The following is a 574385-nucleotide window of genomic DNA, read 5'->3' as shown; positions in this document are numbered from 1 at the left end:
GTTCAAATATGATGGAAAAGTGGTTATCTTCTAAAACAAAGAAAATAAGCCATAACAAAGGACTAATAAAAAGTGAGATTTCCAAAATACAGGAACAGATGGATTCCAAGAAGGATCATTCACAGGATAAAAGAGAAGATACTTTCTTTTTTGGAGTTCATGACAACATTATAGCTTATTTTTCAAGGATGGTTTAACTGTTGTCATGCTGGAAAGTGGGAGTCTGGTTTTTTGGGTTTTTTTTTGGTAGTAAAAATCATAACCTTAAATTTACCATCTTAACCACTTTTAAGTGTACAGTTTAGTAGTGTTAAATATATTCAGTTATTGTGAATATCTAGAACTTTTTTCATCTTGCAATATTGAAACTCCACCCACTAAACACTAATTCCCTCACTCCCTTCCCACAGCCCTTGGCCACTACATGGTTATTTTTAAATTTTAAAATATGTTTAAATATTTTTTAAAAACTTGGTGAATATGGGAATTTCTGTACTATCCTTGAAATTTTTCACTATATGGAATTACTGAAAAATAAAACATTTGAGCTTTAAACTGCAGAGTTCCTTACTTAACCAAAAGAAGGAATATTGTGAGATAGAGAAATAGAGATACTCTTGCACAATGAAAGAGAAAGAGAGATATCCTTTCACAATGGTACCAGCCATCTTTCTCAGTAACAGATGGGAGTTTTGGTCATTCAACTTTTCCTTCTTCTCTCTTATTTAAATTACTTAAATTTGGAACAAAAATAGTTAGGAACTCTTATTTATTTAGTAAATGTGATATCCATAATTAGTGATCCAATAAATATGCAGTGTCTATTATCCACAAAGCTCTGTGGAGAAAACAAGAGGGAACAAAACATACTGTGCCTTTCAGATGCTCTCTCTAATGATTACAGAGATAAAACAAGATACAATCCCTGTAGGACACTCAAGAGCCTTTTAGTCTAGTACTGTGTAGCCACTAGCTACCGGTAGCTATTTACATTTAAATTAATTAAAAGGAAAAATTCAGGCCCTTAGTTGGATTAGCCACATCTCAAGTGCTCATTAACCATCATCACAGAAAGCTCTATCGTACAGCACTGGTAGTAGACAAGAATAGTACACTGTATAAATACCAATAACGTCAGTACAAAGTAGACAGTAATAAACACCACAGAAGTTTAGAGGAAGGAGAGACTACCTTGCATAGACTGGCAGTAAGGGAAACATCAGGGACAGTTTCCAGAAGATTGTGTATAAGCAAGTGGAAATGGAGCAAGAATATTTCAGACAGAGAAAATGTGAACAAATTGGGAAAAAGAGAGGTATATTCAAGGGACTGTGCTTGTGCCTATGTGTGCTAAGTCGCTTCAGTCCTGTCCGACTCTGTGTGACACTATGGACGACAGCCTGCCAGGCTCCTCTGTCCATGTGATTCTCCAGGAAAGAATTCCGAAGTGGGTTGCCATGTCCTCCTTCAGGGGATCTTCCCAACCCAGGAATCGAGCCCATGTCTCTTGGGTCTAACCTGCACTGGCAGGTGGAATCTATAGGGGTGTGGTGGTGGTGGTTTAGTCACTAAGTCGTGTCTGACTCTTGTGAACCCATGGACTGTAGCCTGCCAGGCTCCTCTGTCCATGGGATTCTCCAGACAAGAATACTGGAGTGGGTTGCCATTTCCTTCTCCAGGAGATCTTCCTGACCCAGGAATCAAACCTGGGGCTCCTGCATTACAGGCAGATTATTTACCAACTGAGCTACAATAACATAGGGGAGTACAAAACCACAAATGGTAAGTTGCTAAGTTTGGATTAATCTCTAGGCAATGGGAAGTTACTAAAGGTCTTTGGACAAGACAAAAGATATGATCAAATAGTTCTCTAGGAAGGATAATCTAGCAGCAGATTATGAAATGGATTAGGTTTGAGGGCATAAAGACCACATACCTTTGCAATAGCCCAAATGAGAGATAGTGAGTTGATATAAAGTGGTCTATAAGTAAGGATATAATAAATTCCAATTTAAAATGGCTTCAGTTCAGTTCAGTTACTCAGTTGTGTCTGACTCTTTGTGACCCCATAGACTGCAGCATGCCAGGTTTCCCTGTCCATCACCAACCCCTGGAGCTTGCTCAATCTTAAGCAATAAGAAAATGTATATTTCACAAGTTTGGTAATTATAAAGTAGTGTAAACTTCAGACTTGAAAGATTCAGAAACTTGATAATATTATCAAAGACCAGGTTCTTGCCATCTCTGCTCTGATGTCTTGGGTGTTGGCATCATTCTATAGCTGATAATAGCAAGATGGTAATGGCAGTCCCAGGCATCATTTCTTGAGGTTATGATGTCCAGAGGAAGAAAAGGAGTTCTTCTGAAGAGAGGGAAGGGCTTCCCAGTTGGCTCAGACAATATAAAGAATCTGACTGCAATGCAGGAGACCTGGGTTCAATCCCTGGGTTGGGAAGATCCCCTGGAGGAGGGCATGGTAACTCCATGGCAACCCATAGAGAACCCCCATGGACAGAGGAGCCTGGAGGGCTACAGTCCATGGGATTGCAAAGAGTTGGACACATCTGAGGAACTAAGCACAGCACAAGGAGAGGGAAAATGTTCCCCAGGACCACCCTTCACTTCCCCTCTCACTTCCCTCCCATCTCCTAGGCCATAGTTGAATCACATGCTTATTCATGAAACAGCTTCGGGTTCACATGATGGAACAAGTGTCAAGCAGTCAAAGATGGAGGGGTGAGATGGAGAGGTGAAAGTCAAAATTAAAGCCTAAATGACCAGGGTCCATAAGAAGAAGAGAAATTATGGAAGGAAAGATGATGATTTTTGTGAAAGTCCTTCTAATGTGAGGTATCTAGGTAGAAATGATCATCAAGTGAAAACATGGGATTGAAGTTCAGAATGAAGATCAAAGCTGGGAATATGCATTGGATGTCCTCTGCAGAGATAGAATCAATGAAGCCATGAGATCGCTAAAGGAGAAGAGGGGTAGAGAGGGTCTACAGCACAATTTCAGAAAATAAGGTGGATGCAAGGAAAGTGTGGTCAGAGAAGTAGGCACACCTTGGCCGTACATTACACATCCTAAAGGATTAAAAATACAACCCTAAAGGAAATCAGTCCTGAATATTTATTGAAAGGACTGATGCTGAAGCTGAAGCTCCAATACTTTGGCTACCTGATGCGAAGAGCTGACTCATTAGAAAAGACCCTGATACTGGGAAAGATTGAGGGCAGGAAGAGAAGGAGGTAACAGAGGATGAGATGGTTGGATGGCATCCTTGACTCAATGGACATGAGTTTGAGCAAACTCCAGGAGATAGTGAAGGACAGGGAAGCTTGATGTGTTGCAGTCCATGGGGTTGCAAAGAGTTGGACATGACTCAACAACTGAATAACAACAACATTACACATAAATCAAGGGGTAATGGGTGGAGTTTCAAGAAAGCCAACAGTGTTAAGTGCTATGGAGAGATTCAGGATGATACAGGTTTAGAAACATCGGGTTGCTAACTAGACAATTGTGATCTTTTAGAGTCGTTTCATAGTAAGGTAGAAGCAGATATATTTCAAGAACTAGGGGTAAGCAGATAAGTAGAAGCATGAAATACAGACTATTCTTTCAGAAAGTTTAGTAGTTACAAAAGGGAAAGAATGAATGTGTTTATAGCAATATTTATTTATAAGACTAAAAGCTGGAAGCAACTGAACTTTCTGAATACATTATTGTTTTAAAAATTGGAATTTGTGTACTCCATTGTATGTGATGCAGTCATTTAAAATAACTAAGATTATGGTATGGACCTAACACAAGCAGAAGATATTAAGAAGAGGTGGCAAGAATACACAGAAGAACTGTACAAAAAAGATTTTCACGACCCAGATAATCACGATGGTGTGATCACTGACCTAGAGCCAGACATCCTGGAATGTGAAGTCAAGTGGGCCTTAGAAAGCATCACTACGAACAAAGCTAGTGGAGGTGATGGAATTCCAGTTGAGCTATTCCAAATCCTGAAAGATGATGCTGTGAAAGTGCTGCACTCAATATGCCAGCAAATTTGGAAGACTCAGCAGTGGCCACAGGACTGGAAAAGGTCAGTTTTCATTCCAATCCCAAAGAAAGGCAATGCCAAAGAATGCTCAAACTACCACACAATTGCATTCATCTCACATGCTAGTAAAGTAATGCTCAAAATTCTCCAAGCCAGGCTTCAGCAATATGTGAACCGTGAACTTCCTGATGTTCAAGCTGGTTTTAGAAAAGGCAGAGGAACCAGAGATCAAATTGCCAATATCCGCTGGATCATGGAAAAAGCAAGAGAGTTCCAGAAAAACATCTATTTCTGCTTTATTGACTATGCCAAGGCCTTTGACTGTGTGGATCACAATAAACTGTGGAAAATTCTGAAAGAGATGGGAATACCAGACCACCTGACCTGCCTCTTGAGAAACCTGTATGCAGGCCAGGAAGCAACAGTTAGAACTGGACATGGAACAACAGACTGGTTCCAAATAGGAAAAGGAGTACGTCAAGGCTGTATATTGTCACCCTGCTTATTTAACTTTTTTGCAGAGTACATCATGAGAAACGCTGGGCTGGAGGAAGCACAAGCTGGAATCAAGATTGCCGGGAGAAATATCAATCACCTCAGATATGCAGATGACACCACCCTTATGGCAGAAAGTGAAGAGGAATTAAAAAGCCTCTTGATGAAAGTGAAAGTGGAGAGTGAAAAAGTTGGCTTAAAGCTCAACATTCAGAAAACGAAGATCATGGCATCTGATCCCATCACTTCATGGGAAATAGATGGGGAAACAGTGGAAACAGTGTCAGACTTTATTTTTTTGGGCTCCAAAATCACTGCAGATGGTAACTGCAGCCATGAAATTAAAAGATGCTTACTCCTTGGAAGGAAAGTTATGACCAACCTAGATAGCATATTGAAAAGCAGAGACATTACTTTGCCAACAAAGGTCCATCTAGTCAAGGCTATGGTTTTTCCAGTGGTCATGTATGGATGTGAGAGTTGGACTGTGAAGAAGGCTGAGCACCGAAGAATTGATACTTTTGAACTGTGGTGTTGGAGAAGGCTCTTGAGAGTCCCTTGGAGTGCAAGGAGATCCAACCAGTCCATTCTGAAGGAGATCAGCCCTGGGATTTCTTTGGAAGGAATGATGCTGAAGCTGAAACTCCAGTATTTTGGCCATCTCATGCGAAGAGTTGACTCATAGGAAAAGACTCTGATGCTGGGAGGGATTGGGGGCAGGAGGAGAAGGGGACGACAGAGGATGAGGTGGCTGGATGGCATCACTGACTTGATGGATGTGAGTCTGAGTAAGTTGGTGATGGACAGGGAGGCTGGCGAGCTGCGATTCATGGGGTTGCAAAGAGTCGGACATGACTGAGCGACTGAACTGAACTGAACTGAAGATTATGGAACAATATGGAAAAATACTTAATAAGCAAAAGAAGACAGAAAACTAAACAAGCACTAGCGACATGGATAATAACAGCAAAAAGTATACATACTTGTGCATATGTAAGATATTGTTGTTGTTCAGTCATGTTGTTCAGCTAAGTCATGTCTGACTCTTTGCAACCCTATGGACTGTAGCATGCCAGGCTCCTCTGTCCTCCACTAAAATATATAAAATAATTATAATTATTTTGGAGTTTTAAAAATGGTATATGTATTTTCTGAACTTTATATGTTACAGAAATTTTGTAATTAAAACACATATACATGTATTTTAAAATATTAAATGGCAAAGACAGAGAATGGTAACTTGAGATAGCTATAAGGTTGAAAAATGTTTGCTTTTTTTTTGTTTGTTTGCTTTGCTTTGACAGGAAAGAAAAGACATTTAGCTGTGTTTATAGGCTGGAGGGAGGAATTCACAAAAAGAGTTTAGCTTTTTAAGACAAGGGACATATTATGAGACAAAAATAATTAAGAAAGGCAAAATATCCTCAAACATTTCTATGTGTTTGTGTGTGTGCAAACTGAATGGCAATTCTAAAATTTATGTGGCAATATCAGGGTCTATAGTCACCAAGAGAGTTTTGAAGAACAAACTTAAGATTTTACACTACCAAGTTTAAAGACTTGTTAAAAGGCTCATTAATTGAGACAATGTGCTATTGGCACAGGGATAGATGCATATACCAAAGGAACATAATAGAGAATCCAGAAATAGAACTTGATTTACGACAAAGTCACTGTTGCAATTTAGCGAGGAATGGATGTATTTTCAACAAATGTTGCTGGAACAACTGGATATTCATATGGAAAAAAAGGATAATTCACTCCTACCTCACACCATATACAACAATTATTAAAAACTCAAGATGGATCACAGACATAAATGGGAAGTTTAAAAAAGCTTCTGCTAATCAAAAGACACTATAAGAAAAGTGAGTATGGAAGAGAATATATTTCAATACATATATCTGATAATGGACTCACATTCAAAATATATGAAAGAAATTTCCATAAATCAGTAAGAAAAATTAATCAGCCCAATTTTAAAATAAGGGAAAACTCTTGAAAAAGTATCCCTGCAAGGCGATTTCCAAATGGCCAGTAAGTCCACTGAAAAGTGTTCAACGTAATTTCCTATAAGGGAAATGCAAATTAAAAACACAATGACATATTAGTAATATTCACCAGAATGGCTAACATTAATAAGTCTGACAATACCAAGTATTAGCAAAGAAAAGCGTAGAGCAACCTGAACTTTCATACACTGCAGAAACAAAGTGTTAGTCACTCGGTCACATCTGATGCTTTGCAACCCCATGGACTATGGCCTGCCAGGCTCCTCTGTCCATAGAATCCTCCAGGTAAGAATACTAGAGTGAGTAACTATTACCTTCTCCAGGGGATCTTCTCAACCCAGGAGATCAACCTGGATCTCCTGTGTTGCAGGCAGATTCTTTACAGTCTGAGCCATCAGGGAAACCCAGACTGCAGACAGGAGTGTAAAATGATTCAGCCACATTGGAAAACTCTTCGACAGTGTCTACTGAAGCTAAACATTTGTCTACTTTCTGACCTAAATACAGTATGTTGATTTATTTTATAAGTCAACTTGGCTGGGTCTGGTGGCCAAACAGCTGACGGAACATTTTTCTGGGTGTTTCCATGAGGTGTTCTTGTATGAGATAAACATTTAAATTGGTGGACTCTGAGTACAATATGGATGAGCTTCATCCAACCATTGAAGGCTTGTATAGGACAAAAGAACAACTTTTCCCCAAGTAGGAGAAATTGTCCAGTGGATGGCTTTCTGACTTGAAGTGCAACATAGGCTCTGGTTCTCCAGCCTGCTGGCTTTTGAACTGAAACTACAGCACTGACTACCCCTGGGTACCCAGGCTGCCTGTTCATCCTGTAGATTTGGGACTTGCTGGCATCCATAATCATATGAGCCAATTCCTTATAATTTCTCCCTCATTCTCTCTAAGTATTCTATTGTTTCTCTTACTCCAGAGAACTCTTATACACCAACAATTTCACTCCTGTATATATACTCAGAAGAAATAAATATATGTGTCCATCAGAAAACACATACATGAGTATACATAGCATATTTACTCATAATAGCCCAATAATGAATGTTCATAGCAGCTTTACTCTTAATAATTCCAAACTGGCCACAGCCCAAATGACTGTCAAGAGAAGGATGAATAGATTGTAGTATTTTCATACAATGGAATATTACTTAGCAGTAAAAAGAATAAACTAGTCCTTTTATTTATAGTCAATTGATTTTCTGCAAGACAATTTAAGAGGGGAAAGAATTATTTCAACAAACGGTACTGGGACAACTGGATATCCATATGCAAAAGTATGAAGTTCAAATTATACCTTACACCATTACCTAAAAATGAACTCAAAATAGATCATAAGCCTAAATATGAGAGCTAAAACTTTAAAAGTCTTAGAAGAAAATATAGGAATAACCCTTCATGACCTTGAGTTGGGCAGTGGTTTCTTTGATATGACATCAAAAGCATAAATGACAAGAAAAAATAAATTAATTGGATTTCATCAGAATTAAAAACTTACATAACCAAGAGAAGTAAGAGCATGTGTTCACACAAAAACTTGTAGATGAACATTTATAGCATCATTATTCATAATAGCCAAAAAGTAAAAATAACCCAAGTGTTCATTAACTGATAGAGGGATTAACAAAGCGTGATATATCCACCAGTGGAATATTATTCACCAATAAAAAGGAGTGAAATACTGAAATATGCTGCAACAGCAATGAACCTTGAACACCTTATGCTGACAGAAAGAAGCTAGTCACAAAGGACCACATATTGTATATTTTCATTTATAGAACTGTCCAGAATAGGTAAATTCATCTTTCTAGAGAGAGAGAGAGTAGATTAATGGCTGCCAGGGGCTGGAGGAAAGGGTGGAATGTGGAGTGATTTTTAATTGGTACAGACTTTCTTTTGGGGGTGATGAGACTGTTCTAAAATTATATATTGGTGATGGTTTAATAATGCTGAGTATACTAAAATTCACTGAAGTTTGCACTATTACATGGTATGTGAATTTTATCTTAATAAAATGTTGCATATTTAAAAAGAATCAATTGCTGATGGGCTTCCCAGGTGGCACAGCAGTAAAGAATCTGCCTGCCACTGCAGCAGATACGGGAGATGCTGGAGACGTAGGTTTGATCCCTGGGTTGGGAAGATCCCCTGGAGAAGGAAATGGCAACCCCCTCCAGTATTCTTGTCTGGGAACATCCATGTTGGGGTCGCAAAGAATCAGACACGACTGAGCATGCAGGTTGCCCATGGGGGCTATAGGATGAGGAGTTTTGATTAGGATTCATGAAGGAGCCTACCGAGGTACTAGAATATTCTACATCTTGATCTGGGTGGTGGTTGTTTGGATTTAAACACATGCATAAACCCATCGAGCTATATATACACTAAAGTTAAACATGCTTTAGGTACTTTACTGAGTATATTTTGTACTTCAATAAAAACATTTATTGAAGGAGGAGGACAATGGGTAACATTGTAGAGAAATTTAATCTTAGAAAGAGAGACAAGAAAGAGGTTGTGGGGCCTTTAAGTTTTCATACACATAGAAAGCAAGAATTTTACTTAGAGTGTGGGGAATGGGATTAAAAACTTACGGGAAGGAGACAGAGATACGAAGGATGGAGGTCACTCATTCATTGTTGCCTTTCTCTTTAGGGTAAATGCAGTAATGTGATTATGTCATGGGCTCTCATGTATACAAAATATGGTATGTGTGTGTTGTGTAATGCCACGGTGGGTGGAAGCACCAGAAGTTGTCATGAATAATTTGAAAACTTAATCCACGAGAATAATAATAATAGATGGATCCATGAGAAATCAACAGTCCTTTTCACTGACTCAACTACCCTTTGCCTCCGGACTAGACTTGAAAACTAAGGGAACTAGAATGGCTAGTCTTCTCACCTTGTGTCTCCCTTTCCTTTCACCCTAGATCATAAACTCTTTAATAAAAATCTGTTTCATTCATTATAGCTTATGTCAGCATAATTAGCAAGTGTTTACAATCCATAATCTATCTTTAGACTAGACCTGGGTGCTCAGTACTTTTAAGGCTTGTCTTCACCTTTGGAGAACTACTAAACCATTATTTAAAAAGTCTGTTATCTTCCCAATCAACCAGTCATACTGTTTTCCATTTCTGAGACTAGATCATGATGCAAGACCCTATCAGAAAAATGTTGCTACTGTCTGATGTAGAATATAACAGGCTGATACACTAGTGTGAAACACAAATGTGACAGGAACCATACAAACTTTACTAGTTATAAACCACTACTATACAGTACTTTACAATTTACAAGGTTTTTTTAATATATATTTTCTCTGTTCATCACAATTTCTTTTGTTTTATACCTTACTACAACCACCAATTCACAACTAAAGATTTTGAAGGTTCAAGAGGTTAAAGGACTTACTTTAGATTGAGTAGTCTAAAACAATTATTAAGTGAACAGTGGGGCTTTGAACAGATTCTCTGATCACATAGCCCAGGTCCTTTTCACCCTACCATCTTGCAAGACATCTTCTCTTTGCTGAAACAATTTATAATGAGGGTAATAATAGGGTGGGCAGTTTAAGAGAAACAAAGTTACTCTGGGAATTCAAAAGAGGAGGAGATCACAGGAAACGTTTCCTGGGGGTGATATTCCAGATGGGCCTTGAAGAAGTGATAGAATTGCAAAAGATCAGGAAAAAACAAACAAACAAACCCAAACAAACCCAAAACCAAACAAAAAAGCAAACAACAAAAAAGGGAAGGCATTCCAGGTCCCTGTAATAGCAGGAGCAGAGCCATAGAGTCAGAAAAGCATACAGTGCATTTGGGGAATGTTAAGTAGTTTGGTTTTGTTGAAGTGTAGGAAAAATGCAAAATGATGGTAGGAGACAAGACAGAAAAAGTAGGACTATAAACTAAGTTTAGTGGGCAGTGGCATACCATTCAGGTCTTATAAGCAATGCAGTATACCTTGGAATCCATGCTTCATGTGTGTTTAGTTTCTCATTCCATCCTAGCCCACCAGCCTCCTCTGTCCATGAGATTCTCCAGGCAAGAATACTGGAGTGGGTTGCCATGGCCTTTTCCAGGGGATCTTCTTGACTCAGGAATTGAAGCTATCTCTCCTGCTTTGCAGGCGGATTCTTTCCCCTCTGAACCACCAGGGAAGCCCAGAATCTGCAGTTCATCTATTCTCTCTTTGGGCGGAGAAGAAAGAGTGAGTGGGAAGACCACAAAGCCAATCATTTCTAGGCAAAGGTAAGGACAACCTGAACAAACTTGTGGCAGTAAAAAGGAAGAGTCAGGAGCAAGATTTCAACAGCAGATTTTATGAAAAGTCATTTTAGGCAAATGAAAGAAAGTAATGTGTGAGGAAGAAAAAAACATATCAGAAAAGACTGAAGAATGGAGAACTGTTGTCCTAATTAACAGAAACAGAAGTGCTTTTGGTGGGAATAGTAAATTAGATTTTTAGTGTGTTGAACAATGGTTTTAATTGACCTCTGCACCTTTTCAAGCCTCTGTCATTCAGATGTTTAAAAATGAGAGATTGAATTTACAAAGAATATGATTGGCCAATAAATGTATGAAAATGTGTTACCTCATTGGTAATAAGGCAAATGACATTGCTTAAAAAAGGAGGTATTTTTTTTCTTCCAGTCTATCAGATACAGAAAAATTGAAAAGACTAACTACTCAGGAAAAAACTTAACAGATACTTAGGATTTATAAGAAAATGAAAAGCTTTACTGAAGAAAACAAAAGAAAACTAAAAAAAAAAAAGAAATAACATATTCTTGAGTTGCAAGATAATATTTTAGGAGCAAAATTTTTTCCAAGATTATACATTTAACTCAACCACAATCAAATGTTGACAAAGTGATTTTGGAGAACATCTGGATATTTTATTAAATAAAAATTGCAGAACAGTGTGTATAGCATGCTGCAGTTTGTGTAAAAAAAAGGGGGAAATACACACACATACATATACACACACTGGGGAGGAAAACAGGGGCAGCTGAGATGAGGGGGAGAGAGGGAGACATCTCACTTTTAAAAGATTAATTTTTATTAGAGTATAGTTAATTTACAGTGTTATGTTAATTTCAACTGTACAGCAAAGTGAATTAGTTGCACGTTCTCTTTTCCCACATAGGCCATTACAGAGTATTGAGTAGAGTTCCCTGTGCTAGGCAGTAGGTTTTATTAGTTACCTGTTTTATTTATAGTAATGCATATATGTCAATCCCAATCTCCCAATTTATCCCTCCTCCTGCTTCCCCCTTGTTAACCTGAAGTTTGTTTTCTACGTCTGTGACTCTGTTCCTGTCTGTAGACAAGTTCATTTGTACCAATTCTTTTTAAGATTCCACATGTAAGTGATATCATATGATATATATGGGCATCTCACTTTACTCCTTTTCCTCCTGATTTAGAAAATATGGAAGTATTGTATATTAAAATTAATGAAATTGATTGAGAGGAAGAGCTAGAATGATTTTTTTTAAAGAAAAATAATTGAGGTGGGAGTAGGATGGGATTGTGATAACCAGACAAAGGCTCGTTACAAGAATTAAATGAAGAAACATAGGTAAAGTGGTTGCAACAGTTTTGGCACATTTGGTGTACACACAAATGCTTGCTGATATTGTTTTGTATAACCTTTAGATGAGAACTATAAGACTCAAATATGTAAAGGAATGTGTTGATAAATTTTTACTGCCTGAAGTTTAAAAATTTTTGGATGGGGGAAAAGAGGTTAAGAACATAAACTGAAAAAACTATATACTTATAGCATATATGAGGGACAAGGTCAGTCATTGCACAGATATTTTTTGAGTTTCTGCCCTTGAGTGTGGCATTATACTAAAGGCAGGCTATGTGGTGATGAAAATGGTCTTCACCCTCATGGAGCTTATAGTCTATATAGAGTAATATTACTATCCCTATAGTAATATTACTATATAGTCTATATAGAGTAATATTACACAAAAACTTACTAAAGATCATAAGGTTGGAAACCTACAGGCCAACAGAAGACAAAGGCCATCAAGAGGTTATTTTAAAAATTGTTACTGGTCAATAAACATAGAAAAGTAAAGTCATCCTCATTAGTCAATTTCACTCAAAAGCAATGACTTTTTTGTTTATTAATGGTGAAAATTTAAAACAAACGAAAGCCCAATATTGGTGTGGTGGAGACAGAGGCATTCTTATATCCTGGGAGTGTGAGTAGAATAGTGTAAGCTTCCCACAAAGGCTGTTTAATAACACGTATTGGTATTTTAAATGTGCAAACTGTTTGACCTAGCCATTACACTCCTAAGAAGAAGCATATATTTGAAGGCGTGTGTTCAAGGATTTCTACTTCAGTCATCTTTTCGACAGTAAAACAAATAGAAAACAACTGCAATATATCTTAATAAGTAAAGGGTTAAATTATGGTACATTGATAAAGAACATGATGCAGTGATTTAAAGGGGTGGCATACTACAAACATTGACAGGAAAAGATGGCACAATATTATATTAAGTGAAGAAGGCAGATTGCCTGACAGATAATAAAAAAAAATAAAAAGCTGGTCACATTGAAAACAGTGCATGTATATGTATAGAAAAAATTCTCGAAAGATACACTCCAAAACATGACATCGAGTGATGACAAGAGAGATCATCCTTCTGTAAAGCAATTATCCTTCAATAGAAAAATTAATTAATTTAAAAAAGAGAGAGATCATCTTTATTGTATGTTTTATACTTTTGGGGGAGAGTGGTATTTTCTGAATTCTTACCAATGAATGTGTTACTTATACATCTACAGACAAAATAAAACTCTTTAATAAAAATAAAATAAAGCCGTTTCTTAAATATTTTCTTTCAAAATTCCTTTAGGAATAATCTTTGCTTAACTAAAGTCATGAAGATTGAAATTTTTATGATTAGGACTCTCAGGTTTTGTACATTCATAGTCTTCTTGTCCTAAGTCAGTAGGGAAATCTTTTGTAAATAATAAAATATTTCAAGAATTTGGATTGAATGACAATCACAGAGTACTGACCTCGTTTCCACGGTGGTTAAAAGAATCGAAGAGAAAGAAACCTTGACAGGGCAGTGGACAGGAAATCTCAGCAGCACTGGCTGCCTGAAGTTTGCAGCAGGTTCTCTGGCCGGAACCAGGAGTGGGGGTGTGGGGAAGGTGGACTGGAGGAGAGACAGGTACTTTGATCCTATTTTGGTTTTCATCCTGCCTTACTCTTCCCCAATCTGTGTAAATTTCCATGTATGTAAGGCTTTAGGGTACAGGAGAACTCTTTTCCTAGTTCCTGTCCCTCTTCTCTTATCCTTGCTGAACCTGATCTTATTTGCACTGTTATCTGGATGTTAAGTCCTCTTGGCTCTTCGGCCATTATTGCACAAAAAAAGGTTGAAAATCCTTAGTTCAACCTACATTGTTGTGGGACTCAGGGGCCTCATGCTTAACAGAATCATCCTGTGACTCACAACACTTGCTGCCCATCTCTGAACAGAAAAGAACTGTGTCTCAACCTCAGGCCTTGGAGATGGCGAAGGGAGCCCAACTCCATAGATCGAGGGGCTATTGTAAGGAGTCAGTAATTTCATATAATTCCCAAGCACAGTCTGAACACTGAACTGACCAAAGCACAACTGCTGTTGTATGGAGAGAGCCACCTTACTAGGATACTTAGATTAAAAAAGAGTTCTTATTCTCAAAGAAGTTTACAAACTACAAAATTGATATAATAAACTTTGTATGGTCTCTCATATCTCCGTATATGCGGTCACCCCCACCCCACTCTGCTTTCCTGCCCTGGTGAACCCAGCAGGAGCATGGAGTATGAAGTTAGTCTTCAGTAAGATGATTTAGTCCAAATTCTGTAGACATTTCAAACAGCACCCTCTCTTACTCTTCCTCTTACTTCTCTTAGAGCAAAATTCCTATACAAATACAAGAACAAAAAGTAAAAAATGAAAACTAACTTCGATTGTTCAGAGGCAGGGGTGAGGAGGAACACTGAGTAATCTTCATGATCCTAGATCTAATTATTGGTCTACTTACTAGAAAAATTCACAGATTTTTCTAAACAATTTTTTTCCAAAATAAATGCTGAAATGCTTACTATTGCAAAATGGAAAACCTTATGAATTCTGAAGAAATTTATAATAATAAGTCTATGTATCTGAATTGGAGGAAAAAATGACATGTTAAGGAAACACCTTAGACTCTAGTTTCAGCTACTATAGCATTTGGTTAAATAAAATTCAAAAAAATGTTACCTCAGATTTATGAATAACTGCTTTGTCTATGTTACACTCAAAGTCAGCATTTCACTGAAGAACTTTGTGTTCTGTTGTTTTTTTCTTCAAACCACTTTTCTTTCCACAAGATAATGTCAGGATTTTTCATTTCTAACAGCTCATCTATGAATGGCAAAGAACAGGCAGGACTTTGGAGATAAGAAAATGACTTGGAGGTGCTTTTATATGTTTAATGGTTCCTGAATCTGAACAGTCCTGTGAGATTTGGATAGGGCTCTTGGAAAAAGGAAACGTGTTCAGAGAGACAAGCTATTGCAACATTTGAATTTCAAGCTTGTGGTGAGTCGAGTATTAATAACAAGACAGGCTCATGTGGCAAAATTTGACTTTAGGTTATCTTAATAATGCACGCTCCCACTCCAACTCTACCCCACCTATATTAATACTTGACATTTCAGTAAGATATTTGAACAAGAAGAAAGATGTTCTAATCATGACAAGATAATTTTCAAGCAATGGCTCCCACATTTGGAAAAACTGCAGCATTAAGCCCCTTTTAAACAAGTGAGTTTAGTCCTAAAGGTGAAATGACGGGAGATCCCGGGAGATGCTAGTCGGGGCTTACCTGTGACATTTTCCATAGATAATCCAGGTACGTGTTATTTGTAAAATCAACTGCTTTGTGAACTGAAAGTACAGCATTGGGACCTAACCTCTTGCTGTTGCACCTGTCATTTTTTCCATCTCTACTCATCAAAGGGTGACCTGTTTTATAACGTGTCTGTCTCTGGTGAGGGACATAACCCAGCTTTCTGAAGCTCCCAAAAGAGAGTTTATCTGCCTAAAAGAGACACTTGAAGACTGAACTCCCAGACTTCTGTTACTGAAGGAGTAGGAGGAGTCAGCAGGGTACTGAGCTGTCTGGCAAAACCCACTGTGCCCATCAGTACATATGAAGGTGAGATCAGTATGAAAACCAAGAGCATCTTTTGAATTAATGAGAACTCCTTTAAGCTGAGAGAAGAATTTTTTTGTAGGTTCTCACTAGTAACCTATTTTATACATAGTAGTGTATATACGTCAATCCCAGTCTCCCAGTTCATCCCACCCCTACTTCCCGCTTGGTGTCCATACATCTGTACTTTATGTCTGTGTCTCTGTTTCTGCTTGAGAGAAAAATTCGAGGAAACCATATTAGTCGGCTAGAAAACTAAGAGTAATGATAATGACTCCTTGATTCAGCTTCAGGACTGGGCTGGCTGGGAGACCCCCAGAAGGAGAAAGCTGGTGGATAGGAAAACGGCCACGGGAAGTGCAAAGTGCCATCAATAACGTTACTTGCACTGGGATGCATGAGAAAGTATAAACACACCTCCTCAAACCTGAAGCCCTTTTAAACTGTGATACAAACTGCTGAGGTGGTTTCAATAAAATTCAAAAATAATTTAAAAATTACCTATTCCTCCTGAGTCTAGCTGAAAAGTGAGACCCTGGTCTCTTTCCAACTTCTGGGCTTTCACAGCACTTGCTTTGTGCCTCTCAAAGCACTTACCACGGCCACTCACCTCCACTCAGATTCCAGCTTCCTTGATGTCCTGATTCACCTTTACCTTTGCCTCTGTCATGGTTCTTAGCACAGGGCTTGCCCATAACAGGCATAATACATGTTTCTGTGCAGAAATGAATGAATGGATGTATCTTCCACCAATCTGGTAAAATGTAAAATTAGGCATAAATATATCTGTCACAGATCAAATTAAATCAATAACATAGAAATTTGCTTTTAATTTATTACACAGTAACACATACTTAGGGCTTACATGGTGTCTCAGTGGTAAAGAATCTGCCTGTTAGTGCAGGCGATGTGGGTTTGATCCTTGGGTTGGGAAGATCCCCTGGAGAAGGAAATGGCAACCCACTCCAGTATTCTGGCCTGGAGAATCCCATGGACAGAAGGGCCTGAAGGGCTACAGTCCATGGGGTCATAAAGCATCGGACACGACTTCATGGCTAAAAATCAAAGTATAATAATATGCTATAATGCTTTGTAGCCTGTGTTATTTCAGGTTCTCTAAGAAGCAGATTCCAAGATAGGACCAAATGTACATGAATTTCATTAGGAAAGCACCTGTGAGAGAAAACGGGGAGGGAGCTCAGAGAAGCTGGAGGGGCATCGGCCTATGAACTAGGTCTGACCCCAAATGAAGGAGAGAGAGACAGCAGGTTGAGTGGTGGCAGGCTGCACTGTCACGTCCTCTAGGGGAAGTTCAGCAAGCCTCTGGGGGAGTCCTGGAGTAAGACTCCACCATCAGAGGAGTCACAAGTCCCACTGGAAGAGGCCCGCCTTACTAACCTTGTCAGGCTACCATTGGTTGGGAGCTGCCGTGGGAGGTGTGGCCTTGGCACCAATGCTGTGGATGGATTTCAGGGCACAGTCTCAGAAGCCAATTAGATTCTTTGAAGTTGGAACTCAGCTACATTTTATTTTGAACATCTTTCGAAATCATATTCACCTATAGTGTTCTGATAAGTGCTTCTTTTTCACAAGTAATACGTTGGCCACTTTAGAAAAACTGGAAAATAAACAGAACACAAAACTTAGTAATAGTTCTAATTTATTTATGTATAAAACACATGCATATTTATGTGTATAAAGTACAAATATACACACAAAAAATATGCACACGCATATACTGTCATCGTTTTCTAGCATTTATGAGCGTGGTGGGATCTGTTCCTGAGCCTTTCTTGGGCATATTTTTGAATGACGACATGAAACAGAACAGGCTGGAAGTCCATAGAAGTGGATTGATTTCAACGTGCAGGACTTTAAGACTTTATATATGCCAAAATGATTTCTTTCTTGGATTTGAAAGTAGATTTAATTTTATACTTTAGTCAAAACTGTTTTACAAATGGCATATACAGGTTTGTATCAAATAAAATAAGAATGTAATGAGTAAATATACCTTAATCCTGTAAGTTTCATTCTGTCCTGCAAAATGGTGGCTCAGTGACTACTGAGTTCATAGCTTTATAAAAGTGATTTATTTTGGAATCATAAAAATAAGATTTTAAAGGATGTTGACATGTTCAGTATAGTGTTTTCTGACAAGCATTTTTTGAATATATAGCACTCTTCTCAGTCACAATGCACAAGCCTGAAGACAAAATATTACATGGAAACAATAGATGAAGGCACTATAGCTCTGTGACACAAAATGACTGTCACTTGGATCAAATAAATAAACAAAAAGAAATTTTAAAGTGAACTGACATTCATAGAATTCAGATTTATAAACATGGCTTCTTGTTACTCCTAATTATATTTTCTTGATGAATGTCTAAATATAATATGCAGAAATCACCATTCCATCCTCATATTAACTCTCCACTGAACTTCATTTTAAGAAATTTTAATGGTTGAAAAGATAATCTGTGTATTGCTGGCTTCAACAACCTCAACTGTTACCTTACTGCTCTACATTACAACGGCCCCAGAGATTATATAATTTGATTAGCATGATTTCCAATTTTTTTTCAGGGTTATTGTAATTCCTCTTTTAATATTCATTAGAGGAGAGACAATGGCACCCCACTCCAGTACTCTTGCCTGGAAAATCCCATGGGCGGAGGAGCCTGGAAGGCTGCAGTCCATGGGGTCACTGAGGGTCGGACATGACTGAGCGACTTCACTTTCACTTTTCCCTTTCATGCATTGGAGAAGGAAATGGCAACCCAATCCAGTGTTCTTGCCTGGAGAATCCCAGGGATGGGGGAGCCTGGTGGGCTGCCGTCTATGGGGTTGCACAGAGTCCGACACGATTGAAGCGACTTAGCGGCAGCAGCAGCAGCAGGAGAAGAGAGAGAACTCAAGTGTCTGTTGGGGCTAAATTCTGTAGCTATTGGCTCCTTGCCATGCCATCTGGTGCTGGTTGCCTCACATGCCAGAGATCTGCTCTTGATGTTTTATGATTGCTGACCACCATGTCAAGAGCCCCTGCTGTCCCACAGAGATGTATCTGGGGACATCTGACCAACCCCACTATGGACCTCTGCCAATTATCCCAGTTCATGATGATTCCAAGGCTGAGAGGGAAGGTAGCTTCCCGTCATCACTCAGTCTCTACCCCAGTTATCTCTTAGCAAAAATCCCTAAGTCCTGAGTGGTAGAGTACATGATACAGTGTTTCAGTCTACACATGGGTTCATTTTAGCTGAGGTGTACCCTATGAACTTGGGTAACTGAGTCAGGCTCCTTCCTTTCGTTGCAGCCAGATGCGGAGTCCAGAACATTCCATGCCAGTGACTTAGGCCTTAAAGCTAAGGCTCACTGGGATAGACTCCCACACCTTCTCTCAACCTTCAGCCCAACTCTCCCTATCTTTGACTCTTTAATTTCTTGCTGAAACCCCTGGTCCTTTCCTCAGTTTGACATTGGGTCTGTCTTTTAACCACAGTGGAGTATATGTGTGTGTGTGGGGCGGTGGGGGGGGGGTGGGGAGGTAGAATAGGGTGAGGTAAGGGGTGGGAGAGATTGTTTTAGACACATGATGACATAAAGTTCTGTTGCATAACACTACACTATTCTCTAGGACTAATGTTCAACCAGGAAAAGTTTGAAGGAAAGGGAATGATTCTAAAGAGTCACTTTCAGTCTTACACTGAATTTTAAAATAACCCACAGAACTACATAATTTTACAACTGGAAGGGATTTTAAAGACCATTTCATGCAGTTTCACTTGACCTGTGTAGGAAGGAAATGTTTGCCCAAGATCAGAGTTATTGGTAGAATTAGTTCTAGAATCAAGATCATTTAACTCCAGTTGATTTTAAACCCAGTATTCAGCAAACATGTCTTGTTGGTCAAAATCATTCTGTCTGATTTTCCTTTTATATGAAGGACATAAGATAGTTGAGATCTAGAGCCAAATATACCAATGGGGGCTTAAAATTTAATCAGAGTAACTTAACAATGCATAGACTTTAAAGAAAAGCTTTTTTTATTTATTAAAGTACAGTTGCTTTACAATATTGCATTATTTTCTGCTGTATAGCAAAGTGAATCAGCCATATTTATACCTATGAATCCCTTTACATGGCCTCACTCACAAACGATCAGGATCGCTGGGTCTATCCTCAGTTTACCATCTTTCTAGTCCTATATAAGTGAATGTTCCTGTATTGTTAATACTTTGAGACCAACATTCTTCGATAACAATAAAAAGAAAAAATTCCTCTGTCTTCATCCAGAAGCTCTCTCTTTTTCTAGTAAAAATATCATCTAGTTTATCTAGCTTCATTTATATCTAGCAAAATCCTGGATGTAAGAAAAGCAAAGTTTACCCCTACTTGTATTGCACTGTTAACTTTCTGTTGCAATTTACAACAGCAGCTGACAATAGACACTAAGGCAATTACCATAGTCTCTTTTTCCTTAAAATATTTTTTTTTTTTGGATGTGGACCACTTTAAAATCATTATTGAATTTGTTTCAATATTGTGTCTGTTCCGGTTTTGCTTTTCTTAGCTCCCTGATCAGGAATTGAACCCACACCCCCTACATTGGAAAGTGAAGTCTTAACCTCTGAACCACGAGGGAAGTTCCCTATAGTCTCTTGACCAGAATTAAATATTTCAAACTGATGCTATATTCACAGATGAACATTTCCACTAAAATTAGACAGATTCTTAACATAGTTTTTCTCTTCCACAGTAACACTTTTCATTTTCTGTTGTATTCAAAATATACAAAAATTTCAGAATTAGCTGTCCAGTCAAGGAAAAAAATTAAATCTCTCTATTTATTCAGCATGAAAAGATTCTTTAAGTAAATCCCCAATGAAAAGCTATGATTAATAATAATAATGGAGCTAGGCGTACATTTTAATTCAAAAACAATTTTGAGTAGAAAGAATGTACTTGGCTAGTTATGGAGTTAATCCTTTTAGCTGAGATAATCTGCAAAATTCTCAAACAGGTTCTATCAAGTGAGAGAATGTAACATTGTTTTATGGGATTTGCCTTGAAATAAAGACAAATAATGTTTCTCTGTGTGTGTCCTAGGCTTTATAAAATGTCTTCCATATTTGAATTCTTCCTTAGAATATCTTGAAGAGTAAATACTACACTCTCCAATTCATAGATGACAAAACTGAATTTCAAAGAGGTTAAATGGCTGGTTCAAGTTTATTCATGTAGAAAGTGACACAGTCTTGATTTAAAATGATGTCTTTTGACTTTAAAACTATGTAACTTTCTCCAACAAAACTGCATTCTCAAGGAATATCACACATATTTTCAGAGATATTGAGCTCCACTCAAATCTCCTAGTCAGTTTGATTTCCTTCAGATCTTTGGGAATGTCAAACCTTGAATTTGGTATAAGGTGGTCTGGGGTTGGTAATGCCAGATTTGGCAGAAGTAAACACCAATCATCTCTGGAGGAAAGTGCCTTTACTGTAAGCCTCAAATTATTCCTAGAAATTATTCCTTTTACAAATATGCAGTGCATAGTTAAAGATAACCAGGCACAAAGATAACCGAGAAGGGAGATTGTGCTGGATTTGAAGCCATCAGATATAAAAACCAGACGTAGGTGAACATATATGTGAAATAATTTAGTTTAGTAGATGGTTTTAGCCCAAGATCAGAGGCAGCTAAAAATAGAATCTGTGAACTATGTAATAGGTTAGAAGAAATTATCCTGAGAGCAGAGAAGTAAGAAGAGAGTTAGAAAACACAGAGCTATTGAGAGAAAATCTAGCATGTTTAATTGAAGTTCCAGAAGGAGAGGAGAGAGACAATGGGACAGAGTAATGTTTGAAGACATGTGCTTGAGACTTTTCCAGAACTGATGAAAGATACTAATCCACACATTATAAATTCTCAAGCGAGGTAAGTCACACAAAATATAAACAAACCAAAACCCTCACTTAAACTCATTTTAATGAAACCGAACGAAACTAGTGACAAACACAAAGTCTTAAAAGCAATCAGGGAAGAGAAAGACATATTGTCTTCAAAGGAGAGATGGTTGGGTTGAATAAAGGCTTCGATGGCTTCACTGGCAGCTCCACTACCCATTTATAAAAGAAATAAATCAGATCTTCCACAAATTCTTCCAGAGGATTTTGAGTCTATCTTAAAAGTCCACTGTAACATCCACTCATGATGAAAACTAGTCAACACTGTACTGGGGGCTTTGGAGGTATAGTAAGATGAGAAGGAAAAACAAAAGTATAATGTCTGGAAAGGAAACAAAGCAGTAATTTAAATGGTATGATTATATGCTTTTCTATACCTGAATTACTTTTCATTTTAAAAACATTTAAAAAATTACTTATATTTGCATAGCACTTAATGGCTTTCAGTGTGCTCTTACCTAATGGTTGTATTTGATCATCACACTTCTGTGAGGAAGCTCAGGTTCAGAGAGGTCAGGTCACAGAGCTGGTCAGTTAGAAGAGGCACTAGAACCCAGGTCTACTGACTCTTCAAGAGTCTTTCTAGTTAACAAGTATTTTTACTGTGGCATACATTGCAATAACAGTTGTCCATAAAGCAATCTATTTATTTGAGAACATAATTTATATCATATGTGGTACTATTTGTTATAAAGCAATGCCAATGGATATGTGTCCTTGGCATTAGGTAGGAGAAAGAGGCTACAATACGATCAATGCAGCTGCTTTAGCTGAGTGTCTTGGTTTATCAAACCTGCAGGTGGAAAAATTATGTTAGAAACCATTGATAAAACTAATGTTATAGTTTGGTTGTGCACTCCGGCCCTCCGCCTACTAACTTATATGTTTGTACTTGGAGGTTGTTGTTTAGTCGCTAGTCATGTCCTAGTCTTTTGCAACCCCGCCAGGCTTCTCTCTCCATGGGATTTCCCAGGCAAGAATACTGGAGTGGGTTGCCATTTCCCTCTCCAAGGGATCTTCCTGACCCAGGGATTGAACCCGCGTCTGCTCCATTGGCAGGCAGATTCTTTACCACTGAGCTACCTGGGAAACCTGGATTTGGAGATAGGACCTTTAAAGAGATCAAATTAAAACGAGGTCATTAGGGTGGGCCCTAATCAACTACGACTTATGAGAAGAGGAAATTTGGGCACATATGGGTACAGAGGGAAGACTATGTGAAGACATAAGGAGAAGATGATCGTCTATAAGCCACAGTGAGAGAGGTGGCATACATCCTTCTCTCATGGCCTTAAGGAAGAATCAGTCCTACAGACAGCCTCCAGAATTGTGGAAAAATAATTTCTATTGCTTTAGCTACCCCAGTCTGTTGTAGTCAACTGTTACAGCTCTAGCAAACTAGCACTGCTAGGGACATACATACCATTACTCTTGAGCAAAAGTGATGCTGGATTTGTACAGTGATATTTTATCTGTTCATTTATCTATAGCTTTAAAAACTTTCTCTTAGTTAAGCTTTTTTTCGGGGAAAAAAACTTTGTTATTGAGTGTCTGATTTTCTCTAGTCTCTGCCTTTTTACCATTGAAATGATTGCTTTTAAAACATTGTATTGAATTGTTGAGGTTTTTCATCAATTAAATTGTCACAGCAGAATAAGCACTTCTATGATGAGTCATCTAATATTATCAGGTGATGTAAATGAAGTCGTATTGTCTGTGAAGTTGTCGTTACTAGCGTTTTGGAAGATATCATAAATTGCTCCTTAACAGATCATGTTATGCTTATATTTAGAGTATGATAATTTTGAAGAGTTGAAATGAATTGTAATTTATTAACGCTTTTTAAAACGCACTGGGGCCCTGTCACATATGCCGTTCTCACCCAGGCTGATGTACCTGGAGCATCTGGTCTTTCATTCATTAAATTCAACATTCCAGTGGAAGATGCTATTGGAATGTGCAAAGATTCAAACAACAAGCCAGGACAGCTGCATCTGAGACCAGTCTTGTTTTGAAACCAGAAAACCCATGCAAATAAACAATAGCAACACACATAAGAAGTGAATTAATGACAGCTTTCTGGAGAACATAACAACAAAAGAAGTCTCAATAGTCATTCTCAGATTTCTCTCTAGAATTAAACAAGGTGAGTTAGGTGAACAAGATAGTGGGTTATATAAAACAAATTGATTCTACATTAATATTAGAAAATATTTCAGAACATTTTACATTCAATGATTTTTGAAATAAAATAATTCCATTTATACTTCATTAAAAATTTTTCCTCTCTCCATGCCCGCATTCCCTGTCCCTAATTCTAATGAAGAAGAGAGACAGTTCAAAAGTTTTCTACTGTCTTATTGTAATTAGTAAGTTCCCTAACTGGAGGCTTGTGGGCACGAAGCCTGGCCCAAGAAAGCAGTTTCTGGAGTTCCCAGGGCTGTTTTCACCGGGAAGGAAAACTCAGCTGAAAACTTCCAACTTGTCAGCTTTCAATAAGGGAAACTAGTAAAGATACGTGCCTGGAAAAATTAATTTATTCATCTAGTCAAAAAATTTTAATTCAATCCTCATATATTGAGTAACAATGAAAACTTTCATAATTAGGTTGAGTTATATATTTTTATTAAAGAAAAACAAAGGAATTTAATTAAGATTGTCAAGGAAATAGGTCATATGATTAACTATGAAATAACCTTAACTTTTGAATAAGCTCATTGTTGCTTAATTAAGGTATATGGATTTATAGAAACTGCAGGGGTGCTTTTGTTCCAAGTTTGAAATATGTTGGATTTCTTAATATATACGTTTTATGCTTCTTAATTTACCTATGGGAACATTGCTAATAACAGACTTTAGTTCTTTCAGATATAAAGTTAACGATTAGTTCTTCCTCTACTTCAAGAAGTCTATTTAGTTCATTTTAATGCTCTTTTTTAAAGTAAGCAAAAACTTCTAGAAATGCTACCAGGCATAGTCTCATTGTTTGAACTTGCAGCTCTGTATTTATAGCTAAGCCCATACTTACTAATAACTTTAATTGCATCACTCACTCAGTCTAAAACTGCTTTTTATCTGGACTTGTTCAGGACTTATGGACTCCTGATTAAGAAACACATTTTCTAATGCCAGTGTGGATGGAGTTCAATCTGTGAATCAAGGCACAGGGAAACGAGCTTCATCAGTCCATGTGGTTAAAAATTTACTCATTCACTCTTTACAGAGTGAAGTGCTAAAATCAAAGCACCGTACTTCTGTTGAGTAAGTTAACCTGCTTGCTGTTCTCACTCTTAAATTCTGCAAAATCCAGTTGTCAATCATTTCCTCCTGGAAGGCTGCTAAGGTTATGTTTATGTTCCTCATTTATGTTCCTAATTTGTGTCACCTAAATGACCATTCATTGATATATTGCCTCATAACTTGTTTTCTAATGATTTAGTTTTTACGATGCGTCTTTATAGTTAGACTGTAAACTCTTAAGGCAGGCACTATATTCTATTGCTCGTATGATCCGCAGCATCCCTGAGATAGCATGTATTCATGTATTCCTAGAAAACTCTAATAATATTCTTAATGATGACATCCAGTCACAGTAAAATTCTGCAGTGTTTTCTGAATAATCAAAGGAAATTTAAACCGAGCTTCATTCTGGACTCTAAATTTTTTGAAATTTGACAATCCCTGAATGGTCAACGTACACCATCACTTTCAGTTCACAAAACACCCGTTCCCCACTCATTCTGAAGAAACAGGAGTTTACTCTGTGGTGTCCTGCATACAGCAGGAGTTCAGGGACTAGGTTTGATTTTAACAAAACGGAACAGCTCTGTCCCACCCCCCTGCCCCCCGCACAAGTAGAAATGGTCTCCTTTAATTCGAATCCTATTATTTTAGATTTTGTGATAAATTGTCAAACAAGGTTCAGGCTGAAGCATATTTGTTTTTAGCTACAAGAACTGGGTTTATCTAGTAAATTATCAAGAAGATGAGGCAATTGTAAATCAGTCCTTCGTTCAACAGCTATTTATTTAGCACCTACTAAGTGTCATATGCGCTTATAGATTCATGGGACATATAAGAAAGCAAAACAGGCAAGTAGTCCTGCCCTGATGGAGTTTACATTCTAATGGAGAGCATTAGGGCAGGAAATGCAATGAAAAACTAGTAAATATATGGGATATTGACAATTACTATAGAGGCAAAAAAAGCAAGGAGGGAAGATAGAGAAGAGAGAGGCTGAGGGGAGAGGACACAGGGTGGTTAGGTAAGTACCTTTTGTTTGAACAAAGAGTGATGGCTGAGCCATGGGTGAACCTGCAAAAACCAGGCACAGGCACCAGCGAGCAACCCAGTGGCCTAGAGTGGGAGGGTGGTGGAAAATGAGGTTGGATCCTGCAGAACTGGTTCTCCACACTGCCTGCATATGCGAATCACCTGTGGAGCTGGGATTCAGGCCCCAAACCAGACACTATGGGTTTCATTAAAAAATTTTTTATATTAATTTCAAAATTTTATTTCATGGTGTTCATGGGGTTCTCAAGACAAGAATACTGAAGTCGTTTGTCATTCCCTTCTCCAGTGGACTACATTCTATCAGACCTCTCCACCATGACCTGTCCGTCTTGGGTCGTCCCACACGGCATGGCTTGGTTTCACTGAGTTAGACAAGGCTGTGGTCTGTGTGATCAGATTGACTAGTTGTCTGTGATTGTGGTTTCCGTCTGTCTGCCCTCTGGTGCCCTCTCTTAGTGCCTACCGTCTTACTTGGGTTTCTGTTACCTTGGACGTGGGGTATCTCTTCACGGCTGCTCCAGCAAAGTGCAGCCACCGCCCCTGTCCTTGGACGTGGGGTAGCTCCTCTTGGCTGCCGCCCCTGACCTTCATCATGGGGCCAGAGCTCAAACACAGCAGCTAGAGGTGAGTGGAGGCAGAGGCACTGCAACCCAGGTGCTCCAGGAGGCACGAGTCTGGGGAAGCGGCCAGGGTGGCGGGCGCGTCACAGAACGGGGTGGGGGGAGGGGACAGAAGATGAGATGGTTGTATGACATCACCAACTCAATGGACATGGTTTTGGGTGGACTCCGGGAGTTGGTGATGGACAGGGAGGCCTAGCATGCTGCGGTCCATGGGGTCGCAGAGTCAGACACACCTGAGTGACTGAACTGAACTGAAATTTTTATTTTGTTGTTCAGTCGCTAAGTTGTGTCTCCTTGTGACCCCACGGACTATAGCACGCCAAGCTCCTCTGTTCTCCATTATCTCCCAGAGTTTACTCAAATTCACATCCATTGAGTTGGTGATGCTATCCAACCATCTCATCCTCTGTCGTCCCCTTCTCCTCCTGCTCTCAATCTTTCCCAGCATCAGGGTCTTTTCCAATGACTCAGCTCTTCGCATCAGGTGGCCAAAGTATTGGAGCTTCAGCTTCAGTATCAGTCCTTCCAAAGAATATTCAGGGCTGATTTCCTTTAAGATTGACTGGTTGGATCTCTTTGTAGTTCAAGGGACTCTCAAGAGTCTCCTCCAGCACCACAGTTTGAAAGCATCATTTCTTCGGTGCTCAGCCGTCTTTATGATCCAACTTATAATTGCCTTACAATGTTGTGTTAATTTCTGCTATGCAACAAAGTGAATCAGCTATATGTATATACACATACCCCCCGGCTCGAGCTTCCCTACCACGGGCCTCCTCTGCCTCTGCAACTTTCCCACTCCTCTAGGTCATCACAGAGCTTCCCACTAGCTATCTACTTTACACAAAGTAGTGTATATATGAAACTATGGGTTTCAAAGCTCCTCAGCTGATCCACTGAAGGCCATGATGAGAACTTGGGGTTTTGCTTTTATTTTCACATTTTTCCAGTTTTATTGAGATGTAATTGACATACAACACTATATTAGTTTTCAGTGTACAGCCTAATGATTCGATATAAGTATATTTTGTAAAATGATCACCACGGTAAGTCAAGTTAACATCCATCACCTTGCTGCTGCTGCTGCTGCTGCTAAGTCGCTTTAGTAGTGTCCGACTCTGCGCGACCTGACAGATGGCAGCCCACCATGCTCCGCCATCCCTGGGATTCTCCAGGCAAGAACACTGGAGTGGGTTGCCATTTCCTTCTCCAATGCATGAAAGTGAAAGTGAAGTCGCTCAGTAAGTGTCCGAGTCTTCGTGACCCCATGGACTACAGCCTACCAGGCTCCTCCGTTCATGGGATTTTCCAGGCAAGAGTACATAGTTATAAGTCAGTTTTTCTTGTGATGAGAACTTATAAGATCACTCTCTCAACAACTTTCAAGTAGACAATACAGTATTGTTAACTATAATAATCATTATATCTCTAAGACTTACTTGTAATTGGAAGTTTCTATTTTTTGACCACCTTCATCCATTTCCCCTCAACCCCAGCCTCTGGCAACCACTCATCTGTTCTGTTTCTGAGTTCAGTTTTTTTCAGATCCTATGAATGAGATCATGCAGTATTTGTCTTTCCCTGTCTGACTTATTTCACTTAGCATTATGGTCTCAAGGTCCATCCATTTTTTAATAAATGGCAAGAATTCCTTTCTTATAGTTGAATTGTGTGCATAGTTGAATTGTGTGCATGTATACATTTTCTTTATCCATTCATCTATGGGTGAAGACTTAAATTTCCTTCTCTGACTTTTATTTGAGTGAGGTGGGGGTCATTGGATGGATCTCAGCACAGGAAAGACGTGATTTATCATTTAAAAAGAATTCCCTTGATTCCTATGTTGGAGTGCAAGTGCAGAAGTAGGGAAATCATTGACTTAAACTGCTGCTGCTGCTAAGTCGCTTCAGTCGTGTCCAACTCTGTGCGACCCCATAGACGCAGCCTACCAGGTTCCCCCGTCCCTGGGATTCTCCAGGCAAGAACACTGGATTGGGTTGCCATTTCCTTCTCCAATGCATGAAAGTGAAAAGTGAAAGGGAAGTCGCTCAGTCATATCCAACTCTTAGCGACCCCATGGACTGCAGCCTACCAGGCTCCTCCGTCCATGGGATTTTCCAGGCAGGAGTACTGCAGTGGGGTGCCATTGCCTTCTCCATGACTTAACTACTTGTGTGCAGTTTCACAAAGAACTGCCATGAATTCAAGATGCTCTTATCAGGGGACTTTCCCAGTGATCCAGTGGTGAAGACTCTACACTTACACTGCAGGTGGCATGAGTTTGATCCCTGGTTGTGGAACTAAGATCCCACAAGCCACAGGGTGTGGCCAAAAAAAAATACCCCCAAACAAAAAACCACTCTTAACAAATATTGTCTAAGTTCCACTATCAAATATTGCTTGATCCTAATAAACCAAGTATATTACGAGTTATTTCGTGCATAGTACAATTGCATTATTTTAAAAGTATGCTGAAATCAAGGTTTTCACTAGTTTATTAGCTCTTTTTCTGCAATGGTATGGGTTGGAGACGTTTTGCTGGAGGAAGAGAAGGCCCTATTCTTTCTCTGCTGGCAGTGGCACATCCCTCTCCCTCATCACTCATGTCTCAGGGACCCAAGAGATGAGCAGGAATAGAGAAAAAGGAGCTGGTAGGGCAGTGATGCAGCCTTGGGGGTGGCTTGCATTTGCTTGAGGCTTTGCTGTAAGGTAGAAGGCAATGGCACCCCACTCCAGTACTCTTGCCTGGAGAATCCCATGGATGGAGAAGCCTGGTAGGCTGCAGTCCATGGGGTCGCTGAGGGTCGGACACGACTGAGCGACTTCACTTTCACTTTTCACTTTCATGCATTGGAGAAGGAAATGGCAACCCACTCCAGTGTTCTTGCCTGGAGAATCCCAGGGACCCGGGGAGGCTGATGGGCTGCCGTCTATGGGGTCGCACAGAGTTGGACACGACTGAAGTGACTTAGCAGCAGCAGCAGACTTCCCTGGTGGCTCAGACTGTAAAGCGTCTGCCTACAATGCGGGAGAGCCGGGTTCGATCCCTGGGTTGGGAAGATCCTCTGGAGAATAGTGGCACCCCACTCCAGTACTCTTGCCTGGAAAATCCCATGGATGGAGGAGCATGGTAAGCTGCAGTCCATGGGGCCGCAAAGAGCAACTGAGCGACTTCACTCACTTTGCCTTAAGGTGCAACTAATCTTTGTGACTTTGTAACAGTCTATCCTCCCTTGGTTCAAAGAGAGGTGAGAGTAAAGGAAGAGAGAATCGGAAAGCATCCACTCTGCTGAGCAGAGGTTGGTGTGAGAGGGAAATGACAATGGAACCACAGGGACCACTGGGACCATGGTATTAGGATCTTGGCACCTCGGGTTCCTCGTCTGGAGAGAACAGTGCCCACCTTTTATAATGATTTGGGGATGAGTGAGATAATCCACCTAACCTGCTTTGCACAGTAGCAGGAACTTAGTAAGGACTTTAAAATAGTTACGTCATCATGCTATTTGTTTGTTTCTTGTATTTTTAAGGGTCTTCCCCGGTGGCTCAGATGGTAAAGAATCTGCCTCAGTGTAGGAAACTGGGTTTGATTCCTGGTTTGGGATGACCCCCTGGAGAAGGGAATGGCTACCCACTCCAGTGTTCTTGCCTGGAGAATCGTGTGAACAGAGGAGCCTGGCAGGCTACAGTCCATGGAGTTGCAAAGAATCAGATAGGATTGAGCGACTAACACTCTCACTCACTCTATAGTTTTAAGCATTTAACTCATTCATTATAATCACACTTTTATTCTTTGATTTGACAGTAATTTGGTGATTGAACTTAAATATGCTACACATTTTTATAAGAGCATCAAAGCTCCAGATATTATTCAGTGAGAAGCTAAATTCTGTGGAGTTTTATTCAACTGAGATTAAGGCTGAAAACCTCCTTGTAAAAAGTATGTCCAATGCCTACCTTCTCAGGACTTTTATTTACTAACCCACTTTAGAAAGCGCTCAGTACTAACTTGCTTTTTCCTGAGTTCCTCTCCGCAGGGAATAGTGCTATCTGGCAGTTTAAGTGGGCACAGTGTCTTTATTTCAACACACACACAAACACATGCACACACACCCACGTATATAAACCAGGCACAGTATTACATTGAAAACAAACTCAGTAACAGGCTGATAGAGTGCCCAGTGCTTGGTGGGCTGGGTAAGAAGTTGGTAAACACATGAGCAGTTGTATCAAAAGAAATACCTTTACAACAACTTTTAAAAAGCAGATTTCATTTTCCTTTGGAAAAAGTCAAAATGTCCTACTAACCTTAAAAGAAAAAATGTCCAGAAAACAAAGTTTGCTTGTGAATAGTCCCTTGTCACTCATTGTGTAGAGGAAGCTTATTTTTTCTATCCATTTAATATTCCTGGGAACATTTCCAATTTGGGCATAAATTTACACATTTCAGGGGCTTCTACTGTTTTTATACTTGTTTCGAAAACAATATTTTTGTTTTCTATTTATAAATTGATACATGCATAATGTAGGAAAATATGAGAAAGAAAAGAAAATCACCTTTAATCCTTTCATCTGAAGATAATTTCTGTCAACATTTCAGTTTTGCTTTCAGACTTAAAAAAATACATTTTTTTATGGTTTCAAAGGTGAAGTTATGTGATATATACAATTTTTAAACCTGCCTTTTCCCTTTACATTTTATCATAAATATTTTCCTATGCTACTAAAAATTCTTCATTTTTAAGGGCTGCCAAATATACCAATGTACAGACATATCATAGTCTACTGAATTAGCCCCCTGTTGGGATAGTGGAGGGTCTCAAAGTTTTGCTATAGTAAATAATGCAGTGGTGAACATTTTTGTGTATAAAGCTTTTGTCAGGTTATTGGCTCAAGATTGGTTTCTGAAAGAGAAATGAATGGGTCAAGATATGTGAAAACTGCTAGGGGTTCTGATGAGTATGAAAAGTCCTTTCCAGAAAGATTCAACCAGTTTGCCCCCCATGGGACTTCAAAGCACCATACGCTTTCAAACATATATCTTTTAGAAACATTTTTTCCTTTTTTTACTTTTTAGAGGGTTTTTAAAAAAAAATGCTATTTTTATCCTTTTTGAAAACACAAAGTAGAGTAGCATCAGGTATTGATAATAACCTAGAAAACTGAAAATAGCCATAAAGAGAAACCATTGACCTACGTGTATGGAAATAATTTATAAGAAGCGTGCATGATATCTTATACACTTCTTACAAATTATTTCTGTACACCTTGATCAATAATTTGGGATTCCCTCATGGCTCAGTGAGTAAAGGATCTGCCTGCAATGCAGGAGACACAAGAGATAAAGGTTCGATCCCTGGGTTGGGAAGATTCCCTGAAGGAGGAAATGGTAGCCCGCTCGAGTGTTCTTGCCTGGAAAATCCCACTGACAGAGGCGCCAGGTGGGCTCCAGTCCAAAGAGTCCCAGAGAGTCAGACATGACTGAGTGACTAAGCGCATAGCACGCATGCATCATTTAATAATATTTGAAAATTGTTTTTTCACATTTTGTGCATATGTCAGGTATGAAAACTCACTGACAGCAGCTGGAATTATTCTAAACTCTAAGACTCAAGACCAGAGCTTTGGGAAAAATTAAGTAGCAGTATATGTAACTAAGTTTGAGAAACTGGATTGCAACTGCCAGGTTATTAAAAAGAGTTTTAAAAAGTAATATATACCTCATTTTTTAAAATGAGCCAATTATTTTAAAAGAATGCTAGAAGAATTTGTGAAGTATGTTTTCAGCGACTTTCTTTCTTTGAAAGGGAAACTAGCATTTTTGTTGTTTTAAACTGTGTACAGTATTATTTATAGCACTGGTTCTCAAAGTAGTCTCCAGGCTAGCAGCAGGTGCGTTTGCAAGAAATTCAAATTCTCAGACTCTAAGGCCTAATAATTGGACACTCTGAGCATAGTTCCCAGCGCTGTGTTTTAACAAGACCTCCTGATGCTTCTGGTGCGTCCCCAAGAATGAGAACCACTGATTAAGGATTTAAAAGCAAATCAGTTTGTCCACCTCCTTGACCCCCACCACCTGAGACGAGATAGCAACCGGTTAGACGTACAGAAGGACATTTCTGCCTTCCAAGTTTTGTTTATCTACAAGTATTCGGGAAGTCACTGAATGTGCTTAGTCAGCCCATAGGACTGTATGTCATGAAGAGGGTATATAAGTATACTAAAATACACATCTTGGAACTTACCCCCTATTCCTTACTTTATAAGAAGGAAGGATTCTTTGTTGCTCCCAGAGTTTACAGGGAAGATAGGTGGAAATGGAGAGAAAGTTAAGAGGAGGAGGTCGCTCACTGTTTAAGACAGGCTTAGTATTAACACTACCCTTGGGAGGTGTGGAAAGCCATTCCTTTGTAAAGAGATTCTAGGAAACGTGCAAGACTCTAGGCTCCAGGCAAAATTGTAAAACATTTGAGAGTTGTCTTTGGTGCCTGCTGCCTTACTCTTCCCCAGGTCCGTGTTTTCTGTCTACCCCTCATGGGACTCTTGTCGTGTCCGACTCTTTTCGACCCCATGGACTATAGCCCACCAGGTTCCTCCATCCATGGGCTTTTCCAGGCAAGAGTACTGGAGTGGGTTGCCATTTCCTTCTCCAGGAGATCTTCCTAACCCAGGGATCGAACCCAGGGATCGAACCCAGGTCTCCCGTGTTGTGGGCAGACGCTTTACCATCTGAGCCACCGGGGAAGTCCAAGAAAGTGAAAGTTGCTCAGTCATATCCAATTCTTTGTGACTCCATATCATCGAATTCTCCAAGTGAGAATACTGGAGTGGGTAGCCTTTCCCTTCTCCTTATGGGACTCTGAGTGATAACTAACATTATTGACACCTACTGAGCGCCTGTTCCATGCCCTCTTGAAGAGCTCCGTGGGCATTGTGTCATTTCATCCTACAACCATACCAGCAGAATTTGGCCTCTTAAAAGCAACTAAGACTCAGAAAGGTAAGATGACCTGGCCAGCATCACAGAGGTATAAGAGGCAAGTCAAACCAGACTTGCCTGATTCCAGCAACTGTCTCCGTGAAGTTGTGGCCCGGACGGGATGTCTGTAGGCAGCACCCCAGGCTGCAGAGCTGCCTTCCCCCAGGCTTTAGCCAACTCTACTCTTCTTGATTGTGATCTCTGATGCTCCTGGCTCTGTGGGGGTGGTGGGCGTGGGGAAATAACTCCGAGGAGATAGCAGAATTCAGGATAACCTCTCTCAAACATTGTTTGTGCCTAAAGGAAGAAAGCTTCAAGGGGCAGTTCTTTATGCATTAACTGTGTGCAAGTGGCCTCTCTGACAGTATAGAAAGTAATGGATTAGGTGGATTTTGGAATGGATTCAGGGGAACTTTCTAGTAACTTTTCAAATATGCCCTTCAGGCAACTGCCTATTCTGCCTAGAAATAAGGACAGACTGCTTATGTGCTTTGGGAATGTGTGTATGTGCGTCCATGTGTGTGTGTGTGAAGGAAATCATTGTGTGGCAGACACAGATGAACCCAGAGTGAAAATTTACTCTAATCTTTGTTAGATGCTCCCTTCTTTTAGTCTTTGTGAGATTAGCATTCTCAAAACTAAAAGGGCACTTGCTGAGCATTTGCTAAAACTCAGTAATAGGCACTGGGATATAAAGACTGACTTCAAAAAATGACCTGGTAGGCACACCAAAGCTACAACATGGTGTAACTTTGTTGTAACGGTGATGGGGATGTTCACCAGGAATAATGGGGAAGAGGAGGGGCACCTGGCTCAGTCTGGGGGAAGTCAGAGGAGGGTTCTTGGCAGTGGAAGCAAGGTGTTGCTTGTTCTTGGAGAATGGATACAAGTTAAGAGTGCAGAGCAGGGCAAGAGGCACTTAGGCAGGGTACGTAGGGAGATGAAGCATTTTGGTGTTGTGAAGCTAGGGGGATGTAGCAAGGGGGAAGCTATTAATGTTCTAAGAGGAGAAATGACAAAGGTCAACTTGCATTTTAAGTGTATGAGCTGGCAAATGAGTGTGAAGTTTGAAGATCTGAGTGAGACAGATGTTGAAATTAATCACTGGTGATCAGATCCTAGTGACCACACTTCTACAAGATTGCTGTTATTTGTATTCTGAACTAGTCACCCTACTAATATTAATGGTTTTTATTATACTTTGAAAATAGATTCAAGGGTTTAGATCTGATAGACAGAGTGCCTGAAGAACTATGGACGGATGTTCATGACATTGTACAGGAGGCAGGGATCAAGACCATCCCCAAGAAAAAGAAATGCTAAAAGGCAAAATGGTTGTCTGAGGATGCCTTACAAATAGCTGAGAAAAGATGAGAAGTGAAAGGCAAAGGAGAAAAGGAAAGATACACCCATCTGAACACAGAGTTCCAAAGAAGAGCAAGGAGAGATAAGAAAGCCTTTCTCAGTAATCAGTGCAAAGAAATAGAGGAAAACAATAGAATGGGAAAGACTAGAGATCTCTTCAAGAAAATTAGAGATAGCAAGGGAACATTTCATGCAAAGATGGGCACAATAAAGGACAGAAATGGTATGGACCTAACAGAAGCAGAAGATATTAAGAAGAGGTTGCAAAATACACAGAAGAACTATACAGAAAAGATCTCCATGACTCAGATAACCATGATGGTGTGATCACTCACCTAGAGCCAGACATCCTGGAATGTGAAGTCAAGTGGGCCTTAGGAAGCATCATTACAAACAAAGCTAGTTGAGGTGATGGAATTCCAGCTGAGCTATTTCAAATCCTAAAATATGAAGCTATGAAAGTGCTGCACTCAATATACTAGCAAAGTTGGAAAACTCAGCAGTGGCCACAGGACTGGAAAAGGTCAGTTTTCATTCCAATCCCAAAGAAAGGCAATGCCAAAGAATTTTCAAACTACCACACAATTGCACTCATTGCACACGCTACCAAAGTAATGCCCCAAATTCTCCAAGCAAGGCTTCAACAGTATGTCAACCAAGAACATCCAGATATTTAAGCTAGATTTAGAAAAGGCAGAGTAACCAGAGATCAAATTGCCAACATCTGTTGGATCATAGAAAAAGCAAGAGAGTTCCAGAAAAACATCTACTTCTGGCTTTATTGACTACACCAAAGCCTTTGACTGTGTGGATCACAACAAATGTGGAAAATTCTTAAAAAGATGGGAATACCAGACCACCTGACCTGCCTCCTGAGAAATCTGTATGGAGGTCAAGAAGCAACAGTTAGAACTGGAGATGGAACAGTGGTCTGGTTCCAAATTGGTAAAGGAGTACAAGGTTGTATATTGTCACCCTGCTTATTTAACTTATATGCAGAGTACATCATGCAAAATCCCAGATTGGATGAAACACAAGCTGGAATCAAGATTGCCAGGAGGAATATCAATAATCTCATATATGTAGATGACACCACCCTAATGACAAAAAGTGAAGAAGAATTAAAGAACCTCTTGATGAAGGTAAAAGGGGAGAGTGAAAAAGCTGGCTTAAAACTCAAAATTCAAGATTCAAAAAACTAAGATCCTGGCATCCAGTCCCATCACTTCATGGCAAATAGATGGGGAAACAATGGAAACAGTGAGATATTCTATTTTGGGGGGTTCCAAAATCACTGCAGATGGTGACTACAGCCATGAAATTAAAAGACACTTGCTCCTTGGAAGAAAAGTTATGACCAACCTAGATAGCATATTAAAAAGCAGAGACGTTACTTTGCCAACAAAGATCTGTCTAGTCAAATCTATGGTTTTTCCAGTAGTCATGTATGGATGTGAGAGTTAGACCATAAAGAAAGCCGAGCACTGAAGAATTGATGCTTTTGAACTCTGGTTTTGGAGGAGACTCTTGAGTCCCTTGGACTGCAAGGAGAGCCAACCAGTCCATCCTAAAGGAAATCAGCCCTAAATATTCATTGGAAAGACTGATGCTGAAGCTGAAACTCCAGTACTTTGGCCACCTGATGCAAAGAACTGACTCATTGGAAAAGCCCCTGATGCTGGGAAAGATTGAAGAGGGGAAGAGAAGGGGACGACAGAGGATGAGATTGTTGGATGGCATCACTGACTCAATGGACATGAGTTTGTGCAAACTCCAGGAGTTGGTGATGGACAGGGTAGCCTGGCATACTGCAGTCCGTGGGGTCACAAAAAGTCAGACATGACTGAGCAACTGAATTGAATGATAACTTTGAAAATGTTTTTTAAAATCAAAGATCCACACACACAGTTATAAACCATTGCAAAGCAGTGCCCTACCCTCCTTCATTCAACTCAAGAATCTTGTTGTGCAAAAGCCACCACTTCTCTTTGAGTTGTTTCTTCTTGCAGTTATTTCTCACCTCCAAAGGATCCTCTTCTGCCCCTAATTTATGATTTATTAATTCTAGGTATTATCAATAACTTCCTGTTATGTTATAGAAAGATGAACATACCCTCTTTTCCCATATTTTCATCCTACTTATATCAGTGTTTTATTTCCTCTGTCAGTTACCTATCTGTTCATGTAAGTCTTGGCCTGAAGTCCTTGGCGTCTAGTATCTGCACCCAGTTAGCATCAACCACGTGGTGCAAACAGAGCAGAGTGGGGGAGGAGAGGGCTGCTCCTAGGAGGATCCAGCCAAGGAGCCTCCCACAATAGAACTACCCAAGTCTACTAACTGGAAAGATATTTAATTTATTAAATACCTGTGAACTTACTCTTTCTAGAGTGCCAAAACTGTGACAAAAGTCAATCTTTTGTTTATTAAGGTAGGAAATAAAATCCTTACTTAAATTTTTTTTTTTTAATCCCCTGCCTCAAAATCCCCTAAGCTGTCCCAATCAGTTGCAATTTATTATGAACCAGCAGTCCAGAAAGCTTTTCTGTGATGTATTATGGCCTGAGGTGGGTGGGAAGAGCTTTTTTTTTTTTAGTACAGACAATATTTTCTTTTGCCTGTACATAATAAGAACTGCTTCCCCGAGGACTGGTGGCAAGCAGAGCTCCTTCAGTTTGTGACTAATTCACATGAGTCAGTCATAGTCTTGGATTTCATTGTGGAAAGAGAGTCAATTCCTGCTGGATTCACGTTTGTTCTGATTTTTGCTCTAAAATACTATCTGAAAATAAGGGGGTAACATTTTAAATCACACTCTTCATAATCTCAATGATTTCTCATTCCCTTCCCTTAATTTCTAATTTAATTCCTTTGTAGTCAGAGAATATGATTTAAACCCTTTAACATTCTTTGAATTTGTTTGGTACTCAGATTACAATCTAATTTAGTAAATGTTCCATATGCACTTTAAAAGGATGTCTATTTCATCGAAGGCAGAGGGGAAGGGAGACGTTTTATCCCTGTAAATCAGGCCAAGTTAATGGATAATTCTGTATGAGTCTATATTCTTATTGATTTTCTATTTGTTCTATCAGTTATTGACAGGGATTATTGAATTCTTCCACCGTAATTATGAATTTATCTATTTATCCTTGCAGTTCTGGTTTTATGGATTTTGAAGCTTTGTTATAAGGCACGTAAACGTTTAGGATTATTATGTTCCTTTATCATTAAGAAGTGACTTTAAAAAGTCTTTGGTAAAATTTTTTGCTTTGCGATCGATTTTGCCAAATATTAACATAGCCACTCTGGCCTTCGTTTGATTAGTGTTGGCATTGTGTATTATTTCATCCTTTTACTTTTAATCCTCTTGTGTCTTTATATATAAAGTATGTGTCTTTATATAAAGTGTTAGGAAATACATAGTTGTCTTGCTTTTTTAATATATTCTGAGCAATCTTTGCCTTTTAATTGCAGCATTTAGACTCCACTTGAATTCATATGATTTTAATGATAAGGTTAGGTTTAATTTGGTCATCTTGCTATTTGTTGTGTTTATCCATCTGTTCTTTATTCCTTCCTATTTTTCTTTTTCTGCCTTCCTTTGAATTCATCAAGTATTTTTGTGATTCCATTAATCTTCTTTGTTGACTTGCTGGTTATAACACTCTGCTTTATTACTCTGGTGGATGATTCAGGTTTATTGTATACATCTTTGACTCATCATAGTCTATCCATCACTTCAAATTAGTATAAGAGTTTTATGAGAGTATGCTTTCATTTCCATTCCTCCCTCTTTGTGCCCTATTACTGTTATATGTCTTAATATAACTTTTCATATACTTCCAGGCTACATTACTTTCATTTAAAAGGGGATTTAAATAATTACAGAAAAAGCTTTATGTATCTTCCCAAGCAGTTATCATTTCTAATTCTCTTCATTCGTCTGTGTACATCTATACTTCCATTTGGTATCATTTAATTTTATATTGTTAAGATATTTTCAAAGAGTGCTATCATTTCAGTTCAGTTCAGTCGCTCAGTCGTGTCTGACTCTTTGCGACCCCATGAATCGCAGCACGCCAGGCCTCCCTGTCTATCACCATTTCCCAGAGTTCACTCAAACTCACGTCCATCGAGTCGGTGATGCCATCCAGCCATCTCATCCTCTGTCGTCCCCTTCTCCTCCTGCCCCCAATCCCTCCCAGCATCAGTCTTTTCCAATGAGTCAACTCTTCTCATGAGGTGGCCAAAGTACTGGAGTTTCAGCTTTGGCATCATTCCTTCCAAAGGGTACCCAGGACTGATCTCCTTTAGAATGGACTGGTTGGGTTGCCTTGCAGTCCAAGGAACTCTCCAGTCTTCTCCAACACACAGTTCAAAAGCATCAATTCTTCGGTGCTCAGCTTTCTCCACAGTCCAACTCTCACATCCGTATATGACCACTGGAAAAACCATAGCCTTGACTAGACGGACCTTTGTTGACAAAGTAATGTCTCTGCTTTTCAATATGCTATCTAGGTTGGTTATAACTTTCCTTCCAAGGAGTAAGCATCTTTTAATTTCATGGCTGCAGTCATCATCTGCAGTGAGTTTGGAGCCCAAAAAAATAAAGTCTGACGCTGTTTCCACTGTTTCCCCATCTATTTCCCATGAAGTGATGGGACCAGATGCCATGGTCTTCGTTTTCTGAATGTTGAGTTTTAAGCCAACTTTTTCACTCTCCTCTTTCACCTTCATAAAGAGGCTTTTTAGTTCCTCCTCACTTTTTGCCATAAGGGTGGTGTCATCTACATATCTGAGGTTATTGATACTTCTCCCAGCAATCTTGATTCCAGCTTGTGCTTCTTCCAGCCCAGCATTTCTCATGACGTACTCTGCATATAAGTTAAATAAGCAGGGTGACAATATACAGCCTTGACGTACTCCTTTTCCTATTTGGAACCAGTCTGTTGTTTCATGTCCAGTTCTAACTGTTGCTTCCTGGCCTGCATATAGGCTTCTCAAGAGGCAGGTCAAGTGGTCTGGTATTCCCATCTCTTTCAGAATTTTCCACAGTTTATTGTGATCCACACAGTCAAAGGCTTTGGCATAGTCAATAAAGCAGAAATAGATGTTTTTCTGGAACTCTCTTGCTTTTTCCATGATCCAGCGGATGTTGGCAATTTGATCTCTGGTTCCCTTGCCTTTTCTAAAACCAGCTTGAACATCTGGAAGTTCACGGTTCACGTACTGCTGCAGCCTGGCTTGGAGAATTTTAAGCATTACTTTACTAGTGTGTGAGATGAGTGCCATTGTGTGGTAGTTTGAGCATTCTTTGGCATTGCCTTTCTTTGGGATTGGAATGAAAACTGACCTTTTCCAGTCCTGTGGCCACTGCTGAGTTTTCCAAATTTGCTGGCATATTGAGTGCAGCACTTTCACAGCATCATCTTTCAGGATTTGAAATAGCGCAACTGGAATTCCATCACCTCCACTAGCTTTGTTCTTAGTGATGCTTCCTAAGGCCCACTTGACTTCACATTCCAGGATGTCTGGTTCTAGGTGAGTGATCTCACCATTGTGATTATCTGGGTCATGAAGCTCTTTTTTGTACAGTTCTTCTGTGTATTCTTGCCACCTCTTCTTAATATCTTCTGCTTCTGTTAGATCCATACCATTTCTGTCCTTTATCGAGCCCATCTTTGCATGAAATGTTCCCTTGGTATCTCTAATTTTCTTGAAGAGATCTCTAGTTTTTTCCATTCTGTTGTTTTCCTCTGTTTCTTTGCATTGATTGCTGAGGAAGGCTTTCTTATCTCTTCTTACTATTCTTTGGAACTCTGCATTCAGATGCTTATATCTTTGCTTTTATCCTTTGCTTTTCGCTTCTCTTCTTTTCACAGCTATTTAAGGCCTCCCCAGACAGCCATTTTGCTTTTTTGCGTTTCTTTTCCATGGGGATGGTCTTGATCCCTGTCTCCTGTACAATGTCACAAACCTCCATCCATAGTTCATCAGGTACTCTATCAGATCTAGTCCCTTAAATCTATTTCTCACTTCCACTGTATAGTCATAAGGGATTTGATTTAGGTCATACCTGAATGGTCTAGTGGTTTTCCCTAAGAGTGCTATAATTAGTATTAAATGTACTGTAAGTCATGTCTCTAAGGCTACCTTTAGGTTGTTTTCAAGTAAAATGTTGGCAAATACGAAAATTGTAACTATCAGGCATTAATTTAGATGTTTTTGTTGTGAGTCGTTCAAAGGAAACAGAAAATGTAAGAATTAACTTGAATTCTGTGTGGTAAGTACATTTAGATCCTCTGTTATCTGAGTAAGACTTCTGCATCATAAACAGATATCTCCTATTTCTTATCAGGTAGAGTTTTAAAACATTTACATTTCTGTATAGGTAGTATATCTATATAGTTCTTACATCAAAAGGTACAAAAAGGTATTCAGTGAAAATCTCCTACCTCTGTCTCCCATTCATCCATTTCCTACACCCACCCCTACTCTTTATCCCCAACCAGATAATCACTGCTATTAATATTTGGTTTATCTCTGCAAGGATTTAAAAAATGCATTTACAAGCCAATTCCTATCTCCTTATATATGTTAATGATATATCCACTGCTCTGCATCTTGTTGTTCTAACTTAACAGTATATTTTGAAGATTTTCTATATCGATATTTAAAGAACTTGTTTATTCTTGAAAAAAATCCTGTGGTATTCCATCGCAGGTATGCATCTTTATTTAAACAGACGTTTAATTCATTGACCTTTCAATTTTTTTGCAATTATATACAATGCAATGAGTCCACTTGTATTAATGTTAACTGCAAATGTGTGGGTGTATCAGTAGGATAAATTCCTAGAAATGAAGTTGTTGGGTTGAAGGAATAATCAATTGTAGTTTTGATATTGCTGAATTGTTCTCCACGGGGGTTTATCAGCTTACATTCCCATTAGCATTATATGAAGGTGACTATTCCCCCACAGCTTTGCCAGCACAGGGTACTTTTAGATTTTGTATCCAGTATGTGATAAAAATGCAATCTCAGTTTTGAGTTGTATATCTCATTATAAGTGAGATTGAATAGCTTTTCAAAGGTTTAAAAGCTGAGGGTAGAATTACAAAGAAGTGTATGATTGACCACCCCCTGCCCCCAGTCCCTTCCCTCCAAGTCATCACAGAGCACCAGCCTGGGTTCCCTGTGCTACATGGCAACTTCTGAAGTGAAATTTTTATTGAACAGTACACTGTTGGGCTTTTGTCTTTTTATTTAAAACCAAAAGTGTGTGATTGATTTACTGAACATCAAGAAAATACTTTGGAGGAAGTAGGGAGATCAAAGATGGAAAATTTCAAATCATTTGAACATTTTTGACCATAAAATTCCTATTAAACACAATAAATGTTTCTCAGGATTACTAAGTACCACCTCAAACATCTGCCACTCTTAATATCTCACATTATATAATATTTTCTTTGGCTCCCAACAGAATATAAACCAATTTACAAGCGTATAAACTGATAAACAATCATACTGCTGTCTCTAACTCTAATCTGCTATCACATGGGTCATTTAACATCCTCAAGGGTAAGACTTTTAAGATAGGAAATGATCACTTTAATTATGTAACCTCAGAGTATAGGCTTCTTTCCATTTTTTTTTCTTTTTTTGATATGAAGCACAGATTTATTAGAGGAAGAAATAGGAGGGAAGCTCAGGGATGGGGAATTGGGAAAGGGAATGAGACAGAAGCTATGCATCAGCCTCTGGTGTCCCCATGAGCCCAGATATATTTATTGCTTTAGGACATGGATGGGGCCATAGCTGTGGCCAAACTGGAAGCTGGAGAGGCTGGGAACTCACTCATGTTCATCTAGGAGAGAATCAGAGTAGGGAATAGAAGAATACTGGGAGCAAGGGGATGTGTGAGACAAGGGGTTCTGGGGGAAGAAATCCTGACAATGCTTCCTTGGACCCTGAGTAGGAGGAAGTGGGAGAGGAGGGCAAATCCTGGAGCTGAGGATCAGAGGAGGAACAGGAGGAAGAGAAGGCTGCATCTAGAGGCCTTCCATCATAGGCTTCCATTGATAACTGGGGAGATGTATGGGGTCTGGTGATTCCCCTGGAGGAGGGCATGACAATCCACTGCAATATTCTTGCCTGAAAGTTCCATCGACAGAGGATCCCAGTTGGGGTACAGCCCTTGGAGTCGCAAAAAGTCAGACATGACTGATTGACTGAGTAGGCGTGCACAGGGTATAAATGTTGTTTAGTTGCTAAGTCCTATCTGACTCTTTTGTGACCCCTGTGGACTGTACCTGCCAGGCTCCTCTGTCCATGGGATTTCCCAGCAAGAATACTGGAGAGGGTTGCTATTTCCTTCTCTGGGGGATCTTCCTGGACCAGGGATCAAACCCACGTCTCTGCATTGTCAAGTGAATTCTTTACAGCCGAGTCACCAGTGAAGCCCCTGAAAATAAATCTCAGTCCACAACGCAAGTTCTTTGTTTCCCTTTAAATCAACTTACATCTAATTCTGAGCCCCTATCCTCTTGGAGTAAAGGAAATCCCATTTCAAACAGGCTTGCAACCCCATTCTTCAGGGCCATCCAAAGGTCCAGGGATCTTGGCACTGGGACAGGTTCTCTTTCCATTCTGGTTGCTGCTGAACTGCCTGCGGTGGGAGTCCAGGGGGTCCTAAGGCTCCACAACTTGTGCCACATGTAAGGGATGGTACTTAATTGGAAGAGAGGCTCTGGCTCTGGGTATGTGTAGCCACTGAGGTCTGCCACCTCCTGGGGTCATCCATAACCATTGCCCTGATCTTCAAGTTCTCTGAAACCCCACCTTCCTTCCTTTTTCCAATCCAAGCCCAAATCTCCACTCTTTCTTTACTCTCAAAGGTCCTTTCCCTCCAGGACAAAAAGTGCAGCTTCTTTAAAGGACTAAAGCTTTTTCAAAAGCAAGAAAAGGAATTATCTTTCCAGGCCAACTCCTTAGACACCCCCATGATTATAGGGTGCAAGAATATCTGGCCACCTGCTTGAAATGGTGGGAGAGAGAGAATAAAGATAAGATACTATTTCATTCCATTTCTGCCATAAGTAAGTAATGGTGGGTTTGGAAAACCAAGGTAATAAAGTGCTTTCAGTTTGAGTTATGAGACCGAAGACACACTTTTTATTGTACTTTGGGGTTGTATAGTTTAGGAGCAAAATGCTCAAGTCGCATCCACTCATGTTGCAATAGGATCCCTTAACTGGGTCACTGGTCTCATGAGAGTTTTGGATGACTGGAGGCAGGATCACCCAGCTACAACAACTCTAATGCACTGCTATTTGTGCCACATAAAAACTGCTGGTTCTGGGCCCTGGATGCAAGATTCCATCATGCTTTTAAGTTTTGAACTGAGTTCCTATCATGTTTCCAACAATGATACTGGCCAATGGAAATCTTACACTTTTAAGACATAAAACTAGATGGTTAAAGGAGATTTAACTTGGGGAGGTGCAAGTGGGAAATTTCATCTTCTCCAGTCACTACTTGCAACTGCCCTCCGTCTGCTCTTTTTGTTCTACTAGGTAGCAGATTTTCAAGACACCTGCGATTGATCCTTTTTCTTTCCAGTCACTTCCAATTTATTGAAATCCATCCAGTCTCAACTCTAATCACATGTCTTATTCAAAACCTTCCATCTCCCCCTCACAGGTCAGACTTTTGACTTAAAGGGCTTTGAGCAAGGAAGCTGAATGGTCTGACTTTCTGTTCCCTTTCCCCATTTCATTTGGAGGAATCAGGGATGAAGGGAGGGGAAGGCACAATGACCACCTTCTCATGTTGATTGTTGCTGGTTCTTTTGCTAAACGGATGGACTGTGAATACTCTCTTTGTGTCAGGCATCCAAAGGCTGATTCGCTCATGGAATGTACACGTCACCGCAAGAATCTTCCTACTGCATGAATCCCTTTTCGTGGTCTGGCCTTGGCCCAACCTTGTCCAGCCTCCTTCAGCACGGCCCTGGCAGCCTCCCCTTGCTGGTAGAGCCCACTCACTTAGTAGACAGATCTTTAGAATGTGACACTTCAGGGCAGATGCCTCTCAGCACCCGCCCACGAGAGCCACTCAAGTATCTATTCCCAGGATCTAAGCCACAGGAAACTCAGTTGTCTATTCTAGGCCAACAGCAGAAACTCATGCTGGTTATTGCCACCTCCTGTCTAAGATCTCTATCCACTAGATGACAATGGTGACTGTCACAGATGTCCCCAAATATTGCCAAATGTCTCCCCGTGATAGTGTGATCAACTTTCCTGGTGGTATATCTGAAAAGTCCCATATCCTAGTATGGTACACAGAATACTGGCGCCCAAAGCTGTCCACATGCAAATGCCCCCAAACCTGATTACCTTCCATGGCAAAGGAACTTTGCAGATGTGCCTATGTGTGCTTAGTTCCGTATCTTGAGATGGAATGGTTATCCTGGATGATTTGAGTGGGCCTGCTGTAATCACCCACTCTTAGGCTTCCCTGGTAGTTCAGATGGTGAAGCATCTGTCTGCAATGCAGGAGACCCCAGTTTGATCCCTGGATTGGGAAGATCCCCTGGAGAAGGAAATGGCAGCCCACTCCAGTACTCTTGCCTGGAAAATCCCATGGACGGAGGAGCCTGTTGGCAATAGTTCATGGGGGTCGCAGTCAGACACGACTGAGTGATTTCACTTTCACTTTCACTGGACATGCAGGGCTTCCCTGGTGGTTCAGGGGTAAAGAACCTGCTTGCCAATGCAGGAGATGTGGTTTTGATTTCTGTGTCTGGAAGATTCCCCTGGAGAAGGAAATGGCAACCCACTCCGGTATTCTTGCTTGGGAAATCCCATGGACAGAGAAGCCTGGTGGGCCACAGTTCATGGAGTCACAGTCGGACATGACTTAGTAATGAAACAGCAGCAACAACAGATGGAATCATCGGGGTCCTTATAAGAGGGAGACAGGCGTGCTAGAGTCAGAGAAAGAGAGGTGAAGATGCTAAGATCAGAGTGGTGCAATTACCGACTTTGAAGATGGAAGGGGGCCATTAGCCAAGGAATGCAGTCAGCTTCTAGAAGCTGAAAAAGGCAAGAAATAGAATCTCCCTGAGAACCTGTGAAAGCAGCATGATCCTAACACCTTGATTTTAACCAAGGGAGACTTCTGACTCCAGAACTGTAAGGTAATAAATTTGCATCATTTATTTGTTATAGCAGCAATACAAAACGAAAACATCCAGAAACTCCTCTGTCTCAATCCAAACCAGGGTGTGGGTCATCCTACCTGGGGTTCGGGGGCGCAAAATTGCCCCTGGACGAGAAACACTGCTATGATTTTTAGGAGTAGTTCTCTTGAACTTTGCTCACTTAACTTTGAGAAGGAACATGTCCTTTCCCCTTCTCTCAGGATGAGGAAGGAATTGTCTCTCACTGCAGAAAATTACATTTCCTGCAAAGCAATTACTCAACAACTTCTTCTTACCTCTCTACCGACTCAGTCTTTGGGAGGTCAAGGGTGGGGCAAGGGTTAGGGTGTGGCACTGGTTTTGTGGGGGTGTCTGACACAGTTAACCTTGGTTCTCTTTGGTACTCAGCCTTTCCTAACTCTACTAAGCCCAAAGCAAAAGGAAAATCACATCCCACTTTCTGTTAACCTCAGTAGTGGCTTTAAGCAAAACCTTTGGTTACTTCTGCTTCCTTGTTGTCCATGAATGTGAGTAAGAACATCTGATTTTAGGTTTAGCTTCATTCCCTATCTCTGGTGGACTCTACTGTCCCCCAATATATCCTCTTCCATAGTAATAGAGTTTTAAGGAAACCACTTGGCTGCCCAGCTAATGAGTTTATTTTGAAGCCTTCCTAGGAGCTAGTTATAGGTAAATGACTATGATCTGGCCAAGAGGATATTAGTAATTTCTGGGTCATTTCCTAAAAAGGAAGTGGCTTGCCCTCTACTTCTTCTTTTCCTTAGGGTAGGAATGCAGATAAAATGATGGTGAAATAGCTTCAACCGAGCAGATGATGGCAATATGCCAGAGGATGAGCCACAAAATAGAAAGAATCCGGGTTCCTGGATGATCCCATGGGGTAAAGCTGCCTACCCATCCTTAAGTAAGCTTAAGTTGTGTACAGTATATACTAATTCACTGGCAAAATTATTCACATCTCTGTCCACTTTTTGTGTTCCACACAGTAGGAATTCCCAAGCACTGTCACGCTAATGACATTCTTGACAGTGTCTTCAACCATCCAAGTCAAAATGAAAAAATAAGAATAATGCAATAGCTAAGAGCTGGAAAAGAAAAGTCACAGACTGGGAGATATTTGCAAAGCATATGTCTGATGAAGAAATTGTTTGCAGAATTTATAAAGAATTCTCAAAAATCAATAATAAGAAAATCAAACAAGCCAATTTAAAAAAGCCAAAAGAAATAAACTGACATTTCTTTAAAGAAGATAAAAAGAAGGCAAACAAGCACACGAGAAGGTGTGTAACATCACCAATCATTAGGGAAATGCAAATGAAAACCACAGATACCACCAAACTCCTATTAGAAGAATTAAGCAAAAACTGACGTTATCAAGCACTGTCTAGGATAGGAGCCATTGGCACTCCCATCTGCTGTGGGAATAATGCAAAATGGCACAGCCACTTTGGAAAACAGTTTGGCTGGCAATTTCTTGTAAAGTTAAATATACACTTCTCATATGAGCCAGCAGTTTGTCTCCTAGGTATTTAACCAAGTGAAATGAATACCTATGTTCAAACAAAAACTAGTATGCGACTGTTTGTAGTGGCTTTATTCATAATCACCAAAAACTGGAAACAAATCAAATGCCTCTCAATGGAGTAACACATAAACATAATTTGATACATTCATGCAATGGACTACTGCTTAGTGTTAAAAGGAGTGAATTACTGATGCGTGTAACAACGTGGCCAAATCTCAAATACCTTGTACTAAGTGAAGAAGTCTACATGCTGTGTGGTTTCCTTCTCTGATAATCTTGCTAAGACCAAACTACAGATCAGGTGACAGAAAACATGAATGGTTGCCAGGGGGCTAGAGGAGATGATAGGAGTAGATTGCAAAGGGGTGCTGTGGCACCCCACTCCAGTACTCTTGCCTGGAAAATCCCATGGATGAGGAGCCTGGTGGGCTGCAGTCCATGGGGTCTCTAGGAGTCAGACACAACTGAGCGACTTCACTTTGACTTTTCACTTTCATGCACTGGAGAAGGAAATGGCAACCCACTCCAGTGTTCTTGCCTGGAGAATCCCAGGGACGGGGGAGCCTGGTGGGCTGCCGTCTATGGGGTCGCACAGAGTTGAACACGACTGAGGTGACTTAGCAGCAGAGTTTTTTAGGGGAAAGGAGCTATTCTGTTTAACTGTTCCATTGTGGTGGGGTCATACAACTCTATCCACTTGTCAAAACTTGAAGAACTATGAACTGAAAACAGTGAGCTTTACTCTATGTAAATTATACTTCAACTAAAAATGGACAAAAATCATTTGTAGTAAGTTTTTAATAAAAGTACTCAATTTAAAAATGTTATATATTACACATGCGTTATAACTTGTAGCACTATGCCGTTGATAGTACAGTGTAACATTTTTTGGTTTTTATTTCGCAGAATAAGAAGTTGGCCACTTTTTACTGGAATCTCAGATTTTTGGTGGACATCTTCCTGGTGTATGTGACCTCAGCCTAGGATTCACTGCCTTAAAAGGCGAGGCTCCATAGATTGGATCAGGGATTGTGCGGCAATTAAAATAAAACCTATTCAACTCATATCACGAAAGGAGTTTAGGAGGAGATAGAGAGGACTCTAGGAGAGCGCAGATGCCAAGAGCTCTTCCTAATCTGTGGAAACAAGGAAGCCTCAGGCTGCTTTCTCCCCACCCACTCCTTCATTTCTCTTGCCTTGGTTTCAAGGTCTTGGCTCTCTGCTGCTCTGTCCATACAGGCTCCTCAGCCCTGGCTGCATCCTGGGTTCTTCTTCTACTTATTCATGGCCCAACATGGCATGCATGCATGCATGCTATGTCGCTTCAGTCATGTCCGACTCTGTGTGACCCCATGGACAGCAGCCCACCAGGCTCCTCAGTCCACAGGATTCTCTAGGCAAGAATACTGGAGTGGGTTGCCATTTCCTTGGCAGCCAGCCCCAAGTTCCAAGTGATCCCTCACTCAATCTCAGTTCAAAGGAGGCAGACTCTGGCCAGCTCAGCAACTCATGGGCTAACTCTTCAGTTTAGTGCAAGCAGATGTAGCCAGAGAGGTCATGTTATGAAGAACAGAGATGCCAGGGCTATGGGCAGAGATTATTTATAACGGCATGTGGGAGAGGCAAAGGCTGGTTGTTGTGGTTGTTCAGTCGCTAAGTGGTATCCAACTCTTTGCAATGCCATAGACTGTATGGCTCTTCTGTCCTCTGCTATCTCCTGGAGATAAAAGTACAATGGATGGTACCTTTACTACAAATGACTTATTTTTATAGTCTGGCAAATGAGTTAAGTAAACCAAGAATATCCTGATCTTCTCCCTCCATGTCAACCAAAGCAAGTCCCAAATTGTGAGACTTCAGTCTACTGAAACTCTTACATTTACAATATCTTCAAAGGAGGTACCATTTTTTTCACATCACAAAGGCTAATGAAAGCAGTTTTTACTTAGATGTTAAGCCTCTGAGTCAATTCTTGACTTATCTTAAATAAAAATAATACATTATGTTTTAATAGACCTGCTGCTGCTGCTGCTGCTAAGTCGCTTCAGTCGTGTCCAACTCTGTGCGACCCCGAACGTTAATTAACCAACTGAACTTTCCAATGTCCTAAGTATCCTTATTTATTGCACAAGGAACCTAAGATTCAGAGAAGCTAAAGGAATTTCGAAAGCTAAACAGCAAGGGACTCTCGGTGCTTTGATAAGGAATTGGAAGTTTCTAGCTCCCAGACTCATGCTCTGTCTACTAGGTCACTCTCTGAAAAAAAAGTTTGACATTAAAAAGATTGACTCATTCTGTAACCATGAGAATTGGAAACAACTACTGTACTGTGTGTGTGTGTTTTTAAAGTTTTTATTACACATGCATTACACGCTCGTTATAAAGAAATCGGAAATCAGGGATAACCAGATACAAGAAATCACAGACACATATATTTTATTTTAATGCAGGAGAGATTTGTTTTTGCAATCACTGTGGTAGCTTGTTCTCTCTACCTTCAAAACAGCTCCAGCGAATTCTTTTTTTCAGGGATGGCGGAAGGAACACTTTCCTCCTCTTCCCACACTAGAACTTCCCCTCTGGCCTTCGGACAGGGAGTCTCTGCCGCTAGCGGCAGCCAATGTGCTTCCGGTGGGGGAGTTTTCAGTCTTCATGGAGATAAAGCAAAACCACGTCTGAGTTTGGAGGAGGCCTGGAGCGAGTACCATGAAAAATGAACTCGGAAAAAAAAAAATCTCAGCTCAGTTCAAGATTCCTAGTATCATATGCTAGGGAGTAATAATAACAGTCTCACTCTGTGCCAGATACTGACCATAACAATTCTACGTGGAAGGACAAATCTGCTTTATTTATGGGGACGCTGAGGATTTTGAGAGGTGAAATAACTCCATGAAGGAACCACAGCTAGTGAATAATACGGACAGAATTTGAATCCAGACAGTCAGGCTCCAGAGTCTGCTACCTTAACCAGGACTAGCTGAAGGGACAGAAATGAGTCAAAGAATGAAGAGGCAAAATTCATAGACTCATTAAACAAAAATCTGGGGGGTGGGAGAAGGAATTTAAGAGCCACGAAGTGTACAACAGAGATTAAGAATCATCCATATTTCTACCACTCAGAAAGAACCATGTGCCGTATTTATTTTCAGGATCTCCTAATGAAGAAAAACCACAGGCTTACAATAAATAAGACAAATGATGGGGAGATATACAAAGTTGAGAGCAAGAAGTGTCACTCGAAGTTCCCACTGCATTAGATAAACATCACTGAAGCATCTATCTGTTTATTCATATAGGGTGGCAGGCACTTTGCTCAGCACCTTCAAACTCACTCTGCATGAAGCCCTGTTCAGTGACAAAACATCACAGGACATGTTTTTTCCACTTCTTTCCTCATTCCTCTTCTTAAATTTTTGTTGTGCCCTTTTAGGGTTGAGTCATCTTCCTCCTTCCTTCATTTTTCTTCTCTCCCTCTCTGCTTCCCTTCCTTTCTTCCTTATCATCGTGCACCAATTCTGTGGTTACTGTGTACCAGGAATTGTGCTAGGTGCTTCAGATAAAAATAAGTTTCTAGTACATGGTAGAAAAAAAAGCCTGGTGGGGGAAAAAGAGACACTTGAGAACAATTACAAGAATTTAATAGAATTTTAATAAAATATAAGGGACTCTGCAAACCCAGAGGTAAAATGGCAGTAATAAAAATTTACAACTATTGAGAAGTTACCGTGTCGTGCACTATTTCAAGTGCATTATATATTAATTCATTTGCAACTGAGGAGGTCAAAGAAGGCTACCTGGAGGAAGGGACATTTGAGTTGAATCATGAAAGATTAGGAGTCACTTAATAGAGATTCAGGTGTATCCCAGGCAGAGGGAAAATCTTGTCCAAAACCAGAGTGTCCTGTGAGAACTGTAGTGAGATTTGTGGGGAAATGACAACTGATGGACCGAGAGAAGTCAGGTCTTGAAGGGGCATCATGCAGAATTTTAAGGAACTGCAGGGCATAATCCGGAGAAGGCAATGGCACCCCACTCCAGTATGCTTGCCTGGAAAATCCCATGGACGGAGGAGCCTGGTAGGCTGCGGTCTATGGGGTTGCTAAGAGTTAGACATGACTGAGTGACCTCACTTTCAGTTTTCACTTTCATGCATTGGAGAAGGAAATGGCAACCCACTCCAGTGTTCTTGCCTGGAGAATCCCAGGGACAGTGGAGCCTGGTGGGCTGCCGTCTATGGGGTCACACAGAGTCGGACACGACTGAAGTGACTTAGCAGCAGCAGCAGCAGCAGAGCATAATCAGACATGTCCAGTTATAAAGGTCTCTCTGGCTATAACCTGAAGGGTAGATGTAAGAGAATAATGGCGAAGGCAAGAAGATCAGTAAGAAAGACCTGTGAGTATTGATCCAGCTGAGAATTGATAAAGGCCTACATGGAAGATGTGCCTTTGTGAATGAAGAGGAGGGAGGAGGTCTGAGAAATATTCAGGGGTTAAAACTGTCAGTGAGTAATTATAATAATAGGAAATATTTATTGAGCATTTAGCTGGTGCTTGACAGTCTCCACCATAGCCTGTAGGGCAGACTTCATCATCATTAGCCCTATTTTACAAGAGAGGAAACAGTTGTGAAGTTACTTGCTCAAGGTTCCATAGTTAGCAAGTATTGGGTCCTAGTATTGAATCCAGGCTTTCTGACCCCAGAGTTCATGCATCTGATCCCATGTTATGCAAATACCTACCATTTTCATCAACATTTTTAGAGGGAGATTAAGACAGAATCGAAGAACGCCTGTTTAAAGAAGTAAGAGGGTGATACCTGAGATGACTTCCATAGTCCTGCATTGGACAAATCCTGGGAGCAACTGGAATAAGTGTAGCATTTTTGAATAATACCTGCAGAACCATTGCTAAGCAAGTCATATTTACTTTCCACCTTTTATATCTGTGACAGAGATAATTTCTCAGTTCTCCCTGTGGCAGAGAATGCTAGTTATCTCTCGCGTTCATTCTTACTCTCTTGTTTTGTAAATAGTAGCCATTATCTTCAAGTAGGCTCATGACCATCCAGAATATCATTTTGTCCAGCTATACATGGGCCACATGACTAAGCAACTTCTGACAACTGCCCTTAAAGGAGAAAGGGCAGCACTTCTTGCTTTTCTTTTTTTTCCTCAGCTGGAATGCTGACATGATGGCTGGAGCTGGAGCAGCCATCTTGAACCATGACATGGAACTAAGGCGGTAGAACGATGACAAAGAAGTAACCTGGGTCCTTAACACCATGGAGGGCTACATCAGACCTGGACTAATGATCTTTTGTTTTTGTTTTTTCGGAACTTTTTATTTTGTATTGGAGTATAGCCAATTAACAATGTTGTGATAGTTTAGGGTGAATAGTGATTCATCAATTACAGCCTCTTTTGGGACTGCTTTTTTGTTCAGGTCACTACCATTTTTATTTTCCTGGTAGTTAACATTAGCCTAAGTCTAACTAATACATGGATTATGAGATCCTTTTGGAGAGTTTATTTCTCTATATTCTCTTTATTTTGCTATAGCCTTTAATTTTCACCTTTTTTGTTGGATGATGATACTAATTCATGTAATCATTTTACCTATATTTATTGAGTTCTCTGACTATGCCAAAGCCTTTGACTGTGTGGATCACAATAAACTGTGGAAAATTCTGAAAGAGATGGGAATACCAGACCACTTGACCTGCCTCTTGAGAAATCTGTATGCAGGTTAGGAAGCAACAGTTAGAACTGGACATGGAACAACAGACTGGTTCCAAATAGGAAAAGGAGTACGTCAAGGCTGTATATTGTCACCCTGCTTATTTAACTTATATGCAGAGTACATCATGAGAAACGCTGGACTGGAAGAAATACAAGCTAGAATCAAGATTGCCAGGAGAAATATCAATAACCTCAGATATGCAGATGACACCACCCTTATGGCAGAAAGTGAAGAGGAACTCAAAAGCCTCTTGATGAAAGTGAAAGTGGAGAGTGAAAAAGTTGGCTTAAAGCTCAACATTCAGAAAACGAAGATCATGGCATCTGATCCCATCACTTCATGGAAAACAGTGGAAACAGTGTCAGACTTTAGTTTTTTGGGCTCCAAAATCACTACAGACGGTGACTGCAGCCATGAAATTAAAAGACGCTTACTCCTTGGAAGGAAAGTTATGACCAACCTAGATAGCATATTCAAAAGCAGAGACATTACTTTGCCAACAAAGGTCCGTCAAGTCAAAGCTATGGTTCTTCCTGTGGTCATGTATGGATGTGAGAGTTGGACTGTGAAGAAGGCTGAGCACTGAAGAATTGATGCTTTTGAACTGTGGTGTTGGAGAAGACTCTTGAGAGTCCCTTGGACTGTAAGGAGATCCAACCAGTCCATTCTGAAGGAGATCAGCCCTGGGATTTCTTTGGAAGGAATGATGGTAAAGCTGAGACTCCAGTACTTTGGCCACCTCATGTGAAGAATTGACTCATTGGAAAATGCTCTGATGCTGGGAGGGATTGGGGGCAGGAGGAGAAGGAGACGACAGAAGATGAGATGGCTGGATGGCATCACTGACTGGATGGACGTGAGTCTGAGTGAACTCTGGGAGTTGGTGATGGACAGGGAGGCCTGGCGTGCTGCGATTCATGGGGTCGCAAAGAGTCGGACACGACTGAGCAACTGAACTGAACTGATTGAGTTCTCACCATTTGTCAGACTATTCTAGACATTGGTGGTATAACCATGAGCAAAACAAAATCCCTACCCTGTTGGAACTTATATTCAAGTGGAGGAGAGAGACAATGAATGAAAATCTGTATGCACAATATAAGTCAGTTATTAGGTTACTTTCTTAGTTCCACACCATCTTTCCTCTGCTCTATGATGCTGGAGTTAGAGGACATTTTTCTGTAACCCACCAGGCTCCTCTGTCCATGGGATTTCTCAGGCAGAAGTATTGGAGTGGATTGCTATATCCTCCACCAGGGGATCTTCTTGACCCAGGGATAGAATCTGCATCTCCTGCCTCTCTACCATTGGCAGGCAGATTCTTTTTACAGCCACCTGGGAAGCCTTCTTAGCATACATATCCTTCTTCTGCTTTGGAATGCTCTGGAGTTAGGACACTTTTCTCCTTTTCCTGCAGTTAGATTCTACCAATAGGGAGCGCAGAGAGAACTTGGACTACAGGAAGAGTAAGAAGGATATGCACACTCTTTCCTGTTTGTCCTGCAGGGCCAGGCTCACCCATTTCCTTCAGAAACATCAGTGTGAGCAGCAAGTTGGTGCCTTCTTCCTAGAAGTGGGAACTTCTTGCAGTTTTTATATCCACAAAGCATTGATGTTCCCTTTTTGCATTTTTGCTTCTTCGATACCCACTGCCCAGTTGGTCAGGCTCTCATCGATGGGTGCCTGCAAAAAACCCTGAAGGTGTGGAGTGCAAATCCGATGACCGTTTGTTAGATGATGTGGGTTTGGGATATTCATGCTCTCCAGTTCGTTCTTCTCTTCCTTAAGGAAACCTACATGGGCACATGTGATCAAAGCTTCCTCAGTCAGCATGAAACCTGGGCAGAGTGGGTGGTCTTAGCAGCTCGAGGCAACCAGATTATTATATGCTAGCCTATTCATCTCTACTAAGAGACAGTCTGCCCAATGGATGAGAACAGTCAAGTTAACCGGTGAGGATGCCTTTTGCCTTGGAGAGTGACACAGACACACCAGCAATCTGTGGCTCCTTAGGCAATTTTGGGTTCCCCTTTCCTAGATTTTATTCAGACAATCTTCTTTTTTTTTTTCATTCACATATCCTTCCTGCATATGAATATGACTACTTTCTTTTACATCCAGTTAACACCAGATGATGTTTTCAGTTCCATTTATTCCTGTGACTTAAAGATTTTTTAAAAAGATCTTTTCAAAGAATTTATTTTATTGAAGCACAGTTGATTTACAGTGTTGTATTAATTTTTGCTGTACAACAAAGTGAGTCAGTTACACATATGTATATACATATATTTTATATTCTTCCCCATATGGTTTATCACAAGATACTGAACATAGTTCCCTGTGCTATACAGTGGGACCTTGTTTGTCTATTCTGTATATAATCATTTGTATCTGCTAACCCAAACTCCCAGTCCATCCCTCCCCAGCCCCATCTCCCCCTGACAACCTCAAGACTGTTCTCCATGTCTGTGAGCCTGTTTCTGTTTTGTAAATAAGTTCATTTGTGTGATATATCAGATTCCACATATAAATGATATTATATGGTACTTGACTCCGACTTACTTCATTTAGTATGATAATCTATAGGTGCATCCATGTTTTTACAAATGGCATTTTTCCATTCTTTTTTTTGTGGTTGAATAATATTCTGTTCTGTAGTAAATACCACACAATAGAGTTTATATATATACCACATCTTCTTGATCCATTCATCTGTCAATGGACATTTAGGTTGCTTCCATGTCTTGGCTATTCTAAACAGTGCTGCAAGGAACAATGAGGTACACATATTTTTTCAAATTGTAATTTTCTCTGGATATATTGCCCAGGGGTGGGATCGTAGGATCATATGGCAAGTCTGTTTTTAGTTTTTTGAGGAACATCCATACTGTTTTATGTAGTGTCTGCATCAATTTACACTCCCACCATCAGTGAAGGAGGGCTCCCTTTCTCCACACTGTCTAGCATTTGTTATTTGTAGACTTGTTAATGATAGCCATTCTGATCTATATGAAATGGTATCTAACTGTAGTTTTGATTTGCATTTCTCTAACAATCAGTGATGTTGAGCATCTTTTCATGTACCTGTTGGCCATGTGCATGTTATCTTTGGAGAAATGTCTATTTAGGTCTTTTGCCCATTTTTCCATCGGGTTGTTTCATTTTTGTTATTGAGTTGTATGAGCTGTTTGCGTATCTCGGAAATTAAGCCCCCATCAGTTGCATCGTTTGCAAATGTTTTCTCCCAGTTCGTTTAGTTTATGGTTTTCTTTTCTGTAAAAAAGCTGGTAAGTTAGATTAGGTCCCATTTGTTTATTGTTTCTTTTATTTCTATTGTCTTAGGAGACTGACCCAAGAAAACATTGGTATGATTTATGTCGGAGAATGTTTTGTCCATGGTCTCATTTAAGAGTTTTATGTTTTCATGTCTCAAAGATCTTTTAAGGTGACTTTTGCTGAAAGCTAATATCACTTAATACATCCCACTGCTTTTTGATTAAAAAAGTTTAATGGAAACATTTCTTCTATATCATGCATTGCTAATGCTTGCTTACGACAGACTGTACGCCTGTTCATTCACTCACGAACTTTAATACATCCCACTTTTAACTAAGTTTGAGTGTGGCAGCACATTGTAACACTCGTGAATGGTCTTCAGGTCAGTAGAATCGATTTAGGGGAGGATGTGGCCAGCATTGTCATCCAGCGAAGCCCAGGGCAAAGCACAGAGAGCAGGGATGAACACGCCCTGTTCAGGAGTGACTTCCCAGTTGGCTGGAGAACAGAATTTATGTGAGTATTGTGGCAGGAGACCAATGCAGGTCAGTGTTAGACTGTGGAAATCTCCAAATTCCAGGCTAAGGAGTTGTACCTTATATAGACATTAGGGAACACTTGAAGACTCTTGTGTGAGGTTTGAAAGGTTAAAGCCTTATGACTCCAGGTTCACTGCTCTGTAGACAACCAGCCTCTGGGCATAAGCCCTTGTTATATTCCTTTATTTTATTCTTCATAAAACTTTCCTTTCAGGAAAGATGCTGAGTGGAGCAGTGCTTGATGGGATAAGTGGTTGGGGAGAATAGGGGCTGAGGAAGCTCAAGGAAGCAGGAGCAAAAACACAAACATAAACCACAGAAGAGGAAAGTGAGCTATTGGTTATTATTTCCATTCCTGTGGATATGAAATACGATCCCAATTGTGGGAAGCTGAGAAAGGCCACAGCAAAATAAAAGAGAAGCCGTCCCATGAACAGTGATGTTCAGATGTTGGAAAACAGCTAAGGTGTAGACTTACGTTATGGAAACATCCTTAACCTCAACCCAATTCCAAGAGCATTCTAAAAGAGAATGCTGGCAAAGCTGGGATTTGCTTTGCAGGGTCTTGGCCATTAGAGACCCACAAAATTGTCAACCTTGGAAACTGCTGTGTTTGAAAAAAAGGATTCTGAACCCTTGTCATTAAAATGCATTTTCCAGTGTCATTTCAAATGAGTCAAAATTGTCTCTTCCACTCTCTTTCTATGGCTCCCAACGCATTTTGTCCAAATCAGATTTAGAAAGGATACAATTCTAAAGATAAGTACCTCCTAAATTCCCAAGCCATTCCTTGTACTGGTGCAAAATGTTTGGGTAAAAGCAACAAGGTATAGCCACTTGGGCTTTCTAACCCTTCCTCTATCCTGGCAGTCACTGGACATGTGGCCACATCCCCAGCTTCCTGCAGGGGCTCACAAATTCTCTTTCTCCCTAAAGGACAGGACAGCAGAGTATGTCACCCCAAAGCTTGCCACTCACTCTGCCATATTGATAATTTTGATTTAAAGTTAGTTAAGAAACAGCTGGTGCAAAAAGGACACCCTGACCCTCCCTTCTTTCTCTCAAAAGCAGAAAATAAATCTCCCATGGGAAAGGTATCCTTCTTGTTCCAGGAGGTAGAGAGACATCCTTATCACCAGAGATGGGAAATCTAGGGCCAAGAAGACTATCTAGACAAGACATGTTCAGTTCAGTCAGTTCAGTTCAGTCGCTCAGTTGTGTCCGACTCTTTGCGACCCCATGAATCGCAGCACGCCAGGCCTCCCTGCCCATCACCAACTCCCGGAGTTCACTCAGACTCACGTCCATCGAGTCAGTGATGCCACCCAGCCATCTCATCCTCAGTCATCCCCTTTTCCTCCTGCCCCCAGTCCCTCCCAGCATCAGAGTTTTTTCCAATGAGACAGCTCTTTGCATGAGGTGGCCAAAGTACTGGAGTTTCAGCTTCAACATCAGTCCTTCCAGTGAACACCCAGGACTGATCTCCTTTAAGATGGACTGGTTGGATCTCCTTGCAGTCCAAGGGACTCTCAAGAGTCTTCTCCAACACCACAGTTCAAAAGCATCAATTCTTTGGCACTCAGCCTTCTTTACAGTCCAATTCTCATATCCATACATGACCACTGGAAAAACCATAGCCTTGACTAGATGAACCTTTGCTGGCAAAGTAATGTCTCTGCTTTTCAATATGCTATCTAGGTTGGTCAAGACATGTTATCTCTTCACTAAGTTACTACCTCAAGCCCAAACTTCCTTGTATCATCAACTCTTCAAAAACATACCATTTCTTTGTCTGAAAGCTTTGATAAGCTGCCTCCTTTGGTCACTTCTTTGAGTCTCATTATTTTTTGTGAGGTCCTCAACATCTGCAATGGCACCCTACTCCAGTACTCTAGCCTGGAAAATCCCATGAATGGAGGAGCCTGGTAGGCTGCAGTCCATGGGGTCGCTACGAGTCAGACACGACTGAGCGACTTCACTTTCACTTTTCACTTTCATGCATTGGAGAAGGAAATGGCAACCCACTCCAGTGTTCTTGCCTGGAGAATCCCAGGGACCGGGAGCCTGGTGGGCTACCATCTATGGGGTCGCACAGAGTCAGACATGACTGAAGTTAGCAGCAGCAGTAGCGACATCTGAAATTAAATTTGTTTTTCTCCCGTTAATCTGCCTTTACGCCTGTTTAATTATCAGACCAGCCAAAGAACCAAGAAGAAAAAAAAAAGGGAAAGTTTCTCCCCCTACATCATGAAGTTCTTCTCCAAGGCCAATGCTGTTCATCTGGAGCCACTTCTCCTGGCCTCTGCAGTTCTCCACAGCTGCTCACCTTGCTGGGTCATGGAATGTGGTTGCCCTGCAAACATCACTCCTGTCATCATCTCTGCAGGGTCACTGATGTTCGTGTCATTCCTTGCTTTCCTGCTCTGCTTCTTTAGTGGTTACTGTACTGTGTGGGGTAAGAAACTCTCTCTCCGCAACCAGTGTTACAATTCTCTATAAGACCCCTGATGGGGATGGGCTTCCTCCTTCTATTAATCATGAATGTTAGTCACTAGTTATTAGCCCCTAATGTTAGAAGTCTCATCCATCTTGATCTTTGTTTTAACAAAACCCCTCTGTTGGGGACCCTGGCACACATTCCTGGGGGAAATGGGCAGAAGCTTCTTCATCTGTAGAGATCACTTCTTCACAGTAGAGGTTGTGCCTCCCACCGACGGTCACCAAGAATTCCTGCACCAAGCATGGATGCTTCCCTTCCAGCCTCACTGTGAGACTAGGGAATTACCCAGGTTCCAGGCCTGGCCAAGGAGGATAAGGGGTGGCCCTTGATCCTCTTCCTCCCGCAGGAGACTGACACTAGGCACTACCTGCTGGTCCCCCTGAGCCCTTGGGCCAACCCAGCCCACAACGCCCACCTTTGCATTTCTGAATTTCCACGAGGGCATACAGAATAGGTATCGCCTTCAGCACAAACTGAAAAACATTCACTTGATCCTCCCTTGAAGCTGGCAAGAGGCAGGCTGGGAATATGCCACAGAAAGAAAAAAAATGACCCTGCCAGATTCTCCAGTTTCCAAAGTCAAGAAGAGATCTGGTTGGTGCCCCAGAACTGACTGCCTACCAAACAGCCTGCAGAGATGGCTCCGTTGTGCGGGGCGTGTCCACACCGGAACGCTTGGGACAGCTCCTGGGTATGAGTACCGCTGGCCGGTCCCATATGAGCCGTTAGCAACTCCTTTTAGGGAAATTGTATGCCTGGGGTTGTGGAAGTGAGGAAGCCTATTAAATTACTCTGTGTTTTCAGGGCAGAGGAGGAACTAGTTTTCACCATTTAGGGGCAACTGCTCATGCCATTTGCTTGGAATATTTTGTCAATCTCCATAGGTTGATACTCGATCCTAGCCAATCCTTTGGTTTGGTTAAAATGGCACTTCTCCCTTGACCCAATTCCTCCTGAACTCACTGCCTGCACTCAGCCTTCATACTATAAATTCCTCCGGGGTGGTGACTGGTGAACCTTGGCTCCCACAAGTTAACATAATGTTTTGTGCATAGTAAGTAGCCAAATTAAATCAAGGTTTCTGTGTCTGGATAGTAATTTGTTAAGTTTAGGTTAAAAAATCTGTTTTGATATAGATAACTATTTCTAAATAACCACATCTGGTTTTTTTTTTTTTTCCTTTAACAGTTCTAACATGACTCCTTTTAATGAATAAACAGCAATATTTTAACAGCTCTAAAAATTAGATATCATTATCAAAACCTCGCAATATTTGTGCTTTGAATCCTGGAGGAAAATGCAGAACTCACAATTGATTCGCTGAATTTTTCTTTCACAAAAGACTATTTAATTTTTTAAAAGGGTTAAGAGAATAGTAAGTCTTAAATATGCAATTCAGTTTTTTTCCTCTGGATTTAATTTTTATGTATGGGATAGATTCATGATGGAAGCTAATGGTTGATGTTGAAAATGATGGATAGTGATGTGGATTTGCTGCTTCTTGATGTCCTGTCGTTTTCCCAAAATGGCCAGGATTTTTATTCAGCCAAGGAACATAGCCCTCTCAAGTTTCCCCCATTAGCTCCGGAATTTACTTTGCCAGGTGACAAGTCTTAGCATTTGAAATTTTTACCTAGAAAAGCAGTCCTTGAAACGGCTGGATTTCATGCTCGGCATATGAAGGTGGCCTTCAGTTAGAGTCTAATAATCTTCTTGCTTTTGCATTGATCAAATTTCCCTGTTAAAAGCTTAGACACCCTTAAACATTCACATGTTTCTGCCCAACCTGGTTCCCTTAGCTAACAATTTCCTGGTAAATATTACATTTCTTCAAGGAACAGGGATTTCACTGAACTTCAACTGATACTCAGTATCACATTTAAATTGCCTTTGACCATCAAAGTTCCACCTGCTTAGAGACAAGAGTCCTGACCTGAACTAGTGTCTTTGGAATTTGGATCCAGGACTACTGTGCTGGTACTAAATTTATTCCCAGTGGACTGACAGAGTAGCCTGGGCTGTGCCTGCTATGGAGTGGCGGGCTCGACCATGCAGTTGACTAGAGAAGAAATTATTTTACCCTGGAAAGCATTGTATCTCAGCTGGAGCAGTTTAACTTCGGAGTTCTTTGGAGGTGGCATGATGCCTCGTTTCTCTTTTTCCTTTCTTCGTCAACAATTAGACATCCCTGGGCTCTCATTCCCCCCAGACATCAGTTAGCTATCATTAACTATAATTTAGAGCTCTAACAATGCTGTCGATACACCGTGGTATTTGGTCATCACTTTGCTATTGGTTATAATCCCTTTCACTTATGGAGACTTCTCCTCCCTTTCATCTTTGTGGTTGCCAGACTTGTAATTTGTTTTTCTGTTTAATAGAAACCTTAGAATCATTGGTATAAAGTAAAGTATGCTATGAAAAACACATGCTTTTTAAAATAGCTCTTTTCGTCTTTAAAAATTAAAATATTATGTTGTCATCTGTTCCAGTACCAGCACACGCATATTTTATAGCATCTCCTTGAAACTCTTCAACAAGATAATTTGTTTTGTATACCAAAATAGTTGCCTCTCTGAAACTACTTTATATATCTTTTCATGTCCTTTTATATAGAAGAGACATACGACATAAAATTTGTGCAGTAAAGAGAACACTGTGAAAAATCTCAAATGCTGGCCAAGATTTTGGCTTTCTATAGATAAAAATGTGGAAGAGCCAAAATGTGGTAACTCTTAAAATATCTTATTTTTGCCTTGCTTTTCCTCAAACAAAAAAGGGGCCCTTTTGGAGAGAGTGGATGATATAGGGCCTTTCCATTGATGTTTCTAATTAGAAAGAAAATTTAAGTTGAGAATTATAATCAAACATGACTTAAATGAAATCTTTTTCAACCTAATCAAGAGTGAATATAGCTTATAAGTTTCTAATCGTTAGGATTTCAAAGCTCTAAAAATAGAAATATACCTTCATTTATGGAACTATCTGGAAATTATGCATTTTATGCGGCAAACAAGGATTTTGTTTTAAATGAGGAATAACATACACATTGTAAAGTTCACAACTCTTAACCGCAGGTCCATAAATGTCTTTCATGTGTGTACACCTGTGTAACTACCACTCAGATCAAGGTCGAGCACATTTTTAGCACCCCAAGAGGCTTCCTGTGTCGCTTCCTAGTCAATACCACCCCACTTCCTTCACCCTCTTCCCTGGTCACTGCTATTCTGACATCAATCACCATGAATTAGTCTTGTCTGTTCTTGATCTTCAGGCATGAAGAAAATGCTCTTCTGTGTCTGGCTTCTTCAAATCAATGTAAGGTCTTGTGGGATGATTTATCTGTGTGTGTATGCGTGTTCGTGTGTGTGTGTGTGTGTGTGTAGCAATAGTTTATTCAAAAGTCAAGCACTGGGACTTCCTAGTGGTCCAGTGGCTAAGACTCCATGCTCCTAATGTAGGGAGTCCAGGTTGGAACCCTCATCAGCGAACTAGATCCCACACACTGCACTGAAGATTGAAAATCCTCATGCTGCCTCTAAGACCTGGTACAGCCAAATCAGTATGAAGAAAATAACAAAAGTCAGCATTACTCGACAATTAGCCAAGTGGGTGACCTATAAAGTATTTACCCTACATTCCTGCTCCAAGGCAGAGCTCTGATGTGGCTGAACTAGATCTCACAGTGAGGCCTCTTTCTCACCTTTCTCCTCCATGCCAGACTCACATCATGGACTCACCTGGCTGGCCATGTGATACCATGACTGGAAAGCTCAGGCAAAGGAAAGTGAGGCTGGGGTCCATCTCAGTGAAGAGAGGGGTCCTAGGCTACTTACTTTTTCTTTCATTTGGAAAATACAACGTCAAGCATGTATGATATTTTAAAATCCAGTGATTTCCTTCTCAGGACAAATGTGGTCTGGTCAAGGTTTGCATTTGAAAGCCACTTAAATATTTCTTGGGCTTCTGTGGTGGCTCAGATGGTAAAGAATCTGCCTGCAACGTGGGAGATGCGGGTTCGATCCCTGGGTCAGGAAGATCCCCTGGAGAAGGAAATGGTACCCTACTCCTACTCTTGCCTGGAGAATTCCATAGATAGAGGACCCTGGAGGGCTACAGTCCATGGGTTTGCAAAGAGTTGGACACGACAGAGTGACTAACAGCTTACCTTTAATATTGCCTCTCCTTGGAGTAAGATTGAGGAACAGGGTAGGTAAGGAGGCCAAAGTAAAGGGGTAGGGGGCTGGGAGTTCCACCCTATCTTCTGTAATCCTATATGATTTATTTATTTTGCAGAACACTAATAGATACTCTTTGACTCTTGAGTATAGAATAAAGCCTCTGGAATTTCAGGGAATCCAAGTCATGGCTGCAGTGGGGAAACCAAGGCCTGGGGAGGGGAGGGGAATACTGTGGTCTTGGTTCTGATGCTAATGAATTTAATGGGTAACTTAGAGCCCCTCCTTTCATCTCTCTTATTCCTCCTCTGCAAAACATGAACGTTTGACTAATGAGCCTCTTAGCACCGTGGAGAATTTTTAGAGAGTTGGAGAGAGTGTGTCTTTTACACCTCAAGGTTCCCCCCTTCTTGTATGAGTAAGCATCTGCAGGACAGGCTACCTGATCCCTCTGGAGATTTCTGAACGTCCTGCCTTTGGCCAAGGAGGGTGGTGCCCAGTGCCAGTCCTGACTGCTGTGCAGGTGTTAACTTTAGGCTGAGAATCTTGTTTTAGGGTATCCAAATGATGTTTGTGTGTGCATGTGTGTGTGTGTTTGTGTGTAGGGGTAGTGCTGTGCTGTGGACAGCACTCTGTCTGTTCTACAGGCAGATGTGGTTGGCACTTCCAGGGCCATTTATGGCTTTCCAGTTATACATTTTTCTTGCTTTGTTTTGCTTCTTTCCTGAAAACAGGCTCTATTAGTTTCCTAGTGTAATTGCCAAAAATTACCACAAACTTAGTGGCTTAAAACAACAGAGATTTATTATCTTCAATAATAAATTCTGGAGGTCAGAAGTCCAGAAATGGGCCTCTGAGCTAAACTCATGGTGTGGGCAGCCACATGTTTTTCTCTGAAAGCTCTAGGGGAGAATTCATTTTCTTGCCTTTCCCAGTGTCTAGAGGGGCCCACATTCCTTGGCTCATGGCCTCTTCCTCTATCTTCAAAACCAGCAATCTTTCTTGCATCACATCTTTCTGACTCTTGCTTCCCTTCTACATTTAAGGACTTTTTTCCTTTTTATAAGGGCTTTTGTGATAACACTGGGCTCATCTGAATAAATAGGATTATGTATCTTAAAATCAGATAATTTGCAAACTCCTTCCACTTTAATTCCCCTTTGCCATGTAACTTAACGTACAGGCTCTAGGGATTAGGGTGTGGCTATCTTGGTTATTGTTCAGTCACTCAGTCATGTCCAACTCTGAGACCTCATGGACTGCAGCATGCCAGGCTTCCCTGTCCTTCCCTGTCTCCTGGAGTTTGCTCAAACCCATGTCCATTGAGTTGGTGATGCCATCCAACCATCTCGTCTTCTGTCGTCTCCTTCTCCTCCTGCCCTCAGTCTTTCCCAGCATTAGAATCTTTTCCAATGGGTCAGCTCTTCACATCAGGTAGCTAAAGGACATCTTGGGGGCAGGCATTATTCTGCCTTTTATGTGCCATTATTCACACAAGTACTTGGTACTTTCTTAGTCCAATCAAAAACAGGTTAGTTGTGATTAACACTTTTTGGATTCATACTTTTTAATTAAGGAAAATCATCTTTTGCATACAAATACATGCCACCTTAATAAAGACATTATTAGCAAAGAATAATTAAGGGCCACTTTTCTTCTTTTAGATACAGGAGTATGAGAAAGAAAAAATGATATAAAGATGAAAAAAGTCTTTATGTGAGAAGTGTGTGGGTATGCTGAGGCAGTTGCGTGGTAGAACTGCCTCATATTAGCTTGCTGCTGCTGCTGCTCCTAAGTCGCTTCAGTCGTGTCCGACTCTGTGCGACCCCATAGACGGCAGCCCACCAAGCTCCCCCATCCCTGGGATTCTCCAGGCAAGAACACTGGTGTGTGTTGCCATTTCCTTCTCCAATGCATGAAAGTGAAAAGTGAAAGTGAAGTAGCTCAGTCGTGTCCAACTCTTAGAGACCCCGTGAACTGCAGCACATCAGGCTCCTCTGTCATATTAGCTTACATGAGCCATTAGGTGTGTTTCCCTAAGTCCGCATGCAATGACATCTCATGTTAAATGGCTCAAAATTAGCCATGGTGGGAGCATTTACACCATGGAAATTGGCAAATGCTACAAGACCAGGTTTTATTTTTCCTGGAGACCTGACTATTAAACACTAGCCATTAGCACCACTGGGGTAGAGACTCACTGCCTTCAGTCTACACACACAGCCGCACTGTGTGGTAACACTGCACCTGTGGGATTCCCCAGCCCTGTAGCTGGAGACGGGGCAAGTTTCACTTTGCAACAGGACCAGCTGGCAGTTCTCCCAGTGCTGTCCAGACCTCCCTAACTGCTGTTGTGGGCTGGACCGGGAGCTAAGCTTTCTCTCACGTGGATGAAATGTTGCTTCTTTGTTACTCACTACTATTTGAACGCCCTCTCTTTGGCATTTGTTGAGGTGGTTTGCCTGACAAATTCAATCCCTGTTGTCATTCCATCATTTGCACTCACCATTGCTGGTCCTCTCTGTGTTTATCTTCTCCTGCAGTAGCTCTGAGGTCACTGGTGTTCAAACTTCAGGGGAACTATCAGGAAGCACTCATTAAAATGCAGGTTCCAAGGTGCTGACCCCAGAGATTCTCACTCTGAAGGTCTGGGTGAAACTCAGGGATCCGGATTCTAGACAAGTGACTCTGAGGCAGGAGGCTCATGAACGCTGACTGCTCCAGCCTGGAAGCTTATGGAAGGCTGGAAGCTCCTTCAGCTGCATCTTGTCCATACACTGTGGGTTCTCAGTGGGGAATGAGCAGAGCTATTTTAAAGAAACAGATTCCTAGACTTTAGGAAGTTTTCTTCCCATCCACATACAAAGTTTATGACACCAGGTGTACAGGTGAGTACAGAATACTATGACCCCGGGTTTCCACAGAGAAGGACACATTTTGAAAGCTTTATCAGATCCAAATGTGAAAAATTCCCGTGTTTCCTGAGATTGGTCCTTATAAGCCTAAATATTCTGAGGATTTGAACCATCTAAAAGGTTTATTGAAGTTCTCCTTCTCCATGGATGTGTTTACTGTTTGTCGGGCAGACATAAACCTCCCCGTCACTCGGTCTGTTGAGAGGAGGAGTCCATCTTTATCAAAACCAAACCAACTTGTCTTTTAGCAGCAAACTGTGGCAGGAAAATTTGGGGATGGTTATGTGGTTTTTAACTTTACTCTTTTTCATTTTACACGTGAACTCTTTAAGATCCAGATTGGTTTCCTTTAAAAATATGGTCCAAATTAATTTCTCCTGAGTTGATTAAAAAAGAGAGAGCAAGAAATTACTACCTTAAGAGACTCTGGCCTCAAGTCTTTTGATATTTGAGATATTTTTTTTTTTATCCCCCAGGATGCAATCTTTCAGTAGCATGTAGGCAAGTTTCAAGTAGAGGACAGAGTAATGAAAAATCTAATATAAAAGCTATAATTTCCTAAAGAAGTCTGTTAGTGATTAAGATCAAGTGCATGTCAGTCATCTTTTATTTTTGGAACATCCACTGAATAGAGACTGTACTGCATGCTTCCGTGTGGAAAGTTGTATCCACTCTAATCAATTTTTATAGTTAAACACATTTTAAAAAGCACATGAGGTATTTGCTAGATCTCACCTGCAGAATAACTTCAGTTATTTAATATAAGACACCCCTGATCGTATAAGACTTGAGCTTACATCCTAGCTCTATCTTGATGGGTCTCATTAACAGGTAGCCTATAATGAATGGGGAGAATATTTCTCATAGGTCCCACCTAGGGAGGTTGTGAGAATCCAGTGCAATGGCATATGTGAAAGAATTTCTGTAAAAGTGTAAGAACAGAATAATGTAGTTTATAATAATACAACACAGTTTTTGAATAGAGTTTTTCGTATTAAATTCTGTAGGCGAGAAGAACATTCCAGCCTTAACGATGCCAATTTCTTTTCCTTTATTCCAATTCCTCTAGAATTGTTGCACCATCATTTTGAGATGGAGTTACTGGATTCTGCTTTAAGATGAATGATAGTATTATCATTTAAGTCATAAATGTGCTTCATCTCCTTTCCATTTCTCTTTCTTTTTGAAAATTGCTTTCTTTTAAATAGTAACCCACCAGCCCCTGGAAACGTCTCAGCAGATGTGGATTCTCCCCATGCCAATCAGTCAGAGTTAAAGATAGTCAGCTGCTTCCTGCAAGCTGGGATGGAAGCAGTGAGTCTCACTTGCTCTTCACCCCCAGGCTCCTGAGTCTCATGATGCTCTCTCAGTTTCTCCTTTTCCCTGACCCCTTGGATGTGTACCCAGGCTTTTGAGGCCTGAGCAATAAATGTGGTCAGCAGGAGCCGTCTGGCTCCTCTTCCTCTTTCTAAATTTCAAATTGGACTTGAAAAGAGAGGCAGTTCTAAAATGTCAATATGACTTTTTGATTACTTAAAAACATCCCTTTCCTGTGTTCTGTTTGTAGTTCACGCAAAAAGTGAACTTGTGTAAATATAATTGAACTTCGAGGCTCGTTGAAAGAAGAAATATTAGTGAATCTAGATAATAAACACTTTAAGATTTATTAAACTTATCTAGGACACAAGCATAATTTCCTTCCTTGGGTTTTTTTTTTTTTTTTCTTTCTTTCTGTTTACAGAAGTAATAGGAATTAATCATAGAAAATGTGATAAACATGGAAAAACACAAAGAAGAAATAAATTGTTCACTATTCCCTGGGTTGGGAAGATCCCCTGGAGCAGGGCATGGCAACCTACTCCACTAATCTTGCCTGGAGAACCCCAAGGACTGTGAAGCCTAGTGGGCTAAAGTCCATGGGGTCGCAAAGAGTTGGACACGACTGAAGCGACTTAGCATGTACATTCCAATATCTGGAGATAAACCTTATTGGTATTTTAAGACTATCTTTCCAGTCTAATTTTCCATGTACATACACTCCTGTTTAAAGTACTGAAGATTAATAGGGTAAGTATGTTTTATACCTTGATTTTTTTTCTGTATTTAACATTTCCCCCATCATCAAGTATTTTGCCCTAGCGCATACCCTAGGTGTTTTTGCTGAATTAACAAATTATTTTAATGGATATTAAAATATGTAATATTCTATCATATGAATATACTGAAGTGTATTTCATCAGTTACTTCTGTTTTCCATTTTAAAGTAGAAGGCATGGGGAAAGGTGAGAAGTCATTTGATAACTATGACCACATTGAGGGAGGGAGAGACATGACTTGCAAAGAAGGCAGTTAAGCCATATGAAGGTATCTATGGAGCAAGTCTGAGGGAAGGAGTGTGGAACTTTCAATAATGACTATGAATTTTTAAAACATATTTATTTTAATTGGAAGATAATTGCTTTACAATGTTGTGTTGGTTTCTGCCATACATCAACATGAATGAGCCATAAGTATACATACGTCTCCTCCCTCTTGAACTTCCCCTCCCACCCCATTCCACCCCTTTAGGTAGTCATAGAGTACCAGGCTGAGCTCCCTTCACTATATAGCAACTTCCCATTAGTTATCTATTTTACACATGGTGATGCATATATTTCAATGCTACTCTTCAATTCGTCCTACCCTCTCCTTCCCACACTATGAATAATGACTATGAACTTTATGCCTGGACATCATTTCAGATCACTCAGAGACTTCACCTATTAAATCTGAAATAATGTAGAAAGTGAGTCCTACCATGACATCAGAAATAGTCATAGAGTCTGAATTAGCTAGTAAGAATGCTTTCAGTTGAAAGAAGCCCAATTCAAACTGATTTAAACAATAAGGATGTGTACTGTAATCATGAAAATCCAGAGGTAAGCTGGACTTCAGGCATGATTTGATCAAGCCTTTTATTTTATTTTTCTGCTGTTGCCACAGCTCTGTACTCCTTTATTACTGATTATATTCTCAGACTAGTTCCCCTAAGGGTCTTTGGATGGCAGCTATTGGCCATCAGAGCTATAATACTTTCTTGTTCACAGAGAAGTAAGGAAGATAGAGGACTTGGCATGTCTTATAAAAGAAAGAAATAATTTCTCCTGAAGACTTCCCCAAACTGCTCTTATATTTTGTTGGCTGCAATGAGCCCAGTCATTTCCACTCTGAAGCCAATTACTGACAAGGGTTATTAGGATTAACTCACATTAAACATCCAGGGTGAAATAATTTTTAATATGTGTACTGCATTTCTGTGTAACAAGTAACCACAAAGCTTCAACAATAAGTATTCGTTTAGCTCATATATCTATGTGTGAGCTGGAAATCATCTGATCTAGGATGGGCCTTACTGATATGACTTGGCTGGGTTGCCTCTGCTCATTTATTTCTCTGTCTCTGCTCCATGTAGCTTCTTCTCCAGGACCACAAGCACATTTTTTCTCCTGCTAACAGTAGATGTGAGAGAGGACATGTGACAATATGCAAGGTTTCACGCGTCTTTGGTTTGGAAGTAACACGCCATCACTTCTGCCTCATTTTATTGGCCTAAGTGAGTCACATGGCTAAAGTTAAAGCAGAGGAGAAATATACTCTGGTTAGTGGAGGAACTTCAAAATCATAAGGCAGAGGCTGCAGGCAGGGTTAAGAGTAGGGGGAGGTAAGTGAGTATTCATCTTTAGTAAAAATGTTGAGGGGAACCAAGATATTTAATTAAGATTGATTATATTTCAATGAAACATTAAAAAAATAAAAATTAATGCAAAAAAATCCATCATGAACAAGCTAATAAAATTTTAAAGCAAGACAGGGTTGGTATGGGGAAGGGTAAAGAATTAGGACCCCAAACCATCAACCACCAACCGCAATGTTCCAGTTATAGGACTCTCTTGCCCCAGTCTAAGGAGCCTTAAAAACAACTCTTCTCTCTTGAGGTTTGCTGCCTGTTTCCCTCTAGTTCTGTAGCTTGAGTATCTGGTTATCCTGGATGTCTCTAAGAAATTTAATAGGAATGATTTCCAAAAAAATATCTTGAAGTATAAAATATTTCTTAAGTCTTCATTGTTAAAAAAAACAAAACAAGGAAAGAAAATGGAGTTCCATCCAAAGGTTCTTGTATGTTAATCCTGTATATTAATCTTGTATATTAATTTCTTGTTTGCTAGTTAAGAATTGATATAATTCCATAAAATTTAAAATTAGAGTAAAACAATGTTCTCTAGAGACTGAGTGTCATAATATTTCTAGGTTTTTAAATACGGTACATGTCTTGACAAAGTACAGTGAAAGTCTTTTTGGCTCAATCACAAGTTACGCCATGGGTGCTTAACTTTTTATAAATGAGATTGGCTCAGAAATTCAAGAGCATGTGTTAGTGTGGGGAGACCTTGTGTTAGTGTGAGGAGGCCTTGCTCCCGTCTTGTGTGGTGACTGACGTACTGGTTGGTCCCAGGACTGAGGATGTTGTCAGAAAGAAACAACTTCCCAAGTTCAAGTTCATAGGACTCATCCTGTGAACTTGCGTGGAACTGCCGGTCCGTGGCTTGGCACAGGAATAATTATGGCATGGGAATTATTACTCGGGGAATAATTTTCAAAGAAACTGGAAGGAAAAATTATTGGACCCAGAAATCTAGCTTGAAGAGCTAGAGCTACAACTTATTTTCCCTAAATTTGTCCCAGTGAGACTCATACGCTGGGTCATATGGGGTGACACTCACCTTTCCACCTCATTAGACATCTGCAATCCAGCTGCACCCAAAGACTTAGAGAGAGCAGAGGATGGATAGGGGCAGGGCTGGAACCAAACCAAGGACAAATAGGAATCTTGTTATGTGATGAGAACTGACCAACATGAAGTGATCCATTAGCCTCAAAATATTTCCTATGATGGTCTGACAAGGAGCTGAAGGTATTCACCTTGATAGTCACTTATATAAGTAATTAAGGCACTGAATCTCCTAGAAGTGAGTCAAAAGGCAACAGAGAAATTAACTCAGGTAGGAACAGACGTGTGAGTTAATGCACAGAGCTGTGCATCCAGGGGGATATTCAGTGGAGACAGAGAAAGAGAGAGTATAAATCCTTGAAAAGCTGGTGAAAGCTGGTAGAAGATAGCAAGTAGCGTGTGAGATTTTTGGAGAAAAGTATTTGGAGAGGCATAAGCAAAGTTGAGAACTTCAGAGGCCTCTATGGCAGCAGACTAACATCACTACAAAGTGAATTTAAAATATGGGTGGTAAATGTGATTTCTAAATAATCAATAAGATTTGGAGCAAATATAGCAAATGAAAGGATAAACCCAATCAAAATCAACACACCCATTAAAAATACTTAGCATGATGCTGTATTTCCCCCCTAAATTTCCCCTTTGAAATCTATTTTATATACAATCTTGAGTTATTCCTTTAAAACAAAAACCCAGATGTAATGATGACATTTCCTTGATTTGAAAAGTCTGTTGAGGAGCTCCCTGATTAGGACTCATGGGTTTGATCCCTCATCAGGGAACTAAGACCCTGTACAGCTGCATGGCTCAGCCAAAAAAAAAGTTAGAATACTTACCTGTAAAATAAAACCACTAGCAAATATAGAAAGCTGAGAGTCTACAGTGGCAACCGTGGGTGGTATAATCAAGTCTGAAGCAGAGAACACTCCATAAATAATTGCCATGCTGCATACATATAACATGTAAAAGTTTGTTGAATATTCACCATCTACAAGCTAAACTTTGTTGACTTTCTGAATGACATAAAGTTCTTTTTAAAATCAGGCTTTATCCTACTTCATTAAAAATCTCTAATGAATATTTAATGAAGGCCTACTGGGTACTATTTCAGGATCTGTATACACTGGTTAAAAAAGAAAAAAGGCAAAGTAAAAAACCACCCCCTTCCCATGCTCCCCACATGGTAGCCTCTAGTTATCCTCTTGCTGAGCCCTTCTCATACCCTTCTTATCATTTGCCCAAGAACTCCTACTCATCCTTCAAGACCCAATCTGCACGTAGCTCTTCTCTGTAGCCTTCCACCACAGGCCAAGTAGAAATAATTGCCCTCTTTTCTGTCATCAAATAGCTCAGTAGTTAATATTTCAAATATAAGACTTGGGCTTTTGTCCTTATTATTAGTTGATTATCTATCTCTTGAATTGGTTTGTAAAACCAGTGTCAAGTGATGGCCTGAAACACAATAGGTAATAACTGACCATAAGGAAATGAAGTAAGAAAAGAGAGAAGGAGACGTACGTCTGCACACGAGGAAGTAAAAACCCGAGAGTGAGAACCTGGAGTGAACATGGGAGCAGAGAGTGAAGGAGAGAGAAGCCTTTGGCTTGAGTTTCCATTAGGGTGGGTCCCAGAGTTGTAGGTTCTGGTGGGATGTTTTGGAAGGTCTGCTTCTGACAAGAGGAATATGGGAAATAAGCCAGGAGATGACACTGAACTGTCAGGAGCAGAGTTCTGTCTGCTCAGCACTGTGAACAAGCCCCAGGCACTGTGCTAAGCTCTGAGGAGATGTGACAAGGAATTGTGCTAGAAAAGCAAGTGGCTGTGTGTGTGTGTGCACATGTGCGTGTGTATATGTGTGTGTATACATATGTGTGTGTGTTCGCTTGTGCGTGTGTGTATGTGTATGTACACATATGTGTATGTGTGTCTAGGGGAGCAGGGAGTAGAGAGAAGAGGCTGTAGCATAGTAAAGTTTAAAATAGTTGAGAAAAGAGAAAATTAAAGAAAATATTGGAAGGAATCTCCAAGTATGGCTGTGTCCACCTAGCTTTCTCTTCTGTGTAATTTGGCCTCTGTGTGTGTGCGTGTGTACGTGTGTGCGTGTGTTTGGGAGGATGGGTAAGGAGCAGGGAGAGAGTTGCCTTGTGTCCTATGACAGAAAATGTATAGGAACGATTGTGACTGAGAGTGGGGATAGAACTGCTCGTGAGCTAAGTAAGACAGTAAAACATGCCCCAGATTCAGGTCAGGAAACAAGGAAGAGCGGTGAGGGGACAGTCCCCTGGCCATCTCATTCTTTTCGTAGCAGAGCTCCAGAAACATTCCTGCCTTAGCTTGTTGATCATTTCATTTCCCAGAGGGAACAGGAGGAACTAAGGAAACCACTCCCTTCGATAAATTTTAATGAACAAGGCAGCATTCCGGTTCATGCAGTGCTGCTTATGGGCACCTTGGGAGAAAGTCTGAGATAGCTGGTGAGGGAAATGCAGATGCACACAGTTTTTATGAACTCCAAATTGGTGGAATGCTGATTGCTTAAAATTCAGGGGAAAGATGGACATGATTCTGTAGCCCAGGAGTTTGCAAGAGCAGGAGGCTCGAGAAGACCTCATGAGCTCACACCCGGGACTCAGGCTGTGTCATGACCCCTGATGTTATCAAAAATAAAAGGCAGCCCCCTCGTACTCCAAACAGAGCAGCTGCTCTAGGAGCTGTCTCTGAACTTTATGTCTAAAGGGGCAGGTGCAAGAACTGGGAAGAGAAGCATATAGTCAAGATAGAAGGGACTTGGCAAACTTAAGGGTAGTGTCAGAAATGCCAAACACAAAAAAGAGCTGAGGCCTGTGACAGGGGCTGAAGTCTGGAGAGTCATATTAAGTCAGAAGTTCACGGTAAGAGTTTGAGTGACAAGAAAGCCCAGTGGTTAAGAGCATGGGCTCCTGCCTTCCACCAGTAGCATCTACCCCATGTGGCACCAGTGGTAAAGAACCCACCTGCCAATGCAAGAGATATAAGTGACATGGGTTCAATCTCTGGGTCCTGAAGATCCCCTGGAGGAGGGCATGGCAATCCACTCCAGTATTCTTGCCTGGAGAATCCCCATGGATAGAGGAACCTGGCAGATGGGGTCACAAAGAGGCAGACATGACTGAGCAACTTAGCACAGCACAGTACCTATCCCAAAGGGTTGTCTAGAGAATTACACAAAACACTGTGTATTAAACACTTGGAACAGTGGCTGGCCCATGTGGGGAGGCATCTACGAGTGCCTGAGGCCACCTGTGTCCTTAAAGGCACCAGGGACATGGTGCCATCTGAACCAGACAGATGCAATCCCCAGCCTCCTGAAGCTTCTGTTCACGAGGGAGAAGCACAGGCTCTCATGAGAGTGACTGGCTGTGGCAGGGGGTGTAGGGTAAGGGGTGTTGCTTATATGAGGAAGAGACATTTAAACTGAGAAGGGGAGAGGGGGTGAGAGGGCAGAGGAATAGAGGAGGGGCTCCTGCTGAGTGGGGTAAGGAACTGAAAGTTGACCATGACTGTGGGGCATGGACAGTAGAGCAAATGACTTAGAGAAAGCAGAACTTGTGCCCTTTCTGTTTCATTTTAGTCTTTGGGGCCATTAAGAATAAAGTTGAGATGGAAACAACCTAAGTATTGGAGAGGGAAATTGAAAGAGCGCTAGCTCTTGCAGAGAAGAGCAAGGCCTTGCCCTGAGCCCACTGGTTCCTGGCTTCCTGGCCTTCCTTCCCTTGTCAAACTGGCCGTGTCTCATGGTCTGTCCAGGAGCATCTGCTTTGAATTTGGGATTTCTCTGACATTTCAATTTTTATTTTAAAAAGTTGTTATCGAGACTTCCCTGGAGGTTTCATGGTTAAGACACCTTGCTTCCAGTGCAGGGGGCATAGGTTCAACTCCTTAGGAACCAAGATCCCCCAAGCTGCATGGTGCAGCCAAAAACTAGAAACAAACAAAAATAGAGGGAAAAGGTGTTGTCAAGCAGAAAACAGAAACACTTCCAAGTAGCGGTTTTTATAAAAAGCTTTGTGGAAGTTAGGCACACAGATTGAGGAAAGCATCTTAAATGGGAGTTCACACTTGCTGGAAATTGTTTCCCAAAACATGCCAGGGAAACCGTGTTCTATAAGAAGTAGACTATTGAACATGGTCGAATTTTTAGGCCTGGATGAGCCGTTTGCTTTTAGGACCAAATTTTAGGCAGCCATTGCCCTGTGAGGTAGGAGTACATTTTTGATAAAAGGTCTAGTGGCCACTGTGAATTTTTTAAACTTGAAAAGCACAAGAAGGAGAGGTGGATATACAGAGATATTTGTTTCGGCATAGCTTGGAGAGATATGAAGCTGGGAGCCGTCCACCAGCAGGGGAGTGGATGCAGCACCGAGGGGGATGCTATTCTAGACGGTGGTCCAGGATGTATACTTAGGTGGGCACAGCGCCCTGTGCACTAAAGGTGCACTGCTTCCAAATTCATCTAAAGAAACAGCAAAACATCTTGATTTTGTGCATGTGCGTTATTATCGTGTTGTACAAGCAGGGATAGAAGTATTACCCCAGGAAAGTAAGGCGGAAAGGGTATTGTGTTAGTCCCTCAGGCATGTCCAGCTCTTGGTGACCCCATGGACTGTAGCCCTCCAGGCTCCTCTGTCCATGGGATTTTCCAGGCAAGAATACTGGAGTGGGTTGCCATTCCTTTCTCCAGGGGATCTTTCTGACTGAGGGATCGAACCCAGGTCTCCCACACTGCAGGTGGATTCTTTACCATCTGAGCCACCAGGAAAGAGTGTCAGGAAGAGAGAAATAATTTATGTGACCATGGGCTCTTTTATAAGTATGTTAAATAAGTATGAGCTAAATAAGTATGAATTATTTCTATGAAAATCTGACTTTTTAAATACATTAAGAGAACAATTTGAATCAGATGGCAACAGGAATAAGAAACAAGGAATAATGTCTTTGTGATTTCACATCCTATCTATAACATAAAACTACATTTTAAAGTGATGGGCTGTGAGATAAAAGCACCAAAGCTTTCTCTTTCTCATGAATCTTCGGGAGAATTAAAGAACACACCATGCTGATCCAACGGCTGTGGGTCCTCTGGTCATGACTGCACGCACCCAAGAATGCGCTTAGTGTAGTTTGAGAAGTCAAAGGCCTGCTCCATCTACAGCACCACCCACTTTCCAAATGTTGGGTCTTTAACACTGTCATGCTCTCCCTCTGCCACTCCACAAAATCTGTGACCTTGACCCTCTTCCAAAAAATGTCGCTTCATGCCTGTCTGACAAGAGTGTGGCTCCTGCAGCTGGAGGTCTGAGTTGAACCCCCAGCTCTGTCGTGTGGGAGCTGCCTGAGTTGGCATATTGGTTGATCTCTCTGCACTTCATGAAATAGAGATCTTACTGGTTCTTCACTCAGGGTCTTATGAGAATGAAACAAGTTAATATTAATACATTGGGCTTCCCCGGTGGCTCAATTGGTAAAGAGTCTGTCTGCAGTGCGGCAGAACTGGGTTTGATCCCTGTGTTGGGAAGATCCCCTGGAGAAGGAAAAGGCAACCCACTCCAGTATTCTTGCCTGGAGAATCCCATGGACAGAGGAGCCTGGAGGGCTACTGTCCATGGGATTACGAAGAGTCAGACATGACTGAGTGACTAACATCCACAATATTAATACATTAAAAGAGGCTTAGAGCAGCATCTGCCATGTCTTGTTACAGACATTGCTTGTCTTAATTTCCACTCATCTCTCCAGAGTCATTCTGGGCACCACGTCTCTCTAGGACAGAGTTTTTTGACTCTTTCCTCTTGTTCCCTCAGCAGCCTGCCCAGTGTCCTGGGTACATTTTGCCCCATGATTCCCTCTAGTAAATTGTCCACCCCTTACTCTTGGACTTTGAGTAATTAGAGGGCAGGACTCAAGATTCCTTCATCTCTGAGTGGCCAGCATTCAGCACAGCTCCTGGCACGGAGTAGAGGCTGAATTGATAACGAAGGGATGGAAGCAATAGCGGACAGATAAGTCATTCCCACAGACCTTTATTTAGGCTGCTTCCAAATACTTCGGGGACCCACGGTGCTATGTGTGCATGTAGATACACCTGTTACCACCTACCTATTATAAGTGCAAGTCATCTAACATACCTTTGGACAGTCATGTTCCAACTTGAATTGTGTGTTTCTTGGTGTATATTTACTTTGTTTGGTGTGTTTTTCAGTTGCCCACTAGGAGAGTCTGAGCCTGACTATTTTTTGCCAAGTGGGTGGGAGAACACCAAAGCCTTTGACTGTGTGGATCACAACAAACTGTGGAAAATTCTTAAAACGATGGGAATATCAGACCACCTGACCTGCCTCCTGAGAAATCTGTATGCAGATCAAGAAGCAACAGCTAGAACTGGACATGGAACAACAGACTGGTTCCAAATTGGGAAAGGAGTAGGTCAAGGCTGTGTATTGTCACCATGCTTATTTAACTTATTTGCAGAGTACATCATGAGAAATGCCAGGCTGGAAGAAGCACAAGCTGGAATCAAGATTGCTGGGAGAAATATCAATAATCTAAGATACACAGGGAGAAGGAAATGGCAACCCACTCCAGTATTCTTGCCCAGATAATCCTGTGGACAGAGGAGCCAGGTGGGCTGCCATCAATGGGGTCGCACAGAGTTGGACTCAACTGAAGTGACTTAGCAGCATCAGCAGCAGATACACAGATGACACCACCCTTATCAGAAAGTGAAAAAGGAGAGTGAAAAAGTTGGCTTAAAACTCAACATTCAGAAAACTAAGACCATGGCATCTGGTTCCATCACTTCATGACAAATGGATGGGGAAACAATGGAAACAGTGACAGACTTTATTTTGGGGGGCTCCAAAATCACTGCAGATGGTGACTGCAGCCATGAAATTAAAAGATGCTTGCTCACTGGAAGAAAAGCTATGACCAACCTAGACAGCATATTAAAAAACAGAGACATTACTTTACCGACAAAGGTCTGTCTAGTCAAAGCTATGGTTTTTCCAGTAGTCATGTATGAACATGAGAGATGGATTATAAAGAAAGCTGAGCACTGAAGAATTGATGCTTTCGAGCTCTGGTTTTGGAGAAGACTCCTGAGAGTCCCTTGGACTGCAAGGAGATCAAACCAGTCAATTCTAAAGGAAATCATCCTGAATATTCATTGGAAGGACTGAAGCTGAAACTCCAATACTTTGGCCACCTGATGCGAAAAACTGACTCACTGGAAAAGACCCTGATGTTGGGAAAGGTTGAAGGCGGGAGGAGACGGGGATGACAGAGGTTGAGATGGTTGAATGGCATCACTGACTTGATGGACATGAGTTTGAGCAAGCTTTGGGAGTTGGTGATGGACAGGGAAGCCTGGCGTGCTGCAATCCATGGGGTTGGACACGACTGACTGACTGAACTGAACTGAACTGGGATGGGAGCTTTTAGGAGGGAAGAAGCATGGAGGTGGCTTTTCTTGGGGTGTCCTAATGACAGTGACCAGAATCTCAAGGGGTGTTTTCAGATTCCACAATATAATGAGAGAAAAGGAACCAACTCCTTAAATGAAGAACTTGCAGTCACCTTGATCCAGGTACACGTGTCAGTTTCATTTCTTTTCATCAACTCCTTCCCTTTGATGGGGTACTGAAGTGAAAACAATTAGGAAAGATAGGCTACTTAAAAGTGACCTTATTAGGAAGAGATTCATTTCAAATATCCCTCCAGTCAGTCATGAAATTCTTTTGGCCAAGCCAAAAGTTTGAATTAAGTCTGTAAGGTGCAAATGCATACCACCCCATTCCAATTAAAGATAAAATATTACATGATATGGTAAAAGGGCTCAGATGAACAGTCTCTTGTTTTTTAGGTTATTGGGGCAGGGGAGGGTTTGCACAAAATTCTTTCTGTTTCCTAGTACACAGAAACTAGATATAATATCAGTCTGTTATAAATAAACACCATGTCTCCTCCAACATTCATCGTTGCTTCTGACTAGTCAACTCAATCTGTGAAAGCGAGATTACTTGAAAACCCTGTCCTAGATTCTAAAGCTGAGTAAGATATATTGATTATACAAATATTTTAATGTCACTATATATCTTAATACAATAACATTTATGTCTAGAGTACATGTCAGTCTGGAAAGCCTGCCCAGAGCCAGATCTATTTATTTAAATCGGGGTAGGCAGAGGGCCATGCTGGCAGCCACTCAGAGCATCATGCTCGCATGGTTGAACACAGATAATAAAATTTTGGGTGCACACAAGAAGATTTCTCAAAGGAGGGAATTAACTCCTGTGTTTACATTATGAATCAGCAAGGAATTATTTCAGATGCTGAGACTAACAGCAGGCATAGCGGGTTTCTTCTTTTTAGATTTCAGGCACATGGGGAGATCCTATTGGAATTTCAGACTCAGATTCTAATTTCTAGGAATTCTAGTTTATAACAAAGTGATGAAAGGGCTGGTTTCCCAGGGTCTATAGCTGGTTATTCCCATGAAGAAGAGACTTGACCAGTCTTGCCATCCTTGGGTGGTTTGTCCAAGGGCTCAATGGCCACTTGGGGACAAGTCTAACAGTTCCCTGGAGAGGGGAAAGGCCATCCTTATGTCAGATCCCTTTCTCTGCCACAAAACAGTCCATAATAAGATGCTTTGGGGTTCACAGAGGACTGTCAGAAGAGAAGAGTTACATGCTCCCCAAGAAAGGTGTGTCTTGTTTCAGATCAGAAATTCTTTTAAACCATACCTTCTGGGACATTCCAATTTTGTTGGCAGCTCTGTCCTAGAGGAAATGTCTTCTTTGGGGCATTGTGAACTAGTTATTAAATCTTCATTTACGTTTCACTGGGGGAAATGCATTTCTTATTTTACTCAAGGACAACTTTGTGCACCTTTTGATAACACACACTAACTGCTACAGACTGAATGCTTGTGTCCTCCGAAATTCTTATGTTAAAGCCCTAAACCCCAAGGTGGGGAGTTATGGAAGTTGGGGCCTGTGTGAAATAATTAAGTTTGGGTGAGGTCATTACGGTAGAGCCCCCATGATGGGATTAGTATTCTCACAAGAAGAGGAAGAGACTAGAGTGCCCCCACCACCACTATGTAAGGACACAGCAAGCCAGAAGTGGTTCTCATCAGACACGAATGTACAGGCACCTTGATCTTGGACTTTCCCACTTCCAGAACCTGAGAAATAAATGTTTACTGTTTAAGCAACACTGTCTATGGCATTTTGTTATGGCAGCCCAAACTGACAAGAAGACCATACAATAAATAGAAAAAAACAGACTCATTTAGATTTCAAACTGCTAATTGGTTTTGATGTATGTTTTAAAATTGCTTCTAATTGGCACTAGCATTAATGAGACCAACAGTAATACTTGAGTTATCTCAAACCCTAAGTGACTCTTGTGATATTATATTCCTATTAAGAAAAAGAATTAGTCAAACTTAATAAAGATGAATATTGGGTTTGTAAAACCAGTACCACCAGAGACCAAAGACAAGTTGGCATCCTCAAAATGACTGTATAAGTTTAAGCATGATCTTTGAAAGAAGGTTGTTTGAATACAGCTTCATTTAATTGGGGGAAAAAGGGATGGATTGAGCAGCAACTTGCTGATTACATAGAGATCAGTTTACCTGTTTCCTAACAGAGATTGGAGGCTGATGGCAGAAAGAAGATAAGCTTTGGTGGGGCGGGTGATTAAGGAAAGGTCAGGAGGCTGGGGAAGGCAGCAGAGGATGTGGTACCTGAGGAAGACCTTGGGGCCTCTTGGAGCTGCCCTTCCGAGCAGTGGAGAGAGAAGGCAGGGTCAGCTTTGGGTCATGTTTGCTTGTTCCCAATTCTTCCTGCATCTTATTTGTACTTATCTGTTCAGAGAGGCCATCCTGAAGTCTGATGTGATGGCTATGTGGGCATGCGATCAAAGTCTAAATCTGTGGCTTGAATCATGATAGAAATCACAATGTTATTTGTAAATCACTCCAGATAGAGTGTGAAATTCATTTATGGAAATATTCATCTGGAGTCTCATGTGTTCTCTTGAAGGAGATTGCAGTCAGCCTGGCCTTCCTTTCAATTTATCTCGTTTGCATTCTCTTCTTTACCCATAGTGTTGAATCAGTGGCTTGTGAACAGAATTAACTTGTGTGTTCAGACTAAAATACCTTTGTAGACATTCAGGCTTTTTCAGACATTTATTGGATTGGTGTCTGACAGAACAAATATAGCAAATATAATTACTTGCAATGGCAATTTAAAAACATCAAAATTATTTATAGTACACAGAACCAACATCTTATTGATTAAGAGAATTTAGGCAAAAACTCACCATTTGAAAACCAAAAAATCACCCTTTGAGAACAAAAACAGGGAAAAGTGCTTGCCTACATGTATGATCAACTGTACATATTAAACTTAGGCCCAAATGTATTATTTTAGTCTGCTCCAGTTGCCATAACAAAATACTATAGGTTGGGTGGCTTAAGCAATAGAAATGTATTCTCTCACAGTCCTGGGGCTAGAATTCCATAATCAAGGTATTGACCCAGGAGGCTTCATTCTGAAGCCTCTTGTCTGTCTTTGCTGGCGGCTGCCATCTTGCTGTATGCTCACATAGTCTCTTCTTTGTGTAGTCAGGAGACATCCCCAGTGATTCTTCCTCTTCCGATAAGGGCTCCTACTCTATGGAACTAGGCCCCTATCCATACGACCTCTTCAACCTTTATCACCATCTCACAAGCCTTATCTCCAAATGCATCCACAGTGGGAGATGGGACTTCAGTAAATGAATTATGGGGGAGAGGCCACAAACATTTAGTCTATAACATGTATTGTAATTAAATGTGTAGCTCTAAATATTTATATTAATTAAAATATAACTAGTTGACTTTGTACTTTATGTTAAAACATAACTGCTTGACTTTTTTAGTCCAAAAGTAATGAGCAAAACCTGACGCATATTATACTTAAAATCTGTTCATTGTATTGCATACAAAATACACCAGAATAAAGAAGGAATAAAAAGATAATGAGAAGAGTAGAAAAATAAAGTTGTGATGGTTCTTGATTTGAATTTCTCTAGTTGGCAAGCCTAACTGTGATGTTACCATTCTCCTTTAATAAGAGTAATAGTGATATGCTATTTAATGTATATTTTAAAATAGAGTTTTTTAAAAACTGTGTTTTTATAAAATATAGTTTTTTATATTTTTATATAAAATATAACTGTATTCTAAAAATACAGTTTTTATAAAACTAAAAAAGAGTTTTATAGCACTTTACAGTTTACAAAACCTTGTGATCCACCTGACCTTATTTACACGGGACTCCAGAACTTTCAGAGTGCCCGTGTCTTTTGAGTGGAGGTAGGTTTCCAGCAGAGAGAAACTGTCTCCCTAGAGATGCCGGGAGTGTCCCCCACTGCTTCAGAGCCCAGAGAAATCCTGCCACCGCAGCAGGAGGTAGCAAGCTGGATGACTTTTCTGGCAAAAGGGACAGTAAGACTGAATTCTCAGGTTCTTCTCCTCCTCCTGAGCTCAGCTGGAAGTGCCCTGTAGGACAGAGGAAACAGGTTGTAAGAGTATAGCTCTTTGCCAAGGGCGGAGGCCCTAGAGAATCTTCAGTAAAGTGTAGTCGAAATTAATAATAATAGTAAAAGCACCACCAGGAACTTAGGCGCAACTGTAAGCAAGATCTGTGTGTCCATTTCAGGCCTGAAGCTCCTTCTACTTCCCATCACTTTCAACCTAGAGATGCCGGTAGCTGGGCTGGTTGTGGTCACAGGGGCCCTTTTACCATCTGGGGGCTGCAACCCTTCCTGGGCTGAGGATTTGAATAGGTCACCTTGATCCTGTACAGAAAAGCCTGATGGTAGGCTGGGGTCACCTCCAGGACACACTGTCCAGTAGAATGTCACCCCTGTGAGGACAGGCAGTTGTCTGTGTCATGTTCGGCATTGTATCCCAGGCTATTTATTCAGTGCCTGGTACATAACATGTGCCCAACCAGTCTTTGTCAGACAAGCACTCACACTGATATTCTAAGTCCTGGGGAGTAACCAAGTACCCACCCCAATAGAAAATCCACCCCTTATTAACATAAGAAGAAAACAAAATAAAGAAGCCTGTAAAATGGAATACTACTTGGCCACAAAAAGAATAAAATTTTGCCATTTGTAGTGGTGCTAGTGGTAAAGAACCCGCCTGCCAATGCAGGAGACTTAGGAGACTCAGGTTTGATTCCTGGGTCAGAAAGATCCCCTGGAGAAGGGCATGGCAACCCACTCCAGTTTTCTTGCCTGGAGAATTCCATGGACAGAGGAGCCTGGTGGCATATAGTCTGTAGTGTTGCAAAGAATTGGACATGATTGAAGAAACATAGCAGGTATACGGCAACCTGGATGGACTTGGAGGGCATTATGCCAAAAGAAATAAGTCAGAGAAAGGCAAATATCTATATGATATCATTTATATGTGGATTTGTATGATATCATTTATATGTGTATTACTAGTTTGTTATACAACAAACTAGTCAATACAACAAGAAAGAAGCAGGCTCACAGATGCAGAGAATTAAACTAGTGGTTACCAGGGACAACATGGGGTAGCAGAGCAAGAGGTACAAAATATTATGTACAAAATAAGCTACAGGGATACTTAGTACAACACAGGGAATATAGTCAATATTTTATAACAACTGTACATGGAGTATAATATTTAAAAATTGTGAATCACTACATTGTACACTGGTAGCTTACATAATATTGCACATCAGTTATACTTTAACAGCAACAAAAAAGAATTCTATAGACGCAGCTTGAGTAAAATACAGTCTGATTTTTCTTGCCAGTACCTAGAGCTCACTAAATTTAACTGAAATGACCTAACACCATGTCAAAACATTTACATATGGCTTTCTAATCAAAAGCCTAGGATTGCAGAAGGGCCTTAGCATGCTTTGAGCACCTTGTTTGATCACCACAAATTCTAGGCTTGCCCGTGACATTGTTTTGACGGCGATTTTATAGCTGGAGCCGGGCCTGCCCATCAAACCCGGCTTAGCCCTTGCTTCCTGGCTTGCCTACTGGCTCAGGTGACCTCACTACATAATCCCAGTAAGCCCTGGCCATGACAACCTTGGGCAAGGTTTAAAGGAACGGTGACCACAAGGCTAGGTCCAGTGTGAGTTTGGGCTTGTCTACTGAGCGATCCTATGACATCTCTGTTGATAACAGTCAGACCTGCCAGGCTTACTGGGAACTCAAGTGCCCGGCGTGTGTGATATATCTGCCATGATCCCTTTGTAAGAGTCACTTGCATTTCAGACAGAGAAACACGCTCAGAGCTGGGTATCAGTTGGTGAGGCACTGGCATTCCACAGTCAGTTGAGTTAATCCCTTGCAGAGGTCCCGGAGATATTTCCACTGCTGCTGTCTTCTCTTCTAAACTGGTCATCCGAATATGATAAATTCGAGTTTTACTGCTAAGATTAGCTATTCCGTCAGCCCTCGCCCTGTGAAGCGAGGTGGTTTTGAACATGCACATTAAAGAAGTGAAAGGAAGGCAAGTCTGGCTGTATCATCTAAAATGTGATTGCCTCCGTGGGTAAGTCAAGAGGCTTCCTTTGAACAGGAAACGTGGATGTCTTCACAAAGCCTACATGAAGTGCAAAGACAGAGGAAGCCTCCAGACTGTGCAGGTGTGTATCTTTCAGATCCTCTTCTCACAGGGGAATTGCTCTTTTTATTAACTGAAGCATAGGTGACTTATTATAATATTGTATTAGTTTTGGGTAGATAGCAAAGTGATTCAGTTATACATATATTTCAGACTATTTTCCATTATGGGTTATTATGAGATATTGAAAATACTTCCCTGTGCTATACAGTAAATGCTTGTTGCCTCTTTGTTTTATGTATAGTAGTATGTATCTGTTAATCTCACACTTTTAAAATTAATTTTTATTGAAATATAGTTGCTTTACAATGTGGTGGTAGTTTCTGCTGTACAGTAAAGTGAATCAGCTATATGTTTACATATAGATCCCTCTTTTTTGAATTTCCTTCCCACTTATGTCACAGTAGACAAAAAGACAATCCTCAGAATGGGAGAAAATATTTGCAAATGAAGCACTTGACAAGGGATTCATCTCCAAAATAAACAAATAGCTCATGTAGCTCAATATATATAAACAACCTAATCTCATACTCTTAATTTCTCTCTCCCCTGCTTCCCTTTCCCCTTCGGTAACCATGGTTTTGTTTCCAGGGAGAATTACTCTTATTGACAGGGTTGGATGGGAACTGTTGGGTAGCACAATGGACCGTGTATTGCCCTTGAAGGGGGAGTCACCCTGCGAGGCCAAGGCCCAAGTGATGGGCATTGACCCCATGCTCAGCACTGGGTCACCAGACCAGATCACATAGCATCAGTCTAAAGCAGTCAGTTGAACCAGGTCAGATCATGTAGTGTCAGCCTTCATTGGTGAGTTGAGCCTAGTCCGTTCACTATCCCTGTGCAGCTGCTCCCAGGTGCGGCATCCTGGAGGAGCATGGGCCAGAAACCCAGCATGTCTTATGACTCCCCTCTTGGGTGGAGAGAAGGAGTGCAGAAACATGGATTTTAGGGACATGAGGGCGCGCTGGAAATTCCGAGGTTTCAGTGTAGAGCTGCTCGTTGTTCAGTTAGGTTCTTTCTTGCTGGGCCTTGGATGTGTGACCTGTGTCAGGGACTGTCCTTGGTGTTGGGGACACAGCAGTGATGAGGAAGCTCCTAGTTAGTGAAGGATGTAGACAAGCAGATGTCAGTATGTGCAAATAGAAGCCTGGTCAAAGGATAAGAGAAGTAGAGGGAAAAGGAGAGCCAGGCACTGTGAGGATACTGAGTGGGGTGTACATGGTCCCCAGGGTAAGACTGTCCAGGAAAGCTTCACAGGGAGGAAATGTCAGAGCCAAGTATTAAAGAAGTGGATGTTTGTCAGGCGAGTGGGTTTGATGGGGGGTGACATCTGAGGCAGAAGGACAGCTTGAGTCCTGGGGAATCAGGAATGTGCCAGGGGACTGGCTATCGCGTGGGAGGCCCTTAGGTGTTCCCAAGAGGAGAGGGTGAGTTCTAGGAAAGAGTCCCTGCCGGACTCTGAGCGGCTGTTGTATAGTGAGGCTAAGGGTTTTATTTTCATGATGCAGGTCTTTGGAAGCCATTGAAGGCTTTGTAAGTAAAGAGATCTGGATTCAATGTGAATTTCAGGAAAATCAGCCTGGGGCTTTGTTTAGACTGTGGGAGGAGGTAACAGTGAGTAGCCCAAGGAAAGGTGGGGGAAGGCTTTCCCACCCCAGCACAGAACTTGGCCCAGATTTGGCACCTTGGTAGTTCCTTGTGTCAGAGATGTGCCTGGTGGTCCCAGGAGGGTGCTGCCTGGGGGGACTGTCTGTCTCTGGAGAAGCAGGAAGCATGCAGGGCAGATGCAGTGCTTCTTGGTGGAAGGAGGCTGGATCTGGAGAAGAAAATGGCAAAGAGGACCACTTGGCATCTTTGGGGACCAGCTCCTGAGAGCCTATGGTAGTCCCCCAAGGCCTCCAGAAACACATTATAAGAAAACTTTGCAAAGAGTGCTAGTGTGTAAGTGAAGTGAAGTGAAAGTTGCTCAGTTGTGTTCAACTCTTTGCGACCCCATGGACTATACAGTCTATAGAGTTCTCCAGGCAAGAATACTGGAGTGGGTAGCCTTTCCCTTCTCCAGGAGTGTGTAAGAAGGGGTGAGTAAAACTGAGTAAGAATTTTTTTTTTTTATAAATGTATATGTATAACTGAATCACTTGGTGGTATGCCTGAAACTAGCACAACGATGTTAATCACTTATACTCTAATATAAAATAAAAATTTTTTAAATTTACTTTCAAAGAAACAAATTGAAGATCATGCATGGTTTTTTACCTTATGCTGTTCACTTAACATTATTTCAAGAACATCTACTCATGCCCTTAGATGTATTGTTATTTCTTGCTAAATTCCAAAGAATTCTTTACCCTCAAGAATAATGCTTCATAGCGCCTAACACAACCCACAGAAGGGACCGCCATACAAATAAATTAAAATATTTTACTTAGATCAATTTAAAAGTAAAGAGGTTCAGAAAGATAAATTATTTGGCTCAGCAATGGCACGTTGGACCAAGTATAATGCTCAAAACGTCAGTCTTACAAAAAAAAGTCAAAGGAAAAGATTATGTTCAAAATTGCTCCTGGCTGACTGGGCCCCTGGTTATTAATTCAAATGTCCCTCCTATTGGTGCTGTTAATGGCTTCAAACAGATTTTGTCTCCTTTTATGCAAGGGGAAAACTGGACGCATTCCAAACAAAATAGCAGTAGCAGAAGGAAGCCAACATTTGCAGCATTGTTAGATAACTCCAACTATTAATTTTCCTCAACCAAGTCCCTTTTTATTTTTCACAGATATTTCTTACACTGCTGAACTTTGCAAGTTAGACATCCCAAGTGCTTAGAAAGGTTTTTAAATAAAAAAAGACTTTTCCAGTTTGATTACCATCCTGTCTCCTTTTTCAGGCTATCTCACCAGCACCAGGTATTGACAGAGCAGTACAGACCTCAGAGGTGATGTGGGTCTCAGTTCTTCACTAGAGATAGGAGATGAGGATGGGCAGGGGGCATTAGAACCTTTGGGGAGAGGGAGGAGAGCCAGGTTCACGAATATTGGAAAACCTCCTCCCATGATTCTGACATGTCCCCAGGTCAAACACTCCGTAGTTTTTGAATCTTAGAATTTAAGGGATCTCTAAGTTTAGCCAATAGTGCCTCCTACTTCAGATCTGAATTCCCCTGTTGGATCCCATGATCTAGCTTGAATAACCTGAATGACCATTTATTTTATTTATTTTTAAAAAAATTTTTTTTGAAGTAGACTTGATTTGCAATGTTGTGTTAGTTTCTGCTGTACAGTAAAATGTACAGTTTATACATATACATCAGTTCAGTTCAGTTCAGTTGCTCAGTCGTGTCTGACTCTTTGTGACCCCATGCACAACCACAGCACGCCAGGCCTCCCTGTCCATCACCAACTCCCAGAGTCTACCCAAACCTGTGTCCATCGAGTCAATGATGCCATCCAACCATCTCATCCTCTGTTGTCCCCTTCTCTTCCTGCCCTCAATCTTTCCCAGCATCAGGGTCTTTTCAAACGAGTCAGCTCTTCGCATCAGGTGGCCAAAGTATTGGAGTTTCAGCTTCAATATCAGTCCTTCCAGTGAATATTCAGGACTGATTTTCTTTAGGATGGACTGGTTGGATCTCCTTGCAGCCCAAGGAACTTGCAAGAGTCTTCTCTAACACCACAGTTCAAAAGCATCAATTCTTCGGTGCTCAGCTTTCTTTATAGTCCAACTCTCACATCCATACATGACCACTGGAAAAATCATAGCCTTGACTAAACGGACCTTTGTTGGCAAAGTAATGTCACTGCTCTTTAATATGCTATCTATGTTGGTCATAACTTTCCTTCCAAGGAGTAAGCATCTTTTAATTTCATGGCTGCAATCACCATCTGCAGTGATTTTGGAGACCAGAAAAATAGTCAGCCATTGTTTCCACTGTTTCCCTATCTATTTCCCATGAAGTGATGGGACCAGATGCCATGATCTTCGTTTTCTGAATATTGAGCTTTAAGCCAACTTTTTCACTCTCCTCTTTCACTTTCATCAAGAGGCTTTTTAGTTCCTCTTCACTTTCTGCCATAAGGGTGGTGTCATCTGCATATCTGAGGTTATTGATATTTCTCCCGGCAATCTTGATTCCAGCTTGTGCTTCATCCAGCCCAGCGTTTCTCATGATGTACTCTGCATATAAGTTAAATAAGCAGAGTGACAATATACAGCCTTGACGTACTCCTTTCCCGGTTTGGAACCGGTCTGTTGTTCCCATTCTTTTTAGATTCTTTTCCCATATATAGGCCAGCACACAATACTGAGTAGAGTTCCCTGTGCTATACATGCATGCACATGTGCTAAGTTACTTCAGTCATGCCTGACTCTTTGTGATCCCATGGACTCTAGCTCACCAAGCTCCTCTATCCATGGGATTCTCCAGGCAAGACTACTGGAGTGGTCTGCCAGTTCCTCCTCCAGGGAATCTTCCCGACCCAAGGATCAAACCTGTATCTCTCACATGTCCTGCATTGGCAGGCAAGTTCTTTACCACCAGCACCACCTTTGAAGCCCCTCCTGTGTTATACAGTAGATCCTTACTAGTTATCTTTTTTGTATATATTAATAGTACTGTGTACGTGTCAATCCTAATCTCCCAATTTATCCCTCCCTCCCTTATCCCCTGGTAACCATAAATTTATTTTCTACATCTGTAGCTGTGTTTTGCAGATAAGTTCATTTGTACTTTTTTTTTCGTTCCACATATAAGCTCTATCATATGATATTTGTCTTTTTCTGTCTGACTCACTTCACTCAGTATGACAACCTTGACATCTATCCATGTTGCTGCAAATGCATTTTTTATGGTTGGGTAATATTCCATTTATATACGTGCAACATCTTAAATGACCATTTTAACATTTAGAAACTATTTGCTCATCTTGGACTCTATCACGTGGTCATTTTTCAATTTTTAGATGCCTCAAATCCATTCCCCACTTTCTAAGAGTACCGTGATTTTCTTCGGGGGCATAACCTGCCTTGCATTGGAGCAGCCTGCCTCGGACAACCAATTCTCACTGTCTCCAGCTGTGAAGTCAGAGAGATCTCTGGTAGTTCATTCTGCCAAACTCTTTCTGTTATATCCCTGGGACAGTCAAGGGGCAGGCATGTGACCTAAGCATGTCTAGTGAAACTCATGCTTCCGGGATTTAATACAAAGAGATACAAACACCAAGGAAATGGTGGGAATTCTTTTAATCTGGAGGCTGTGCCAGGCAGAACTGTCAAGAGGTTCCTGATGTCAAGATCTTTTAGAGCCATCTCTTTCTTGTTGGCTCCAAGTCTGGTTTCTCAGTTTTTCCAGTGCCTGATGAACTCCTCTATTCAGGTTGGGTGATTTTGGTTGCTTAGAATGCCAACTGACATCATCTGCTGCTCAAACTACCGTTCTGATCCTAGTTCTTGTCCCTGGTGGAGTGTCTGGTTGAAAACGCCATATGAGGTGTATACATGTAGAGGGTAGAGGAGCATCTCTGAAATGAGGATGCTGATTTTCTATCTTCTTTTTAATAATTTCACCAGGTTCTCCAAACAAAACCTTAAGCAAAACCCCAATATGTAGAAGATAACAATGGGTTAGCTCAGGGTTAAGTGAAGATGGGTGGACAATATTTGGCCAGTGGTCTGCTTGGCTTTCTTGGGTCACCATTAATGGTTCCCATCCTCAATCACCCTTCTCCTCTCACTCTCTAGCACACTTCTTGTTCCTTCTAGGATTATATCTTAGAACTAGCCCTGATCTTAGTTCTAGAACTTCCTGATCCTGGATCCTAGGATCCTAGGATGCTAGTCCTGATCCTAGTCTGGTCTCTGCTGTTACATGAAGTACATCTGACTCCCCTTTCAATATGACCTCTGAAAGTTTTAAAGACATTCATCATGTCCCTCCTAGATTTCTCTTTCTCAGTTGAACATCCTCATTTCCTTAGACACTTCCTCACCTATTATGGTTTATGGAGCCTTCACTGTTTTATTCGGCATACAACCCATTATCAAGGTCCCTCCTCCAGTGTGTCATCTTGGATTGAGACCGTGCTCACCATCTGGTACTTTGACCAGTTCAGATTATGGTGAGACTTTTCCTTCCTTAACCTCCTTACTCTATTTATATGATGGCAAACAGAACTTGCAGGAGATTTTATTAGTTTTTATGTAACACTGGACTCGGATTGAGTGTCACATAGCAGGCATTTAAAAGGCTGAGGTTATTATTAATAATAAACCTCTAAGCTTTTTCATAAGAACTGCCGGTGTCAGGTCTCCCATTCTGTATATTTGCAATTGATTTTGAAAACTTAAAAATGAGATTTAGCATTTATTTTTGTTAAATGTTGTGCCTTTTGGGTTTGCTCTATTCTTATGCCAATGTCATTAAACTTTTTTGACACTTTATAATATTAATAGTTCCCACATCTTTTTATCACCTACTCATTTGGTAAACATGTCTTTGATGTCTCCTTCAGATCACTGGGGGAAGTGCTTCTCAGTTCAATGGTAAAGCACTGGAGACCTCCCTGTAGGTGGAAATCAGTCCATTAATAGTCTGGTCACAGTGTATTGCTTGCTGAGGATCCAACCTCACTATACTAGATTTTCCCATCTTGCTTGTCCTTAAGAGAGTGATGAGTGGCATGGTGGGATGTCTGGCTGAAAACACCATGTGTGGTGCATACATGTAGAGGGTAGGGGGGCATCTTTGAAACGAGGAGGTTGATTTTCTATCTTCTTTTTCATAATTTTACCAGGTTCTTCAAATAAAACCTTAAGGAAAACTCCAATACGTAGAAGATAACAGTGGGTTAGCTCAGCATTAGGTGAAGATGGGCGGACAATATTTGGCCAGTGGTCTGCTTGGCTTCCTTGGGTCATCTTTAATGGGCCCCATTCTCAACCACCCTCTCCTCTCTGTCTCTGGCACACTTCTTGTTCCTTCTCCTGTAAAGCTCACAGTTCTGTTTGGGCAGTTTTCTCTCTCAAACTTTCATTTTTGGTCCTCCTGGTTGGATCAGCAAGTTTCTTGCTGACATTCTTCCTGGCGTTTGTAGACACGTTAGCTGTCCTTTGCCCACTCATTGCTCAATGTGATGGGCCCTGATCCAGAAACCCAAACCCTGCTCTTGGACACCATGTAAAAACCAGCTGTTCACTCCTCATTTCTTTCTTTTTCCAAGATTGTGACACTTCATCTGAGAGAGGAAATGTAAATGCCTCCTATATTCTCAGATACTAAGCATCTCTATCAAGGCCTAGAGATACATTCTAGAGTTCTTCCTGATTGTCAACTTTTCGAAAGAGAATTCTACACTCATTTAAAAAAATAATTTTATTTTAATCATGTTAATGCAAGAGCTTTAACCAAGCTTAGTTAAATTTTTCTTTCAAGGGAAAGTAAATTCATTTATGTATTACATATAGAGAGATATTTAAGTGCTTTTTCTCAGATTATCAATATTATATAGAAAAGATATTTGAAGCATAGTAAACTATTTTGAATATAATCCCCAAATCAGGTTTAAATTTTAATTTGTAGAAAAATCAGAAGAAAACACCACCAAACGTGGGTAAGCAAGTTTTAACTCCATAGATACATGCGATTTACAGAATGCAATTAAACATCTAAGCACATCAATATATAGCCACAGGTGCATGTCTGTTTTCTCATACTTTTTCCAGCTTTTTCTGTGGAACAGAGAATAAAGTCTTTGGTATTAAAGCAGTGACTCTTCAAGTTTGCAGAGCATGTGGTTGTTCATCATTGTCTCCATTGTCCTTTTCATATATGTGATAAAAGAGAATCAGTGTCTACATTTCACCTCTCTTTCCTAATGTTCTCCAAATGCTGATGTCAAAGTTCGGAAGTACAAGAACTGATCTCTAAGGTCAGGGTCTGAGCTCAGCGTGGCAGCCTCGCATTAGAATAGAAGTGTACTGAAGGCAGAGAGACTTATCTTCTCTTTCTTGCTGAAGGCCTCTCTGCTGTGAGCCTGAGTCAGAAGTGGGCTGACTTGCCCAGTTGGTGAGCTGGCCTGGTTTCTATTCCACAGCACCTCCCTCTCCTGCAGCAAAACCACAGACTGTGAATACACAAAAAGCTCCAGGGAGCTAAGTGGTCTGTTTTCAGTTCCCCTAAGCTGCCAGAATACCAACCTGACCGTAGAAAAACACTTAATATAATTACCTAACCTTTATTGTGAATGCCAGTTGTCAAAAGTGGGGTCAAATTCCTAGGACAAAAATAGACCTTCCAGTTCACTGCACAGTTCTTCCTTATGGTCTTGTAGGGCAAAGAGGTTTCCATCAAAGCCAGCTTGTTTGTGGGCTGGTGAGATGGCCCAGCTGATTCAGTTTACAGATTTCCTTGTGCTCTATGGATTATTGCTAGCTTGAGTCATCCATTAGCTTATCATCAAGGAAATGGAGTTGGCCATTGCATGGATCAATGGGCTTGGCTCTGATCCCTAGCTAGAGGACTTGATACATTTATTTTTTAAACTCTATTCCTTGCTCTATGCTCTTGACTTAGGGAAAAAGTATTATTGATCTGGTGGCGATCCGGCTTTTGCAATCTGGGCTTCCCAGGTGGTACAGTGGTAAAGAATCCACCTGCCAAAGCAGGAAATGCAGGGGACATGGGTTGGATCCCTGGGTCGAGAAGATCCCCTAGGGGAGGAAATGGCAACCCAGTCCAGTATTCTTGCCTGGAAAATTCCATGGACAGAGGAGCATGGCAGGTTATAGTCCATGGGGTTGCAAAGACTTGAACATGACTGAGTGACTGAGCACGCACAGCACACTACTGATCTAGGTTGCACCAGAGACCGATTTATTATTAGTCCCTTTTGTAGAACAACTCATCAGGAAGAAGGAAATTGAGAAACAGCTGGCCCTCCAGGTCTGGGAAGAACAGCACAACTTCTCAGGCTTGCAGAAATTTGGGGTTTTCCACAGGTTGGCACTTCTGAGAAGAGGGGGGAGGGAAGGTCATCCCTGATAAAGGGATTCACCACTCTCCCTGTCATGACTAGCATCTGGGAGGGGCTCAGTCATCGAATACATGAGCAGATGAATTAGTAAATGATTGCCCATGTTCATGCAGGATGAAATAGAAGAGATATCCACTATTACTTGTTGATAGCCTATTGCAGTAAATAGTCCTCATCAGTAGAATACTGCAATTAATACTCCAAAGCCTCTTGCTTTGCTGAATTTCATCAGTTTCATCTACTATATTTGGCCTGGAAGAGCAGAGAGGGAAGCTGGGATTTCATTACACAAAGTCCATTCAGCCAAACATGGGCTTTTTGACATTCCACTGAACTTGGAGCCAAGCCTTTCCGTTATTTTAACTTCTTACCCACTTCTGGGAGAGGTGCTCAAACACATTTCCAGAACTTGAAACTAACCAATGTTCTGAGCAAACTGCAATTAGAATCAGGGGAATTGAAACTTGGGTCCAAATGATAACATGACAAGTAAAAGAACAAATAAACCAACACAACAGCAATGGTTTGAAAACTTAACCGACCAGGGCTCTGCTGGAGTCGAGGCTGACACTGTAGGCCCCCAGCAATGGCAACAAGAAACTGAAGACCAGAACTTGCAAGGCTTTAGACCAGAGTCTTACTAAGCCAGCGGAGCAGGAGATGGCAGGTCTGATTGACCCCAACACCCACCGAGTCCCAAATCACTCCCCCTCTGGGAAGCCACCCATTGCCAGGCCTCCCTTCTGTGCACAGCTGAGTGTGCAGGCTCCAGTTTCCCCCATGGAACGATGCCTATGCAGCATTGATGTGACTCTCAGCATCCCCGGCAACCAAACAACACCTCTGGGTACCGGCGGCCTGCCTCCAGCAGACGGGGTGGGTCTGCAGTTCTCAGGAGGAAAAGCCGAGTGCCAAGGTGGTGGTGAAGGCTGTCTATTGTTGCCACCGCCCCTTTAAAAAAAATGTATGCAAGCCTTTCTTCATGTTTACTGGGTTGTCCACAAAAGCGCACATTTTCTTTGTTAGCAAAAGCACAGTGCCAGTTCAGTGTTTTACTTTGCATCATTGTCAATTTCATCCTGGCTCTTGTGTTTGGTTTCTGACACCACATATTTTTTTTTTTTTCTTCCCTCTTGGTTTTGGCATCTCTTGTGTTTTCCTCTTTTATCTGTCTCTCCCACTCCCCTGCCTCATCCACTCCAGTTGTGGATGGTTGGCTGGTTTGCCTTCTTTGTACATTATGTTAAGAATACTAGGTCTCATTAGAAATATGAGCAAAGCATGTGGCAGTTTGGATGGGAGGGGAGTTTGTGGGAGAAGGGATACGTGTATATGTACGGCTAAGTCCCTTTGCTTTCCGTCTGAAACTACCACAACATGGTTAATTAGATATATTCCAATATAAAATAAAAAGGTAAAAAAAAAGAATGCTAGTTGTAGGTTCACTCCTTTACAAGTCCCCTGTGTGCTAACTTTCCTCCTGTATTTTATTATCAGAGACAGTCTTTGCTACCATCTTTCTAATTGTTCTTTCCCCTTTGTTTCAGCCTCTCAAACAGAAAAGGAACAGTTCAATTCTGTCTGGGGGTTACTCTGCCCTCTCTCCAGGGGGCTCTTTCAGCATCTGTGTTGATTCTCTGAACGCACACACACACTCACACTCCCTCTTGTTAACTAATTGGCCATGGCTATCCTGGGGGTTTCTGTGGTTCTTAGGGGTCAGTGTGATTGAATTGGCACTTTGGGACTCTTAAACTGAGCAGGTTTAAAAGGTTGATTTAGAGAGAGCTTTGACAAAGGCTCTTTTAATTATTTTTTCCTCTGCTTTGCCAGCACGCACTGCTGTAGCCTGTCAGAGGCCAGCCCCGGAATCGTTAGGGGGCCAAGCCATTAGGTGTTCCTGCTTACTCTGCAAATATGACAGGCTTATCACGTAGAACTCTGTCTCCAGCTGGTTTAAAATGTAGGTGGTGCCAGTGGGTAGCAGCTGTTACAGGCTGGGCAGCCAGGAGACAGTGGGGACGTTTTATGGTACTAGGAGGTCAAAGTTGACGACTGCATACAGTATAAGGGGCCCTTCCATTCTTCCACCCCAGTGGCCAAGGATTCTGATGGGCCACCTGACTCCCAGAGTTCCCGGATGCCACTTTCCCCTGGCCCAGTGAGATCCTGGGCAAGCTCAGTACTGGCTCTCAATGTGCGGCCCCCAAACATTCAGTCACATTGCAAATAATGAATAATTCATACATTAGTAATTGAAATGGTCACGGTGATGCATAATTCAAGTGGAAAGTTGTTATTGTAAATGTGGAGGAAATGGATTCATTTCAGAGATTAAAAACATTTAAATTATTGTTTTCCCTAGGTTTCAGGGTTGGAGCAGCCTCTGTTTTTGCAGTTGTTTGATCGGAATTGGGGCTGGGCTGAATGGCTTTGCCAATGTTGATTGAATAGGACAGTGCTTAACTGTGGGGGTATTTCACCCAACAACAGGTACTGATTTGCTTTCTTCATTCTGAGAAATAAAGTTCGCGTAGACATTCTATTTGTTCCCTCTCTACAGCTGTGCTTGCTTCCTGCCCCAACTATGTTAGCAGATTTTAAAAAAAGCAAACCATTTTATTAGGAAGAGATTCAACCATACACAAAATGTAAAGACAGTAGCATAATGAACCCCCAGGGGTCCATGTTCCGATATTAATACTATCAAGACATCCCCTTTTATCCCCATAGATTACTTTAAAGCAATATCACATTAAAAAACCATTTCATCTGTGTCATTCAGTACATATTAGCATGATAGCAACTCTTCTTGACTTTTAGGAAGGAAGGTTTATATGGCCCATATTGTACTCAAGGTCCAGTAAAGACCCATGGGTGATGGGCTTCAGGGCAGCTGTAGTTTCATGGGAGTGGAGGGCAAGTTGCAACCTGGCCTCACCCCCAGTGACATCACCTAGGAAACCAATCCCTTGAAGGAATGCCCTGAAGTGCCTCCCCTCCCCCACCCCCCGGCAGAGGCCTGGCATCACGGGAATCTGCCTTGTCTGCTTGTTGGTGGTAACATGACTCTCTTTCTCTTTGAGCCCATATCAAGTTTTTTAAGTCTCTCATACACACTGATGGTTGGGATGCCGAGGAGCTAGACTTTTCGCAAGCAAGCTTTCACTCATCTTTCATATTTTCAGTACAAAGCAGACAATTAACACTGTGGTTAGGATGATGAAAGTTTACTGGAGCCAAGAAAAGAGTGTCATTTTAAGATAGTGCCCCTGGACATAATACTTAGTCGTGTCCAGGAAAAGGCTGAAGAATATTTGTCATTTCTAAATTCTTGTAATTCAGATAACATGGCAGAAAAAACCCTCTGTAATTCTAATATTAAACTTTGTTTACAAGAGGTAAGCCTTACTTTCTGTAATATATATATATTCTTATATAGTATATATCCATATATATATATGTGAAAAGCAATGTATACACTATTTTGCTTGGTTTTTGGTGGAGAGGAGTGCTCAGCAATTTCTGTTGAATCTGGAGTTCTCCGCAGGGATTTTGAAACAAATCTATTTGAGAAGCAAAGGATTCTTTTAAAAACTGAATAAACACCCCCTTCATCCATCCATTCTTTCCTTCATCCATCACTTTTGAGCTCTAATTACTTTGTGAACTTGTACAATTTGTAAATTTGGGTTTGAGTGCATACAACATTATCTAACTGGCCTTTTTTTTGTCTCTCAGCAGTGGCCTCATTGAGCAGAGTAAAGAATATAAGTCTCATGAGATAAAAGCACATCAGTGTTCAGAAAACTCGAGGGCCTTGCGTTTGCTTTTACTCTTACTGTCTTATATAGGCAGTGGCGAGTGAAAAGATATAGCTTGGTGTGGGGGACTGAAGGGTCAGAGATCTGCCTGTCTCCATCTATCTCTACTTTCTGGGTTGTTTCAGAGGAGGCTCCATCAAGAAAGTGTTTCCAGGGAAAGTGAGCAAATATCTATTTTTCTAAATTAGCATTTTATCCTAAGTAACTGCATGAACGTGAATATGTTAGTTACTCAGTCATGTCCGACTCTTTGTGGCCCCATGGACTGTAGCCCACCAGGCTCCTCTGTCCACAGAATTCTCCAGGCAAGAATAGTGGAATGGGTTGCCATTCCCTCCTCCAGGGGATCTTCCTGACCTAGGAATCAAACCTGGGTCTCCTGCACTGCAGGGAGGTTCTTTACTTCCAAGCCACCATGAGATGGTAAGAAATTACAGGGCAGGGATCTGAGGCAGTGGGACTGGATGCAGATCCAGGGGCTGAAAAGGTCCACAGGTATCAGGTAGGGTGCCTCTGCATGTGCAGACACGCGTGTGCACGAGCGTCAGCGTGCACACACACACACACACACACACACACGTAGCCGACGGCTGATAGGATCGTATTCTTTGGAGTCACTAAAGAATGGAAGCAGATATGGGTCCTCACACTTCCCTTAACATCTTTCTTTTGGATTCACCCTCAGCCACAGCCCTGCCTTAACTGAAGGTGTTTCCTGGGTTCTCGTGTCAAGGGCAGACATGTGACTGACTCTAAGGACAGGTCCCCCGCTGTACCAACAACAGTTGCAAACTTGCATTTCTAGAACTAGGACATTTCTAGGACATTCTTCCTGTGTCTCCGCCTGATCTAACTAAAACGACGTCTGCTCCTGGTGGCTGCTCTTCTGTGCTTTTGTCAAGGGCTTTTGTACTTTGTTTGCTTGACCAGCCCCCCAACAAAGACTCCCCCAGTTCTGCCTTTGGAGGGTCTGAGGGGAGCAGAGTCAGCAGGACTTGAGTCCTTTTCACTTCAGCAGCCACTCTGGGCCGGGTGCCTGCTTATTTTCCTTGCTTATCTCCTTGAACTTCTAATGCTTTGATCTTGGCTTCTTAGCTGTTAATATTCTGCTTCTCAAATTCTGCTTGTTTTGGGAATGCTTAAAATGCTACGCTCTATTTTCTCCCAATTCTTAAACACTGGGACGACCTAACACCAACACATACTTGTTCATTCACAGGCTCCAACAGAGAGAAAGTCCTCTTTTTGCTGACTGCCTGGTGACTGTAATGGTTGATAAAGTTGACTCCGTGAGGAGTAATAAGAAAGGCCCTTCAGTTTAAAATTGTCCCCAGCTTCGGGACAAATAAAATTCCCATTACTGTTCTTTTTTTAAATATATTTTTTATTCATTTATTTGTTTTTGGACGCGCTGGGTCTTCGTTGCTGCTCTCGGGCTTTCTCTCATTGCAGCGAGCGGGGTCTACCCTTTGTTGCCGCGCACAGGCTTCTCGTCTTGGTGGCTTTTCGTGTCTCGGAGCACAGGTTCTAGGAGCTTGGGCTTCAGTAGTTGTGGCATGCGGACTCAGTAGTTACGGCTGACGGGCCCTTGAGCACTGGCTCAGTAGTTGTAGCGCATGGGCTTTAGTTGCTCAGAGGCATGAGGAATCTTCCTGGACCAGGGGTCAAACCCATGTCCCTTGCAGTGGCAGGTGGACTCTTATCCACTGTACCACCAGGAAAGTCCCCCCATTACTCTTCTAACAGAGTGACTGATCCATGAGAGGGGAGAAGTCCTAACAGAAGCACCCAGCTACCCTGTGGCCCAGCTCTTTGATCCTGCCCAAAACTGCAAGAAGATGTTTATCTCGTCTTCTGCTCTGCCTGGTGTCCTCTGAGTCATGTCAAAAAAACTTTGGGCTACATTTGGCATCTGGAAAATTCTAAAAATTTCCCTGAGCCATGAGTTCTACTTTTTTTTTTTTCATTAATAGATCCATATTCTTTCCCCTCCGAGTTTTCTGGTGTACAATTTGGATTTCATGATGGTAAATCTTTAAAACCTGGATGGATGTTGAAGGCCTAGAAACAACTCCTCCTGTTGTTACTTCTGATTTTCCAAGAGATTCGTGTCCCTGTTGCTTCCTTTTATAAATAATTACAAATTCTCCATTTCTGTCGTGTAGCATGTACACACTTGAAAGCAGAGAGACTGTCCACTTGCTATTTTCTGTTTGGCTGTAACATGCCTAGCACACTGAGGTTATAAATACACTTTAACTGAAAAATACTAGATTAAAAAAAATCTTAACAGAAATCATAGGCACTTGACCAAGACACAAATTCCAGAAAGAGACAATTAATCCCAACATCCTGTATCTAAATAGAAATGAAAAATGGCCCAAGAGCCTTGTACGCTATCAATTACCCTGACACATTCTAAAACAGCATGTATGTAGGAGAAAATACCTTAATTCTTTGTCAGTTCTCCTTTTACTTTTCAAGAGTCTGCTCAACTCCTCCATAAAGGTTTGTAGGACAGCATTAATCTGTGCATCAACCTGTCTATGATTTTAAAAAGGCAAAGCAAAGAATCCTCTTCCCCTGCCATTTGAAGGACTAGTTTCTTACTGTTGCTCTTTTGTTCTTTGAGACATTCACGTTCGCCCTCCCCTCTGTGGCACTGTGGGCTGGCACGCTCCCCTGCACGGGCACCGGGCCAGCAGGACGAATGTTCCCTTCATCTAATCTGAGTGAGAACCCCAGTAAGTGGTGCTGCAAGTTACACTAAACCAAGGATTACCAGGAGCAGAAGGAAAACAGGATCCATCATTTCAGAGTTCAGCCCGGGAACCACTGACGCACATGTCAGCATTTGACAGTACAGATAGGAAGATTTATGGGAAAAAATCCATGCGATTTGACCTGATCCAGGAAGGAGTTTTGGGAGTTTCAGAGTGCATCATGAATGCATGTTTGCTAAAAATAGAGCATCTCTTCCAAAAGGGGAGACTTTGGTTATCTTCCAAAATGATTGGGTCACCATAGTGTAAGATAATACTTAAATGCAATTAGCTCCTTGTAGTATGCAAAGCGAGTGCCAGAAATACATGACTACATCTCATTCATTATCACCTTTCCCAGCTCATGGGCCACTATAACCATCATTTTCTTCCAAGGTCAGCTATAGTTCCCCCACCGAGGACTGTCTAGGTATATTTAACTTTGGGGATGGGTCCAACATGCCACTTTAAAAGATGATCGTATTGTTTTTCCTGCTCCTCGTTTCTGAAAAGGCGAGGCTTTGGCTAGTGGGTACTTGACATATCTGGCTGCAAATAGGTTACTAGGAGCCAGGAAATGTGGTGCCTAATTTCAGCATTCACTTAAGTAAAATTATTTATGACAGTCCCTCCAGTTTTTTTTTTTTCCTAATGGGGGAGATGTGTAGTCTCAGTCAGATTGAATTTGCATGCAGTCTCAGCTACTGATGCCTTTAAAGTATGGGCTGGAAGGTTTAAACTAGGTATAGTATAAAGAAATTGAATGAAGTTTTTAAAAAAAAAAAAAAGGAAAACATTCATCTAAAACATCACTAAATCAAATTCTCAAATAATCAGAGTGTAACTTTTTCTTTGTATTTTAACCTAAGCAGCTGAAACAACAAAAAAACTCTCTAGAACAATAAAGTCAATCACTCCAAAGCAGGCATTTGGTCACTGAAGCCACAGAAAACCTGGATGATTGAGATCTGAATTGAGAGAATTGTCATTTATAACCATCTAAGTTTGCATTGGAGGAGAAGGGGACAACAGAGGATGAGATGGTTGGATGCCATTACCGAATTGATGGGCGTGAGCTTGAGTAAGCTCTGAGAGACAGTGAAAGATAGGGATGCCTGGCGTGCTGCAGTCCATGGGATCGCAAAGCCAGACATGACTGAGCGACTGAACAACCACAAAGTTTGCATTACGAATTGAAAACATCTTCCAGTGGATTGGGATGGGGCAGAGAATCTGGACCATTCTTTGTGAAATGGCAGGACAATGAACAGCAAGCAACACAGGCTCCAATTTGGAGACTAATGAGGGTTCTAGAATGATTACATGTCAGAGTTGGATGAGTCCTAGAGATGAGCTGTTTTAATTTCTCTCCAGTTGCACCGATTCTGCAAGCCAAAACAAAGGAAAGGAGGTGCAGGAAGAGATCATCTGAGTTGTTGTCCTCATTGAGAGATCAGAAAGTTCTGAGAACCCAGCGTCACAGGAAGAACACAGAATAGCTCTATTGTTTGCACTAAGACAGAGCCGATGACGTTCCACATCTTAATCCCAAAGCCTTTGGTGATGAAATGTTCCTTTTGACATTAGTAAGATAGTTTTCTGAGTTTATAATTCATTGCATGATTGTTGTTACTCTGCAAAGAAGAAAAATTGTTCTTTTTAGACTTGATCTTTGTTCAGAAAATGAGATAGATGGAGAATATAATGAATAGAAGGAAGGTAGTGGTTATCATCTAACAGGAAGATGAATTTGTAATACTGTTGATTTTCCTGTTAACTTTGCTTACTAATCAGTAATTCCTAACAGATGGGATATAGATTACTTAGAAAAAATGATTCCAGCAAAATAGCTTTTCTAACTGTACAGAATCTGAGATGTAGGTGTGTGTGTGAGAGAGAGAGAGAAAGAGAGAGAAAGAGAGAGAGAGAGAGGCAGTATTATACAGCTGCTGTGTGGCTGGGCATCGGCAAGAAAAGTATGGATAATACTTTCAATCATCCATGAGTTCCTTATTTTCAAAGGGAGTAGTTGTTACATACATTCGTGTGGTCAAGAAGGGATGAGTAATGTTCCCAAGTTTGGTAGTGGAAGTGGAAATCAGAAGTTGGAATCCTAGCATTTCTGAACATCAGACTTGGACTAACTAATCAGGAAATCATTTCTGCTTTTATTCCAGGATTGATTACCCAGAAGAACCTATTCTGTGTGTGTTAGTCACTCAATCATGTCTGATTCTTTGCAACGCCATGGATTATATAGTTCATGGAATTCTCCAGACAAGAATACTGGAGTGGGTTGCCATTTCCTTCTCCAGAACCTATTCTACCTAAACTTTATAAAGAAATTTTTTACTCCCTCCTTCCTAGAATAAATAGACTTTTACCCAGTTGGTTAAATGCTGCAATTAGAGAGTATATTAATTGTTTCATTATGGGGGGTGGGTTGGGGAGTGGCAGGGACAGACAGCATCTGGCCTCTGAGGGTTCTCCCTGGGTTCTGGGTGGATGTGGTTCTTTCTCCAAGTGTGATCTGTGGATCCCTGGGGATCCCCAAGCCCTTTATAGGAGATTTGTGAGGTCAAACCACTGAGAATTTGTTTACCCTTTTCATTGGTTGGCTTTGGCATTGATGATGCAATAGCAATGGTGGGTAAAGCTGCCAAAGCCCAGAGTCAAGCTGGTGATATCAACCTGTCCCAGCAGTTCACTGCAGACTTCACTGTCCTGCGCTTGCTTGTGAAGTATGTTAATTCCACTTAAGACTGCCCTTATAAGTAGTTCAAAGTACTAATTGCATTCATCTTGATTCTCAGCTACAGGATTTTTTTTTTTAATATTTTGACAAATGGGAAGTACACATAAAGCACTTGGCTGTGTAGCTTTGAAGCATATACATTACCATATGTAAAATAGATAGCTAGTGAGGATTTGCATATACATTACCATACGTAAAATAGATAGCTGGTGAGGATCTGCTGTATGACGCAGGGAGCTCAACCCAGTGCTCTGTGACAACCTAGAGGGGTGAAATGGGGTGGTGGGAGGGAGGTTCAAAAGGGAGGAGACATGTGTATACCTATGACTGATTCATGTTGCTATATGGCAGAAACCAATACAACATTGTAAAGCAATTATCCTCCAATTAAAAATAAATAATTTTTTTAAAAAAGCATTTTGTTGCATACAAAAGTGCCATCACTGTGGTACTTTTTCTTGAGTCCTGAGCTTAACCAGTTGCTTTTTTCATGGGATATTGTTTTTTCTTGGAAGAATGATTGACTGGCAAACCATGGTTATTCTGACTTGCATATATGGCAGATGTATTCTTTTTTTTCCTTTGCCGTACTATGTGGTTTGTGGGATCTTAGTTCCCTGACCAGGGATTGAACCTGGGCCCTTGGCAGTGGACATACGTACTCCTAACCACTGGACCACCAGGAAATATCCTGGCAGATGTAATCTTGAAAATGAATTAAGCAAACTGTCATTTCAAGGAAAATAACCCACAGTAATTGTTGCTAATGATAAAAATCCAAGTTTTTAAGTGAAGATTAGATGTTTAAAATACCTGTGCTTTCCACTGTGGGTTTGATAATTTCCCCAAACTCCAGTATTTTTCTAATGAGATTTGTAGTCATGTTGACCATACAATTTTTAAAAGGATATTATATAATGAAATGCATCAACATTTGGAAGACTCAAATAACTCGCTGAGTTTCCAAATGACCCATGCAGGATGTTTCAAAATACACATGGGTTCATAGGGAAATACAGTCCAATAACAGAGTGAGAAAATTTTCACTGATAATGGATTCAGATTCCATGTGCAGCTAACCTTTTGAAGAGAAACTCCCACTTGGTGAGTTTTGGTATGGCATCAAAGAGGAATATCCACAGTTATCTGAAAAGGTTATGAAAATAGTCCTCCCTTTTTCAAACACACATCTATATAGAGCTGAATTTTCTTTCAATGAAAACAATATATCACAAGGATGTAGAAGATATAAGAACCTAGACAGTCATTAAAGAGATTTGTAAAAATATACATCTCACACTAATTTCTTCAGATCATGGTTACTTTTCATGCAAATGTTGCTTATATAAACATGCAATGGTGTTATTATTTTTAAATGAATCAATCAATAGCTTAAAATTTTCCCAGTTGAAGATTCTAAAATGGTGAAGTATCAATAGATATAACCTACACAAGGTTCCCAGTGGCACTAGTGGTAAAGAACCCGCCTGCCAGTGCAGAAGACATCAGAGACGTGAGTTCAGTCCTTGGATCTGGAAGATCCCCTGGAGGAGGGCATGGCAACCCACTCCAGTATTCTTGCCTGGAGAATCCCATGAACAGAGGAGTCTGGTGGGCTTTGGTCCATAAGGTCGCACAGAGTTGGACACTACTGAAGTGACTCAGCACACATGGAACCCACATCAACAAAAGCTCTTTGAGGTCCTCAGTAATTTTTAAAAGTGAAAAAGAGTCCTGAGATTTAAAAAAAAATTTTTTTATAAGTGCTCTTCTACAGGTTACAGTAATGTTCTCTGGGGTTCTCAGATCCATTAGAAATATACTGGGAAACTATCCAAAGTCACAGAAGAACTTGGGGGCCAGGAGATGGGGAAGAGTTTCTTTGAAGCAAGGGTGAACTGCTTCTAGGATAGCATATAAAAGCCTGAGGTTTCATGGGTGAATCAGGTCACTGATTGAAAATAAAGGCAACATAAAAGTAGCAGGAACAGGCTGCTCTTCCCTTAATTAGTCCTAAAACCTTTTCCAGCTCTTCATTTAAAAAAAATAATTGCAATTAAAAAAGCAGGTTTTAAATGAACAGAAACTTGGTTGGAATCTCAGCAGGGCCACTTCACTAGCTGGGTAACTTGAGCAGATCTTAGTGTTCACCTTGTCTGTAAAATGGGACAGAAGCATCGAGAGTTATCGGGTCTAAAGTGTGGCACTCCATTCTTGTGTGCCCGACTCAGTGCCTTGCACACGGTAAGTGCTTAATAGATGTTAGCAACACACACACAGACACACACACACACTCTCACACAGATAGAGAGGCCAGAATACGAAACATCTAGGAAAACAAGAGTTAATTTCAGAAATAGATCTGGCACAACTATGGCAAATGGTGGCCCTTCTCATCTAGACAGAGATTTTTCTAACTATGAAGCTTCTGGACTCTCTGGGCTTGAGTTCCAAGACACAGGTCAGTGGGCCCCTTTATCCATCTGACTGTCGCTGACAGCCCCCTCCTCCCCAAACTCTCCCCAGAGACTATTGTAATGAGTAACTGAGCAAGTGACAATAAAAGAAAGTTTATAGAGAAAAGATGAGTGAACAAAAAGAGAGTTCACGAGTTTCCTGGACACGGCTCTTGCTTTCCCAAATCTGGTTTATGCTGGCAGGATACCAGCAGTCTCTTTTCTTTGCAGTCAGGGATTTTAATGACATTTTACAAAGTCTGAGAGTTCCCTTCTGTGCTCATTAGTAGATTTCCCAGGCCTCGCCACTGAAGCTCAGCTGACCGAGGACTCAAGATCACAGAAGACTTTTCCCAGAATCATTGGCTGTTCCTGTATTCTTGGTTGGCTTGCTCCGGAGAAGCAAGCTCAGTCTCAGGTCCTCCTGGCCCAGGAGAGTGAAGTGAAGGGGGATGCCCTGGAGGCAGAAAGGTGGGGTTTGCTCTTCCCCAGGTGTGTGACCCCTGATGAGTTGGTTTCTCTGAGCCTCAGACTTCTCATCTGTAAGACAACGAAAGCAGGGTCTTTTTATCTTTATTTTTCACCTTGCCAGCTCAGAGCCCTTGCTTCTAAGGGGAAAGTCCCTTCTGGGAGCTAGGGCCTGTTTTAGCCTCTTTGGCTGAGAGGACCAGAGACCCAGCTTGAACTGCTGTGTGCATGGGATTTGAATGCTGTCACTCTCCCTCTCTTTAAATGTCCTTCTAAACCTTGATTCCAAATTAATCTTTCTTTCCTGCATAAACATTTTAATAAATCTTTTTCTCCCGAATAAGCATTAATCTTTTTTCCTGAAAAAGTATAAAACATGTGCAATGTTCTTTTGGCATTCTGCAAGAAGTGGTCTGTGTGGCCAAGAACCAATTTATTCAAGTACCAAATTTACTACAAAGAATTTTTTTGGGGTCATATGTGAAATAGGAGCCCTTGAGAACTAACGATAAGTTTCTGTTCTTCCAGGTGGGTTCGGCTAGTTTGTTTGTTAGGATTAGGCTCACAGCTAAGTGCAGACAATTCCAAACAGGGATCTGGGAATGCTACTGGGTGAGGATGTAGGTCTGCAGTGACAGGGATGCGGGCTGCTCTTTCGGTGGCTCTGTCATGAGTGGCCTCCATTCTCAAGGTCACATTCATGGTGTAAGGCCATCCTTCCAGCTGTGGCTTTGGCCCTCATGTCACATTCTTAGGGATCAGGAGGGAGGAGAGGGGAGGCCTATAAGGGTTCTTTCTAGAAATTGTATAAAGCAGCAGTCCCCAACCTTGTTGGCAACAGGGACTGGTTTCGTGGAAGATAGTTTTTCCACAGACGGGTTGGGGGATGGTTTCAGGATGATTCAAGTGCATGACATTTATCATCCACTTTATTTCCATTATTATTACCTCAGCTCCACCTCAGACCACTAGGCATTAGATCCCAGAATCGGGGGACCTGTGGCATAAAGCACTTCACATTACACCCCATTGACCAGGGCTTAGTCACATGGCTCCATCTAGTAGAAGAGAGTGTGGAAAATGAAGTTTTTATTCCAGGCAATCATGTGCAGGCTAAACATGGATTCTATTACTCTAGGAGAAGAAGGCAAGGAACAGCTTCTGCCACCTATAGTTTTTACGTTAATCTCATCATGCAGGGAGTGGTGCCACGGGCTAAACTTTGGTGAACTGTCAAGGGCCAGACAGCAAATATTTTAGGCTCTGCAGCCATACTGTCTCTGTTGCAATTACCCCATTCTGCTACTGTAGTGAAAGTACACATAGACAAGATGTAAATGTGTGTGGTTAGATTTGGCATTAGTTTCTTTCTCCCTGGGTTAAATAAGCAGTGATACTAACACTAAAAATAATATTTATTATCCATTTACTGTGTATGTGTTGGGCTCTCTGCTGAGCACCTCACAGGCATTTTCTTAACTATTCCTGCAAAAACTCTATGAAATAGATCTCATAGTCATCATCATCAGTTTTATCTATGAGGAAACCGAAGCTCAGAGAAATTAAGTTTTCTTAATTTGCTCAAGGTCACACAGCTGCTAAGTGACAGATGGGCTTTGGTTGGGGTCATTGACTTTGCAGCCCACTCTTCTCTGCTCCGCCCAGAAGGCTGGACCAAGAGGATAACCAGAGCCATGCAACTAGGGATTTAAGCCAAGGCAGTAAATTTAGAGGGCACAAAAGACGTAGATAATGAGTTTAAAAGCTTAGCACATCGTTAGCAAGCATAGTTAAAATGGGAAGAAGCTTTTACATAGAGATGGTTGGTAAGGAAACCCGTTGTGAGCCACATCACAAATTACATTGTTGGTTTAAGAGCTGCTTTAAGTGTTCTCCTGGGCACCCTAATTTCTTTGGATCAGGATAACTTGCTATATAGACATTGCTGGGGTTCTTGGTGGGAGGGCCTCCTTGTGCAGAGGTGTGTGAGTTAGTTGGGAAGGCCACGTGCTACCGCGTGACAGCGAGGGGAATGTGGCCCTGTGGGGCTGTGCAGTGCACTTTTGCATCACTGTCTGAGGTGGTCCCAGGGTTAGGTGAGGGCAGAAAGGGACAGCGTTTCAGAGGCTAAGAAAAGCTTGGTTGAGTCAGAGAAATAAAATGGAAACTTCCGCCCATGTAACTGGAGGTCAGAGCCCAGGTGAGGTTTCTTTCAAATATTTCGGTGGGAGGAGAGGCAAAGGAGACAGTGCTCGCTTTGGGGAAAATGCTTGAACCCAGCAGAGAGCCTTTTTTCTCTAGAGGAACCAGCAAATCGCTTTCCAGTGTCTAGTGGCTTTGTGTGATGTGTAAACAGATTTCCCTGGAATGATGTTGTCTCCTGGGAGAGCTGCTCAGCTCAGCAAAGCCTGGGCCTCCTCTGCTGGAGCGATGCTCAGCTGCTTCAGGGCCAGAGCTCCTTTCCAGTTCCTTTATGACTCCTGGAGAGCCACCCGAGTTCTCAAATCAGGGATAATTTATTAGGAAATCCTGTCATTTGTGACAACACGAATTGACCTTAAGGGCATTATGCTAAGTGAAAGAAGTCACACAGAAAAAGACAAATAACTGTACGATCTCACTCATAGGTGGAATCTAAAAACTGAACTCAGAGAAATAGAGAACAGATTGGGGGTTGCCAGAGACTGGGGTGTGGGCCGTGGGTGGGTGGCAGAAATGGGTGAAGAAAGTCAAAAGGTACAAACTTCCAGTTATAAGATAAATGAGTCCTGGGGATGTGATGTACAGTGTGATGGCTATAGTTAATAATGTCATTGTTGTTTTAGTAGCTAAGTCGTGTCTGACTCTTTGCAACCCTGTAGACTGTAGCCCACCAGGTTCCTCTGTCCATGGGATTTCCCAGGCAAGAATACTGGAGTGGGTTGCCATTTCCTCTTCCAGGGGATCTTCCTGATCCAGTGATCAAACCAGAGTCTCCTGCATTGGCAGGTGGATTCTTTACCACTGAGCCACAAGGGAAGCCCCCATGGTTAATCATATTGCATTGTATATTTGAAACTTGATGAGAGGGTAGATCTTAAAAGTTTTAACCACTAGAAAAAATGTATAACTATGTGAGGTGATGGTTGTTAACTAAACTTATTGTGGTGATCAATTCACAGCTTATGATGTATATTAAATCATAACTTTGTACACCTTAAATTGATACAATGTTATATGCTGATTATATCTCAATAAGATTGGAAAAAATACAATAGAGAAAAAGATGTCTAAAAATGGGGAAGCTTATTATTGATGTAATATCAATACTCTGAACAATATATATATATATATGATTTTCAGATTGCTTGTATATGCCTTATCTCATTTAACCTTCATAAACACTCTAAGGGAAGGGTTAAGCAGAATAAAACTAACGCACATTGACCTTGGATGTTATTGGTGTGGTTGCCTGGGTACTTTGACATGAACTCAATCTTCCTAGGAAGCAGGTATTATTGTGGGCCCATTTTCCAGAGGGAGAAGCAGAGGTAATTTCCTTGACAACTCTCAACACATAGTCTATACTGCTGGAACTTGAATTCAGTCTTCTAAAATCAGTTTCACTGCCCCTCTTAGTACTTTTCAACTGTGGGGCCCTTCAGAGTATATACAGTGTGTGCTGTGTGTCTTCTGAAGATGACAGATTTTACCCAAACACCAGAGGTACTAGTCAAAAGCACAGAAAAGCAGTGGTAGCAGTCCTTGAAAGGAATAAACCAGTGGAAGAAAACCAAGGGCCTCATAAGGGGTACAAATCAGGCCTGGACATATGATGGGCATCTCATGTGGTGGAAGTTTAGTCGCTAAGTTGTGTCCAGCTCTTGCGATCCCATGGACTGTAGGCTATCAGGCTCCTCTGTCCATGTGATTTCCCAGGCAAGAATACTGGAGTGGGTAGCCATTTCCTTCTCCAGGGCATCTCCCCAGCCCAGGGATCGAACCCAAGTCTCCTGCATTGCAAGCAGATTCTTTACCTACTAAGCCACCAAACCCTTCTTTATTAGTATAGACCCATGGGGCTTCCCAGGTGGTGCAGTTGTAAAGAATCTGTCTGCTGATGCAAGAGACACAAGAGATGTGGGTTTGATTCCTGGGTCAGGAAGATCCCCTGGAGTCAGATACTGCAACCTGCTCCAGTATTCTTGCCTGGAAAATTCCCTGGACAGAGGAACCTGGAGGGCTGTAGTCCACGGGGTCACAAAGAGTCAGCAAATTAATATAGACCTGTACTCATGATGAAGCAAGGAAACTGACCAGGGACATTTGTTGATTTGTTCATTCATGCCTCTGGCAGACAACTGTTTACACCAAGCCTCTGTTGGGATGCTGGGAATAAGAATAAGAAGGCTGATATTCAGTTAGTGCATTGAGATCCATGTCCTTTCTGATGTGTTGGAGTCTATGCTCCACCTGTTTTAAATCATTTGAATAGTACCACTGAATACATAAATAATTTCTTGCCCTTGTGGAACTTATATTTTCATGAGAAGGGAGAGTCCATGGGGCAAAGAAAATCAACTAATAAAGAAGTCACACTGCAGAAAGAGCCATAATGCAACTAAAACAGGGTGGTGCCATGGGGGTGACACCTTTCCTGATTTTAATCTTGTACTTACATTACTGTATTAAGTTATTTAATTTTTGATTGAATGAACATCAATAGAGATGAAATGCAAACTTGGATAAAAAGCAGCAGAAGCAACAACAAACCAGGATGGTGCGGTAGAAGCTACTTTAGGCACAGTGATTGGGAAAGGCATTTCTGAAAAACTGGGACCTAGTGTCAGGAAGGAGCCAGGCTCTGAGAGAAGGACTGAGACGAGGCTGGTGTGTTTGGGGAATGAAAAGAAGCCCAGTGTGGCTGAAGAACTGGAGAAGGGAATGCCAACCCACTCCAGTATTGCCTGGAGAATCACATGGACAGAGGAGCCTGGTGGGCGAGAGTCCACAGGGTCACACAAAGTTGGACATGACTGAGCAACTAACACGTGGCTGGAGCACAGGGGTGAAGGGGAGACAAGGGTGCACAGGAGGTTGGAAGGGGGGACATGGCTGATTCACATGGGGCTTTGAAAGGGTTTGAATTTCACGATGAATTTCAAGGAAGCCATTGCTGCTGCTGCTGCTGCTGCTAAGTCGCTTCAGTCATGTCCGACTCTGTGCAACCCCATGGACTGCAGCCTACCAGGCTTCTCTGTCCATGGGATTCTCCAGGCAAGAACACTGGAGTGGGTTGCCATTTCCTTCTCCTAAGGAAGCCATTGGGTTTTAAACAGGAGAGTGACATGATCTGATTGTTGTTGTTAAAAGTTCACGCTGGTTGCACTGTGGAGAATGAATTCTGAGTGGGCAAGACTGGATACAGGATGCTTGCTGAGTAGTGTTTACAGTAATCTGGAGCTTAGTGACATGAAGAAACTGGATTGCTTGGGCATATATTTGATGTATGGAATTGACAGATCACTTCGACATGTTGGAAAGGGTGAGGAATCATGTCTACCTCCTAGGTCTTTGGCCTGAGCAAAGGACATAGAGAAGACTGGGGAAAAGCAGATCTTACATGAAATTCTGTTTTGGACAGGTTAAGACTGAGATGCCTGTTGGGCATTTAAGTCAATATATTTTTATGTGCAAGGCCCATGGTATGCAAGGTGAACTACACACATGTTGCTGCTGTTCAGTCACTAAGTCATGTCTGATTCTTTGGATTCCATGGGCTGCAGCATGCCAGGCTTCTCTGTTTTCCACTATCTCCCAGAATTTGCTCAAGTTCATGTCTGTTGAGTGGGTGATTCTATACAACCATCTCATCCTCTGTTACCCTCTTCTCCTTTTGCTGTCAGTCTTTCCTAGCATCAGGGTTCTTTTCCAATGAGTCAGCTCTTCGCATCAGGTGGCTAAGGTACTGGAGCTTCAGCTTCAGCATCAGTTCCTCCGATAAACATTCAGGGTTTATTTCCCCTAAGATTGACTGATTTGATCTCCTTGCAGTCCGAGGTCCAACTCTCACATAGCATACAGAATACCACAGTCTGAAGATGAGGAAAAGGAGTGAACATCCAAGGTGATTACTGATATTGGGAGCTAAGACTTGTGCAGGAGAGGAGTAGGAGACATAAAGGAGAAGGCAGGAGTCAGCTCACAGAAGGCCCTGGAAGCAGACAATGGGAAATCTCAAAGAGATTTGGAAGGAAAATGATGTGACCACACCAAATTTTTCAAAGATAACTCTGAAAACATCATGCATGGGAGACAGGAGGGGAGTGAGACTGGATTCAGGGTGAACAATGACGATTTATTTGCAGCAGTCCAGGTGGAGAGATAATGAAAGCTGAAACTCAGCCAGCGACTCTCTAGAAAAGGAGGAGGAGGCAGAGTCAAAAGATTTTCAAAAGGTAGATTCGACTATACTTGGGGAACTTTTGGCTGTGAGAGTGAGGAGTCCTCACTGAGTCAGTTGTTTAACCTGGGGGCCTGGGTAGATGTCAGAGCCATTAAATGAGATCCAGACTATAGATCCTTGACAGCCGGGTAGATCTGATCTGATCCTTTGTTTCCAGAGCCAACCTCAGGGTCCCTTTTCAGTCTGAGGAGCTGATTTGCTTTGGCTTTTCCATGATGCTCTTCCTTACTCAAAGAAGTCTTGTTGAAAGGATTATAGAGAGGCAAAGGCAGAATCTAGGGGAACGTCAATATTTTAGTGAAAGTAAAAGTTGCTCAGTTGTGTCTGACTCTTTGCGATCCCATGAACTAATCAGTCCATGGAATTCTCCAGGCCAGAATACTGGAGTGGGTAGCCATTCCCTTCTCCAAGGGATCTTCCCAACCCAGGGATCAAACCCAGGTCTCTCGCATTGCAGGTGATTCTTTACCAGGTGAGCCCCCAGGGAACATTTTAGACGTAGACATTAAGGAGCCTTGGTAGGTGGCAGGAAAACCAGAAATCAGAGGATCCAGAAAACCAGCAGAATATAAAGTGAAGGAATTGGGACTTCCCTGGTGGTCTAGTGGTTAAGAATCTGCCTTGCACTTAAGAGGACTCAGCTTCGATCCCTGGTTGGGGAATTAAGATCCCACGTGCCGCAGAGCAACTAAGTCTGCACACAGCAACTACTGAGCCCTCGCCACAACTAGAGGGTCCATACGATGCAACGGAAGGTTTTGCATGATGCGACAAAGATCCTGTGTGCCACAACTGAGACTTGACGCAGCCAAACAAATAAACAATAAAAAAAAAAAGAAAGTGAAGGAATGGTCAAAGGCAGTACTGGATGCCAAGGTAAGGCCAAAGGAGATGAGGCCTTACAAGTGTCCACTAGATCAGGGCTTTGGCAGTAGCATCAGCCAGAGGTGGTGGTGAAGGTGTGAATGTCAGGTGGTGGCGGGCAGAGGGACAAACACTTAGGAGGGGGTTGATCACAGTGGGTGGAGGCAGGCTTCCCTGGAGACTCAGTGGTAAAGAATTTGCCTGCAATGCAGGAGACTTGGGTTTGATCCCTGGGTTGGGAAGATCCGCTGGAGAAGGGAATGGTAACCCACTCCAGCATTCTTGCCTGGAAAATCCCATGGACCGAGGAGCCTGGCGGGCTACAGTTCTTGGGGTCACAAAGAGTCAGACATGATTGAGTGCCCACAATGGAGTGGGGGAAATCTAGGCTGACTAGGGGGTAACCAGACACATTGTGATGCTGTTGAAAATGAAAAAAGAAAAAGAAAAAGAGTGGTGGGACAAATACTTAGGATACTTTCCACAGGGAGTGGAAAATAACCAGTTGAAAATCTGCGGGCAGTGTGGACAGAGGATTGAGAGATTTCTCCCCCAAGTTGCTGTTTTCTCCGTGAATTGGGAACAGGCAGATGATGTCTTGAAACTGAGGGCAGTGACGTGGAAGATGAAGATCAGGGGCCAATTTGAGAGACAGGCAATTTGAAAAAGTCAGCTTTGAGAAAACAGAAGACTATATGATTCATTTCAATCTTATCCTGACCCTTAGAATTGTCCTTTAAGGAAAAACCTCTCTGCCCAAGAGACTCAGTTGGAACTCTAGTTAACCGAGTCGTGAACTCTTCTACCCCGGGTCATGGAACAAGTAACTGTCAGAACTCAGAATTGATCCTGTGAGGGTAGCCTTGGCCCTGGCCGTTTAGCCAGTTCCATCAGACTTCAGTTTCATTGAGTATTCTAGGTCAGGCCAGTTGGCTGTTCGCAGTTTGCCGAGTTGATTTGCTTTTGCACTTTCGTTAGGCACAACAGAGCCTGAATCTGGGACCTTGAGCCATTGCTGACACCGGTAGAGGCTGGGGAGGCCTGTTAGGAATTCTAAGTGTGGCTCTTCAGAAAGAGATGTTAAGCTCGTGTTTCTCCTGATAGATGTTGGTTGCCGTCCAGAGGAAAGTTAAAAGTTCCCATTGCTTTTTCCAGAAAGAATAATGGGGAGCCCTTGTGCTCAAGCCAACAATCCCTCTTCTCAATAAAACAAATAGGTTCTAATGTTGGCAGCTTTCTGAGCTGTTGTGAGGATATAAAGGCTGCTCTGTCTTTTTCTGTGGTAAATATACAGCAGGCGTTTAACTCATTACTAGATAAATCACACTGCAATGGCTCAGAAGAGGCATCAGTACCAGTTTTTAATTCTGTCCTTTCTAACTTTATGTTCTTTTTCTCCGCTTTCTTGTGGTAGAACTGACAAATAAAATTGTAATGTGATGTAATTTAATGTAATTTAAAGTGATGATTTGATTAATTTCTCCTTTCTTGACTAATTTGGTTCCTGAAAAAGATACAGATAAACTTAGTTAATAAAGGCAATTTAAACGAGTTGATTAATTTGACTAATGAATTGTTTATAGAAATGCTGTGGTGAGATTCTTAGTGTTCACCTGAGGGTCGGGGGGCTGCTCTGCATTTCCCAGCTCACACGTACCATGTGGCACCATGGACTAACTGCCCAACAGGGAGATGGACAGACGTGATTTCAACCATTGCTAGGCTTGGCACTTAAAACCACCCCACAGGAGTCTCTGGCTCTTTTCCTACTTCTATGATGACCAAGGAGGCCATGTGTTCTGGTTGGCATGCATTGAAGATGGAAGAGGGCCACCCAATCCATGTCAGGCATTATGTGATCAAGAAATAAACTTCTGTTGTGTTAAGCCACTGAGTTTTCTGGGTTTTCCTATTATTGTAGTAATGCCTAACCTCACTAATACACAAATCAATTGATAGCACTTTATCAGGAAAGACAAAATCTTCTACAAGTCCCCAGAGATCGCAGGTATTGAAATGAGACAGCAGGGTTTTCCCATCTCAGAGCTGTCTGCAAAGCTCTGCCTTGACTTTAAGATCATAGTCTACATATCTGTAGAAATTTCCAGAGGGCTTTACATTGAGTTCTTATTGTGGACCATAAGCTGCAATAATAGGCTTCTGACAGGAAACCAAGGTTGTTTTCCTTTAAGGTGACAACGTAGTGGCAGTCAAAAAATGACTATTTCTGTGTAATTTACTCGTGTTCTGGAATCTCCCTAAGCCACACTACCCCATGAGTAAGCTGTAGCTGGGATCAGAGTAGCCTCCCATGTTTCACTGTCTCTTCTGGCTGCCCTCTGTTATACAGCCTGTGAAAATCTCTGGAAATGTTCCTTGGCGGGTGGGGAGGGGGTCTCTAGAGGATAGCTCCTATTGAACAAGTGGAGGTATCTCAAGCTATCAAATGGCACGTTCCATCTTCTCTTTTGTGCCAGGCTCCTCCATCGGGTATCACCCTCTCTGCCAGGTGTTCTTTCCTGCTTACCATGGATGGTGCCAGTGCTACATACATCTGAGGGACCATCTGTAGTTGGGCATCATTTCCGTTATTTGGAGGCATAGGCAGTAGATAATTCTTATGAGTACACAGTGCTGGATAGTCAGAGTCACCTTCCCCTTCAATCACCAAGTCAAGCTTGTCTAATTTGCTTAACTCCTAGAGTAAATATTACACAGGAGACTTCTATTGGGTCCACCTCACCAGTTTTCCATAGAATCTAGCAGTATTTACAGGGCTATGATGAGTTTCCCACTACACCTATAATTGTTGTTGTTTATGTCATGTCCAACTCTTTGTGACCCCATGGACTATAGCCCACTGGGCTCCTCTGTCCATGGAATTCTCCAGGCAAGAATACTGGAGTAGGTAGCCATTCCCTTCTCTAGGGGATCTTCTGGACCCAGGGATTGAACCTGGGTCTCCTATATTGCAGGCAGATTTTTTACCATCTGAGCCACCAGGGAATGCCTCATCTAAATCTGATTCCTGGAACCACAGCTAGCAACAAGTTGGCCTGGGAAGGCTGGCTTGCTTGGGATCATTCCTGTTGTCATCTTACTCAAAACCCTTGGTACAGCAGTCAGTAAATACATTTTGCAGGGATTAATAAACAAACTAGTGCTTTGAAAAACCCACTAATATCTAAGAATCCCACTCAATGGAGTTGTTGTATGTGTACAACAAAGATGCAGAGTCTTGTTCGACCCCTTTCCTCCTCAGCGATGGATGCGTTTTACTGAGGTCCTCCTGTGTGCAAGGCATTCTGTAAAACCCCTTGCATATATGATCTCATTATTTTTTATGACAACCATATGGACTAAATGTTGTTTCTCCATTTGCCAGCAATGGAAATTGAAGTTCAGAGAATCCAAGCAAATTGCCCAAGGTCATAGAGGGTAACCCTGAGATTAAAATGCAAGCCTGCCTCTGTCCGAAGCTTATGTCTTTTTTTTTTTTAAACCATAGTGAGCTATTGTGGAGGAAAGTTTCTAATCATCCACTACTATTTATCTAGCCTATGCAACAACTCTGGGGCTCACTATAAAAGCCCAGAGTAGGTTTGAGCCCCTTCAGCTCTGGTACCTTCCATGGTCTCTACCTCTCATTTTTCCCAATTTTGGACAGCAAAAGTAGGAATGTGGATTAAAAACAAACAAACAAACTATACTGAGTATTCTGAACACATCTCCCAAGAACAAACAGTAATTCTCAGTATCATCTCTATTAAGAAAGAGAGATATTTTTCCCAACTTGAAACATACTTTCATGTATTTCCCTCATCCACATTGTAATATGTAAAGCAGTTTAAAGCAATCCACTCATTTAATTAATGAGTAGTGTCATTAGCTTCTTTTTCCATGTGCCTGCTTTCAAACTTTCTTACTTTTTTCACTCTTCACCCACCACTGCTCCATTCAGAAAATAAGAATTTGGACTGAAAAAAAACCATCATTTGGTCCTTAGCTATTCTAAGATGCAGTCAGGGGACTTTCCTAGCTGTCTAGTGGTTAAGACTCCACATTTCCAGTGCAAGGAGTGTGGGTTCAATCCCTGGGTGGGGAACTAAGTTTCCCCCCAAATAAGTAAATAAAACGAAACCTAAAAAAAGACCTAGCCAGATTTGAAATTATTACCTAAAAAATTAAGAAGTAATAGATGCATAAGCATTATGAAATGCAAACAGCCTAGAGGAGATTAAAAAATAAGCCTCTTCCACTCCAATCTGAAGTCTAGGACTGAAAGATAACTATTTTTATTTATTAATGTCTAAATTATTTTGGGAACTACTGGAAATATGCTTAAGGCTTCCCCAGTGGCTCAAGAACCCACCTTCAAAGCAGGAGACTCAGGTCTGACCCCTGGGTCAGGAAGATCACCTCTGAGAAGGAAATGGCAACCCACTCCAGTATTCTTGCCTGGGAAATTCCATGAACAGAGGAGCCTGGAGGGCTACAGTCTATGGGGGTCGCAAAAGAGTTGGACATGACTTAATGACTAAACAACAACAAGAAATATGCTTATACCTCTTTTTCTTAATTTCTCAACTTTGATTAGTATCTAAGAAAGAGGAAGGATTTTTCATACTTATGACTATTAATTCCCATGTGCCCTCCTCCCGACAATTGTACTGTATTTTCTGAGGAGGGAGGAGAGAAAGCTGATCTCTGCCCATCTGTCTCACTGGCAGTCCTTTCCACAGTTACCCTGGTGTCTGCCCCCTGGTTCACTCCTGCTCTGTGCTGGTTGACTCAGAGTTTGGCATTTCTTGAAACTTGTGTCAATCCAGGGTCTCATCAGGAAAACAGGACTCATGCCAGATAGTTCAATAGAAAGAATTTAATTAGTGGGATTAATTATAAAGGCTTTAAAAGAGCTGACAGAGCAAACCGGAGGATGAAGCAGCTCAGAATTAGGAAGCAGATGTGGGTTGGGGGATGAGAGTTCATTCCCCTTGCTGGGCGCTGGAACTCCAGCGCAGGTCACAGAGCTGGACTCAGGTCTCCAGGTAGGAACTGGAACCATTTGGTAGATGGAGCTACTGATGGAGGCTTTGCTCAAAGCCAAGAAAGAAGGGGAAGAAAGACCCAAATTTCTTCCTTCCTCCTACTGTGCATCCCTCACTAATGCCTCCCATCAGTTGAAACTGGCCAGAAACCAGTTTATCAAGGGAGTCTGGAAAATGTAGATTGGAGGGGTCAGTAACCTGAGAGACAGAAAGAGTAGGAAGAGAATCTGAGAGCAAACAGATGAAGTAAAATGGGTTGAATTGAACCCTGCTGCTAAGTCACTTCAGTCGTGTCCGACTCTGTGCGATCCCATAGACAGCAGCCCACCAGGCTCCCCTGTCCCTGGGATTCTCCAGGCAAGAACACTGCCATTTCCTTCTCCAATGCATGAAAGTGAAAAGTGAAAGTGAAGTTGCTCAGTCGTGTCTGACCCTCAGTGACCCCATGGACTGCAGTCTTCCAGGCTCCTCCATCCATGGGATTTTCCAGGCAAGAGTACTGGAGTGGGGTGCCATTGAAGACATGTTGAAGTTCTAAGCCCCAGAACCACAGAATGGGAACTTATTTGGAAACAGAATCATTGATGATGCAATTAGTTAGGTTAAGAAGGGGTCATACTGGTGTAGGGTGGGCCTTCACCTAATACGACTGATGTACTTATAAGAAGATGAATGACACAGAGACACACAGGCAGAGTGCCATGGGACAACAGAGGCAGAGACCAGAGTGAAGCATCTAGGAGGCAGACAACACCCAGGACCACTGGTTGTCACAGACGCTAGGGTAGAGGCATGGAATGGATTCTCCCAGACAACCCTCCAAGGGAACCACCCCTGCCAACACCTGTATTTCAGACTTAACAATTCCAGAAGTGTGAGAGAATAATTTTGTATTGATCTAAGTATCTAACTTTGGGATACTTTGTTACAGATAGGCACAGGGTTCTTCTGAAAAGAGTGCTCACACTTCTTCCACCTGTATTCTGGGCTACAACTTTCTCAGCAATGACTTTATATCAGTACAATCTCATGTACTTCTTGGTTTTCAAAAATATGTCAAAATACCTGGTCTATCGTACTCAGGACTCTTACGGCTTCATGCTACTCTGTCATTTCAATGAAATTCCATGAATGAGAGCAAGTCTGCTATCCTAAAGCAGAACACTCCACCCAACATGGGCCAGGTTCAATGTTTAGGGCATCCTCACTTCCTCCTGTCCAGGGATGAGGTCTTCTAATTACACATACAGTGAATACAGGCATATCAAATACAAAACAAAGTTTTACATAAAAGAAGTCACTATACCCCATTCACCCTGCAGGAGGGCATGGCAACCCACTCTAGTACTTGCCTGGAGAATCCCATGGACGGAGTAGCCTGGGGCAGGCTACAGTCCACAGGGTCGTAAAGAGTCGGGCATGACTGAAGTGACTGAGCACACTTGCACATACCCCATTTTGGAGCTTCCCTGGTGACTCAGTGGTAGAGAATCTGCCTGCAATGTACGAGGCATGGGTTCAACTCCTGGGTTGGGAAGATCCCATGAGAAAGAAATGGTTACCCACTCCAGTATTCTTGCCTGCGAAATCCCATGAACAGAGCAGCCTGCCAGCTACAGTCCATGGGGTCACAAAGAGTCGGACACGACTTAGTGACTGAACAACAACAATACTCCATTTATAGAAGATGGAACCTTTGAATTTTAGTTCACTGATTGATATAACTTGTCAAAATAATTAGGATGCCGGAACTTAGTTATGAAAATATCTATCTTCTCTAGAAAAAGAACTGCTATGCCTTTCCTTAATGTTTAGATGATTAATTTATGGTTAATGTTTTAGAGAACAATGTTATTTCATGTCTCTTACAGAAAACCAGTTTGGATAATATGTTCTGCTCCTCTGGCTAAATCAAACTCTATACTTCTAAAATTTCTCAAAGTTCTTAAAAAGCAAATAGCAGTAACAACAGCAGCAACAGTATGTACGAACCCCATGTGGTACCAACAGCCTGAGACATGACTGACCACTGGCTCTGAGAAAAATTACTAGTTATATGCCTACAGACCCCCCAGGTTTAAAGGGACCACGGAACCACACAGCTTCTAAAACTCCCATATGTTCTTATCATGAGCACTGAATCAGCTATTTAGTAATTGCTTAGGGTATTCTTGTCTGATGGGAAAAAAAATAAAAGCAGCCTTCTGACACATAATATTTCTTAAAAATGACTACATACTAAACATTTAGAAAATATAAAACCATTATTTTGAAAGACGTTCTTACATGGATTCGTGGTATTAAAGGGCATGATTTTTAAGATCTAAAAGAAAAGAAACAAAGCTATCCAGATCCAACCTTTTAGCTGCTTTAAATTATTTTTCTCCACCTCCATGGTAGTAAAGTGATTTCCAGTGGAAACACCCCTTGAGAACCTACATCTTACTTTTTTTTTTTTTTTTGAGTATGGGGGAAAGAGAAAGGGGTGACCTGGTCTTAAGAATCCTCTTAACAAGGATTATTTTTACATTGCAATCCCAGAGGGTTCTGCACATACTTGCTCATTTTTTCTGGCTTTATACATCAATGGATTGAGTTTGGTGATAGAAAAAACAAAAAACGACACCAAAAAAACGCTACTGTTTTTAAGGGTTAAGTTGGCTAGATTTGCTGACTTCCCTGGAAAATTGTGATCTTTATGATACCGTGTGTTCCATAGGAATGGGAATTATTGTCTGGCTTCTGCAGTGTGTATGTGACGCCAAGGTCATGTTCTAGTTCCTGGAAGAGCTGAGACTCAGTTCCCAACAGTGTGATCCTACATGTTCTCACAGCTATCTCACAGCTCATGGTACCTGCCAGAGCACAGTAACTCAGCTTCCTGGAGAAGTAACATCCCTCCTGGCAGGGTTCCAGGTTCTCCCCACTGCCCATTGTAAATGCCAGGGGCCGTCACCTGGGCTCTAGTGTATGGAGTCCTGAGACTTTGAATTCAGGCTCTCCCTAACTGATACTGTTTCTCCTGAGCCTTGAGCTCCAGACTCAGTTTCCCTATGGTACTTTTTCATAACCTTCCATGACAAGATGCTCAAGGTGTCTCAGCTTTTGCTCCAAAGCTTCCTTAATCATTCACTCAATAAAAATGTGCAGAATGCTTACCTTGTGTGCTGCCCTTTGCTAAAGCACAGTGAGAATGACCAACAAATACATGACATGGGTCCTGCGTAGACACTTGATTGGCTGACCCATAACCCATTCTCAATCCCTTTTCCCTTGTCTGCCTCCACTTCAAATACTGGAAAAACTAAATATTTGTTTTCTCAGCCTTTTTTGCAGCTGACAATGGCCATGTGTGACACAGTTTTGATTGGGAGAGTTGTAACAGGGCCAGCATCTTTGCTCTTCCTTCCAAGTCAGAGCTATAGCTAACTCATTATTTTTAATGTTTTCATGACAGTTCATAGTGCGTATGTACTATACTCATCCAACCATTCCCCAAGTGAATGATAGCTGTTATTTCTTATTTTTCCCGATACAACAATGCTGCAATAAACATTTCTTTTCATGTATTCTATGTATCGGTGCTTTTCTTTCTTTTAGGTTAGAGTCCCAGATGCTATATTACTTGGTGAAAATATATATGTATTTAAATTTCAAAAGATATTGACAGTTTTTCAAAAAATGTAGCAGTCCCAATTCTCAGTAGCTATATATAAATGTGCTTATTTCACTGCATCTGTATCAACACTGGGGTTATTTCTGCTTTCAAATTTTGCCAATTTGATGAATGAAAATAGATAATAATGTTGGTCTAATTTTAATGTCCCTGAATCCTAATGAAACCGTTCATCATAGATTTATTAGCCATTGTACTCTCATCTGTGAATTTCCTGTTTATACCCTCTGCCCATTTTTCTAAAGGCCTGTTTGTTTTTTTTCTTGTCAACTTGTAGACACTTTTCTGCATGTTAAAGATATAATCCTATGCCTACCGTATATATAGCAAATATATTTTCAGTCTACTATGTCTTTTGAATGGAAAAAGACATAAACAGTTTTTAAAAAGTTTATATAAGCAAATATGTCTTTCCTTTCCTTTATGACTTCCTTATTTAGGAAATTCGGTCCACTTCAAGGAGTTTGTTTTCTGAACTTGGTTCAACATTTTAGTAGTATATTTTTTGGGGGCCTGTAATGTGAGACATACCAGTCTTTAAGAGAACAAGAGTTGCAAAGGCATATTTGTAGAAAAACAAGCTAGTCTATGGGTAAGGGAGGCTTCCCTGGTGGCTCAGTGGTGAAGAACCTGCCGGCCAGTGCAGGAGATGTTAAGAGACACAGGTTTGATTTCTGGGTCAGGAAGATCCCCTGGAGGAGGGCATGGCAACCCACTCCAGTATTCTTGCCTGGAGACTCCCAAAGACAGGGGAGCCTGGCAGGCTACAGTCGCAGAGTCAGACACGACTGAAGAGACTTAGATACAGCACTAACAACTAACAACAGTGCATATAAAGCATTTAGCAGAGGGTTTAGCACACAACAAGTGATAACCATTGTTATTACTGTTATTGGTGAAGAAAAGAAGTAGGAGGGAATTTCAGAAAAATAGTCTGAGGTTAAATGGATTAGACATTAATCTATAAGGAGTGGAAAACAAAGGAGAGTTTGGCAGCAGAAGAGTAATATGGGAGAGGTGGTGTTTAATGAAAATTGACCTCTTTCAGAACCCTCAATGGCTTAGATTGTAAAGAATCTGCCTGCAATGAGGGAGACCTAGGTTCGATCCCTGGGTTGGGAAGATCCCCTGGAGAAGGGAATGGCAGCCCACTCCAGTATTCTTGCCTGGAGAATTCCATGGACAGAGGAGTTTACAAGGCTACAGTCCATAGGGTCACAAAGAGTCAGGCACAACTGAGTGACTACATTTTGTTTAACTTTTTGGGACCCATGGTTCCCTAAATGCCATATTTATATTTATGTATTTTTATCTCAATATCTTATCTTAGAAAAAAAGGAGTATGTATCAAACCCAATCATATTTATTTATTTATTTATTTTTTCCCCAATCATATTTAAAAGGTCATTGTGACATAGTCAGGTTGTGATTATTCTATCAATCCACATCTGACTTTAGGTGGAAATTTTGGTCTCATAATTAAAAACATATTCAGTCTAAAAACAGAACAAAACTCTACAATTTGAATTTTTTGGCTACACCACAAAGCTTGTGGGGTCTTAAGTTTCTGTTCAGGGATTGAACCTGGGCACCCAGCAATGGAAGCAGAGTCCTAACCACTGGACCACCAGGGAATTCCCAACAAATTAAATTTTCTTTATCCTCATTTGTAGGGAGCTTGGTGTTGTTATTCAGCTAAGAACAGTTGAGGGTCATCTCACTGGTTCTTACAGGACAACTACAGGCAAATAGGATTCCACCTGCAGAGAGATGTGTCCACCTTCCACAACTATTATGGACCGAATGCTTGTGTCCCCTCCATATTCATATGCTGAAGTTCTAACCCCAGCACAACTGTATTTGGAGATAGGGTCTTTGTGGAAGTAATTAAAGTTAAATGAGGCCGTAGGGTGAGGTCCTGAGCTGATAGGATTTGTGTCCTTACAAGAAAAGACATCAGAGAGCTTGCCCCTCTCTCAGTGCTCACACAGAAGAAAGGCTACATGAACACACAGTGAGATCATGGCTGCCTATAAGCTGAGAGGAGAGGCCTTACTACAAAATCAAACTAGCCGGCAACTTGATCTTGGACTTCTAGCCTTCAAAACTGAGATAAAATAAATGTTTGTTGTTTATGGCCCCAGTCTGTGATAATAATTTTTTATGATAGCCCGAGCAGACTAATGCAACATCCAGCATCAAACTCTCCTTCTATATATGGATGCTAAGGGTTATTTTAATTGAAGTAAAGATTATTTTTTAAGAATGCAGTTTCTCTATTCCTACCAAATCAAGGTTGCTTTGTCTTCAAGGAAAGAATGTCTGGAGCCCAAATTCTGGGGGAGGATAAAGAAACAGTCTCCTCCCCACCCTCCTGAGTCAGCAGAATGTTGCCCTCCTTCATGAAGCAATGGGAGACTTAGACCATTGGCTTCTGCCACATGATCAAGTAAACCAAATACTTGGAAGAGTTATAAAATACAGGGGGAAAAAAGCAACCACATATTGACCTTAACCCACTCTCATGAATTCCCAGTTATGGTTTCTTTCAAAGGGACATGACATGGCTTGACTCATAAGCTGCTCTTCCTACCTGATGATCTCCTTGTTTTGGAAAATCCTGAGAGACTATATAGGCAAATGGACAACGGCCAGAGCCTATATAAAAAGATCTACAACATGCCCAGGAAACCAAGCCCTTTATCTACAATAAACAATCCAGGCAGGCAGCCTGCTCTGAGTCAGATTTGTGGATTGCTATCTCTAGTAACAATCCAGAAAGCTAAAGAATAACTTCTATGACAATTGGCTCCGAGTCACCAGGACTTGATTAACAGCTTCCAACTTCTGTAATTTTTTTGTTGCTTCAAACTTAGGATCAGCCAGGGAAAGCTAAACCCCACTTTCAGTTAGCTCACCCGCAGCTTTCCTGGTCAATGGGCTCCAATGAGGGCATGTCTGAAACCCTCTCCTTTTCCACTAAAAAATTCCCACTACTCTGCCTGCCTTTGTGTGCGTGTTAGTCACTTAGTCACGTCTGACTCTTTGCAACCCCATGGACTATAGCCCACCAGGCTCTCCTCTGTCCATGGGATTCTCCAGGCAAGAATACTGGAGTGGGTCGCCATTTCCTTCTCCAGGAGGTCTTCCCGACTCAGGGATCGAACCAGGGTCTCCTGCATTGCAGGCAGATTCTTCACCATCTGAGCCACTAGGGAAGTTTCTCTGAGCCATTGCCTTTGAGTTTGTTGAAACGTAAATGACTTTGGCTGACTGCCTTGTTACAACATAGTTTTTGCTTGTTCTCCCTTGGTTGGTCTTCTTTAATTTCTCTACTATCTTTTTATATATTCCTTGGAAGATTTGAGAAATTCTTTTCTTCCCTAATTGTGCCCAGAAAGATTTTCTGTCGTATTTGGGGTAGAGATAGGGTTCCCCTCCCCCTTCAGGATTGTAAATTGTGGGTTTGATCCCTGGGTTGGGAAGATTTCCTGGAAAAGAGAATGGCAACCCACTCCAGTATTCTTGCCTGGAGAATCCCATGGACAGAGGAGTTTACAAGGCTACAGTCCATGGGGTCACAAAGAGTTGGACAAGAGTGAGCAACTAACACACGTGCCCACATGATATAGTATTAAAAAATCATGCGAGATGTTTGCGAAGATATAAACCAATGCTTAGCATGAGGGAGAGGTGCATCAGGTTATCCTGTCTTTGGGTAAATGTGGACTTGGAATACTGAACACAGGGATCATGTCCCAGAGTGATTGTTCTAGGCTGGTAATGTGCCTGCGGGGGCCCCTGACCACCTGTTCCTGCTCTCTCCCACCCCGGTCACTTTTTCAAAGGTATTTATAGTGACTTAAGCCTGTGTTTCTGAGCTCCAGGATCTGACCCCTGGCCGCCCGCGGCTGCCCTGCCTTCACTGAGTGCTGTTCTGGTTGTGTCGTCTCCTGAGTGTCCCCTCGGGGACTGAACACGGTTCAGATGCTTGTTTTGCTCAAGCCAGTGAAAGAGGCATGAGGAACACCTCAAAGGAGCCTTTCCACCTGCTGATCTTGGCAGTTCTGCTGTTTTGAAAGCCAACAGATCAGTGGGAAGGAGGAAATTTCATTCCCTTAGGGCTTCTCTGCTTAGCAGCCCTGACAACAAGAGTAACCAAGTGCATTTTAGGGGAGTCGTTAGAACCAGGTCCTTATCTGCATCATTTGGAATAAAGTTTGATAAAAACAGAAACATGAACTCTAAAAACTCTCCACTAAATTCAGACTGATTCAGCACTCATTTTAGTCTGTTTTTCCTCATTAATAAGAATAAATAAGTAACTCCCTAAAGTTAGGTATTGCTAACAAGTAGAAATCCATTTAAATGAATTTGGAAACTGTGGGATTTTTAATGTAACCATATAATCTACGTCACCGACAAACTTTAAATGACTTGATAAAAAATGGAGATTCCAAGATGCTGAAGCTGAATCTCCAATACTTTGGCCACCTGATGCAAAGAGCTGACTCATAGGAAAAGACCCTGATGCTAGGAAAGATTGAGGGCAAGAGGAGAAGGGCGTGACAGAGGATGAGATGATTGGATGGCATCACTGACTCAATGGACATGAATTTGAACAAACTTCAGAAGATAGAGAAGGACAGGAAAGCCTGGCATGCTGCAGTCCATGGGGTGGCAAAGAGGTGGACATGACTCAACAACAAGAAAGGTGCCATTTGATGTTTAACAGCTTATCCCTTTGTTGGTAGATGGGGAGGGCACTTCTCAGGGTTTCCTCAGCTTCACCTAGGCTGATAGCAGCACTCAACAAAGGCTCCACAAAGCACTGTATATTGACTCATCAGCAGTTTCCAAGAAAATAATGCTCATGGTTGAACAAGTTAGAGTAACAGAGTTTGAAATAGAAGTATTGACACAGGCACAAGGTACCAACTTATCTCTGTCCGTGTTTAGTTATTGATCAGTTGGACTGGAGACCTAGAGTCCAATCACCAGTGATAGCATAGACTGGAAACTGTGGCTCCTCCTTTTGTGTGTAGCCATCTTTGAATCACAAATAGTCCTTCAAACTGTCCAGCTGTCACTTATAAACAGCTGAGAGACCTTTAAGGAGAGGGATCTAGAAATAGGTCCATAAGTGCAATTAATGGGAAAAATAAAGAAGTAACTTTTCAATGTACTGCCCTGGCACTACTTACCAATGCAGAAGAGAGGGGGTGGTCAGCCTCCCCTAAGCGACTATTGTGTGCCTGTGTGTTCAACGACTGCTAGCAATCATCAATAGTGAATCTTTTGTTTGGGGGTCCAGTCTTTACCACACAGTTTGATTTTCCTAGTATTTTCCATGTCCAACCCTTTCTTTTCTTCTTACATGTCCCTGCTTATGTTCCTTCCTCTCTGTGGAATGCTTGCCTCCCAACCAATGAAAATCTCGCACCCTTGGGGGTCCATTTCTCAGCTGTGTCCAATTCTTTGCAACCCCATGGACTGCAGCCCTTCAGGCTCCTCTGTCCATGGGGCTCTCCAGGCAAGAATACTGGAGAGGGTTGCCATTCTCTTCTCCAGACACCCTTGGGTGTCCAGGTCACCCTTAAGGATTTCTGTGTCCTCAGAACTGGTACATGACTAACCATTTGGACTAGCCAGTTTAAACATACTTCTTCTGATTTGATGAGTGTTACTCTTGCTTCTGTAGCTGGACATCCTTCATCCAGATCAGGATGACGTTGGAACTTGTCATGTGTCTTGTCTGGGGCGGAGAGGAATAGACATGCTGGGAATATTTGTTGCTGTCATTCTGGGGTTGTGAACATGGTCTGTGGGTTGATGATTTCCTGTTAGCCAGGATCATCCTATATTCATGATTTAATACTGTGGCATTGACACATGGCTTCTGCTTAAAATGAGCCTTGATTCAGATCACTGTCAGCCCTCCTGAGTCAGGTGACTTCCTTTGTTTCCATTGGATGCCGTGGGATGCTGGAACTCCGTGTGTCATTTTAGTATTAGTGATGCTTTAGAACTCACCAGACAGGTATTATAACTTTCCTGCTTCCCTCGTCCTTCATGCTCTGGCTGGTCAGGTCCACTCAGACTGGGCTGGTGTTCTGTAGAGACTTGCCTCAGTGGGGTAGGCTGACTGTACTCCAGAATCACACTTAGGTTGGAAAATGTGGCTGTAAGAGGTGCCCACTGAGAGTGTGTCTTTTCCCTAATAGGCATGGAGCTGTCAGCGACACAGTGGCACCTAGAATATCTAGGCAAGCTCTCAACGTGTAATTGCCAGGATTTAGGATTACTGTGTTACTTTTGATTTGGCCTATTGCTTTCCCCAGAAACAGCTATTTCCAGGCATCTCTGTCACAAAGAGGTTTCTGGGAAAGGAGACATAGTTCTCCCTTTCCAGGGAAATCAGAAAACTTTTAACCTTTCCTTCCCTAGAGTAAGGCAGCAACCCCTTTGCCCTAAGTATCTTCTTTTTGAATCTTGGGGCTTGTTATAACAATTCCTTGTGATAACAACTCCTATCTTAGAGGTGATATGAAGATAAAAAAGGCATCAGCCTGGTGTAAATTTTATGCATGTTCTTCCATATGCATGCTTTTCAAGGTCTTTTATGCATGTTTTTCATGCATGTTTTATATATGTTTTTCAGGTCCTGGTATGAGATAACTGGGGCCAAAAGCAACAAAGGAAATAATTGAACATCAACAAGGCTGTTTTCCTTAGAAGATTCAAACTTTGGGGAGTCTAGTTCTAAGTTCCAGGATCATGGACTGAACCCTCATTACAGCATTCAGATCAAGTCTGTGGCCTGGATCACCTGTAGGAAAGGTGCCCACATGCCCACCTTAAACTTGTACAAACGTGAAGGCTTCACGGCGAAAGATCCAAAAGGGCAAGCCTCTAACTTGGGAAGAGCTTTTATTATGTTTTCAGTGACACTCTAAAGTACAAATTGTTTAAACCAAATTTCTTTCATCCATTTTATAGTCATATTAGAGCTTATGTATTCTTTCTACTTTCATTAAATCAATTACCCAGTTGGAAATTCTGTAGTTCTCAGCGATATATTGATAAAAGCTGAAATTTAAAATCTACTCAGTCAACTGTTGGTAGACTGGGGCTGTATTGTACAACTCAAAATGAAATGCACTTTGGGGTGTGTGTAACCTTAAGTCCAGTTTCAACCTTTCATTACCTGGGTGAATCCTGCCCTGTGGTAACAGGTGTGGACACCGGTAGTCAGATGACTGGGATCTACAGGAAGTTTACAGTGGGACGGCGTATTTGTTCTCCTGCTCTGCAGAGGTAGTCATCATTGTTAAAATTCCTTGGGACTTGGAATGTACTATTTGGGCACATTATCAGCTCTGTCCTGAAATGAAGTCTGTTAGGTAGCGGAAGGGCTAAAAACTTGGCTGGAAATAGTGGTGGAGCAAGCCTGCCCTCTTACCAGCCCAATGGGTGAGGGGATTTAGTGCTTGTGTAGATAAGATCTGACCTAGTTAGGCATTGTCAGCATGTCCTGGTGCAAATGCTATGTCTTTCCTTGACTTTCCCAAGGGAAAAACAGATCTCAGGACATTAGCTTTTATTTCTCAGCATCTAAAGATGTTATAAATCTCTCATAAAGGGGATGAGATATTGGCCTCTAAAGGTTTCCATCGTCGGGCAGTCTTAGGAACATAATCTGATATGCAGTTTAATTGTTCTAACATGAAGATGTTTACAAAGGCAAGCATTATTTAATTTAATTTTTTTAAGTTTATTTATTTATTTTTGGCTCTATGGGTCTTTGTTGCTATGTGTGGGCTTTTTTCTAGTTCTGTATAGCCGGAGTTAGGCTTCCTTGGTGGCTCAGCAGTAAAGAATCCCCTGTAATGAAGGAGCTGCAGGAGACGTGGATTCGATCCCTATGTCGGGAAGATTCTTTGGAGGAGGAAATGGCAACCCACTACACTATTCTTGCCTGGAGAATCCCATGGACAGAGGAGCCTGACAGGCTACAGTCCACGGGGTCACAAAGAGTAGGACATGACTGAGCGACTAAGCATGCATCAGTTCAGTTCAGTCGCTCAGTCGTGTCTGACTCTTTGCGACCCCATGAACTGTACCCCCGCCAGGCTCCTTTGTCCATCACCAACTCCCACAGCTTGCTCAAACTCATGTCCATTGAATCAGTGATGCTATTCAACCATCTCATCCTCTGTCTCCCCCTTCTCCTCTAGCCTTCAATCCTTCCCAGCATAAGGGAAAGGGTCTTTTCCAATGAGTCAGTTCTTCGTATCAGGTGGCCAAAGTATTGCAGTTTCAGCTTTAGCATCAGTCCTTGCAATGAACATTCAGGACTGATTTCTTTTAGGATGGACTGGTTTGATCTCCTGCTGCCCAAGGGACTCTCCAGAGTCTTCTCCAACACCAAGCGTGCTTAGCGGGGGCGCTTTTGTTTTGATGCTGGGCTTCTCACTGTGGTGGCTTCTCCTTGTGGAGCATGGGCTCCAGGGAGCCCAGGCTTCATTAGTTGTGGCTCACGGACTTAGTTGCTCCACTGCATGTTGGATCTTCCCAGATCAGGGATCGAACTCGTGTCTCCTGCACTGGCAGGTGGATTCTTTACCACTGAGCCACCAGGGAAGCCATTTATTTAGTTTCTAAGTTGAAATTTTTAATTAATTAAATTTTAATTTTTTTCTTTTTATTTTTTTAGTGAAGGATAATTGCTTTACAGAATTTTGTTGTTTTCTGTCAAACCTCAACATGAATCAGTCATAGGTATACATATACACCTTTCCTTTTGAACCTCCCTCCCCATCCCACCCCCTCTAGGTTGATACAGAGCCCCTGTTTGAGTTTCCTGAGCCGTACAGCAAATTCCTGTTGGCTATCTATTTTACATATGGTAATGTAAGTTTCCTTGTTACTCTCTCCATATATCTCACCCTCTCCTCCCCGAAGTATAGTTGCTTTACAATTTTATATTAGTTTCAGGTGCTGCGGTTCATGGGGTCGCAAATGAGTTGGACACAACTGAGTGACTGAACTGAACTGAACTGAACTGAACACAAAATAGTGATTCATAATTTTATAGACCACACTCCATTTATAGTTATTATAAAATATTGGCTCTATTCCTTGTGATATACGCATTTAAAAAACAGTTAGCCTCCTTGTGTCATGTGGGATCTTCGCTCCATTACCAGGAATGGTAACCATGGCCCCTGCATTGAAAAGATGGAGTCTTAACCACTGCACAGCCAAGGAAGTCGCTGCATGCATTATTTTAAATGTAAATTTAGGCACAGAGGAAATTGGGCATATCCACAGGAAGTAAGTGTTTACTTCTTAATGGCATTAGGATCAACTTAGATTATAATGACAGTGACTCCTAGATATCTCTCGAAGAACTGACCTAAGCCCCATTGTAGCCAGTTTTGTGCTTGCTTTATTGTCTCTTCACGTCGTCATTTACTCACTTGTTCGTCACTTTGTGCAGGCACTGGGCTGGGTACTGAAGTTTTTCCAAGTCTGGAAAACACAGATTGCTTCCTTGAGAGATTATAGCAGAACAGGAGAGACAAAATAAACAGGCAATTGCTATACAGTAAGAAAGAGGAGGGCATGGAGATGCATAGCAGAGGCTGCATTCAGCTTCTGGTTGGGGTCCTGCAAAGGAGAAAGAATCCTGGTGAAAGTGAGTGTGGCTTTATATTGTAATATTTGACAGCCTAAGGCTCACCCTCTCTCTGGTTCCCCCACTCCTGTTCTTTAAACTTCTCCCCCCTGTTTTTCTATGATTATTCTTCTATGAATTTTCTATTTTTTTAAATCAAATTTCAAGTTTGGACTGCATTGAATTTATAGATTGATTTACAGAGAATCACTGTATCAGGACTGAGTTTTATAAACAAAATATAATTTTGTTCATTTGTTCACATCTGTTAAAATGACTTATGTGCTTAGTTGCTCAGTCGTGTCAGATTCTTTGCGACCCCAAGGACTGTAGTCCACTAAGTTCCTCTGTCTGTGGGATTCCCCAGGCAAGAATACTGGAGTGGATTGCCATGCCCTCCTTCAAGAGATCTTCCCAACCCAGGGATCAAACCCAGGTATCCCACATTTCAGGTGGATTCTTTACCATCTGAGCCACCAGGGAATGACTTCTGGTAGAGTTTTATTAATATATGTCTTATGCTTGTCTCGTTATGATGATTCCTAGTTATTTTCTCTGTGTAGTTTTTGCTATTGTGATTGGGATATTTTTCATTATATTGTACCACTGGTTATTTATGGTAATCTAGAAAGCTAGTGATTGTAGGTATATTTACTTTTCACTTGCTGCTGCTGCTAAGTCGATTCAGTCATGCCCGGCTCTGTGCAACCCCAGAGACGGCAGCCCACCAGCCTCCCCCATCCCTAGGATTCTCCAGGCAAGAACACTGGAGTGGGTTGCCATTTTCTTCTCCAATGCATGAAAGGGAAAAGTGAAAGTGAAGTCGCTCAGTCATGTCTGACTCTTCGCGACCCCATGGACTGCAGCCCACCAGGCTCCTCCGGCCATGGGATTTTCCAGGCAAGAGTACTGGAATGGGTTGCCAGTGCCTTCTCCGATTTTTCACTTGGGCACAGAGAAATCATACCAGACACAGGTGAGTCCCTTCACATTTACTGATTGCTATAGGTCAGGTTACCTGGGAATCAGAGTAGAAGACAGATCTGCATATAGGAGATTTATTGCGGTGTTTCCTCAAGACAACACGTAGGAGCAGTAAGGGCAGCAGGAGATTTTTCATAAAAATCCTTCACAATGAAGCTGAGCACAGCTGTGGACAGATTACCCTACTCCAGTCTGCGTATGTGAGGCGCTATGTTGACTTTGGTGTTGGATGAGGAGCTCAGTGTCTGAGATGATGTGAATTTCAAACTATAGGGAGGTCCTTGTTATCCTCTTATTCATTAGAAGAATCTCTACAGTTATAAGGATGCATAAGGGAGCCAAGTCGGGGCAAGCAAAACCCATCAAGCCTGAAAGCCTCACTGGTGCTCTGAGGGCCTAGGAAATGGGTCCTTAGGCAAAGGGCTGTCCCAGGTCAACACTAGAGTATTTCTCTGCTTACCATGTCAAGGCCTTTCATGGTCTGTCTCTTATTAATGGTCAGATATTAAAATAACAACAGTAAAACACATATTCAGTAGATTCAGGAACTCATACGGTAATGATGGCAAATTTCTGGAATCACACTCAAAATTTTAAACAATAGGACTTCGACACAGTTAATGAATACTTGAAGGAGGGAAATCTAATACAAGTAAGGCCAGGATATATCCTCAGGCAGAAACTGGTTCGATTATCAAAGGATTAAGAGAAAAGCATGGGAAAATTAATGATGGCCTAGATATTTTTAAAAATAGCTTTCTTTATGGCCATACTGAAAAAGCCAAATGTAAATATCAAGTGAACTACATTTATCATGCAATTTGTTTGAAAAATGATAATCTCGCCCTCAAGAAAAACCTCATGCAGTTTATCTTAAAAAAAAAAAAAATTAAGGCATAAATGCAATTTAGTGTAAATTTTAAGTAGAAAATAAATTTATCTTTTATAAGTTTTAGTTTTGTTAATCAAGAGTAAGTTTCCATCAAACAGTTTTTCTATTTAGTGTGAAATTTTGGTCTCCATTTTAAAAGAGTTTACTTTAGCTGACCTTTAACTGATTGTGCTGCTGGAGTTTCATACAAAAGAAATTTGATATTGCAGTTCTTTAGTAAATTGAGGATCAAAAGGAAAAGCCCTTGGGTGACTTTTCTAGTATGGGGAATTTGAGATGATGATCAGTCTATCTGGAGATCTGTAAAAGGGCAAATCACACACAAGAGACCAGCTGCATTAACAGATACTGGGTATAGTTCATAGCTCTGGCCCAGCAGCACTTTCAGGCCCTCTTTATGGCATGAAAAAGAGGACCCTGCCAATCTGGAACCTAGAAGGTGTTTCTGCTGTGGCCCTGCCGTCTCCAGCTTCATCTCCCCTGCCCATCCTCCACAGGTCTCCCCTCCTCCACTCTGATCTCCTTCCTACACAGGGCACTCTCTTTCCTGGCCTGGACACATTCTGGAGCACTAGCAGTCATCCTGACCATTGTCCGAGTACGTCACTCAGCTTTGGATATTCACAACCAGAGAAGCTTTGCCCTCATCACAGCCTTGAGATACAAACAGAGCCACCTGTCTTTCACTTAATTTCTCCAGTGATGCACTGGAGCCACCTCTTCTCTTCTGTTGCAGGAGGTTGATATTTCTTGCTCTTGAGCTCACCTGCCCCCACTCCCACAGTTTCTTAAGCATCTGGGAACTTGTTCAGTTCAAAGAGTAAATAGGTAAAGAACTGAAATGTCTGTTTAGTCGGCTTATAGGTGCTAGTTTTTGGTTGCCATGATTCATTTTCAGCCCTCCAGTGGCTTCACTGCTAAAAATGGACCTGAACATTCTAAAGTGTCCTTGTCCAGTGCTTCAAGGATGCCCCTTCTCAGCTAGATCTGCTCCGTATTGAAGGTATCTTTTTTTTTTTTTTTTTAAGTTTACACTGACATGCTCAACCAAATGACCCCAGAGTGGAATATCTGTGCAAGAAGGGCTGTGTCTGGAGCAGTTTGCAGCCTCTGTCATCTCTGTATCCTCCACTGTCCTTTCCCCATCTACCTGGTGCTGGAGTTGAGCCTGGGTTATCAGTCCAAACTCCCCATTTCTCCCTGGGGATGTCCTCTTTGGAGCCTTAGGGGCTTCTCTCCTGCCAATAGACCTCAGCAGAGCACCAAAGAATTCATGCCTTCGAACTGTGGTTCTGGAGAAGACTCTTGAGAGTCCCTTGGACAGCAAGGAAATCAAACTGGTCAATCTTAAAGAAAATCAACCCTGAATACTCACTGGAAGGACTGATGCTGAAGCTGAAGCTTCAATATTTTGGTCACCTGATGCTAATACCTGACTCAGTAGAAAAGACCCTGATGTTGGGAAAGACTGAGGGTAGAAGGAGAGGAGGGCGTCAGAGGATGAGATGGCTGAATGGCATCACTGATGCAATGAACGTGAACTTGGGCAAACTCTGGGAGATGGTGAGGGACAGGGAAGCCTGACTTGCTGCCGTCCATGGGGTCATGAAAAGTCAGACATAACTGGGCCACTGAACAACAACAGCAACAGGCTTCCAACTTATTAGATCACTTCTCCATAAAATGGAACCTCAGAAAGGCTGTTTACTTGGTAGTGAAGAGAGCCACAAAATCTGTGAACTTACAAGCACTCAGTCTTAACCCTTTATTTTAGAGAAGAAGCAGAAAGAAATTAAAGCAACGGCTCCAGATAGAGCAGTAGGTCAATAAGAGAACTGGGACGGGAACGCCCCAGTCTTAGCACAGCACTAATCCACTACTTTGACTTCATGTGATCATGATAATCATGATCACACCATCATGATTATCTGGGTCGTGAAGGTCTTTGTACACTTCTGTGTATTCTTGCCACTTCTTCTAAATATCTTCTGCTTCTGTTAGGTCCAACCATTTCTGTCCTCATTGTGCCCATCTTTGCATGAAATGGTCCCTTGGTATCTCTAATTTTCTTGAAGAGATCTCTAGTCTTTCCCATTCTATTGTTTGTATTGATCACTGAGGAAGGCTTTCTTATCTTCCCTTGCTATTCTTTGGAACTGCATCCAAATGGGTATATTGTTCCTTTTCTCCTTTGCCTTTTGCTTCTCTACTTTTAACAGCTATTTGTAAGGCCTCCTCAGACAGCCATTTTGCCTTTTTGCATTTCTTTTTCTTGGGGATGGTCTTGACCTGCCTCCTGTACAATGTCATGAACATCCGTCCATAGTTCTTCAGGCACTCTATCAGATCTAATCCCTTGAAGCTATTTCTCACTTCCACTGTGTAATCATAAGGGATTTACTTTAGGTCATACCTGAATGGTCTAGTGATTTTCCCTCCTTTCTTCAATTTCAGTCTGAATTTGGCAATAAGGAGTTCATGATCTGAGCCACTGTCAGCTCCTGATCTTGTTTTTGCCGACTGTATAGAGCTTCTCCATCTTTGGCTGCAAAGAATATAATCAATCTGATTTCGGTGTTGACCATCTGGTGATGTCCACAAGTACAGTCTTCTCTTGTGTTGTTGGAAGAGGGAGTTTGCTATGACCAGTGCATTCTCTTGGCAAAACTCTATTAGCCTTTGCCCTTCTTCGTTCTGTACTCCAAGGCCAAATTTGCCTGCTACTCCAGGTATTTCTTGAATTACTACTTTTGCTCTCCAGTCCCCTATAATGAAAAGGACATCTTTTTTTGGGTGCTGGTTCTAGAAAGTCTTGTAGGTCTTCATAGAACCATTCAACGTCAGCTTTTTTAGCATTACTGGTCAAGGCATAGACTTGGATTACTGTGATATTGAGTGGTTTGCCTTGGAAACAGAGATAATTCTGTTGTTTTTGAGACTGCATCCAAGTACTGCATTTCAGAATCTTTTGTTGACTATGATGGCTACTCCATTTCTTCTAAGGGATTCTTGCCCACAGTAGTAGATATAATGGTCATCAGAGTTAAATTCACCCATTCCAGTCTAGTTTAGTTCGCTGACTCCTAAAATGTCAATGTTCATCCTGGAATGCGAAGTCAAGAGGGCCTTAGGAAGCATCACTAAGAATAAAGCTAGTGGAGGTGATGGAATTCCAGTGGAGCTATTTCAAATCCTAAAAGATGATGCTGTGAAAGTGCTGCACTCAATATGCCAGCAAATTTGGAAAACTCAGCAGTGGCCACAGGACTGGAAAAGGTCAGTTTTCATTCCAATCTTTAAGAAAGGCAAAGCCAAAGAGTGCTCAAACTACCGCACAATTGCATTCATTTCACATGCTAGCAAAGTAATGCTAAAAATTCTCCAAGCTAGGCTTCAACAGTACATGAACTCTGAACTTTCCAGATGTTCAAGCTGGATTTAGAAAAGGCAGAGGAACTGGAGATCAAATTGCCAACATCTGTTGGATCATCAAAAAAGCAAGAGAGTTGCAGAAAAACATCTACTTCTGCTTTATTGACTGTACCAAAGGCTTTGATTGTGTGGATCACGACAAACTGTGGAAAATTCTTAAAGAGATGGAATACCAGACCACCTGACCTGCCTTCTGAGAAATCTGTATGCAGGTCAGGAAGCAACAGTTAGAACTGGACATGAACAACAGACTGGTTCCAAATCAGGAAAGGAGTACGTCAAGGCTGTATATTGTCACTGTGCTTATTTAACTTATATGCAGAGTACATCATGAGAAATGCTGGACTGGATGAAGCACAATCTGGAATCAAAATTGCTGGGAGAAATATCAAAAACCTCAAATATGCAGATGACACCACCCTTATGGCAGAAAGCGAAGAAGAATTAAAGAGCCTCTTGATGAAAGTGAAATAGGATAGTGAAAAAGTTGGCTTGAAACTCAACATTCAGAAAACTAAGATCATGGCATCTGGTTCCATCACCTCCTGGCAAATAGATGGGGAAACAATGGAAACAGTGCCACATTTTATTCTGGGGGGCTCCAAAATCACTGCAGGTGGTAACCGCAGCCATGAAATTAAAAGACACTTGCTCCTTGGAAGAAAAGTTATGACCAATCTAGATACCATATTAAAAAGCAGAGACATTACTTTGCCAACAAAGGTCCATCTTGTCAAAGCTATGGTTTTCCTAGTAGTCATGTATGGATGTGAGAATTGGACTGTAAAGAAAGCTGAGCACCAAAGAATTGATGCTTTTGAACTCTAGTGCTGGAGAAGACTCCTGAGAGTCCCTTGGACTGCAAGGAGATCAAGCAGTCCATCCTAAAGGAGATCAGTCCTGATCTTCATTGGAAGGACTGATGTTGAAGCTGAAACTCCAATACTTTGGCCACCTGTTGCGAAGACCTGACTCATTTGAAAAAACCCTGATGCTGGGAAAGATTGAAGGTGAGAGGAGACGGGGGCGAGAGGATGAGATGGTTGGATGGCATCACTGACTCCACGGATATGAGTTTGAGTAAACTCCAGGCATTGGTGATGGACAGGGAAGCCTGGCATGCTGTAGTCCATGGAGTCACAAAGAGTCAGACATGACTGAGTGACTGTACTGAACTGAACTGAATATACTACTTTAGTAATATCATGAAATAATCAATGAAAGCATCATCTGGTACTGTGCCTTAAGGACAACCTAAGAAGGTCATGGGTTTCTTGGAATTGTAGAGCCATTCTTTTATATGTCCTGCTTTGTTGTATATGACAAAAGCACTGGGTGGTAGGTGGATATTAAAGCGACTTTCATAGATATACTGATTTTTTAAATTATTTAAAGATCAAACAACATCTTTTACAAAAGAAAAGAGGTAATGAAATACAGAATTGTCACATGTATATGTTTGTGTGGGCCATGCTGATATAGTAACTTATTGTCCTTCGAATATCACTGAGGTGAATGAATTCCTTTAGGACAATCGATTCCATGAGTTAAGTTCAAACCACTGCGGTCATGTTAGGATGGCAGATCGAAAATTCTGATTGAATTTTTGTCTCCTAGTACATATTCATGTATCTTTATGTACAATAGAATCTTATTTCTGACTGGTGCTTTGGGCTTTCTTCTCAGACTGTGTAGGTAGAGTTTCCTGTTTTATCTCAGAGCTGTACCTTTTCCAGGTGGCTCAGTGGTAGAGAATGTGCTTGCCAATGCAGGAGACATGGGTTCGATCCCTGGGTCAGGAAGAATCCCTGGAAGAGGAAATGGCAACCCACTCCGGTATTCTTGCCTGGGAAATCTCATGGATAAAGGAAGCTTGTGGGCTACCGTCCTTGGGGTCACAGAGAGTTGGCCATGACTTAGCGTCTGAGCGCAGCTCCTTTCCCAAGTTTGAAAACACCACAGCAAGAACTAGTTCATGGATCTGGAACTTCAGAGGCTGTAGTGCCACACTTTCTACCCTGTGGACACTCAGGACGCATTTGTAAATTTACCCATTTGCAAACTGTGAGGTGCCATTTGATCAAACCATAGTAAGATCTAGGTGGCTCAGACAGTAAAGAATCCGCCGGAAATGTAGGATACTTGGGTTCAATTCCTGAATCAGGAAGATCCCTTGGAGAAGGGAATAGCAATCTACTTCAGTATTCTTGCCTGGAAAATCCCATAAACAGAGAAGCCTGGCAGGCTACAGTCCACGGGGTTGCAAAGAGATGGACATGACTGAACAACTAACACTTTCACTTCACCTTACACTGAACTAACTAAGAATACTAAAAGCAGATCATGCCAGTGACTCCTCCCTGAACTCTGGAAAGCCTCTACAAATTGAATTTACGCAGACCGGAAGGAGACTGTTAAGAGTCTCTTGCTAAAAAATGTTCAATCTGCAGGATGTGACCTCTGCTACAATTTTTGCCTTTGGATCCAGCTCAGTGCCTGGCACATAACAGACATTCAGGGAATATTTGTTGAGTAAAATATTAAAAAAAAATTAGTGACCCGACTGAATGGAAAACTCTGCTTTGGCTTAAAGGGAAAAATGGAGGTGGTGAGTGGGGGTTGGTGAGGGTTGGTTATGCCGTAGGCAAATATAAGTGTTGGGAGTGGTTACTGTTGGTTTCATAGATGAATTAAAATATTTGATAACCTCATAAATAGACTACTGTACCGTTACATGAATGACCCTGTTAGCTTGTAGTTATAAGGTGCTAAAATAACTACGAAAAATGAAAGAGCCCATCAATCAAATGGTTGTTTTGCCTACGTGAAAGTCAAACAGCCAATGGGACTGATTTTTTTTCTCTTCTGAATTGACCTTTTGTTTTGTGACCCACCACTGTGGTGCAAACTGCCAGTGTAAGGTAACGCGGACTGTTGTACTGACTGCAGCATTTTGCAGTTGCCTGTGTGGAAAATGAAGCAAAGAGAATCTGCTAGACCGTGATGCTGGCTCAGAAAACATTTCCTAAAGTTGGTGATGAAAGTCGTTTCTACCATGGAGGTTATCAGGTTGCTTCTTCCAGGGTACTGTTTAGGAAGTTAAAGGGAAAAGAGTAGAATCAATGTGGAAAGTTCTATTTTATGATCTCTCCAATTGAAAGGCAGTTCAATGGAATCAATTCTTTTCTGAGTTGCAGTAGAGAAAGGCATGTTTTTGTATCTGTGTGACTATGCCAAAGCCTTTGACTGTGTGGATCACAATAAACTGTGGAAAATTCTGAAAGAGATGGGAATACCAGACCACCTGATCTGCCTCTTGAGAAATCTGTATGCAGGTCAGGAAGCAACAGTTAGAACTGGACATGGAACAACAGACTGGTTCCAAATAGGAAAAGGAGTACGTCAAGGCTGCATATTGTCACCCTGCTTATTTAACTTATATGCAGAGTACATCATGAGAAATGCTGGGCTGGAAGAAACACAAGCTGGAATCAAGATTGCTGGGAGAAATATCAATAACCTCAGATATGCAGATGACACCACCTTTATGGCAGAAAGTAAAGAGGAACTAAAAGGCCTCTTGATGAAGGTGAAAGTGGAGAGCGAAAAAGTTGGCTTAAAGCTCAACATTCAGAAAACAAAGATCATGGCATCTGGTCCCATCACTTCATGGGAAATAGATGGGGAAACAGTGGAAACAGTGTCAGACTTTATTTTTTGGGCTCCAAAATCACTGTAGATAGTGATTGCAGCCATGAAATTAAAAGACGCTTACTCCTTGAAAGGAAAGTTATGATCAACCTAGATAGCGTATTGAAAAGCAGAGACATTACTTTGCCAACAAAGGTTCGTCTAGTCAAGGTTATGGTTTTTCCTGTGGTCATGTATGGATGTGAGAGTTGGACTGTGAAGAAGGCTGAGCGCCGAAGAATTGATGCTTTTGAACTGTGGTGTTGGAGAAGACTCTTGAGAGTCCCTTGGACTGCAAGGAGATCCAACCAGCCCATTCTGATGGAGACCAGCCCTGGGATTTCTTTGGAGGGAATGATGCTGAAGCTGAAACTCCAGTACTTTGGCCACCTCATGTGAAGAGTTGACTCATTGGAAAAGACTCTGATGCTGGGAGGGATTGAGGGCAGGAGGAGAAGGGGACGCCAGAGGATGAGATGGCTGGATGGCATCACTGACTCAATGGACGTGAGTCTGAGTGAACTCCAGGAGTTGGTGATGGACAGGGAGGCCTGGCGTGCTGCGATTCATGGGGTCGCAAAGAGTCGGACACGACTGAGCGACTGAACTGAACTGAACTGAAACATGCACTGACCTAAAGACCCAGCGGTAGGCTGGATAATAGCTCCCCAAAGATATCCAAGCTCTTATCCCAGAGACCTGTGCATAGCTATCTGAGATGGCAAAGGTCCACTTCCTCCCTTTCCCTCCTCCTTCCCTCCCCTTTCCCTCCTCCTTCCCTCCCCTTTCCCTCCTCCCTCCCTTCCCCCTCCCCTCCTCTTCTCCCTCCCTCTCATCCTTTCTTCTTCTCCTCCTTTTCCTCCCTAATCTCCCCCTCCTCTTCCCTTTTTGCTTGCAGCCAGTGTTTACTCATTGGACACTCTGATGTTTTCCAAGAGAATTCGGAATGTGAGTGACAGCAATGTCATATGGACCCCACTTTGCCTTCTCCATCTCATCTCCTCTTTTCCTTGCCCCGCCCCAGGCAGGCAGGCAGCATCTTGTAAAAAATTTTAAAGTTTTATTTAGCTGCGCTGTGCAACTACTGGACCATAGTTCCCTGACCAGGGATCGAACCCGCGTCCCCTGCATCGGGAACATGGAGTCTTAATCACTGGGCCACCAGAGAAGTCCCAGGCAGCATCTTTATAATACCCCGCCATGCAAAGTCTCCTGGTCTATCACCTGTTCACCCCTGCCCTTTTTGGGCAAACTCAGGACTCTGGGACTTTTAACTCCCTAAGGGCACCTGTGTTAATTTCCTTTGATTTCCTAGGACTTGTGTAACACATTGGAGGACAGAGGAGCCTGGCAGGCTGCAGTCCACTAGGTCACAAAGAGTCCGACATGACTTAGCAACTGAACAACGACAACAACAAAAGTGTGACAAAGAACAAAACCTGGCTGAATATAACAGGAATGCATGCTTTCAGGCCAGAAGTCTGAAACCAAGGTGTCAGCAAGGCCGTGCTCTCTCTGAATGAGGGCGTGACGAGTCTGTTCCATTCCTTTCTCCCACTCTCTGGTGATGCTGGCAATCCTTGGTGTTCTTTGGTGGCAGGGCTCCAGTCTCTGCCTCAGTCTTCACACGGCATCCTGCGTGGGTGTCTGTTTGTGTCTTTTTTCTCCTTTTCTTAACACATTGAATTAAAAGCCCACCTTTTCCCAGTATGACCTCATCTTAAGATACATTTTGATTATATCTGCCGAGGTAAATTCATATTCTTAGGTTCCCAGGATTAGGACTTTCACATATCTTTTTGGGGACACAATTTAACCCATAGCAGCCATCTTTCCACATGGGTTAGCTCTCAGTTCATGCAGCCTTTGAGATGGTACTTGATCCCAGTGGCTGCTCCAGTCAATCTTGGTTCAGACTAACTCAGGTTTACTGTAGGAGGAAACAATAAACAGGAGTCATAGACAGCACCCTGAAACAAGAGTCTACAGGACTGTTCCTGGAGCTAGAAGGAGGAGATTCTTGATTTTGGGAGGCCCTGAGGCATGGAAATCCATTCTTGTGCTCTGCAATTAGCATACTTCAGCTGGACTCCAGCGTTGCTTTTTTCCTTTCTCATGACAAGAGTGATTTCCAGTCTCTTCTCGTTGCTTTTGCTTCCCTTCCTAAATGCAGCTTGTGTCTGATTTGGCTTTTCCAGGCCTGCTTTTGCCTCATGACCTTTCAGCTACATGGTGCGCCATGAACTGAGGCATTCATATCGTGTTTCTCGTGCTGTTTCGGACTGTGTGTTTGCGTCCCCTGAAATGTCTGTGTTGAAGTCCCAACCCTGAATGTGATGGTATTTGGAGGTGGGGCCTTACAGACATGCCTCGTTTTACTATGCTTCACTTTAGGGCAGACACTGTGCTTTTACAAATCGAAGGTTCGAGGCAACCCCGGGTCAAGCAAGTCTATCGGGGCCAGTTTTCCAGTTGCATTTTCTCACTTTGTATCTGTGTGTCACATTTTGGTAAATCTTACAGTATTTCAAAGGGGCTTCCCAAGGTGGCGCAGTGGGAGAGAATCTCCCTGCCAGTGTAGGAGGTGCAGGTTTGATTCCTGGGTCGGGAAGATCCCTTGGAGAACGAAATGACAGTCCATTCCAGTGTTTTTTCCTGGAAAAGTCCATGGACAGAGGAGCCTGGTGGGCTATGGTCAATGCGGTAGAAAAGAGCCAGACATGACTGAGCATGCTCGCCCACACAGTGTTTCAAACATTTTCATGATTATTATGCTTGATACGATCGTCTGCAATCAGTGATCTTTGATGTTACTACTATGACTCACTGAAGCCTCAGACATTGGTTAGTATTTTTTAGCAATAAAGAATTTGTTAATTCGGAGAAGGCAATGGCACCCCTCTCTAGTACTCTTGCCTGGAAAATCCCATGGACCGAGGAGCCTGGTGGGCTACAGTCCATGGGGTCGCGAAGAGTCGGACATGACTGAGCAACTTCACTTCCCCTTTTCACTTTTATGCACTGCCTGGAGAATCCCAGGGACAGCGGAGCCTGGTGGGCTACCGTTTCTCGGGTCGCACAGAGTTGGACACGACTGATGCGACTTAGCAGCAGCAGCAGCAGCAATTATGTACAGTGTTTTCTTAAAGACATGTTACACATTTGATAGAATCATATGCTGCTGCTGCTGCGAAGTCGCTTCAGTCGTGTCCGACTCTGTGCAACCCCAGAGACGGTAGCCCACCAGGCTCCGCTGTCCCTGGGATTCTCCAGGCAAGAACACTGGAGTGGATTGCTATTTCCTTCAATGCATGAAAGGAAAAGTGAAAGTGAAGTCTCTTAGTCGTGTCTGACTCTTAGTGACCCCATGGACTGCAGCCTACCAGGCTCCTCCATCCATGGGATTTTCCAGGAGAGAGTGCTGGAGTGTAAATATAACATAAATTTTATATGCACCAGAAAACCAAAAAATTCACATGACCTGCTGTATCACAATATCAGCTTTATCGTAGCGGTCTGGAACTGAACCTACAGTATCTCTGAGGTCTGCCTATACTTAGGTTTAGATGATATCAGGCGGGTGGGGCCCCCATTATGGGAATACTGCCCTTAAGAGGAAGAGACACCAGAATGCACTCCCTCACTGTCTCTCTCCTACTTTCTGCCATGTGACAACACAGTAAGGGCGTGGCTGTCTGCAAGGCAGAAGGAGGGCTCTAACTAGGAACCAAATCTGCAGAACCTTGATCTTGGACTTCTCAGACTCCAGAACTGTGAGAAACAAATGTCTGTTGTTGAGGCTGTCCCATCTATGGTATTTTGTTATGGCAGCCTGAACTGGCTGAGACACTGGCCCTGTGGAGTGGTTCTGAGTGACACAGTCTCCAGGGTAGGCCTGGTGAGGGTCAGACCTTGTGAGAGTCAGGCCTGCGGTGTTGACTCAGTGTGTTCATCTTCCCTGGTCCTGCGGTTGTGTATACACATGTGTGCATGTGTGTTTGGATCGCATTTTAGTCAGAGATGGTGGTCTAACCCTCTGCAATGGTGGTGTCCAAAGCTTGTCTGTAGGCCACTGAGACACCCAAGGCTTCTCAAAACACAATGCTGAGGCTGTCTCTGGTTGTCCTGGCTCCCATCAGGTTAGAGACTAAATGACTCAGGGTTCTCAGCACCTTTACAGGCAATGCTGGCAATTTTAGTTGGCATGTCTGAGCTGGGGCAGATGCTCATGCCTCTGGCATGGCAGGAATCCTGCATCTATGGAGGGAAAGAGGACTAACAGATGCAGGACACTCAGTGTGGCTCTGTCCCTAAGTGTGAGAGCCAGGTCTGTGGATATATCATTGTTTGTGCATTTGGCTGTACGGCACGGCATGTGGGATCTTAGTTCCCCAATCTTAGGTCTAACCAAAGGGTTAGACCACCATCTCCTACTAAAATGCGACACAAACACAAACACACATGCACACGTGTGCATACACAACCGCAGGATCAGGGAAGATGAACACACTGAGTCAACACCCCAGCCTGACCCAACCAGAGATCCAACCAGTGCCCCCTGAAGTGGAAGCGTGGAGTGTTAGCGTGGACTGCTATGGGAGTCCCTTCTTTTGTTTTTTAAGCTGCTGAAGCAGGCACTCTGTTTCATGATGAGTAGAGGCAGCCAACATATGGCTCATGGGCCCCATTTGTTGAACCTATTCCAACTTGGAGATGTGAGCCCCCCTCCTCAAGTGTAAAGAAGCCCCTTTGCTCACGTAATTGAGATTTTAAGTACCACTCAGGTCTGGTTTCAAGTCTGGCAATAAAAACAAAATCTTTCTCACCATTTCATAGATTGGGCCTCCCTGGTATATTTTAAGTCAACGCAGTTAGCTGAACCCTCTGATAGATCTGGGGATGAAGTAAATAGGGGTAACTCAGCCTCACCAGCTCACTGGCATCTTGCTTGCCTTCATTTAAGCACAGCTCTGGAAATATTTTGGCTTGTCTTGCTGCACGAGAAAGCTTGATCACGACAGAATCCGGAAATATAAGTTAGGCATACTTATGAAGTAACACTGAGTAGGCTATAACTTATATTGGTCTATAAATCTTTAAAAGTCATTGATGGGAAAGAACGTATTTATTCAATTCTTCTAATCTTCCCATTTGAAAGAAAATTCTTCACAGAACAGTTTGCATGTGTTCCAGGTTCCAAAACAAACAGAACTAAAGTTTCAGATTACCAGAAAGAAGTCAAACACATGGCCTGTCATAAATGTTTAAGTGGACTCACAGAACATAGTCAGTAAGGGGTTAAATGGCAAAAATAATACCTCACAGCACTTAAAGTGCCTCCTAGGACTGCTCTGCTGGGCTCTCTTAGGGATAAAAGAGCTAGAAGTGCTGGCCCTCTGGGGACTTACAGTCCAGGTGGGGAGAATAGATGTATTATTGTAACTCAGAGAAAAGTTCAACATTAAAGTGTATGACCAGACTTCCCTGGTTGCTCAGATGGTAAAGAATCTGCCTGCAATGCAGGAGACCCAAGATTGATCCCTGGATCAGGAAGATCTCCTGGAGAAAGGGATGGCTACCCACTCCAGTATTCCTTCCTGGAGAATCCCATGGACAGGGGAGTATGATGGTCTACAGTCCATGGAGTTGAAAAGAGTCAGACACAGTTGAGCGACTAAGCATACAAAGTGTGTAATCATTTACAAGAGAGCAATGGGTGAACAATTTCAAGGTTGCCTATCAGTTGCCATTGTTCTGCATTGGAAAGACGGAACCACGGCCAGAAAAGAAGTAGGACTTGACCACAGGCATGAATAAGTGGTTCACAGATGAAAGGATGGGGCTTTTTCTATGTGGGCAGAGTGAAGTGGGCAGAGGGCAAAGAGGGGAGATTGAAAGATATGATCCAGAGAAGCAGAAACTGTGTAGAGATGCTGGGAAAACCTCAGGCATTTGAACTTCATGTTTTACAAATTTTACAAATATGCTGAGAAAAACTGGAGAAAAAAGAAATCTTTTCCCACAAAGCCTAGATTTTGTAATAACTACTGATCATCTGGGCTTATTTACTGCAGAAGAGTTTAAACACAGTTTTTATTGTAAAACTTTATTTAGAATATTATATACAGCCATTCTGAGATATAAAATATAACAAAAAAACAGAATTTAAAAGGTCAGTGCTTATATGCTTTCTGTGATAGGTTTTGCTGTGTTCGGTCTTTTTTTAAAATTATAGACTGAAATGTTGCTTTGTCCAAAGTGGTTTGAAATATCTCACATGGAAAGGTTTCTCAGTGAGAAAACAGTTATGTAATTATACTCATGTTTGCCTCACTTCTGTGCACTTTAATTTATTAGAAGTAAATCTTCTCACTGAGGGAACCTCCCCAGTTCTTAGGCAGAACATCAGAATCTTACCATAGGTTAGGAAAACTGATGGTTTTATTTTATTTATTTTGTACTTCATACAAATAATTTTATTAAAATTTTAATTTTCTCAATTACAATTACCATACTTCCTATTAAATTTAATAGAAATTTTTGAATATTTTAGAAGAAAATACTTTAAACATTAAGAATAATTTTATTTTTAATTAACTATACTATTCTTTTTTGATTAAGGTATATTCAGATTTTTACAAGTGCCATTCTTACACTTTCAGCTCAATGGGATACAAGAAAACACAGAAAAACAATGAAAAATAATCAGGAATTCAATACCCAAACAAAATGAGAAGTTTAACAAAGAGATAGAAATCATGATGGTTTTAGATCCAGGGCTTTGGGTCAGTTTACAAAAGGTCAGCTGGAGGGAAGGAAGCTTGGCTGGCTGTTTCTCATCCAAGTTAAACTGGCTTCGAGCAGGCAGACCTCAGGATGGCCCCAGAACTCATGGAAACTGCTGGCCACTCTGACCCTAAATTACTGTCCTTCTCCCAACTAACTTTGCGAATGACTGACGTTGAGTTTGCCAGCATCATGAAGTGAGGAATACAAAGAGCACCTCTGAGGTGCCTCCTTGGTATCTTTTGGTGCTTCTGCCCGCCCTGGTACAGCACAGGGATGAATCAGGGGGCTTCAACTCTATCCAGGAGGCATTTAAGCTATTTGCCCAAACGTTGAGCCTGGCCTGGCCCTGCCCCTCTAAGAAGGCGCAGACCATGTTCCACAAAGGCCATTGAAATGCGAGCCCAGACCCAGAAGTTCATATTTGACTGATGAATGCACTGCATTGTGAGTCTGTGAGTGTCTTTGCCGCCTGTGGGTATCCAGTAAAAGGCCGGTTTGTATATGTTAATTGAAAGGACTGAAGTGTGACAGAGTTGCTGCCGTTGGTGAACCAAGGATGGAGAAGCCAGGCTTTCCAGGGCCAGCCAGGGGAGCCTTGACAGCCAGGTGTTGGTGGAAGAGGATGGGATGAGGTGGGCAGGAAGAGCATGACACAGATCGGGGGAGAGGAAAAGGCTGGCTAAGTAGGAAGTTGGCTAAGTGGTGCTGGCAAAGACTCTTGAATGTCCCTTGGACTGCAAGGGGCTCCAACCAGTCCATCCTAAAGGAAATCAGTCCTGAATGTTCATTGGAAAGACTGATGCTGAAGCTGAAACTCCAATACTTTGGCCACCTGATGTGAAGAGCGGACTCATTTGAAAAGACTCTGATATTGGGAAAGATTGAGGGCAGGAAGAGAAGGGGATGACAGAAGATGAGATGGTTGGATGGCATCACTGACTCAATGGACATGAGTTTGAGTAAGCTCTGGGAGTTGATGATGGACAGGGAGGCCTGTGTGAAGCAGTCCATGGGGTCACAAAGAGTAGGATACTACTAAGTGACTGAACTGAATTGAACTGAACTGGACTGAAGTAGGAAGTGCCTGAGCCCCATGGAGGTGGCGGTGATGAGGCGGGGGAGAAGGACAGTCAGGCTGAGAGCGCCTGCACAGGTGCTTCTAGGGAGGCTGGCTCGTCTTCCTCCCCCTCTGTGTTCTTCCCTCTGTCTACCACCGGTGCCCCACGCCTCGGTGTACTAACCAGGTCTCTTGTTTTCTGTCTTCTGATGCTTTGACATCATGGCCTTGCTGACTCTAGAAGGCCTGACTCTCCCAGGGCTGGCCAGTTCTAGAGACAGTCAACAACTTGCCTACAAGTGCACATTTCAAATACAAACCAACCGATCCAGGGTCCCCTTTCAACCACGTTATTGTCTAGTACAGAAGAGCCCCTCTGTGGGACAGAGACAGACCTGCATGTAAATTTTACTCTATCAAATTATTAGTTGTGTGACTTTGCTAGTAATTTGACCATCTATGATCTAAGGGTTCATCTATAAAATAAAAGTGATAGTATTTATCCAATAGGGCTGTTCTGAGGATAAAATAAGATGATAATCATGAAATGAAAGCCCTGAACACTCTGGTACATGAAGAAGTGGTGGTGCCTCTCTTTTTTTTCCTAAGAAAGACATAGCTAGGGACTTCCCTGGTGGTTCAGTGGCTAAGACTCTGGGTTCCCAATGCAGGGGGAACCTAGAAGGTTCAATCCCTGGTCAGGGAACTAGATCCCACATGCAGCAACTAAGAGTTAGCATGCTGCAAATAAAGACCCCACACATTGCAACTAAGACCAGGTGCAGCCAAATAAATATATTTTTTAAAGACATAGCTGGTCATTGTATTAGTACTTATACACCAGTGATTCTGTAGCTGCTCATACCTGAATTATCCCACATGGGTAGAGCTGAGAAACGGGAAAATGTATTGGTAGAAAAGTCCTACTTCTGAAGAGAGGTATAGGCAGGCAGGGTTGACATTCAGCCAACATGCTCTGGTATATTCAGAGCAGTTGTTCAAATAGGAATGACATCCACCTGGGTGGGTGCCAAGCCACTTCCTTGGGCCTTCTTCCCACCATGGCTCCCATCACTCCAAACACACAGGTTGGGCCTCCAGGATGAGGCTCACAGCACCGCAGCTGGTGTCCATTCCGCCAGTCTATGCCTAGGCTGCTCTGGTTGCTAGCCACCTAGCAGGTCACCACTGCAGGCAAAAGCGGAAGAAGGGCTGCCCTGTGGCCCTCAGATGAAGAGTCCCTATCCTTGGGTAGGGGCCGGTCAAGGTGGAAATGTGTGCTGGGCATTTTGCCATCCTTTTACCTGCTTGGATCAAAGAGATAAAGAGAGCTAGATGCTGCTTCCTCCTTTCTCCTCTCTCTCTCCTCATGTTCACATTTGAAAGCAACCTCCTAGGAATAAGTTAACATTTTAGACCCTTAGGAAAAAATGAAAATGTCCATACTTATGAAAATATTGTTCCAAAGCAGATCTGTGCTACACTAGACTGACCCGAGAGATAAAATCACCTTTCTCTGGGCTTAAGTCTAATCTCACGTGGCCTCTCTGAACTGTAACCACTCACAATTCATCATAAGGGCAACTTCTTAAAAACCCCCCACCACAAATCCCATCTGTGTCGAGACCACCCAGCCCCTTCACATTTACTACCAGTCTGGATACTATTGGTTTCGATTAGATCTTTTGAAAACATAGCTCCAGTATTCTGTGAGCTCAACCATGAATCCAGGAAGCATCTTAGTCACATTTGAGCTGTTGCTTGGAGCAGGAAAGGTTACTCTGGAGTTTGAGCCAAGGATCTCACCCCTTTGCTATGGGCATTTGGGAGAAGGCTTCTGAGATCTGACAAACTCAGCTAAAGATGGTTCATGAACTACATTCATCTCACCACTTTCAGAAGGAAAGACTCAACTCATACTCCTTTCATATATAATAACTGCATAGCTTTACATGTAATCTTCATATGTAACCTTCTCTCCTTTCTTAAAAATCCCTTGAAGTACCCCATTTTACAGATGAACAAAATGAGATTTAGAGGCATTAAAGTTCCTTGTTCACAGACAGACTAGAAATAGAATCTTTCTATCTGCTACACTGCCCTTAACCTAATTGCTTTGAATTGAGGAATTATAAGTAGGAAGTAGGATTCCTTTAAAATTATTTTGACCTTACTTTTAAAGACAGCATTGATTAACTTTATCCACAGTCTCCATCAATAAATTGAAAAGCTAAAAAGTGGGTACAGTAAGCTTTTATGTGAAGACTTACTATAAGAGCTAGAAAAAGCCTTAGCCATCATCTAGTCCAGTTTTTCCCAAAGGACGTGTCTCAGAATGTTAATAGACATAATGCATTAAAAGAATTTCATAAAAAAATAAAAGAATTTCATGAGCAATTAAAGTTCAAAACAGTCATTTAGATGATTAAGCAGGTGTGTTTACCGAAGGCTATCAGGATTTTAACAGACTGATATGTTTGTGATCAGGCGATCACATGTTAAATGTTGAACAGCCAATTCTACAGAGATAAATCTCTGCTTTGCAGGCGATTTCTGTGTTTGACTTCTGTGGTGTAAACACTCCCACTAAGGTCCATTTCCAGCCACCAACACAACATCAATGAATGTGAAGCTGGAGAGAGATGCACAGAGTAGTATGTGTTACATGCTCTATGAAACATACAACAGACATATACAACCTCAAGAGCATAATGAAAACAAGATGCAGTAAATAATTAGGAAGCATTGCTTTGAGTAATTATTACCTTGGTTTTTAATACAATTCATTTATTTTAAATTATATCATTTAATTTTTAATAATAACCATGTGTAACATTTGGCTCACAAAACTCCTGAAAGTTCAGCAATTGACTTTTGCAAGTGGGAACAACTGGCCCCAGCACATCACTGCTTGTGATCCCTGAAGGGACTGGGTGGGTGTCTATCACGTGGTACCCTCCAAAATTATTTGACCCAGGATCCTTTCTTCGGGTAGTATTTTATAGGATTTGTGTTCCCTGGAGCATTTGGAAATTGCTGATCTAGTTTAACTGTGTCCTTTTCCCCCCTTGTTTTCATTCATTTTCAATTTGTATGTTTTCCTGACTGCTAGCTGGGAGTTTGACATACCGCACTTTCACCTAATTCAGATAGGTAAATAGTTATTGGACTCCTGTAATATACAAAATATTGTGCTCATGCTGTAGAGGATTCTAGATGACTAAGAGTTCTTGTGCATGGCAGGTAAGTTGTAGGATAAATCCACGAAGAACTGCAATGGAAGACAGCACATGGCTAGTGAAGGGGAAAGGTTATAAGCAGATAAGTTAGGGAGGTCGGAGGAAAACAGAATCACATCCAGCTGTAGATGGTATAGTGGGAGGTAATCAGGTACAAAGTGGGGCCTGAGATTCAGCAATGCCTCTTGCTTGAGACTGGAAGATGTGCACAGGTAGACAGTGTTCTTCCTGTGAAATAAAAGTCATTCAGTCGTGTCTGACTCTTTGCAACCCCTTGGACTGTCGCCCACCAGGCTCCTCTATCCATGGGATTCTCCAGGTAAGAATACTGGAGTGGGTTGCCGTTCCCTTCTCCAGGGGATTTTCCCAACCCAGGGACTGAACCCGGGTCTCCTGCATTGCAAGCAGGTTCTTTACCATCTGAGCCACCAGGGAAACTCTTTAGTGTTCTTCCTGTTCAAGGTCTATTCATTCACTCATTCATGACTTCTTCAGCAGACAAGAGGGGAGGTCCTGGTGCAAGGCCAGTGAAGCCAATGTTTTGAAGGATATGCATTTTTAAAAATTACCAGTAGGCTGGATGTTTGTTCCCAGGCTAGCTAGCTACCTGGGCTTTTTCTTCTGTGAATTGTCTGTGTATATCCTTTGCCTGGGTTTCCCAGGTGGCACTAGTGGTAAAGAACCTGCCAATGAAGGAGACAGAAGAGACACAGGTTCGACCCCTGGGTCGGTAGGGTCCCCTGGAGGAAGGCATGGCAACACACTTCAGTAGTCTTGCCTGGAGAATCCCATGGACAGAGGAGCCAGGCGGGCTATAATCCATGGGGTCGTAGAGCTGGACACGACTGAATAGACTTGGCACACACGCATCCTTTGCCCACTTCTGTACAGGTTGTCCTTTTTGCCACTTTGCAGAGCTTTCTTGCATGTCCTTTTGTGTAAGCTACAGACGTTTGAAACTTGAAATCCTCAATTTTGATAACATCAAATCCAATAATTTTTCCTTTTTTATGGTTTATGCTTTGGGGGACTTTTTCAAAAATCCTCCAATACTTTTTTCTATTAACTTTATACCTTTATTTTCACATTTCTATTTTTAATGAGATTTAGATTTAGTGAGATGGGTGAAGTAATCCTCCAACTTTAGTATTCTCTGTGTCATGAGATAGCACCCTTTTAAAATAATCCATCTTTGCCCAAGAAATATACCTTGTGATTTCTTTTACTTTAAATTGTTTTCTCTATTATTACTATGTGATTAATTCATTATATATAAATATAAAAATTTACTGCATCTTTATTTGGTCTGTGTTACATTCTTTCTCATCACATTCTTTTCAACCTTTCTGTGTCTTTTAGCAAAATAAAAATATTGGAGATAACATTAACAATGAATAATTAGCACAGTGAGTAAGCACAGCCTTAAGGCCTAATTGACCATTGTCATCTCTGGGGGAGGTGGGTGTGTTCATCAGAGAGACACAGCACAAAGGTAATAGCGGTTCTCATTCCTCAGCCATCTTTCTGTTCTTTGCATCTCTGTCCCAAGAGGAAAAATATTTACTTTGGAATTATTCCATTTATTTTTCCTTTCATGGACCATTCAAATTGTAACCATTGGTCAGTCATCTGCATGGCTTGATAATTAATGAAATTTGATAATTTAAGTGGCCTTCCATTAGAAAAAATTGCACAATATTCCATGAAATTATGATTTTGAATTGCATTCTTGAAACAGGCCTAGAAGCCACAGAATGAAAGCAATGGGAAGTGTGAGTTTGGAACAGGCAGATCTGTGAAACCGTGTTCCTGAGGTCTGGAAGCAAAGATTTGGCAATGGGATTCACAGACTCGAGAGAGGGCTTCAGAATAGGGAGCACAAGCAGCCCCCAGGTGCAGCTCTGATTTGTGTTCCATTCAAAGTACCTTGCTTCTTGAATGCTGCTTTGGCTTAATTTCAGCAGAGTAGCAATTCTTAATCCAAAGCAATCAAGAAGAATTTGTTCAGTGGTCAAACAGCATTTTTCTGAATGCTTGGAAATCACGAAGGTCTGCTGTTACACAATATTCTCTAGCAAACAAAGCAGAGAAAACCAATAAACGTGTTAGACAATGCCAGGGTCAGTCCGGACAGCCCTGAAATGGACCAAGACTCCAGAAAAGTGCATGTCTCCATTGCCTCAACTGTGAAATAGGTACACGATACAACTTCTTGCTGAAATCTGAAACTGTGCTTTTACAGGTGAGCATATGTGTGTGATGGAGAAGGCAATGGCACCTCACTCCAGTACTCTTGCCTGGAAAATCCCATGGATGGAGGATCATGGTAGGCTGCAGTCCATGGGGTCGCTAAGAGTCGGACATGACTGAGCAACTTCACTTTGACTTTTCACTTTCATGCATTGGAGGAGGAAATGGCAACCCACTCCAGTGTTCTTGCCTGGAGAATCCCATAGACAGAGGAGGCTGGTGGGCTGCCATCTATGGGGTTGCACAGAGTCGGACACGACTGAAGCGACTTAGCAGCAGCAGCAGCATATGTGTGTGAGAGCATGTGTGTCTTCATGATTCATCCACTTCACAACTGCTCTTTCAACCCAGTCCAAAGGTGGCAGAAGTAACTTTGATTAATCCTGAATTTTTAAAGAACAAAGTATTCACAGTCTCCTTTCAGCCTCCAAAGCACTTTGTCCATGTTTTCATCAATGTTTTCATCATGTTCTGTCATAGTTAATAATCTATTCATCCGTCTTCCCAGATAGACTTTAAGTTCTCTGAGGCTGTATATTCACGTATTTTCAAAGTCCAGCGAATATATTAGTCCTGGCATATATTAGTCACTATATAATGTCTAAAGAATGAATGTATAAACCAAAGACTGAAGTCTACGTATATTCTGATCATGCATTTACAAGATACTTTGAAAGAGTAAATATAGCATTCACTATGCATAGATTCAAAGAAGCTGTGTAATAGGATGTTAACAGACAAGATACGGACAAGATACAGCAGGAGACTGTTTGCTGGATGATGAAGAAAAAAATTTACATCACCATCTTTAGATCTGAACAAAAATTGAAGGCAATTTCCATTTCAATCATTTATTATCTAAATTTCTGGCCACTGAGGTGACTGGAATGTCAAAGGCAGTACAAATTTGCATGACTTAAAAATATATTCCTAAAGCTCTTTGGGACATTAATAAAATCACAGAAAAAGCCAGTGGCTTGGGTCAGTTTTAATTTTCACAAAACATCCGCATATGAGAAGAAATTATTTGAATTTTTACCTACCTTGAACCATTAATCCCAGTAATTTGATTCTACTACATGTATATTTCTAATATTAAATTAATTTAATAAACATAACAGACAGTGTCAATCATATCCCTAAATTTCAGTTGCACACATTACTCAACTATATAACGGTAACTAAAATGGAGAATTTGTATGTAATTTTTACATACTAACATATTCACACGCTTGTATGTTGAAAGGAACTTATACTTCCAGAAGGTGGAAAACTTCATTTTTCAAGATAGTTAGGAGAAACTAATTTGAATTAGTGAGATTTTAGGAATGGGTTTTTAGACAGCTGGGTATAACTGGTTAATATTTTCAGAGTTGGGGATGATTGATTAATACTTTCTAACAAAGACAGAATCCTTGGGTTGGACGAATAATTTTCCTTAGTCTGAGATTCAGAACCCACAATTTTGGTGCTTGCTCATCAAAGAGATTTGGGGGCAGAGGGAGTAGGAGGCCAGGAGTGCCAAAGCAGAGGCTGCTACGTAGCATCTAAAGAACCTTTTTAAGATTTTAGTCCTTTATCTCACAGGAGCCACTGTGAATTAGGGAGGTAGTTTCAGTGGCATATTCCAGATTGAGTAGCCTCCCAAATTCTTAGAGGCTATCTAGGCATTCAAATTAAGTCCAGCTGGACGCAAAGGTACTTCCCTTCCCGGCTTCAAAGACTTATACAAAAACAAACAAATAACGAAAACAAAAGCCAAAGAGCAAAAAAGAAGAAAGGACTTCAACAGTTTACTTCTTTCCAACTTTCCAGGCACCCTATTCTATGCACAGCTTTTTTGAAATAGCTCAGATTAACATAACTCTATAATATCATTTAGATCACTTTAAATTGGTTCTCTCAAGATTTCTATCGGCACAGAACAAAGGCTAAATCTGATGTGTTTGCTACTGCATACCCTGGAGTAAAGCCTGGCATTCACTCTCCACTAGTTGAATGAAAGAAGGCTAGGGTTTTGTTCTTTCTTAATTGAAGTGTACCTGATCTTACAGATCCAAATGCCAGGTTCAGAGTTGTTAGGTTGGAAGGCTGTACACTTATTCCAGTGATTCTGCCATTATTCTAATCTCTTTTGGAATTCTCTTATTGGAATTCCTTAGACCAAGGCATGTGGTTTTTGAAGGATTTATTGGTGGCAAACTTTGGTTTTGTGAGAAGAGCTGCTATTCAGAAAATGCAAAATGCATCTGGAGCCCAGTCTGGTAAGTAAGTTTAGTAATTTAACTTTTTAATCTCATTCATATGTGATTAGAAACTAACCGGACTAATTTTCCAATGCATTCCATAAAATATATCTGAGAGCAGCTCCAAATAGGAATTTCATAGATGTTTTGAAGAATGGTGGTACCACTGGAATAAGTGTAAAATCTAGGTGGGCAACCACCTTAAATACAAATATATCCCTGTTATGTTTCTTTAAAAGACCTTTTGAAGTTTTGTCACATTAGAAAAACCGAAGTCCAAGTGATCCTCATTTCATATCTACAGACAGTGCCTATGGATTATTTGGAACCGACCACGGCCGAGCCTTTTTTCTCATCACCAGGACCAGTGGTCCTGGTTGCTCTGCTGAGGCTGAGTTTGTGGTCATCTTCCTTGGCCTTTCAGGATAGCAGAAAGCAGAGCCCTAGTACCCATGCTTCTTTAGCCAGCTGTGTTTTTACTGGAATTAAAGTAATGAACTCTGGGCTACCTGTTAACTTCTTTCATGCTGAGATGAGAATAGGTTGAAGCTGAGGGAAAATGCTGATATACTTAAAACAAAGAACCAAAATAGCCACATAAACAAACCTCAGGAAAATTTAACCAAGAAATTATTGCCAGATAAATCCTCAGCCTGTCAAAATGCTGAATATTTTGTTTCAAAAAGGAACTATATTTTTAGTCTCTGCCAAGCTTGTCAACACTCTAATAACAAACTTAACATTTACTTAAAAAAAAAAAAAAGATGGGAGTGACCATTTTCACAAACCCTACCAGCCTCCTTATATATCAGTGGAGCAGAAATGCACAATTGACTATTAGTGATCACAAATGCTAGGTTGGGGTCTTTGTAGGTCATTAATGAAGTGAAAGAAAATAAACAGCTACTGTCAGATGGCAGTTCCATGGAAACTGCTGGTTTCTTGAACTATTACCACAAGAACAAAAGATAAGCTGAAAATAAAAGCAAAGTCTGGTCTTGTTTCATGGTAGTTCACTAGTAGTTTCTTCTCTTTCTTTCCCCCTTAATATTCATTTTATGGAACCCACTATGTAAGATGGACTTACCCATTGGCTCAGTGGTAAAGAATCTTCCTGCAGTGTAGGAGCCACAGGAGACATGGGTTTGATGCCTAGGTCGGGAAAAGACCCTGGAGGAGGGCATGGCAACCCACTGCAGTATTCTTGCCTGGAGAAGCTCCATGGACAGAGGAGACTGTGGGCTACACTCCATAGGGTCGCAAAGAGTCGAACATAACTGAAGAGACTTAGCATTGCATGCATGTTGTAAGGTAGAGAGCTGAAGTAACTTATCAGAAATTTCAGGAACAAAGCCATTAGAATATGTGCAGCCATACCATTATTTTGCCAACAAAGGTCTATATAGTCAAAGCTATGGTTTTTTCATTAGTCATGTATGGATGTGAGCTCAGTTCAGTTCATTTCAGTCGCTCAGTTGTGTCCAACTCTTTGTGACCTCATGAACCGCAGCATGCCAGGCCTCCCTGTCCATCAACAACTCCTGGAATCCACCCAAACTCATGTCCATCGAATTAATGATGCCATCCAACCATCTCATCCTCTGTTGTCCCCTTCTCCTCCTGCCCTCAATCTTTCCTAGCATCAGGGTCTTTTCCAATGAGTTAGCTCTTCACATCAGGTGGCTAAAGTATTAGAGTTTCAGCCTCAACATCAGTCCTTCCAATGAACACCCAGGACTGATCTCCTTTAGTATGGACTGGTTGGATCTCCTTGCAGTCAGTCCATGGGACTCGCAAGAGTCTTCTCCAACACCACAGTTCAAAAGCATCAATTCTTCGGCACTCAGCTTTCTTTATAGTCCAACTCTCACATCCATATGTGACCACTGGAAAAACCATAGCCTTGACTAGACAGACCTTTGTTGGCAAAGTAATGTCTCTGCTTTTTAATATGCTGTCTCGGTTGATCATAACTTTCCTTCCAAGGAGTAAGCGTCTTTTATTTTCATCACTGCAATCGTCATCTGCAGTGATTTTGGAGCCCAGAAAAATAAAGTCAGCCACTGTTTCCACTGTTTCCCCATCTATCTGCCATGAAGTGATAGGACCAGATGCCATGATCTTAGTTTTCTGGTTGAGCTTTAAGCCAACTTTTTTACTCTCCTCTTTCACTGAATGCTGAAGAATTGATGCTTTTGAACTGTGGTGTTGAAGAAGACTCTTGAGAGTCCCTTGGACAGCAAGGAGATCAAACCAGTCCATCCTAAAGGAAATCAGTCCTGAATATTTATTGGAAGGACCGATGTTAAAGCTGAAACTCCAGTACTTCAGCCACCTGATGTGAAGAGCCAGTTCATTAGAAAAGACCCCGATTCTGGGAAAGAACGAGTCTGAGCGAGCCCCAGGAGATGGTGACGGACAGGGGAGCCTGGTGTGCTGCTGTCCATGGGGTTGCAAAGAGTCAGACACAACTGAGCGACTGAACAGCAGCACTTTGTTTTACTGCTTTTTGCTTTATTGCTTGTCTCAGGTATTGTGTTTTTTTTACAAATTGAACATTTGTGGCAACCTTACCTCCAGCACATCCATCAACACCATATCCCAACAGCATTGGGGAATAAGGAAAAATTAAAGCTCGAGTGTATAACTGCTGGATAAACCTTAATTTGAAAATGTTATGGATTATTTTCTATGGATAAGTCAATATTGGTCAGAACACATGCTGACACTCGAATATATTTCTACCAAATGAGTCCATTGAGATTTAAAACAACAACAACAAAAAATCCAAAAAACCCCAAACGCCTTCCAATTGTTCTGGAGAATAAAAAAGGAGCTAGTCTGTCTTATTGGCTTTTGCTAACAAAAAATAACCCCCCAAACTTGGCTTCGATATATTTAAAACAATAATATTAGCCGTTTCTGCTACCCCAGTGGGAATAGAGTTGTAATAAATTGGATATTGTCTGGGTTGGTGTGAGCTTTAACCCAGTAGGAGACTGAAAAATACTTCTTACATAGTTCATGGTTGAAATCATAAAAGCCAGGTCTCTTTTATTCACATTTCTTCCTGAGAAGATCTCTGTGAATTGAAGACTGTGAGCCTGGGTATAGGCAGCTGAGATACACTTACGAATTTTTGACGGGTGTCAGTCCCCTCTTCCGCTCACCCCCTCTCCCAGGATAATGTGTATACTGGACCTAAGACGAGGCTCTGTAGAGACTGGTATATTTTTGATTGGTTTTGGTTTTTGCTTTTATTTTGGAATTGCAAAGAGTGAGTGAAGAGAGGACTATGTGATTGTTCAGGGACCGGGCAAGTATACAAAGAGAAGCTGCTGCTTCTTCTCTGTCTTCTTCAAAATGTTTAATTACTGTCGTGTCTTAGATCTGGTTTCTTGGGAAAGCCTCTTAGAAAAGCTGAAAGAACCATTGCACTATTTCTCCAAACTCTATGCCAAGAGGAATTCCAGCTGTGTCCTGCCAGAGCCTTCTTGTAGGACGTCACCCACGACTGCCTGCGTGCATGTGAAACACAGCTGAACACTACAGCTTTGGGGTCTTGAGCAAGCCATTCATTTAAAAATACTTATACTGAAACTAATGATGTCTAAGCTGCATGAGCTGAGACAAACTTATTTATGAAAATATATCAGATATTTGTAGGGGCTACCAAAAACATTGGGGTACTCTTGCCTGGAAAATCCCATGGATGGAGGAGCCTGGAAGGCTGCAGTCCATGGGGTTGCTGAGGGTCAGACACGACTGAGTGACTTCACTTTCACTTTTCACTTTCATGCATTGGAGAAGGAAATGGCAAACCCACTCCAGTGTTCTTGCCTGGAGAATCCCAGGGACGGGGAGCCTGGTGGGCTGCCGTCTATGGGGTCACATAGAGTTGGACACGACTGAAGTGACTTAGCAGTAGCAGCAAAGTCTTACATTGGGCTTTCAAGTGGCGCTAGTGGTAAAGAACTCACCTGCCAATGCAGTTTCGATCCCTGGGTCGGGAAGATCTCCTGGAGGAGGGCATGGCAACCCACTCCAGTATTCTTGCTCAGAGAATCCCATGGACAGAGGATCCTGGTGGGCAACCACAGGGTTGCAAAGAGTCAGACACGACTGAAATGACTTAGCATGCACACACAGGATCTTACATTAGCAGGTAGGGGCAATAACTGATTACATTTAGATTACTGCTATTATTGGAACAGCATCTGTGTCCCCCCAGTGAGGTTAACACAGGAGAGAGATAACAGCAGTGACATTTTGCACATCTTAGGCTAATTATAACGATCTGTTATCAACTGAATATGTCCCCTAAGATTCAGATATTGAAGCCTAATCCCCAATGTGATGGTGTTTGAAGGTGGGGGCTCTGGGAGGTAATTAGGTCATGGGGATGGAGTCCTCATGCTAGAGTTAAATGCCCTATAAGAAGGGACACAAGAGAGATGATGGCTGTCTTGGCCAGGGAGGACATAGTAAGAAGGTGACTGTCTACAAGCCAGGAAGCCCGCCTTCACCAGTCACCAGCCCTGATGATACCTTCATCTAAGACTTCCCATCCCAGAACTGAAGAATCAAATTCTGTTGTTTAAACCCCCTGGTCTATGTCACCTTGTTATAGCAGCCCAAACTAGGACAATGGCACTGAAGTAATTTTATTTATCAACCCCTGCTTGTCAGAAGCAATTAGGAAATTCCCTCACCCCCATAGTTTCAAGAGGTTTGTAAATTTTTTATTTATTGTAGATACTTCATATTCTAAGAATGAATTTTGGCTCATTTTCTAACAGAGTGTCCAATGCCTTGCTGAATTCATAATTTAGAACATTAATTTCCCCCCTCTGGGTTTGCCTTGGGTAAATTAAGAATTATAGAAATGATGAAACATATGACAAGAGAACTATTAAGAATATACAGAATTTCACAAATGAAAAGACATAAAATTGTTGTAGTCTGATGTTAGCCAAAGAGTACAAACTTTCAGTTGTAAGATAATATGTTCTGGAGATCTAATGCATAGCATGGTGAATGTAATTAGTGATATAGTGTATACTTGAAATCTGCTGAGAAAGAAAATCTCAAATGTTCTCCCACTCCCCCCCACACAAAATGTAACTGTGTGGGGTAATGGATCTGGTAATTAGCTAGATTGTGGTAATCATTTCACAATATATATGTATACCAAACCACCATATTATATAACTTAAATATATACAATTTTTATTTGTCAATCATACCTCAGCTCAGTTCAGTTGCTCAGTCGTGTCTGACTCTTTGCGACCCCATGGATCACAGCACACCAAGCTTCCCTGTCCATCACCAACTCCTGGAGCTCACTCAAACTCATGTCCATCAAGTTAGTGATGCCATTCAGCCATCTCATCCTCTGGCGTCTCCTTCTCCTCCCGCCTTCAATCTTTCCCAGCATCAGGTGGCCAAAGTATTGTTTCAAGCCAAAGAAGTTTCAGCTTCAGCATCAGTCCTTCCAATGAATATTCAGGACTGATTTCCTTTAGGACTGACTGATTTGATCTCCTTGTAGTCCAAGGGACTCTCAAGAGTCTTCTCCAACACCACAGTTCAAAAGCATCAATTCTTCAGCACTCAGCTTTCTTTACAGGCCAACTCTCACATTCATACATGACTACTGGAAAAACCATAGCTTTGACTAGATGGACCTTTGTTAATAAAGTAATGTCTCTGCTTTTTAATATGCTATCTAGGTGGGTCATAGCTTTTCTTCCAAGGAGCAAGTGTCTTTTAATTTCATGGCTGCAGTCACCATCTGCACTGATTTTGGAGCCCAAGGAAATAGTCTCTCACTGTTTCCCCTGTTTCCCCATCTACTTACCATGAAGTGATGAGACCAGATGCCATGATCTTAGTTTTCTGAATGTTGGGTTTTAAGCCTCATTTTTGAGTTTTAATTATAACTCATTATTAATTAGTTAAAATTATAATTCATCATAATTAAAACTCATTAAATTATGAGTTTTAATTGTACCTTAGTAAAGTCAAAAAACCAAACCAAAAAAAAGGTGCATATGTATAGAGTTTTATATTATGCATAATATAATCATTGATTTATTAATAAAAGAATGAACAGCATATATTTTAAAAATTTTATAAATTAGAGGATAATTGCTTTACAATGTTGTTAGTTTCTGCTGGACAAAAATGTGAATCAGCTATAAGTACACATATATCCCTTCCCTCTTAATCCTTCCTTCCACTCCCCCATCCCACCCCTCTAGGTCATCCCAGAGCACGGAGCTGAGCTCCCTGTGTTAGGCAGCAGCTTCCCACTAGCTATCTATTTAACACATGGTAGTGTATATATGTCTATGCTATTCTCTCAATTTGTTCCACCCTCTTCTTCCCCTGTTGCATAATACACTGAATAAGTATTTATTAGTGGAGGAGTACTTAACTAAATTGTGGTACATTTGTTCATGCAGTGAAAACCAATACAGCCATTAAGAAGATTAAGGAAGGTCTTAAGAAACTGATCTGAGAAAAACCTCCTGTTGGGTTAAAAACAAAATGTTGCAATCTGGGTGGGGCAGGGAATTTGAGGGGAGTGTGGGTAAGCAGAAAAATATTATGAAAGTATTGCAGTAAATGATTGAGTAAACTAACATAGTCTAAGATTAAACCAAGAGTCTTCGTGTTGGCCTGTGGCTCAATGTATTGCTCCCTGAGAGCTCACTGGCGCATTGCTGCCACCAGCCAGAAGTGCTAATGCAGGTCTTCACTGAGTAAGTTCATAAATCCAGGATAAAGAGATTAATGTAATATTGATATGTAAGATACATATTTGTGGAGATTATATGAACATAATCTGTTGTCATTACTATGCTACTTTAAATATAATTTATCTGATTTTAAGATATATGAATTAGAGTTAATGGTTCCTATATTTTAAGGTTTGTGTCACAATAGTTGATTCGATGTTAGGAAAGAATGTACTTATTAAATTTGTTAAATTTACATGACAGGCATTTGACAGTTACACTAATTATAAATGTGCTAAATATTTAACTGTAGTGTGAAATGTCTAAGGAAATTTCATTAGTAATTTAAGAGAGGAGAAATTAATCCTTTAATTTATGAGTTGAAATAGAACTGCCTTATGATCCAGCAATCCCACTGCTGGGCATACACACTGAGGAAACCAGAATTGAAAGAGACACGTGTACCCCAATGTTCATCGCAGCACTGTTTATAATAGCCAGGACATGGAAGCAACTTACATGTCCATCAGCAGATGAATGGATAAGAAAGCTGTGGTACATATACACAATGGAGTATTACTCAGCCATTAAAAAGAATACATTGGAATCAGTTCTAATGAGGTGGATGAAACTGGAGCCTATTATACAGAGTGAAGTAAGCCAGAAAGAAAAACACCAATACAGTATACTAACACATATATATGGAATTTAGAAAGATGGTAACAATAACCCTGTATATGAGACAGCAAAAGAGACACTGATGTATAGAACAGTCTTTTGGACTCTGTAGGAGAGGGAGAGGGTGGGATGATTTGCGAGAATGGCATTGAAATATGTATAAAATCATATATGAAATGAGTTGCCAGTCCAGGTTCGAAGCACGATACTGGATGCTTGGGGCTGGTACACTGGGACGACCCAGAGGGATGGTATGGGGAGGGAGGAGGAATGAGGGTTCAGGATGGGGAACACGTGTATGCCTGTGACAGATTCATTTTGATATATGGCAAAACCAATACAATATTGTAAAGTTAAATAAAATAAAATTTAAAAAATAAATATTAAGAAACATAAAAACAACTTTTCTTATTTTGGGACAACTTCTATTTTTCTAAAAAAAGTAAAAAAGTTCACAAGCTAAATTTAAACATTCATAAAAACTGAGATTCTTGATTTATAGATTTAATAAATTCAGTGCTAATTTTAAATTCTGCTACAGTAAATTTTTCCTCCGGATACAAAAATTCTCTTTTAAAAGTTGAAAAAAATCCATTGATCATTCCCATTGTGATCTCAGAGATACAGTAAGTTAAGTGCTTGAGATGGAAAATGCTCAGAGAAAATCTTAAGTTAGCTGTCTCCGACTTTTAAAATCCCACTCCAATCTCCAGGTTAGCGTAGCTTCCTTCCATCTTGGTGATCTTGACCCCAAAGCATGACTGATATTGATCTTTGCTCCTTTCCTTCTTGGGGGTGCCACTGGAGGGCAGATAGAAACACAGGACTTTTTTTGTATTTAATTAATTTTTATTGGAGTATAGCTGCTTTTGCACACACACAGAGTTGCTTTACAATGCTGTGTTGGTTTCCACTCTACAGTAAAGAGAATCAGCTGCATGTTGACATATATCCCCTCTTTTTTTGGATTTCCTTCCCATTTAGGTCACCACAGAACACTGAGCAGAGTTCCTTTCTTGTGCTATATAGAAGGTTCTCATTAGTTATTTATTTTATACATAGTATCATTAGTTTATATACATCAATCCCAACCTCCCAATTCACCCCACTCCACCTCTTCCCCCTTGGTATCCATACTTCTGTCCTCTACGTTTGTGTCTCTCTTTCTGCTTTGCAGATATGATCATCTATGCCAAAGCCTTTGACTGTGCGGATCACAATAAACTGTGGGAAATTCTGAAAGAGATGGGAATACCAGACCACCTGACCTGCCTCTTGAGAAACCTATATGCAGGTCAGGAAGCAACAGTTAGAACTGGACATGGAACAACACACTGGCTCCAAATAGGAAAAGGAGTTCGTTAAGGCTGTATATTGTCACCCTGCTTATTTAACTTATATGCAGAGTACATCATGAGAAATGCTGGGCTGGAAGAAGCACAAGCTGGAATCAAGATTGCCGGGAGAAATATCAATCACCTCAGATATGCAGATGACACCACCCTTATGGCAGAAAGTGAAGAGGAACTCAAAAGCCTCTTGATGAAAGTGAAAGTGGAGAGTGAAAAAGTTGGCTTAAAGCTCAACATTCAGAAAACGAAGATCATGGCATCCGGTCCCGTCACTTCATGGGAAATAGATGGGGAAACAGTGGAAACAGTGTCAGACGTTATTTTTCTGGGCTCCAAAATCACTGCAGATGGTGACTGCAGCCATGAAATTAAAAGACGCTTACTCCTTGGAAGGGAAGTTATGACCAACCTAGATAGCATATTCAAAAGCAGAGACATTACTTTGCCAACAAAGGTTCGTCTAGTCAAGGCTATGGTTTTTCCTGTGGTCATGTATGGATGTGAGAGTTGGACTGTGAAGAAGGCTGAGTGCCAAAGAATTGATGCTTTTAAACTGTGGTGTTGGAGAAGACTCTTGAGAGTCCCTTGGACTGCAAGGAGATCCAAGCAGTCCATTCTGAAGGAGATCAGCCCTGGGATTTCTTTGGAAGGAATGATGCTAAAGCTGAAACTCCAGTACTTTGGCCACCTGATGTGAAGAGTTGACTCATTGGAAAAGACTCTGATGCTGGGACAGATTCGGGGCAGGAGGAGAAGGGGATGACAGAGGATGAGATGGCTGGATGGCATCACTGACTCGATGGACATGAGTCTGAGTGAACTCCGGGAGTTTGTGATGGACAGGAAGGCCTGGCGTGCTTCGATTCATGGGGTCGAAAAGAGTCAGACACGACTGAGCAACTGAACTGAACTGATACCATTTTTCTAGATTCCACATATATGCCTTAATATACAATGTTTGTTTTTCTCATTCTCTGGGTCCATCCATGTCCACAAGATTTAATTTCCACCATCTGGTTTTCTGGAGAGGAATTAATTGTAAATATCTCTATTCCTTTTCTAATGGCATTACCTCTTTCATTGGTTTTCCAACCTCACTTTTCTGCAGCAATTCCCAACAAGTAATTAATTCACTTACAGAAGTCCTCATGATTCAAAAAGAGGTATTCAGCAGTGAATTCAAGTATACCAGAAGTCTGAACTAGGGACACGTGCAATGAGAGAGGCATTATGCATCTGCAGTTCCTAAATAGGTCTCACTGTTCCTTGTCTCTATGACTACAGTGTCTTTTCTTCTCTTTGTCTAATGTACTCCTCCATTTTTGAAATTGCATCTTTTCCTGACCGCTTGAATAATTTTTTCAGAGACTTAATTCCCCCCATCCCAGCCCCAAATATTCTGAGACTTATTTATGCTGCTGTCCACAGCTATTTGGTAGTCCATTCAATGGCTGTATTACATTTTATTTATTCATTTCACTGTCAGTGGAAATTTCATGTTGTTTTCAGTCTTTCTATTTATTACAAATAATGCTGTTATAAATAATTGTATACTTATCTCCTGGTGTGTTTGCACAAGAAATTTGCTAGTGTCTATGAGTATGTAGAGGAGAAGGAAATGGCAACCCTCTCCAGTATTCTTGCTTGGGGAATCCCGTGGACAGAGGAGCCTGATGGGTTGCTCTCCATAGGGTCACACAGAGTCAGACACAACTGAAGTGACTTAGCATTCATGCATGCATGAGTATGTAGGAATGGATTTGATGGGTCAGTTTTAATAGGTTTTGCCCTGATTTCTACTGTGCTGCAGCATGTAAGGCATCCTCTTGCTAAATGTCTTTATGAAGACTTGATATTGGCAAGATTTTGAAAATTTGCCAATCATAGCGGTATGAAATTATGTCTTGTTAGGGTTTTAATTTGTGTTTTTGAGTACAAATGAATTGAGCATCTTCAAATGTTTGTTACTATTTGGTTTCCCCCTATTGTGTGTTCTATGTGTTCATATTTTGCCTATTTTTCCATTCAGTTAATATTTTTAATAGAGGTTAGCACATCAGTTCAGTTCAGTTCAGTTGCTCAGTCGTGTCCGACTCTTTGCGACACCATGAATTGCAGCACGCCAGGCCTCCCTGTCCATCACCAACTCCCGGAGTTCACCCAAACTCACGTCCATCGAGTCAGTGATGCCATCCAGCCATCTCATCCTCTGTCGTCCCCTTCTCCTCCTGCCCCCAATCCCTCCCAGCATCAGAGTCTTTTCCAATGAGTCAACTCTTCCCATGAAGTGGCCAAAGTACTGGAGTCTCAGCTTTAGCATCGTTCCTTCCAAAGAAATCTCCTTCAGAATGGACTGGTTGGATCTCCTTGCAGTCCAAGGGACTCTCAAGAGTCTTCTCCAACACCACAGTTCAAAAACATCAATTCTTCGGCGCTCAGCCTTCTTCACAGTCCAGCTCTCACACCCATATGTGACCACAGGAAAAACCATAGCCTTGACTAGACGGACCTTTGTTGGCAAAGTAATGTCTCTGCTTTGAATATGCTGTCTAGGTTGGACGTATACTTTATACCCAGATTCACATATTGTTACATTTTTGCCTCCATTGTCTTTTGCATTCCCTCTCACCTCACTTTTTTTCTCTCTTCCTCTCTTGATACATTTAAAGATAGGATAAATAAATCATGATCCCCTCCCCATAAATATTTCAGTGTATATTTCTTCAAAATAGGGATAGTCTTTTAAAAGTTTTAAAAATGTGCATTCCCCATTTAAATCCTTGATCCCTCAGAAATTAATTTCTGAGTAAGTTATGAGGTAGAGATAAAAAAATATGGCTTTTTATAGAGTTAACTGATAGTCCCACCCTATATGAGAAGAGTCCAGGCTTTCCTCTGTAATGACACTTCCAACAAATATCAAATTTTTACACGTGCATGGCTCTGGGCTGGTTAGTTTATCCCATTGGTCTGTTTGTCCATTCTATTAAGATTGACAAGGCAATGGCACCCCACTCCAGTACTCTTGCCTGGAAAATCCCATGGACCGAGGAGCCTGGTAGGCTGCAGTCCATGGGGTCGCTACAAGTCCGACACGACTGAGCGACTTCACTTTCACTTTTCACTTTCATGCGTTGGAGAAGGAAATGGCAACCCACTCCAATGGTCTTGCCTGGAGAATCCCAGGGAACGGAGAGCCTCATGGGCTGCCGTCTATGGGGTCGCACAGAGTCGGACACGACTGAAGCAACTTAGCAGCAGTAGCAGCAGCACACTATCTTAACTTCTATAGTATTGTAGTGAGCCTTGCTGTTAGATTGAGAAAATTCCTCTACCTTCTTTATCTTCTTGACTACCATAAGCTCTTTGATCTTTCATATAAATATTAGAATTAGTTTGTCAACTTCCAAGAAAAATCATTTGGGACTCTTGATCGCAGTTTAATTAAATCTATAAATCAGTTTTGTGAAAACTGATGTCCTTGCAAAACTGAGCCTTCTGCTCTATGAAGTTAGTAATGTATCTCCACTTATTTAGATATTTTAAACTGTCTTTTTTAATACACATGTGTAGACCTTTGCTTATAGAAAGATATTGCATGCATTTTTTAGATTTTTGACTGATTGATATTTTATGTATATATATTCTTGATATTATAAACAGTATCTTTTTAAAATTTAAAACTCTGTTACTGGTATAGAAAACACAGATTGGGATTATGTCTAGTAACCTTGCTGGAATGTTAATGATTTGTAAATTTTTGTTTGTTTTCTACGTAGATAATCATATGATATGTGTATAGTAATAATTTTATTTCTTACTTTCCAATTTTTATATCTTTCATTTTTTTTATTATCTAGGATGACTACAACTGGTAGAACAACACTGAATACAAGTGAGAATGAATGTCTTTGAATTATTCTTGATTTCAAAGGAAATAGTCTTTAATACCTCAATATTAAAAAAAAAAAACAGTTACTGGAATTTTCTATGGGTACTTTTGTTTGAATTGAGGACATTCTTTTTTTATTCTTAGTCTGCTGCATACTGAATTTCACTGAATGCTTTTTCTGAATCTATTAGGAAAGATCTATGTAATCTATGATCACATACCCTCCTTCCTTTAATATGTTATGTCAATTATATTGAGAGATTTTCTGAATCTGAACTAATCTTGCATTCCTAAAATAAACCTTACTTGATTATAATGTAAAATATATTGGATTTAGTTTACTTTTTTTTTTTGAACTTTTGCCTCTATTTTCATGTGTCAGCTTTTTTTTTTTTTTTTTTTAATAATTATACTAAATTTATAATGGCTTCCCTTGTGGCTCAAACGGTAACACATCTGCCTGCAATGCGGGACACCCGGGTTCGATCCCTGGGTTGGGAAGATCCCCTGGAGAAGGAGATGGCAACCCACTCCAGCACTCTTGCCTGGAAAATCCCATGGATGGAGGAGTCTGGTAGGCTACAGTCCATGGGGTCACAAAGAGTCAAAGTAAGCTGAGGTAGTATTTCCTCTTTTTCTGCTTTTTGAAAGAGTTTGGTAAGATTGAAAGTATCTGTTCCTGAATTTTGGGAGAACTCACCTATGAAACCATCTAGGCTTGGAGTTTTATTGTGGGAAGATTTTATACTACTGATTTAATCTTGTAGTTATCAAACCATTCAGATTCTCTATTTTCACTTGATTCATTTTTGGTCATTTATATTTTTCTGGGATTTGTCCACTTTACCCAAGTGTTCAATTTATTTTTATAAACTTGTTTGTAATATTCTTCTTTATCTTTGTAATCTCTGCTATATCTGTGGTTTGAAATTTTTTCAGCTCAGTTGTGTCCAGCTCTTTGAGACCCCATGAACTGTAGCCCGCCAGGCTCCCTCTGCCCATGGAATTCTCCAGGCAAGAATACTGGAGAGAGTAACCATTCCCTTCTCCAGGGGATCTTCCGGATTCAGGGATTGAATTCAGGTCTCCTGCACTGCAGGCAGATTTTTGGTTTAGTCCTTTTCTTTTTTTAGTCTTAATACCATCTACCTTTTTCCTTGATCGGTTTTGCTGAAAGTGTTTTTATTTGTGTTTTTAAAGATCCAGTTTCTGGCATCTTGATCTTCTCTATTTTCATTTTTCCTGTTTTATGAATTTCTACTCTTATCTTTATTATTTCCTTTTCCCTACTCCCTTTGGATGGATTGTGCTGTGTTTCTTATAGTTAACTTCTTAAATCAAATGCTTAGTTCAGTAATTTCTTTACTGTAAGCAATATAGTGGTTATATTAGTTTATGAGGTAAGTTTTCTTCTGTTATTACTTTCCTCCTCTTTACTAGTTTGGAAATTATCCCCTCTATTTCTAGTCTTTCGGTGGCTCTACTAGAAATTTTGTCATGAATTTCTAATTAACGACTCTATTGTTAAAATTTCATCCTTTTGAATACTCCAAGTGTGTCCAGATGTCTTACCTATAAAAACCTCTCAATTTCCATGCTGGTATTGTCAGATATTTAATTCTATTTTGTTTTTATTTTCTGATCTCCACAAATTAGACCTTATTGTCTCTAAGCAGTAAACTCATCACCACTTTGGGTCCCAAGTTAATTCTTTCCAGTCCTAAGATAATCCGCTAATTTACATTGGCTTTCGTGTCTCTGAACAGTGAGGACTTTCAGGCCAGGCCGGACTGAGAGGATACCACAACCATTTTAAAAATCAAGTTCATGAAATGATTGCTATTTCTGAGAACTGTTTACCTCAGACAAATTTCCCCTTGATTGAGATGATCAAACAGCGGCTACTCTCACACCCCTTTCCTGTTTTCATACCCTGACACGTACTGTGTTTTCTTTCTATTGAAACAACTCTAGGGGAATTTTCTAGGGCCCTTGAAAACCTGCTTTTAAAAATAAAATTAATTAAACATCTTCCCCTTTACAGGGATTCCATTAATCTCCACTGGTTCCACTTTCCTTTCCCTCAGTCTGAAGTCTTGAGTCTTTACTGGTAAATAAAGCATTTGTATAAAGGCCTGAGATACTTGAGAGGTGAAAACGAAGAGCCTCAATAAATAGTGGGAATGTGGGCTTCCTTGTCAGAGTGCATTCCATGTGTTTCCTGAGGAAACATTTCAGAAAACCCCTTTAAGACTCTAATTGGGCCAGCACAGCACAAAAAAAGAACCAAATAAAAACTTAAGAGAATTGTAAGTATACTCTCTTAAAAGAAGCCATATTTCTGAAATGGGCACTGTAAGGTCAAAGCAATTTGGTTCTTTGTCCTTATAGCCCTGCTGTAAGTGAAGAACCATTTGATTTCAGACCTGGGATGGACCCGACCTCAGGCTGTCCCACGTTTAAACCCATGACCTGACTCAAATGGCCCTCTCCATGTTTCCACAGTAAGCCACATTAGGTTTTTTGGTCTATCCCAAGGTTCACTGCATGCCAAAGGAATAAAAGGGATGGGGGAAGAAACGCCAATCTGTGACCATTTGAGGAGATGATGCAAACCTCACCAGTTATGCTATCGGCAAGCCACTGTCCCACCAATGGGGCAGCTGGGCTCCCCTTCAGAAGTCCTAGGAGAGCAGATGACAGGACTCTAGAAGGTGTGTTTTCATCGTTGAGCCACAAGCCACAGGGATGACCTCTGATGAGAAAACAAAAACTGGGTTGAGAAAGTTAAGAAATTCCATTTGCAATATCTACACTCAAAGAGAGCTTTTGGTTTTTTAGAATCTATAAAATGAGCTTTTCAAAGAAAAACAGCCACTTCTTCACTCAATAAAGGGGAAATTTATTACATAAATATACGCAACAATAGTGTTTTTCTCCCCCTCCCTTTGAGAGTTCACTAAACCTCTAAACATTAGCAATAGTGGGTTATTTTGCTTCATCACTTAGTGTTTTAAGTTTTACTTTCTACTTCTTGAATGTTCACCCTTTTGGTTGTGGTGTCTGTCAGGTTGCGGTTTGGGGCATATCTTTTATAACCCTTTCCAATATCTTTTTAGATCTCATTTTTTCTTATGACTGGGGGCTGCTATATTTAACAAGCTTTTCTGTGTCTCAAATAGAAAATTCATGTTTAATATCCAAATGAATATAAGGCATTCTTTTTGAGAGTCGACTTTTTGTTACTTTCTTTGTAATAATTCAAATTACATGTTTCATGAGAATATAAACTTTATAATTTTATGTTTAGACATATATCCATGTATGTCCTTTATTTTAAATTGTATTAACATTTGTCCAGAGCAGACTCTATGCCAGGCATTGTTGTATTTTACATTCATTAGCTTATTTGATCCTCACAATAGCCCCATGAATGTACACTGTCGTTATTTCCATTTTAAATTTAAGGAAACCCAGGGGACACAGACTATAAATGACTCACCCCCAAATCACACAGCTTCATAATGTTGGATCCAGGCTTCACACCAGGCAGTCTGCCTTGGTTGCCCACTCGTCACGTTGGCTGTGATACCTCTCTAGCCAGATGTATTCCCAATTTAACCTGTTTCCTAGGCTCAGAGACATATGTAAGCTGCTAAAAACCATGAGGACCTTATGTTAAAGTCAAGTAAGCCAGACACATACTGCCTGATTCCAGCTACATGAGGTGCCTAGAGGATCAAGTTCAAAAGGCAGAAATTAGATGGGAGTGGGGAGGAGAGCAAAGAACAAGGTTCAATTCAGTTTAGTTCAGTCGCTCAGTTGTGTCCGACTCTTTTCGACCCCACGAGCTGCAGCATGCCAGGCCTCCCTGTCCATCACCAACTCCCAGGGTTTACCCAAACTCATGTCCATTGAGTCGGTGATGCCATCCAACCATCTCATCCTCTGTTGTCCCCTTCTCCTGCCTTCAATCTTTCCCAACATCAGGGTCTTTTCAAACGAGTCAGCTCTTTGCATCAGGTGGCCAAAATATTGGAGTTTCAGCTTCAACATCACCCCAGGGACTGCAGCATGCCAGGCTTCCCTGTCCATCCCCAACTCCTGAAGCTTGCTCAAACTCATGTCCATCGAGTCGGTGATGTTGTTTAATGGGTGCAAAGCATTGGTTCTGCAAAGTGAAAGGAGTTCTAGTGATAGAAGGTGGTGATGGTTGCTTAACAGAGTGAATGCACTTAATGGCATTGAACTGTACTCCAAAAATGGGTCAAAACATTCAATTTTATGTTATGTATATTTTACCACAATTAAAAAATAGCAATAAATGCTGGAGAGGGTGTGGAGAAAAGGGAACTCTCTTACACTGTTGTTGGGAATGCAAACTAGTACAGCCACTATGGAGAACAGTGTGGAGATTCCTTAAAAAACTGGAAATAGAATTGCCATACGACCCAGCAATCCCACTGCTGGGCATTCACGCTGAGGAAACCAGAATTGAAAGAGACACGTGTACCCCAATGTTCATCTCAGCACTGCTTATAATAGCCAGGACATGGAAGCAACCTAGATGTCCATCAGCAGATGAATGGATAAGAAAGCTGTGGTACCTATACACAATGGAGCATTACTCAGCCATTAAAAAGAATACATTTGAATCAGTTCTAATGAGGTGGATGAAATTGGAGCCTATTATACAGAGTGAAGTAAGCCAGAAAGAAAAGCACCAGTACAGTATAATAATGCATATATATGGAATTTAGAAAGATGGTAAAGATAACCCTGTATGCAAGACAGCAAAAGAGACACAGATGTATAGAACAATCTTTTGGACTCTGTGGGGAGGGAGAAGTTGGGATGATTTGGGAGAATGGCATTGAAACATGTATATTATCATATGTGAAACAAATTGCCAGTCCAGGTTTGATGCATGATACAGGATGCTCGGGGCTGGTGCGCTGGGACGACCCAGAGGGATGGTACGGGGATGGAGGTGGGAGGGGGTTCAGGATGGGGAACATGTGTACACCTGTGGCAGATTCATGTCAATATATGGCAAAACTAATACAATATTGTAAAGTAATTAACCTCCAATTAAAATAAATAAATTTATATTAAAAATAAAACAAACAACAACAACAACAAACAAAATCTTACTAGGATTCTCTTTAATAGTAATCTCTTAGTGATTTTTTGAATACAGAATATCAACTTGTTACTAGTTGGTTACTAATGGGAAAGTTGGGTTCAACTTTTTTGAACAAGTCAAAAGTTGAAAACTGACCTGAGAAATACTTCTAATTTGGAACAGTTTGCTTGGACCAGATTTGGTCACATGCATTTCACTTCCGTACTTCAAGATGGTGCTGCGTATAGGCAGGAAAGCGAGATTGGAGCAGGATCTGACCTGGAAACCAGGAGACTTCGCGGTGACAGCTCCCTCCCGGCACTGGGGGCCCGTAAATGGTTTGCCCTTGAGCCTCTCCCCAGGATGGGCTCTCCTTCTGAGCGATGGTTCTGTGGCCCTGTGTGTGTCACAGCTCAGCTACCTTGGCCAGCCCTGCTGGGGTTGACCTTCTGTTCAGGGGAGAAGCAGGCAATGTCCTTCCTCCCCTGTCCATAACCTGAGCCAAGAGGACACTTCTTAAATGTTCTGCCTCCACCGCAATAATATTGGGTTCGTCAAAAAGTTTGTTTGGGTTTTTCTGTAAGACCTTATGGAAAACCCAAACGAACATTTTGGCCAACCCAATATAATAAGAAGCACTGTCTTATCTGGCACTGTGGTACACACACAAACCTGTTTAATCTTCACAGCAACTCCACTGGCTCAGTGCCAACACTTTTGATTAACATTAGGAAGCATCCTTCTATTTCTCTGAAGGAAAATAAGGCCCCCAATACACCCTCTCATAGCATTCTTTACATTTTTCTTATTCCACATTTTTCTCAGTGTATAGTTATAGATTTGTTTGATTTTTTGTAACGTCTAGCTCCCCTGCTAGACTGAAAGCCCCACCCTTGTTTTGTTTGTAAAAGTCACTTTAGTAAAGAAGCACTGCTGCTGCTAAGTCACTTCAGTCGTGTCCAACTGTGTCACCCCATAGACGGCAGCCCACTAGGCTCCCCCGTCCCTGGGATTCTCCAGGCAAGAACACTGGAGTGGGTTGCCATTTCCTTCTCCAGTGCATGAAAGTGAAAAGTGAAAGTGAAGTCGCTCAAGTCATGTCCAACCCTCAGTGACCCCATGGACTGCAGCCTACCAGGCTCCTCCATCCATGGGAGTTTCCAGGCAGGAGTACTGGAGTGGGGTGCCATTGCCTTCTCCGAAAGAAGCACAGTGCGAGGTATATATTAGGAAAACATTTGTAGAATGAAGGAATGGGTGATGTCACTTGTTCAAGGTCACTTTGTTAATGAGTGACAGCTTGAAGAAGAGGATCCAAATAAAACCCTACAACACATCTCTTCCTTGGAATCTATGTTTTTAAAGTTATATATGTGCACACACACACACACACACACATATGAAATTTTTTTTAAAAAATAGGGCATGAAGAAGAGAAAAGGATGAGGAAGGGAAGACATGCATTCCATTAGGGGATGAAGCACATAGCGGGAGGGCTCTGATCCTTCACTGACCACCATCCCTCACTGATGGTCTGGTGACGTCACAGAGGATCATGCCAGGGCTTAGCTCCTGACCAGGGCAGCAGAGGCCTCTGGGATTGGCAGCCCTCATTCCCAAAGCTGGGCTCTGTCCAGCCTCAGGGGGAGTGATTGGTTCATGTCAGAGCGCATCAAGTGCCTCCTGCATGAAGCTCAGTACTCCCTCCACTCTGAGTAGCCCATCAGGGTCACAGTTCTCCCTGGCCGCCTTCACACACTCCTACACATACCCACACAACATTCATACTCACACATTTACACGTACAATCAGACATATTGCACTCACACACGCCCATATATCTAGGCATATGCACACACACACACAGACATAGGTAGACATATTCATACATACCCATACACATCCACATCCACACACAGAGACCTACATATATACACATGCTCACACTCACACCTAGGCACAGATGTATGCCCACATAGTCACACACATTAACCCAGGTGAGTCTGAAAAGTTTATTTACTGTGCTTCTGAGGCTCCCTAATATCCTTGGAATTAAGTCTTAACTCTTTGGCTTGGCATCTGGGTTCTGTCACATGGGAATCCCAACATGCTTTTCCAGTCCTTTCTTTTCCCAGTCCTCTCTCAGGAATCCTTTGAGTGACAGCCTGGACCACGCTAGCCAGCAGGGAGTCTGTGAGGGATGGGGGGTGGGGGGGCTGACCTGATGCTGGGACTCCCCTTTCCTTGTCTGCACCATCCAGGCCTGTAGCTCTGATACAGCCCTGAGGGCTGTCTGAGGAACAAGCTCCTGTTAGGACTCTTCTTAACTTTGCTCCACCTTTTTGGTGTGCCTTTTTCCTTCCCAACCCACCTACTGAAATCTGACCCCTCTTCAAAACATAGTCACAGGCACTATTCTGTGTGTCTGCCCCCAGGTCCCTACACAGGGAGGAACCTTCCAGATCCAGATGTCTGAGTCCCTCCCTCACACCATACAGCAGCCTTACAATGCAAGTTACACTTGCCTCAGTAAGTCTTGAATCCTTGGGAACAGGCTGGTTACATGTTGTATCTGTTGGTGTACTTTCAAAGAATTTGGCAGGATCAGGTGTTCTAAATACCCATTTACTCCTCTAAAATATAAGAGGCTATTAAATTTTTTTCAGACAATAAATTTATCCGTAGTTATTTAGCTCAACTTATTGTATATTGAAATGCATCTAAGGCAATTATTCAAGTGTAAGTATTATCTGATTCTCTGGTGGCTCAGATGGTAAAGAATCTACCTGCAATACAGGAGACCTGGGTTTGATCTCCAGGTTGGAAAGATTCACTGGAGAAAGGAATGACTACCCACTCCAATATTCTTTCCTGGAGAATTCCATGGAAAGAGGAGCCTGGTCAGCTACAGTCCATGGGTTTGCAAAGAATTGTACATGACTGAAGTGACTTAAGACAGTTTAGCACAGCACGTTATCTGATAGGGATCAAACACTTGGCCAATAGCTCCTTCCTATGAGATGGCTGGATGGCATCACTGACTCTATGGACGGGAGTCTCAGTGAATTCCGGGAGTTGGTGATGGACAGGGAGGCCTGGCGTACGGCGATTCATGGGGTCACAAAGAGTCAGACACGACTGAGTGACTGAACTGAAATGAACTGATGTGGGTTGATGGGAGGAGCCCTTCCTTGGGGCTGGTCCCAAGAGAACAAGATCCTGAAGAGATCAGATACACAAGGGTTCTAGGGAAGGGCCAGGTTATGGGATCCTACTTCTTGGTGGGAAGCAGGAAGAGGCAGCAAGGTCACAGATAAAAGTGAGACATTTCTAGGAAAAGGAATATACGGAAGGAAGAGAGCAGAAAGAAAGCTCTAAGAGTTTAAAAAGACCATTTCTCATAATTAAAACTTTTGCTTTGGCTTGGCCTGCCAAGTCAAAGGGTCAAAATTAAATTAAGAGGTTTATAAAAAAAAAAGATTCCCATCATACTCTCTATGTAAATATTTATTGAAGTACACAATTTCTTATTTAAACCATTTGGTGTTTGTTGTTTCTTGTCCATTATTATTACAATGAGGCTCCCATATGAATACCATATCAGCTTTATATAAGCTACCATGGGTTATGAGCTCTTCAGAGGAAAATGTCTATCCAAGTGAAAAAATATTGTTATTGCTACTTTATTACTTTCAAATTCAGCTGAAGCTTTGCATTGGGGCCACTGGGGCATCTTACAAGTGTTACTTTGATCTCTACATTATTTATTTCCATATCAGCATGAGTGTTTTTCCCCAGGAATCTCCAGTTTTTGGCTCAGAGATTCTTTGGCAGTGCAGATGCTGTATCAAAAAGTGGGGCTCTGGGATTTGCCATTTTAGTTCAACATGTAGATTTACCTTTGAAGGCTTAAAAACTATCCAAAGTGGGGTTAGGGAGGAAAAGAGTTATTTTTTTCCTCCTACCTCTGAGTCCAATTACCTAATAAAGATTCATCATTCCTTTTGTCCGAGGAGCTCTGTGACCTAATTTTGCTCCTTGCCTCGGTTCAGATATCACAACCCATTTTTATGCATTCAGCTTTTCTAATGAAATCCACATGTCTTAAATCAATAAAGTCATTGTTTAGCTTCCTTCTCTTTTCCTTTAGTGTCTTTTGCCCAGTCTATTTTGTTTGCATACTTCTTTTGGTAGGAAACACGGTTCTTTATCTAGAATCTCTCCCTCTCCCTCCTTTTTTCCCCCTTATCTTTCCCTTTAATGTATATTATTTTGTTAGTGTGCAGCAATTAAATGTACAATTCTCTCTTTAATGGGTTAGTTTAAAAGAAATTTTTTTTTATGCAGGTTTTCTTTCTCATTAATTATTTGTTATAGATAGGGTAAGAAATTAACAGTGGAAAACTCATCTTTCTTCAGACTCTTTGTATACATGAAGGATGTAAAAGCCTCCTGTGTAAATGTCAGAAACTCAGGATTATTGCCTGTCAGTGCTCTATCTTTTCCCCAGAACCCTCAAACTGTTCCTTCTTTCACTCAGGAGCCAAACATTACTTAGAATATAGATCTTTTTACATTCCTGGAGTCCCCAGACCATGTCAAGACCCTCTTTACTGGCTTTCTTCTCCTAATGAACTCCTACTGAACCCATGAAAGTTGCTTGATGGATGGTCAGACTACTTTTGCAAGTAACATTTTACTTATCTGAAAATCCAGTGCTTCAAAATAGAAACCTACTTACAAGTCACAGAGATGGTACCAAAGGGTGTTTTTCTCTTGAGATTTGGAGCTATCTTTGAGTCTCTCCCTAAACTCTAGGTAGTTCTCCATTAAACTGTTACTGAACCAAATTGGGTCTGCTTGCCTGCTGCGCAGCAAAGCCAATCTACTGACACTGGGTTGCGGTGAAGGAAAGTACAGCATTTATTGCAGGGTGCCAAACAAGGGGAATGGGCAGCTCATGCTCAAAAGACCCGAACTCCCTAACAGATTTCAGGGAAGAGTTTTCAAAGGCAACATTTTGGGTGAGGATTACAGCTTTTGGACTTTCTTCTGATTGGTTGGTTGTGAGGTAACAACATGATATCTTGGAAATCTTAATCATCAAACTTTTGGTTCCAACCAGTCTGGGGTCTATGTGCTTGTGGGCAGCAGGTAATAGCAACAATTTCCCACCTGGGTTGGAGGAGGGGAATCTTAGTTTGTTCAGAATAACTCAGAGATATGCATCAGATTGTTATGTATATTTATTTAGGAAGAACTAAAGCTCTTGTTTTATTGCTGAACCATTGGTTAAACTGTCATTACTTTTCTTGCTTGACTGCTTTCCCTTGTTTCTTCATTCTCTCACTTCCCTAAATAGTAACTGCTTAAGTCTGCTCTTTGCAACTCAAGGAAGGCATAGAAGATTATAGCCTTTTTCTACAAAAAACAAAAACAGGGGACATGGAGGGTCTTTTGTACCTGGGAAGGCCCCACAGGGTCCTGTTCAGTTTTACACCGCCTCCCCCCTGCCTTTTTTTTTTTTTTTTTGATACTCTGCAATCTTGAGAGGAACAGGGGCAAGACAAGAATGGAAATACAGTTTTTAATAGAGTGATTAGTCATAAACTCAGCAAGGGAGCTCGTTTTTAGGGAGACTCAGTTTCACCATCACTGACTTTCAATAGAGTCAGGCAAGAACTAGCCCAGCAGCATCTTCTGTCATTTCTCTGGGGATTTTTCCTTTTCTCATCTCTCGATGTTATGGCAGAAAGTGCGGGCCATATTAGCAAGTTGGCACCTGAATATAGCTGACAATGTTGATGATGATATTACAGCTTCTACTGTGTAGTGAAGCAAGAGTGTTTGACTATTTTATTACATGAATTCTCTTAGATTCAGCCTTGCCAAATGGGAGAGATAAAAGACGGAATAAACAGATGGTGAGTCCTGATGTTCAGGCATTCTCCATGATTCTGTTCATTTTCTTTCTTCTTTCATGGTCTTTTTGTGGGTTCTTGCACCTCTGTCTCTCTCTCTCTTTTTTTCCCCCCTCATTTTTAGTATTTTGCCAGAGTCATGGCAGCTCTTCTCTTTCCACATCATCTTCTTTTTCTGCAGATCTATTTAAACATATCCTCAGGGTGAAAAAAATTTTATTTTCCTGAAAAGCTGTATTGTTACCATTCTAGACTTCATCTGAGAAGTCTTGGAATTAAATCCTTACATGGAGCAAGGATAGCTCACTAGCCACTTCAAAAGAGAAAAAGAAAAACTCAAACCTACCCATAACTGCTTTATTAACCTCTTTCCTTGAGGAGAAATAGTTGAAAGGCAAACAACGAGCACAACTGCCCTGCTTTGCCCCCTAAGAAATGGTATTAGCATCCAGGTCACGTCAGTTAAAGAGAGACTCCTGTTCCATCTGCTGTGACCAAAGGTTGTCACCAAGCCCCTTTTGTCTTCTGCATTCTCTCCCTCTAGACTCTTCATTCTTCAGAAACATTTCGTCTTCAGTGACTAGAATTACTTCTCAGTTACTTCTGCAAACTCATTCTGCAAACCAACTTCAAGTGCTTTTGATATGCAGATATTTCCTGTGGGTAGGCTTTCTTTGGTTCTTCAGACTTCTTGTTTCTTCCTTGAGCTGAGGAGGGAAAAGGAGGCTGGAGTGTGGTCTCACTGGGGCTGAAGGTGCTTTAATTGAAAAGGTGGACACCATGTCTGAAAGCTGGGTCAGACCCCTGGAGCGGCATCCCAGACATTCTCCCTCTGGCTGGTTTGTGAGCCAGGAGTGAAGACTGCACTCAAAGGCTCCACTCCCTTCCCAGCCTGGGTTGGGAGTAGCACCCAGTACTCCTGGCTTGAGGCCAACACCCCTGGGGCCCTCTCCAACACCCTCTTCTCCTTTCACAGGTGTTTACTTCTACCCCTATCATGAATTGGCCAGGCAGCAAAAGGGGTGCACTTAGAGGAACGCTTCAGAGCACTATCGAGGGTTGCACTAAGTCCCAAGGAAGTGGTGGGTGGTTCAGCAGGGCTGTGTGCGATCAGCTGGTCACGCCTTTGCTACTGTCATTTTAATTTACCAGTTGGGTGGTTCTGCTATGATAAATGTTATGTCTGAGGTGTAAATGGGTTTGAGATGTTTTAAAAGAAAACCAGCTCTGTGTCAGGTAGGTAGAGCAAAAAGGTTTCATGTTCACTGCCAGTTCTGGTCCCACTGCCTAGAGCACTGTGTTGACAAAGACTAAAAGGTTTTTTCCTGAATCAGGGAGAGGGTGGTGGTCCGGAGTGGGCGTGGGAACCAGGAGAGGCAGCAAGAGTTTTGGCCCTTGGGATCTTACTCTTTCAACTGCCTTCTCTTCTAGTTTTCAGAACTGAGCTGATCTAAGCCTCTCCCTCCTTCCTCTCATCCCTGGGGCTCCTTTGGTCCCTCCTAGTTATGACTGTTAAACAGGCTCACACCACAAGCTCAGTGCAAGAGACAAGCCACAAGAGAACCAAGGGAGGGGTGACTCAAGAAAAAACAGAGACTCGTGGAGCAAAGCCCCAGGGGTCACAATGACTGCACACCCAACTGCTCCCCTTACCAGCTGGGAGGTGTGAGGATTCCTAGGCTCTTGGTGTAAGTAAGATCCCAAGGGCCGAAACGGTTTCTGCACATGGCTTCCTAGAATAAGGATATTGAAGTATTGTTGTGACGATGAAATGAGAGAAATTCTTCATAAATTTTTTTTGAAATTTTTAAAATTTTTGAAATTCTCCATTATTTTTTGAAATTGTATATGCTCTGTTTATGTTCCTAGTAACTGTTCGACCCCCATGGTGTTTCAATGCTTGTATCCCTCGGTGACTTCGTTACAAGCTTAACCATGTTATGATGCCTCACCTTGAGGACCCTCAGAGCTTCTTTTGAAGACAGAGTATGTGATTTTTGGGGAGATAAAGGCATCCCAGGATCAGAGAATGATAAGTGTGGAGGGAATCTTGACCATCTTCTAGTTCTCACACTGGCAATTTACAGCATGGTTCCTAGTGGCTCAGATGGTAAAAAATCTGCCTGCAATGCAGAAGACCCTGGTTTGATTCCCCGGGTCAGGAAGATTCCCCTGGAGAAGGGAATGGCAACCCACTCCAGTATTCTTGGTTGGAGAATTCCATGGACAGAGGTGCCTGGTGGGCTACAGTCCATGGGGTCGCAAAGAGTCGGGTGTGATTGAGTGACTAAACAACAACATCCCTTTAAGATAGAAGGCCGTTAACGACGATTACAGGAGTGTTTCGTGCACTATTTAATCCAGAGGGCCTTTCATTCTCCATCAGTATTTCAGAAAATGAGGAGTTGGTAAAAAATTATCCCCCTCTTTTAGGAATGTTGGCTGCTGGTCACTGATTCAGAGTGTCTTCTCCTCCTCCGTCCACGTTGCGGTTTTTTAAAAAGGATATTCAGAGAAGAGGACTCTATGATTCCCCTATAGCTCTCCCTGACTGTTCAGGGGTTCTCTCGGTCAGGATGTTTTCTCTTGTGTCTAAGCTAAATCCTGTCTGTACTGTTTGATCCATTTTATTTCCTCCTGTCCCGCCCTCGGTGGAAACAGAAAACAGCTGGTGACTGTTTTTGCGCAGCACAAAGGATTCTGGCTTCTAAGGATCTTTGATGAAAAGGTAACCAGCCAGAGCAACCGCCCCCAGTACTCAGGGTTGGACTGGAGTCTCGCATTTCAGGAAAACCAGGGGCACCGTCACACACCAGTTTTATGTCATTGCCATGCGTGTGACAAATCCTGTGTTTAGCTTGGGCCAGCTTCAGAAGCTTCTCGCTGCCCCGCATTTGACTAAGAGCTGCCACGAAAGGCCTCACTTGAGGCCTGTTAACGTTCTCCACAGCCTTTCAGACTTCCTGAGCGCAGCCAACTAAGTAGCCGCCGTGGAGGACATGGATAGTATCACCGTTGCTGAAATGTAGCATTCACCCATTTATTAAAAAGGGGAGTACGCAGAGTGCTGACGCACAGAACTGCAGGGCCTGAGCTCTGAGTGGTCTCATTTATACTATTCAGTGTCTCACGGAGCACAGATCCTTCGGCAGCTTGGTGAAAAGAGGGAGGCAGGTTTGGTTACCGAATGGATTCAGAAGCCTCACTTTAAAGTGACCATAGGACCAGTCTATGCCCAGACATTCCTGCCAACACCACAAAAACATATTGCTTTGTGTCTAAATTCACTATCCTGAAGTAGGAATAATTTTTCAGATTTTTTACCTTGCAGTTATTTTTTACCTTTTATCTCTGCTGTGATATAAACTGCTTTTAAGTGGGATCTGTGAGCTGATGTGAAATGCCAGAGAGTGACTCATAAGGATGCCATCTAATGTTTATTGAGCATGTGTACCAAGCTTCCTTGGCTTGGCTCAGATGGTTAAGAATCTGCCTCCAATACAGGAGACTTGAGTTTGATCCCTGGGTTGGGAAGATCCCCTGGAGAAGGAAATGGCTACCCACTACAGTATTCTTGTCTGGAGAATTCCATGGACAAAGAATCCTGGCAGGCTAGTTCCATGGGGTCACAGACACAACTGAGCAACCAACACACAAACACACATCCAGTGTTTGATGCATATTAACTCTTTTCTTTCTAGATGTTTTAATTAACTTATCTTTTTTTGTGTGCCATGTGGCATGTGAGATCTTCATTCCCCAACCAGAGATGGAATAAACTCATGCCCCCTACATTGGAAGCATGGAGTCTTAACTACTAGACCACCAGGGAGATCCCAATGCATATTAACTCTTAATCTTCTCAACAAGCCATGAAGTAGACATTGCTATAATTCCCGTAATATAAATAAGGGAGCTGAGACACAGAGGGACTTGCCCAAGGTCATCCAGTTTGCCAGAGGCAGAGGCTGGACTTGCCTCCAGGCAGTCTGGTTCCTGAGTGCAGACCCTCAGCTCCAGCATGACATGACCTAGTCTATGTCCAAAGCTGAGAGTTGAGTATGACCGTGTCTCTGAAAGTTCAGGCTGCTGGATGGTGAGTAATTCAACACATTTTTTTACAATCATAAAAACAGATATGGTATGGAGTTTTATGCAAACATGAAACCTCAAGGAAATTTTTAGTATGTCATGGATTGTCTCAGGCTGCAGCCTTGCATCCCCTGGGGGTTTGTATTTCCTCTCCTCCATGTATGGGGCATGAAATTTGGGGAAACATTTAAGAGGTATCATGTATTACTTATCTGTGCCTTGTTTCAGGTATCCTGCATTGAAGCTGGAGGTCAGGAGTCAGATGCTGTGCACTGATAGCAGAATCTCTCCCATTTTGGAGAAGGGAATGGCAATCCACTTCAGTATTCTTGCCTGGAGAATCCCCGTGGACAGAGGAGCCTGGCGGACTACAGTCCATGGGGTCACAAAAGAGTTGGACACAACTGAGCAACTAACACTTTCACTTTCTGGTCCACCTTCTTCCCTCTTGGCAGTGTGAAAGGTAGGAATGTGAAAGAGGTAGGTCATGCCCAGCCTTGCGGGGTGAGAAGGGAGCATCTCCATAACTGCAACCAGCATCACAGAAGTAGGGGCTGTGCCAGTCACCCACCGTGTCCTTCCCAGTGTCATGTCCTTCTGATGCCCCACACTAGGTGGGCTGCACTTCCTCTGCCTCTGGGCAGAAAGAAGGAGCCATTGTGCATGTGCGCTCATCTCCCTCCACCCCATCTGTGGACTGAAGGTGCCATGAAGCTAGGCAGAAATCAAAGACGATCTTCTTCCGTCATTTAAAGAAGCAAAGACAGACCTGATGTTTGACTAAAGGACAGTCTTTTCAAATCTTGAAATCTGTTCATGCCACACTCCCCTTCTTTCTGGGAATCAGATGCACAGGGCTCATAAAGACAAGACCCTTGTCAGCCTCTCCTTCATTGAATGTTTACAAAGAGAAGCCAACACACAGCTGGGGGGACCTCATCTGGATAGACTTTGAGTACCACCAAGAGTTATGCTCCATTTCTCATCGAAGGGTCAGCTGCTGGTGAGCAGCAAGTTTACATTAGCCAAACAGATTCCCTCTGCTGATGTGTTATTCCTTATGTTGATGTCTTATCCCTTTCCTTTCCATATTGAATCAGTACAAACTAAACTCTTAGAAAGACCGTGGTCATAAAATACACCAGGATCATAAATAGTAAGCTGAACCAGCGTCTACATTGAGAATTATTTTCCTTGTACTGACTGTTTTCTTTCTCATTTTTTAAATTAAGTTTTTTGTTTTGCAGTAACTGCAGAATCACATGTAGTTGTAAGAGACAATGCAGAGGGACTTCCCTGGTGGCCTAGTGACTAAGACTCCAGGCTCCCAGGGCAAGGATTGACCCCTGGTCAGGAAACTAAGACCAGTCCCACATGCCCCCACCCCCAGCACAGTGTGGCCAAAAAGAAAAGAAAGAAAGATGCAATACAGAGATCCAGTAACCTTGCACCCAGTTTCCCCTAGTGGTAACATTCTATGAAACTATAGTAAGAGTATCACAACCAGGACACTGATACTGGCACAGTCAAGGTATAGAATAGTTCCATCATCACAAGAATCCCTTGGGTTGATGTTTCATATCCAAAGTCACTTCCCTCCCTCCTGAGCCATTGTCAACCATTACTGTTTTCCATTCTACACTTTTGTCATTTCAGTTATGTTATATATGAGTGCACGCTAAGTCGCTTCAGTCATGTCCGAATCTTTGCAACCCATGGACTATAGCCCACCAGGCTCCTCTCTCCATGTTGGAATGGGTTGCCAAGCCCTCTTCCAGGAGATCTTCCTGACCCAAGGATCAAACCCACATCTCTTATGACTCCTGCCTTGGCAGACAAGTTCTTTACCCCTAGTGCCACTTAGGAAGCCCCAATGTTAAATACATGGCATGAAATATAGGATTGTCTTTTTTTCACTCAGCTTAATTCTTTAATGATTCATCTAGGTTGCTGTGTATATTTGGTTCTTTTTTTTAGTACTGAGAAGTAGTCCATGGCAAGAAGGTACCAGAATTAGTTCAACAATTTGTTCACTACAGGGCATCTAGGTTGTTTCCAGTTTGTGGCTATTATGAATAAAGCTGCTATAAAAGTTTGTGGCCAGGTTTTTCATGTGAACATAAGTTTCATTTCTCTGGGACAAATGCCCAGGAGTGCAGTTGCTGAGTCATATGGTAGCTACAGGTTTATTTTATGAAAGAAACTGACAAAATGGTTTTCAAAGTGGCTGTACCATTTTATCTTCCCACCAGTATTCTCACCAATGTATCTGCATCCTTGGCATCCTAATAGATGTGATAGCTCACGGTGGTTTTAATTTTTACTTGCCCAGTGGCTAAAAATGTGAAACATCTTATGTGCTTATCTGTCATCTTTATATCTCTTTGTGAAATATCTCTTTATGTCTTTTGCTCATTTTCTAATCAATTTTTTTTAACTGTTGAATTTTGAAAGTACTTTATATATTCTAGATACTAGTCCTTGGTTAGATGTATGGTTTTCAAATATTTTCTCACTGTCTGTGACTTGGCTTTTCATTCTCTTAACATAGTCTTCTGTAATGCAAAAGTTTTAAATTTTGATGAAGTCCAAATTCATCCATTTTTTTTATAGATTATGCTTTTGATGTCATAAGAAGTCTTTCATGCAAAGATGGGCTCAATAAAGGACAGAAGTGGTATGGACCTAACAGAAGCCAAAGATATTAAGAAGTGGCAAGAATACGCAGAAGAACTGTATAAAAAAGATCTTCATGACCCAGATAATCATGATGGTGTGATCACTCACCTGGAGCCAGACATCCTGGAATGCGAAGTCAAGTGGGCCTTAGAAAGCATCACTACGAACAAAGCTAGTGGAGGTGATGGAATTCCAGTGGAGCTATTTCAAACCCTGAAAGATGATGCTGTGAAAGTGCTGCACTCAATACGCCAGCAAATTTGGAAAACTCAGCAGTGGCTACAGGACTGGAAAAGGTCAGTTTTCATTCCAATCCCAAAGAAAGGCAATGCCAAAGAATGCTCAAACTACCACACAATTGCACTCGTCTCACACGCTAGTAAAGTAATGCTCAAAATTCTCCAAGCCAGGCTTCAGCAGTACATGAACCGTGAACTTCCAGATGTTCAAGCTGGTTTTAGAAAAGGCAGAGGAACAAGAGATCAAATTGCCAACGTCTACTGGATCATGGAAAAATCAAGAGGGTTCCAGAAAAACATCTCTTTCTGCTTTATTGACTATGCCAAAGCCTTTGACTGTGTGGATCACAATAAACTGTGGGAAATTCTGAAAGAGATGGGAATACCAGACCACCTGACCTGCTTCTTGAGAAACTTATATGCAGGTCAGGAAGCAACAGTTAGAACTGGACATGGAACAACAGACTGGTTCCAAATAGGAAAAGGAGTAAGTCAGGGCTGTATATTGTCACCCTGCTTATTTAACTTATATGCAGAGTACATTATGAGAAATGCTGGGCTGGAAAAAGCACAAGCTGGAAACAAGATTGCCAGGAGAAATATCAATCACCTCAGATATGCAGATGACACCACCCTTATGGCAGAAAGTGAAGAGAAACTAAAGAGCCTCTTGATGAAAGTGAAAGAGGAGAATGAAAAAGTTGGCTTAAAGTTCCACATTCAGAAAACTAAGATTATGGCCTCTGGTCCCACCACTTCATGGAAAATAGATGGGGAAACAGTGGGAGACTTTATTTTGGACGGCTCCAAAATCTATGCAGATGGTGATTGCAGCCATGAAATTAAAAGACGCTTACTCCTTGAAAGGAAAGTTATGACCAACCTAGATAGCATATTTAAAAAGCAGAGACATTACTTTGCCAACAAACGCCCATCTAGTCAAGGCCATGGTTTTTCCAGTGGTCATGTATGGATGTGAGAGTTGGATTGTGAAGAAAGCTGAGTGATGAAGAATTGATGCTTTTGAACTGTGGTGTTGGAGAAGACTCTTGAGAGTGCCTTGGACTGCAAGGAGATCCAACCAGTCCATCCTAAGGGAGATTAGTCCTGGGTGTTCATTGGAAGGACTGATGCTGAAGCTGAAACTCCAATACTTTGGCCACCTCATGCGAAGAGTTTACTCATTGGAAAAGACCCTGATGCTGGGAGGGATTGGGGGCAGGAGGAAAAGGGGACAGCAGAGGATGAGGTGGCTGGATGGCATCACTGAGTTGATGGATGTAAGTTTGAGTGAACGCCGGGAGTTGGTGATGGACAGGGAGTCCTGACGGGCTGCGATTCATGGGGTTGCAAAGAGTCGGACACGACTGAGCGACTGAACTGAACTGAAGAGGTCTTTGCTTAGCTCTAAATTGCAAATATTTTCTCTTATTTTTTTCCTAAAAGTTTTATATTTTTACATTTGAGTCTGTGGTCAATTTTTAGTTATTCTTTGTATAAGGTGTGAGACCAAGGTTTAGATACAATTTTTTTTTTTTTTTTTGCCTACGGATGGATGTGCTTTAGCACATTTGTTAAAGATGGCTATCTTTGTTCCACTGAATTGGTTTTGCATCATTGTCAAAAGTCAGTTGAGCATATTTCTGTAAGTCTATTTCTGGGTTCTCTATTCTATCCCATTGATGTATGTATCTTTTCCCCTGTCAATACCGTACAGTTTTGATTACTTATTATGTAGTATTACATATTTTATAATAAGTCTTAGAATTATATAGACAGACATTTTTTTCACTTTACTCTTCTTAAATTTTTTAAAGCTATTCTACTTCATATACATTTTGGAATAATATTTTGGCTATATCTACAAAAAACTCTTGCTGGGATTTTAATATCAATGGCTTTAAACCTGTATATCAGTTTGGGAAGAATTGATATCTTTGCTATTTGAGTCTTCTTACCTATGAGACGTCTCTCAGTAGCATTATGTTTCCAGCATACAGCTCCTACACATGGTTTGCTAGATTCACACCCAAGCACTTCATTTTTCAGTAACTATCAATGGTAGCATATTTTTAACTTTAGTGTCAGTTGGCTTTTGTATGCTTATTTTATATCCTGTGATCTATGTAGCTCACTAATTCTAGGGGCTTTGAGGTATGTACTTGGGATTTCCTGTGTAGAAAATCATACCATCTACAAAGTGCGACAGTTTCATTTCTCTCTTTCTAATGCGTTTGTCTTTTATCTCCTTAAAAATCTTGTCTACTGCACAGCCAGTACTCACAGCGCTATGTTGAATTAGAGCAGTGGGTGTGGACATTCTTGCCCTGTTCCCAGTCATATGTGGAAAATATTCAGTGCTTGTAATGGTCTAAATACACCAATTAAAAGACAGAGATTGGCAGAGTAAACTAAAAAATATGATCCTAATATATGCTATCTGCAAGAAATCCACTTCAGAGGTAACCATTTAAGTAGGTTGGAAGCAGAAAGATGGAAAAAAGATATATCATGCAAACATTACTCAAAGGAAAGTAGGAGTGGTTATATTAATATCAGATAAAGGAGACTTCAAAGCAAGGAAAATTATCAGAGACAGACAAAAGGGATTATATAATCGTTAAAGGGCCAATCCCCCGAGAAAACATAGTAACCCACTATTTAATTTCCAAGTGCTTGGAGATTTTCTGGCAGATTCTTTACCAGCTGAGCCACAGGGAAGCAACTTTGTGCTAACGGTTTCTAATTTGATTCCACTGTGGCCCCAGTATGGTCCAGTATAGCTGTTCTGTAGGCACGTGTGTACATGTGTACTCTACTGTTGTTGAGTGGTGTTACTCCTACCCGTGGGGTGGAGTCCCTGCTCAGTTTTCTCTGACATCACCCCCATGCAGGATAGGGAAGTACATAGGGGAGGGGTACCTCTTTGAAGCCTGTGAAGATGAAAGTCTAGATTCCTTACTTGGCTTTTTCTGGCATGAGTAGGGCCACAGTTTTTCCTGTGGTGTTTGACTGGAGTAGAACAGTCATTATCTAAAATAACCTGCCATTGCAAGAGGTCCTGTCCCTGTTTTGTTGGCTAGAGAGGGCATAGAGAGAGCAAGAAGTGGGCACAGAGAGGTTGTAGAGAGGGTATAGAGAGGTCATAGAAGATAGAGAGGACATATAGAGACATAGAGAGGGCATGAGAGATCATAGAGAGGGCATGAAAGGGCATAGAGAGGGTATACAGAGGTCATGGAGAAGCCTTAGAGAGATCGTAGAGAGGGCATGGAGAGGGCATAGAGAGACCATAGAAAAGGCATAGAGAGGTCATAGAAGATAGAGAGGGCACACAGAGGCCATAGAGAGGACATGAGAGGTTAGAGAGGGCATACAGAGGTTATGGAGAGGACATAGAAAAGGCATAGAGAGATAATAGAGAGGACATGGAGAAGACTGCTTTCACTTGGGACTTTCTCTTATCTGTGTCCCTTGGTATTTCCCAGCTGCCTGCTTCCTCAGCTCACATCTGCGATATGTGAAGCAAAAAGAAAACCCAGGAACTCACCACTGTATCATTCTTTATATTCCCAGGTCTCTAGCTGATCCACCCTCTTCTTTCCACCTTTCGTGGTTTTTATATGAAACATCCAGGCTTTCTAGTTGTATTAACAAAAGGAATAGATTGTATCTACCCTATCTTCCTGGAAGTACACATCAGTCTCTCATGGTTTTAACAATGCTAACATAAAACAACCAACCAAAATAAAATTTAAAAACCACATGGTTCTTTGAGACTTAAATACAATAAAATTTTAAACATTAAAAAATTTTAGAAAAACAGCTCCATGATGCTCTGGACCTCACCTGCTCCGTCTCCCACTTCTTTCTTTATTTAAAGAAAAAATGTCCAAATTGGACAAAGCAGTCACTTCATTTGGGGAGAAGCTTGAAGCTAAGAAGACTGGTATGTTGCATGAGGTACTGCGAGCTGTTAGACTCCATCCCTTTCTCTACATTTTCTTTTTTCCTCTTTCAGAAATGGGGGCTTGGGCTTCCAGGGTTTGTCTACCATGGTTTGTCCTTGGAGTGTGTGCTGGGTCCAGAATGCCAAGCACCCTCTGGCCCTAAGGTCTGGACACAGGTTAGGCATAAAGTTAAGGCTGCTGAGGTGAAGCCACCTCAGCCGGCAGGAAGTAAGAAGGGGGGGATGTGAGTTGTCTCAACCAGGGGAAGAATGTCTAGTCATTTGCTTGAGTACCAGAACAAAGCACCACTGATTGTGTGCCTTAAACAACCGAAATTTCATTTTCATTTTCTTACATTCTGTAGACTAGATGTCTGAGGTCAAGGTGTTGGGTTAATTTCTTCTAAGGTCTCTCTCCTTGGCTTCCATTGGCCGTCTTCTCCCTACGTCTTCACGCGCTCTGTCCTGTGTATCTGTGTCCTAATCTCCTCCTATAAGAACACCAGTTAGGGGACTTCCCTGGCAGTCCAGTGGTTAAGCCTCCTCACTTCCAGTGCAGGGGGCACAGGTTCAATCCCTGGTCAGAGGCTAAGATTGCCGCTCAGTGCAGTTAGGGAGAGAGGGGAGAAGAACACCAGTCTGGTTAACTCAAAGCCTACCTCAATAACCTCTTTTAACCTTAACTATATCTTTAAAGACTATCTCCAAATCCATTCATATTGGGGAATAAGGGTTACAGTATATGAATTTTGCAGATACAATTCATTCTGTCACAAGCTGCAGAAAGGAAAATGTGAAAGTGGAAAGCGGAAAGGGTGGACTGAGCCCCTTGTTGAGAATTCAGGAGGGGCCAGATCCACAGAGGAAGCATCTGTTGATTTCTCCCATTGGTTTTCCCAGCTGATCCTGATGTGATGTTCAATCTCTGCTTCCCTCCCAGGGGGGTCCTGGCCTTTCCTGGTACAAATTCTCTTTTTTTAACATAAGGGAAACTTAGGTCACTAGGGGAATTTTCCTAGGCACTAAATGGATATAAAATCTACTTTTCTTTTTTATTGAGATATGACATACAAATAGTGAAGAGCATAAAATGCACCAATCTGAAGTGTGCTGCTCTGTGTTTAAATATGTGTACACCTTTGTCACCACCACTCAGATCAAGACATAGCATGTGTCTAGGACGAGCATCTTGAAAGTTCCTTGTTCTCCTTCCAGTCAACCTTTGGTTCTCCACCTGGAGAAACCATTCTGGACACCTGTTCTTGAATGTTATACAGCGAAATCATACAATACACACTCTTTGTGTCTGTCGTTCAGCATAATGTCTGTGAAACTCATCTGTGTTGTTGGGACTGGTTTGTAGCCTTTCTTGCTGAATTGTATCCCATTATATGGATATAGCACAATCTTTTTTTTTTTGTAAGAAACATTTATTTTCTTTAGTGTGTTTATAGTATACATAAGAGCAATGATTAAGGGATAAATGGTTACCATACAGGATCATAGGTATTTTAACTAAAGAAAACGTAGAAAGTGCTGAGGTTACATCTGTTCTTTTTTGGTCTTGGGGAAGGCTTTTGAGGGAAGGCCAGAAAGAATTCACTGCTGGTACAGGAAGGAGGTGATTCTGGTTAGAGCAGAGACCCCAAGTGGGGAAGGAGCACATAAGAGTCCATTCACCTTGGGCATCAGGTCTGTGGGAGCCCTGCTGATGGGCCTGCAAGTTACAAGATCTCGTCTGTTCCAGCCACCCTATCCTCAGAAGGAAGAGCCAGGCTTGGGAGACCAGCTCTTGTTCCTTTCTAGCTGTGCTTTCAGCCGCCCCAGCATTTGGTCTTGGGCTCCTGTGAATCATCTTCACAAAATTGGGCCAAGTTCTGGAGGCCAGAAGTCAGAGATCAGGGTGCCAGCATGGCTGGTTCCCACGTGGATTCCCATGTGGACTATTACTGTCTTCAGGGCTGCAGATGGCTGTTTTCTCATATTGGCTGAGGGGCTAGGGGAGCAGGATAGAGACTGGATATAGCACAGTTTACTTATCCATGCTCTGGACATGTGGGTTGTTTCCCACATGTTTGGAGTTGTTATGAATAAAGCTGCTTAGAACATCCTTGTATATGCTTTTTGGCAGATCTATGTGTGAACCGCTCTTGGGTATATAAACCTAGGAGGAGGATTGCTGGGTCATATCAAAACCACTTATTAAATTAAATTTTTTATAAGTGGATATAGGTCACCTTTTTTCTTTTGTTAGGTTATTTTTAGTAGTGGTTCAGTGGACCTCAGTTAGAGATGTCACATATCTTTGTCATATTTAGTTATATCATAAATTTTATTTGAAAGTAGAATTGATTATGAAAATATGCCCATATATGTTAGTTGCTCAGTCGTGTCTGACACTTTGTGACCCCATGGACTGTAGCCTGCCTTTGTCCATGCAATTCTTCAGGCAAGACTACTGGAGTGGGTAGCTATTCCCTTCTCCAGGGGATCTTCCTGACCCGGGGATCAAACCTGGGTCTCCTGCATTGCAAGCAGATTCTTTACTGTCTGAGCCACCAGGGAAGGCCTCATCACACTCACCTAACATGCAAAAGGTCCCTGGTTTGAAACTGGGCAGAAACAATGTTGGTAAGTCTAGAACCCACACCCAAACTCTGTTGGAGGTCTTCCCTGGTGGGTCAGTGATAAAGAATCCATCTGCCAATGCAGGCAACATGGATTTGATCCCTGATCTGGGAAGATCCCACATGCTGCCAAGTAGCCCATGTGCCGTAACTATTGAGGCTGTGTTCTGGAGCCCAGAAGCCTCAACTGCTGAAGTCCTCGAGCCCTAGAGCCCATGCTCTGCAACAAGAAAAGTCACTGTAATGAGAAGCCTGTGCACAGCAATGAAGAACAGGCCCCAACAAGAGCTGGCTGCAAGTCCATGAGCAGCAATGAACACCCGGCACAGACTTCCTGCCCCCTCAAAAAACTTATTGGAAGAGCTTAGATTTCATCGACCCTCCTTTTCAAAGGCTTAATGCACTCAGTCTTCCCTTCTATTTTGTCTTCTTCTCTACATCAACCCATGTTGAATCATTTTTGTAAACAGGTGTAGTAGAGATAGCTCTCTGCTTACCTCCCTTATGGCCAACCTCCCCAGGAGAACTGTGAGATCTGGTGGGACAGCTGCCCTGCAGGACATGACACAAATTGGTAGCCATTGGTTGAGAAGTTACAAAGACCGCTGTGGACACCGCAGTCCTGTTCTGCAGGTTGATGACATTGCCCCAGGTCATGACCATAGAGGTCACTAGGGGCCTTCTAATGCTTGTCTGGAGTGACTGAGAACCTTGAGAACCGAGCCCACAGGACGGTCAGATTCCAGCTCCCGTTTCTTGAGACAGACCACGAGGGCCACTGTGGGCATCTTTGCTTGGAGGGGGATCAGTTAGGGGACAGACTGAAGACCTTCTCTGCCCCAAGGCCCTTTGCAAAAGGTAATGATGTGTTCTCTTGTATGTTGTAAATGCTCCATTTCATTTGCTTCCAATGATTAAATAGAAGTCATTTGGGAAAAGAGAGAAACAGGGAGAGAGACAGAGAGACAGAGAAATACCAGTGACAGTTCTGATGAGAAAGAGATAATAGAGCGGACACCTGGAGTTGATGTGATTTCTGCCAGGAGCAAAGTAGCTCAGCATTCTCACCTTATCTGACCTTAGTGCAGACCAAGATGTGATTCTCTCAGTTCTTACCGAATATCTAAAGTAGCTCAGGGATTCCCTTACTATTGTCATTATGGATACTAACCCCATCTAGGAGGAACATAACTGTTGTGTAACCACTGGTGATCCTTGTCTGGGCCAATAACAGGCCTCAGGAAAATTCCTTTCAGTAGCACAGACCCTGGTGTCCTGGACTTATCTCAGGTGCCCTAGAATATGGCGACTTTTCTGTCTTCCCCTCTCCACCCCTGCTCACCCACAAGTCATGTAACTTCTTACCATTTCTGAACCTGTTTCCTCATCTCCCAAATGGGAATTATAATAGGGTCTGTTTCCTAGGCTTTTCTGAGGCTTTGAAGAGAAACTGTGTCTAGAATGCTTAGCAAAGAGCCTGCCATGCTATGGGTTTGCAACCCTCATAGTTCAGTTGGTAAAGAATCCGCCTGTAATGTGGGAATCCTGGGTTCTATCCCTGGGTTGGGAAGATCCCCTGGAGAAGGGAAAGGCTACCCACTCCAGCATTCTGGCCTAGAGAACTGTATAGTCCATGGGGTCACAAAGAGTTGGACACGACTGAGTGACTTTCAGTTTCACTTTCCCACATCACAAGTTTGCTTGTGTTCTTGGCAGAACCTAGGGAGTGAGGAGAAAGGAGAACAAGAAAGGTGTTAGGGCTTTACTCAAGCTCCTTGAAACCAAGGGCAGCTCAGAACCGACTCAGAACTCACCTCCTGAACCATTGGCAATTGGGATCGCTTCCAGAGAGGCCCCAGACTAGACCAGGAAGAGCCTGAATCCAGAGGCTGGGAGGGCTGGGGGAACACAGTGACCAGCGAGAGTCAGCAGCTGTCACGAAACTAGTGGCTCCCTCTGCTGCTGCTACCAACTCTGTGTGACCCCATAGACAGAAGCCCACCAGGCTCCCCTGTCCCTGGGATTCTCAAGGCAAAAACACTGGAGTGGGTTGCCATTTCCTTCTCCAATGCATGAAAGTGAAAAGTGAAAGGGAAGTCGCTCAGTCATGTCCGACTCTTAGCGACCTCATGGGCTGCAGCCTACCAGGCTCCTCTGTCCATGGGATTTTCCAGGCAAGAGTACTGGAGTAGGTTGCCGTGGCTCCCTCTAGGAGAGGGATATTCTTCTAGAGACCCAGGGCACATTAAGCACCCTTCCATTCAAGGAAGCAATTTGTTTTTTGATGGGATCAACATTTTCAGTTCAAAATCTTTCCAGCTCCTTGAAAATGATCACTTGAGTAGCCTCAGTTCAGTTCAGTTCAGTCGTGTCCGACTCTGCAAACCCATGGACTGCAGCATGCCAGGCCTCCCTGTCTATCACCAACTCCCGGAGTTTACTCAGACTCATGTCCATTGAGTCAGTGATGCCATCCAACCATCTCATCCTCTGTTGTCCCCTTCTCCTCCTGCCCTCAATCTTTCCCAGCATCAGGGTCTTTTCCAATGAGTCAGTTCTTTGCATCAGGTGGCCAAAGTATTGTAGTTTCAGCTTTAGCATCAGTCCTTCCAGTGAATATTCAGGACTGATTTCCTTTAGGATGGAGTAGCCTAACATTTGGATAATACTGCAATTTTTCAATCTTTCAGGTTAAACATCAAAGTAAGAAAGTTTCAACTAGAACATAACCAATGAGTCATAGGACCACACCAGCACATCAATAAGAAAGTACACTAGGGGACCCAAGGCTCTTTGGTAATGAGCATAATCATCTCTTTTCATTATCTTCTTAAGAAGACACCTGGCTAGACAATGGGCCTAAGACTGGGGCTGCTGGTTGCTAACAGGGAGAGGGTGGGGGGAGGGATTTGTTAGCAAGGGAATCCTTAGCTAAGGATTCCAAGGGAATTCATTAGCAAGGATGTGAAATGGGGACTTAGGAGATCCTCGAAGAATCCTTTTACTCTTTGCAATTCTGAACCCGTGGTGAAACCCCGCAGCCTGCTTGCTGTGGTCACAGCCTGGCCTTCTGGTTCTGCTAATGGTTCCATGGGACCTTCTCAGACCCCCTCCTGTCTTAACCTCCCTCTTCTGTTCCTGGGCTGGGCAAGTCCTTGTCAGGGCCTAGGTTTCTGGCTAGACTGGTAGTTAGAGTGCTGGCACCAGGACTGTGTTTGCTTTTCAGTCACTTCTTAGAACGTAGCTCGGGTCTATATGAAAGCCTTTTGACATACTTAGGATAATGTGCAAAGAAACCAGCCCTGAGTCCTTCCAAAGTTAACACAGTCGAAAACAATAAAAACACCAAACTCCGTTTTTGAATCATGGTAGATAAGCCAAACAGAAAACTGTGTTCAAATGTTTTGGATTAAAACTCACAAAAATGATATTTAAGGGCTGTCTTGGAAATCTTGATAATGAGTTGAGGCTGTTCCCAAATAGAAGGAAAAAAATCCTAGCATGTTGGGTGGAGACACGTAGCGTCTCATTATTCCAGTCTGCACAGGGAGCCCCAGCCGTGGGAAGGCTCTGGAAGTCACCTTCTGAATTTTAGGCTGAAGCAATCAACACGCAGTGGAATAAACCTGTCCCAAGAGAAGGTTTGTGACCTGTGATGCTGGTGTTCTCCCAGGAAGAAACTTATCCATCAAGAAGGCTCAGTTGCAGTGTCTAGGATGGGGTTCCAGAGATAGATAGGTTTGGGTAGGGGTCCTAGTCAATGAATTCAAAATCCCTCAAGTGTCAGCTGTCACATTCCCTGAGGAATCTAACTTGACCCCCTCAAACTGAATGTCCCTCCTTTGGGTTCTTATGTGCTGTTTATCCCTATGGAAATATCGTACCCTATGCTTCCTCTCCCGGCTTCCTTGGTGGCTCAGTGGTAAAGAATCTGCTTGCAGTTCAGGAGATGAGGGTTCAGTCCCTGGATTGGGAAGATACCCTGGAGGAGGGCATGGCAACCACTCCACGGAGAATCCCACAGAGAGAGGAGCTTGGTGGGCTCTTGTCCAGAGGGTTGCAAAGAGTCAGACATGACTGAAGAGATTTAGCAGGTAGGCAGACAAGCTTCCGTTTCAGAATAAAATATTTTAAAAGTAAAAATTTCAAATAGATACACATAGGTACACACACACAAAAAAACATTTAAGGTCCATTCAATTTAAATTACCTGGTGAAGGCTTGATGGTCTCTTACTGGTTGCCAGGTGTAGGTTGACCAAGCAGCCTTGGAGACAGAGACTCTTGTCAGTAGGGCAGGGCAACCTCCCAGCCTGGACCCACTTCCAGGGCCTCTGGTGACAATGTCACTGGCCAGATCATGAGTCTGGGTCTAGGCACTGTAAGTGCAAGTTTCTTGAGAGTTTTTCCACTTCTGAGTAAATGTATAACCAGAAAATGCCAGTGAACATTGCACAGGGGCTCCCAGATTAAGAAGCAGTGAAAAACCATCCTGAGAGGAATGAGTAACAGTTTTCAGTTGCTCTGAAAAAGGCAGAGATCATGGCACGGATCACGTAACATGGTTCACCCCATGAAAGCCTGCCACCAAGGTAAAAGTGCTGAGTTTGGAAAAGCACCAAACCTTCTCTATAAACATTCCAGCGATGGAGACCCACAGCTAGTGGCTGAAGGATGATCCATGATGTGATCAGACACTGTTTGTGAATTCTGCCTTTATTTTATAAATATTCCACCATCCTCATATTTTCCATAAATGCTTTGTTTTCCATTCTTGATGACGTGGTAATCAAGTGGACCACCGACATTTTTCAACTTCCTAAAACATACCACAAGCTCTTTGTCAATTTATTTTTTAAAAATTCTATTTATTTTTTTATGGCTATGCTGAGTCTTCGTTTTTTTCATGCCGGCTTTCTCTAGTTGTGGTGAGCAAGGGCTACTCTCTATTTGTGGTGCATGGATTTCTCATTGCAGTGGCTTCTCTCATTGTAGAGCATGGGTTCTAGGGTGTTTGGGCTTCAGGAATTGAGGCTGTCTGGTTCTAGAGCACAGGCTCTCTAGTTGGGGCATGTGGACTTAGTTGTTCTGTGTCATGGGGAACCACTCAGATGAGGAACTGAACACATCTATGGATTTCCAAACCATCACACTGTAAATCAGACCCCAGGCGTACCGTCACCTCAGATGTTTGTGTGCATCTCCCCATAGCCAGACCATAAGCTGCTCATCGCTTCTGAGTCTTGCACAGCACCTCTGTGCACGTGGAAGACATTGCGACATGACCAGTAAGTGGAAGGGAAACTCAGTATTCTAAGAGGCCGCTTGTGCTCTCACAGGATGGCACTCACTTGTGATCTTGTTAGTGGTCTTTGTATAGCTGTCTTGGCTTGATGTTCTTGTCTATGAGAGTCTTCCTTCCTGATTTGTGTGAGGTTCAGTTCAGTTCAGTCGCTCAGTCATGTCCGACTCTGTGACTCCATGGACTGCAGCACGCCAGGCCTCCCTGTCCATCACCAACTCCCGGAGCTTACCCAAACTCATGTCCGTTGAGTTGGTGATGCCATCCAACCATCTCATCCTCTGTCACCCCCTTCTCCTCCTGCCCTCAATCTTTTCCAGCATCGGGGTGTGTGAGATGACTATGTGCTAAGTTTAAAAACTGTACTTTCCAGCCTCCTTCTTGGCTGGGGTGGGCTGAAACTCAGCTTTGACCAATGAGACCTAGGAGAAGTCTGTTGGAGATGTCTAGACAAGTTTTGCTTTTCAAACACAGATCTTGCCCATTCTTCATTGGTGCATTGCTCTTTCTGCTTAGAATATGGTTATGATAACAAGATTGCAACAGCAATTGGCAGCCATCTCAGCCTTATCCACCCCCTCCCCCCTGCCTTAACATCTCCATCAGCTCTGGCAGCTGCCAATAAGAAAAATGAAACCTCCTGATTTGCTGAAGCATTGGTCACTCAAGTTTGCTGTTCCTTGGAGTTGAACATAAACTCTAACTGACCCAGGATGGAGGTCCTAGAAATGAGAGAGCAAAAGCAATCAAGGAACCTAGAGAGATGAAAGAGAGGAGGCTTGGATTGGGAGAGAAGGAACTAGGATGGTCTGCATTAGGGAAGACGGATTTTTGAGAACATTCAAAGCTCATTTGCTTAAGTCCTGGAGCCATATGGGCAGTTCAGGTACAGAAAGGTCATAAGTAGTCTGATTGACTGGGCAGTTTTATTCCCCAGAGTGAATGAACACTTATCTATGAGTTTATCAGGCCATGAATTGATTTGCCTGAATCTTCATCCAGCTTGATCATACCTAAGGACACCTAGCAATGTCAGCTTCCTAATACAATCTAATTTGAAGCAGATGACTATCGCTCTGAATGTAACCATATGCTCTTGGTTTCCTTCCACAATGTCCTGGCTGAGCTCCATTAGTCTTTCTGAAACTGCGCCCCTCTTTGACAGTGGAAAAGCCAAGGGTTGGAGCCACTCCCACCTACTTCATTCAACTCTACCACTAAGAGCTGGTTCTTCATCTGTCAAAAGACAGCAGTAACTCCGACATCACTGGATTTTGAGCACAGAGCTGGTATGTGCTACATCTGATCTGCGTGCCCAAGACCCCCTCTTCCCTGACTGCTCATCTTAAATTGACTGAGCTTTTCCTATTGGTCCCAGTCTGATGTAAAGTCAGGAATTACCCACTTTGAAACTCTTCCATATGTGGTCCTTGTCTGTGCCCAAGATCGACTTCTCAAGTGTCAGGAGGCTGAGTTTGGCACCCTCTCTCTGGGCTACCCAAGTTCCTCCCTGCTATTGCTTGTCTAGCCCACATCCGAGGATTGCTATTGGTCAGTGTCTCCGTGTTCTGAGCTTAGGACCCTGTTGTATTTGTCATTCTATCCCCAGCCTCTAGAACAGTTTTTGGTGTATGATATTAATGTGGGTGTGTGTGTATGCATCATTTCAGTCATGTCTGACTCTGTGCAACCCTATGGACTGTAGCCCTCCAGGCTCTTCTGTCCATGGGATTCTCCAGGCAAGAGTATTAGAGTGGGTTGCCATGGCCTCCCTCATGAGATTTTCCTGCCCAGAGATTGAACCTGGGTCTCTTGCCTTGTAGGCAGATTCTTTGCTGTTAAAGTCACTAGAAAAGCCCACCATAACATTAACAAACACAAATTTGTGGAATAAATGAGTGAATGGTGAACTTTTTTAGCATTATATACATGTTTGTAGCACTGAAGAGTTCTATGCTGTGCTCAGGCAAGTGCTTAGATGACATTTGTGGAATGAAAACAGTCCAGTCTTAACTCCCTAGATTTTGGAAAAACTCTCTAATTGCTGTAGATTTCTCATGACTTTCTTCTCTCACTGGTTTGTAATGAGGGTGGCACAGAAGCCCCATAGAGTTGTATCACCCTGTAACAATGTTTTATAATAGCTTTGTTGGTTCACAAAGCTTCTCTTCCCAGCCTGCTTAAGGGAAGGAAGCTAGGACATTTATCAAAATATCACTCTGATACTATCTCTGAAAAAAAAAACAACAATTTGTCCTGGCTCATCAAGCTGAGCATAGCAATTTGTACATTTAAGAGATTACAACGAAACCTTGCAATTATACTTTTTAATGGTGTCAATGAGCCACAACTGAGATTAATAAGCAACACTGTGTGCCGGGCACTATTCTAAACGTTTCACTCATCAACTTTTCTCAACAACCTTATGAGGTTGGTAATATAATTATCTCTGTTTTATAGATGTGGAGACTGAGATGCAAAGGGGCCAAGAAGCATGCCTCAAGTTACTGGTAACTGGTGAAGCTGAGGTTTGAATTTAGGCAATCTGATCCAGAACTGGAATGCTTAACTATTGACCCACATTAACATTTATTATTATTTTGGCCGAAGAATTCAGTGACATTGATCCAATCCAAAGAAGTCTCAGTTTTGATAGGTTGATCCGTCACTTCCCTCTCACTCAGTTGGATCTCTGAGTTCCACATCAGGTGGCCTAGCCGTATTATGGCCTAGTCAATATTTCTGTATTTTATTTAGAAGAACTATTTTATTTAGACTGGCTCCCACCCTCCCTTCTTTGCATATTTCATAGAATGCATTTTGCTTGCAGAGAGCACAGACCACACTAGTTACGAACCCACAGGGCTATGTGCATAGTTGGGCCGGGAATGAAAACAGCTTCACCATAGTAGCCATCTGTCATTCTGTCCATCTGCTGCCCTAGAGGGATCTTAAAATAGTTTCAACTCACCTTTAAAATCCATCGCTCTATGAAGGGCTTGTAACACTCGGCGGCCCTGAAAGGCTGCCTGAGAAACAGGACGGCTATTTGGGCTACTGGTGACCAGCTTAAGTTTCTTTGGAGGGAGACAAACCATCCATTCATTGGGCCCTTGTGAGATTTTCCTTCTGCACCAGCCCTCCAAGCCAAGGAGGAGAACACCTAGAGGAATGGCTTCTGGGTTTTTTTTTTTTCTATTGAGAGGTTTGTTTTTTGTTTTTTAAATTGTCTACTTTTTTTCTTTTTTCTTTCCTGCTCAACTCTTTTCTGCTCCAACTACCCAATCCTACAACTTTCTCCTTGTCTTAGCTTGTCCTTCACCAGCCCTAAAGCTAGGGGTTTGGAGTGAGCGCATGTTTGTAATCTAGAAATTTTAAATCAGTAAGGTGACCATTTATCATTTGTCACCCAAACCAGGACATTTTTGAGAATGAAAAGTCCAGACATATGATCGCCACTGGTTGAGCTTTGGCTCCGTTGCACAGCACCAAAAGTGCATTTATTTTATTTTTTAAATTTCTTTTTATTGTGGTAATGTTGATCTATAATCTTATGTAAGTTTCACGTGTACAACACTGTGTTTCTACTCCTATATACTCTACAGTGTGTTCACCACCAAAAATGTAGTTTCCATCCATCACTCTACAGTTGGTCCCCATTTTGCTTTCTCTCGACCCTACCCCTTCCTCTCTAGTGATCATCACTGTGTTTTTTTGTATCTGTGTGTTTATTTTTGTTTGGTTTAGTGTGTTCACTTAGTTTGTTTTTTATTTGCTTATTAGGTTAAAAAATTTTTTTTTGTATTGGAGGATAATTGCTTTACAATACTGTGATGGTTTTTTGCCATACATCAACATGAATCAGCCACGGGTATACATATGTCCCCTCCCTTCTGAACCTCCTTCCCATGTCCCACCCCATCCCACCCTCTAGGTTGTCCAGAGTGCTGGGTTGAGCTCCTGAGCACACAGCAAGTTCCTGCAATCCAGTTCACGTATGGTAACATCTGCGCCTCTGCGATGCTCTCTCCGTTTGCCCCTCCCTCTCCTGCCCACACTCTGTCCACAAGCCTGTTCTCTGTGTCTGCATCTCCACTGCTGCCCTGCAGACATTATATCACACATGAGAATTAAAGCATATGGTATTTGCTTTCACCATCTGACTTATTTCACGTCGCATGATACCCTCAAGGTCCATCTACATCATCACAAATGGCAAGATTTCGCCTTTTCATGGCTAGGTAGAATTCCTCTGTGTGTGTGTGTGTGTGTACACATCTTCTTTAACTAGTCAGCCACTGTGGGCACATACGTTGTCCCCTGCTGCTGCTTAGTCGCTTCAGTCGTGTCTGACTCTGGACTGAAGAGTCTGGTGGGCTGCCGCTATAGACTGCAGCCCTCCAGGCTCCTCTGTCCTTAGGATTCTCTAGGCAAGAGTATTGGAGTGGGTTGCTGTGCCCTCCTCCAGGGGATCTTCCATACCCAGGGACTGAACCCAGATCTCCTGCATTGCAGGCAGATTCTTTACCACTGAGCCACCGGGGATGTCCTAGGTTGTTCCCAGATCTTTGCTACTATACATATCACTGTGATGAAAATAGGGGTTTTGAAAATATCTTTTCAAATTAGTGTTTTTATAGTCTTTGGATAAACACCAAATCTAATTTATTGGATAGTTTATCCAATATAGTTTATTGGATAAACACCAATATCTTTTCAAATTAGTGTTTTTATAGTCTTTGGATAAACACCCAGAAATGGGATAGCTGAATTGTATGATCTTTCTATTCTTAATTTTTTCAGGAATCCCCATACTGTTTTCCATAATGGTTGCACCAATTTACATTCCCATCAACAGTGTTTGAAGGTTCCGTTGGTCCATATTCTTGCTAATGTTTGTGGTTTCTTGTCTTTTTGATTATAGCCAATCAAACAGACATGAGGTGATATCCCATTAGGTTTTGATTAGCATTTTCCTAATAGTTAATGATGCTGAACATCCCAGAAGAGCATTTAAATACTTACCAGGTAACAGTTGGAGACAACAGCATCCCCGTCTATGTTCATGACTCTAGTGCCTGACTGTACACTAGATCAGACTCTCATCGATGGGATCAAGACAGGACAGATTGTTCTCTTGTTATCTTACTGAATCTTTAGTCTATAATGATTCCTTTTTGCTCTAGCTCTGCATTTTTTTCAAAAAGGTCACATTCTTAGTATTCAAGTAATATAGCCTGTTAAATCTCTAGACTGAATTGAAAGTTACATTACAAAATTTCAATTCAATTATGCAGATGTTTTTTCCATTTCAAATCACCACTAGATGTGTAACTTGGTTTAAAATAAACTTACAGTGAAGCTCTCTAATTATTCTTTGGGAAGGATGCTGTTAGATAAAAAATATCCTACATATACAATGAGTTTTTTGTAATTACATATACTCTTTTTTCAATTAATTAATTAATTATAATTGGACGATCTAAGTGAATCCCCAGGCAGGGGCCTCTAATTAAATCTTGGTGAATTTAGTCAGAAGGGAAGTCTTACCCAGTGCTTCCTGTAAATATCTTCCTCTTTGATAAAAAAGGCCAGTTGAGGAGAAATTAGTGCTTCTTGTTTTTGGAAACAACCTGAGTGGCCCCAGTCCTCTTGTATCCTTGATGGGACAAGCCCAAGGACAAATGCCTGCTCACTGAAGGTAGCAGACATCGGCTGGATTGTTTTCCAATTTCTTCAGCCACTAAATCGACATTGGAACTGCCTGTTTCCAGGCTTCTTCGTACGTGAAAAAATTGTTTTTATGTTATTTTTTAAGCCAAATTTACCACACAACTGTTACCTGCATTTGGGCATCCTTAGACGATACATGAAGTGGCATGAAAGTCGCTCAGTCGTGTCTGACTCTTTGCGACCCATAGACTATATAATCCATGGAATTCTCTAGGCCAGAATACTGGAGTGGGTAGCCTTTCCTTTCTACAAGGGATCTTCCCAACCTGGGATCGAACCCAGGTCTTCTGCATTTCAGGCAGATTCTTTACCAGCTGAGCCACAAGGGAAGCCCTGGTAGGCTACTCAGTCCATGGGGTTGCAAAGAGTCAGACATGACTGAGAGAATTTACTTCAAAGAATTCCAACATAAATGATAATGCCATAGTTCACTATCAGACTTATCCCCCCTTTTCTGTTATATTCCTTTCTCTCTCTTGGAATTAAGTGTCTAGATAATAAAACTTACCTATACACATATTTTTTTCAAAAAATCAATATATGCCATTACTGTAATGTAAAGAATGAATATCACATAAATTAAGAAAAGATGATAAATTTAAATGTGTAAAATGCTTGGGCACAGCTATGCTAGCAAATATGTTGAGGCATAGCTTGCGGGTCTGTGTAGAATTGCCATGAATGAGGTAGCTCTCACATGCATCCCAGTGTCCTATGCTGGTGACTCAAATCTCATCAGATGTGTAGATTCTGCTATTGAGATTTTTCAGAAGGTGAATGAGCTTGATGAAGCCCCAAACCAAACAATGTGCAATCTTACATTGACTTACGTGGTAGCCTCATTCTCGTAAAATTCAATGTGCATTCAAATGATGCGAAAGATTACTTTGCAGTATGTAACCCAGAGCTGACATCGAAGATCATAGAATTTTAAAAATTATAAAAAGAAACAAACCCTGTTTTCATCCACATGAGTATCTGATGGCACACGTGGAGGTCATGGGGGACTTTGAACAATTCTTGCTATGTAGGATTGCATGTTGCAAAATGTCTGGAGTCCTTGCCAATAAACACTGACTGACATCTCTAATACTTGTGGCAACCAAAAAGTACCCTTCTACGTTTTTTAAAAAAGAAGCAAACCCTGTTTTTGGCTTGGTTGGTAAACAATCTGCCTGCCAGTGCAGGAGACACAAGAGACATGGGTTTGATCCCTGGGTCAGGAAGATCCCCTGGAAAACAGAATGGCTACCTACTCCAGTATTCTTGCCTGGAGAATCCCATGGACAGAGGAGCCTGGGGGGCTGTGGTCCTTGGGGTCGTGTTTGTGTGTTTATTGACTTGGCCGCAGCGGGTCTTAGTTGGGATGTGTGGGATCTTTGGTGTGTCTTGTGAGATATTTTCGTTACGGCACATGGACGCTCCAGTTGTGGCACACAGGCTTAGTTGTTCCACGCATGTGAGATCTTGGCTCCCTGACTAGGGGTTTAACCTGCTTTCCCTGCATTTCAGGGCCGATTCTTAACCACTGGACCATCAGGGAAGTTACCCTTGCCTGTAAGTTTTTAAATCATCCCCTGAAGCAGTCTTGTCACCTCCTGCCTCACCACAGAGGACAGCAGAGCACAGAGGTCAAACTGGCCTGGGGGTGGGGCCCCGGGTCACTGACTCTACATAAAGGTCAGCAGGACCCTGGCTCCCCACTCTGCAAGTTGCAGCAATGCTCCATTTCTTTTGGGGCGGGTCCGGACAGGTGGGAAGAAAGCATGGGAACTATAGGTCAGTGGGTCACCCTTTCTTAGCACATGTGCATTTTATCACTGACCACTTATTGAGCTTCCACTAAGTGCGAGGCAGAGGCAGGGCCAGCCATGACTTCCTCCTGCCCTTAGGGAGTCTAATGTAGAAATGGAGAAAAGTACCCAATTAAGATGGAGCGGAGGTTCTTAGTTTGGGATACTGGAATGTATTTCAGTGGATCCTTTAATCTGCTGACATTGCAGATAAGGCTGCATGTATCTCTGTGTGTGAGTGCTCTCACACAATTTTTTTCTGGCCAGAGGGTATATTCTTGTCATTGTTGTTGTCCAGTTGCTAAGTCACGTCTGACTCTTTGCGATCCCATGGACTATAGCCCACCAGGCGCCTCTGTCCATGGGATTCTCCTGGCAAGAATACTAGAAAGTGAAGTCGCTCAGTCGTGTCCGACTCTTTGTGACCCCATGGACTGTAGCCCTCCCGGCTCCTCCGTCCATGGGGTTTTCCAGGCAAGAGCACTGGAGTGGGGTGCCACGTTGCCATTTCCTTCTCCAGGGGATCTTCCTGGACCAGGGACAGAACCTGCGTCTCCTGCATTGGCAGGTGGATTCTTTACCATAACCAATGAACCACCACGGGTGCCCTAGAGAGTATATAGACTTAATCATATTCTCAAAACACTCCAGGATACTACAAAGGTTACAGATTTTGCACAGGGAATGCCTGGTAAGTAAATAGTATCTTATTTGATGAGTTTTCGCAAGATGTCTCTGCTCAAAACACCTCTCATTGAGATAACTTCTTTCACTGAAATCTCACAGGTAGACTTTCATTGTGAATGGCTGAAGAGCTAGCATGGGTCTCTGTGAGCATCATCTTTTCAAAAGTATTTGGGAAATGTTTACTGGGACTAGGACCCAGCCATGGGTGGAGCAGAACTCCCAGTCCTGTGGACGGTGTGGGCTGGAGAAGGGGGAGGGTGCCAAGACAGCAGAAGTACAGGATCTTTTGGGAATCAGGGGGCAATCTAACCCATGGAGCAGAGAAGTTCTTAGGGGAGAACAAACCAGCCTGGGCTGCTAACACCCTACACAGATGTGTATCAGCAGCTCTTCTACACGGACAAAGAGTCCTGGTCAAAGAGGATGTTGCATTGAGTCTGCGGGCACAGGCATGAGGAGGTAGGGAGGTGGTCAGACTCCACCAGCATCAGGCCTCAGCTGTCTCATAGTTTTGTTTGGATCAGCCACTGGGTGAACAGATCGGGCCTCGTAGGATGACTCTGATAACATGACCTGCATTTTGGTGCATATCTAAAATTCCAGCTTATATGAGCTATCACTATTTGTTGCAAGAGTGTGCTTGGGAAGCAGACTGAGGACTCTCTGGGCTGGAGAATGAGGGGGAGGGTGGTTTATAACTGGCAAACTATGTGCTGACTATAACCAGGCTGAAAAGCAGTGTGGTTTCTACGGGGTTCATTCTGGAATGAGTACATTTCGGTTTCCCCCTGGAACAAAGCCTCTGCTGAAAAGAAAACATACCTTGGCCTTGAAAATGCAAAATCACTCTCCCTCTGCAGCTCCGAGCAGTGCTGTACGGGGAGGGTTAACTTGTCCTAAGGCCCTCCTGTCTTTGGAACCCCAAAGGAGCAAAACACAGATCTTTCCATGCTTTCCCTTTCCACAGATCTTTCCCTTCCTTTACTAAAGAGGACCGGGAATAATTGCCAATTCAGTAGGCTCCTTGCTCTTTTGTGCATTTCAAAGGCATTTGCTGTTTGGGATTTGGAAGAAAATCATGAGAAATGAGAATCTCTCGCTGCCTTGGCTGGAAGCAGGCTCATTGTTTGGAGAAGGAGCTGGTTTCCATGGTTTTGGACAAGAGACAGATGCTTTTTTGCTTTTTTTCAAGAGTAGTTTCTACTTTCAGTTGGATCCAATAAATAGCCAAGGTAGTCAGTTTTCCACCAGTGAAAGGTCTTAAAGTTATTTGAAAACATCCTAATATGTTATCATTCACCACTAACTGTATATGTTTTTCAGCTATTATAACTCACGCATTTATCTCTGGATAGGCCCGGTTTAGGCCAGATTTCTGCTTTATGTGTGTATGTATGCCTACTAAGTCACTTTAGTCGTGTCCGACTCTGTGCGACCCTATGGACTGTAGACAGTCAGGCTCATCCATCCATAGCATTTTCCCAGCAAGGATACTGGAGAGGTTTGCCCTTCTCCAGGGGATCTTCCAGACCCAGGGATCGAACCTGTGTCTCTTTTGTCTCCTGCATTGGCAGGTGTGTTTGTTACCACAGTGCCACCTGGGAAGCCCCCTTCTGCTTTATAAGGGCAGCCAGCCATGTTTCAGCTTTGGTGTCCTAGTCTTAAGAGTAAAGACAACGAATGAGACATTCATTCATTGTCTATAAACTACAGGAGACTCAGGGATGGTCTGGGTGAGGAGAGTAGGGCAGGAACCAGCAGCATTTGAATCCTGAGTTCTAGTTCTGGAAGCAGCTGGCAGAGTTGATACCATCACAGCTGTAAGGATGAGTGCCCCCCCTCCTCCCAGGCCAGCACTGGGGCAGGACCTGCCTCCACAGGAACCATAAGGTGCGGTGATCTTGAACCAACACATGGAAACTGCCTATTTTACCTTCTGCCTCTAAGACAAGACACAGGACAAATTTTTCCTCCTTTTTTTAAAATGACATAGAAACAAGGAATGTGCTCAAATGAAAAAAACAAAAAACAATTGTCTCTTGTCTTACTGTGGAAAAGACTCTGATGCTGGGAGGGATTGGGGGCAAGAGGAGAAGGGGACGACAGAGGATGAGATGGCTAGATGGCATCACTGACTCGATGGACATGAGTCTGAGTGAACTCCGGGAGTTGGTGATGGACAGGGAGGCCTGGCGTGCTGTGATTCATGGGGTCTCAAAGAGTCAGACACGACTGAGCGACTGATCTGATCTGATCTGATTACTGTGATACTGGCTTGGAATTAAGATGGATCAGGTATTGAATTTAGCCATTTCCATGATCAGTAGCAGCAGTAAAACAATATATCGGGTCCCCAAAATCTAGAACAGCTCAGTGGATGAATGCTAAAGCTTGGGTCTCACAACCAGAGCAACAATACACTCAGTCGTTACGGCCCTTTATCATAATCCTATGTTCTTTTTAAACAGGGATGAGCTACATGACTGAGGGATTCCCTGGTGGCTCAGATGAGGGAGATGTAGGTCTGATTCCTGGGTTGGGAGATCCCCTGGAGAAGGAAATGGTAATCCACTCCAGTATTCTTGCCTGGAGAATCCCATGGACGGCGGAGCCTGGAGGGCTACAGTCACGTGACAGATCTTAAAATTGCTAATATTGTCATCATTTTTTTTTTTAATGTTATGGTCTTTTCTGCCATTTCTGAACTTATAGCTCTGGGTCATTTTTCACTTTGCAGGCTTTCTCATGGTCTGCCTGATTATATTGCTATCTGATTTTTCCTCCTGTTTAGATCTTGCTTTCCCAACTTATTCGTTAGTTCCTTGTGAGCAGAGACCAGTGGATTTTTAATTTTCCTGTGTCTCCTATTTCCCAGATAGAATGGGCTTTTAGGTGTCAGGCAGGAAACTAACTGGGCCTGTGTTGAGCTGTCTTTCAAATAACATTTTCATCAAAGAGAACTAGAGATAACCCTGTGTGTATACATCCCTACCTCTTCTCTGAGGATCATGGCTGCTGTGGATGAGCATGTCTTTGACGTTCACTTAACCACAAATTTACTGCCAAAGGTATAAAATGCAGAACAAGATCCATTGGATAGATTAGCTAAGATTATACTAACGGCAGCTCAGAGTGGAGTTTGGGAAATTAAAGGAAAGGATTATACTTTAATCTGTGATGTAAGCATTGCAACATCTTATTCTTCGTAGCCACCACCCATACCCTTGGCAAGAACAAGGTCTCTCCCTTCTGCCACTTGAATTTTCTCCCTCTCAGTTGAAAAAACATTTGGCTCAGGAACCATTATTTCTCTTCTGTGGGGACTAATCTGAGAATAGTAATAATAATAATAAGCATTTCCTTTCAAGTAACAGAGTGCCAAACCTTTCAGGGCCAGGCAGATATGATCAGAGAAGTTTAACTCACATTCAAGAAGAGCATTCCTGGGTGGAAGGAGAAACTCAAGAATGTGTCCTCCGGGTGACAGTCCAGAGAGCCCCGAGCCGCAAGCCCAGTCTTGTCTTCCCTCCACCAGCCTCTGTAGCTTGGTTGACAAGAGGGGACCAACATCAAGAATGCTGCCCCAATTCAATTCAGTCTTATAAAATGATATAAAGTCACTTTGTCAAGTGTATGTTCAGGTCATTAATACAGTTTTTAAAAAAATCATTGCAAATTCTGTGATGACATTTGACAACGAGTGCGTTTCAGTGTTGCTTTCACTAGAAAATTTCCATTTCTCGGGAATCTAAGTAACTGTTACAGTGAGATACAAAGCTCCCCCTCCATGGTCTGCTGATGTGTAGAAGACTGTGTAGGTGGAGGAGGGTCTGGGAGAGGGGAGGGGCGGGGGTGTGGGAAAAGGAGAAACCGGGAGAGCAGGGGGAGAAGCAGTGAGTGGACATGTCCCTGTGTGGGACTGATTGTTAGAAAGCAGCTTCCACAACGTGGTGTTTCTGTTTGTTTGTTTTTGTGTTTTGAGCCTGTTAGAGTTTACATTGGTGGTTTGTTTGCTTGTTTTTCCATTTTTGTTGGAGTATAGCTGCTTTACAATGTTGCGTTAGTTTTTAACTATACAGCAGAGTGAATCAGCTATATGGATACATGTTCACGTTAAGTAGCCTCAGTCACGTCCGACTCTTTGCGACCCTATGCACTGTAGACCACCAGGTTCCTCTGTCCGTGGGGCTCTCCAGGCAAGAATCCTGGAGTGGGAGATCTTCCCAACCCAGGATTGAACCCGCATCTCTTATGTCTCCTGCGTTGGCAGTTGGCAGGAGGGTTCTATTTACCACTAGCGCCACCTGGGAAGCCCATACACATGTATACAAATATCCTCTATTTTTTGGATTTCCTTCCCACTTAGGTTACCACAGAGTACTGAGTAGATTTCTGTACTATAAAATGGGTTAAAATGGGACGGGCTTCCCAGGCGGTGTTACTGATAAAGAACCTGCCTACCAATGCAGGAGACATAAGAGATGCAGGTTTGATCCCTGGGTTGGGAAGATCCCCTGGAGGAGGAAATGGCAACCCACTCCAGTAGTCTTGCCTGGAGAATCCCATGGACAGAGGAGCCTGGAGGGCTACAGTTCCACAGGGTCGCAAAGAGTCGGATGTGACTGAAGCAACTTAGCACATGTAGCAACAGCAGTGCATATACGTCAGTCCCAATCTCCCAATTTATACTCCCCTCCTTTCCCCCTGGGTATCCATACATTTGTTCTCTATTTCTGTGTCTCTATTCTGCTTTGTAAATAAGATTGTCTATATCAGTTTTTTTTTTTCCAGATTCCATATATATGTGTTAATCTATGATCAGAAAATGCTAGTTATTAACACAACTAGATTCAGAGCTCTTGAGTCTTACTGCTTTTTGAAAACTTACCGACACCCAAAACACATGACTGACATACAATAGACACTTTTCAGTGTATGATTAACTATACAGAGAAAGTTTAATATCTTGGAATAATGACTTTACAAAGATGAAATAATATTTTGAAAAATTTAAACATGAATAGCATTGTTGCAATGCGTGGAAAAAATGTTAAAAATTACATTTTAGTACACATTTAATTGAATGTCTCTTAATGTCAGGCACAGAGTCTCCACTGGAAAGAGTCATGAGAAAATGCACCCTCCAGGGGCTCATAGGATGTTTGGAGGAGCCAGACATGAGCCCGAATCATGAGAGCAAGAGTCACAGAGCTGATGAAATGATGAACTGGTCTGCTTCTTTCTTCAACCACTTGGGATTGATGGGAGTTACTTTATTATTTGTGATCCTTGAACTTTTCACACTGAAGGTGGCAAAGATTCCCAGATCATTGAGATTCTCAGTTAAACAGCACATAGCTATGTATGCAGTGGTCAGAAATCCCAAGACTCTCTTTTGAACTTTCATTTCTTAATTTCTTTTAAAAAGGTATTATTTTTCTTTTTTTAAATTTATTTTTAACTGGGAAGAATTGTTTTACAATGTTGTGTTGGTTTCTGCCATACAACAGTGCAAATCAGCCATAATCATACATATATCACCTCCCTCTTGAGCTTCTCTCCTGTCCCCTGATCCTACCCCTCTAGGTCATCACAGAGTACCAGGCTGGGCTCCCTGTGTTATATACCAGCTTCTCACCAGCTATCTATTTTACACATGGTGGGGTATATGTGTCGAAGCTACTTTCTCCTTAAATTTATTTTCTATTGGGGTATAGTTGCTTTACAGGGCTTTCCAGCTGGCTCAGTGATAAAGAATCTGCCTGCCAATGCAGGAGATGGAGGAGACATGGGTTCAGTCCCTGGGTTGGGAAGATCCCTGAAGGAGGAAATGGCAGCCCACTCCAGTATTCTTGCCTGGACAATCCCAAGGACAGAGGAGCCTGGTGGGCTACAGTCCATGGGGTCTCAAAGAGTTGGACACAACTGAGCACCCACACACAGCTGCTTTACAATGTTGTACAACAAAGTTAATGAGCTATATGTACACATGTATCCCCTCCCTCTCTCCTCTCCCTCATCCCACTCATCCAGGTCACCACAGAGGTCCGGGCTGAGCTCCCTGTGCTGTATAGCAGCTTCCCACTAGCTATCTGTTTCACACATGGCAGGGCACATACGTCAGTCTCAATCTCCCAGTGTTAACCTGCATGGTTCCTAAGATCTCAAAGGGGAGGAATGTGTAACTTCTATTCATTTTTTCAGATTGGGAATTAGGCTTCCTGAACTCTGGGTAACGTTGAGGTTTGCTCCAGATCGCCTGAATCAAGACCCCCCTGCCTGCACGCCAGCCCATGGCAGTTACAATACTAGATGTTGCCTCTTTCCAGGCATAACCCGAAAAGTATACGAAAAGATGAAGTACGTCAATTTTTAAAACATTAAATGAAAGAAATAGTGCTATTCCACCTAAGTACATTGCTGCTTAACTCTTAAGAACATCTAGATTTCCAATCTTAAAATGCGTGGTGAACTTCACAAGTATACTTTTCCCCAGTAGACGGTGATAATGTATCACTCACTACCGTTGGAATCCACAGGTATTTCCTTGCTACATGACCAGCACCATTGCCTGTTCTTGTTTTGTGGTATAACACGGAAAGTTTTTGTTTGTTTGTTTGTTCTTTTGGCCTTTGAAGCCCTGTTACTGAGTTATTGATCTTATGCTTCACGTGCCACTTCGTCATCTCATCTACCACTTCCCTGGACACGTAACCCTGTGACGAAGCAGCTGATGTTCTTAACAAATAAGATTAACTGAGATTCGAGGTGATTTGTAGTTTGTCCTAATTTCAGGTAGCCTTTCTTTTGCAGAATAGTTTATCATCTCAGGAGCTCAACATGCTGTTTTTACCTTTAGCTTAATAAAGATTCTAACAAAGCCATTCAAACTTATTAACCCGTATGTGGGTTCCCTAGAGTTACCAACGTATAAGACTTTTGAAAGACAGCTTTCGACTCATGCATGGGCGTTTTACACTTCAAGTTCTTGAAAAACTACTTTCTTTTCCTCTTTTCATTCATTCATTTCTTCATGTATATGTTACGTCAGATATCATTGCTGGAGGCTTCGTGACAAATGTCACTTACAGGCTCTAGTGCCCTCAATATGCGGTAGGTTGAAAGTTAGTCATTCTTTTCAAAATTAGTGAATTTAGCATTCTCTTCTTGGTACCACCCCTGCATTCTAGCCTACTTTCTTTGAAGCAAAACTGTCAAGGTTTCACTCAGCTTGGTCACACCACCCACTCACCTTCATCCATACCACAAGTCCTCCCAGGCTTAACCACTCCTCAGAGGATCTTTTGCTGGCAGTGACACAGACATGTGGGTCGGGGAACCTTGAATTCAGAGAAATCCTCAGACTTTGTTGTTGCCCCCGAACTTACCAAGAAGGGATGGAGCTGCAGAGAAGATGTGACCAAGAAGAGGGAAGTGAAAAAGCCAGAGCAGCATTAAGGTGGAGAGAAAAGAATGAACCTCAGCTCCCACAACCTTGAGAGGCGAGTTGGGGCTGGAGGAGACAGGCCCCCCTGAGGGCCTGAGAGCCTGACCGTGGTTTCCGGCTAGGCCTGGGGGCCTGGCCTGCATCTTTGCTTGGCTGGATCTAGGTTCCTTCTTTGGGCAAATACAATTTATGTCCGCTGAATAAAAGCTCCCTGCATGTTTTCTCTTCACACTTTGGAATGTTACCAAAACCGGAAAGGAAAACCCCCGTAAATCTCTGCTCATCCAGACCTCTCTTGCTCTGAAAAGAAGCCCAGTCAAGCTCCGCATCAACCTCACGTCCGTCTCCAACTCCTCCAGCCCACACTGAGTTCTCCCTTTGCGCCCCTACAGACACAAGGCCTGAACCATGAAATCCAGCCATTAATCATCCTCCTACCACAGAGGGGCTGTGCAGCCAGTAAATCCCAGGGCCCTAGAGGCCAGGACACCCGGACAGCCGGGTCCTGGGCTGACTCTGCTCCCTCTCAGCTCGGTCCATTTGTGTGGTCTCTGTTTCCTCATTTGCATCATTAGGAACAGGGACTGCATATCTCTAAGTTGACCGGTTGCTCTGTGACTTCAAGCTCATGTACAGCTTTCTCACTGTTGCTGGTTTCAAGTCACAAGGGCAGAAACTATGCATTATGTTCTTCTTCCTCTTCATATGGCAACAGAGAGCTGGGCATGCAGTACTTTGTCTACTCATTAATGTGACAAGCATTTATTGAAATTCTCCTGTACACCAGGCACTATGCTGGATGCTGTATCACTGGTAAGGGAGACAGAGGATCTGAGCATCTTTAGAGAATTCCATGGTCCTCACACTCTCCCAAAGGCTCTTAAAAAACATCCTGGAGCTGCACCTTCAGAATTTCTGCCCTAATAGTTCTTCAACCCCTCACCATTTGTATTTCTTTTTTTTTTTTAATGTTTTTTACTTTAATTAATTAATTTAATTAGAGGCTAATTACTTTACAATATTGTAGTGTTTTTTGCCATACAATGACATGAATAAGCCATGGGTGTGTATGTGTTCCCCATCCTGTACCCCCTTCCCACCTCCCTTCCCATCCCACCCCTCAGGGTCGTCCCAGTGCACCAGCCCTGAGCACCCTGTCTCATGCATCGAACCTGGGCTGGTGATCTGTTTCACATATGATAATATACATATTTCAGTGCTGTTCTCTCAAATCATCCCAGCCTAGCCTTCTCCCACAGAGTCCAATTTGTATTTCTAACAAGCTGCTGGGTGATGCGGATGCGGTTGCTGGAGAGAACCACCTTGGGAGGCCTGGTTTGTTCTCGCAGCAGTTAATGACAGCACTCTTTCACCCAGGTGTTGTTATTTTAACAGCTGGCATCTGACCTCTTCAGGAAGGATCAGCCTCTGCTGCAAAAATAATGCCTTGATGAGCCTGCTTGGATGGGGTGAGACCCATTGGCTGTCAGCCAGCTCCAAGATATCAGGAAGTGGAAGTGACTTCTCAGGAGACAAAGTGAGGAATTTGTGGGGTTTGCTCCTGAAGGGAAAGGGGAGATGGATGGAGAGGCTGAGAGGAAGGCAGGAGAAAAGGAGTAGGTGAGGTGTAAGACCAGCTGCTCCTTTGAAGGCCTTTGTCCTGTGTGCTCTAAAACCTGTCTTTGTTGCTTTCCTCTGCCCCATGCACCCTCCTCAAATCCTCAACACAAAGAGGCAGGAACCTAGGAGAGAAGGTAAGGCTCTCTGGGAAACACAAGGGCCCTAAGAGGGTCCAGAGGCCCCACTAGCTGCAGAACTGGAACTTGTGGTGCCGAAACTCCTATTGCCTGGTGTTTCAAAAGGAGGAGACCCTTGAGTGCATCTGGGTTATGCCGCGGCCGAAAGCCAAGTTTCCATGAGGTTCTGTGGGACTGAGACAAGCATTTATTCCAGGTTCCTCTGTCTATGGGATTTCCCAGGCAAGAATACTGGAGTGGGTTGCCATTTCCTTCTCCAGGGGATCTTCTCGACCTAGTGATCAAACATGGGTCTTCTGCATTGGAGGCAGATTCTTTACTGTCTGAGCCACCAGGGAAGCCCTTTATTTTATTTAATATGTTTTAATTTTAAACTTTGGGGCTTTTAAGAAAGAAAGGAGCTGAAATGCCGGTAAATTACCAAAATCACAGTTTTATACCATATTGCACTAGTCTTGCGAACTGTTTCAAATTTATAGTGTTCGTTGACTTTTACCCCAGGCTTGTCAGAGAGAATCACTTGGTATGTTTGATATTCCTGCTGGGAAACTGAGGCTCATGGAGACGCACAATGAAGACTCAGCTTGGGGCAGATATCCAGCCAGCCATGCCAGCGGCTCACCTCAAAGGTTACCTGCGAAGGGCCTTGGTTCATCACAGGGCTCTAGTTTCCTCTCAAATAAGGTAGCTACAGTGTTCAGTTCTAATTCTCAGCAAATCAACATTTCAAGCAGTACTTCAGGGTACCCCAGTGAGGAGGTGAAATCATTTTGTCCAGAACATCTCTAATCCAGAGCCTTAGCTCTTTTCTTTAAAATCTGCTTGTCATTTGTCTGCAGGAGGAAATTAGGGAGGAGTGCAATCACACTTAACTCTCATTCGTTTTACAGCCATATCTTCTACTCTGAGATAAATCTTGTAGCTAAAAAGGTCGATGGAATGTAAGAACAAGTTACAGCCAAGTCCTCTATTTTTTGGCAACATGTACTCCGTCTGTCTTTATGATCAACAAGCAAATCAACTGTATTCTAAATCAAAATGATGGGTTTCCGAGCAGCCCTAGGGGGCTTCCAGGGCTGGCCCAGGAGGATCTTGGGATGGGACCCAGAAGCCTCTCCCACCTAGCTTGTCTCTTCAGGTGCCATCTTTAGTCAGATGAGATAAGTTGAACTGGATTCCCTAGCAGGGAAGTGAACAATACCCCCACAGAGCTTGGGCCTCAGAGGGGCTGGAGGTGGGGTGGGGGATGGGAATGGTTTGGGGTTCAAAAGAGGCACAGCTTCACCCTGGGGGCAGGCGGATTAAGAGTGACTTTTTCCAGGACTTCCCTGGCAGTCCAGTGGTTAAGACTGCGCTTTCACATCAGGGAGCACAGGTTCCATCCCTGGTCAGGGAACTAAGATCCTGCATGCCACGGGGTTTGGCCAATAATAGTAATAATAATTTTTTTTTTTTAAAGAGTGACCTTTCCTTTCTACCCTTGGCCCCAACCCCCGACACTTACCTATACTCACACTTAGAGATAAGAAAGGGATAGCAGGACACACCCCGTAATAACAGCAGGTACTATTTCTTAAGCCCCTGCCTCACAGAAGAGAGAACTCTGTCTGGGGAGCTTGAAACAACTGGCCCACGTTAGTTAGTAGGTGGTCAAGTCGGGATTTGAACCTATATGGCTTCAAAGCCCATATTCTACACTATTCCATCAATTCATTCCCCAAAGTCTGCCCATGAGAAAATACAAGTGGGTGACTTTTTCCATAAATAAGAATTCACATCTTTTTAATTTGGAGACTATGTTCTTAGCTTTCTGTGTGTGTTTAACTGTTCATTCTTTTCTCAAAATCATGGTGATGGGAGATAATCATTCTCTCCACTTCCCTCTACTTCTTTCCCCCTCCCCCATTCTCCTTCTCTCACCTCCTTCCTCCCCCACCTCTCCTCCCCTCCTCCTCCTCTTTTCCTTCTCCTTCTCTTTTTCCTCCATCCTCTTGTTTTAACTTGACCAAAAAAATACCCACACCAAAACAAACCCATGACAATCCTATTTTAGATCATGTTTCTGTTAATTATTTTTTTTTCTTATTCTATAAATTTGAAAAGTCTGGGACCTCTACTTTATATGAAGGCACTCTTTGTAATTTAAGTCTGTCATAGCTCTGGAACCCAGGGCCACATCCATAGCCTAGGAAAATTTGATTTAGGATTTACTGACAGAGAACATTTGGTTCAAATTTGATAAACTGTAGCTAGGACTCCGAGGGACATTTTAGTGAGAGGGCATCTCTTTTCTATGCTGTAGCCTCTTGTTCCTTTGGGCTAATTCACTTCAGTCATGTCCGACTCTTTGTGACTGCATGCACTGTAGGCCCCTCTGTCCGTGGGATTCTCCTCCAGGCAAGAATGCTGGAGTGGGTTGCCATTTCCTCCTCCAGGGGATCTTCCTGACCCAGGGGCTGAATCTGCATTACAGGCAGATTCTTTATCACTTGAGCCATCTGGGAAACCCTCTTTTCCTTTAAAATTTCCATTTTTTCCTTCCTAGATTCTCTGGCTTCTTGAATTGACAGCACATGCAAATCAATTAATATCTTGCTGAGACCATGCTTATTTTTGTTTTATACACAGTTATTTTCTTTGTGCAGTAAAACCTGAGTGTATTTTTTTTTTCTGTTTCAAGCATTCTAATGATTTTTACAAACAGTATGAAACTGTATTAGGCATGATGGCCCCCTTACATGTGAATGAAGCACAGCAAATTGGGGACTGACTGAGAAAATCTGCAGCCTGATCAGCACCCCCGCCTCCGTTGCTGACATCACATTCCATCATGTTGATTAGCCATGGACAGAGCTGCTGGTGACACTGCTCCTCTTTTGAACTCTGTCTTCCCTTGGACTCAGGGCAACTGCAAGCCTCAGAGCCACACCTTCAAACACAGCCCTGTCTGCAGAATCCCAGCTCCAGGCCTCTGGAGTGTCTCTCAGCTCCAGGTCCTTTAGTTTGCTTTATGGGTGTACTAAATCATTCCACACACCATGGAGCAGAGGAAAAGGTTGATTTATTAGACCTACCTGCTTGGTACTTGCAGAGTGAGAGTCCCATACTGAATGATTTTCTCTCTTCACGTTTTTTCTTTTTATAAGTTTTAAATGTTTAAATAAAATACCCATGGAGTATCCCTTAGATGCAGACCAGGGGTATTCTAGTCCTGTCAGACCCTTCGTGATAGTTTCCTAGGGATAACAAGGGTCACTTGCTTTCTCTCTCCATCTCTTCTCTTTGTTTCACCTTCCTCTTTCTCATTGCCCTCTTCCCCACCTCCCTTTGATCAGAGAAAAAGGAAGCATGCATTCATTCACTGACTCATTCATTGCTTGCCATTTGTTCACTCATTCATTCCAAGTTTTCTGTTAGGTGGCACAGACCCAGCAGTGAACAAGACAGTCAAGGTCCTTGCCCTCTCAGAGGCTGTGACCCAGAGTGTAAGGTCAAGGTTACATGGGCATTTACAATGTAGAGTGATGAGTGCCAGGGAGGAGCACTTTCTCAAGGGTCAGATGGGGCTTCCAGAAGGTTTCCCCTAGGCTGAAGGCTGAGCCCCTAGCACTGGGGAGTGAGTGACTATGCTGACTACAATTCCCAGCTGACTATGCTGGATTTTCTCAGTTGTTGGGTCTAGTTGCTTTCTGTGCAGTAAACAGTCTGTTTAACCAGTACCTTTTTTTCACTCATCAAAGTAAACTCTAAATCCTGCTTCACAAGGGCAGAATGGGAATCCAACAGTAAGAGACTGTGAGCAGAACTGGATCCTGACATTTCTAAGGAAAATGACTGTGATAAACACCTGCCAACAGGGCAATGGGTTTGGATTTGGCAATGAGAAAATGGATTTGAATGAACGCAGACATTGAACGGAGATGTGGAACTGATTAAGCCTCATGGACTGAGGTCACAAAGAGTCAGACTAAGCGACTTTCACTTCACTTCAGCTAAAATCAGAGTTGAAACAGGCCTGTAGAGGGAGCTCTCACCCCCTACCAAGCATCTTCAATTACTCTAAAAAGGAAGCTATTAATGCCTACCTTACCTTTAGGCAGGAAGGTGTTGCTTACTTCACTATCCAGCGGGAAGAAGAAATGTTTTGTCTGCCAGATGACAGCCAATCAGAGACTGGCAGTTCAACCAATAAGAAGCCTCCAAACTTTGGATTCTCAGCCTCCTCCAATGGACTCTGGTTATTTCAGCTCTCCCCAAGTCCCTCCTTTTCCTATTAAAAACAAATACCTCTTCCTTGTTCTCTGGACTGCCTATGCCCTGCTGTAACTGGCATATCCTGAATTGCAGTTCTTTTGGCTATTCTTGATTAACCTGGCCTTTTCTGGTTAAATAACTGGCTATTTTATTTTTGAGGGTGACAGAGGCGTTTTAAGTAGCAGCCATGATGTCACAAAGCAGGTGGAGACATGATTCTACTTGAGAATACACCATCAAAGTGGCAGCTTGGAGCTGTTTAGGCTTGACATAGGCTCCCTTGGAGAATGGAGACCCAAGGCAAGTTTAAGTATGTAAGTGGTTCAAGTTGAAAGTGGAAGAGTATCCAAGTGAAATACCATAATTTGAGTAGGCAAACAAAGATTAAGATAAAAATGTGTGCCTAGGAATGACAAACCTAGACAGTGTATTAAAAAGCAGAGAATTACTTTGCCAACAAATGTCTGTATAGTCAAAACTATGGTTTTTCCAGTAGTCATGTATGGATGTGAGAGTTGGAATATAAAGAAGGCTGACTGCCAAAGAATCGATGCTTTTGAATTGTGTTGGAGAACAGTTTGAGAGTCCCTTGGACCCCAAGGAGATCAACCCAGTCAATCCTAAAGGAAATCAGTCCTGAATATTCATTGAAGGACTGATGCTGAAGCTCCAATACTTTGACCACCTGATTCTAACAGCTGACTCATTAGAAAAGACCCTGATGCTGGGAAAAATTGAAGGCAGAAGGAGAAGGGCATGACAAAGGATGAGATGGTTGGATGGCATCACCAACTCAATGAACATGAGTTTGAGCAAACTCCCAGAGATGGTGAAGGACAGGGAAGCTTGGCATGCTGAAGTCCATGGGGTCTCAAAGAGTTGGACATGACTGAGCGACTGAACAACAGAAAGGAACAAAGTATATGACTTCTATACAGTAAAGAGGATGTTGCACTGGGTGAAAAGGAAAGTTTGCCGCTATCAAATAGCTTAACCAGAGCAGAATCAAAGAGAGGGATAAATCCACTGATCAGATCAGATCAGTCGCTCAGTCATGTCCAACTCTTTGCGACCCCATGAATTGCAGCACGCCAGGCCTCCCTGTTCATCACCAACTCCCAGAGTTCACTCAGACTCATGTCCATCGAGTCAGTGATGCCATCCAGCCATCTCATCCTCTGTCGTCCCCTTCTCCTCCTGCCCCCAATCCCTCCCAGCATCAGAGTCTTTTCCAATGAGTCAACTCTTCACATGAGGTGGCCAAAGTACTGGAGTATCAGCTTTAGCATCATTCCTTCCAAAGAAATCCCAGGGCTGATCTCCTTCAGAATGGACTGGTTGGATCTCTTGCAGTCCAAGGCACTCTCAAGAGTCTTCTCCAACACCACAGTTCAAAAGCATCAATTCTTCGGCGCTCAGCCTTCTTCACAGTCCAACTCTCACATCCATACATGACCACAGGAAAAACCATAGCCTTGACTAGACGAACCTTTGTTGGCAAAATAATGTCTCTGCTTTTGAATATGCTATCTAAGTTGGTTGTAACTTTCCTTCCAAGGAGTAAGCGTCTTTTAATTTCATGGCTGCAGTCACCATCTGTAGTGATTTTGGAGCCCAGAAAAATGAAGTCTGACACTGTTTCCACTGTTTACTCATCTATTTCCCATGAAGTGGTGGGACCGGATGCCATGATCTTCGTTTTCTGAATGTTGAGCTTTAAGCCAACTTTTTCACTCTCCACTTTCACTTTCATCAAGAGGCTTTTGAGTTCCTCTTCACTTTCTGCCATAAGAGTGGTGTCATCTGCATATCTGAGGTGATTGATATTTCTCCCGGCAATCTTGATTCCAGTTTGTGTTTCTTCCAGTCCAGCATTTCTCATGATGTACTCTGCATATAAGTTAAATAAACAGGGTGATAATATACAGCCTTGACGAACTCCTTTTCCTATTTGGAACCAGTCTGTTGTTCCATGTCCAGTTCTAACTGTTGCTTCTTGACCTGCATACAGATTTCTCAAGAGGCAGATCAGGTGGTCTGGTATTCCCATCTCTTTCAGAATTTTCCACAGTTTATTGTGATCCACACAGTCAAAGGCTTTGGCATAGTCAATAAAGCAGAAAGAGATGTTTTTCTGGAACTCTCTTGCTTTTTCTATGATCCAGCGGATGTTGGCAATTTGATCTCTGGTTCCTCTGCCTTTTCTAAAACCAGCTTGAACATCAGGAATTTCACAGTTCACATATTGCTGAAGCCTGGCTTGGAGAATTTTGAGCATTACTTTACTAGCGTGTGAGATGAGTGCAATTGTGTGATAGTTTGAGCATTCTTTGGCATTGCCTTTCTTTGGGATTGGAATGAAAACTGACCTTTTCCAGTCCTGTGGCCACTGCTGAGTTTTCCAAATTTGCTGGCATATACTCACAGAAAACTAGTCAATCTAATCACACTAGGACCATAGCCTTGTCTAACTCAATGAAACTAAGCCATGCCCGTGGGGCAACCCAAGACGGGCGGGTCATGGTGGAGAGATTTGACAGAATGTGGTCCACTGGAGAAGGGAATGGCAAACCACTTCAGCATTCTTGCCTTAAGAACCCCATGAACAGTATGAAAAGGCAAAATGATAGGATACTGAAAGAGAAACTCCCCAGGTCAGTAGGTGCCCAATATGCTACTGGAGATCAGTGGAGAAATAACTCCAGAAAGAATGAAGGGATGGAGCCAAAACAAAAACAATACCCAGCTGTGGATGTAACTGGTGATAGAAGCAAGGTCTGATGCTGTAAAGAGCAATATTGCATAGGAACCTGGAATGTCAGGTCCATGAATCAAGGCAAATTGCAAGTGGTCAAACAAGAGATGGCAAGATTTGAATGTCGACATTCTAGGAATCAGCGAACTGAAATGGACTGGAATGGGTGAATTTAACTCAGATGACATTATATCTACTACTTCAGGCAGGAATCCCTCAGAAGAAATGGAGTGGCCATCATGGTCAACAAAAGAGTCCAAAATGCAGTAGTTGGATGCAATCTCAAATCCACTGAAGCTGTATACAATTCACCCTGAATGGGAGACTACAATAATACTTGGCTATTAAATTTATATAATCTTGCCTAAAAACACTGCCTTTGGCTTTGAATTATCTGAATGATCTTGACCTGAAGTCACTGTTCCACGTTCTGTAAGTGCCCAGGAGCCCTAGTAGTCCAGGCAGTAAAATGTGTGTGTGTGAGTCGCTCAGTCATGTCCAACTCTGCGACCCCATGGACTGCAGCCCACCAGGCTCCTTTGTCCATGGGATTCTCCAGGCAAGAATACTGGAGTGGGTTGCTACTTCTTTCTCGAAGGCAGTGAAATAGCTTTAAACTAAGGTGGTTCAGGACAGGTCTCTCCATGCCTCTGTAATTTACTGCTGCTGCTGCTGCTGCTGCTGCTGCTGCTGCTAAGTCACTTTAGTCGTGTCCAACTCTGGGTGACCCCATAGCCAGCCCACCAGGCTCCCCCATCCCTGGGATTCTCCAGGCAAGAACACTAGAGTGGATTGCCATTTCCTTCTCCAGTGCATGAGAGTGAAAAGTGAAAGTGAACTCACTCAGTCGTGTCCGACTCTTAGAAACCCCATGGACTGCAGCCCACCAGGCTCCTCCTTCCATGGGATTTCCCAGGCAAGAGTACTGGAGTGGGGTGCCATCACCTAGCAGCACCCAAAACACAAGCCCCTCCGATCCTGTGTTCTCTCACAATCTTATCTCCATAGCACACTGCTCTCCTCCCTGCATCTGCCAGCTTCCTTCAAAGGTTAACCTTCACAGCTTACAGAAACAAGCAATTGTAACATTCATAAGCATTAGTCATAATGTGAGGATAAGGGTGCTTGACTGAGCTGAGATGCTGGACACCAGCTAGGCTCACCGCAAGGCTCGAACATTTGTGATTCAAATTCATTCATTCACAAGTTATAGTGTGCCTGCCGAATGCCATGAATCTTTATGTCACCTGAGACTAGTTGCAAATAAAATATTAAATATACAGCAGGTCTGAGTCTATTGTAATTTGAGTGGAAGTGCTGTGAAAACTTGAATGCCATAGCTTTTCACCTTCTTCTTGGTCACAGACCACTCTGAATGTCTGGTGAAAATTTGGACCCATTTTCAAAAGAAATACACACCAATATGCTTATGATGTTTTGCATATAACTTCAAGTTCACACATCTTCTGATGTACTATAGATTCCCTTATCCAAAGGGATTTATAAGTATGTTATTAATTAGGAGTATCTTTTTACATTTAAGTGAACATCACAATGTAGATTTGTACATTTAGCACCATCTCAGTAATGTACTGTACATAGGAAAGAATACATGTATATAGAAAAGCCTGGAAAGATATGCACTAAAATGTAAATATTTGGATGATGAGACTGTGGTTGGTTTTTATTTTCTTCCCTGAATTTTGTTTTGTTTTCCCAACTTAGAAATATTTTCACTAATTTGCACAAAAATAGCTGTTTCTTGTGACATTATAGAAATACTGAACAGAGCTTTCAAATGCACTGAGTCACTTCAGTCGTGTCCGACTCTGTGCGACCCCATGGACTGTAGACTGTCAGGCCTCTGTCCATGGAATTCTTCCAGCAAGAATACTGGAGTAGATTGCCATTTCCTTCTCCGGGGGATTTTCCCAATCCAGGGCTCGAATCTGGGAAGCAAATCTAGAAAGACACTCTAGTGGACACTCCTATTTGATGGCTGCTTCATTCACAGTATTTAGGCGTCTCTGGCCTTACGTGATTCATACCATGAGAACCTTCTTCTGACCTTCTGATTGGTTCATGGAGGGGAGGGGCTTGACTCAGCTAAGCCAATCAGTGTGTTCCCCACAAGGATTTTTCTGAATTCTAACAAGGAGCCAGTTTGTGGTGACGGAAGCTGTGAATGAGGTCTGGGGGTTTTGAAGCCGGGAGGGGGCCATATTACCTGCTGGCCTGTAAATGAGAGAGAGAGACAGAGAGACACCCAATAGTTCCAGGAGTCCAGCTGCTCCCCAGTCCTTCTTGCATTTTGTTTTTTTCAATTCTTCCTTTGATTGTATACCTTTGACAATTACAATAGATTTCCTTTTTGTCTGAACTAGTTAGAGTTAGGTTTCAGGCACCTGAAGCCAAGTCGACACAATTAGCAGAAGTATTATATTATATATTAAATGCATTATATTATATATAATATATAATGTATGTTATATATTAATATATGTATATTTATAACTACTCAAGAATAAAATTTGACCCAAGCTGTGAAAGAAATGAAATCAACAATATTTCTTGACACAGAAAGTGGCTGGCTTAGGGTGCCTGGCTCTGTGCAGGAAAGAGGAGGTTCAAAGATCAGAAACAAACCAGCATGATTGGCTCAGGTCCTTAGATCGTTCTGTTCCTTTAGGAGGTAGAACTTGTCTTCTTGGCTCTGTGCAGAAACAGACAATAACAGGATTGTTCAAACCCTGGTTATAACCATAAAAATTACAAGTCTCTTCTCTCATTTATGAGTGTGATGCTCAGGATAACAAATTTACAAGTGAATGAAAGATAAATGTATTTTCCAACTCAATGAGCTAGAAATTAATCCCTGCATTAATTTGGCAACATGAAGATATATGAGCTCTGCTAAAGAGGAAAATCTCAGCAAATTGGTAGAGATACTCTGCAAGAATAATCACTTTACATGTGAGTTTGTGTTCCCCATAGAATATCCAGTTCCTTTTCAGTACATCTTTAGTTGTGATGAAAGTAGTGAAAAAATACTGAGAGACATGGCTTAACTGTCTTAGGAATACTTCACACTGTGAAATTTTAGAACAACTTTTTAAAATTAAAATATAATTCATCCAAGCAAAAGCTTCTTCAAATCCAGTCTTATCCAAATCCCTACTGAAAGTGTGGAAAACTGTATTTTTTCCATGGGCAAATGTGTATTTCTATTGAGTTTAGAAATGGTCTGGCAAGGATAATATTGTAGGTAGGCCATGATGGAGTCAGTTCCACCTCTGGAGGCTGGTTAGGGTGGCACAGTCAAGGGGAAAGAGTTTACACCCAGACTGACTATAAGATAATGAGACCAATTTAAATTTTTTTAATTCAGTATACTAAAACCTGCATATTCTAAGTAAAAGCTATACTCACATTTCTTGAAGGTTGAGAGATATTTCTTATCACAATACTTTAAACCAAGACTTTGAGCCATTTGCCTGATATCTTTAGATGATTCTGAATTTATAGCTATGAAATCAGTGTTTTCAACCAGGCTTCCAAACTAGTTAGAATCTCAGTGTTTACTTTATTGTGGGTTTTTGTATGAATTACTTAATTACTTTTCAGAAATGCACCAATTTTATTCCTATCAGCAGAGTAAAAGTTTCACTATACTCTCTGCTGGACATTAGCCCACTTTTATGTCTTATGTTTTCATGTTTTGTTTGTCACAAAAGTGTCAACAGTGATGTCACATTGATTCAATTCAAATTTCTTTGGTTATTTATGAGGATTAAAAATTTTTCATGTTTTTAGCTTTTGGTAGAGCTAAGTTCTGAGAACTAACATATTTTTTGCACATGTTTTACTTTTTTTATTGATTTATGTAAGTTCTTTATGTAGCAAATCTTTTACTGCCATTTCTGATGCAAATATTTTCCCCATTTGTTATTTACTTTTAAATTATGATTTTTTTCTTTTACCTCAGAGAGTCTAATACTTTTTTCTTTGTGATTTCTCGCACTGAGTTTATCTTTAAAGTCCTTCCTCACCCTAAAATCAGATTCTACTTCCACAATATAACATAAATCTTATCTATTCATTGGAGCATGGAGGCCTATTTGGGGTCATAAAGCAAAATCACTTTATTTATTTTTGTAAAATTGTAATACCGTTGATTTACAAAGTTGTGTTAGTTTCAGGTGTACAGCAAAGAGATTCAGTTATTATATTCTTTTTCAGATTCTTTTCTATTATGGGTTATTATAAGATATTGAATATAGTTTCCTATACTATACAGTAGATCCTTGTTGTTTATCTATTTTAAATATAGTGTGTATCTCTTAATCCCAAATTCCCATTTATCCTTCTCCCTCTTCCCCTTTGGTAACTGTAAATTTGTTTTCTATGTCTCTGAGTCTATTTCTGTTTTGTAAATAAGTTCATTTATATCATTCTTTTAGGTTCCACATATAAGTGATATTGAACAGTATTTTTTATTTATGCCGTTTTTAAAAAGAAAGAGAAGACGAGAAAAGAGGCCATAATAAAAGGGCAAATATCCATAGCCCTGAGATTCGAGCGTGTTGGCTGGATCTGAGTCTCTGGGTAGAAGAGGAAGCTGGCAGAGACTTGCCTGTGCCCTCGTGGTGCTCCGGGGTTTCAGCCTGGTGTTCTGACCAGAGTCAGGAAAATCGCTGGAGGCCTGGATTTGCTCACAGCAGCCCCAGCGCAAGTTACAACTAAAACAGGAATCTCTCCTATCTCACCTGACCATCGCAGGGATTAAGTGCCCGGAAATCCAGGGATGAAATGACGGGAAGATTTTCTGGGGAGGAGGTTAAGTGCGGGAGGCTGGGAAGCCTGATTCCTTATGTCTTTTCCTTCTGGCCCCACATGCACCTTTCTCATTCTTATGACCTGCCACCAAGCCATGGACACTAATGTATAAGGAATGGGAAAAGGGGGCATTTTTAGATTCCCACTCAGCCCAAACACACTGCAGTTTTTCTCTTTATTTCCTTGAAACTAAATTTACACGAAGAGGTAGGACACAGTAAAGCTCAAACCAGGTATAATATAGGTCTTATTTCAGTAGAATCTCCCCACGAGAGGCTTGTGTCTAGAATAAGAGTTTAAAAAACAAAAACGCCCTAAATGAGGAGCAGCTGTTTCTATTATGTTTAATCAAACTCTTAGGCCAAGAGTTCAGATGTTGCACTCCCATGGACTCCCAGGGGAACCCCAAAGTTATGATGTGGTAAGCATATCTAATGAATGAGGAAAAAAGAGTATTATTTCCTATATGTTGGCTGTGGAGGAATAATTTAGAAAAGAAATCAGAAGTTTCTAAAATCAGTTCAGCTACTCTGTGACCTAATCTAAATCAATCTGCCTCTCTGAATTTCAGTTTCCTGTATATATTCCTATCCATATAGCTATCAATACAGAAGGCTAATGTAACATATATGAAAGCATTTTTTAACATTATATGGAACTATTAAAATGTGTAGCACAGTATGTTCAACTGAAATAAAAATTTACCTCTGACTCCTAACCTATCTAGTCAAAAAACCACTGTCTGCAGTTTTAATTTGCAAATTCAAAAATATTAATTTCAAACTATTTTAATTTTAGCATGTATATATTTCAACACCAAGTAATGTACATAAAATCCTCTTTGAAGATGAATATCAAGACACATAATTATTAATCACAGTTTAGCTGGCCAATGCTATTAATAAATACAATTTATAATTATGGAAACTTTTTACCTTGTAATCATTTTAGTGAGAGGGAGACTCTGGATGCACAGGTTAATTATTTTCAGAATGAGAATGATAATAAATGTCTGATTCCTGTTTTTGTTGGGATATATGGATGGCCAGTCCATTCATGCTGGTGCTCATGAGGCTGAGGTCAAAGATTTGCTTTTATGACAGTTAATGTTGCCATGTTCTCAAATTGGCCTGAAGCAGTCTAAGATGGACAGGTTTCTGATCCACCATCTTTGCTAGAAAAATTAAACAGGTTCCCTTATTGATGGTGATTCAGTGCTCTGGTGTCTATCCATGTTTACGTGGAGGTCAAATAATGATTAGTATAAAAGAAAAGGGATCACAGGACCTGGAAAGAAAAGACTTGTGTTAAGGAAACAAAAGAACTGTGTGTATTTTGGGTAGAGTAAATGAGAACTGGGTTTCCCACCTCTTTTTCACATCATGGCACATCTAGAAATGGTTAGATTTGTATAGCACTCTGGTGTTGACTGGAGGGAATTGGGGGCCCAACCCCACTGCTTGTGGCCTCATGGAGAGCTGAGGGCATCTATTGGGAACTCTGCCTCAGGAAGCAGGCTAATCTCAACACGTCCACACATTCCAGCTGGCCCTCTCTACCCTCTAAGCCAGCTCTTTCACCCCATCATCTCATTTCCATGACTTACATCTCTACCCGAGTTGGAAATACTTGAGTTAACGCTGTATTTTCCCTTAGCTCCTTTTGGTGCATTCGACTCAGCACATATTTACTGTGCAGAGCACTGTTTTCCACTGATTGAAATCAGTCATGGAACCAACTTAAAGTTTTGGCTTCTGTCCTTCTTCTCCAGTCTCATGGCCAACACCCCAACCCATCCCCCGGGCACACGTGGGATGACTAACAAGAGTTTTGCCTTGCATTTCTTCCCCTATTATATAGTCAGAGGCAGAATTCCATTCAGATGTTCCCCATTTCCTGCACGCCACCCATCGGCCAAATCTATCACAGAGGCAGCAGGCAGGGAGCCCAGGGAGCTCAATTCACAGGGATCAGCATCTCAGAAGATGGAGTCTGCGACGAAGGGCGGTGAATTGCAGGGGAGGAGGGCAAAGGGAGAAGAATCAGCTCACTTGCTAATTAATTTAGAAAGAAATGATTTCCTCATGTTACTTTCCTTTTCTGAAATGCCCGAGGGAGCTTCTCATTGCCCTTAGAGTAAAATAAAAATTTCTTCCAAAATCCTCAGCAGTCAGCTTCAGTCCTAGCTTGCCTTTTTGGATATGCATGCTGACCCTGACACTTGCTGCGCTACCACCAGCTCATTATTTAACATCATGGGACCTTTATTTCCTATTACACACACAGGGTACAAGACCTTTCTACAAGGCAGATCTGCTGAAAGGGCAGCCTGATCTCTGTGCTTTAGATCTGCTCTGCTATTTCCTGCAAGTTCCACTGTGGCTGGAGCACAAACCCCACCTGAAACCTTCTTTTTAATCAGGTCTTCACTGATTTCTCACCTCCTCCACATTTAGCCCCTCTGTGTGCTGGTGAGTTTTGGTATGTTAGAAGAATTTGAATTGAGAGTTATTTGAATTTTTGAGTTTGGGCTGCCATGATGACAGGCATTATAGTATTCTTGACTTCTGACATCCTTGAGGTACTGTACTACTTTATTTTCTTTTGAAAAAATTCTTATTGGAATGTAGTTGCTTTACAGTGTTGTGCTGTTTTCTGCCGTACAGCAGAGCGAATCAGCCATATGTATATCTCCTCTTTTTTGGATTTCCTTCCCGTTCGTTAGGTCACCACAGAGCATTGAGTAGAGTTCCTTGTGCAATACAGCAGGCTCTCCTTGTTTTTCTGTTTTATATATAGTATCAGTAGTGTATATATGTGTCGATCTCAATTTCCCAATTCATCCAACCCTCTCCCCTTTTCTTCCTTGGTGTCCATACCTTTGTTCTCTACCTCTGTGTCTCTATTTCTTCTTCGTATTACTTTTTTTACTTACCTTTATAGCTGCAATGGTGGAATTGCTTAAGGGTTATCATGATCATTGAGTCATCACATGAGTCACCTCTTGATCATCGAATCAGAGTTTCAACCGTGTTATAATTATACAACACACTCAGGAAAGATCATCTGATAAAGACTGAAAAAGACTGCAGTCATTTTAAAACTAAACTAAAGTAGGTTACACAGCCTGGGAGGAATAATGGTCTATTGATCAACTGACAGTGTGTATGCTGTGTTTTGAATACCTTAACCACCACTTGCTTCTGGCCCATTCTAGTCTAAAGCCTTGAAGGAAAATAAGTAGGTATGGGAGAAAAATTAGGTTTGGAAAGACCTTAGGAGTTCTTGAGTAATTCGTTATGGATACGGCTCCCCCTAGTGTACTGAGCAACACAGGTACCCCAATGTGCAGAAGCTGAGCTCAAGTTCAAGAGCTGAGTGTTCTTATCTCCAAACACCAACCTTATCTGAACAACTTGAGATCTCTCTCTTGCCACTGTTTTTCTTCCTACTGTTTAACAAACCACAGACCAGAGAAGACGAGGGGCAGATGTCTTGCACACGATTTGATTTGAGCACCGTTGTCATGGAAGTACTGAATTGATTTGAGGGACCCAAATCAAATTAAAAAGCACAGACAATTTAAAAAGATTTTTCTCAGGAGGGAGGGAAATGAAATTAGGGAGAATAAGCAAAATGAAAAGATGACCCTTGTTAACTATTTGATGTTATTTGCCTTCATCTTCTATTTGCCAAAATGTTAATCATCTGTAAATACATTTTCCTCAACAGGACACATGGACAGTGCTGTGTTTTTCAGTTGATAAGCTGTGTCCGGCTCTTTGCAACCCCATGGACTACAGCACACCAGGCTTCACTGTCTCTGAGAGTTTGCTCAAACTCATGTCCATTGAGTCAGTGATGCCATCCAACCATCTCATCCTCTGTCATCCCCTTCTCCCCTTGGCCTCAATCTTTCCCAGCATCAGGGTCTTTTCCAATGAGTTGGCTCTTTGCATCAGGTGGCCAAAGTATTGGCGCTTCAGCATCAGTCCTTCCAGTGAATATTCATGGACCATTGGAAAACCAAAAAGTGAACCATAGCACAGGGAAAGAGACTCCTCCAATGAGGAAAAATGACTTACATTAAAACAGTGCTTCTCAGAGCATCATCTCCGGAATACTAGTTCCGCAGGCTACTGAGTCTTACTCAGTAAGAGTTTCACAGCAACTAGTTTTGAGAAATGAAGGATTTGATAAAATAAACTGATTCTTTTAGCCGCAATTTCCCTTTAGGCCCTTGGCATGCTCTGAAAATGTCACTGTGCTGTGTGACGAACGTCTTTGAACTGTGGCATTTCAACAAATTAACACAGGGCTTTTCTTCCATGTGCATCTCACACACCTGGCTTGTGAATTATCCTTTGGGAACATGCACTGGACTAGAATTTCATTAACTTTCAAAGACAGAGAACAAATAGGAAAGTGTGCCGCAGGAGGAAAGGAAGCAGTACATTAGACACAAGTGGCAAAAAGAATGGCTGTAAGGAAGTCTGTGGTCAGTGTCATAGCTCTCCTTTGCCTGTGAAACATTAGTAACACAACATATTACAGTCTCCACCCATGGCGGTTCTGTAGTGGAAAGCAGAGCCTCAGAAAGATTTGCCATGCTGAATACATCACCAGCCCACAAGATCATTCCCAGATTCCTCCCACAACATCAGAGCAGTGATGCCACTTCTGAGAATGAGAAACAAGACTCTAAAAAGTGCAGTACCCCATCCCATCAGGTTTTCAGCTTTTATTGAAACTTTTCCTTGGAGCCCAAGAAAATAAAATCTGCAACTTTCCCCCCTTCTATTTGCCATGAAGTGATGAGACTGGATGCCATGATCTAAGTTTTTTGAATGTTGAGTTTTAAACCAGCTTTTTCACTCTCCTCTTTCACCCTCATCAAGAGGCTCTTTAGTTCTACTTCACTTTCTTTCATTAGAGTGGTATGATCTGCATATCTGAGGTTGTTGATATTTCTCCTGGCAATCTTAATTCCAGCTTGGGATTCATCCAGCCTGGCATTTCACATGATATATTCTGCAGAGAAGTTAAGTAAGCAGGGTGACAACATACAGCCTTATTGTATTCATTTCCCAATTTTGAACCAGTCCGTTGTTCCATGTAAAGTTCTGTTACCTGTTGACCTACAGGTTTCTCAGGAGACAGGTAAGGTGGTCTGGTTCTCCCATCTCTTTAAGAATTTTCCATAGTTTGTTGTGATCCACACAGTCAAAGACTTTAGTATATCCAATGAATCAGAAGTACACGTTTTTCTGGAATTCCCTTGGCTTTCGCTATGATCCAACAAATGTTGGCAATTTGATCTCTGGTTTTGGAAGTTCTGGAAGTTCCATCTGGAAGTTCTCTGTTCTGCTGAAGTCTAGCTTGAAGCATTGTGAGCATAACCTGCTGAAGTCTAGCTTGAAGGACTATGAGCATAAACCTCACTAGCATCCAAAATAAGCACAACTGTCTGGTGGTTGGAACATTCTTTGGCATTGCCTTTGGGATTGGAATGAAAACTGACCTTTTCCATTTTCCAGTCCTGTGGCCACTGCTGAATTTTCCAAATTTGCTGGTGTATTGAGTGCAGCACTTTAACAGCATCGTATTTTAGGATTTGAAATAGGTCAGCTGGAATTCCATCATCTCCACTAGCTTTGTTTGTAGTAATGCTTTCTAAGGCCCACTTGACTTCACACTCTAGGATGTCTGGCTCTAGGTGAGTGAATACACCATCATGACTATCTGGGTCATTAAGACTTTTTTTTGTACAGTTCTTCTGTGTATTCTTGCCACCTCTTCTTAATCTCTTCTGCCTCTGTTAGGTCCTTACCAATTCTGTCCTTTATCATGCCCATCCTTGCATGAAATATTCCCTTGATATCTCCAATTTTCTTGAAAGGATCTCTAGTCTTTCCCATTCTATTGTTTTCCTCTACTTCTTTGCATTGTTCATTGAAGAAGACCTCCTTATCTCTCCTTGCTATTCTCTGGAACTCTGCATTCAGGGCTATATCTTTCCCTTCCTCATACACAACCTGTACTAATACACAAGGATGGTTTTACGCTCCTTATTAACAGGATCAGAAATACAGGGTACTCTAAAGGAGTTAGAGGAAGCCTGTATTTAGTAGAAACTGTGACTTAAAGAGGAATTCTATAACTCACAGCTAGATAAATTCCCAAAGAGAGTGTTGAAAAAATGGAAATCCACAGAGTGGTTTGCCTTGGATAATAACACTGATGCATGTCCAGTAGAATGAGCATCCTCCTTTTGGCTTCATTCACATCTCAGAAGTGCTGCTTTCCATCGACTCACTGGTACGCTAGGCAACGACACTTAAGACATGAGGGACTGAGGGCATCTGCAGACCTGGACTTCCACGTAATTCTGTTCTCTTTGCTGGAGACACAGCGTTTAGGAGAGAAAACTTTGGTCAGCCCCAGAGGGACTGTGATTCTTAGTCTCTTAGCATATGGGGGTGGAGGGTGGGACAAGGTTCATCCCAGAAGCAGCTCTTGGTTGTCAAGGGACGTCCTGTTTTCTTCTTAATGCTTTCCAGCTGGGTTGACTTCAGGCCTGGGGAGGTCAAGTGATTTACTCAAATACCCAGTGGAATCGATCAGCTGGGACTTGAACTCAGGGATTTGCTACTTGCCCTGGTCAGTCAACGTTCTGCTTCCTGCTTTCCGCCTCTTCTCTGAACTGTACCCAGCAGCCAGCGGGCTGTGTCTGGTGCAGCCCGTCCTCCCAGCTGTCCCCACTCAGGACTGGAAGAAGAGGCATGTTGCAGGTCAAGTCTCAGTGTTCTGGCAGTGCAGCATCAGGCAAATTGCTCCATGCCTGCTCAAAGCATACAGTGTCTGGCGAGAGTCAGAATGAAGATAGCTACACCCACACGCCAAGATTGGAAAAGGAAAAACTTAGCTCACACTTTTCCTTTGCGTGCTGATTTTTCTTCCCTTTCCTTTTTTTTTCCCTTTTTCTTTCTTTTTTTTTTTTTTTTAAAGGAGGGAATCCCCCTGTTTACAAGTTGAAATCCAAAATGCACAAGTGGTCAGTTTGCAATTCTGTGACCCATGAACATCTGTGGGCCTGGGTGCTCCCTGGGAATTGGCAGTGCCCGAGCTGTGAGCCAATCCTGCCCTAGCCAAAAAGGAATTCTTGGGTGAGTGGAACAGTCAGGGAGCGAGGAGGCCTGTGAGTGATCAGGGCCTCGTTGTCCTCTAGTTCTGGTTTTCCAGGGGCATGTCTGCACTCAGCTTCAACTTGTTTTATGAGCCGCATTTGACTTTATTTTTTGACATGGGTCCACCTGAAACATCTCACAGGAAGCAGAAGATGACTTTTCATTTTGCCTTTAAAAAAAATAAAACTATAATTTGAGATGGGCAAACATGGTCTGACTCTGTTTATCCGGAAACAAGAACCACTGTGTCCTTTGAGAGGGCTTCCCAGGTAGCGCTAGTGGTAAAGAACCGCCTGCCAATGCTGGAGACATAAGAGACTTGGGGGTTCGATCCCTGAGTCGGGAAGATTTCCTGGAAGAGAGCATGGTGACCCACTCCAGTATTCTTGCCTGGAGAACCCCATGGACAGAGGACTCTGGTGGGCTGCAGTCCATGGGGTTGTAAAGAGTCAGACATGACGCAACTGAATTAACTTAGCACGCACAGCAGGTCCCTTGAGTAGAGAGAAAGATTTCAAATATTTATTTTGACACCAGTCTCTGAGGACTGAAGTGTTTGGTAACCAAAGGGCCTCCCTCTGGAGAAGAGGATCTTACAGCACCAACTCCTAAGCAGAGCCACAGAGGGCAGCTCCTGTGCTGACTTCAGGTGGCAGGTGGCACCGAGTGGGGCTAAATGTGCCTTATTTCTCAGCAGATGGACTCTGGCTGTCTCACCATTTTAGAGTTTTAGTTTGGTAGATACTCAAAAGTTAATCAAACTATTTAATATGAGTGGAAAAAGTTAGCCTGTGATGTGTTTACATCTTCCACCTGGATCTTGGTTTCCTCGTTTGCGAAATAAGGAACCCGACCGCTGCAGGATCCTATTGCTACTCTGGCGGGAGGGGAGGCCTGTGATCTTTTAGGCTTGCGTCTCTCATCTGCTCTAACTTTTCTGCTGTAATCTGGGTGTTATGGGCTGAATGGTGTCCCCACGAAATTCATATGTGGACCTCTAGTCCACAGTACCTGAGAATGTGATTAATATTTGGAGATAATAGGGTCTTTATAGAAGGGATCAAATTAAAAACAAGGTGGGCCTTTTCAGGGTGGGCCTTAATCCAGTAAGACTGGGTCCTTATAAAAAGAGGATATTTGGATATAGACATGAAGGCACATGGAGTGAAGACCAACTGAAGACAGGGAATAGATGGCCATGTGTAAGCCAAGGAGCGTGGCCTCAGAAGAAACCAATCCTGCCAACATCTTGAGCTCAGATTTCCAGCCTCTAGAATTGTGAGAAAATAAATTTCTGTTGTTTAAGCCATTCTGTGGAACTCTGTTATGACAGCTTTAGCAAACGAATACACTGGTTTACACCACAGTGAGCTTTCTGAGCTGAAAGAAGCTCCGTGTGTGTGTGTGTGTGTTATTTAAACAGATTCTTAACCCTGGTTTTAGCTTAAACGTGCCTTTTCTTTTGCAGGATATTCAGAATACTTTAAAAAATCATTTTCTTTGTTACCAGATGGAAGTAAGTTATTTTAGTAAAATAAATCTTTATTTTTACTTGAAGGGAGTTTCACCATTTTGACATGAATCTTTTTCCTGAATGGCTATGGATCATCATTTTGCCTTTTAAGAAATGCTGCCATTACCTATAAAATTCATTTGAGGCCAAATAGCTCATTGGATAGGCCTGCAGGTAACAGCCCATTTATAAAGAACTTCAGACCACACAAGCAGCTCCAGAGTGGGACAGAATCTTAGTTTTGTTTAGTCCTTTTGCCTTTAAAGTGCACTCAGACAGCCTGTGACCGGGTTACAGGCAAATTAAGTGATAAAGAAAGGTAACCACTTATCACTTTGCTGTTTACGACTCTCAGATTCTTACTTGAAGTAAAGCATGTTATATTTTACCCTAACAGATTTTGCTTTCATTTAGTACCAAGATTCTGGTTCTTTTATGAAACAGTCACGTGGAGTCGGACTGGAATGTCCAGTGTCTAAAAAGCATGGAGATTCCCTGTGTCTCTGTAAGTCCCAGAGAAACTTCTCAGGGAGAGCATTTCCGCATCCGAAGCTGCTCATCTTGGGAGGTTAGAGTCACCCAGCTGTGGAGGCACTACATGTCTCGGGAGAGAGATCAGAGTATACATCAAACCACCTGAGAGGGCAAGCCTTATCTTCCCATGTGATCACAGGCGGCAGCGTAGATCCCTCCTGTCAAGGCTGCGGATTCCAACCCAGCACCCCCCGACACCCAACCAACCAGGGCACGTGACAACACAAGCAGCAGTCACTTAGTGTCATTACAGGAGCGTTTCCAGATTTTTAGCAATGCGTCTTTCCCCAAATCACGTCTCAAGGAAGGAGCTTTGGCCCATTAAGCGGGCTGAGGGGGCAGTGAGGATCTGCAGGCACTTTTCTTTCCAGCTATCAACAGAACGGGAAAAAATGTCAACTTATTTATATTCCTTTATTTACAGGGGCAATGAATAAGTTAAGGAACACTTCATTTCAAACACAGATTGCTTTTATTTTAGCTAAGCTAATGTTTCAGTTCCATATATACTTTTGAATTTCCATCAATGTCAAATACCATTTTTTCTTTCTTCTTGAAAAAAAAAACAAAAACAAAAACAAAACGATTTACAAGCACTTTTAGGGCACTCAAGGAAAGTAGGCTGAAGGTTCATAATAATAATTTTCCTTTTAAAAAACATCCATCAGACCAAAATAAAATCATTTTAATTAACTCCTTCCTGAGTAACTAAAACCTTGGAATGTGCTGAAAGGTTATAATAAATAAGGCAGTCAAAGATCAACCAGCTTAAAATGTATTTTTTAAATTAAACTATGTAAAATGTACAATATATTTCATGAAGTACAAACTGTGTTGGGCTCAGGGCCAAAGAAATGTTGTCGTGTGTGCCAGATAAACTGATGAAGTGCCTTGACTTCTAGGGCCCAGAGGCTGTTTGTTGGGGCAAAATTACATCAAGTCCTGGTAAGTAAATCAGTCAGCCTCTGATGTTACAGTGATCACTGCTGACAATAACTGCTTTTGAACACACAGGTAGAAGTGCTCACATGCACTTGCATTAAGAGGATGCATTTTTTAAAGATGACCAATTGTCCTGATGTTCTGACAACAGCAGAGAACACTCAGCGGACCTTATTTTCAGATAGTGGGATTGCACAGTGTGTAAACTAAGGATTGTTCTTTATAGGCGATTTCAAAGAAGTGACTCACAATGTACCAGGCAACAGCTCTTGTTCTTATGTTGACTGTGATAGCTGTTCTCTGGGTTGACTTTTAAAATAAGCCTAACAATAGGGCCCTGGTCTCTCTAAACAGGACAAAGGATATTTCCTCTTCTAAGCACATTTCCCTGCATTGCTTTCCTGCCCCACTTCTCTGAGACAGAAAGGAGGCTCACAAGTGGCCAAATGCTGGACTCTGTGCCTCTGTGGTCCCAGCCTTCACTGGACTCCTGCGGGGTGGAGCCTTCTCAATACATCTCATGATAAAGTAGCTTTAGTGCACACTTGACAGGTTCCAAATGACTTGCTTTATATCTTGGCTACCGTCCAATTTTAGTGAACGAAGAAAAAATTCTAGAGCGACTTGTTGGTTTCTGAAAAGTAGAAAATGTGTAGCTTGTGTAAAGTCTGAGTCTTATTTACTGTGAAGTATTCCCAACTCACACTTTGCTTGTGTCCTGAAGGGCTGGCTCTAGGGGAAAAAACCTGAAGGAGACAAAATTTGTCCCTAGTATCCTGCCTGCCACCACCCCCTGCACTGCTGCTTCTAGGCCGACTACGTATTATCTGCCCAGACGTATACATGTTTTGGGAAGGGGATGGTCACAGATGAAGACATTTCAAAATCCAAAGAAATAGATTGCTGATGATTGAACCAAGGCATCACGGAGGAGGGCAGGTGATGGGAATGGGCTCGGGAGGAGATATTTAGAGGAATGGGCCTGCCCAGCTTCTACTCAGATTACCTTGGGGGCAGACACTTACTCATGAAGCTGGCCAAGCAGTCTCTTACCTAGAAGCTCCTGCTTTTCTTACTGACCTCCTAGTAAGAGCTTCTCAGGAGGGAGCTGCTTCCATAATAAGTGGACTTCACTTTGCTGCTTGCACAGAACTCAGTACCACCTTCCACCCAAAACACGTACCTCTTAAGGGACCAGAAGGTGAAAGGTACCAGCTACTTGGGACCCTGCTGGCCAGGGGTGTGCCTGATAGGTCATGCCCTGTCTGTGGTCAGGCTTAGAACTTAGGCCACAGGAGTCAAGTGTCAGAGCTACAATCAGTTCCTGGATTTCCAGGTAAAACAACGCTGATGAGATGTTTCGTACCAGGGAGAAAGGACACAGTCATGCCATTTTCCTAGACCACATGTCCTTCAGAGTCCATCTGTCTTCCTATGCTCTTCCTTACATGGCCAACAAATTCTTTTCCCGGCTATTCTACTTTGAAGTCTGGCAGAATGGAACTTGTGAACAGAATGTCTCAATGGAGGCTGCCACGCACTTTGACCTTGAGAAGTACTCAAGGCTCTGGACTGATTGAAGGTGTGGCAGAAGCCGACTTGCTCTTTCAGAGACAATACATGTGCTGCTCTGGGTGAAAGTGTCCCCTGAGATGGACCAGGGGCAGAATTCTACCCGTGTGGGCAGAAATCACTTATCCAGGGACATCCTCCCTTTCTGATGTCCTTATCTGTCTTACTGTTTCCTCTTAGAGCCTTCTAGAGTAGGCTTCCTGGGTGTCTGCAGTGGTTTTGTGTTTTTACTGAAATATACAAGTCTGGACATTTTCAACCACCAAGGTAATACTTTTACAGGTGACAAAAGATGAGTTACTGGGCTGTAGGCTCTATTTCTCCCTCTTCTCTCATTTATACTAGGGGAAGAAAAGCTATTTTATGACAAGATGCCTTGTGATGGAGCAGTCTAATGTACCTGGGAAGGACCCAAGGAGCCAGAAAAACACAGAATAAAATTAAAACAAATAAAACCCGCAAAACCGGGCATCTCCCAATGACCCCAACCTGTGGGAACGTTTGTTCTTTTTAATGCTGTGAAGCATTAATTTCGTCCCTTAAGGATTTTTTCTTCCCCCAACACACACACACACACACACACACACACACACACACACACACACACACACACACTTTCTGGAAAGGGAGATTAAGCCACTGGAGGCAACACAGTGCTGGCATCACCTCTTATAAATATCTTCGAGCCACTTCTCATCATCCTGTTCCTCGTCATCGATCGGCTCCTCCGTTTCCAGTGGGGTTGGAATGAAGAACTGGGGTCTCAGCGGCGGGTGGCTGACGCGAGGCTTGAGCCCAAACTTGCGCTTCAGCAGGTGGAACTGCTCCTTGACGTAGTGGTAGAACTCGTACTCGTATCTCATTCGCTGGTAGAGAATCTGCACGGCCTCGGGAGAGGGCGCGGTCTTCTTCACGGTCACAGTCATGTTTCCAAGTTTCCTATGCTCTGGAAAAGAAGCGGGGTTGCACGTCAGCCACAGTCTGCAATGTCCCGGCTTAGAGAGGATGGTGGCGAGCTCCTGAGTTACCTGGTGACCCTGGCAGCTCCCAAGGGAAGAGACTCAACCAACATACCAGGACTAGAAGGGAAAAGTGGCTGCCCAGCAATGCTGGGAAAGATTTCGTCGTATTCTAGGTGTTACTATCAACACAAGATGACTACACCTCAACTAGCTAACATCCCTTTCGCGAGATGTGAACTGATGGAACTCGGTCAGGATTCGGGGCTATCTGTATGTGATAGTCTTTTGAGCAGCAAGATCTACCTGCTTTTCATCTTTTATTTCCTGTTGCTTTCAGAAGGAAGCACAGAAAAAGGCTGTCTCGCCACTTTCTAATCACCTTGGTTTTTTTAATTTGAAAATATGGACATCCCAGGGATCTTCCTGACCCAAGGACGGAACCCAGGTCTCCTGCATTGCAGGCAGATTCTTTACCAGCTGAGCTGCCAGGGAAGGGTCAGTTGTCTAAATTTGTCGTCACCAGATTTTCAACATGTAGACATGACAGGACTCATCAAAACCTGGTTTCTGTCCCCTCAGTGCTCCAGTCCAGTCAGATTGCTCTTGCTCCCTTGTTGACAACTCAGCGGCATCTTTCAGGCCTTCTAGGACTTTTTAGCATGACCTCACAGCACCAAAGGCCACACACGCCATCTTGGAACTGCCCTCCTGTGGCGTCTGCAGGAGTGTTTCCCCGGTGGTCCTGGGCTCCTGATTGCTCCTTCAGTGCTTCAGGCCCCGGGCTCATCCCGTCTGTCCCTTCCACGTTAGTGCTCCCAGGGCTCCGGTCCTGCCTCTTCCTTACTCCCTTTCTTCCTCTCTGACCGGTTTCATTCAGTCCTCCACCCCCTAGTTTTCATACCACTGTGGACACAGAACCTAAAGTTTATATGAAGCAGTTATAGCTTCTCAGTCCTTTTGTTTTCCATAGAGCTGCCAAATAATAGGAAGGTAAATGACATTGCCAAGGGGTCAGAGGTCAGAAATAGGAGTGCTAAAAAATAAATAAATAAAAAAGCAGGAGTGCTATTTTGTGGCAGGAGAAGCAGAGATTCAGATGCAATCAGCACTGACGGCAATTATCTATTATGGGTTTGGATCATGCCCATATGTATGCTATTTTATTTAATATTCCCAATCAGCCTGTGGGGTGTCATGGCCTCTATCTTGCAGATGGGGAAATAGAAGCTCTTGAAAATTAAATGACTTGCCCAAGGTCATGGCTAGTGAGTAAGCGACAGAGCTGAATTGGAGCCCAGGTTTCTCGTTTGTGATGAGGTTTCCCCTAAGCACTGGGCTGCAACCCATGCAGCTTTTGTGAGCCTGCAGAAAATTATCACCTTCATATGGAAAGACTAGAGGGCAGTTTGCCTTTTATGGTTAGCAGAGAATTTTTAAAATCACATTTCGAAGACATATGGTTAAGTGTCTTGCTCTACAATAATCAGCACTATGGAAAAGTCATTCCAGTGCTAAGTGTTCTACATTTTTGTAAAATGCCAGACTTTCCCTCCAAACAAAACAAAGCTACGTGAACTATGGAATCAGCCTCTCTCCAGATTGCCGTAATAGCAGCACTAGAGGAAGTTGTTAGGAATTTTTGGAGACTGTTGTTATTTCAGCCAGAAAACAATCATGCTTTAAAAATCCATACTTATTATCAGCATCCTTTGGGGAGTGAGGCAGCCCTCGTTAGGTGGGTATATACTGTCGAGCATAACCGTCATGAAGTGGAGAACTAAGTCCACGTGGATCTTTTGAGAAGCAGGACCCCAGAGATGACGTTGAGGCGCTCACGTCTCATGGGTCCCCTGGCGAACATTTCAAAAGAAGACTCAAATACAGAGCAGCTTCCATTAAGGCAGGGGAGGCAAGCGGGCAGTCTGAGATCTGACTGGCGGGCTATGTGTTATTTGACCTGAGGGTAATTTTTTTTTAAAAGAAATTGACTTAGTTGTTTTAAGATTTGGTCTATTTCACAAGGAAGTCTGGATTTCTGGCTTCTCTCAAAGTGAGGTGATATTCTTCTGGAGCTGAGCAGGGCTACCCCTCACTGCTGGAGGTCACACCTCCCCATTTTGTCTCAGACTCTAAACGTCAGTTCATTCTTTTATGTTACCTGCCTGGCTGCTATAGAAATTTGGATTTTAGGCTTCTAATTAAAAGGTTTTGAATTCTGAGTTACAGAAACCTGGGAAGCAAGTGCTTTGTGTCCCAATTAAGGCTCTAGTTTGAGCTCATTCGTGTGTCCTATGGCACCCTTGTTCCTTACTTTCTGCATTTATGGAGTGAGTTTTCTGTACCAGGCATAGGAGTTACCAGGAGTGAATGTGACTTTATCATCATTATCATCTTTAGGCATTTCTGAGTGCTTTTTCAGTGCAAGGACTGTTAAGTTATCTAACATGCATTTAATCTTTCCAAAGTGAGGCAGGCTCTCTTATTATCACCATTTTACAGATGTGACATTGGAATTTGGTACCTTGGCTCCAGGTCACACAGCTGGTAACTGGAGAAGCCACAAGTTGGGTCTGAGACAGTCTGACTACTGAGCCCAAATTCTTAACCCTTCATGTTTCTATGGTTCGACGGAGCTCACAGTATAAGCTCGTGGGCCTGCTCACCATGGGGGCAGACAGGGCATTTCCCTCTGGTTGGTTTCATGGCATCAGTGTTTCCTCATCTTAGTCAGAACCCCCTAGTAGAGGGACCAAGCCCAGTGAGCTTGTCTTAAGTACTCCACATGGAGTTGGGTCTCTTTTTTAAAGAAGCAATCTTTTTCAAGTGCAGTGACTTTGGTTTTGTTTTTTAAGTTTTTATTTAAAATTTTTTGGCCATGCCATGCAGTATGCAGGATCTTAGTTTCCCGGGCCAGGGATCGAACTTTCATCCCCTGCAGTGGAATCGCAGAGTCGTAACCACTGGACCACCAGCCAAGTCCTCAGTTGGCTCTTTCATAACTACTATAACTATTCGATCATGTAGGTCTGCTATGTGGGCCAGCCTAAATGGATAGGGTACATCTCTGCATGTGTGTGTGTGTATGTTTCCAAAAGATGGAAAACTTTTAGGAGGCCTCTGAGCCACCTTGCAACTTCAAAAAGAAATTTCCCTGGATTTGTTGTCTTCCACCAGTTCCACCTAGCTGCTCTTCTAATGGAGCCTGTTATGCTGAGAACGTCTGGAGAGGGGTGGTACCCCCTCTATCCCTGCACTTTCACAGCTCAGCACCTGGGGAAACACAGCACCCTCCACTCATGCTTGCGGAGTGAAGGAGGAGAAACCAACAGAAGGAAGAGGGTATAGTCAGACCTGAAGAAGGCTTGGCTGTGTCTGTGAGGTGCAGACACAGCCAAGTGGAGACAAAGGCAGTATCTGAGCATGCTTCATAGGAAACCCTCAAGAGACCCATGCATGCTGGGTGTACCCTCACATCTGGGAATTTTCAGCTCCGACTGGAGTCTGTAAATTCCAGTGCTTAGCTTTGTGGTTCAGTTGCCTTTTGGGAATGACAGTGCTGGCTATGTCATGTTTTTCTGACTCTGTCCTTTAATTAATAAATACATTTTGGCAAAGGAAAGCTGTGGTTTCAGGAGGCTTTTAATTTTTTTTTTTTTCACTTTTCTTATTTACCTTGAGGGATTGGCCAAATAAGACCCATTAAATCATAATAATTGCTGAAAATTTCCTCAAAGTAGGCACTGGCTTTGAGCTGTGAAATGATCAGAAGGGCAAATAAACAAGCAAACAGAAAACAACTTCTGATGTCTTTATTTGAATAGCAAAAGAAGGATGGTTTTTTCCCTTACAGACATGTCCAAAGTCAGCCATAGCGTCAGGACTATGTGAGGACAAACTCTTCCAGGCTCCCAAGTTCTGGCTTCCCACTGAGAAGTGGCTCTGAATGGGGACCCCTTTCTACACTGCCGACCCCCAGTAACAGAAAATTCTGCAGTTGATCGTACAATGCTGGCAGAGACAAATCCCCCAGACTATACAATAAGGTCGGCTGGAAGACTGCTGAGTTGCGTCAGCTCTCTGCATTATTAAAGCTTTATAAAAAGTGGCATAAACAGCTCAATAACCAGCCTTCCCCTGAATTCTTTCCCCAACCCATCAAAATAGCATCCCTTCATGTGCATAGAGCTCTGTGGATTAGCGTGTTTTCACTATCCTCACAACAACCCATTTAACCTGAAGACACAAGAGGTCACAGGACTGGTTCAAGGTTGCATGAGTGACTGTCCTGAAACTAGAAATTGAGCTTTCTGATTCCCAGTCTTGCACCTTTTTGCTTCATCACTGGCTGTTAATTTCCAAATTGAGTGGAAATCTATAACCACCCACTTCTCCTTGCCCTGTGTGTATTCTGGCATTAAGGACATTGGTTGAAAAGAAGGGCTTGAGTGTTCTAAGTCAAGGGGAATGCTTTGGTAAGTCTGGGAGGATCTGGTGAAAAACCTGCAAGCCAGCAAAAATGTTTTCAGACTGAAAGAGACTGTGTCTTTTTCATTTTTAGATCCCCAGTGCCCAGCTCCACGCCTGGCACATAACGACCCTCAATAAAGGTTTGTTGATTTGAAACCTGTATGTTAAATCCATCTGTAAGACTGGATTAACACGAAGGGCAACTTTTGGTGTTGACCGTACATATGTGTTTTTTTTTTTTTTTTTTTGCTAAATTCTTTCCTTACTGGAAGGTCCTGCCTGAGCAAACTTTTCATGTCTAGAAATCAAATTTCTCTAGGGTAGGCTGATAGGGGAGGTTAGGCTCACAGGTCCTTCAGGAAAGGCAGTATTATTTGCTTTTCTGAGCCACTCCATTGGAGAACGCTGTTATGGTGACAGATCATTTCATTGTTGGTGGTCAGGTGCTAAGTTGCGTCCAACTCTTCGACAGCATGTACTGCAGCACGCCAGGCTTTTCTGTCCTCCACTACCTCCCAGAGTTTGCTCACATACTTGGATATCAAGGAGATCAAACCAGTCAATCCTAAAGGAAATCAACCCTGAATATCATTGGACAGACTGATGCTGAAGCTCCAATACTTTGGCCACCTGATGTGAAGAAAGACTGAAGACAGGAATCTCTTCTCAGAGGATGACGGAGGATGAGATGGTTGGATGTCATCTCAAGATTGAAGGCAGGAGAAGGGGATGACAGAGGATGAGATGATTGGATGGTATCACCAACTCAGTGGACATAAATCTGAGCAAACTCCAGGAGATAGTGAAGGACAGGGAAGCCTGGTGTGCTGCAGTCCATGGGGTTGAAAGAGTCAGACACAACTTAGTGACTGAATAAGAAATGTTGCAATAAGGGACTTTTACTACAAACATTAATACCTATGCAGAAACATATAATACACACCATGACCTTGTGGCTAATGAGTTTATGTCACATGCATTATTTACAGTCATTAATTAAAAAATCTAAACACTGCTGGGGCAATAAAACATCTTTATGACCAAATTTTTCTATACCAATGTTGTTCAATTACTTAATTTGTCATCATTTGGGGTACTTTTTAATTGCTAGTTCTCCAACAGCAAAAGAAAATGTTTCATTTAGAAGGAAAACATTCATTCAGATCACATGTACTTGACCCAAGTGTAAAGGGCTTGGTGTGAACAGAATTTAAACCGTGGCTCTTTGGCTAGTCTTGCAGGCTCCCTGGGGGAAGAACTTCAGACCAGCCCATTGGGAGTATCCTCAGGGAAAGGACTGCAAAGGACAACTTCCACAATGACCTTGGAAAGGCTCCATTCAGCACCAAGTGCTCCTGTCTGCATAGGATGCCTGCCAGTCGAAGGCAAGCAGGCTAGGTTTCCTCATTGTTCTCCCAGGGCACTGCCAAGCAAACACTGATAACTTAACTTTTTTGTATGTGAGTGTGTGTTAGTTGCTCAGTCACGTTTGACTCTGTGTGACCCCACGGACTGTAGCCCACCAGGCTCCTCTGTCCATGGAATTCTCCAGGCAAGAATACTGGAGTGGGTAGCCATTCTCTTCTCCAGGGACTCTTCCCAACACAGAGGTAGAACCCAGGTCTTCTGCATTGGCAGGTGGATTCTTTACCATATAAGCCACTAGGAAAGCCCTTAACTTTTTAAAATGTAATGCTAAATATCATTTACCAGCAACCTGTCTGTATGTAAGATTGAACAGTGACTAACTATGCACCCAACAGGGCCACAAGCTGAGGTCATCCATGGATATTACTTTACTGCCCATGATGTAGATTTTTGCAAAAGCAGTGGCTCTTTCTAGCTTTGCCATACTGACATTATATTTGGACTGGTTCATAATCTTCAGAACTCTTAAAAGTCCCTCTAAAGTAAATAACAAGGAAATCACAGACCTGCCCCGTGAAGTCTCCCTCCCCACCCCTCTTCATCTGTCAAACGAGCATAATGGAAAAACGATGTCGCCCTGGCTCTGGGCCAAAATAAACAATCTGGAAATACTGTGTAAACCCAGCTGCTGCACCAGAGGACAGAGGCCTTGCTTTATGACCTCCAAGATGGTTCACCATATGCAAAATAACAAAACCTCACCGCAGACTTGCCATCTTTTCTGATCCTGGGCTGGTTCTGGCATCCCCTCCCTTGACTGAAGTAAATACACACCTACCAAAGCCCCCTCGCCCCAACAATCTGAGTTTGTCTGAACCAAGTCCAGCAGAGATGATGGGCAAAAGCAATGAATACAAATTGAATAACAACCAGATGGGGGGCCACATTTTACCACTGGCGGGGAAAAAGCATTATTGAAAGACAGGCATCAGTTCTTCAGCTTCAGGGGAGCTGAGAGGTGATCCTCCAAGAAGCCCTGCTCTTTTAAAAAGTGAACTGGGGTTTACACATCTCAGGTTAGAGAACATCCAGACATTCCCAGCACCCAAGGGAAGAGGTATACTTTTCTGGGTGGCAGGTGTGATGACAGTCAAGGTCAGGTGGAGTGGGGCTGGGGCATTAACCAGCATGAGGGGGTGCTGCCAAGCCCCACGCCCTGCCGGCTGCTCCCAAAACCGGTGAACATGATGCTCGCCACAGATAGAGTAAACTCATTTCCTGAATTACACAGGGAGGCCACACAGTTCAAACACAGGCGGCTCCACTGCAGCTGCCTGCACCGGAAATGAATGTGTGTCACTGTGGCTCGCAGCAGTGTGTTGGCTGAAACGGCCACGTCTGATTTGCCACTGGGATGATGGATGGCATGTTAAGACCAACTTCTCGGAGGTAAGGCAATTAGGGGAGAAAAGAACAAAAAGCGCTTCATGGCTGACTAGGAGCCTGGGGTTGGTAAAATCAACAGAGGGTTTTTGTTTTTTTTTTTGCAATCTTCTTTCCAGATCTGGAAATACCAATAATTAAAAACTAAATTGAGCTCACTTTGAATTTCAAGAACACCTTGATTCTATGTAGCCAAGTGAAAGTTACATGATTTACTTCTTTTTCTTTTTAATGGCTGAAAGTTCTGGGCTCCCTTGATGGATGAGAAAAAAGATTCTTCTTTTTTTTTTTTTCTGGTCACAGCTTGCAGCATGTGGGATCTTAGTTCCCCAGCTAGGGATGGAACCCAAGCCCCCTGCATTGGGAGCTTGGAGCCTTAACCACTGGACCACCATGGAAGTCCCAAGACTTGTTATAATGTCTCCGATTTGCTTTGAATTTTGGAAGCAAAAGCAATTGGCTTGTGAGTCACGAGGGCCCATTGAGAGGACAGCAGGCAGGCAGCCCTGCAAGGAAGCATGCGTTTCCAGAGACATTGTTCAGGCAGTGTCCTAACCCCATGGACTCTTGAGATGAGGGCTGCCCACTGGAGGGGTTCCCAGGTTCTTGGTCTGGGGAAGCCAATTCGACAACGCTTACCCTCAGTTGCTGGGGGTGGGTGGTGGAGGATTTTCTTGCCTGGCCTCTGCTCATTCGTCGCCTCTGCATTAAGTATCTACTAAGCAAAGGATTGGGGGCAGGAGAAGGGGACGACAGAGGATGAGATGGCTGGATGGCATCACCAACTCGATGGACATGAGTTTGGGTGAACTCCGGGAGTTGGTGATGGACAGGGAGGCCTGGCGTGCTGCAATTCATGGGGTCGTAAAGAGTCAGACATAACTGAGTGACTGAACTGAAGCACAAAAAATGAGTCCAGAAAATAAGAACCGCTAAAAGCTGAAACCACAGGCTCTCAGCTAGAGGAGGAAAAGTAAACAATAAAGAGAGAAACGAGTATATAATTCACCCAACAACTTCCCAAGAGATCTGAGAATCCTCGCTTTACTGCAGGCCCCGAAGGGCTCCGTCAGAGGGGAGCATCAGAGGAGAGATGAGACGTGGGGGCACCACTGAGGGGTGGGCGCTGAGTGCTGCCTTTGAGTCCTTCTGTGCGACCAAGTGAACACCTGGCTGCACAATGCAATTATTTCCAATTAGCACCCCAGCCGATTCTGATGGTGTCAAACCCCACTCGGATCCCAAAGCTTAGAATGAAATGTGTCAGGGCTGGAAGAGACATCCCTGCTCTCCTGTTCACACACTCATGAGCTCCGAGTAATGGGGGTAAGGGGCTCCCCGGTGCCCACCGGGTCAGCTGGCCCAGTTCCCCAGTCTCTCCTGCTGCCCTTGTTCACCGGGTAGAGGGCATTTGTTCCTGTTTCTTTTCTCCCCAACTTTGGCCTCATGACCCAGATCATAAAAAAGCTGCTATATTTCTTTGAAAGGATATCCCACCCAATTAGACACGCATGCTTTCCCCAACACAGCATTTTGCCATTAAAATACTGGCTTGAGCTTGAGAATGGCAACAACAGAGGGATTTATTTTCACTGCAACAATTAAACTGAACATTTCTGTTTGAAAATACATTTCTGAAAAAAAATTATTGGAAGACTTACTGTGGCAATAGTAAGAAAATGTTAGAAATAGACTTTCTGTTTGAAACCTTTATTGAGAAATGCATTTTTGTTACCTTTTCTACTTTACCTGGATCAATATTGTGGAAGCCCTTGTCAATGACTGATGAGGGTAGCTTAATCAAATGGATTTATCTGAACAAAATGGATGAAGAGAAACACTGACCCAGTAGTTCTGTCCGAATGTCTTGACATCTGACAATCTCATAAATTCTGCTTTTACTTTATATGCAAGTTTCTTCTTCTCTGTCTTCCTCGCAGTCTGTATATTGTTGGCAGGCTTGGGCTACTTGTCTTCTACACACAAACACACTCACACACACACGCTCCTCTCATTTGCCAGGGAAGAGGTCCTCCCCTGCAAACACACTGCTTCATCTAAGTCTAGCTCTGATGGCGTTAAAGGCAACTGCTGACACACATGGTCACTCTGCTACACTACAGATCGTGACACAGCCATAGGATACTTCTTTGTGTCATTTTCCTATTTCTGTTATTTTCTTCTTTAGGGTTTCATATAGATCAAGCTACCTATCTGCTTATGTATAGGATCAAAATAAAGTCCTTGTGCAGTTTATAAGCCTTTAGCTTTAAATATCAATTTCTGGAAAAGTCTTTTACAGCTTAAAAATTCATTTTTCTAGTTATGATGTACATAGTATATACAGACCATATGTATACATACTAACATATATATACATACACACATATGCAAATATATAGATTTTGGAAAAAGAGTAAGTAGATGAAGTGATTTTATATCCTCACATTTATTGTAGTAATATATATCCTTCTAGTCTTTTTCTTATTTATGTATATGAGTTGTCAAATAGATCTCTGCTACACTGTTTATTTAGTTTTACCATCTTTTAAAACTTAACTGATGACAAGGATTCACCTACAGTATTAATTATTCCAAGTCATATTTTGCAATATATATATATGTATATGTATATATTTTGGTTGCACTGCATGGCTTTGAAGGATCTTAGTTTCCTGACCAGGGATTGAACTTGAGCTTTCAGCAGTGAAAATGCTGAGTCCTAACTACTGACATCCAGGGAATTCCCTGCAATGTGTTTTTGTGTGCTCCATTTTATGGATGCTGTATAGGTCACGTGCTAGTTTGCTATTGTTACATAGCTGAGTTGTTTTACAGTTTCTGCAACTGAACAATATGACATAAACATCCATGTTCATAAGTGATCATGTGCCTTTCTGCATGTCTCCCTAAAACAAATGGTAGCTTTAGATATTGAGTAGTGAATCTTCTTCTGATAGCTGATAAGGTCTTCAATTCTGACAGCTCTTTTGTCAAAGACCCTGAAATTTGTGTAATGTAGTTTTCCTAAACTTTAAGACATTTTCTTTAACTTTACACAGTGTCAACCCAACTATAACTTAACTAAAGACCTAAAACGCATAGGACTTTTTGAAGATCTTGTACCTAGCATCTGTGACAATAGAAAGTCCTTAAGCATAGCGTTTACATGGGAGTGCTATGGGTTAGTGCACCAAAATTCTTAGTAAATTTTACCATATGATGAGTAGTTCCTCATTCTTGGAATCTATAAACTACATATTCAGAATGTAGCTTTTGCTTTATCATTAATTCTAGATAAATTTTCTCAGCACAATATGGTCTAATTCATTCTCATTGTTGTTGTTTTAGTGTTATATTTATCACAGTGATCAGTCTTGATGAGTGAACCTAAGGTGAGTCCCAAAACTTGGATGTTTTCTCTGTAATGTTAAACATGGTGAGATTTTGATAAACCCTTGAAGGGCTTTCAATGAAGTAGCTGTTACATGGAAGACAAGCACGTCGATAAGTGAGAAATTTAACCTCTTGCTCAGGCACTAAAAAGTTAGGTTAATAAAAGGTGCTACTCAAAATAACCATATCCAAGTCAGGAAAGCCTGAAGTGAAGTTCCAAGGATGCCATTAATTCCACTGAGAGAATTTACAATGTTACTTTAAAATTAGTTTATCTGGGTAACTGATAGCACATTGGTAGTACCAGGTCTTAGGAGGATGTGAATTAACAGCTTTGTCTCCTCCTCTTAGATCAGATTTTCGACTGCATGCTCTGTAAGACAGTATGAATATCTAAAAGGCCCAAATTGCTTTGCAGATGAAATTGCCACTGTCCATTTGTATGGAGGAGATCCATTTGTTTACTTAAGGAAGGTCTAAAATTGATAAGCTAATACCAGAAGGTACAAGACCACCTTCAGGGAAAATGCCTGGGTATCATGGCTATTACTTTGAAGAACAGTGGTAAATATTTGCTGTGAACATTTAAATACTGTAAGAATGTTAAAGAGGTTAAAATTTACAAATGTAATCTGAGAATAAAACAATACATTTCTCACAGTATCTTTTTGAAAGGTTTGATTGTGATAGAAACTTGTCTTTGTAACTAGAACTTGCCTATGAAAGATGATTGTTGTTTCTCAGTCGCTAAGTCGTGTCTAACTCTTTGTGACCTCATGGGCTGCAGCATGCCAGACTCCTCTGTCCTCCACCATCTCCTAGAGTTTGCTCAAATTTATGCCCGTTGCGTTGGTGATGCTGTCTAACCATCTCATCCCCTGCCACCCGCTTCTCCTTTTGCCTTCAATCTTTCCCAGCATCAGGCTCTTTTCCAATGAGTCGATTTGAAAGATGGTGGGCTACATTCGCTGCAAGTTTCCAAGAGAAGATATTTAAATGATTAATTGCTTTTGGGCAGAAGCTGCTATTCGAAACAGATAGTGGGGGAGAAGTATATCTATTGAGGTAGAATAGAAATGTAAACGTCTTCTGATGAGAAAAATTAAGTTCTTTCATTCTTCTGACACATGAAGAGGAGAAGAGGAACAATAACAGGTGTTGACAGTTAGTGGCTTATAAACAAAGATGGTCAGTGGGGACACAAACTTCCCTGGCTAATGGCTGTGAGAAGCTGCAGAAACCTGTGATGTTCAGCGGAAGGGAGACAGAGGACAAGCTGCCGGTTTGGACGTGACATGAGCCTGAAATTGTGTTGTTGAGCTCCAGATTTCCTCTTTGGTAAGACGGGAGGCAAGGGGAGAACTAAAAAGAACCCCAGTAACTCAGCTGGTAAAGAACCCGCCTGCCAATGCAGGAGATGTAAGAGACGCAGGTTCGATCCCTGGGTTGGGAAGCTCCCCTGGAGGAGGAAATGACAACCCACTCCAGTATTCTTGCCTGGAAAATTCCATGGGCAGAGGAACCTAGCGGGCTACAGTCCATGGGGTTGCAAAGAACCGGACACGATAGAGCAGACGTGCACATGATGCTGGAGAGACCATGCTGGTGCATTAGAAGCAGCCAAGAAAGGGATGCTAATGTTTCCAGAAAGTGTTCATAGGTATCATTAAGTTCTGTCAGTCCTGGTTCACTTTAGAAACTGTCTTAGAGACAGGTGAAGTGGGAGACAGGAAAAAAGAATAATTTGAATGACATGTAAGACATGGAAAAAATATCTATTCAAAGGATGGAAAATCAAAGATGTTTGAAGGAGAAAAATCAACAAACGGAAAAGCTGTAACCCATTACATTTTAGTTTTCTTGGGGCATGAGATGAAGTTTCATGATGCTCTAAAAACAACAACCTAACGGCATAAAATTGAATAAATGAATTGAATCCATACCATATTTATTTTTTACCTCATTTTGATATAATAATAGAAACTGGTTAGTTATGTCATGGTCCTCTTCTTAAATCATACCCAGAGAAACATTTTAAAAATTTCAAATGGTTTCTAGCAAAACCAGCCATAGACAGGCTGGTTCATTTATGACTTTCCAGTAACCTTTCCCTTTAATGGCTTTTACCAAATGATTTATTTACTTGGTCCGAGCTGAGGTAACCTCCTGGCTGCACTGCTCGCAGCCCTCACAGCTCAGAGTCCAAGGTCCCGAGTTTCTTCATTAAGATGTCTTGTGAGTTTCTGTGGAGGCTGAGGGTTCTCATGAAGAGAAACTAGGAGTCCCCGGTTCAGTTTTAAAATGTCCTGCTTTCCCTCACCTTTCTCTTTGGAGAAGAGAGGAAAATCACTGACCCTTTCTGACCCATCAAATGTTATAAAGTAGCAAAGTTTCTGTACCTTTGCAAAAGGCTGAGCATGTCAAGTCTTTGCAAGTTCCATGGTTCTGATTCACATTTCTCTTGTCTTTACTGCCTTACTCCCTTTTCCATTACTAGATAAATCTACTGAAATTCACCTAAAATAGCAGGTTTTAAAAATCAAACCTGTATGGATTCATTAGCTTTTCCATTAAGCTTTGGGGTCACTTTTGGCCCCAGTAGCATCTGGAATTGCAAGAGACTATAAAGATAGTGCTAGTATGCTTATAACCTCCTTTAGCTATGAGCTCACGGAGATGATGGGGTTGAAGATCAAAGTCGTAAAGTTAGCATGTTACTCCATGAAAACTGTACCATTTCTACCAAAAAAAGGATTCTAATTTAATAATACTACTTAACTCAATCATCAGTTTTTGGGTTTTACTTGAGATAAGAAATGAAGAAGAAAAGCTGAAGAACTGATGCTTTTGAACTGTGGTGTTGGAGAAAACTCTTGAGAGTCCCTTGGACTGCAAGGAGAGCCAACCAGTCCATCTTAAAGGAAATCAGTCCTGAATATTCATTGGAAGGACTGATGCTGAAGCTGAAACTCCAATACTTTGGCCATCTGATGCGAAGAACTGACTCCTTGGAAAAAACCCTGATGCTGGGAAAGATTGAAGGCAGGAGGAGAAGGGGACAACATAGGATGAGATGGTTGGATGGTATCACTGACTCGGTGGACATGAATTTGGGCAAGTTCTGCATGTTGGTGATGGACAGGGAAGCCTGGCGTGCTGCAGTCCATGGAGTCACAAAGAGTTGGACACCACTGAGTGACTGAACTAAACTGAACTGAAGAAATGAAGGCTTGGTTTGCTGGAAATGAAGTTGAGGGAAAGAGCTTTGGTTCTTCTTCAGTTAGACTTAATCTCACTCTTCTTTTCTGAGTGTTGCAGAACCCTCTGGACCATAAGAACTTCTGTTTCTCCCCCTTTTTTTTATCTCACCAAGTCCAAAGCAGCAGGAGGTGGAGAGCCACTGGGCATGATGGAATGGGGTGGTATTTGCACAGGGAGTCACTCCTGCCCCCAGGTGCTGCTGGTGCTCTGGCAGGAGTGATAGGTAGTGGCATACGATCCACCGTTCTCTCTCTCAAGCCCCCAGCAGTGATCATGGCTAGGCTCAGCCCAAAGATCCTCATACCTGTGTTTCTGGTCGCCATGCCTGACGCTCCAAAACCTGCACTAGACATAAGCTCCAATTCTAGCAATTTTGGGCTGAAAGGACAGTACCCTGAGGATCACTGAAGGCTTTTAGGCCCTCGTGACCTCTGTGCATTCCCTGAGGTATTCAGATCTGACTCTTTGAGAAGTTAATGATCGCAACTGAGCACATAATTCTTTATATCTACTTAGAATGTTTATGAGGGAATCAGTTTCTAGTTCTATATAACACCATTGATGGCATCACTGACTCAATGGACATGAGTTTGAGCAAACTCTGGGAGATAGTGAAGGACAGGGAAGCCTGGTGTAAGACAGTCTAGTGGGGTTGCAAAGAGTCTAGCACGACTGAGCGACTGAACAATAACGACACTGTTAGCTCATCCCCTGGTTAGATAGATATATGAATGACTAATTTTTCCTAATATATGATAAATACAACATACGCTGTCAAATAGTTGAAAACAGTTGACACTCAAGCTTGTGCCTTATGGCAGCAGGTGGTGAATAAGGTCATTTTCATAACTGTCATGGAAATCTCTACTCCACATACAGGATAGGTCTTTAGACATAAAAATGAACACAGCAAATAGTGAAAAATGCCACAATTTTAAATGAATGAAATATGACCCTGAACATTAGCATGGAATGTTTTTAAGCTTATTGATATCCACAGCCTTTAATCATAGCATGCCAGTGATCTTCCTAAGTAACAAAGGGCTTTATAAAAATATTTGACAGCCAATAATTTTTTAACAGGCTAACAAAGTCAAATTAATATTATTAAATTGACTTAGGAAAAAGAACAAAGCTGAAGGCATAACCCTCCCAGTCTTCAAAATAGCATGGTATTGGCACAGAAACAGACATATGGATCAACAGAACAGAATAGTGAGCCCAGAAATGAACCTACACACTAATGGTCAAGCAACCTTCAACAAAGTAGGCGAGACTATACAATGGAGAAAAGGCAGTCTCTTCAGCAAGTAGTGTTGGGAAAGCTGGAGAGCTGCATGTAAATCAGTGAAGTTAGAACACAACCTCTCACTATACACAAAAATAAATCCTAAATGGCTCAAAGACTTAAACATAAGACAGAACACCATAAAACTCCTAGAAGAGAACATAGGCAAAACATTCTCTGACATAAATCAGAGCAATGTTCTCTTAGGTTAGTATCCCAAGGCAAAAGAAATCGAAGCAGAAATAAACAAATAGGACCCAAGCAAACTTATAAACTTTTGCACAGCAAAGGAAACCATAAACAAAATGAAAAGACAACTTATGGACTACGAGAAAATATTTGCAAATGATGCAACAGACAAGGGCTTAATTAAAAAAAAAATATGCAAACAGCTCAATATTAAGAAAATCAATAACCCAATCAAAAAATGGGCAGAAGACTGAAATAGACATTTTTCCAAAGAAGACAGATGGCCAATAGGCACATGAAGAAATATTAACGTTGTTAGTTATTAGAGAAATGCAACTCAAAACCACAATGAGGTATCACCACCTCACACTGGTCAGAATGGCCATCATTAAAAAGTCCATAAGCAAAAAAGAAAAAAAAAGTCCATAAGCAATAAATGCTGGAGAGGGTGTGGAGAAAAGGGAACACTCGTACACTGTTGTTGGGAACGTAGATTGGTACAGCCACTATGGAAAACAGGACAGAGGTTCCTTAAAAAACCAAAGTTACCATATGATCCAACAATCCCACTCCTGGACATATATCCAGAGAAAAATCTAATTAGAAAAGATACATGCACCCCAGTGTTCATAGCAGCACCATTTATAATAGCCATGACATGCAAGCAACCTAAATTTCCATTGACGTATGACAGATGAGTGGATAAAGAAAACCTGGTGAATATATACAACAGAATACTACTCAGTCATAAGAAGAATGAAATAATGCTATTTAGTGTGGATGGACCTAGAGATTATCTATCTAAGGGGAGTAAGTCAGAAAGAAAAAGACAAGTATCATACGTTACCACTTTTATGTGGAATCTAAAATATGATACAAATGAACTCACTCACAAAACAGAAACAAAACAAACTTATGGTTACCAAAGAGGAAAGGGGAGGGGGAAGATAAATCAGGAGTTTGAGATTTAGTAGATACAAACTATTATATATAAAATAAAACAACAAGGTTCTACTGTATAAGAGTCTGAAAAAGATATATATAATAAATATAAACATATATAACTAAATCACTTTGCTGTATACCAGAAACTAACACAACACTGTAAACCAACTATACTTTAAAAAACTTGATTTCACTATTTAGTAATCATATTTATTTCTGTAGATTGTATATTTTGATAAATACCTTTAAAAATAAATGTTACTGAAGGTCAACTTGCTATAATTTTAACAGTGAATACATCATGGAATATTTGCCTATCTAAACAACTAGAATAATGATGATAGGATCATAAAAAAGATCTTAAAGAAGTGCTCATTAATCACCTTTCTGTTCTATATGATAAATCATGTACTCTAAGAATTTTTAAGACTCCAGCAGACATTTGCAGCAACTAGACTGGAAACGATTCCAATTTTTGCTTTGCTCTTTTAGAAAAATAAGCGATTTTCCTTGGATTGTTTGCTTTCTTAAATTCCATTCCCCGATTCATTAAAATCCTTCTCAAAAGCAAAATTGCTGCATGACTGATACAAATGACTTTACTGTTCACCAGACTGAGGCTTTGCAAGCACTTTATTAAAGCAGTCAGCTTATTTCAACTAATAATGTATTTCTCCCGGAAAAAAAACAAAAAACAACAGAACAAAGCAGCATATCTAGCATATAAATGAACATCATCTCAACAGAATTTCCAAGCTTTCCAGAAACCCTGGATTCTAAGAACTTAACAGAAAAAAAGATTCTCCAGAATCATAACTTTTATTAACTAACCTATCTCCGTCAGAGCTTCACGTTTTCAGTTTTGCTCTTTACATGGAAAGGCAGTAGAATGGCCAAGAGCAGAGGGTATTGAAAACCCAGGCCTGAATCTGAAAACTGGCTCTGCTGATGACTGGCTCACTGACCTGTAAAATGCAGAGAATAACAGTATCTATCTCATAGGGATGTTATTAGGATTAAATGAAATGATATATCGAAAGGGCTTAAAAAATGTGCGTAGGACACAATAAGTTTCCAAATAGGTGTTAACTGTAACAACAGCAATTATTGATATTCAGTATTATTGTTATCATCTTTCTCAAAATTTATTCTCTTGGAGGAGCAGAATTCTGCTACTAAAACAAAAAAATACTTATCTTCCCAACTGAAACAAAATAATTTAAGTTTAAATTTAATTGAAACTTAGTGGATAAATTACACTTCCTGCAATTAGGGACATCAAGACTTTAAGAAGCCCTGCTCCTTCAAAATTTTAAGAACTGGTGGTTCAGTGAAAGTAAAGATTTGTATCTCATAGAGCAGGCTTTTTTGTACCAAGGACCAGTTTTGTGGAAGACAATTTTTTCACTGACTGGGAGTTGAGGGGAGGGATGGTTCTGGGGATTCAAGTGCATTACATTTATCGTGCACTTTATATTTCTATTATTATTACATCAGCTCTACCACAGATTATCAAGCATTGGATACCAGGGACTGAGGACCCCTGCCATAGAGTATTCATGTACAGTTATAGATAGATTTTTCTTGCCTATATATTAACTAGCTTTATAAATTTTTCTATTCCTTTTGCTTAACTAATGTCACACAATCTAGAATTGATTACATAATGCTTCAAATGTCAAAAATGTATTTTGGACGTTTCATGTCTTTCTCTCTCTCCAGAGTTCCATTTGGGTAGGACTATCTATTTCCTATCCATTTTCTCTTCTGCTACATTTTGCCTGGGCTAGACAAATAACAAACTTAAAAAAAAAAAAAATTCAAGACTACAGCATCTGAAATGCTTTCAGAGAAGAAATAAATGGAATATTCTGTAAGAAACTCTCCACAACCCATTATTACACTAGTGGGCAGTTTAGGGAAATACAATAAAATGCTCAAGTTAGAATGGACAGAACATGGCCCTGCTGAGATTTGGAGCTGTGCATTCAACCTTCTGCCTAGTCCCTGGGCTATGTAATTGGATCAAAACCAATTCAGACTTGCTTTCTTATAGCATAACAAGCTATTTAGCTAAATAATAAAACACAAAGAGAATCAATTTGAGATGTTTGGTCAAAAGACCCATAGTGTTAGTCACTCAGTCGTGTCCAGCTTTTTGAAACCCCATGGACTATAGCCACCAGGCTCTTCTGTCCATAGGATTTCCCAGACAAGAATTTTACAGGGGGTAGCCATTTCCTTCTCCAGGTTATTTCCCCAACCAAGGGATTGAACCTGGGTCTCCCACATTGCAGGCAGGTTCTTTGCTGTCTGAGCCATGAAGGAAGCCCTCCAAAGACCCAATAATATCCATGAATTAGTGTTAGGAAAATCGGATCTAGTCCCAAGGCTTTTCCTTTTCTGTGCTGGCTTTCCTGTTTTGTGGACCACACTCACCACGTGGCATGTGGGACCTTAGTTCTTCAACCAGGGTTCAGACCTGCAACCCTTGCAATGAAGGAACAGCGTCTTAACCACTGGAACACCAAAGGAAGTCCCTCAAGTTTTTTTCCCCCAGAAAATAATAACCACTATCTGGTGGAGGCCCCCAAGAAGGACAAATGGGCTGCCTTACTCCCTAGGTCTTTTCCGGCCAGCTCTATTTCACAGGGCTGACCAAGGACTGCCGAGGGAAGCTTTGGATTCTCTACTTTTGAACATAGGTGTTTCCCCGTGAACATGGCTGTGTAAAACCTATAGCTCCATGTGAAACTGAGATTTCACTGATGACTAAACAAGTTTTCTGGAGGCTCATTCTCAGCTTATGGCATCCATACTCCACCCTGAGCCTTCGTTGGGCTGTGGCCTTCACTTTTACTACCCAGCCCCAACACTGTCGTCATCTTTCCTTGGGCTGCCTTTCTGATCTGTCTCCAGATTGCAGCCACCCAATGTGTCCAGTGTTTGAGTTGCTTGTGCCTTCTGTCCCAGCCACCATCCTAACTTGGCTGAACCACCTGCCCGGGTGTTGCCCTGACTCTGGTGCCTTGATCTAAGGGCCTTTACAAACACTCTAAACAAAGTGAAAAAGAACTAGAGACAGTCAAATGATGACACAGGAGTCCAAGTCAAATGGGAGGAGGCATAGCAGTTCACCTTCACATTCCATTTCCCTGCATCCCCTGACTCTTGACATTTATTTTTTTAAATGGTGGGATTATGGTTTATTTTATTTTGGCCACACCGTGAGGTATGCAGGATCTTAGTTCCCCAATCAGGAATTGAACCCTCACCCCCTGCTGTGAAAGTGCAAAGTCTTAACCACTGGACCACCAGGGAAGTCCCTCAAGTTTCTTGTTTTTTTGTGTGTGTGTGTGTGTGTGCAATTGATCATTACTTTTATAAAAACTCAGAATCAATTTATATGATGATTATGGCTAATATTCATCCAAGGAAAAGTCCATGGCTTTTAATTTCTGCTTCTTCATTTTGAAGCAGTTTTGAAAATCTACTTGATTGAAAAGTATCAACAAAGCCTAAACTTCACTCCTGAATAGCACTAGTGTTTACCTCTCAGAAAGGATCCTCATCAGTCAAGAGAAAAAGTAAACAGGCAAATGTCATTTTAACATTCCTTTAGAATCATGCTATGGAATGCCAGAGGGGTTGACCAGAATTTGGAGTGTCTACACCTAGCAAAACTCATAAATCAATGACCTCAAGATATCATAGCATGAAGACTTTATTAGGTGCCATCTGTAATCACTCAATTAAAAACAAATGAAGGATGCATATTTAAACTTCACTCTCTGACATGAAAATAATTGCACATTTCACATCTGGTTTGGCTAACCCTGATACTGACTTTTAATCTTCATATGATGATGACTTGTGGGGCAGAAAGTGAGTCAGCTACTGCAGAGTAAAGTCAATTTGTTTTCAGACTAAGGATGGTCATGCTGCAATAGAAAAGATCTATGAGCTAACCTCCTGTAATTAAATGATCTTAATATCTATATGACTGCCCCAAAAGGTCAAGGATTCAGCCCTAGGAAGCTACTTCCTGCCCTTTTGGTATTTAAACTGTAGTTCATACATCAAGATAAAAATCTTGAGGCTATTTGACAAGTACAGAGTTATAGAATTTTACTATTTCAGGGTTAGAAACCCTTACACCGTTTCAGAACTCCAATATTCAGAAAGAGCTGTGTGTGTGAGTGTGTGTGTATCCAAAATTGGGTTCATTGGCTAGAATTTGGTTGGCAATTCAAAGAATTCCAAGGGAGAGTTGCTGATGGTAGATTGGACATGTTTAGGAGTGGGGCTGGTGAAGTGACAAAAAGTTGGGCCTTGGATTCCATCTGCAGGTAACTGGGCTGCCCCCCAGGAAATGATGTTTCTTATTTGTCGCTTCATGCTCCATGTGGCTGCATGTGCAGAAAAGAATATGGAAGAGAGAAGGGATGAAAGGTCTGTTCAATACTAGCAATGCCATAGAGATCTGGTGCGTGTTGTTTCTACTTCCCTCTTTCACATATAAATTGCATGTGACCATTCAATTATTTTCCTAAAATTAATAATCCTTTTCCAAAAATTAAAATTCTACTTATATGCTCACTACGTTTTAGTTGGGAAATAAAGGAAAAAGTCACTAAGATTCCTATCACCCAGAGATAGAATAACGACCTTGAAATCTTTGAGATATTCCAATTTAATTGTAATCCTGAGTCTATATAGTTTTTCGAATAAAGTTGGTGCCATATTTTAAGCACTGTTGGTATCTTTTTCTCTTGAACTTCATGTCCTATCACATTTGGAGAAATCACCTACATTAAATGGAGAAATCATTGATTTGTAGAAATCAAATACATTAAATGTATTTGAGAGCATGTTGACTCAGACAGTAAAGAATCTACCAGCAATGCAGGAGATCCAGGTTCAATCCCTGGGCCAGAAAGATCCCCTGGAGAAAAGAATGGCTACCCACTCCAGTATTCTTGCCTGGAGAATCCCCATGAACAGAGGAACCTGGCAGGCTATAGTCCATGGGGTTGCAGAGTCAGACATGACTGAGCGACTAACATACTCACACACTTAAAGTACTCAATTCTATGAGTTTTGATAGCTATAGATACATGTGAAACCACTGCTACAATGAAGATACAGGACATTTCGATCATTCTTCCAGCTATGACATTCTGAAGATTTTTAATATGTAAATTCAAATTACTCTGAATATTTATTATTAAATTATTTTTACCCCAGCTTGTGGTAATTTGTCCTAACCTCTAGCAGTCTCCTAAAATGCTATTTCTCTGCAAAATCCTCATTATTAGAGACTCTCACATTCTGCCAGTGTTTGTCCCTGTAACAGATGTTTTAATAGAAGACAAGGTGCACTGGGATGACCCAGAGGGATGGTATGGGAAGGGAAGTGGGAGGGGGGTTCAGGATGGGGAACACGTGTACACCCGTGGCGGATTCATGTTGATGTATGGCAAAACCAATACAATATTGTAAAGTAATTAGCCTCCAATTAAAATAAATAAATAAATAAATAAAATAAAATAAACAATTAGTCAACATAAAAAAAGAAAACAAGGTGTCCTTTTTAATGTGCATTTCCTAGCTTATTAGTAAGGGTGGGCTTATTTCTTAAAATAGTTATTGGCTACTTATATTTTTCCATTTTTTTCTATTGATGTTTTGCTTATGGATTTATAAAAATTCTTTATTAATATTAATGATAAGATGTTAACAATATGAAATCTTATCATTGCTGCAAAAAATAATTTTGCTAAGTGTGTTAGACATATTCACTTTAAACTTTCAATTAAATGTATATATTCTTATTCTCTTTGTATGTATGTATGTGTTTTGTTGCTTTTATACTTAGTAAATCCATCACAATACTCCATCAACACAAAAATAGCCACCTTGTTTTCTTCTATTTCTATTGTTTCCATTAAAAAAAAAAAAACCTACTCTTTAGAACCATCTGGAATTTATTAAGCCCTATAATATAACATGAGATTCCATTTTTTTCTCTGAAAATTTAGCCAACTATATGACACCTTTATTTACTCTTTCTTTGTAATGGTCTCTAAATTATACCACAGCACTTTTTACACCAGCATCTGTTTCTGTTCCATTGACTTGTCTGTCTGACCTTGTGCCTTTGCATCATCACACTAAACCCAGCAGCTTTCTAACATTTCAGAATCTTGTAGGGCAAATTTCCTCTCATTTCTTTTTAAAAAAAATCACTAACTCACATGTTTATTTTTCTAGATAAGCTTGAGAATCACTTTAAGTTTAAATTTTTTTCTTTCAATTATGTGCTAAGGGGGTTCCCTGGCAGTCCAGGGATTAAGATTCCTCGCTGCCAATGCAGGGGGCATGGGTTCCATCCCTGGTTGGGGAACTAAGATCCCAGAAGCCCCACCTCCCCACAGGAAAAGAAAAAATAGAAATTATATGCTAATTTGAGAAAAATGACATATTTACAATATTCTACACCTTCAGGCATGAATATGGATTTATCTTCCTGTTGTACATTTCTGTGGTGGTGGTTGTTCCCTAAGTAAAGTTTGTTGCTCACATTTCAAGTAGAAATTCTGGGGTCTCTCGAGGGCTAGAACTATTGAGGAAAGATTCTGAGCTTATGTAAAGCACACTACACATAAATGGCAAGGGGTGGGAGAAGCACAAGATTAACTTTCACCATGCCAAGAGGATTTTCATGTTTTTAAACGCTCCACAAATTTATGGAATTCTGTTTCTCTGGACTTCCCTGGTGGCTCAGACAATAAAGAATCCGCCTGCAATGAGGAAGACCTGGGGTCGATCCCTGGATTGGTAAGATCCTCTGGAGAGGGGAATGGCAACCCACTCAAGTATTCTTGCCTGGAGAATTCCATGGACAGAGGAGCCTGGTGGGCTACAGTCCACGGGGTTGCAAAGAGTTGAACACGACGAGTGACTAATACACACACACACACACACACACACACGTTTCCCTGACTCTGACTAGTGAAGCCTGGTATATATAAAATCCTAATTCTAGCACACTGAAAAAATAAGGGCTCTAATCAAAGTACTCTTCTGTAACAATTCCCTAACTCTTCTTAAAAGCTGTTAATTTGGCATTAGCAACTACTAGTAAAATGTGCCTAAGTATTAGCACCATTCTTTTTTCCGCTAGGTTACTTACTCCATTTTATATGTGGAAATACAGCCTGGCTTCAATTTGCATCTGAGATGGGGTGTGTTTGTACTTTCTCTTGGTTTATATTACAAATAAATGAGAAGAACAAGTGGGAATGTGCTGCAGGATGTGGTCGGTCGACTTCATGTGCCCTCAACAGCTGCATAAGAAAACAACTCTATTGATTTCAAAGGTGATTCTCAAAATCGTGCAGAAGGAAAACAATTCCTCCTTAATTCCTGACAAGAGACACTGCCTTAAAATCAAGCCGCTCAGAGCAGTAGGCACTAAATGGGCAGTTCTACTACGACAGGAAAAGCTGAATCCCACAGAGGACTCAGGCCACACACCACCATGGAGAATGCCAGCGAATACCGGAACTCAAGACTATGACAAATAGACTCTGGAACCACTGTGCTGGTCTTGCCTTTGAAAATCAAAGACTAGGCTAGCGTGAGCACTTGTTGAAAACCTTGCCCTATGAGAGACTGAAAGTGAGGAATCGGATAAGATGGTTTGAAAAGTGCCCTGGAAGCTACGTTTGTGCAGGAGTATATTGTCTCCGTTAATCTTCCAAATAGCTTGGTGAGGGTACCATCCTCTCCTTTCAGATGAAGAAACTGAAGCTCAGAGAGGTTAAGAGACTTGTCTGGGGTTAAACAGCTGCTATGAAGCAGAGCTGATTTCAAGCCCAAGTCTATTGGCTCAAAGCTGATGACTGTGACCTGTGTCTACACTTCTTTCTCATCTCAGGAAAGGAGAAGAAAACCTTGCTAACAGAAGAAGCCTTGGGAGTTCTCTAGTGGTCCAGTGGTTAGGACTCGGTGTTTTCACTGCCAAGGGCCTGGATTCAATCTCTAGCCAGGGGACAAAGATCCCATAAGCTGCGTGGCATGGCCTATATAAACAAATATATGTATATGGACTTTCCAATTGGTGCTAGTGGTAAAGAACCCACCTGCCAATGCAGGAGACATAAGACACCTGCATTTAATCCCTGGGTTGGAAAGATCCCCTGGAAGAGGGCATGGCGACCCAGTCCAGATTCTTTCCCGGAGAATCCCATGGATAGAGGAGCCTGGTGGGCTACAGCCCATGGGGTCACAAAGAGTTGGACACTACTGAGCACCTAACACTTCCACTTTCACACTGAGTGCCCAACACTTTCACGTTCAGTTTTATGTATATATATTCATAAAAGACGCCTTCTGTGAAGAGCAATTGTTAGCTTCCTAACAGACTGTAGAGGACAAGATGAAGTGAACCAGGCTCTCAGAGGCTCAGCTAAGCCCTCAGCCTGCTATGGGGCAGTGGAGGCCTCAGTCCCGGTAAGTAGACTGGCTGAGGGTTCAACCTGTAACACTCACTGTGAGTGGCCTGCACAACCCAACCAAAAGCCTCTGAGCCTTCTGTTCAGTTTGCAGAGTAGGACTGAAGCCACTGCTGCCCACTGGTAGATGCCATCCATCAAGCTAAATTCCAGACTCCATAGCTAGGGTTGCAATGATGAATCCAAGCACAGGCGTATCCTAAGTGTGTTAAAGCTCTATGTGGATTTAAGAGGAAAATCTCCTTCCAATTCTCTATTGAATATTTCTTGACTGTCGTCTGCAGGAAACAATAGCAATTGAGAGACATATGTCTGGCGCCCAGCAATCTGGCATATGTGCTCTCCATGGTGAGCTGGGAAAATTTCCATAATGCTCCCAAGCAGATTTTCTGGGGCATGGTTCTCTTTAGTTATAATTGAAATGACTTTAAACTTCCAAACTTGTGTGTGTGCTTAGTCACTTAGTTGTGTTCGATTCTTTGTGACCCTATTGGCTGCAGCCCACCAGGCTCCTCTAACCATGGGATTCTTCAGGCAAGAATCCTGGAGTGGGTCGCCATGTCCTCTTCTAGGGGATCTTCCCAATCCAGGGATTGAATCTGTGTCTCTTATGTCTCCTGCATTGGCAGGCAGGTTCTTTACTAATAGAACCACCTGGGGAGCCCCAAAGGAGACCTTCAAGGCCTTGGGTGGCAAAATGGTGATGCTGTAGGATAATCTGTCTTCCTTTAAATAAATAAAACATGAAATAGAAAGGGTTGCCCTGCTCCTGAAGACACTATTGCATTCTCTCAGAGAGTCTGGTTGACTTCAAGTTCAGTTCCAGGAGAGAGCTGCCCAGAGTGTGAGGTGGCTACACTGCACTGGGATCACTGGGGACTTCCCAGGCTGGTACCTCCTGGCACCTTGTCCCTGGGTGGACAAGAGAGTCAGCATGGCCATCACGGGGAGGAGTCCTTTGGGCACCCTTATCCCACCAAGAAGTCATTTCCTAAGAGTTCTTCCTGAGACCAGAAAGTTCAGGCATGTGAAAGATGTTCAAAAACATGGCTTGTGACACTGAATTGCATTTGTGGGCCAAATAAATCCTTTTTACTTATCTTTCTATAGCACTGCACTTTATTAAAAAAAGGAAAAGAAAGAAATTTACTGAAAAAAAATGAAGAGAAACCTATGGGAAAATAAGTGACATAAAAGCATCCCACAAGAGAGACCAGCTTCATAAAAAAGAGATGAACTTCAAATATAAAGGTTTCTGAGCCCTAAATAAATAATGATAGCCTTTAAGAAGCAGAAAAGCTCGTCCACACACGAACACTTTAGATGAAGACTTTGTCCTGGGACTCAGCCTCAGAACTCCTAAATCTCTCTGAATCTGAAAACAGTCCCAGATTAGTTTACCCCCTCATAAAGAATGATAGCAACTGACAGAATTGGGCACATCATTGATTGGCCATTGATTATTTCAGCAATGTGTGCTCAGTATGGGGTAATGTTCTTTTCCATTTTGTAATACAAAACTCTAAGCCTTTGATGCTGGCATATTGGCCTTTTCTTTTGGGTGGATTCTTTTTTGCAAGTGTTTCCTGCTCCATATTAATCTGATATCCAAAGCACGTGTTACTGGAAGAAGTTTCGGCTATTTGTGTTCAAAACATGAGACTACCGAGCACGTTATGAGGCAAACTTGAAAACCACTTGGATCTTTCAGAGGATCTCTCCAGCTGCGTTACCGCCTTCGAGCAGGGCCCGGTGTTCTTGCCTCTGGTAGTATGAAGCTGGAGCTGCAGGCATGGTGCAGATGCCAGGTTACCACTGAACCCCATGGCTGAATGAGACATGGAAGGTACCAGTCATACTTAATAGGAAGTTTGATCTATAGATGCAGAATTCTGAATAACAGTCCCATCCACCCTCATCGCCTTCAGAAAGCAAAACGCAGAGATGTAGAAAACTAGATGGAGATCATATTTGGCCACATGTTTCCTCAAGATACTCAAGAAAAAGGGAGTGAGAGAAAAGGGTAAACTGTAACCACAGTACCACCACTGAGGCCATAAGTAAGCTTCTGTATGTCCATAGAAATCAGACACCGACAGCAGAACGTTTTAAAATGGAAAAAACACTGGCATTCTAAAGGAATATGCTAACACTAAGAGTTAGGGACTAGCAGAAATCTCAGGCTTAACAGAGGGAACTGTGTAGCGGAACCCTCAAGAAATTGATTTAAGTTTTACAAGGAATTAAGTTACAGTTTTTGACTCTGGACCATTAAAACAAACTACTCAGCCAAAAATGTATTTGGGATTTAACATTTTCTTCTGGAAAAACATCTTTCAAAGTGACGTACCCTAGTCACTTAAAGGCTGTGAAACTCTCTTTTAACTATTTGATGGGGCCACTTTCAACCAAAGCAAAGTTAATAATAATATGGTCTAAGATCAAGAATAATAACACATGCGGTTTGGTATCTACTTATAGACACTCTGGGAGTTGTGTGGTCTTTCTCGATAGCCATGGGGACTGACTCTGGGTTGGTGAAAGCAAGCTAATCTTCCATGGTCGATGCCAGGAACCAACTCACATACCCTATTTTGCTTAGGCAAACAATACCCTGTGCTGTAACATGAAAGTCTGCAAGGGTGGCCAAGCCAAAAATCCACCCTGAACAAACACAAGGCTCCACCATTTGGAGTGTCAGTTTGATATTCTGGCTCCAAAAAAGATGGCCCACATCAGTCCATCAGGCCAGTTCAATAGTCCTCCATTAATCCGGCCTGTCTGTGTCAAAGCTCACAGCCATGGGGCACCCTCTTTTGCGGTAGGGCTGCTGGTCCAGCTGGATGGGCGTGTTGTCAAGCGGGCAGGGCTTCCCAGAGACCAGCCATTGGAAAGGGAGGGTGTGAAACAGAGAGTGTGAGAGGCCTGCAGGGCTGGCCTTACATACAGACTGTGATTCTTACTGTTGCGGGGGTTGGGAACGTCTGTTGCCAGTCTGAAAATGCTTTGCTTCCCCCAAAAAGCAGGCACTCAGAGTATGTTCATATGAAATGGATGGGGTGAGGCGATGTAAGCATTCCCTGAACACCATGCGGGGGAGCTTCAGGCTGAGAACAGTTGCTGCAGGCAGAGCAGATTGTCCTATAAATGGTATGGTTTCCTGGTGCTAATGAAAGTCCATGCTTCTACAGAAAACTCTTGTTCTTAGTAGCAAGGCGCAAGCCTGTATTTCTACCACCAATGATTTCTCCCCTTGAAGGAGACAGGCAACCTCAGGAAGAGTCTCTTAAACCACAGGAGGCTGGATGTGCGGTGGCTACGTCCAAATCCTGGGCTATGGGGCCTAGGATGACCTGTTGGGATGAAGAGTATGTCACCATACCCCAGGGCGACCAAGTCCACCCTCTGTTCTAGATGATGGTGCGGTAAGTGGAAGGAAGCACCGAAGACAGAAAATAACGAACTGGCCTAATGGCCAACTGAAGTTCACATCCCCTCCCTATATTTCTAGTGCACTAGATTTAGATGAATAAAGCAACATTTTTCCTCTTAAAGAACTCCTGAAAGTCATACCTAGTTCATATATAATAAAATGTATCTATGGAACTTCCCTTGTTGTCCAGAGGCTAAGACTCCACGTTCCCAATGCAAGGAGCCCAGGTTCCATCCCTGGTCAGGGAAATAGATCCTGCCTGCTGAAGCTAAGACCCAGCACAGCCAAATAAATAAATAAATATTTTAAAAATAAAATGTGTCTAAAATGATTCTTCTTCATTTGAGAGAGAATAGAAACATGTCTATATATAACTCAATCCCTTTGCTTTATACCTGAAACTAACACAGCATTGTTCATCAACTATACTCCAATATAAAACAAAATCTTTTTAAAATGATTTTTTCCCCTAAAACAAAATCTTTTTAAAATGATTTATCCCCCTAAGGAATCTCCTAATAAAACAGTGATGTCACCTATATCTCTTTAAACTTCAACTTACTCATCTGTAAAATGGGAATAATGAAAGTACCTATGTCATTGGATTGTTCTGAGGATTAAATTAGAAATTCCACATAAAATTCAGTTCACTAATTGAATATTAGTTCAATAACTTTTTGTTGATTATCCACAATGTACAAAGCATTCTAGGGGTTATTATTATTATCATTATTGTTAGAAATTCCCCTGGGCAGCATAAATTGTTACTGTCAGCTGTTAATTCCTTCATATTTCTAGAATTATTTATCAGGGCTCTGAGGGAGTGGGCCACAAGACAGCTAAATTTTAAGAAAGTGTGGCTCAGGTGCCAAGGGCTATTAGCATGGAGAGGGCGTTAGGGTACAGCGACGGCATACGGGGAAGGCTGCAGGCAGGCACAGAACAGGAGAATCTGTCTAGAGAACTGCGCGACCAACGTCCTTTGCTCACAATGAGGAGGGTCCAGTCCTCTTGCAGGGAAGCATGAGTGAGAGAGGAACATGGCCTCTGGTTATGTGAGAGAATGATACTGACGAGGCATCCCGACTGTGGTGTGTGAAAACCTTAAGAGCTTCGCTGGTGGCTCAGTGGTACAGAACCTGCCTGCCAATGCATGGGTTCAGTCCCTGGTCTAGGAAGATCCCACATGCCTCAGAGTAATTAAGCCCGTCTGCCACAACTATTGAGCCTGTGCTCTAGAGCCTGGAAGCCACAACTACTGAAGTCTGCATGCCCTAGAGCCCATACTCACAAGAGAAGCCGTCTCAGTGAGAAGCCCAAGCACTGCATTAGGGAGTAGCCCCTGCTTGCTGCAGTTAGAGAAAAGCCTGCACAGCAATGAAGACCCAGTACAGTCAGAAATAAAAACATAAAAAATTTTAAAGCAACTTAAGTTTTTTTATATAGCTAATGTTTGAATTACTCAAATTGCAAAGGTTCAGGGCTACATGAAAAAGAGAACAGTGGCAAAATTTTGCTCTTGCTCCATCTAGCCTTCAGGGTTGGGGATTGAAGAAATGTAACATCTGGCCACCAAGCCTAGGCACTCCTGGTATCTGTCCCAGAAACACTCAGTAACTGCTTTATCTGGTGTTCCCAAAACTGCGGGGGAGGAGGGACGAGGGGGGGAGGGGGGGTGGGGGGGTTGGGGGGGCGGCCTTCAGAAAGGAGGGAAGGGTGGGAGGAGAGCCAGGCATCCCCTATGATAGCATTCTACAGCCAGTGCTGTGGGGGTTCAGAAAGGTAGCAGCCATGCGCCAGTCTTCAAGAAGCCTCTGCAGAGTTAATGCCCAAAGGATAATGCCTCTACTTCATACAATGCAATACAATGCAAATGACCTAGGAGGAGCAAGCCCTGCCTGAAGGGGCCATGGTGATACTTGCTTCTTTTAAAAACATTTTGTACTAATTTGTATTGGAATTTAGTTGCTTTACAGTGTTGAGTTAGTTTCTGCTATAAGGCAGAACGAATCAGCCACACCTATGCATATATCCTCTCCCCTGTGGACAGTTTCTTCTTGTTTCACCTCTGCTCATTATCCCCCTTCCCACAGTCCTCTTTTTTTCTGATCATGAAAGTGGAAGCGGCCACAAAGCTGGCGGAAGAACACAAGGCTTGGAGTCCGACGAGCTCTGCCTCTCCCCAGCTGTGAGACCTCAGATCGAGTCCTTAGGCATCTGGGTGCGTTTTCTCCTCTGGGGATTTGGATAATGATATCTAATTTGCTGCCCTTCTGTGATGATTAGGAAGATACATGGAAAGCACAGAGCAGTGTTGGGACGTGCTACTCGGCGGCATCTGTGACACATGTGTGTTACGGCAAAGTGAGACAAGACAGGAAAGTCGAGAGGAACAAATGAAAACTACCAAAACCACACAAACACAGTTAAATGGCTATTTGTTGGTTTTGTTTTCTTTCTAGTTTGTTCTTCTAAGCATGTTGCATGTGTACTAAAGACACATATTGTACAATATAAATACAATAGTGCATCTGATTTTTCACTCATTGTTCAGAATGGTTACTCAAAATAAAATTCCAATAGCCTCATCATATGTCATTGCATTATTGTAAAGTCACTTATTTAACTTTCTCCAAATGTTAGATAATTCTTTTCCTCCCAGTTCCTTCACCCAACCAAGAAAAACAATCTGGTGTATTGGATGTGTGCCTGTGTGTGTTAAGTCATTTCCATTGTGTTTGACTTTGCGACCCCATGGACTCTAGCCCTCCAGGGTCCTCTGTCCATGGGATTCTCCAGGCAAGAATAATGGAGTGGGTTGCTATTTCCTCCTTCAGGGGATTTTTTCAAGCCAGAGATTGAACTCGCATCTCTATGTCTCCTGCATTGGTAGGCAGGCTCTGTACCACTAGTGCCACCTGGGAAGCCCAGTGGGTGGCTCGTCTTTGTTCAGACCCAGATCTTGCTACTTGCTGGTTGCTTTGAACATGGACAGATCTTATTACCAATGAGTCTCCAGGTCTTCATCTGGAAATGGGATGGAGATTTCTATTTGTATTAGTTTCCTAGGACTGTCATAAAGTTACCATAAACTGCTAATCCTCAGACAATTCGAGGGAAGATGTTTCCCTCCTTCTAATTTCTGACTATCCCTGCTGACAATCTTTGGCATTCTATGACTTGCGGCAACATAATTCCACTCTCTGCCTCTGTCTTCAAATGGCCTTCTTCCCTGTGTCTCTGAATCTTTCTCTCCTTATAATGAAACCAGCCAATGGATTGAGGGTGCACCCTAGTCCAATATGACCTCATCTTAATGTGATTATATCTGCAAAGACCCTATTTCCCAAATGAGGTTACGTTCAGACACACGGGTTTAGGACCTAACGTATTTTCAGGGGACACAATTTAACCTACCACTCTGCCTAACCAGGTGATGAGGAATAAGCGAGTCAACATAAGTCTAAGTATTCTGCTTGCTGGAAAAGTGCTATCCTTCTGTGGATCTCCCGGTGGCTCAGTGGTAAAGAATCTGCCTGTAAAGCAGGAGACACAGGAGAGGCAGGTTGGATGCCTGAGTCAGGAGGGTCCCCTGGAGGAGGAAATTGCAACCCACTCCAGTATTCTTGTCTGGAGAATCCCACAGACAGAGGAGCCTTGGCGGGCTAGTCTGTGGGGTGGCAAAGAGTCAGACATGACTGAGCATGCATGTGGTGTGAATCATGACTTTTTTTTTAAGGTTTTGGTCAAGGCACCAGTCTAGGAGAGCAGAGTCTCCACGCATCACACTTCCTTGAGTTTGGGTGTTTGGTCGTTGCTGTGGAACACCAGTTTGAGCTTTGAAGCCAAGAAGGCAAAATCACATGCAAAAATCATGGGGCCTCATAAGCCCCAAATGCCTTAAGACTGGGCTTGTCAATTGGACGACCTTTCAGCTGGCTAACCTGGGCAGTCCAAGCTGGTGGGAGAATCCACAACCTTGCTTCTCAAAAGCTCTCTGAATTCTTCCCACTGTTGTCCATCTCAGATTGATGCTTTTGTCAACCATAACAAAAACGAGTTGTTTAAAAAATAACCAGGGACCTCCCGGGTGGTTCACCGGTAAAGAATCCACCTGCCAATGCAGTGGAGAAGGATTCCATCCCTGGTCTGGGAAGATCCCACAACTAAGCCTGTGTGCCACAGCTACTGAGCCCACGTATCCTAGAGCTTGTGGTCTGCAACAAGAGAAGCCACTGCAGTGAGAAGCCTGTGCCCCAAAACTACAGAGCAGTCCCCCTCATTGCAGCTAGAGAAAGACCACACACAACAACAAAGACCCAGCACAGCCCAAAATCAAATAAATAAATTAACTAAATAATCAGAGCCATGCGAAATTACCATCTAAGTTTCTAAAGTCTTACTCTCAGTTTCTGCCTTATCTCCTCATGGACTAGTAGCAAGCAGCTTATGAGCTGGCATGGCTCCTTGGACCGCATTTTGAGAAGCAGTGCTTATCCAGGGCCAGGGAAGACTTGGGGGCCTCACTGCAGCAAAGTCCTTCTCCCAGGCCTCCAAGGAGTGGGGAGGCGGGGTGGGCTAAAGGATTCCTAGCCTCCAGCCCCATTCCGGGGGTCATGGCTGGCTGGGGAGAACAAACACACCCCCCACACCTGAGTCTCAGTGTTTTCTTTGAGTTTGTTTTCCCACTGACTTACTTTCCTTTCAGTCTGGGCTTTAAAAACAGCCTTCTGAGTGAATGCAGGAGATCCCAGCAGTCCCCACACCACGGCTCATATGGAATGCATTTAGAGAAGGGAAAAAACTCGAACGGAGTGGTTATACGACGTTGAACTGGCTTGGACATGGCGTGGCTGGAATTTCAGAGCTGGCTTTTGTTTGCATTCGTCATGAAACATTTGTTATATGAGCTGCTGCTACTGCTACTAAAGCAGCTGCTGCCGAGAAACCCTCTCAATGGCTGCTTTTTCTCCCGGACATGGGCCGACTGTCAGCATTCACGGACCAGGGCCCCGGACTTCCCAGGCTTGCGATACCTTTGCCATGATCCCTGCGTTAGGTTAGGGGAATGACACGTGACAGCACTTGAAACGGTGGCGTGTGTTTCTGTCAAGTTACATAGGACTGGTGTCTTTGGATGGTTGAGTCCTGCCTCTGATCAGGAGAGCATCTTTTTTTTATCAACTCATAATTTACATTCTCTCCCATTAAATAAATCTCCAATATGGATGGCTCTGATCTGTCTTCCAGATGATTTTTAAAAAAATATATAGTAGTTTGGAGCTTCATCATAGCAAATATCATTCAGTTAAAAAAAAAAAATAAGAGGGGTTTAACTAGTAATCCAGTACTTTGGCCACCTCATGCGAAGAGTTGACTCATTGGAAAAGACTCTGATGCTGGGAGGGATTGGGGGCAGGAGGAGAAGGGGACGACAGAGGATGAGATGGCTGGATGGCATCACTGACTCGATGGACGTGAGTCTGAGTGAACTCCGGGAGTTGGTGATGGACAGGGAGGCCTGGCGTGCTGTGATTCATGGGGTCACAAAGAGTAGGACACGACTGAGCGACTGAACTGAACTGAACTAGTAATCTACCATTAAGGGATCTTGTTTTTGTTTGTTTGTTTTGTTTTTGGAATTTCACCAGGACTATAATCCCAGGGTACTGATGATGAAGGCAGTGCTACAGAAGCCTGAGTCACATCACAGCTATGCAGATGTCACATGAAAGAAACAGGTATAATAGATCTAGCTACGCGCTCTAAACACAAAACTGGTATTAGAATCTTAAAGTTCAGGAAATTAGCACATGCCCAGCTAAATGCAGTAGGCTGACCACAGGCCTTCAATGCCTCTCCTCTGAAAATCTTCACCCAAGTGACAGTAAAGGATAATAATTTTAGAAAAAGATTGCTGGATCACAAGGACAAAGAACTGGAGAAGGGTTTCAATGGAAGACAGCCCTTAACCAACTTCTGGAAGATGGACAATGGTTGGAGGAATGCATTGGATGTAGCAGAGCAGAGTAAATGCACTGGAGTGTTGGCAGTGGGGGAGGAGGGACATACATCAAGAGGGTCAACTCACCCTGCACAACCCCAGAGAGACAGAGAGGTAGCACCAGGCAGCCTAGATGGAAAAACTGAGGATGAGACAGGTACCCTGCCTATGGAGGAGCTGGGCCCTAAATTCCCTCCACACCTTCATACAGTCAGGTATCTCATCGTGGGTCTTCCCCCATTCTCCATGGCCTGTGGACAGGCAGTCTTAGGATTAGTCACCAAAGAATTTGGGGAGAGGCTCCAGACTGGTTTGCTACCCCAGAGGGGAGAGAGGAGAGCATGGACTAAACTGAGCACAGTGAAGCGAACGGTGCCTGAACATGGACCTTCAGCCCCTGTTCCCACACCAGCAACCAGACATACGTCCCAGCCTCCTAATCCCACCTCACCTCCCATCCCCCAGGTGGATGTTTGGGGAATGCTGCAGTAGGGAAACTGAATAAACTCCAAAGAAAAAAAAACCTAAAATCACTAACAAATGTTTCCCAGAAAAACCTGATGGCTGCTTGATCATCCCCAGTGGGTCCATTAGTTGATAAGTCTGCCCTATTGCGCAGCTCACTTTCAGTGAGCTCTTGTGTCTCACCCTCAAATCTGAATTTTGGAAAAGACCACCAGGGGAAAGACTTTGGACTGAAAAAGAGATGCCCAAACCAACCAAGGGCTTCCAAGGTGGCACTATTGGTAAAGAATCCACCTACCAATGCAGGAGATATAAGAGACATGTGGGTTCAATACCTGGGAAGATCCCCGGGAAGATCCCCTGGAGAAGGAAATGGCAACCCACTCCAGTATTCTCGCCTGGAGAATCTCATGGATAGAGGAGCCTGATGGGCTACAGTCTGTGCGTGTGTGTGTGAGTTGCTCAGTCATCTCTGACTCTTTGCAACCCTATGGACTGTAGCCCACCAGGCTCCTTTGTCCATGGAATTCTCCAGGCAAGAATACTGGAGTGGGTTGCCATTTCCTTCTCTGCTACAGTCTGTAGGGTAAAAAAAGTCAGACATGAGTGAAGCAACTGAGCAAGCATGCAATCAACCAAAACAGTAAAGGAGTATGGAGCAAATAGCGATAACGTAAGAAAGTGATGAAAACACTTTTTAAAAATTTCTGTAATTTTCAGAGATTTAAGGTGGATTGTATTCGGTAAACAAGAACAAGATAGTATGCAAAAAGAAGAAAAAAAGATTAACAAAGAGTTCTTGAAAAAGAGAAAATTTAACAGAATGACTGGAATACAAATTGAGGAACTCATCCAGAGAGAAAAAGTTGATGAGATGGAAATTAAAAGAGGAAAAAATAATAAAGCACATAGAGAGGCGGCATCTAGAAGATCCAATATCTGACCAACAGCATTCCAAAGCTGAAATACAGGAAATAGTACTGATAAAATCATGCAGTAAATAATGCAGAAGTAAAACAAGAAAATTTCCCAGAAATGAAAAAAACATGTGTTTTAAGCTTAAATGTATCTGTTGACTACTCAGCACACTGAGGCACACTGTTGTCAATTTTCATGAAAGGAATAAAAATAACACTCCAGAGAGACAGAGAGAATGAGAAAGTGAGAAACAGATGTGGGAAATGGAATGTATATGTGAGGGAATGCATGACAAACCAAACTGGCAATCAAACGAGATACTAAAACACTGAGCTTTTCAGATATGCAACGACTCAAAGAATTTACCACTTCCCATGCCTCTTTTATCAGGAACCAACTTGGGAACATCTTGGATTAAATGGAGTTATTAAGTCAAGAAATAGAATTTGAGGGAGTCGGGAGACCAGGGATGCAATACATTCTGTAAAATGGTAAAGGGAAGTTGCAGCTGTGCAGGAAGCTTCTGAGTAATCAGCCCAGATCAAAGCGAAGTCAGACCTCTGGGTGGGAAAGAGGGGAGTGGTCCTGGGATGAGCAAGCAGGAATAGAATGGATGTACTTATTTGAAGTAATATTGAAAAAAATCAAAAGTAATATTGATACAACAGATCTAATGGCACCCATGAAAACTTTGACAGGTATAAATAAACCTAGGCAAATAAAAAAATCCAAGGCAATAATCAATTGTAAGGAAAATAATAAGTCATGCAAGAAATGAATTGAGATGATTGTGTACTACTTGGATCAATGTCCAACAAATATATTTAGTCATAGTAATGTAAATAAGGAATATGTATGGAAAATGTGGATATAGCCATATTATGTACATAGTGGGGGAAGGAAGTAGAGGTAAGTGTGCTGGAATAAGAGAACTAAATAATGTTGCAAATAAATAAATCAAGACAATAACACAACAAAAACAAAACAAGCCTGTGCATACTAGTTATAATTAGTGTGGCGGTTGTCAGAAAAAGCAGCTACTTGTGCTGAACGTGTTTACTTCTTCAAAACCAGACTTTGCAGTGGAAAGGGTTGAAATAGGAAACAATCGCTTTTCATTATATATCCTTGAATACTATTGGATTTTTAACTCTATGCATGTACTACTTTAATATGGGGCTTCCCAGGTGGCTCAGTGGGTAAAGACTCTGCCTGCCAGTGCAGGAGACATAAGAGACATGGGTTTGATCCCTGGATTGGGAAGATGCCCTGAAGGAGGAAATGGCAACCCACTCCAGTATTCTCACCTGGAGAACCCCATGGACACAGGAGCCTGGGAGGCGACAGTCCATGGGGTTGCAAAGAGTCAGACGTGACTGAAGCAGCTGAGTGTGCACACACTGCTGTAATATACCAAGTATAGTTAAAAAACAGGGAGGTAAAATTCTAGGAAAACGTGTTTTGAAAAGTAGCTCCAGTAGTGTCTGGCTATGACAAGCCAAGAGAAGTACTTAGAAGCATATTGTAAAAACAGGAGAGGCGATGCTTCAGAGCATCTGAAGCTCCCACGCAGCAAGCAAAATGTCCCTACTCTCATTAGGGGGAAATTAGACTAGATTTCTCTGTGGGCTTGTGGACAGTGAAATGAATGTGCTTAATACAGCTCACAAGGAACCACTAAAAACTGCAGGGTTTCACTGTGTTCTTTTCAAAGTCCAACACCATTTACAACATGTGAGAATTTAGGATATTATATGTTGATAAAAATGTCTGAGATAGTAAAAAAAAATACAGATCAGGAAATGATATTTTTATTTGAACAAGATTAGCTGAACAAAAATAGAAGTTGCCATTGTAAAGTGTTGAGTCATGCTAAATGGGTAAGGATTGAACTTCTCTCAGTGTGGGGGGTACATATTATAAGCAAAGACTGTCAGCGAGGCAAGATCATGACTCAGGGACACAAAGACAGTTCTGGAAGTCTCTGTCTAAGGCTCTTTCTACATCACCACGTTAGGCACCAGGGCAGGTATGGGTCTTGGAAGTTTGGGCACAAAAGCACAGGAAATTCACAGGGTCTTTTATAAAAAGATCAACTTTCACCCTCTGGGGTCAGGTCTCTAATCTTCTTGGCCCAGGCTCTAGGAGGATCTCAGCTTTGCTGAGTTACCAGGAAAGTCCAAAAGTTGAAATTTGTGGTGACTAATTCCACCCTCAGTGGCATTCTTACTCAATGCAAAGCATATTACTGTCAAGTTCAACTCAAAACTGCTCAAAGTAGAAATGATTAAATTCGCAAGAAGAAGAAATTCACCTCTAAACACAGAAGAATGCTGGTACCTCCACCACACACTCAGATATTATTAGTCAGCTTTTTGTCTGGGGAAATAAATCATAAGAGAGAAAACTGCACAAATTGCACACCCCATGCCTGGCCACACTGTGGGAGGCATCCAGGGTTCTCCAGAGGATGAGGTTGGGACCTAGAAGGGATCAATTTCCCAGGGTACATGGGGTGGGAGGTGGGGACTAGGGGAAAATTCTGAAGGGATGATCCCAAGAGCTCCCAGTGAGGAAGGCCAGAGGTATCGTCAGGGGACACAGCCAGCTCACCCTTGAGTCAGAGACTGGCTGCCAACAGGAGGGGAGTCCATGCTGGTGGGCAGAGAGGGGAACTTAGGAATCAGAGAGGAAAGTAGGTTGTATCTGGAGAGTTTGTGTGACCCCCCCCACCCCCGCCACACCGTGGGAACAGTGCAGGGCTGACTGAAGCCAATGGATACCCTAGGCCTAGACAGTGGCTAGATCTTGGGTGGGAAACCAGAAATGAAGCCAAGAGGAATAACCCAGCCCTCGGGACTCAGGAACCTGGCAGTATCCTTTTAGAAAGTGAGGGATCCTTGGGAGGTGGTCAGACGTGGCAGAGGGCATGGAACCTGGGGGGCTGGGGGTGGGGGTGACGCATGGCCCTCTGGCAACTGTGGCTTGGCCACTGGTTCTGGGATTGGTGTGAGTGACTCAGCTCCAGGTTGTACTGCATAGAGGTCTAAGGCCGCCGGCATTTTTCCTGCCTTGGGCAGGACTGACTTAGCAGCAGGGTGACTGAGCTGTGAAGAATGGAGGACTCAGATCCAAGAGGTAAGGTCAGTAGGCAAGGGCCGAGGTGGGCTGGGATGCCCCTCGTGCTCCCGCACTTGGGACTCCTATGCCTTCACACCCGCACTCACATTTTTTCTGCACTCATATTTTTTCTTCGTAACCTGCCTACTTCCACGTCCGCCAGGTGAACAGCTATGCACCCTTCAAGGCCGGGCACAAGTATCTTCAACAGGAGATGTCCCTCCAGCCCTGTTTGTGATGATGCTCAGTCCAGACGTGGTTTTCTTTATCTTTACACAGCTGTTCCCCAGGACTGGAGTGCATTACAGACACTTAAACATTTGCTCAAAGTGTTTGTTGAATTTTCCTAGTATTTTCAGATTATATCTGATATTTAAATACTATCCTTCACAGAAGAGGACTATTGGGGGAAAGTTAAATTACTGCAAAATCAGACCATATGTTGAATAGAGATAATCTATAGATTTTATTATCAAGCTTTTACCTTTAAGTGCAATACATAAGGGTGCTTGCATGCGTGCACGCTAAGTTGCTTTAGTCGTGTCCAACTCTGTGCAACCCCACGGACTGCAGCCTGTCAGGGTCCTCTGTCCATGGGATTCTCCAGACAAGAATACTGGAGTGGGATTCCAGGCCCTCCTTCAGGATAACGGTGCTTAATACCCTGTATTATGCTTATGACATAATGGTGCTTAATGCTCTGCATTAGTGATTGAATATGAAGCATCTTTGGAGGGTCATAGGCTCACGGAGTTAGTGGTGCTTCTGGGGACAGAAGCTTGAATGTCTTTGGTCACTTGGGACTTGATAACTGTGGGCAAGCTATTCCACTCCTCCACTGTCAGCTTCCTTGTTTAGAAAATGAGACAAAGACTAACTGTCTTTCTCAACTTCAGAGGATTCGTGTAAGAATCGAGCGAGATCATCTATATGGAAGTACTTTATAAATGGCAAATTGATATGCAAATTGCTATTGTTTAGGAACTGTTGCTGATGTTCTGACGCAAGATTAGTCACTGAAATACCACTGCTGCTTACCAAGTGATTTAGCAGTTTGAACATGAATTGATGTACACACACACACAATGTGGTACCAACACGATTAGAACATGACTGGTGAAAAACAGATCTTTATGGAGAACACTGATGGTAGATGAACCAATAACAGAGTAGGGTCCTATTTTTATGAACAATAATTGAGTTTTTAAAACAACTTCAGTGGTGCCTGTAGATGGTTGGAATTTCTCTCAACCATTCTGTGAGGTTCCAGAATGTTTGGGGGTTTTGTCATAGAGTAAATGGAATATGGTTCAGCGGTAGAAAGTCTACCTGTAGTGCAGGAAATTCAGGTTCGCCTGCTGGGTTGAGAGGATCCCCCTAAGAAAGGAAATGGCAACCCACTCCAGTATTCTTTCCTGGGAAATCCCATGGACAGAGGAGCCTGACCGGCTACAGTCCATGGGGCTGCAAAAGAGTCAGAAACGACTGAGCAACTGAGCAACAACAACAAAAGAAATAAGAAGTAGGAAACAAAAGATGAAAAACAGCATGTTTAATCCAATTATTACAGAATGATGGATGACTTTTATAAAACCAAGGAAATCAACCCTGGAAGAATTGATGCTGAAGCTGAAGTTCCAAAACTTTGGCCACCTGATGTGAAGAGCTGATTTATGGAAAAGACCCTGTTGCTGGGAAAGACTGAAGGCAAAAGGAGAAGAGGGTGGCCGAGGATGAGATGGTCAGATAGCATCACCAACCTAATGGCATGAATCTGAGTAAACTCCAAGAGATAGTGAAGGCCACAGAAGCCTGGCGTGCTGCAGTCCATGGGGTCACAAAGAATCAGACAGGACTTTGAGATGAACAACAAACAATAAATGTTTTTAACCCACACAAACTTATTTGACTGTAAACCACCTCCCACTTCCTGAGCCCATCAGCTGTCATACAATGCACTTTGGACTACTGCAATCAATTGTACTTGGAATGCTTTTGGTATGATCCCATTTTTAGGCCCCAAATTGGGCATAATTGTACATCTGCCTCCAAGCATTCTGTAAAGGCCTCTCTGCAGATGGAAACTCTTAGAAAGCCGCAGGCATTTCCTTGAAAAAAATGGAGAGAGCCTGCCATCTGCTGGACAAAGTTTGTCATAGCGTTCTGATTATGTAATTCGGCATATGGAAAATAAAGGTTTTTCAAGACCTGAATCTTAGGGTCCTAGTTAAAATGAAAACGTCATTCACAATTAAATCATTGAACACCTATATTATATCTACTAAATAACATGATACAGAACAGTCTGAAAGATTCAACATTCGGCTCAAGTTAATGGTAATTGGCTCTGGTCACATCTCAACAGTCAGTTTCATTTAAAGTTGAAATTTTAATGTCCTGATATTCCTGATAAGTGTTCAGGCATAAAAATAGATTATTTTTAAAAATCCCCAGTGACTTGAATGGTATACGTTTTTCAGTCCCTGAGCATGTCACTGTAGTAATATTTCTACTAAACTTATTCCCCTATGATTATTTAAGAATAAGGTATTGGCCAGAATATAATTGTTCCTCTCCCTCCTTCTCTCTCTTCTATTTCTTTCTTTCACACTGAAGTTACAGAAAGAGAGTGGAAGCCCTAGTTCCTCCCAGACACAGGCCCTGTCTCTCTCCTGTAAGGAGAGGCTTGGCAGGCTAAGAGTTAAGTTTTGAACATTTATCATCTGTTGGGGTTTCCCTGGTGGTTCAGATGGTAAAGAATCTGCTTGCAGTGCAGGAGACCCGGGTTTGACCCCTGGGTTGGAAAGATCGCCTGGAGAAGGGAATGGCAACCCACTCCAGTATTCTTGCCTGGAGAATTACATGGACAGAGGAACCTGGTGGGCTACAGTTCATGGGGTCGCAAAGAGTTGGTCACAGCTGAGGACTGACACTATTATACGTTAAGCTCTGGGCTAAGGGTTTTACATGGATTTGATCAGGTGCATCTCACCACAACCTTCTCACATAGACAGTATTGTTTAGTTAAGTTGCTCAGTCGTGTCTGACTCTTTGCGACCCTGTGGACTGTAGCCCACCAGGCTCCCCCGTCCATGGGATTCTCCAGGCAAGAATACTGGAGTGGGTTGCCATTTCCTTTTCCAGGGGATCTTCCCAACCTAGGGATCGAACCCAGGTCTCCCGCATTTCAGGCAGATGCTTTAACCTCTGAGCCACCAGGGTTTCCCAGACAGTATTGTTCACGTGTCTTAAATAGATGGGGAAGCTGAGGGGTAGAGGAGTCACACCTTACCTCTGGTTGTCTGCTTAGGTGGAGGATGGACTTTAACACCCAGGCTGTCTTCTCTAGAGCCTGTGATCTAATCATTGTGGTAGCCTGTCTCCCTGACAGAAATCCATATGGTGTGAGAGAGAGGGGTGGACAGCATGACCGGAGAGTGAATTGGGATCCCTGTCTTAGGGAAGGACAGATTCTGAATGAACAACACTGAAGCCTGGGCTCGCCATGTCCTCTAGGTGGCGACAGCCTCCATAACTATACCTGGGAATTGAGGAGGCAGTGAGACTGCGGAGGATGGTGTTTTTTTTCAGGGGAAAAGCACTCCCTGATAGCTCAGTTGGTAAAGAATCCGCCTGCAATACAGGAGACCCCGGTTGATTCCTGGGTCAGGAAGATTCGCTGGACAAGGGATAGGCTATCCACTCCAGTATTCTTGGACTTCCCTTGTGGCTTAGCTTGTGACTTTCACTTTCACTCTATAATTGTATTAACCAACAGAAGGTAGAAAGAGGTGCCTTAAAACATTTCATGTAATACCTTAGTATCATAATAATAGATCCAATAGATCCTAGCGATCAACCACCCAAAGTTGCATTTGCTCTGGGTCCTATGGGCAGAAGTCAAGTGAAAGTCACTCAGTCATGTCTGACTCTTTGTGACCCCGGGGACTATACAGCCCATGGAACTCTCCAGGCCAGAATACTGGAGTGGGTAGCCTTTCCCTTCTCCAGGGGATCTTCCCAACCCAGGGATCGAACCCAGGTCTCCCATATTGCAGGTGGATTCTTTACCAGCTGAGCCACAGGGAAGCCCACTGCAAGGGCAGAACCACTGCATAAAGAGAACTCCCAACTCAGTGTTCTTTCCTTAAAGAATAACTGTTTTTTAAAACTAGCCAGTTTTAATTTTGTATGTTAATACCCTCAGATTTGAATGCTGCAAAGCCAATAAACTCCAACCTTACATTGCTATACTCTTAATAGGAGTCTACCATTCATACCTAGTTAAAAAATATTTAAAATTTTCTTCTATTTATCATCATCACTGGGCTTCCCAGGTGGTGCTAGTGGTGAAAGAACCCACCTGCCAATGCAGGAGACATAGAGAGGTGGGTTCAGTCCCTGGGTCAGGAAGATCCCCTGGAGGAGGGCACAGCAACCCACTCCGGTATTCTTGCCTGGAGAATCCCAAGGACAGAGAAGCCTGGAGGGCTACAGTCCACGTGGTCGCAAACAGTTGGACATGACTGAAGCGGCTTAGCACAGCACATCATCGTTTATAAAAATATTCAAGTGTAAACAGTTTTTTTTTTTAGAAACATGACAAAGCACTTGATTTATGAATGAACTTAAACCCTCAAAGTTAGTAAGGAAGCCATTTGTTTGGAATCACACATATTTTCCTTTATAGTAGTTGGTGGCCAGACTCACAAGGACAGTCCGCAAAAATCTAGGACTTCTCTACTGTGGCTCCAATGTTTACATTCGTAAAGGAAGCAAATTGAAGATGAATACTCATGTAATGCTAGTAAAGGAAAGTATTTAAAATACAAGAGAAAAGGATTGGACACCTGAGCTTTCAAGTCCTCCGGGAGGAGGAAGGTTGTGAGTTAAAGTCAGGTCCTACAGTTTCACATCTGGATGCTAGACCGGGCTATTGAAGTGGAACAGCTGGGTTACTAACTAGGTCAAGGGCATCTATGAGGGATGCTAATAAAAGAACTGTTCTTATCACAGATATTCACTTATTTCCTGCCTTTAATTATTTTACTTATTTACTTTGGCCTTTAACACCACTGTGATTTTACCTCCTAAAGGAACTATGACTAAGAAAAATATTGATACCTCACAGCATGTCCGTTTTTAAGAGCTAAGGTGGAAAAGCATTCATGACCAGTTAACCCTTGTGGCTCAGGAAGTGTAAACTGTGGCCCTTCTGCTCACATTTTGGTGAATGACCATGAATCTTAGTCTCTTTGATTCTTTGAGCTGGCTCCAAGCCTCTCAGTTTTGAAAGGTAAGGAATGAGCAAATGTAATTGAAATCGATCAATAAAAAATGAGACTGTATAATTTAATGACAGGAAGTTGCTCTTACCCAGTAACTCTATTTTGGCTTCGGTTCTCCCAATTCAAATTCACATCCAGGTTGGGCAGAGTTTACTGAGTCCTTGCTCCAAGGTACTCCCTCCGCCTCACAAATGCCCTTGGGCTGGTGAGAAATACTTGAGCATGTACTCTTGGTTACCCATCAGGAGAAAACTTTCATTTTTATTCCATCTTGAGTACCTATTATCATCAAGTTCTTCTGAGATATGCTTAATTGGGTCTCCACAGAATGCAAACATTAATATCAAATATATTCTTTAAAACTTTATGAAGACTAAATTTCTCAAAGACTAATTTTTGGTATGGAACAAATTTACTCATCAGCATAACTTCTTAGTGGAAATGAATGGGTGGGGTGCACAAACAGTTGAGATATTATTTAGGGAAGTTCTTAGCTTCTCTAAATGGTGGGTGATTGGAACCCTTAGTACTGATTGGAAAGAATTAATGACTACCTTTCCGATCTAGAATAAGTGATGGCCCATTTGACTAGCAGACGTTATTTTTACCAGCTCCTCAATTATTGTTATTTCAATAACTTCAGCAGCAAGACTGGCCTAAATACTCTTCATCTTGCTGGAAGGGGATTACAAATAGTCTATACAGACCTGAATTTTTAAATAAAATAAGACAAGCAGCAAAGAAAAATGGCCAGTGGAGTGTTTGCATTTTAATCCAACTTCACGGTCAGTTTAATCTACAGAGTTTTAAGAGTCTCAGACTTCGGTGTTTCTGTTCTCTATCCCCTAGTCTACTCAGTTATAAAATTCTTGTATAAAGTACAAGAGCAGCTATTTTAGCGTGCCGCAATCTGTGAGTTTAGACTGAAAAGGCCCAGGGGAACTGGTTCTGGTGTGAATGATCAAGTGGCCTCCGTTAACCTATCTGACACCAGCTCACGTGTTTGTGGCCGTGAGAAGACAATGCGGGGGTCTTGTCCTTGCAGAGGCTCAAATGCTCGAGAAGCTGGAGGGCGTGGATGCTCATTTTCCATCCCCTGCCTCTGGGGAGGTGGCCACTCTTCAGGGCATGGCAACAGTGGAGTTGCTGGGCCTTCAGTGTTACCATAGATAAACCTCACAGAAGGTGCCCAAGGAGAACACAAAACCCAGGGGAAGTGTTGAAAGGGCAAAGGAGGGCCCTATTTAAAAAACTGACCATTCAGAGCTTGTTACACTTCTAGCTCTCCCAACCGTACTTCCTGCTTCGGAGACACACGTGCAGAGCACACCTTGAGGTCCTTGATGTAAGTACGTGGGAATTGTTCTCTGAATAAGACAGTTGGGAGACCAAGGCAGTCACCTTCCGCCAACCAGTCCCTGGTGGTGGTAGGGCCGCCTACCACCTACCAACCATGAAACAGAAGTCAGGGACCCTGTAGACAAGACCAGTTCACCCGGGCATCAGTACCTGCTCATGATGTAGTGCGTGGTCTCTGCCTGGCTGTCGGGCATGTGGGGCAGAGGCTGTACTGGGGGAGCCCTTCCCCTGGGCTTTATTTCCACAAGGCAGAATAACACCTCCCAATTCAGAACAACCAAACAATAAATACATTAGTGATTAGGCAGTGTTGTGGCAGCAGTAGATTAAGAAGAACAGGGCAGAAACAATGTTGTTTGTCATTTTCTTGAGATAAAATTATAATAAGAGAAATACACGATGGGCTTCTCAAAGTAATCACATTTACAGCGACACCACGGGCAACCCTTGTAATCGCTCTGCTGCATTCTCGCTTCTATTTGGAAACCACTGCATTTGTTAGAGGAAAATCATGACTGTATTCTCAGTGTGCCACTTCATCTGTTCTATGTGCTAGGATTCACTTTTGTTAAATGGACATAGAGCCAGAGATAGCACATCAGACGACGGCTCCCTCGCATTTTCCCACCCTCCCATCCACGGAAGCCCCAGCAACATGTTCAGGACAACGCTGACGGGGATGTTGCCAATTTCATTTTCCAGAGGGAGAAATGGAAGCATTAGGCCTTGAAAACATTGTGAGTTTATGTTTGGCCCCGAAGCTCAAGGCTTTGGGATCTGTTATCTCGTGGTTCTAACCTTGCTTTGAAGCCAGGGGAACCTCCCTTCGCTAACAGAGGAGGTGATTCCATGTCTTTATTTCCTGAGTTTCCTTTTCAAAGTGAGTCACCCTCAGAACAGAGAAGAACTGCTTACAGACGGAGTTACCTGGGTCTTTGTAGATACTGAGCACACCCTTGAAGTAATGAGGTAAAAATCTTTCCAGTAAAAGCAGCACGTCTTCCAACTCTTCGAGAATCCCCACAAGCAGGAAGTTTTCATTCACGTTCAGTTTTGCTCTTTCAAGGGCCCATTCACCAGGCTCCCTTTATGGATAGAAAAATGATTTTTAAATCGAAGGTTGGTTTTCAAATGCAGCAACAACATGCTGGAAGTTTCTCCTTTCTCCTACCTGCCCCCATTCACAAAAGTCCAAACCCCACTTCCTTCCGGGACCAGCCCAGATGCAGCATCTCCAGCCGTGGTCCAACTGGCCTCTGCCCACCATCTCTCCTCCAGCATCATCGCCCCTGTATAGTGCCAGGCCTGGGGCTCTTGAGCTTAGTGAGCCCCAAATAAATGTTTGTTACATGGGCCTAGGCAGCTAGATATCAACAAATGCTGATTAGAATGGCTTATTTATTTATTGGCCACACTGCACAGCATGTGTTCCCTCACCAGGGATCGAACGCATGCCCCCTGCACTGGAAGCACAGAGTCTTAACCACTGAACCACCGGGGGCGTCCCTAGAATGACTTTCTTAATAGAAGGATCAAACGGAATCCATAAAGTGAGAAGTTTAGACATAGGAAACTTACTGATATTGATTTCTGTAGAAATCAAAATAGGTGTCAGGTCATGACTGCTAATCATCTTATTCTTTTGAGAAATTTAAAGACAAACTTTTAAAATTATTATTACAGAAGGGAAACAGCCTAATTTGCATTCGTAAGGCAGATCTCTGAGCCCACAACACTGTAAGGAGCCCAGCCTGCAGATCTCAGGAACTAGGCTCCAGGCCTGACTGGTTTTTACCATCCGGGGGAATTTGGGAAGCCAGGATTATTTTTTGAAAAATTTTAAACAATCCTTATTTAGCGCAAATAATTGTTGTCAAGGTGGGAGAAGGTGACATTTTGAAAGTGTTCTGACGATCATCACGCATGGACCAAGATAAAGCATAAGTCCTTGTCCCAAGGCTGGGAAATATACAATTTAGAAAGTACTTTAAGGAGTTACAATCATGTTTCTCGGAATAAATATGTTCATTGTGTCAGAAAGGGAGACATCGGGCCCCAGATCTTCCCAGGATCTGAAGCCCTGACCCTGAAGCAGAAGGCATGTATTACAGGGGGTGGGTGGCTGAGGGAGGCCTCCTGAACTCAGGAGTTTATGGTGAAGCCGACACGTCTAGCCCCAGAATTCTGACCATAAACAAAGCGGTAAATTCAGCAAAACGTCGGTAATAACTAAGCAGCAACCACAGTGTCAGCAAAAAGTACAATGAATAAATAAACTGCAACTCGAGACAGCTGTGTGTCCCCTGCTCCCAACCCCCGGTCTCTTTAGACCTTCTAATCAACCTCTCCTTTGGAGGGAAATGTCACTTCTGGCATCTGGGTTTATTTTCCACCAAGCAAAGATAATATTCATCATTACCACCATTTCTTCTGGAGGCCACACACGTCTAGTGTACAGTGAATTTCCAGTGTAGCTGGATCAGAACTACCTGGGGAGGGGGTCACAGTAGCCTGGACCCCGTCTCAGAGACTGGGATTAGGTGGGGATTCCTAAGAAGTTCCCCAGGGATGCAGAGGAGGTGGGTGGACCACATAAAGTGTCTGAATAAGTCACCTTATAGAGAAGGGTCTGGCATCCAAATAAGGCTGAGGAGTGATCACTAAAAGTACTTTCTTCTTCTCTAAGTGTCTCAGGAGAGAGACACTCAAATTTTCCAAGTGAGCATCCCTGTTTTGACCCAGTTAGACACACCACACCTGCAAGGACACCCATCAGTGAAGCTGTCACTGCAGAGGAGCAGGCTGGGTGCACCCCCCTGGGTTTTACTATCTCATGAGCTGGGTAGTGACAGGTGTATGTTAAGAATGAAGAAGAGTTTGATTGGCATTTCAGTTACACAGCTTTAGGGGTGGTCCCCAAGGCCCCCTCTAGATCTTGCTTTGTTAATTTCCTTATTTATAAGACATTCAGAGTCTCAAATGTGATCTTGAGAGATTAGCAATAAACATTAACTGAATTCCAGAAGGTAGGGAGACTGGGGTCACAGAAGGTGCCTGAGAGCCAGCTGGTGGGATTCCTACCATCGTCGTCCACGTAAGCATGTCATGAGCCTGTTTCGGTCTTTACCTGCATCTGGGGTGCTGTCCACAGAAATACGGAATGATGTAAAATAACCTGGGGTTGGAACACTCGGGGTAGTTTTCAAGAATACACTCATTGATGTCCTAGAAGAGAAAACACGGCAGTGAGAAGGCTGGTGGTCTCTTCAGGGCTCTGCCAAGCGTCAAGAGGGTAAGCAAAATTGGTACTTCAATGACATGGAAACGCTTTGAGAAGATGTAGAAAACTGATGAGGTTCGTGGGAAGATTTGCTTTTTTTGCCTCGCACCAGCCTGCTCCACCGGGCAGGTGCACACGTGGTCCCAGCGTTTCAGAGAATGTTTGTTCTGTTGAGGTAACTGAAGTTTTGTGTTTCCCCGTGGCCTGAAGTCTCTGCTTAGATCACAAGCGTCTTGGAGCAGTCCTGCTGGCTGTGGCTAGTTGAGGCCCCAGCAGTTATGAGAAACTGGAAAGTATATAGTGGGCATTTAACAAATATTTGTTGAATGGGTTCAGTATGATTTAATTCTTAGTTCATCCAGACTTCATCCGAGATCCCTATATAGCCAACCCTGTAGAAATGCATTTCCCTGTGTATCCACATGTCCAAATAATACTTGTTGTTATTCAGTTGCTAAGTCGTGTCTGACTCTTTGCAACCCCTGACCCCATGGACTGTAGCCCCCCAGGCTCCTCTGTCCATGGAATTTCCCAAACAAGAATACTGGAGTGGGAGATCTTTCTCTGGGGGATCTTTCCCACACAGGGATTGAATCTACATCTCCTGCTTGGCAAGTGGATTCTTTACCACTGAGCCGCATGGGAAGCCCATAACAAATGCTTAAGTATTGAACATAGTCACATAAAGCGTTTGTAAATTTTGGAGTGGCTGTAAAACCATTTCTAATGTTATATTAGGTTAGAAAGTGGATGTTTGCCTACAGACATTCTCTCACTTTCAAAGGCAACAGTTGCCATTCCCAGATAGCAAATTTGTAATTTCCGGACAGAAAATTTCTTTTCTATGAGGCTGAACGTACGGTCTTTGTCAGCATTACTGGAGCTTACAGTGGCTTGATGTGAGATGAAAAAGAGGGCTAAAAATCCACTTTCATTAAGGCAGATTACATTGAATACCCCACATAAGACATGTCTGTGGAGAAGGAAATGGCAACCCACTCCAGTACTCTTGCCTGGAAAATCCCATGGATGGAGGAACCTGGTAGGATATAGTTCATGGGGTCACAAAGAGTCGGACACGACTGAGTGAAAAAAAAAAAAAGATATGTCTGGTTATTAGGTATTTCTAAGGAGAAAAGATAACCCAATTTACAAACAAACCAAACAGCTGTGGGATGCTTTTCAGAAATATTACTGGCAAGGCGGATTAAGAGCGGTCCCATGGCCAAAGGAGTTTATAAGTCAGTTGAAACCACTGAATCTGATATGATTTGTGCAAGTGGTTAGTTATTAAAAATTTTTTTTTAGTTCCAGCTTGTAGTTGGAAAAACATAACTTACATGTCTTTTTTTCTTTTTTTTAGGACAACCTTTTCTTTTCCCCCTCATGGTTCTTTAGTTTATGTAATAATTAAATAAATTACACAATTATAATAATGAATTCAACTGGAAGAAAGAGATTCAGCAAACATGGTCCCTGTACAGTCAGTGGAGTTTATAAGTCAGTTGAAGCCACTGAATCTGATATGATTTGTGTAAATGGTTAGTTATTTAAAAATTTTTTTTAGTTCAAGTTGGTGGTTAGAAAAACAAAACTTAAACATCTTTTTTTTTTTTTAGGACAACCTTTTCTCCTTCATGCTTCTTTGGTTTATATGACCATTAAATAAATTACACAGTTCAACTGGAATAGAGATTCAGCAAAAAACAGACTGTAGTTAAACACCTAGGTCTATCATGGGAAGCAGAGGTGTGTAGTTCCCAGAAAGGAATATACTAGAAGCCAATGGAACAGTGAGCACCAGCACATCCAGCCACGCGTGACGTGAAGGGTGGTTAAGAGCACCTCATTGTGTATGAAAGCCCATTAAAAATGCAGGATGTTAGACCCAAAATACCTTTCTAGGAAGAATTTGACACAGAGAGATGTATGTATGAGACTATTCATTGCTGTAAGATTTATGACAACAACATATGGCTGAGCTCACAGTTCATTAATGGGGGATTGATTCACAGAGCAGTTCTGGCGCATTCCTACCGGGAAACACCACGGAGCACCCAGAAAGGAGAAGGAGGATCTACACACACTGTCCTAAAAACTGTTCACGATATTTGCAGGTAAAATAAAGTCGATCACAGGACAATATGAACATGTAGGACAACACAAAAATAAACTTATGTGTTTACAAAAGGACTCAAATATCTTGAAGGATAAACACCAAACTGTTCAAAGAAGTTATTTATGGTGGTAGATGCAATGGAAGGTGGGAATATATTGAACTTGTATTTGATTCATGTTTGGAATGTTCGCTTTTATTGTAACGTATGTATTTTAGTTTTACCATCAGAAAAGTTTGAGAGCTACACATTGTAAAGGGCTTGCCTGGTTGCTTAGTGGTGAAGAATCTGCCTGCCAATGCAGGAGACCTAAGGGACTGGGGTGTGATCCCTGGGTTGGGAAGATTCCCTGGAGGAGGAAATGGCAACCCAGTCTGGTATTCTTGCCTGGGAAATACCATGGACAGAGAAACCTGGTGGGCTACACCACATGGGATCGCAAAGAACCAGACACAACTTAGCGACTAGACAACAACAAACACATTGGAAAACAAAGTAAAACTTGTGTAGGCGGGTGACTGGGCTTTGCTTTGAGGATGCGCAGCTTCCAGGTATCGTCTGGCAGCTGGCGTCCCCCAGGGGACCTAAGCCTCAGGTCAGAGCGCCCAGTAACTGGGCGGGGGTCAAAGAGAGGGAGCCTGGAGCTGGGTGAGAAGCAGGGCACAGGACACTCCAGCGAGGCCGTCATCATCTGAGACAGAGGGTCTGTCCTCTGAGGTTGAGATTTCACAGTAAACGGCTGAGTAATGTGATGGTGATTTAGGGGGTGTCCAGAGATCCTGTCCATACACGGTCAGCCCCCCAGAGACCTGCATTAACACCAGGGGTGGGGCAACAAAGTCCAGCAAAGCCTCCCACAGAAACTCTCACAGCACCTGCGCTCCTCCGAGTCCACTTTCCAGTTGCCTTTTAATAAGAACTTGTGTAATTGTTTGTTTAGGTGGTGAGTCCAGGAGAGCACAGATGTCTGTTCGCTGCGTCTCCAGTGCTTAGCACCCTGCCTGGAAAAAGCAGGGCTGCAATAAATACTCAGCGAATGAATGGACAAATGGCAGAGGGATTAAGCCAAGACATACAACCGCCATGCTGTCCCCAGAGATCTCGAAGGAGTGGGCAGAAGACATCAGCTGGTGGGGGCGGGGAGGGCCGAGGACCACAGGGACCTCAGAAGGACTTTCCTGTATTGGAATCCACAAATAACCTCTCGAGGTCAATTTATGGGAAGACATAAATTCCGAGTTGAAAAATTGTTGTTAACCTTTCTTTCTTAGAGCAAGACGTGTCCTGGGAGATTTCAAAGAGTTCCATTTGAGCCCATTAGGTTGATGAATGGTGTTGGCCACAACCAGCTTATGGAAATGCTATAGGAGGGCATAAATAAAAGATGACTCAGGTGTAAGGCCAAGCGGAAGCCGGAAACGAGCTGTGAAGACCCACGCACTTAGCTGCCTGTGGCTTAGCCACAGCACCCAAGTGGCGTTGCTTCCTGGCAGCTCAAGAACTTGTGGCCTCAGGAGGCTGGTCTTGGCCACTCACACGGTCCACTCTTACTGGAACCCAGATCTTCAAAGAGTGACCTTTCAGTTTCCTCCACCAACTGTGACAAGTGTCAACACGGCTGCTCCTCTAGTATCCCACTCTGATGGGCACTGTCCAGTGCCCCCGGGGCCATTTGGTTTTCCCCTAGAGTTAATCATTTTATCTTTAGTGTTAGGCTTTACTGTCTCCTGTTGTTTTACAATCACCTGTGTTCTCTTCGTACATAGTTTAAAATGATGATGCATTTCATTTTTTTCTTCCTATGCAGTACTTCTAGGGTAAGGTTGTTTTAAATGAAAACCTTAATATATATTTTAAAATCTGCTCTAAGGTCATCATCATGGTGATGACTTTAGCCAAACTGGACCCCTTGCCAGTGCTTGATCTACGATTTTCTTATCTGGTCCTCGGATCCTGGTATCTACCACGGCAACCCACGAAACACTCTCCTGCCCATCTAGCTCACTTTTAAGATGGGGTATAAACATAAGACCCCACTCTGACCATATGCTCAATTTATTAGGGAAATGAGATATCTTGTATAAATACAGTTTCCAGATAACTGAGTCTATTTAACTGCCAAAACTACAACAAAAAAGACCAGTTTGGTTGAAATTTATTCTAAACTATGCTATTTTTAAAAGTGTACACTTACACTCTCTAGGTTTTCTTTGTGGGTTCATCTTCCTTCACTTTGATCTTTTAGCAAAATCATCTTGTGTTGGTTTGCTCCTGTAACATTTTCACTGGCTGGACTGTGATGAATAAGACCAAGTGCCAAAGGCCCCACAGCACCCAGTGGACACCCAGGCACCACAGCGGGATCCCTGCGGGTCCTCCCTGACTCCTCTCTCACCGTTACTCTCCACGGCACTCGACGGCCCCACCCTACAACTTGACCCTTGAAAGGTTTCTTAATCTTCGTTCTCCCACCCATTCCACACCTCAATCCCCGCTCAACTCATCCGCGGCTATGTAGTATCCCTTCCATTTCTTTTGCCCAAATGCACTCTGCACAGAGTTGCTGCACTAACTCAGCTGAAATACAAATTCATCCACATCAGCCCCCTGTTCAAAAACTTTGAAGAATTCTTATTGACAATGCAGTGGGAATAACAATCAGGCAGGGCACCTGTTAAAAATATTAATTCCCAGATGGGCCTTCCAGAGTGCTTGATGTAAATGGGTTCTCTGGGGACCAGGCTAGAAATCTCCATTTTAAAGAAGAACCTCTGGGAGATTTTGAAGAGCTGGTTACTGTTCATGAGCAGCAACATTGTGCCAGTAAGGAATTCCATGCCTGGCTCATCCTTCTCCCTTGCCTGCAATTCTCCCCTGGTCCCAGAGGAGGCCCAGGTTTTGGCGGCATTCCAGGCAGAATGAGCGTTAGCATCCTCCAGTCCACTTGTAGAGAAGGAAAGGCTCTAGAAGCTGGGGAAGAATTCAGGACCTGACAGCAGTTTCAAGGCAACTCCTGATGAACCCTCTGAGTAGACAAAGCACATGCAACTTACATAGTGTGGATTGCAGCATTCTCAGCATCCTTGGTCCCCAGTCAAAAAAGTCTCCACACCTCTTACCAGTGGTCCTGGGACTTTGCTCATTTAGTAAGACAAAATAAGTGGAGTCTCCAGTATGTTTCTCATTCATCCCATGATCTTGCATCATCAAGCCCTCTCCAATCCTATGGCTAATCCTCGGCCCAGAAAGGAAGCGTCTAAGAAGTTTCAGAAAAGCGAAAAGTTGAGGTATACATGGTCCATGGTGGGGGAGGTGTACCCAGATGGACAGGACTCCAGGTCCTTCAGCCCTATTTAAACCGGAAGAGCTGTGCTTTGCCTGGGTTTATGTATTGGGCTTTTTATAAGGTTTCAGTTGATACAAAGGTTCTAAATCTGAAAATCATTATTTCAGACCAGCACACAGAGGTTCAAGATACTGGAACAGCTAGCAAGAGCCCCCCAACAGCCCACCCGTCCCATTGCCCTACATAAGCAGGTGATTCCAATCCTAGGGCCCAAGAAGTCAGATCTTACTAGTTGGGTCATGACTGGGTCCTATGATCAAAGAGCACCTTGTGAAAAAAATCACCAGTCTAGGAAAACATTTTTTCTTCTTCCTTTCTTTCCGAAGGCCCAAGATGTTGAGAGTTCTGTTCTTCCCCCTACCTCACCCTTTGGGCTTCCCTTGTAGCTCAGTTGAGAAAGAACCTGCCTGCAATGCAGGAGACCCAGGTTTGATTCCAGGGTCGGGAAGATTCCCTTGCAGAAGGAAATGGCAACCCACTCCAGTATTCTTGCCTGGAGAATCTCATGGACAGAGAAGCCTGGCGGGCTACAGTCCATGGGGTTGCAAGAGTCGGATACGACTTAGTGACTAACCACCACCACCACCTCACCCTTTAAGGAAAGAGGGCTACCAAACCCATGCCAGCAAGCAGAAGAGTAGGTTTCATATGTATACAATAGTGTTAAACGCTATAGAGTATCTATATTCTACAAGTCAAAAATAGATGGTAACGATGACCCTAAATGCGAGGCAGCAAAAGAGACACAGATGTAAAGAACAGACTTTTGGACTCTGTGGGAGAAGGTGAGGGTGGGATGATTTGAGAGAATAGTATTGAAACATGTATATTACCATATATGAAACAGATCGCCAGTCCAGGTTCAAAGCATGAGAAAGGGTGCTCGGGGCTGGTGTACTGGGATGACCCTGAGGGATGGAATGGGGAGGGATGTGGGAGGGGGGCTCAGGATGGGGAACACATGTACACCCATGGCTGATTCATGTCAATGTATGGCAAAAACCACTACAATATTATAAAGTAATTAGCCTCCAATTAAAATAAATTAATTTTAAAAGTACATGGCCTCTTTTATTGAAAAGAAATGTTACAATTTTGGTGTATAGGGTCAATCCCTTGGTTATTTTAGTTTTCATTATCAATTGTGAATGAATAGAGGTCTTTTGAACCTAAGAAAAGTTGGGAATGAACCTGGCCTTCGGGAAGGCACACTGCACACAGGTGGAGGGCTGGGCAGACTTCCCAAATTCAACCCTCTGAACCTTTTGAAAGCCACACCTGCTGGGCCAATGCTGTTCCAGGCTCCTGGGCAGAAGGGACTGCCAAGTATGCAGAGTTTTGCCAGGCTGGGTGGTTATTTTATTAGGCAAATAAATGTCTACAGATTCTAGTGTAAAAACACTGGGCCTGACCCAGTTTTGTACAAACATTTTCAAAAGTAAAAGTGGAATTCATTATCAGTCACTCCTTTTCATAATTACAATTTTTTTGGCTAACTATCGTTTCCCTTCCTTCTACATATAACGCCTGGCATATCTGAACCAAGAATGTCTTTAAGCAGAGGTTAGCCCCAGTGGATTTATGAAATCTTTGGATACCTTAAATTTTATACAAGTGGGACATTTTATGAAAGCCCATCTTGAAAAATTTTTCAGGCATAAATTTTTATAGAATAATAAATCATGAGAACTGAATTCAGTGACTAGTGGGAGGAAGACTCAGGAAAAAGAGGTAGAAGTGAAAGTGAAGTCGCTCAGTCGTGTCCGACTCTTTGCCACCCCATGGACTGTAGCCTACGAGGCTCCTCTGTCCATGGAATTTTCCAGGCAAGAGTACTGGAGTGGGTCCCCATTTCCTTCTCCAGGGGATCTTCCCAAGCCAGGGATCGAACCCGGGTCACCTGCATTGCAGGCAGACGCTTGACCGTCTGAGCCACCAGGGAAGCCCCTAAAGGGGTAGAGAGGGCAATTAATTCTTTGATGCTGTTGATTAGAAACGAAACACAAGATAAACTTTACCTGGGATTCTGATTTTAAACGTTCAGCCAGAACTTTCTTATAAAGTTTACATCTATGATGCCCTGATATAGTCTAAAGCGATCTGATTTCGTGTGTGTGCGTGCAAGTTGCATCAGTCGTGTCTGACTCTTTGCGACCCTATGGACCGTAGCCCTTCAGGCTTCTCTGTCCATAGGATGCTCCAGGGTTGTCATTTCCTACTTCAGGGGATCTTCCCGACCCAGGGATAGTACCCATGTTTCTTTGTCTCTTGCATTGGCAGGTGGGTTCTTTACCACCAGCACCACCCGGGAAGCCCCTATGAAATCCTGGATTGACGATTATTTTCCTCAGCATTCTGAAGATATTACTCTACTGCCATCTGGGATCTACTGCTGCTGATGGGAAATCCGATTATCAGCCTAATTATGCTTCTTTCACTAGTCATCCGCTTGTCTTCCTTTTCCTTGATATCCTGCAGCTTTATTTCAAAATATTTGAGTGTAAATTTAACTTTGTTTATTCCGTTCAGTTCTTACGTATGCTTTCAGTCTGAAGAATCACACCTTCGATTTTAGACTATTTTGTCCTTCAATAGCTTCAAATACTGCTTCCCTACCATTTCACCATTCTTTTTTGAAACTCCTATTGACTGACTGTTGGAAATTTACCACCTTTCCCACATCTTTTAACTGCTCCTTCTGTCTATTTCTTTCTCCCTCTCTCTCTTGACATTTCTGAATTGAAGTTTTGATCAATTCTTCATGCCTACTTTCTAATTCATAAAGCTCCTCTTTCACTCTACGCAGTTCAAAGTTTATTCAATTTCTTAAGCTTTTATTTCCACGGCCATTAAGTTTTTATTTCAATTACCATATTTTTCATTTTCAAGATTTATTATTAATTATTTATTAATATCATAATGTTCTTGTTTCAAGTGTTTGTCCTGCAATTTCCTGCTCTTAATGGAAGCTATTCACACTTTTATCTTCTCAACGTCCTGGGCATACTTAATAAGTCTTTGCCAATTGTTCTGTAAAGATAACTGGAATGAATTTCTGTCTCAACAGTAGATTTTGTTGCTTTTCTTGGTATTACAGTTTGTTTCATGTGCTTGCTTAGATTATTTGGCCAGTAGGTTCATTTTGAGTAGAAGACTCATTTTCGTTCTCGCCCTCTCTCTCTCTCTTCCTTCCAGTCCCTGTCCTTCCCTAGTGGTTTTGCAGTTACTCCTATCAGGACTCCTGGCACTAGGCCAGGACCAGGTCCCATCTGAAGTTCCCATCCTATGAGAATAATGGGAATATTCTCACAGGGAATGAAAGCCCATTTTGAAAATTTTTTCAGGCATAAATTTTTATAGAATCATAAATCATGAGAACTGAATTCAGTGACCAGTTGAAGGAAGACTCAGGAAAAAGAGGTAGAGAGGGCTATTAGTTCTCTGATGGGAATAATGGGAATAACAGATCTGGTTACCAAAAAGGAAGAATTTGGTTCACTTCCTACTTATGAGGCCATGACTTTGTTTTACTCCCTCTCTAGGTTAACCCTTTAAAAGCCATGGTTCCAGTGACAGGGTAGTGGCCATTGTGTTTGGCTTTCTTTGCTTGAGAGTGAGGGAAGTATGGCTGTCCGTCTCAGGATGTGGCATGGAGCCTGGTGCTGGCTTCCATCTTCACACGGAGTCCAGTGCGTGGCTGCCACCACCTGATTCTGGACCAGAGATCAGCTGATCTGTGATTCCACTGCTGCTCATTCCTCTGGTATTGTTCCAGCCTTGGGGACACTCTGTGTATTTCCTTTTTAAATATTCTATCTATCATTGTTATGTGTTTGGGGGTCAAGGGAGCATAAAATCAGTATACCATCTTGCTTGGGGTCCTGCATGGGCTGTTCATGCTTTTTTTTTTTTTTTTTCCTTGTAGGAAGTTCTACTGGAAGGAATCCTGAATGTACAAGTGTGGGGGATGGATATAAGAAGTGCATCTTGCCGAGTCAGAGGAAAGAATCTTGGTAAAATGTCAAGGCCATGCCAAAGCAAGGTCACATGTTTATTGAAATGTGATCATTTCTGCTTCATAAGGATGTCAGAGGCACTGGGCCAGAGCACAGTTTAAGCCAGACCTCAAACAGTGTGAGTTCTGAGGATTCTTCTTACAGACCCTGCAAGACATTAATATATCGTAGCAATGATTCTATTATAACGACATTACTTTGAGTCTTTTAATTGCTTCAAGTGTTGCCAAAAGTTCCAATATTTGAAGTAAACCACAAACATGAAAATGGTGTAATCTTCACTCTACATTTTCTTTATTAGTATGATACAGGCTCTAAACTTTTGGAAGAAAAGCTTCGTGCTTCTCCTCTGTATTATGGTACCCATGCGGGGCCAGGCAGGTGCTCTTTTATAGCTCATAAAAGTAGCCTTTGAAGATGATGAAATTTTAATTTGAGTTGTGCTATACCTAGCAAATCACCATGGGAATCTGGTAAAAGCTTTCAGAAGACAGTGCTGCTTTTCAATAAACAACATCATAAAAAATTCAGCAGCAAAGTGAAACCCAGAAAGCAAGCACTGTTGCATTTTAATCAAAAAGTCTTTAAATGATATTGTGGATACTGATATATCATTGTGGATACTTATTTTTAGTAGACATCTGGAAGACTGAAATGTCATTAAATGACCTCTATCCTACTCCTTCCTAGAAAAGGTACTTTCCAGATGTGCGCTCCACTTAGAGGAATAATGAACTTGGGATTTTGTGATTCTAGTCTCCAAGGCCCAGAAAGATCCACGTGGTGGACCTCTGCCACCGGCAGCTCTGCCGTGAGCTCTGAAAGTGCTGTCATGGTTAACCAGCCCCCTGATCCCAGGCCAATTCTGCCCTGAGCATTCAGCCCGGCATAGGTATGGCAACAGTCTCTGCAGAAAGGGGCTCTGTTGATTCTATTTGGAAGCACACAGTCAATGGGGCTTTGTGACCTTCTAATATGACTAATGTTGAGATGCGGATCAAACACTTAAAATAAGCAGGAAGTTGGGTTTATGGAGAGGTCTACTCCCCCCTCTCCTACCGAGTCACATAGGAAACAGACAGGTCACCATTCTGTGGGCTTTCCTTAGGGATGGTAGTATGGTATCATTTGAGTGGATGGCCAGGGGATCTTAGGGATCTATAGCTTTCCCACTCTGGATCTTAACAAGACCATGGAAATACATTTTAACTCTTGACTGCTTTCTATGTAACCCCAGAAGGAAAAGATGCTGTTAAAACTTAGGCCAGGGACCAGAGGGGCCACTGCAGATTTTACCTTAAAGTTGAATTATGAACTGGAAAGAAATGCATCATGCAGCTCAGATCATGCAGCTCATATCTGTCCATTTCACCTGTTAACAGAAGCCTCAGAGATGGGCTAAGTCCCTACATGGTTCAGTATTTCCCGGAGGCAATGTGGAGCAGACCAATCAGGTTCCACCCGAGCTTCTGGAGGGACATGAGCCTTTTGTGAGTGAAAGAATGGCAGGCATTCCTGGGAAACCAAGTATGTTCTTCAAGGGTTTTATACCATAAAAATGATTTATGACTCCTTTGGGCCACACAAGTTTCTAAAAGCCACAGCAACTGTCTTAACCTCATAGAATTTTGATGATTTTGCCTTCCCAGCTGAAGAGGTTCAGCATTCCCTTTTCTTTCTTTCACATCCAATAGTCTAATAGTTTTGGCCTATGAGGCCAAAACAAACCGCAAAAGTCACACTTTCAACTTCTGGTTATCCAGGGCATAAACAACATGTTTGTGGAATTTTTTTTTTTTAGGCTTCCAGCCTTTGCTTTCTGTGGCCCCATAGTCCCAGCTCAGAAGGTCATAAAGAATCCACAACAGATTTAAAAGAGAGAAATTGAAACTGAATAGTCAGAATGATTATTTTAGATACACTGGAAATTTCAGTTTCTTGAGACCCTGTAATCATGAGTGACTAAGAATTGACTGGGTGATGGAGGATCACTGGACTATTCTCTTTTATATGAATATTTGAAATTTTCCATAATGTGTAGTGAAAAGTAAACAAATAAACAAAAAAAAAAAAACCAGAAAAATACTATAAGAATAGTTCCACCCTTAGTCAAATGCCTTTTTTTCCTACTGCCTTATTTTGCCCTGAGCTTATTTTTCTGTAGTTTGTTCATTCATTCATTCACATTCTTTCTCTTCTGACTTCAAGGCCTCTTGGACTGTTTCCGGGTGGGTAAGAGACCTTTATGAATCTTCAGACTTTCACCTTTGTAATGTTCCATCCAAGTTTGTCTGGAGACCTCATTTCTGATCCTATCATTGCCCCTGCCCCCTGGATTATTTCTGCTCCAGAATGAAATGTAACTACATAGGATTCAAGAAAAAAAAGCTACAAGATAAGTCCCTTTTTTTACACTGGTTACTGGGATGTCTCTCACAGCTTCTTGTAAAAAGTTCTCTCATATTTTTATTATGTGCAGCTGTCAATGTAAACCCCAATTCTTATTTTTTTAAGGGCTATGTTATGATAGTTGTTCTTTTACTACCTTTTCCTTTCAATTATTGATGTTCTTCCTCTTTTCGATGTATTATCTGTCCCTGGATAGACTAATGCTCTATAAAGAATGAAAATTTTCAAATCATATACTATAAGTGGGTATACTTATCTACCCACACAAGTAAAACATTTATTGAAATGAAGGACTATTAAAGTTTTAAAGTATCAAAGTTTCCCAGATACTTTTTCCTCCAAGTCTCTAAAACTAAGAACCAAAGGCAAAGAAAAGCAAATATTTTATCACCTCAATTTAAAATACATGAGTCACACCAAAGATGCAAAGATCACTTCCACAGACTAAACGTTTAAGTATGCTTATCATTTAGACACACACATGGAAGAATGTGTAGGAAGAAAGGCAGAGTCTTCCTGGTGAAAAACTGATTAAACATATTTGGAAGGAAGGGTTATTTCTCTTTCTCTCTTACCATGAACAATAGATGAAGGCACAATCAACTGTAATGATTTAGGTGGTTAGAACCAATTCTTTGTAATGACCATGATAAACATTTTCAGCTCTCAAGGTGTATGGTTTAATTACTGTTACAAGATCCATAGCCCTCATTCAACACTGTCCTTACTGGGCTTCCAATATATACTGGGCCCTGTGTTATGGACAGTGCATTCCTGCTCCAGGAAGGAATGTTCTAGAGCAGGGGTGGCAAACCCCACTGCCCACTAGTGCTGTCAGATCACATGGATGCACAAATGGGGCCCTGTACCTGTCCACGCTGTCTGAGTGGAAAAGCCCGGAGCAAACTGGGAAAGCACTCCTACTGTCTTGAGGGGGCAGGTGCTACTCTGCTCAAGCCTGTCACTGCCGCGTGGATTTTGTGTCAGAGATCGCCCAATCATCTGATTTTCCAAGCAGAGCAAGAAATTTGAATTTTTGTATGAAATCTCCTAATTTCACTCATAAAACAAAAATTATGAGTGAAGCAATCATGTCTGCAGGTCAATAGGACTCACAGTTGACCAGTTCAGGTCCCAGTGGCTTAGCCATCCCCATTTCAACTTTGAGTACTCCCTGAAAAAATATAGGATCTTATGGTTTGCTATCCTATGTTTCTGACAAGAATAACTTTGGTAGATAAGGGACAGCTGGATTTTAATGACACTAGACCAGTTATGGAACAGAGCTGTGGGACAGAGAAGGAAAACTGGATTTGTCGTCAGATGCTCTAAGTTTGAATCTTGATCTCTTATTTACTAGTTGGATGACAGTGGGAAGATGCTTCACCTTTGTGAGCATGTTTCCTCGTCTATAAAATAAGGTTAGTGGGACTTCTCTGGTGGTCCAGTGACTAAGAATCTCCCTTCCAATGCAGGGGACATGAGTCTGATCCGTGGTCCAGGAACTAACAGCCTACAGGCCATGGCCCAACCAAGCCCATGCGCTGCGACTGCTGGGCCCACAAGTTCAGAGGATAGTAGCACCTCTTTCATAGGATGGCTGTGGGGATTAAAGAAAGTGCATTTGAAAATGCTTTGTAAGCTACAGAGAGAACCCCAGAGGGAATAGGTGGCTTGAGATTTGAAGGCATCGATTAAGGACTCTCAAGGATTCAGCAACATTGGATAAAGCAGTTGTGGAAATATAAGACTCGATGGTTCTGCTCACTCCTAATAGGAAAGCTATGCAGTGAGAAATATAAGGAAAGTGGGGTGAAAACAAAAAGAGCCTAGCAGTGGGGCCCCAAAGGGGTGCTGTGGTTTACAGGCTGCATGATTTCCTTCATGAAAAAACTTACTAGGACCACAATGAAACCCTTGACTAAAGAAGCAGTGATTATCCACCTGGTGGATTATTTGTGGCAAATTTAAAATCGCAGGCTGGCTTCCCAGTCTTGGGATATTTTCAAACCACCAACTTACCTCTCCACCCTTAAGTCAAAGAATGAGAATTCATTTCAACCTTAGCCCAAGAAAAACACAATCAGAGGAGACCACGATGCAAGAATACTGTTATTAATTCCAAAATTAAATATAATGGATTTCTGGATTATCAGCTGTTTTCAATTATCAGCACCAACATTCTCTTCTATGGAGGGGGATAAATGGGTTATTTTTAATAATTCACAAACCTTTCACCAGAAGAGTGGAAAATTTCACCATGGGGTTATGGTTGATTTTACTCTTAAGGTAACCATACTGTAAATTCTTTGCTTCTCCACTTTTAGCACTAAAGGTTAGGTAGTTTCTCAAAATACAGTAAGCCTGAGGATGCTGCTTTGACTTAAGGAGCAGATAAAAAGAAGGGAGTTATTAATGTGAAACAATTCTCTTTTTGAAAAAGAGGTTCCCCTGGTGGCTCCAACATTAAAGAATCTGCCTGAAGCAGGAGATGCTGGTTCAAGCCCTGGGTTGGAAGATCCCCTGGAGAAGGGAATGGCTACCCACTCCAGTATTCTTGCCTGGAGAATTCCATGGACAGAGGAGCCTGATGGAGAACAGTCCATGGGGTGCAAAAAGTTGGACATGACTGAGTGACTAAGACTAACTAATTAAAATTTTAGAGAGTTCTAGCAGAGAATTCTTGATAGTCCTAGACTATTAGGGAGGCAGTAAGCAAGATCTTCCTAACTACAGCTCAACCATTCTCGGGGATGTGGGGGTGGGAAGGAGGCTCCAAAGTGATAGGAAATATGTATATTCATAGCTGATTCACTTTGCAGCACAGCAGAAACTAACATAACATTGTAAAGCAATTATCCTCCAATTAAAAAATAAAATATATATATAAAAAAGAGTCTGTATTTAGCAGGAATCATGTACTGCTCAGTCTCATAGAAGGTGGAGGAGAAACTTCTTATTCCACATTCTTGCTTTGGACTCGTTAGGTCTAAATCTATCTCACTGAGAGTTAGAATTTGGAGATTTAAGATGTTAACTAACATGGAAACAAGTGCCTTAAAAAAAAAATGTCATCCCTAGCTGTTTCTCATTGTCAGTAAAGACTGAGGGAAGGAGGTGTCTATTAACTCGGAATACAGAGATGCCCGGACCCTTGCAAAGCGGTCTCTGGCTATAACTGGTTTTCTTTGTAATCTAAGTATTTTATTTTATGCATTTAAAAACATTATCCCGAGAAGAGGTCTGTAGGCTTCACTGGACTGCTAAAGGGGTTCATGACACAAAGGAGGCGAACCCCTCTGTCCTGGATACTGACAGGGCCATCTGTCTCTGTTGTAAGAGATATTTCCTGACTAGTATTTCAGTGCTGGCCCACCCAAAAATGTCAACAGAAGATTATTTTTAACTGAGATTGAAAAAACTCCCCCTTGCAAACTTGGGTAAAAACTTCTATTTCAAAGAGTTGGATAGAAAACTACAACCACCACCAACAACATTTTTATGCAAATAGGGTCCCTGGGGTGGTTTTAAGTGCTTAAAAGAATTTCTGTACTTGACACTTGATCTAGCCTGGTGGTTCTCAAAGTGAAGTCCACACATTGCTGGCGGGACTTGAGATCCTTTTGCTGCTGCTGCTGCTGCTGCTGCTGCTGCTGCTAAGTCGCTTCAGTCATGTCTGACTCTGTGCGACCCCATATATGGCAGCCCACCAGGCTCCTCTGTCCCTGGGATTCTCCAGGCAAGAACAGTGGAGTGGGTTGCCATTTCCTTCTCCAATGCCTGAAAGTGAAAAGTGAAAGTGAAGTCGCTTAGTCATGCCTGACTCTTAGCGACCCCATGGACTGCAGTCTACCAGGCTCCTCTGTCCATGGGATTTTCCAGGCAAGAGTACTGGAGTGGGTTGCCATTGCCTTCTCCTGAGTTCCTTTTAGGGATACCAAAATAAAAACTATCTTCAGAATCATACTAAGGTGTTGTCTTTTTGATGGTGTCAACATTTGCGCTGATGTTCAAAACTGTGGTGGTAAGTGGTTGGCTCATTAGCATGAATCAAAATAGTGGACCAGACTTGACTGGACATCATGGTACTCTTCACCTGCACACACTTCAAAAGGATTTTTTTTAACTTAAGAAGGTCTTTAAAGGAGAAGTAGAAACTACTCGTTGCAGTAAATTTCAGCCCTTTAAACTCTGTGAAGAGATAAGGGAAGTGTGCATAAAGCCCTCCTGTTTACCTCTAGCAGTCTGCTGGAGTCTAAGGACCCACTTCTCAGATTAATGTGTTTAAATGTATAAAATAAAACACATAAGAGTAGGAAGGAAACCAAATACATTGAAATATTTATTACAATACTAAAACCTCATGGTAACATATGTGCTTGTTTAAGTATTAAATAGCGAGATTTCTCTAATACCTAATGTTAGATATTTAGTGGGTCTAATGCTGTGTGCTCAGTTGTGTCTCACTCTTTGTGACCTCATGGACTGTAGCCCGCCAGGCTCCTCTGTCCATGGAATTTTCCAGGCAAGAATACTGGAGTGGGTTGTCGTTTCCTACTCCAGGGGATCTTCCCTACCCAGGAATTGAACCTGAGTCTCTGGCATGTCCTACATTGGCAGGTGGATTCTTTACCACTGTTGTTCAGTTGCTAAGTCGAGTCTGACTCTTTGAGGCCTCATGGATTGCAGCATGCCAGGCTTCCCCATCCTTCACTGTCCCCTGGAGTTTGCTCAAACTCATGTTGATTGAGTCCGGTGAAGCTATCTAACCATCTCATCCTCTGTTGCCCCCTTCTCCTCCTACCCTCAATCTTTCCCAGCATCAGGGGCTTTTCCAGTGAGTTGGTTCTTCACATCAGGTGGCCAAAGTATTGGGGCTTCAGCTTCAGCAACAGTCTTCCAGTGAATATTCAGGGTTGATTTCCTTTAAGGTTGACTGGTTTGATCTCCTTGCAGTCCAAGGGACTCTCAAGAGTCTTCTCCAGCACCACAGTTCGAAAGCATCAGTTCTTTGGTGCTCAGCCTTCTTTATGATCCAATTCTTACATCCGTACATAACTACTGGAAAAACCACAGCTTTGAGGGTACAGATCCTTGCTGGCAAAGTGTTTTCTCTGCTTTTTACTACACTGTCTAGGTTTGTCACACCTTTTCTTCCAAGGAGCAATAGTTTGACTATCATTTGTCTGTCTGTTTACTATCTGTTTTGTCTCATTAAGGTGCCTGGCCGAGGGCAGAAGTTCCACCAGTATTTCTCAAACGAATGAGGAAGTACCATCAGTTTCCACACCCAACTGAGTCGATTTGGCACCCTCTCTCCTCTTTCCATTTTTTATTTTAGACTCCTAAAAGTACATCACTCCAGACTTCAAATTTACACCTCTTATAAATATTGTGGTTTGCAACTAGTCTCATTGTTTGATCCAAATTGTTTTAGAAAGAAGTTGGTGCTTTAACAGAACTTCTCAATCAATGAATACAGAGCCTCCTAGCACTGTTTCCCAAGGGCCTGGGGATGGTCAGCCTCTACTACTGTTCCCTACTGGCTGTCACAGAGAAAAGGCAAATGACTGAAACACAAGGAGAACTTTCTGCAAAACCCCCCACATAAAGCTTCTGTGGGTTGAGATGGAAAATATGAATCTGAAAGTCTGAATCTCTGGGATTATAATTTTATCCATGAGAACACCCTGGCGTCAATGTGAACAAGGAAAATGGCTAAATGGAGAACTAGCATTCAGTTAACTTGTGCCTGAATGTTTTCTTTGGCTTCTCAATCTTACTACACTAATTTGTTTAACTATTTGAATTCAAAAGCAAGAAAGATCTCCTTGGTGTTAAACCTTAGTCTTACTCCTCCAATATTTTTATTACAAAGTTAACCTGTGCTTATTTTAGAATATATGGTTAAGCAAAAAATGAAAATATAATCATAAATCTGCCACACAGATATACATTTTTAAATAAAAGAAGGAATTAAAATATAATAGATTAAAAAGAAAAAATATTTTGGTATATAGTACTTTTTTTTTATAAGAAAGTCTTTTTTTGTTACCATGGGTTGTCCTGACTCTAGTGCCAAACTCCAAATAAAATATTAAAAAGAACAAAGCAGGCAAAAGTCTTTGAACTTTCCTACCCTCATACACTAATTTTTTTTTAATGTTAAATTTCTTCACAAAGGGGTCATTGTTTCTTTAGTTGGATTTTCACTGATGTAAATGTACCTCCGTGTAAATTACACAGGGAAAAGACTAGAATGAACAGCCCATGAGGTTGCAAGAGTTGGACACGATGTAGTGAGTACACGGCAACGAGAATAAATAAAGTAAAAACTCATCGACTACCGAGAGCTCAGGAAAGGTTGTTATTTACCATACGAACTGGCAACTTCTTATTAACTCTTACATTTGAGGAACATTAGAAGATTAGACAGAGACTTCACCTCTCAAATGAGAATGGTTAATGGCCCTAGACAGGCTTTGATGTTTCAGTTTTACACATCCCCTTTTTGGAAGAGTGCATGTGGCTGCTTTGATTTAATAAGTTATCTGTTCATCTGGAAAGGCACGTGACATGTTATCTCCCTTTGTGCATTTGTTCTCAGTACAACTGATGCTCCTATTAATGCAATCCAAATTGCTTTCAGTTTATCTGAACAAGTATAATGACCAATCACTTTTGTCTTCCATTATTTTGGTAAGGGTCTTATGGGTTACTTTTCCCCCTGCTTAATGTCCTAAAAATGAAACTGTTAGTTGCTCAGTCATGTCTGACTCTTTGCAACCACATGGACTGTAGCCTGCCAGGCTCCTCTGTCTATGGGGATTCTCCAGGCAAGAATACTGGAGTGGCAGTCATTCCCTTCTCAAGGGCATCTTCTCGACCCAGGGATCGAACTGGGGCCTCCCACATTGCAGGGGGTACTGCAATGTCTGAACCACCTGGGAGGCCCCTTAACGCCCTAAGTGAAAGTGAAAGTCACTCTGTCATGTCCGACTCTTTGTGACCCCCATGGACTATATAGTCCAGGGAATTCTCCAGGCCAGAATACTGGAGTGGGTAGCCTTTCCCTTCTCCAAGGGATCTTTCCAACCCAGGGATTGAACCCAGGTCTCCCACATTGCAGATGGATTCTTTACCAGCTGAGCCACAAGGGAATCCAAGAATACTGGAGTGGGTAGCCCATCCCTTCTCCAGTGGATCTTTCTGACCCAGGAATTGAACTAGGGTCTCCTGCATTGCAGGCAGATTCTTTACCAACTGAACTATCAGGGAAGCCCTAGTTCAGTTCAGTTCAGTTGCTCAGTTGTGTCCGATCTTTGCAACCCATGAACCGTAGCACACCAGGCCTCCCTGTCCATCACCAACTCCCAGAGTCCAGCCAAACTCATATCCATCGAGTTGGTGATGGCATCCAACCATCTCATCCTCCATCATCCCCTTCTCCTCCTGCCTTCAATCTTTCCCAGCATCAGGGTCTTTTCAAATGAATCAGCTCTTCGAATCAGGTGGCCAAAGTACTAGAGTTTCAGCTTCAACATCAGTCCTTCCAATGAACACCCAGGACTGATCTCCTTTAGGATGGACTGGTTGGATTTCCTTGCAGTCCAAGGGACTCTCAAGAGTCTTCTCCAACACCACAGTTCAAAAGCATCAATTCTTCGGCACTCAGCTTTCTTTATTGTCCAACTCTCACATCCATACATGACCACTGGAAAAACCATAGCCTTGACTAGACAGACCTTTGTTGGCAAAGTAATGTCTCTGCTTTTCAATATGCTGTCTAGGTTGGTCATAACTTTCCTTCCAAGGAGTAAGCGTCTTTTAATTTCATTGCTGTAATCACTATCTGCAGTGATTTTGGAGCCCAGAAAAATAAAGTCAGCCACTATTTCCACTGTCTCCCCATCTATCTGCCATGAAGTGATGGGACCAGATGCCATGATCTTAGTTTTCTGAATGCTGAGCTTTAAGCCAACTTTTTCACTCTCCGCTTTCACTTTCATCAAAAGGCTCTTTAGTTCTTCTTCACTTTCTGCCATAAGGGTGGCGTCATCTGCATATCTGAGCCCTAGCCTTCTATCAAATCAGTTTATAAGCATCATAAAATGCTAATGAAGTTAATAAAAAGTAACAGAGACCCAGGTGACTTTTGCTGTGGCTTACTTACTCCTTCAAAGAGGGAAGGCCTGAAATATCTGGCTTCAGTATTCCACCTCAATTCTTCACTCCCTTCACTGTCCTAAATCCTTTTGAGCCCTTTTAACTTTTTAACCAAGGTTTTTATTTGGGGGCATTCACTGAGGCCAAAGAACCTCACCTTCATGAAGAGCCCATAAAGCCATTTACTGCTTCTTTAGAAGTCCACAGGCATCAAATAATAACAAGAGCACTGTGAATTATGTATTTCTTGCATTTTCAAAGACTTTGGACATCTATCATCCCGTTTTTATTGGCTGATGAAGGACTGATGGGGATCCCATGTTTCCAGAAGGGCCATTCTAGAGGCACAGAGGTGACTGTAAAGCTCACTCTTGGTTCACTCCCTGGTGGTAAAGGGATGTTAGAATGTGGGTGGGAGAGTGCAGCCTCTAAGTGGCTGTCTGATGGGCTGGTGAACTACCAGTGAATTATCCAGAAGCAGGGCAATGTGGGAGAGAGGGGACCAGCTGCATCCTTGGGAACAGACAGAAGTCTTCTTTGAAGAGATGTAATGGTGAAGTGGACTGGAGTGTGGCTGGGAGGAGGCAGGGAGCGTGGGACAGCGTGATCACTTTGCAGGTCTACACCTGCAGGTTAGAGACCAAGGAAACGGTCTCCTCTGGCTTCCTGTCTGTCTTTCAAAGGAGAACACTAGCAGAAATGCACCTGAGGGAACTGCCTTTTAAATAAATGAAATTAATGAAACATGATGATGCAGGCTCTGCCTGTCTGTCCAATCTTGGGCTCCAGTTCCCGCCTCATCCTTTTGGCCCCAACACACTTCATGACCCTCAGTTCCTCCTGTGCTGCAAGCTGCTTCAAGTTATGCCCTCTCTGCCTGGCTGCCTTCTACCTATCCAGCAAGACTCAAGTGTCACCTCCTCCAGGAAGCCTCATGCACATGACTTCCAGAGTGGTCCACTGATGTTCATAGGTACTAGAACCCAAGGGCCATGTGCCTGCCTCTCCCCTTAGACTGTGTTCCTGACAGCACAGGCTATGTTGTTTCCCCATTGGTTGTTGCTCCCACCATTACACATGGCTTAGAGTAGTGCCTGTTGGCTGAATGAGACATGATTGAGAAGTGAACACACCTCCCCAGTGAAGCAACGAATAAAACTTGAACGTGAGCTCCACAACAATAGCAATTTTTGTTCTATTCCCCGATGGTTCCCGAGTGCTGAGAAAAGGATCCATCTCATAACAGGCACTCCAAAAAATAAGAAAGTGTTTTTAAATAAATTAATAAGGAAGAAACATTTCTGGAAGTGGTGCAGAAGTGGTGATTTACAGATTTTTTTGCAATGTCAAAAGATTTCCAAGATCTTTGCTTGAGGGTAAAGTTTGCTTTCATGAGAGACCCATTTTTTTATACGGAAACAGATTTCATGGCATCAGCTTCCTTGGCTGGTTCATGTGTACTAGAAATATTTTTAGTAGCTCATGTATTAAGCAGTTTGAAGTGACCCTGAAGCCCAAGTCTTCTGACATCTCAGGGCCGCGTAGGGCACATCACTTTCTACAGTGGCCAGAGTTCCTGGGCTTCTTTGCGTCTTAACCTTTCTTGGGTTGGTCTCTACAGATGCTGCGCTCTCAGACTCTGGAGAGCATGACACAAGGAAAGAAGAGTCTGGAACTCTGAAAGCTCATATGTACCTCCCTGCTTCCATTGCAGCAGGCATATTTTATTTCCCAGGCTGGAGAGGGCAGAGCTGGGAGGATACACAGTTTCACAATAAGCTGCCAGTGGCCAGGCAGGCAGGTAATTAATATATCCCCTGGTCTGTGGGTGGGAGGAGGCAGGAAGCATATGAACCAAATCACTGTAATGGATGTTACACAGTTCTCTTCAAAGGTCATCCTGAGGTTGAAACACACTTTGCAGTAGTATCTACCTTTATAAATGAAAGATGCAGGAATTCATAGGAGTGGTGACAGATACAACTGTATGGAATACCTTTCTACATTATTCCATAGATGTTACTAATCCCTAATCATTAATAGAGGTGAGGACATATATCAGTGTTACCTTCCACAGTAAATAGTACTTAACAGTGGGGTGGTGTACAGGGGCTGGAATACAAGCAAGTATAAGATATTTTATCTTCCTATCCTGGAGAAACTTTCTGTGTAGGAAGGCAGCAGGGCACACAATGGTGATGGCGGAATGCAGAGAGGGACAAAACACAGGCCATGACAACCCTTGTATAGGCATTCAGCCGAAACAAGGTGGCTTAAGGAATTTCTGGAGTCAGAAATGCATCAGAAAATCATTATATGCCTTGATGTAGCATAGAAGTTTGAGGGGCGACTCTGGAGTCAGATGACCTGGATTCAAATCAGTGATATGTCAGTAAATTGATAACAACTACCCTTTCCCAAAACACAAAGCCCTGATTTATAGCATCTGCAGATTTCCATGGTGTGACTGTTCCTACCATGGCCAAATTCAAGCCATCATCTTGATGTCAACTCAAATAGTAATTAGTTGAAAATTTCCTGAAAATGTAAGAGTTGCTCAGAGCCGGGCCAAGCCAGCTCCAGCATGCTGAAACCCAGGCCTTGCCTCTTACTAATTGTGTAAACTTAGGCAAGCGACTTAACTTCTGTAGTCCTCAGCATCTCATCTGTGAAAACGGGCATAATAATTATCTTAGAGGCGTGCTGGAAAGACCACATGAGACCATGCATGTGTGTCTTCCCTTTCTGGACAAGCACGAAATTGAACTAGGATGTCATAATAAGTAGCCTGGTGAGCAATGGACTGGGAAAGTTTAGGAGATGACCATCACTTCCAGGCTTTCTAATGTTGTTCCAGAGCTTACTGTACACCCTTACTCCCCAGGTGGTGCGAGTGATAAATAACCCACCTGCCAATGCAGAAGACATAAGACACGTGGGTTTGATTCCTGTGTCAGGAAGATCCTCCAGTATTCTTGCCTGAAAAACCCCGTGGACAGAGGAGCCTGATGGGCTACAGTCCATAGGGTGGCAAAGAATCTGACACAACTCAAGTCAGTTAGCACTGCACTGTGCTACTTTCCAGACTTTCCTGTATTGCATCGTTCATGATTGTTGTTATTATGTTGTTTAGTCGCTAAGTGGTTTCCAACTTTTTTGCAACCCCACGGACTGTAGCCTGCCAGACTCCTCTGTCCATGGGATTTCCCGAGCAAGAATATTGGAGTGGGTTGCCTTTTTTTTCTCCAGGGGATCTTCCTGACCCAGGGATCAAACTCTCATCTCCTGCATCGGCAGGAGGATTCTTTATCACTGAGCCACCTGGGAAGCCCATTCGTGACATTCTATTTCCTAAATTAACTTTCTCTGATACATATCCAATATGGCTTAGCCTTTACAGCATCGTAATGATGGCAACTCCATGTGGTGCTTCCAACCTTAATGCTCCAGTCCTAACTACTTAAATGAGTGGATGAGATGAGATAGCCTTCTTTTCTGCCTTGAAAAGTGCAATGATTAATTAAAGTCTGTTTTTCCCCCCTCTCTTTTCTCAACTCCCTGGAACCCATGTTAAAGGGCACTGAGGACAAATCCTGTTCTTACATTTAGCTTCCTCCTTGCTAACTGTTTTCTTTCTGCTTTGTTTGTAGCCTCTTCTTCTAATTTACCAGTGATGGTTTGTTCCTAAGTCAAGTACCCTGGAAGATATTTAATCGCTTCTTTGCATAATCTTGGCATTTGCAAAATGAGACTAATAAGGCCATCTTAGAAAACGGCACAGTTTTGGAAGACTAAAGACTTAATGAGAAGCTTTGAATTTCTCAAAAGCCTTTTGAAAACTTGGTGTTAATTCAGCCCTTGATGTAAAACCATTCGTTTTGACTGGATTGTAAAATTCTCCATGCGAAATGTGGTTTTGTAAATAAATACAGATTTTGCTCTGGCAGAAGCCTGACTTCCACGAATTACATTTAGAGAGAATTGTTTGAGGTATCTTAGCTGAAATACTAAAACTGACACCAGATGAAAAGTGGAAACCAAAGCAGTCTTCAGGCGCAGGGTATGAAACAAATAATGCCTTTCTCCAGTTTAGAAGAGCTTTCTCACGCGGAAGAAACATTTCTGAAAATTAAATTTTGCTGGATTATTGATGATATTTTTATTTACTTATCAATAAGCAAGTGCTATACACCTCAAGTTTAAAAGTACTATTTGTCAAAGCAGCTAAACCTAGCAGAAGTGTTTCTTTTTGCAGTTGATAGTAAAATATTAGTCTAATTAAACTGGTGTAACTTAATTTCATCAGCTATAATAGAGAGGTGAACTCCAAGATCTGCTGTGCCCTGGGAATTGCCCTTAGATCCGCAGAGACAATGACTCAGTTGACAACAACTAAGTATCCATTTTATCTAGGAAAAAAAACATGGTAATCATCAGTCGTGGCCTGGAGGCAACTGAGGGATTGAACATAAAATACAGATGTGCACATTTATATGAAGGGAAAAACTTGAGAAGAAATGGGTTGCCATTTTCTACTGCAGGGGATTTTCCCTACCCAGGGATCGAACCCACGTCTCTTGCGTCTCTTACACTGACAGGCAGATTCGTTACCACCAGTGCCACCTGGGAAACGAATACACGGACATGATCATGTATTTATCAAACTGTGAGTCAGTCAGATACTCGTTCAGTCATTTATTCAACAAATAATCTTTGCGCACTTACTACTTGCCAGACCCTGTTCTTTTTAATCAAAGAAAAACTTTCTTTTTAGGTGCTGAAGAAATGTTGGTGAGAAGACAGCTAAGTTCCTGCCCATACGCAGTACATTTGATTAAATCCTTCCTACATGATGCACTCCGGGTAAGCAAAAAGTGGAATGTATACAAGGCAGGGAAGATGATATGTGCCCATGAGGAGCTGGGATATCTGACAGTCAGGCTTGGAAAGGACAGAGGAAACAAGAAGCATGACAAAAGCCCTGTCACTCAGGTTGTCACATCTGGGGTTTGCACACAAAGATAAAAGGCACATCCTCATGTATGACATTAGAGCTTCTCTGGTGGCTCAGATGGTAAAGAATATGCCTGCAGTGCAGGAGATCCGGGTTTGATTCCTGGGTTAGGAAGATCCCCTGGAGAAGGGAATGGTAACCCACTGCAGTATTCTTGCCTGGAGAATTCCATGGACACAGGAGCTTGAGGGCTACAGTCCATGGGGTCGTGAGGAGTCGGACCCGACTCAGCAACTAATAACTTTCACTTTCAGTGTATGATATTCGTGCTTCTCAAGTTCAAAACTTCAACAAGAAGCATCACCCACCCGTGTCCACAGTCAAGGCTCCTCTCAAGGATCCTGGCTTACTTGTTTCCACATTTATATTTAAATGGATGAACTGGAAACTGCTCACAGTACAGGATCCCAGGCAAAGATGTCTCACCTACCAACTGCCAGGTGTGGTCAGGGGCCTTTTAAAAGCCTTTCTGGTCCTCTAGTAGCATTCCCACAGGAAGTCAAAAAAGACTACTGACATGTGGCCTTGTTGACAGAGATGGGCCAGACTCAGCCAAAGCTGATCTTAACCTGGCAACATTCAGTTTCACATTTATTCATATATTAACGCAAAGTAAAATGTGAACCTCGTACGACCTTCAGCCGCTACTTGTTTTTCATCGTTCTTTTGTATTGCAAACTTGTGAAGGATGAACTCTTTCTGCATTTATTATAACTTATTAAATGTGGTCACGGCGAAGCTGACTGCCAGGAAAACCACGCCCGTTGGGAAAGAAACAAGATCATATCCAGCCCAGAGACCTCCAGAAAGGACTCCAACACTAAATTTACCATGAGTATGAGGCTTTCTTTCACAAATCTGGGTGAAACAGGCTGTTGAGAAGGCAGTCACTCAGGGGTTGGTAAGTTAATAGTGGGATCTAAGTTATATGCAGGCGATGGTGGAGGGTTAAGGAAATATTCTCTCTTTTTTCCTTGATTTTTTTTTGTCATTAGACATTGAGATTTCTGCTGCTTATATTCTGCCTGAAATGAAATCCCCAAAAGTCTGGATCTTAAAAATTATGGCCTAGTAGAAAAAACACAAAAATAAATAAAAGTAGACAATTAATGATTTAATTTTACTTCAATTATTTGGTACCCATAAGAAACTGATTCTTATCACAATTATCAGATCTGAGAGATACTAACAAAAACAACTGGATAAGATTTATAAAAATTGAGAAAAAGAAAGTAAATATGATTATTGTTAGCTGGGGATATAATGTTAGCTGGTAAACAGGAAAGAATTTCCTGAAAATCTATCTACCAACAGTAAGAGAACTGAGCAAGTTAGTGGAGTTCAAAATAATACATAGACTTTAATAGCAGTAATGATAATATGCAACAGTAGCAACAACAACAACAAAGATAAAATACCAAGAAATAAACTAAAGAACTGTGCAAGATCTAAATGAAGAGAACTTTAAAGCACTCTCAAGGGATATAACACTCCCTCTCAAGGGATATAACAGATGTTTGAACAAACGGAAAAGGCAAAATACATTCTCACATAATAAGACTCAACATAAAGATGTGAATTCTCCCTTTGTTAGTTTAAAACTTAATGTAAACCCGATAAATGATGATAAGGTTTTCTGAGGATATATGTGGGGAGAAGGGAGCTGAACGAGCTGATTTTAGAGTTTCTATAGACAAATCCACAAAGACAAAAGAGCTAGGACATTTGGGGAAAAGGTTAATGAGAAGCGATTAGATGTTATCAAATAATAAAATATTTATCATATAATAGCTATTGTAGATAACATTAATTATATTAGTCATATTATTGTGTGTTATATAATAAGATGTATAGTTTACACACTATAAACATGCTAGTTTACACACAAGCACATATACACACGTACAGTATGAAATTGTATGTTACTATACTTAAAGACAGAGACCAACGGAACAAAATAAAAAGCAAAATATTGATCTCTCCTAAAATAAAAATTTATTATATATTGTAAACATGTCACTTTAAGCTAGTGTGAAAAAATGAACTATTAAATAAATATTGTTGAGATCATCTGTTAACCATCTGGGGAAAAAGAGATTTTGAACTGATATGTTACATTTGATAGCAGGATAAATTTGAGATGGGCCAAAAATTTTAAATTAAACAATAAGAATTACAACCGAAACCCTGGAAGACATCATGGAGAATTCTTTTAACAGCTTCAAAGAGAAGATCTTTCTAAGTTTAACACACAACTTAGAAGCAGCATTTCACATCATGTTATTTAATTCCTGGCTCAAGAAGCTTGGTGAGTCCTGCCTTCTGTGATGACTTCTCAAGTCCTTTCTGCAGCTTTCAAAACTTTGAATAATTTAACCCTATCCTTCCAGTCTTATTGGTTTCTTAAATGAAACAGATGGTAATAAAACCATGCTTCTCACATCCTGTTTCCAAAACTGGCTTATTCTCACTTCCATTTTCCCTGTGTTATTCATTGGTTAACCTATCCTTTGTCTCTTGGTTTGTGATGCTTTTTTTCATTGACGTTTTTTTATTGAGATAATTGTAGATTTACAAGTAGTCATGATGCTTTTCGACTAAATAATTATGATAATACAACAATATCAATGGCTAACATTATGCCTAGGGAGAAGAAAGACACAAAAGAGTTTTAGGGGAAGCTTGACGTCAGATGGGCACAGTAGACACTGTGACTGTGGGTTGGCAGGTGACTTGGAGCCAGGCTGCCCAGCTATGAGGCCATTGTAGACATTTGGGTAGAACATGAGGAGGACTTCGTTAATGATGGGGAATGATCTGAGCGAAGTCAAGAAGGAAGAACTGACAGTCTTAGCAGACTGAGACTCTGCTTAGTAAACTTAGACTCTGCTGAGACTTAGACTCTGTCCTCCACTGTCTCCTGGAATTTGATGGGATCCCTGTCTGAATTCTAACAACCTTCACCCAAACCCTTGTCTCAGGATCTGCTTTCAGGAGGATTCCAGGTTAAGTTGGTGGCTAACTGCATATGGGTTGAGGGGTTTGGGGAGAGAAAGCAGGCAGGGATGACTCCTGAGTTTCTTGAACCCAGAGGGGTATCACTCACTAATAAGAGAATATAAGAGGAGATGGGTTTCTTTGTATGTGGTAGAGGCAGAAAGTAGGAGTGGATGTTCATCTTGCCACGGCTATTCCTATCACAGGGCCTGATACCTTGTAGGTGTTCAATATATATTTAAGTTGCACATGCAAGTGGAGAGAAGAGAGAAACACTGGTGCTCTGTCCACATTTGGATCCGTTAGTAAGTGTATACTGAAAGTTGGGCTGCGTGTCTGCCAGGTTGCTGTGAAGGGTGCTGAGATTAAAAAGAGGAGATCATGTCATACCATCTACAAGAATTACATTTTAGTTAAACATATCAGACATATACAAATGTGAAACACTTTGAAGGCTTTAGAAGCAATATATATTAGCAAGTAATATGCACTATTTATATTAGCCAGTAAAAAATAAATATAATTCACACCGAGTAATAATTTCCTGGAGAAATAAAGATTAGCAGTAATTAGGGTTGACTGAGGCTAATCTTATGTTTTGTTTTGGCATTTTTTTTGGCCACACTAGGTGGCTTGAGGTATCTCAGTTCCCCAAGCAGGGTCTGAACCTGCATCATGGTAGTGAAAGTCCAGACATCCTAACCATGAGGCCACCAGGGAACTCCCTATTGCTTCTGTTTAGATCACTTTTCTTAATCTCACAGCTTTCTACTCATTAGTAGTGGGTCATATATGGAATGCTATAATCATAGTGAGATTTCATTGTCAACAAAGTTTCCACCACCTCTTATTGAACTTGATAATTTCTTTTATACATCTGCTGGTTTTCTTAACAAGTCTCATCCAAGAGGTTAGTTTACTTTAAAAACTAGCAGTGAGTGTTTAAAACTCTGCAGAGTGGTGAAGGGGCAGCGGTATCATTAAAAAGTCATAGTGGTATAACCTTCCTCTTCAGTGCAAAAAAAAAAAAAAATGAGTATAGAAACATCTAGCTGAATGTTGATACAATTCCATAGTATTTTTTCCTTGTAATTTGAAACACGGAGTTGGAGCCACTTTTTAAAAAGCTCTGTCTTGAAATCAAGCAGGATTTGGTTTAAATTCTTTCATTTATTCAGGAATATCTGCATGGATTTAGGGTCAGAGAAAAAGTGGTCTGTGCCTAGAGGTCACATGACATTACAGCCAGTGGATCCCCCACCTGGCTCATTCATTCCTGGCCGTCTTCCTAGATAATGGAAATGTCACATGGGATAAAATCAAACTCCCTATTCTACTCCTGACAAACCACACATACTGATGTCATTTCTACCCTGCCTGAGACACTGATTAGTCAATCATAAAAGGGAACTAAAGTGGATTGTTAAGTGTGCTCTGCAAAACTTATTAAGCCAAGACTATCGCAATTTCCAGGCTTGACTATTTATTCTATAACTTTTTCAGGCTTCTCAATGTTTTAATATTATGAGGTGAGTTTAACCTCTGAGTTGCATTTCAGGACATCAGGCATCTATAGAACCATTTCTACTGAAGATGGCCCAGAAGCTCCAAGGCACTTAGCATGCTTTTGTCTCCCCTTCCCTCAGCACCCACTGAGTTGTTTCTTTTTAAGTCTATGCTGGTCCTGACGTCTACACCGTGTCCCTCGCTTCGGGAGGAGTCTTCCGACATGGTGCCATATAGTCTGCCATTCCCTCTGCTTAGCTTCTGCCCTCCTTGCAGTCACAAGTATTTCTCCTTGTCCTTCAATTTCCAGCCATTAGAGGGCAAGGCTGCTGCAGCTAACAGATTTTAAGACTTCTTTTGAGAGACCCTGAGTGAAGCAAGCGTTTCTCCAATTACACACTAATTCAATTTACATTTTTTAGAAAAACTGCCAGCTATTTCATGTTAATATTGACATTTTCATAAGTACTTGCAATTAGAATTCAAGCTGAGATTCCAATAAATCTCTTAGATGTTTTACACTTACTTTTCCTGTCTGTCTTCAGATTTTGCAAAATATTTTTAAGAACACATTTAGAGGTCATTCTGCCTTTGGGGAATTTATGCTGTGTATGTAAAACAGTTTGGTAGGAAAAAATATTACAATTTGGCAAAGCAAATTGAGGACAACTACAAAGGTGTGCCAGGTTCTGAAAAACAAGTATTAGGGTATGAAATTCAAAATTCCAACACTGATAAACTGTCATTAGTTCTTCACTTTATATAAACCTTCACCCCATAACTTCTTTGAGTAGCAAGCTCCCTGGCTGCATTTTAAAGAACAGTATTTTAAAGAACATTTCCTGACTGCATTTAAAGTGTAGCCCTATTCACCCACATCTTTAAATTTAACATGTATATTTATGTTAAAATATGCAAACTGGCCTGCATATGAAGAGTGACACATATCTCTTTAGAAAAATGGTAATGGATTCCAAATGACTCCACTGACCAAACAAATAGATGTTCTCATGTTAAAATACTTTGTTCATCAAAGAACTTATTCTCTGTTTTCTTGTCTAAAGCATGCTTCCTGAAGTGAGATCTTAAATGTATAGTATAATATATTCTTTGGTTTCTATATAATAAATGTTAATTAGTTCAATTTAAAAGAAAGCCTGACTTAAGACCCATACAGAGTATACATAAATACAACATATCTAACACTATGCCATCAAACTCCTTTAGAGTCATATATTTGCACATACCAATTAAAAGTCCAACAAATAAAAAAATTCCCGAGGGGAAGGTAAATAGAGCTTTTTCTAAATGCAACGGATACAGAAAGTAAGCTTCTAAAAAATATTCAGGAGGTGCATCTGCCAGTAAAACTAACTTCTGCTAATACAGCCAAGAATGGATGTGCACTTATTTCTCAGTAATTATTTTTCAGCCTTAGCTACATGTTACATCACTTCCGGGGCTTTTGAAAAATCCCAGAGCCCAGCCTGCACCCTTGACCGATTAAACCAGAATCTTTGGGTGTGGGACCCAGGCAACAGGAGTTTTAAAAGTCTCCCAGATGATTCCAGTGAGCCGTCAGGCTGAAAGCCACCACCTTCATAAATCTAAGCCACTCGTCCCAGCAGGGGTGCAGGCCTGAGCCCCCAGTGAGGGGGCAGCTGCAGCTGGTGGCTGACTCAGTGAGGGGCGGGGGTCTGGAGCAGATGAGCTCAGCTGACAGGTGGCCAGCGGGATGCACCTGGCTGTGCTCTGGTAGCTCGGGTCTGGTGCTCCTGATGGGAGCTTCCATTGAGCAAGCAGGTCAGGCAAACTTGATTTGGCAGCCTCCTCGGGGACATCTGGTGAATCACTTCTCAGTCCCAAAGCTAAACCCTAAACTCGAAACCCGCTGCTCCAGCCAAGTTGGGCGGCTGACCACAGCACAAGCCTCAGGCTCTCGGGCTTTGGCACAAACGCTCTGCTCCTGCAGTCCTCCTGACCCTTACCCCTGCCTGAATCTGAATCTGTCCCCAGATCTGAGCTCCCACCTTGTCTAGGAAGCTTCCCCCAGTGAGCCCAGCTCACTGATTTCTTTCCCCTCCTGAATTCTCAGGCTGAATTGTCTGTAGCATTCTTCTGCTAATTAATCATGCCCTAGCCTATGACAGTTCGTCAAGTTTGGGTTTTCTGTTGCCAACCAGGCAGTCAGTAAATGGAAGGACAGTGAGGTGCTCCCCACCGTAAATGCTCCCCTATCACCATCCCTGCCCCTACCCTAGAGCTGCTCCTTATGCATGGTTCTCGCTCTGTAAATACTTGCTCCTTGACTGTTTATCTCCCACTTGATCACTGCAGCAACCTCAGATTAACTGGAGCCCTTCTGTACACTGTATATTGAAGTTAACGTCATTTTTTTTCCAAAATGTAAATCTTAGGATCCCATGCTTCCCGACCCTCACCCCCCCCCAGGCCTGCTTTAAATCCTTTAGAGTCTCCCCAGTCCTCTTGAACAGGCCCTGGGAAGTTCTGTGGGGTCCAACCTCTGCCTGCCCACACTGCAGGATTCAGCTCTTTCCTTTCTCCCTCAGTTCACCCTGCTCTGGCCTCCCTGGTTCTTCCCCTGTCTGTGCTCACTTTGTTCCCTTCTGCCGCAGGACCTTTGCACGTGCTGTTCCCCATGTCCAGATGTTCCTCCTTCTTCTCTTTCCCTTCACATCTTAGTTCAACCATCACTCCTCTGACCTCTAGACTTGCCAGCTATGCCCAGACAGTGGCACACTTCTCTGTGTTGTCAAATGTGAGCCAGTTACACTTCACATGAATTTGTGTGGTTTGGGAGTTAATACCTGCCTCCCTTGTAGGACTTTGAGCTCTATGAGGACAGACATGGGGTCTGTTTTTGCTCAGCATTTTATTTCCAGTTCTGATTATTATTCTTGTCACACAGAAAGCACTAAATCATTAATGAATGAATGATGAATGAGTGGATGGATGGATGGATGAGTCACTAGGAGAAGTAAAAATAAAATGTATGATTGGCCCCTTGGTTCCGCAGACCAGAGACAGGGAAGCCCTAGCTTGGTGTCATTGCATGGCAGCATGCCACAGTGGAGAGCAGATGTCCCACCAGTGGCCGGGACAAGCCAAGTTTCAAAATGCCTGTCATGCTCACAACCCCTCCACAGTTTCCTCAGTCCCCACAGTCACAGTGACACTGTGGTGGGCAGAATAATAGACCCCAAAGATGTCCACACCTTAATCCCTGGGACCTGTGAATATGGCACCTTATACAGCAAAAAATGATTCTGCAGATGTGATTAAGGTTACAGTCCTTGAGATGTGGAGAAGATTCTAGACTGTCTGGATGAGCCCAATGGATTCACAAAAGTCCTTAAAAGTGGAGAACCCTTCTCAGCTGGGTTAGAGAAATGAGATAGGAAAAGAAGGGGGAGAAATGTGAACCAACATTTCTGATCTTCCAGTTCTGTAGGTCAGAAGTCTGGACACAGGTCCCACTGGGCTAACCTCATGGTGTTGGAAAAGCTGATTCCTTTTCAGAGGCTTGAGAGGAAGACTCATTTCCTTGTTCATTTGGGTGGCTGAGAGAATCCATGTCCTGTGGGTACAGACTGAGATCCCATTGTCTTGCTGCTGGTCAGATCTGTGCTATTCTCATTCTCTAAAGGCATCTTTGGTCTTTAAACTGTGGTCCTCTTCCAAGAAACAGGTGGTGGGTTGAGTCTCAGGGATGCTCCAGGTATTGCTAAACCACAGAGCTCGTCTTTGGTTCTCTAAACACTTGCGATCCCTGCTTTCAACACACCTCTGGAGATGTCAGAGACATCTCTCTCTGGGGTAGCACCTTCGTCCTCTGTGTGGCTCAGTGTGGCAGAGCCTGTGGCCCTGCACACCTCTCCTCCCCACCCTCCAGGGTGAGAACGAACCGCTTTGGGGACTTTACAAGCACTTGCCTACACCAGCTTAGATTTCCAAGTAAATAAACGTGGGACAAATGGGTGCCAGCAGGCTGGGATCAAAACACATCTCCAGCTGTTGGGAACACAGAGAAGCAGTTTCCTTAGAAACAGATTCCCAGGAGAAGGGGTCTAGTGGGGCCATCTGAGAGGCTCAGCAGAAGAGGACCTGATGGTTCAGGACAAGGCCCAGGGTACCCTGAGCCACAGGAGAGCAGCAGTAGCCGCTGGCTCCCCAGAGGAGATAAACACCCCCATTCGCCCTGATTTATAGGAAATGAGTGGTCTCCAGGAGCCACTGACAGAGCCAGGGGTGTGAAAGCATTAATTCCAAAATATGTTTTGGAAAGTTTTAGCTCTCAGGACACTTCTGTGTAGAATGTTCAGTTTATTTTCTTGAGAAGCCTGTGAAACAGACAAGGTAATATGTTGCCATTGTACAGATGAGAAGAGTAATGTTCGCGGAGGCTAAATCCATTGGCTTGTCACCCAGCTGGGGCAGCAGAGAACAGAAGCTAAGTACACCATGTCCTGGGCCGCTTACTCAGCCTGTAGTCATTGGCCAAATCTAAACTAGATGGAGACAAAGAGCATGACTTTCTTACCTTCGAAGCTTTGGAAAATACAGATATTTACTGAAATACGTAAAAAGCAGATGATCCAAATCCCTTATTCGTTTTCTTCCTTTAAGAAGAATGATGCTTGAGAGATGAAGGGACAGCCTGAGGTTTCATTCCCAGGACAGCCTCAGCCAGTCAGGACTGAGTGGAAATTTCCAGAATCAAGTATTTCATAGATACACTTCCAAAGCTAAGGGTGCTCAGAGTCCAAAGCTTTCAAGCGGATTAAAACGCATAGCTTTCTGAAAACCTTTGCTGATGCTGGCCTGTGATCAGGCTTCTCCAGAACCCAACATGATTCACTGAATTCTTTATGAATTAAGAAGCTGTAAATTACACATCTTTTCTTTTAAACATGCATTACTTTCCACGCTTTACAGCCAAGACGAATAAACAGCATCACAGAGGCAGTTCTCTCCCTGGGAAAATGCCTTTCCCTCTCTTTCTGCTCTACAAATGGCGGATCACCTAGGGAAGGGTCATCTGGTGAAGTTGCAGGAAATCTGGGTAAAGAGTTCAATTGGACATTTTTGTTGTTGTTGTCTGAAAATGCCAAGTGGTATCTCTGCAGAAGTGTTCACCATGAACCTTTCTTAGGCCAGGTTTTAGGGAAACAACAAGCCAAAAAAAAAAAATCACACACGTATAACTGACAGAGTGGAAATGGCAGCTGTTTTCAGGGAAATCTGGGGACTGGAGAAGGGAGTGGCTTCTAGGGAACAAGACGCTCTCCCTCGCTTGTAAATCACAACAGTTGCTCTTCATTAGCAGACATTCATTCTCTTTAACTGCATTCTGGGTGCCAGGTATTTCCTTGCCCTGGAAATAAAGCAGCCTGGACTCCCGCCGGACAAAAGTCTTAAGCCCTGGCGCGTGTCCACGTGTGCCTGGACTCAGATCCACCCGCCCCACCTCCCGAGCCTAAAACCAAGAAAGGATGCAGCCACCTCTGCAGTGCTGAGCCGAGTGCCTGGCTCTGGACAGAGGGAAACGAGCCCCAGAGAACTGCCTTTTCATAGCATGGCTGCTATACGCTGAATTTGTACCCATTCTAGCAATAATTTATTGTAAAATCATTTTCTGATAAATAAGTGAAGATTTTTTGGAGAGAAGTAGAAGCTTTTAGAAAAATCTGTTTTCAGAAAATATGGAAAATAGCTCTAAGATGCTTGAGTATTTGAAAAAAAATTGTTATAACAGTTATGTCTTTGTAAAGATGCATCAGATGAAATGATTTTGCTCAAAAACCATGGAACTTGGCCCACTCCTCTTCTCTTTTTACCATCCAGGAAGTAAAACATAAGGTCCAAGTGAGCCAACCAGACAGGTATGGAGTCAGGAGGCCTGGCTTCTACACTAGGCTGGACCCCTAACCCATCACTAGACCTAGGCCCCGTCCCTGCATCCAAGGGAAGAGAGGCTCCTCATAACTGACCTTCAGGAACCCTATGGTCCCTGTGCTTATTTCCAGTTTCTTCCCAACCACCTGGCATCACAGATGATAATATTTCAGCCCCCAAACCCCGCCCTCTCCCAGCTGAATGCTAAGCAGCTCTGCAAGGCCCACAGCCAGGAGCAGAACTGCCTTATTTTTGGCAACTGGATAAAGCAAAGGGCTTTGGAGCACTGGGGTCTGGAATCAAGTGGGGACACCAGTGGACCTGTCTCGGGCCAGCGCCCATGACTCTGTGTGTGAGCAGCGACACGCTGCTTGGGGTGGTTGCCCTGCCTGCCCACTTCGGCTCGCCTGACTCCCTTCTTGGGCCCTCACCCCCAGGCAGGGCCTCACTGAGGGGACCCGGTCTCCTCACAGCTGCCCTGCACCCCAGCGAGACACAAACAACACCCTCCTTTGAGTGAAACAACTGACCACCCAGGCTTGCCAAAATGAGGACAGGCTCTGAAAGGGGGCAGTTTTATTCCAAGGGTCTAATGGGATCGAGGAGAGGGAATAAAAAGTTTCAGCTATTAAAAAAAAAAAGGCAATACACTGGCTTCTTCCAAATAAACAAACCATCCTTTGAACAAGAGAACAGTCTCCTAATGGGGTCAGACTGGAGCTGGATCTGAAGGAGTCACATGTCTTTGGGGCCCTCCTTGCTCTTTGCTCCCCAGTTCTCCCTCTGCTGTTCTCGGGGAGTCCAGGGCTCTCCTGCTGGGGCCCGGCCAAGGAATGAGCCAGGCTCATCTGACATGGGCCCTTCTCAGGATACGGTGATTTACGTGTGGAATGGGGGCCCCTGCGAATCTCTGAGGGTAGAATCCCAGGCAGGGAATTTCCCAGGAATCTCTCATATCATAAAGGCTCTCCAAAAATGCAAGACTTGTCTCCATTACCAGCTTTCAACATTTTACGGGCTTTAAAAAAAAAAGCTGAAGTTCCAATACTTTGGCCACCTGATATAAAGAGCTGACTCATTGGAAAAGATCCTGATGCTGGGAAACATTGAAGGCAGAGGGAGAAGGGGGCAACAGGGGATGACATGGTTGGATGGCATCATTGAGTCAATGGACATAAGTTTGAGCAAACTTCAGGAGATAATGACAGACAGGGAAGCCTGGTGTGCTGCAGTCCATGGGGTCACAAAGAGTCAGACACAACTTAGCAACTGAACAACAACAACTAATTCAGCCACTCTTCTGAATTCCAGGGACAGAAATGGAACTCTGATCTTATCTTGTTCTCAAAGACCTTGCTGGATGTTGGGATGAAAGGACAAATGTGAAGACATTATACCACCCAGAGAAATGACATAGCCAGCCAGCAGTTGGTGGGAGCACTGAAGAATATTGGAACATCCATGTACAGTTGGGTAGGTTGTTCACTGCACAACTTTAAGGTCTCTTTCTCTCTCTCTCTCTCTCTCTCTCCCCCACAGACCCTATTTTCAATCAAATCCCCTGGAAACTTTGAGTGTGGGGAGGCTTGTGAGACTTCAGAACAAGAACCAAGGTTTCAGACAGATATAAGTCTAGAGCAGGAGGGAGGAGTCTGGACTCCCAGAAAAAAGGGAGAGAATTGCTGAGGGTGTCTGTGGGCTTGTGAGATGATGTATCACCTGCTGGGAGGGAGGCTCAGCTTTCTAGAGGATATTCAGGAGGAAGAATCACTGATTAAGATGTGTACAGTTTGTGACAGGGCTTAATCTCCAAAATATACAAACACCTCATACAACTCAACAACAGAAAAACAAACAACCAAATTGAAAAATGAGCAGAAGACCTAAATACACATTTCTTCACAGAAGAAATACAAAAGGCCAATAGGCACATGATAAGATGCACAACATTAATAATTATTGTGAGTGGTGGTTTAGACGCTAAGTTGAGTCCGACTCTTTGTGATCCCATGGACTACAGCCCACCAGGCTCCTCTGTCCATGGGATTTCCCAGGAAAGAACACTGGAGAGGGTTGCCATTTCCTTCTCCAAGAAATCTTCCCAACCCAGGGGTCAAAACAAGGTCTCCTGCATTGCAGGTGGATTCTTTACTGACTGACCCACTAAGGAATCGCTAATTATTAGAGAATTGCAAATCAAAACTACAGTGAGGTACTACGTCACATTAGTCAGAATGGCCATCATTAAAAAGTCTACAAATCACAAATGCTGGAGAGGGTGTTGGAGAAAAGGGAACCGTTCTAGTGTTGGTGGGAGCGTTGGTTGGTAAGTTAGTGCATCCACAGTGGGAAACACCATGGAGGTTCCTCAGAAAACTAAAAATAGTATTACCATACGATTCAGCAATCCCACTCCTGAGCACATATCCGGACAAAACTCTAATCCAAAAAGATCCATGCACCCCTACGTTCATAGCAGCACTATTCACAACAGCCGAAACATGGATACAACCTGAATGTCCATCGACAGAGAAATAGATAAAGAAGATGTGGTACATCTAGACAGTAGAATACTGCTGCTGCTGCTGCTAAGTCGCTTCAGCCGTGTCCGACTCTGTGCGACCCCATAGATGGCAGCCCACCGTCCCTGGGATTCTCCAGGCAAGAACACTGGAGTGAGTTGCCATTTCCTTCTCCAATGCATCAAAGTCAAAAGTGAAAGTGAAGTCGCTCAGTTGTGGCCGACTCCTAGCGACCCCACGGACTGCAGCCCACCAGGCTCCTCCATCCATGGGATTTTCCAGGCAAGAGCACTGGAGTGGGCTGCCATTGCCTTCTCCGAATCAGCCATAAAAAGAATGAAATAATGCCATTTGCTGCAACATGGATAGAACTAGAAATTATCAAACTAAGTGAAGTCAGAAAGAGAAAGACAAATGCCATATGATAACCACTTATGTGTTATTTAAAATTTGACACAAATGAACCTATCTGTGAAAGAGAAACAGACTCACAGACGTAGAGAACAAACTGGTAGTTGCCAAAAGGGAAGGAGGTGGGGGAGGATGGAATGGGAGGTTAGCGGATGCAAGCTATTATATAGAGAGAGGATAAACAAGGTCCTACTGTATAGCACAGAGAACTATATTCAGTATCCAATGATAAACCACAGGGGAAAAGAGTATCAAAAAAATGTATATACATGTGTGTGTAATGAATCACTTTGCTATACAGCAGAAATTAACACAACATTGTAAATCAACTATACTTCAAAAAAAAAAAAAAAAACGGTGTGTCTAATTGGGGGCTATTCATTTTATTTCTCAATTCAAAGTTATCACAGCAACTCACAGGGCCTTATATGGTGCGTGGTCTCCGAGACTTACCTCTGTAAGTTCACCTCCCTGCCCTCACCCCTCACTCTATACCAGCCACCCCCTTTTCCCTGCTGGTTTCTGAACAACAGGCCCAAGTGTCCACTTCAGGCCTTCGCTCCAGTTCCCCTCTCTACTTGGGGCGGCGTTCTCCCAGCCAACTGCGTGATCAACTCTATCTCTCATTCTAATCATTGCTGATATGTCGGATCCAATGCCTTCCCTGATCTGCTTATTAACATCGCAGCCGGTCCCCTGCCCGCCACCACCCCCTGCCCACATGACGGATTCCTGGGACTGCCCGTTCACTTTCCCTGATCACTTTTCACCTTCTGGTAGACTATCAATTTACTTATCACCTACATTAATATTTGAAGAGTAGGATTCATAAAACTTGTTTCCAAATCTTTGGTTTTTTGGCATCCTCTGCTGTAACTTGGTTCTCACTAGTATTGGATTGAACTGAAACTTTGAACAGAAACTTTGCAAGATATTTTGATTACATGGAATATGCTCTATGTTTTCAAAAAACACAACAGGCTAATCGGGTCCAATACAAACAATAAAGACATTATTCCTCTAGTAAGTGGTTCTATACTCTGAATATGTACTTGTCATTAAAAAAATATGTGCTTGTCATAAAAAAAAATACAGAGCCATATTCATAACATATAAAGGAAAAGTTAAGAGTTTTTGCCATCATAATGGAAAGAGAAAAAAAGTAAAAGGCACTTTAAAAATATATCATCAGAATACTCCCCTGAAGCATTAGGCAGTTGAACAAATGCTGAATGGCCAGTAGAAAGCCTTTGTTTCTAGTCTTGGCCCATCTGTAACTAGCTGTGCAGCACTGGATAAGATACTTCTGTGCATCTCAATTTTCTCAACTCTAACTGTGGATTTTAAGACATGAAAATGATATTGTTGAAAAATGCTCCATCCTCCAAACGCACGCAGTTATGCTTTTTAAAATCACATGAGGAAAGAGAACTTGTGCTGGAACTGTAACACTACTCTTCTTTAGCTGACGGACGCTTCTGTGCACAGCAGTGGTGGGCATGGCCTCTGTGCTGCATGCCAGCAGTAGAGGCAGATTTGCACTGAGCCCTCCATACATTCTTCTCTCTCTTCTGGGCCTGAGAGCCCAGGATGGTCTGGCTGAACCCAACAGGCTCCTGCAGACACAGAGGCCAGGGTTTCAGCCTCTTTAACACCAGGCTCTAAGCCCTCAGCAAGCGTTTGTCAATCCAGGTCACAAACTAGTGGGAAATGCATCTTTTATTCTGGAGCTGACAGTAAGGTGCACTATTTTCCTCCATTACCAACTCCGAGCTGTGGAAGCAACTCTTGGGATCAAAATCAACATCCCTGTGACGTTGAGGGTCCCAAAATAAGGTCTGGAAAGGCCAACAAATTTCACTGAGATGCCTGATTCTTGTGTGCCGTGGTGGAAGGAACCTTGGACTCAGAGTAAGAGGGCCTGGAAACAGTCAGTCACGGCTGTGTTCACATTCTTTTGGAATGTTAGGGTCCTCATCTCAAAGTACCCCTCCCTCATGGGGTTGTCATGGGAATTGAATGGGATGAGGTGTGAGTAAGCACTCTGTGACCTTTTAAGAGAAATCCCCGAACACACCAAAACAAAAGTGCTGGTCAGGATTCCCTGGGAAAGACTGTTTTTTCTCCAGGACCTGAAATCAACACTAAAGAAAAACTGAGGAAAACAAGATTAGAAAGTCATTTGAGAAAATGTTTGTTTGGATCTGAATGATCTGGAAAGTTAATTTTTCACTGGTAAAAACTTGCTTTCTGAAGCGGTACCCTCATCCCATGGAGCCCAAGGACCAGATGGCCCTGGGCGGGGGGTGCTACATATCTGAGGCGACAGGACTCACCAGGTAGCGCTCCTCCTGCCTCATGCTGGGGGTGCGAATCATGTGATTCTGTTCTCCTCGCCAGTCTCCAAACCGACGGAAAAAATAGTTAGATAAAAACCGGTTGACAGGATCTCTGATGATGTTGATGTAGACAGGCTGGTCTCCTCCAAACCTAAGATGCACACAAACATGGAGCGGGTTACAAACCATCCTTTCTGGAGGAAAATCAGGCCCACGTACACACTGGTTCCCCTCTAGGTAAACACATCATCACCAGAGGACCCCGTCTGCTCAGTCGCTAAGTCGTGTCCAGCTCTTTGCAACCCCATGAACTGCAGCCCACCAGGGTCCTCTGTCCATGGGATTCTCCAGGCAAGAATACTGGAATGGGTTGCCATTTCCTCCTCCAGGGGATCTTCCTGACCCAGGGATTGAACCAGAATCTCCTACACTGGCAGGCGGATTCTTTACCACTGCGCCACCAGGGAAGCCACTGCACAGGTACCAGTGAACAATCAAACCAGCAGGCAGTGTTTCCTGGTGGAGACACTTATTATCCTGCAGGATATTCCAAGAAGTTACTGAGAGGCTGTGAAGACTGTTCAGGAGTCAGCACTGCGCAAAATGCAGGAATTGTCACCGTGAAGGTATAGATACGGTCTCGTTTTCTCACAAGGCTAGAGGTCCCCAGGGAGGGGCCACACTGAACTGGGTTTTGTATCTATTACCAGCGTCTGGAACAGACCCACTGACCCTCATGGAATGTTTTGACTGCCTGGTAAATTCTGAATGCCTCACTGGAGGATATGGTACTTATTCTACATTCTAATTAGAACAGTCTCAGGTTAGGGGCTCTGTAGGAAGTGGAGAATAACAGCCAAGATGTATTAAATGCTCCCTGTTCACCTTGCTGTAAATATTTTGTAACCAACTCACTGAAGCCTCATAACACCTCATGTGTGCATGCTAAGTCACTTCGGTTGTGTCCAGTTCTTTGTGACCTTATGGACTGTAGCCCACCAGGCTCTTCTGTCCATGGGGTTCTCCAGGCAAGAATACCAGAGTGGGTTGCTGTGCCCTCCTCCAAGGGGGTCTTCCTGACCTGACCCAGGGATCGCATCTCTTATGTCTCCTGCATGGGCAGGTTGGTTTTTTTTTTTTTTTTACCACTAGTGACATCTGGGAAGCCCCCACAAAACCTCAGTGGAGTAGAAATCGTAATTATCTTCATTTATACTGGGGAAATGGAGGCAGGGAGCGCTTAACTTGTGGCTGAGCCAGGATATGAACCCAGGCAGTCTGGCTCCAGAATCTGTGCTCTGAACCGTGGAAAGAAGATTCCAGAGCTGAGGCAAGGAATAATGTAAGCAATAACGTGAACACAACAAAAATCAATATAATTGTCCTCAAATGATGGCGAGGGGTTTCAGATAAAAATAAAGCCAATGTCTAGGTGTTGCATTTTAATTCCTTCCACAAAGGGATTAGACAAATGCACTGAAATCTGGTCTAAGAGCAAGGCCTTCCCCAGGCAAAAGGATCAGGTTGGCTAAATTTGTCTTAAAAATTCCTCCCCCTTCTCTTTGAACGGCCTGGAAGCAATGACCCTGAAGAGACTGGGAGAGCACTCGGAGCTCTGGGGACCTCCTGAGGGGCCCACAGGCTTCTCTCACCCCATGACCTTCTGATGAGGACACCCAGACATTCTGTCAGGGGTCAGAAAGAGCTCAGAGAAAACAAACTGACGTGACCCTGCTCCCACCTTTCCAGCTGGCAGACTCTTTATCTTTCAAAATGCAGCCCAGAGTCACCGCCACATCCTTCCCCAGTGAACTCGTGTCGGTCCCTTCCTCCTCTGGCTCCAAGTGCTCTTTCCAGCACTGTGTGTCCGGGTCTGCCTCTCCCGTCAGACTTGTGACTCCAGAAGCCAGGAACAACGTCCTTAGACACAGCGTGGTACACAGTAGGCACTCAACCAATGAAGACATGAAAACCAGGGTGGCTGTGTCTCAGTTCATAAATTTCAGCCACTATTACAATGCTCTGGCAGTGCTAAGAACTCGTCTACCAATGGAAGAGATACAAGAGATGCTGGTTCAATACCTGGATCGGGAAGATCCCCCAGAGGAGGGCATGACAACCCACTCCAGTATTCTCGCCTAGAGAATCCCATGGACAGAGGAGCCTGGTGGGTTACAGTCCATGGGGTTGCAGAGTCGGACACGACTAAAGAGACTTGACACACGCACGTGGGAAAAGAAAGTAGATATAATGAGTCACGGATCCTATTTGTTTTGTGGATTAATTTACAGAATGCTGTTCTCTTTGTGTGTGTGTGTGTTTGAATTTTTAAAGAAAATCTTCAGAGAGAAGAATCCAGAGTCACATGAAGGAATGACTCTGATGGTGTGATTTCAGGCACCAGGCATGTGAATGCCATTCCAGACACTGGAAAACAGTGTTCAGGAGCAGGGTTAGCCAGGCCAACACAACTCTTGTCAGATTCCAGACGTACACAAGGTGACATTCACACAGCTGCACGAACAACTAACTAGTTCCAGAAGTCAGCTGTGCACCCTGGATAAATCAGTCTCTTCTTAATTAAACTGGGCTTCATATCCATGATAAAGAGCAACCAGAGTAGTAGGGTTAGGGATTAGAAAGACAAAGCATGCAGATGGTGAATGCAATTCAACCCTCAAACAGCAACGTGCTTTTAAAAACCTCAACTGTACTTCCGTGGTCTTGTAAAGAATGACTATGTTAATTAGCATAAAAGCTGGGTCCTAGGATTCCCTGCAGGGCAGTCCACCAAAGGGTCCTTTAGGGTCACAAAGAGTCAGACAAACTGAAGTGACTTAGCATGCACGCACGTCCTCTTACTACAGTAGTTTTATATACTTATGAGAGGCAAATTATGAGTTTATATACTTATATAAAAGTATTAGTTGTTGTAAAATACACAGGCAAAATTTACCTTTCCCACTACTTGTAAGAGTGTATTTCAGTGGCATTAAGTACATTTACACTGTAGAGCAACCATCCCCAGAACCCATCACCCACCTCCAGAGCTTTCTCATCAGCCCAAACTGAAATTCTGTGCCCATTAAACAATAAATCCCGTCTCCCTGCTTCCTCCTCACCCCTGGCAAGTTCCATTCTACTGAAAGTATATCTTCTTTTTCATCTCTGACCTAAAAGTAGAGGTTAGTCCTTGGGACTTCCCTGGTTGTCCAGTGGTTAAGAATCATCTTCCAATGCAGGGGACGTGGGTTCAATCCCTGCTCAGGGAATTAAGATCCCATGTGCCACAGAGTAACTAGGCCTAAGCTCTGTAACTAGCGAAAGCCCATGTACTGAAGACCCAGCACAGCCAAAAAAAAAAGTAGAAGTTATTCCTGGGCTGTTCAGATCAGATCAGTCGCTCAGTCATGTCCGACTCTTTGCGACCCCATGAATCGCAGTGTGCCAGGCCTCCCTGTCCATCACCAACTCCTGGAGTTCACTCAGACTCACGTCCATCGAGTTGGTGATGCTATCCAGCCATCTCATCCTCTGTTGTCCCCTTCTCCTCTTGCCCCCAATCCCTCCCAGCATCAGAGTCTTTTCCAATGAGTTAACTCTTCGCATGAGGTGGCCAAAGTACTGGAGTTTCAGCTTCAGCATCATTCCTTCCAAAGAAATCCCAGGGCTGATCTCCTTCAGAACGGATTGGTTGGATTTCCTTGCAGTCCAAGGGACTCTCAAGAGTCTTCTCCAACACCACAGTTCAAAAGCATCAATTCTTCGGTGCTCAGCCTTCTTCACAGTCCAACTCTCACATCCATACATGACCACAGGAAAAACCATAGCCTTGACTAGACGAACCTTTGTTGGCAAAGTAATGTCTCTGCTTTTGAATATGCTATCTAGGTTGGTCATAACTTTCCTTCCTTCATCAAAAAATGAAGAGTATCTGAGGCTAGTGGCCCAGGCTTTGATCCCTGTTGGTGAGTGACTAAGGAGACGCTTTGAAGTGAGAGAAAGGCCATCGTGGAAAAGGTTGTAGTCGTTTGGGGGGCAGGGTGAGGGGCTGCTGCAGGAGGAGGAGGGGGAGGTGGTTAGTTAAGGCCCTTTTCGGGAACAAGTGGAAGGGTCTCCCTCCAACCTCACAACCTCATTCAGTGGACACTGCAGTCCTTGGCGCCCATGACAGAACCTGCCATCATGCCATGCAAGCAGAGGCTGAGCCACTCAGCGCTCCCTGAGTGTCCAGAGGTAAGAGGGGCGGGAGCTTCTGGCAAGTCGCAGGGGTGGAGACAAGTGGGTGGGGGTGGGGCACCTGAGGTCAGCTTCCTGCTGGGAAAGGAAAGCCGACACCAGAGGCAGGAAGCAAGTAGATGAGGAGGAGGAAGGCCCTTCGAGGAGGGCAGTGAGGTGGGCTCAGGGCAAGTCCCTGATGGGCCGGCCAGGTGTGTGGGCTCATAGGGCTCAGAGAGAGACCACTCACTGTGGAGGGAAAAGAGAAAAGGGGGACAGCGCCATTTTCAGAAGATGAGCCTGGCCTTGTCTACACAGGATAAACTCACAGAACACCCTCATTCTGAAAATCGAACTTTCAGGCTATGTTTAAGTGGGTAAAGACAGCACTCAGTAAGTGCTAACATGGGTTCTGTCTGATGCCCTCTTCAAAGCTGGAGGCATCTGTCACCATTACAAAAGATTTGCAGGACACAATTAAAAGGGATGACTTTGCTAATGAGAATGAAAACAGAGTCAACATTTAGAAATAAAACGTGGAAACCTATTTGAATTATGGAATTAGCAGGATCAGATTTGTTTTGTTAAATGAGGCCATCAGGGAGCAGACCTTGTTCACACTGGTAACCAGGACCTCCCCTTCAAGGGAAGAACGTGTCCACAGCTCACATGGTGTCCTCGGATGCACCCTGCCTGCTTCTCTAGCGATTGATTGATTTTTACATGTTTTGCTTTCTCAAGTTAGTGCTGGCGTTGGAGCCACCATCAGAGACAAACGAGGAAAGAGAAATGGTTGCAAAGAAGGGTGAGAGGGTCATGGGTGAGAAAGGAAGAGACAAAAAACAGGGTTAAGAGAAGTGGTAGTTTGAGGTCAGAAAATGTCACCATTCACTTTGACTATTTTCATAGCATTGCACTCTGACACAAGCCTTCACAGTGTTTTCCCTGCAAGACCCAAGTTGAGGGTCAAGGGAAACTGTAGCTTGGAAAAAGAATTACTTCCCCCCACCACACACACAAAAAAATCTTAGAAAACAAACGAAATGTGGGGGGCAGGAGCAGGGAAGATGAATTGTCTGTCATAGTCTTGATGATCTAAGACATACTTGAAGAGATGGTCTTGGGAAGTTGAACTTTGGCAAAAATTCTAATTCTATAGTTGACTTTGACAACCGCGAACAGGCTCATGAAACCAGAGTACACAAATATTAAGTGATGTACTTAAAACATCACAACAAAATAGCATCTTTTAGGCCAAAATAATTTCGATTCAGTTCTCTAGGTAGACCAGGTGAAAAACATTTGTCTGGCCTGAACTTTCAGATGGCTCAAAAACTGCAAGAGTGGCGAAAATCTTCAGAATACAAACCAATCTGAGGCTTCTGCTGACATTGTAGTGTTTATCTCCTCTGGCAGGAAGTCTTCCCTGAGGCAACTACAAAAGAACCAGTTTGGTCTGATAGTATTGTTTTCCACAGTTGAATTGATAAAAATGGATATGGTGAAACTGTTCCATCTAGGTGCCAGGAAGCTCAGCAGTAAAGAATCCGCCTGCCAATGCAGGAGACGCCAGAGACTTGAGTTCAATCCCTGAGCTGGGAAGATCCCCTGGGGAAGGAAATGGCAACCCACTCCAGTATTCTGGCCTGGGAAATCCCATGGACAGAGGAGCCTGGTGGGCTACAGTCCAAGGGGTCGCAAAGAGTCGGACACGACAGCGCATGCACCTTTACCTTTATTTTAGGTCTAAAAAAGGGAGGAAAAGATGGAACAGGACAAGATGCCTAGACGATGAATAAATGAAATTTATTGAATTGTCAGAAACTCGAAGGGTAGCATTTTACATCACTCGGAGTATCTAAATTCCAAGATAAGAATACCATATTTACTGGAAAAGAAGAAATAGGGGGAGATTCATTTTGGTATAATGCCATACACTTCATGAGTTCAGAACATAAGTGTACAAAAGAAAGTGTTGGGAACAAGGTTAGACTTTCATTCTTACATTCTGCTCCCCCACAAGTGTTCTGCTGCGTGTCAACAACGTAAGGAAGATTAGAAATAAAATATCAAATAAGAATATTAGGTTGCAGCATCAATTCTTCTCTTAATAACCTCTTAAAACAATGTTTCTCTTGAAACAATGCCTGTCAGCAGCGATCAAGGTAGATGCCTTAAGAGCAGCTTAATTTTCTCTATGTCTTATAATTCAAAATATAGGACTCAGTTTTAAAAGCATATGAAAGCCCTCTTAATGAGTCCCAACATAGATGTTTTACTCTGTTAATTGTATAATTGGGGATTTTCCTTACATGCCCACGGTTCACTGTTTATACCCAAGAAATTTTCCTGAAAGAAAACTGTTCCCTTGAAAAAGAAAGGCTGATGATTTAATTGCCATGTTTAGTAACAGTCCTGTAGCGTATTCAAGTTCAATTTGTCCTTCTCTGCATGTTTATGGAGGTCTTGTAGCTGAGGCCATGGGCCTTGTGCACGTGGGGTGGGAAGAGGTGAGACTGGGCCCACGGTCAGCAGGAGTTTACTCCAGCTGATCAGACTGGTCTCTGTTTTTCCTGCTTACAGCTCATCACTGCCATTCCACTTCTGCTGCGCCCATGCTTGAGACTCCCATTTACAGGGTTCCTTTCCATCTTTCTCTTTGCCCAGTTTTCTCTTATGCCGGTCCCTGGGCTGCCAACGCCCCTCCCCTTCATTGGTCCACAGCTGGCCCATCGGCGGGGGCTCCTGCTCCTCCACTTCCCCTGGGAACACCCGGTGATTCTTTCTCCTAAACTCGTCATACACGCCACTCCTTCCTTAATGGAAGAAGAACTTGCAGTTCCCTGAAGGCAAGGACATTTCTTTTCTTTTCTATATTTTTAATATTTATTTATCTATTTGGTTGTGCTGGGTCTTAGTTGCTGCATGCGAACTCTTGGGGCTTCCCTGGTGGCTCCGTGGTAAAGAATCCGCCTGCCAATGCAGGAGACACAAGTTCAATCCCCGGGTCAGGAAGATTCCCTGGAGAAGGAAATGGCAACCCACTCCAGTATTCTTGCCTGGAGAATTCCATGGATAGAGCAGCCTGGCTAGCTACAATCCATGGGGTCTCAGAGTCAGACATGACCTAGCGACTAAACCACCACCAGGGGAACTCTTAGTTGTAGCATGTGGGATCGTGTTCCCTGACCAGGGATTGAACCCAGGCTCCCTGCATTGGCAGCGAGGAGTCTCAGCCACTGGACCGTCAGGGAAGTCCCAAGGACAACATTTCTTGCTCCCTGTAGAAGCCCCCGTCCTAGTGCAGGGTCCTCAATATGTATGTATTTAATTGAACACAATGGGATGGAGGGAGGAGAAATCAGCCAGAGCAGAGCCCTGACCTGAAAGTGTTACATTAGAGACACGGTGAGGCTGCCTCCAGGTGGCGCAGTGGTAAAGAATCCACCTGCCAATGCTGCTGCTGCTACTGCCAAGTCGCTTCAGTCGTGTCCCACTCTGTGCGACCCCATAGATGGCAGCCCACCAGGCTGCCCCGTCCCTGGGATTCTCCAGGCAAGAACACTGGAGTGGGCTGCCATTTCCCTCTCCAATGCATGAAAGTGAAAAGTGAAAGTGAAGTCGCTCAGTAGTATCCGACTCTTAGCAACCCCAGGGACTGCAGCCCACCAGGCTCTTCCGTCCATGGAATTTTCCAGGCAAGAGTGCTGGAGTGGGGTGCCATTGCCAATGCAGGAAGATACAAGAGACGTGGATTCGATCCCTGGGTCAGGAAGATCCCCTGAAGCAGGAAATGGCAGCCCACTCTATTCTTGCCGCAGAGTTGGACACAACTGAGCAACGGAACACGAGGCTGCATCTGGACAGGAGACAAACTGGGGGTTCAGACTGAGGCTTCTACAGAAATGTTTTTAAATGTCACTTTGAATACATATGATACCCTTCTCTCCAAGAACTTGAAGGGCTTTCCGTCAGGGGTTTTAAGCATCCCAACAAACCAGGGGTGGGCGGGAACTGTCCCTCCCCTGGAGATGGGAACATGGAGATTTCCCCTTCCCACCAGAGAGACTAAGGTCGACGGGAAGGTCTGACACCCAGAGATCCTGACAGCCAGGCCGACACTTTCCCTGGGATGTAGTGTCCTCTAAAAGGTGTTTATCATTTTTCTCTTTTCTTTCAGAACTCAATCAATCAAAAATAAACTCTTGGGCTTGTATTTGATAGTGGAGGCCAAGATAAAATACGGTCAACCATACTGTGCCCAGCTCTGCTGATCCAATTAAGGTACTGGTGTTGGTGTATTAATTAGAATGCTATAATATCCTGAGTTAACTATGAAAACTTGTTGCATTGCAATTTGTTTTGGTTGTAAAGATTTGCCCTGGAAGCAAGAGGAGTAAATGAATGAGGTTTGACAAATCCATGGTTAATGGGTTATGGGGGGGGATAAACTGAGTGACTGGGATTGACATATGCACACTTGTGTACATAAAATAGATAACTAATAAGGACCTAACTCCAACACTTTGGCCAACTCATGCGAAGAGTTGACTCACTGGAAAAGACCCTGATGCTGGGAGGGATTAGGGGCAGGAGGAGAAGGGGACGACAAAGGATGAGATGGCTGGATGGCATCACCAACTCGATGCAGATGAGTTTGGGTGAACTCTGGGAGTTGGTGATGGACAGGGAGGCCTTGTGTGCTGCGATTCATGGGGTCACAAAGAGTCGGACACGACTAAGAGACTGAACTGAACTGAACTGAATAAGGACTTAGAGCACAGGAAATTTTACTCAATACTCTGTCATGGCCTACATGGGAAAAGAATCTAAAAAGAATGGGTATATGTGTAACTGATTCACTTTGCTGTCCAGCAGAAATTAACACAGCCCTGTAAATCAACTATAGTCCAACAAAAATTTTAAAAAGAGGAAGAAAGAATAATGAATGAGGACGTCAGGGGTGACGCAGAGAGAAGGGAGGAAGGAAGTGCATGAGAGAATCAAGGGGTCAGAGGGGCCGTGCTCTGCTGTCTACAAGTCGTAAAACACATGACCCAAAATAGCTACCCAGTCCTCGTTATCTAATTATGTCTAATTATACGTTCTTGGCCCCAGGGAAGTGGGAGACAGGCACATACCCTGGACAGTGCAGTGACAAGCCACTTTAGAAATGTGGTTGGAGACACAGCTCTTGTGGAAGCGGTACACGTACTCCCATCCCCCATTCGGCCACCGAGGATAATCCAGGATAATCCGCAGGTGTCCTCTTCACCTGTTCACCAGCCCAGAGAACTTTGGGTATAAGAGAGGCTGGGGAACTTCAGGGGAGACTTGCTTTCAAAGATAAGGCAGCAACTCCTCTTTGCTGCTTAGTAACTGGCTTTGCTGAATCTGTCTCTTTACACTTCATTTGCACAAGGCTTGCAGCACAGCAGGAAAGTTCTTTGAAGGCTAAACTCTTCTCGAAGCCCTGCAGACTGTTAGGCTTCCTGCGGCAGGGCAGCCAAAGCGCTGCCCAGGGCAAACTCAGGCCTCCCTGGTTGCTGGCCCTCGGGGCCACGAGGTCAGCACAGATAGGATTCTCCTGTGAGCCTGTGAGGTCCTGTTATCCCCATGGGAAAAGCAGTGAGGAAAGGGCTGGTCAGATGGCTGATGGGGAGGCCCAGGGTCCGGGGCTAGTCAGCAGATTGGCCCGGGGACCTAGTGCTCTGTCAACCTCAACTGTGAGCTCAGACAGGCCCGCCTTAGAGGAGGACTCTGAGAGCTACAGTAAAGTACAGTGACAAGAAATCTGTGCTAAGGGATCCCTGGGGAAGAGAATGCCCAGAACGTGCAGTTAGCAATTTAACAGAGGATCAAAACACATAAATTTGAGGTTTGCATTAGTATCAAAAGGTCCTTGCGGGTGAAGAGGAAAAAAACACAGATTTCTAAAATACCCACCAACATCAAACATGCAAGGTTTAGAGTAATGAAATGGAGTGTTCAAAAGGTAGAGAAAGAGGCTGGGCCTAGCTTTGTGATGGCTCAGCGGGTAAAGAATCTGCCTGCAATGCAGGAGACACAGGAGACATGGGCTCAACCCTAGAGCCAGGAAGATCCCTTGGAGGAGGAAATGGCAACCTAGTATGCTTGCCTGAAAATCCCATGGACAGAGGAGCCTGGCAGGCTACGGTCCATGGGGTCATAAAGAGTCAGGCACGTCTTAGCAACTAAACATACGCACAGCACACACAAAATACACATAATTCCACCTCCAAGTTATTCCCAGAGTCCTGTGTGGGTGCAGGTTGTATAAAAATGTGCAATGAAATATATCTGCTAAAATATCCATCTCTTGTCTATTTTGTTCCAATACAAAATCTTTTTTTTTTTTGAGAACTATAAGGTCAAGTGGCTTCTCATTAAAAAAAATTTTCAAGTTTTCACAAGACTTAAGAGTAGTATTTTTAGAAAGAAATGAAGCTTTTAACCAAATATTTCAAATTTTGATCCCTCTACTGAAAAAATAAATGGATTAAAAATGTCTTTTGAAGGGCAATTACACTACCTTGGAAAGGAAGGTAGATTTTAAAGTAATTGTTTGTTAGAAGGAGACTAAGTACCCAAAAGAAATGAAAGAACCATTAAACTGAAAAATATCTTACCTTGAGAAATTGAGGAAATGAACATGTCGGGTGAATAAATAGGGCTGTTCGGCAGTACTTATATTTTTAATCAGTTCCATCTATTAAAAAAAAGTACAAAATTAGCATATATAGGATTTAATTTACCAAGCTATATTAAGCTAAAGGTTATCTCCCCAACTCTTTTTTTCCTCACTTACTACTTCTTGAACCAGGCCAAACAGCTATGCTTTGTGCTTATGAACTTTACATAAGGCTCCTTACTAAATAAAATAAAGAAGCTCTTGCAATGTGCAGTCCTGAATTTAAGTTAGTTAATTGCCATCATGAAATAAAAGTGACAGTTGAAGTAATTTTGACTGGAGAAGTCAGTGTGTTGCTGTCCTGAAATGCAAGTACGAAAATGCCTTTAATCCTCCCCTTTAAAGTCCAATCAAGACAAAGGTTAATGATTAGTTTACATTTCTATAATGATCTTACTGGGAAATACAGAAGCATTTGAAACTAGTTCTGCAGAATTGAAAAGTAGAAATAAAATGAGGCACTATCTCCTTATTTTTCCCTTTGATTATAAAATTTACAAAACAAGTATTTCAGAGGGAACACGTAACACCCCCCCCACCACTTCCCAAAAAATGTTCTCGGGTTTTGGTGGGTGGTCATCTGAATTATTTATTTGCAGTTATCAGCAAGGCAACAAGTAGTTTTAATTTGTACAAACTAACATTTACAGTCTTCTGGAACATGTCATGATACAGAAAACGTTTAGTAAAATCTGTTAGAAATTCCAAGCATTCTTATGACTCCCTGACTTCCTGAATTCCACTTTCCTTAGATTTTCTTATTTGCCCCATCAAAGCTGACACTCTGGAATTTTTAAGCAGCACATTGAAAATCGCTACTTTGGACAGACATCAGAAGGGCAGCACTTCATATTTTATGAAATAGCTCAAGTTGAAAACTGGAAACAAAAACGGTCATTCATGTGTTACCTACAGTAGCAACAACAATAAAATGGGAGTCTGGAACTCTAGGTTTGTCTCAAGCGTGACGGAAACCTGGTCTGCCTTGTTCCCTCCTGTCTAGCTCGGAGCTGACACACACGGAAATGCTCCATAAATATTTGTTAAATGAATTAATTCCAACGAGTCCATGACTTACAGATGGTTACTCTAGGACGTCGTGGCCTAAACTCTTTCATTAGACATTCGTGCTCACAACGACTGTTTGAAGAAATGAAATTGAATTTTAAAAGCAGATGACTTGCAGTTCATAACCCAGGGCTTCTGTTCGTCAGTGGCAGGCATGGGTGAATAATGGTCTGCCTGTCCTCAAGCTTGCATGTAAAAGGAAATTGAATCCTGCCTCTTTATCTTCTGTTTATCCTTTACAACCCCCCTGCATGCTCCAGAGCTTGTTTTTGGTTAATAAATCTTCCAGCTTCCTTCACATTATGAATTTTGATTTTTGATAGATCTACCAGCAAAATTACTGATTTGGGAGCACAGCCGAAAGTAACTGATTGCTGAGGTTGTCTGCTTAGAAGCATAACTGTGTGTATGTTTAAAATAGTGACCATTCAATGCCTTAATCTTTAGATTATTTTTCTTCAGCTATTTCTTTGTACACATAGAGTAATATGAGAAAGCCATCTAGGATTACACAAGACTGGAAAAATGGGTCAGAAGAAAACCTGTTTCCTTCACATATTCAACATTATATTACATTCTCTAAACACATGTCAATGTGTTAAATTTGAGAGAAGAACAGTAGTGGTTAGATTTTGAGAACAGTGTCATAATAGTCATAAAGCCGTCTATTTCACGAGGAAAAATGGATTAGTGATGACAGTGCATAACTCTTTCTAGACATCTCTTTAAATAGAGAATAAAGTTACTAATGCTTGCATTTATCACATTAGTATAGGGTAGTCAGACTGTACATTTCAGCTCTCACGAATTTTGTCCTGCACACGAAATAGGAAAATCCACATAAAGTACCACAATCTTCAGTCCACGGCATTGTGTTCACAGTTTGTGAAGATGGTGTCATCTGGCCATCTTCACAAACGCTGTGCATGCTAAGTCGCTTCAGTCGTGTCTGACTCTTGGCGACGCTATGGACTGTAGCTTGCTAGACTCCTCTGTCCACGGGATTCTCCAGGCAAAAATACTGCAGTGGGTTGCCACGCCTTCCTCCAGGGGATCCTCCCGACCCAGGGATCAAACCCGAGTCTCTTAGATCTCCTGCACTGACCAGCAGCTTCTTTACCACTAGTGCCCCCTGGGAAGCCCTCACAAATGCTAACCTTCCCCATTTCGAGTAACAAGCAGCCAGCTCCTGAGCACCTGCTGGCCATCACCTGAGTTCCCCCTTGGTTTTCCCAACGCTGCCAGCAGCCTACATTTCTCTCACCTGAGTCTTATCTGTGTGAGTGGCAAAGACATTACTTAAAATTATCACAGGAACTAACTCTCCTTTGCCTTGGCTCATGCAGGACCACTGCTAGCCTTTATTTTGATTCCACTGAATTCATTCATTCATTCAGCATTTATATTGGGTGCTTACCAAGCCCTGGAGATCAAAACCTGAATAAAATCAATGGGAAGACATAGAAAGACAAGACAGTGGAATGTGTCCTAATGGTATCCCCAAATCTACCCTGGCCAAAACCACACTCTTGATCCTCGTCCATCTTTACTCCTTTCTGGTTAATGGTTCTCTCTATATCCTCACATTTGATTTGGGTCTTTCCTGGACTCCCATATTCAATCCCTTGCTGAGTCAAGTTAATTTTATCTTTACTATTTCCCTCAATTGACCCTCAAGATCCCACATCCTATAGCCAGTCAAACTAGAGTCCTCCATATTCCTTCCATACACCATGTCCAAGACTGACCATGTCCAAACTCAGGCTCAAGATTCTTCTTCTAGAATGTTCTTCCTCTTCTCTCTGCATGTCCACATTCTAATCACTCTTTGCTGCTGCCGCCAAGTCGCTTCAGTCATGTCCGACTCTGTGCGACCCCATGGACTGCAGCCTACCAGGCTTCTCTGTCCCTGGGATTCTCCAGGCAAGAACACTGGAGTGGGTTGCCATTTCCTTCTCCTTTACAACTAGCTAAAATGCTTGCCTCCTCCAGGTAGCCTTCCTGAAGTTTTTTCATTCAACAATCATTGATTTTCAACTATGTCAGGCTATGTGCCACTCTGGATTGTGGCTTTAAAATAAAAGATTTGGTTCTTGCTCTCAGGAAGCTCAGAGACTTGTGGGAGAAGTGGATAAACAGACAGGTATCATCATGTGATAACGATCATGGGATAGAAAGCATGGAGGTGGGATGCCTGTCCCGACCTGCAGATGGAGAGGTAATGCTTTGGTAAGGAGGTGTTTCTCAGTGGTTTCCAAGGATACACAGGAGTCAATAAGAGAAGAAAGGGACTCTCAGCATGGCAGACAGAGTGAACAGCAGATGCAAAACACAAAACACAAAAATGACTTGGCTATTAAAACTGCCAGGCGGGCAGGCACGGGATCAGCAAAGCAGTGGACAAGACTAGAGAGGAAGGTAAGAACTGGGTAACTGAGGGTCTTGCTGGTCTCATGAAGGATTCCGACATTTATCTACAGCCAGAAAGGACTTTTTTTCTTCTCTCAGATCTAAGGTCAGGTGAAAAAGAGAGTAAGGATTAGAAGCAGAAAGTTTAGTGAGGAAGACAGAAATAATCTCAACAGGAAATGATGAGGTCATGGACTCATCACTTCTCAGTGTGGTTCCCATACCAGCTACATCAGTATCACCTGGACACCTGATTATGTTGTTTGGTCTCTAAGTCGTGTCTGACTCCTTTGTGACCCGATGGACTGTAGTCCACCAGGCTCCTCTGTCCGTGTGCTTTCCCAGGCAAGAATACTGGAGTGGGTTGCCATTCCTTCCCCAGAGAATCTTCCTGACCCAGGGATCGAACTCGTGTCTTCTGCATTGGCAAGGAGATTCTTACCACTGAGACTCCAGGGAAGCCCAGGACATGTGTTTAATAAGAACACAAAATCTCAGGCCTCACTCCACACCTATGGAATTAGAAGAAACTCTGGAGGTGGGGCCCATCAATCTGCATTTTAACAAGCATGCCAGGAAACCCTAAGGCTCAACAGGTTCAGAAACAAGGAATGAGGTTCATGGAAGTGAAAACAGATGGAGAGATTTGGGTATATTAAGGAGGGAGACTGTGCTGAGACTTGTAGCCGCTGGCAACATAAGGGAAGGAGAGGGCATGGTCAATGGAGCTTCCTTTTTAGTCCTGGCTGGGGTCTGAACATGTGGTGGTACCCATTCGTGGAGATGGGAAACACTGCAGGAGGAGGGAATCTGCCTCCAGAAGGGAGGGGAAATGGGTTTGGTTTTGAACATCATTGGCTAGAGATATCATTGTCTTCTTTAACTTCCTGAGGCACTCTGAGAATTTTCTAGGACATGCTCCGTTTACGTTATGTTATAGCTGGGTTTGTGTCCTGGCTTTGAACCAGACTGAAAGCTCCTTGAGGGTGGTGGCCAGGTTTTATTTATCCCCCAGAAAGCCAAGCCCAGGTGCCTACATAGAATACATACCCAAAACTGTTTATGCAATAAAGTACCCCCTTTTGGGGGCTTCCTGAGTGGTGTTAGTGGTAAAGAACCCACCTGCCAATGCAGGAGATGCAAGAGAGGTGGGTTCGATCTCTGGGGGCAGGGGGAAGATCCCTCGGAGGAGGGCGTGGCACCTCACTCCAGTAATCTTGCTTAGAGAATCCCATGGACAGAGGAGCCCGGCGGGCTATAGTCCACAGGGTTGCAAAGAGTTGGACACGACAGAAGTGACTTAGCATGCACGCACAGACCTCCTCTAGAAAAACATTTTTGGAGTTAAGAAATATACAGTTCACTGAAGACAGAATTATCACCGAGGCTGTGAATTCAGGTTTTCTGGGACAGATTTGTGCATTCATTACCGTGGTGTCACATGGAGCTAACAGTTGTACTATTTCACCATCTAGGATGTAACAACACAAAACAAACCATCGTTTTCTGAGTGTTTTCCAGGCTATCACTGAATCAAGATGCTCTTTATGTACATACTGGCATTTCATCTTTAAATGACTCCATGAGTTAACTATCATCCAGGGTTTACGGGTTAAGAAACTGAGGCACAGAAAAGCTGCATAGATTGCTTACGATCTCACCACTACAACCAGGTGGAATGAGGATTTAAACAAAAGTCTGCCTGACACCAAAAATCCTGCTGCTTATCACTAAACTGCAATCTCCTCACCATTCCCACTGCTTTTTGATCTATATATAACCTGTTAAAATGGGAGGAAGGGGTCGGTTAGCAAAATAACTCTGGAGACTAAAGAGGGTTTATGAAGATATGAATTTTCTATCTTTTTGTGATGGGTTTAAAAATCAAAAGAAAGTTCTAACAGATGGAAAAGCATTAAAAGTAATAAAAATAAAAGCATCAAAATATCAGAGAGAATATTTTTTAAAGTTCTCGGTGGGAAAATAGTGCAACAAGCCAGGAATGAATTTAAAATACTACAAATAAAAAGAATGAAAAATAACTCTGTAATGGAATGGATCTAAAAGAAGAAGTTGAATCACAGCACATCTGAGAATGAGATAGAACTGAAGTTTAAAAAAAAGAGGCAAGAATCAAACAGAATTTATAATGTAGAGGATGTGCCAGGCAGTAGCTTTTAATCTTTCGCTTTCAACCTAACTGGCTGAGATGACAGAGCAGAAAACCTTTACCTGCAGTTCTATAAACACAGCTAGTTAGTAAAAGACTTCCTTGGGAGATGCTTGTCAGCCGTAACTGACAGAGCATTGACCCTACTCTGATCTGAGTTCTTGTGTCACTCGTAAACAACTAGATGTCCCATAATTTTGCACAACATCTTAAATGAAAGAAAAGACATGCTTTTACACATCAAAGCCAAATAAGGAGTAGCTCAGAAGAGAACTCCTTGGCCCTTTAACCTCAGAGGCCAGGAGGATGGCTGTGGGCTCTGGTTACCTTTCCCTCTTCCTCCTGCATGAAGAAAGCCCTTTTTGAAGGAGGTCGGATGGCCCTCCCACCTTCAGCTCCTCACTAAGGAGTCAGTACAACACATGCCTGCAATGAAGAAGACGACCACCAGGGGGAGTAATGATGTGACCAAGGCAAGGAGGCTGCATCTGAACAGAGAAAATCAACCTCGCGGCTACAACTTGAACCAGAGGAGAAAACATTTTAATTTTTCAGAGCTTGTGGTTTCCTACTTTCCCCCTCTTTTCTCTGCACTGAGTTTTTACTAGCAGACTCAGATTTTTGTCTACAGGACTCCAAGATAAGACCTTGTTTGCAGCACTGGGTGAACTTAGCCCTGTGGCATGGAGATGGACTCAGCTAATTTTGGTTTGACTCCAAAGTCCAGTTGGAGCAGCTCTGATACCTGTGGACACATCCTTCCTACTCTAAGGTCAGGGAACTCTGAGGGTCACTCTGAGGAGACTTTTCCAAAACATCTCAAGCAACAGTTAGTCTTCTGGGATAAACGTGCAGGCCTCTGACACAATATCTTCAGAGGTTTAAGGGATTCTCAGGTGGGCTGCCGTCTATGGGGTCGCACAGAGTCAGACACAACTGAAGTGACTTAGCAGCAGCAGCAGGTAAAAGAGGAATTTTTCTTGTTTAGTGGAGGATTCCCTTTAATTTTCTAATAATTAGATCCTTTCCTGCAATAAATCTTCACTAGAATTGTGCCTGAGCATCTCCTGGGGAGTTTCCTGCTCCCCCACAAGATACAAATACCTGGGTGCCACCATTAAGAGCATAACTCAGTATTTCATAGTAGGACCTAGAAACATGTGTGAAAAGCTCCTGAGAATATTCTGATGCCCATGATGGTTAAGAACCATTTTTTACTGACCTCCCACTGCCCATGAATAATGTTCTATCTCCTTAGCCTAACATTCAAGGTTCTTTGGGATTTGATCCCAGTTCATTTTCAATTCTTATTCTCCCATATCTTCTTGAGCATTTGGTTTTTTTCCTTTTTAAGGGGGTGATAATACTTTCCTAATAATGTTGCTTAAAGGATTAAAATGAGATGCACAAGCATCTACTATGCTGTCTGATCCTCAGTCTACAGCAATAACAGAAGGGCCTCAATGAATATTCATCACAACAAGTAAACAGTGGTGGGACCAGCCTCAGAATGAATGAGTCAACCTTTGCCTTTAACACAGGCCAGGTGACTCTGCCTTAGGGAAGCCTGGGAGGAATCCCAGTGGCCCCAGAATGGTTTCCAAGTCTAATGCGGTTTCTTTCGGTGGGTTTTCTCTTCTAGCGTTGCAATGCTTTGTAGCCACAGTCAGACATGGAGTGTGCAGTGGCTGAGAGCAGTGAGGAAGGGAAATTAAAACACCATAAAGAAATTCTGTTTCTGACGAAGAGGGTACGGCACTCTAGAACACACTGACATAGGGGCTGTATCCACTGTTCTTTGAATACTTTTCAAGAGTTTAGTCATTTGAATGGCTAGTGAATAGAGTCACTGCAGATGTGAAGTTTATAGTGAAAGAGTAGCCTTTACTGGTATGACTGATGGAAGTGTGTAGGCTGGTCCGCCAGCTCTGAACTGTGACTCAGAGTTCTGTGGGATGCAATTGAGAGCCACAAACACTATAAAGAGTCCCCTGGCCAACTCAGACTGGGACACTTTAGGTGAAAGCTGATTAAACAGACTTTTTTGTTTGTTTGTTTTTAATTTAAAAAATTATCAGAGTCTTTAAAATGTGAATATTGTTGTGACTTTCCTAGAGGGGGACAAGGAGATAGCATTTTCCGAACTTTTTAAGTCATGATATTTTCATTTTTTTCCCCAATGTCTTAGGAGACTAAATTTCTCAGGAACACACTTAGGGAAATGCTGATATGATGGTTTTGACAAGGATCCTTAACCCTGGTGGCTCAGTAGTAAAGAATCCACCTGCCAATGCAGAAGACACAAGTTCAATCCCTGGATCGGGAAGACCCCCCTGGAGGAGGAAATGGCAACCCATTCCAGTATTCTTGCCTGGAAAATCCCACAGACAGAGGAGCTTGGCAGCTACAATCCATGGGGTCACAAAATAGTCAGACATGACTTAGCAACTAAACAACAACAACAACCTTAACTCTGAAACTCCTGTGGTGCTTGATCAAAAAAATAAAAACTTTTCTAGACTCTACCCCAGAATCTCCAGAAGAAGGGCTACATACAGCAACTACATAATCATAAGGCTGTGCTGGGGATGCCCTGGTGACTCAGTGGTAAAGAATCTACCTGCCCATGCAGGAGACACAGGTTCAATCCCTGACCCAGGAAGCTCCCAGAAGCCGCATAGCAGCTAAACCCGTGTACCATAACTACTGAGCCTGTGCTCTAGATCCTGGGAGCCACAACAAGAGAAGCTGCTGCAAAGAGAAACTCACACACCACAAACAGAGAATGGCTCTTGCTTGCCAAAACTGAAGAAAAGCCTACAGCAAGGAAGACCCAGCACAGACAAAAATATATAAAAAAATAAACATTTGTTTTTTTTGTTTTAAAAAGATCCTGCTGTGCAACCAGAGCATATAGCCACTGCATTAGGAGGGTGGCTCCTAAATTCGGGAGGGCCCAAGTTCAAGCCCAAGTGCTATGGACAGTCAGTTTTATTATATTTGGAAAGTGACTTCATCAGGCTGTTTTAGTTTTCTCATCCATAAAATAGGAAATCGTACCCACTCACTGGTCTAGTTTTAGGTCCAAACAAATTAAATGAAATAATAAAATAAAACAATTAGCACAGAGCAGGTGCTGCTATTTCAGTTTGGAATCCTCCATAGCTTCAGTACGGACTTCCCTGGTGGCTCAGCAGTAAAGAATCCACCTGGAAAGCAGGAGACGCAGGAGATGCTGGTTCATTCCCTGGGTCAGGAAGATCCCCTGGAGAAGGAAATGGCAACCCACTCCAGTATTCTTACCTGGAGAATCCCATGGACAGAGGAGACTGGGGGGCTACAATCCATGGGGTGACAAAGAGTCAGACATGACTTAAGTGATTGAACACACACATAGCTTAAGTCTAAATAAAAATTGGAAATGTATTTGCTTTCTCCATCTTTTAGGTTCATATGCCAACAGTTTTTGCCCTTCTTCAACAGGAATGAAATCATTTTGACTTCTTAGGTCTGTGATATGCCTCTGACATATTGGCTTTTATTATCCTCAGAGCAGCATTCTGAAAGATAGGGTCAGACCATTAACAAAGATGGGTATGAGTCTTTTGGAAATCACACATCCTGCCTTCTGGAAAATGGTTCTTTATCTTTTAGGTTGTACATGATCTCTGTTTTCCAAGAAAGTATCTAAACTAGCCCAAGCGATTTAAATCTGGTTTTAAAGCATAAATCAAATGATGTCATCCGGAGTTCCCATTATATGCCCTGCAAAAGGTCCAACATTTGGCCAGCACCAGCTGTCCATGTTCTTCTGTGGAGGCAGAGTTTTCTAAAATATTAACTTCAAAGGCATTTCTATTTCTTATAAGGGCAGATGTAATGGGCTTTTTATTGATGTTGTAACATTTGCTGTCTTCATGCTCTCTTTCCTTTTTAATAATCCCTTCAGTGTCTTACTCCATGAAATAGATTTTTTAAAATCTAGTGCTCAATGGGTTTGTGTGTGTACGTGTGTGTGCATGTGTGTGTGAGATGACAGGTACCCTCCAGGGAGAAACGTATGTGTGAATTTGACTCTAGCCCAGAGAGATGCCATTGTGTATGGATGCAATGATACAGATGATTCCAGTCTTCAGTCTCATAAGCGGTTACTTTTCCAAAGTTCATTTATAAGTCAGTAGTTTGGAACTTGGAACACATTTTCTCATAAAAGAAATGTTCGACATGGTGGAGAGAGTCCCAGGCCAGCCCACAAGAGTCCATTTAACTCGTACTGCACCAAAGCAGACCTGTCATTAACTCCAGAGAACAATGTTGCCATGGGAACTACATTTTCAGAGTTCTACTCTTTCATGTTAAGAACCACTGACTATAAAATTTTAACTCATCTCCCTAAATCACATACGCCCCTTTCCTTTAATAAATTACCAAGAAAAGGGAGCTATTCACACCACAGATTATTTCTTGCATATATTAGGTTAAAATAAAAATTTTTCTCTACTTGTTTCATGCACTTTGAATCTTTAGAAAAAGGATGCATGTAACAAAGAAAGAGTTTCTTTAAACATTCTTGAGACTTGGTTTCAAGTCTTCTTTGAACTACTTCAAACTTGGTTTCTTGTCCTGGCGTTTCCTGGCTCCCCTTGTATGTCACAGCCCGGTCAGCTAGCTCCAGAGAGGCAACTGTCACTATCCTTATGCTTGTTTGTACATCAAAATTGTTTGTTTGCTTTTTCTACCAGATCTATACCTTTCCCTTAAGTTTTTTAAAACTTGCCTTATAATTTAATAGGAATCTGCAATAACCAAGTAATGAAGTATATTCTAGGTCACACTGACCACAGGAATCAGAAATGCTTCAACTAATTATACACAGATCATGGCAGAAGTTGTATAAATATATCACAGAATCACAGGGCTGGAAAGAACCTTAAAAGATTGTCTAGTCTTTTCCCTGGCTTTCAGACAAGCCAATCATTCCAAACAGATGAGAACTAACCTCTGTTTTAGAGGAAAGGATAACTTTGGCTTTAACCCTTTCTAAAAGACTTTACAATTTGTGTACCATTAGTAAATTATTCTTCATTTTTAGTCTAAGTCCTTCCCTTTACAGTTCATCACAGGAAACAAAGTAGGTTGATTTGTTTAAAATTCCAGAGTGTATTCAAATATCATATTTTGTGCTTGTTTTTCTAGGGTCTTCCTGAACATCTTAGGGTCTAATATTCTCATTACTTTGCTCCCTCTGAGTTTTTACACCTTTCTGCAGTGGGAACTAAAGTCCAGATACTATACTTTGTTAGGCTTTAAGAACTGAGCATAATTTCCATACATAGGAACATTTAAGTCTAATCTGATAGCTGACTGAAAGACTCAAAAGAAAACCAAGTTTTTTATTTATAACAACACTGCAATCGCATAGGCTATTTATTATAGTTGCTCTCTTTCAGGGAGTAAAAAGGGTATGCTGCTGCTGCTGCTAAGTCGCTTCAGTCATGTCCGACTCTGTGCGACCCCATAGACGACAGCCCACCAGGCTTCCCCATCCCTGGGATTCTCCAGGCAAGAACACTGGAGTGGGTTGCCATTTCCTTCTCCAATGCATGAAAGTGAAAAGTGAAAGTGAAGTCGCTCAGTCGTGTCCGACTCTAGCAACCCCATGGACTGCAGCCTACCAGGCTCTTCCGTCCATGAGATTTTCCAGGCAAAAAGGGTATAACCAGCCCTAATTATATTTGTTCTTCAATCAGATAAGGAAATCAAAGAACCTACCCCATGAAAATTACTGATAGAATGTGATATCTTAAAATGTCAGCAAATATAATTTTTCTATTGAGCACCTACCACAGAACTTGTAAGTGAAAAAGTGAAAGTGAAAGTTACTCAGTCGTGTCTGACTCTTTGTGACCCCATGGACTGTATAGCACATGGGATTCTCCAGGCTAGGATACTGGAGTGGGTAGCCGTTCCCTTCTCCAGCGAATCTTCCCAACCCAGGGATTGAACCCAGGTCGCCCACACTGCAGGCGGATTCTTTACCAGCTGAGTCACAAGGCAAGCCCAAGAATACTGGAGTGGGTAGCTGTTCCCTTCTCCAGGGGGCCTTCCCAACCCAGGGATGGAACCCAGGTCGCCCACATTGCAGGCAGATTCTTTACCAACTGAGCTATCTAATCCCAAAACTTTTTTTTTTTTTTTTGCTTATTGCTTATGACTATTTAGACTTGTTACTCAGAGACCCCTTGGTGGAAGTTTTCAAAGAAATGGGCATTTTGATCTCTATACTGTGGAAGACAGTAAATACACAGACATTATAGCAAGTACTGCTGGCAGCGCTACACTCTCAAAACAGTCCTCCCATTCCCTGTGACAAGAGAGACAGGAAGGCTATTGCATATCCCCTGCGTGTGTGAGGTTTTGAATGCCTGAAAGGTGAAGATCGTGTAAGACAGAAGTACACGTAGCATTAGGGTCTTACCTTAGTAAACCATGCACCTGGTTTATTCCCTAAATTTACCTAGTCACTGAGTGGTGTGATGGTTAAATTTCATGTGTCAATTTGACTGGCCAAGGGATGCCCAGATTAAGCAGTATTTCCCAGTGTGTCTGTGAGAGTGCTTCTGGATGAGATGAGCATTTGAATCAGTTGGACTCAGTAGATATCCCTCCCCAGCGTGGGTGGGCCTCATCCAATCCCTTGAAGGCCTGAGTAGAACAAAATGTGGAAGAAGGAGGAAGTGATTTTTTTTTCCTGCTTCACTGACTAAACTGAGACATCTCATATTATATTCTCCTGCCCTTACGTCATGGGATTTACATCATGGGCTCGCCTGCTTCTCAGGCTTTCACACTTGGGCTCGAGCTCAGTTTCACCAATGGCTTTACTGGGCCTTCAACTTGCAGATGGCAGAGTGTGGGACTTCTCAGCCTCCATCATTGCATATGCCAATTCCTCATAGTACATCTCCATTCCTGTCTGTCTGTCCATCTGTACACTGATATCTGTTTATCTTTTGATAGCCATATCTCCATCCTGCTGGTACTGTTCTCTGAAGAGCCCTGACTTACGCTGCTGCTGCTGTTTAGTCGTTTCAGTCGTGTCCGACTCTGTGGGACCCAATGGACTGCAGCCTACCAGGCACCTCTGTCCAGGGGGACTCTCCAGGCAAGAACACTGGAACAGGCTGCCACGCCCTCCTCCAGGGGATCTTCCCAACCCAGGGATCGAACCCAGGTCGCCTGCATTGCAGGCAGATTTTTTACCACTGAGCCACCAGGAAAGCCTGCCCTGACTTATACTGGTGGCTATTCACCCATTCTAAATACCTAAGAGGACCAAAGCAACTTTTTGAGACCAAGCTAACAAACTTGACCCTGTGAAATGATTATGAGAGCACTAGGCCTGTTGTCTACACTAACAAAGCATCTCAGTGGAGACTATCAACCCTATTTTGGTGTCAGCTTACAAAGTGGAATCTGTCTTCCTAGCTTCCTGACTACCACCCGCATGGGCCTCATATGGGTCAGCGTCTTAGGGCAGATTTGTTCCCAGGAGGTGGGATAATTCTTTTGATACCACTAAATAGGCCAAGAGCTGTTTTGGCACCTCAAGACCCCCCGAACTTACCATAATAGGAAGCTCGTGCCCCCATCAACCAACCAGATTCCTGGCCCAACGAGGGTTTTCTCTTTATTATAACCATAAAAACTTAGGACATTTGTGAGGAAATGCAAAGGAAGAAATATTAAAATCAGGCTTTCTTATTTTTGCTCCCAAGATGTCAGCGTTACCTATAACTCAGTGGCATACCTATGTGAGATTTAAGCACTGCTAATTTTAGCTAAACAGACAATGACCATGTACTCTATCCTTCACTGGTTTTAATAAAAGTATCCCTTCAGGGGAACTTCCTGGTTTACAGACGTCTGTCAGAACCCTCAACTTAAATTTCCTTCCACACCCTGGCAAAAATACAGTATGATATTGTAACTCTGGTATTCATTTGGTAGGGGTGAAAGGGTGTTCCGGAAGGCACCCACTAATGGTGCAAATGAAGCAAAGACAACTTACTTGTTCATTCTTAGTAAGCCTGGTTTTGTTGTGAATGTCTGACGTGACCAAATTGAATCCGTGCTTCTCTGACAAGATTCTCAGAAGCAGGACGACGGTCCGACTCCCACACTTGCCCACTCTGTTGTACACCACCTGGCTCGGGAAAGGCAGCACCTGGGAATGAGCGAGAGCAGATGAGAGACTGTGGGGTTGAAACACTGAGGATTCTTCCCTCAACTGCAGAATGATAAACATTTGGTCAAACTCGCAAAGAGTCAGACACGGCTTAGCAACTGAAGAACAACAGCAAGTGAGAAGGGCCCGTGCGAAGCTAACCAGAATGGACACAATGAACCGGGATTCTTCTTCATGGTGTAACATGAGAGAAACGCTGGACTCCTCCATCTATGCTGACACTTAAAACTGGTACAATTTCATGCCGTCTAGAATATTGATTGTGAAGTCACTGTTGTCTTTTTCTTCAGAACGAAATATATAAATAGGTGCTTTAATGAAAATATTCTTTTGCAAGTTGTATTAGAACAATCTGTAGAGTGCTTGGGAGAAATAATAGTAATTTCAAAAATTGAGACATAATTTAAAAGCAATAAAATTCACCCTTTAACGTGTTCAATTCAGTGAGTTTCAGTATATTCACAGAGTTGTGAACCTTCACCAGTACTTAATTCCAGAGCACTGGAAAAGAAACTCCACACCCATTAGCATTCACTTCCATTTACCTCATTATCTTGATTCACTGAAACTATCTACTCTCTGTCTCTAGGGTTTTGCCTATAGCTTTCCAAAAATCTCATATAAATGGAATCACAGGACATGCGGCCTTTTGTGTCTGGCTTCTTTCACTGAGCATAATGTTTTTAAGGTTCATCAGTGTTGTAGTATGAATTGGTATTTCATCTCTTTACATGGCTTGTATGGATAGGCCATATTTTGTTTATATATTTATCAGTTGATGGACATTGGATTGTTTCCACCTTTTGCCTACTATGAGTAAATATGCTGTGAACATTTGTCTATATGTCTTTGTGTATACATCTGTTTTTGATTCATCTTGGGTAAATCCTCAGAGTAGAAACGCTGGATCATATGGTAACTCTATGCTTAATTTTTTGAAGAACTGCCAAACTGTTTTTAATACAGCTGCACCACTTTATATTCCCACCAGCAAAGCATGAGAGTTTCAATTTCTCCACATCCTTGCTAACATTTGTTATTGCTTGTTTTTATTATTATTATTATAGCCATCCTAATGGGTGTGAAGTGGTATCTCATTGTGGTTTTGATTTGCATTTCCCTGATGACTAATGACGTTGAGCATATTTTATGTATTTATTGGCCATTTGTATATTTTCTTTGGACAAATGTCTATTCAAACACTGCCCATTTTAAAATTGGTTATTTAATCTTTTCACTGTTTTTTTTTCAGATTTCATTTTTTTTTTAACATTTTATTTTATATTGGAGTATAACCTGTTAACACTGTTGTGGTAGTTTCAGGTGGACAGCAAAGGGACTCAGTCATTCATATACATGTAACCATTCTCCCCCAAACGCCCTTTCGCATCCAGGCTGCCACATAACACTGAGCAGAGTTTCCTGTACAGTAGGTAGGATCCTATGCACTATCCATAGAGTTTTAAAAGTTCTATATTTTTTCTTAATTTGCAAGTATATTCTCCCATTCTATGGACTGTCTTTTCACTTTCTTGAAATGTCAAAGCCTGAGACTGTAATCTTAATGGAATCCAATTTATCTAGTTTTTCTTTGGTTGCTTCGCTTTCAGTATCATATCTAAGAAACCATTGTCTAATCCAAAGTCACAAAGATATACACCTGTGTTTTCTCTTAGAGGTTTCATAGTTTTAGTGCTAATATTCAGGTCTTTGATTCATTTTGAGTTAATTCTGTGTATGATGTGAGCTAGTGATCTGACTTCATTCCTTTGCATGTGAATATCCATCTGCCTCAGCAGCATTTTTTTGAAAAGACTTTTTTTTTCCTTTCTCTATATAATTGTTTGGCATCCTTACTGAAAACCCCCTAACCATAAAACTACAGTTTTATTTCTGGACTGTCAGTCCTGTTCCATTGATCTATATGTTCATCCTATGCCAGAACCACAGAATTTGGGTTACCATTTCTTCATTCTAAGTTTTGAAATCAGGAAGGGTGAATCCCTGCAACTGTTTTCTTCTTTACCAAGATTGTTTTGGCTATTCTGGGTCCCTTGCATTTCCTTATGAATTTTAGGATCAGCTTGTCAATTTCTGCAAAAAAGGCCATTGAGATTTTGACAGGGACTGTGTTGAATCAATAGATCAATAGAGGGACTACTGCCATTTTAAAATATTAAGTCTTCCAATACATGAACATAGAAGTCTTTCCATTTACTGGATTTTCCTTTAATTTGTTTCATTGATGTTTTTCAATTTTCAGTGTACAAGCCTTATAATTCTCTTATTTATTTTTTGATGCTATTTTAAATGGTGTTCCCTGGTAGCTTAGTGGTAAATAATCTGTCTGAAGTGCAGGAGATCTGAGTTTGATCCCTGAGTCAGAAAGATCTCCTGGAGAAGGAAATGGCAACCCACTCCAGTATTCTTTGTGTGTGTGTGTGTAATAAAGTTTTATAAAAGAGATAGGAGAAAGCTTCTGACATAGACATCAGAAGGGGACTGAAAAAGTGCCCCCTTGCTAGTTTTTAGCAAGGCCACTCCAGTATTCTTGCCTGAAAAATCCCATGGACAGAGGAGCCTGGCGGGCCATGATCCATGGGATCACAAGAGTTGGACACAACTTAGTAAATAAACCACCATTATAAAGGGAACTGCTTTTTAATTTAATTTTTGGATTGGCTGCTCACTGGTAGAAATACAACTGATTTTTGTATATTGATCTTGTATCCTCCAACCCTGCTGAACTCATTTTATTAGCTTTAATAGTTTCTTTGTGTGGATTCTTTAGGATTTTCAATATATTTGATCATGACATCTGCAAACAGAGATAGTTTTACTTCTTCCTTTGCAGTATGGATGCCTTTTATTTCTTTTTCTTTTCTAATTGCCAAGTTATAAAAATTCTGATAGACTAAGAAGCAATTATAAAAGTATCTGATTAAATATTTAAATCCCCAATAAAGATATTATTTCCATATTGAATGCTGGGCATTCAACAGTAATTGACAAATAAAATAACCAAAAGATTCCATCATTCAGCACATATCCATAACAGAAGGCCATAAAAGGCCCAAAGTTAAAGAGTATAGTACAACATATCTAAATATACCCCAAACTTGGCTATGGTATGCAATTTGAATTTTTGCCTTTGTAATTACAGGTTTAATTTTCTTAAAATGTTTTATAGGCAGAGCAGCATTTTGTAAATTTGGAGCTTCAAGGCTAATTGTCATTGGAGTAAAATATAATACTAATATCACTTACGTAGCAACCAGTCATATACCATTTTGATATAATTCTTCACATATATATTTTTTAAATGAGCAATACTTTGTTTCCTTAGGGTCAGTCATAATATCTTCTATTATGTGCCCTGATGTGTGTGTGTTAGTCGCTCAGTCGTATCCAACTCTTTGTGACCCCATGGACTGTAGCCCACCAAGCTCCTCTGTCCATGGGATTCTCCAGGCAAGAATACTGGAGTGGGTTGCCATTTCCTTCTCCAATCTATGACTACTGGCAAAAACATAGCTTTGACTAGATGAACCTTTGTTAGCAGAGTAATGTCTCTGCTTTTTTAGTATGCTATCTAGGTTGGTCATAACTTTTCTTCAAAGGAGCGAACATCTTTTAATTTCATGGCAGCAGTCACCATCTGGAGCCCAAGCAAAGAAAGTCTCTCACTGTTTCCATTGTCTCCCCATCTATTTGCCATGAAGTGATGGGAATGGATGCTGTGATCTACATGTCCTCATGGTGCCTAGAAAATGCCTTGGATACATAGTGTCTCAATAGACATCCATTGGTTCTTGGCAGCTCTGAGGGGCTTAATGTACTGTTTAACATTAACACAATGATTCCACTTAACAGTGAGACCAGGACAATCTTCCAATACAGCTGATCTTTCTGACCAAATGCTAATAAAATCATCAGGGTAAAAAAGACCATCAATATAATAGGTCCTTTCATTTACGGTTCAATCAGTGAGTACCTCAAAAGTCTACCCTCTGGAAATAATTGTAGAAGTTCAGATATTCGGACGAATCATTTAGTTCTCATTCATGAGACTGTGATCCAGGGAGGTTGAACTGGGCTTCACACTTAGTGGAATTGCACTACTAGTGTGTGTAAGTTGGATTTTCTGTAATAACCAGGCTGGGAGATAGACTGTGGTTGTGACAAAGCTGCCAAAATAAACACAACTTTTAATTTCTTTGGGGGAATTAAACTGTTCAAGAATTGGATGAATACATTTTTCCTTGTCTCCTAGGACAGCACAGAACAACAATTTAGTCAATTGGTGGCCTAGAAGGTGTGAGTTACAACATATTAAGTACTTTATTCTAAGAGTATAAAATGTATCTTAGAAATTTTAGATGAAGAACAGAGGCACTTAGAAACCTGAGGTGGAAATAATTTCTCCTGAATTTCTTGGTTAATCAACACAGTGAGTGTGTGCTAAGTCACTTCAGTTGTGTCCGACTCTTTGCGACACAATGGACCATGGCTCCTCTGTCCATGGAATTCTCCAAGCATGAATATTGGAGTGGATTGGCATGCCCTCCTCCAGAGGATCTTCCCCTCCCAGGGACTGAACAAACCTGGGTATCCTGCATTACAGGCAGATTCTTTATTGTCTGAGCCACAACATACAATACACCATCACAAATAATAACCTTTCTCAAATTTAGGGTGGGACTTTTAAATCCTTTCTAAAAACCTATGGAATTCACTGGAAACTGGCAGATTTAGTCAGGCCAGATCAATGAGTTGATTTGGGGGTTTGGGATAGGTGTTAAAATTAACAATGGCAATGAGTTGCTGCTCATCCTTGTTTTTAGTAGAACTATAAATGTGCTCCTGAAGTCTGTTTTACCAACTTTGTCATCTTTTCTGATGTGTACTTTCTGAAATGATGGTAAAAAAAACAGGACAGATTTTTATGGAGGGCTGACCCTGACCCCCAAGTGCAGGCTCTGTGCCATATAAATTTTTTTAATCTTTGTTAACAATAGTGAATCAAATAGCATAACTGTCTTCACTCTAGTGTACATTTCTCTAGGAATTTAAATTTTCAAATAATTTAAGCATCATTAATAGTACCTAAGCGACTTTCCTGTGTGCTCTTCTCTTTCTCATAGATCACAGATTCACACAATGACAGAGTTTGAAGTCTAGAGACAATGTGGATTAATTCATCCCCTTCCAACTCCCTCCCCACCCTGTACCACTAGTCTCTTTCATCCCCACCCACAGCCCAATCTGTGTTTGACTCGACTAGAGCTTTATCTTGTCTTTTCACCCACTCAAGTACCCTGTGAGATGGATATTAGGAGTATTTTTAGATGCGTAACCAAGGCCGGAGAGATCATTTGGTGTGTTCAAGGTCACAAAGCTAAAAAAGTACCATGTAACAACTAAAACCCAGCTTGCAGCTAACCTGACCCCAAAATGACACTCTATTTAATATAATAAAACATCAAAAGGTGAAAATGACCTTTAGTTTGGCTTCTGCAACAGAGATGCTATTTCTTTTTGTCATGTCTTGAATGTGTCCAATCTCATTAAATGCTATTGTTCAACAGTCTACTCTCACAACCAGAATCATCGGGCATTACTCATCCATTACTTATGTCCCCAGATGCTCAGCTGGAACTGACAGGAGTTGACTGGCCTCTCTTGCTCCTTCCTCAGGATGCATTTTATAAGCTAATGTAAGTCCGGAGTGTCAGAGCAGCTAACGGGAGGGGAAGAGAAGGATGTAGTTTTCGCTGTATTCCTTCCCCTAATCTACTGTAAGCAGTCACAGCTGCCTCAGATATTGTGACCCACTTCACTAGGAAAGGAAAAAACAGGAAGCAATACGTCACAGTGAAATGTATATAAAATCCTAAATGCACTTAAAATGTCTATCAAGACAAGCGAATACCCTCAAATGATAAACTTAACGACTGTGAAAAGATGTCTAAAGCCCTCTTTAGATCAAAATCCCCATTTTTCCTCAACAGATATTTGCCAATTGTTAGGCATTTCAACTTTAATGTCCCTATTATCATTTGCACACAAATTTTTGAAACTTACTCTTTCTTTGTGCATCCTACAAAGAAGCACACAACAAAAACCCTCCTTCTCCCTCCCGCACCCCAAGTGATTCTTCATTCTTGGCAACCATGGTTATACGAATGTTATGTCTGTGGTTTCTATTTTATGGCCAATTTGTAAAAGTGAAGGGAGCTCCCAAATATTTCACTCAGTGACTTATATATTTTTATGTTGCCTGCCTTGTAAGTTCTGCAAATGCCACAAATCCCCAGGGCCTGACAGGCTTGTGTGCAGTGTGCCAAATAAACAGAAGGCTTTCCAAAATCCTGAGCACAACAGTAACTACCACCAGATGACATCCACAATTCAATAACTTCCCCCAGGTTTGAAACGGGGCAGAGAAAGAAGCCTTTCTAGGTAAAAAGCAAACTTGGTCTGGACCTAGATTTTTCATAGTCCATGATTATAGGTTTCTCTGGGGACCGGTCTTGTCGGAAGAATGAACATCAATCCTGCTTTCAAGTCTTTGCAAAACGATATTTAATATAGTATGTTACAAGCTGTAGTTCCTGAATGGCTATATATTTAAATTACCTATGAAACTTCTAAAACTCCGGATTTCTGGACCCGACTCTGAAACTAACTGAAACAGAAAGTCTAGGATGATGAGGGTTGGGAGGCTGGCTCTAGAGAGGTTCTCTGCAGCCCTGCCACCTCTAGGTCCGTTTAGAAGAACCACTACTGTAGTAGACTCCTAGCCTTCCATGTTAAGCTGTTGGCTGGTTCCGAACAGCATTATGAGGGATTATGATGGGGGAGAAGGTTGCCTGCATGATACTGGAGAAGAGTCTGGGTGAAAGGCACTGTCATGGACTCCCCGGAGTGCTGCTGTCCTCTCATCCATAGTTCAAAGTCATGACTAACCCAACAGATCTGCTCACACTACAGTAAGGGTCCACCCCCTAGAATGATTAGAGAACAAATGTGGTGGTTAAAGGGCTTCCCAAGTGGTGCTGGAAATAAAGAGTTTGCCTGCCAATGCAGGAGACTTAAGAGATGTGAGTTCAATCTCTGGAATGGGAAGATCCCCCGGAGGAGGGGATAGTAACCCACTCCAGTATTCTTGCCTGGAGAATCCCATGGACAGAGGAGCCTGGCAGGCTACAGTCCATAGTGTTGCAGAGTCAGATACGATTTTAGCGACTTAGCATGCAAGTACGCAGGTGCTGGTTAACTGAATGTGCGTGCATAGTTGTTAAGTCATGTCTGACTCCTTGTGACCCTGTGGACAGTAGCCCGTCAGGCTCCTCTGTCCACAGGATTTCCCAGGCAAGAATACTGGAGTGGGTTGTCATTTCTTTCTCCAGGGGATCATGTTGACCCAGGGATCGAACGTGGATCTCCTGAATTGCAGGTAGATTCTTTACCACTGAGCTACCAGGGAAGCCCAACTGAATGTGTAGGTTGACTGAAATTCATACTCAGTTCAGTTCAGTTCAGTCACTCAGTCATCTCTGACTCTTTGCAACCCCATGAATCACAGCACGCCAGGCCTCCCTGTCCATCACCATCTCCCGGAGTTCACTCAGACTCACGTCCATGGAGTTGGTGATGCCACTCAGCCATCCCATCCTCTGTTGTCCCCTTCTCCTCCTGCCCCCAATCCCTCCCAGCATCAGAGTCTTTTCCAATGAGTCAACTCTTCACATGAGGTGGCCAAAGTACTGGAGTTTCAGCTTTAGCATCATTCCTTCCAAAGAAATCCCAGGGCTGATCTCCTTCAGAACGGACTGGTTGGATCTCCTTGCAGTCCAAGGGACTCTCAAGAGTCTTCTCCAACACCACAGTTCAAAAGCATCAATTCTTCGGCGCTCAGCTTTCTTCACAGTCCAACTCTCACATCCATACATGACCACTGGAAAAACCATAGCCTTGACTAGACGGACCTTTGTTGGCAAAGTAATGTCTCTGCTTTTTATATGCTATCTAGCTTGGTCATAACTTCCCTTCCAAGGAGTAAGCGTCTTTTAATTTCATGGCTGCAGTCACCATCTGCAGTGGTTTTGAAGCCCAAAAAAATAAAGTCTGACACTGTTTCCAGAGATTCATACTACACACCATCAAAGCATTATACCCTTAGTATCCATATTATGCTAAAGACGAAGTGATTTTCTTTGAGGAATAAAAGTCACTTTGTGATTTTTCAGCACCTCCATTCCATGGTTCCTCACACCAATGAGGGGAAGAGCCACAGCCATGGTTTCGTGAGGCTAGATCTCAGCGACAGGTGTGGTGCTCACTGTCCACAGGATATGACAGTTCAAATCCATTCTGTGAATCCCCACCTGAAAATTTCCTAGGAAACTGCAGTGCCAGGAACTAGTCCCCTTGCATCTTGGGGCCTCAGTGTCCTCATCTGAAAGAGGGGTTGTCGTCCTTGTTGTTCAGTCACTCAGTTGTGTCTGATTCTTTGCAACCCCATGGATGGCAGCATGCCAGGCTTCCCTGTCCTTCACTATCTCCTGGAGTTTGCTCAAACTCATGTCCATTGAGTCGGTGATGCCATCCAACCATCTCATCCTCTGTCTCCCGCTTCTCCTCCTGTCCTCAGTATTTTCCAGCATCAGGGTCTTTTCCAAAGAGTCAGCTCTTTGCATCAGGTGGCAGTCCTTCCAATGAATATCCAGGGTTAGAGCTGGGTTATAACCCAGTAAATGATACTCTCGTCTGAAGTTACTAAATGATTAATTTCAATCCATATTGTAATCAAGATATCGCTTGGAAATGCCTTAGAAATTAACACAAGATTTTAACATTCTTCCTTGTCAAATATGGGGTTTCCCAGGTGGCACTAGTGGTAATAAACAAGCTGCCTGCCAATGCAGGGGATGAAAATGACATGGGTTCGATCCTTGGATCAGGAAGATCTCCTGGAGAAGGACATAACGACTTGCTCCAGTATTCTTGCCTGGAGAATCCCCTGGACAGAGGAGCCTGGAGGGCTACAGTCCCTCGGTTGCAAAGATTTGGACACGACTGAGTGGCTGAGCACAGCACAGCAGCAGTTTACCATATATATTCATCAAAGAAATAGGTAAAAAAAGTTCCAGTAATTTGTGCTGCTCATGCATTCCAGCTCTGTGGGCACTCACAGTTCTCTTCTGGAACCTCTGGCGTTTCTGTATATGTCCCATTCTTATTTGGGCTTGTCATGTAATAAATTTTCCTTTATGCTCTTCTTATGTTTTCTTCTCCCTTCTACAGTTTTAACCATTTCAGTTCTCCTTTGTTTTTTGCTTTTTAAGACCATCACCAAACACCAAAGTCTGTACGGGGCTCAGCCTTCCAATAGTGCCGTCCAGAACTCAGCAGTGAGTCTCGCCGGCTTTTGCCCATCAAGCCATTCTAGGTCTTCTAACAGATGCATCTGTTTCCTAATCGCCATCGACTCTCCAATCCCTGGGCCCGTTCCCTCCATTCTAGAGGAGGAAACATACAGGACCCGCTAAAGAACTCCCTTTTCCCTCACTGCTGCCTTTCGTATGGAAAACTCTTTCTACCCCCAACTCTCAAATCACATCTTTGTATCATCTAATTATTCATAACCGATCTTCTTCCAGAAACCTTGCCAAATCTGAACTTTATGCTTTCTCCTTTCCCCCTGCTCCTACTTGAGATAGTTCCATGTCTAATGCTATCTACAGAAAGACAAATACAGCTGTACAAATCCATCTTTACAAATCCATCGGTTTTATTCCTCTAATAGACTAGGTCTACCTGGTTTGTGCATGTGGATTATTAATAAATATCTGTCTATTAAATGCACAAACTGTTGGGATGAAAATACTGTTGTTTTAGAACCAATATTGTCATTTTTATCATTTGTGCTTAGTTGCTCAGTCATGTCTGACTCTTTGCGACCCCATGGACTGTAGCCCACCAGGTTCCTCTCTCCATGGGGATTCTCCAGGCAAGAATACTGGAGTGGGTTGCCATGCCCTCCTCCAGGGGATCTTCCCAAACCAAGGACTGAACTTGGGTCTCCCACATTGCAGGTGGATTCTTTACCATCTGAGCCTCCAAGGAAGCCCATTTTATCATTTTTATCATTTAGAGGATGCTATTTTGGTTGTTCCCTAAAACTGTAAGGGAAATTTATTAATTTTTTTCTTTACACTCATATTTTGAAACATTCTTTTGTTTTTTAGGCCACACTCTGTGGCTTGCAGGATCTTAGTTCCTCAATCAAGGATCAAACCCAGTCCCCTCGCATTAGAAGTGCAGAGTCTTAACCACTGGATTACCAGAGAATTCCCTGAAACACTTTTATTTGCTATATTATGTAAGAAAAAGTATGGTGAAGTGAAGAAAGTCCCCTGGACTGAAAGTCAGGAAACTGATTTTCCCCTTGGCCAAACTAGTTGAATGACTCTGAACATGGGACCTTGATCAACATCTCTAGGACAAATTTTCCTCATGGATAAACTGGAGGCACTGAACCCAGTGATTTCAAGGTTCCTTCTGTTCACTTCCCATGATGTTAAGGCAAGGATATGCAATACCTACAGATGCTCAGAAGGTTATCTGAATGGCGTCCTGTGCCCCAAATATTCTACTCTGGTCTATCTAGTGTCATCATCTTCATCATGTACAACATCATTACACTATTTCTAGGAATGTAATACCCTGCACACTGTAATGACATCTATACAAAGAAGCAATTTCCCCCAAGGATCCAGAATTAATTTTTGAAAGTGATGATTAAACCATCATAGCTGAACTTTGAAGTATGCTTCAGAAAAAAATGACTTCCAGTTTGACTAAAAACTCAAATTTCAAGTGACCTTGGGTGAATATTATCAATACTATGAACCTGGGAAATAGATGGGGAAACAGTGGAAACAGCATCAGACTTTATTTTTCTGGGCTCCAAAATCATTGCAGATGGTGACTGCAGCCATGAAATTAAAAGACGCTTACTCCTTGGAAGGAAAGTTATGACCAACCTAGATAGCATATTGAAAAGCAGAGACATTACTTTGCCAACAAAGGTCTGTCTAGTCAAGGCTATGCTTTTTCCTGTCGTCACATATGGATGTGAGAGTTGGACTGTGAAGAAGGCTGAGCGCTGAAGAATTGATGCTTTTGAACTGTGGTGTTGGAGAAGACTCTTGAGAGTCTCTTGTACTGCAAGGAGATCCAACCAGTCCATCCTAAAGGAGATCAGTCCTGGGTGTTGTTTGGAACGAATGATGCTAAAGCTGAAACTCCAGTACTTTGGCCACCTCAGTACTGAGTTGACTCATTGGAAAAGACTCTGATGCTGGGAGGGATTGGGGGCAGGAGGAGAAGGGGACGACAGAGGATGAGATGGCTGGATGGCATCACTGACTCGATGGATGTGAGTCTGAGTGAACTCCGGGAGTTGGTGATGGACAGGGAGGCCTGGCATGCTGCGATTGATGGGGTCGCAAAGAGTCAACACGACTGAGTGACTGATCTGATCTGATGAACATTTTCAAATTTCAAATTGACAAATGCCAAGAAAATATACTTTATTTTTTTGGTCTCCAAAATCACTGCAGATGGTGACTGCAGCCATGAAATTAAAAGACACTTGCTCCTTGGAAGAAAGTTATAACCAACCTAAACAGCATATTAAAAAGCAGAGACATTACTTTGCCAACAAAGATACATCTAGTCAAAGCTATCATTTTTCCAGTAGTCATATATGGATGTCAGAGTTGGACTATAAAGAAAGCTGAGCGCCGAAGAGTTGATGCTTTTGAACTCTGGTGTTGAAGAAGACTCTTGAGAGTCCCTTGGACAGCAAGGAGATCCAACCAGTCCATTCTAAAGGATATCAGTCCTGAATATTCATTGGAAGGACTGATGCTGAAGCTGAAACTCCAATACTTTGGCCACATGATTCAAAGAACTGACTCACTGGAAAAGACCCTGATGCTGGGAAAGATTGAAGGTGGGAGGAGAAGGGGATGACAGAGGATGAGACGGTTGGATGGCATCACCGACTCAATGGACATGAGTTTAAGTAAGCTTTGAGAGGTGGTGATGGACAGGGAGGCCTGGTGTGCTGCAGTCTGTGCAGTCGCAAAGAGTCAGACATGACTGAGCGACTGAACTGAACTGAAGAAAATATACAAATTAGGAAATGGCACATTCAGTTCTAATTCTGTGACATTCTTTATGCTCCTTTCTCTGGTCAGGATGCAAATCACAGAATACCTGTCCATAATCTGGGTATCTCATTGCTATGGTATGTTACAAATTCTAAACTTCAAACAAACCTCAGTCTAGCTCATGAGTATGGAATACTCATATGTTTCTCAGGAATGAGAAATGAAGTCTACATGCCATGGGGAGGATGCAAAAGTTTTAGAGGATAAACCATCCTGAAGGAATATTTCAAATCGTTTGCCCAGGACCTAGACTTGCTTCCACATATATATGGTAGGCCTACTGCACTTGTGTTTGAAACCTCTGACCACTCTTCTTAGAGTCCCTCAAACCTTGTCCATGGTTTTTATTATCAAAATGAAATAGAGAAACGCAATATGATTATGTCAATCTTATTTGACTCTCATCTTCCTGAGTGTGTATACATGTGTGTGGATATGCCTCATATGTTTTGTTGACCTCAAGGGCACTGTACGTGGTACTGCAGTAGTACATCTGGACCAATTCTAGCCATTTCTGGCACTTCCTTCTATGCTATGTATTCAGTGATCCAAAAGTCTTTATTAAACAAAATCCTGGGTATCAGAGTTGTGGATTTTCCAGTTAAGAGCAGAGAAGAACTCAGGGTCCTCAAATTTGTTCTATATCTGGAGTTGTTCCATTACAATTATTAATCAATTCAGGTGATTTTATACATTAACTTTTGAACCAGAATATGTAATTTCGTAGAAGCCTTGGGGTAGATAATCTTTCCAATGGACCCACACACATAGTTTAATTCACCGTTCGTCCATGGGGTTGCAAAAAGTCAGACATGGCTGAGTGACTTTCACTTTCTTTTCAGATCTACAACACATTTTCTCTTAATCACAGGCTTCTTCAGATAAAATATGCAGACACTTTACATCAACTTTTAAGATGTGAAAGTCTCCCTCAAGTTAAGCTTTATTTCTTTAAATCTGTCCTATGTTATTTTTAGTTAGAATTTAGACTCTGAACCTAATTTAAAAATTCATTTGTTATAATGCAATAGAGAAGAAGTATTGGTACACTGTACATTTAATAATATATAGCAGGTACTGCTGGTATGGGCCAACCATTCAGTTTAAAATGGTTTTCCCTGATTACTGGTGGGGAGAAGAGTCTAATATTTTCATTACAGTCTTCACAAGGGAAGACTACCCTCATTGTAAATAATACAAAGACTAGGTGACCAGACATGCTTGGTTGCCAATATTCCTCTCACATCAAAACACCATGTAAAAACTTTAAGACCAAAGCCTAAGATCCACTGTTCATTGTGAACCACACCATCTGTTTTTCGTGTTTAAAATGTCTGAATCAAATTTGGGAGTATGAATTTGTAGCAAGAACCTTATCCTTGGATTCAAATGATCATTGTTCAAGGTTTTCATAACAAAACCAACACTTTAAAAATAGTGTGGCAGATTTGGACAGTAACTGCTCCTAACCAATCCCACCAGCCTGTATCCATGAGGAGTATAACATCCTCCCACAGAGACCTTGGGCCTGGCCATGCAGCTTGCTTTTGTCAATGAGACATTAGCAAGCGCAAGCAAGTAGAGGCTTGAAAAGAGCTTGCATACTGTGGCTGAATCTTGCTAGTCACTGGGAGACTTTCCCTCATAATATGACCCTAGGCAAGCCTCCAGGAAGTAAGAGATTCTGTGGAATATTGAAAATTTTGTGACTGATTTCAACAGATAATTCCTGAGTGCCATTCATTTGATTATTGGCAAGAAGTTAATTGATTATTGTGATGATCTGATGGTCTGCCTTGGACTAGAGTCTAAATTCCACGGCTGTAGGAGTGCCTCTGCTTTTCCTTACTACTCTATCTTCAGTACAACTCAATGCCTGGCACATAGTAGATACAGAATAAATCATTGTCAAATGGGTGAATACAACAAAGATTACAATTAGTCCCCTGTCCTGTATGAACTCACAGTCTAGCCAAGCGAACCAACCATGGGCACCACGTGCTTTGACAATCTGTGGCAAGACCCCTGTCAAGGATATGGAACAGGGAGAAGGAGTGATGAACTTGGCCTTGGGGACTCAGGGAAGGTTTCACAGACAGCATGACATTTAAGCTATGTCCTTGGTACGTGCAAGCTCAGTCACTTCAGTCATGTCTGCCACTTTGCAACCCTATGGACTATAGCCCACCAAGCTCCTCTGTCCATAGGATTCTCCAGGCAGGAATACTAGAGTGGGTTGCCATTTCCTTCTTACTGGAATGGGGTGCCATTTCCTTCTCCAGGGGCTCTTTCCGACACAAAGATAGAACCTGCATCTCCTGTGTCTCCAGCATTGCTGGCAGATTCTTTAATGTTGAGCCAGCTGGGAAGCTATGCTTTGATATCTCTAGAAACTGTATAGTCTCAACTCAGTCATTTTCCCTTTCTCAAAATATCCTACCAAATTCTTGTTGGTAGCTACCAATAAAGAACTTTCTAGCTCTCCCAGCTTGATTTGTCTACATAGAGTTGGCTTCTTGGGCATTTTTCACATTCATGAGTACATGTGCAATGCCCGGGTGATACGCAAAGAGAACGCATCATGCAAAATTCATCAACTGTTAATGTTGCCCCCTCATGCCCACTGGGCTTAAAAAGACAAAGCAGGAAAACTGAGGAGCTGCAGCCTCTAACAACAACTGGGTTGAACTTGACTAAAGAATTTTCAGGATCGCTTTATGGCATATCTCCATATATCAGTAAGGACACTTTTGCTGGCAGGTAACAGAACACCCAGCCCAATTCAAACAGCAAGAAAAATATACAGGCACACCTCATTTTGTTGTGTTTACTTTATTGTGCTTCACAGATACTGCTTTTTTCCTTCACAAATTGGAGGTTTGTGGCAACTCTGTACCCAGCAAGTCTGTTGGTGCCATTTTCCAACAGCATTTGTTCACTCTGTGTCTCTGCGTCACACTTTGGTAATTCTCGCAATATTTCAAACTTTTTTTTATTATTATTCTATTTTTATGGTGATCCACGATCTTTGATGTTACTACTACAACTCATGAACACTCAGACAGATGATAGCATTTTTAAACAATAAAGTATCTGAAATCACTGCAGATGGTGACTGCAGCCATGAAATTAAAAGACACTTGCTCCTTGGAAGAAAAGTTATGAGCAACCTAGATAGCATATTAAAAAGCAGAGACATTACTTTGCCAACAAAGATCTGTCTAGTCAAAGACACCATTTTTCCAGTAGTCATATATGTATGTGAGAGTTGGACTATAAAGAAAGCTGAGCTCAGAAGATTTGATGCTTTTGAACTGTGGTGCTGGAGAAGACTCTTGAGAGTCCCTTAGACCGCAAGGAGATCCAACCAGTCCATCCTAAAGGAAATCAGTTCTAAATATTCATTGGAAGGACTGATGCTGAAGCTGAAACTCCAATACTTTGGCCACGTGATTCGAAGAACTGACTCATTGGAAAAGACTCTGATGCTGGGAAAGATTGAAGGTGGGAGGAGAAGGGGACAACAGAGGATGAGATGATTGGATGACATCACTGACATGATGGACATGGGTTTGAGTAAGCTCTGGGAGGTGGTGATGGACAGGAAGGCCTGCTGTGCTGCAGTCCGTGGGGTTGCAAAGAGTTGGACACAACTGAGTGACTGAACTGAACTGGACTTCGTTTTTAAAGACATAGCTATTGTACATATACTATACTCCATATGGTAAACATAACTTTGATACTGGGAAACCAAAAAATTATTGTGATTCACTTTATCGCTTCACTCACTTTATTGCAGTGGTCTAAAATGAAACCTGCAATATCCCTGTATTCTCTTAGAAATAAATAAATAAAATGAAAACATATTCTCTTTCAAAACAGAAGTCCTTGGGCATGGAGACTGTAGAATTCATTCCATATTTTTGTTCCATTTTGCTCTGCTCTCCTAGTATGTCAGTATATTGTCCTGAGATTAGCTCTCCTCATATTGCATGATGGCTGCTACAATTCCAGCCATCACATGAAGAACATTAAACTCCAGAGGAAGAAGAAATGATCTTTATCAAGTGCTTCCTATGAGATATGAAAGTCTCACTTAGAAGGTCCTAAGAAAATTTTGCTTCATGTTTCCTTAGTCAGATCTAAGCCACCAGCCCACATCTCAACTAACAATTAACAAACTAAATGAGACAACCACTGTAGGCTTAAATTACTCATGATTCACCTTTGATGTGGGGATGGGATTACCTTCCTCACAGAGTAAAATTTGAGTAAAATCAGATTTCTGCTAAAGAAGAGGAGACTGTGGGGACATGAAAGTGGGGTAAGCAACAAATAGGGCCTGCTGTACCCAAGTACTCAAAGGCCCCATTGTTCTTGATTCTTCAAACACCCATTCATGAAACCCCATTCCTCAGCTGCAGAAGAGGGAGTTAGAGTGGCAGACACAGAGACCATTTCTAAACAATGACAAGGCTCTACTTGCTGGTCGTGGCCCAAATATACCCCTGCAGCTTTCTCCCAGCACACGTTCGCTGACAGCTGGAGAAGCAGACAGATGAAATACATTCCCCTTCTACATGAAATGACATCAACCCCCACGCACTGAAATGAGATGGAGAATTAGCAACAAGGTGAACTCGAGCTGGAAGAATAACTCCACACAAGAATCTAGGATTCATAAGGTATTTTTAGCTAGAGATGGTAATAAGATAAAAAAATTGCTCTTAGATGAACAAATGTCATACTGCCTACATGTTGCAGGCTTTTTACAAGTATGACTTTTTCATAAATGAATTAATTTTGAACAAGTGTGGCATGTAATATAGACCCAATCCATCAGCATGGATCTGACCATGGAGGGTCCATTTCCATAGTATCTGTAGGCTGGTTCTTGTTTTCATTTGTTACTTGGTGCTGGATAAACCGATTTTTTCAGAAATCCCCACCAAGATAGATGAAGCATCCCATTTACTATGCATGCATGTGTGCTCAGTCTCTTCAGCCGTGTCTGACTGTTTGCGACCCCATGGACTGTACCCCGCCAGACTCCTCTTGTCCATGCGACTCTCCAGGCAAGAATACTGGAGTGGTTGCCATGTCCTCCTCCAGGGGATCTTTCCAACCCAGGGATCCAACCTGCATCTCCTGTGTTACAGGTGGATTCTTTACCCTTGAGTCACAGGGGAAGGGAGCTATTATTCCATTCAGACTATCAAACACTGTTAAGTAAAAAAATCATTATTCTCCAAAGTATTTTTTATTTGCCATCCCTCAAGACTTTACTATCTAATAGAAAGAAAAAAAGGAAGACAATTTACAGAGCAACAACTGTCTTAACAGCTAGAGTACCCATCAGATGTAAAATTCCTGGGTTTCCCTGTAACTGTCAAGGAGTTGATCTGAATAAGCAATAAGAAAATCCTTGTTAGGGGAGTTTATGTGAAGACAGACAAATGTGGTAAAATAAAGGAAGCTGAAGAATGAACAGAGAGGAAAAGGGTCCATTTCTGGGTCTCTGACTGGTGCTTCCCTGGAGCAGTGGGGTAAAACCCAGTCCTTGCCAACAGAAGGAGCCTTATCCTGGACCAGAGTCTTAGGAAGGCCTGATGTCCAGCCTACATCACTGACACACAGGGGTCCATCATTCACTAATACCTCCACTCCAGGCCCCATCAGGGACTATGTCTTTGAGTGGCTCTCTGTTTATCAAAAGGTTGGCTGATGGACACAATACATTAGAAAGACTGTCTGAAGGACAGAATCCTAATTTCTCTATACACTCTGGATTTTGAGCCTTGGACCAAGTTAGGACATCACAAGGCTGTCTTTTGGAACATAATTTCTTGGCCCCATTATGAGCATCTTTGCTCAAATATTATTTTGTCATCATGTCCGTTGTGGTCATCGAGGGACGTCATGAGACACAGCATCACACAATTCACTTCTGTGTTAGTGACTGGGATGTAATCAACCGCACTGTCTCCTAATTTTCACACTTTTTTCTCATCTCAAGGCTCTTGTTTGTTGGTACCTTATATGGACATGAGCTTGAGCAAGCTCTGGGAGTTGGTGATGGACAGGGAGGCCTGGCGTGCTTCAGTCCATGGTGTGGCAAAGTGTCGGACACGACTGAGTGACTGAACTGACTGTGTATGTAATTATCTTCTTGTGAAACAACCCAAAACTATGAGTACAAGTACTCCCATATAAAAGATGAGAGAAATGAGAATTAGAAGGATTAATATGTGCCCAAGGTCAACTACAGGGCTTTGGTATTCAACCCCAAATTCATGCTCTCTACTCCCTTACACTATCTGAAAACCTAGTATATTTCTGCTGCACAGATAATAAGAACTATGTTACTACTTGCTGCTGCTGCTAAGTCGCTTCAGTCGTGTCCGACCCTGTGCGACCCCATAGACAGCAGCCCACCAGGCTCCCCCGTCCTGGGATTCTCCAGGCAAGAACACTGGAGTGGGTTGCCATTTCCTTCTCCAATGCATGAAAGTGAAAAGTGAAAGGGAAGTCACTCAGTCGTGTCCGACTCTTCGAGACCCCATGGACGGCAGCTTACCAGGCTCCTCTGCCCATGGGATTTTCCAGGCAAGAGTACTAGAGTGGGTTGCCATTGCCTTCTCCGTGTTACTACTTACAGCCTCATTTTCCCTGTAGCTACTAGGAAATTCAGAGCAATGGTTGTTCAATTACAGCAATTTTTTGGAATTTATAGTCTCCATACAGCTTTAATTTCAAATTATATTTACCACGTCCCTGATATGCTTTCGCTTATATTTTATCATTGTTTTACATTTTATATATATCTCAAATTATTTGAAGGATGAGCAAAGAATTAAATAAATCCACCAGCAAACAAACAAAATGCATTTCCATTATTCTGTTGACTGTTAAAACATCAGCTTGTGATTTATCTTTCTTTGCCTACAGTCATATCCACGATCTCATGGTAGACTAACAGCAAACTTGAGTCAGTTCACTGTAGTTTATTAAAACTAACCATTTTAGTTGCTCCTTCATCCTCTAGCAACAATATCTCCATTTTCGTCTGGAACATCACTCCCTCCCTTGCAGTCCATGGGATTTTGGAGGGCTGCCAACTCCTGCTTCAGGGGAGGGTGTTTGAATCAAGCATGCTCAACCAGCACATCCATCCACTGAACAAAGAAACCAGTTAAGAGATGGGCACCTGATCCAAATGTGTTCAGTGAGACTCAAGCTCAGGATTTTGTAGGTCTGTTGAAAGTCAAGCTCTTTTTCCTTCTATAATTTGTGATTTGGGTGCAGGCCTGGACCCGCTGGCATCCACTTAACTACCAAAACAGAAAATATATCCAAGAGTTAGGCTGCTCAACTGGGAGGTAAGAATGAAAGTGAAGTTGCTCAGTCATGTCCGACTCTTTGGGACCCCATGGACTGTAGCCTACCAGGCTCCTCCATCCATGGGATTTTACAGGAAAGAGTACTGGAATGGGTTGCCATTTCCTTCTCCAGGGGATCTTCCTGACCCAGGGATTGAACCTGGGTCTCCCATATTGCAGGCAGATGCTTTATCATCTGAGCCACCAGGGAAGCCTGGGAGGTAAGACTAGACCAGGGCTAATGGTACAGATTGAGTCCCTGGATCAAGCCATACCTGACTGAGATACTTTAGTTATATGAGTAAATATATTACTTCTCTTCTGAAAGATAGCCCCACATATGGGCGTATACACATATACACACACACACTGACAATATTGTATTTGTTTATACAGTCTCAGTTGGGTTTTTATAAGTTAGAACCTGGAGTAGTATTCTGAGATACTGGTGAACAAGTTTGTAAGAAAGCCAACTTCTCCCATAAAGCCCTCTCTAACTCTTCTGGGCCACACTGATCTCCTCCTCAACTCTGAACTAAGATTTACATTGAGTCTAGACAGAGTTACTCATCCTTTAGTTAAGCACATGATGATTTATATAACTCTCTAATCAGTCTTGTGATCGGTCAATAATGCCAGCCTCATCTACTCAGTAGCCTGTAAGGTTTTGGGAAGGCTGAGACCTCAAGATATTACTATGATTTTTCTTCCCCTTCCCTTCCCTTCTCTTTTCTTCTCTCTCTTTCCCTCTTTTCCCATAACACTTAGCCCAGCACAAAACAGGAATACAATAACTACTGATTGGTCAATTATCAATGTGCTCCAGCATTAATGTTGTCAGTGACTATTTTCTGTAAAATCGTTACACTATTTTTATATTGTTAGTTGATTCCTCTTATCCTCACAGTCTGCTCACCTTTAATATGGATAATTAGCTTTTTCAAATCTATTATCAACTACATAAAATACTTGGAAATGACTGCTAGCCCTATGGCAGATTCTGCCTGTTGCCTGCCTAATATCTATTCTTCCTCTCATTTTAATAGAATCATGGTTTCATTATAGGTAACAACATAGCCAGTTAAAAATATTCACCTTCTTAGATTCATTTGAACCTGGAGAATGACTGAGTTATTGAATTCTGGTCATTCATTCAACAAGTGAATGAGATATAAATGTTTATCAATAATTGGCTTTTTGAGAATTCTTTTAATAATGAGCAGACTTATCTAGCATCCTTCTTCAGTCCTTTGCCTTGACTTTCAATTCCTTCCTGAAACATAGACACAAAGCCTACTGAGGGGCAGCAGCCATCTTGTGATAATGAGGAAACAAACATAAGGATAACCCCAATATTGGTCTTTAAGATCTAAAGACCAATAAGGACAGTGGAAGAAGAAAAGATAGGTCCCCAAGGACATCACTGTGCTATTGTACCAGCCCTGGATGGCTTATTGCATAAAATAAATAAGCTTCTTTGCTTGTTTAGGCCACTGTAGCTAGGTTTTTGGCCAAATGCGTTTCTAACTGATACAGACCTTTCCCTTTTTAATTTTTGGATTATTTTACGAATTTTATAATAAAAAACCCCAGGTTTTGCTATCCGGACGTGAGTCTCAGTGAACTCCGGGAGTTGGTGATGGACTGGGAGGCCTGGTGTGCTGCGATTCATGGGGTCGCAAAGAGTCGGACACAACTGAGCGACTGATCTGATCTGATCTGAGACAATCAAGAGTAATCATGGTGAAAAGATCTCCAGGTTTAACCACAGCAAACTCAGCAGTGGCCATAGGACTGGAAAAGATCAGTTTTCATTCCAATCCCAAAGAAAGGTAATGCCAAAGAATGCTCAAACTACCGCACAATTGCACTCATCTCACACGCTAGTAAAGTAATGCTCAAAATTCTCCAAGCCAGGCTTCAGCAATATGTGAACCGTGAACTTCCTGATGTTCAAGCTGGTTTTAGAAAAGGCAGAGGAACCAGAGATCAAATTGCCAACATCCGCTGGATCATGGAAAAAGCAAGAGAGTTCCAGAAAAGCATCTATTTCTGCTTTATTGACTATGCCAAAGCCTTTGACTGTGTGGATCACAATAAACTGTGGAAAATTCTGGAAGAGATGGGAATACCAGACCACCTGATCTGCCTCTTGAGAAATTTGTATGCAGGTCAGGAAGCAACAGTTAGAACTGGACATGGAACAACAGACTGGTTCCAAATAGGAAAAGGAGTTCGTCAAGGCTGTATATTGTCACCCTGTTTATTTAACTTATATGCAGAGTACATCATGAGAAATGCTGGACTGAAAGAAACACAGGCTGGAATCAAGATTGCCGGGAGAAATATCAATAACCTCAGATATGCAGATGACACCATCCTTATGGCAGAAAGTGAAGAGGAACTCAAAAGCCTCTTGATGAAAGTGAAAGAGGAGAGTGAAAAAGTTGGCTTAAAGCTCAACATTCAGAAAACTAAGATCATGGCATCTGGTCCCATCACTTCATGGTAAATAGATGGGGAAACAGTGGAAACAGTGTCAGACTTTATTTTTCTGGGCTCCAAAATCACTACAGATGGTGACTGCAGCCATGAAATTAAAAGACGCTTACTCCTTGGAAGGAAAGTTATGATCAACCTAGATAGCATATTCAAAAGCAGAGACATTACTTTGCCAACAAAGGTCCGTCTACTCAAGGCTATGGTTTTTCCTGTGGTCATGTATGGATGTGAGAGTTGGACTGTGAAGAAGGCTGAGTGCCAAAGAATTGATGCTTTTGAACTGTGGTGTTGGAGAAGACTCTTGAGAGTCCCTTGGACTGCAAGGAGATCCAACCAGTCCATTCTGAAGGAGATAAGCCCTGGGATTTCTTTGGAAGGAATGATGCTAAAGCTGATACTCCAGTACTTTGGCCACCTCATGAGAAGAGTTGACTCATTGGAAAAGACTCTGATGCTGGGAGGGATTGGGGGCAAGAGAAGAAGGGGACGACAGAGGATGAGATGGCTGGATGGCATCACTGACTCGTTGGACGTGAGTCTGAGTGAACTCCGGGAGTTGGTGATGGACAGGGAGGCCTGGCGTGCTGCGATTCACGGGGTCGCAAAGAGTCGGACACGACTGAGCGACTGATCTGATCTGATCTGATCTGAGCCTGCAGTGCACTGATACTGCAGTAGCAGAACGATCAACTTAAAGATTTTAAATCCATGACCAAAATATGTCCCCTGAAACGTTCTCACAAAGTATGCCTGCTTTCTTTCTTCAAGTGTTTTAACTTTATAAGCCCTGCACATAACAGGGTGCTCTCTCTTTCCTTGGTAGTTTATAAAATATTTATGGTTGGAAGTCAAAGGTAGCTGAATGAGGAGGCCTGTTTGTTCCCAGCATGCATCTGTACCAGGAGCCTGTCAAATGTAACTCACTGGAGTGTTTTTAATCTGTTATGGTAAAGACTCCCTCCTGAAGATGTAAAAGGTTTACTTACCACACACACACACACACACACACGTACTCTGTCTCTCTCTCTCTCTCTGCTCAGAAACATAGCTAGAGTCCTTCAGCCCTAACTAACGTCTCCTCTCTGCAACTTCAGTGTAAGAGCATTCAGTATACACTCTGCACCTGGAAACTTATGTGGTCAATAAACAACTTTTGACCTACTTCTGTGAGTTGTTCTCAAGGCCAAACCATGTACTCAAATCCATCACAGGGAATGTTCTCACCCAGAGGATCACTTGCCTCCAAGGACAAAAATGCAGTTTTATTTTTCAAGAATTTATAAACACTTCCTTTGAAGTTTCAGGGGAATAATATCAATATTTGGTAACCTTAGACATAAACTGTTTAGAATTGTGGCTTGAAAATCTTTTCCTACACCTTCCACTGGTCAGTATGTTTGCAAACAACATACATGTTGGAAATATTAGGAAAAAATCTGCTATCAACTGTAACGATTTCTTTTCTTTGCTGTTATTATCTTTTCTTTTTAGGTAGAAAATTAATAAATCATTGTAACTTGTAAATCCTTCACGTGAGTTTGTCACTTTCCTTTAAAAATTTTTTTCCATATCCATTGTAAATGTCAACGCTCACTTTTGCCAGAAGTTATAAACTGTTCAACTCAGATTCCTGAAAGCACCTTGAATATCTGCTCCTTGAACATGTGCTATCCTGCTCACTTCTGATGGTCTTTTCATCTCAGACCCTCTGGACTTTCTTCAGGGGACAAGTGGTCAGGGCACAAATCAATCTCTTTCCCTTTCCCTCTCTCTCTCTCGTACACACAAAGCTCAAGTTCTTAAAAATAAATCTCCAAAATATCATGTTTAGAACGTAAGATACCAAACAAGGCAGGCATGTCATGTCAACATAGTTAGAATGGCTGATTCCATAAAACTGCCGTGAAAGCTCTAGGGTAAACGTGAAGCATCTTTTTCTGCAAGAGGAATGCAACATAAGCGTGAATATTAGAAAAATAAGTAGAGGCGTAAAGAATTCTTTTAAAATGCCCCAAAGTAATAGAGTCAAGCAGGGAGAGTCATGCCTGCTTCTCTCGTTTAGACTCTCAAAAACACTCTCACATCTTCTTTCAGTCCAGGCTTGTCCAAGAGGGTGCAAATCCTGTATTCATGCAGCCTCGCTGAAAGAAAGCCATGGTCCCTTCTCCCTGGGAGCGGCCACAGGGCTGTTGGACCAAGGCCCATTCCCTATAGGCCAACCTTCTTTTCCGGAGGGGAGCTGTGAATCACAGAGAAATGTGTTCCTGGGAAGTCCACCCCATGCACATTAGCCGAGGGAGAATTCAGAATGTCTGTCCAACTAAACTACTGGATGGTTTCCCTCATACTTGGGCCAAAGGTGTTGCTCAGCTAAAATGCAAAGCCTAGGAGGACAGCCGGCTTAAAGGGCCAGTCCCTTCATATCACGACTTAGCAAAATCATGAAGCTGGCAAAACTGCTCTTCGGTGTCCGCCCTGCCCCTCCCCTTTCTTTCCCTGAACTAATGTCTATTAACTTCCTACTACGTGCCCAGAGATGCAGGGATGAAGAAGGCGCTGGCGGTCTCACCAGGCATTCTGTGTGAGAGGCTATGATGGAGTCAGGTCCAAGGTGACTGGGGCCGTGAGCCTGAACATCTGGCCCTGGAGTGGGGGTGGATGGGCTCAGGGGAAGGGGCTGTCCGGAAAAGGTCCAGAGCAGCGGCTGGCAAACTTCTACTGTAAGGGGCCAGATAGCAATGATTGGAGGAAATATTTCAGGCCATAGAGGATATATTTCCTACGCTGCATTTCCTTCTTTGTCTTAAAAATATAATAACCGCTCTCAGCCAGTGGGAAATATAATGTAAGGCTGACTTAGCCCCTGGGCCGTGGTGTTTTCTAGTTTTCCAGAAGAAGCAATGCTGCACTGAATCCCTAAGGACAAGACCTAAAATGCTGCAAATGGCAGCGATGAGACATAAAATTAACTGTTGACAAAGCACTTTGATTTGTCAGGTTCTGGGCCAGTTGCTTTATGAAGTTCATTTCATTTAAGCATCACAATACTATTAGAGGGTAATACCACTGTTATTGTTCACCAATGAGGAAACGGGCCCCTGGGACCTTAAATCATTTGCCCAAAGTCACACCCCTGGGGTTCATCTGAGATTGGAACCCAGGTCTACTTGGCTTCAAAGCAGCCAAGTGTAGGCCATGTATCCTTAGTAGGTCATGCCCTGGACAAAGGCACCCACATAATAGGGATGAGGGGCTGAGATGCAGCCCACTCCCCACTAGCCAAACCTTTAGCCTGGATGAGGAGCCATGTCCAGCCTGAGACAGGAGAAGAAGACCATGTCTCTGCACAGAGGTGTCACTTACTCACCAAACTGTGCATATATAAGGCTGTGCTACAGGGACTGGGTGGCGGGGGTGTGCCTGTTTCTAAATGGTCCAAAGACTATCATATTTAGAACCATAACTAGGAAAAATTAAGAAGGAAGCCTAGGGCTTTTCCTAGATCCCTGCACTATAGAACATGCTAATACTTTAAATAATGATTTAAAAATATTGTGTAAACATGAGATACCACTATACATCCACTAAGATGGCTACCTTTGCCAACAAAGGTCCATCTACTCAGAGCTAAGGTTTTTCCAGTAGTCATGTATAGATGTGAGAGTTGGACTATAAAGAAAGATAAGCGCCGAAGAATTGATGGTGTTGGAGAAGACTCTTGAGAGTCCCTTGGATGGCAAGGAGATCAAACCAGTCAGTCTTAAAGGAAATCAGTCCTGAATATTCATTGGAAGGACTGATGCTAAAGCTGAAGCTCCAGTACTTTCGCCACTTGATGCAAAGAACTGACTCATTGGCAAAGACCCTGATGCTGGGAAAGATTGAAGGCGGGAGGAGAAGGGGACGACAGGATGAGATGGTTGGATGGCATCACTGACTCAATGGACATGAGTTTGAACAAGCTCGGGGAGTTGGTGATGGACAGGGAGGCCTGGCGGGCTGCAGTCCATGGGGTCGCAAAGAGCTGGAGACAACTGAGCACCCGAACTGAGCTGAACTAAAGATGGCTACAATCTAAAAGATGGACAATAACAAATATTGGCAAGGGTATGAAGAAACTGGGACCCTCCTACATTTGTGGTGGATTGTAAAATGGTATGGCCACTTTGGAGAACAATTTGGCCTTTCCTCAAAAAAAAGTTAAGCATAGAGTTGCTCAGTGGCCCCCAAAATCCACTCCTAGGTATATATCCAAGGTATGTCCCATAAAATGTGTACATGAGTGTGTATAGCCGCACCTTTCAAAACCCTGAAAAAGTGGAAATAACACAAATGTCCATGAAATGATGATCACATAAACCAAACGTGGTATACAATATAGTCAGTAGTACTCTGCTCTATAAAGGACTGAAGTACTGATACATGGATAAAGATACCTGGAAAATATATACTAAGTAGGCCAAGTCAGATATAAGGGCCTGCATGTAGTACAATTCTATTAATATGAAATGTCCAGAATAGGAAAAGCCATAGAAACGAAAAGCAGACTAGTGGCTGCCAGAGGCTGGGGATGGGGGAAAATGGGAAGTAACTAATGCTGGGAAAAGAGCTTTTTTCTCTAAAAATTTTATTGGTGTATAGTTGATTTACAATGCTGTGTCAGCTTTGGGTATAGAGCAAAGTGATTCAGTTATGCATATACCTAAATCTATTCTTCTTCAGATTCCTTTCCCATATAGGTTATTGGAGAATATTGAGTAGAATTCCCTGAGCTTGACAGTAGACCCTTGGTGGTTATCTATTTTATACATAGAAGTGTGTATATGTTAATCCTAAGCTCCTAATTTATCCCTCCTCCCCACATTTCCCCTTTGGTAACCATGCTTGTTTTCAAAGTCTGTGAGCCTGTTTCTGTGTTGTAAATAAGTTCATTTATATATACATCATTTTTTAAAAATTAGATTCCACATATGAATGATAACATATGATACTTGTCTTTCTCGGACTCCACTTAGTATGATAATCACTAGGTCCATCCATGTTTCTGCAATGGCATTATTTCAATCTTTTTATAGCTGAGTAATATTGTACTACAGCTTTCTTATCCATTCATCTGTTGATGGACATTTACGTTGCTTCCATGTCCTGGCTATTGTAACTAGTGCTGCTATGAACATTGGGTGCATGTATATTTTCAAAGTATGATTGTCTCTGGATATAAGCCCAGGAATGGAATTGCTGGATCATATGGTAGTTCTTAGTTTTTTAAGGAAATTCCATACTGTTTTCCAGGGCTTCCCGAGGGGCTCAGTGGATAAAGAACTTGCCTGCAATGCAGGAGATGCTGGAGATATGGGTTTGATTCCTTGGTTGGGAAGATCCCCTGAAGAGGGCATGGCAACCCACTCCAGTATTCTTGCCTGGAGAATCCCATGGACAGAGGAGCCTGGCAGGCTACAGTCCACAGGTCGCAAAGAGTTGGGCATGACTGAAGTGTCCGAGCACACTCCATGGTGGTTGTACCAATTTACATTCCCATCAACAGTGTAGGAGAGTCCCCTCTTCTCCACATCCTCTCCAGCATCTACTGTTTGTCTTTTTGGATGATAGTCATTCTGACTGATGTGAGATGATACCTCAGTGTAGTTTTGATTTGCATTTTCTCTGATAATTAGTGATGTCAAGCATCTTTTCATGGGATTGTACCCGCATCTCCTGTGGCTCCTGCATTGGCAGGCAAAGTCTTTACCACTGAGTCAAATTGTACACTCTAAAATGGAGAATTTTATGGTAAATAATAATATCTCAATTTAAAAAAATATTGTCTATTTTCTCTCTACCACCCCTATACCACGAGACTTTCCAGCCCACTTTTCCCTCTCCCCTTCATGCCTTCAGTAATCTGAGGTTGTCAGGTTTCCAGTTATTGGCCTGGGCTCTGATTACCTACGTGTAGGAGGAGAGGGGATGGCACTGGGGCCATGCTCTGAGCAGGGGTCGCAGCAACCCTAAGAAGCATAATTAACCCCACATGTCTGGAGAGTAGAGAGTGGGCCTTGGGTGGGGATGGTGGGGACAGAAAGGTAGAGGGAATCGGAGCTCCAGACCATGGTGTGGGAGGAAGGGGCTCCATGACTGGCCTCAATGCTGGAGGTCTTCTTTCCCTTCTGAGTTTCCATGAGCTACAAGCTGCTTCAGTCCCTACTGCCCGAGAAGCTTCTGATCGAAGAGTCCATCCCAGAATGCTGAAGACTTAGTGAGGTCCCTCCTCCCAGAGGACCCGAAAGAGGACAATGCTTCACTCTAACATAATACCTTGTTCCTGGCCAAGCACTAGGTACCAAAGGCCCCTGGAGAGGGAGAAACTGTTCTAGTGGGATCCAAGCCTAGATACACCATCAAGGTGAGTGCTTTTTCACAAGAGACCCATAAAACACTGTCTGTACAAAACACTGTAAGTACAAAACACTGTCTGTACTACACACCATGAAATCACTAGGAAAAGCAACCTGTGATTTATGCTGGACCCAACACTCACTTCTCCAGCTCTTGGGGACTTCTTGTTCACCCACTGTCCTGACGATCACAAGCACTGAGTTATTCCATCCCTCAGCTACTTGTATTTAGTCTTCCCCAGCAGGCTGTAGGCTCCCAGAGTCAGTAGCTTTGTCTTCATAGATCTTTTCTCCTCTCAGGGAAGAGAGTGATGCTCACCCCGGGGTGCCTCACTCTGCCTGCTGATTGCCACCAGCAATTGGCCATTACCTGAGGTTATTTAAACCTTCCTAGTTAGAAATAATTAATAGACTTGTCTTGTGTACGATCAAGAAAATGCATCTGAGATTTCTGCAAGGAACTGCATCTAATTAACTCTATTTATTAACTCTCGAGTCATCTATTTTAGGTGCCAGCAATGCCTAATGAGGAAAGCTTCCCAACTGGCGTGTAGCCCCCCCCATCCATCCCGGTATGGGATCACGTGGCTGCCATTTGTCCATTTGACACACCTGATAGGAACATGGCCAAGGCACAAACGGAGACTTGCTAAAAATAACCCAGACAAGTCTCCAATCACCGTCTCTTAAATATTCGCAGTCTCACTTTTTAAAAAAGAGCAGGCAGGAAATCAGAGTGTGCTATTAAAAATAAAAGCAAACAGCCCCGAAACCTCCCCAGAGTGGAGAGAGAGGAAAGGGAGAGGAGGCCCAGGCCCTGCACATCCCCACTCCAGTCTTCAGGTTTGTGCAGTGTGGGGTCAGAAGAGGCTGAGGCAGAGGTGTGAGAGCACAGCTGGGCCTAGAGGGACCACGCTGCCCAGAGGATGGAGAAAAGACTGGAGGGGAGGAGAGCTTCAGCCAATGTGTGTGAGCTCTCACTCAAAATAGTACTAACACATCCTCTAAGATCAAGGTAGAGCATGAAACCCCTAAAAATGACACAAAGTCTACCTATATTTAAGCACTTCTATTCAAGCACCTGGCATTGCTTTCTCTTCAGTGTGTGAGATAAAACTTCCTGCTCTGGGATGATCTAGATGAATGCGATGGGGGTGTAGGGGAGTGAGGCTAAAGAGAGGGGGTATATGTATATACATAGCTGATCCAATCTGTGGTACAGCAGAAACTAACACGTCGTAAAGCAACAACGCTGTTGTTGTTATTCAGCCGCTCAGTCACGTCCAACCCTTTGCGACCCCTTGGACTGTAGCCTGCCAGGCTTCTCTGTCCATGGGATTTTCCCAGGCAAGAATACTGGAGTGGGTTGCCGTTTCCTTCTTAAGGGGATCTTCCCCACCCAGAGATCAAACCCATGTCTCCTGCATTGGAAGGCGGATTTTTTTTTTTTACCACTGAGCCACCAGGGAAGCCCAAAGCAATTATGCTCCAATTAAAAAAAAAGCTTCCCCCAAGATGATGTGTGAGGCGGTCAGAAGCTCTTCGGGGAGTCTCTGCAGGGTCTCTCAGGGTGGGTACAAGGCCTCAGTGGCCTTTCACCGGGTACATGGCCCATGGCCAGGTGGCATTCTGTGCCCACAAGCCTGACCTCACTTACTCCTCACACCAGCCCTACGAGACGGGGCTACCGTCACCCTCAATTTATGGGTGAGGAAGCCCTGGGGAGGTCAGTAAGTTACCAGCTTCACATTGTTGGTCTGTCAACTCCTGTCTGCCTGACTCGAGACCTCAAACTCAATCTAAACCATTTCCATAGACAGCACTGGTCAGAAAGCACCTAGGGACACTCTAGAAAGTCTGAAAGGCTTAACTGACATCAAAGTCATAAAAACTGAGATACATGCAAAAAATAATGGCCACTATGAAGATTACTTGCTTCTATCAATGATGATAGAATGTTTAAAAGAAAAACCCCAGGAAAAAAATGGCACTGAATAACTGTCTTCAGAAAACAAACTATTCTGAAAATGTATGGGTCCTGTATGTTGCCGTAACCACCATAACACTTGTGGGATAATAGCCTTTCATATACAGAAAGACCTTATATAAACCTTCTTCCCTGTTAGATTGTGAGCTCACCATGGTAACAGAAGCAGGTATTCATTGTCATCTGTCTGCAGCACCTACCACCAGAAGTGCCCTTACACACACACACACACACACACACACACACACACACACACACACACACACACACACTCCACTCCTACACAGAGAACAGTGTGGAGAGAAAGAGAGGCTCTCCCTACTCCAAGGTGACCTCCAGCCCTTTGCTGGGCTGGAGCAGATCTAGGGCAGCAAGAACTAGTGCAGGGATGAGCTGGCAGGATCACTGGCAGTGGTGGCCATACTGGAAGATACCCAGCTGCTGTGAGGAGGCCGTGGATCCCAGACAGGGTGACGGGATGCCCCGTGGTGCTGGGAGAAGAAAGACACATGCCGACTGTGAGGAGGGAAGCATTTATTTGTATACAGGGGATATCTGTGATGTTTGTAAGGGGGCTCGAGTTAATTTTTTTGGGCGATACTAGAGTGCTTTGGAGGGCCCACAGGTCTGTAGCAATGTCCATGCAAAAATAATGCGGTGAATCAAAACGAACCAAAAGTTGGGTGAGTAGAGATGAGTATCTTAGTTTTCTCCATTCTTGTTCATTAAGGATATTCACTTACACCTGACCTAGTTTATTCCAGAAAGGATACAGGGTAGGTAGCTCATAAAGATATCTTCCACATAGCGATGAAGCACAAGTTAAAAATAAGACTAAATATTTTTAAACTACTAGGGAAAACAAATTAAAGAAAAAGAGTACAAGGCTTAGGATCTAATGTGGCTTAGGATCTAATGTGGAGTTATACCTAAAATGTGCACCATAATGAGGCTATTGATTGATTTCTAGTATTCTATTAGATGTGACAGGAACCATCTGTCTGAGCCTAATCATAAAACACAGTTAGGAAATATGAACTCAGTCACACATTTCCTGTGATACTTTAATCATCATAAGAAAGCAAGTAAGAATAATAAAAAAAAGAGAGTAATTTGTTTGACAAAGAAAAATCTGAAGAAGATGCCCCTATAAAATTTATATCAAAAGCCCCGTGTAGGCCAATTTTTAAAAAGCACTCAGCAGACAAATTCAGGTGCTGGTTGATTAAGAACCACTGAAGAATGGGGATGTCATGAGACACTATATTAAATCAAATGGCTATTCAATAGCTGAGAGTAGCAGAGAAAGGTAGGGAAAAACCTATTAGTTCTGATAACATATGTAGTACATATAAAAATGCTTCTCTTCCAAGCACACTCTTAAAAAAACAAGTCTTTATATACTTCTTACATGGAAATGGTATCTTAAAACTCACTTAAGGGCATTCAGTGAAGATTCTGAATAGGAAATCAAAGTTACATTGATTTGGGAGTAGTTCCAGGTTATTATTCAATAATAGAGCATCACTTTTTGTTTTTTGTTTTTTTTCCTCCTTCAGGTTATTTTGGGCAAACTCCAAGCTTTTCTAGGGCTTCCTAGGTGGTGCTAATGGTAAAGAACCCACCTACCAATGCAGGAGACAAAGGTTCCATCCCTGGGTTGGGAAGATCCCCTGGAGGAGGGCACGGCAACCCACTCCAGTATTCTTGCCTGGAGAATCCCATGAACAGAGGAGTCTGGTGGGCTACAGTCCATGGGGTCACAAGACTTGGACACAACTGAAGCAACTTAGAAAGCACACAATAAGCTCTTTGGGAATTTTAAGTGCATCAGTTCAGTTCAGTTCAGTCACTCAGTTGTGTCCAACTCTGCGACTCCATGCAGCACGCCAGGCCTCCCCATCCATCACCACCTCCCAGAGCTTACTCAAACTCATGTCCATCGAGTTGGTGATGCCATCCAAACATCTCATCCTCTGTTGTCCCCTTCTCCTCCCACCTTCAATCTTTCCTAGCATCAGCGTCTTGTCTAATGAGTCAGTTCTTCGCATCAGGTGGCCAGTACTGGAGTTTCAGCTTCAGCATCAGTCTTTCCAATGAATATTCAGGACTGATTTCCCTCAGGATGGACTGGTTGGATCTCCTTGCAGTCCAAGAGACTCTCAAGAGTCTTCTCCAACACCACAGTTAAAAAGCATCAATTCTTTGGTGCTCAGCTTTCTCTATAGTCCAACTCTCACATCCATACATGACTACTGGAGAAACCATAGCTTTGACTAGATGGACCTTTGTTGACAAAGTAATGTCTCTGCTTTTTACTACGCTGTCTAGGTTGGTCATAGCTTTTCTTCTAAGGAGCAAGCGTCTTTTAATTTCATGGCTGCAGTCAACATCTGCAGTGACTTTGGAGCCCAAGAAAATGAAGTCTGTTACTCTTTTGAGTTTTAAGCCAACTTTTTTACTCTCCTCTTTCACTTTCAACAAGAGGCTCTTTAGTTCTTTTCTTTCTGCCGCATAAGGACTCAGATTCCATTCTTAAGGATATGGGGCTTCAGACACAAAGGGGTCCCCTCTAGTATATGCACTGTGTGGCTTGTGGCCACCAGGAAGTCACAGTTATCCAATTATCAGAAAGATAGAGAAATACTGTTCAGGCTGTATCTCAAGGCGAGTTCCACAGTCTCCCTGCTTTAGAATCATGTTACAAATTCAGATCCCCAAGCTCCACTCTGCCTGTCCCTGAGCCAGGCTCTCTCAGATGCAGTCTGAGAACCTGTATTTTTTATAAACTCCCAGATACCTGTTAAATCCACCAATATCTCAGCACTGCTGCTCTGAGGCATCCTAAGCAAAGTGTGGGTTTTTACATCATTCAGTGTGTTTATATCCAGACACTACGTGACTTCAGCTTTACGAGTTCAAGGGCTATGATAATAAATAGTGGATTTTATTCATTAAATATTTACTGAGTGCCTGCCTTGTGTAAGCCTCTGTGGACTTGTTCTTGTTGTTCAGTCGCTAAGTCACGTCAGACTCTTTTGCTACCCCATGGACTATAGCCCACCAGGCTTCTCTGTCCGTGGGATTTCCCAGGCAAGACTACTGGAGTGGGTTGCTGTTTTCTCCTCCAGGGGGTCTTCCAACCGAGGGATTGAACATGTGTCTCCTGCATTGCAGGCAGATTCTTTACCATGGAGCCACCAGTAAAGCCCCCTCTCTGGCCTAGCATGGGAGTAAATGCAGGTATTGAGGTGAATAAGACAGTCCCAACTCTCACAGGAGGGCACACAGGTTGGCAGAGGAGAGAGAAGCAGATTTTCCAGAAAACTGAGCCAAAAGCTGGGGCAGAAGAGCCTGTGAAGGGCTGCTGGCCTCGAGTCATAAGCCAGCCTTCCTCCAAAAGCCAGTTCTCCAATCTGGAGCCCACAGGGTGACAGATGCTGGCTGAGAGCCCCTCCAGGACCCCTCTCCTCCTCGCCAGCCTCTCCCCCTCTGTTCTCCACACGCTGTATGTGAGGCTGGGCCATGTTCCTGGGACAGATGGGAGCAAAGGAACCAGGATGTTGGGGGAGCTGGGGAGGGCGGAGAGGAGGGTGGACTTGAGGGACTGACCCCAACTGTACAACATGATGAGCAAGGCAGGAAACCATTTCCTCTGCTCCAGTTCTGTATTTCTTGCCAAGATCGTGTGCTGCTAAATAGCTAAATTAGGATTATTTATCAGGGAGTTTTATGGCAAATGGCCTATGGCAAACCAGAGGCCAAATACAAGTAATAACATTGTACTGAACATCTGAGGCCTGCAAAATCTAAGAAGTGCTGCGCTCCGGTGCAAGGTGCTTGGGGTATGTGTGAGGTCAGCCTCAGGGAAGGGCCACAGCGCCCCTTTCAAACCGCCGCCCCCCCAGAGGTGGAGGAAAGGAAGAAGGGAGGGAGGTGGCTCAGAGGGCTGACCCAAGTTCTGGGGTCCAAGAGCTCCTATTAACGTCCTAGCCTGAGAGCTGCCAGTGCATGCCCTCCTCCCAGCACGGGTGTTGGGACATCCCGAGCCCAGAACCATGTTGGTACTCAACTGTAAAACCCAGACCATCTCTCATCCATTTCACTACTTATGATGAAACAGAGTTAATACCAACACCCCATCTCCGTCCTTTTGCTTCCTCTAGCAATTCACAAAAAAAACACTCAAGGCAAATATGTACTGTTGTTGTTGTAGTTGCCCAGTCATGTCCGACTCTTTGCAACCCCATGGAAGGCAGCGTGCCAGGCTTCCCTGTCCCGCACTGATCTATTACAAGACAACATGGTGAAAGTGTTCGTCGCTCAGTCGTGTCTGACTCTTTGTGACCCCATGGACTGTAGCCCACCAAGCTCCTCTCTCTATGGGATTCTCCAGGCAAGAACACTGGCATGGGCAGCCATTTCCTTCTCCAGGGGATCTTCCTGACCCAGGGATCAAACCTACATCTCCTGCATTGCAGGCAGATTCTTTACCATCTGAGCCACCAGGGAAGCCCGTATAGCGTGGTCAGTTCAGTTCTGTCGCTCAGTCCTGTCGAACTCTGAGACCCCAAGGACTACCTCATGCCAGCCTTCCCTGTCCATCACCAATTCCTGGAGCTTGTTCAAAGTCATGTCCATAGAGTTGGTAATACCATCCAACCATCTCATCCTCTGCTGTCCCCTTCTCCTCCTGCCTTCAATCTTTCCCAGCATCAGGGTCTTTTCCAATGAATCAGTTCTTTGCATCAGGTGGCCAAAGTATTGACCTTCAACTCCAGCATCAGTCCTTCCAGTGAATATTCAGGACTGATTTCCATGGTGCCAGGGTTCAAATCCCAGCCTACCTCTTACCAGCAATGTGACATTAGGCATTACTTAACCTTTTTGGGTCTCACTTCCTCCATTTGTAAAATGGGTTGATGATAGAACCAATTTCATCGGCTATGAGGTTTAAACATAAACTATCCCAAACAGTGAGCAAACGGTAAGCACCCAAAACACCTTAGCTATTAAGCTTTCCATTTCAAAAGTTCCTAACAAAACAAAACAGCTGAATAGGCCATTTATTTGAAAATATAAGTGCATAAACTTTCTGGGTGAGGTTTCCCTGATGGCTCAGCGGTAAAGCATCTGCCTGTGATGGAGGAGACACGGGTTCGATCCCTGGGTTGAGAAGATCCCCTGGAGGAGGAAATGGCAACCTACTCCAGTATTCTTGCCTGGGAAATCCCATGAGCAGAGGAACCCAGGAGGCTATAGTCCAAAGGGTCGCAAAGAGTTGGATAGGACTGAACACAAAATCACAGGATGTCATGGAGCATTCTGGGCACATCCTTGTTTACTATTTTATCTTTTCATTATAGTTCATTATAAGATATTGAATATGGTTCCTTGTGTTATAAAGTGGACCTTATTGTTTACTTTTTATATAGTAATTTGTATTTGCTAATCTCAACTCCTAATTTATCCTTCCCCTGCCGTCCTTTTTGGTAACCATAAGTTTGTTTTCTATGTCTCTGAATTGGTTTTGTGAATAAATTCATTTGTATCATATTTTATTTATTTATTGGTCATGCTGTTTGGCTTGAGGGATCTTAGTTCTTTTACCAGGGATCAAACCCAGGCCCTAGGAGTGAAAGCTTCAAGTCCTAACCTTTGGACTGCAGGAAATTCCCTCTGTATCATATTTTAGACTCCACATATAAGTGAAATCGTATGACAGTTGTGTTTCTCTGTCTGGCTTACTTCACTTACAATGATAATCTTTAGGTCCATCCATGTTGCTGCAAATGGCATTATTTTTTTCCTTTTTTAAAAAATAGCTGAGTAGTATTCCATTGTATAGCCTTCCCTGGTGGCTCAGATGGTAAAGAAACTGCCCACAGTGTAGGAGACCCGAGTTCGATCCCTCAGTTGGGAAGATCCCCTGGAGGAAGGCATGGCATCCTACTCCAGTATTTGTGCCTGGAGAATTCCATGGACAGAGAAGCCTGGCGGGCTACAGTCCATGGAATCACAAAGACATGATTGAGCGACTAAGACTTTCACTTTCATTCCATTGTATGTATGTACCACATCTTCTTGGTCCACTCATCCGTCCTAAGTCAATGGACATGAGGTTGCCCCCATACCTTAGCTATTGTAAACAGTGCTGCTATGAACATCGAGATGTGTATATCATTTCAAATTAGAGTTTTCTCCAGAGTGGGAGAAAAGAGAACAAGCCCAGGAGTGGGACTGTTATTGCATGGTAACTCCATTCTTAGTTTTTTAAAGAACCTCCCTACCATTCTCCATAGTGGCTGCACCAATTTACATTCCCACAAATAGTGTAAGACGGTTGGTTCCCTTTTCTCCACACCTTCTCCACCATTTATTGTTTACAGACTTTTTCATGATGGCCATTCTGACTGGGGTGAGGTGATACCATACTGTAGTTTTGTTTTGCATCTCTTTAATAATTAGCAATGTTGAACATCTTTTCATGTGACTATTGGCCATCTGTATGTGTTCTTTGGAGAAATGTCTATTTAGCTACTCTGACTATTTTCAATGGGTTGCTAGACTTTTTAATATTGAGTTGCATGTGCTGTCTGTATATTTTGGAAATTAAGCCCTTGTCAGCCATACAGTTTACAAATATTTCCTCCCAGTCCACAGATCATCTTTTTGTTTTGTTAGTGATTTCCTTTGCTGTGCAAAAGCGTCTAAGTTTGATTAGATCCCATTTGTTTACTTTTGCTTTTATTTCTATAAGAGGCACATTTTTAAAGGCACATCCTGTTTAGAGAAGTGACTGTCTGTCAGATACAGTTCCTGGAGAAGCTAGTTGTGCTGCACTGCATCAGTGGGCATCTCCATGTAACACCTACATCCCCACAACTGGCTCAAGTACCCATTCCCTCCACACCTACCCTCTTGTATTCATTCCAGGAAACCATCCTTCACTTCACCCTTCAAATTGGAAGTATCTTTCCTTTCCTCGGACAAATTTTACTTCAGTTCCCACTTCAGCCAGGCTTTCATTTAATGGACATTTATTATGTGTAGCCACCTGAAATCTTTTGAACACTTAATCAATATTATGACAGATTTCCACAGTATAAACAATTTTTTTGCTTCCTTTGAAGTTATGGGTGACTATTTAGAAATATCCACAATACCTTGGTTAGGATTCTGGGACAGCTTTTTAAAGTAGATTGACTTAGCTGGGAGATTAGACTTTTTTCCAACTCCCTCACCTCCATCTCTGCTACCAGCCTAAGAGACACATACGATGTCTGAGCTTCGGTGGTCGTTTTGGACCATGAGGCCATCTTAAGTATAGAAACCATGAACAAAAATATGACTCTATGATGACTATGATGTGATGTCAGTCTAGTATTGTCTATCTTTAGACTTATTTTATAAATAAGAACAATCAACTTCTATTTTGAATAAGCCACTTTTATTTTGTCTTCTTTATTATATGTAGCCAAACTTAATCTCATATACTTTATAATATGCATATTATACATATAATTATATATTTAGTCCTATATACTAAATTTCACTTATCAAAGATGCCATCTCAGCTTTGATCCAGATTTCTGAACTCTTATATGAAAGATAAAACCATGTTTCACAATATTGCAGAAAAAGAGAGAAAACCAATGAGTGTATCTCCTAATGAGATGCAACAAGAAGCATTCAGCATCACCTATGATATATTCTTACTAAAACACTGTGGAATCTGAGTAAGCCTCTGCATCTAATCACCAATTTACAGGAACTACAGAAAGCAGAGTAATATGTTTTACAATACCACAGGAATGCAGTCATCAAAATCTGTAATGTAGGAAACTCTGGCCAGACAAATGGCTCAGTTTCTTCAAAATAAATTTCAAAGTGTGCTTGGGAGTGTGGTGGGGGAGAAGAAAAAGAATGTACACATTAAAAGAGATTTGAGACATATCAACAAATACAATATATGTAGAAACATCCTTGGAAACTGACTTGAACAAACCCAACTGAAAACATTTTGAGGCTATCAGGGAAACACAAATTCCATATGGATTTCTGATGATCTTAAAGTATTACTGTTAATTTTTAAAGCTGAAATAATAGTATTGCAATTATATTTTTAGTGCTCTTATATACATATTTGTAGGAATAGATACTGATACGTTCATAGATGAAAGGACATGATATGTGAGATCTGATACAAAACAGTTCAAGGATGAGGTACAGGATTTGAGTATATATATGAAATAAAATGGGGCTTCCCAGGTGGTGCTGGTGGTAAAGAACCTATCTGTCAATGCATGAGATGTAAGAGGTACAGATTTGATCTCTGGGTCAGAAAGATCCTCTGGAGAAGGGAATGGCTATCCATTCCATATTCTTGCCTGGAGAATCCCATGGACAGAGGAGCCTGGCAGGCTATAGTCCATTAGGTTGCAAAGAGCTGGACATGACTAGACCACGTGTCTTAGTCAGTTTGGACTGCATAACAAAAATACCATATGCGGGGTGGCTTAAACAACAGATATTTATTTCTCATAGTTATGGAGGCTGAGAAGTCCAAGACCAAGGCACAGTCTGACTGGGTTCCTTGTGAGAACTCTCTTCCTACTTTGCAGATGGCTGCCTCCTTCCTATAACCTCACACAGCAGAGAGAGATGTCCTTTCTCTCATATCTCTTCTTTATAAGGCACTAATCTCATTCCTGAGTATTCCACCCTGATTACCTAATTACCTCCTAAAGGCCCCACCTCCAAATGCCACCACACCGGGGATTAGAGTTTCATGTATGAATTTTGAGGGGAAACAAACATTCAGTCCACAGCTCCTGTGTGTTGGTAATTGGTGTAGCTGGGATATGAGGACCAAAACAGCTTTCTTTCAATATGGCAGATTCTTCTCCATAGAAACAAGAATTAATAGAATCAGAAGCTTATTTGAACTGGCATAAGAAAGTCAAAGCATTGGAACAAGGATTTCGTGTTAAGAAATCACAATCCCAGGAGAAGAATCAACTACTCACTGCTCATGGTTTTCCTCTGAAAATCCTTCTTATCGAGGTCCAAAACTTTAGGGCCATTCATCACTGAAAATGAAATTATCTTTTGATGAATTAACATAATTACATCAAATCTTTTCTAGCTGGCTTCTTGGGTCACCTCAGTCCTCACAGAAGTTTTTTGATCCCTATAAAATTGCACAGCTGCAGAAATGCTTGCTCATGTAAACACTGGGTTTTATGTATTATAGTTCTGATAGGGAGTCTTGCAGGTGGAGAGAGTCTAGAATAAAGGCATTCTTCAAGCAACCCTTCCAACAGTTGGGTCAGAACCTCAGAGCAAATTCAAGGTGGACATTTGCAGAGGTGCTGATCTGGCCAGAGTGGAGCATTGACAGATGATCCTTGCTTAAACTCTTGGTTTCTAGCTGGACAATTTCTTTAATGATGGCAAGCTGAGGGATCCGTAAAAAACACTGGCATTGCAAATCCCTACTAGCTCCACCACTTCAATATGAAATTTCTGCACAAAGCTATTTGAAACACCTAAGTTAAGACTTTGCTGTGTAAAGTGAGAACCAGGCACCAGTAACAGTAACATAACCCGGGAACTTTTCAGAAAACGTAGTCTCAGGTCCCACTCCAGATCTTCTGCATTTTAACAAGATTCCCCTAGATTCAAACACATTTTATCATTTGATAACCGATCTTTCGGAAAACCACCTAGATGCTCCCATCTGCTCTGTCGTAATGTGCAATGAACAGCTCACTGTGAAATGATCATCTCGTTGGCATTCTGCAGCAGAATTAAATTCTTATTCTCCAAAGAGATTTTCTTTTCTAAGTGCCGTCCCCTGTGCTTATCAGAGGGTGATTCATGGAAAGATAAAAATAAAACACAGACTCCAGGGATAATCTACCACACCTGATAACTCTTTATCTTCATTTCTTGCCAAACAAACTATGAACAGGTTCTGGCCGGCCAAAGAGGAATGTTTCCAATTGCTCATTTCTCCCTGTGGATAAATGATGGCAGCCATTACAAGCACAGGCAAGGGAGATAAGAGTTGCTTCTCCTTGATCCTGCTTTCTCTTAAATTATACACCACAGGGTTGAGTTACTGATGAACGACAGCAAGGCCTGAAATTCACTGAAGTACAGAATTTAATAAAACGGCTCAGAACCGATGCAGTGATATCAGCCTGCTCTCTCTCTGTCCTTTTCTTCTGTTATGATTACATGTTGTTATATGTCATCTGATAAGCAATCTTGAGACAAAAAGAAACAACTCATGAACTGAAATTTTCACTGACATATTTTCCAGTGAATTAAATGAAATCAAGAAACGCACACAAGTTGCTACAAAAAAGACGCATAGATGGGGCATTTGAATCTAGTTTTAAATTATCATCTTTTTGCTGCTAAAAATTTTTTGAGGCTGTTGACCTCTATCTTCTTAACTGCCCCCCACCCAAAGCACAGAATCAATAAAGCAACTAACACAAGAACAAAAAACAACACACTTTTTCCTTAAAAAGGAAAGGAGACAATATAGAAAAAGAAGTCAATTTTAGTGTCAGACCTGATTATTTTTCCTGAGAATTTCTTTTTATTTTATGTTTCTCTTTTGAACTCCTAAGGTTTCAGTTGTGACTTACTAAGAAAGCTATTTGCTCTGAAAGCCAAATTTTTTCAACCTTAAGTGATCTAGAGAAGAGTGAGTCAGAGTTCTAAAAGGCAAAGACTGAAGGTAGAAGACATCAAGTTTATCAACAAAATCAAAGACTGGGGAAAGAACACAGCAAGAGCTAGTTACTTCCCAAAAGGCAATAAAGCTTTAGTTGGCCACTGAGATAAGGATAAAGAGGGTTAGGACTAGTTCTTAGAAGCTGTCTGGGTCCCTAGGAAAAGGTCTGGGCCCTGACCAAGTGTTTTGGGGAGAATCAGGTTGATAGAAACCACAGATCATTTGCGGGAATCCCAGAGGACAAGGGGCTGGCCTCACAGATGTGTCTTTGGAGGCTCTAGGCTGTAACAAGAGGCCTCGCTCCTGACCAAAGCTTGAGATTTAAGTGGGGTAATAACTAAGGGAGCTACCCAGATACATGGTCCTGAGGGCAGGTCACTATGAGAAGTCTTCTGGAGTTTTTCTGAAGCTATGAAACAGGGCCAGAGGGACCTGGGGTCAGGACAAGGAGGATGTAGCATGCATGGGCTTGTTGCTCAGAGGCCCTGGTGAGCCAGGGTCATCTGACTCAGATGGAGAAGCAACAAAGACGACTTGGGATGATCCCAAAGAGAGAACAGCATCAGGGCAAGATGCTACTGCCCTGAGGCCACACAAAACCTCAGGGAACCTGACTGGCCACAAGGAGAAGGGAGGAAAGGAAAGGGAAGAGGAAATGTTACGTTTGTGCACACCCAGCCTCGTGCCTTTTACAAGTATGTATAGTATACAGATATACATACCTACATTTATTAGAAAGCTGAACTAACTCTGATGATGGAGGGAGTGAGAGAAAGGGGCCCATCTAAGAGTTCTGAGTTAATTTCATTAACTTTCTTCAAGGTTATGAGCCTGTGGTTGTGGCTTAAATAGATGGGCTAGAAAGCAATGGCACCCCACTCCAGTACTCTTGCCTGGAAAATCCCATGGGCAGAGGAGCCTGGTAGGCTGCAGTCCATGGGGTCGCTAAGAGTCGGACGCGACTGAGCGACTTCACTTTCACTTTCCACTTTCATGCATTGGAGAAGAAAATGGCAATCCACTCCAGTGCTCTTGCTTGGAGAATCCCAGGGACGGGGGAGCCTTGTGGGCTGCTGTCTATGGGGTCGCACAGAGTCGGACATGACTGAAGTGACTTAGCAGCAGCAGCAGTAAGACTGAAGAGGCTTTCCTAATGGCTCAATGATAAAGAACTTGCCTGCCAAAGCAGGAGATGTGGGTTCAGTCCCTGGGCTGGGAAGATCCCCTGGAGAATGTATGGCAACCCACTCCAGTATTCTTGCCTGGAAAATCCCATGGACAGAAGAGTCTGGCATGTGAGGTCATGGGGTCACAAAAGAGTCAGACATGACTTAACGACTAAGCAACAACAAAGTTAGACTGAGGAGGGAAATGGATTTTCCTTCACACCTGGAGCAGAGTTCTGGAAGAAAGAGAAGGGGACTAGGGAAGAAGGAGAGTCCAAAAAGCATTCAGGGTTACCTTAGAAGATTTAATCCCATGGACAGAGGAGTCCGGCAGGCTCAGTCCACCGGGGTTGCAAAGAGTGAGACACGACTGAGTGACTGAGCATGCGCGCACACTTGTCCTCAATTGCCTAAGATACTGAAAGAATCTTTTGGATTGGCCAAAACGTTCGTTCACGTTTTTTCACCATACCTTAGAGAAAAACCCAAATAAACTTTTTTGGCAAAACAATATTTTGATTATGAAACTTATCTGCGTTTTTCCAACAAAATCAAATTAGCTCTAGTCTCCATTTATAGAAAACAAACTTCTAAATCATTAAATAAGTAGAAGATAACATCCCTCCCCCTAAATAAAGCAGAACAGCTGCCTGTTGCTTTTCCCCGCTAAGGTTTGTTAGTTCTTTCTATATTTGCATAATTAAGACAATAATTCTTAAAATGGGATGCACTATTGATTCTGTGAAAATGGAACTTGCCTATTTGGACATCCAGACCCAACACATCTGCCATCATGTTTGATGGGGGGAAAGTACTTGAGGAATTTCTGTCTAGTGAAAGATTTATCTTCTTGCCAGGTACTTCGACCATAGCAAAGTAATTACTTTAGAAGGCAGGAGCAGAGGCTGGCAATTTCCTAAGTGAGAACGGAGGTGGACTGCCAGCACACGTCCCCTGTCCCCTCTGCTAACGTGCGTCCCAAGGGCGGCAATGCTAAACAACACTGCATGAATGATGCAGGTTCTGAGAGCATCTCAGTACCTAGGTACCTACCTACAGGCTCCACTACAAAGACAAAAACAAAACAACGAAAGCTGCTTGCCCAAAGCTCCTTTAGACACCTGGAATGAAATACTAGTAGAATCTTCTTAGAGTGAGATGGAGTTTTTCAATCTTTTTATATATACATATATGGAAGAATACTAAATCAGACATTTAAAAACCGACCGTCTATTTTTAGTGCCATTAGCACAATTATCAGGAAACCATGTCGTTCTCTGTGCTCTACAGGGTGATTTCTGAGAAGCAGGAAGAGCATTTTAATCTGTGCTGTTGGAGGATTGTTTGGAACAGTCATTGAGACTACTGAAGGCCAAAAGGACAGGGCCTTTTCGTTTACATATATTAGCATTCATTATAATCAGAGCTTCTTAAATATGGAAAAGTTGAATTACTTTTCATGACATTTGAGTTTCTGACAAGATAAATTGAGAACAAGTTTCACTAAAATATATTTACTCTCAAAAAGAACATTATAAGATAAATATAATTTCCAATAAAATAATATTAGAAACACTATATTTACATAACATTTAAAGAACGTATGACAAAAAGATAATTCTGCTTTTAAAATAGTGAAATAGAGAATATGTCAAAAAATGTATGAATAAACAGTCTTAGAATCCTTAACTTTGAAGGAATCGTGGCTTTGAGCCATAACTCAGGTATTCAGTGATCATACTACCAGAACATCAATTGTAAATAATTAGATTAAGAGTAAGCTATTGAAAATAGTTTTGCTAAGGTTAGTGAATGAAATTCATGTGAACTAATGAAATAATCTAAGTTCTTAGACTGTATAAAGGGATGATTCAGCGTTTCCATCAGTAGCCTTTTTGTGATGCTGTAAAAAATTTTTATTTTCAAATATTATATTACAAATTATTACAAAATTATTTGGTAATTAAAATAAGAGAAAATTCATCTTTCATTTGTATTTTTAATTAAATGTGGCTGAAAATCTATTGTCTGTATAACTCATTCAAATTACTATTCAAAGTCAATAGAAATTTGACATTTATAATTAAAATATAAAACTATAAATCTGTGAATACACACTCAAAATATTAAAAGATAAGTAAAACAATCAAATTCAATAAGCAAAATAGTAGCTTTTATTATTTTGGATAACAATAGTTGACTTTCACACATACCACGATAAAAAATACACCCTCGAAAGTCCAGGATATTGAAATGAAATTATTCTTCTCTGGGACATTTCACTAGAGTACTAATTGGATATCAGTACATACCAATAATTAAATAGCTCTTTACCTTTCTAATTGGATAAAATCATAATCTATAAAAGTATCCTACTATGTCATTGATTAAAAATACATTATGTAAATCTATTAAAAATGCTCAGTAACAAAAAGCACTTTTGATAGGGAAAAAAAAAAACCTGGCTAAAACAAATTGATCTAGCTTGAACCAAATGCCACAAAACATATATAATCAAGTTCATTTAAAACATTTATCCTGAAAGGTTTCAACAGGTATTACAAATGGACAGTTGTTAAAATAATATTTATAAATATTTAGCAATTCAGATCAGGACCTGGTAAAACACAATTCATCAATTAGTGGCATTAGGGAATATAACTTAGATAATGCAATTTGTACTAGGACTGTGCTAAGCATTTTATATGGTTTCTTTCAATCAATCCTTTTAACAACTCTATCAAATAGAGACTTCTGTCTCTATTATACAAATGAGAAAACTGAGAATAACAGACATTCAGAAATCTGACCCAAATGACACAGTAAGAGGCAGAGTCTAAATTTGTAGGCAAGCTTACTAAGCTCTAGAAGTTGATCTCTCATTCACTGTGTTACAATAGCAATCATGCTAGCAACATCACTCCTCAGTGATTATCTGTTATCTCAACAAATTTTGAAAGTTTAGAAACATCTACTGGATAATCCAGGGCTCCCCAGGTGGCACTAGTGGTAAAACCCGCCCTGCCAATGCAGGAGATGTAAGAGATGCGGGTTCAATCCCAAGGTCAGAGAGATCCTCTGAGGAGGGCATGGAACCCCATTCCAGTATTCTTGCCTGGAGAATCACATGTACAGAGAAGGCTGGAAGGCTATAGTCCATACGGACACAAAGAGTCTGATATGACTCAAGCAACTTAGCACGCATGCACTGGATAATCCCTATAACTTGTCTAAGTAGACAGGCGACAAACCCAGATCAGTTTTTTTTTTTTTTTTTTCCTCTTCTGATATTTTTACCCAGGATGCAGTTAAATTTTAGCACAGAATCGAATTCTAAATACAGGAACCTGAAATCCTCATACAACTACAGTCTGCCTATTTCCCTTAATGCCCAGACATATATTTCCAACAGGATATTCTTTTTGCCCAAGGCAAGGGGAACATCTGGTTTTGAAGAAGAGAGAAAAAAATGGGAAAGGCATAAGAATAAAATTGGAGAAAGAAATGAGTCCGTACAAGAAGGGTCCCCCTTTCCAGCCCACCTCTGATTATGAGTGCCCTATAGCACCATACGAAGCCAGCACTGCATCGTGCAATCATGCTGGATTCAGCTTACATCACTGGCAGGCCCGCTGCATACCTCTGAAACGGCCAGATGAAAGGATTCCTCTAGGTATGCATAATCAGTACATATCCTTTAAGCCAAAAAGGATGTATAAAACATGTTCCGTGCCCTTAAGGAATTACTATATAGTTGGGGAGATAAAAACATATACACACAGGCGACAGTTACAGTGCATAATAATGGTTATCATGGTATATGCTCTCCACTGTAATAGGAGAGTATTATAAGACCATAATTAACATTGTGGTGGTTTATAGTTTTGTACACTCTGATCTCTAACAGGAGCTCAAGGCTACCTTCATGGAGGAGGAGGAATCCTTAAGGTCATGCACTGCTCAAGGACAAAATTAGGCCATGGTGGCAAGGAATAAAGCTCTCAAGGTACTGTATAAAGGTTTTTAAAGCCATTTTCCACTTGGCTGTCTATCTTGGCCTCTTCCTGTTGTTGGCCTGCTTCACGTTGCTTTTTTCCTCCAACGTTCCATATGGCTAATGCAATAAGTAAATGGTTCCCAATTTCCCTTACTGAGGGAAAAAAGGCCAAGAGGGAGCCTGTCTATGGCTTCAGGGAAAGGCTACGGGGAAGAGTCCAGCTGGTTCTGCTCTGACCCCTGGTCTCGAGAAAATGGCTATCATTCCCTTTCTATGTCTTCTCACCGTCAGATAAGGGACAAGCTAAAAGGTCACCTTCAGGTGGTAAAAGCTCAAGGTCAAGATGAGCGTGTGAACCCGGAAGAGAGCTGCAGGCTGTCACTCATTCTGCCCTTCTCTAGGCTTTAGGTTTCAGGAGCAAAACAAAACCCTGTACCTCCACAGAGTCAAGCCAGCTCACCAGAGCAGCAGGCCACAGTGGGGTTCACTTGTTGAGGGAGGTCCTCTCAGGAGTCTGGGAAAAGAGGTTGGCAGTTCCCTGAGGACCTACAGCTTCAAGAAACAGGCCATCCCCATCTCTACCGATCAGTGACACAGCCAACACCTTACAGCTTCCAAAGCACTTTCACAAGCAATATTTCCTTTCACAAAAATGTGAATGTGAAGAATACAGGGAAATCATTACTTCCATCTTATAAGTGAGAAAAACAAAACTCGGAAAGAATAGTTGGCTTTTGTCAGTTCTAAGAACTAGTAGGAACTGGAGCCTCGGTTTCTATTGGGATCTTCAAGCTCCTTGTTCTAAAGTGGTCACACAATAGAGTCTCCAGGTAGGGCAGCCACTACCCAGGTAGGGCAGGTAGGTGCAGGATTTAAGTAGAGCCCCGCAATATGGGTAGTCTAAACAGCAGCAATCCAGAGAATGATTTAAAGACAGCAAAAGAGACACTGATGTATAGAATAGTCTTTTGGACTCTGTGGGAGAGGGAGAAGGAGAGGGAGAGGGAGAGGGAGAGGGAGAGGAGGAGGGAGAAGGAGAGGGAGAGGGAGAGGGAGAAGGAGAGGGAGAGGGTGGGATGATTTGGGAGAATGGCATTGAAACATGTATAATATCATATATGAAATGAATCGCCAGTCCAGGTTCGATGCACGATACTGGATGTTTGGGGCTGGTACACTGGGACAACCAGAGGGATGGTATGGGGAGGGAGGAGGGAGGAGGGTTCAGGATGGGGAACACATGTATACCTGTGGCGGATTCATTTTGATATATGGCAAAACCAATACAACATTGTAAAGTTAAAAAATAAAATAAAATAAATTAATTAAAAAAAAGATAAGCATCAATAATGACTCAACTATCAATGAGAGTCAATAATTACTAAATGATGCTCTGATTGGGGGAAGAAGAATGTTCCTTTTCTATTATACATAAAATAAGACTGCTCTTCGTGGATTCAAGAACACAAACTCTGAAACATTAGGCTATCCCTTTAAGCAACCTTGTTTTTGTCCTAATCCATTATGGATTTGTCATCCATGAATTATATAAACTTTTATGAGGACTGATTTATAGTTTTGGCCTGCACTATCAATTGGGCAAATGAAATCCAGGGGTTCATTATCCTCCACAAAAAGCAGAATTTTCCTTCAGTTTTTATACTTTTATTTAAGATTTGCAGGACACTGTGTCTATTTATTTCAGATCAGAGATGTGTTTGAGGCCTTGATGAACAGTTTTGTGTTTACCTCAAACATATATTCCTTCTGGCTTTATAGATTTTGATCATTTTCCTGTGCTGATATCTTTGCAGAAATCCATTTAGTCTTTTCTTCCATCTTCCAAGATCATTCTAGTTGTTACTCTCTGGATGTTCTCCAGCTCAATTATGCCTCTTTTGCTCTTTGTTGACTAAAACTGCATATAATCTTCCAGGTATAGATAAATCATAGCTTGCTCATGGCACAGCTACAATCTCTGCTGGAGGACTGCCAACATTTTGATAGCCTCTTCGGAATGCAGTACTATACTGGGTGGCAGCTGACAAGTACACTGGGCCTAGTAGATATTCCTGTGGTTTAGCAATAGCCCTCAACCCTCATCCTCCCAAAAGATTAGAGTTACCTGCAAACTCAGAGATTTTTCTTGGCATTTCTTCTTCCAGGTTACCAGTAAAGATAAGACATCAAATATCGATAAAAAGTGCCTGTTTATACATGCAAATCTCTTTCTCTCTCCCCTCAGTTAAAGTAAAAGTGAATATATTCAGTTCAACACATGTTTCTAAGTGCAAAATACCAAGTCACTAAGGGAACATGATTCTCATAAATAACCAGGAAATTAAAGATATTTCATTAACATGATAAAGAATATCTATCTTCAATGAAATGTCAACTAAAATTATACTTACTAATAAAACATTTGTAGCATTATCATTAAAATTTCAAGTAATACAAAAGATGTTTTTATAACCACTATTCATTGATTTGACAAATATTGAGTGCTACTATGTGCCAGGAATTTGCCGACAAAGGTCCGTCTAGTCAAAGCTATGGTTTTTCCAGTAGTCATGTACAGATGTGAGAATTAAACCATAAAGAAGGCTGAGCATGGAATAACTGAATCTTTCAAACTGCGGAGCTGGAGAAGACTCTTGAGAGTCACTTGGACTGCAAGGAGATCAAACCAGTCAATCCTAAAGGAAATCAATCCTGAGTATTCATTGGAAGGACTGTTGCTGAAGCTGAAGCCCTAATAATTTGGCCACCTAATGCAAAGAGCCAACTCACTGGAAAAGACCCTGATGCTGGGAAAGATTGAGGGCAGGAGGAGGAGGGGAAGACAGAAGATGAGATGGTTGGATGGCATCAGTGACTTGCTGGACACAAGTTTGAGGAGATAGTGAAGGACAGGGAAGCTTGGTGTGCTGCAGTCCATGGGTCACAAAGAGTTGGACATGACTGAGCGACTGAACAACAACAACAAAATATGCCAGGTACGTGTTATAAATGTGGATGACATGGTAATAACTGATACCCAGTGCCCCACCATTGACTTTATATTATTTAATATTATTCTGGATAATGTTATAAAACCTGAAACAGAATTAGAAAGGAAGAGATACAATGAATATTGTTCCTCTGTTAGGTGAATCTCTATTAAGAAAAAGAATGGAAAAAGTATTAAAATAAAAAGCTCAGATATGTGAGTATATATAATGCACAAAGTCAATAATTTTTCAGTATTCCACAGTTAATGTAAAATACAGTGAAAAAATATTTCATTCAAAATAACAACCAAAAAAAAGGTAAAATATCTTGGAATAATTTTTTGTAAGAAATGCAAAAGCTTTTTATGAAACTGAGGAATGTTATAACTAAGAACATTCAGAGAAGAATAAACAGCACCAACAAGTTCTTGCCCATTAAAAATATGAGAACAATGAGGAGGAAACAATAGAAAAGTTGGAAGTCCCAGTTGAGAAACTCTTCCAGATCATAGAGCAAAAATACAAAGAAAATAAAAATAAAAAGAACAAAGATAAGAAATATAACCAATTAGTCCTGGAGGTTCAACATCCAAATGAGAGGAGATCCAGAAAGACAAAAAGATAGAATGCAGAGGAAAAATCATCAGTGAAAAAAAGTCAAGCAAAGATCCCAGAACGGAATCAGTTTCCTGATCACAATGTCCACTGAGTATTGACAATAGTACCTGAAAAGTGACACATTCTGGGCACAAAATCACAAAATTTTAGAATACTAGGAATAAGAAGCTTCTATACGGACAGATGAGATTTCCATATGAAGGGTGAAGAGTAAGTCTTCTCAACAGAAACACCAGAAGCTAGAATAAGGTGGGAAAGGACCATTAACATTCAGAGGGGAAACGATTTTGATGCTCCCAGTCCCCTTGCAGCTGAGCAGTTCTGGCCAACTGACTACTCACAGAAGTAACATGGGTCATCTCCAGGATGAAGGCATGAGAAGTCTCACATATTCCCAGCTCCTCTCTCCAATGCCAGAGTGACATGAAGGTCCAACCTGAGATAGTATGAGCTGGTTGGATGGCCATAAGATGGAATGAGCTCCTGAAATGAGCTTCCCTGAGAACCAGTGGACCCACTGGTCTCACTAAGGGTCTTAATATAAGCAAGATATAAACTTATGTACCAACTGGATTTTGCATCACCCTAGCCCATCCTGGTTAATACAGATTCCCCATCAGGAATTTCATTCCATCAAACAATTAATCAAGGATAGAATAAAGACCATTTTCAGAAACGCAATATTTCAGAAAATTTCCATCCCATGCACCTTTTCTCAGTAGGCAGAGGAAAGGGAAAGATACACGTGGAAAGCAGAATAATGTCCCCCGCCTCCACTAAGGATGTCCATGTCCCAACCTCCAGAATCTGTGAATATGGTTTGTTATATCACACACACACAAAAAGAGAACTTTTGATGGGAAGATTACCCTGGGTTAATCAAGTGGACCCAGTTTAATCACGAGGGTCCCCATGAGCTGAAGAGGAAGTGGGGAGAGAGAGATCTCCGAGATCAGAAGATGCTATAATACTGGGTTTGAAGATGGAGAAAGGAGCCATGAGCCAAAAAATGCAGGTAGTCTCTAGAAGCTGGAGAAGGCAAGGAAATGGATTCTCTTCCAGAAGAGCCGTGCCAGCTCCTTGGTTTTAGTTCAGTGAGACTCATTTCAGACTTCCAGAACTATAAGGTGATACAAGCCACTAAGATTGTAGTTAAGTTGTCGTGGCAGGAAGGGGAAACTAACACAGCATAGGATGCAGGAAATGGGAGCGAACAGAAGAGAGTGAAGGGACTCCCAAGGCATATCCAAGTAGGAGGCTGAACATAACCAGCCCAGTGCGAACAGGTGAGTAGGCCCAGGAGAGACTTCTGCAACTCGACAGGGACAAAAGTCTAACATGTCTGGAGACACTGAGAGGATATTTATACAACTGGAGAAGAGTTTGAGGATAAATTGGGGATCATAGGAAAGCATGAAAATGAGTGTACAAAACAAGACAATTAGTTGTTATAAAGAAAACACAAAGATGAACAGTAATGGAAACCTTATCGTAATGTCTTAGTGGCCGTTTTATTATTTCCTAGTGTCAGTAATAAAAGCAATGGGTACTGATTTAGCCCAAATAAAATACACCCTGTTCAGAGGACAGGAGATGAGAAGGATTTTGTGTGGTAGTGGCAGGTGGGCTCTGGTGAAAGAGCTAAATCCTTCTGTTCACAGGAGGATGTCAGTGGACAATGCCTAAAGCCAGGGAAAAGCAAGAAGTAACATAAGCAAATTATTCAGAAATATGAAAACTAGCACTAAAGACTCAAAGGAGTTTAAAGTACTTGTTCTCAAGAGCAGAAAATAATGGGGAAGGGTGTAGTCAGGGTTCACTTTTTCACAATAAGCTAACGAGGTATTTGGTGCTTCAAACTCTGCATTATGTATGTACATAAAGTCACAAGGACTGGCAAACTATTGGCAACAGAAGGTACATGAGACTTTAATATTCTTAACATAATATAAAGACTGGACAGAACTGTGAAAAACTCTTCGTTACGGTTTGCCTCTGCGTGGTGGCACTATGGGTCATTATGTTTTCCTTCTACTCTATAATTTTCTGTACTTCCCAAATCACAACAAAATAGGAGCATGTATGATTTTTAAAACAATAACAACAACAAAAAAACTGATCAGATGGTCAAGGAGGAAATAAAACAAACAAGCAGAAAGAATTAGATAACTATATTGGGAACTGTTAAGATGATTAAGTTATTATAACTTTGAAAACCCCGAGGCCAGTTGTTAACCCTGCCAAAGAATGGTGGCATGGGTTTTCCTAATTTACTAAAGCAATTTCTAGATTAAATATGCTTTCCAACAACAATGAAGTTTTAAAATTTCATGCTTCATGTAAAGCCCTTCATTTTTTTAAAGGCAGCCCAAACCCAACAGCATGTTAAGTGTATGGTCATAACTGGTGCTGCTTTGGATAAAGTTTGGAGAACGTCTTCTCAGTGATAACTAGCCCTTGGGCCTTGGAGAGTGGGGTGGGGCAGATGCTAAAAGAACAATTACATAAATCACATATTTTTAAACCCATGGTTTTACAAAAAAAAAATTTTAACTAAAAAAAAAGTGGAAGATGTATTTAATAGTGCTAAACATTTGTTGAAGAAGAAATGGATTCATTATGTTCTTCTTGGGAAAGACAGAATACATTACATGCTCATAAAATTGATACATTTAGAAGTACTGTCTCTGAACTTGTATAAAGATCTCTGCGGAAGGTTGAAATCCCAAGAGGCCACTAGCTGTGCCAAAACTTCCACGTTGATGGTTGAGAGCTGGGATGAGTCCAAAGGAAGAGCGAAGCCAGAATACAGGTGACTTCAGGATAAGATTATGTAAGGCTGATTTTTTTAACCTTCTAAGCTATTGATTACTCATCTCAAACCAAATACCAAAGCATAAAGTTCTTTATAGCACACACTGAGCTCAGACACCCAGACTTATTCAAAAATATTCAAGTCATTAATTTTCCTATCGTTTGCAGTGATCAACGAAATGAGAGGGTGGAAGGGACACCTTCAAGGTCATGCTCATCAGAGTGAAACTGATTCCTAACTCCCTGCCTCATTCTGTCCTGCCAGTTCTCTCTTTCTCTAAACCTAATATATTTATCATGAATCATTAAACACAAACCTATTACCCAGTGCAATTGGTTCTTCCATAAAATGAAAAGCAGCTTTGCTTTCGTCGTTTTTTAAAAGGACATTGGGTAAAGTCAGGTGTGAACACAGAGAACGATATGGGCTTTAGGAAAAGTTAAATGGCCAGGGGATGGTGGAAGGCCTTGCTTGGAGTGCTGAACTAGCCCAGGGAATAAAAGGGATAACAACAGGACCTGAAATTTTTTCAGGTTAGGAGATGGCATCTGGTATGCCAGCTGACATTTAATTAACTGCTTTCAAAAATCCAAAGAAAACAAGGTTGGGGGTTGGGAGCGAGGCTTACTCTACCTTACAGCAAAGTGAGCTACCAGAATTTTGAAAGGCTGTATAAAGGAAAGACCGAGAGTATTAAGGACCCAGTACTGGCAGCTTCCCTGTGTCTGGCATCATGCTGAGTGCTTTCCATTTGTCACATTTAAGCCTCACGGTTCAAAGAGGTGGATATATTACAACTATTTTCTTTTGAAGTAGAAAATGGAAGTTTAAAGAGGTAAAGTACTTCTCGTAGGGTAACTAGTTACACAGCCAGAATTTGAACCAAGGTCTGATGGCAAAATCCATGTTCCTCCTCCTAGTCACCAAGAGTGAATATGAAAGTCAGATGAGGATTGGCAAGTCGAAACTGTAATGTGTTTTGAACATACGGGGTGGGTACATTGGGTATATTGGGCATGGGTGTATTATTTGTCTCTCTAATTTTTTGTGTTTGTTTGGAATATTTCATCATGTAAGAATGACTCTCTAGATACTTCATTGTTCTTGCCTTAGATAATAATAAAAAGATATATGCTTGTGGGAGAATGCCAACTTTTTTTTTCCCTAATGGAAATCCAGATAATGTGGGTCTTTGAGCACATCTGACTCTACAGCAGGATGAAATGGGGGCCCTCTTCTCAAGAGCCATAGCTTCAGGAACCGTGGACACGGAAGCAGGCATACAAGGCGGGCCCAGCACACAGCCGTTTTGTGCCAGAGGGGTGTGTGCTTCTTGCAGACTTCACAGACAGAGGAAAACAAGGTGGATGGCCATGCCTACATCCTAAAAAAACAGTTTTGAGGGTTTAGAGGAAAGAAACAAGAAATTGCTTTTCCTCTTGAATCTTAGCTCTACTCTTTCCAGTAAAAATTGATTGTGACCAAACGTACGTGAATATCAAGTTTAGCAATCCTGCCTCGGGGAAAGGGGGCGTTTTGGATGCAGAAACCCTCTCTAAGTTGATGGATGCTTGGCCAAGACACCTGCAAGTAACTGTACTCTCAGTATCTTCCAGAAGTCACTCACCTGCTATGATTACTAAATATGTGGGCTTTCCTTCATAGACTCCAAGCAAGGAATGGAAAACATGGTTTCTTCACTAGAGAACATTAGAACACCTTCTTTCAGAAAATATATCTCTAATTTTAAAGGAGATATTGAAAGGGAAAAACCAAACCAAAACAAATATGCACTCCATCTTCCTAACTGGATTGTTGCTGATGTCCTTTTCAGAGAAAAATATAAAATGTATAAAAAGTATAAAATGATTTTTGAGTATTAAAAAGCACAATTTGAACAATAGATACAAATTTCAAATGAAATAAATTATGAAGAATATTGGGGACAATAAAATAGCAAAAGACAGAAGAATTACAAAGAAAAAGAAATTACCAAGAAAAGTGAAGCCGGATAGGTAGGGAAAAAGTGAATGTTGAAAAACACTGGAAAGTGCACTTAAATTATCCTAATGATAGATTTCTAAGGATAGTTTCAATGCTTATTAACTTAAACCAAATAATGCCTAACAGGGTATATAACACAACACTATCCTGGTAATTGAAGGTATAAAACTCAGTCCATTTGAATATTTTCTAGGACTTCCATAACAGAATATCACAAATTAGGTAGCTTAATGCAAAAGAAGTTTATTCTCTCACAGTTCAGGAGGCCAGAAGTTGGAAATCAAGGTGTCAGTAGGGCTAACTTCTTTTTGAGGGCTCAGAGGGGAATGTGTTCCATGTCTCTCTCCTGGATTCTGGTGGTTGTCAGCAATCCTTGGTGTTACTTGACTCCAATCTTTGCCTCCATCATCACATGGCCTTCTTCCTGTTGGTCTCTGTCTCTATGTCCAAATTTCCTTCTTCTCACAAGGACATCAGGCATATGGGATCTGTTGCTGTTCATTCGCTCAGTTGTGTCCAACTCTTTGCAACCCCATGGACCGCAGCCCACCAGGCTTCCTATCCTTCACTATCTCCTGGAGTTTGCTCAAACTCATGTCCATTGAGTCAATGATGTCATCCCCAACCATCTCATCTTCTGTCGCCCCCTTCTCCTCCTGCCCTCAGTTTTTCCCAGCATCAGGGTCTTTTCCAATGAGTCGGCTCTTCGCATCAGGTGGCCAAAGGACTGGAGTTTCAGCTTCAGCATCAGTCCCTCCAGTGAATATTCAGGGTTGATTTCCTTTAGGATTGACTGATTTGATCTCCTTGCTGTTCGAGTCTTCTCCAGCACCACAGTTCAAAAGCACCAGTTCTTTTGACTCTCAGCTTTCTTTATGGTCCAACTTTCATATCCATACATGACTACTGGAAAAACCATAACTTTGGCTATATGGGCCTTTGTCAGCAAAGTGATGTCTCAGCTTTTAAATACACTGTCTAGGTTTGTCATAGCTTTTAGGGCCCAGTATGACCTCATCTTAATGTTATGACATCTGCAAAGAGACTATTTCCAAAGAAGACTGAATTCCCAGATTCCTGTGGTTTGGACTACACCATGTCTTTTGAGGGGACACAGGTCAATTCAGAACTGAATTTGTCATTCTTCACTCTTCCTCCTAGATAACTTTTTTCTACAATACAATTATGTCAGTGTGGTCTCCATCTCCTTAGTTGTCATTTTTTCACTCCTTCCTGTTAAAGCCAAGCTCCTCAAAGCAGTTTATAACTCAATTTTCCACACACCACTCCTCAAATCTCAGTAGCGAGCCCCACTCCCCCTCAGCCTGTCTGTACCAGACTCTTTGACTTGGTTTGTTCTTCTTATTCCATTTTCAGGGCTCCCACTTGGAGGGAAGGTCAGGCAGGACCTCCTGGATTCATCCTTATCATACCACCTAGCCACCTACTTAATGTATTAGATTGGATCTGTGCGCTAGCCTGTCTTTCCCACTAGAGTCTAAACTCCTTGAGGGCAGGGACTGTACCTTCTGCAGCCTTATGGCCTCAGCACCTAGCAGAGTTCAACACAAATCTGGTGCACAGTACATGCCTGAATGAATGAACGGTTGTCTGCACAGGATCATTTAGACTAACGAATACATCCACAGAGCACAGTACACACCTGAATGAATGAATGGTTGTCTGCACAGGATCATTTAGACTAACGAATACATCCACCACAGAACCATGTGCTCTCATAGTCTTCAGTTCCTTGAAATCTTAAGACACAACTAGATTATATTAGTGAAGTCGCTCAGTCATGTCTGACTCTTTGCGACCCCGTGGACTGTGGTCTGCCAGGCTCCTCCATCCATGAGATTTTCCAGGCAAGAATACTGGGGTGGGTTGCCATTTCCTTCTCCAGGAGATCTTCCCGACCCAGGGATTGAACCTGGGTCTCCTGCACTGTAGGCAGACACTTTACCATCTGAGCCACCAGGGAAGTCCTTATAATATGGCAGGGGATTATCTTCAGTTTTTATCATGTCTCCCTGAGTCCCAGCACAAAGTAGTCACTCATTAATTAATTGATACTAAAGGGAAATCCTGATGCTGGGAAAGACTGAAGGCAGGAGGTGAAGGGGACGACAGAAGACAAGATGGTTGGATGGCATCACTGACTCAACGGACATGAGTTTGCACAAACTCCAGAAGATAGTGAAGGACAGGGAAGCCTGGCGTGCTGCAGCCTATGAGGTCACAAAGAGTCAGACATGACTGCACAACTGAACACCAACAATAAAGGAGAAATTAGGGCTTCCCGGGTGGCATTAGTGGAAAAGAATCCACCTGCCAATGCAGGAGATGCAAGACATGTGGGTTTGATCCCTGGGTTGGGAAGATCCCCCAGAGTAGGAAGTGGCAACCCACTCCAGTATTCTTGCCTGGAAGATTCTATGGACAGAGGAGCCTGGTGAGGTACAGTCCATAGGGTCACAAAGAGTTGGACATGACTGAGTGACTGAGCACACAATGAGAAATTAGCTTCTGGGGGGTGGGTAAGAACTAACCTTCATTGAGCAATTGTTCATTGCCAGATAGGGCACCCCACTCCAGTACTCTTGCCTGGAAAATCCCGTGGACGGAGGAGCCTGGAAGGCTGCAGTCCATGGGGTCGCTAAGGGTTGGACACGACTGAGCAACTTCACTTTCACTTTTCACTTGCATGCATTGGAGAAGGAAATGGCAACCCACTCCAGTGTTCTTGCCTGGAGAATCCCAGGAACGGGGGAGCCTGGTGGGCTGCCATCTATGGGGTCACACAGGGTCGGACACGACTGACGTGACTTAGTAGTAGCAGTAGTAGTAGTAGATACTGCTAAGTGCATATAAATGTCACCTCAATTAATACTACCACTTCTTATTTATTTGGAGATTTTACAGCATAACAAATTGTAAACCCTTTTCTAATGAAGCCATTTAAAAATAGAATGTCAAATACTAAATTAGCTAGCATATTACTTTACATGTAACAAAAATAACATATATGCATTATATGTCAGAATACTTTTGTATACAAATGCAGGTGTCAGTAATCTATCTTAAGTCTCAATAAACATCAGGATTCCCTGGAATCAGTTTTAGTATTTTAGGTTTGGGGATTTTTTTTTTTTTTTGAGCAGTTCTAACTACTTGTATGGATTAATATTTCTTGATTTTAATTCTTTCTTAGAGGTGTTCCAAAGAAAATATACTTTTTCTTAAAAAAATAAAGAGAATAAAACTTACCCTACCTTGCAATTATCATATAATAGGTCCATATAATGTAATTATAATTAGATAATAATAATATATAGTATGTAATATAATGTAATTACCATATAATAGGATCTGCTAGCCTCTTTTAAAAATTTAAGACCCATTATGGAGTCTCAAATGATTTCTCTCCCTATATCTTGAAACATTTTGCTAGTTCATCATCCTAAAACAATTACCAACCAATTATGCATCAATTATTCCCAAGTATGCTTTAAAAAGACTAAAGTAATAGAAAAAAATAGAAGATGATGGAATAGCTTAGAACTACACGCTGTCCAGCGATGACTGAAATGTTTTATTCTGTGTTGTTCACTACAGGAGTACTAGCCACACATGGCTACAAAGAATGTGATATGTGACCAAGGCAACTGAAGACATGAATGTTTATTGTTTGAATTTTAATTAATTTAAATAGCTATATGAACCTAAGGGCTCCTGTACTGAACACTGCAGGCTTAGAACGATTCATTAAAGAAAATAGCTTGTCACTACTGCCTCACTCTTCATATTTTATTGTGCTGCCTAAAGTGTTGCATCATCTTTATGAAAGGTTTAGCAGAAGACTGGAAACACCATCTTTGTGGTTTGTTTTTAATATTCATTGAATAGAGCGGAGAATTCAGAATGTTTCATTCTCGCCTCTGATGACAAAGAGAAGGAAATCGATGGTTGGAGAGGTTTCCCAGGCATTAAAAAAATCAGAAAAGAATGCTCAGAGTCAGAGCTCAGCACTCAAGACCCTGAAGATGCAGATGAAATTCAATTGATCATGAAAGTGAAACCTCAGACCATGAGTTTTCAGATGATGATATCCTACATTAATTCTTTCAAGCTAAAATGTCTATGAGGGACCAACATATTTCTAAGGACAAAAAGAAAATATGGTATTCCCATGCATTTGGTCATCAAGGGTAAGGACTTCATCAAACAATACTTGGGCTTTCCTGGTGGCTCGGACGGTAAAGAATCTGCCTGCAATGCAGGAGGCCCAGGTTCGACCCCTGGGTCAGGAAGATCCCCTAGAGAAAGGAATGGCAACCCACTCTACTATTCTTGCTGGAGAATTTCATGGACAGAAGAGCCTGGTGGGCTACAGCCCACAGGGTTGCAAAGAGTCAGACATGACTGAGCAATTAACACACACAAACGATATTTTGCAATAAGAACCTGGACCATCCTGAGGGGAGTTTAGGGGAGAATGGATACAAGTGTAGGTATGGCTGAGTCCCTTTGCTACTCACCTGACATTACTACAACATCGTTAATCAACTATACCCCAGTACAAAATAAAAGGCTTCAAAAAAAACCTAGACCATCCCATTTTGCTAAATGAACATGGGACAGTCTTTTTTCACCTTTTATAATGTCTGTATATCAAAATTCACTCTATATACAGTATGTACATGAGCAAATGCTGATGGCGGGTATGTATACAATGGTGATTGGAAGGGAAAAGAAGAAAAATATTGACTGGATTGATATTTTTAAAAGTTCCATTGGACCCAATAGTAAATGGTGATGACTATTTTTCTGGTGTACTGAGAGTTAAAGCTTGTTTATCGTATTAGTTAAAATGCCAGAGAACTTATATATAATAAAAGGGTAAACCTCCAGAAACAAGGTCGAAAAAATTACTGTCTTTATATTAAATTAGTCATCTTGGAATGGTTAGAAGTGAACCCTGGAGCTACAGACACAGTCCTGGGCTGGAGTCACAAGTCCAAGACTTGGTGCATCCCTCCGGCAAGTTTTTCAGCCTCCCTAAGATCCAGTTCCCTCATCTGCAAAATAAGGATTAAATAACTACTTCTTCTCCAGAGCTTTTTAAAGATTTTTTTTCTAATGTGGACTGTTTAAGTCTTTTCTTGAATTTGTTACAATATTGGTTCCGTTTTATGCTTTGGTTTTGTGGCCACAAGGCATGTGGAATCTTAGCTCCCAATCAGGGATCGAACCCACAACCCCTGCATTGGAAGGTGAAGTCTTAACCACTGAACCTCCAGGGAAGTCCCCTCTCTAGATTTCTTTCTAATGTGTAATATTTTATTTACTGATTGATTCTTGGTTGTGCTGAGTCTCTTTGCTGTAAGGTTTTTTCTAGTTGTGGCAAGTGGGCGCTACTCTCTAGGTGCAGTGTGAGGGCTCCTCATTGCTGTGGCTTCTCCTGTTGCAGAGCACGGCTCTAGGACACACAGGCTATGGTAGCTGCGGCACGTGGGCTCAGGAGTTGTGGTTCCAGGCTCGAGAGCACAGGCTCAGTAGTTGCGGCACACAGGCTTAGCTGCTCTGCAGCATATGGGATCTTCCCAACCCAGGGATCAAACCTGCGTCTCCTGCATTGGCAGGTGGATTCTTTACCATGGAGCCACCAAGGAAGCCTGTAAGTTTTACAGAGACTAAACTTCCATGCAAAGTGCTTAGCCGAGTGCTTGGCACATAAGAAATGACAGACATCAGTGATGGATAGAGATTTTATTTTTCTTGAGTTGCTTAGATCAGCTCTCCTTATCTATCCGACTTGGGAACCCAACATATGTGAAATAACATCTGTCCTTTTTGCTACCTCCAGAATTTATCATTGCCAATGCCAGCAGCTCACAACACCTTTGGCGGGGTTGGTGGGGTGGAGGTGGTGGCATTCCCCCAGCCCCACCCAGTTTTTAGACTGAGCAAGCATCACTTCAATGAACTCAAATTTATACAAAAAATAAGGAAATGAGTTAAAAAAACCTCCTAAAAATCTCACCATCCGGACTGAACATCTTATTCTCCCAGGTTTCTCTCTGTGTACACACGACGTATGCAAACAAGTTTAAGATGTGGGATCACACTGCACTGTTGTGTCACACCTGATTTTGTACTCAAAAGTATCTTTCTAGTTCATTCAACAGAAACCTCCCTGTTCAGTCTCAGTAGGGCTCTAACCTTCAACCACTAAATTCTGTGTACACACAAAGCGGTCGTAAAAAGCAGTCGACAAAAGAAAACATTAACATCTGCCTTTGAATAATGACTTAGATCAAAAACTGGGAGGTTAAAGTGGATTTGAAAAACAAGTAAAAGTCAGAGGCATTTGGTTCTTTTCTATGAAAAAACTGGAGAGAATGAAGCCCTGGGCCCTGGATGAGCCATGTGGCACACACCCCAATTCCTAAATGGTAATTACTTGTGGAATGCGAAACTTGTGGAACTGAACTTGCAATAAAATGAGAACTCGCCTGTAAACCTCAGTCCATTTTCAGGGTTTCAAAATCCTACTTTATCTAGATCACACCTCTTTTAGTCTTGGCATCAAAAAGTTATTTCTGAGTGCTAAACAAATATGAAAACTGTGCATCTGGACTCAGTTGTGCTTCCTACTGCCAGACTGGGGGTTCACTCTGGAGGCCACACGTGTGTGAGTCCTTATTCCCTGATACCACCATGTCCCTGAATATACCAGTGGTCTGCAGACTTAAATAACCAAGGCCTCACCTCGGGGGACACTCAAGGGACCCTTATCTGAAACTCTGACCTCATCACTTCTGGGGTTCATTTCCACTCTGCCAGAGGTAATAAGCACGGATGAAAAGATGTTAATGTACCAATATTATTTTTACTCATTTTTATTATTTTGGCTACTGCTTAGAAAGTGAAGAGGGTTTTTGCTACTCCACTCCTAGATAATGAAAATACAGTTATAGTGAAAGAATCTGTATTATATAATCTCTGCTGTATTACCTATAATCTCTGCTGGCTGAAAGAAATCATACTCCCAATTTTAAAACTTGAGTGGAGTTTATAAAACTGGATTTATTCTGAAAGTGACCTAAAATGATCTGATATGACTTGTGCATCATGGTTAAGTCTTAGTTGGGAGTGGCAGAAGAGAGAGGGGTGAAGATTAGTAGGAAGTGGAGAATGCAGAGCCAGGGAAAGCCCTTTGGGATCAAGGGGCGAGAGCCCAGCAAATACAGAATCCAGGCACCACCAGACTAGCAAAGAAGTAGGTAAGATGGCCAACTTGGCAAGAGCAAGGCCCCTAGACAGGCTAAAGGAATAGTTCCAGGTGAGTCACCAAGGACTGAGCTCCAGAAGGTAAGTTTATGGAAAGTGGGCCTGTGTCTTCTGACCAAGTAAAATCCTGTTTATCAGACCTGGAACCCAAAGTAATGGCCTGACATGCCACTAACAGCTAATAGACCCCACATGCTGAGTCACCTAGCCCCTTTCCCTGCAGAGCAGAGGGAGCTGGGGGTGGGGAAGGCTCACTTGGCCCAACTTAGGAGAGAAACACAGTTAGGGGTGAAGGAACCTAGCAGGCTGTCCACACCATCCTTCCCCACTCCCACTTATTTTCCCTCCGGGATAGGTTATTGACCAAAGAAAATATGTTTTCACCACAAGAAAGGTTACAATGGTGAGTCATCATTATTAATTAATAGCCTTTACGCAAGAAGCCATGCCATTCTCTCTAGGCTATTGGCAGTAAAAAATAACACAGAAAGTGTCCAGGGAACCGATTTTCTTGATATTCATGGTTTTAGAGCAGTGGATCTCAAACGTGGTCCCAAGACGTGCAGTATTCACCATCGCTCAGGAGCTGGTTAAAGATGCAAATTCTCCCATCCCACCCTGGACCTACTGCATCAGACACTTAGGGGTATGGGCCTGGAAATCCGTGTTTGAACAAGCCTCCAGGAAATCCTGATGCAAGCTAAAGTTTGAGAATACTGGCCGAGTGGAAAGAACCTGGGATGGGAGCCAGGAGACCTAATTCAGATTCCAGCTCTGGATCCCGTGGTCCAGTTCAGTGAAAATTAATGAATAGTCAGGATGCGCCTCTCCGTGCATCGAGGCTAAACCCAAGGATGTGAGGATACTGAGATGAGCTAGATGCACTCCTTATCCTAGATGGTGTCTAATCCTCTATATTCCTTTGTTTCTCCAGGGTAGGAATGGCCTTGTCGTTGTTCTTGTTTTGTTTCCTATCTGTATTCCTAGTGCCTGCAGCATCACAGGCATTCAGTATATATGCAGTGGACCAAGTGATACACCACTCACCACTGCGATAAATTTCACTGTACCATTCATCAATAATCTTAATGCTATTCTAGTCTAGTTAACACTAGCTACCGTTTATTTAACATTTATCGCATGCTAGGTGCTGAGGGCTTGTCATATATCAACTCGTTCAGTCTTTTTAGATGCCCTTACTGTGGGTCATATTTTTAACCCACTTTGCACATCAAAAAAATTGAGGCTTGACATATCAAGTTATCTGTTCAATGTCATATGCTGATAGCAGTAGAACTCTATCTAGAGTTCTACCAACTCTAGAAATACCTTATTCCAAAGCTCGTGGTCTTAAACATGGTAGAGTTCTTCTTTAGATCCCATAAATTCAAAAACCAGTTTTATAGTACATTTCCAGCCTCTAAGGTGAGTGCTTGATTTTCTCACTATGTCCTTACAACTGCACTTTGGTGATATCACCTTAAGTGGTCAAAGAGCATCTATATTTTTCTCCTTTTTCAGTAGATTAATATTTGGTTTTCATTGAGGTTAAGAAAGTAGATAGTTGTGGGGAACTACACTTCACTGGATAGTTCTGACCCTTACAAATCATGCCAATATTGCTTCTAAGAGCAGAAGTGGTTGTGCCAGCCACTCCAGGCCAGGCTTGAAAGGACACTGGCGGAGAAGGCTGGCCCCAGGGGACTGAACCCTGAGTGGAGTAGCCCAGGTAAGCCAGGCCAAGGAGGAAGGGGCAGACATGAGTCGGGCCCAAGGCCTGACGGCATGAGGGGGCTGGGTTGTGGACACCCACATCATGGGCCAGCAAGGATACAGAGGCAAAGGAGGCAGCAACCAGGAGAAGCAGCCAGAAGTCCTAACTCAGCCCTGAGGCTCCCCTGCCTGGGAGAGCCACAGCTACTGATGAAATAAACATTGCCTCCTGCTCCCTCAGGGGACACTCAAGGGACCTTTATCTGGAACCCTGGCCTCATCGATTCTGGGATTCATTTCCATCCTGCTAGAAGTAAGAAACAAGGGTGAAAATATGTTAACATACCAACATTATTTTTACCCATTTTTATATTCTTTGCATGCTTCCTTTTTCTACTCACTGTTAATCAAAGATGAACTTGACACCCGTACCTACTATCTTCTTATGAACAACTCTGGGCCAAGAGGGATGTGGTTGGGTTGTTGGAGGCTATAGGTACTGAGAGAAGGAAAAGGGGCTTTAATAGCATAAGCAAAGATCTTACCTTACTAGGAGGTGGTCCATGGTCATCCAAGTAAGTGGAATTTCCTAGGAAAAAAAAAAAGAAGAAAAAGTTGATGACTTAATAGTTTTCAACCCAAAAGTCATGGAAAATAAGTATTTTAGTTATATTTCTATTCAGACAACAGTACAAAAGGAAAATGGGTAATTAATCTCCAGTTTGGTGATACTTTGCTGATACGACCAGGCTTGGTTAATAGCTTCAGCAGCTACAAACATTCTACCAACCACGGTGTGTATGCACACAGACATGGACCATTATTCCCCACCCAATATCTGCTAGGTTTACTTTAGGCCAGTGGTTCTCCAGCTTCAACACGTATCAGAATTACCTGCAGAGGCTGCTAACACTCAGACTGCCTGAACCCACTCTCAGAGTTCTGATGCGCATGCGCATGCTAAGTCGCTTTAGTCGTGTACAACTCTTTGTGACCCTGTGGACTGTAGCCCGCCAGGCTCCTCTGTCCATGGGATTCTCCAGCCAAGAATACTGGAGTGGGTTGCCATGCCCTCCTCCAGGGGATCTTCCCAACCGAGGGATCAAACCCATGTCTCTTATGTCTCCTGCATTAGCAGGCAGGTTCTGTACCACTAGCACCACAGTAGTTCTGAGAATCTGCATTGCTACCAAGCTCCCACGTGATGCTGCGGGTCCGGAAACCACACTTGGAGAACCGCTGCATTGTTTCTCTACTTTGTCTCGATTATCAATTTCCCTTCATCTTTTCAGTCTAGCTTGCTTCCGAAGCTTGATTTGTCTTCGCTAATAGCCACTTAGTGGTATGTGTGTGTTTTCAGAGTGTGTGGTTATTGTTTCCTGAGGGATAAAGACTCAGGGGGTTTCTGATAGGAACTAAAGCTTACTGAATTCCTTCTGGGTAGCAAGTACTCTACTAAGTGTTTTAAAGGTATTTGTTCACTTAATTCAAACATCAGAGGTGGGTTAGAATGATCCTCAATTACTGAGAAGAGAACGGAGGCCTGGAGAAACCCAGTAACTTGCTCACAGACCCACAGCTGTTAAGCTGCAGATAGGAAGGGAGACTGGTTTTTCCAGAAGGTGCTTGGCACCTGCTCTTCTGAAAAGCCCACCTGGAGTGTTGCTGTCTCCTGCTTTTGCACAGCCTGGGCACCACCAGTGTTACCAGCTGGCACCGTGTTTGATTGTGTAGGGGAGCCGGTGATGTGGTGAGTTTAGTGGGAAAGTGAAGATGACCAGACTTTCTAACAGAGCAAAATGTAGGAAATAGCCAAAATGCCAGGAGACTTACAGAAGACAGCAGATTAGGGAATAAGGTCAGTAAAAGGTGCTTTTTTTTTTTTACATTTTTTTTTTTTTCTGGGCATATAATTTTTTTAAATTTTATTTTATTTTTAAACTTTACAAATTGTATTAGTTTTGCCAAATATCAAAATGAATCCGCCACAGGTATACATATGTTCCCCATCCTGAACCCTCCTCCCTCCTCCCTCCCCATACCATCCCTCTGGGTCGTCCCAGTGCACTAGCCCCATTTTTCAGGAGATGGCAAAAGGAACTTAATAAGTAGGAATAAAAAGGGGAAGCAGAGTTTAAGCTAGGGACAGATCAAGTGGGGAAACTTATCTAAACACAATAAATAAGTGCTGTTTGGCTTATAGATATTTTTTTCCCCTTTCTGAGGCATTATCCAACCCCTGTTTCTTCCTGGTCTTCTGATTTACTATTTACATGGTGTGTACAATGACTGTAATCTAACTGGCTGTTTGTATAAGAAGGACAGTGGGGTCAAATTTTCATGTATATGACACTCACACACAAACACCTGGAATGCTTGTGACTGGGTTACTTTCAGGAAACTTTGAAATGTGAACAGGATTCATAATTTGCTAGATCTTAATTATTGTGCAGCACTCCACGGGGAACAGACTTGAATAGGAAGTTGATATATATATATATGACTTAGGAAAGAAGACGTGCAGAAAAGAACACAGAAAAATGGTTGCCTAAGTGTAGCAACATACTCAGAGGGACTCCACCGTAAGTGGTCAGGACGGCTGCAGAGGGTCCCGCCTGCTCATCATGTAAACATGTTTTCCCCAGGAGGAATGTGAGGAATCCCAACACGTTCCAGCATCTTCTCCAGGTGTTCATCCCAGGAATCAACCGCTACACGCTTCTAAAATATGGGAAGTCTCTGTAAAAACCAAAGTGCCCAGAACTCCTGAAATGAATGATTTCAATGCCTGACTACTCCCTTGGATTCCAGACATGTGTATCCACTGATTCTTTAGCACCTCAGCCTGTATGTCTATAGGCATCTCACACCTCACCATCCAAACAAAGCTCTTTTAATTAATTAATTAATTAATCATTTGTTTATTTGGCTGGATCAGGTCTCAATTGTGCTTCGCAGACTCCCTTGCATCATGTGGGATCTTTTGTTGCAGGGCACAGGCTCTCTAGTAGTGGCGCGGGGGCTCAGTAGTTGCAGCGCTTGGGCTTAGATACTCACCTGCATGTGAGATCTTAGTTCTCTGATCAGGGTTCAAACCCAAGTCCCTGCATTGCAAGGTGGATTCTTAACCACTGAATCACCAGGGAAGTCCCAAGAGAACTCTTTATTTGCTTCTATTATGTCTCCCAAATCACTATTTTTCTTGTCTTCTATATCGGGCTACACAACACATTCCTTGCAAGACAGGCTTCAAAGCCTTTGTCAGCTTTGATCTATCTCTTTCCCTTCTCCCATCCATACCAACCCATGTGCAAGTCCTGTTGGCTCAGCTTTCAAAATATTACTTAAGTCAGACCACTTCTCACCAACCCTTCTGGGCCACCAGAGAGGGACAAGCCTTCTCTTCATTGATTGTCAATTTTCTCCCCTACCACACAGCAACCAGAGGGATCTTTTAACCTTATTAATCTGGCCACGTTAGCCCTCTGCTTAAAATCCATTTCTCTAAGAACAAAATAATCAATTCCGTACCATGGTCTCTAATCCTACATGATTCAGGCCTTGTCTCCTGCCACACTTGCCACCAGCACAACAGCCTTTTCTCTGCTCCAGGATGCAGGAATCTGTTGTCAGCTAGGGACCTTTGGAACTGGCTCTTTCCTCTACCAGAAAAAGCTATTGTCCACCCACTTTGCTCAGGCTCAGGTCAAATGTCCCTGCTTTGTCAGCTTCTTCTTCTTTCCCTCCCTCCCTCCCTCATCATAAGACATCACTTCTTTCTACATAAAGAAATGACCAGGGCTGACTAGGGCTGGCACTGAACCATGGACCTCATTGTTCCCGCTGCCAGCAGCCCCCCAGGTTTCCATCTACACCTACGTTCCTGTGCTTTATTAGAACACAGAGGTTCCCAGGGCCGTGTACTTGTAACAGAGGTATGGAAAAGGAAATGAAAAGCTACACGAATAAAAAACATCTCTTTAGCTGGAGACACCAAGTTTTTATCCTCCTAGGGTATAAGTGTTATTATTTTTGGTGTTTAAGGTAGAGCTTTTCATCCTAAGATCTTAGGTTTTCAGAGCGCAAAATAAATGAGATTGTCAGGATTTTCAAACCTGAAGTTGGTACCTTGTGGGCTGTGGAGATCAAAGGATGAGGGCTGTTACCAAAACGCGCTTCCCTGAACAGGCTCCCAGGCATCAAAGAGGCTTCTTGCTGCTCTGTCTTACAGAGGATTCCATGGAGGGTGTCAAGTGGTGGAGAAGGGAGGGCAGACCCCAGCCCTGGGGCCTCTGAGCTTAGAGCTCACAATACAAATCAATAGAAAAGGTGAGCAAGGCAGACGAGTGTCTGGGGCCAGGACAGAGGACAAAAGCTTACCTGTCACCCACCTCCACTCCCAGTCTCCAATCCATGTAATCTTTGGGGTCCTGTAGGGGTGTATCATTTCATTTCTTCCCAGAAACTAACCCACACTTTCAAAGCTCTGATTTCAGCCTCCTTTTTGGATCTCAAGTCCTTCCTTTGGGGATCAAGGATTACAGTATGTGGTCAAGTTAGGGAATGAAAGAAAGGTATACACCCCACATGGTTCCACTCCTACCATCAGTCAAACTTTCTGAAGGACCTATCTCCAAAATGCCAAGAGATTGCATACTCAGGCTGGCATGTAGATAAATCTCTTACAGAAAGCCAAGCTTTCGGAGTCTGCTCAGGTGGGCGGAGGAAGCAGGGTGGTACTGATAGGAAGCAACACTTCAGTCCTCTGAACTCTACTTGCTGATCTATGCCCATACAGATGGCTAAGCGCGGAGGAATTGATGCTTTTGAACTGTGGTGTTGGAGAGGACTCTTGAGAATTTCTTGGACAGTAAGGAGATCAAAGCAGTCAATCCTAAAGGAAGTCAACCCTAAATATTCATTGGAAGGACTGATGTTGAAGCAGAAACTCCAATACTCTGGCCACTTGATGTGAAGAGCCGACTCACTGGAAAAGACCCTGATGCTGGGAAAGACTAAGGTAAAAGGAGAAGGAGGCGGCAGAGGATGAGATGGTTAGATAGCATCGCTAACTCAACAGACATGAATTTGAGCAAATTCAGGAGATAGTGGAGGACAGGGAAGCCTGGCACGCTGCAGTCCATGGGGTCGCAAAGAGTGGGGCGTGACTTAGCAACTGAACAACAGCCCTGATGTTGGTAGTGGTTTTGTGGCTCTATATGTGGTTAAAACTGATCTAGCTGTATACCAAAACCACTGACAAGGTGGTTTCGTGGTTTTAGAAATGCCCTCACTAGAACAAGCCGTCTCAGACTTTCGGACCAGCTAGGTGAGAACACATTCTACATCTCACCCTGCTACCTGGCTTTTCCTGGTGGAGACCTCCCAGCAAGACCGTTGATATTGTTAATATAAGTGAAAGACCACGTGTATTATGTGCAAAGGTGTTAAGTCCAAATACCCGGGAGTTACTCTTTGTGCACTTACTAGAACAATGTTATGAAAAACCAGATACAGTGCACCTAGAAGAGCAGGTTAAGTCTCACTTTCATAATAAAGAATATCTCCAAAAAGTGCCATTCCACTCTGAATAAACTGCTCTACCTCCTCAAAGTTTTCCATATACACATCTATAGAAACAAAATAAGCTTACAGTTCACTGTAAGGAGTACATGAGAGTAAGCTCATTCTATGAAAAAGCCTAGAACAAAACTTGTACATACTAAGCACCTAGGAAGCTGCAGCAGTATAAGCTGTACTGAGGAGCAGCAGCAGCGGCAAGACCCCTCACCGCCTCTCCATTATTGCACATTCCACTGCAATAGTTTTTAAGGAATATTGATGCCAGACACCATCCTTAAGTATTCCAATTTAATTATTTGGGGACAAGTCATTTGGCAACTAGTATTTTCAAGTTCTTCATATAATTCTAATATCTGGGCTAGGATTGAGAATCACTGAGCTACAAAGCAGAGATTAGAGTTCTTAATTCAGGCTGAATCTCATTTTCAGAAATAAAAGATCAAAGATCTTATTTAGGGAGATCTTAATCATGGGTCCCCTCTATCATTTCTGGGGAGAGATTCTACAACATGCACGCATGCTCAGTCGCTCAGTCGTACCTGACTCTTTGCAACCCTATGGATTGTAGCCCACCAGGCTTCACTATCCATGGAATTCTCCCAGTAAGAATAGTGGAGTGGGTTGGCATTTCCTTCTTCAGGGGATCTTCCTGACCCAGGGATTGAACCTGAGTCTCCTGCATTGGCAGGTGGATTCTTTACCACTGAGCCACCTGGGAAGCACCATACATGAATTTCACGCCAAAGGAGAACCCAAAGGGAGGGCTGATGATCACAGGAGGGCCGACCAGGGAGTTCCAGTTAGCTCCAGCTCCAGGGGGCCAGGCGGGCTCACGGGCTGCCTGGAAGTTGGCTGGCACATGGTACCTCTGGGCACAGAGATTACCCTTTAAACAACATGGGTTGCCCCCAGACCTTTCTGGGACTCCACAAATCTTCTGAAGAATAATCTTCTGAGCTTATACTTTCAGAATATATTTGTTCCTGCACAGATATGTTCCTATTCACCTGTATCGTTCTGCTGACCCTCCTGTTTCACAGTAGAAAGGGAGATAAAGGCATAATCCTCTTTCTGCCCGGAGAATCCCCAGACTGCACTCTACTTAAACCAACAGGGCCGTTTCATCAGTCCTAGAGACACTAATGCTTGATCCCTACACACGCTTTAAGGGCCCACAAAGATCTGGAAGGAAAATGCCTTTGGAAAATCTGAAGCAAAGACACTGGTCCCATTGAGGCTGCCTGTCTTTCCAGGCTGGGGTCCTGGAGTGGAGCAGAAGTGAGGGGATCTCGCCGACACAGAGGAGCTCCCTGCCACATCCACGTGAACCCAACAGAAACCAACACAGCCAGACAGAGAAACTGCCAGAAGCACGGACATTGAAGGACTATTGAACAGAACTGTCAATGTGCCCTCTGCTTTAAATAGCAACAGTCGCTCCTACGTAAGAGGGAGAATGGAAAGGAGCCCCAGGGGAATTGTTTAATAGATTCAGGAAGACACTGCTAATAGAAGCGACTGTCACTTTAACAGGAACGGAAGCCCAGGGATGGCCAAGGAAATCCTGCAGGCACCAGAACACAGAGACCTGGGTTCAAATGTCAAGTCCTACTCCTTACTGACAGAGTGACCTTGGAAATAACACTCAGTTTCCCTGAGGATTAATGTTCCCATTTGCAACTGAGGACAGAATAGCACCTGAGTAATAGGGTTTTATGATAGAGAAACAAGATGTGTATAAAGCATTAAGCATAGTGCCTGCCTGGCGCACAGTAAGTGCTCAGTGAATGGTAGCCACTTCCTCATCTTCTATTAACCAATTGTATCATTCATATTCAAGCTTATAAGATTATTTATTACTGACAAAAGCAAAGAGAGTCCTCAGCCAAGGGAGTAGCTTATCCTATCAAGAAAGAACATTATTATAAAATGTGTGCTCCGTTGTGTCCGACTCTTTTGACTCCAACTATAGCCTCCCAGGCTCCTCTTGCCCATAGAATTTTTCAGGCAAGAATATTGGAGTGGGTTGCCATTTTCCCCCTCCAGGTGATCTTCTGAACCCAGGGATCAAACCTGTGTCTCTTGCATCTCCTGAATTGGCAGGTAGCTTTTTTTTTTTTTTTAAACTTTACAGTATTGTATTGGTTTTGCCATATATTGAAATGAATCCGCCACAGGCATACATGTGTTCCCCATCCTGAACCCTTCTCCCTCCTCCCTCCCCATACCATCCCTCCGGGTCGTCCCAGTGCACCAGCCCCAAGCATCCAGTATGGTGCATCGAACCTGGACTGGCGACTCGTTTCATATATGGTATTATACGTATTTCAATGCCATTCTCCCAAATCATCTCACCCTCTCCCTCTCCCACAGAGTCCAAAAGACTGTTCTATACATCAGTGTCTCTTTTGCTGTCTCGTATACAGGGTTATTGTTACCATCTTTCTAAATTCCATATATATGCGTTAGTATACTGTATTGGTGTTTTTCTTTCTGGCTTACTTCACTCTGTATAATAGGCTCCAGTTTCATCCACCTCATTAGAACTGATTCAAATGTATTCTTTTTAATGGCTGAGTATTGTGTATATGTACCACAGCTTTCTTATCCATTCATCTGCTGATGGACATCTAGGTTGCTTCCATGTCCTGGCTATTATAAACAGTGCTGCGATGAACATTGGGGTACACGTGTCTCTTTCAATTCTGGTTTCCTCAGTGTGTATGCCCAGCAGTGGGATTGCTGGATCATAAGGCAGTTCTATTTCCAGTTTTTTAAGAAATCTCCACACTGTTCTCCATAGTGGCTGTATTAGTTTGCATTCCCACCAGCAGTGTAAGAGGGTTTCCTTTTCTCCACATCCTCGCCAGCATTTATTACTTGGAGATGGCAGGTAGCTTTTTTACCACTAGTTACTATTTGATATTTTCTATTACTTTTCAACACTGGCTTGATATGTTCTCTGAAATATACAAAAATTCATTCCCAACTATTTGAAGTACCTTTAGTAATGTGCAAATGAACTTAGAGAACCTTCAGGGGGTGTAATTTATTCTTGACTCTAAGTCTTACATTAGCAGATCTATTTTTGTCTGAATTGGTCCCTGAAGAATAAAACTGTTTAAATTCTAATTCCTCTTATAGAAACCATAACATGCATTAGTGTCAATGTCAAAAAAAGCCACCTCTACATGGTGTCAATTTTGTTCAAACACCAGCGATTCTTTTCAGAGTCTTTCTTCCAGGGACCCTTTTAAAATCATTATCATAAGCAGTTGAAATCCTTTCTTCTTTTATTTAGACATGGGCATTTCACACAGAGTTTTGGTTACCTATAGCACAATCGCATGGTTTCATCTCCCCCCTAGAGTCTGGGCGTCTGATAAGATACAGTAATGAAAGAGTCGAGGTGGAAGGCAGTGCTGCAGCCCCAGCTCAGTCCTTGCCAAAAAATTATGCTAATGCCACACTTTCCACCGTTAACCATGGGTTACATTTCCCTAAGAGGCAGCTGTCAGCACGCACCAGCCACGGTTAACAATGAGGAGTTTGTGTGCTCGGTAATGGTCTCCAATAGCTCCATTTCTTATAATTAACACAGTCCCAAAGACCCTGTAATGGAGGAGCATTGCTTGCACAACTTTATTTAAGCTCTAATAAAATTATTTTCCACTAAATTAAAACAAATGGCTTTATTAACTAAGAATACTCAAATACATTTACAAAAATATTAAATACCTTTTTAAAAAATCCTGAATGTTCACCCCAACCAGTTAACAAAGCAAAAAAAAAAAAAAATCCTACAAATACCTTCTTAAGCTTAAATGATAAAAATGAGCATTCCAGACCCTGAAAAAAAATACAAATTGTTACCAGTTATGATTTAGAAAGTGGCTTTCATTTCTAATTAATTTTAAAAGCAAATGAATGCTTTCCTCTGTGTATTCCAGGCTCAAAATCACTGCCTTGTTTTTTAATACATCAAATCTACTGCCTTGTTTATCCCCCCATTAAATCTTAATATACATTATAGGATGTCAAGGGTACCTTTGTAGAAGGAAATTACTTTTGGAATCAAATGATCAGTGTACTATTGTGATAATAACTACCTAAATATAAATAAGAATTATTGCTGAATTAGCTCAGGGAATCATCATAATTGTATTATATGATCTTATGCAGGTAGGAATAAAGTATAAAAAAGAGATGGAATCATTTAGGTTTCTGTTTCATTCCATTAGATTTTCCTCCCAAAGTAATTACTACAGTCAGCTGATTCCACCTCTGTGACTATAACACACCCAGTGGGAGAGCAGCCCAGCCCTGCATACTCCAAGGCTCTAATCAGAGTCAGATAATCTTCTTCCAGGAACTAGCCACCATGAGGATGGACACTTTCCATTATACGCTTACCACATAAAGAACCCCTAAAGAATGTAGGGGAAGATGAGCAGGACAAAGACAACTAAGAAACTACCCTGAGAGAAACAGAACAAGGCCAGAAAAATCTGTACCTTTCATATCGTCATTGATGGTTCACATCAATGCTGACCTGGGGTCTGTGCTAAGCACTCGAAAGACCTCATACCACTTTGTTTCTATGACAACCTCTGAGGCAAGAACTACTGTCATGCCCATTTTACAGCAGAGAACACTGAGACGGGGGAGGTGAAGTGACCTGCACCACCTCAAACAGCTCATCAGCAGGCGCTCCTGGGTCTGAGTCCAGCTGCCTGATTCTGAAGCTCTTTTGCTCACCACACACTCCCTACCTGACTCAGAGATTCCAGTCTGGGAGACACAGGTACTTTGAAATACTGGCCTGTTAGCTCTCAGGGCATCTCAGGCTGATCAGTCTTGGGCTTCTCCGGGATGGAGTGGACTGGAGAGGGTGGAGTTGCTCATGTTTCCGAGCAACATGCAGGCAGGACACTCACAAATTCATCCATCAAACACTTATCAAGTGCTTACTTTATGCCAGGCACTATGCATAGTGATACAGGCCTGAGTAAAAAGATAGGAACCCTGCCTGTCTTAGTTCAGGCCTGCTATCATAAATGGCTACAGACTGCGTGGCTTAAACAACAAACATTTCTCTCTGACAGTTCTGGAGGCTACAAGTTTAAGATCAGGGTACATCGTGGTCCAGGGTTCCCCCTGACTTGCAGATGGCTGTGTTTCCTGCTGTGGCCTCACATGGTAGACAGACAGGGCTCTGGTCTCTTCCTCTTCAAATTAAGGCACTACTCCCATCATGGGGGCCCCATCTTCATGACCTCATCTAAACCTGATTACCACATGAAATCCCCATCTCCAAATGCCATCAAATTAGGGGCAGGACTTCAATTTGTATATAATATGTATCAGTTCAGTTCAGTCGCTCAGTCATGTCCGACTCTTTGCGACCCCATGAATTGCAGCATGCCAGGCCTCCCTGTCCATCACCAACTCCTGGAGTTCACTCAGACTCACGTCCATTGAGTCAGTGATGCCATCCAGCCATCTCATCCTCTGTCATCCCCTTCTTCTCCTGCCCCCAGTCCCTCCCAGCATCAGAGTCTTTTCCAATGAGTCAACTCTTCACATGAGGTGGCCAAAGTACTGGAGTTTCAGCTTTAGCATCATTCCTTCCAAAGAAATCCCAGGGCTGATCTCCTTCAGAATGGACTGCTTGGATCTCCTTGCAGTCCAAGGGACTCTCAAGAGTCTTCTCCAACACAACAGTTCAAAAGCATCAACTCTTTGGCGCTCAGCCTTCTTCACAGTCCAACTCTCACATCCATACATGACCACAGGAAAAACCATAGCCTTGACTAGATGGACCTTTGTTGGCAAAGTAATGTCTCTGCTTTTCAATATGCTATCTAGGTTGGTCATAACTTTCCTTCCCAGGAGTAAGCGTCTTTTAATTTCATGGCTGCAATCACCATCTGCAGTGATTTTGGAGCCCCCAAAACAAAGTCTGACACTGTTTCCACTGTTTCCCCATCTATTTGCCATGAAGTGATGGGACCAGATGCCATGATCTTTGTTTTCTGAATGTTGAGCTTTAAGCCAACTTTTTCACTCTCTTCTTTCACTTTCATCAAGAGGCTTTTTAGTTCCTCTTCACTTTCTGCCATAACGGTGGTGTCATCTGCATATCTGAGGTTATTGATATTTCTCCCGGCAATCTTGATTCCAGCTTGTGTTTCTTCCAGTCCAGCGTTTCTCATGATGTACTCTGCATATACGTTAAATAAGCAGGGTGACAATATACAGCCTTGACGTACTCCTTTTCCTATTTAGAACCAGTCTGTTGTTCCATGTCCAGTTCTAACTGTTGCTTCCTGACCTGATAGGAGTATATAAATGCATAGGGCTTCAATATGTATAGGAGTAAATAAACAGTCCATAGCACTGGCCCTCTGAAGTCTGCAATAAAAATGAATGATAGACATTAAACAAATGATTACAAAATAAGTCTTCAGTTGTTTGTGACGACTCTTGTAAGGGGAGAAGTACAGGGCAGAATGAGAAGGAACAACAGAGTTTCCTTAACTCAAGGAAGAGAAGGAGTGCAGTCAAAGAGGGCGATGAGTCTAAGTTAAGGATGTTCTATGACCTTGAAATAAAGATCAGAAGACAAAGTCTCATTTAAGAAGCAGAAAGAACTTTGTGCAAAGATTCCTAGGGCTTTCAGGCACACCTGAAAAGACCTTCTTTTTCAGCAGCTCCCACCCCCATCAACCTTAGGAGGTCAGCAGGACAGAGGGTCCCTTTCCACAGAGAAGACCTGAGCCCAAGGTCAAATGTATAGAGGTGTCAGAGCTGGACTTGAAGTTGGGTTCAAGCTCAAAGGAATTCCAGTCCATACTACCTTAGGGCTCTATGCAGTGGAACAGTAGGCAGATGGGAGAGTTTTCTGCGACTGCTGTGTGTGCAAAAATGGCACCACTGTGAGCCTGGAGGAAAGGGGAACCCAGAATCGAGATGGAAGAACACTTTGAAGACTAGAAAGACTAGGTAGGAAAGTCATCAGTGGGCCTTGGTGATGTCCTACGAATAACTCGCTGAGTGACGAACCACTACTTTGTTAGAGGTTGGTATTAACACATACATATTTTTTAATGGATTAAAAAAATTCATTGCTAGTTCTGTCTTCTGCTTGATGGGCTCCTGGGCCATGGCCTGAGGCCACTGGTAAATGAGCATCTGTGTCCTCTATATTCTAAATGAAACAGTCATATGTTTGACAGAGAATTACTTGTCACTTGCCAATTCTTTTCATGCTGTAGGGAAATGAGTATGAAAGAGCACTCTACAGGGTGTTTCAAATAAACCACACTACAATGATATGCACACAAACGAGAGAGTTGAAGAGTGCTCATAAATGCTGATGCTGATTTAGAAAGCATGTGGATGAAATGGCTTTCATGGGGACGTCGGTCTTACACAGATGTTGTAGTGCAGACTGAACTATCCCATCTGGGATTATACTTTCATATCAACTTTTGAGTAACACAAGGAAGAGATCATAGTTTCCTGTTTATTAGGTCTTCAAATGTAAGAGGATTTTTAATAGAGCAGCAGGAACCACTGAAGTCATTCAGAGCAGTAATCCTCACAAAATTAACTAGCAATCAAACGCATGAGCCTGGCGGTCTCTATTTAAAAAGGGTGAGTTTCAATAAATTCAGCATCACTCCCTTTTCTATCATCTCTCTAGTTCTATTTTGTATCCGATTTAATAGGATTTAGGTGAGATTTTGTGGTTCATGGAACTATAATATTGGAAGATAAAAAAGGGGCAGCATACCTCTATATATTACTCTGTAGGCCCATATAAACACCTCTCCCCACAAAAACAAATAAGTGCCTAAAAATCAGATATTCTTTGCCAAAGATGAGCCAAAGTACTGAACGCAAGAGAAAGAATGTGGGTTTTTGAAGCACATCAATCCGAGGTGGCAATCTACTTCCTGAATGTGACCTTGAGCTAGGTCTTGAAGTTTCTGGGTTTTACTTTCCCCACAGGGGAAAAGCAGGAAGAATAAACCTCATCTCATAGGACTAGGGGGATCAGAGTTACATTTATAAACTGCCTGGCATGCATACAATAAAGAGTAGCACCATGATTATATTTAAAACAGAGTCAATTTCTTTGATACTTAAAAAAAAACCGTTACGCATGTAGGTAATCACATACATAAACATCAGTCCAGCATTGAAATACACATCTCTCATTAAGCACTGGGATGGCCTGTCGCTGTCTTCCTCCACAATTCCCAGGATTTATGATGGGAGGTTATATCTGGGCATGAACAAAATGTAATTTTTAAAAACCTGGCAGAATTTGGCTATTCGTATGCTTGTATTATTATTCTGAAAGATAGAGTGTTCTGGAGGTCATAAATACTTTCCAGCACATAGTAGATCGGTTTCTTTTCTAATAAAGTTAATCCTGTATTTCAACAAAATGAGTTGGGGAAGAGTGCTTTCTTATATCCAGAAAGAGGAGTCTTTCTTAAAAAGCCTGTTTGCCTTGAATTCATCATAGATCTGGAAATATGAATAGTCTTTCAAAATTAGAGTGAGTCACTTGCTTTTCTGAACCATTGAAGGACTGAGTCTGAAGGTTGAGGCTGATGCAGAACTTGGGAGCAAAGACTAGCATGAGTTCTGCTGGAAGAAAACTGGAGCTCATCTTTATAGCAAAACAAACACTTAGTTTCCTGGTTTTCATGCTTATAAATTTGAAATATACACAAGCCTGCTGCTGCTGCTGCTGTGTCGCTTCAGTCGTGTCCGACTCTGTGCGACCCCATAGACGGCAGCCCACCAGGCCTCCCATTCCTAGGATTCTCCAGGCAAGAACACTGGAGTGGGTTGCCATTTCCTTCTCCAATGCATGACAGTGAAAAGTGAAAGTGAAGTCGCTCAGTCGTGTCCGACTCTAGCGACCCCATGGAATGCAGCCTACCAGGCTCCTCCGTCCATGGGATTTTCTAGGCAAGAGTACTGGAGTGGGGTGCCATTGCCTTCTCCGATACACAAGCCTACTTCATATCAATTTGCTTATTGGAGAATACTTCTTAATAAAAAAAGTCTTCCCCAACAGCACAAAACATCAATCAAATGAATCCAAGCCCACCCAAAGTAACTTAATTGTCATGGTGCAAAGGGAGACTCAGCTGATCAAGACAGAACTTCCAGTCTAAGGAGTTGTCGAAAGTGGAATGGGGCCTCAGGGTAGCATCCTCCCAGAGGCAGGGCTGAAGCCATGATGGGCAAGATGCCTTCGCTGGATAGAGGGAGATGCATGGTAACCTCTCAATCTTCCTTCCAACTCTCAGATTCCCTGAAGACCCCTTATGTGCACACCTGCTCAGTCACTCAGTTGGGTCCAACTCTTTGTGACCCCATGGACTGTAGCCCACCAGGCTCCTCTGTTCATGGGATTTTCTAGGCAAGAATACTTGAGTGGGTTGCCATGCCCTCCTCCAGGGGATCTTCTGGACCCACTCATCAAATATGCATCTCTGGCATCTCCAGCATTGGCTGGCAGATTCTTTACCACTGAACCCCCTAGTAAGCCCCTGAAGACCCCTCACACAATGAGGAAATGAAACTGCTCATCTTTCAAAGATCATTTTCTTTATCAGGTAGATTTCAATTATTTGAGTAAGTGTGAATATTAAGAGCAGATATATTGATGATATCAAGAAGTCATTTTAACATGGACACAACTCTTTCTAGAAAGCACAGAATTTAATACATGAAATGACTTAAAAAAAATACATGTATAACTTCAACCTTGCCTGAAAAAAAGGTAGGAATGGGGAAAGCTGGTTAACGCAAAATGTGTTTTTCTTTTCAGAACCACTTTATGCCAAGTGAATGACATAAGCACCATAGATTTTTCTCTGTTGTGAATGCCAGGCACACATGTCCTGATTCAAGCCCACTGAAGTGGTAGGAACTGGGGCTGTATATAAGGATGAGATAGTCTACTTTCAAGACAAAGAATTGAAATTGGAGTTCTGTATAGAACTAAGGGCTTCCCTGGTAGCACAGCTGGTAAAGAATCCACCTGCAATGCAGGAGACCCTGGTTCGATCCCTGGGTTGGGAAGGTCCCCTGGAGAAGGGATAGGCTATGCACTCCAATACTCTTGGGCTTCCCTGGTAGTTCAGATGGTAAAGAATCCGCCAGCAATGTAGGAGACCTGGTTTCAATCCCTCGGTTGGAAGATCCCCTGGAGAAGGGCATGGCAACCCACTCCAATATTCTTGCCTGGAGAATCTCCATGGACAGAGGAGCCTGGCGGGGTATAGTCCATGGGTTTGCAAAGAGTCGGACATGACTGAGTGACTAAGCACAAGCACAGCACATAGGAGAACTGAAGGGTTCCTGTTAAGGATTTTGTAGCTAAGGTTTTACAAGAGAAGTCCTAGTCCAGGCAACAATAAGAATCAGACCGTGGTTGGTCTCGAGGACTTGAACACTTCAGACTCAGTGAGCAAAGCCATTACAAACCTAAAAAACAATTATTGCTCTGTGGGGGCCATAAAAAGATAAATCATAAGAAGGTATGTGAATGCTTTACACATAACTGAGAATAATTGAAGAGGCACTCAGCAATGGAGAAAATATATTTCTTGACAGTACAAAGTGGCACTGGAGCAAAAATAACTTTGTAAGGATTATAAGAATAATAAGGTAGGGTTATAAATAACAGGAAAATTGAATATGCTAATGAAATCCTGATGATAAAGGTTAGAAATAGAGAGTTAGATGATACTAGCTTAATAGAAATATAAAGCAGTGGAAAATGGATTTTTAGGTAGAAACTTGATCCTTTCCCGAGGTACAGAAAGGTAAGGGAAAGGTCTGAATATTTATTATGTGCCAATCAAGGATTGTGCATTAGGCAAATCATTACATATAGCTCTGTTCTTCCATCTGCAGGTAGATACTGTTTTCTCATCTTGTAGATGAGGAAACAAACCCTCAGAGAGGTCAAAAAACCTTCTGGAGAGGGGACAGTTAAACAACGTGGGGCCAGCATGGAGCTGGACCCTTCCACTTCCAGAGCCCTCTGAAGACTTCTCTTTCCACTCAGACCCACCACACACGATCGGCTCTTCTGCCTGCATGGTGGTGGTGGCAGCGGTTAAGTCGCTAAATCCTGCCCGCTCTTTGTGACCCCATGGACTGTAGCCTGCCAGGCTCCTCTGCCCATGGGATTTTCCAGGCAAGAATACTGGAGTCTGCCTGCATAACACCCATAATTTTAAAAAAATCAGGGATTTTATAAAATCTTTCAAATCGGTGAGACAAGTGAGGTTTGGGGGCCCATCATGGGTTTTCAAAAATGTTATTTTACTTTTTAGTTACTTACATAAAATAACTAAAGTTGTCATGGAACAAAGTAGGAAAGAATTTTAAAACTCTCTGTTTTTATATATACCACTTACATACTCTAAAGTTCTATAAATGATGTCGCACAAAGCTATACATGTATGTAAGAGATATTTGTCTCAGGAAGATACCTGGCTCAATCGAAAAGACGCATTCTATTTTTAAGTCAGTTCCATGAATATTTTAATTCAAGTCAAGTTTACAAAACCTTTAAGTCAAGTTTACATACAGGACTTCCCTGGTGGCACAGTGGATAGGAATCTGCCTTGTCAATGCAGGGGCACTGGTTCGATCCTTGGTCTGGGAAGATCCCACGTGCTGCAGGGCACTGAGCTCATGGGCCACAACTACTGAAGCCTGAGTGCCTAGAGTTCGTGCTCTGCAACAAGAGACGCCACCACAGTGAGAAGCCTGTTCACCGCAACCAGAGAGGAGCCCCTGCTCGCCACAACTAGAGAAAGCCCTCTGGCAGCAACTAAGACCCAGCACAGCCACAAATAAAATCAAAACGAAAGGGTCTGCATAGGATCAGTACCGTTCAGTCGCTCAGTCGTGTCCACCTCTTTGCGGCCCTGTGGACTGCAGCACCAGCCTTCCCTGTCCACCACCAGCTCCCAGAGCTTGCTCAGACTCACGTCCATGGAGCTGGCGGTGCCGTCCAACCATCTCATCCTTTGTCCTCCTACTCCCACCCCAATAACGGAAACTGTTTTATCACCACTTTTTATGCATCCAAATTTTAGCCACTCAAGCCCCGCGTAACTTTTTTCATTGTCTATTTTTTAAAACAGACTTCAGCTACATTCATTTGTCTCTTCTCTGAATTTCCATTATTGGGGTGGGGGTAGGGATACACACACACACACACACACACACACTCCTCCTCCCTCCAGCAAGGAGAGAAGGGTCTACACAAGTCCTGGAGAGTAATCAAATTTGACTGCTGCATGTTTCACTTCACTTTGGCATGGACTCAGCTGGTCCCAAAACCAAGTGGTTTTTTTTTCTTTTTACATTTCCATACTAAAAATAAATAAAAAGTAAGTGACTTTCCCTAAAAAGCCAAGGAATTTTAAAACATAACCAACTTTTCCCTGCTGTACCTCTGATCATAGAATTAAACACCACACTGAAAATTCAATGCTTGATTCATATCGACGGGGAATCATTCCAAAGCTTTAAATACCATGACCCCATGCCCTTAAGGGCACTTAAAAGGCAATTTCACAAGTGGGTCCCTTTTGTTCCACTCCAGGGATCAATCACTTGTGTTAGAAAAATCACCTAAGTACTAGCAGAGGGCCCTGCATTTGGAGCCAAATTCCTCTAATGGCAATCATCCTCATATGAGTCACTCCACACAGAATCATTGAAGTACTTTATATGTGTACCACCTATACTTTATCAAGACATCCAAATGATGTTTGCAGTGGAGGTCACAAAGGTTTGAAAGCCAACATAATATTCACAGTCATGACAACTTCTAGGCCTAAATACTGCAGAATGCAAAGTAGCATTTTTGATTTAGCTTACCTAGACTTTAAATCTTTTATGAATAAAACTACATACACCACGCAAACCAAATTTATTATTAGTACTTAGAGACAAAATACCATCAGCCTTTTGGAACCTCTTGCTTAGCATGGAGAAGCACTGTGTGCTGAAGGAAAAACAGGAGGAACTTGAGGGAAGACTCCTGATCTACTTCACTGTCCAGTAAACTGGGCTCTAGAGTATCCTGCTTTGTCAAATGACAGCTCTTTCCTTCACTATGACTATTGATCATAACATTTTTAGAAACAGATAAGGATAAGGCCTAATTTTTACATCAATACCTAACACTCTACAGTGTTTTTATGGTCTCAGAAATCAGTGAGTGAGTCTGTTTTACACAAGTATCATTCCATAATGCTGCCGCAAGTAAATAAACACTGCTCTTTGCAATCAACATACACTCAGATTTTCCCGTCTTTATCTAGGTTCTGGATTCTTGTCTGCTGAGCATCCTTGTCCACTGACAGAAGAAACTAGCTGTGGTTTCTCAACCACTAGCCACCCACGCCTGGATCAGGCAAAAAAAATAAACAAAGGTGGAGAAGGCTTGCAGTGCTTCTTCCTCTTAAAACATCTGGGAGATTTTACAAAAGGTAAGGTCCTCGTCAAGGACACCTGGAATCTGGATTCTGGCTTCACTGTTAACAGGGTGTAACATATCAGACGAATTCTTTAGTAACTCTACAGTAAAGAATATGCCTGCAATGCAGGAAAACCAGGTTCAATCCCTAGGTCAGGAAGATCCCCTGGGGAAGGGAATGGAAACCCACTCTAGTACTCTTGCCTGGAGAATTCCATGAACAGAGGAGCCTGGCAGGCTACAGTCCGTGGCGTTTGCAAAGAGTCGGACATGACTGACCAACTTTCATTTCATTTCATTTTCATAATATCAGTCAGGTTGCTTGGCTTCACTGAGTCTCACTTGCCCCAGGTAAAACTGGGGTTAAGGTGAATATATATAAGCATCTAAAGTCATGATGTGAATACTCTGTGCTATGAGCTTTGGACTTCAGCACCTGTCCACAGCCCTCTAATTATGTTTATCAAGCTGTGATAATGTAGTGACCGACTGCAAACTGAGAGGAAGGACTAGAGGTCTGTGTTGGCAGACTTTAAAGTGGAAGTAATACTTGAGCTGTGCCTGAAACTGTGGATGTGATTCAACTCAGGTTAGGGTTAGGGTTAGGGTTAGGGTTAGGGTGATGAAAGCAAGGGTATGTACCCCAGGGGAACAGCATAACGGATCATAAGGATGAGCAGGTCAGCTTGGCCCGTATGTGTGCTGGGGGGACAGTGAGCACACGGAGGGAGATAAAACTGTAAAGGAAAGATGAACAAGATAGTACTTGCAGCTCTTCTTTAATCATTTTTACAATTTGTCATGGACCTTGTGGGTCCAAATTTACACTTGAAGCCAAATTCTGTTCACTGAATGTGTTCGCCAATTTCAAGGTGTTCTTAACTGAGCTCCTCATAAAAATGATCCAGGGTCTTTAAAGGACCTTTGTCAGTCGCTCAGTCATGTCTGACTCTTTGCGACCCCATGAACTGTAGATGCTGGGCTCCTCTGTCCATGGAATCCTCCAAATAAGAACACTGGAGTGGGTTGCCATTCCCTTCTCCAGGGGATCTTCCTGACCCAGGGACTAAACCTGGGTCTCCTGCATTGCAGGCGGATTCTTCACCGTCTGAGCCACCAGGGAAGATCCCAAAATGATCCAAGAACCCTCTAAACTTAACATGACATACCACTGCACCTCCATCCCCACTTTCAAATATAAAAAAGCTTATATATACACATACTTATATATGTAGCACAAAGTTCTCATTGCCAGTGTTTCTCTAATAATCCAATTGTAAAAAAATTACTCGTTATAAAATGTTGCCTCTGGGGGTCAAAAAAGGAGGAAAAGGAGAAAATCAGGGATCTGACCAAAATAACACAGTTTAGATCCCAATCAGTCAGTCTGGTATGAAGACGAACCTGAAATGTAAGTTAGGGCAAGTTTATACACTTCATTCCTCCAATCAGCTCCGGGGCAGCACTCCTGACCAAGTCAAACAGCTTGTGCATAAACACTTGATTTACGTAGTATACTGGACCAGATCATCTCTGACATTATACAAGAGATTACACAGGGAAGCCCACACCCAACTCTCATCCCATCTCTTAAGGAGGTAGCTATCTGTGCCTTAGTCTCTGCTGCTTATATGATTTAAGGAAAAAAACAACTGTTAAGGACCTTTCTACAGATGGCACGCCAGCATGTACATCTCAGCTCTGTCTGCTTCCTATGAATAGCACTTAGTTTATACATAACTTGATTGCACAGTGTTATGCTCATGGGTCTGATTTTGGTTTTGTCTATTTTCTTAGCATGAATCACTTCTATGAATGTTTACCATATTACCTTAAAGGATATTAATCAAACAATATTTTGTGGGGATATTTTTTCCCTTAATACAAAGGAAATTTTTTTCCCTAAATACAAAGGAAAATTTTTTCCCTAAATATAAAGGAATTTTGGAGTTTTTTCCCTAAATACAAAAGAAGAAGTGTCTCATTTGTCAATTGACTTTTGTCAAGTCCAAGTGCTGCCCTGGTTGCTGCCAGTTCAAGCTCACATAATTCACACAACACAACTTGGATTGCCCAGCATGTGCTGTGCAGCCTATGGATACTCCCCAGGAGCATACAGCCGGCTCAGCTTTCCAGCTAATCTCATTGTCCCTACAACTCATCTTTTCTCCTGTAGTAATATGATCATTCGTGAGCAAAACTGAGGTGGAAAAAAAAATACCTATTTCTACCTATGTGCGTGTTCACTAAAAGAGGAAATTGTCCTCCGCCAAAACTGTTTCCAGACACATGTTCCCACCTGCCTCAGATTCCTCTTCACTCTGGATGGAACTGCCAGTTTTCTTAGTTACCCGGCTCTCAGACTCCAAATAGAGTCCCTGCATGTTAGCAGAGCACTCTCAGAAGGTGACATGTTCCCTCTCTCCTGTCTGTCCCCAGTGGCTTTCCCCAGGGAGCCTTCACAAGAATTGGTATCTTTCTGGTTAGGATGGTGTTTTGCTGCTTTCTGGGCATGAATTTTTGAGTCTGGGACTCCAAGAGAATTGTTGGAGCAGTGAGAGAAGATGGGAATCAACTTCATGTTGTAGGCTGTAAGAGACAGCCTCCTCTGAGCACATTGAAAAAAACTGGGAGTTCATCACTGAATAACTGATGTCAACCACAACATCAAAATGTTTCAACAACAGAGGCTACTGAAATATTTTTCTATTTTTAACGTCTACCCTCTCCACCCAAGTGTTGCCCATTACACTGTGATCTGCACCATCCATAATATTAACCTCATTAATCAGGAGACAGAACCTTTCTATCCCACCCTCGCTCCTTGTCCTTCCTAATATTTCTATTCTATGCGGTATCTGCCTAAAACTTTATTACACTGACTGCTCCCCAAGCATTTGTTGTTGTTCAGTTGCTAAGTTTTGTCTGACTCTTTTCGACCCCATGAACTGCAGCACACCAGGCTTCCCCGTCCTTCACTATCTCCTGGAGTTTGCTCAAACTCATGTCCATTGATTCGGTGGTGCCATCCAACCATCTCATCCTCATCCTCTGTCACTCCCTTCTCCTCTTGCCCTCAATCTTTCACAGTATCAGAGTCTTCTCCAATGAGTTGGCTATTCGCATCATGGCCGAAGTATTGGAGCTTCAGCTTCAGCATGTCCTTCCAATGAATATTCAGAGCTCAATCCCATGAACAGTAGGAAAAGGCTCCTCAAGCATGGTGATATACAAAGATTGGGTCCTCAGTGAATAATCTTTTCCTGAAATGAAATACCGGGACAAAACCAGTCTCCTTACTAACATGTTAGATGATATAGCCTGGTGCTGAGAGTGTGACTATGAAGAAAAGCACATTTAGACAAATTTTAATTCTCAGTTCTGCAAGAGGAGATGAGAAAGCGTGGGCAAGAGCTTTTGGAGGAAATAGGATGGTCTCAAAATAGACTGGGTGTGTTCCTCCCCAGTCACACATTTACAATCACATGGAGCTGGGACCAGGCTCCAGGCCCAAAGGTGGTAGAGGGACTGTGCTTGGAATGCTCACTGCAATGTTTCCAAGTGCTACTTCTGCAATTCAGTCAAAGCGATCTGATCCCAAGGACCACAGGATCCTGAGACTCACTTTTGTCTAAAATTTTTTTATTCTTTTTTTGATCAGTTACCTGCCAGGACTTATCAGATTCAACCATGTATGATATTGCTAGGGAATAAAGAAAGGAGTTTGTTATTTGATACGAAAGTTGCACACCAAGGTTTCAGGAATGCAGGGGACAAGGAGGTGGCCCTGGGAGTAGGCAGGATTCGTGTTATACAGCAGTCCCTTCACTGAAGGACAAAAGCCTTGAGAAGACAGGCATCCTCATTCACTCAATAGATGTTTACTAAAGTCTTCAGGCAGATTCCATCTTAGGTGATGTGCTTCCAACCCGACCATCCAGAGGTGAGGAGTGGAGAAGAGGTTGCAGGCAACCATAACCAGGTGTGAGAGGTGGAAGAATGGAGGAATACAGAGGAGAAACAACCAGCTCAGGCTTGGAGGGCTCAGTGAAAGCTTTCTGGGAAAATGCTATCTGTAATCCAACGAGAAAGGTAAATAAAAGTTAAGATATCAAGACTGGTTGGTGAGAGAGAAGCAAGGGTCCACAGCAGTGAAAGTACCAAGTCGACTTGGAACCACTGCAGGAATTCCCATGGTCAATATATGCTGATCCAAACCATTAGTATAGTCAATAGAAATTAGAGGTATGTTGTAACTAGGTTTTCTTACGGTGAAGAGACAACTGGGAATAAAATTATCAGAACTGATCATGTGCAGATTTTCTTAAATCTTTGAAAACTTCATGGAGACATGGGATGAGGAAGTGCGAGGAAGGGCATGAGTGAATATGGAGGAGCCCTCCGACAGAGAGAACAAAGTTCTGTGGGCAACCCCCATCTTACACACCCTGGAAACAATTTCTTATGCTTCCAAAGTCCTTGAATATGATATTTATTCATACAAATGGATGAAGAAAAAAATGGATTTGGTTTACATAGGAACACACAGTAATGTCTATTGCAGTAGACTCGCCGGGTTGAAAATCAATAAATTTGAGTCTAGGAGCCCCAGTGGAACATGAACACAGTGATTCTTTTCCTGTGCTGCAATAGTTCAAACATACATTCAGATCCAGGACGAGCACCACAGGCCTTGCCAGCAGGAGGGTAAACAACAGATTAGCATTTAACCAAACACAACATGTGTTTTTAATAGATTCAGTATAATTCATCTATGTATGCGGACTGTCACTTTTTCCCAAAGGAAAAATCAGTTGTCTTTGTCCACGTTCGTTTCTAAACATTTTGAACACAATGGCCCTTCCTCTGCTTTGCCTTAAGTCTTTTCTTAATTACAGCCCTGGCATTTATCACAGATTCAAAACATGAATACAGGTAAAAACGTCCTTTCTGGAGACAGATGAAGGGATCTACTAGTTGGTGTGCTTGATTCTTTTTGCTGCTATTGAAAGCAGCACCAGCCATCTTCCTAGGATTCCTTGCACTTTGTAGCAACAAGAGTTAAAAAGTCATCATTTGAAATGTTTCCCAGCCCCCCACAGCTTGTGCCTCACTCTTGTGACCTTGTCAGAGTCAGCTCCAGGGTCAACAGCACAGGGAATGGAATGCTCGTGAACATCAACCCCTCTGTCTCTTCCCTGATGGACCCCAAGCGAACAGCCAGCGAGCTGGAGGGCTCCTCCTTGTTCACTCATGCCCTTCCTCATACTTTCTCATCCCTTGTCTCCATGAACTTTTCAAGGACTTAAGAAAATCTGCATATGACCAATTCTGATGATTCTATTCCCAGTTGTCTCTTCACCTTAAGAAAAGCTAGTCACAGCATTCCTCTGATTTCTATTGACTATATTGATGTTTGGATCAGCAAACCATATATTGACCATGGGAATTTCCTGCAGTGGTTAGGACTTGGTACTTTCACTGCTGTGGGCCCAGGTTCGATCCCTGGTTGGGGAGCTAAGATCAGGAGCATGACATGGCCACAGGGAAAAAAAAAAACCAACAAGCAAACAAAAAACTCCACTATATATTGACTATGAAAGACCTCCACAGCCCTTCTGAGTAGAAAAGCTTAACCATGGCCTTCTTAGGATGGATAAATTTTCATACAACTGTATGGTATTACATAGCTAGATATGCATAGCAGTTGCATGAAAGGGTATATAAAATGTTGGTGTTCATTTTTTAGTGAATAAAGCAATTCCTGTGAATGACTGGATTTAAGGAGACTTTAGCCTATTTTCTTTGTAAATTTCTGTGATGTTTGAATTGTTTATGCACTTTACTGTCAGTAAAAACTATAAATATGTACATACAAAAGCTATATGGTTTTGCACATATATTTATAAAACCATTAATATGTACATATGTGTATCTGTTTATATATTTATTTATATGTATAGTAAACATTTATTTACTGTTGTTGTTCAGTCGCTCAGTCATGTCTGACTCTGTGACCTCATGAACTGCAGCACACCAGGTGTGTCCTTCACTGTCTCCTGGAGTTTGCTCAGTTTGGCTACTCTGTAATCCTTATGTTAACCTGGAGACCACGCTTCCAGATGTCCGTTGAGACTTTTCAGAGAGTTCCAACTATTCCTGCAACTTTGGGAGTTGGTTTTTTAATCCTTTGGGGAAGCATTTTATGTTGCCCTTCAAAATCACAATTAGACCATTATCGTCAGGTGTTTATTTTTTTAAACAGTGAAGTGTGTTTTTTTTTCTCGGACTGCTTGTCCTAAACCAGAAGCTTGGAGGGAGTGTGCTTTTTTGGTTTGTTTTTATTAAGCTGGAATGCACAAGTTTGTCTTGAACTCTTTTTTTGATTCCCCTTCTTCACTGTTGGTAAGGGTGGCCATGACCTAGGTGTGAAAACAAATTCCTCAACCCTGGGGACAGTGAGACAGTTAAGAGCAGAGACTCTGTCTAGTTCAGGCTGCTGGGGTCTGAGTGCTGGTTCCACTGTGGACGGGCTGTGAAGCCCCAGGCCAGCTGCCCAACCTCCTTGTGCCTCTTTTGCCTTACTTGTACAGTTCAGTTCAGTTCAGTTGCTCAGTCGTGTCCAACTCTTTGCCACCCCATAAACCACAGCACACCAAACCTCCCTGTCCATCACCAACTCCCAGAGTTCACCCAAATCCATGTCCATTGAGTCGGTGATGCCATCCAACCATCTCATCCTCTGTCGTCCCCTTCTCCTCCTGCCCCCAATCTTTCCCAGCATCATGGTCTTTTCAAATGAGTCAGCTCTTCACATGAGGTGGCCAAAGTATTGGAGTTTCAGCCTCAGCATCAGTCCTTCCAATGAATATTCAGGACTGATTTCCTTTAGGATGGACTGGTTGGATCTCCTTGTAGTCCAAGGGACTCTCAAGAGTCTTCTCCAACACCACAGTTCAAAAGCATCAATTCTTCGGCACTCAGCTTTCTTCACAATCCAACTCTCACATCCATACATGACCACTGGAAAAACCATAGCCTTGGCTAGACGGGCCTTTGTTGGCAAAGTAATGTCTCTGCTTTTGAATATGCTATCTAAGTTGGTCATAACTTTCCTTCCAAGGAGTAAGCGTCTTTTAATTTCATGGCTGCAGTCACCATCTGCAGTGATTTTGGAGCCCCCAAAAATAAAGTCACCCACTGTTTCCACTGTCTCCCTATCTATTTGCCATGAAGTGATGGGACCAGATGCCATGATCTTAGTCTTCTGAATGTTGAGTTTTAAGCCAACTCTTTCACTCTCCTCTTTCACCTTCATCAAGAAGCTCTTTAGTTCCTCTTCACTTTCTGCCATAAGGGTGGTGTCATCTGCATATCTGAGGTTATTAATATTTCTCCCGGAAATTTTGATTCCAGCCTGTGCTTTCTCCAATGGGAACAAGAATAGTACTCACATTATAGGATTTACCAAAGCATAGTCAGACATGGCCTATTAAACAACAATTTTGAAGAAGTTAAAATACCATTCTCAAGTAAATATAAAATGGGCATGAATCAAATTTTTATTTCACTCATTACCAAGGGAACCAGCAGGATAAGAGCACAGATGTAAAAAAGAATAGGTAGGGGCAGTACACATATATTTTAGATTTTTTTAATAGGTGGCTATGAAGAATTAAATCAGTGAATATACATATATATTTTTTACATAGATATATAGTGTATATGTGTGTATATACTATATAATCTATGCTGAGTAGAACTGTATTTAGCACATAATAAGCTCTATATATCTGTCACCATTATTATTATTTTGTAACTAAAATAAACTTGCTCTTTCAATATGTATCCATCAAAGGAGATTTTTTTTTTTGGCGTTCAATATGAAATGTCTAGAATATGCCAAAAGGAGTTTCTAAATGTCTACTAATATTGTCTCTCTTTTTAAACTAACACAGATAAATAAACTGCTTTCCATTTTGTTGAAATGATTAATCCCTATACTTGAGGAAGGAGGTTATGCAGTTTATGAGGAGATGAACTTTGAAACAGACTTTTTTTTTCAAGTCAGCTATGTGGCCCTTCATTTTCCAAAGCTTCCTGAAGAATGGAAGGACTACAATAATGTTTCCTGAAAGTCTGGAAATGAACCTTTGTGTTTGATTTAAATTTAGAAAAACATTTAGGGCATTCAAAATCCTTAGTGATCAAAGATAGGCAGAATAAATACCACATGGTCAAGGCTGGACAAGGCTCTCCTGTCTTTCTTGACTGTCTAAACTCTCCAAAGCTAAAGGTGAAAGCCTGAACACCTGCCAGGTATCTTCTGACAAGTAAAGCATTTTGTTTTCACTGCTGTTTATATGTGTGACTTACATTTTTAATTAAAAATACTCTACCTCAGAGTGTGGACAATTTAGTTGTTTTCTGTGTTTGGTCTTGGTCAGTCATTGCAAACTCACTGGCAAAAAGTTCGGCTTTCCACACGTGGGTTACAGGCATCTCTCTGCCAATCTCTCTATTTCTTTAATCCATGACAAATTTCAGAGCAGAAGCTCTGTCCAGTAGCAGGTCATAGAAAAGACTCAATTCATCTACCCTGAATGAACCCACTCAGAAATATTTATCCATAAAACACTTCATGCTTTCCTTTCAATCAATGTATCAGTGGACATTAACTGCAGATAATTTATCCAGAACAGGGTCTCTGTGTTGGGATAATGTTGGAGCCTCTGAAACTATTCATTAGAACAGTAAAAAAAAAAAAAAAAAAAAATTATATCCTCTTTGGGTCAAAACAGCTATATTCTTCACAAGATCTCTCTTTTTCACTTTTTAAAAAGAATTTAATTGACCTTCTGTGGTAGACAGATACTAAGATGGCCTCCCAATATTGAGAGGCCTCACCTCTCAATATTCATGTCCTTGTGTGATTCTCTTTCCTTGTACGTGGGCAAGATTCATGACTTGCTTTTTACCAATAGAATATTTCCAGGGGGACAGGATGTCATTTTCACAATTTTTTTTGCATAAAATGCAAACATCCATCTTCTTAGGAGTTGCTCCTTGCTGGCTTTGATGAAGCCAGTGGCCATGTTGGTGAAGGCCACGTAGCAAGGAACTATGGGTGGCTAGCGGTGGCAAGCCACTCCAGTACTCTTGCCTAGAAAATCCCATGGATGGAGGAGCCTGGTAGGCTGCAGTCCATGGGGTCGCTACAAGTTCAACGCGACTGAGCGACTTCACTTTCACTTTTCACTTTCACACAATGGAGAAGGCAATGGCAACCCACTCCAGTGTTCTTGCCTGGAGAATCCCAGGGATGGCAGAGCCTGGTGGGCTGCCGTATATGGGGTCGCACAGAGTCGGACACGACTGAAGTGACTTAGCAGCAGCAGCAGCAGCAGCGGTCAAAAACTAGCAAGAAGCTGAAGCCCTCAGTCCACCAACCCATAAGGACCTGAATCCTGTCAGAGATCAAGTGAGCCTGGAAGCAAAGCCCCAGCCCATACCTTGATGGCAGCCTCGAAGCAGAAGATGCAGGTAAGCCATGACTAGATTCCTGATCCACAGAATCCTGTTTTAAGCTATTTTAAGTTTGTTTTCATATTATTATGCAGCTGTAGTCCTAAAAGACTGCAGATCAGAAGGCAACACTCATGCTTTCAGTGATGTCCAAGGGACTTCCCACATCACACGTGCCCAGTGCAGAAGCACAGACTTACAGGCCACCTCACTCAGGACAACAGATGTCTGGCTGGTTACTCACTTTCTCAGTAGGGATCACCAGTCTCTATCTCCCTTTGAAAACGGTCCTACCCTGAAGAGAACTGTCCAAAGCCCTTTCAATTTAAGACTGCCAACCACATGGGATCAGGTTAGAATTACAGATTTTCATTGGTAGAAAGGACCTTGACAAGCATTTGTGTGATCCTCAAAATTAGTTTCACATGCATCAGATTTGTGCCAGACACTGAGTTAAACTTGGATGGAGAAATAAATGGCACCTATTTTCTGACCTTGAAAAGCATGCAGTTAAGGAAGAAAGAGGGCATTTTTAAAGGCAGTGAAAAATGTAAAAAGATCAACAGCACCAAGTGTTGGAGAAGAAATGGAGAACTAGAACTCTTAGACTTTGCTGATAAGCTTGTAAAATAAAACAGTACAGCCACTATGGAAAACTGGTAATTCCTCATACAGTTAGCCATGCTTCCACTTTATGGCTCAGCAATTCCACACTTAGGTGTTAACCCAAGAGGGGTGAAAACATATGTTTTCATTTACGAGAGTGTTTATAGTAGCTTTTATTCACAATAGCCAAAACCTGGAAAGATCCAAATGCCGACAATAGGAGGATGGATCAACAGATTGTGCTATATTCATAATATGGACTACTATTCAGCAATTAAAAGGAGGGAATCGTTGATATGATGGATATCATTACCCGTTACAACATGGATGACTCTCAAAAGTATCATATTGGGTGAAAACAGTGACAGATCAAAATAATACATACTCACTCTCTTAATTCCTGTGATGTTCAAGCAGCCTTAATCTTGAGTCACAGAAACTGACAGAAAAGGGGAATGAAAGAATTTTCCTGGCAGTGAAAATGTTTTGTATTTTGATGGGTAGACAGTTACATAAGATGTGTACACTTATCAAAATCACCACACTGTACACTTCAGTTATGTGCACTTCACTGTGTGTAAATTTTGCCTCAATTAAAAATAAAAGAATAAACTGAAAGCATGGGCTTTAGGAATTGGTTAGATCCCTGTTTATTTAACTTATATGCAGAGTACATCATGAGAAATGCTGGACTGGAAGAAACACAAGCTGGAATCAAGATTGCCGGGAGAAATATCAATAACCTCAGATATGCAGATGACATCACCCTTATGGCAGAAAGTGAAGAGGAACTCAAAAGCCTCTTGATGAAGGTGAAAGTGGAGAGTGAAAAAGTTGGCTTAAAGCTCAACATTCAGAAAACAAAGATCATGGCATCTGGTCCCATCACTTCATGGCAAATAGATGGGGAAACAGTGGAAACAGTGTCAGACTTTATTTCTCTGGGCTCCAAAATCACTGCAGATGGGTGATTGCAGCCATGAAATTAAAAGACGCTTACTCCTTGAAAGGAAAGTTATGATCAACCTAGATAGCATATTCAAAAGCAGAGACATTACTTTGCCAACAAAGGTTAGTCTAGTCAAGGCTATGGTTTTTCCTGTGGTCATGTATGGATGTGAGAGTTGGATTGTGAAGAAAGCTGAGCGCGAAGAATTGATGCTTTTGAACTGTGGTGTTGGAGAAGACTCTTGAGAGTCTCTTGGACTGCAAGGAGATCCAACCAGTCCATTCTGAAGGAGATCAGCCCTGGGTGTTCTTTGGAAGGAATGATGCTAAAGCTGAAACTCCAGTACTTTGGCCACCTCATGTGAAGAGTTGACTCACTGGAAAAGACTCTGATGCTGGGAGGGATTGGGGGCAGGAGGAGAAGGGGACAACAGAGGATGAGATGGCTGGATGGCATCACTGACTCGATGGACATGAGTCTGAGTGAACTCCGGGAGTTGGTGATGGACAGGGAGGCCTTGAGTGCTGCAATTCATGGGGTCGCAAAGAGTCGGACTCGACTGAGCGACCCATCTGATCTGATCTGGATTCCTACTGCATCTCTAAAATGCACTCACTGTGCCTGGGGGGTACGTGATTCAATTCCTCTGAGGTTCAGTTTCCTCACCTATGGGCTTCTCAGGTGGCTCAGTGGTAAAGAATCCACCTGCCACTGCAGGAGACCTAGGTTCAACCCCTGGGTTTGGAAAATCCCTTGGAGAAGGACATGGTAACCCACTCGAGTATTCTTGGGAAATCCCATGGACAGAGAAGCCTGGCAGGCTGCAGTCCCTGGGATCGCACAGTTGGACATGACTTAGTGATTACACAACCGACAAATATAGAATAACAATGCCTAAGGTTTGTCATTATTTGTCCAGGATTGCTCTGAAGAGTAAAAAGAGATATCATTTGTAGAGTATTTAGCTCAATGCCTGGCATAGCACACAATGTGCACGTCATGTCCAACTCTTTGTGACCCCATGGACTGTAACCCACCAGGCTCCTCTGTCCATGAGATTTCCCAGACAAGGATACTGCAGTGGGTTGCCATGCCCTCCTCCAGGGGATCCTCCCTACTATGTCTCCTATGTCTCTTGCATTGGCAGGAAGGTTCTTTACCACTAGAGCCACCTGGGAAGCCCATAGTACACAATAAATAGAAATTATTATGATCATTCTTTTTCTTAAAAAAAAAAAAACTACAAGAAATTATACATAAAGTCCTAAATCATACATAGAAGAAGTAATTCTGCCTCAGCAACAAAATGGGTCAGAGAAAGCTATATAAATGAGATGATAATATGAACTAGCCTTTGATATAGGATTTTACCAGGTGGATAAAAGGATGGAGATAATCCATTTCTGTACATTTTCTAACCAAGATTGCTCTGACCTCTGTAAATGAAGCAGCTTTTTCATGGGGCTTAAGATCCAAGAAAATGGATTAAGCAAGAAATACTTGGTTCAGCAAGTATTCATTAATTACGTGCTATATAGAGCACATCATGCTAGGTACTAAAATGGGAGAAATAATAAAACAGAAATAAACCATAAATACCTGGATTATACTGGAAGTATGATTAACTTCAGGTAAATGGAAAACTCAGACACATTACCAATGTATTTGAACCTGTCAGTTTCCATGTTGCTTTGAATCATGACTGTCATGAATATGACATGAAATATTCATGAAAATCATGGTTTTAGGTAGATGAGCTGGGGTTGGAATCTGGAATTGGACATCTACTTACCCTGTGGCCTTTGGCAAATGATCTCACCTCTTAGAGTCTCAGTTTTTTGGTTTTTTTTAACCTGCAAAAATACCTAACGAAGTTATCTTGGAGATTAAATGAGAGAGTCTGAGTAAAAACGTCTAGGACAATAGAGTATTTAGTACAGCCAAGGTTTGAAAGACATTAGCTGATTTCCCATGAGAATAGCTACCAAGAAATCCAAAGACTTGGATGAGAATTTATCCACAGGAGAAGGGAGTCTCTTAATCTCCAACGGTGACAGTATTAATTGGACCACTGTTATTAAAAAATTATTAAAAGAATTCCTACTAAAAGAAAAACTTAGTTGTAGCTCTGCATTTTTAATCACAAAACAATTCCACAGTAATGGCCTACAGCTTATGAGCTAGCCAAAAAACTCCTAGTGGAAAATAAGTGATCTTGGCCTGCATGGGGTGCTCTGCTGGCTTACTTAACAGTAAATGCAGTGACTAAGGAGGGAATGTTTCTTTTGCGGGCACCTGTCACACTCAACAATCTGCTCCCTGTTTCTCCTAGGATCAGTCAAAACATTTTCAAAATATTTGATCTAAATAAGACACTTGAGAGAGACATTCTTTCCTGAAATTTTAATCTGGGAAATTATGTTTATCTACAGAATCTTCAGGTGCCTAAACCACACTCAAATTTAGGGTTTCAACATTTCATTTCTGGCGATAATTACATAGATGTGTTCTTTATTTTATTGAATATCTCTTTCCTGTGTTTTATTTAGCTTCCAGAACCACACTGGGTATGTCATCACCACCACTGAGTGGTTTGTAAACCCTCTAAGTGCTACTCAGCAGTATCGCCAACAGACCAGGCCTGTTATAAGAAACCTCTTAAAATACACAGAATAGGGCCCCGCTGTATTTGCTGCCTCTAAGGTTATGAATTAAGGCTAAGTGCAAGCATATGCCTACTGAGGAAATGGTCTTACACTTTTTAAACATATCAAATAATCCAGCAAAATAAAGTACCTGGTTTAAATAATATTCTCACTTTGTTAGGATAACCACAGAAGAAGGGATGTATGTGCACATGCAAAGTAAATCTCCATAACTTTTTTCAGGCCACTTAGACCTTGGGAGGAATGAGACACCTCTTACTCCCCTCCTGAAAGGCTGTACAACACTGTCCTTAACAAATTAAGCCAATGGCCTCCACAAGCCCTAGTGATCAGATATATATCTCTTTCTTGGTCTTCTCATTTGAAATTCAGTTCAGTTCAGTCCCTCAGTCGTGTCTGACTCTTTGCGACCCCATGAATCGCAGCACACCAGACCTCCCTGTCCATCATCAACATCCGGAGTTCACCCAAACTCATGTCCGTTGAGTCGGTGATGCCATCCAGCCACCTCATCCTCTGTCGTCCCCTTCTCCTCCTCCCCTCAATTCCTCCCAGGATCAGGGTTGTTTCCAATGAGTCAACTCTTCACATGAGGTGGCCAAAGTATTGGAGTTTCAGCTTCAGCATCAGTCCTTCCAATGAACACCCAGGACTGATCTCCTTTAGGATGGATTGGTTGGATCTCCTTGCAGTCCAAGGGACTCTCAAGAGTCTTCTCCAACACCACAGTTCAAAAGCATCAATTCTTTGGTGCTCAGCTTTCTTCACAATCCAGCTCTCACATCCATACATGACCACAGGAAAAACCATAGCCTTGACTAGATGGACCTTTGTTGGCAAAGTAATGTCTCTGCTTTTCAATATGCTGTCTAGGTTGGTCATAACTTTCCTTCCAAGGAGTAAGCATCTTTTAATTTCATGGCTGCAGTCACCATCTGCAGTGATTTTGGAGCCCAAAAAAATAAAGTTTGACACTGTTTCCCCATCTATTTGCCATGAAGTGATGGGACCAGATGCCATGATCTTCGTTTTCTGAATGTTGAGCTTTAAGTCAACTTTTTCACTCTCCTCTTTCACTTTCATCAAGAGGCTTTTGAGTTCCTCTTCACTTTCTGCCATAAGGGTGGTGTCATCTGCATATCTGAGGTGACTGATATTTCTCCCGGCAATCTTGACTCCAGCTTGTGCTTCTTCCAGCCCAGTGTTTCTCATGATGTACTCTGCATATAAGTTAAATAAGGAGGGTGACAATATACAGCCTTGACGTACTCCTTTTCCTATTTGGAACCAGTCTGTTGTTCCATGTCCAATTCTAACTGTTGCTTCCTGACCTGCATACAGGTTTCTCAAGAGACAGGTCAGGTAGTCTGGTATTCCCATCTCTTTCAGAATATTCCACAGTTTATTGTGATCCACACAGTCAAAGGCTTTGGCATAGTCAATAAAGCAGAAATAGATGTTTTTCTGGAACTCTCTTGCTTTTTCCAAGATCCAGTGGATGTTGGCAATTTGATCTCTGGTTCCTCTGCCTTTTCTAAAACCAGTTTGAACATCTGGAAGTTCACGGTTCAAGTATTGCTGAAGCCTGGCTTGGAGAATTTTGAGCATTCCTTCACTAGCGTGTGAGATGAGTGCAGCTGTGCGGTAGAAACGACCACACGGTAATTACCAAATCACTTCCCAGTGGCTTCCCTGGTCGCTCAGCTGGTAAAGAATCCACCTACAGTGCGGGAACCTGGGTTCAGTCCCTGGGTTGGGAAGAGCCCCTGGAGAAGGAAAAGGCAACCCACTCCAGTATTCTGGCCTGGAGAATTCCATGGACTGTATGGCCCGTGGGGTTGCAAAGAGTTGGGCACAACTGAGCGACTTTCACTTTCAATTACCAAATAGTAATTCAGTCAAGAGGCTTCCCTGGTGGCTCAGTGGTAAAGAATCCACCTGCCAATGCAGGAGACTAAGGTTTGATCCCTGGGTTTGGAAGATCCCCTGGAGAAGGGAATGGCAACCCACTCCAGTTTTCTGGCCTGGGAAATCCCATGGACAGAAGAGACCGGGGGTGGGGGGCTACAGTCCATGGGGTCACAGAAGAGTTGGACACAACTTAGCAACTAAATAACAACAACAAACTCAGTCAAAGTGGAATATAAATTTACAACAACAAAAAATCTATTAATTTTACCAAAATTTTCTCTCTTCCTAGTCCCAAAGACACAAAAATCTTTCTTACAGATGAAAACTGGGACAGGGTGCAATTCTGGCTGAAAAAAATTTTTTTGATAATTTTTTATCTTTATAAATATTAAATTAATCATAAGAGGAAATTATGTAAATAAATGCAGATATGGGCATTTGTTTTATGGATACAAATTAACTGCTGATACCATAAGAAATACTCTAACTTCACTTTTTAATGTACCACTTAATAAGAGGTGATCTTCCTCTGCTTTTACAAAACATTTTTTGTAAGTTATGAGAAAGATATTTTATTCTATTTTGAAACCTTAACTTGTTTTTATTTTTAAAAATCTATCAAAATATCCAGAAAACCCACTATAATTTTAGGTTTTTTTTTTTCTTTGCAAAGTTTCTTGGTCATTGAAGGAGCTCAATGACCTCAGAAGTCAAGCTTCAGAAGTCAAGCACAAGGACGAGTTGTCACTAATGAACCCCAGCAAGAACAGCGTGGTAAGTACACAGACTGCACAGAGAAGGTAACACCAACCAAGGGGATGAGGTGGTGAGCAGAGGCCAGCAGGGGACTCAGGACTCACCAGGACTCAGCAAATAGGAATGCTTCATAGGGGGAGGGCTCAAAACAGCAGAGGGTCAAGCTCCAAATACTGAAGAATGGCATGTGCTTCCTCTTGATGGTGACCACCAAGACATGACCAGTAGCTAAAAGTTTCAGTGTTCAGCACTTCTATCATATTCTTTTGCATACAGAAGAGGAGGATTCTAGCAAATACAGCCTGTAAGCAGAATGCATAAGTCAAGCCCCATTTTCCCATAGACAGTAAACAGGGCTTAGATTCAAGTGGGGTTAGGGTTTGGGGGAAGCATGGGTCCTATGACTGCAGCATGACCACCGACAGCAGCATCTCTGACAGTGGAATACCAGATACCAGTTCATAGTTTCCAGCCCAGGACCACAGCAGTTTCCTGATCTTTGTGAATATCCCTTCCTTATGTCAGGGGCTTCCGAGGTGGCATTGGTGGTAAAGAACATGCCTGACAATGTAGGAGATGTAGGCTTTGTGGGTGCGATCTCTAGGTTGTGAAGATCCTCTGGAGGAGGACACGGCAATCCACTCCAGTATTCTTGATTGGAGAATCCCATGGGCAGGCGGGCTATGGTCCATAGGGTTGCGAAGAGTCCGACATGATCGAAGCGACTTAGCACACATGCACTTCCTTTTGCCTCTTCTACAGCTGTTTCTTCCTTTTTGCCTTCAGCGACAACCATTTCTTCCTATCTGTCCCTTCCTTTTTCCCCTCTGGCCCTCTCAGTGCTATTGTAACCACTCTCCTGTATTAGAGTCACTCTCTTTGAGATACCTGAACTCCTGTTTCCTCCTTGGACCCTGGCTTCTACCATGGTCCCCTCAATACCTAGCACAGGGAGTTTTGCCTAAAATAGGAAGTAGGGAATTCGTATGGTATTATGGAAAAAGCATGACATTTGGAGTTAGAAGAACTAAATCAAAATCTCCGTTCTAGCATTTAACCAGACCTTGGGCAATTAATGTGACCTTGGGCAAGTTCATTAGCCCTTATTTACCTCCTCTGTACCATGGGAACTAGAGTATTAGCCACCTCCCCAAGGAAATTGGGTGAACACCTCTAGCTCTGAGGGTCTCAGCCCTAACAACACAATAGCCTCCCCTGAGGGACATCTTTTAAAAAAATATACATCGGGGCTCCTTCCCCAGAGACTTGAAAATTCATCTCAAGTGTGATCTAAACATTGGTAGTTTTAAAATTTCCCGGGTGATTGATTCTCATAGCACCGGGATAGAGCTGAGTATGCTCTGCAGACTAGCATTATCAATGCTACCTGTTAAAAAAGCAGACGGCTATGTGTACACCTATGGCTGATTCTTGTTGATGTATGGCAGAAACCAACATAATATTGTAAAGTGATTATCCTTCAATTAAAAATAAAGAATGAAAGAAAAAAGCAGACTATTAGGCCTCACCTCAGACCTATTAAACCAGAATCCATAATTTACAAGATCCCCAAGTGATTCCTATGCATGTTACAGCTTGAGGAACACTGATCTGTAATATAGCAGGTACTCAATGAACAGTGGTAGCACTGAAGAACTGATGCTTTCAAATTGTGGTTTTGGAGAGGACTCTTGAGAGTCCCCTGGACTGCAAGGAGATCAAACCAGTCAATCCTAAAGGAAATCAATCCTGAATATTCATTGGAAGAAGTGATGCTGAAGCCGAAGCTCCAATATTTTGGCCACCTGAAGTGAAGAGCTGACTCATTGGAAAAGACCTTTATGCTGGGGAAGAATGAAGGCTAAAGGAGAAGTGGGTGGCAAAGGATGGGATGGTTAGATGGTGTCACTGACTCAATGGATGTGAACTTGAGCAAACTCTGGGAGATAGTGAAGGACAGGGAAGCCTGGTGTCCTGCAGTCCATGGGGTCGCAAAGAGTCGGACATAACTTAGCAACTGAACAACAACAGGAGGTGAATATTATTAGCCTTATTGAAAAGTAATTAATACTTATTGAAATTGAATATTGGCCTGCTGTATACTGTGGCACATACCTGTGCAGCACCCTTGAGTGGAACCTGTTGGAACCTCTATTCTTAAATATCAGACCTCAGTCACACAATCCTGAGAGTCTGTGCCCTTGTATAGACGGAAATAGCTTCACACTGATCTCCCTGCTTCTACTCTTAGGCCTTGCAATTCATTCTCCGCCAGCCACAGGGCCAAGATATCACTTCAAATATGAATGAGAATCTTAGTACTCAAACTTGGGTCGTGGACCACCAGCAACAGCATCCCCTGGATGCTGTTAGACATGCAGATTCTCAGGCTCCATCCCAGGCCTAATGATCCAAAGTCTTCAGTTTAACAAGCTCCCCAGGTGATTCAAATGCATCTTCTAGAATACTCCAGTGGCTTTCTGTTACACTAGGGGGAACCTCAGACTCCCAGATGATCTGGTCTGTCTTCCTTTCCAGCTTGGCATCCCAGTGCTGTCAGCCGTGCTCACTGTGCTCATATACACTTCCTTCTTCTCCTTGGCCTTCCTTCTGCTCCTTGAACTTATCAAGCCCAGTCCTGCCTCAGGGTCTTAGAACAGGCTGTTCCCTTGAACCCTCATCCCCAGGCCCTCAGGTTATCTGTCACCTCCTGAGAGTGGCCTTGCTTGTCTGCCCTGTCATAAGTCCCCTTTCCTTCACCCTGTTCTTAATAGTGCTGTGACATATTACCCTGTTTTAATTTCTTATGTTGATTATTGCCTCCTCCCCCAAGAATATAAGTTCCCTAAAGAAGAGGCACCTTGGATGTCATGTTCTCTGCTTATCTCAGAGCCTAGAAAAGTGCTTGCTACTTGTTAGTAAATACTTGTTGAATATATACTTCTCTCATATCTTTCAAACACAGTTCCCAGTACAATAATAAGCTTGATGCTAACTCTTAGGAGTGGCCTTTTCCATGTTTTGGGATCCAAGCGAATGAGCTTCAGCCAGAGAACATTCCTGGTCTGACCTCTCCCACCGTTTTTTGTGACTTGTTTGATGGATGAGTTTTGGGGAAAGTAACCGAATATTTCTGGCTTTTGAAACCAGTCTGTCTCCCTAATTATGATCGCCTCTGCCACTCCATTCTCTTAATGACATGGGCTTTGTCCCAGTGAGGGAATGAATGTAGCACATGGACAGGAGGATATCTTCAATTTAGAGGAGCTTTAGCAAGCCCATGGGATGCAAATCTAAAGCCATTTTGATCTTGAATTGACAGTTTCCAACGGTTGAGAATTGGTCCAAAATTCAGAAGAGGACTAAAGGAGTGTTATTTATTCAGCCACCTGAAATCCCAACACATATTACAACTCATCCCAGGTACACTGATAATTCATATCAATATACATAGGTAATTTTCGAGAACTAAATATTTTACTCAAATACCCATGAAACCACCTACAATTCTGTTTTCTCCTCCAACTTATGTCTTCATGAGTCATCAGCTGAAAAAAATGATTCTGACTCAAGTGGTTTCCTATTACTTCTGAAGAGAACTGTTAATCTCTTCTTCACGGCATAGTAATCCAGTCTCCAAGATCCAAGTGTCTAGGGAAAGTTTAGGTCTGTGGAGCTAAGCTGTTTCTCCTGGGAAGTGTCCTGCTCTCTCATCCACCTTGGGGGAATCTTCTTGCTCCCCAGGGGGCTCAGTTGTTCACCCTCCAGACTGCCTAACCTCTCATCCCAGTGTAGACCCAGTGTCCATCTTTTTGCAGGGCTTCTCAGTGTTTCCAATGATATCCAAAAACGATATCAATGATGAGTCTCAGAGAGCTGCAAATTCATCCTAGGAGCAATTATACACATCAAATCCCAAATCTCTAAATTCCTTCAGAACTAGACAGAATTTAGAGATTTTCTAATCCAATCCCAGTATCAAGACTCCGGTGCTCAGAGAAGTTAAGTGATTCACCCCAGGTGACTCAGCCAGAGGGTGGTAAGGCCTGAACACTGTGTCAATTCATGATGAGCCATCTTTACTATGAATTTCAATAAATAAATTAGGTAGTTACGTGAAACACTGCCAGATGCCAAGTAGGTCCTATGAAATTTATGTTTGTTTGGGTTTTTGTGAGATGGAGTTAACACAAGCTAACATGAGCCAGACATAAAGAAAAAAAAATGATGAAATGCTGCCAAGTTATTACAGCACCAGTAACAACTATAGTTAAGAAAAGTAACTCATGACTCAGAATACATAATTTCCATACACATTAAATTAGCATTGGCTTTTGGCAAAAACGTATTTGAGCACATGGAGCTGCGGGGATGTAGAAGGCTATCAAGCTGATGAGTGCCTGTGTGTGCCTGGGACTGCTTCTCCTTCTCCACAGAACATGAACTCTGATAGCTCAAATCAAAGAAAAAAAAAAAAAGAAACTCCCCAAAGTTCTGCTCTCAGCCACCACAGACCTGTAAATCAGCACTGCTCATTTTAGTCAGTTATTGGCTAGACAACAGAAAAGGATGGTTTCTTTTAGTCTTTACTGAAAATAATTATGTGTCATCATGAAAGGAAAACACATACTCATCTTTGAACTAACTCAAGTTCCTAACATCCCTTTTTAAAAATAGCCATGGAATTGAAAAGGAAAAATATTTTCCAAGAAAAGCTGATTGCACTGAACTTCCTGCCCTACACACTCCCATATTTTTACACAAATGTCAATGCTCGAGATTCAGAAATGAATCAACTAGGCGTCATCTTGGAAAACCCTACAGGCTCCTGAGTAAACCAGCACTCTGGGTGCCAGTGAGCTGTCACGCTCAGTGCATGCGGGATGCCCGGTTCCCAACAAGTCAAAAGTAGCCTAGAGACTCAGAAAATGATGGTCCTTGAGCCCTTCATGAAAGGACCCTTCATCAATAAATCGATTAACTCCTGAGGATAGCTAACCAGGGACCAGAGACAGGCTTGATTAAAACAGAATCTCTGAGAAACCTTATTACCATTCTACCAGCTGAAAAACAAACCACTAACCACTTTCCTTTATATTGCACAGGAATCTTAAAATGTTTTGTATTCCTTTTTAATTCAATAAAAATCTTTGAGTTCCCTGGAATGGAATTCAGAATTGTAGCAACATACTATCTTAAAGATTGACTATTATTCTGTTTACCTTGGGTATTTACTACATATATTTATTTATTTACATTATTTATTACATTTATTGATAGGTCTTGGGCTTCCCTGGTGGCTCAGTGGTAAAGAATCCACTTGCCAATGCAGGAGACAAAAGTTCGATTCCTGGGTTGGGGAGAAGGAAATGGCAACCCACTCCGATATTCTTGCCTGGGAAATCGCATAGACAGAGGTGCCTGTCGGGCTACAGTTCACGGAGCTGCAAAAGAGTCAGACACGACTGAGTGATTAAACAACAAGGTCTTATTAAATGGCTATTTTCTACTGGCAATCTTCAGATGAAATTTACCTTTAAACAGTATGAATTCCTTGATAGCAGGATCTATGTTTTATTTATCCCCATACAGAGCACAGCCCCTAGCTCACAGTACTCCCTCAGTAACTGTTTAATAAATAAGAACTAAATGAATGGATGGCTTATATATTGGAAATAATGCTGCTTCAGCAAAAATAATGCTTTCTAAAACTGGTTTATTTTCACCTAGAAAAATCTAAAGGCTCCCTACTAAAAAAGTTTTCCTACAAAAAGTGACTAAATGATTAAATAAACTTTTTTTAAGTTAGTCAAAGAAGTATTTTATTTTGACACTGGATATTTTTTCTTTTGCTTAAATGAATGCAAGATTAAAATGAAATGAATATTATAACTCTGTGATATTTTTTCTCTTGTGCATATCAGTGTTATTCTTTTGAAGTCCCTTTAAAACCTGTTAAACAACGTGAAAACATGGAGACAATAGGTGGAAAAAATTACATCTTTGAGAGAGATGTTCACCCATATTGTTTCAATAACAGCGCCAATTTCTGAACAAAAAATAAGATGAGGAAAAGCCTAGGATGGCTAGTGCTTCTCTGAAAATCAATCATTTCACAGAACACTTACATTGATAAGAAAAAGACTTTGCTTTTTAACCATCACGATTTATGCAGACTCTTAAGAATGTACTTAAACCTGGAAAAATGTTTTTTCCTTTAACCTTTTTGATGAAATTGCTGGTTTCAAAGGTATGTTTTTAAAAATTAATATTCAGGTGTGTGCATGTTGAATTTCAATCACTCCACTTCTCAAGAGCTGGAGATCTATACAGTGGACTCTGTGAGTTTATAGGTGGGTGGCTCGCTGGAAAGGTGACAGTATTTCCAGCAACGTTAGAGCATCTATAACCTATTTGTCTTTCCCTTACATTTCCTGGACCACAAGGTATCCTTTTCATCTTGGACACACACTCTTTCCACTGGGAACTTTCTGGTTCTCATTTCACAAAACCAGTGTTGTTGTTGCTTTTTCCCCCTTTCCATATGCTCCAAAAATTTTTTAAAGATAATTTTGAAACCTTATTTATTTATTTATTTTTGGCTATGCTGGGTCTTCATTGCTGTGAGGGTTTCTTTCTCTGGTTGCCGAGCGGGGGCTGCTCTCTAGTTTCGCCGGCTTCTCATTGCGGTGGTTTCCCTTGCTGCGCAGCATGGGCTTCAGTAATCCTGGCTCCAGGGCTCTAGAGCACAGGCTCAGTAGTTGTGGCTCATGGGCTTAGTTGGTCAGCAGCACATGGGATATTCCTGGACCAGGGATCGAACCCATGTCCCCTGCATTGACAGGTGGAATCTTTATCACTGAGTCATCAGAGAAGCCCCTAGGCTCCACAATTTAAAAAAAAACATATTGGTGATGTTTTCCTATCATTTGTAAATCATTGTTTTGTATTGCCCTACCAATAATGTCTTCCCAGAACTAAATGTAGCAGTGTGAGAAGGTCTCCAATAGGCTGGTGCTTTTGGAGGACAAAGGGTCAAGAATGATTCCATTAAATGATGCTGGAGAAGGGAGTTCCGAAACCTTCTTTTTTTCTTATTAACATGTCAAGATGAAAGTTTTTTCTCATCCTTTTCTACCGACTGTTTGTTCTGACAGTTATGACAATGAAAAGGCAGAAATACAATATTGACTTGACACGGCTTGCTACTTATAAGAAGCAAGCTTTTAAAAGTCAAGGAATAAAAATAGTTCAGAAGTTTTGAATTCTTGCTTACACATCAAATAAAATTGATCTGCCAAGGGTCCCAATATAAATTGACTACATTTCTCCACTACGTATCCCAACTATAAGAAGGTACTTACATAGAGTTCTGCTGATCTAATTGGATTTGGGTTTTCTGATTCGCTTTCCTGTACAAGATTACCTTGACTTTCCTGCTGATAATGTTCCTCAAAACCACTAAATCACCATAAAGATGATCACTAATTCAACATGCAACAGTCTCACATTCCTTTCCCTATCACCACATTACTGTAAAAGGGCAGTGCAGACCTGGGGAGGTGCTATATGTTGTCCTTCCCTCTGTGAGATGCTGATTCATTTTTAGGCTTCTCTCAGCTATACCTTTAAATTAATTTGCACTGTACTAGGATTCTAATATATACTTTTAAATCTTTAATTTGCACTGTACTATTTTCTTGGGCTCTGAAATCGTTGCAGATGAAATTAAAAGATGCTTGCTCCTTGGAAGGAAAGCTATGACAAACCTAGACAGCATAGTAAAAAGCAGAGACATTACTTTGCCAACAAAGGTCCATCTAGTCAAGGCTATGGTTTTTCTAGTAGTCACGTGTGGTTGTGAGAGTTGGACCATAAAGAAGGCTGAGTGATGCTTTTGAACTACGATGTTGGAGAAGACTCTTGAGAGAACCTTGGCCTGCAAGGAGATCAAACCAGTCAATCCAAAAAGAAATCAATCCTGAATATTCATTGGAAGGACTGATGCTGAATTTTGGCCACCTGATGCAAAGCGGTGGTTCATTAGAAAAGACCCCTAATGGGTCTGATTCTTTGCAACCCAATGGACTGTAGCCCACCGGGCTCCTCTGTCCATGGGATTCTCCAGGCAGGAATTCTGGAATGGGTTGCCATGGCCTCCTCCAGGGGATCTTCCCAACCCAAAGATCGAACCCAGGTCTCCCACATGGCAGGCAGATTCTTTACCATCTAAGCCACCAGGGAAGCCCTAATTGAATTTAATTGTAATGAGTCAAAGTGGAACTGCAGTCCACCACTTACTAGCTCTATGACTTACAGCAAGTACTTAAGCAGTCTGGGCCTTCGTGTCCTTATTTTTTAAGTGAGGACAATAATTATACCTATCTCAGCATTATTGTAAGACTTATGAGTTATTATTTGTAAGGTAGTTAGAACAATGCCTTGCTCTTAATAAACACTATAAATGTCTGCTAAATGAAAATAGAAATATTCATTTACAATGCCTAGCACTAGAAGGGATTCAATAAATGAAATAAATCTGAAACTAAGAGCAGGACAACCTTAATAACAAGACTAAAACTATAAAGCCAATTTCTGATAGTAACAGGCATTGCAAAATAGAAAGAACACTCTTCATGAGTCATTTTTAAAAATAATTTAAATGCCTACATTTAAATGATCTCTTTAAAACACATTTAGATTAAGAGAATGAAAATGAAAATTAAGGGACTGAAATGACTGTCCCTGTCATATTTGGATAAGACACTTCCTCTCTCTGAATCTGAAGTTTTAATCTGCAAATGAGAGAATTATACTATGTTAATTTCTAAATGTTGTATGTGTATGTGCTGTGAATCAGTCAGTGTTGACCATCTGTAACAAAAGGAGAAACCAAAGGACAATGAATCAATTTTTTGTTGATTCATTTAATACATAGTTACATTTAATACTTTTAAAATAATATCCTTTAATCTAAGATCATTCCTCTCCTTCCCTTCCTCCCTCCCTTTCATTCTTTAATTCTTCTCTTTCTTTTTCTTTCTTCCTTTCTTTTATATGTGAAAACATCCTTTCTTTTGAACTTCCCAGGTGGCTCAGTGGTAAAGAATCCACCCACCACTGCAGGAGATATAGGTTCCATTCCTAGGTCAGGAAGATCCCTCGGAGTAAGACATGGCAATCCACTCCAGTATTCTTGCCTGGGAAATCCCATGGACAGAGGAGACTGGTAGGCTACAGTCTACCGGGTTGCAAAGAGTCAGTCACAACTTACTGACTAAACAGAAACAATCCTTTGTCTTATTCAAGAATGATGAAAATAGGTGGTAGGTTATTTTAATTGTAATAACACTTAATTTTATGTATCTATAACATAAAACTTATCCATTTCACTTGTGCGGTTCAGTGGCATTAAGTACATTCACGGTGTTGTGTAACCATCTAACATCTATATCTAGAACTTTTTCACCATCCCAAACTTTCTGTCTCAAATTTGACTGCTCTAGGTAACTCAACTAAGTGATATCCTATGGTATTTGTCCTTTTGTGTTTGGGTTATTTCACTAACATAATATCCTCAAGGTCAGACTTTTTTTTTAATGTTCTTACTTGGCAGTCTCCAAGTAACATTCTTACCAGGTCTTCATCCAGAAGCCTGGGGACCACTGGACATCTTGCACAAATATTCCGCAGTACTATGATCAATGGCAGTGGTCACATTTTCAGTGCATTGCACGTTGCAATGAATGCTCAATAAGCCTGAAATAATGTGCCAGGACCCTGCGGCTGCTGCTCAGTGCCCTCTGCAGGGGGCAGAATTGGACTGAACTTACGATGGGTATATCACTTCCCTTATTAATTGCTGTCTTTCTTTCATCCAAACTAGTTATGTTATACATATAAAACTGAAAGGATGATGGAAAATACTATTTTTAAACATATACCTCATGTTGCCAACAAAACCTGGCCTATTTGCCACAAGCTGGGAGGAGATTGATGGTTTGGTCCAGCTTCCAACTAATTCTACAAGGCACCTCCCTATGTCTGACCCTCAACAATTCAGCAAGTCACTTTATTAAGGGAAGTATTTTAAGGAGGCATTGGTTCCTGCCTAAAATATTATAGATATTTTAATAATTATTAAAATTATAGATTTTATAAATTATCAAGTTATAGATTTATAATTATAGATCTCAAGTCTTCTTGTTTTGCCCTCTGAGTCACCATCCAGACTCACAGACAGGGTGCTTTGGAAACTTGCAGACATGTATACAGTGGTTAATCACACATATTCTAAGTGTACTACCCAGTGGTTTTTTAATGTTTTGGAGATGATAGGCAAGTCTTGGCCCATGCTACTAACTCTAGGATATCCTTGCACTTGAAGTCACAAGCTGAAAAATGACTAAAAATAAAAATAACAGCTTCTAAAATAATGCTTCCAAAATAATATTCCTTAGGTCATACTAAAGTAAGTAGAGACATACATAATGATGGGTGTGGTAAAATAATTTCATTTTTGGAACTGAAGTTACTAGTAACTATCAGAAAGAAGAAGAATACAGAGAAGAAGAAAATGTCTTAAAATATATATTTCTGAATTTATAAAAAATCAGCGCCCTCAAATTTAAAATAATTTGGGGATGGGATGAAAATAAATAGTGAAGACAGAGAGAACACAAGAGACTGTGAGGGAAAGGCTGGTGCCCAGAAAAGAAATGATGGACAGAAACAGAGCACGTGGAGATGGAGAGAAATGGAAAGATTCAAGATGAATCCTAGAAGTGAACTGAACACAGTATATTTAATAATATTTGCATTTTTCTTTCATATGTTCACTGCATACACATTCAGTTGTGTTTGACTCTATGCGACCCCACGGACTATAGCCCGCCAGGCTCCTCTATCCATGGATTCCTCCAGGCAAGTATACAGGAGTAGGTTGCCATTTCCTCCTCCAGAGGATCTTCCCGATACAGGGACTGAGCCCACGTCTGCTGCCTCTCTTGCATTGGCAGGCGGATTCTTTACCACCAGTGCCACCTGGGAAGCCCTGGCCTTTCACACGGTACACTGTTATTCCACGTGTCCAACCAGCTTCACTATGATGCCAGGACGTGGCTGACAATTTCCACATTTTCCAGGTTGGGAACTGGAAACGGAGACGATCATTAGAGCACAGTGCCCTGTTCCGACGGTTGGGTGGAAGGGGCAGAACCAGGCAACCTGCATTCATGGCTTAAAAGGAATTTGGGAGCAGAGGCTACATATATGTATAAAGGCCTATCAACTATGGACTGAGGCCACCAGGCTCCTCTGTCCATGGGATTCTCAAGGCAATAATAATGAAGTGAATTGTCATTCACTCCTCTAGGGGATCTTCCTAACCCAGAGATCAAACCTGTGTCTCTTATGTCTCCTGCAAGCGGGTTCTTTACCACTAATACCACCTGGGAAGCCCATATAAAAGCCTAAGTAAGCATCTATTTTCCCTACCACTCTTAAACATGTGTGGTCTTAAATTTAATAACTAAAAAAAAAAAAAAAATCCCAGAGTATAACTTGAAATATTCATTTTGTCCCTGGGCACCCTCCAATTGATCAGGGACATACGTCTTAAATGAATTTTCCACTTCTTATTTCAAGGAATTGGTAGCATCATGTTTACAGTAGACAATGTATATTTTCAGTAATTTCTGCTTATTCCCTTGCAAATAAATAGCATCTGCTTTCTAATTTTTAAGAAAGAGGAAAATCTGGTTTCAGTTGGCCTATTCAAATGGAGTACTAATAAAAATTAACCTCAATGTACTACTGGTTATGAAATGTTACTGTAAACATTAAATTGTTTCTACTGTCGATCTGATTAGTTTAAGGAGTTTTTTAAGCCTTGAAAAGTGCTTAATAATGATTACTTAATGCATATTTTGGCTGTAAAGTTTATATATAATAATCATCATTGTCACTACCATCATCATCTCATAGCAAATACTTGGATTTACCAACTACGAATCAGGCATTTCTCCAAGTGCTTTATGTACATAAATTTGTTTAGTTTTCTCCTCCACTTTACAGATGAGCAAAATGAAGCCAAGTGATGTAAAGTGACCTGCCCAAGGATACATATCTAGCAAGTGGCAGAGCCAAGGATTCCAACCCAGACGGACTGGCTCTATAGTCTGTGCTTTTAATATCACAGTATCCTGCCCCTCATAAGGAAATGATTTTGTTTATTTTAAGGACTGTATGATCACTTAGATGTGTTATCAAATATTATATTCCAATAACTTTGCAAAATTAATTTTTCCAACAATAATATAATGGCATTATTAGCATATGATACTGCTCTTTCTGAGCTCTTTTTTAATATAATTCTTGACTTCAAATCTAGTAGCAAAATATGAATCAGACTTCTAAACAAACACAGTTAAAATACTTTGTTTAAAAAAAAAAACATATAGACTAACAAAGTATTTGATAACATCAACCTGTCACACACAAGTTAAACAGATAATTTAACAGAAGTCAAAACCCTGTAGGGTTACCCCAAATCCAGAAAGTGAATAGCTCAAACTCATTTGTAAATGCATGGAGATAACTGACAACCTCTATGAAAAAAAAAATTTTTGTTTTTCAGAATAACAAATGAAAATGGACTGTTACAGACTTTCCCACTCTCCTTAATCCAATCTTTTAAAAAAAGATTTTAAAGCACTTTAAAAAACATATGCTATTGTATGTTTTAGAAAACCACAATATGTTCTTTTAAATATCACTGAAATATTGCTATTTCAATGCGTAGAGAGCAAGCTCTTTAATTAACAATGACATTTCTTTTGACAAACTAGAATAATTTAAAAATTGAGAACATGGCAAGATGACCAGAATCATGATGAATAATCTTGAGATTATCTCATTTGAAGTATAGACTTTTTTTTTTTCCAATAGGAGTCCAAGAATTACTCTCTTGTGTGAAGAACACATCTTAGTGTAATTATTCTTATTCAGAATCTTGTTCCACTCTATATGTAGAATATGTTGGGTCTATTTTGATGATAATTGGAATGTCCGAAAGTCCATTTGCTAGTAAACCATTTGCCAGCTCTTGTTGCTGTTGTTCAGTTGCTCAGTCGTGCCGATCTTCTGTGACCCCGTGGACTGCAGCACACCAGGCTTCCCTGTTCTTCATCAACTCCCAGAGCTTACTCAGACTTATGTCCATCAAGTCGGTGATGCCACCCAAATAACTCCTCCTCTTTTGCCCCCTTCTCCTCCTGGCTTCAATCTTTTCCAGCATCAGGGTCTTCTCTAATGAGTCAGTTCTTGGTACTGGGTGGCCAAAGTATTGGAGCTTCAGTTTCAGCATCAGTATTTCCAATGAATAGTCAGAATTGATTTCCTTTAGGAGTGTCTTGTTTGATCTCCTTGCAGTCCAAGGGACTCTCAAGAGTCTTCTCCAATGCCACAGTTCAAAAGCATCAATTCTTTGACACTCAGCTTTCTTTATGGTTCAACTCTCACATCCATACATGACTACTGGAAAAACCATAGCTTTGACTAGATGGACCTGTGCTGGCAAAGTAATGTCTCTGCTTTTTAATATGCTCTGTAGGTTTGTCATAGCTTTTCTTACAAGGAACAAGCATTTTTTAATTTCATGGCTGCAGTCACCATCTACAGTGATTTTTGAGCCCAAGAAAATAAAATCTGTCACTGTTTCCATTGTTTCCCCATTTTTGCCACGAAGTGATGGCACCAGATGCCATGATCTTAGTTTTTTGAATGTTGAATTTTAAGCCAGCTTTTCACTCTCCTCATTCACCTTCATCAAGAGGCTCTTTTGATCAAGGCTCTTCACTTTCTCCCATAAGGGTGGTGTCATGTGCATATCTGAGGTTATTGATATTTCCACAATCTTGATTCTGGCTTGTGCATATGTCCTATAAATTGCTCACACTGTAGAAAAACCATGCTTATCTGCATTTAGCCATTATCAGCAATACCTTTATTTTCTGGTATTTTCTGATAGGTGGACTAACAGTCTCAATGCTGCTGCTGCTGCTAAGTCACTCCAGTCGTGTCCGGCTCTGTGCGACCCCATAGACGGAAGCCCACCAGGCTCCCCCGTCCCTGGGATTCTCCAGGCAAAAACACTGGAGTGGGTTGCCATTTCCTTCTCCAGTGTGTGAAAGGGAAAAGTGAAAGTGAAGTCGCTCAGTCGTGTATAACTCTTAGCGACCCCATGGACTGCAGCCTACCAGGTTCCTCCGTCCATGGGATTTTCCAGGCAAGAGTACTGGAGTGGGGTGCCACTGCCTTCTCCAGTCTCAATGCTATACATGTCCTAATCCGCAGAACCCGTGAACATGTTACCTCACATGGCAAAAGGGACTTTGCAGGTGTGATTAAGTTGAAGACCTCGAGGTGGAGAGATTACACTGGATTATTTGGGTGGTCCCAATGTAATCACAGAAATAGAAGAGAAAGTCAAAGAAGGAGTTGTGGCTTCCACAGTAAGGTCAGAGGGATACAATATGAGAAGAACACAACCTGACATTGCTGGTTGGAAGCTGGAGGAAGGGGGATGCAAGCAAAAGCCCACGAGTCCAGGTGGTCCCTGGAAGCTGGAAAAAGCAAGGAAATAAGATTCTCCCCAGAGCTTTCAGAGAGGCATCCAAGGTGGCTGACTCTGTAACTTTACCCCAGTGAGACCTTCACTGGGGCCTCCCTCGTGGCTCAGCGGTAGAGAACCTGCCTGCCAATGCAGGAGATATGGGTTTGATCCCTGGGTCGGGAAAATCCTCTGGAGAAGGAAATGGCAACCCACTCCAGTATTCTTGCCTGGGAAATTCCATGAACAGAGGAGCCTGGTTGGCTGCAGTCCACGGGGTCATGACTTAGTGACTGAGCATGAGCACAAGACCTCCATTGAACCTGTGAGCTCCAGAACTGCCAAGACCAGAAACTCGTGTTATAAAACATATGATATAATTTGTTACACTGACATAGAAAATGAACACAGGTACATAAAGTTGAAAATTAAGTCCATGGCCAACAATTTCATACTGTTCAAAAAAGAGTGAAATTGTAGCAATTCCAATAAAAAAGCCTTTTTTATTCCTTTTTGCTATCCACAGTGAAGCAAACACTGCTACAGTCTATGAAGGTAACTCATTTAAAAACTGGATTAATTCATAATAAGTGCTCTAGGATAGAGCTCAGCTTATTTCCCCACAGCCAGTACTCTTGTCTCTCATTCCCAGGTTCAGTCTTGATTTGGTCCATGAATGATGTCTCTCAGGCCATCCTAGCAATTCCCGGTGTCTCTTGGTGACACCTCTTAAGAGTTTTATTAGCCCTCGTCCCAATCTCAAACATCCTACCTATAACTCTGCTTCTCATAACTCAAGTTAAGGAGATATTTTCCCCTTATGGTAATCCTGAGCCTATGCTTCCCTGCTTTTTCTCTCTTCCCAGATGTTGGTTTACTCTATAGAACCCTCCTCTTTTCGAGGAGAAACAGGAAAAAGTCTCTGCATCTCTTAGGTGGAGGACTCCTCCCTGGGGCATAAAGGTTGACTGAATCAGCCTCTGCTAAGCTCAGGGCAGTGTTATGCCAAAGCCTTGCCCTCTTGTGTATCAGTGAATTTGGATACTAGCAGGTCAGTGGAAAGAAGGATGGTCCCATAATACATGACTGAAACCCATTTGGGGACAATTTAAGATGGCTTCTGAGCTCCAAGAGGTGCTTGAGACTCAGGAAAGTGAAGAGAATAAATGATAAAGATTTTACCAGTCATGTCAAGGCTATAATCATCTGCCTTAAGTGCCTGAATGGCTCAAGTCCTAGGTTAGAGAAAAATGCTTTGGATTTAATTTCAGCTCTATTTGGGATAAGTAAGCACCCGCTGCTTAATTAACAATGTGTTCATCCAAAAGGGATGCACATTAGATATGTGGCCCCATGTCATGTGCCATGATTGAAGCCAAACAAGTGATTTCAAGACCGCCTGGCCAATAAGATTACTTCAGCCTCCAACTAGGATAGCAAGATATACTGGCCTACCATTAGGGGAGCCATATTAGTCAGACCAACCTGCCAACTCACATCTCTCCCACCGTCAGTCTCCCAGCTGCCTGTTAAGTCTAGAAAGGGGGACATTGCACGTCACCCCATCCCCCATGGCATTCTGCAATGATTCAGGTAACCCAGGCAATGTATTGACCAAATTCTGGCGCTAAGAAAATATTATCAATCCCCATCAGGTTTGACCCAGAGATAGTGAAAATAAATGAGAAGAGTACCTTCTCGCAGAAAAAACCATCTCTCTGGTCCATGACCCCTTCACAGTATCAGTGTTCTATACTGTGATGGTGACTGTATGTTTTCAAACAGTACTCACCACACCCATCCAACAGCAGTTAATCTCTAAAGTTCTCTATTAGTATTATATTGCACAATACAAGCCTTCAAAGAAGGCTTGTGTTTTGTGTCAAGCAGAGTATGTTGGCCCTGAGTTGGCAAGCAGGAGGCCAAGAATAGCCTTGTACTATATCTGTGATTGCACAATCACCCAGTAGCTGTAAGCAGAGACCTCGGCCCAATTCATCTTCTTTCCAGAGCTAGAAAGCCAGATGTATCCAACACATTCTTGTGATTCAGCCCCCCAAACCTAACTTCTTTGGACCATCTGAGCACACTTCATCAACATGACTTGAACTTAGAGCTCCAAAAATATGATCTGAAGTTCATGAAGCTAAATGAGCTCAGATGCTCCCAACATGCCAAAGATTTAAGCTGTAGTGGAAAACTACTCAGAACAATAAGTATATCTCTAGATTTTCCTGGTGTTATTGGTCCTTCATTCTCGTTTCCTCCTTGAATTTTAACTTCTTTCTGTTATCTCTTTGTATCAGTAAAACCATTTCTCAGACTTCTAAATCCTTTCTTTAAACCTAATATGAGTTCTTTTTTGGGGTCATTTATAAGTGATAGGAAAACTGCTACATACTAGTGGTGAAAGACTAGAAATCTATCTTAAGCTAATCATCACCTATTTGTCATGTTTTTCTTCTTTCATCCATATATTTTGTCTGATATAAGTATAGTTCCCCCGCTTCCTTTCGGTATCCAATTGTGTGGAATACCTTTTTCCAGACCTTCACTTTGAACCTATGTGTGCCTTTGAAGCTGATGGAATCTCTCATAGGCAGCATATAGCTGGGTATTATTTTTTTATCCAAGGGCACTCTGTGCCCTTTGATTGGATAATTTAATCTATTTACATTTAAAGTAATTATAGTTAGATAGTTCTTACTATGGGCTTCCCTCGTAGCTCAGATATTGTCATCTTGTTCATTGTTTTCTGGCTGTCTTGTAGTTCCTCTGTTCCTCTTTGCTTCCTTTGTAAATTGATGATTGTGACCTAAAAGGTTCTATTTTTGAGTCCCTTCTGTTTATCTTGTGTGTACTTTTGTTTTGTGGTTACTGAGGCTTACTTGAAATAGCTTATACATATAACAGTATTTTAAGCTAATAACAAAACTCCCATTTCATACAAAAATTCTACTCTTTTACTCCCCTCCCCACATTTTGTTTCTGATGCCACAATTTGTATCTTTTTATATTGAGCATTGACTAATAAATTATTTTAACTATAGGTATTTTTCATACTTTTTACCTTTAATGTTTATACCAGAGTTAAGTGGTTAACACACCACCGAATTACAGCATTCAGTTCAGTTCAGTTGCTCAGTCGTGTCCGACTCTTTGCAACCCCATGAATCGCAGCACACCAGGCCTCTTCATCACCAACTCCCAGAGGCCACCCAAACCCATGTCCATTGAGTCGGTGATGCCATCCAACCATCTCATCCTCTGTTGTCCCCTTCTCTTCCCGCCCTCAGTCTTTCCCAGCATCAGGGTCCTTTCAAATGAGTCAGCTCTTCGCATCAGGTGGCCAAAGTATTGGAGTTTCAGTTTCAACATCAGTCCTACCAATGAACGCCCAGGACTGATCTCCTCCTTTAGGTTGGACTGGTTGGATCTCCTTGCAGTCCAAGGGGCTCTCAAGAGTCTTCTCCAACACCACAGTTTAAGAGTATCAATTCTTCAGCACTCAGCTTTCTTTATTGTCCAACTCTCACATCCATACATGACCATGGGAAAAACCATAGCCTTGACTAGATGGACCTTTGCTGGCAAAGTCATGTCTCTGCTTTTCAATATGCTGTCTAGGTTGGTCATAACTTTCCTTTCAAGGAGTAAGTGTCTTTTAATTTTATGGCTGCAATCACCATCTGCAGTGATTCTGGAGCCCAGAAAAATTAAGTCAGCCACTGTTTCCACTGTTTCCCCATCTATTTCCCATGAAGTGATGGGACCAGATGCCATGATCTTAGTTTTCTGTATGTTGAGCTTTAAGCCAACTTTTTCACTCTCCTCTTTCACTTTCATCAAGAGGCTTTTTAATTCCTCTTCACTTTCTGCCATAAGGGTGGTGTCATCTGCATATCTGAGGTTACTGATATTTCTCCCGGCAATCTTGACTCCAGCTTTTGCTTCCTCCAACCCAGCATTTCTCATGATGTACTCTGCATATAAGTTAAACAAGGAGGGTGACAATATACAGCCTTGACATACTCCTTTTCCTATTTGGAACCAGTCTGCTGTTCCATGTCCAGTTCTAACTGTTGCTTCCTCACCTGCATATAGGTTTCTCAAGAGGCAGGTCAGGTGGTCTGGTATTCCCATCTCTTCCAGAATTCTCCACAGTTTATTGTGATCCACACAGTCAAAGGCTTTGGCATAGTCAATAAAGCAGAAATAGAAGTTTTTCTGGAACTCTCTTGCTTTTTCCATGATCCAGTGGATGTTGGCAATTTGATCTCTGGTTCCTCTGCCTTTTCTAAAACCAGCTTGAACATCTGGAAGTTCATGGTTCACGTATTGCAGAAACCTGGCTTGGAGAATTTTGAGCATTACTTTACTAGTGTGTGAGATGAGTGCAATTGTGCGGTAGTTTGAGCATTCTTTGGCATTGCCTTTCTTTGGGATTAGAATGAAAACACCTTTTCCAGTCCTGTGGCCACTGCTGAGTTTTCCAAATTTGCTGGCATATTGAGTGCAGCACTTTCACAGCATCATCTTCCAAGTATTCTGAATCTGACTATATACTTACCTTTACCGGTGTGCTATATGTTTTCATGTTACTAGTTATCATTCTTTCATGTTTCAGTTTGGAGAATTCCTGTCAGCATTTCCTGTAAGGTGGGTTTAGTGATAATGAACTCCCTCAGCTCTTACTTCTTAGGGAAAACTATCATTTCTGGATAAAATGAAGGTCACCCTTGAACAACTCGGGGGCTAGGGGGTATTAATACTCACCATCAATAAGCCACGTACAACTTACAGCTGGCCCTCTGTATACATGGACCCTCTGTATCCACTGGCCCTCCGTATTCATGGTTTCACATCCTCAGATCCAACCAACTGCGATCATGGAGTACTGTAGTATTTACTAGTGATAACAAAGAAACAGACTGTGGGGACTTCCCTGGTGGCTCAGTGGTGAAGAATCTGCCTGCCAATGCCGGAGACAAGGAACTGGGCCCTGATCTAGGAAGATCCCACATGCCTCAGAGCAACAATACCTGTGTGCCACAACTTCTGAGCCTGTTTTCTAGGGCTTTTTAGGAGCCACAACTGCTGAAGCCTGCATGCCCTAGAGCTCGTGCTTTGCAACAAGAGAAGAACTGCAATCCGTGCATCACAACTAGAGAACAGTCCCCCCGCTCGCCACAACTGGAGAAAAGCCCATGCAGCAACAAAGACCCAGCACAGCTATAAATGAAGAAATAAAAACTGGGTAACTGGACCCGTGCAGTTCAAACCTGTGCTGTTTCAAGGATCAACTATATTCTTACTAGCAGTTCTTTCCTTTCAGCATTTGGAATGCATCATCCTGCTCTGGCCTGCAAGGTTTCTGCTAAGAAATCTAAGTATAGCCTTTGTATGGGAAAATTTTGTTTTCTCTCACTGCTTTTAAATTTCTTTCTTTGATTTTAGACAGTTTTATTGCAATGTGTCTTGGAGAAGATAGCTTTGGACTGAAAATTTTGGTGTGACTTATTAGCTTCCTGAACTTGGATGTCCAAGTTTTTAACCCTTTCTGCCCTGCTCTCCTCTATGACTCCAGTGATGCATAGATTGTTTCTTTTCTCTTGTAGGCGCCCTTCTTCCTTTTCAATCTTCTTTCTTTTTGCTCCTCTGATGGAATAGTTTCAAATGATTTGTCTTCAAGCTCATTGATTCATTCTTGTGCTTGGTCCAGTCTAATGCTGAAGCTCTCTACTGAGTTCTTCTGCTCAGTCACTATATTTTTCAGCTCCAAAATCTATTTGGTTCTTTTATTAATTTTTTAAATCTTTTTGTTGAACTTATTTTGTTCTTGTATTGTTTTCCTAATTTCATTGCACTATTTATTATCTGTGTTATATCGTAGCTCTCTGAGCATCTTTATTTATTTATTTTTGGCTGTGCCATGTGGCTTGTGGGGATCTTAGTTCTCCAACCAGGGATTGAACTCCGGGCCACAGCATTGGCAGTGCAGAGTCCTAACCACTGGACCACCAGAGAACTCCTGTTCTCTGAGCATCTTTTGAATAATTATTTTGAATTTTTTTGTCATGTAATTTCTACATGTCCATTTCTTTAGGTCAGCTACTGGAGGTTTGCTGTGCTTCTTGGGTGGAGTCATGTTTCCCTAATTCTTCATGATTCCCATAGCCTCATACAGATGTTTGAACAACTGAAGAAGCGGTCACCTCTTCCAGACTTTATGGACTGAGTTTGGTAAGGAAAGACCTTCACCTGTGGGTGGGGATATGCTAGAGTACGCTGTGACCCTGAATATTGTGGTGTAGGGAATTGAGTGTGGGGGAGTGGCTCCAAGCCCAGGGGTACATGGTGGCTCATCATGTCAGGCCACTAGTGGTCACAACATCTATAATTGTGTGGTCATTGGTGTGCATTATGAGTGATCCACAGAGATTGCAAAGGTTATTGGGGGTGTAACCAAAGCAGGGTCTCCATACGGTGCCCTGAAAAATGAAGGGAGCTGGCTGCTCGCCCTTTCCCGGCAAAGCAAACTCCTTCTAGCTAGGGAATTCACTCTTCAGACTAAGCAATGCCAGCTTTGGGGGTGAAATGATGCAGGCAAAATGAACCCATTCTTCCTTCCCTTTTCTGTGGCTATTCTCAAGTATTTAATTCCACCGTGTTGCTCAAGTTTCTTAAGTGAGCTATAGAGCTCTCCCAGAGCTGGTTTTATTTGTGGATGATCCTCTCACTGTTGATCTTTGTGGTGGGACAGAGCTGGGGATCTCCTACTCTGCCATTTTGGCTACAAGACTCCATTCTGAATCTAAAATTCTGTAAAAAATACACCTCATCCTAGTCTACAGTGTACAATATAGAACCTAGTAGGGAGCAGTGTGAACTTACACTCTGAACACACAGGTTAATCTTGCTAGTTAAGGAGGCAATTTTTAAGAAAGTCTTTATTTCCCATCCTTCAAAATTAAGTTGTACTGCCACCAATTTTAGTATTACATTTCCTTTTCTGCACTATCCATTAAATAATGAAAAGCAAACATGGGTAACAGGATAAGGCAGCACCAGTAGCTAATAAATTAAGAAAGACTATATAACCCTCCTCTAAATTACATTTATCACAAAAGTACACAATTCCTCTTTGGCTTAAAGCATAGGAGGGCAACTGTTCTCTGTGGGCAATTAGATTGTTATTGATTTCAAAAACACCTGATGTTAGCTGGAGATATTAAAGGCATTCTTAGAGCGAAGGACTGCAGATTAATTTATAGATTACCTTTTTTTTCCCAAGGGTAGATTTTATACTGTCAGTGATAAACTTTCTTTTTTCAGTTTGCTATATCTAGGTATTTTTTTTTAAAAAAAACTTTCTAAGTCATGCTATGGTTTTTGTCATAAAATTTTACACAGTCCAGAAAAGCATTCAATTATGTAAGAAAAAGTCTCCAAAAATCAGCATTTCGTGTCATATTTCACATTTTTCAACTAAAAGGATGGTTCCTGGCAACCATCTCTTCTAAAACTTAAGGAAATTAGCTATAACTCTCGTGATGTGAGAAGATGAGAGGAAACTCACCATTCTCTCCACGTGTACACACACATGCAGGTTCACTCCCCGACACCCACATGCACAAATACAAATACCCAGGAGTCTTACAAGAGCCGCGAATACATTACATCAGCTCTTTTTAATGGTGAGCTTATTTAAGTAGTTTATTGATGAAAACAAAATCTTATTTGCGCTTTCAAAAAAAAATGTTTTCCACTAACCGCAGTATATAAGTTTGCCTTAAAACTGTAAAAGTTCTTCCAGTAAGATTTTAACTTTCAATACAAACATAATGTTTTAGGCTTATATACTTTTTCTCACCTCTGAAATTACAGATCCCCTCCCCAAGGAAGGAAAATCAGTTTTGCTCATATCATTTAATAGTAAATTACTTACATTCCCGCACAGAGGTGTTCCATGGGTCATGGTTACTTAGCCTCTGTGTATCAAAAGCCTGACTCTAGACTATCTATCAGGCTTGAGTTTACAGACTGTGTGCATTACTATATTCTCTCTTTCTGTCTCTCTTTTCTCTCTTTCTCTATCACTTGTTCCATGCATCTTGCTGCTTAAGGGAATTTTTCTCTAATGTAGGGTCAAGGCCATTGGAGCTAGAAACAGAAGCAGCCCCCAGGAGTCAGGTATGGCTGTTCACAGGACTTGAGCAACCAAGGAATATACTGAAGATAATTGGGGTCAGTTTCTTCTCAGTCACAGGGAGGATTATAAATATGGAAAAGGCATTATTCTTCCTACTAGAATAAACCCAGGGTGTTACACTGGAATTGAAGTATCAGTGTAAGCACAAGGCTTTAATACATAGACAGATAAAGAAACAGGTATGGAATGTGAATGTGTGTGCATGGAGTCACGCATTTTCTAGCTTTGTTCACTGACAGAGCCTACCTAGAAGCAATGACCTTCCAGTAGCAAAGTACGTACCTAGCATCCAGATCAGGGTTTCTAAATACTATTCTCCACTAAAAAGAACCAGATATTGGAGAAATTGCTGATTCCAGGGCAGGGAAAGCACAAGGTAAGCCTGTAAAATCTTATTGGACCATAAAAAAGGAAGTGCTTAACGAATGACTGGAATATGTCAGAGGATATAGGAGCCAACTTGGTGGAGCCCCTGTTGGCCAAATCTGGGAAATTTTGAACTTAAAAAAAAAAAAAAGCCCAAAAGGGTTATAATCCATTGCATCAAGTAAGACTTCATGAAGCTATGTTTAAAGAAATAAATAAGAAGAGAAAATTCTATCTTATAGTGGAGGGTCAAGCAATAAAGGTAGAAAAAATGAGAATGTAGAAAATTACCATTGGCTTCTGTAGAGAATCATCAATGGATGTTAAAATAAACACATAAGAAACTGATGAAAAACAGAATATTTACATAGTTTTCAATGTCTCCTCATAAAATAGTCATTAAGTACTTATTAGTTAACAAATATATGACTTGTCTCTTGAATTTATATGGAGAAATCTGGCAGATGCCATTTTTGTTGTTGTTTATTCACTAAGTTGTGTCTGACTCTTTGCAACCTAATGGACTACAGCCTTCTAGGCGCCTCTGTCCATGGGACTTCCTAGGCAAGAATACTCGCGTGGGTTGCCATTTCTTTCTGCAGGGAATCTTCCTGACCTAGGGATCAAATCCTCATCTCTTGCATTGGCAGGCAGCTTCTTTACCAGTGAGCCACCAGGGAAAACCCAAGTTACTACTAATACTATTATTGAATTGGTTGACTGTTCCCACATGGGGGTCCTAGCCTGGGCTGAGACTCTTTTTCTCAGCCTGATAATTTTTTCCCAATCGTATTCACACAGTCAATAACAAAACCAATGCTTAGATTGAAACAGCACAAGCTTGATTCAATGATCAGAGAATGAAGAACTGGAACCTAGTTTGCAAATCAACTTCTCAACCCACTTTGGGCAGAGACATCAAATACTTAAGAGAGTCGAGGAAATGTGAGGAAACTGGAAAGTGTGGGAGGAATATTCATGAGTTATCTAAACCACCACCATCATCTGAGAACAGGAGTATGCTTCTCGGACTCAGAAGTGATGTAACACTCCTTTTTAGCCCTTGTCTGGGCTTTTCCAGTTGTTGTCATAGCAACTATCAAGGTTAAGGCACTGGTGGCTAAATGACATTTAGCATGCTAATGAATTGCCAAGAGTGTGCAATAAGGCTCAGGCTCTACTGGAAGTCAAATCTTGCGCCATCTTGGACACAGCTGGTTCTAACCAGTTCTTTCTTTTTTTTTCTTTGCAGCTTCCACCTGAAACTTAGATAAGAGTAACGAGGCAGGGATATGATTCTGGGGCAATAGCTTGATAACAACAGAAATACAGAATAATGCTTTTTAACAACCACAACACACTGACTTTTAAAAACAACGGGCAAAATCCACACGTCCAATTCTTGATGTCTTTAAGAGCATAAAATACATTACTATCCATCTGGATATCCTTTGATCAGAAAATGTACAAAGCCTGTATAAGCTGTCAGTAGGTAAATATGAGAAAGGAATGTAAAAGATTCCAATATCTTTCTATCTCTAAGTCAACAGGTTTTCCAGTCCAATTCAAGTCACAGTCTTGATTACTTTTGCAAATGTAAGAAGTATGAGGTAACAGGGCTTAGTTTTCTGAGCCCAGCATAACTACACAATGAACAATATGTCAAATCATATTTTGTTTTACTGAGAAATGGGAGAGAGTAAATCAAGAAGCCAAAGTGATATTTTCCAATATCCTTTAAATTTAAGCTGTATTTGCTTTTCATTTCGTTACTATCTCGACTAACAGGATCAGTGATTGAATGCAGACTCTTTTTCAGGCTGAAAAGCAACCTAAATTGAAATCTATTACTTACTTTTGCAAATCTGCCCTCTCTTTCTTCACAGAACCCAGCTAGACTTTGCCTCAACTGTAGCCTCCCTAAGGAAGTGAAAATTCAGTGAAAGTATTAACCCTTCTTTTCTTGGGTCCAAACTCATTTTGTAATGAGTTTAATGATCCAAGTGATCTTACATTACATAAGAGCCCAGATTTTGATCACCCCCCAAACAGAAAACCAAGATTGGACATAAAGTACTATACAGGTCTGAATACCTAACAGTTAGACACTAATACTGAAGCTGAAACTGCAGTACTTTTGGCCACCTGATGCGAAGAGCTGACTCATTTGAAAAGACCCTGATACTGGGAAAGATTGAAGGCAGAAGGAGAAGGGGACGACAGAGGATGAGATGGATAGATGGCATCACTGACTCGATGGACATGAGTTTGAGCAAGCTCCGGGAGTTGGTGATGGACAGGGAAGCCTGGTGTGCTGCAGTCCATGGGGTCGCAAAGAGCTGGACATGACTAAGCGACTGAACTGAACTGAACTGAGGCACTAGAAGACAAAAAGGAGTAACGAATCCACTTCTTTCCTTTCTCATTTCTCTCTGTCCTTTGAGATTATCTCCTGAGTATGAAATGCAAGCACAAATACACACATATGAATGTTCACAAATATATAATTTGAGTGGACGCAAATGATGTTAACTTAGCATCCTAACCACACTCAACGAACAACATACCCCTGTCCTCAAATAATATAATATTCCTTAGAGTAGTTCAGATTTTTCTTAATATTTGGCAAATACTCTTTGAACTTGGCTACCAGCCTAAAATGTCCTTACAATCACAGAATTTGCCCTGGGGTTAAAAGCCAGCCACCCACGTTTGAAACATTTATGTCTGAACCTGCAATTTGTTGGCCACCCACACGCGCTCATTAAAATGTTGGAACCAAATCTGCTTTGCCAGCTTAATTATCAAAGCCAAGAAATCCATTTCCCACTAACTGAATTAATGACAGCGTTCTCTGTCAATGGAAAAATGAAGACCTCTGTGCTACCTCCTTCTCTAGGCTAGGTGAGGCACCTGTCTACTTCCAGTGAAAGGTGAGTTTAGAACACAGTTTCATGTAAATACACGCACAGCAGAGGGCCAGGAAAGTCCCTCACCCCAAGCCATGCTTTGGTAGATGAAATAAGTCATTTATTTCAGAGGCCTGAGGCATATCTTCTCCTTTAAGTTCTTCGTCACTTTCATCTTCTATTTTGAATTTACTCCATTCTAAGTCTTTTTGATTTTCCTGACTAATGGAAACAGACTCCTGACATACTCACTAAGTATCATGGTCTGCTGGTGAAGGTCTTATTTGTTTTTAGGGAAATGTATGTAATATATCAGGTACAGATTCTTCCTTTAACATGGTGGTTGGCAAACTTTTCTGTAAGCGGCCAAATAGCAATATCTTAGGTTTTGCAACCCATTTGGTCTCTGTCACAACCACTCATCTCTGATCCTGTAATTCAAAAGCAGTCACAGACAATACATAAACAATGGGCATGGCAGTGTGCCAATAAGACTATATTTACACAAATATGAAGAAGGTTAGATTTGGCCCATGCGCCGTAGGTTGCCAACCCCAGCTTTACTATTCTACGGCTTTACTCTAGTAAAACTCAGCCTTTATAAAGAAAAACAACAACAAGCAAACAACAGAAACACAAGAACAGGGTTTCTAAAAGAACAGTCCATACACCACTTGCATCCAAATTTCCTAGCATATTTGAAGAACATTCATATTCCTGGGCTCCGATCCCAATTTACTGAATGAGAATCCCCAGGAGTCGGCCCAGGAACCTACATGTTTATCAGCTTCCCGGTTAACTCTTAGAGCACCAGATGTAAGATCTTAAAGTTCTTACTTCAAAGTAAGACAGCCTAAAAAATTCTGCTTCTACTGGGGTGTGGTGGTTTGAGAATAATAGAGAAAACTCTATTACCCAAACCTTAAACCCAAAAGAGATTCACTCTCATCTCAAGGACCATTTATTACCCCACAGATGGGTAATATTTTGTGGTTTGTTTACAAAAAAAATAAAATACAACAAAAACGAAATAAATATTCCATTATCCCATGCTGTGTTTCTCCTATATAAAAGCCATTTAATATCATATGTTTTCTTATATGTAAATAATTTGATGTAAATCTTAACTGCTTCACATTTTACAATCCAGTTTTCATACATCTCTGTTTATGTTCTTGATAGCATTGCTCTTTTGTTTTGGTTTGGTTTTGATATCTCAAGAAAACTTTTACTTCAACTGGAATTGGCTATATAATATGCACAGACAGTTACATAGAATTCTATTAACTCCCTTTACGCATTCGAGTTTGTACAAAAGCCCCTAGCAGCAATCACAAAGGATATTTCCTTTTTACCCTATCTCTTCCTTCAGTAACACATGCTCAGTTTAGGAATTTAATTATCTTCTTCTTCCAGACTGAGACTTCTCTCACATGAGCACAAGGGTCCCCTTTATGCACCATCTGATTGTCTGTCTCTGGATGTCACTCACATTGCCCCTGAAATGTTAGGCTGGTATCAGGTGTTATTCATCCTTCCCACACAGGGATCACATAGCCAGGACTCACTGCTTGGTACCAGTAGGAGACTGTGGAACATGACAAGTCATTGGCTTACTTTTCTTGGCATCTTCTAATAATTTTAACTCAAGTGTGTGACTCTGGGTGAAAACAACACAACATGCAATTTCGACCCCTCCATTTACAGCCAGGTTAGCCTATCCCAAGGCACCCAGCAGTGTGCTGCACGACAGAATCATGGCGCCCAGTAGGTCACAGTGAAGCCCTCTCAAGAGGTTATAGTCAGGTCTCCTTAAAGAGTCTACCTCCTGGTGGGAGGCCCGTCAGGTCCGCCACTCATGAGCAGTGAAGCGTCAGACATAGAGAGAGGGAGAAAGGAGGGAAGTTCCAACACCCTTTTCTTTCAATAGTTTTTTTTCATCTTATTTACCAGGTAAGATTCAAAAGGCACAAAAGGCTATACAATGAATGTACCCTTCCCACTTCTGTTTTCTAGTTACTCAGTTTCCTTCCGAGAGACAACCAATATTTCAACCAATATTGCCTAGTTCAGTTCAGTCGCTCAGTCATGTCCGACTCTTTGTGACCCCATGAATCGCAGCACGCCAGGCCTCCCTGTCCATCACCAACTCCCAGAGTTCATTCAGACCCACGTCCACCAAGTCAGTGATGCCATCCAGCCATCTCATCCTCTGTTGTCCCCTTCTCCTCCTGCCCCCAATCCCTCCCAGCATTGGAGTCTTTTCCAATGAGTCAACTCTTTGAATGAGGTGGCCAAAGTATTGGCGTTTCAGCTTCAGCATCATTCCCTCCAAAGAAATCCCAGGGCTGATCTCCTTCAGAATGGACTGGTTGGATCTTCTTGCAGTCCAAGGGACTCTCAAGAGTCTTCTTCAGCACCACAGTTCAAAAGCATCAATTCTTCGGCGCTCAGCCTTCTTCACAGTCCAACTCTCACATCCATACATGACCACTGGAAAAACCATAGCCTTGACTAGACGGACCTTTGTTGGCAAAGTCATGTCTCTGCTTTTCAATATGCTATCTAGGTTAGTCATAACTTTCCTTCCAAGGAGTAAGTGTCTTTTAATTTCATGGCTGCAGTCACCATCTGGGCAACCAATATTTCATATATAGCCTTCTCAAGCAAACAAGCATATACTCATCCTTTCCTTTTCTTTCTTCTTCCCTGGTGGCTCAGAGAGTAAAGCATCTGCTTGCAATGCTGGAGACCAGGGTTTGATCCCTGGGTGGGGAAGATCCCCTGGAAAAGGAAATGGCAACCCACTCCAGTACTCTTGCCTGGAAAATCCCATGGGTGGAGAAGTAGGCTACAGTCCATGGGGTCTCGAAGAGTCAGACACGACTGAGTGACTTCACTTTCACTTTCCTTTTCTTTAAATACCATAAATACCTCATTTATATGCTCTGTATTGCACCTTGCTAGGGCTTCCCTAGCAGCTCAGTTGGTAGGGAATCTGCCTGCAATGCAGGAGACCTGGGTTTGATCCCCAAGTCAGGAAGATCCCCTAGAGAAGGGACTGGCAACCCACTCCAGTGGCGAATTCCACTGGAATTCTTGCCTGGAGAATTCCATGGACAGAACAGCGGGACAGGCTGCAATCCACGGAATCTCAAAGAGTCGGACACGACGGTGCAACTAAGTTTCACTTTTCATTCATACTTGATGAGTCTGTTTATCCCATATGGGTACGCCTCATTTGTAGTTGTATAGTAGTCCACTCTGCCAATCTACCATAACTTATACAATAAGTGCTTCTCATGGATGGGTATGTTGTTTTCAATTTTTTTCTTTTTTTGCTATAAACTATTGACATGTATTTTATCATTCACACACACATGCACATTCTGATACATAAAGCCATCCTTATTTGGGTAACTTGGTTTAGTTTAGTCTTTGCATATGCAGGCAGTCTCCAACCCATAAAAGCAGCAACAGCATGGGCTGACCTTGACCTCTCCACTCTGGGGAAGCCCCTAACAGCCCTGAACAGATATGCCAGAATGCCCTGCCATTCAGATACTGGTGTGCTATGTATCCTGGAAGGTTTCCTTGTGAGAAAGGAAGAGTGAAGAAATCTAGTAGAGATCCTGGAAATCTGCAAATGATCATCTCATTTTCCTGACGTCTACAAACAGCTGCAGCTAAGTGCATCAGGGCACAGTGCAGCCAGAAGCTGATCAGATCAGCTGCAGGGTTAAGGGCTTGCAGAACTATAACCCTGGTGTCACAGATGGAGTTCAGGCACCAGGTGTCATAAATCTATCAGAGTTTCTTAGTCCAAGGCCCTCCTGGCATGATTTTTTTTTAAATTCTGTTAAATGCTCAGAGTTTCTCTTTATCCCTCCACGCAGCTGCAAACTCTGCTCGCTTGCAAGCCCCTACAAGAAGGCAAACTGGAGTGTTTCCTTTGAAACCTTTTAAATCAAACACCTTCTATAGGTACTTTGGCAGCTCTTCTAAGTCTTTAAAAGCAGAAGGGGTTAGAGAGAGGACCACCCATACACACCTCGGTTTATTCGCACAGCATAATCCTCACGGCAAACTTTAAAAGGCAGCCCTTCCTCACCTACGCCTCTTACAGGTGCTCTGCCTGGCCCCTCGGTGGCCCGGACTTCATTATAAATGCAAACCTTGTCATTAGTATGAACGACCAGAGTCCTGTCCTTATTACCCCATCATTTAACATGGTCGTGGCGATTTATTGAGAGCCCACAACATGGAAGGTGCTGTAAAATTTATTAAATTTTGAAATGATTGAAAGTGCATCATGTAAATGAATCCAGATGTATTTCTGCAAAAGCTGGAATGATTTTTACAGACATGAAAATGAATCAGTTATATTTTATCTTCTATAAATGGGGAACGGAGGGGTGTGAACTCACAAAACGTAGGAGTATTCATTTATAACATATTAAATTAGTTCACAGATTGTAATAAAAGCTTTAAAACTCACGTGACATAGAACAGCCCTTTCAGTACCCTGGTCTGGAGCACATTTCCTTCGTGCTGCCTCAAAACTGGTCAAGAGAGCAGGAGGGTAACGTAGCATAAATGGTGAAGAACATGTTCTGTTTTGTAATGGTCACATTTCTTGCCAATTAAGATTTCTTCCATTAAAGGAACTATTAATGGCAGTGGCTTATATTAGGTTGGGGGCAGTGTGGCCTAGTTTATGGAAAGTGAAAGAAAGTTAGTTGCTCAGTTGTGTCCAACTCTTTATGACCCCTTGGACTGTAGCCCACCAGGCTCCTCTGTCCATGGGATTCTGCAGGCAAGAATACTGACATGGGTTGCCAGCCCCTTCTCCAGGGGATCTTCCCAACCCAAGGATCGAACCCAGGGTTCCTGCATTGCAGGCAAATTCTTTACCATCTGAACCACAGCACTACAGACTAGTTTATGGAAACCAGGAATTAAATTAAAAAAAAAAAAAAAAAAGGTTCTGGGGATCCAGCAGTTTCCTGTTTCTCTCTTGTTTCTCTTTTTCTCAAACCACCAGCAGCTACATGCTTTGTAAAATGCTCTGAAGTATTTTGTGTAAAATATAAGATTTTACAAAATATATTGTGTAAAATATAAGAATCATTGCAATGTAATTAAATATAAGACTATCTTATGGCACAAAAATATTTGTAAGAATAGTTAACAACTTTTTAAAATGATGCCACTGAATTGTTGATCCCTATGATCTGGTACTGGACTGCAAAGAGCTCAAACCAGTCAACCCTAAAGGAAATAAACCCTGAATATTCATTGGAAGGTCTGTCGCTGAAGCTGAAGTTCCAATATTTTGGCCACCTGATGTGAAGAGCTGACTCTTCTGGAAAAGACCCTGGTCCTGGGAAAGACTGAAGGCAAAAGGAGAGGGATCAGCAGAGGATGAGACAGCTAGATAGCATCACTGACTCAATGGACATGAGTTTGAGCAAACTCCGGGAGAGAGTGGACAGAGGAGTCTGGCTTGCTGCAGTCCGTGGGGTCACAGAGAGTTGGACATGACATAGAGACTGAACAACAACATGATCTCATAATTCAACACCAGACAAGTAAATGTCCCCTTTCCAACCATCAATAAACAGCAACTTGAGCAAAGATGTTTATAGCAATAAACAGCCTGTAGTAAACAGGCTCCAAGATGACCCCATCAGTGGTCCCCACCACCTGACATTCACACCTGTGTGCAGTCCCCTCCCACACATAACCAAGACTGGTCTTGTGATCAACAGAGTGTGATGGAAGTGAAGGTATATAATGTTCAAGATTAGGTTATAAAGGACAAAAACCTCAGCTTCCATTTGGTCAGAATCTCTGGCTCCCTTTCTCTCTCCTTCTCCCTCTCATCACTCACTTGGGGAATTAGCTGCTGTGTCCAGGGCAAACCTATGAAGAGAGACAAGTGTGCAGAAATTGAAGACTCCTGACAGCCGCCACATGAGTGAAGGTGGAAGCAGAATTTCAGCCGGAGCAAAGTCTTCAGATGAGACTGTAACTCCAGACAACAGCTTGACTGCAACTTCATCAGAGATTTCATGAGTGGCCAAGCCACTCCTGGGTTCCTGACAGAAACTGCAGGAGGTAATAATGGTTATTGTTAAAAGCTGCTGAGTTTGCGGGGGGCAGGGGGCGGGTAATTTGTTACGTTGCAATAGATGTCCAAATGTGGAGTGCCATCAATTTAGTGTAATTGTAAATAACTGAGCTACCTAAGCTGAGAAACTGCTAAGCCAATTATGATAGTATTAGCTTAATGAATTCCCAGACAATTAAAATAAAAATTACAAGCATTTTTTTGTCTATGAAATAAAACTGTGTAGAAAGTACATATGTATGCATTTTCTCAAAGATCATTGAGGATTCGGAATGAAATAAATGACTCCGTTCAGTTCAGTTCAGTTGCTCGGTTGTGTCCAACTCTCTGCGACCCCATGGACTGCAGCACACCAGGCCTCCCTGTCCATCACCAACTCCCGGAGTTTACTCAAACTCATGCCCATTGAGTCAACGATGCCATCCAACCATCTCATCCTCTGTCGTCCCCTTCTCCTCCCGCCCTCGATCTTTCCCGGCATCAAGGTCTTTTCAAATGAGCCAGCTCTTTGCATGAGGTGGCCAAAGTATTAGAGTATCAGCTTCAACATCAGTCCTTCCAATGAATATTCAGGACTGATCTCCTTTAGGATAGACTGGTTGGATCTCCTTGCTGTCCGAGGGACTCTCAAGAGTCTTCTCCAGTACCACAGTTCAAAAGCATCAATTCTTCAGCCTTCTTCATAGTCTAACTCCCACATCCATACATGACCACTGGAAAAACCATAGCCTTGACTAGATGGACCTTTTTTGGCAAAGTCACGTCTCTGCTTAATATGCTGTCTAGGTTGGTGATAACTTTTCTTCCAAGGAGCAAGTGTCTCCTAACTCCATGGTTGCAGTCACCATCCGCAGTGATCCTGGATAATAAATGACTACCCTTAATCATTTCTTGGGTTACTTTATAATATACAGAACTACACGAAATAAGAAATCAGAATATAGAAATGGTGAGTGCGCTATTTAATGGGAATGGTGATTGCTAAAGGTGAAAACGTCATGGTACCATGATTTAACATCACAGAATGAAGGAAATGATTTCTCTCCATGAATAACTGTGATAGATTTGTGGAGATTTTTAAACATGTCTGTAAACTCCCCAATACTTTTTCCATTGAGAGGTAGGGTCTATTTCCTTTCCCCTTGAAAATGGGCTGATATCAGTGGCTTGTTATTGATAGAAGGTGTTGAAAGTGAAAACATGTCCATTCAGCTTCCAACCTGTTCACTTGGAACACCACTCTAAGGGAAGCCACTGTCACCTGAGAAGTCTGACGACTTTCCTGTTGGAAAAGCCACGTAGAAGCATCAACCGCTCGGCATGTGAAGGAGCCATCCACGATGCATCTCTTTAGATGACTTCAGAGCCAGCCATAGTGACTCCCAAATAACAGCTGCCAAGCTAAGCCCTTCCTGAATGCCTGAACCACAAAATCGTGAGCAGAATCAGATAATGTTTTACATCATAAAGTTTTAGAAAACGTGCAGCAGCAGTAGTGACCAGGACTGATTGTCAGTTTGGTGCCAATTCTCACCAGTCCCCTCATGCATACTATTTTCTATGTGACACAAAAAGGTGGAGTCTCTTTGCCCAGCTTTGAACCTGGGCTTGACTTGTGGCTCGCTTTGGCCAAAGAACACAGCAGAAGTAACAGTGTTCCAGTCCCAAGCGTACGCCTCAAATGGCCTTCTGCCCTTCTACATTCTCAATGCTGTTACTGCTACAAGAACACCTGGAAGATGAAAGTCCTTGTAGAAATGACCCCAGTGGTCCCAAGTGCTCCCAGACCAACCAGCTTCCAGCTGACCCACCACCCGACCACAAACACAAGTGAGTCTTCTAACACAAGACCAGAAAAACTGCCAGCTGATCAATAGCACTCATAATGTATCTTTTTATATGTCAGTGAGCTTTTTCTAGTTGTTTGTTTCACAGCATTATTGTGGCGATAGATAACTGGTACAACAATTGTATCAATGCAATGTCTTTGATAAACTAGTACCCTTTACACAACTTGAAAAAGCTCAGTAATGATTATACTGTTTTTTCAGTTGCTAAGTTGTATCCAATGATTCTGCCACCCCATGGACTGCAAGGCTTCTGTTCATGGGATTCTCCTGGCAAGAATACTGGAGGGGGTTGCCGTTTTCTCTACCAGGGGATCTTCCTGACCCAGGGATTGAACCTACGTTTCCTGCACTGGCAGGCAACTGTACCACTGAGCCACCTGGGAAGTCTGATGCTGTATTATGTATGTCAAACTTTGTTTCATGACTTTGGTTCAGTTCAGTTCAGTCCCTCAGTCGTGTACAACTCTTTGTGACTCCATGGACTGCAGCACACTAGACTTCCCTGTCCATCACCAACTCCCAGAGCCTACTTAAACTCATGTCCATTGAGTCAGTGATGCCATCAAACCATCTCATCTTCTGTTGTCCCCTTCTCCTCCTGCCTTCAGTCTTTCCTAGCATCACGGTCTTTTCAAATGAGTCAGTTCTTTGTGTCAGGTGGCCAAAGGATTGGAGTTTCAGCTTTAGCATCAGTCTTTCCAATGAATATTCAGGACTGACTTCCTTTAGGATGGACTGTTTGGATCTCCTTGCTGTCCAAGGGACTCTCAAGAGTCTTCTCCAACTCCACGGTTCAAAAGCATCAATTCTTCAATGCTCAGCTTTCTTTATAGTCCAACTCTCACATCCATACATGACTACTGGAAAAACCATAGCTTTGACTAGATGGACCTTTGCTGGCAAAGTCATGTCTCTTTTTAATGTCAGCTTTTTAATATGCTGTCTAGGTTGGTCATAACTTTTCTTCCAAAGAGCAAGCATCTTTTAATTTCATGGCTGCAGTCACCATCTGCAATGATTTTGGAGCCCCCCAAAATAAAGTCTGTCACCATTTCCATTGTTTCCCCATCTATTTGCCATGAATTGATGGGACCAGATGCCATGATCTTAGCTTTTGAATGGTGAGATTTAAGCCAGCTTTTTCACTATCCACTTTCACTTTCATCAAGGGGTTCCTTAGTTCTTCTTCGCTTTCTGCCATAAGGGTGGTGTCATCTGCATATCTGACGTTATTGATATTTCTTCCAGCAATCTTGATTCCAGCTTGTGGTTCATCCAGTCCAGCATTTCTCATGATGTACTCTGCATATAAGTTAAATAAGCAGGTGACAATATACATCCTTGACGTACTCCTTTCCTGATTTGGAACCAGTCCATTGTTCCATGTCCAGTTCTAACTGTTGCCTCTTGACCTGCATGCAGATTTCTCAGGAGGTCAGGGGGTCTGGTATTCCCATCTCTTGAAAAATTTTCCACATTTTACTGTGATCCACACAGTCAAAGGCTTTGGTGTAGTCAATAAAGCAGAAATAGATGTTTTTATGGAACTCTCTTGCTTTTTCGATCGTCCAACAGATATTGGCAGTTTGATCTCTGGTTCCTCTGCCTTTTCTAAATCCTGCTTGAACATCTGGAAGTTCATGGTTCATATACTGTCGAAATCTGACTTGGAGAATTTTGAGGATTACTTTACTAGTGTGTGAGATGAGTACAATTATGCGGTAGTTTGAGGTTCTTTGGCATTGCCTTTCTTTGGGATTGGAATGAAAACTGACCTTTTCCAGTCCTGTGGCCACTGCTGAGTCTTCCAAATTTGCTGGAATATTGAGTGCAGCACTTTCACAGCATTATCTTTTAGGATTTGAAATAGCTCAATTGCAATACCATCACCTCCACTAGCTTTGTTCATAGAAATGCTTCCTAAGGCCCATTTGACTTCATATTCTAGATATCTGGCTCTAGGTGAGTGATCATACCATCATGATTATCTGGGTCGTGAAGATATTTTTTGCATAGTTCTTCTGTATATTCTTGCCACCTCTTCTTAATATCTTCTGCTTCTGTTAGGTCCACATCCTTTCTGTCCTTTATTGTGCCCATCTTTGCATGAAATGTTCCCTTGGTATCTCTAATTTTCTTGAAGAGATCTCTAGTCTTTCCCATTCTATTGCTTTCCTCTATTTCTTTGCATTGATCACTGAGGAAGGCCTTCTTATCTCTCCTTGCTATTCTTTGGAACTCTGCATTCAAATGGGTATCCTTTTCTTCTTTGCTTTTCACAGCTATTTGTAAGGCATCCTCAGACTGCCATTTTGCTTTTTTGCATTTCTTTTCCATGGGGATGGTCTTGATCCCTGTCTCCTGTACAATGTCATGAACCTCCATCCATAGTTCATCAGGCACTCTGTCTATCAGATCTAGTCCCTTAAATCTATTTCTCACTTCTACTGTATAATTGTAAGTGATTTGATTTAGGTCATACCTGAATGGTCTAGTGGTTTTCCCTACTTTCTCCAATTTAAGTCTGAATTTGGCAATAGGGAATTCATGGTCTGAGCCACAGTCAGCTCCTGGTCTTGTTTTGGCTGACTGTATAGAGCTTCTCCATCTTTCTCTGGAAAGAATATAATCAATCTGATTTTGGTGCTGACCATCTGTGATGTCCATGTGTAGAGTCTTCTCTTGTGTCGTTGGAAGAGGGTGTTTGCTATGACCAGTGCATTCTCTTGGCAAAACTCTATTAGCCTTTGCCCTGCTTCATTCTGTACTCCAAGGCCAAATTTGCCTGTTACTCCAGGTGTTTCTTGACTTCTACTTTTGCATTCCAGTCCCCTATAATGAAAACGATATCTTTTTTAGGTGTTAGTTATAAAAGGTCTTATAGGTCTTCATAGAACCATTCAACTTCAGCTTCTTCAGCGTTACTGGTTGGGGCATAGACTTGGATTACTGTGATAGTGAATGGTTTGCCTTGAAAATGAACATAGATCAATCTGTCTTTTTTGAGACTGCATCCAAGAACTGCATTTCAGACTCTTTTGTTGACTATGATGGCTATTCCATTTCTTCTAAGGGATTCTTGCCCAAAGTAGTAGATATAATGGTCATCTGAGTTAAATTCACCCATTCCAGTCCATTTTAGTTCACTGATTCCTAAAATGTCGATGTTCACTCTTACTATCTCCTGTTTGACCACTTGCAATTTGCCTTGATTCATGGACCTAACATTCCAGGTTCTTATGCAATATTGCTTTTTACAGCATCGGACCTTGCTTCTATCACCAGTCACACCCACAACTGGGTGTTGTTTTTGTTTTGGCTCTGTCTCTTCATTCTTTCTCGAGTTATTTCTCCACTGATCTCCAGTAGCATACTGGGCACCTACCGACCTGGGGAGTTCATCTTTCAGTGTCCTATCTTTTTGCTTTTTCATGTTGTTCATGGGGTTCTCAAGGCAAGAATACTGAAGTGGTTTGCCATTCCCTTCTCCAGTGGACCAGGTTTTATCAGAACTCTCTACCATGACCCATCCGTCTTGGGTGTCCCTACATGGTTCATAGTTTCATTGAGTTAGACAAGGCTGTGGTCCATGTGGTCAGATTGGTTAGTTTTCTGTGATTGTGGTTTTCATTCTGTCTGCCCTCTGATGGAGAAGGATAAGAGGCTTATGGAAGCCTCCTGATGGGAGAGACTGATTGAGGGGGAAACCTGATCTTGTTCTGATGGGTGGGGCCATGCTCAGTAAATCTTTAATCCAATTTTCTGTTGATGGGCTGTGTTCCCTCCCTGTTATTTGACCTGAGGCCAAACTATGCTGGAGGTAATGAAGATAATGGTGACCTCCTTCAAAAAGTCCCATGCACCCACTGCTGCACTCAGTGCCCCTAACCCTGCAACAGGCCACTGCCAACCCACACCTCTGCCAGAGACTCCTGGACACTCACAGGCAAGTCTGAGTCAGTCTCTTGTGGGGCCATTGCTCCTTTCTCCTGGGTCCTGGTGCACACAAGGTTTTCTTTGTGTCCTCCAAGAGTCTGTTTCCCTAGTCCTGTGTAAGTTCTGCTGGCTCTATGGTGGGGTTAATGGCAACCTTCTCCAAAAGGGTTTATGCCATACCCAGGTCTACTGCACCCAGGGCCCCTGCCCCTGCAGCAGTCCACTGCTGACCCATACCTCTGCAGAAGATACTCAAACACAGTTCTGTCTCAGTCTCTGTGGGTTGTTGGGTCCTGGTGCACACAAGGTTTGTTTGAGCCCTCTGAGCATCTCTCAGGTATGGGGTTTGATTCTAAACATGATTTCATCCCTCCTACTTAATGTAGACTAATTGGTGAACAACATTCCCAACTTTTTTTAAAGAAATATTTTGTATGCTGATCTTTGGCAGAAACCAACACCATACTGTAAAGCAATTAGCTTTCAATTAAAAATAAATAAATTTAATTTAAAAAGAAATATTTTGTAGCTTAACTGATGATCTGTAAGTCATAATAACATAAATGAAGGAGCACTGGTTTAAAAGAAGTAGACTAACCCCAGAGTAAGTTTCACTTGCAGAATACAGTACTGGGAGTAATAATTTAGTGGGTTTGGGCATTTTTAAATTGCTTTTCTTCTCTGGTGACACCTCATATGGTAGTTTTGTAGTATTGTAAGACTGCAGAGAGAAGAGTTGAACCCATCTCCAGAAAGGCTAACATCAAAACTAGCCTGGTACTTATTTTGACCCCATATTGCTTAGCAGATTAGGCAATAAGGTCCAGACATAACCAAATAGCAGGGTTGATTTTACCCACACAATTTTCCTAATAATAGCCATGCAGTAATTATGTGCATGGCAACTATGTACCAAACTACTGTGGCAATCTATTTAAGCAATAGAAACGGAAATCTCTACATATGATACTTATTACTCATATGAAAAGACGAACTTAAACACTATTTACATCAATTCAGATAATGCACTGCAACGAAAGCCAATAGCAAACCATATAATGAAATGTCGAGGATATTTCTGAACCATATTTATGGCCTCTATTCTAATCCTGATACACGACACCTTACCAAAAATGTCCAAAAGCAGCTATAGTTCTAAGCAGACTAAAAATACATCGCTATTTGCTGTGCTCTCTTTCTAACCTTTTAACCCCAAAATGGTCAGTTCAATACTGTGGTCAGTTCAGTATTATGGTCAAAGTTCAAAAGTTTTAACGTTCAGTTTACTTCTGGCTACTGACTTTTCTCTTCAAGCTACTAATTTAACTCAATTGCATCCTAAAATTGACTCTGGCAATGCATTAAAAAGTGCGGTAAAAACACATATTCTGCTGTCTGCTCCCTTGTCCTCCAGCAGAGGACATTCCTCCCCAGTCAAATTGACAGCACATTTTCTGCTCATGATATTGTTGTGGGCACTAACTGACATACAATAACAGAGCTGGGCTCAAGCTAGACATATACACACACTGTGAGCAACGTGTGGTGTGTGTGTGCTGAGTTGTGCAGTCGTGCCCAGCTCTCTGTGGCCCCACAGACTGTAGCTTGCCAAGTTCCTCTGCCCATGATATTTCTCAGGCAAGAATACTGGAGTAGGTAGCTATTTTCTCCTCCAGGGGATCTTCCCAACCCAGGGATCAAAGCCACGTGTCCTGCATTGGCAGGCAGATTCTTTACCACTGAGCCACCTAGGAAGACATATATACATACTGGGCTGAACAATATAAGATTAAAAAAAAAAAAGGTCAATATCACCAGTGAAAAGATGCCACAGGGCAGAATGTGCTGCTGCTGCTGCTGCTGCTAAGTCGCTTCAGTCATGTCCGACTCTGTGCAACCCCGTAGACAGCAGCCCAAAAGGCTCCCCGTCCCTGGGATTCTCCAGGCAAGAACACTGGAGTGGGTTTCCATTTCCTTCTCCAATGCATGAGAGTGAAAAGGGAAAGCGAAGTCGCTCAGTTGTGTCCTACTCAGCGACCCCATGGACTGTAGCCCACCAGGCTCCTCCATCCCTGGGATTTTCCAGGCAAGAGTACTGGAGTAGGTTGCCATTGCCTTTTCCAGGCAGAATGTGAGTTTGAGCATAAAATGTAGGATGGACAAAGTGACATTTATAGGCTCTTCCAATCCTGAGACTCACTAATGAATATCCACATGAATGGGAAAACAGTTTGGGAGGAAAAGAAACTTGTATTGGACTGAGATAGTCAAGGAAAGGAAGGCCTTCTGGAAACAATGCTACCGCAGTAGAACTCAGCATGTCTAGGTGTTAGCTTCTGATTTCTAAACAGTTTCCCAGTTCTATGTCCAGCTGAGATAGAGACAATAGCAAGAAAGAATCTATCACTCCCATCCTAACAATAAGAAGAAAGAAAGACAACCTATGAAACAACATTTTTGGAGCCCATTAAAATGTTGAGGTCAAAGGCAACTAGATGAACTGAGCCCCAAAGGGTAGCCAGTGCCTCTGTGGGGAGAAAGGATACATCAACTGCCTCATGTTTGATGAAAACCCGAGAGAAAGAGGTAGCAGCCAGAAAAGCAGGTGAGACGCAAACAACTAAGATTTAACAAATTCTGTGTAAATGAGGTGATAGTTTAGGGCCCTTGGACCTCTATAATTGAAGTCTGGCCCCAGTTGCTAACTCTTTTTCCACAGGCCTCCACTGAATGCCCACGAGCAATTCTAGGGAAAGAGCCATGACCTGAGAAGCCCCCCTTAGTGCTCAGAGTTGCTGAGTTTTGAGAAGGGGAATGGGGGAGGTGGAGGAGCCCATGAATGCCTTGGGCCTGATGTGAATCAGGTGGTGAGAAGTTGTCCACGAGGGGCTGCGTCTCAGTCAGCTTGCACTGCTTTCAAGAATACCAGAGATGGGGCGGCACAGACAACTGACATTTTCTTCTCATACTTCCAGAGTCTGGAAAGTCCAAAAGCAAGGAGCCAGCAGATCCAGTTCTCAGTGAGGATCTGCTTCCTGGTCTCCATTTTGCTGTGTTCTCACAGGTTGGAGAGAAAGCACTCTGATGTCTCTTGTTGTTCAGTCACTAAGTCGTGTCTGACTCTTTGCAACCCCTTGGACTACATAGCCCCCCAGGCTCCTCTGTCCATGGAATTCTCCAGGCAAGAATACTGGAGTGGGTTATCATTTCCTTTCCCAAGGGTTCTTCATGACCCAGGGATTGAATCCACGTCTCTTGCAATGGCAGGTGGATTGTTTACCACTAAGCCACCAGGGAAGTTCCCCTTCTTCTTATAAGGACACTAGTCCCATCATGGGGGCTCTACCCTCATGATTTCATCTAAACCTGATTAACTCCTAAAGGGCCCACCTCAGTGCCATCCTAGTGGGGCTGGGGCTTCAACATATGAATCTGTCTGTGGGGGGCGGGGGGGGGGTGGGCGCTGAGATACAAACATTCCATCCATAACACAAGCACAAAACCTGCCGGCATCCCAACCCTTGTCTCAGTTCAGTTCAGTTCAGTCGCTCAGTCGTGTCTGACTCTCTGCGACCCCATGAACCACAGCACGCCAGGCGTCCCTGTCCATCACCAACTCCCAGAGCTTACTTAAACTCATGTCCATTGAGTCGGTGTCGCCATCCAACCATCTCATCATCTGTTGTCCCCTTCTCCTCCCGCCCCCAATCTTTCCAATATCAGGGCCTTTTCAAATGAGTCAGTTCTTCCCTTCTAGTAGCAAGCAAAAGTCATCTGCTGCTCTGGAGGGGCAAGAACCTGCCCACACTGCAGACCCAACCTTCCTGTGAGGGGAGGCGAAAACAGCCTGCCACCAGGAAAGGGGCAGAAAACCCTCCTGCCCTTCCCATCACCAACCCAGGTAAGGAGAGCTGCCTGGGGGAAGGGGAGGGGTGGAAAGTCTCTCCTCTCACTGCAACTGAGCAAAAGCCATCTCCCTTTGGGGATCCTGCATGGGAACAGAACAGACAAGAAAGAAAAGGCAGCACAACATTGGCCCACGAGGGTGGAAGAGTAGAGTCCCTGTTGCTCACACTTCCCCAAAGCACATGAATGAAAGGGTAAGAAGACTTAGTGTCCCCAAGGAGACCCCGCCCGCTCACAGACCCTCGGTTCCCTCAAGGCCTGCCTGCAACACCCTGTGAGCTGACACTCGGGACTCAAGCACGAATGCTACTTACACCAGTCTCCCTAGAACACCCAAGGGAACTCCAGTCCCCTCCAGAACAAGGTGCCTGATCTTTGGAATTCCCCATCCTGGCCCTGATGGCTTGGACCCCGTACCAGCCCAGCTCTGCCTGCTATCCAGGCTTCCCCACCAACTCCTGCTGCTCACTGCTCACGAGGAAGTATTCATCTACCAGGCCCCGTAGCATGGTGCTCTGAATTCAAGCAGCATCTTGCTCCTCTTTGCTGGCTGGTTTCTTTTCAGCCAGAAAAGTGGGTTCAGAGGGCCTATTCACATTCCTGCCTCATCTTTAAAAGTGTGACACTGACATTCACACCCGGCGTCTCTCCTGATAAAACAAGCATCCAGAGTGCCCTATGGTCTCTTACAGACATACAACACAGGTCACACTGTGGTTTCAGGCCACCCTATCACTATTTCTCAATATGAAAATATGGTTTCTTTGTGCCCAACCCACCCAGACACTCAAACTAAAGAAATCTACAGCTACTTCTGTAAACATCTCACATAATATCTTACCCTGAGTTCCCCTGGGCACAGATCCATCTCCCTGGTCCAGCCCCGTCTTCCCACTCCCGACCTGATTACCTCTAGAAAAGATAAGGAAGCTAGTATTTCCCATGTAGGTAAATGTCCATCTGACATTTCTTCCAGCCACCTGCCAGAGTCACCTGCATCCACCCATTAGCCATCACCCACTCTGGGCAGCTTGTGGAGGTCCTGACCAGACCCACAAGACAGGAGTTTTCCAGGCTTAGCCAAAGTAACTCTTTGTAACTCTCAAAGTAACTCAAAGTAACTCTTCCTCGTTTTGGAAGACTTCCAATTGCTCTGTTCCTTCCCACCCTCAAAACTCTAATACTGCCCAACTTTCAATATGTGGAGATCACCAAAGGAAAAAGGAAATGAATTAGAGATATTGAGAAATTAAATTCTTTTCCTTTTTAACTTCAAGAACAAGCTTGGACAGAAATAACTTTTAAAATCATATAATCACTGGGTAAATGCCTAGAGATTAGCCTAGTTAAGAGTTGTTGTTGTTTAGTCACTAAGTCATGTCTCATTCTTTGTGACCCCATGGACTGCAGCCTGCCAGGCTCCTCTGTCCATGGGACTCTCCAGCAAGAATACTGGAGTGGGTTGTCATTTCCTTCTCTGGGGGCTCTTCCCAGCCCAGGGATCAAACTCTCATCTCCTGCATTGCAGGTGGATTCTTTTCTGCTGAGCCACCTGGGAAGTCCCCTTGTTAAGAGAGCAGACCTTAAAAAATTAAAAAATCAGAAGAAAAAAAATATTTGTAACTATGCATGGTGGGGGTGTTGACTAGACTTTCATAATATATACACACAGTGAATCATTATGTGGTACCCCTACAACTAATATAATGTTACGCGCTAATCATATCTCAATTTTTAAAAATCAGCCTGATTAAGGATGAGCCTACAATAGCAAAAAGGTTAACCAAATTCAAGATTCTTCTCAAAATTCAACCTGGATAAACTTGGTTCAGATTATAAGCAGTGAAGTAGCCCTGCTTTCAAACAAAGCAGCAATTGCACTGCAAACAGTGATGAGAGAAAACCCCTGGCCCTTTGATTTCTCAAAATGTGTATTTAGGCCAGCTAAGAAACAGTTCCTGGCTGCTATAGACTTAAACAAACTCTAGTGCATCTGGAAAGAGAAGAAGAAAAAACAAAACAGGAGTTGCTCAGACGACCTAACAGAGAATCCTTCAGTTGCATCTCCATGTATCGGTTCCATGCAGTTTTCTTGTAGCGACAAGAATGTAAAAATGATTTAAAGATATAAAACATGTGTACTAACAGCCTTCATATCGGAGTCCTCTGGATAGTCACTACTTCTCAGGATACAACCAGGGTAAAATTAAAATTTTTTAAGTGTCAACTGATTTTAAGGAAATGAAACGTTTAACACTGAAAGCATGAATTCTGGAATGGTGTTGGAAAATCACATCAACTTTCAATTTCCTCTTCAAATGTGAATAGTCCTAAAAAAGAGATGTACTCCCTTTTCTGGAAAACTTATTCTAGAAATCCCTACTGTTTTATTGTTACTTTCACTTACAATTGACTTTGAGGACACTGGGTTTTTAAGAAACTCATTTCTCCCACTTTTCTCATGTCTTTTCTACCTACCTGTTAGAAGAAAAACAAAACAAAAACACTCCACTAATTTTCCAGTATCTCGGGCTTTTTCCAGTTGACCTTGGATAGCTAATCATGGAATCAGATCTGCAGGCAGATTATTCATTTCCTATTCTTTTCCAATTTACGTGATTTATGAACATTTCTCAACAACATAACAAACAGTGAAATAACTCTTCTGCAGAATCCCTTGAAGACATTTACATAAACAATCAAATTATATGACTACTTTGGGATATTGAAGAAAGTCCTTCAAAAGTGAAATGGGAAATAAATATTTAGGAGAACAATTTGAAGCCCTTAGCTACATAAGATGGCCATTTTGTGCACATGTTTACACCTAGTCTCTAATGGAGAATTTTAGTCATGTGGAATTCCCCAAAATGAATACACACAAACACACACAGCACTGGAAAAATTATATATTTAAAAATTAGAATTTCATATATTTGCAAGTATATTCTCATTTTACAGATATTCAAAAAAATGTTTCATTTTATGAATCACGGATATGTAGCACACTGAAAAACACATAAGAATTCAATTTCACAGATTTCCTACTAAATATCTTTTATGAGCCTGAGCGCAGGCTTCAAAATAATATAAACTCACATACATTTCAACTGTACTGAACACAGAGCTAAGTGGTGAAGAGGGAACATTTAGAAGGGATGATCTTTCAGGGAAGGATTTATAAGCACAATCAAATAGCCTTTCCTCCACATGACAAGAAGGAGAGTTTCCAGTCCCTCCATCTCTGCATGATTACTTGCAAAACTCTGTATGAGCAACTTTATCTGACCTTCCTGATGCGAGGATGATTCAGAGATTCACAGAAGTCATCTCTAGAGCTGCAGGAGGAGTGCCCACGAGCGGGCCAGTTCCCCTGTTACTTATTCTCTGAATTTCCCTCATTTCCTTTAGTTTATTCATTCAACATTTATTAAATCTTATGTGCCAAGCTATTGTAGGTCCCAAAGATACACTGAAGACCGAAGCCAGACATCTTCTCTGGCCACATGGAGCATCTAATAAAGTAGGGGAGATGAAGAGGAGCAAGGAAAGCAGTTTATAGAGTAACTTGATCCAGACAAGGATTTAGGGAAGGCTCTCCTGGGATCTGAAGGATAAGGCAGGGTTAAGTAGTGTAATGGGAACTTCCTGCCCTGGGTACCACAACTACAAAAGCTCTGTGGGAGGATGGAGCAGGGCAAAATCAAGAAGCCCAGTTGGCCAGAGTCAGGACATCAAAGTAAGGAGTGATGTAGAAGCAGGAGAGGCAGGCAGAGCTGGTCCTGCCAGGGCCCCTCCCTCTGTGTTGAAGGACCTCTGAGAGTCAAGGGAAGCCACAGAGGGGTATTGGCAGGCTGGGGAAGCCATGGGGGATGGGAGGCTTTAACTGATTCACATTGTGAAAAATTCACCCTGGCAGCAGAGTGGAGAACATTTGGCGTGGAATCTGAATGGATATAGTAAAATAGTTAGAAGATCAGACAGCAGCCTGGGGGAAAGAATATTGTGGTTTATATTATGATGTCAGTAATAGAGCTGGGCAGAAGTCATAACACTCCCAGAAGTATTTAGGATGTAAAATCCACAAGAATGTGTATAAATTTTGTTACAGATGATTTTCAAACATGAACTGAACTCTGGCCAATATATGGAGAAGAAGAATAACTGCAGTACCTCAATATCACTGTAATGATAAGAATTAGGAGCCAGGATCCTGCATTCAATTTGATATCATTCTTCCCTTTCAAGGAGGGAAATGGATTAAGAAGGGAGAGGATGGGATGGGAGGGAGAATTATTCTTACCCATGAATCTATAAAGTACCAGGCTTCCTTTGCTTAAAATCCTATTATCAGAAAAGCCAGCAACTGCAACAACATCCCCTTATTCTGCAGATTTCAAAAATCAGAGCTCCAGATGATACAGTACAAATTATCATGAAGACAGGCTCTAATGATGGAAATGATAATGATAATGAAAGTTTTCATACTATCAAGATCATCAATAATAAAAAGGAATTACCATTTATTGCGAGCCTTGTAGCAGGCAGTGGAACAGGAGTGTTTAATCCTTACAAAAAGATTAGAAAGAAATAGATGAGCTCAGAGATATTGAATCACAATCTGTCCTGGTAAAGGTTTGAAACAACCTCCTTCCATGTCCACTAAGTTGCTCAGAACTTGATGATTCCTTTCACAATTTCAGCTCTAATATTCTTCATGCTTATTTGAGTAGAGAAATCCATTCACTCCTGAATAGATTTTGATCTCTTGGAATTTCTGGGAACTTTCCAAGCACTGAATCTGGGACAACACGTCAGCACTTTCTCCCACCCTGGCCTTCAATACACCTTCAAATTTGATCATAGTTTAGAGTCAAAAGAGTGTCTATAAAATTCTCATTAATATGTAAATAACAGAGATAGAGTTAGAAAGAGATAAAAAGAAGTTAATATGTGTCTTAAAATGTGAAATTAACATGATCTCTAAAGCCCTTAGTCCTTAATTTAGAATTGGGTTGGTGCAGATGATCTTTCATAACCATACTTTGGGTTTCCCAGGTGGCTCAGTGGTAAAGAATCTGCCTGCAATGCAGGAGACGCAGGAGACAAGGGTTCAATCCTTGTGTCAGGAAGACCCCCTGGAGGAGGGCATGGCAAGCCACTCTAGTATTCTTGCCTGGAGAATCACATGAACAGAGGAGCTTAGCAGGCTACAGTCCATGGGGTCGCAGAGAGTCGGACATGACAGAGCACACACACAGGCACCCATATTTTTATGCCTAGACACACCAAAACCTCAAATAAAGTCATATGTACACTGTATGCTCATAAGTGATAAAATTAAGATGGTAAAAAAATAGATAATTTCAAAAATACGACAGTAGCTCATTGTTGATTCACAAGTTGATTAAACTCTATCTCAACACTAAAAAATTTTAATTGCTTTTTTAAAAAAGAATGAACACTATGACAATGACAGGTTAAGTTCCCGAGAAGCAGAATCTGAGATAGGAATTCAAATGCAATTCTCCAGAGAAGAAGCAGCTGCAAGCCTTAGTAGTCTATACTCACAGAAGCTGGGACCAGGGACACCAGCCAGAGAGGGACCTGGGCAGGGAGCCCACAGCATGCACTACAGGCCATTTTCCCAACGTGAGCTTGCTTGCTTCTAAAATTTCTCTGTATGTGGAGTGCCTGTGAGGTTATCATGCTCCTCTCCCTTTATGAGGAGGAAACTGAAATTCAGAGAAGTGGAATCAGTTCTACAAAGCTAGAGAATCAATTAGGAGGACTGGAAATTTAAGCCAAATCTTCACATTTCAACCTCCATTTATTCAAGCTGACAACCTGGAAATTTGCCCAGCATAAAAAACCTAGAAATGTTGGATAAAACATAATAAACATTTTACAAGCTTGGTTGAGCTCAGGGAGAGAACAGGATCTGTCCAGAGGCCAGAAGGAAAGAGGACACTGAGGAGAAAGCATGCACTGCTCCCGAGCAGCCCACACGGGTGAGGAGGGACCCAGGAGTGTGGATTTTAATGACCACAGAGGGTCAGAGTTTGATCTCGGACCCCAAAGTGAGGTAGAATAAGAATAGAAGGCCATGTGAAGCTGAGAACTTCACAGGGCTACAGTGAAAGGATGAGCCAGAAACAAAGTCTACCCACAATGAGAATGTAAGGATGGTTGTTTCAGTGTGGGAATGAAAAAGGAAATGTCTCCCTGAGAATTATTGGAAACTGATTTTCATTCGGCTTTTTAAACCAAATCCACACTAGGGTGAGTCTAGGAATCCCTGGAATAAGAGATTGGTCTCAGGTCAGAAATAGCCTGGAGCACCAGTCAGCACTACTTGTAACATGCTTGCGTGCTCAGTCACACAGCTGTGTCCGACCCTTTGTGACTCCATGGACTGTAGCCCACCAGGCTCCTCTGCCCATGGGATTTCCCAGGCAAGAATACTGGAGGGAGTTGCCCATTCCCTCCTCCAGGAACTCTTCTTGACCCAGGGATTGAATCCACATCTCCTGCGTTGGCAGGTGGATGCTTTACCACTGAGCCACCTCGGACGCCCTTAGTAAACATAACACTTCTCTATATAGAAATAGCCTTAGCCAGACCCCACACAATCCCACAGATACAGTCATGTCCGACCCTCAGCGACCCCATGGACTTCAGCCTTCCAGGCTCCTCCATCCATGGGATTTTCCAGGCAAGAGTACTGGAGTGGGGTGCCATTGCCTTCTCCGGTGCTCTGAAAATGACCCCACTAATCAAAACTATGAAATATCCAAGCAGGGAGCAATCTCCCATGACTAGAGACACATTACTACTCCCATCAGTAGACACAATAAACAGCAAAACTAGATCCTCATGCTTTCAAATGCAAATGTTCTTCCTATCATTTGACTTCCCAAAGACCGAGTTGTTAAGACAGCTTCACTCTAGAAACACACTATTCATGGAAATGCAAGCCATGCACTACTATTTGCATTAATTCAAAAGATCTGTCCAGTTATTCAAAACAATTTCTCTTTAAATTGAGTGTTAAGGAAAAAGTGGATATGGCCTTCTACTTCTTAAACATAGAAGGACTTACGGATCTCTTAATTTAAATACAGGCCTAGCTGGAGCAAAGCAGGTAGAACAGTCTTCTTGAATTCCCTTAGAGTCTTAGGCTTCTGGGAGGACTCCTCTAGAGCCACGCATCTTAATCAGCTGTCCAAAGGAAGATTTAATCTACAAATGTTATGTAATCATTGGCTATGAGCAAAAAAGGGTGGGTAAGGAGGTTGCACTGTTTACCAACCAAAACAGTAACTACACTAGAAAAAACCCAACTCTTTTGTATTTGGCAACATCACTCATTGTGAATCAGAGATGATACAAATAGCCCTTGAAGAAATCCAAAGTAATCTGTTGTAAACAAATACATAATCATTCCTCATTACCGTTAATGCAGGCCACAGACAATAGTCCAAGCCTCATACCATGAGGCAAGGACCCTTTCCAAATCACATTCAAAGCCAGATCCTTAAATAAATCGAGGAAAAGGAGTTCTTTCTCTGCATAAAATTATTATTTGACTGATGTTCAATGTTCTGTTCTAATTAAGGGCAAAGGATGGAAGAGGATTTAGGGAAGACAGGGAAGACAGGGAACTGTGTTCAGTAAGTTACAGATGTTATGTCACTGAGTACTCACAAAATCCTTATGAGGCCAGCTTCTGAACTGATTAATAGGTGAAAGATCCTGGGCTCAGTAAGGGTCAGTAATTGCTCAGGGCCACAGGGCCACTAAGTGGCAGAGCCTCTGCTGGGACTTCCTGCCTCCAAAGTCCAGAATTTTCATTAACCTCTACTCATAATGTCCATCTTCAAGTCAAAAGTTTATGAAGGATCTTCCTCTTTTGGGTTCAGAAAGTTCTGGTATTCCTCCTGGGGTTTCGAGTTTTTAGAAGGAATGGATTCTATTTGTTTTTCTGACTTGCTAAGATAGAGAAACAAACAAAATCCATTCATTCTAAAAATAGCCACTGCTCTCTCACCTTGGCTCTGAGACAACAAGCTCAAAGCTAAGTTGTGTAGCAGAGACATACCCCCAGTCCACATTCACTCTACCATGCCCACAGATTCCACTTCTCTAATATCCCGTTCCGTTCTTCATCAGCCTGCCTGGGTTCAGGCTGTTTCCTTCTCTCATCTGAATCACTCCTATATCTGCTCCTAGTCTCTGGGTCAGCCTCTTTCACACCATTCCCCACCTTGGGCTCATGGTGAACACTCCAAAACTCAAATCTGACCTTGTTGCCCACCTACGTAATATAATTTGCCACCTTTCAGGATGATGGCAAACTCCTAACTTCTCAAAGGAGTACACTGATGTGCTCCATTATGAACTGCATACTTCTCATCTACCTAGTTCCATCACTTGCCACCATTCCTACCCTCCCTAACACATCTCCTTATCCACTAAGCTCTGGACATGCTGAGTGATGGACAATCCTCAAAGATCATCACATTGGCCTTCATGTGTATATTCCTTCTGTCTGCTAGGCTTCCTTCCCTCCTTCATCTGAGCAACCCCTCTTCATCCTTCAAAACTCAATGTAAGTACCAACTCTTCTGGGAAGGCCTCACTGTTTACTCCTTCCACAAATCCCCACTGCTCTTCAGTGCTCCCACAGCATCCTATGAGTACAATTTCCAACATAATCACCCTGTGATAAAATATCTGAGCATTCATTTATCCCCCTGCTTTCCCTTTGAGGCAGGGGTTGATTCTTTTTAGATATTGTATTCCCAATACATGTCAAAAGGCCTAGCACATACTAGGTGTTCAATAAAAGTTTCTTGAATAAATGAAATAAAATATTAGGAAGGTTTCTTAACATAATTCTTTATTTTTTTCAGCATACTAACTTTTGAATTAATTTGTAAGGACTAAAATAAAGCAATTTATAAGATAGTGCTAGTTCAGTCACTCAGTCATGTCCGACTCTTTGCAAACCCATGTACTGCAGCACACCAGGTTTCCTTGCTGCTGCTGCTGCTGCTGCTAAGTCGCTCCAGTCATGTCTGACTCTGTGCGACCCCAGAGACGGCAGCCCACCAGGCTCCCCTGTCCCTGGGATTCTCCAGGCAAGAACACTGGAGTGGGTTGCCATTTCCTTCTCCAGTTCCCAGAGCTTGCTCAAACTCATGTCCATCGAGTCCGTGATGCCATCCAACCATCTCATCCTCTGTCATCCCCTTCTCCTCCCGCCTTCAGTCTTTCCCAGCATCAGGTTATTTTCCAGTGAGTCAGTTCTTCACATCAGGTGGCCAAAGGATTGGAGTTTCAGCTTCAGCATCAGTCCTTCTAATGAATATTCAGGACTGACTGCTTTTAGGACTAACTGGTTTGATCTCCTTGCACTCCAAGGGACTCTCAAGAGTCTTCTCCAACACCACAGTTCAAAACCGTCAATTCTTTGATGCTCAGCTATCTTTATAGTTCAATTCTCACATCCATACATGACTACTAGAAAAATCATAGCTTTGACTAGATGGACCTTTGTCAGCAAAGTAATGTCTCTTTTTAATATGCTGTCTAGCTTTTCTTTCAAGGAGCAAGCATCTTTTAATTTCATGGCTGCAGTCACCATTTGCAATGATTTTGAAGCCCCCAAAATAATCTCTCACTGTTTCCATTGTTTGCCATGAAGTGATGGGACTGGATGCCATGATCTTAGTTTTCTGAATGTTGAGTTTTAAGTCAGCTTTTTCACTCTCTTCTTTCACTTTCATCAAAAGGCTCTTTAGTTCTTCACTTTCTGCCATAAGGGTGGTATCATCTGCATATCTGAGGTTATTGATATTTCTCCTGGCAATCTTGATTCCAGCTCGGGTTTCATACAGCCTGGCATTTTGTATGATGTATTCTGCATATAAGTTAAATAAGCAGGGTGACAATATACAGCCTTCACATACTCCTTTCCCAATTTGAAACCAGTCCATTATTCCATGTCCAGTTCTAACTGTTGCTTCTTGACCTGCATACAGATTTCTCAGGAGGCAGGTCAGGTGGTCTGGTATTCCTATCTCTTTAAGAATTTTCCACAGTTTGTTGTGATCTACACAGTCAAAGACTTTGGCATACTCAATAAAACAGAAGTAGGCGTTTTTCTTGAACTCTTGCTTTTTCGATGATCCAACGGATATTGGCAATTTGATCTCTGATTCCTCTGTCTTTTCTAAATCCCGCTTGAACATCTGGAAGTTCACGGGTTTTAACCTCTCTTAAATTATCACAGATAATAGGAGCAATACTGTGTGGTTAAAGGAACCTGTACTTTAGAGGCAAGTGTCCCTGGGTTTCACTTTGAGGCCCAGGAGCACATGATTTAACCTTAGTATGCCTCACTCTCTCTTTTCTGCTCTTAAATTATTTTGATTTGATTTACAAAGCTTCAACTTATAGACAGTTATCAAGAAAAGTTTGTGCTTTCAAAAAAAATGAATTAATCTAACAAAACAAAAATAGACTTTCATATACAGAGAACAGACTAGTGGTTACAAGTGGGAAGAGGGGAGGGCAGAGAGGCAGGATAAGGGTATGGGATTAAGAGATACAAACTACCATGGATAAAATAAATGAACTAGTTTCTTTTGTTGTGCAGAAGCTTTTAATTTTAATTAGATCCCATTTGTTTATTTTTGCTTTTATTTCCAATATTCTGGGAGGTGGGTCATAGAGGATCTTGCTGTGATTTATGTTGGAGAGTGTTTTGCCTATGTTTTCCTCTAAGATTTTTATAGTTTCTGGTCTTATGTTTAGATATTTAATCCATTTTGAGTTTATTTTTGTGTATGGTGTTAGAAAGTGTTCTGCTAAGTTGCTTCAGTCGTGTCCAACTCTGTGCAACCCCATAGGTGGCAGCCCACTAGGCTCCGCTGTCCCTGGGATTCTCCAGGCAAGAACACTGGAGTGGGTTGCCATTTCCTTCTCCAATGCATGAAAGTGAAAAGTGAAAGGGAAGTCACTCAGTCGTGTCCGATTCTTAGCGACCCAATAGACAGCAGCCTACCAGGCTCCTCGGTCCATGGGATTTGGCAGGCAAGAGTACTGGAGTGGGCTGCCATTGCCTTCTCCAGAAAGTGTTCTAGTTTCATTCTTTTACAAGTGGTTGACCAGTTTTCCCAGCACCACTTGTTAAAGAGATTGTCTTTTCTCCACTGTACATTCTTGCCTCCTTTGTCAAAGATAAGGTGTCCATCGGTGTGTGGATTTATCTCTGGGCTTTCTGTTTTGTTCCATTGATCTATATTTCTGTCTTTGTGCCAGTACCATACTGTCTTGATGACTGTGGCTTTGTAATAGAGCCTGAAGTCAGGCAGGTTGATTCCTCCAGTTCCATTCTTCTTTCTCAAGATTGCTTTGGGTATTCGAGGTTTTTTGTATTTCCATACAATTGTGTTCTAGCTCTGTGAAAAATACCATTGGTGGCTTGATAGGGATTGCATTAAATCTATAGATTGCTTTGGGTAGTATACTCATTTTCACTATATTGATTCTTCCGATCCATGAACATAGTATATTTCTCCATCTATTAGTGGCCTCTTTGATTTCTTTCATCAGTGTTTTATAGTTTTCTATATATAGGTCTTTAGTTTCTTCAGGTAGATATATTCCTAAGTATTTTATTCTTTTTGTTGCAATGGTGAATGGAATTTCTTCCTTAATTTCTCTTTCTATTTTCTCATTATTAGTGTATAGGAATGCAAGGGACTTCTGTGTGTTGATTTTATATCCTGCAACTTTACTTTATTCATTGATTAGCTAAAGACAGCCTTTAGAATCGGAGAAAATAATAGCAAATGAAGCAACTGACAAACAACTAATCTCAAAAACATACAAGCAACTCCTGCAGCTCAATTCCAGAAAAATGAATGACCCAATCAAAAAATGGGCCAAAGAACTAAATAGACATTTCTCCAAAGAAGACATACAGATGGCTAACAAACACATGAAAAGATGCTCAACATCACTCATTATCAGAGAAATGCAAATCAAAACCACTATGAGGTACCATTTCATGCCAGTCAGAATGGCTGCGATCCAAAAGTCTACAAGCAATAAATGCTGGAGAGAGTGTGGAGAAAAGGGAACCCTCTTACACTGTTGGTGGGAATGCAAACTAGTACAGCCACTATGGAGAACAGTGTGGAGATTTTTTAAAAAACTGGAAATAGAACTGCCATACGACCCAGCAATCCCACTGCTGGGCATACACACTGAGGAAACCAGAATTGAAAGAGACACGTGTACCCCAATGTTCATCACAGCACTGTTTATAATAGCCAGGACATGGAAGCAACCTAGATGTCCATCAGCAGATGAATGGATAAGAAACTGTGGTACATATATACAATGGAGTATTACTCAGCCATTAAAAAGAATACGTTTGAATCAGTTCTAATGAGGTGGATGAAACTGGAGCCTATTATACAGAGTGAAGTAAGCCAGAAAGAAAAATACTAATACAGTATACTAACGCATACATATGGAATTTAGAAAGATGGTAACGACAACCCTGTATGCGAGACAGTAAAAGAGACACAGATGTATAGAACAGTCTTCTGGACTCTGTGGGAGAGGGAGGGAGGGGATGATTTGGGAGAATGGCATTAAAACATGTGTAATATCATATAAGAAATGAATTGCCAGTCCAGGTTCGATGCTGGATACAGGAAGCTTGGGGCTGGTGCACTGGGATGACCCAGAGAGATGGTATGGGGAGGGAGGTGGGAGGGAGGTGAGAGGGGGGTTCAGGATGGGGAACACGTGTACACCCGTGGCAGATGCATGTTGATGTATGGCAAAACCAATATAATATTGTAAAGTAAAAAAATAAATAAATAAAAAGTAAAAGTAAAAAAAAAATAAACGAACTACAATAATATACAGCCAATATTTTATAACAACTTTAAATGGAGTATAATCTACAAAAATACTGATTCACCATGTTGTACACCTAAAACTAATATAATACTGTAAATGAACTGTACTTCAACAACAACAAAAATAACAGGTCAAACCATAGGATAAATAAAAGTAGCAAGGAGCCAAAGCAATAAAATTTTGGGGGGAATAAAAAGAAAGAAATGTGTGTGTTTTTAAAGCAAAAACCCTACCTCCCTTCTCCACATGTGGATGCATGTGCTGAAGAAAACAGTAAAGTGCATGTGGATCCTTACCTCAAACCTCATCCTGAGTAAGGATTCAAAATCACCTTTCCCTTTCCTGGGCCATGAAAGTTACAAGGGGGGCCTCTCTCTGTCGGTTAGCTTTAGGGATGGGTTAGGGTTAACGAGATTGTTTCCTATGCTGCTCTATCTTGTTTGCTGATTAAACCACAGTTCCTTTAGGCCTAAACAAGATTAGCTGAACCACAAATATTTTCCTGGTGATACTATATGCAGGTGTAGTTAAGAGCCAGCCTTTTGTTTTGCTTATAATAAACTACCTCTGAAAGTAAAACAAAGTGAATGGCTACAGATTACGTTAACCAGCCCACAATGAATGGGCAGAATGAGTGAATCAATATTATTATATAAACATTTATCCCACTTGACATAACAGATACAGATCAAGCCCATGGCATGGTTTTACAGCTCCATTAGAATGCAAAAATACATAATCTGAGCAAAGAAGGAATATTTTAGAGTAAAGCCAAACACAGACTACAGACCTACCGAGATCCCTCCCACTACTCCCCAACCCCACCTGAAGAAACTATTCCACTTACGGGGAAATTATTTTTTTAATATCTGAGTAAAATATAGCAGGTGTTGTGATGAATCTTTTTCATATATGGTAAAGAAAAGAACTTCTTAAACCAAACTGCAGAGTTTTGTTGTTGTTGTTAATATTTAGTTGCTAAGTCATGTTCTACTTTTTTTTTTGACCATGTGGATTGTAGCCCACCAGGCTCCTCTGTCCATGGGATTTTCTAGGCAAGGTTACCATTTCCTTCTCCATAGAGTTTTGAGTCCTGCCTAAAACCTAACCTTTAAGAAAACATGTTCACACTGAGACCAAGAAGTCCGATGAAGAGGCACTTTGTGTCACAAATCAGAAGGACATCCATGCCCTGTGTGCTCTCCTGAGCAAGGCACCCTTCAAAGTTAGCCAGCAAGGAAGTCTCACTGCCTCTTCCCTGAGCTCACAATGAAGGTGCACCATTTATACCAGGAGCCAGCGACATCCTCTTATCATTAGCACTCCTCCACTTGGCTCACACCTCCAACCCAGCCCTGACACTCTCAAATATTTCCTATAACACCTTCGTAATGCTTTGAGATTTCTTTTTTTCCATTAAAAAAAATAAAGTATTAAAATCTGCTTTACAAAAAATTAGCGAAATGATTCATTGCAATTTGACCAGAAACAGAAGTCAAAAAATTCCTGATGCACTGCTCTGCATCAACAACCAGTGTCCTGTAATCCTTAAAAGCAACAGGATCAGTATTTAGGAAGACTGACAGCTTTTTCTAAAGATGTGGAAAAGACCAAGCAGCCTGCAAAGAGAACTGTGGGTCTGAGCACTCAGGGACAAGCCCAGAAGGAAGTTTATAAAGGACCAAGGATGCCCATGGCAATGTAGAGAAAATGGTAAAAACAGATGGAATAAGGGCCCCTGATCTCCACGCTTTATTAATTCTTCCAGGTATTCATGGGCCTCAAACGAAACCCTTTCCACACAAAGTTTCTGTGAATTCATCAGATGCTCTGAACACAGCACCAGCAGCCAGTTCTTTCTGGGTCCAGCCAGAGAAGGGTAATGTTTTGGCTCTGCATCCAGAGCAATCATTCTGTGAATTGAATATTCAGCCACTGGGTCTTGCCTCCCAGCAGTTTATCAGTATTTCTGCTTAGAAGTGGGGGAACATTGGCTTTGAAAAAGTGTCATCTGTACGATCATCAAATACAAGACTGACAATAATTTATAAGAGGATTCTGTACCTCTGGCCATACCACTCCAGAATTTTTTAACTCAAAAAAAAAAAAAGCAACTTCCTTTCCTGTATGACTCAGGGAACTCAACCTGGGTTTCAGTAACAACCTAGAGGGGTGGAATCGGGAGGGAGGTGGAAAGGATGTTCAAGTGGGAGGGAACATGGATAAACCTATGGCTGATTCAAGTTGATGTTTGGTAGAAATCAACACAATCCTATAAAGCAATTATCCTTTGATTAAAAACAAATAAATTTTAAAAAAGAAAAAAAATGCAACTTCCTTATAAGTAAAATTTTGTCAAAGGGGATGGAAGAGTATGATACTCTTGCAATTCAAATAATACAGCTATTAGAAGAAAAACTTTGTCACCTGTTCTTCAAGCACAAGATATATAAGAAACTTAAAGGTATTCAGAGTCAAGAGAAGATTCTTAAAAAATGTAGACAATGACTCAGAGTTTTCTAGAACAGCATTTATTTGATATTCGAAGTATAGTTGCAATCATAATAGACGTGAAATTATTTCCATTAAGACAGCATCAAACAACCCATTTGATGGTTGTTTGTAATTAATCATTACTACAGTTGATACTATAATAAACATATCTATAGCTAGATCTTTAACCACATCTACAATTACTTCCTTAAGATAAATTCCCTAAAGGATATCTGGATCAAACGGTATACAAAAATTTACCCCCAGGAAGTAGTTTTGTGAATTTACTTTCCCAACAGCTGTGTTTAAGTCTTCCTACTTGGATGACATTAATTTTTGAATTAAGAGCTAGTTAAAACAAAAGATAGTTAAAGCAATGCTGCTTCAAATACTAGATTTTTCCCTCTCACCTATTTTAACAATAGATCTCAAAAAATATAGAAAGAAATTAAGCCATAAAATTTCCCACAAAATTGAAAACACCAGCTACACAAGCCTTAAATGGGTCTTAGTCTCAAGCATGAGTTCAGGCGGTGTTGGACAGTAACTGAGTCACAGGCTGACGACAGAAAAGGGCAGACGGGAGGCAGCTGACATCCAGATGGCCTCTCACGGTCCCTTTTGGAGGATTTTCCAAAGCTGTCTTGATCCTTCAATCAGAACCGGTAGGGAGACCAAGCAGTTTCCACACTCCAGGCCCAGGGGACTCCTGAGTCTTGTTGGACACAGAAGCTCAGGTCCTGTAGTTAGCAGGAAGGCCTGCAAGCCGTCACCACCAGCACGGGATCAGCTCTGGACTGAGTGACAGTCTCTGGCTTTTTTCAGTTTAAGAAACTCAATACAACCTGAATCATTTTGGTCTGCAGAGTGCCCAGGTGCAGTAACTGAAGCAGAGAAAATATTTTTTAAATCCCACTAAGAGAAAACAGATCATTCTCCAGTTCATCTTCTGCAATTAATCCCAATGTCCTGAAATTTTACAGTATTTGGTTGGTGTGGAGGAGAGCCTGGATTTTCTCTTTTGAGCCACATGGTGACCCTCCCGCCCATTGCCCTTCTTCCCAGACATCATCTACCCACTTCCTTGAAGGACCGTGCAAACTATTTGCTCTTGCATGCTGCCTTCCAGTATCAGAGTCCATTAGATTCACTATTAGAGGACGGTGTTCCCATCTGCTTTGTTTTTTGGCCATTCCACATGTGGCATCTTAGTTCTTTGACCAGGGATCAATCCAACTCGCAATTCCTGAATTGTGAGTGTGGAGTCTTAACCACTGATCACCAGGGAAATCCAAAGGTGTTCCCATTTGAACATCCAAAGTACCCTATAAGCTTAGCCACTGCATCATACATCCTGTCATATGAATCTTTAGTATTGACTTACTCATTTTCTTAATAATCTTTTCTCAAGCTTTGTGCTAATGAATACAAGTGCCCATCTAACACATGAGACTGTCAAGACAATAAAATAAAAAAGGAAACCTAGACTCCAGGATCTTGATATGGAATTCCTGGGTTCACATTTCCCTTTAGTATCACTTAAGACAGAAGCAAGAGGAAGGATATACTATTTCCATCCCAAGAAAAACAGAAAATCTAGGATAAGTAGTCTTAAGACCCAGGACAACAGGAGCGTTGTATTTAAATGTGTTTCTCCTCAGGCTTTATGATCAGAACTGCTGCCAGCCTTGAGAGTACAGAGTAGGCCCTGTCCCCCCCCCCAACACACAAACAGAGGGAGCAAAGGAGTGGAAACACTGACTTCGAGTGGCATTTCTATAACCCAACACAGAATTGATGCTTTTGAACTGTGGTGTTGGAGAAGACTCTTGAGAATCTCTTGGACTGCGAGGAGCTCCAACCAGTCAATGCTAAAGGAAACCAGTACTGAATATTCATTGGAAAGACTGATGCTGAAGCTGAAACTCCAATCCTTTGGCCACCTGATGCAAAGAGCTGACTCATTGGAAAAGACCCTGATGCTGGGAAAGATTGAAGGTGGGAGGAGAAGGGGACGACAGAGGATGAGATGATTGGATGGCATCACCGACTCAATGGACATGAGTTTGAGTAAGCTCCAGGAGTTGGTGATGGACAGAGAGGCCTGGTGTGCTGCAGTCCATGGGGTCGTAATGTCCAGCCATTGCCAAATGTCTCCTAGGGAATAAAATCACTGCTGTTGAGAACCACTGCCTCGTAGTGAGTCAGAACACTGGAACTGAAAGAGCATTCAACTGACCCAGGCTTCCGTCTAGATTCAGCAGTTAGTTGACTGTAGAACCTGGTTACAGAGGTCCAGTTAAAGCATCTGTTTTTGCTGACTCTGAGGCAGAGATCTACATGCTTTCAGGCACAACCTATGAGACATAAGGGGAGCAGGACCGGGCAGAGGAAGAAGGTCAACTACAATGCAGCTGCAACAGAGACCTCAGCGAGTTAGCACAAAGTGGTGGGGGGGAGCGGCTCTGGAACTGGGATGGCTCTTCAGAGCTGTGCCAAACTGAGGCAAGGGGATCAAGCCTTTACACCCCCATGCCAACAAGGCATTGGATGGGTGCTGTCCCCCAGGAAGACAGGCAGAACCTTGGGTGAGGAGCTTGGCTTCAGCCTGGCCTTGTGCTGAAGCACTGAGGGGCGGCAGCACTGGGAGGCACACCCCAGCTCCACGACAGTGTCCAAAACATGGGGGAGATTCACCAGATATGAACACATACGTGGAGGGGAGTAAGAGTAGGGACCTCAGAATCAGATTAGAGAGCCAGAGACCCCAGTTCCCCATGTGCATGCTGATCTATGTCCACCTAAATCACTGGTCTCTTCTTCAAACCCTATGGTCTCCACCACTGCAGTCGGTCAGATAGTGATGGATAACTCTGTACCACTCACTGTTAGGTACTGGAGATACACAGTGTATATGCGTGCTTAGTCGCTCAATCGTGTTCATGTTCAAGTCTTTGTGACCCCCTGGATGGTAGCCTACCAGGCTCCACTGTCCAAGGAATTTTCCAGGCAAGAATACTGCAGCAGGTTGCCGTTTGCTATTTCAGGGGGTCTTCCCAACCCAGGGATCCCACCTGCATCTCTTGCACCTCCTGCATTGGCAAGTGGTTTCTTTACCACTGTGCCACGTGGGAACCCCTGTAGACACACAGTAGGAAACAAAATAATCTCTACTCATCAGGACATGTCATTCTAGCAGAAAGGTATAGAAGTACAAGTGAGATTAGCACCGATAAAGTGACCTAAAACAATTGCCAAATCTGCCCGGAGAGGCTGCAGCCAAAGGAACAGTGAACAAATCACTATAAGCAGCTAACGTCTGAAATCACTTTAAGGAAAAACGTGATAATAATGTGCACTTATTGTTTTCAGAGAAAGATAAGTGCTAAAAGAATCAGCTTCTCCAGAGAAAAACAAGGAGCTGAAAATTGAAAAATATCCTGAAATCATGATGACTAAGAAAAAATAACGTTTGGCGTTTAGCTCTCGTGTGATCTTTATTTTATGAATTTTCATATGGAGATATTTTCAGTGTTACATTATCTTCTATTAATTCAATGATCAAAAAATTCATTTTTTTTTAAAGAGTGCACATGTGTGCGTGATCTGTAAAAGAGATCTAGATCCCTGCTACTCAAATGTATGGTACAAAAGGGAAGGGAAGGCACGGGGCTCTGAAAAGTGTGAGTTGCTCAGTTGTGTCTGACTCTTTAGAGTCTGACCCCATAGACTGTAGTCACCAGGTTCCTCTGTCCATGGGATTTCCCAGTAAGAAAACTGGAGTGGGTTGCCATTTCCTTCTCCAGGGGATCTTCCTGACGCAGGGACTGAACTTGGATCTCTTGCATTGCAGGCAGATTCTTTACCATCTGAACCACCAGGGTGCACGGCTGGGCTCTGAAGTTCTGCATAAATATGCTGACATTTTTTTCTAATATGTGTGCGTGCATCACCCAATTTTGCTATGAGGCTTTAGCCCAAACTCCAATGCAATTGAAAATTTCCATGTACTAGTCTCTCATGCTAAGTGTCTCCCATCAATAAAGGAAACATATAATCTCTTTCTTATTCAGAAACTGATTAGCTATTTTGGGTGGTGATGTTGATAAAGGAATAACCAAAGAGTGTAAAACTGTAGTGTTTATGCTCCTAGGAAACATTACTTTTAGAAAAACACACACACACAGCTGTTAGCTTCAATAACACTTCATTGATAGTCACCCCGGATATTATTTGTCAAAATTTTCAAGCTGCTAACTCTAAAGGGGAAAAAAATGCATATTCAAACTGAGCCCCCAAAAATACTTTTATACACATTTTCATTAGAAGGGGGAAACTGTAAAACCTTGCAACACAATAAAGTTAATATTGTGCTGTCAAAAAAAAAAAAAAGGATGGTCCAATAGTACATTCTTTTAAATACAGATTCTAATTCAATGCACTTGGTGAGGGCTTGAGAGTCTGACTTTCTACTAAGCTCACAGGTGAGCTCATGCTGCTGATTTGCAGACTGCAAGTTGAGGAGCAAGTTTCTAGATCATTCAGCTCAAATGACTATTAAAGTTCAGGTGAAGAAATAACTGAGTGTCCTAGAAAGAAAAAGGAATGTGGAAACAATACTGCACCAAGAATCTGGTAGCTTAAATTCTGCCGTGTTAGCAGCAAAGTGAACTGTAATTAAAACTTTCAGCAAACCAGAGATATTCCCTCTCATATTTAAACACTGGATCTAAGACAATGTAGACATTTGCTGGTGGGCTCAGGTAGTTACACTGACTTTGAATATATTATTTACAATATAAATACCACAAAACAAGACTTGAATAATATTACTCCGTGTGAAAATGGGCTAGCCCTTAACCACAGCACTTCCCTGAACTGAACTGGCATTCACAACTCTTGCCTTCAAATGTCACAGCTTAGCCCTTAAGTGAAAATCATTTTCTTACAGACATCATGTTGATGAGAGTTATGAAACATTTTTTTAAAAGGAGTAAGAGTTGGTCCTAAAATTAAACAAAGGCTGTTAAGGCCAAAAGGAGTTGAGCTTCTCTTGACAGTTTTATTCTAAGGCCTGGCATCATTCAAGAATCTTATCATTTTTTAAAGAGACCGTAAGACGTGTTATAAATCAACATCTTGGATCATATTTTTTATCACAGTCCTCCAGATTGGATGCATCAGACAATTAATATAAGGATGCTGAGTGATCTTTGGGAATAGTCCAATTGTATGGACATGAGCAAAACTTTGTGGAAAGAAAAATAGCATAATAAGAGCATTTTAAAAAGAAAATCCTAATGTATTTTAGTTGGGCTTCCCTTGTAGCTCAGTTAGTAAAGAATCTGCCTGCAATACAGGAGATCTAGGTTCAATTACTGGGTCGGGAAGATCCCCTGGAGAAGGAAATGGCAACCAACTCCAGTATTCTTGCCTGGAGAATCCCATGAACAGAGGAGCCTGGCAGGCTACATACAGTCCATGGGGTTGCAAGAGTCATGTCTGACTCAGTGACTAAACCACCACCACCAATGTATTTTAGTTATCTTTTCATATAATAACTCTTCTTCAAAGTGACTCATATCTCTAATATTTAGACAGTCACTGACATTTGTCTTGATTAATTAATAAAACTAAATACATATACATATGTGTATTTTAGTTTAAACATCTATTATTAAAACTTAACTAAAACTCAAGAAGGTTAAACGATTAAAGTATGACCTAATGAGAAGAATGGAGAAGGAAATGGCAACCCACTACAGTACTCTTGCCTAGAAAATTCCATGGAGGAGGAGCCTGGTGGGCTGCAGTCCATGGGGTCACGAGGAGTTGGACACGACTGAGCGACTTCATGAATGAGAAGAAATTACTCAAAAAGATTTACCATGTAATGTGAGCGATTTTGATTATAATTTTTAACAGCATTATCACTACTTAAATTACCAAGATTTGTAATGGCAGAACTTATCTAAGCAAAAAAAATCTTAAGATTGGGTTCTAGATGTATTATGGGGAAAAATTGGCGTTTTTTTGGTCTGAATAGTGCAAAATAACATAATTCTTATTGAATTCTATTTCCCAAAAATTCTCATGAAAAGAGAATTCTATAATTCTACTTTCCTACATCCCACATCAGTTCCTCAATTCATATATTTTTTTTATACTCAATGATAGAGAATAAGTAACGAGTGTTTTATAAACTACTGCTAAAAAAGTGTATGGTTTAGGACATCCAGTTAGAGTCAGTTATCTTCCTGTATTTTTCTACAACCCTTTCCAGTGTTTATGTGCTGGTCATGAGATATACAGCAATATCTGGAATTCTCATCCAAAGGATTATGTTCAATAACACTTTGATATTAAGGATATTTTATTGTAATTCTTTTAACTACAAATATATTTACAATACCTCTATTATCCAAAATATTCAAATAATAAGAATTCCATGTTCTTTGACCTTTCTGAATAAATTGAAGTTTATTGGTCATTCTAATGATACATAATTTCAATAAAGACAAATGAGTATAGTACTTAAATCTTTGAAAAATTATTTTCATATACACTGCTTTACTAAATCCCCACAATAATCTTTCAGATGAGCATTATAATAACCTCACTTTTAGATCCAAGGGGTCCCATAAAGAGATCATGTAGTTCTCAATTCACCTAGCTAGTGGGTAGTAAAATCAAGATTCAAACCTAGATCTTCACGGATCTTCTCAAGATGTACTTCCTCTCTGAGATAACATAAAGGGAAGTGTGACATAGACTATAAAAGATAAAGGTCTAAGTCTTCCAAATGTTGCTTAGTTGCTAAGTCACATCTGACTCAGAATAACCCCATGGTCCATCAGACTGTAGCCTGCCAGGTTCCTCTGTCCATGGGAAGAATACTGGAATGGGTTGCCATTTCCTCCTCCAGGGGATCTTACCAACCCAGGGATCAAACCTGTATCTCCTGCATTGGCAGGCAGATTCTTTACCACTGAGCCACCTGGCAAGCCCAAGTCTTCTTAATGCCTGAATGCATGCGTGCTCTTCACAGTTAAATAGTCCAAGGCCATGTTCTGCTGTTACTGGGTCTTCCTTACTTCATTTCCACTGCCAAGATATTTTAAGGTGACTGGATAAAACTCAACTTGCTCGTACCACAGTCTGTGGATTCTACCTGACTTGATGCACTATCACTTTCCATTCATTCATTCAGCGTATATTTACTGGGCTTCTACTATATGGCAAGCACTGTGCTTTGAGTTTTTCCAGTGGTTCAGTGGCTATACACACAACACAAACAGCCAATGTCTATATACTCTCTCACTTGCTCTTTCCAAAGGCATATTCTGATTTCAACTAAGTCTATGATCTTCTGACTAATCTGGATACAAACTAAGCTAGGATTTGCTAGACATGGCTCTGCATTTTGGGAGTCAGCACCTAATATGGGACACAGATCACTCACTAGTGGAATACGAGCAGATTTTAGATGATATATGGGTGGGTAAACATTACCTAGACTTTAAATAGGGAGGATGTTATTGTTTTTACAATTCTCTTCAACTTTTCTGATCGCACAAGAAAGGCATAGTTTGGGGCTAGAATAAGTAACATCTCTACCAGATAGTCTCTTTGTTAGCAGAAAGACAGGTTCAGGCTCAGAACCTTGAACAGGTAACTAAGTGTATCTAGTTAAAATTAGAATCTTTTCATTGCATTATTTTCAGTGTTACTGTTTTGTTGTTTTTTTTTCACAGCAAGTGGAACTGGTTTTTATATTTCCACATAGAATGTGAGATAAAGTTTCTTTTACAAATTATTTACATATAGAAGTCAGTCCTTGATGGTGGGTGGGGGTACTTGATGTCACATGAATTATAAAAGTGGCTCAAAATTTGCTGACATTTGGGAAAAACTCATGGTGCGAGGCGGGGCCGCAGAAAGCAGTGGGTTGATCACCAGTAGTCAAGCTCCAGGCCAAGTTGTGTGCCTCTGAACCTGGCAGCCTCATCACCTTCATCGGTAAATGTGAGGTTGAAATGGATCTGTAAGGCAATGTTTCTGTCCCCAGTCCCCTATGCGTATAATAGGCTCCATTGGGCAGGGTGAGTCTTCGTTGTTACAATGATGGCGGAGTAGTAACTGGAAGATTAAAAAGAAATGTGGGCTTTTTCAAAGTTCTCCAAGCTTTTCCAGTGGTTCAGTGGCTATACACACAACATAAACAGCCAAGTACTCCCAAGCACATGCTCTTTGTCATGCTAAGAACATGCTTGGAAGTTGAGAGTCACAGGACAAGACAATCACTAAGGCCTCAGTGGAAACAGTGACAGACTTTATTTTGGGGGGTCCAAAATCACTGCAGATGATGACTACAGCCATGAAAGTAAAAGACACTTGCTCTTTGGAAGAAAAGCTATGACCAACTTCAGTTTAGTTCAGTTCAGTCGCTCAATCATGTCCTACTCTTTGTGACCCTATGGACTGCAGCACGCCAGGCCTCCCTGTCCATCACCAACTCCGGAGTTTACTCAAAATCATGTCCACTGAGTCAGTGATGCCATCCAACCATCTCATTTTCCATTGTCCCCTTCTCCTCCCACTTTCAGTCTTTCTCAGCATGAAGGTCTTTCTTTTCAAATGAGTCAGTTCTTTGCATCAGGTGGCCAAAGTCTTTGTCGCTCAGCTTTCATTATAGTCCACCTCTCACATACATACATGACAACTGGAAAAACCAAAACCATAGCTCAAAAAAAAAAATTTTTTTTTAAAAAACCAACTGAGCCACAAGGGAAGCCCATGACCAAACTAGACAGCATATTAAAAAGCAGAGACATTACTTTGTCAACAAAGGTCTGTCTAGTCAAAGCTATGGTTTTTCCATCTAGTCAAAGCTATAGCTTTAAAAAAAGAAAAAACCAGCTGAGCCACAAGGGAAGCCCATGACCAACCTAGAGAGCATATTAAAAAGCAGAGACATGACTTTGCCATCAAAGGTCCATCTAGATGGTCAAAGCTATGGTTTTTCAGTAGTCATGTATGGATGTGAGATTTGGACTATAAAGAAAGCTGAGCCCCGAAGAATTGATGCTTTTGAACTGTGGTATTGGAAAAGACTCTTGAGAGTCCCTTGGACAGCAAGGAGACCCAACCAGTCCATCCTAAAGGAAATCAATCCTGAATATTCATTGGAAGGACTGATGCTGAAGCTGAAACTCCAATCCTTTGGCCACCTGATGTGAAGAACTGACTCACTGGAAAAGAAACTGATGCTGGGAAAGATTGACAGCAGGAGGAGAAGGGGATGACAGAGGATGAGATGATTGGATGGCATCACCGACTCAATGGACATGAGTCCATTGAGTAAACTCCAGAAGTTGGTTATGGACAGGGAGGCCTGGCATGCTGCAGTCCATGGGGGTCACAAAGAGTCGGACATGACTGAGTGACTGAACTGAACTGACAGTCAGCTCTAGAACTCTAAGAAGCTCTAATTGTGCATACGTTACTGCTAAAATATCAACAAAACACTCCTACTTAAGAGACATGTGTGTATATATACATGTATCTGCATATGTACAGTGTATATAAACATAACAGTAACTCACTAATGCATACCTCCGTGTCTGGAGACTTCTCATATCTGAAATAAACCAGAGAATCAGTAATAAAGTTGCCAAAATAAACATCATAAAGTCTTCCTGCTAGAGTTCATATCCCCTCCAAGAACTCCATGCAACCGTGGTTGAAAGAGGTAGCTAACAACATGGGAGTGAACGGGATCGGAATATAACGAAATATGCCACTTTGCAAAAAGAATTCTTTTTGAGCTGAAGGCAGCTGAAAAACAGCAGATATCAGAGGAGCTCTCTGCCCTCCAGCTCTCTGTCTAAAAGAAGGGCACAAATTTCCCTCTGTAAAGGTGACACAAAGTTTTACTTTAAAAGGTGTCCTCATCTATTGTACCAGGAAGAGGAGAATGTCTTGAAGACAACTCTTACTACCAGAGATGACTGAGTCTACATAACAAACCTTACTGAACAACTATTATCATCCCTACATTTTCTAATCTCCTTTCCACAATTTACCCCCTTGGATGCCCAAATCCCCACTTCCTTTGTCTGCTCACTTCTCTTCAATTTATCACCCTGTGTTAAAACAGCATAGAAGTCCCAAGTCTAATCACCTCTTTGGGGTTTTGACTTCTCTTCGATGAAGCCCCCGTGCACATAAAAATGTTAAAATTTGTATGCCTGTTAATATGTTGCCAGGTTAATCCACTGTCCTTTTAGAATCTAAAAGGACAGAGCAGGAGGAAACAATATTGGAGAGAGATTAAAGGTAAATAGAATGAAATAGGGCCTCTTTCCTGTAGGGCTTAGGGAGGCCTTTAATGTATTAAAATTCGTTGTGAATCTCCAAAGAGAATAATTCACTGTTTCCTAAACTTATTTAACCAAAGACCCTCTTTTATCTCAAAGCCATATTTATATTTCCGGTGAGGATCACACCTACTCTCCTGTCCTTCAATCATCTCCTCTACAGTGTTGGAGATTTCCTTCAAAACATCCAGGGAGGAACTTACAGGGGAAACTAATGTTAAGGAGATTTTCTTGAAAACACCCGAAAAGTCTAAAAGGATAGTCTGAAAGAGTTGGAGTGATAATTGAATATTACATAATATTTCTCCTCGTGTCTATTTCATTCCCTTGATGAAATGGTGAGTGTGTGAAATCCACACTTGAAAATTAGGACAGAAATGCTGAGTATGGAAGTCCAAGTTTCAGCATGATGTTTCTGAAATAATGAGGAATTTTCCAAGAGGTTTTAGGTAGTACTTTCTGGTTGAAGGGGAAAAAGAAAAATGTTCCACAAAAAAACATTCTTTGGTGAAGTCAAGGCTTATTCACTCAGCAGAAAGAGAAAGACGTCCACATGGGCCCTGGTGAGGACGGCCACACTGGGCCTGGGGGCTAGGGCCAGGCCTTACAGAACAGGGGACAGGGGCTGGGTTTCCATGCTCACCACATAGAGAACAGAGAGAAAGACGTGGAAGACAAGCTGCAGCCAGGGCATTCTGGATAGGACGGAGCAGACAAGCCATGGGCAGTGCCAGAGAGGACCAGATCTCTGGCTCCAGGCCACACCCCAGCATGATTAGCTTTCTAATCCTCCTAAGTTGCCCCAAGCCTCTGAGCTTTGGTCCTTAAGTCAACTCATTTTCAGTGATGAAATCTTGTGTGCCTGCAGACCACAGGTGTGCTGGAAGGACCTGGAAAGGACTGGTCAGGACTCAGACCTGTGACCTGTGACCCTAGGACAATCCTCCTGCTAGGCCCCCACCATGGAATTGGGATTCTTGCAGGACCATGGTCCACACTCTGTACAAGGTGGTCTGGGAGGAGGGGCTAAGGCTGAAAGAAAGCCCAGGTTCCATTCACCAAGCCGTGGTACCTGCATCCTCCTTGAGGAGTGGCACCCTTTTAGAATTAGTCCCAAGTGGATCCTCCTTCATGAAAGCACACTCTATCCATCCACCTGCAATTCAGGAGACATGGGTTCCATCCCTAGGTCAGGAAGATCCCCTGGAGAAAGGAACGGTTATGCACTCCAGTATTCTTTTCTGGACAATTCCATGGACAGAGGAGACCGGAGGGCTACAGTCCATGGAGTTGCAGAGTCAGACAAGACTGAGCAACTAACACTTTCATTTAAAAAGAAAAGTAGGGTGCTACAAAAGCCATTTTCTTCTCCAGGGGATCTTCCTGACCCAGGGGCTGAACCCGGGTCTCCTGCATTGAAGGCAGATTCTTTACCATCTGAGCCACCTGGGAAGCCCAAACCTATCAAAATCACATAATTCAATCAAATTTTATTTATTTAATCAGAGTTATCCCTCAGGCTCAGGCATCTAAAACACAGCTGAAAACAGGAGCTAAATAAATAAACAAAAAGGGCTTCTGATGAGCTAATGGCCTAAAACCTAGGGGATTAAAGATCATGAATAATCCTCATTTGTTCATTAAATACAGTCTTCATTAAGTGCTGGTAACTGAGCCAGGGCACTGTGTGCAGATAAAATGACAACAAAACCAGACATGGTTCCTGCCTGCAGGGAAGAAGACATCACGCGTGTGTTTAGAGTTCTACTGAGAGCTAGTCCCCTTGGTTTACAAACAACTCCACTTGGTTCTGTTGTTGTCTAAAGCCGCTGCCTATTAGACGCAGCAAGTCAACAGTGGGCAAAGAGCTGCTCGTGGCAGCCACCTGCAAGCAAGGCCAAACATCAAGGCCTGACAAGGCAGGAGACAACAGAACTACAAGAGTTCACAAAGCTAAGCAGACCAAGGGTGGATGTGGCGAGGACAGCCGGTCCCACCCGCCTTGACAGATCAGACAGCACAGCTGACACCCAGCTGCTCTTCATACTCGAGGCCTTAGCAATGACTGTGAGACATTAACAAAAATCAAACAATGAATAACAGTTCCATGTGAGAAGAAAAGAATGTGTAATATATCTTAGAGAGATTTCCATCAACACAGTTAAAGAATAGAAGCAGTGTGATGGCTCAAGATGCACCACATTTCAGAAAACACTGTTAACTCTTCTATCCTGGCATTCCAGATAATGAAGGCTTTCCCCCACTTTTGATTTCAAGTATGTCTTTGCAAAATGCTCAATTCCAACTCCTGAGGCTCGTTAAACTTTGTTTCACTTTACAACTAACCACGTGCACAGAAGAATGAGATGACTCTGCTAAAACTGGTCATCACAACAAAACAGCTCTAATTCCAAGTTCCAGAAATTACGTCACTGACCACACTCCCACCCTCAAAAATCCACCACAAACACTTTTGCTGAGAAAAGGGTTGAACACATTGGAAAATGTAAGCTAATGGTCATTTTTTTTTTTAATTTGTAAGAAGATTCACTAAATGCCTGAAAGACCAGAGAGCACATCTCTGCTGGAAAGCAGGACGGGAGACCTGAAGTCAATGTCACAATTGCCCTGGCCCAGAAGAGCATCATGCTGGGATTTAAACATAAGATCTGCCCAGAGAAAGACAAACACTGTATGTTATCACCTATATTTGGACTCTAAAAAAAACCCAAAATGAATGAATGAATATAGCAAAACAGAAACAGACCCACAGATACAGACCACAAATTAGTGGAGGGGAGGTAGGGGGAGGGGCAAGATAGGGGTAGGGGATTAAGAAAGGTATAAAATAAACTATAAGGATATATTGTACAGCACAGGGAATTTGACTAATATTTTATAATAACTTTAAATATGAAGTGTGGAAGACTCGGGGACAAATGCTCCAAATGAGATCTAACAACCTTGCAGATAGAAATGTTTAATTCTTTGCTCTTAATCCAGGGTGTAACTCAGATCAATGACAGGCTTGGGGAGGTAGAGATGAGTAGAGAAGCAGCGAGGGGAGGAAGGGGAAGATGGATGAAGGAAAGGAGTTTTCTGTGCCTCCCTGGCAAGCAGATGTGAGGACAGGACATAGCACAATGTGCAGTTGTGCTCTCAAGCACCAAGACTTTGCAACAGCTTCTGGTGTCCAGGCGTGTTTCCTCCCTTCAGAAACCTTCAAACCCACTATGGGATTCATTTCCACCCGTGGCGGGGAGGTATGCACTGTCTCGACAGAATTCTAAGCATTAGAACAGCATGGATTACCCTCTACCCTGATGGTCTTCAAACTTTTGTGCTCACATGCCCTAGCACATTTTAAGTTAACATTAAGAATTTTTCATCGTATGTTGAAAAAGCTGCAAGAGATGTGGACTGCCAGCATGATATACATCAACATTTTAAAATACAACAATTACATCATTTTGTACATATATCCAACAGAATGCACACTCATACACAGAGGTAGATTCAGAGTGAGATTTCTGAAGCTTAAGCCTCAGAAGCCCTTGAGTGAGTGAGTGAAAGTCGCTCAGTCATGTCCAACTCTTTGCAACCCCATGGACTACATAGTCCAAGGAATTCTCTAGGCCAGAATGCTGGAGTAGGTAGCCTTTCCCTTCTCCAGGGGCTCTTCCCAGTCCAGGGATCAAACCCAGGTCTCCTGTACTGCAGGCAGATTCTTTACCTTACTTGCATAAGTAAACTTACTAGCAATAAACTCCCTAGGTCATATGAATTTGTAAACTCTGCAATAGTAAGCTATGTAACTGCAATGGGTTAAGACCACTCTCTATTCTCCAAATTCAAGTTCCTCCTACATCTTGGATTGGGTGACATTGTGCTGGTTGGGCATTTTTAACTCATAATTTTTAATTCTTTTTCTTAAAGAAAAGCTCTTAAATTTGGTAATTCAAGTACCACAAAACCTAGCAGAGAACAGTAAATAGATGGTTGAGAATACTAGTTAGCTCAAGACTCCTGGGAGACCAGGAGAGAGTAGGTGAGGGTAATACAGGTACAGTTAAGTTACCCTCAGTATTGGGAAATCTTGTTAGAGGTAAGTCCATTATGAAGGAAGGACGGGGAGGAGGGAGGAATTAACAGGCTTTTCCTGCATTCATTTATTTTTCTCTGCTAACACGCTGTATTCTCTTTTTTAAAAAATTTTTATTGGAGTATAGCTGACTTACAATGTTGTGTTCATTTTAGGTGTACAGAAAAGTGAATCAGTTACACATACATATACGTATATACGGCTGTATGTATAAATATATATAGCTGTTGCTGTTCAGTCACCAAGTCCTGTCTGACTCTTTGAGACCCCATGGACTGCAGCACGCCAGGCCTGCCTGTCCCCCACCATCTCCCAGAGTTTGCCCAAGTTCATGTCCATTGCCATCAGTGACGCCATCGATCCATCTCATCCTCTGTCACTCTCTTCCCCTTCTGCCTTCAATCTTTCCCAGCATCAGGGTCTTTTCTAATGAGTTGGCTGTTTGCCAGCATACACATATATCCACTCTTTTTTTTTAACTTTTTATTTTGTACTGGGGTATAACCGACTAACATACAATGCTGTGATAATTTCAGGTGAACAGCAAAGGAACCCAGCCATATGTATACATGTACCCATTCTCCCCTAAACTCCCCTCCCATTCAGGCTATCACACAACATTGAACAGAGTTCCATACGCTATACAGTAGGTCCCTGTTGGTTGTCCATCCCAAATATAGCAGTGTGTACATGTTCACGTACCCACTTTTTAAGGTTCTTTTCCATATAGGCCATTACAGAGCACTGAGTAGAGTTCCTTGTGCTACACAGGAGGTTCATATTGCCTGCAAGTGTGCTAAGTAGATTCAGTCATGTCTGACTCTTTGCGACCTTATGGACTGTAGGCTGCCAGGCTCCTCTGCCCATGGGATTCTCCAGGCAAGAAAACCGGAGTGGGTTGCCATGCCCTCCTCCAGGGGATCTTCCTGACCCAGATATCAAACCTGCATCTCCTTCATTGCAGGTGGATTCTTTACCGCTGAGCCATTGGGGAAGCCCAGGTTCTTCTTCTGTTATCTGTTCTACATACAGTAGTGTACACATATGTCAATTGCAGCCTCCCAATTTATCCCCCTCACTCCCATCTCCTGGTAACCATAAGTTTGTTTCTACACCTGCGACTCTACTTCGGTTTTATAAATAAGTTCATTTGTACCCCTTTTAGATTCCACATATAAGTAACATCGTATCTGTCTTTCTGTGTCTGACTTACTTTACTCAGTGTGACAGGCTCTAGGTCCAGCCATGTTGCTGCAAATCGTATTATTTTGTTCTTTTTTTTTTTTTTCTCTTTTGTAATGATCTTTATTTCTGAGGACCCTTGTACCCTTTTTTAAAATTTTATTTTATTTTTTAACTTTACAATATTGTATTGGTTTTGCCATGTATCAACATGAATCTGCCACAGGGATACATGTGTTTCCCATCCTGAACCCTCCTCCCTCCTCCCTCCCCATACCATCCCTCTGGGTCGTCCCAGTGCCCCAGCCCCGAGCATCCAGTATCGTGCTTCGAACCTGGACTGGCGACTCGTTTCATAGATGATATTATACATGTTTCAATGCCATTCTCCCAAATCATCCCACCCTCTCCCTCTCCCACAGAGTCCAAAAGACTGCTTTTAAAAAAAAAAAAAAAAAGTTCTTTTTTTAAAAAAAATTTTAAACTTTTTATTTTGTATTGGGTATAGCCGGTTAACAATGTTGTGATAGTTTCAAGTGAACAAGGGTGAAGGGACTCGGCCATACATGTAACCATTACAGTGTTAAACATGTAACCATTCTCCCCCAAACGTCCCTCCCATCCAGGCTGGCACATAACACTGAGTAGAGTTTCATGTGCTATACAGTAGGTTCTTGTTGGTTATCTATTTTAAATATAGCAGTGTGTACATGACCATCCCATACTCCCTGATTATCCCTTTCCCCTGGCAACCATATGTTCATTTTCTAAGTCTGTGAGTCTCTTTCTGGTTTGTAAGTTCATTTGTATCATTTCTTTTCAGATTCTTCATATAAAGGATGTCATACTATATTTCTCCTTCTCTGTCTGACTTACTTCATTCAGTATGACACTCTCTAGGTCTACCCATGTTACTGCAAATGGCATTATTTCATTCTTTTTAATGGCTGAGTAATATTCCATTGTCTATATGTACCACATCTTCTTTATCTATTCGTCTGTTGATGGACATTTAGGTTGATTCCATGTAGTGGAAATGCATGTATCCATGCATTGGGGTGCATGTATCCTTTCAGATCATATTCTTCTCTGGTTACATGCCCAGGAGTGGGACTGCATAGTCATATGGTAGCCCTATTTTTAGGTTTTTGAGGAACCTCCATACTGTTATTCACAGTGGCTGTACCAATTTGCATTCCCACCAACACTGTAGGAGGGTTCCCTTTTCTCCACACCCTCTATGGCATTTATTGCTTGTAAGATTTTTTGATGATGGCCATTCCGTCTAGTCAAGGCTATGGTTTTTCCAGTAGTCATGTATGATGTGATAGTTAGACTGTGAAGAAGGCTGAGTGTCAAAGAATTGACGCTTTTGAATTGTGGTATTGGAGAAGACTCTTGAGAGTCCCTTGGACTGCAAGGAGATCCAACCAGTCCATTCTGAAGGGGATTAGCCCTGGGTGTTCTTTGGAAGGAATGATGCTAAAGCTGAAACTCCAGGACTTTGGCCACCTCATGCGAAGAGTTGACTCATTGGAAAAGACTCTGATGCTGGGAGGGATTGGGGGCAGGAGGAGAAGGGGACAACAGAGGATGAGATGGCTGGATGGCATCATCAACTCGATGGACATGAGTTTGAGTGAATTCCGGGAGATGGTGATGGACAGGGAGGCCTGGCGTGCTGTGATTCATGGGGTCTCAAAGAGTCAGACACGACTGAGCGACTGAACTGAACTGATTCTCACTGATGTTAGGTGATACCTCATTGCAGTTTTGATTTGCATTTCTCTAATAATTAGTCATCTTGAGCATCTTTTCATAGGCTTTTTTGTACATCTGTATGTCTTCTTCGGAGAAATGTTTACTTAGATCTTCTGCCCGTTTTTTGATTGGGTGGTTTGTTTTTTTCATATTGAGCTGCATGAGTTGTTTGTATATTTTGGAGATTAATCCCTTGTTCGCTGCCTCATTTGCAAATATTTTCTCTCATTCTGGGGATTGTCTTTTTGTTTATGACTTCCTTTGCTGTACAAAAGCTTTTAAGTTTAATTAGATCCCATTTGTTTATTTTTGTTTTTATTTTCATTACTCTAGGAGATGGATGAAAAAAACCTTGCTGTGATTTATGTCAAAGAGTGTTCTATCTATGTTTTCCTCTAGAGTTTCATAGTGTCCAGCTTTACATTAGGTCTTTAATCCATTTTGAATTTATTTTTGTATGTGGTAACACATAGTATTTTCATTTCAATTCCCCCACAAGTTTTTGTTCTAATAGAATATATTTTTATGTTTGATGATATTTCTTGATCAGTCTATTCTATCTTGTACAATGAAAATGTACATATGTAAACTAGAATTTATTTTAAATTTTTTCCTGTGACCATAAAGTCTAAGAGTTTCAAAAGTATCTTTTGAATTGAGTCATTGTTAAAATTACCATTGTTTCACAATTGATCAAAACTACATAAAGATCTTACAAACTTCACAAATAATTACTAAAAAGCAGAAATAAAGCTTGATTGAAAATGTATCTACTGAGATGAACAGGGCTATGGTGTGTAACTAGTTAATATATCCGTCACTGAATTTTACTTATTTCATTTTTATTTCTATTTTTCACTGTAATAAAAATGAACACTGAGAAACCTTGCTCACATAGATTAGTAGATAGGAAAGGGAGGAGTGATATTATTGCCACGTCACTCACTTCTTTAACGTCTTTCTAAAACCCAAAAGAGTCGGTCGAGACTTAGCAGCTAAACAACAAAAGCGCATTGTGATCTGTGGACCATCTACTCAAAGCAATAACCTGATTCCTTGAATAACTTGATTCCTGGATGACTTGAACTCGTTCACTTTGGTTGAAAACAAAGAACTGAAACCCTCTGATCTGGAAAATGGTTTAATTTCACTGTCATTCATTTCCTTAACACCAGCCTCAGACTTCTTCCTTTAGCACCTGGTGGAGTTTGGCACCCAGCACAGCAGAACTCACGCAAAGCAAGGGAGGGCATCAAGGGGAAGCTTGTGGGAAAGGACAGGAGACGTGTCAGGTTCTCAGGGAGATCAGTTTTAGAGAAGAACAATTGGGCAGCTGACAACTGAGAATTTGATTCTCTCAGACAATCCCTGCTCAGGACTTCTGCAAAGTCTTTGTGTGCAGGGTGCCCAAAGGCATACGAAACCCTATTTTGAGATGTCATAGATGTTTACACCCGGCCTTTGCTGCAAATTCACAAATCGCCTCTTACAGCTGTCCTTTACACTGTCCCTTTCAAAAGGTAAAAATAGAAAATAGGAGTGTCCTGCAAAAATGTTTAAACAAAATGTCAGCTGATGGAAAAGACTTGAATATTTAGCTTCTCCGGTATACAAAAAAATACGTGTGCCTGTGTGTGTGTAAGCCAGTCTTCTGGCGCTTGCATTTACCTCATGTACACTTGAAAAATAAATTAGGCTTCTAATATGCATGTCATCGTATCCTCAACATGAAAAAATGACCATTTTCTAATTCATATAAGTTTGGATGACATTAAAAGATATTGAAAGAAATTTAAGTCCCAAATTCTAACCTACCATATAGTTGATTTCCCAATATCCTTTATTTTCTGTGATTTTTTTTTTCAAAATTCCACAGACCTCTTTGTGAGATTATGTACCCAGGAGGGTCTAAACCACAGCAAGACTAACAAACGTTTGCTCAGTTGGAAAACGGGGGATCGTCAATAACAATAAAAGTTAGTATCATTATTAAAATTATAGAAGAAAAACTAGCAAAATGAATTCCCTTCTCTCATTGACAATTGAAAGTATGCTAGTATTTTTTTTAAAAGGCCTTTGAGAGATCAGGTATTAATGCATTCAAAATATGTTTATTCAGAACTTCTCCCGCTGAGAAAGATCCTGGCCCAGATCTCAGTGCCAGGGCTTGATTCCTGTGGATCAGGAATAATGCTGGGAATCCGGCGGGGGGGGGGGGGGTCCCATTCGATACTGGGCCCCCAGCAGGTGGCAGGCCTCCACTGGGCCCAGCAGATCCCCAGTAGCCTGCTCAGTCCAAGAGAGCGTGAGTGAACCAGAAAGCTGCCCCTGCTGTCTAATCCCCACCAACTAGAGATGCATACTGAAGTCATATACTGAAGTCCTATACCCCCGCACATACTGCCACACTGAAGTCCTATACCCCCGCACATCACTCAGCAGACTGCTCTCCCCTTCCTGCCAAATAGAAGCCGGAAGAAAGTGACACTTGAGAGAAGCCATCAGGGCCAGGTTCAATACCCATTTTCTAAACACCTAAACCCACTGAAAAGCAAGACACCTACACTGTGACAGCTCACTCTCCAGGGCAAAGCCACTGCTGATGAGAGATTTTATAGTTCACTTTTCACTCTTTATAAAGGGCTAGTGTCTGGCACAGTCACAAGGAGAACATGTCACTTTCTGAAAAAAAAATAAAATAAAAAACATTGTAGAAGATATTGTCTATTCTAATACTCTAAGATCAAATCAGTTTCTCCTATAAGTTCAAGGTCGGAAAAGAGAGACCACCATTTCCCAATGAACTCCCTACGCTTCTTACATTAGATCATCACAGCATGACACATTTCATTCCTCTTTGTGTTGGAGTCCAGAAAATTCAGATACATGTATTTAATGTTTTCAGCAATAAAGAATCTACCTGCCAATGCAGGAGATGCAGGTTTGATCCCCAGGTTGGGAAGATCCTTTGGAAAAAAATATAGCAACCCATTCCAGTATTCTTGCCTGGGAAATGCCATGGAGAAAGGAGCCTGGCAGGCTATTGTCCATGGGGTCACAAAGAGATGGACAAGACTGAGCGACTAACATTTTCACTTTGTTACTATACTGCTGTACTAAAGCTAAAGGCAAAGGAGAAAAGGAAAGATATACCCATTTGAGTGCAGAGTTCCAAAGAACAGCAAGGAGAGATAAGAAAGGCTTCCTCAGTGATCAATGCAAAGAAATAGAGGAAAACAATAGAATGGGAAAGACTAGAGATCTCTTCAAGAAAATTAGAGATACCAAAGGAACATTTCATGCAAAGGTGGGCTCAATAAAGGGCAGAGATGGTATGGACCTAACAGAAGCAAAAGATATTAAGAAGAGGTGGCAAGAATACACAGAACTATACAAAAAAGATCTTCACGACCCAGATAATCATGATGGTATGATCACTCACCTAGAGCCAGACATCCTGGAATATAAAGTCAAGTGGGCCTTAGGAAGCATCACTATGAACAAAGCTAGTGGAGGTGATGGAATTCCATTTGAGCTATTTCAAATCCTAAAAGATGATGCTGTGAAAGTGCTGCACTCAATATGCCAGCAAATTTGGAAAACTCAGCAGTGGCCATAGGACTGGAAAAGGTCAGTTTTCATTCCAATCCCAAAGAAAGGCAATGCCAAAGAGTGTTCAAAATACCACACAATTTCACTCATCTCACATGCTAGCATAGTAATGCACCAAATTCTTCAAGTCAGGCTTCAACAGTACGTGAACCATGAACTTTCAGATTTTCAAGCTGGATCTAGAAAGAGCAGAGGAGCCAGAGATCAAATTGCCAACATCCACTGGATTATCAAAAAAGCAAAAGCATTCCAGAAAAATATATATTTCTGCTTTAGACTGTGCCAAAGCTCCTTTGACTGTGTGGATCACAACAACTGTGGAAAATTCTGGAAGAGATGGGAATACCAGACCACCTGACCTGCCTCCTGAGAAATCTGTATGCATGTCAAGAAGCAACAGTTAGAACTGGACATGGAACAACAGACTGGTTCCAAATCAGCAAAGGAGTATGTCAAGGCTGTATGTTGTCACTCTGTTTATTTAATTTATATGCAGAATACATCATGCAAAATGCCAGGCTGGATGAAGCTCAAGATGGAATCAAGATTGCCAGGAGAAATATCAATAACCTCAGATACACAGATGACGCCACGCTTATGGCAGAAAGTGAAGAAGAATTAAAGAGCCTCTTGATGAAAGTGAAAGAGAAGAGTGAAAAAGTTGGCTTAAAACTCAACATTCAGAAAACTAAGATCATGGCATCTGGTCCCATCATTTCACAGTAAATAGATGAGGAAACAATGGGAGATTTTGGGGGGCTCCAAAATCACTGCAGATGGTGACTGCAGCCATGAAATTAAAAGATGCTTGCTCTTTGGAAGAAAAGCTATGACCAACCTAGACAGCATATTAAAAAGCAGCGACATTACTTGACCAGCAAAGGTCTGTCTAGTCAAAGCTATGTTTTTTCCAGTAGTCATGTATGGATGTGACAGTTGGACTATAAAGAAAGCTGAGCGCCAAAGAAGTGATGCTTTGAACTGTGGTGTTGGAGAAGACTCTTAAGAGTCCCTTGGACTGCAAGGAGATCCGACCAGTCCATCCTAAAGGAAATCAGTCCTGAATATTCATTGGAAGGACTGAAGCTGAAGCTGAAACCCTAATACTCTGGCCACCTGATGCAATGAACTGACTCATTGGAAATGACCCTGATGCTGGGAAAGATTGAAGGTGGAAGAAGGGAACAGCAGAAGATGAGATGGTTGAATGACATCACCAACTCGATGGGCATGAGTTTGAGCAAGCTCCAGGAATTGGTGATAGACAGGGAAGCCTGGCATGCTGCAATTCATGGGTTTGCAGAGTTGGACATGACTGAGCAACTGAACTGACTGTACAGTATCTCCCTACATGGGTTACTCAATTATCCATATCATTTTTCCCTTATAGATAAGAATTTAGATTACTTTTTTTCCCCATGTTTATCCAGTCAATCCTGAGCTGCTTAGGTGAGTCAGTGGTAAAGAACTGCCCTGCAATGCAGGAGATGTAGATTTGATCCCTGGGTTTGAAAGAACCCCTGAGGAAGGAATTGACAACCCACTCCAGTGTTGTTGCCTGAGAAATCTCATGGACAGAGGATCCTAGTGAGCTACGGTCCATGGGGTCACAACAGAGTCGGACACGACTGAGTGACTAAACAACAATAACAAAATTTAACATTCAGCTACAAAAACTCTCATTCCAGGTTCATGTTCTAGTTACCATAATAAACATTATCACTCAATAAGCACCAGACCCAGGGCACGTTCACAAAGGCTCACTTAGGGCGTGGAGCATCCCTTTGGGCAATTTTTATTTCACCTCTTCTCTAAAAAGATGTCCTGAAATTCAAGAGATCAAAAAGTCATTTCAAGGACCATCTACCCATCCATCACAGTCTTAGCATAATTCAATGTTTTTGTGATCTGAACACCTCTCCTCCAATTGTGTTTTAGCAAAATCAGAGATTTAGAAAACTGTTTCTGGGTTTTTTTGTTTTGTTTTGTTTTTAAAGAAAGACAAAACAATTAGACCATTTTGCTTTAAATGTCATAGAGCAGGTGGCAGCACAGGTAAGGCCGGATGTCTTCCAACAGCAGTTTGAAGAGCTGAAATGCTTTACAAAAAGCTACAGTCAGAATGCGGGATAGAAAGCCTCAGAATACGGAACTTCAGTTAAGACACAAATGAAGTCACTTCTAAAGAGTCTTCAATAAAGCAGCAGAGAAAATAAACTTCCTATACACAGCGAAAAGTCATTTCTAAAATAGAAAGAAACTATAGCCTAAATGTCAGCTTAATATATGACAAAATGGCATGATCTCAGTTACCTAAATAAATGAAATGTAAAATCAAGATATGTTATAACCTGTCCTGATAAAAACACAGTGAGGATTTTTTTTCCCATTTCAGCTAATCAGAGAAAACAAACCATCAGCTTGTAGCATGCTATCATAACAGGAAAACGTCAGCAAAGAGGCAACTCTACATAACTATATTACACTAAATAAACACCTGCGGGAGAAGAGTTACGTTGGTTTTCCTGTCAAGCATTCTTTATCAAGATTAAAACTATTTTGAAAGTTCAAACTAAAAGATTCAGAAAGTACTTGAGCACTTTTGTTGAAATATGCCTCCACATGGCACAGGGTGAAATGGAATAGATCCCGGAGGCCCAAGCAGACTCAAACTGGATGCAAAATTCCTCCCCACCTCACCCACAGAGCGCTCAGGGCCCTTCAAACATCTCTGGGCTCAGGTTCCTCATATGCACAGCCAGCTTAACACCCACTATTCGAAAAAGTAAAGAAGCATGTTTGATAACCTGCGTGCAAGAACTTTTTGATCTTTAAAGCACCATTCAATCTGAGGGATTCCCCGATGGCTCAGACAGTAAAGAATCTCCTGCAATGTGGGAGACCCGAGTTCGATCCCTGGGTCAGGAAGATCCCCTGGAGAAGGAAACGGCAACCCAGTCCAGTATTCTTGTTATTCTTGCCTGGAGAATCCCATGGACAGAGGAGCCTGGCGGGTTACAGTCCGTGGGGCCACAAATAGTTGGACACGACTGAGTGACTTCACTCTCAATCTGAGAACCATTTCAGATACCTACTTCGGCTCTGCTGTGACTTTCTGTTTCCAGAGCTAACTTCATGAATAACAAATCTGCTACCACACTGTGGTCTGAAAACGTTCAGTGGCTTCCTAATGTGTGCCAATGAGTGTAAGGTACAAGTTCCTCTAAAATCTACCCCTTTCCCTAGAAGCCTTCCTTGTAGCAACCCCCACTTCCTCTCTCCCTGTCACAGTCTCTCAGCAACCACGCATATTGCTCAGAGGGCTCAAAGGGTCAACAATTTTCTTCCCTGGTGGCTCAGACCATAAAGAATCTGCGTGCAGTGCAGGAGACCCATGTTCAATCCCTGGGTCGGAAAGATCCTTTGGAAAAGGGAATGGCAACCCACTCCAGTATTCTTGTCTGGGAAATCCCATGGACAGAGGAACCTAGAGGGCTACAGTCCAAGGGGTTGCAAAGAGTCAGACATAACTGAGCGACTGACACTTTCACTTTCTTTCCCTTAGCCTTTATGTCAGGGCTGCTCTTTCTTTCTGGAATGTCCTTTTGCCACATCTCTGTCAGGCAAACTCCTACTTATGCTTCAACACCCAGCTCATGTCACTTCTTCCATGAAGCCCTCTCCTTCTCCCTATTTCCGATCCCCCATCCCCCCAAGGCATGTGAATGAATCTCTACTACCATAAATACCTATATGAAAGTTATGAATATATACATCTGTATCAGAGATGACTAGGCTAGCAGCTTTTTAGAAAAATCTTCATGTCTTTGGCACATTTGATTCTGAAAAAAATTTTGAAAAATTAAAATCTTATCAAATGAGCACAGGATAAACGTTTTAGAACTTTCAATCATCCAACTATTCTTTGCAAGAATATTCTTTCAACAAATAAAAACATTTATTGGACAAAAATGTAATTTACACAGTCTCTAGAGGTCTTCTTCCTGCACGAAAACCATAGAGTTCAGAAAGGGCAGGAATACACATAACAAGAAGCACTGTTTGTGAATGCCTAGAGACAGAATTTTGATGGATGTGTTTGTTTGCTTGTTGATACAAGATACACATATCGCACAGTAAGTAACATCTCTCTGGCTCCTACACTCTGAAGTGCCACCTGTTCTGGCTAGGCTTATGCCTGGATAATTAAAACGAAGGTGTGCATTAGCAGATATTAAAAATGCAAATTTTCACAGTATTCCAGGCAGCAGAGTAGCAGATAGCATTCTCTTCATAATCTAGTGATTGTTGCTCTGGAGCAGAAAGAGTCCCTCTAAAGTTCCAATGGAAACTCAGAAAGGTTACATGAACTGCTCAAGGTCACACAGCTGCATGCTGGCAATGCCAGGATTCACACAGAGGACTTCTGATTTGAAGCCACTACTCTTTTATACAACACTGCCTCCTGTGATAGTAAGCATCCTGTTCGGGGCAAATTCATAGAAGAAATGCGATTTCCAAAAAAAAGAAGATGTAGTTCTATTAGACCATATGGCTGGCCTTCAAATGTCTCTGTCATCAAATTGTGGTCCCTTGAATTTTATAAACATTCAAAAGAATAACAGCACACAGGAGCTAAACAACTTATTGTCATCTAGCTGCTTAAAAAACAGTGTTTAAAAGAGGGTTGCCCTCATTACAAGGAACTACAAAGGGCCAAGGGCTGGCTGAGACAGGCTGTCCATGAGGAGCTCATCTATCACTGCCCACTAATGGTTCTAGCTCAGCTGAAAAGGAAGCATGTGTCTGGGGATGTGGTGCTTACTTTTTGCTCCAGAGACTCAAAAGGAATCCAAGAGGCTAAGACTTAAAAACTTGCCTAGTCCTGCACTTACTCAGGTAACTCAGGCTGAGTGTGCAAGGAGAGTGGTCGTGTCTGCCTAGACTTGCCAGAGACGCCACAATCTACTGACACACAAAAGTTCTCTCCAGAAACAAGGGCCATGGGCTGGAAGCTGGGGGACCTTGTCCCAAAAGTTTAGAAATTAAATGGCAAATGCGGGGTTCAAATCTTCTAAAGAGAGTTAGGCTTGAAATCAATTTCCAGGTTTGAAAATTGAATTTAATGTTAAAGAATGACATCACTCAAGTATGACTCTGTCTCCACCTAGACTTGCAAAACCATTGGATCAATTCACATCAAAATAAATGCTGAAAGAATGTAAAAAGTAAATGAAAAAGTGAAACAACAAATGAACTAGAAGAAAATATAGGGAAAATACAGGATATAAGACCTTCCTAAGCATTAAAGTAAAGGAAAAATAATAAATGGAATAAAGTTAATTAGAATAAATAAAAAATAAAAGAAACTGATTTTTAAAACTAAAGTGCAATTTAAAAACATATTTGAATGTATGGTGAAGGGCTAATACCCCTCATCTCTTAAGGATTCTTAAAATTAGCAAGAGAAAGAACATATCTATAGAGGAAAAGTAGGGAAAAACCCATAATTCCCAAAAGACAGTCAAATTGTTCAGTTTCATCAATGTTCAAACAAATGTGAATTAGAGTTTAAAATATCATTTTTCACCAACTGAATGGGTGAGGAGTTTTATAAGATCATATCCAGTGCTTGCAAAATATGACCAAAACAGACTGCTGGTGAAAGACACCAAAGCATATGGCAATTCGTACTAAAAGTGATTTTTTAAAATGGGTGCACACTTTAACCCAGCAATTTCAAGTCTAGGAATTTCTCCCAGAGAAGTGTGCAAAAATGTAATACTGTTCATCACAACTTTATAGAATCATGAAAAGCTGGAAATAGCCTAAATATCAAAAGTCCTTGCTAGAGGAATTATTATACATTCATAAGAAACTCTGCCACCATGAAAACCAATGTTGTTGAACACCATGTAAAGACAAAAACGACATTTGTGATACTGCTTGGAAGCATGCAACCAAACCAAGGTACTTCTCAATACAGGAATTAACACACATTTTACTTTCTTCTTTGTGCTTTTCTATTTCCCAGTTTTCTACAAGGAGCATGTAAGAGTTTTAATTATTTATTAACCTTGTGTTTTCAAAGCATTACACTGAGTGATTCCAATTATTTGCTTTATTGACACCCCGTGTAAATAAGGCGATGGCACCCCACTCCAGTACTCTTGCCTGGAAAATCCCATGGACGGAGGAGCCTGGTAGGCTGCGGTCCATGGGGTCGCAAAGAGTCAGACACAACTGAGCGACTTCACTTTCACTTTTCACTTTCATGCATTGGAGAAGGAAATGGCAACCCACTCCAGTGTTCTTGCCTGGACAATCCCAGGGACGGGGGAGCCTGGGTGGGCTGCTGTCTACGGGGTCACACAGAGTTGGGCACGACTGAAGCGACTTAGCAGTAGGAGCACACCCCGTTATTTGCTCTGACCATTAAAAAAAATAAAACTTTACCTGGAGTATTTGGAAAATAGGACTCTTGGCAATGAATTCCAACATTATTAAAATTAAAAACAGCACAAGAATCTGCAGTAACTATTTGAAGAGATTTTATACCCAAGACCAATTGTTTAACCTCCTATGCTTATTAATAAACTTGACAACAGGTCGCATCCGTAGGTTCACAAATCTCCAAACAGCCTGTATTTCAATACTATGGATTACAGAAATTAATAAAAGCAGACATTTTCAAACTTTAATCAGGCAAGTGTGTGATTCATAGGAAAAAACTAATGTTATTAAGGGGCTTCCCAGGTGACACATGTAAAGAATCCTCCAGCCAATGCAGGAGACTCAAGAGTTTGATCCCTGGGTCAGAAAGATCCCTTGAAGCAGGAAACAGTAACCCACTCTAGTATTCTTGCCTGGAAAATTCCATGAATAGAGGAGCCAGGTGGGCTACAGTCCATGAGGTGGCAAAGAGACATGACTGAGCACGCAGGCATGCACATAGAGACCATAGAATGTTCTTAAATTCGAACAATCAAACTGGTGAATGAGAATTCAATTAAAAGAAATTAATGAAACATTTACTAGTACAGATCTTTGGTGGCTAGGATAAACCCTCGCTCATTTGTCTGTTTACAAGAATTAATCACATTCCAAAACTGCTACAGTATAGACACTTACTACTCAAAATGTGGTCCTCTGACTGGGTCACTGGTGACACTGGGAGCTTTTGGGGAATGCTGAATCTCAGACTCCACCCCCCACCTACTACCCCTGAATCCAACAGTGGAACAAATTCCTAGGTGATTTGAATGCACATTTAAGTTTGAGAAGAGCTTGTATAGAGAAGCTGAAAGCTAAAGTGTCAAAAGTCACAGCCAAATAAAAGACTCTAGGCTAAGTGAAACATCTCTAAATAACACCACAAAAGGACTTAGGGTACACCCAAAGCTACCTGGCCATCTATGAACTATAGAGGTTCTCCAGTTTGGTTGTACATCAGAATTGCATGGGGAGCTTTAAACAAATACAGATGCCCAGGCCCTACCCCTGACCAAATGAATGAAAATCAGTATTTTCAAAAGTTCTCCAGGTTATTCTATTATGCAGCCAGATTTGAGAAGCCCCAAGCTCCTGGCATAAACAGGATCTTAACCAAGGAGATCATTAACCTAATCACAGCCAGGCAGATCTAATCCCTGCTTCTACTCTCCTCCTTTAGCTTCCCAGAGACCCCTGTTTATCACTTTACATTTATTCTAAGTCCTTCTCTGCTCCTCCCAGTAGAATCCGGTCCCCTCCCCGCACCCAGGGCAGGGACAGTATCATTAGTCACACTACCTCCAGGACCCAGTGCATAACTGGAGCTTGATGAACATTTGTTGAAGGAATGAACTTGAATAGATGGAAAAGATGACAGAGGACGGCTGCCAAGCCACATGGGAAGGAGGGCGGGCATCTGAAAGCAATAGGAAAACACATGTTTTCTGATCCTTTAAGTCTCATGGATATGAAGCTTCCATGAAATGTAAGCCTGTGGGGAAGACTTACCCTGAAACTGACAAAACTCACCTATCATTCCAACCGGGTGGCCAGGAAAAATCTGGTGAAAGGCAACTATGTTTTGAAACAGCAAATTCATTATATCATGAAAGAAACGAAACACGAAAGTAGGAGCCCACCGAATAGCCCACGTGTTTTCCAGTAGGTCCTCCCCATCCAAGCTAGGGCACACACTAACGGTGTGCCACATCCACACGCTCAGTGCCAGAGCTCAGGTCACAAGCAGAGTGGCACCCCTCTAACTGTTTCAACACACCCTGGCACGGGACCTGCACACCTCTCCCAGTAAGGAACAGGAGAGCAAGACACAAGAAGGCCTGAATAAAGCCTCATCCAAATGCATTTGAAAAGTTCACCATCAAGCTTCAAACTCAGGAGACTTGAAATCTTATCACTACATGGTAGCTGCAGATATCCTTCGGCTGGGTGTAAAGAGCTATAAAAAGACAGAGGTTGTGGATGCTAACAAACATTTCTTCCTCCCTCCCTTTCATTTCTGGGAACCTCTTCATCTCACAGCAGGGCTAGAAGAACATAACCACAAACATTTCAGACTCCGTAAGGCCCTGGATCTCCGCTGGGCAAGCAAACAAGAGCAGCCTTCTAAGCTGAGAAAAGCATGAGCAAAGAAAATAATACGACCTCAATCTTGTCATCTGCTAAAGAAAACTAAAGACACTGCGCCATTTGGTTTTCGTATTTATGGAGCTTTCCGGAATGCTGTCCTCCATTTTCACCTCCGGGTCCTACTCAGCTGCTAGTTAGAGAGCAGTTTCTATTGGGCGGGGGGGGGCGGGCGGTGGTGGTGGTGGCTACGTTTTCAGCAGGGACCAACACGAACTCCACACGGTTCAAATGGGCATCACACGTGGAGGTTATGTCAACAAACTCCTCTGGGCAGGTCTTCCACACCGGAACTCCTTGCTTTACCTGCTAAGAGGCGACCACACCACAATCCCCAGGCCAGCCGGGCAAGACAGGAGAGGCAGGCATGCCTTCCCCTCCTGACTCAGCCCCGCCTCGGCTTCCCTGCTAATCGTCACTTTCTGTTTTCTTCCCCACTGTGGTAAAAATAACTTCCTCTTGAAGTGTCTAAATCTGCGTGTGATTTAGCACACATTTTTTGGCACATCGCTGGTTGCATTTTGACACTAAAGGAGAATGAAGTTGCAAAAAAATCTGCTATCACGTTTCTGCGAAAACTCCAACCAGATGAGTGAGTCCCCTTGCTTTCAGGAATATTGCAAAAAATACTTTCAGGGAAGATGATACATTCTAAGCACTGCATTAGCTCCTTCTGTCCTCTGCTTCTTACAGACTCAGCAAAGTCTCAGGGGTGGAGGGAAGCAGGGCAGGAGGCACGTGCTGTTGGCTGTGAACTGGGAGTGGCTTGCTGGCTGTGCTTCTTAGTGTGGAGAAGGGTACCTCAGCAGGCAGACCATCCAACACAAATGTGGCACCAAGAACTCAGCAAGACTTGTATTTAGGACCTGAGACAGAGCTCCAGAGGGGTGTACCTCCCCTCCCCTCCCCCCAGCTCCACTCACCTGCTGGTAACTACGGGCAGGGGTGGGTGTAGCACAGTCATTTCAAAAGAAAACCGTTGAGAAGAGAGTCCCTTCTGATAGTAACTCCTCTCCACAAAGTCAAAGTGTGAGCCACTCTGTTGTGTCCAACTCTTTGTGACCTCATAAACTGTAGCCCGCCAGGCTCCTCTGTCCATGGGATTTCCCAGGCAAGAATACTGGAGTGAGTCACCATTCCCTGCTCCAGGGGATCTTCCTGACCCACGGATAGAACCTGCATCTACCTGCAGCTCCTGCATTGCAGGCCAGTCCCTGACCACTGAGCCACCGGGAAGCTCCAGGTGGGACCTTAGAGAGCACCTCATTCAGTCATTCTAAAGGAAAATGAGGCACCATCATCTGGAAAGTTCCAGAACTATCTCCATTTTCCCTTTCCTGGCCATTGGTACATATTCCCAGACAGACCATCAGGACTACATGGAAACACTGCTGCTAATGGGGGTCCTAGGAAAGAAGAACAACTGAGGATCACAGACCTAATTAAACATCTTCATTTTGGAGGTGAAGAAAGGTAAGCTTAGGAGGTTCACATGACTCAACAGTACTGACCACTGAACTTTTTGGAGACTCCCTCCAGACCCAGGTCCCCTGTCCCTTCCAGCAACCCACATGGCCCTGCCTGACTGTTGCACTTATCCAGTGAGAAGGCATTTGTGTCAAACAGTCTACATATCAAAGGAAGCTCTGTGCCAGAGTTGCAAGGTCATGGTTTCCCTTGACAAAATTTAACTTTCCATTAAGTAATTAATGTAAAATCCCACTTGCTTTCAGCTTCTCAAGGGATTGGGTGACCAGCCACGCTGGAGAGTAATGGCCCTGGTGGCTCTGGCTTGCCCCAACACCCATCAGAGGCTGGACAGGTCAGGCAACATGAAGAAGCAGAGAATGGAAAACAGAAGCAAGTTCACCAGCCTTTTGACAAAGACATGACCTGCTACTTTGGTTCACTGTTCCTGCCCTGACCTCCAATGGAAGGGAAGTGAGAACCAGAAATAAATCCGTGGCTAGATTACTGGGCCTAAGGGGAAGAGGCTGTAGCAGCAGCCCCAGTGTATGCCTGGCTCTGTGATCGTTTGAAAAAGTAGACTGATGTGGATCACAGTCCAGTCCTAGACCAGCTGGTGATCCCAGAGAGGGAGATGTGCCATACTCCTTCTCTTACAACTACGTTCATTTTGTGAATGCAAGGTGTGTGTGCCTGGGGTGGGGAGGAACGTGGATAAATTCAAAACAGAGAAAAGCAGGCTGGGCAAAGAATTCCTTTTTCAGATGGTTTCCAGGAAGCAGAAGAGAGGCTAAAAAGCAGAAAGATTTGTGTGTGTACAGTTAACAGGACAAATGACTGGAGAATGTCAGCTGCTGATGAGCCCTCATCAGTTTGAAGGTGAGGGTGACAAGATAAGCCACAAAAATACTGCTTCAGTAATTTCACACTTCTTGGGTAGAATGGTTCATTGAAATAGAAGCAAGCCATGAATCTGCGTATTCCACTGCTATGTGTGTGCCAAAAGAAAAAGGGATCTGAGAGAAGCAAAGAATAAGGCGAGAAAATTGGCATTTGTTGAAATCAAATGCCAGGCCTTGAGTTAGACAAACACTTTATAAAACGTTGTGCTTAGTCACTCATTCACATCCGACTCTTTGCAATCCCATGGACTGTAGCCCGCCAGGCTCCTCTGCGCATGGGGATTCTTCAGACAAGAATACTGGAGTGGGTTACCATGTCCTCCTCCAGGGGATCTTCCCAACCCAGGTCTCCCTCATTGCAGGTGGATTCTTTACCATCTGAGTCACCAGAGTAATCCCGTCATATGGGGCTTCCCTGGTGGTACAGTGGTAAAGAATCTGCCTTCCAATGCAGGAGATGCAGGTTCGATCCCTGGGTCAGGAAGATCCCCTGGAGAAAGAAATGGCAACCCACTCCAATATTCTTGCCTGGAAGATCCCATGGACAGAGAAGCCAGGCAGGCTATATAGTCCATGGGGCCACAAAAGAGTTGGATAGAACTTAGTGACTAAACAACAAACAAAAACACCTCAGGTTTTAAGAAGATAAGAGCATTGCCTGAGTTCCAGCTAAGAAGTGGAAACACAGTCATTCATACCCAGATCCCCGGTCTAAAGCTTGTACTTTTTCTAGTATCTGATGCTTCTGACCCACAGAAAGCTTTCAGTGAATATCTGCTGAATGACTGAACAAAGAAGTTTATATGTTTCAGACTACTTTCATTTTATTTTCATAAGACTGTGAAAGTCATACTGAACTAGAAAAAAAAAAAATCAATGATGTTTCCAGAAATGCATTACAGTTTAATGCAAGTGGTTATTTAAATCATTTATCAATGAATGAAATCAGAATTACTTAATCAAGGCCATAACTTAAGGTTATTTCCATGTCTTTCAGTAAACAAGGTCAATGGGTTTATGCACTGAGCCTTAATTTTATAATCTATTATTCTGCCATTCTAGGTTAAAATCCATTCAGTCACTATTTCAAAAACCACATCATCTTATGGTCTCATCTCCTTACAGTCATGCTTGAAATGTACCAGCTAATTTAATACAAATTGCTACTTAAGGAAGACATTGACCTAGAGCAAGAGACAAACTGCTATTCTGCAAATTTCTGAAACAACTGGTTTAGGGTTCAGGAAAATGACAAGAAACAAGAAGTTTGCATTCTAGCATGCACTCAAATCTCTGGATTGACCTCAGGCATTCTTAATTACAAGGGAAGCTCTATCAATGCAATTCTAAATCCCAACAGGTAAGAGGCAGACAACATTACAGAAGGAAACGTTTATAGAACTGTATGTCGCAGTGGTTTTAACATCTTTGGAGCATATGCTTCAAACAGCCAGAAAGAGATGGGTTGGAGAATGGGCTAGAGTCTTTCCTGGAACCCCTCCCCACATTCTCTACTTAAAATAGGAACAAAATGAAGCAGAATTGAAGCCCTAGTAAAGAACAGTCTGCTTAGCAAATATTTTGAATCAACAGATACTTCCTATGGGTTCATGTGGAGCACCCAGGAGAGGTGTCACAGTAGAGATGGAAAGTATTGAGCAAGCTTCTTCCTTCCAAGGAGCTTGCCTACAAATTATGACAATACACAGTAGAGTGTCGAAAACTTCAGAAGTGATTATGAAATGAGTACTAAGGATTTCAGAGATCATCCTTGGAATTTGAGCTTCCTTAGCCATCAGCAAAGGGGCAATAGCAGAAGCCAAGGCAGGTGGGTGGTGAGACGAGAAAGATGAGCCAGTGGCTGTCTTTGGGAAATTACAGACACTTGCTATAAAATCTGAGATAGACAGAAGTGCAGCATACCCTGGACATTAAGCTGCTATCTGGCTTCCTGATAATTTTTAGTATAAGAGTGTTACAAACTATTCAAATTGAATCTCTTATCAGGCAGCATGGAATTGACTGTACTTATTTTAAAGCTTCTTATTTTGATAATATATAATTTTAAAACCTACTAAAAACTTCTAACACTTTGAAGGAAATGTTTCTTCCTAAAATCCTAATTTATTTTTATAAAGTTAAATTCCTAATTTATTTTACTATTTTACTAAAGGACTATATATTTGTCCTGTATATTATATACCACAATCTGAATAAAAAGGAATTGCATATGAATCCTAATTTTGTAAGAATGCTCTAGATTTGCTTGGTAGCCTCATAGTACATAGTATAAGGAACACAATGTACACAAATGTTTTCCCCTGCTGAACTCATTGGCTCCATTCTAGTGAATAAGCACAAAGAAAGAATTCTCACACCATTGCACTCTAATCTGCTCTTCAAGATTGGCAACACTCATATTCCAAATATAAGTCACAATAATCTTTGTGACACCTGTAAAATAGTTGTGTTACCTATTTATGAATTTTCATACAGTAGAACTAAATGTAAAGGGTTTACTATTCAAAGTCATCCATAACTGTAAAACAAAACCCCCAAGATTCTTTTAAAGAGGCCTTTGTGTTCAATCGCTAGAAATTTATTTAGGTTTTATTCTATACCCAGACACTGTACTTAAAACTCAAAACAAATAAAACTCTTTGGTGGCTATAAAAAAAATAATAATAAAAAAAATAAAAAAATAAAAAATAAAACTCAAAACAAAAAAGCCAACTCAGATAAAAAATGGGCAAAGAGTGTGAATAGACATTTTTCCAAGGAAGATATATACATATGGCCAAAAAGCACAGGAAAAGATGTCCAACATCACTAATCATTATGAAGATACCAAAAAAAACCCACAATAAGATACCACTTCATACCCATTAGGATGTCTATAATCAAAATAATGGAAAATAAAAAGTGTTGGTAATGCTGTAGAGAAACTGGAACTCATAAACTGTGGGTGGAGATATACAATGGTGCAGCCACTGTGGAAAACAGCTTGGCAGTTCCTCAATAAATTAAACATAGAATTATCATATGACCTAGCAATTCCAATGTGTATACTTATGGCAGAAAGTGAAGAACTAAAGAACCTCTTGATGAAAGTGAAAGAGGAGAGTGAAAAAGTTTGCTTGAAACTCAACATTCAGAAAACTAAGATCATGGCATCCAATCCTATCACTTCATGGCCAAATAGATGGGGAAACTATGGGAACAGTGAGAGACTTTATTTTGCGGGGGCTCCAAAATCACTGCAGATGGTGACTGCAGCCATGAAATTAAAGGACGCTTGCTCCTTGGAAAAAAAGCTATGACCAACCTAGACAGCAGAGACATTACTTTGCCAACAAAGGTCCATATAGTCAAAGCTATGGTTTTTCTACTAGCCATATATGAATGTGAGGGTTGGATTATAAAGAAAGCTGAGCACCGAAGAATTGATGCTTTTGAAGTGTGGTGTTGGAGAAGACTCTTGAGAGTCCCTTGGACTGCAAAGAGATCAAACCAGTCAATCGTAAAGGAAATCAGTCCTGAATATTCATTGGAAGGACTGATGCTGAAGCTAAAACTCCAATACTTTTGCCATCTGATGCAAAGAACTGGAAATGACCCTGATGCTGGCAAAGATTGAAGGTGGGAGGAGAAGGGGATGACAGAGGATGAGATGGTTGAATGGCATCATCAACTCGATGGACATGAGTTTGAGTAAGCTCTAGGAGTTGGTGATGGACAGGGAAGCCTGGTATGCTACAGTCCATGGGGTCGCAAAGAGTCGGACACAACTGATCAACTGAACTGAACTGATATACTTAAAAGAATAGAAAATAGATGTTCATACAAAAACTTATACACAAAAGTTCACAGCAGCCTTATGCACAATATCCAAAAGAAACAACTGAAATGTTGAGAAATAGATGAGTGGATAAACAAAATGTGGTATATCCATACAATGGAATATTATTTAGTCATAAAAATGAATAAGTATTGATACAGGCTACAATACGAATGAACCTTGACAGCAATGTTCTAAGTAAAAGAAGCCAATCACAAAAGACCACATATTATATGATTTCATTTCTATGAAATGTCCAGAAGAGGCAAATCTATAAAGACTGAAAATAGATTAGTTCCTAAGGGCTTGGAGAAATGGAGGAATAGTGAGGTGATAATTAAAGCAAATGAGGATTTTCTTTTTGGTGATGCAAATGTTGTAGAAGTGACTCTAGTAATGGTTTCACTTATCTAGGAATATTCTAAAAACAATGAAAAGCTATTACATTTTAAGTGAGTGAATTAAAAATCAATAGCATATACTGAAGTGTGCTTCATTTGTAAATTTCTTGCACAATAGTTGTTACATTGTTTTGACTTCTGCAACAAGAATTTGGTGAAATTTGAGTGTTCTCTCCCCATTTCTGATAAATAAAAGGGTTTATATATATCCCTGTTTGCTTAAAGTTGTTTCGGTAATAAAAATAAATATAGGTAAGACAAAACTTATTTGTGGTCAAGACTTAACTTCTTTCTAAAAAATAAAAAAACAGCAAGTGTCAATTTCTAATCATTCTAGTAGCTACAGTTCGTCAGATAAGATGCCTTTTCACTGTCCATGGCTGACCTGTTCAGTGCAGCTGCAGGGAAAGCTACAGTTTCTGCTTCTGCTGTTTCCCTCTAGGGAAGCAAAAGATGCTGTTTCTTTGGGGACTCAAAAATCTTGAGCACTTTCATTCTAGTTTCTCAAATACAAAACCAACTAGTGTTTTAAACTTGGATCAATGACAGGGAATTTGAAGAAAGACAGTATCCAGATAATACATATTTATCTGTAGTTTAAAACAACTCATACTGAGATGAGTCTACATTAAAAATATTTTACAAGACAGAATGCTTTTCACTATTCATGCTGTGTGTTTACAGAACAGTCTGCCATAGCTGAATTCCATTTTCTATCTTCCTCTAAAACAGTGCTACTGTGTCCCCAACCAACCCTATAAGATAAACTTGCAGCTATGAACAAGAATGTCATTTTCTTTTTATGTCAACAGTTTCTATTGATAACATCATATTTTATGCATTCACTTCCTAGATTACTGTCTGGGGGCTGGGGTATTATATTTAAACTATATATGATGTGCAGAAGGAAACTTAATTTTACTTTCAAGGTTTAGAGAAACTATTTTGCAGCAAGTCTGGACTTCAATTTTCACATTTTCCTTTAAATTCATTTAAACTTAGATACTTTCAAGTCAATAAAGTTACATCTTTTGCTTTCATTTTTGACTCAAAATTGCCACACTTATATGTAATCTACATATCAAGATGGAATTCTGAAAACTAGAGTAGTATATCTCCATTTAAAATAGTGCAAGTTAAAAATGGAAAGGAAAGCCTATCAACTTGAGATCAATGCAACAGATTTAGTTCCCATTGATTTAGTTCCCATAAAGGCTAAATCACATATCCAAGTCTTGATGATAAATCATCAGAGTTTGCCGGTTGTACGGGATCAGTAGTAAGCCATCTGGCTTATTCAGTTTACATCTATGTACCGAGTGTTATTCCAAGTTTTTGATATTTCCACAGCTCATAAGTAATGAGTCTACTGGCAGAGGCTGCATCATAATCTAATTTCTATGGAAGATTTCATTTGATTTTGGTTAGTTTTCTACAGCAAGTCAAAGTCTGAATGCCACTTCAAAATAAATGAAATAATTTCAATGAACTGCACACACCATGGTCTCCAAGTTCAAGTACAGCAATTTGCTTTATTCATGTCTACTGACCCCATTGTGTGCTTATGCTCTCCTTCCTCCACTCATTTCAAGGAGGTAAAGAAGCAAGACAAGAGTTCTCTCTGCATAACTTTCCTCCCCCTCACACACTTTCCTTTTTATTTATAATCTGCTGCAGCAAAAAGCATCTTTAAAAAGAACAGACTTTGCCCTTCCCCAAACTGCCTAGGAAAAAAGAAGCTGTTTGACCCCAGTTCCTTTGAGAAAAAGACGCATCTTTACCGACTCCCCTTTTTTCCTCCACACTATGCTTTCTGGTTGCCCCCTTCACCTCATTCCATGCATCTCCTAACCTCAGACAGTCAAAAGCCAGCTGGGGCTGCAGCTGTTGGCTGCTCTTCCTCTTGCAACAATGGGGCACATGCAGCAAAGCAGAGGCATTTTTAAAAGTTGAAGTTTAAAAATGAAGCCACGTCTATCGCTTTTAAAATATTTTATATATCACTTCTCTTACTCTCATCACTTCTCTTTCTCTCAAATACATAGGGAACTTCCCAAAATCAATCTCTGACTCTAGAACAGTGTTCACGAACTGAGACTGGGATCAGAATTACCTGGAAGACTTACTAAAACAGAGTCTGGGGTCCCACGCCCAGACTGTTTGATTCAGTAGGTCTGAGATGAGACCTGAGAATCTGTACTTATAGCAAGTGACCAGGCGATGCCGATGCTGTAGGTCCAGGGACCACACACTGAGAACTACTGGCCTAGAAAGGGGCTTCTCAGGTGGCACAGTGATAAAGAATCCGTCTGCCAATGCAGGAGATGCAAGAGACATGGTTCGATCTCTTGGTCGGGAAGATCTGCTAAAGTTGGAAATGGCAGCCCACTCCAGTATTCTTGCGTGGAAAATTCCAAGGACAGAGGAGCCTGGCAGGCAACAGTCCATGGCATCTCAAACAGCTGGACACAGCTGAGCAACTGAGCATGCACATACAGCTTAAACAGAGAAGTGAAGTGAAGTTGCTAGTCGTGTCTGACTCTTTGCCACCCCATGGACTGTAGCCCACCAGACTCCTTGGTCCATGGGATTTTCCAGGCATGAATACTGGAGTGGTTTGCCATTTCCTTCTCCAGGGGATCTTCCCGACCAGGCATCGAACCCAGATCTCCTGCATTGTAGTCAGACGCTTTACCATCTGAGCTACCAGGGAAGCCCAAACAGAGAATGAATGCTAAAGAAAGAGAGAGAGAAATTAAAAATTTAAGATTCCAATTCACCTCACCTCCAACTGTGGGACTCTGGGAGAGTTCAGTCACCTAGTTCATGGAGATGGCATCTTGGGGATGAATAACAGGAAGGTGGAGTTAAGAGCAGGCCTGCTGCTTGCATGGTTTCCCTTCTCTGCTGGCCCCTCAAGATATTCAAAGTATCAAGAAAAGGAAAATGAAATTATAGAAATAAAAATGATCATTTTTTGACCAGTCAGTTCTTTAAAACCCCACTCGCATCTTGGCTCTATTTCCTTTTTCTCTTAAACTGCTTGTAGTGTTAATGCAGTTGGCACTTGATTCAACCAGACGTGGGTTCAAGTCTTGCCTTACTTACTCTGTGTCCTTCAACAAGTCAGTGAACTTCTTTACCCTCCTTTCTCCCATATCAGAAATAGGGATAACAGCTGTACCTAATCTATGATATTTCTGTGCTAATACAATTTCATTCTGCATGTGCATTGACTGGCACATACACAGTAAATGTTAGCTTTTGTCATAAATGGTCCTATTTCTTCCCTGTGAGAATATTCAGTGTTCAATATGTCACAAATCACACTACCTATTTGATACAATAAGTACAAGCGTCACTTCCAGATATTTATTTAGTAGCTACTATGTGTCAGATGTGGGCTTCCCTGGTGGCTCACAGGTTAAAGCATCTGCCTGCAATGCAGGAAACTTGGGTTCCATCCCTGGGTGGGGAAGATCCCCTGGAGAAGGAAATGGCAACCCACTCCAGTATTCTTGCCTGGAGAATCCCATGGACGGAGGAGCCTGGTGGGCTACAATCCACGGGGTCGCAAAAAGTCAGACACGACTGAGTGACTTCACTTCACCTATGTGTCAGGTGTAATATATTATAGAAGTATATTAAAAATAAAAAATATTGCTAAAAATAATGTTTTTATTTGGAAAATTTTGACTTTATATGAACTTATATTTAAGAAAAATACTTGCCTCCAAAATTGGCTACCTAGGAAAATTGAGAGGATGTGTTTACTAACCACAATTTTGTTTTCACAGACACTAAAATAGTAGAATGGAGGAAACAAGGGGAGCATAATTCTGCAGATACCTTGGCCTTATATTATTAAGGGTATATTTTAGACCCTCTTAAAGACCACAAGCCCACTTTTCCTGAAAATCATTATGTTTACATAACAAAACAACAGGGAACAAATTTGGCCAAGGGTTATCTTATTTTCAGTTCACAATGATGTCATTTTCAACCCACTACATCAGTCAGAAATTCAATGATGAGTTAGTAATAGGAGCAATATTCCATCCTTCAGTTCTTTCTGGTTCCCTGAGTGAATTCACCCTTTCAACAACCAAGCCCCCAAATTTATCAGGCTTCATTTCCTGGAGTATATAATGAAAGCATATAAAATTGTGGATACCACACATATCTGACTGAATTTTCAAGCAGTTAATAGGGTAGATACTGCGGTTTCTTGATTTTAGCCTCACTACATGCCTTTGATCCTTCCTCCTCCCAAATTTCCCCGCCCCAAGAAGGGTTATCAGCATGACATTTTAAGAGCTGGGTGAATGTATTACAGGCAGTCTGGTCCAGACCAGAATTTTACCTATGGAAAATGCCCTGCCCAAAGCCAAGTGCTCCAAAGGACATCACAGGTGTCTTCCTTCCCTCTCCACTGTACTCTTCCTACATCGCTGGCCTCTGTATTTTGCTTGAAAAGAACCCCAACAAAGAATTACTTATCAGTTCATGGAGAAAGACCCCTAAGCTTCTCAATCACTTCCCTCCCTATGCCAGTTATTATAGCAGCAACTGTTGGTAATAACAGCAACCTGTGTGGTAGTAGCAGGAATCTGAGAGCCAATGGGGCTGTGGACTTCCAAACACAGAACTCCCAGAGAAAAGAGTTGACTCTTTAGCAAAAGTACATATTACACCAAATCCCCTAGGAAACCAGATGCTGAGGATTATTCTTTGGAAATCCACTTGGGCAATATTTTCCTCTAATTTTCTCTAAAGCATCTTACAAAACCGTAGTTCCCGCAAAGTTTCTACTGAAAGAGAAGTGAAACTTTTAAAATCTGAGCTTCTCTACTCGGGAAAACAAAACATTGTTTTATCTGCATGTACATTTCAAAACGCTCTAACACATCTATCACTTTGCTGAAGAGGTTTTCTTCCTTCGAAAACGATCTGCTATCTAGACCTGTGGCTTCTGCGAAGAAGGGATTTTTGTGGGTGAGGTTGGCAGCCTCCAGCCGCCGGAGTCGTTTGGCTCGTGGTTCCAGCGCTGCGGGGGCTTCTCTTTGCGCGCTGGCTCGGGTCACGCAGATGCCGGAAGTTCCCCGGGGGCTTTAGTTTATCCGCTTGGACGTTTGCGATGACCTGGGCCCGCTCAGCCTCTCCTCTTCCACCCCCACCCCGCACCATCGAGATCTGCTCTGGCCACGGACTTGTGAGAGGGGAGCATCTTCCCTTAGCCAGGCGCGCACCGGGGACCTGGGGTACGCACGCTGGGCCCTGGCACCCCCTCTCCCCGCGCACTGACCACCGAGCAGCAGGTCACATCCTCTCTCTGGAGCCGCTCTTTTCGCAAGCTCCTTCCCCTCACCTCTCCAAAAACATAGGCAGCCTTTCTCCTATTAAACCAGGCACAACCTCCCCCAAAAGTTCAGACTTGGGACACGCAGCGCTATGGATCGTTCAGTCGAAGCAGGTCGATCCCTGCTACGGACAGCTAGGTGTGCAGGGGGTGCCCCAAGCACAAACTAGCTCACGGACAGCGCGGGAGCCCGCAAACTGCCCTTGGGCTACCCAGGCCAGGAGACAGGAGGAGATCTTGCGGGACAGAATTCGCAGAACGGGCCCCGGGGAGGTACAAATCCCACCCCCGCGACGCGGAGCGCTGGACGGGACAGGGCTGTGGTCACTAACAATGCCATGGACCGGCCGTCGCTGCCCCCTCGCCTCTCCCCGCTCTGCCAGGCCCGAATACACACACACACACTCGTACACACTAACTCACACGCCAGCACTCCACCCCAGACGGGGTGGCCGAGGCAGGGGGGAAGGTATGCGGCGTCCCGCCCTGGGGTACCTGCGGGGCAAATCAACCCCGCGGCGCCCCACCCCCACCCCCCCTCTGCGCAGGCAGACAGACAGCAGGCGCTCAGGGTCGCCGCACGGATGCTCGCGGGCGTCCCACCTGGGGAGCCTCGACGAGGTAGCGGCGGGGGCAGCACCAAAGTATCCGGCGCGCTCGGCTCCCCCCTCCACCCCCGCCCCGGCACAACTTCGCGCCGCCCTCGCTCCCGCCTTCCTTCCTTACCCAAATACTGCCGCAGGTCGAGCAGGAAGCGCGGGGGTCCCCCGCCGAGCTGATAGAAGAGGGAGCCCAGGCAGAAGACCAGCAGGGTGGCCATGCAGAAACCGTAGTCCCGGAGGGAGAAGCGCAGAAAGGGCAGCAGGGAGACCCGGCGCTTCCAGCTGCCCAGGTCCGGAGGGGCGCCCCCCAGAGGGGCCCCATGGGGCCAGGGATCCGCGCCGCCGCCGGGATGCTGCTGCTGCTGCTGCTGCTTCTTCTTCATCGCCGGCTCCGCCGCCGCGCACAGCCTGCCCGTGCCAGGAAGAGGTCACCCATCCGCCTGCCCATCCGAGGAGGAGAGCCCTGCCGGCCGGCTGCACATGGGCAGGGCCGCGCCGAGGGCAGCCCGGGTGGGGGGCGGGGAGGGGGCCGAAGTTGCCGGGCTCAGGAGACTTTCCTCGGCATGGTCCCTGCCGCCGCGGCCCGAGCGGCCGAGGTGCCCGTCCCCGGCTCGGCGGCGCTGCCCGCGCCCGGCCCGCTAGCGCCCCCGCGTCCCGCGCCCCGCAGCGCCTCGGGCTCGCTCGCGGCCGCCGGGGCTCGCCTCCAGCGCCAGCGTGGACCCCCCCGCCCCCGGCTTTGTGGCTGTCGGTCTCGGCGTGTTTTGTCCCGGCTCAGGCTCCTCTACAAAAACTGTAGGGAGGAACGGGAGGCGGACACCATCTCCACGCTCCACCTCCTTGACAGGGGTTTTCCTCCTTCTCCTCCCCTTTCTCCCTCCGGCTCTCTGCCGCGCTCTCTCCTCCCTCTTTCCCTCCCGCCCTCTGCTCGGGTCTCCGGGTTTCTCTCGGGTGTCACGTTACTGCCTCTCCCTGGAGGCGGGGCGGGGAGAGGGGGGGCGGCGATTATTCGCTACAAGGAAGAAAGTTTCTGGGTGTGTGTGTTCCCCCCCCCACCCCCTTCCTCCTTTCTCTCCAATCTGGCCTCGGTTCATGCGCCACCAGCGACCTCTTGGGGGCCCCCGCGGACTTCCCTCTCCTACACAGTCACTGGCAGGAAGAGGCACGACTTCTTTTAGTACTATATGTTTGTGTGTGTGTGGTTTTTTTGGTCCTCGTCTTTTTTCTCATTTAAGAAACTTGACTCTCCCTCTATATCCCAAGCTGCTTACTAAAGGCGGATAAAAGGTACTTGGGGATGGGCTCAAGCCTCTGCTGAGATGGTAAAAGAACAAGTGGTGGATATTATAATTAAATATGCCCATAGGGCCAGGTTCGTCGCCCCAGCTCCAGGAAGGGAAACAGAAGAAGCAGTCTCGCCTTCACGCGGCAGCTGCTCCTCTGCGACTGAGGGACCAGACAGGCAAGGCGGGTGGGGAGTGTTCCAGAGCGGACTCGAGTGGTTCCTCTGGCAGATGTTCAGGGAAAGAGCCCTGACCTCTTTAATCGAGGCCTCCCAGGTCTTCCCATGGGCTTCCCTGGTGGCTCAGACGGTAAGAAAAAAATTTGCCTGCAATGCAGGAAGCCCAAGTTTGATCCCTGGGTCAGGAAGATCCCCTGGAGCAGGTCATGGCAAACCACTCCAGTATTCTTGCTTGGAGAATCCCAAGGACAGAGGAGCCTGGCGCGCCACAGTTCATGGGGGTCACAAAGAATCGGACACGACTGAGCGACTCAGTTTCCCGTGTCTTCCAAGGGAGGTTTCAGGACATGAAAGAGCACCTTCCCCGCTGAAAAGCTGCATCAAATATACATCCGCTGGGGATGGGGGATGGGGAGCGCAGGGGTGTGATGCTCGGAAAGGACTGCTTTCATCAGCCACGCATTAGGTAAGGAGGATTGACTGCTAGATGTAGAAGCCGTGCCACCTGAGGCTTCAGTGACTGGCCCTAGGTCACGGAGCTACCAGGAGTCAGACTGGGAGTGGCACTCAAATCTTTCTGACACTCAAGCCCAGGGTAATAACCACTGCGAGGTACTATCTCCAAGCCAGGGTGCTTTTCCTAATAATTTGCCCAGTGACTGGAGGATAGAATATAACACATTTAGCCCAGACCACCTTGGGAAATGGAAAGGAAAACTTCCGGTTTCTTGTGCCTCTCCTCTCTGGTCCCCTACTCACTCTGTACATTTCGGTGACTGACGACCTGATTAAAGAAAGAATCGGGGGGCCAGGGACCTCTATGATTCTAAGGCTGTTTTCTTGAAAACTTTTCTAAGTTGGATAACTGAGGAAGTTTCTATGGAAAATCAGGGAATAGGATCCTGAGGTCAAGAGTTTACAATTTAAAAATAATATGGTGGATTCATTTCGATATTTGGCAAAACCAATACAATATTGTAAAGTTTAAAAATAAAATAAAAATAATATGGTATAACCATCCTCCAGACCTGAGTATCTTTGTTCCCGATTTGAACGGTGAAGAATACATATAGATCATAAACAGGAGACAATGGTGGATAAGGGGAGTGGTTTCACACACATAGTCTACTTCCCAGTTTTATGTCTTCCTGACCCAGGGGAAGAAAAGGGAAATCTCTGTGTTCTGTCACAGAAAATCATAAAAGAGTGTTAATCGTTTGTTTCACATTTATTCCACGAATCAGAGATTTATTGGGATTAATATGCACATTCTAGAAACGTGAATGCCCCTGAGTGAATTAAGCCAATCAGTCATTGGCCATTAATGTGAATTACTTTAATCAGCACACTGAATAGCCCAGAATAGGTTCCCAGTTAATAATTGTTCAGTTAATGATGGGGCTTCCCTGGTGGCTCAGACGGTAAAGAATCTGCCTGCAATGGGGAAGACTTGGGTTTGATCCTTGACCCACCAGGCTAAGTCCATACCCTTCCTTCTATTTTACTGTGCCCCTCTCTGCCTCTAGCAAGGCCAGCCTGTCACTGCCCTAGACTCTTGAATCCACCCAATCCCAACCCCACACCCAAGCATGCTGTCTCCCCAGGCTTCTGCATCTCTGCAAATTATTTGTTGTTGTTCAGTCGCTTAGTTATATCCGCCTCTTTGCGACCCCTTGAAACTGCAGAACTCCAGGCTTCCCTGTCCTCCACTACTCCCAGAGTTTGCCCAAACTCATATCCATTGAGCCTGTGATGCCATCCAACCATCTCATCCTCTGTCACCCACTTCTCCTCCTGCCATCAATCCTTCCCAGAATCAGGATCTTTTCCAACGAGTTGGCTTTTCGCATCAGGTGGCCAAAGTATGGGAGCTTCAGCTTCAACACCAGTCTTTCCAATGAATATTCAAGATTGATTTCCCTTAGGATTAACTGGTTTGATCCCCTTGCTGTCCAAAGGATTCTCATGAGTCTTTCTAGCACACAGTTTGAAAGTATCAGTTCTTTGGTGCTCAGCCTTCCTTATGGTCCAATTCTCACATTCACACGTGATTACTGGAAAAAACCATAGCTTTGACTATATGGACCTTTGTCAGCAAAGTGTTGTCTCTGCTTTTTAATCCACTGTCTAGGTTTGTCATAGCTATTCTTCCAGGGAGCAAGCATCTTTTAATTTTGTCTGTAAATGATGGAACTATCAAATCATTCAGGGGCAAAACTCAGAGGTCTTCCGTAGTCTTTCTCCTTCTCTCACCCCTGAATCTAACCTATCTGCAATTCCTATAAGCCCTACTTTCAAAAAAATATCCAGCATCTGACTTCCTTGCCACCACTCTGGTCCAAGCCATCATCTTCTCTCACCTGTTTAATGCAGTGGCCTCCTATATCAGTTATGTTTAAGTCTGTTGTTGTTGTTTATTCACTAAGTCATGTCCAACTCTTTTGTGACCTCATGGACTGTAACCCACCAGGCTCCTCTGTCCATGGGATTTTGCAAGCAAGAATATTGGAGTGGGTTCCCATTTCCTTCTTTGGGGGATCTTCTTGACCCAGGGATTGAACCCATGTCTCCTTCATTGGCAGGTGGGTTCTTTACCACTGAGCCACCTGGAAAGCCTTATATTTGAGTTTTACGTAACTAAAAATCCCAAATAGCAATGGCTTAATAGCAGAGACATTACTTTATCAACAAAGGTCCATATAGTCAAAGCTATGGTTTTTCCAGTAGTCATGTATGGATGTGAGAGTTGGACCATAAAGAAAGCTGAGCACTGAAGAACTGATGGTTTTTAAACTGTGGTGTTGGAGAAGACTCTTGAGAGTCCCTTGGACTGCAAGGAGATCCAACCAGTCCATCCTCAAGGAAATCAGTCCTGAATATTCATTGGAAGGACTGATGCTGAAGCTGAAGCTCCAGTACTTTGGCCACTTGATTTGAAGAGCTGATTCATTGGAAAAGACCCTGATGCTGGGAAAGATTTAAGGCAGGAGGAGAAGGAGACGACAGAGGATGAGATGGTAAGATGGCATCACTGATTCGTTGAACATGAATTTGAGCAAGCTTCAGGAGATGGTGATGGACAGGGAAGCCTGACATGCTACAGTCCATGGGGTCGCAAAGAGTCAGACACGGCTGAGCAGCTGAACTGAACTGAATGGCTTAAACCAAAAAAGAAGTGTATTTCCCTCTCATCTGAAACAAGTCCAGAAACAGGCAGAGTTGGTGAGGCATCTCCATGCGCTCATCAGGGACCCATCAGAGCTTTCACCATCCTCAGCATGTGGCTTCATTTTAAAGGTAAACTTATGATTCAAGATGGCCACTGGAGCCATCTTATGTTTATATTCCAGGCTGGCAACAGGAGGAAGCAAAAAAAGAAAAAGAAAAAACTTTTCCTCCAAATGGAGTAGGTTCTTTTAAAGAAATGCTCAAAAATGCAATGAATCATCCTCTTAGTTTTTTGGCCAGAACATAATCCCGGGACTATGTCCAGTTGTAAGGAGGGGCTAGAAAATAGAGATTTCAGCTGAGCACACTGCTGCCCCCAAAATATCAGGTCCTATTACTAAAGTATGAAAGGACAGGTGAATCTGATGCACATTATCAGTGGGGAGGAAGTCAGATGTCAGGCCAGAAAGATCAAGGAGTCTGCAGGGGGCAAGAAAAGCCTGGGAAAGTGGGAAATTACATATGGCCTCTAAAGACATTCTTTCCAATAACTAGTTGAATGACTTTTTCAGATGAACTTTATATAAAGTAAGGTTATTGGTTTATTATGAGATATGCCTGGTGGTTTCCATGCAGCTAGGTGAGTACCAATATGAATTCCAAAATATTCATTCATCACAAGATATTTTTGCCTTTAATTAGTTAGATCAGTGATTTGATTGACCCATCCGTCTTGTTTAAAAAGCATGAAAATAAAGTAATGGGCTTTTTTTTAAATTTATTAATCCAAATGAGTGTTGTCACAAATAAAGTGTGGAAATGTGTTTACGTCTCAATGCCATTGCTTAAATATAAAAATATGACACTTTAGAGTTGGACCATAAAGAAGGCTGAGTGCTGAAGAATAGATGCTTTCAAATTGCAGTGCTGAAGAAAACTCTTTAGAGTCCCTTGGAATGCAAGATCAAACCAGTCAATCCCAAAGGAAATCAACCCTGAATATTCATTGGAAGGATTGATGCTGAAGCTGAAGCTCCAATACTTTGGCTACCTGATGTGAAGAGCTGACTCATTGGAAAATACCCTGATGCTGAGAAAGAATGAGGGCAGGAGGAGAAGGGGACGACAGAGGACGAGAGAGCTGGATGGCATCACCAATTCAATGAACATGGCTCTGAGCAAACTCTGGGAGATAGTGAAGGACAGGGAAGCCTGGTGTGCTGCAGTCCAAGGGATCACAGAGAGTCGGACATGACTTGGTGACTAAACAGCAGCTACAAATTTCCTGGAATTGATCACATCTTGTTGTTGTTCAGTCTCTCAGTCATGTCTGACTTTATTTCGACCTAATGGACTGTAGCCCACCAGACTCCTCGGTTCGTGGGATTCCCCAGACACAGAGTGGTTTGCCATTTCACATCTTACTCAGGCCCTGTTTCCTCAAGGGCTAGGGGATGGGGATGACAGGAGTTGATCTAGCTCAGGCTTTTCTGGTTGGAAGCAACCTCTTTCAGGGTACACTCATTATACATGGTCATTTGGGGTTAATATTCAGTCAAACTCAAGGTGCAAACTCCCTCACAGGCTCCCGCTCTTCCTGGCCAAGATGGCTACCTGCAGCAGCACTTCACAGACAGCAGCGTAGTGCTGGGCTCGTGGCCACAGCAGTGCACTGTTTACACCTCTGCTCCTCACTCCTGGTGCTCCTCACTGGCGTGGCCCCTAGTTTAGGGTCATGTGCTCAACAGCCTGGGCCGCAGAGTCTCATCCCACATGAAGTGACCACCAGCTCTGACCCTTCTCTACCCCCTTCCTCATCTTGAGGCACTCCAGGAACTTTTTTGGATCCCAGGGCATCCTGCTTGCCCAAGGCAGACTGGAGGGGCCATCAAGTCATCTCTGCTTAGAATCCTTCCGCAACCACTTCTTGGCCTCTGTTGGCACTGTGCTGTGCTGCGTTTAGTTACTCAGTCATGTCCCACCCTTTGAGACCCCGTGGACTGTAACCTGCTAGGCTCCTCTGTCTATGGGGATTCTCCAGGCAAGGATACAGGAGTGGGTTGCCATGCCCTCCTCCAGGGGACCTTCCCAACCCAGGGATCAGACCCAGGTCTCCCACACTGCAGGTGGATTCTTTACTGCCTGAGCCACGAGGGAAGCCCAAGAATACTGGAATGGGTAGCTTATCCCTTCTCCAGGGGATCTTCCCAACCCAGGAATCGAACCAGGGTCTCCTGCATTGCAGGTGGATTCTTTACCAGCTGAGCTACCAGGAAGGCCCCTAGTTGGCATTATGTTAACCTAGTGATCCTCCAAAAGGCTTTATGTATCCCACAGCTGTTCCAAGAAAGTACAAGGAAACCCCACCCTTCTGCAAATGCACCTGTCAGTCGGTGCAGGTTGCTCTAACAAAATACCTTACACTTGATGACTTACAAATACTTATTTCTCCATTCTGGAGGCTGGAAAGTCCAAAATCTAGGTGCCAACAAATTCTACATCCTGATTCGTGTCTTCACATGGCAGCGGGTGGGGAGTGCCTTAGTCTCCATATAACAGCACTGATCTCCTTCATGGGATTGACCTAATGATCTTCCAAAGGCTCCTCCACAAAATGCCATCAACTGGGGATTAGGGCTTCCAGAACACAAACATTCAGTGTGTAGCAACCCCAAACTATCTGGTTTTCCAACTTCCCTGAGCAAGATCTGGCCCTGGACTTGGACAGCTAGACCAAGATTTCTCATGACTTGCTTTTCTCTCTCTCTCTCTTTCTGTTCTCTATGCTCCTGCTCAGCCCCCACAAATCTGAAGTGCTTTCCTTGTCAATATTAATGAAGGAGCTTCAGGGAAAGAAACTAGAAGACAAGAAAAATGATTCAGAGAGATAATTCAAACCATACCATCTTCATTATGCACCTTTGGGTCTTTTATTTTTAAATTTCCTTTGGTATCAGCAGTTCCTTCAAGGAAAGTTATTTTCATCCTTTGAAGACTTATTTGATTTTTAGAGATGGTCAAAATTATTCCAAGGCAAATCTGTTGATTAAAATGGGTGAGCTATTTGGTCAATAGGCTAAGGCATTAATTTAAAAAAAAAAAGAGGAAAAGGAAGCAAAAGGAAAAAAAATCATAGAGATGCTCAGGTATATGGGGCAGAAATGCACTGAAACCGTCAGGGGCTTGTAGCTCCTGCCCTGTTCCTGAACATTCTCTAGGAAGTCTACTGGTTTAGAGCTACATTTGGATGAGAGGACAGTAAAAGCCAAACTAGCAGTTACTAACAAACTATTGCTTACATTTAAGCTCCTATACAATGACACAAACTTTCAAAGACTAAGCTTTTAACTTACAGTTTAGGACAAATGTATTTAAGATCAAACATCATACTGCACAGCTGTTTCTTGGGACTGACCAATGTGCTGTCACTGGCCACCAAAAGGTTCTGTTGAACATTGTCTTAGTCTGTTCGCTACATCTTACAAAGTGTCATTGACACTGGTATAGACAACATGAAAGGGGAAAAGTTTAAGTCAAATAGTCATTAGTTGCTTTTGTGCTATTTGAAGCTGCCTCTTACCCAGTCATGTACCTGTAGAGTTGAATCTCTAGCCCACCTTAATTCCTCATTTCCAAGATCCTCGCAATGTTAAGCTGGTGCTTTCCTCATTTTAGAGGTCATTGTCTGATGTTAATGTGTAAGAGCTGAGATAGATATAGAAGTGATATTATTTTCTCTCCCTCCTTAACAATGTCATTAGTCCTTGTTCAGTGGGCACGTCACATACCTTTCTGTTCTCTTAGAGAAAAATATTGCTCAAGCTTTGCAAAGTACCTTCAAATAATTTTTTGAAGAACAGCCAAAAAAATGAACTATGAAGATGAGGAGTCAGCTTTCTAAGTCAAAAATATTAGTTGAATAAAGATGCCCAAGGTCATCTTAATAGAAAATTTAAGAAAATAGTAGAGATTGAAGTATATTCTCCCAACTTTGCAAATTACTAGTTTTCTGACCTAAGATAAATTACTTAACCTCTTTGTACTTAGTTTTCACTTTTGTAAGGAAATGGATAATGAGGTCTGCACTCCTGAGCTCTTAGCTCTTGTCTAGTTCAGGATGAGACTTACCTGTAGAAGAAGCACATCACTGGTGAGCTGTTTTCCTAGGGTACCTGTAGTGAAGTGTCTAAGAAATTATCCTACCCAGGAAAACTGGACAGTGGAATGTATGATAGTGCAAACTTTTTATTTATTCTTTTAAAACCATTTGCTTATTTTATTTATTTGGCTGTAATAAATTTATCTTAGTTGCAGCATGTGAGATCTAGTTCCCTGACCAGAAATCAAAGCTGGGCCCCCTACATCAGGAGTGTGGAGTCCTAGCCACTGTCCACCAGGGAAGTCCCATACATTCTTTCTAAAGAGCAGGCAATTCAGAGGGTGAAAAAGCATGAGTCTTGGTCTAGACCCTCCCTGGGGATGAAAATGGTCTTGAGCAAGTAATCCAAGTGTGCTCTGAGCCTCAGTGTCATTATCCATGAGATGCAGTAAAACATCTAGCATTCAGTGATGGAATTAAATACATTTTTACAGCACCAGGTGCATGTAGGTGAGGATACAAAAGGTTATCTTTAGAGATGAGGAAACTAGAATCCAAATAGATTATATAATCTGCATAAAGTTACATTATTTGTAAGCACAGCACCAGAACACAAGTACAGATCTTGTGACTCCATCGCAAACACTTTTTCTACAATAAAGTGAACTTCACTTGGGCCACAAACCCCTCTGAGAATCTGCCAAATCTATTAAGTCCATCTCTCAGAAAAAGGCATATAATTTTTCCATATAATTTCAGATATCCATGGACCTCCCAGGGGACCATAGACCCAGATTAAGAATCCCTGTACTCCAGACTGTGGGCTTCCCTAAATACTTCTGGGTGTATTTGCCAAATGAGAACATCATTTCTGTCCTTATGTCAGAAGAAAAGGATAGATTTTATGGTACTAAAGTGGTATAGAAAGTCTTTAACTGACGCAGGAAATAAAAAAAAGCTTTCTTCAAACTCTCATGATTTTAAAGCACTCCTTAGATGCTGAGGATATTCCAAAATCTGAGCCATATTCAGACATTTATTCAGCAAATCCTTCCCAAGGACCTTAGTAACAATGGGGCCCAAGACAGAGCCTGCTCTCATGGAATTTATCTTCCCCATTAGGGGAGATGGACAATAAACAAAATCATGTCACACTGGGTATAAGACAGGGTGATGTGACAAAGAATGAAGGAGGGTCTACTGAACACTGCTTGGACAAGGAAGATTTCTCTGAAGAGTTGGTATTTGAGATGTAACTGAGAGGATGAAAAGTAACTGGGGAAGATCTCAGACCCATATTTCATGCACAGGAAACACCTCATACAAAACCTCCAAATGGGAATGAACTTGGTATGCACCGCTGTAGCGGCAGTGGGCTCACCCAGGGGGCAAGTGGCAGGAGACAAGCCTGGAGAGGTGGGTGGTGCCAGTCCCTGTAAGGCCTTGTAGACCAGCGTAAAGAGTGTGGCTTTTACTCTACGGGAGATGGGAAACACTGGAGAGGCGAGGTCAGTGACATCTGGTGTTATAAAAGATCACTCGGGCTGCTATGTGGGAACGAGTATCAAGGGGCAGGAGTTTAAAAAAAGAATATGAGTAGTCCAGGAAAGGGATGGTAATGATGAAGACAGAGAAAAGGCAACAAATTTGGAATGTTTTCTGGAGGTTGAAAGTATAGGCCTGGCCTATAGACTGGATATGAGGAGGTGAAAAAAAGTAAACCTAAGGACCATACCTAGGGTTTGGCCAGAGCAACTGGATTCATGGTGACAGTATCTCTTGGGGGTCCGCAGACTGGAGCTGCAGAAGGAGCAGACTTGAGGGGGCAGTGGAGGTGAGACAAGCAAACTGGAGTTAAGATCTGCTCTGTTAAGTCTGCAGTTAGAGATATGATGTTAGAGCTCCAGGGACAGGTCCAGGTTAAAGACATAAACTCAGAGTTAGTCCTATCTCAATGGTATATAAAATCATGCAATTGCATAAGATTAATTCGTTGTTTAGTCGCTGAGTAATGTCTGACTCTCTGTGACCCCGTGGACTGCCAAGCTCCTCTGTCCATGGGATTCTCTAGGCAAGAATACTGGAGTGGGTTGCCATTTCCTTCTCCAAAGATTAACCAGAGAAGCATGCAAATATTGGGTTGGCCAAAAAGTCCTTTTGGGATTTTCTGTAATATCATACCTGAATGAACTATTTGGCCAATAGAAAGACTAGAAGATGGCACGGGACATCACTTTGGAGAAGTCCAATACTTCGTGGTCGACCAGAAGAACTAGAGCCAGCAAAAGAAACTGAGAGTCAACCGAGAGGTAGAAGGAAATGAAGAGTGCTGTGGCACCAAAGCCCAAAAACAGAAGTATTTCCAGAAAAAGAGAGTGAAGAGCTGTGGCAAATGCTCCTTGGAGGTTAAAGCAGAGACCCTCATTTCCTGGTTCCTATAAGCTGGAATGTAGACATGGAAGTGGCCCAGTTTCAATCCTGCACGTGAGGACAATACTCTGGAATATCAGGGAAACTGAGGAAGGGAACCTGGATTCCTGAATGCTCTTGTGGAGCAGAGCTGCCCATCTGCTGCTGATTGCCCACTTCCCTCTGGACTCCATTGAAAAGAAATTAACTTCTCTCTAGAATCACTCTGCTTTGAGGTCGCTACTTTAGCAACTTAGCATATACCATGTGGCTTCCCTAGTGGCTCAGATGATAAGGAATCCACCAGCAAAGAGGGAGACCCAGGTTTGATCCCTGGGTCAGGAAGATTCCCTGTAGAAGGGAATGGCTACCCACTCTAGTATTCTTGCCTGGAGAACTCCATGGACAGAGGAGCCTGGCAGGCTACAGTCCATGGGGTCACAAAGACTGAGACACGACTAAGCGACCAGCATTTGCACTTACTTGTAGCCTGTACCATAACCTTCCCATGTGTCAAGAAAATGGCAGAGTGCAACATGGAGCAACACGGTGACTTTGACAATTTCAGAGGCATCATTGGGACTAAAACCTGATAGGATAAGTTAAAGAGCTAATCTATTCATTCACTCTTACATTCATTCAGAATATTTATTGAGTTTTTACTATCTGTGATGCACTGTCCTAGGCCCTGAGATGTAGCAGAGAACAAAAGATATAATGCTCTTGCCTTCATGGAATTTGTATTCTAGTGGAGGAGACAAAGGATAAACATAAAAACGGATAACAAATAAACAGATATGAAGACCAGGTAGTGAGTATCACTGACTCAATGGACATGAGTTTGAGCAAATTCTGGGAGACAGTGAAGGACAGGGAAGCCTGGCATGCTGCAGTCCATCATGGGGCTTCAAAGAGTCGGACATGACTTAGCGACTGAACAACAACAACAAGCAAATGGGCATTAAGGGATGAGCTATATGAAAATCTTAAAGAACAGTACGCCAAGCAGAGGGAACAGAAACTACAGAGTCCCCTAGTCGGAAATTCACTTGTTCCAGGAACAGCAAGCAATCTGATGTGCTACAGAGCATAGTAAATGAGATAGAAAGTTCAGTTCAGTTCAGTTCAGATCGGTTGCTCACTCGTGTCCGACTCTTTGCGACCCCATGAATCGCAGCATGCCAGGCCTCCCTGTCCATCACCAACTCCCGGAGTTCACTCAGACTCACATCCATCGAGTGAGTGATGCTATCCAGCCATCTCATCCTCTGTCATCCCCTTCTCCTCCTGCCCCCAATCCCTCCCAGCATGAGTCTTTTCCAATGAGTCAACTCTTCGCATGAGGTGGCCAAAGTACTGGAGTTTCAGCTTTAGCATCATTCCTTCCAAAGAAATCCCAGGGCTTATCTCCTTCAGAATGGACTGGTTGGATCTCCTTGCAGTCCAAGGGACTCTCAAGACTCTTCTCCAACACCACAGTTAAAAAGCAAATTAGAGAAAAAGAAAAGATGTCAGATTGTGGTTGTGCTTGTAAACCAGGACAAAGGGTTTCCATTTTTTAAAAACTGTATTGGACTATAGTTGATTTACAATGTTGTGTTAGTTTCAGGTATGTTTGTATGTGCTTATTTGCTCAGTCATGTCCAACTCTTTGCAACCCCATGGACTGTGGCCTGCCAGGCTCCTCTGTCCACAGGGATTCTCCAGGCAAGAATACTGGAATGGGTTGCCATGCCCTTCTCCAGGGCATCTTCCCAACCCAGTGATTGAACCCAGGTCTCCCACATTGCAGACAGATTCTTTACCAGCTGAGCTACCAGAGAAGCAGTTTTCTATTTCATTGTAGATAGTATAGGAAGTTATTGGAGTAATCACAGAGATTTTAACCAGGTCTGGCATTTTAAAATATTGATCTTGCTGCTCTTTGAAGAACTGGATGTAAGAGTTGAGTGAAGTAATCCAGGCTAGAGATGATGGTGTCTCGGACTTGAATAACCGTGGTGGAGGTAGTGAGACATGGTCGGATTTGGAGCATGTGTGTGTGCTGCAACTGACTATAAAGTGTGTATAGAAGCACCTTTGAGATGATCTGCTTGCTGTGAAGGCGAGTAGGAACCTGGGACAACAGCTGAAAAGTTTACAGGGTTTAGGAGTCCCTCTGTCTCTCCGGTGTCTCATTCTGTCTCTGACTCTTTCTGTCACTGTCTCTTTTCCCCTCTCTCTTTTTCTTTTTTTTTTTCCCTCTCTCTTTTTCAAAGGCAGGAAATATCAGAGTTAGTGTGGTGATAGGAATGATTTGGTAGAAAGGAGTGAACTGATAACTTAGGAAAGACAGGTGATATTTGCATAAGAACGATGGATCCAGAATTAAGTGCAAGGTTTGGTCTTTAACAGGAGCACTTTATCCATTGAAAAAAAAGGGCATGTGTTAGAAACTTACTGGCATGGGAATAGAGAAATTCTTGGGTGGTGGCATCTGTTTTATCAGTAGAATATGCGGTAACTGAGTGTGAAGATGTGGGCAAGAGAATATGCTTGAGTAAGAGAATATAGCAGGTTTGAGGAAAGGGAATGTGCTGTGGCATGACTATTTCAGAGAGTGAGAAACACACATGAAGAAGCCCAGGAGGACTGGTGAGTGGTACTGAGCGCATCTTAAATGGGTGGTCCTGAATTTAAAGCGAGCCTAGTCAGCACCAGTGCTGTGTTTTCCTGTTGCCCAGTTCAGTTACTTGTGTACAGGCGCTGAGTAGGTGTTCAGCTGTGCTTAACCTAGGCTGGAGTTTTACTAGGCAAATGGAGAGGAGGCAGTGGTTTTAAATATCTGCAAAGGAGAAGTAGGAGGCCGAAAGCTGGCTCTAAACTGAGAAGAAAAATAATCAGAGACCAATGATGCAGATTTTGGGGGGATCCCAAATTAATACAGCTTGGAAGCCCTGCTTGAAGACAAGAATACAAAATTATGAATACAGAATTAGGCATAGGAGTTATTTGTTTAGGATGACAAGAATAATTACAAGAAGTTATGAAGATATTATAAAGTTGATGGTGACGGTTAATTTTATTCGCCAACTTGACTGGCTAAGGGAATCTCAGACAGCTGGTAAAATATTATTTCTGGGTGTGACTTGGAGGTTATTTCCAGAAGAGATTAGCATTTGAATTGTTGAACTGTGTAAAGCAGACAGCCCTCCCCATGTGGGTGGGCATCATTCCACGCACTCAGAGCCTGAACAGAACAAAAGCGTGGAGACAGGGTGAATGCATGCTCTCTCTGCTGAGACATTGGTCTCCTGCCCTGGAGGCTGGCACTCCTGGTTCTCATGCTTCTGGATGCTGGTATGGACATATGCACCACTCCCTCCCAGTTCTTAGACTTTTGAACTCAGGCTGAATTATACCACCAGATTTCCTGGATCCATAGCCTGCCTTCACAGATCATGAGACGTAATTAGCTTCCATAACTGTAAAAGTCAATTTATGTAATAAATCTCTTCTTACATACATATACCTACATATATTCCACTGGTGCTGTTTCTCTGGAGAATTTTGACTAATACATTGATATATGTCATTAACATAACAAAATCCAGAGGATTTACAGGATGTTTTTATTTATTAACTGCATGAAAGTTATTATATAACTATTACATTATTTTCCTTACATATTTTAGTTATATAACCTTTGATCACCTCTTCATGTGAGAACCATTTTGCTATAATTTTTTAATACAGAAAACAGAAAGATAATTTATCTCTGTCTCTAGCATGGTTGACTAAAAACTATGTATTGATATCTAGGATATAAACATGTAACATCACACACAGATACACTTGCTCCATGTAGTGTAACTACAGGTTTCTGCCCTACTGCTATAGGAATTTTGATAAATTATATTTTACATAGTTCCTGTCATAAGAGAAAACAATTTGCAAAGGCATTTTTTATACGTTGCATTATCAAAAATATTTATAACAAGAGAGCTTCTATTTTCACCGGGGATTGGAGAGCACTAAAAGCATCACTTACACAGTTTTACAAGACTACACCTTTCATTTGCTTGTTTAATTTTTACTGAGTATAGTTAATTTACAATGTTGTATTGGTTTCAACTGTAGAGCAAAGTGAATCAAATGTACATAACGTATGTGTGCTCAGTCAAGTCCAACTCTTTGCAACTCCATGGACTGTAGCCCTCCAGGCTCCTCTGTCCATGGGATTTCCCAGTTCCCAGGCAAGCATATTGGAGCGAGTTGCCATTTCCTCCTGCAGGGGATCTTCCTGACCCAGGGATCGAAGCTCCGCCTTCTGCATCTCCTGCACTGGCAGGCAGATTCTTTGCCGCTGGAGCCATCTGGGAAGCCTACATACACATATATCCTCTGTCTTTTTAGATTCTTTCCCCATATAGGTCATCACAGAGCTTACAGACGTTACCGCTCCCTGGGCTGTACGGTAGGTCCTTAAAGAAACATAAATATCATATGATGGCACTTACATGTGGAATTTGAAAAAATGATATGAATGAACTTTTTACAAAACAGAAATCCAGTCACAGATCCAGCAAATAAACTTAATGATTACCAGGGGGCTAAAGGGGGAATGGATAAACTGGGAGACCGGGGTTGACATACACCCCCTACATTTTTTTTTATTTTTATTTATTTGGCTGCACTGGGTCTTAGTTGCAGCATGCAGATCTTTAGTTGCAGCAGGCAAACTCTCAATTGCGGTCCGTTGGAGCTAGTTCTCTGACCAGGGTCGAACCCAGGCCCCCTGCACTGGGACTGTGGAGTCTTAGCCACTGGACCACCAGGGAAGTCCACACCCTACCGTTTTTAACTCTTTTCCATTCAGTTCAGTTCAGTTCAGTCGCTCAGTCATGTCCAACTCTTTGTGACCCCATGAATCGCAGCACGCCAGGCCTCCCTGTCCATCACCAACTCCCAGAGTTCACTCAGACTCACGTCCATCGAGTCAGTGATGCCATCCAGCCATCTCATCCTCTGTCGTCCCCTTCTCCTCCTGCCCCCAATCCCTCCCAGCATCAGAGTCTTTTCCAATGAGTCAACTCTTCGCACGAGGTGGCCAAAGTACTGGAGTTTCAGCTTCAGCATCATTCCTTCCAAAGAAATCCCAGGGCTGATCTCCTTCAGAATGGACTGGTTGGATCTCTTTGCAGTCCAAGGGACTCTCAAGAGTCTCTCAAGATGCTCCTCTTTTGAAGCATCAATTCTTCGGCGCTCAGCCTTCTTCACAGTCCAACTCTCACATCCATACATGACCACTGGAAAAACCATAGCCTTGACTAGATGGACCTTTGTTGGCAAAATAATGTCTCTGCTTTCAATATGCTATTTAGGTTGGTCATAACTTTCCTTCCAAGGAGGAAGCGTCTTTTAATTTCATGGCTGCAGTCACCATCTGAAGTGATTTTGGAGCCCCAAAAAATAAAGTCTGACACTGTTTCCATTATTTCCCCATCTATTTCCCATAAAGTGATGGGACTGGATGCCATGATCTTCGTTTTCTGAATGCTGAGCTTTAAGCCAACTTTTTCACTCTCCACTTTCACTTTCATCAAGAGGCTTTTGAGTTCCTCTTCACTTTCTGCCATAAGGGTGGTTTCATCTGCATATCTGAGGTTATTGATATTTCTCCCTGCAATCTTGATTCCAGCTTGTGCTTCTTCCAGTCCAGCGTTTCTCATGAAGTACTCTGCATATAAGTTAAATAAGCAGGGTGATAATATACAGCCTTGACATACTCCTTTTCCTATTTGGAACCAGTCTGTTGTTCCATGTTCAGTTCTAACTGTTGCTTCCTGACCTGCATACAAATTTCTCAAGAGGCAGGTCAGGTGGTCTGGTATTCCCATCTCTTTCAGAATTTTCCACAGTTTATTGTGATCCACACAGTCAAAGGCTTTGGCATAGTCAATAAAGCAGAAATAGATGTTTTTCTGGAACTCTCTTGCTTTTTCCATGATCCAGTGGATGTTGGCAATTTGATCTCTGGTTCCTCTGCCTTTTCTAAAACCAGCTTGAACATCAGGAAGTTCATGGTTCACGTATTGCAGAAGCCTGGCTTGGAGAATTTTGAGCATTACTTTACTAGCATGTGAGATGAGTACAATTGTGCAGTAGTTTGACCTACAGCAAAAGGTCACTTGGTAAAGAATCCGCCTGCAATGCAGAAGACCCCAGTTTGATTCCTGGGTCTGGAAGATCTGCTGGAGAAGGGATAGACTACCCACTCAAGTATTCTTGGGCTTCCCTTGTGGCTCAGCTGGTAAAGAATCTGCCTGCAATGTGGGACACCTGGGTTCGATCCCTGGGTTGGGAAGATCCCCTGGAGAAGGGAAAGGCTACCCACTCCAGCATTGTTGGCCTGGAGAATTCCATGGACGGTACAGTCCACAGGGTCGCAAAGAGTCAGACAAGACTGAGCGACTTTCACTTTCACAGCAAAAGGTCAGGTAGCAATCTGATCCCTTGTCCTGCACTTTCAAGTCTTGACACAAGGGGAGACAGCCTAGCAGGGAGTAGGGGGAATCTTGCAGCTGTTGCTACACTAACAGCATGTGACTACAAGCCTATCCTCTCAGGTGACTACGAACCTTCAATCCCAACTAAACCATTTAGATTGTCCTAACAAAACTTTCCCTTAATTGTCCTAAAACTGCCCCACCACTTTGACACTGTCTTACTTCAGGGAAGTGTGATAGAATGGAAGAAAGTGTGAAAGAAACAGCATTCTTAATTGGTTGTGTTAAATATCTAACAGCTTCTATCCAAGGATCTCAGCTTCTGTCCTTTGCCTATTTTCCTCTTAAAGTGACTGTCATTTTCCCATTTGATTTTTAAGCATTATTATATGAAAACTTTTGCTCTGGGTGGGAGGTGGGAGGTTCAAGAGGGAGGGAACATATGTTTACCTATGGTTGACTCATGTTGATGTATGGCAGAAACCAACAACTATTGGAAAGCAATTATCCTCTAATTAAAAATAAATCAATTTAAAAAAAAGAACTTTTGCTTGTTATAGTTTAAGACATATTCAGTTCAGTTCAGTTGCTCAGTCGTGTCCGACTCTTTTCGACCCCATTAACTGCAGCACGCCAGGCCTCCCTGTCCATCACCAACTCCCGGAGTTCACTCAGACTCACGTCCATCGAGTCAGTGATGCCATCCAGCCATCTCATCCTCTGTCGTCCCCTTCTCTTCCTGCCCCAAATCCCTCCCAGCATCAGAGTCTTTTCCAATGAGTCAACATGTAGAATGGTCCAAAAGTCACTCCAAGACTATATTTGCCACAAAAATAATCTGACCACGTGAAAACTCTACTAGAGCCCCTTCCAGGCCTTGCAAGATGCAGTTCTAGGGAAAGCCTTAAAACAGTCTTTGTAAATCTGCCTCTGGCTTGGACTGAGAGCTCAGAGGTAATGATGACATTTTAAAAGACTAGTTTCCTTCCTGAGAAGTCCAGTCTCCTGCTTTCTGAGTTGTCCCTCACCCTTCTGTCCCTTCTGCCCTGGAACTGCCCTGGGGTTGTGGTGAAGAGTGGAGGGGGGTGGGGTGGTCAGGATGGACTGGGAAAGCTTAAATCCGGATGTTTGGGGCTCACACTTGAGCCAACAGTTCCTTTGAGGCATGGCTTCTGCTTCACTGTGGGCTTGCAGTTTCCTCTGCAGGGTCCGCGTGAGGATACAAATGAGAAGAGAAATGCCGGGGAAAAGAAAACCGTACTAACACTCTGCAACCCTGCCAGAATCCAATACATGGATGAATCAGATTTCTCAAAAGATGAACAGCCCCATATAGTGGTTATTGCTGGTGATGTCAAAACTATAACTCAATCCCTTTGCAGGGCCTGCCTTACTGGAAGGTCCCCAACATCCATTCCATCTTGCTTTCTGCCATTGAAAACCAGCCTCTTCAGAAATGTCTGCCTCACAGATCTACTTGAAAGTCTCCTCACTAGAATATTCCCTTAAGTTCTTCCAGGAGGCTGTTTGTTTTGTTTTAGTGAAGTATAGTTGATTTACAATGTTGTGTAGATTCAGGTATATAGCAAAGTGATTCAGCTGTGCCAACATGCATATAGACATATATATGTGTGTGTATATTTCTGTATATGTGTATTTCTGTATATGTTTATGTGGGCTTCCCAAGTAGTGCTAACGTAAAGAATCTGCCTGCCAATGAAGGAGACATAAGAGACATGGGTTCAGTCCCTGGGTTGGGAAGATACTCTGGAGGATGAAATGGCAACTCACTCCAGTATTCTTGCCTGGAGAATCCCATGGACAGAGGAGCCTGGGGGCTACAGTCCATGGAGTTGCAA

The 574385-nt window shown here is 42.2% G+C and overlaps 1 protein-coding gene, 2 long non-coding RNA genes and 1 other non-coding gene across 6 annotated transcripts; all 4 read right to left on the bottom strand.

Annotated features, from left to right (window-relative positions):
- Positions 1-115367: 115367 nt before the first annotated feature.
- LOC132346134 (uncharacterized) lies at positions 115368-132518 on the bottom strand. Its single transcript, XR_009495871.1, has 2 exons — positions 132235-132518; positions 115368-115532 (listed from the first exon to the last, which is right to left on the bottom strand). It is a non-coding gene; the product is annotated as an uncharacterized lncRNA (long non-coding RNA).
- A 38679-nt stretch (positions 132519-171197) lies between these two features.
- On the bottom strand, positions 171198-221519 carry LOC132346133 (uncharacterized). Its single transcript, XR_009495870.1, has 3 exons — positions 221116-221519; positions 211248-211365; positions 171198-172430 (listed from the first exon to the last, which is right to left on the bottom strand). It is a non-coding gene; the product is annotated as an uncharacterized lncRNA (long non-coding RNA).
- Positions 221520-238557: 17038 nt separating this feature from the next.
- On the bottom strand, positions 238558-555688 carry UST (uronyl 2-sulfotransferase). 3 transcript variants are annotated; one of them, NM_001206827.1, is made up of 9 exons: positions 555028-555286; positions 420313-420356; positions 355731-355886; positions 341951-342030; positions 331080-331233; positions 290171-290268; positions 287971-288128; positions 241285-241564; positions 239303-239680 (listed from the first exon to the last, which is right to left on the bottom strand). In NM_001206827.1, the coding sequence occupies exons 1-9, from the start codon at positions 555284-555286 to the stop codon at positions 239581-239583; spliced, it is 1329 nt and encodes a 442-aa protein (NP_001193756.1). In that variant the 3' UTR covers positions 239303-239580.
- TRNAG-GCC (transfer RNA glycine (anticodon GCC)) lies at positions 475866-475938 on the bottom strand. The gene has a single exon. It is a non-coding gene; the product is annotated as a tRNA-Gly (tRNA).
- Positions 555689-574385: the final 18697 nt, after the last annotated feature.

This window comes from Bos taurus, chromosome 9, assembly GCF_002263795.3.
Source record: "Bos taurus isolate L1 Dominette 01449 registration number 42190680 breed Hereford chromosome 9, ARS-UCD2.0, whole genome shotgun sequence".
In the NCBI taxonomy this organism is placed as follows: Eukaryota; Metazoa; Chordata; class Mammalia; order Artiodactyla; family Bovidae; genus Bos; species Bos taurus.
This window is presented reverse-complemented; position numbering and strand designations above follow the sequence as displayed.

Bases quoted from the DNA above. Each gene is read 5' to 3' on its own strand.
- UST (NM_001206827.1), bottom strand. From the start codon at position 555,286: ATGAAGAAGAAGCAGCAGCAGCAGCAGCAGCATCCCGGCGGCGGCGCG. The intron at 288,129-290,170 runs GTAAAGACCGAA...CTATCCATAAAG, and splicing joins GGACAGCACCCCAGATGCAG to GGAGCCTGGTGAATGGGCCC. The intron at 239,681-241,284 runs GTGATGCCAGCA...TCTACTTTTCAG, and splicing joins CTCGAAGATATTTATAAGAG to AAACCAACAAGTCGCTCTAG.